This window comes from Mirounga angustirostris, unplaced genomic scaffold, assembly GCF_029215605.1.
Source record: "Mirounga angustirostris isolate CCGP_5_RB_7025 unplaced genomic scaffold, mMirAng1.0.hap1 SCAF_3, whole genome shotgun sequence".
In the NCBI taxonomy this organism is placed as follows: Eukaryota; Metazoa; Chordata; class Mammalia; order Carnivora; family Phocidae; genus Mirounga; species Mirounga angustirostris.
Genome location: NW_026991711.1, coordinates 115,430,397 through 115,914,376, shown reverse-complemented (window position 1 = coordinate 115,914,376; position 483,980 = coordinate 115,430,397). Strand labels below are relative to the sequence as shown.

General features: G+C 42.7%; 3 protein-coding genes and 1 pseudogene across 5 annotated transcripts; 2 read left to right on the top strand and 2 right to left on the bottom strand.

Moving 5' to 3' along the window:
- Positions 1-95,422: 95,422 nt before the first annotated feature.
- LYPD6B (LY6/PLAUR domain containing 6B) lies at positions 95,423-264,568 on the bottom strand. The gene is made up of 7 exons (XM_045868901.3): positions 264,458-264,568; positions 183,582-183,652; positions 149,877-149,954; positions 104,634-104,786; positions 101,834-101,932; positions 98,099-98,229; positions 95,423-96,153 (listed from the first exon to the last, which is right to left on the bottom strand). The coding sequence occupies exons 4-7, from the start codon at positions 104,746-104,748 to the stop codon at positions 95,974-95,976; spliced, it is 525 nt and encodes a 174-aa protein (XP_045724857.1). The 5' UTR covers positions 104,749-104,786; positions 149,877-149,954; positions 183,582-183,652; positions 264,458-264,568; the 3' UTR covers positions 95,423-95,973.
- Positions 264,569-275,110: 10,542 nt separating this feature from the next.
- KIF5C (kinesin family member 5C) lies at positions 275,111-449,915 on the bottom strand. Of its 3 annotated transcripts, none has more exons than XM_064586514.1 (26): positions 449,636-449,915; positions 375,936-376,026; positions 368,936-369,009; positions 362,373-362,477; positions 358,363-358,411; positions 358,036-358,091; positions 357,058-357,145; positions 351,016-351,140; positions 348,246-348,350; positions 347,724-347,872; positions 339,976-340,124; positions 328,416-328,591; positions 322,738-322,806; positions 320,624-320,830; positions 318,345-318,491; positions 311,443-311,631; positions 307,450-307,567; positions 305,263-305,339; positions 304,066-304,175; positions 301,943-302,044; positions 301,658-301,718; positions 297,208-297,279; positions 294,613-294,717; positions 292,311-292,527; positions 291,024-291,137; positions 275,111-279,055 (listed from the first exon to the last, which is right to left on the bottom strand). In XM_064586514.1, the coding sequence occupies exons 1-25, from the start codon at positions 449,753-449,755 to the stop codon at positions 291,031-291,033; spliced, it is 2,868 nt and encodes a 955-aa protein (XP_064442584.1). In that variant the 5' UTR covers positions 449,756-449,915; the 3' UTR covers positions 275,111-279,055; positions 291,024-291,030. The 3 variants fall into 3 exon arrangements, with proteins under 3 accessions (XP_064442584.1, XP_045724858.1, XP_064442583.1); XM_045868902.3 differs by lacking the exon at positions 449,636-449,915 and adding an exon at positions 425,002-425,505; XM_064586513.1 differs by lacking the exons at positions 275,111-279,055; positions 449,636-449,915 and adding exons at positions 286,933-289,412; positions 425,002-425,505.
- On the top strand, positions 381,059-381,508 carry LOC123838403 (large ribosomal subunit protein eL36-like; annotated as a pseudogene).
- Positions 449,916-467,852: 17,937 nt separating the features above from the next.
- On the top strand, positions 467,853-468,750 carry LOC123838503 (ADP/ATP translocase 2-like). The gene is given in 2 exon segments (XM_045867464.2): positions 467,853-468,170; positions 468,172-468,750. Coding segments are annotated over 2 exon segments (897 nt in total).
- The last annotated feature ends 15,230 nt before the right edge of the window (positions 468,751-483,980 follow it).

The following is a 483,980-nucleotide window of genomic DNA, read 5'->3' as shown; positions in this document are numbered from 1 at the left end:
TATCTCAACACATCATGCTAAGTGAGACAAAACAGACTCAAAAAGCTAAACGCACACACTGGTTGGGTATGGCGGAGCAGTGAGATAAAAGCACTGTAGGTTTTGCATGACGACAGAGTCACAGTTTGAGGTCTGGATGATCTACTTTCATATGAGGCAGTTGTTTAAACCACTGTTATTTCATATTTCTTGTCACACAGAGCTAAGCCTCATTTTCCCTAATATAATGAGTGCAGGAATTAATCAATTAATGAAGATTTCACTAAATGAGGTCTTTGTACAAGAAGAAACTGTAGACTCTTATCCACTGAAATATCACCAATGCCTCACACAATGCCAGTACACAGAGTGGGTACTCAATAAATATTAGTTAAATGAATAAACAGATAAGAATAAAGATAAAGTTGCAATTTTATGGGAATATAACAAAATTTTCCATTCAGATGAGAGTTTTCCCCAAAGTAGCTACTTTGGTGCACTGCATTTTTCATTCCGGTGACACAGCTCCTATTTCAAAATATATTCCTTTTCCCCTTTCTGCTTATTAAAATATTGCCCTTTCTTTAAGTAAAATTGTTTTCCTTAAATAAATTATTCACTTTCTTTCTTTCAATGAGCAAACAATAAATTTAACATGTTTTAACATTTTAGTCATTTTTCAGTATCCCAGTGTCTAATTTATCTTCTTTTCCTCTATCACAAATATCAGAAATTTATATAACAGGCACACAGTAAAAATAAAAACCCAGATTTTATGCAAAGCTTGAGAGATTTTGGCTCCAAAAAACCATCATATTTCCAGATGTATCACTAAAAGTAATTTTCATTTATTGGACACTGATGGTTGACATTAAGCTCTTGAAATATCATTAAAATATTTCTGCTCTAACCAGTTTGCACAGTCAAGTGACTTTTAAAAAATCATTTAGAGCTAAGCTGCTGTTACGGAATTTATTATAAGAACTCAATTTTCTCTACCAGTTTTTCTACCAGGAAATGTAATCCTGGCTGCCAGCAGAGATCCCTCAGTTGCTTTAAGACATCAATCAGTTTTATACCTTGTTTCTACCAGGGAGCACTTTTTGCATAAACACGAAAAGATCCTACAAGGAATTGATGCTGTAATTCTTCACGTAAATAAGATTGTCTCCTAATGACCATCTGACAATAAAAATACTAGAGGCTAAGGAGGGGAAGTTGAGGGAGTTGGACAGATATATGTAAACTAAACAAGATATTGTGAAAAAGGAATCCAGAAAAATCTAAAAGTTTCATTACCTTCTTTTTTCCCTGTTTCTATCACCATACCTGAGAAAATCAACTACTGGTTAAATTTTGCCTCTGATCTTAATTCCATATTCAGGGCCAAGAAAACATGAGATAGGTAAACTTTCAAGAGGTTGGGTTTCCATCATGTCATCAACTTCTCTCATCCCCATTGCTGATGCTTATAATTCCACAATCAGAGCAAACTTCCTTAGCAAGATGGCAAAGAGGGTTTATCCTGGGTTGAGTGTTAGTCTGAACTATGGTAATGGCTGCAGTAAACACCCTTGACAAGGATCAGGAGGGCAATCTGATGGCTCCATCAGCAAACCTTTGGTAGAGGAGAGAATTATAACTTCAATTTTAGCCATGTGTAGGTTGAGGTAGTTGCAAACATCCAGATAAGGTTACCCAGTAGGTAGTTGAATATGCAGGTCCAAAACTCAATAGAGATATACGTTTTTGAGCGCTGTGTACGAAATTAAACTCTCACTTGTTCACTTGTGTCCATAGCCGACATTGTGAACCAGTCATGTGCCCACATGTGGCCTTGGCACCCTTCTGAGTTCACCACTCATAGCTACCACCAACAGATAGCTGTTGGAACAAGATATGAAAAACAATTTCATCACAAAAGTATAGGATTAATCCAGGTTTAGCATGCAGTGGGCTAGTACAATAGGACAATAGCTCAGGAAGTTGTTTATGCTAACAAGGGCATTATTCAAGTCACTGGCCAATGTGTCTAGGTTGGATAAAGAAAGAAAAAGTCAAAGATGGACTTAAAAATGATTTCTTTTTTTCCCTTGTCCACCCCAAGAAGTGAAGCCAACACAATGTCCTGTGTTAACCAAATCTTGGACCAGGTACACTTTTCTCCCCCTATGTTAAACATTACTGAGACCACACAAAAACAGCCTAACTTTTTGCTCCAGGGAATAACTGCTCCTGGAAAATAAGATGGTGAGCCTATTAAACGGCTTGCATTTCAAGGCCAACTTCTCATCAAGTGAGTACTTCAAGACTCTCACCTCACTGTGCCTTCCAAAAGTATTATGTCATAAACTCTGCCCATTCTAACCAGTCCCTGCTTTTCAAGACTTGCCTTGAAATCCCAGCCAAGACTCTAAAAACTTCATAAATACCTGTGGAAATAAATGAAGGGAACCCAGATGAGAACAGTGGCTGTTTATTCAGAGCTTGCTATAGCAAGAGGGTCAGCCACCATTGCTTGCACTTGACAGAGACTAAGCCCTGACAGAGGAGTGGTAAAGCTTTATAGTTAAAAAAAAAAAAAAAAAAAAGTGAGGGGGGGAAGGCTTTGGGAATGCTCTTATTGGAAGCTGTTGTCATGGAGAAGCTGGAGGTGGGCCAACAAGAAGCAGGGCATCCTATGTGATCGGTTTGAAGAGCTTATGTGGCTTTCCCTGGGTGGTCCTAAGTTGGGGAAGCAGGGGCAAAATTAGGGGAGCTGTCAGTCATTGACCAGTCCTGATCATTTTGTGCCAATTGCTGCAGAGGTTATGGTTTGGCTTCCTGGGCTATTTGCTGCAGAAGTTGTGGGTCAGAGCTGTATTGTTATATATGGTCTGGCCATTGCCCATTTGTATGTTCAGTCTCTCATACCATACCCTAATTTTTCCAATTCTGAGTCTCCATTAAGACTATCCAGGAGGTGTCCATATTGCAGTAGAGCTAATAAATTTAGCTTTGCTAGATCTACAGGTTTTCCTGATAGTCTTTTGAAGAGTCAACACTGAACAGTTTATATACCTAGTACTACATGTTGAATGTTGTCATAACTATCTATCTCCTGCTTTTTCCCAATGAGAGATTATTTCCAAAAAGGAAACAAGATTTTCCAATAATATTGTAGAGTTCTCTCACAACACATCTAGGTCCAGTGGCTACTGTGCAGGATCTGGCTGTCCCACCTTGGGAGACCGTTGAATATCATAGGCTTCTAAGTCCTAACTTCCAGGATCTCAGCAGTCAGTCCTTCTTTTTTGGTGGGCAAGGCATAAGGCACAGTTTTTCAAGTCTAACATAAAAATGCTCCTTTGCTAACATTCTCCATGGCAAGTAGTTTGGGCAAATGGAGAGGTGTCCTAGGAGTGACACTGTGAAAGTACATAGAATAATCAAATCTGCAAGTGTTAAAATTCCCTGGAATTCTGTGTGAAAAGAATGGCAGTGGGTTTTGCTGACAGAGCAAATTCATTCATTTACTAAATATTGAACAAAAGTACATCCTTGAAGCTGGAAAGACAATGATAAGTAAAACAAAACATAGCTGATGCCATGTTTCATTGAGCTTTCAGTCTAGTGAGGGACAAAGTCTTGGCCAAATAATCTAGCACATAAATAGAAATATGAGCATGTTAACAGGAAAATTTGGGAGGCTCAGGAATCTCAAGGGATTAAACACCAAATTTACTTTATCATATAATGTGCCTGAGCAGAAGGTATTCATAAATAGACATTTTTTTAATTCTTATGTTAATCCCCATACATTACATCATTAGTTTTAGATGAAGTGTTCCATGATTCATTGTTTGTGCATAACACCCAGTGCTCCATGCAGAATGTGCCCTCCTCAATACCCACCACCAGGCTAACCCATCCTCCCACCCCCCTCCCCTCTAGAACCCTGTTTGTTTTTCAGAGTCCATCGTCTCTCATGGTTCGTCTACCCCTCCGATTTCCCCCGCTTCATTCTTCCCCTCCCGCTACCTTCTTCTTCTTTTTTTTTTCTTAACATATATTGCATTATTTGTTTCAGAGGTACAGATCTGAGATTCAACAGTCTTGCACAATTCACAGCGCTTACCAGAGCACATACCCTCCCCAGTGTCTATCACCCAGTCACCCCATCCCTCCCACCCCACCCCCCACTCCAGCAATTAAGAATTCCTCATATCAGTGAGATCATATGATACATGTCTTTCTCTGTTTGACTTATTTCGCTCAACATAATACCCTCCAGTTCCATCCACGTCATTGCAAATGGCAAGATCTCATTCCTTTTGATGGCTGCATAATATTCCATTGTATATATATACTACATCTTCTTTATCCATTCATCTGTTGATGGACATCTTGGCTCTTTCCACAGTTTGGCTATTGTGGACATTGCTGCTATAAACATCGGGGTGCACGTACCCCTTCGGATCCCTACTTTTGTATCTTTGGGGTAAATACCCAGTAGTGCAATTGCTGGATCATATGGTAGCTCTATTTGCAACTTTTTGAGGAACCTCCATACAGTTTTCCAGAGTGGCTGCACCAGCTTGCATTCCCACCAACAGTGTAGGAGGGTTCCCCTTTCTCTGCATCCCCGCCAACAAAAAAAGCCTTAATGGGTCTCTGCTTCCAGCTAAGATGGAACTATGGGGATTGAATTTACCCTCCCACTAGAAACACCTACAAATTGATAATATCTGTATGAAACAATGATTTGCAAGATATTGAACACCAGACAACAAAGGACAGCAATTCCTGAGGGACAGGAAACATTAACCACAGCATATTTACTTATTTGCCAGATTTCTCTCTACTGGGGATGGGAGTTATAAATATGCAAAGAGGGAAGAACAGAATGGACTCTGAGGTAATTGATTAGAATTTGAGGTGTTGATATAAACTCATTTTAAACCTCAGATGGATATAGAAAAATACATATGTATATGGTTATATGCTTCTTTTTATATACAGACGTAGATACAAATATACATAAAGACCTTGCCCCTACTTCTATTTGAGAGGGCCTAGAAGCAATCCCTTGGATCACAAGCAGCACACATGTAGGGTGAGCACACTTGGCATCAGATGTTGATTTCTAAATTCCATTCTGCATCAAAGCACTCAGGGCTCCTAAGGCATGAAAAATACATGATGAACCTGGAACATCCAGTCATGACAGAAAATACAAAAAGCCTCGAGGAATAAGGGGGACATGTCAAAAGGACACAGGAGCCAGCTTAAAGGGGCTACCACCACTGGCCTAATCTGGGACAATTTGAACCTTAAAATAAATAATAACAGTAAAACATTATAACTATAAAATCAGAAGAAATAATAGTATGTAATTCATATTAATTATATATAAATAATAAAATGATAATAAAAATAAGAAAGTCTTAGTTCAAGCCCCCAACTCTCCCACCTTGAACTTGGGCAAGTACTCTACCTTCTCTGAGCTTTAACTCCTTCCTTTATAAAATGGTACTAATAACCATGCCTGCACTGTAGGATCACTGTAAGGATTAAATGAGCTAAGAGATGTGAGAAGTGCTTTAGAACCAAAGCACCTAAGCAGGTGTTTATATGTTATTCCCAGGACTTGTGTACAAGAAGAGTTCGTACTAGTGTGTTAGGAACACCCAACTGAGAGTGCATTGCTGTTAGAATACCTCACCAGCGCCATAGCGTGTGTGCACGTGCGTGCGTGCGTGGACGTGCGTGCGTGCGTGGACGTGCGTGCGTGGACGTGCGTGCATGCGTGGACGTGCGTGCGTGGACGTGCGTGCGTGCGTGGTGGGGGGGGGGATTGGGATTGCCATGCCCCAAAAGCAACAATCATAATAAAGAGCCCCAAAGTGAAGGTGGTGGTTCTGAAAGCTAGGAGTTAAGAGTAAGTTAAGAACATGCTCACTCAGTAATTAACATGCAAGCATTGTTAGGTGTGGCTAATTCTATAAACCACATCTCCGACCTGTCTAATGGTACTGCAGGAGAGTGGGCTAAGTCATCCTCAAGAGATGGCGGCTATAGACTTTTTCCCTGCAAAGTCCAAACAAGGTAAATAGACGTGAAGTGTGTTCTTGTGTTCTCCTCAAACTAACAACTTCTGTCCCCTTCCACTCTGTCCAATCAGTTTAAAAGGAGGACTTCTGTCCTGCAGCTAATATCATTTTCTTTTGCTATAAGAAACACGAAGAAAATGTACAAGCAAGATCCTTTGTATTTATTATACTACTTACTCTATACTAACATTTATTTGAAAAATTTGAAAAGCAGAAAATGGAATAGGAGAAGCTACATAAACTCTCCACGTAGATTCCCCAAAGAGAAGGCTGTCCATGCTTCTGTTCCCTGGAAGAGATGATAAGAGCCCCCAGGCACTGTGCGGGGGTACTGGGACACTCTGCAGACTGGGGTGCTGCTGTGCCCTGCCAGGGGGCACAGGGGGGCCACAGAGACTGGGAAATGCTCATCACAGGCCCAACGCTCCGACATGGCCAGCAGGGTGCCTGCCTTCTCCCTCCCGGGTCCTCTGATTCTTCTATCTCAACAATCTCTTCACTGTCTCCCTGGCTGAGCTCGCTTCTATCTCCTCTTGCTTCTTGCCCTTCCTTCTCAAATGCCTTTTCTGTTTTTGCAGTAAACCTTCTACCTCAATTTCACAGAGCTTCTTAAGGTTTGATGAGACGAAGAGAAAGTTATTTGCCAGATTTGTAGTGGGACCTGCCAAGAGCTATTGCTATTCAGTGGAGGAGTCTGTAGAAGTAAAGGACTAGACCCCGTTTTCCAGAAAGTATGCACCAGGAAGGGTGATGTGTGGGGCTTTTGCAAGTGGGAGAGAGTGAAGAGGAGGGCCTATGAGACCATCAAAGACTGGACTGTGTGGCACGTCATCTCTCCTTGTGCCCCTTCCAAATCTCCAAGAATCCCAGGTGTGATGGGTCACCTTGTCCTTGCTAACTTTGATGACAACCAGGGCACTTAGTTTAAAGGTCTTGGGCACTTGGGGTGGAGTGGGTCTTCTCTGCTACTGCCAGTTCATGGGTTTCTACACTGCTTAATGATAGCCAGACAGATCTCCCGCTACAAACACGGGGTGAGTGTGGGGCTGTCTCTCTGGCCTTGTCTCATCTAGAGCCCCCACAATGTGTGCGTGGGGAGGGGGGTAGACAATGAATAAGGCCACCACATAATTAGTAACTCCCAGAAAAAAATCATAGGGCTTTGATGGTTGTATATAAAAATTCCCTCTTAAAGGATCAGGTAGCTCTCAAGTAAGTTGGGAAAATGGGAAGTTGGAAATGTCACTTAATCAATCCCTGGTGCTACAAATGGAAGTACTTTAAGACTTAGTCTTGTAAGTAACAGTGACCTCTGTGAAGTTCTTCTTTCTCTCTCCCTTTAATACCACTCTTTCCCTGAAGCCCTTGAGGTTCGGTTCATAACATCTTTGTTGTACCCGGCAAACCTGAGGGTTTTGGCCTTCTGATGGCAGTTTCTTGAGGCTCTCTGGTTCAGTCACTGCAGGCTCTGCTACAGTATAACTCTCAAATGGTGAAAAAAACACGACTCTGATGCAAACATAAAATGAGTATGTGTCAAAGACCTTCTTCAACTCATTAGTGAATGAGGAAGAGATAAGATGTTGAAAGTAACCAAAAGAGCATTTGAGAAGTGGCAATATGAGTGTGTGTGTGTGTGTGTGTGTGTCCATGCACAATTTAAATATGGAAATATTAGGATAAGATTTCTGGGCACAAAATTGGTTCATAAACCACCAACTTCAGGGTTATCTTTTCCACTGGACAGAAATTATTCATATTTCTACCAGACAAAAATCTATAAGGTAACATGAGACCTTAATCAATAATAAATACAGAGTGTAACTAAATACATTTCCCAAGATAATCTGTGGGTGGCTTTGCCCCTGTGTAGCCCTGAAAGGATGTGTTTGTCACACTTTCCCCTTATTTCTAAGTTTTAGATAATTTTTGCACTATTTCTTAGGGGAAGGAGATGTGCAGCAGTCCTGTGAGTCATGGGAAATGGGTGTTTTCATGCATTTAGTCTTTCCACAAGAGAGAGTTACAGCTAGCTGGCTTCCTCAGCCATCCACCCTAGAAGTCAGTACAACTCACCGTCGTGAGGCTACCCTTTCTCAGAAATAGCACATTTTTAGAATTAGGGTTACACCCCATTTTGCATAAATCAGGGGAGGTATAGGAGTCAAGAAACTCATGGTTGAACATGTTCTAAAAATTATAATTTGGAGGGATAGAGGGGAAAACTGTGCTTAGTTCATCAATTTACCCAGGTCATCCAAAGGATTAAACAAATAAGCAAAGGTTTATTTTTATAAACCCAAAGGAAAACCCCAATGACCTTAAAATGAAGCAACTTAAAGGAGAAAAAGAAAATAACTCACATTCTAAGGAGATACTAAGAAATATTAAAGTGGCAAATGGATTTAAAAAACTGGCCAGAAATTAAATAAATCCAGAAATTAAAACATCAATTCCTGGAAAAATGGCAAGTTGACTAAGCTATCTTAAAAGCTCTTTAAATAGGTCATTGGACAGGGACATGAGACTAGTTCAGATGCCAATGGAGTAAAGTAGCAGATATTCCAGGTCCTTCTATGAGATCATTCTATTTTTCTGAACAGATGAAAACCCTTTCCACAGTACCTCCTGGCCCCCTCACCGTTTTTCTTGCAAATTATGCAAAAATAAATTGAAAATAGAGCAGAGTAAAGCAGTGACAGCTTGTCTCTGGCCCTCTTGGCATTCAGCAGCAGCAGCTGGAAGGAGAGCTGGCGGCTGGAAACATCTGCTCACTCACACGCCCCCTCAGTGGCTGCTGGCTTCCTCACAGCATGGTGGCTGGCTACCAAGGGTGGCCGTCCCAAGACAGAGCCAGATGGAAGCCCTTTGTGACATACTGCCTTTCGTAACCTAGCTTCAGGAGTCATGCCACATCACTTTTGCCAAAACTGTCCGGCGCGATGCGCATCACCAGATTCTGCTATTTGACGGGACAAGTGTCAAAGAATTTGAGAACATGTTTTAAAACCACCACAGCAACGATGCCTTGTTATTAATCTTTTCTCTTTTATTATACCATGCTTTGTAACAAAGGTGGGAGTGGTAAGAGCTCAATCTGGAAACAAATTTTCCAGTTTGGGGAAATTGTATTGATTTGAAGTTTTCCTATCCTCTATTTTATATGTTATTTCTTTCTAGTATGCCTATTACATTTTGGACCTCCTAAATCTATCCCCTAATTTTCATATCTCTTCTCTCCAATTTTCCACCTTCTATGTCTCTCTTTGTTCCATTTCCAGGGAAATTCCTTCAATGTTATCTTCCAATCCTTTTAGCCTATTTTAAAACTTCTGCTAACCTACTTTTCATTCCTAAGAGCTCTTTCTAGTCCTCTGTTCTGATTTTATGGTAGTCTGTTGTTGTTACACAAATACAAGACTTCTCATTTCTCTAAGGATGTTGATTAAGTTAGCTTTTGATTATAAAAAATTCATATATATACACAAACTTAGAATAATACGGTGAACACCCCTCCCCCCATGTACTCATCCCCTTACTTCTCTGAAGAGCTAAAAGGGAAGCAAGACCAAAAGCTGTCATGCTAAAAACAAGGGGTTAAATGAAATCCGTATCCTGATGGTGGATCTCAGCTCTTCCTCCTGCTCAGTTATCAGACTAGGAGACAGGCTACTGCCATATTGGCTTCCTAGGGCTCCCAGAGCAAAGTACCACAAACTGGGTGGCTTAAAACTACAGAAACAGGCACCCTTGCAGCATTGGAGGGTAGAAGCCCAAAGTCAAGGCAACCTTCTAGAGGGCTCTGAAGGCGAGTCTGCTCTGTGCCTCTCTCCTGGCTTCTGGTGGCCACCCACAACGTTTGCCACCCCTTGTCTTGTTGTGTCACCCTCATCTCCGCCTCCACCATCACATGGCAACCTCCCTGTGTGTCTTCTGTCTCCTCTGTTTTCCGTAGAAGGACAGAACACCAATCATTGGATTAAGGCCCACCCTAATCCAATATGACCTCATTGTAACTAATTACAAAAAACCCTATTTCCAAATAAGGTCACATTCTGGGGTTCTGGGGGTCAGGACTTCAACATATCTTTTTTTTTTTTTTTCAGACAAATTTCAACCCAGAAGACTCCCCGTGGTAGGAGATCAGGTAATGGGCTTCACTGAACTCTTCCAAACCCCGTGTTCTTCCCAAGTCAAGCAGCACTGGCCCCCTGCTTTTCAGGCCTTCCCCTCTTAAAATCTAAATCTTCTGGCAAATATTGTCAACAGCACTCTTTTCCAGGATTATGTGCACATATGTCAAATTATTTCATCTATGAGTATGCGCTTGAAAAACAACAAAACCTTAAAGCATTTCCCAGTGTTCCAACCTTAATGCACACACATCTTTAAAATCTGCGCATCAGTTTTAAGTCCATTTTACAGCGATTTAGGAATGTAGTAACCTCCTGCTTTGTCTTCTTCATAAGCCAAAGCTGAAACTTGAAAGAAAATCTAGAGTATAGGATAACCTTTCAATTACTTAGCAAATTATGTTTTTGTTAAGTATTCCTCATTTTCTCACACAGGCCCATGGACACACATGTCTTATCGTGGATTTCTTCAATTATAGCCTTTGTGCTCTGAGCCAGGAATTGCACATGTGGGCCTGAGTGTGTGGTGGCCTCACACAGATTTCACATCCTTTTTCCCATTTTACAATTAAAATGCAGATGCCATTGGGTGGGCCGAATCCTGAGTAAATAGCATTTTGAACAGCAGCCAAAGTTCCACTATTGTGAGTAGCCCTGTGTCTACTGGTAAGTACTGGGTGGCTAAATTGCCTGACTATATTTCTTCTGCAGATGTCATACCTTGTCACCAGCCACGCCCACCTCAGTAAGAACACCCTGCAGGCATTTGCTCCGAGTAAATGCCACTCTCCACAGAGCCTTTCTACAGGATAAAACATGCTTAGCACCAAGTCCATTCCTGATTCAATGAGGAGGGCATAAAAAACATTCTTCTCAGCGGTAAATAGATGACCTAAAGTGCAGAGGATACGAAGTTTTGCATTTTTTTTCCCCACCGGCTGCACCTTATCAAAGTGAAGATTCTTATTGCCAAATCATTAGCAACTGATGGTATGCATTAGTTAATTTGCTGGAGTGAAAAGAAAAAAAGAAAAAGGAAGAATAAGTGTTTTCGTCGACAGACATAGGAGCCTTTCCATGCAATGAATGTAGTAAAAAAAAAAAAAAAAAAAAAAAGCCTAGAAAGAGGTGTAATTTTCTGTATTTCTTCACCCTTTGCCTGGGGGCAACGCAGCCCCTGTCTTTGAACAAGGTCAGGTGCATTGTGCATGCCCAGGGTTTGAAGAGCATTGAAAGATTCCTGGAGGGTGTGTATCCCCAGTAACAAATGGTTCTGTGGGGGAGCAAAAGGGACCCCACACAGGCTACCTCTTTATTCCCCAAAGGAAGAGGCCTTGCTGGCTCTTAACTAGCTGGGGTGGGTTAACACCTGCTCCAAGAAAGAATGTACTCTCTCTCTGGTCACAGGTAGCTGACTTCCTGATGGGCAGGGCTGGAGGCCCCCTTCATGGGGCGTTCATCCCTTTACCTATCACTGGAGAATGGATAGTAGACAACTGTACAATGTTTTCCAAGTTGAAAGGTCAATAGACACTGAGTCTCAAGGCAGGTAGCAAGAAAAGAAAAAAAAAACTAAAAATGTCAAATATGTACATATTTGTATATGGAATATAGCTACTCATTTTTGTATTTCAACATTACATTTGAATATATAAATATTTTTATTAAGCATCATAGTGTACTCGATGAAGTAATTAAGGAAGCTTGAGATGGGTGGAGTAAATCAATCTGACAGTCGAGGCTCTGTGTGTGTGGCTACCAGAGAATGTGTCATTTGGGGAATACTTTAATGGTAAGTCATTAAAGATATATAAGTACCAACTTATATAAGCATTAATAGAAGACATAACTTCTCAGGCTCTATCAAGTGGAGGAATAAAGAAGAATCAATCATGGTAGAGGATGTGGATCTTTACTCCAGAGACTTGGGGTTGAAAGAAATGTCATTTATTTGCCATTTTGAAATGAATTAATTCAGGCTTTTATAATGGTCAAAAGGCAGGGAGTTCACCTTTCTGCTGTGAACACATAGCAATGACAGATAAAATATTTAAAAGACAGGAAAAAAGAGAGACAGACAAAGAGAAAGGAAGGAATGAAACCAGGAAGACCCAATCAAGCTTTGGTATAAGATAGAATCTCCATGGACCAGACACAAAAGGAAAATATAAATTGTGTGTTATCTGGGCTCTGGAAGCAGGCACCAGTGACTGAGAGCTTGGTTCCTGTGGGATAAGGAGCTCTAAATGTGAATGAGACTTGGAGCAGAGCCAGGCTTCCTGTTTGATGCCAGAGGCAGACAGGGCTCCTTCTCTACTGGGACTATGGCTTCAGATGAAGCTGTGAGCAAAGGGCAAATTCAAAGTGTCACTGCCAGGAACTGAGCCAACTGCCTACAATCTGTAAATGGATCTGCCATGTCCCTCAATGGCCCCTAGGGGCAGTGCATCCTAAGGTCAATTGTAAAGGCTGATTCTGGTTTAGGAATAGGAGGGCTGGGCTAGGTAGAAACAACCACCAAACTGTCAAGGAGGGAAAAGTTTGAAGGGGATACTTGAAATGAGCTTGCAAACCAAAATTCCAAAATGCAGGAAGAAGGACTAATTTCTCAAAGGACAGCCAAGAAGCAAAAGACTCAAAAAGAATAATTCACTCCAACTGAAATTCATTTTAGAGAATAGTCTGAAAAGATGTCAACATAAATTTGTTGAGGTTGTTCAAAGAGATACTCAGATACATAAAGGCATTTATGATCAAAGAAATACATTATGGAACAGAAATAGGCATAAATGAAATGAAATGGAACAAATTAAATCACATCCTGAGTTCCTACATTGCTAGAAGGGCAGGAAGTCCAACCTCGGTCATAATTAGACTTCATCACCAACCTATGAAGCAGTGATACATCTCTGAGGCTTCTATAACATTATAAGACAAATGCAAGATCGCCATCATTAGTCATTCTGGTTGTTGCTAATATCCTCATTGTCTAGGCCCCGAGAGTCCCCCATGATGACTTAGCCACTTAAGTATAAGGGAAAAGAGATTGCACAGAAGCTGAGAGCCTTCTGTCTAGGATGAGCCTTCCTAGCTTGCGTGCCCTCAGAAATCATGTCACTGACTTGATTTGAATGCTGCCAAGGATGAGGATATGGCTCCCACCACTCTAGAACACTCCTATCACTTCAGTGTTTAAAATGCATAGGTTGGGGGGCGCCTGGGTGGCTCAGTTGGTTGGGCGACTGCCTTCAGCTCAGGTCATGATCCTGGAGTCCCGGGATCAAGTCCCACATCGGGCTCCCTGCTCGGCAGGGGGTCTGCTTCTCCCTCTGCCCTCTTCCCTCTCGTGCTCTCTGTCTCTCATTCTCTCTCTCTCAAATAAATAAAATCTTTAAAAAAAAAAATGCATAGGTTGGGGCACCTGGGTGACTCAGTCGTTAAGCATCTGCCTTTGGCTGGGGTCATGGTCCCAGGGTCCTGGGATCAAGCCCCACATGGGGCTCCCAGCTCTGTGGGAAACCTGCTTCTCCCTCTCCCTCTCCCCCTGCTTGTGTTCCCTCTCTCGCTGTGTCTCTCTGTCATATAAATAAATAAAATCTTAATAAATAAATAAATAAATAAATAAATAAATAAATAAATAAATAAATAAAATAAAATGCATAGGTTCTCTCAGGCTCTACCCAGAAATTTTGATTCCCTTTGCTCAGGGCTTAGAAATTAGTGTTTCTAACAAGCTCCCTTGTGATTCAAATGCTGTAGGCCCAAAATTTGGTAAACCCTGATATTGTTTACAATCCTCATTTTTTCAAGTGATGCAACCAGGCAGGGCCAGGGGGAACAATGCTTGCCCTGGTCACAGAGCTGTTAACAGAATAAAACCCAGCTCTTTCTTCTGCTTAATTTGGGTTTAATTCCCTCCTCCTTTTCTAGTTTCTCAGAAGCTTTAAGTCACTGATTTAAGGCCTTTCTTCTTTTCTAATGTAGGGGTTTACTGCTATAAATTTCTTCTCAAGTCTTGCTTTCGTGTAATCTCACAAATTCTAATATGCTGTGTTTCCATTTTCATTCAGGACAAAATACTTTCTAATTTCCCTTTGGAATTCTTTAACCAATGGGTAATGCAGAATCATGTTATTTATTTTCCAAATATTTTGAGATTGTCCAGATATCATCCCGTTATTGATTTCCATCTAATATGCTGTGTTTCCATTTTCATTCAGGACAAAATACTTTCTAATTTCCCTTTGGAATTCTTTGACCAATGGGTAATGCAGAAGCATGTTATTTATTTTCCAAATATTTGGAGATTGTCCAGATATCATCCTGTTATTGATTTCCATTTTAATTCCTTCGTGGTCAGAGAACACACTGTATATGACTTGAATCCTTTTTAATTTATTGAGACTTGTTTTATAGCCCAGAATATAGTCTCTCTTGGCAGATGTTCTCTGTGCCCTTGAGAAGACAGTGTATTCTGTTGTAGATGAATGGAATGTTCTAATAAATGTCAGTCAAATCAAGTGGGTTGGGAGTGGTGTTCAAGTATTCCTGCTGATTTTCTGCCCACTTGATATATCAATTATTGGGAGAAGGGTAGTGAAATCTGCAACCATAATTGTGGGTTTGTCTATTTCTTCTTATAGTTCTATCAGTTTTGGCTTCCTATATTTTGAAGCTCTGTTATTAGATGCATAAAGGTTTAGAATATATTCTCTTTTTAATTGACCCTTTTACCGTTTTGAAATGGACCTTTTCTCAATCCTTGGTAATATTCTTTATTGTGATATCTACTTTGTCTAATATTAATACAGCCAATCCAGCTTTCTTTTACTTCATATTAACATGCCATATCTTTTCACCCTTTTACTTTTAACCTATTTGTGTCTTTATATTTAAAGTTGTTTTCTTACAAATAGCATGTAGTTGGGCCTTGCTTGTTTTATCCAATCTGATCATTTCTACGTTTTAATTGAAATGTTTAGCTTATTTTAAGGTGATGATTGATAATGTTTAGGTTTAAAATCTACTATCTTACTATTTGTTTTCTATTTTCCCTTTTTCTGCCTTCTTTTGGATTACTTTTTATGATCCCACTTTATCTCCCATGTTCATTTATCTAGATATATGTTTCATTTTTCAAGGAGTCTCTTTAGGGTTGACAGTATATGTCTTTAACTTGTCAAAGTCCACCTTGAATTGCTAGAATACCATTTCACATATGAAAACTTTAAAAACAGCATAGTTTCAAATCTTTCCCTTCCAGGCTTTGTGCTTTTGCGGTCATACACTGTGCTTCTATATGCATTTAAAACCCCATATTACATTATTATTACTCTGTTTACATAACCTATTATTTATTAAAGGTATGTAAATAATAAGAAAAAATGTTATATTCTTACCGATGTAGTACTCATTTCTGGTGCTCAGCATTCCTTTGTGTAGATCCGTCTTCCTGCCTATCATTTTCCTTCTATCAAAAAGACTTCCTTTAATATTTTTTGTAGTATGCAACTACTGTGGTCTACTATTGAATTCTTTATACCTGGGTATATCTGCTTTTATTTTTGGAAGATGTTTTTGTTGTGTATGGAATTCTAAGTGGACAGTGTTTTCTGTTAGTACTTTATTTCTCCACTGTCTTCTCACTTGCATTGTTCCCTATGAGAAATCTGTCGTCACCCTTATCCTTTTTCCTCTGTATGTAATGTGTCTTTATTCCCTGGCTGTTTCTAATACTTTTATCACTGGTTTTAAGCATCTTGACTATTATATGCCTTAATTCTATTTCTGTTTCTTGTGCTTTCTTTGAGCTCCTTGTATCTGTGGCTATATATGAAATTTTCATATATTTTCATGAAATTTGTAAAATTTTCAGCCATTATCCCTTCAAATATTTTCTCTGTCTCCTCCTCTGTCCCTTCAGGGACTACAATTCCACACATATTAGACTGCTTAAAGTTTTCCCATAACCCTCTGTTCATTAATTACCAAAGCTCTGTTTACTACTTTAGCTCTGTTTATTACTTTAATTCCTTTTTTTCCCACCCTCTATGTTTCATTTAGGATTGATTCTACTTCTGTCTTCAGGTTTGTTTGTCTTTTCTTTCTGTAATGTCCAATCTGCCATTAATCTTACCCCATGTATTTTTTCCCTTGAACATTGTGGTTGTCATCTCTAGGAGTTCAAATTGCATCTTTTTCATATCTTTCACTTCTCTACCAACAATCTTTAGTCTTTTCTCTGGCACGTGGAACATATGGAGTATAGTAATAATAACTGGTTCAATGCAAATTCTATAATGTGTCAGTTCTGGATTGGTTTTAATTGATTTTTTTCCTCCTCATTATACTTCTTTGCATGCCTGGTAATTTTTTTTTTTTTAATTCTTTTTTTTTTTTTTTAAGATTTTATTTATTTGCGAGAGAGAGAATGAGAGACAGAGAACATGAGAGGGAGGAGGGTCAGAGGGAGAAGCAGACTCCCTGCTGAGCAGGGAGCCTGATGCGGGACTCGATCCTGGGACTCCAGGATCATGACCTGAGCCGAAGGCAGTCGCTTAACCAACTGAGCCACCCAGGCGCCCTGGTAATTTTTGATTGGGTACCAGAAATTATAAATTTACTTTGTTTACTTTGGTGCCATATATATATATATTTTTTTTTTTTTCCTTGAATTTTGTTCTGGGATGCAGTTATTTGGAAATAACTGATCCTATCAGATATTGCTTTTAAGCTTTGTTAGGTGAGGCCAGAGCACTTAGTCTTACTAGTAGTCTAGGGCTAACTTTTCCCACTATTGAAGCAATACCCAACTGACTACCTGATCCTCAGTGAATCATGAGGTCTGAGTGGTGAGAAGAAGCACTATTCCCTGACCTTCATGTTCCCTCTAACACTTTCAGATGGCTTTTTCCCCAGCCTCACATGCATGCACTGATCAGTACTCAGTTGAATCTTGGAAGTAGAATTTTCTTTCTGTAGCTATTTCCTGGCCTCCCTGACTCCCAGCTCTATTTCCTCAACTTAAGGAGATTTCCAGGTTCTATTGGGGTTCCCCCTTGTTGCACCACATCTGAAAACAAACAAAGCAAACCCTACAATTTCCCCAACTTATTGCTTAGAAAGATATGGAAACTCTGGGCAATAAGCTGGGGCAACTGTAGGATTCTTTTCATTTTTTTCCTCTCTCAGGTGTTACTGGTCTTTGTTGCCTGATGTCCAAAATCTTGAAAATGCTTGCTTCATATATTTATTTGTATATTTAGTTGTTTCAGGTGGGAGGTAAACCTGCCCCCTGTTATTCCATTTTGACCAGAAGCAGAAGTCTCCTCAAATACATTTTTACTATAAAGAATGGAAGTTATGGAGTGTTTGGGTGGCTTAGTCAGTTAAGCATCTGACACTTGGTTTCAGCTCAGGTCATGATCCCAGAGTCCTGGGATCAAGCCCTGCATTGGGCTCCCTGCTCAGCAGGGAGCCTGTTTCTCCCTCTGCCTGCCGCTCCGCCTGCTTGTGGGCACGCTCTCTCTCTGTCAAATAAATTTTTAAAAAATCTTTAAAAAAATCATAATGTCTTTGCATTCAGAAGCCATAAAAAAATAACCACTGGTTAAATTTATTTGTACCATTATAAAAACTTTTTTTAGCCTTATAAGACACTTCAGGGACAAAATTGTTCAGATTCCTTCCACTGAAATAAAATACTTTTGCAGTTCATCTGGAAAGGCAAAGGATTACATCATGTTAAGTGATCGAATCTGACACTGGTCTAAGTCATCTCCCATTGTAAACTGTTTTCGTGAGGAGCAGGAGGACAAGTCAGTTGCCATAGAAAGCATACACCTGACCACTAGCTTGCCATCTTGGCAGGTCCTTTAATCCATTAGGCACCATAGGTACAATCTCTTGAAATGTTCAAGATTTCCAAGGGCCTGTGGAAATATTTGAGATGTGGAAAAAGAAATTGATTGCTTCCAAATATAAAAAAGAAAATCACAAAATTAAAACTAATGCTTTTATTTCTAAAAATGTAACATTGGAACCTGTGACTACAACTCAACTCTATATTTCAGTCTGCATTTAATTAAATGTGGGTTGTCAGTTCATTTTAATATGCTTGATATGATGTGAGTAGGAAGTACACAAGAGTGATTAAGGCCAAAAGGGCTAAAAGTCTTTAAAATGGCCCAAATTCAGTTACTGAAATTCCAGAGAAGCATTCAGTGCTGCTAGTTACCTTTGCTTAGACATAGTGATAAATCCCACTAACTACAAGTTTAGTTAGGTTTTTTTGTTTTCATTTTCCCAAATGGGAGCATGGCTTAGGTAATTCCTAATTGGTTTGCATTTTTTTAACTTTGTCTGTGAAACCAGTTCCCACACAGGATCAGCGAAATCCACATCCCAGCAGAAGTCAGTCTTTTTTTAATGATCTTCTGTTGAAGACTTATAACAGATCTGAATTGCCCCCATGGCTTCTGAAATGCAATAGCATTTATATTTCTTAATTTTTCTAAATAAAATTAAATCTGTTTCCAACACTCCTTCACTACAGTTAATAAGAAGTTTGGTTATCAAAGCTTCATTGCCACTTTCAGATCTTAGATGTACCCCGGGCTTAGGTCGTCCAGAAATATGGAGGACAACCCAGTTGGGATGGAGGCTTTCCCTTATTTCACAAACCTTTAAGGATATACAAACAAACAAAAACTAATACTGCTTACAGTCTCTCAAACAATTCTTCACACCGTCACCAAGTTCAGCTAAGGGAACCTTTCTTGGGCCCCCACATCAATGCTGCTTGGCTCCTAGTTCTACAGGTATGGAGTCATTCCCCTCCGAGGTTCTGCCATTTCCAGAACATTGCACTGCAACCACCTCATTCCTTTGCCAACCGCAGGGTCAGACTTCTTCTTTTCTTCCACCCACCGAGCACCAAGTCCCCAGCTTATTCTCTTACACAATGCTGCCCATTCTATCAATGGATCCAGAGCAGTGTTTCTTGTAATGGGACCCAAAGAACACTGGTGGTGCCAGGTAGCCCATTAAATAATTGGCATGTGCTTTAACAGTTTCAGATGACAAAAGCATTGCACCAACTCTGTTCCCTTCCAGTTCACAAATTGGAAATGTAAGATCAATTATGATTTTTACAGAAATCCCATTAGATCCTTTATACTAAACCCAAGTCTACCAAGAAGCTCCTGATGGGACTGGAGCCAAAGTGGATGCAAAGAGATATAAACTAAGAAAAGACTAGTATAAGAGATAAGTCCTTGGTGGTCTGGTCAGTAGCACTGAACATTAACTAATGAGCATGCTTCCAAAAGGTTGGGACAGCCTCCTAAAGTAATGTCACTCAGAATGCTGTCTTTGTTTTCTTCAGCTTCCCCACTAAATAAGAGTTGAAAACAGCTGAAGAAAGCTCCTTGTTACTCACATGGAAATGTTAACACACCTCAGGGCTTTGAGCGTATGAGATGAAGAGCCCAGCCTTATGCCACTTAAAGTAGTAACATGATGGATGGTAAATGACATCAGAAATGAAATCTACTCTTTAAAAAAGCCCCGTCATGAGTCCTTGTGAATATGGTTAGACATTTTAGGAAATGCTAGGGACATTTCTAAGAGAAAAGAATGAGTTTAGTAAATGGGACAAAAGCTTAAAATCTGGTAATAGCTTAAATTAGCACCTCTTTTCCTGTGGTAAACCCTCCCAGGAATACTCAAACTCAGCCTTATGTGTTACAGAAATATTAGCATTTTTTTTACTCCCAGACTTTAGGATAACTAATAGGATCTGATATCAAGAATCATGAACTCTTCTCAGAGCAATGCGATACAACCAAGAACAAGACTTTTTAGATGCTGCCAAAGAGCTGCATCCTCAGTAACTCTTAACAAAGTGGGTCCATGTTTGTCTCTCTATAAGTGTTTTGCCTTTTTATTCTATACTATGCAATTAACACCTCATTCTACCCAACTCTGTTCTCTAGACTTGATTCTTTTACACTTTATTTTGTCAGCATAAAATATAGTTAATTATCACATTGTCTTCTCACTAATTACTACCTGAGATTATTTTGTTTCTTCAACTAAATGTTAAACTTCTTGCAAACAAAAAATATTGAAACTTTTTGGTACCATCATAAGTAAAATAGGCCTAAGTACCTAAGAGCTACACAATCACACAATCAATCATTAATTGACTCTTAAGTTCAAACCACACATTAAAAAAAAATAAAAGACAGAACCCACCTTAGTCCACCCCCCCCCGCCCCAGTTAGATATAGCCTCACAGGTAATGCAAAATAACATATTATTTCTTGTAAAATCTTCCTTTTTTCTTTTAAAAGTCTTTTTGGAAAACACTGATCAGGAAAGTACAATATCCCAGAGAGACAGTGACATCATAGGAGAGTGAAGCTAAAATGGACTTTCTCACAGGAATGAAATTGTTTTCATTCTCATTTGAGTTCTTAAATTGGACTGATTAGATTCAGAAGGACAGAATTATTTCTCAGGCCTGTTTGGAAGAGTTAAATTTGGGGCAGGTGGGAGACTACAGATACAAAGAACATGACCCCGGTCAAAGGTCCTCCTGAGATAGAGGCTTCATCACTCAGCCCGATGAAACCCTTAGTGTCTGTCACTACCTTCAAAGTCCCTGGTCCTATCTGCTCTGTGTTTCAGAGACAAGATCGCTGAATTGCAGGCAGATGACCTCAGTTGCTGAGTGAGTCTGTCGGGCTTACTTTTCTTTGTCTTAGTATCCTTTTGTGAACAACCAGTTTCCTTCTCTTCCCTTCCCTTCCCTTCCTGTCTGGTTTGCATCACTGACAAATTCCCCTTTTCCTCTTTTGAGAAAGACATTCTTCCTCAGCCCTGCCCATGTGGAAGAGCACATTCCACTTCAAGATGAGCTGGAATGCAGCCTTCATCATAAAACAACTGTAAGTGGTTGAAATAAAGCACCCAATAAAGCAGCTGGAAGTAGAAAAAGGCAGAAAGAATGTGTGCCTTCTTATGGAGCAATACTCCCCATCCATCAGCTGAAAAGGAAAATCTGGGACATGGCTTAAAGTTTTCATTAAAATGCAATAGAGCATCAGGAAGTCAGATTTGGACCAACAACAATGAGATATTTTTCTTACAGTTCCTTTCCTCTGAACAGCCTTCCTGTGGGCTTCAAAGTTCTCTCTCTGACCAAATTCAGCAAGGTTACTTTTTCCTCTTCTCTTTGATTGAACCGGAGCTTTGGGAAGGGCAGCGAAGTAAGCCAAAATGAAATTGCCAAACTTACGGTTCTCAAGTAAATGAGATTTTCTCTAATGCTTACCAACTGTCACCAGGTCAGATGGATTTTTCTGCTTGAGGTCCCTTGATGCATTAATTTCTCTGCTGTCTTATAGTATCCCTCTGAAAGCAACCCAGCAGCCATAAAAACATAAAAAGAAAATGCATAGCATAACTGGTAGACAAAAGGACAGTAAGAAATAAAAAGTGAGGAGAGGGAGCTAGGAAGGGTCTTTAGAGGAACATGTCATTCACTTGGTTTCCAATTCAGAGGGCAATTCACACGTCACTCTACTCACACCTACCAGAAAATGGCATCATGTGCTAGGTCTCGGCCAGCAGAACTAGAAATCCTAAATGGTAGCTGCATATTCTCTTGATTCATCTACTGCAGTGATTTAAAACACGAACAAATAAACAAAAAACTTTTTAAGGCAGTGAAACCACAATATGTAAGGCAGCTGACAGTGGGTCTTGTCCATAGGCTTCCTCTCCCCACAGTAGCAGCCCAGACAAGCATCCAAGCAGGTGTAGGGCTGGAGGCACAGAAGTTACCACCCTAGAGGGTTTTAGTGATCCAGCAAGTGGGAACTTGGGATTTAATTTCTCTGAATACAGATGGCTATCATGTAAGTCAGTAGGCAAGAAGACACTCTCTCTATTCTATTCACGTATGGCTTTTTACTCGGGCTTCTTGGGCTCAAAATTGGTATCACTTTTAATAAATACAAGTCACATCCCATCACCTACCATTTCACTGCCCTCATCTTCCTTCCTTCAGAACACATGTCAACTGATGTGTATTGCATGCTTCTCATGTCCAAGGCACTGTTTGGACATTAAATATATATAAATAATAAATCAGGATGGTAGTAGTAGCAGTGAGAGCAAACACTTATAGATGGTCTACTAAGTGCCAGGCACTGCCTAAGCTCTTTACGTGTATTATTAAGTCATTCATTCATCTAAACAACATTCTAGGAAAGATACAGTCATTATTTCGAAGTTACAGATGAAGAAACTGAGGCACACAGAGGTTATGTAATTTTCCCAAAGTCAAATATCCAGCAAATGGAAGAGCTGGGATTTGAACCCAGGCAGTCAGTCTCCTGCATTTATGCATCGAGCACATTTGCTTTATGTGCTGTCTTTATAGATAATAAGATGAATTAATATACTGTCGTTCATCTTATTGTCTCTGCTGAAAAAGAGACGTTTCTGATCCTAGAGCTTCAAAGGTCTCCTTTTGGAGAAGTGGAGAATGTGAGAAGACTGTATCTTTCCCTCCGAGATCATTCACTGCATACCTATCCTTTGTCAGGTACTTTATATCATCAATATCATTAATAAATCTTTCTGAGTAGATTTTCTTTTCATTAAGACAATTTTTTTAGATCAGTTTTAGGATCACAGGAAAATTGAGGGGAAAGCACAGAGATTTCCCGTATATCCCCTACCTCACACAAGCAAAGCCTCTAGAGGACATATTTTCAATCAATGTAAGAAGGGAGGGTTAGAGGAATTAATTTGCTCACCGATCTATAATAAGGATCGGTTGTGACTCACACTCATCTCACTACCAAGACCATGTTCTAACACTTTCCCCATGCTGCCAGTCTTGCTTGGGGGATAGTCAAAGTTGCTCATTAATGCCTCTGATTAGCGTTATTAATGCCATGAATCCCTTTCTCCAACTTCCTTCTCTTGTACTGTTTATGTCCCCAGGTCATCCTTACACTTGTGTCTATATTTTGCAAAGCGTATCTATAGCCTTTCACTTAGGGATCACCAGTCATCGAAAGCCTGAAATGTGGAAGAAGGGCAGATGCTTCTCTCCCTACATCATACGTCATGAAAGAGATACGTCACAAAGTTGGATATTTGTGCACTCCAAGGCCTGCGGTTTTCCACTGCTTCATCCTAACCCCTGAGCTCTGGCCTGCACAGAAGCATCCAAATGTCTGAATATTTATGATCTCTTTCACTCATCAAAATGCACCACAGAGCTTTAGAGACTTGACGGAAGCCAACAGGAAATGACAAAGCCAGGTCACACCAGAAGGGCCAAGCCAGTTTTAAAACTGGGCAAGAATAATGAATCTGACTCCGTTTAAGTTGGTTTTCACTTCTCTTTCCCACCAAACCAGCAAACAAGAAGTGCAAATAACATACATGTGATTAAAAAACAAAGTGAGTAGTTCTTTCCATGATAGTCAGTGGTCCAACTAGAATCTGTCATGTTGAAGGACCTGGCAGGCTTACAGATTTATAATATAGCAGTGCCTGGGCTGGGCCAGATCCACAGGTAAGTGCCATCCTGTTATTGTGTAAGAAATTTCTTGTGGCCCCAGTCCTACTTCTGAGTTCTATCACTTACCATGTCACTAGGCCTGTAACAGGCCTGGACATGGCCTACTGTGCCAACAAATAAAATCATTAAGGTTACATATGTAGGCTTAAAAAGTGCTGTCCCTTCCAGATGTCACTGGGTATCCTTTCTGGGCTGGGTGTGAGACTGTAGATAAACTGTCAGGTTAAACAGCACTTCTCCCTAAAAATCTGGGTTGTAATTAACTGGGGTTCCCTCCTATCAAAGATGTTCAGTGAATTTCTTAATTACCTGAGAACTTAAAGATATTTAAGGCAAGTGCCCACTAATTTCCCCTGATTTTTATGGGACTTTGGAGACTCACATCAAAGAATTCGAATTCTATGTGCAATAGGCCTTAGACATTACAGACCCATTGGATGGGCTAGGCATCTTCAAAAAGAAGAAAGCTATAGGAAATGAAAATTAAACCTTTGGAGAAAAATTCCCTTGAGAGAAGAAGTCAACTGTGGCCAAATTAGCAAGAAGGGCTGAGACTTTGATTCTGAGTAGGGGTTAACATCCTCACAAGCCCATCCAGGTACAACCCATCATGACCCCAGAATGCCTGAGATCTTTGTTAAAGAGAGGGATGTGGAATAGAGAACTTGTCCTTAGACACCCCACAGCTCTGAGGCAGGAAGCCCTCCTGAGAGCTCTGGTCAGGCAAGGCAGAAAGCACTCCCTCGGCAGTGGCAGGGAAGAGAAGCAATGGTGTTGGTGAGTTAGACGGAGTCATGAACTGTGTGAACAGGATCCGTGGGCAGCAGGAAGGTCAGTGGTCTCTAGGGCAGACTGGGCGTGGTCAGCAGGATAGCCCCAGCTCCTGGTGTGGTGTAGATGCAGACAGCCCAGAGGAGAACTGGCAGCAGTGTGGCCAGCAGCAAGGGCCATGTACCCATGGCCAAGTGACAGCAAGAAAGTGAAGGGGTCAAAGCAGAAGTAGAGGGACCGCAAAGTTGCACATGGTGGCCCTGATCACCTGTGAGACAAAGCCCAACCTGGATCTTTTGGAGGAGGGGTGACTCTATTCTGTACCCTTAGATCCTAAGGAAGGAGCAAGAAGGGAACTAGGGACATTCAGGTGACACCTGTAACATACTCAGAGATTCTCTGCCACTAGGGGAGAGAGGATCATAGGAGAAGATCAGATATCTTGCCCATGAGGCAGGCAGGGACTTCAGAGCACAGAGGTTCCAGCTATGACTACAAATATGACACATGTATAATCAGCACTGTGTGAAGCCTGGGACTTACAAATTACATATATAACATTTGACGTTTCATCCAGGTGAATGTGCAGTCTCTGTTATTTGGAAGGAGTGCTGATAGAGTTATATTTCAGTAGACTGGTCTTTGGAGGCCTCTGTAATTCATACTCTGCCATCTTTCTTAATTTGGCAAACTTTTTTTTCTTTTAAGATTTTTAAAAAATATAATTTTATTTTATTATGTTATGTTAGTCACCCTACAATACATCATTAGTTTTTGATGTAGTGATCCATGATTCATTGTTTTCATATAACATCCAGTGCTCCATGCAGTCCATGCCCTCCTTAATACCCATCACTGGGCTAACCCATCCCCCCATCCCCCTCCCCTCTAAAACCCTCAGTTTCTCAGAATCCATAATCTCTCATGGTTCGTCTCCCCCTCCGATTTCCCTCCCTTCCTTTTTTCCCTTCCTTCTCCTAATGTCCTCCGTGCTATTCCTTATGTGCCACAAATAAGTGAAACCATATGATAATTGACTTTCTCTGCTTGACTTATTTCACTTAGCATAATCTCCTCCAATCCCACCCATGTTGATGTAGAAGTTGGGTATTCATCTTTTCTGATGGCTGAGTAATATTCCATTGTATATATGGACCACATCTTCTTTATCCATTCATCTGTTGAAGGGCATCTCGGCTCTTTCCATAGTTTGGCTATTGCGGACATTGCTACTATGAACATTGGGGTGCATATGGTCCTTCTTTTCACTACATCTGTGTCTTTGGGGTAAATACCCAGTAGTACAATTGCTGGGTCATAGGGTAGCTCTATTTTTAATTTTTTGAGGCACCTCCACACTGTTTTCCAAAGTGGCTGTACCAACTTGCATTCCCACCAACAGTGTAAGAAGGTTCCCCTTTCTCCACAACCTCTCCAACATTTGTTGTTTCTTGCCTTGTCAATTTTTGCCATTCTAACTGGTGTAAGGTGGTATTTCAATGTGTGTGTGTTTTTTTTAAAGATTTTATTTATTTATTTGACAGAGACAGAGATAGCGAGAGCAGGAACACAAGCAGCGGGAGTGGGAGAGGAAGAGCAGGCTTCCCGCCGAGGAGGGAACCCAATGTGGGACTCGATCCCAGGACCCTGGGATCATGACCTGAGCCGAAGGCAGACGCTTAACGACTGAGCCACCCAGGCGCCCTCAATGTGGTTTTGATTTGAATTTCCCTGATGGCTAATGATGATGAACATTTTTTCATGTGTCTGTTAGCCATTTGTATGTCTTCTTTGGAGAAGTGTCTGTTCATGTCTTCTGCCCATTTTTTGACTTGATTATTTGTTTTTTGGGTGTTGAGTTTGAGAAGTTCTTTATAGATCTTGGAAATCAGCCCTTTGTCTGTAGTGTCATTTGCAAATATCTTCTCCCATTCTGTGGGTTGCCTCTTTGTTCTTTCCTGATTAAAACTCTTCAGAGTGGGTGCCTGGGTGGCTCAGTTGGTTAAGCGACTGCCTTCGGCTCAGGTCATGATCCTGGAGTCCCTGGATCGAGTCCCGCATCGGGCTCCCTGCTCGGCAGGGAGTCTGCTTCTCCCTCTCCCACTCCCTGTTTGTGTTCCCTCTCTCGCTGTGTCTTTCTCTGTCAAATAAATAAATAAAATCTTAAAAAAAACAAAACAAAACAAAACTCTTCAGAGTATAGGGATAGAGGGAACACTCTTCAAGTCATAAAATCCATCTATGAAAAACCCACAGTGAATATCATCCTCAACGGGGAAAAGATGGGAGCCTTTCCCTTAAGATCAGGAACATGTCAAGGATACCCACTCTTACCACTATTGTTCAACATAGTACTAGAAGTCCTAGCAACAGCAATCAGACAACAAAAGGAAATACAAAGTATTCAAATTGGCAAAAAAGAATTCAAACTCTCTCTCTTCATAGATGACATGATACTTTATGTGGAAAATCCAAAAGATTCCACCCCAGAATTACTAGAACTCATACAGCAATTCAATAATGTGGTAGGATAGAAAATCAATGTACAGAAATCAGTTGCTTTCTTATACACTAGCAATGCAACTGTAGAAAGAGAAATTAGAGAAACAATTCCATTTACAATAGCACCAAAAACCATAAGATACCTCGGAAATAAATCTAACCAAAGAGTTAAAGGATCTAGACTCTAGGAACTACAGAACACTCATGAAAGAAATTGAAGAAGACACAAAAAGATGGAAAAACATTCCATGCTCATGGATTGGAAGAAACATTGTTGAAACATCTATGCTACCCAGAGCAATCTATACCTTCAACGCCATCCCAATCAAAATTCCAATGACATCTTTCAAAGTGCTGGAACACACAATCCTAAAATTTGTATGGAATCAGAAAAGATCCTGAATCGCCAAGGAAATGTTAAAAAAGAAAAAGCTGGGGGCATCATGTTGCCTGATTTCAAGCTATATTACAAAGCAGTGATCACCAAGACAGCATGGTACTGGCACAAAAACAGACACATAGACCAATGGAACAGAATAGAGAGCCCAGATATGGACCCTCAACTCTATGATCAAATAATCTTCAACAAAGCAGGAAAAAATATGCAATGGAAAAAAAAAACAGTCTCTTCAATAAATGGTGCTGGGAAAATTGGACAGCCACATGCAGAAGAATGAAACTTGACCATTCTCTAACACCATTCACAAAGATAAACTCAAAGTGGATGAAAGACCTCAATGTGAGACAGGAATCCATCAAAATCCTAGAGGAGAACATAGGGAGTAACCTCTTCGACATCGGCCACAGCAACTTGTTTCAAGATACATCTCCAAAGGCTAGTGAAGCAAAAGCAAAAATGAACTTTTGGGACTTCATCAAGATAAAAAGCTTCTGCACAGCAAAGGAAACAGTCAACAAAACAAAGAGGCAGCCACAGAATGGGAGAAGATTTTTTTTAAGATTTTATTTATTTATTTGACAGAGAAAGAGAGAGCGTGTGTACAAGCAGGGGGATCTGCAGGCAGAGGAAAAAGGGAGAAGCAGGCTCCCCACTGAGTAGGGAGCCTGATATGGGGCTCAATCCCAGGACCCTGGGATCATGACCTGAGCCGAAGGCAGACGCTTAACCCACTGAGTCACCCAGGCGCCCCTGGCAAACTTTCATTGTACATCAACTGTATGCCAGATAATAGGCCCCAGGGCTGAGAATACAAAAATACATACACCAAAATAAATAGGGTAGAGTCTCTGACCTCAAAATCTCAGTTTACTGGGGGAACTAACCTATTAAATCATAAACATGATGGTAAGTGATAAGTGTCACAGGAAAGGTATGGCTGTGTGTAGGCTGATTCGAAGGAAGGGCATGGGGGTAGTTAAAGGTGACAGCATAATGGACGTGCTACACGGGTCTTAATAGGGTCCATGAGTTTGCTCTGACAACAAACAGGAGAAAGGGCATTGGATTTTTAGGGGCACGTGGAGAATGCCCAGCATAATTTCTAGGGTCCTTCTCTGTGCTCTGTAGCCCGGAAGTTGGACTTCTATACACTGCAGCCTCCCTCATTCTCTGTGTTAGGCAGGAGGTGAGAGGAGAGCTCCCGCCCTGCCTGGCCAGGGTTCGGCAGAGCCGTGTTCCTCCATCGAAGACCACGACACCCTGCCAGGTTCTGGGACAGAAGGGAACAATTACCAAGAGGGGCAAGTTTAGCAGCTGCCTACTATTGCTGATGGTAGGTCAGTTACCTTCCCTCACTGTCAGTACCTCTAGCTGTCAGCTTTTCAGGTGCACCTCTGTTCCTCGGTGGGACCCTGCATGAGGCAGCCTTCTCAGCAGAGGGTATCGCGTACACAGAGGACGTGTGAAATGGCCCAGCTCATTTCTGAAACTGCCACTCGTTCCAAGGGCTGGGGGTGGAAATCAAGAAGCCGAGAGAGGGGCTGCAGCTGGAGAGGCTCTCAGGGGCCAGGCTGCAGGCAGCCTCCTGCTAAGGAGAGGAGTAAGAGACCTTATCACAGACACGGCTAATACCACTAGAGTTTATGTACTTGGCTTTCTGGTGGTTTCCTCAGAATTCCTCAGAATCTCATATAATTCATGGCTTTGAATTAAAAGCCTTGCCCTCCCACTGAAATACAGAATAAAGCTTTCAAATAACTTGCCTGAGAGGCACTAGAACTCCCTCTGTGTTATGCTGAGAAACCCCATGAATTACTCTTAGAATTGAAAGCATGGGACTTAGTTGAAGGAAGTAGTTTTCCCCTCAGTGTGGAAAATTCCTAAACAAATCATCTGCTAGTGGAGGATCCAGAGTTGACTGCTCCTCTAGAATTAAAGAGTTGTTACTCTTCACTTCATCTTTCCTCTAGACAACCATTGAATTACCCTGGGAACATGAGCCAGGTGAGAGTGATTGCAAGCCCAGAGAATACAGGTGTCAGTACATTCCGCATTGTTTCTCAAACTCAGACCTTCTTGTTCTCGGAAACTAAAAGGAGAATCAAGTGGAAGAGAAGACAGTTCTTTGCTATTGAGCACAGTGTATTTAATATAATAGGTTACTGTCGGTGGACTGACTGCTCTAAAACAGAGATACTTGGATAAGCCCTCTGGCCAGCTCTGGATGAGGCAGATATTGTAGGTGGGCAGAGCCAAGACCCATTCCTCACCCCTTTATCTTTTGTAAACTTCTATCATGGGGAGTAGGAAAGTTAAATATTCATTTTACCCACTTCCCTTGCAGGAAGGATCTGTGATGAGATTCTGGCCAATGCAATGTAAGTGGAAGTCTGCCGAGGGGGTTCTGGGAAAGCTTTTGCATTTCTGATAAAAAGAGGCAATTGCAGTTGGCATCATCCCCTCCTCCTTTCTTCCTAACTTGAACATGGAAGGGCTGTCTAGGTAGCAGCAACCATTTTGTATACCAGAGGTAATAACTCTGAGGACAAAAAGGATACAAAGAGACTGAAACCAAAATGGCATAGCTGAGCAGTTTAAAGAATAACCATGATTCTAATTCTAGATTTCTTGTTATATTAGATACTATTTAGGATACTGTTTGTTGAGTAACCTGTTCTTACAGCTGAATATGTTCCTAACAAATACACAGGAATCACAGAACACCACAGCTCTCATTTCTCAATTAGAATCTGTGCGTTTTTAAGATAATAGCATGTGCTCATATAATGAGCCAGTATTTTTTTTCCAGGATGGCCTTGACATGTTTCTTCATAGAAATTAACATAGTTATCTCAACTGACATGCATTCAGCGGGAACAGTAAGTCCACTTCCATTCCTGGCCAGCTTTGAGTCCATGGTCATCATTACAATCAGTTTTGAAAAGACCTTTCCCTCTCTAACCCCTATTCCCACTCTCATACTCAATTGGCAAAACCCCAACACTCTAGAAATCCAACTATCTCCCTTCTCCTGTGGGCATCCAAGCTGCCCAATGTTGTAGAGTGGTTTGACATTAAGTTCATAGCTGGAAACCTCAAATGGGCCCTCAGCTCTGCCCAAAAATCTAACCACATTTCTTTAGGGCTTACTTTTCCACTCTCAGAGATGGTTTTCATGCCCTCTGTTCTCTTCTCAAATTTCCTATTCAACCTTCTCCCTCACTCTCATAATTTACTCAGAAACCAGGAACTGTCAAGGAGCAATCCAGGTAGGCCTCCCTCTTACCACAGCTGAAGAAATGGCTTTTTTTTTTTTCAAATAAATGTAGATCCCCTCTTGTTCCACCCCTGCTAGTCACAGGAGTCTTTGGGCCAGCAGCATCAGCATCACCTGGGAAACTGTTAGAAATGGACAGTCTCAGGCCCATCCCTAGACTTGCTGAACCAGACTCTGCCATGGGACAGGCCCCCCAGGGGTTTTACATGAACAAGGACCCTCACATTTGAAAAGCACCACTCTTGAATTCATCCCTTAAGAACTTTGTTCCCTTTGTCATTCTCATTCTCCTGAGTCCTCATTTGCTTTTCCCTACTGATACAATAATAACGAATGCGTGTTAGAACAGACACTGTCTAGTACTTCCTATCTGAGAAAATCAAAACACTTCAAGGCCCACATTCCTTTGCAATAACTACTTCCTTTCCCTGCCTCCCTTTACCATGTTCCTGGGTTAGTCCTCCCTGTAGACTGCCTCTACTTCCTCCTCTCCCATTCACTCTGATCCATTCTGATTTCTGTCTCCTCTATTCCACCAAAATGGCTGTTGTGGAGGTCATCCATCACCTCCACAAAGCAAAACTCAGTGCTCACTTCTCTGATCACTTCTCCCAGATCTCTCACAGCTGAGCGCTCCTTCTGCAGGGATTCTCACACTGGCCTTTTCCACCCTGCATTCTTCAGGTTTTCCTCCTTCCTCCTCAATGGCTCCTCCATAGTTGTGTTTTGGCCAAGCCTCTCCCTTTACCTCACCACTAATTATTGGGATTCTTAAGGCTTTATCCTGGGCCTCTTCATGACCATGTCCTCTGGTGATCCCATTCCCATTGCATGGCTTTGAAGATCACCAAAATTCTGACCTTTCCCAAGTGTATATCTGTAGGCTCTGAATTGCTGTTTGGTCCGTTTACCTGCTTATGTGATATTTACATGTGGCTATCTTGCAAATATCTCAAAGCTGTCACGTTTAAAACTGAACTCTGGATTCCGACCCCCTCCTCTCAAAAGCTTTTCCTCCCTCATTCTTCTCCATCTCAGTGAATGGTACCGCCTCCATCCAGTGGTATAAGTCAGAGACTTAGGAGACATTCTCGATGCCTCTTTTCCTCACTCCCTACAATCAATCAAACTTTCTCCTTTGTCTCCAAAATACATCTCAAATCAGTCTCCATCTCTCTTTAACCAACTTAGCCAAGCCACCATCATCATTCACTTGAACTACCACAAAATCCTCTTAGCTAGGCTCCCTTCTTTTCAATCTTGCCTCCTCTAACCTATTCTCCATTCCGAAACCAAACTCATCTTCTAAAAGTATGAATCTGATTAAGTACCTGACCTGTGTAGAACTCTTCGATGGCTTCTTATTGCATTTAGAATAAAATTTGAATATCTATAAACTCTTCACATAATGTGATTCCTGCCTACCTCTCTGCCATTCCTCCTCTCTCCCTCTGTACTCAGCTTCCCCTTACTTCCTTGAAAATGTCTTTTGCACATCAGGGAACATAATGCTTTCTCTTCCTGGCTGCTTCTAATCCTTCAAAGACCAGCTCAAATGTCTCCTCTTTCAAGAGCCCTTGCTTGACCACCATATTTAAATACTCCCCTGTACACTGTCCGTTTACTGTCTCTTCATTGCATCCTGTTCATTTCATAGCATTCATATGTGCATATTGACTTACCTGCCTACCCACTATAAGGGCGACTACGAGACAATGCCTGCTTTATTTCCCGACGTGACTCTGATACCTCACACAGTGCCAGGTGCAGAGTAAGTGCACAGTAAACAACCTTACCTGTCAAACTCTCTCCATCTTTCCAACAACAAAAAAAGACTGCTTAACATGTGTTTTCCCACCACTAACAATTTAAATATAAAAAACACAGTGACCTAGCAAAGACTTTTGCAATTGGAATAGATAGAAGTTGGAGGAAATGCTTTAAAAGTTGCAAGAAGTGTTCCATTTCTCAAGGGGTAGAAGAGTGCTTTAATCTTTGAGGAAGGCAGTTTTCTTGATTTGAGAGAACTGTTAGAAGTGACCCTTTGCTTTGACATTAAAAAAAAAAAAAAAAAAGCAAGTACCTACCAAGTTTTCTTTGAGTAAACTTTGAAGTGATCATTTACCTAAAGGCAGATGTTTCAGTCGATACCAAGCAGTCCAGGTGATCTGAACGATTGACTATAATCCCAGCAGAGCGTGTATTTGTACTTTGCTCCCCCTCGTTAATGGATCAGAAAACTGTGTTACCATGCAGACCCTATCTTGCACTTTACCCTCCATTATCTCTTGTTCTTTGGAAGGCATGGCCCATTTTTGTATGTAAAAGGTCACTGGGACCTGAAGACTGTAGGAGTTAAAACAGTAGCAGCTGCCATTATCAAGAACTTACTACAAGTGGGTCAGGCACTGGGCTAAGAGCCTGATGCATACTGTCTCAGTTTATCTTTCTTTGTCTCCATCTTACATTTGAAGAAAATGAGGCTCAGAGTGATTAAGTAATTTTTGAAATGTGATGTAGCTACTTAGCTGCAGAGTCAGAATTTGAATTAATTCCAGGCAGTGTTAAGGGGTGTGTCTTAACTAGGCAGCATTAAGGCTATGGCACATGGCAAGCAGTGATCTTTACCTCTTGCTGGGACAAAAGCTCTAGAGGAAGCAGTTCAGCAGGACTGGACTGGGGCCCTTCCACACAAGGTGTCACTGTAGGCTGAAAGCACTGGTGTTGGCCAATATGTGCTGAGTCATTATCCTGCTGGTGCCGTTGGGCAACGCCATACTCTCTCGGGTAAGGCAGGCTTTCCCTACATGGAGAGTACATTTCCACTATCAACTGTCTAGGAAACAGGTTGCTTCTGGAACAGGAAATAAAGTTTGGAGAGGTGGCCCTTAGACTAAAGGAACTAGAAAGTGCAACCCTTCCCCGGGCCTTGGCTCTGAGGGCTAGGCATACTTGGAGAACATGGAGCTGCCTGGCCTCTCCACATCTGGGCCAGTGGGCTCTGAGTACAGCCAATCAAAACACAGCTGTTAAGTTATGCTCTGCTCACAGATGTGGCGTCCAAATCAAGAGATGAAACTTCTCTCAGATTTGAGAAGGAATGTGTTGAAAAAAAGGGTAAATAGCCCCAAAGTGAAGTTGTGCTAAGCCCTGCATCAGTAAACCAAAACTTAATACCTAATCTAATTGCAGTTTCAGCCTGTCCCAGAAATGTAACCTTCATCCAGTCAATCTGGAATTACCTGGTCAGCACTAATGAGGCAATTCACCCAACAGACCCCTTCTGTCCCCCATAGGAAGGAGACTTGCCTTGAAAAAATCTGCTCTTTCCTTGTCCTTCCTCCATTTCTGCCTATAAATCTTTCCATTTGTGCTGCTCCTTGAGGCTCCTCTCTCTCTGCTAGATGGGATGCTGCCAAATTCATGGATTGTTGAATAAAGCCAATTAGATCCTCAAATGTATTCAGCTGAAATTTGTTTTTTAACAAATGATAAAGAGAAGAGCAGCTACCCACCCCACCTCATAAGGCCAGATTGATGTTTCATTCAGTGACCTGAGGGAGACAGAGTCCTGGTGCTTTAAAAAAGTGTCAGAAGAAGTGGTGTGGCAGCATGAGAAAGAATAAAGAATGCTAGAGGCCTCCTTGAGGGACCCGTTTCTGAGCACTGGTGAGAGAACACTGCAGGACCCAACATAACAGGACATTTTGTCTTCACCTCCTGGATGACAAGAATCTAGCCCCTCTCATTCATAATTTATTACTTAATATATGTGAAATTATATTTCTAGTCATAGGCTGGTGAGATCTTTTCTTGTTTAAGGTGGCATTCCTTATCTTATGACTGGCATTTTATGTTTGTATTTCAGCCAGAAATCATTCCGGTGTTGTGACAGAAACCCAATTCAAACTACCATATGCAGAAAGGGAATTTATTGGCCCATGTATCTGAAAAGAAGTAGCGAGGAGCTTGGAGCTCAAACATGTCTTAAGGACTCAATACAATCATCTCTCTCTCCTGGCTTTGCTTTTCTCTCTGCTGGCTTCATTCTTAGGTAAACTCCCCCATGTTGTAGCAAAGACAGTCCTTGCCAGTCCTAAGTTTTACAACCCTTAGAGCTAGCAATCCCAAAGGAAGTGTAAGAAAGGGCCACTTTTCTAAAAGTTCTCACAAAAATTCTATAGAGGACTATGATTGGCTTGGCTTGGGTCCCATGCCCACACCTGAATCAATCAGGGTTCAAGCTAAAGGGGTGGGATATTTTTGGCGGCCAGAGCTGGGTACCAGAGGAGGTGAGGCCATGTGATTGAACAGCCCCACCATATAGGGGAAAGGTAGCTAGCTCCTAAAAGGAAAAGATGTTAAACTGACAAAAAGTAACTTATGTCCCTTTCAGTGAAAAGCACATAATCAGCTAGTAATTTAACCAAAGGCCTTTACTAGTGGGAAATGGAGATGAAACATGGATGGGCAGGCACAGGGAATATAGCTGAATGACTAGGAAGAAAGGAAAAATACTGGGATAAAAAAAGGAAAGGGATGACAAAAAGCAAAAAAAAAAAAAAAAAAAAAGGGTGAAAATGTGTTGATTTCAAGGAGCCAAGCATGCAGCTGAAAATAAACCATAAAGGGTGATCACCATGGCTTTAGCTGAAGGAGCAACAGAAAGATGTATCTTATTTTCAACATTTCCATGCATCGTTCCTCCACAATCCCGCAGTATCTTGTCTACAGCTGTCTTCATCTACAACACCCATAGTGCTGGGATTTTTCCCTGGTTGGTAACTCTTTCAGTTGACATGACATCTAGCAATGTGAAAAAGAGCAAAAGTCTAGAACAGGTAAGGAATATTCATGGGGCTATGTGAATGATAGAAAGGAGAAAAGGACAGTACAGGTGTCTTCCTGTCAGTCAGCCCCTCAAGGAACTAATCAGTTCCATTACAAGTCATCAAAACAATTATTTCATTGAAACTTAAACACCAGCCAACATCCTTGTTACATCATTTTCTAGGCGCCACTCATCTTTCAACTTCAAGAGCTAGGATGCTATATCACTTGGTTCTGAAAATAAAATACTAATAAATACCACACCTTGAAGATTCATTTTAATCAGCCCTATCTTGAAATAGCTGTTTACTAATTTTGCATAATATAATTAAATGCCCAAACATTATATTTAAGAAACATTAAAGGTATCACTTATCCTAATGGGAGTCGGGAAATTCCAAATTTAGAAGGTCTACAACTGCTGGTGTTATGAAAATAAGATTCTCCATGAGGACAGCAAATTGGAATGGGAATTAGGTAGCACAGCTCCCCTTCTATTAAATACTATGATACATGAAGAACACAAAAGGCAGGAGCTCAGGAAGGCTTAGAATCTGGTTCAACATTTCCTCTCTTAGTGATTCCAGTCCACAGAGACTGAATTTAATATTAGGTTTCAGAAGCTCCTAGCCATGAGGGTTTGCAGAAAAAGGAAGAGGGGCATGGCAAAGCAAGTTAATTATTTACACCAATTTCTAGACTGTTCCTTCTCCATCATTTGTTGTCTCCCCACTTCCTCTAACACCAGGTAGGAAACTTTGAGGTCATCCTTGATTTCTCCTTCTTCCCTAATGCATAGCCTTGACAGTCTCATGTCCTACCATTCCTATCCATTCCACACAGCACTTACTCTAGTGAGGCTAGGTCCTGTTATATCTGATCTGGTATATTGCAAGGATCCTTTGATTGGTCTTCTATCCTCCAATATAACTGTACTCCTGTCTTTCTTCCTTATGCTACCTAATTAGCTCCTAAAATGGTGTATGTTTCACTCCCCTACTCAAATCCCACCAATATACCTCAAACTCTTATTGCAGGAATTCATACTTCCACACCATGTTCCTAATGTTTTGAATGCTCCTTGACTCAAATACTCTATTTCAATCAAATCAGTCTACTTCTCCTCTAATAGAGTAGATAAAGAACCTAGCACAGTGCTTGGCACATATAAGGGAGGATAGGAAATACTAGTTTTACCTACTTGGAATAAAATAAAGCTACTATATTCCTTTTGACTTTTGCCCATGCCATTCAACATATTTAATGCTTTCCCTTCTCTTTGCCACGTCTCAAGATCCAATCTTTCTTTTAGGAGGTCAAGTTCCAACCTCTTCGTTGAAGCCTTTTCTGTCCAGCCCACTTTGGTCATTCCCTTTCTAAATTTCTGCAGCAGTTGCCCATCAAAAGCAATATTTGTTTTCTGTTGGACAGAAAGCTGGAGTATTTATCCACCAGTCCCCATTCATCACGGCTTGAGATCTGTCTCCAGGAACATTGACTCTCTGGCATTTTGGCCTGCCCCATGCATGGACCAAGAATGTTTTCACCAAGGAAAACCCTCAGCAAAAATCAGCAGGTCTTGCAGTAGGAAGCTACAGGACTGTAAGGGAAAGCTGAGTACCTGGGGATATGGCAGGGAACATCCTTTCATTGAGTCACAGTGCAAGAGAGCAATGAAGGGCTTCCCCAATCTCTCATGTTTCAAATATACTTCTCCTTGCTCTCCTGTTAGAGCAGTAACCCTATCCTCTCAAGATGTCAGCATCAGGAACTCTACTAACTCCTTTCTCTAATGGCTAGACTATTGGCATGATTGGTATCATACCAGAATTGATCATTAATTCATGCAAATGATAGATACCATTATTAGAAATAAGGGTTTTGAGAGTCTCTGACTATCCATTTTTGCTAAACCATTAAAATGTTACCTCTGTTGGAATCAGAGAACACCGAAGAGATATGGGGCTGAGACCTCAAAATGTGAAATGAGGATAGTACAAGCCTAGATCCTAATCTCATTTGGAAGGAGTAATGGTGGTCACCTCTGGACCAGGCTGAATAAAGCTTAATTTTGACTGTCGATGTCTTATACATGGTGTTAAGACTGAATACCTCAGACTTTGGAGAATATAGTTATGGGTTCTGATATTTTTTTTGGTGAAGATAAAAAGCCAGGATCAGGGCTTTCCTTGGGAAGAATTGGCCACTTCTACTCTCAGTGGTCCTGGGAAGAGCCAGCTTTAGGACAAGATAAAAACTGAAGAGACAGGCTTTCAAGGAACTAATACTTTGAAAAGGAGATAAGCATATAAACAAATGATTATTAAAATAAACAATTATAAGTAAGAACAGGAGAACTAGGTTATCATTATTTTCATTACAATTTATCTACCCAAACAGGTTTAGCCTGAAATCCTATGAACCAGTTTCACAAAAGGGAAACACACAACCCATATCAAGGACCCACACAACTAGAAAGCAACCATTTTGTCCTGCAAAATAATTTCCAAAGTGACAGAAACTATGCCAGGAAGAAATGGGCTAGGAAAAAAGAATGAGTAAAAGAATTCAAAACAGAAGCATTGGTTCTATTGGATTTATTCCTCTCAAAATCTTTGATAAGACCAATTCTAATCTACTGTCATGTATTTATATTGATGCTGCTGGAGGTTTCCTAAAGTACTAAACAATAAGTTACTACCTGATCAGCCTGGGCCCTTGTTTGGAAGGACATGTGTATGACTGGTTCTCCCCTAGTCATAACCTTCTTCTACTGCTTACGAGATCCAGTGGGGACCTCTATAGTCCCAACACCAGAATGGGAAGTTTTCTCTCCATGCCTCTTAGGGAATTTTATTTTGCAACATTTTTTTGATCTGCTGTATCCCAGATCCATTGATTTCCAAGGCAAATACATCTACTAAAGCTAGTTAGAAAAAGTTAGTTATGTCATGCAGTGACATAATCACCCCTAACCTACAGAGCATATGCTCTTCAGCCCAAAAGACACTCTTATTGTTCTATCCCCTCTGGACAGATCCTAATTATTGCCAAGTCTGTCATAGTAAAAAGTAAGTATATTGGTCCAGTCCTCATACCACATAAAAAGATACTAAACATCACACCTGGGAATTTGGTACCTTCTTTTCACAAATGTGTCCCTTTTTCCCTTTGCTCACAGTGCTGCTAAATGTTATCCTTTAGTCTGAAGCTAATGGATAAAGCCTCTACTTTGTCTACTCTCAGCAGCTGTGGCCATCATCTAAATGAATATATGAATTAAATTAATGTGCAATGAGTGCCTACAGTGTCCCAAACTATATTAAAAATGAGGAGTGATGGCCCCAAGGAATAAGGTCCTATTTTCTTTGAAGCTCGGAATCTGTGTAAGGAATAGATTAAAACCGAGTACATAGTTCACATATCAACTGTGAACTAGAAAGATGGATAACTCATAAGAGTACTTTACTTTGGTTCTGGGATTTATTTCTGTACTAACCTGCACAGGTGTGGATAAAATTCTGAAAATTTGTAAAACTTCAATCAAAATAACAAAACTACAATGTGAAACTCTGCCTCTGCCAAGAAAGTGTTCAATTTCCTCTTGGCAGTCCATTCCAGACTCAAGAGGTTGTCACTGTAGCAGTCAGGGGCTCACAGAAAAGTGAAGGCTTGCTCTGGGTAGATTCTGGAGAATCTATAGTGAAAGGACTCTTTACAGATGCTTGGGTGTGATTAAGGAAACCTAAACACAAAGTTGAGGATCCCAAGCACATCACTAGGGGAAGTCATTACCACCCTGAGACCTGAGAGGAGGAGAGAGGAAACATGGTACTGGAGCTGAAAGAATGGAAGGGAGTCCACAGGGAAGGAGCAATCTTCATGGAGGGATGTATCCCCAACAGAACCACAGTGCCAAAGTAGAGGAAGTTGGGGAAAAAACTCTGACCTCCCCCTCTTCCTGTCCTTTGATCTCTTGCATTGCCTCCCATTGGCCAAATCTAACCAGAAACCAGAGGTCAATGGAGCCCAGATGGTATAGCCTGTAGGGGTCAGGATAGAGAAGGGTAGAAAATGGATTTGGGGAAGGACAATAAGTGAATGACCAGCACAATCACCATCTAGATCCAGACCAAAAACCAACCTCTACTGAGTTGTCTTTTCTTGGTCTAAGATAATATGTCCCCACATGTAGTCCAGATGGAGGCTAGGGGTGTGTGTGGGGGGGGGGGGGGAGGTCTGTGCATAAATTTGGGAAACACTGGATTAACACATTTAAACAGGCTTTACTACTCCAGGAATTTTCAGGATACTATATTTTCAGTATACTAAGGTCCATCATGTTTTTCAATAAATAATTGTTGAGAGCTATGATGGGCCAGGTACCAGGCTGGGTGTTGGGGATACAATGGTTAACAGGACAGATACCAACACTTGAATTACTTACATTCAAGTGGAGGGCAGACAATAAACAGTAAACGAAAAGCTAATTAAGTACAAAGTGTTTATAATGAAGTTCCCAGATGAGGATAAAATGAGCAACATGTCTCAAACAAAAGTATTTAGCTTCAGAAATCTTTGTTTCTAGAAATTTTTTAGAGAGTGAGAGGCTCTCTTTTAGAGAGTCCACTCTAAGTTTTTCTTGACTATCAGTTACATATTTTGATCTGAAATTTACATAATTAAATGCCTAATCCCTAGTTTTTGATGACAGCTTTCACCCTGCCAGCCCTGGGCAGCCAATCGGAGAGTAAATCTGATATTTATGAAAAATGGGTAATGGGAAGATAACATGAAAAAGGAGAAGCAATATCTTCGTTGTCAAAGCCACTTAAATCAACTTAGCATTTTTCTTGCCATGTAGACTTTTCTTGGAATCTACCCCATAAGGTGAGATGATACTGAAATGGCCATGGGTAGATGTATTGAGGAAGATAAACATACTTACCAGGTTTTAAGGCTAAGTCTATAGTGGTTTGACAAACATGAGACAGAAATCAGAAAGTCACTTTCAGGAAGAATTTATTCATAATAGACATTTACTTGACTTTCTGTTAGAGAAAAAAAGCTTTTCATTATGAAACTGTGTGGCCAATTGTCGTAGATACTGTTTGGTGCCCCACCTTGATGTCCTACCGGGCTGGTACACACCACCACAGCCGCTTTAAGTGGTTGTTGCCTACTAAGGGCTCCCAGCTGCTCCTTCTCACACCTCCCCAAACCCCTCCCCCATGGTGTAATGGTTTACACCAGAGACATGAGGCCAAGGCTCAACTCTACCAAAGACGGCATCCTGGCTGATTTTCCCCTCTTCACTTTCTTCCTAGTAAATTTTTCGTAAAGAGCACCTCCCTAGCCCTGACCCCCTGTCTTCATCAAGCTTCACAGGCAACTGAGAATCAGAAGGGATTTAGCAGAAATCACAGAGCAAGTTAATGCAGCAAGAAAGACATTAGTAGCCTCTGTACTACTCTAAGGTTACAATCTGAATGAAATGTGGCCACATGATATTAACTACTGTTACAATAACATTACATTGCACATAATGGTTTATAATACACTATCATAAAATATTTTATTTGTTTTCACAGTAACCCAGTGACCTGAGTAAAATATTGGGATCCCTGTTTTATAAATGAAGAAACTGAAGTTCAGGGATATTAAGAAACTTGCTCAATGTCTAATAGTTACTAAGTTGCATAGTGCAGATTTGACAGTTTTTTTTTTATTAACACTTTTGCAGCTTTTCTGCTTTATTGCCTGTTTTATCCACTTTATCATGTTTTGCCATTTCCTAAATTATTAGAGTTTATACCATCAGTTTATGGTTAATCATCCTAAAACTCTGTAGTACGATTTGTATTTTAGAATACAAGACCTTCTAGAATTTCTACAAGGTACCAAACAAAATAGGCTGCATAATTAAACATTACCTAATTTCTATGAACTTGATATGTCAAGATTTTTATGTCTCTCCACGGTTCTAAATTTGACATGTGGTTCTGCAAAATTAATGTCCATTGATTTCTCAGAAAACGGTGCATTCACTACACAGAGTTTGGTTTTTGGAAAAACAAAACAGTACATCATTATTGATTATGTATTGTCTTTCCTTAAGAGCTATTGAGAATGTGAATACTCTTCTAAATGGGTACTCACACATAACACTTTATTTAACTCATTTCCCAAACCCAGCCTGTCTCCTAGCCAACTACAGCATAGTTTACTTAGAAATATCAATATGTTTTTCTCAGCGGAAAAAAAAAAATGTCAAAAAAGAAAACACTGCCCTAAGGCTTAGCTTTTCTACTTGGAGCAAATATATGATTTCAGCTTAGTGGGAGAGAATAGAAACCATCTCTTCTCTGTGGCTTGAAAGAATATACCCTCCGTTTGCCTTATCTCTTTGAGTTTGTGCAGTTAGAAGTGACAATGAGAATATTGATGAGCCAGAGAGGGAACACAGAGCTATTGACGGGCTCAGGCATATCTTGGAAATTATCATTCCAAATGCCTTATGCATTTATTTCTAACTCTTGGCATGCATAAAAGAGTCAAGCAAATTTCATGTAATTGCCATACTCTAAGGGTTCCAGAGGGAAATTACTGATACCAATTATTTACTTAAACACAAATAGAAAACTCAAGTAACCTCAGGGTCACACTGAAGCAGCTCCGGACTTGGGTTACAACTTCTAAATTAATGGGAAAGAGCAAGCAGTAAGGCCATTGGGGTGCATTGAGCAGTCTCACCATAATTAAAGATCCCCTTGCAGCCAAATGACATTACCCCCTGCTCTGGGAAGGGAGAGCTATTCCAGCAAATCTCTGAACATCAGGTGGTTTGCGTGCTCTTGCCGCACAGTTCTATGCCTATAAGAAGGCAGGGTTCCTTCGGTGTTGTCGATGAACTGATTGTCATGGGCTCTCGTTTTAATTACTTTTTAATCCTCAATAATCATGTTATCAAAGGATTTAAATAATATTCCATGCCTGGCATGGGGCTGCAGGCACCACACACGTAAAGCATCAGTATAAAATTAGCTCTAATGAGGGTAGAGGGCTTAACTCTGCAAGCTTCAAACAAACATAATTTGTAAGTCGATCAAAAGTCACTCAGAGTTGGAGATCTAACTGTTAGATTGTTGAAAGGTACAATCTCTGTGGAAGGTTATTACAATAGCAAGATGAAGAAAGATTTGGAACAGAATAAGAAACATACATGGAGCCCCAGACAACAAAAGTTTACTACTGCCAATTGGACACATATGTTCAAGCAATGATTTAGTCTGTGGATGGACTGAGACCAGAGTCATTGTCCAGGCATTTCATGAGAGCTGAATTTGGATCACTGTGTTGGCCACGTCTTTCCCTAGAGATGGGTCTTCAACACAGGAAACAGACAGCTCCGCTCAGCAGCCTCCATAAAACTCTACTTTGGCTACTGACCCTTAAAAGATGGACACTCCACAGAGCTTACTTTTGTGAAAATTGTAAAAAATAAGTAAAGAAGAGAACGGGTGCAATATAGCAATAGTGGAGAAAAAAACTTTTCAATATTTCCTTTCAAGATAGCTGATGAAATTAACTGGCAAAAATGAGGAATGGGGTTTTTTGTTTTATTTGTTATTTTTAGCTTTATCTGCATAATTGCTTCTGATTACATCTGCCAGGTCTTGGTGGTGACAGACCAGACATCTGGGTCCCTTTTTAGGGTCCAGAGGGATCTCATTAGAACCCAAGGTTGATATGGCAGCAGCTAGTTTGACCATGACCAAATCTACACATCCCTCAGCTATTCTGGCTTACAGGGAGTGACAGTCCCCTAGAAAGCCATTATAACAAGAGATTTCATTCTCACTGCACTTCCCCACATGACATTTGAAAAATATAACTGCTCCTAGAAGCTGGACAATGGGGAAACTAAGGCAGAGTTGAAGAATTATTTGCCCCAAATCAGAGAACTGGTAGAGCCAACTATCCCAGGTACCATGGCACATCTTTGTCAGCAGAGGAGTTTGGGATTAGCCACTCAAAAAGATGTTCACTGTGTAATCCAATGGATTCTCAGCAAACACCTGAAAATGACAGCCAATGTTTGTGAGTCTCTCTATGACTTACCAATGCCTTCCTTTGTCATGGATTTCTATTTCAGACTTGGTATGTATGTATACAATATCAAAGTGGTTTAAAATGCATAGAGAATTCTGGACGGAATATCTGGAAGATTTAAATTTTTAAAGTTTCCCATTCTCAAGCATTTAATGTTAAATCTATCTTCCCAGTATAATTCAGTCAGACTCACAGATAGATAACACTAGGATCCAAATACCCATATTATTGGCAGACTACAGAAAAAAAATTTTTTTTTCTGATATAACAAATATTTTACATTCTTGCTCTCCAGTTATCAGGCATCGTATTATTTAATTTAAGAAATATTTAAAATCTGTCAAACTTTTAAACATGCAATGGTAGCCTACTTGCTGCTAAGAAGAAATGCGATTTTATGGCACCATCTTAGTTGGTTAAGCCACGTGTACATGAGACAGTGCATGACATACATTCATGATAAGTTGCCTCAAGCTTGGGGTCTGTAACCACCTCCCTAGACAATAGGATCAGATGCCTCTAATTCCTTTCAAAATCTGAGGCTCTTTTAATCAAAGCTTTAAAGAGTATACAAATTAAGCTACGTGCAGAGAGAGGCATTTAAAGAAGTTGAAGATCTACCCTAATATTATTTTGCCATTCCTGTTCTAAAGAAATCCATCATTTCCTTTTATAGTTAAAAAAAAAAAAAGAAATTACTCATTTCAGAAAAGTAAAGTTAGATCATTTGTATGTCTTCATGTTTTCAATGACTGAAGGCAGGTTTGTTTGTTTGTTCTAATGAATGTCCCTTTTGTTTTTTTGAAATCAATTCATCTGTTCTAAATGTAATGATTTATTTTCAATTATTTCAAGAACTGAGAGCATTAATTATCCCAGCAGCAAGTCAAACTAAAACACTGGTTACAGACATTTAAACTCTGACCCTAAGTAGTAGTTGCCCTTCAAGATGATTCATTTTATTTTTTCCCTGTAGAGGTCTAATCTTTCAACCCTTCCCAGACAACCTATAATTCTGCTCTTTTGCCCTCTCGAAAATTACCCAAGTGCTGTCTACCTTCAAGGGAGATTTAGTGCTCTAATGGCAGAAACAATGAAGGTCAGCTGAAAACTTCGGGTCTCTCTGACCGGGGACAGGAGATTCCTCAATAATTTCAGCAGTCCCCCAAAATAATGACTGATTTCGGGAACCTGATGACAGGCAAAACTACTCCCGCATTGTAGTAAGAAGCTTGTTTCTTCACTGAGAAGAACGCGTTTGTGGAGTTTCTGTCCATAATGATAAGGAACTGTGTAACACCATAAACAAGCCATTAGAAATGACACCTGTGGAGTTTGGGGGGCAGGGGGTGGTTGTTGCCGGGACCCTTTAGGGGCGCACAATGTTCGATTCTCATTCCACATCTTTCACAGGCTTTCCTCGGGGCCATGCAGTGCAGTTACCTGTGTTTTATTGCTCCTCATGAAACCTCTTCAGACCTGGCTTCCTAACTTATCTTAAAAGATTATGAGATGATTTCAGTTAAGTTCTTTGGAGGGTTTGGTCTCAAGCTAAGTTAATATCCATACACTTGTGAGCTAGAAATGGGCTCTGATTGTGAAAGTCAATTATCCATTGCCTGCAAGCGGCTTACCTGTGGCTGCCCCCCACTCCCTACCTGCCTGTGGGGTCAGCCCATCAAACAGCAGAAGGAGACCAGATGAGGGGTGGGAGGAGAGCGGGAAGGTACCAGAGGTTGGTGTGTGCAGGCGCCGAAGCAGATATTGCCAGTCATCATTCAGTATTCACTAAGTCCGTTGACGATGAACTCCTTAGTATTTTCCGGATCTCTTCCCCTACTGATCACATGTTTAAATTCTAAAAATAAAATCTGTCACAGATAGGACACTGTATGTGTGGGCAAACCCACAGCTATTTTCCTGCATAGTGCTCCTATTAATCCATTTTCAGTCTCAAGTGGACAAAAAAAGAGGAAAAACATATCCATAGCACGGGGCAAGGCTCTGGAATATGAAGGTTGAGTTCCTCAGACTTGGCTTAATTTTGTCTTTGGCATCCTAAAAAGCATTATTTTAAATAGAGAACTGGAATTGCTTCAAATCCATACCATCTCCTCTCAGGTTATAATTTCTGTAATTAGGATCATTCAAAAAGCACCAAATGAGTACCCCAAATGTGTCACTGATGCATAGTAAAGAGTTATGATTTCCACTCTCAAGGAACACATAATTGGACAATTTTCTATAAAACAGTCTTCAAAAATCATTCTCTTCCATTCCTTAGCCCTCATTTGCCATTCTCAAAGGGTGATATTGGCCTCCTCCCTCGATCTGAATGAAGTCAGAGATTCTCTTAAAATGTCTTCAAAGAATTGCTCCCTCTTAAATCTCTTTACAGTCTTCATTGTTCCTTTTATGTGCTGCTTCTTTAGTTTTCCACAAACTTCCATAGTCATTTGGAATTGTTCCTTCCTTCCTTTCTCTTAAACTAGATTCATGAACAAATTAAATGATACAAACTAGATATATTCATAAGCTATTTGGCTTTTGTCCGCATTTTAAGGTAAAACTCATTCAGTTGTTTTTTTTTTAAGATTTTTTCTTTATTTATTTGAGAGAGAGAGAATGAGAGACAGAGAGCACGAGCAGGAAGAGGGTCAGAGGGAGAAGCAGACTCCCCGCTGAGCAGGGAGCCCGATGTGGGACTCGATCCCGGGACTCCAGGATCATGACCTGAGCTGAAGGCAGTCGCTTAACCAACTGAGCCACCCAGGTGCCCAGTTTTTTTTTTTTTTTTTAAGATTTTATTTATTTGACAGAGAGAGACACAGCGAGAGAGGGAACACAAGCAGGGGGAGTGGGAGAGGGAGAAGCAGGCTTCCCGCCGAGCAGGGAGCCTGATGCTGGTCTCGATCCCAGGACCCTGGGATCATGACCTGAGCTGAAGGCAGACGCCCAACAACTGAGCCACCCAGGTGCCCCAAAACTCATTCAGTTTTAACAGCTATTTTATATCATAGTGCTGGGATGTCTATACTCAGAAAACACACGAAAAAAAGTTATTGGTTTTCTAAATACTAGGCCATTACCTCACTAATTGCTATTCTTGTTTGGACCTACTTACGCAGGCTTGAAGGACATAATTTAGTCTAGCTTCCTTAAATAAGTTTCTGCCTCATTTTTCTTCCTCTATTCAAACTTGCTTTGTCCCTTTTTCATCCTTCAGTTTGATTATTAATCACTTGTCCTTGTTTTCCACCAAACTTAGATTAAATTTCTTAATAAAAATCTCCCAAATACTAAATCAGCATTTCCTGTGCTGCAAAAGATACAATTATTCACATTGTGCTGAGGATTTGCCATCTATCCACAATAACATCTGTCTCCAAAAACAAAGGCAGACATATTACTTTTGTTGATTTTTATATTTTACTTTTTGGCTTCCTCAGAAGCTCTGGATTTATTGCTCCATTACTATGATTTGGTCCCTTCTTCATCTTTGTGTTATTGACCCTTCCATGTAGTCACTGATACAATTACTTTCCTTCAGAAATGGAAATAAATCTGCTCAAACTTGGGATGGAATTATAATTTATTCCTTTGGTTGACTTCCTTGATTAGTTTCTCTCTTTTCTTTAAGAGTAGAGGATGACTGTACACACTATCTCTTTGTCCTTTCTTGTCTACTAGAGTCAACACCCTAGAGTAATTTGGTAGGGGTCAGGAAGCATTGATTAGACATACATTTTTCCAACCCCCCAAAATTCTGCGCTACTCTAAGGTTTAATCAACATAACCCGTCTAGTCCTTGGCTAAGCCAATGGGCCCACCTTTAGTTTTTCAAGGAAGGAAACTAACATTTCCTGAGTGCCTTTCATGCAGCTGTCATTATTACCACATTAACTCATTTAAGTGTTGCAAACAGTCTCATGAATTATGTACTATTATCCCCATTTTGCAATTAAGAAATCAATCATCTCACGGGTGAAGTGACTTTGCCCAAACCTCACAGCTGCTAAACAGCAGAGGTGAAATTAATGCCCAAGTCGGCCTGTCTTCAAAATCACTGTTTTGTCTACGATACACCATATCATTCGGTCTCTAAACAAATCCTACCTTTTCAAAAAACAGAAGAACAAGACCTACCAACCCACTTTCTCTGCCAGTTGGAATAATAAAATAAAATTCACATTCTGTGTTAACGTCCTACCATGTTATTTCCAGGTGAGTGGGGGCTAGTAAGTCAATCCATGAGGGTTCCCGATAGAAAGACTTTAAAAAGTCATTTTCTATCTTTAATTCGTAAGGTTTATTTACACCTCTGTCCAAACTATCCCCTTACAATTTAGTATCACCCCTAACTAGCTGTCAAATCTAATCAAAATTTATTAGCTTGTTCTTGACCACTGTTGACTTTGAGTGTACACAGCATGTTTGTATCTACAAAATAGTCAGCAATCATCAGAATACAAAAAAAAAATTTTACGATTTAGATGTATGGCTCATCTAACATTAAATAATTGAACATGTATTTGAGAACATCTGGATTTTCAACTATATGTCTTCATTTTCTCCCAGCTGTTTAACATGGTGAATATGAATGCTGTCTGTCGTCATCTGTCGTTTGTTCTTCCTTCAAAGAATTCCTTGGTTTTGCTTCTCTCTGTCCATTCTCACAAACCTAGTCCACGGCTTGTCATTTTTTTGTTGCTCTAAAACCTTCCTAATGCATTTTCTCTGTCTCCAATTCATCTGACACACCCTAATAGCCAGACTAATCTTTTTTAAAGCTTTGCTTTCATCCTTTTACCCCCTTGCACAAGCATTTCTGAGAGTTCTGTCTATTCCATCAGATACAAAATTCCTCAGTCTAACTGCTGAGTTTCTCTGAAATTGAGCTCTGCTTCCATCAAAGACCTTTCTCACTATTCTCCAGCAAATAAAACCACCCCAGGAAGGTCTGTCCTTTCTTTGGTCTCCCCTGGAGCCTGTGCGGCGTAGGCTGGGTCCCACCTCTGTGCTACAGCTATGGGGCTGCTATGGTCTGGAGCCTTCTGCCATCCCACTCACATTTCATAACTGAATGTGTGAGTGATGGGATGATCTGTTGGTGGGCAGCCAGAACCTCAGGACCAGACACCCGGTGACCTGAAGAAGGCCCAAGAAAAACCATGGGACCTGTGATGCCATAGGAAGTGATAAGCCCAGGAGGGATGAGGAGTGGAAAGGGGGGAAGAAACTGATGCAAAAGGGTTAAACCCGTGTTAGAATTGTTGAAACAAGGGTGAGAGACAGACTAGGTCCTGGGGAAATAAAGCATAAGCCTATTTCTGGGACTTTGAGAAGTAACTAGAGATCATCAGAAGCCACTGAACCAACTGGAGAGATTTCTATTCTCCTCTTGTGAAAGTACATTTACAGATGCTGAGGAGTGGCCTACTGGTACCTGTGGGTGAAGTAACTCAGGCTGCAAAGTTCAGAAAATGATACCATCAGGACACCAAATAGAGCATCACAGCACTGAAACTCCCAGGGGTGGTTCTGCAGCTTTCAAGAAGACCAGAACATGAGACTAATTCCTCCTTTCACAGAGGGCACATCTGCTCAAACTCACGATGCCCAGCATCTTTTTGTAACTTCAGGAACTGTTTCTAGGCTTCCGTGCAACTTACCTCTACTTATGTGTATGTGTGGTGTGATGGGGGTGGTAATGGTGGGCTCTTTATTACAAACCCTAAAGGTAGCACAGCTAGGCTAGACCCACGTCTTGGGAATTTTTTCCTCTCTTTTTCTTGAAGCCCATGCATCTTTCATTCAATCTGATGTGAGTCTGGAGATCTATGGGTGGAAATTAATCTTCCCATGGGCTCCAAAGTGCCAAGAGGATTTTCCTTTAGGAGTAGTTGGACGGTAGCAAGGCAATCCTAAAGTTACTATTTATAGGATTATGCAACATTTTCTATGGTAGGGGAATTGGGGTCAGAAGTTTGTCAGCAAATACTACATCTTAACTGCTTTAGATCTGGCCACACTCTAACCTGGAATAGGAGGTTTGAAGAGCCTCTGGACTCTGTGACCAGCACTGAGAATTCAGCACAAGTTTATTTTCAGTGTGATGCCCCTGAGGAGACATACGGACATAGCTGTCAAAGTATTTAACCTCTTTAAGCTTCAAGTTCCTCAACTCTAAAATGCATGTACTTACAGTCATAGTCTGCCTTACAATATTCTTGTGAGGATTAAATAAGATCATTCATGCAAAGTCCTAAGCATATTGCCTGGCACCCAGTGAATATGTTAATACTAGCAGCTATATATTGTTAACGTATATAATAACTCCTTTTTTTGCAACACTGTTTGGAAATAATAAAGTATTTTGCAAGTAACTGAAGCCTAATTCTGTATTAAAACTTTAAATTTTTTATTGTTTTTATTGAAAATATTTCTAAATGTGCTCCATACATTTCTGTTTTCTTCTTAATTCCCTAAAGTGGGTGAAGTTCTGTTCTACGACCAGAGCACAGGGAGCTCTGTGGAAAGGATGTTGTTCTTGCACTTTAAGCTCTGGATTTTCCATTGCTATATGTTTTTAGAAATTAGATCCCAAAAGGACTCTGATAAGAACTAAGTATCTCAAAATTAATACCACGTTTGTTTCAGTCTGAGTCTTTGTTTCCATATCCCTAAAACACCTTGCAAGCCCTGGAGGGAAGGAATTAATTTGTCCATTTAACAAATATCTACTGGGTGTCTACTAAGGTCCAGAATTTCTTTAGATGCTAAATAAATAGCAGGACACAAAATGCACAAAATCCCTGCTCTCATAAAGTTTACGTTCTGGTTGAAGCTAAATTCAGGAAATAAACAAAATAACTTTTAGATAAGATATTAGAAGGTGACAAGTGCTGGGGGGATTATGCTTTCAAATATATAGTCAGCTGAGCTCTCACTGGTGAGGTGGCATTTGATCAATGACGTGAAGGCACTGCACTGCAGGAGGGAACCATGCAGAATTATTGGGAAGACAGAACAGTGCTAAAAGTCCGTGAGTTAGGGCCTCACCTGCAGACAAGGAAGAGCTATAGGGCAGGGAGGCTGTTGATGAGTAAGAGAAGAGAGTAGTAGGAAATGAGGCCAGAAAGGGTTTGGAGGATAGGAAGGTCATTTTCAGGACTGTGCCTTATCTTCTGCACAAAGGGAAAGCCCTTAGAGTGTTTTGAGCAGAAGAGTAATTTGACCTAAGTTTTCAAAATTTCTTGAAACTCCAACTCTTCGAAAGTCGACTCTAGGGGGCAAAGGTGGAAGCAGAGATCAGTATTGTCATGATGGTAGATAGAGAAGTGGTCAGATTCTGGATGTATTTTGGAAGTAGACTTGCACACTTTGGAAGTGTAAGTTGCAAGAGAGAGTATCCATAATGACTCTAAGATTTTTGGACTGCATGATTAAAAGAATGAAGTTATAATAAACTGAGATGAGGAAAGCTTATGTAGAACAGGTTTGAAGGGGGAAGAAGGAGTTCAATTTGGGGATATGTTGAGCTTGATGTGTCTATTAGACATCCAAATGGCAATGTCAAGTAAAGCATTTGAATATCTGAGCCTGGAGTTCTGGAGAAAGATCTCAGAAACAGCTCCTCACATTAACAGTCAATTCTTACAAAGGTACCAAGATAATTCAATAGAGAAATTAAAATCTTTTCAGTAAATGCTCCTGGAAATAGCTATCTATGTGGAAAAAAGTAAACCTGTATCCCTAACAAGTACCATTCCCATACATTAATCTGAGGTGCACCATACAACTAATTGTAAAAATTAAAACTGAAACCTTTTAGAAGAAACATAGCAGAGTATCTACACCACCTTTAAGTAGGTAAAGATTTCTTAACTGGACACACATAAAAAAAATAAAAATAAAAACAGAAAAACACCTATGGCAGCAAGAAGAGATTGATCAGTTAAACTTCATCAAAATTTTTAAGTTCTGGTCCTAAAATAACCATTAAGAAAATTTAAAACAAGTCTCAGAATGGAAGAAAATATTTGCAATCAATAATAGAATGATAACCCATTTTTAAAAGATTTTTATTTATTTATTTGAGAGATAAAGATGGTGAGAGAGAGCATGAGAGCATGGCAGGGGGAGGGAGAGGGAGAGGGAGAAGCAGGCTCCCCACTGAGCAGGCAGCCCGATGCAGGGCTGGATCCACTACCCCAGGACCAAGACCTGAGCCAAAGGCAGATGCTTAACCGACTGAGCCACCCAGGTGTGCCCCCCCCATTTTTAAAATGGACCGAAGTCTTGAACAATCACTTCATAAAAGAAGACATTAAAAAACCAATAAGCACCTGAAAATGTTGTTAACAGTATTAGTCATCAGGAAAGTGCAATAAGACCCATGAGACATTATTTCAAACCCACTAGAATGGTTAATATTAAATTAAATTTGGTAATACCAAATACTGGGAAGGATGTGCAATAACATGAACTCTCACACATTCCCACTGAGACATGAAGATGGGACAACCACTATGAGAAATCATGATGGCAGTTTATGAAGTTAATAATACAACTTCCCTTTGACCTAGAAATTCCATTCTCAGATATTTACTCAAGAGAAGTGAAAATATATGCCCACAAAAAGACATGTATAAAGATATTCATAACAGCCTGATTAACAATAGCCAAAACTTAGAAACAACTCAAAATTGCACTAACGTGAATGGATAAAACAAGGGTGGTATATTCGTACACTGAAATACTACTTGGTGATAGACAGGAACAAATGGTCACCCAGAACCATGCAGATGCATATCAGAAACATCTTGTGAACTGAGAGAAGCCAGATTGCTTTCCCAAAAAAGTACATACTATGATTCCACTTACATGACTTACAAAAACTGGCAAAATTAACCTATGATATTAGAGAATCAGAGTGGTTGCCTCTCTAGTGAGGTAGAGGTCACCGCATGTGATGAGGGAATTCTCTGAGGTGACAGAAATGTTCTATATCCTGATTTGGGTGTTGGTTACATGAGTAAATGTACTTGTCAAAGCCCATCAAATTCTTCACTTGAGATCTGTATGTTTTCTGGAATTTTGAAATAGAACTATAAAACTGGCCAGGGTCAGCCTCTTCCTCTTCCTCTTCCTCTATTCTCTCATCACTATCACAAGATTATCCTCAGAGCCATCAAAAAGTATACAAGCTGAGTGTCAATTAGTAAAGATTGATTGTTGCTACTTGTTCTTAGGCTTTGCACTGATGTGGGGAGAGGAGGAAGAATTTTTAGAAAAGGTAGAGTGAGTTGTTATGGACACGCCATGGCTGAGTTATTTCTTCCAGAACTCCAGGTGTACCAATTGTACCCAAGGTTAAAACAACCTGGTTTAGGTCACTATGCATTATCTAATCTGTACAAAATTTGAATGTTCACACAAGTAGTTCCCAAAGAGAAAAATACACACTTGCCAAATCATTGATTCAAGCATTTTGTGAGCTGATTTAAATTTTAATTCCTGTTTATTTCTTTATATTTTGCACAGATCCTAAGTAGGGACTGAAATCTATTACATGACATGCAGCTGGCAGAGCAGGATCTGAGTTTTCTCCATACTTCAGCATGACCCAGTTCAGTCCAAGAGATTGGCTCTGAATCTATGAATATGTGAATATTTATTTCTTATGACTTGAGTTCTTTAGGATATCAATCACTTAGTGAAAGTTTCATAAGTTATTGAGATCTTTAAAGAATTTTGACTTCTATTAAGTATTCCCAAATAACTTTGATTAGGTTTTCAAGACTACTTCACAGTGTTTTCTACCTCCCACCTTTGAGTCAGGCTGATCACAGTCATTCCTTAATGTGCCCAGGCTCCCTTTAAGAGCCTTGAGGTTGCATCTTACAATTTGCTAAGGGCCAGGAAACTAGAAACTGAGTCCAGTATTGCATGAATGAGTGTAAATTAAGTTCATACCCAATAATAATCAAAACTAGTAAAATACTGGTGCAAAAATGTAGCGATGAAATCACAGAAATCACAGAAGAAATTTGTAAATATCAGAAATTAGGATATTTCAAGTAATTGGAAAATGGGTAGATTTTCACCAAATGGGTAGGTTAAAAGACTAAAAATTTGGAGAAATGAGGAAGTCCTCCTATTCTACACCAAACACCAAAATAATTCCAATTTGATTCAAGTTTTAAAAGTACAAAAAAGACACTATAAAAAAAGAGGAAATAGATGTGAATATTAATATATTCTTGGGATGGGAGAGCACTTACTATCATACTATCCTATAAGCAGAAATAATAAAGAAAAAGATTGATTTTACTACATAAAACTATAACAATTTTACGTGTAAAGACTGAATAAAATTACAAAGCCATCAACAGACAGAAAAATAGCTGTATATTTATGACAGTCAAAGGATTGATAGGCTTGGTATGTAAAGAGATCCTGCAAACCAATTTAAAATCACAAAAATGAAAAAATGGACAAAGAACCTGCAAAAACAATTCACAAAGGCAATGTGTCTGCCAAGAGTAAAGTATTAGAGGGACTCTCCAAAAGGAGACATAATGGACACAAGCTTTATGATCGCTATTTGGGCCATTTTATGGTCTTCCTAGTTTCCCTTCTTGCTTCCTGAATGGTTGAGTTTGCCAGCTATGTGCTCCTGAATATAGAATGATTTTCACTGATGGAGCCACATTTTCACTGGACTTCCATTAAGCCAAGACTACACTTACAAAACAAATAGCTTGGGCTAAGAATGCAGACTATGCACATAAGATAGATAAAAGTTTCTTGGCTTTGCCATCCTGGAAACCATGGCTTTGTCTTCATTTGCATAATTGTCCTAAGTTCCTGAGGTAAGCAGCCACAGACACCAAACACTGTCTTCCATCTCTCTGGTGCAGGGATCCGATGTGTGGAGGTAGTCCAGTGAAATGGTCAAAGAGGAGGACCTAGACTATTCTAGAGTTATGGGCTACCTCATCTTGGCTCCCAATTTACAATCTGAGTTCTTACCTTCTGTGAGGCTTACTTTCCCAACTGTGAAATAGGGATAACAATAGTACCTACCTTATAAAGTTGCTATGAATATTTAATGAGAGTATACCTATAAAGCACTTAGTATTGTGACTCATCTTTAGGAACTGCTGAGTAATTGTTGGCTATTATCACCATTATGGGCAAAGGACCTTAATTCCCTTCCTTCTGGATAAAAATGTGCAAACACGGGCGCCTGGGTGGCTCAGTTGGTTAAGCGACTGCCTTCGGCTCAGGTCATGATCCTGGAGTCCCGGGATCGAGTCCCACATCGGGCTCCCTGCTCAGCGGGGAGTCTGCTTCTCCCTCTAACCCTCCTCCCTCTCATGCTCTCTGTCTCTCATTCTCTCTCAAATAAATAAATAAATAAAATCTTTCAAAAAAAAGTGCAAACACATCAAAGGATGATTTAGTGTCCCTTTATGTGGACATTCGTGTGGTACACTGGGGAAAGCATAGCACTTGGCACTAGGAGATCTGGTCCTCGTCCCAATTCCGCCCCTAAGTAACGTTAGAAACCACATACCCCCTCTAGGCCTATTTGTCCATCTGTTAAATAAAGTAGGTGAATTACCGATTGCTATACCCATTACAGTCCAACACTCTGCCCTAGAGAAATACAAAACAACAGATAAACCAGGGTCTTTAAATATGGCTATAATCTATAAAGGAGTCTACAAAAAGATCGTTTGAGGAGCGGCGCCTGGGTGGCTCAGTCGTTAAGCGTCTGCCTTCGGCTCAGGTCATGATCCCAGGGTCCTGGGATCGAGCCCCGCATCGGGCTCCCTGCTTGGCGGGAAGCCTGCTTCTCCCTCTCCCACTCCCCCTGCTTGTGTTCCCTCTCTGGCTGTCTTTCTCTCTGTCAAAAAAAAAAAAAAAACCCTTAAAAAAAATCGTTTGAAAACACTTGAAATTAAATGTCTCCTTTTTTCAGGCCAAGCACTGACAATGTGCAAACTATACATATGAAGCAGTTCCTTCCATTGGAGTCCAAACACTTCAGAGGGGCAGCAACTTGGTAAAACGCACAGGTAACATATGCTGGCATTGAGAAAACTTCACCGGATTACCCACTTAAGAATTATCATTGGAAGATTTTCATTTACTCTTGATGCCTCCTTGCTATTCAGCACCCTCTAGGCTTGTAAAGTCACATAATTAGTGTGAAAGCACTAAAAAAACCATGAATTTTAGTATTAACTCAAGCAAAAGGTAACTAAGGAAGTAAATCTACAACAGAAAAAAGATCATATAATGCTTTGCAATGTCCAAGAAAATGACTTTTAGATTATCTGCTATTAGGAAGTATTTCATTCCTACTCCCTTTTCTTCTGCTCATTCATTTATTCACTCCGTAATTATACGGAACCTGCTAAATACCTGGGAATTAGGTCCTCAATGGAGGCAGATCATGGAAAACTGTGATGCTGAATTAATATTGAGCAATTATTTTCACCATTCACCTCAGGGTCTTCTTCCAGAGCGGTCCTTTGATCTTTAAGTACAGACACAGAAAGTGACAAAGAAGGACAAAAGTCAACATTGGCCACACTTAGGGCTTTGTCTTCTGGCCAGAGAATCCAAGGTGGATTTACAGACCAATCTTTCACATCCAGATGCCAGTTACCCATCAGAGTCTTACCCCCATGGGTGTTGTCCTAATCTCTCCCCATACAGAGGGGTCACTTTGAAAGTGCCTCAAACAAACTCTAAATTGCCAGGATTACTTGCTGTTTCTTTGAAAATGACTTTCATGTGAAAATGCTTCAGAAACATAAAAGTTAATCACTCTCTATCATGACTTGCATCTAGCAGCAGGGTAAAGAGGTAATTAAATTCTTCTTCATTCTTTCTTTCCAAATGCATTAGGACCTCACTCAATCTTCCCCAAGTTTTATGTAGAAATAGAGCACAACCCACCACTTCCTCTCTCTCTCTGTCTCTCAAAAAGGAAAAGGTAAAACATGGACTACTCTAAAACTCAAAGTTGGAGAGGAATTCAGGGGCAGCTACATCCTACCACCCACGTATTGTGAAGGTCTGAAAATACAAGTTCATAAGAGGTTAGGTCTCTAGCAAAAAAGACGTAACTTACTGACATAGTCCACATGAACCATCGAAGCCTTCAAAATAAGTAATGTGATCCTACATACTCTATTATCAATGTTCAGCAAATCCTTTATGTTCGTTTTTAATGAAGATGCCCAACCCCAAATTTCCCTTCTATTTCAAACTTTTTCATAGGCTGGCCTGAGAATAAGATGGCAGCCTTGTGTTTGGCTAAATCCAGGGTGCTCAGCTTGAGCTCTATGAATAAATTATGACTCTGATCATTAAAATGTAATAAAAGCGAGTACTTTGAAACCTTAACCTAAACAAGCCTGCTCTCTGATCTTGGGGGCCGACTTCAGCTGTTCTCCCAGCAGGGCCTCCCCTGCCCAAAGCCCAGACCTCATAGACACCACTGAAGCCTGCTCAACACCCAGAGCCACTGCCACCCCGGGAGCTCCCAGTGGCTCCCAGGGCTGTCATTTTCAGGCTGCCAGAGCCATCCCACACCCTCTCCTCCCCAAAAGAACGATGGGAGAGGCAGGTTCAGGCTTAGGCTGTAAAGAGGTTAAGTTGGCAGTTGAGGGTCCCTCAATGTGACTCTTCAAAAATCTCCTTGCTGGAGAACAGAGAAAGATGACTTCTCAGTCCGCTCATTCTTTAAGGGAAGACTGTCAACCCAGAGCCCTGTCTGAAGCAGACAAGTAGGGGAGGGACAGTCCAAGGCAGAAAAGAACAGGAAGAAACACACTGGTTTTTCCCTTCCTCCAGCCAGTGTCTCTCATCAGCTGAACCTCGCCAGAAGCCAACCGGTCTGGGAACCTGGAAAACAGCAGAGGGAAGGGGGGGCGCATCAAAGACAAACAGACCCAGGAGGGCAAGGTATATTTGGGGACGATAACACCTCTTCTCTATTTCCTAGTGTTGCTAGTATTGCTATAAACTCAAATATAAATATATATATATATGCAAATACATGTCATAAACTGTAAAATATGATCAAAAAAGGTGTTTAGTGTAATTCCCACTTATGATCCTTGATTTATGTTGCCTTCAATTATTTTTACATCACTTGTCCAAGTCAATCTGTTATTTAGTAGTTCTATTAACTTAAGCAACTTAGCACACAGCACAGAATATAATAAACAATACCAATCTTATGCAAGTTATCTTCCAATCTTGACTAATACACGCATGGCTCTGTATGGGAATTAGCTAGTGCATACCACTCGATGTTCTGCTTTTTTCACTTCACATCATACTCCATTCTCAGGCACTGACATGCCATGTAAAATAACTCTGTTACCACAAACTGCTAACATGCCGTAGTTTGCAACATCATTCCTCACTGGGCCCTGGTCTTAAAATACTGACCAAGACACAGAAGCCTTTCGAGATGAATGTCTGTACTAGCTATGCCCTCGAACAAAGGCAGCAGACTAGAATGTGATGCAAGTGGGAACAGAGGCAGAGTGAACCTTCTTGGCGGAGAGAATCCTGAGGCAATACCCTGAGGAAGACAGAAATGTTTTGTTTTGTTTTGTTTTTAAAGATTTTATTTATTTATTTGAGAGAGAGAGAGAATGAGAGAGAGCAAGCACATGAGAGGGGGGAGGGTCAGAGGGAGAAGCAGACTCTCTGCCGAGCAGGGAGCCCGATGCGGGACTCGATCCAGGGACTCCAGGATCATGACCCGAGCTGAAGGCAGTCGCTTAACCAACTGAGCCACCCAGGCGCCCCCAGAAATGTTGAATGTAGAGAACGACAGTCCTGCGGAGAGAGACCTCAACGTTGCCAAGTTATTAAGAGAGAAGCAAAGCTAAATTGATCACGAGTGAAAAACCGGAAGAGTTAAGTAGGGAACCCAGAGTAGGAGACGGTTCAGAGTGACTCACGACTTCAGCAGCAATCTCTGAAACATGGGTCTGAGTTCTGATTCCACCACCTGCTAGTGCTGCTTCCTTATCATTGGGAAGGATGCTTGACCACCACAAGTCTCTGTTGTCCCATCTATAAGAAGCGATGGTAGTAGTCTCTAACTCATAAGGTTGCTTGAGAAATTAAATGAGATAATACACCTAAAGCACTTAGCAAGTGCTCAGAAATCATACCTATAAAATTAAATTTGGCAGTGTTTCTATACCTTAAACATGCACAGTGGTAAAGCTAAATGAAGTCTCTGTAGAGCACTCAAGGCATAGCAACCCTGTGAGAGTCAGACCTCAGCATCTGGGGAGTGGCAACTCAGTTTCTTTTTAAAAACATTGACTGTTTTTAAAAAAGCAAAGCCGCATTCAGCCAGTAGAAAGATGGCACCCATCTCTCCTACTCTAAACCCTTGACTGACTCCTGGGTGCAAGGTAAAAGATGTAGTATTTCCAAAAGCCTGATCTTCTAGCATTAATAAAGCGGTATGGCAGCCAACCCTATTTCAAGTCTCCCAGGTCCTTGAAATGTATCTTTAATTAGATAGCAGTATCTATTAGCGATGGAAAATACTAAAGTCCACGTCCAGACATTACAAATTTGAGACAAATGGAAAATATTTCTAAAGCTGCTAACGAGAAGGAGGTTTATCCAAGTGTGAAAGCAAATCTCGTGGTCTGAGGAAGGCAAGTGGCATGAAAACAGCAGGAGACCCACAGTTACTAAATTCTAAGAGTCTGAAACTCCTCAATATGCCTCACACCTGGCAGCTACAAAATAGGGGTTCCTCTTCTTAGTATTGACCCAGGAGCCACAGTTGGCTCCTCGTTTCATTTGGCACAAAAGTTAGTTTCTAACAGATAGAAAACATCAAGAAGTCAATGTCAGGAAGGAAGCTTATGCAATTTTCCTGTTTTTCCAAATTTGAATTTTATGGGCATAATTTATGCCCCGCAATTTAAATCCTAGGTGTATCCTCAATACAGTTATCCATATGGGCACCAAAATCACAAACCAGATAGTGAGAGTAGCTTCATTCTTAAGAGCCCCAAAGTGGAAACAACCCAAATGTCCATAATTGGAATGGAAAAATAAATTGTGGTATATTCATATAAAGGAATAATAATCAGCAATGAAAATGATTGAACCACCACTGCATGCAATAATATGAATGAATCTCACAAATATAGTAAGAAGCCAGATGTCAAAGAATATATACATTATGGTTGCTTTTATTAAAAGCTCAAAACCTGGCAAGCTTAATCTATGATGTTGGATATTATGAGAGTGATCACCTTTGTGGGGAAAGTCATTGGAAGAGTGCCCAGCTGGTAATGTTCTATTTCTTGACCTAGGATGTAGTTATATGAGTGGGTTAACTTTGTGCTAATCCATCAAACTGTCACTCTGATTTGGGCATTTTTCTAGATACATATTGTACTTCAATTAAAAAATGTATTAAAATAGATTTTTCCCAAATTGACAAATATGAAAAATGGAGAAATTGCTTACTGGATCAGACTGATGGACAATTCAACCTAACTTTCTTATAATAAAATTAAGAGATAAGGGTTGGAATTGCTAACTATGGTGTCATCAGTAAGTTAAACTTCCTCCTTTTGTCCAAATAACCTATTCTGAAGCTCTAATATAATGATCTAATATTACTTCTTAAAGTTATATTATTTTTATTTACCTTATTTAATAAGCTTCATGTATTTATTGTCGCTATGAAAAATATTTCCTTCTATGTATTAAATGATGTCTTTTAAGCCTCAAGTGGTATCCCACCCATCCTAGTAGGCCAAAATTTGATCAATTATGTTCACTTTCATATTTCATAATTTTAACAATGTGTTTGGTATATATTCATATTTTCAGAGTCAACAGTTCTAAGGTTTTAGTCTCTGTTGGTAGAACCTCATATTTGGAGTTTCTTTTTACACATGTCCTTCTGGCTTCCTGAGGATTTTAGCTGCCCTCTTTGGACCTGTTCCAAGTTTATTATGTCTTTCCTAAGGCCTCAATATGCAGTGATCCTTAGGAGGTGGGTGAGCCCTGGAGTCTGTAAGCATCCCCCCTTCTTCCTTATACCCAGCTTCCTGGTCCTTTTTGGCAGCTCTAAGGAAGATAACAGCTATCAGCCTGACTGGCCTGTTAGCTCACCTTCCATATATATTATGGAGAAATGCATTATTTGTATTTACCACATTGAAGCTCCTCTGTCTATCTCATTTTGGAACACTCACAGACCCTTCCATTAGCTTTCTAAAATAAATACTACTAGAGATTCCTGGAGTTTCTTAAGTCTCTTTGCAAAGTTGACAACATCAGTGTGTATCCCTACCTTCAAAATCATCATAAAGCACTTTCAAATGCATGGTCCCGGCATTGACTCCTACATGACCCCACATTCAGCCCTGTTGATCCAGAGACATACTTCTGTAATTCTTCGTTTACATTTCCTGGCATTAGTCTGGCTTCTTCTCCTTGATAACATAATTTCCAAAGTCCATAATAATATATTTCTTAAAGATTTTTTAAATTTAGAATATATGTTCTTATGCATAGAAAATGTGCTAGGAAAATATGCAGCAAGATGTTTTTCTGTTTGTTTGGGTTTGGGGTTTTTTTTTATGTTCAGTTAGCCGCTGTGTAGTGTACATCATTAGTTTTTGATGTAGTGTTCAGTGATTCATTAGTTGCGTATAACACCCAGTGTACATGAAACCTAGTCTATGGCCTTTGAAAATCCAATACATATACCCAATAGCTGGCACTTATCCAAATAATGACAACAATAATAACTAACATCTGGAGCTTACTATGTATTAAGGACCACGCTCAGTGATCACATTTCACAACTGGGCTGGGTTCACCCACCTCTCCCATGGCAGAGACTTGATATGAATTCAGGTGTGCTTGAAGTCCACACTCTTAACGTATTACTACCCCCCCTTTAGCCTATTTAATTTCCTTAAATAATTAAACTAGATTCACTGTGTTGTGTGAAATATTATGAATCTTAATTATCTTATAGTAAAATGAAAGCACCAAAATGTATGTCGAAGCTAAATTTAACTTATTTTTGGATTGGGAGCTACTCTTAAATTAATCTTCCACCATTAGTATTTGTAATCAAGGTTTGGATATAAGCAGTAACAATTTAAAGAGTAGTTGGAAAATATACTTGGCCCAAAGTTTTGGTGCAAAGGAAAGAACCGAAAAGATTCCCCTTTCATCTGACTTCACTGTTGCAAGCTCACATGATCCTGTTGCTCTGGAGTTACTGCTTGTAAACAAATATGCAGGCAGACATATTAGGTACCTTCAATTATGTTTTTACTTTATTTTTTCCTATTATCCTCTGGTCTCAAGTAAGAAGACAATAGGAGTAGTGTGCCAGCCACATTTTTTTAATGTTAATAGTATTAATTGTGCTTTAATTTGGAAGCACTATGATAAATTCCCAGCTAGGACTCTGGGCAATCTCAAGAAAGTAGTACTTAAACTTTCAGAGAAAAAGTTAAGGGCCAAGGAGTCACTAAGAACATTATTCTCATATATATACATATATATAAGCAGAGTCTACTAAACGGGAAGCTTTAAACTTCACAGGTAGGGTAAGTTAGGGTCACTATGAAAGTGGCTACAATTTGCTCCTTTGAAACAGGCTCAAATGAGGACAAGGAGATTTTAAACTGCTTCATCTGAAATGAGCTGCAAGAAGTCTGATTGTGAGGAACTACTGTAGAGAAGTGAACTGGCGGGAATTTCATTTTAGGAGAAATATTTTTATCCTCAACATCATTAGCCCTGTGACTGAATCAAGAACACTTGAAAATTAATTACACATATATTCAAAAATGCAGATGAGCCAATACATGCAGACCAAGAAAAGGTTTGTTAGCTGAGTGTGTTGATGCAAAAGCACTGAGGTCATGCAATACTCAGTGAAGACTTCACTCATCTTTGGGAATTGGGCAATGAAGGAAGAGAGCTGATGGGACCTTAAGAATATTTATTCAAGTATACGTCAATTTCACCAAGGTTGAACTATCCCATTGGAAGTGATAATAAAATACTCACTAGAAATAAGCTTTTCCATGAAGGAAAAGAAAAACATAATCCTAGAAGTCCTCACTCAGCCTGCCTTGTCTGTCCTAACTGCAGTTGCAAAAGGAAGAGAAAAGGGAGGGAAGAAGGAAGGGAGGCAGGGAGGGAGGGGGGAGGTATGGAGGAAGGGAGGGAGGGAGAGAAAGAGGGAAGGGGGGGAGGGAGGAAGGAAGGGAGGGAGGGAGGGAGAGAAAGAGGGAAGGGGGGGAGGGAGGAAAGAAGGGAGGGAGGGAGAGGAGAGGGAGGGAATGACAATTCTTCCTTCTTTGTCCAAAAGACACTATGATGTTTGAGGTGAGGCTAAGAGTGTGGTGTCTATCACATGCCCACCACTGTCACATTTTATCCTCTTACCCTGCTCTGTTTTTCTTCACAGTGCTCATCAATACTAGAAACTAGCTTATAGCGTTTATCTATTTGCTGGTTGTCATGTATCTTCTCCACTGCAATGTAAACTCCATGCAGGCAGGGGTGTCATCTTACAGTAGCTATGCCCCTGGCTCCTAAAATGGTGCCTAGAACAGTAGGCACTCAAAGTAGATTTGTGGAATGACAAAGGGGTAAATTGATTGGTTCAATAATTAATTAATTAGCTGGGGTATCAAAATATCTTGCTTTTTCAAAATGTGAATATCTGGGCTTTCTTTCCCCCATCAGATATACTGCCATGGAGGTGGGGTGATGCTTACATTACTTTCCGGTGCCTAAGCCCAATTTAGGACCACACTCTTAGGCGCACGCACACACACACACACACACACACACTCACACACATGTTTGCTTATGCAAAGAAATTCAAGCTAAAAAGAGAAAATATACTCTGATAGCAAGTGAGAAGACAGGAACAGGCAATTAAAAGGAAAGAACAAATAGCAAACTTACATCCTCTGTGGTGATCAAAGAAATAAATCTAAAATAGTCATGAGATACCAGTTTTTTAAAATCTTTGCCACTTGGATATGAAGAGGCGATATCTATTTTGGGGGGCACGCAGTGACATGAGCATTTTTACGTGCTGCTAGTGGGACTGTCACGTGTTAGACATTCTTTTCACTCCATCTCATCTCTGGAGTGGATGGTCAGTTGGGAGGTCTGTCCTGCCCCAGAAGTAAGCCCAAGATGACCACAGCACCCAGCAAAAGGTAGGAAATTGTGCTGGGAAGATTAATTCTTTAGCTGCTGCAGATCACTACAGATATTTAAGATGTGGAACTCATTCAGACAAATCAGTAGCCTAAGAATGACCCACTACAGCACTCTTCCAGTGACTGTAAGTGTAGCATCCTCTGTGGCCTTCTGGAGAAGGAGAAACAAAAAGAACATTGTCCTCTTTAAGAAGGATGCAAAGAAAACTAGCCTGTAACTATCCAGGTCTCACCAGCCAAACCCTGTGGAACCACACCACTATCTAATACTATAGTAAGGGAGAGAGTAAGATAGGAACACCCCCATTAAACTATAGGCCAGCCACAGTGCCAGACACTGTATATGGAGGGGTCTTCTCCCTGCATGTTTCTCCCTTGAAAGTCAGCAACTTTGCTTTATAAGTTATAATAGACGTTTACCTACATATATATTGGAGAAGAGCTGAACAATTTGGTGTTTGGTATCAACACTAAAGCAATTTTTAAATGGGATTTTGGTTTGCTTTGTGTGAGCACACTTTGGTTAGACAATGAATCAGTTTTCAATCTAAGCCATATGGAATTCTTGTGATTCAGTCATCATTTGCCTAAAGTAATCTCAAGTAAGTGAATGGAAATCGGTTCTCTTTTCTATATAGTAAAGAGAATCAAGAGTAGTTTTCAGAGTTTCTCAACAAATATCTTCCTCTGAAATAGTGCACAAGGAATGTCATATCCATAAAGTAAATATGAATTCTGCTTATAGCCATTTTGGTGATGTGCAAGTCAAATTATTGAGTCCCCATATCTAGTTGGTCATATTTGGGGCAGGGTTGATGGTGGCTCAATCATGTGAGAACCTTTATCCTAGACATACTGCCACCAATTTCTAGTGGTCCCAAGAGGGGCCCACCATAGGGGGTGAGAAAAACAGTTACTCTTTTTCAATTTCCACCCCTCTTCACTCAGCAGATCATGGGAATACTCTCTACCATTCTGTTCAACCAAACGTAATTTCCAGAATTCTTGAGGAGGAATGGAGAAAATAATACTAACTATAACTCAGAAATCTTATTCAAAATGATTCAAAATCCTTTTCATGAAAAGACTTCATTCCTCTTTCTCCCTTCCTCCATACTCTTCTCTGCAGGTAACAGAATGTTTTTCTAAGTGTCTTAAGTGAGAAAAACAAGCCTTCACTTTTACTGCCAAATCCAGAGGCACTGGAGTTCCAGCATCAGTTGTGGTTTTGGATCTGATTCTCTGATTCTATCTTGGCTCTCATCCTCATAGTCCTAAAATGGCTGCTTCACATCCAAGCATCACACCCTCAGTTTATGTTGCCAGAGACAGGAGGAAAGTAGAGCAGCGATTTCTCTCATATTCATAGGTAGATCATATAATTTATCACTTGAACCAGAATTTTTCAAAGTGAAAGAAGACACTATTAATAATTTTACTGGGACAATACACATATTCCATCACCATCAGAAAAACTGGGATATATACTGGTCCTACTTAATTAGAAACCAAAGCATTTCCCAGAAGTCCCAGCAGTTTGGAAGGGGGTCCCCTTTACTGAGCATGTTACCACCCACACAGACTTTTGTTACGGGAGCAAGGAAGAAGGTGGGTTAGCTGTTGGGTAGGCAACAAAGTGTATCTGCCATCAATCCAGGTATATGACAATAAATCTGAATTTCTTCTTCAGGTCTTAGAAATGGAGAAGGAGGCCTGCTTTTCTGAGAACACAGCTACGGTAGAAAGTAGAGCTGTTTTGGTGGTTGCCATTCTTCCTCCAGACTTACATCCTCACAATTCCTATTATTAGACACAAAACTCTCTACTGTCCCACTTGAGCTAGTATTCCCAAATCACACAGAGCAGTGCCCCATACTGGGTACAAGTATCGAGCTGGTTTTCAATAAGTGGGCATCCCTTAGTCCAAAGCATAGGCATCCACATGCAGGCAAGGATCCTCACACTGAGACATATTTCAACCTGAGGGTCGGGTTGCCTGGCATTTATATTCTCAAAGTTGAGAATTCCAGAATAAATACCTTGAGACTTCATTCTAGTTTCATTCTCCAGGTCATAACAATGAAGTATTGCCTCTTATATAATCTCTAGCCATTCCATTTTTTTAAAATCATTCGATGAACTTTTTAACAAAATGCCTCAAAGTCCTGAAAGGTTATTCAGAAGACTGGCAAAGAGTCAAATAGATGTGCAATTAAAATCTTTGTCATCCTTTTTTAATGGCACCTGAAACATCTAAAAACAAAGTCAACATTCTGTTCCAAGACTTTCGTTTTTTATGGTGGGAACACCTATGAAACCTGCCCTAAAAACTCTAAATGCTGGGGGCACTGACCTAGTTCAAGTTCAATATGTTCACAACCAAAAAAGAAATACTCACTGTCAGATTTTGACAATGATGGCTAAGGTCCAAAAACCAAGGCTTTGACATTCAGAATGAAAACAATCCTTTAAACTCTTATTATATTTCCTTTATTTAACTTTCATTTCTATCTGGAATAATTGACAATGAAAAGTACAGATGAAGAGAAATTTTTTATAGTTGCCAAAGTCTTATGCCTGACATCAGGAAGTTGAGACAGCAAAGACCAGTTGCTGGGGCAAATGGAGATGGGGAATGGTGTAGGCTCTGTTGCTTGCACATGCATGTGTTGGTGGGAGGATGATGATGGCCACTCAGAGAGAATTAGACCCAATCTTCACACCTCTAGGAGCATCCTTTCCAAAATCTTCCAGGAGAGGAAATTAACCTATATGTCAACTGCGGAGCCTCTCCCCTTATGAAATATTGAAAACCTCTAATGAAGTAGAAGGCAATGGAAATCAGACAGGAGTCTTGGTTTGGGGGCAGAATTATAATCCCGTTATTCTAAGGTGATGTGTTAGAGAGGCACCTCCCTTTCCACAAATGTATAACACGTCCAGGAAAAGAGAGACCTAGCTATATTTTAGACTTTGATTCCTGTGACCATTTACCAAGAGGGACTGGTACTCTCATAAATGTGCTTCCCAAATGATAGTGTATATACTCTAATTAATCTAGTATATTTTTTAACCAAAGCTGTACTACTTCATTATTATTTTGGTCCATATTGCATTGCTCAGAAACAACAAAAAATCACCTCAAACATTAAAAGCCATTCTATTCCTCATGAAAGGAGGAAGAGGGCAGCTGTACCTTTATAGTGATTCCCTTTGTGGCTGATTTTTTCCATGGGACAACAAAGACATGATATCATAGGGAAAGATAATAATTTAGAAAGTGCTTTTCAGGAAAAGTGATTTTCTGGACTTAAATCATTGCCATTGAGGAAAAAAAAAAAAAAAGCAACTTTGTACCTGTCAGACAAAAGGAGTTTCATTCCGCGCATTACAAAGTGAACTCGTTATAGTCTCTCGCTAAGGTCTCAGAGAGAACACTAATCTTGCCACCTAAAGTCCACCCTCCACCTTGGAAAACCCTGTCGATTTCTGCGCTTTGTAGTTCCTCATGCAAAGATTGCACATCAAATATGTCATCCCGGGAAAGGCACAGAAGTAAAAAGCGGTCTTAGGATCCTGTCCAAGAGTACTAGAGGGGTTGACAAACAGTCAAACAGATTTGCAGGTAAAATCTTTCCTCTTCCTCAATAATGGTCTCAAAAAGCCATAGGAACATGCTCTGTGTGTGTGCTTTTAACATGCCCCATTTATCTAGCCTAAAATTGTGCATTGCTCGGCAAACAGGCATATTATTTTAGCCGGAGGACAAATTTCACCAGACAATGGATGATTTGCCTCAAGCTTTGCAGGCTGCAGTTAGCTCTACGGGGTTCTCCATACAGGCGCGCCGGACTCAGGAAGGCACCCAAGGAGGAAGGGATTAGAAGTTTTTCCAATAATGAGGAAGGTTTGCGTTCCCGAGCTACCTCCACACCCGTATATTAAAACCTGAAATCCCTAAATAAGTTGTTCTCGGTACACAACTTCACTTGGTCCTCTTCTTCATCAAGTCTCTCCTCCAGGATTACAGACTAAACATAGATTGCGGTATCTTGAGCTAGCAATGCCAAAACTTAATTTAAGAGCTTCACGGCCAAGTTACACTTCAAACGCACAATTCCTCTGCTACTATGTGACACTCCCATTCTGGAACTTGAGTTCCTCTTTCCTGTCTCCATTACATAGTGAAAAAAATTAGTTTTTTCAATTAAATGAAAAATATGATACCTAGAAATAACACTATAAGACAAGAGCAGCTATTCTTGGCTGTAGAACTATGGGTGGTATTGATACTTCCTCTTATTTTTCAAATATTCTTAGAGTTCTTCAATAAGTGTATTATTTGCATAAAACAGGCACAGAAAACTAGGGCGCCTGGGTGGCTCGGTCGGTTGAGCGTCCGACTCTTGATTTCGGCTCAGGTCACAATTTCAGGGTCATGAGATTGAGTCCCACCATGGGCTCTGTGCTCAGTGGGGAGTCTGCTTGGGATTTTCTCTCTCTCCCTCTCCCTCTGCTCCTCCCCCTGCTTGCACACACATGCTCTCTCTCTCAAATAAATAAATCTTTTTAAAAAATGCACAGAACATGGGGAGCCTGGGTGGCTCAGTCGTTAAGCGTCTGCCTTCAGCTCAGGTCACGATCCCAGGGTCCTGGGATCGAGCCCCACATCGGGCTCCCTGCTCCGCGGGAAGCCTGCTTCTCCCTCTCCCATTCCCCCTGCTTGTGTTCCCTCTCTCACTGGGCCTCTCTCTGTCAAATAAATAAAATCTTTAAAAAAAAAATTAAAAAAATTAAAAAAAATGCACAGAACACTAATAGTCACAATAATTATATTGTTGATATATTCTCTTTCTAAAATAAAGCTTCTAGATTTTTCTTAATGCAAATTTTATGTAGTTCCCTTCAGGACGTTCATTTTCTACTCAACTCCTCATTTCATTTTTTTTCTTTAGATTTTCCAAATTAATTGTACTTTAGGTTGGGAAGAGCTGTCTCCTTGGGCCTCTTTAACAGAACTCTTAGACATTAGCTGCATACAGATCGATTATATATACTGTGTTGTGACATACAGATATCTTCCAAACATCTATGCATTGCCCCTTTACAGAGGAATGCCTTGAGAGTAGGGGAGTTTTTTGTCTATGCACTGTGTGCAGCTGTAACTGTGAGGGCTTGGGTGGAAAAGTAGTGCAGGTCCCATTCTCATCCCTGAAAGTTTTATTTATTATCTGTCCAAATGGTCCCAAAACTAATCAGCCGAAGCCCCAGCGTCCTGAATGATAAAGTGTGGAAGAGATGTTCTAGATCTGTGAGATTCCGAGGGCAGGGATTATCAACTTTCTGCCTCTTCCAAGATAGAACTTTAATACTGTTTCCATAGAATACTTGATTTCTGAGGAAGGCTGCATACCAATGAGGCTGCCAGGTCAGTTAGCTACAGAATGTACTTCCAGGTAAATCATTTAACCAATGATCTGCCTTTCAATGCATTCCAAGAGCCTCCTTTAAATACAGTTTCCACACTGAATTGAAATTATTCAGAGATGTCTATTCCTTGGGACATGAGGGCTCCATGAGGACCCAGCGCTTGCTTCTCCTTCCCATCCAGTCCTTATCAGAGTGCTTAATGCACAGTTGATATTTCTTAAATATTTGTTCAATCACTCACTTCACAGTGTATTGATTATTTGAATTTGGGGATGAACAAAGCTATAACAAGAAAAGCCTTTTTTATTTTATTATTTTAAGATTTCATTTATTTATTTTAGAGAGAGAGAGAGCACAAGCAAGGGGAGGAGCAGAGGGAGGGGGAGCAGGCTCCCCGCTGAGCAGGGAGCCCAATGTGGGGCTCGATCCCAGGACCCCCAGATCATGACCCGAGCCGAAGGCAGACGCTGAACTGGCTGAGCCAGCCAGGCTTCCCGAAAAGCCTTTTTTAAAAAGCACCGTTTGCTAGACACAGGTTAGTCATAGTCTGACACTTCAATATCTCCCTATGCCCCAATCCTGCTCCCCTCTTCCTTTCACAGGTGCTGATCCCAAATTAACATCATGTACCCAAAGCCTGTTTTGGCACCTGCTTCCAGAGAATTCAACCCATGACTGCCTGGAACTAAAATCTAAGACAAAACAGACTTCAAGGTCAAATACTGTAATGGCTTCTGCAGAAATGTCAGGTCTTCAAAGAGGCCTTTGCTGACACCCCCCTCCCCAAAATAGGTTCCCTCGATCCCTCACACCTACTCCGCCCCTCTTCATCTCCCTTAGGTTGCTTTAGTTTTCTTCCTAACAATCTCTCTTCCTGGATTGTTCACTTGCTTACTGTCTCCCTGCACTAGAAGATAAATTCCATAAAGCAAAGACTATGACTCGTTCATTGCTGTATGCCCAGCACCTGAGAGCATGTCTGGAATATAGTAGGCATTCAATAAATATTTATTGAATGAATAAACCATTGCTAGATTTATTATCTTAGAAACATAAAGGCAAAACCTAAAAGCCAGTTTCCATATATTGAAATTTTAATAAGAGTTTATTTCTATGGTTAAATTAAAAAAAAAAAATCATTGAATGTACCAAATAGTCTCAGCAGTTAATTGGATTCAACAGTTATGACTATAAGCCTTTGTGCAATCATGGGAATAATTACTAATTCATAAATCCAGAACAAATAAAAACCTGAAGCAGACCTAAGAGGATCATCATCCACCTTCCCTTCTGTAGTTTGGTTTGGTTTGGTTTCCATGTAAACTCTTCTGTATTTTGTTTTGTCTTGTTTTTAGAGAAAACTCCACGGGTATTTGTTTCAGGAAGATCTCATTCTCTCATAGACTAGCAAGGGAGATCATAATAGAGAAGAAAAGCAATGGCCAAGAAGAGAAGGGTGGAATGTTATTCAATGTGGACTTGGCCTATTCATTAATTCATTTTGAAAATATGTATTTAATAGATGGCTTTTATGATATTGAAGTAGGTACCCTCTATCCCTACACTCTGAAGAGTTTTGATCAAGAAAGGATGTTGTACTTTGTCAAATGCTTTTTCTGCATCTATTGAGAGGATCATATGGTTCTTGTCCTTTCTTTTATTAATGTAGTGTATCACATTGATTGATTTGCAGATGTTGAACCAAACTTGCAGCCCAGGAATAAATCCCACTTGGTCATGGTGAATAATCCTTTTAATGGACTGTTGGATCCTATTGGCTAGTATTTTGGTGAGAATTTTTGCCTCCATGTTCATCAAGGATATTGATCTGTAATTCTCCTTTTTGATGGGGTCTTTGTCTGGTTTTGGGATCAAGGTAATGGTGGCCTCATAAAACGAGTTTGGAAGTTTTCCTTCCATTTCTATTTTTTGGAACAGTTTCAGAAGAATAGGTATTAATTCTTCTTGAAATGTTTGGTAGAATTCCCCTGGGAAGCCATCTGGCCTGGGCTTTTGTTTGTTGGGATATTTTTGATGACTGCTTCAATTTCTTTAGTGGTTATAGGCCTGTTCAGGTTTTCTGTTTCTTCCTGGTTCAGTTTTGGTAGTTTATACATCTGTAGGAATGCATCCATTTCTTCCAGATTATCTAATTTGCTGGCATAGAGTTGCTCATAATATGTTCTTAAATTGTTTGCTTTTCTTTGGTGTTGGTTGTGATCTCTCCTCTTTCATTCATGATTTTATTGATTTGGGTCATTTCTCTTTTCTTTTTGATAAGTCTGACGAGGGGTTTATCAATCTTATCAATTCTTTCAAAGAACCAGCTCCTAATTTCATTGATCTGTTCTACTGTTCTTTTGGTTTCTATTTCATTGATTTCTGCTCTGATCTTTATTCTCTTCTCCTGCTGGGTTTAGGCTTTATTTGCTGTTCTTTCTCCAGCTCCTTTAGATGTAGGGTTAGGTTGTGTATTTGAGACCTTTCTTGTTTCTTGAGAAAGGCTTGTATTGCTATATACTTTCCTCTTAGGACTGCCTTTGCTGCATCCCAAAGATTTTGAACAGTTGTGTTTTCATTTTTATTGGTTTCCATGAATTTTGTTAATTCTTCTTTAATTTCCTGGTTGACCCATTCATTCTTTAGTAGGATGCTCTTTAGCCTCCATGTATTTGAGTTCTTTCCGACTTTCCTCTTGTGATTGAGATCTAGTTTCAAAGCACTGTGGTCCGAAAATACGCAGGGAATGATCCCAGTTTTTTGGTACTGGTTGAGACCTGATTTGTGACCTAGGATGTGATCTATTCTGGAGAATGTTCCATGGGCACTAGAGAAGAATGTGTATTCTGTTGCTTTGAGATGGAATGTTCTGAATATATCTGTGAAGTCCATTTGGTCCGGTGTATCATTTAAAGTCTTTATTTCAGGGGCACCTGGGTGGCTCAGTTGGTTAAGCAGCTGCCTTCGGCTCAGGTCATGATCCCAGGGTTCTGGGATCGAGCCCCACATCGGGCTCCCTGCTCAGCGGGGAGCCTGCTTCTCCCTCTCCCTCCGCCTGCCTCTCTGCCTACTTGTTCTCTCTATCTCTCTGTCAAATAAATAAATAAAATCTTAAAAAAAAAAAATAAAGTCTTTATTTCCTTAACATTACATCAAAAACTAATGATGTAATGTACGGTAATTAACATAACATAATAAAAAAATAAAATTAAAATATGTAGTTAAAAGAATGCATTGGAGGGCTCCTAGGATCTGAGCATAATGCTGGACTCCTTACCTCATATGGAGTATATGCTAGTCAGGGAGACAGATAACAGAGAGGCTAACAGGTCAGCAAAGCAAATTGTTAGAGAGTGTGAAAAATTCTTTTAAGAAAAAAATTAGAATGCTATCTATGATAAAGAGTAAATGGGGGCAGGGTGGGATTAGTGTTAAAACAAGATGATCACTTTCCCTAAGGAGGTGTCATTTAGGCTGAGACCTGAAGAACAGAAAGGAACCACCCATGCAATGAGCTGGTGGCAGGCAGACTCCATGTAGAGGGGAAAGAATAAACAAAGATCCTGAAGCAGGAATGAACTTGGTGATTTGAGCAGGGCAAGGACTAGCATGAGACACTCACCTAGGTTACAAAATTAAAGGGGCTGCCAAAAACCTCAGTATCAAAATACATGATATTTTAATGTACTATTTTCCAAATCAAAATTAATGCAAAACAAAACAAAACAAAACAAAACAAAACAAAACCCACGATGAACAAAGTATCAGTATGTTAAATAAAGACAGGTTGAGTGTTACTGACTTCCCTTTGCCTCAAGCTCTAATAGAACTTGCAAAACACTGGTACTGATCCTATCTTTAAATTTTTGATATTTTGTGAGTCATTCACCTCACACTAGTCCCAGCCCTGGGAGTGAGAAATAAAAGCAAGGCCGTGTGGCTGGAGTATAGTAAGAAAGAGGGGAGGGAAGCAGGGTCCACAGGCTTCAGGCCCTTGCAGATATATGGATTTTACTCCTGGAGCCATGGGAAATCAAGGAAGTGATTTAAGCAAAGGGATGTCAAGCTTCTCTTGGTGTTTTAAAAGAGTAGATGCATTGTGGGTATAAGAACAGAAGTGGAGGGGTGCCTGGGTGGCTCAGTCATTAAACAACTGCCTTTGGCTCAGGTCATGATCCCAGGGTCCTAGGATCGAGTCCCGCATCGGACTCACTGCTCAGCAGGAAGCCTGCCTCTCCCTCTCCCATTCCCCCTGCTTGTGTTCCCTCTCTCGCTGTCTCTCTCTCTGTGTCAAAATAAATAAATAAATAAAATCTTAAAAAAAAAGAAGAGCAGAAGTGGAGTGAGTAGAGAGGAGCTTATATAGGGGTTGCCCTAGCTAGATGGGGTGGAAGTGTATATTTAGAGATAGAAACAAGCCTTCCTGGTGTAGTAGATTGGAGAGAATGGGGAACAAGGCAGAACCCACAAAAACTCCTCCTTTCTGGCTCGAGCTGGGGAGGTGGTGGCATCATTTACAGAGGTAAATAAGATTGAGGAGAGAGCAAAAGGAAGTGAATCAAGAATTCCATTTTGGTTTGTTTACATTTGCAATGCCATTGAGCCATATACTATGTCAAGTACACAACTGGAAATGCAAGTTTAGATTTCAGAAGAGAGATCTGAAGCAGATTTAGAAATCTGGGATTAAAACAACATGGAGATGACTGTCAGAACTTTGGAAACAGATCAAACCAAGAAGGAGAGAGTTTAGAACAGCATTTTTCAACCTTAACCGTTCATTAGAGTTAATATTGCATCATTCCACGTCTCAGGTCTGATACTTCACACTTGACACTTCCCATTTCCCACTCACATGTGTAGAACTTTTTATCAGTATAATTCTATTTGCCTGCCCCCACATCCTTTGTGCCATTGTTGACCCATCCCTTACTTCTACATTCTTCATAAATTCTACCTCAAAATGTTATTATTTTTAAGAAAATTAGAAAAGTCATATTCTTTTATATGTACACATTTACCATTTTATGTGCTTCCCATTCCTTTCTATACACAAGCTTCCAAATGGTTCCATTTCTCTTCGATCAGAAGCATTTAGCTGTTCTTATTGTACAACTTACTGGCTACATGTTCTCTCAGCTTTCATTTACCTGAGAATGTCTTTATTCCACTCACATTTTAAGAAATATATTCACTAGATACAGGATACAGAGTAGGAAATTTGGGTTGTGGGGCACCCGGATGGCTCAGTCAATTGGGTTTCCAACTCTTGGCTTCGGCTCAGGTCATGATCTCGGGGTCCTGGGATTGAGCCCCAAGTCAGGCTCTGCACTCAGTGGGGAGTCTGCTTCTCTCTCCTTCTCCCACTGCCCCTCCCCCCACTCCCACTCACTCTCTAAAATAAATAAATAAATCTTTTAAAAAAGAGAGAGAGAAAAAAAAGTTTGGGGTTCCCCCCCTCATTTTCAGAACTTTTTTTTTTTTTTTTTTTTTTTTTAAAGATTTTATTTATTCATTTGAGACACAGATACACAGAGAGAGAGAGCATGAGCAGGGAGAGAGGCAGAGGGAGAGGGAGAAGCAGGCTCCCCGCTGAGCCAGGAGCCCGATGTGGGGCTTGATCCCAGGACCCTAGGATCATGACCTGAGCCGAAGGCAGACGCTTAACCATCTGAGCCACCCAGGCGCCCCGATTTTCAGAACTTTTAAGATGGCATTTCATCATATATTGGTCTGCATTGTTTTTGATAGAGACCAGCTGTCATTTAGCTCATGGAATGTGACATTTCTCTCTGGCTGCTCTCAAGATTATCTCTTTGTCTTTGGGTTTCAGCAGTTTGACCATGACATGCCTACGTGTGATTTTCTTTGTATTTATCTGCTTGGATATTATGGAGTTTCTTGAATACCTAAGTTGATGTTTTTCATCAAATCTGAGAAATTTAGACCATTACTTTAAAATTTTTTTTCTACCATACACTCTTGCCCCTTTTGGATTCTGATTACACATATATTAGACCATTTGATATGTTTTATGGACCCCCAAGGCTGTGTTCATTTGACTTCAATCTTTTTTTCTCTGTGTTCTCCAGATTGAATACTTTTTATTGATCTACCTTTAATCTCCCTGACTCTCTATTCTGCCATCTTCAATCTGATATTAATTCCACTCAATGAATTTTTTATTTAAGCTATTATAACTTTTCAGTTCTAGATTTTCAAAAATTATATAATATAGAAGGCAAGATGGAAGGTGCAGAAGAGAAGGGAAATGGGATCTAGTGAAAAAGAAAAGATTTACCTTAGGCAATTCCATAATGAAAGAGAGTAAGAAGAGAAGACAGGTGCAGATGAAGACTGACTTTTAGATTCGGTCATGAGGATATTTCAGAACTCTGTTCAATAGCTTCTGATTTTTCAGTGAAATATGAAGCATGTTGTCAACTGGAAAGGAAGGGAGAAGCTTGAGATAGAAGATAGTAATGAATTGCTATCTTCAGAAGTAGAGAGTTTTCTTTATTAGGCACTTGAGCACAGTTTGCTGTATGAAGATTGTTTTCATGATTTTCTCACAATATTGAGCTACATGAATGGAGAGAATTGAAAGTTTTGCAAGCAGGTGTGACAGAGAGAGTGGCAACAGGCTTGAGTGCACTTGATACCCAGGGTAAGAATAAACTAAAAAATGGATAGAGAGCAAAGTGAAGACACAAAGGAAGTGAGCATTTGTGGGAAGGTGTTAGAATCACTGAAGTGAAAGTCAAGATGGGTTCGAAGACCTGTGGCAGTGAGGATGGAGGCACAAGGAAGCCTTGGGAGCCATTAAAGGGTGGGGTGTTTAAAGCTGAGAATTTTAATTTGGTACAGTTTCTAGTGAAGAGACATTTAGGCTATGAGCATGAAAGGCATTTGTGGTGGAATAAGTCAAGGAACTGAGATGTTAGGGTGTCATGTAGATAATAGGGCTCAGGGAGGTAGAAATTCTATGAGGCAAAATGTAAACTGGGTACCAGGAAAAGACGCTGGATGGAGGAGAGAAACTGGATGTACTGAGCAGTGTGTAGAAGAGTCCAGGTGATGATGGATACTTGGAAAAGAGAATGGGACTTCTGGAAAAATCTGAAATAAATAGGGATGAAACGTGATAGGACAGGTTTTGAAGGTCCCTAAGAAGGTGAGAACTCACGTCTAGAATTATAGACCTAATTATTTCATTCCTTTTGTTCAAAAGCATTCTGGCAGTAAAATGATTTGTGAAAACTATGAGCAATTCTTCTGAAGATCTCTGACACAGGCTTGGGTAAGCTGATGATAAACTCTACTTCAATGGTGATATCTAATCTACCAAAAGTTGTTGTTGTTGTTGTTGTTTTTAACTCATGGCATATATCTAGCTCTGAGGTTCCCCCACTATCCCTAAACCAGGTAACATAACAAATTTAATAAATGTACAGATGGAGATTTTTCCATTTAAAGAAGAAATTAGGGGTGCCTGAGTGGCTCAGCTAGTTAAGCGTCTGCCTTCAGCTCAGATCATGATTCCAGGGTCCCAGGATTGAGCCCTGCATTGGACTCCCTGCTCAGCGGAGAGCCTGCTTCTCCCCCTCCTTCTGCCTGCAGCTCCCCTTGCTTGTGCTCTGTCAAATAAATAAATAAATCTTAAAAAAATAAAGGAGAAATTAGTCTTAGAACTATTTTTATCAATCAGCACATATTTGGGTTTGCTCAGGAACAAAGCAGCAGCATGTACCCAGAAGCCCTATTACAATGAGATTACTGCACTCAAATATAGCCTGGAGAAACTTACTGTACTCTTCCTATTTTGGACCAGTGAAGTAATATCAAAGAGGAACATATATGTTGGAACTTGAACTCAACATGTCCAGGGCAGCTCCTTAAGAAAGCAGCCCAACTTCCTTCATGCTTGCATGCTAAACAAGCAAACTACAGTATGTTGTTTTTTTAAATCTCTTTATTATACAAAGGAAGAGCAATAAATTGATCATCTCATTTGCCCGAAAGGATGCTCTGAAAGTGAAGCCAATCACATTTATAATAAAATAGGTGCTCATTCCATGTACTCCAACTTTTTTGACAATTTGTATTTAGATATCTTATTTATTTATTTATTTAGTCTTCCCTGCCACCTTAGAGCAGAACCTGTTGTTACAAAGACCAGTAAAACCTTGTTTATGTCCTCAGTGTCTCATATATAGTATGTATTTAAGAATGAATTTTTAAGCATGTATTTGTTGACTGAATGGACGTAGACAAGCAAAGAAGACAACTAATGTCTGGTAAGGAAATTAAAGCTGTAACCTCTTAAATCCAAGATCTCTGATAGAATGATAGTTCATCTCCTCCATCTGTTCCTCATAAAAAGTAAGAGTCAAAATAATGCCTTGAGTGAGAAGAATGGTCAGCTCCACTCTTAAAACTAAGTTTTGGATAGCACTGCCCTGAAAAAGAGAATCTTACGGCTTCCAGGAAAAAGAAAATGAAGAGAATTCACTGACTCCCCAAAATGTGCCAAGGAGTTGACTAGATCAAGATGTTGTAAGAGTTCTTGCAGGACTTGTAGGAATATTGAGGTGTTTGATAGTTGGTCTCTGTCTTGGCTCGGGCTCCTATAACAAAATGCCACAGACTAGGTGGCTTATAAACCACAGACATTTATTTCTCACAGTTCTGGAGTCTAGAAGTCCAAGATCAGGGTGCCCAGGCATGGTCCGGTTCTGGTAATGGCCCTTCAGATTGGGGTTGTATCCTCCTTGTATCCTCATATGGCAGAAAAAGTGTGAGAGAACTTTCTGGTGTCCCTTTATAACTAATAACTAATATATAACTAATCTTATTGGCTTATAACTAATTATAACTAATTAATTATAACTAATCCCATTCAGGAGGATTCCACCCTCATGACCAATCACCTTCCAAAGGCTCCCCCCCTCCAAATACCATCACATTGGCCGTTAGGATTTCAACATATGAATCTGGGGTGGGGTGGGGACACATGCAGTCCACAACTGTCTCTAGTGACACTACACTGAACCTAGCATGTCTTGGCATATTGTAGAGACTCACTCTAGGGTGACAAATAAAATGGAGATGTCCCATCTGGCACTGGCTGTGCCATTGGAAGTTTCTGGTTCAGTCCTCTCCTCCTGGCTGCTATTTCACGTGGCTGCATGTACTAATGGCTTTTCCACTTCAACAGAAAACAAAAAGGGACACCTTGTTTCTCAGTTCAAGGGGAAGGAGGAAGTTGGAGTAGGAACATACACTTTTAAAGGAAAAAATGTGAATTGGCAATATATTCAACATACAGAAATCACTGTTTCAGAAAATAGTAAAGGACAAAATCCAGATTTTGCCTCCAAAAGTGATACAGCGAGGTCGCCCAAATAGTAGTAGTGGTAAAATTACCTCCTATGCACCCGCCCCCCCCCCACGTCTGTGATCATGGAGTACTTCCCCGCACAGCCCTGGGCAGCCCTAGCACTTCACACTGATTTGTGTACTTCCTTTGTGGATATCACAGTATTTTCACAGACATGAGTCCTGTTTTTCTCGTTATCATAACGATTTGCAAAAGGAGATGTGCTTCCTCCTTTTCTTTTCTTTCCTTCTGTGTCTCTGCCTTTCCTTTGTCTTTCCAGCCTTCTTTCCAACTTTCCCTTTACTTAGTTTCCAAAGGGCTTGTCTTAATTCCTCTGTCTCTATTTACTACCACATCTTCATCCTCACCCTGAACTTCCGGGTGCTCTCAGAATCTGAAAACTTTATTGGGCAAAGGGAAAAGCATTCCACGCAGAAGGAACAGCAAGAATTGATCTTGAAGGAGGGGTAGGAGTTCCCTAATGCTAGCTCTTCTTCAGTGTCTCCCTGTGAGGAAATGGTGGTTTCGTTTTAAAGTGCCATTCACCCCAGGGCAGGAAAAGAGTGTCGAGTGTCAGGCCTTGGACTGAAAAGCTAAAGATCACACCTGCTCTCAAGAAGGTGGGAAAAGAAGGGCTCATGCTACATGTTGCATGTAGCCAAGACTAGAAACCCTAGGACCCATCTACCTGCCATGGCACCTTAGCAATGCCTGGGGAAACATGTGTACTTAAAACCCCAAAGAGCTGGTAACTTTTGGAGTCCAGTCCTGGGGAGGCTTGGAATGCCTTTAAATGAGCAAAACAACTGAAAATAAAGACTTCAGATAAAGATATGGTAGAAGATGAAGATATGGTCAGAGGCCCTAGATAACCAAAACTCTCTTCTTTAGGGGGCAATTATCACCCCAGGCTGCCAGGTGATTGGACTCTGGTTCTGCACCCTTCTCCCCATCAGTGCGATTTCGAGCAATGGCTGACACGGCACCAAGTGGCCCGATCATCAGTGTTTCAACAACGTAAAGGCCGCCACAACTACCCCCAAAATAAGAGGCCCATTAGTGGACTGAACAGGTTTCCTGGATTTCTATCATATAGAATATTATCCAAAAAAAAAAAAGATTATCAAATTAGACCTACATCCTGGGCAGAGTGATCACTGCTGGAGTTCGTGGAGAGATCCCAGGAAGGAGAGAATGTGGGAGAGAACAATATTATTTGTGATAGACAGAATGAGACTCCATGGCATTTAATATGAATATTTAAAGTGATGAGCTGCTATTCCATGCCCTGAGCTGAAGCTCTGGCTGCCCAGCCCATAGCCCCTAGTGACCCAAGGTCATATGCAGATAATTCTTGGCACAGCAGAGCTCCGGCAAGCTCTCTCTGGAAGGAGAAGGAGCATGTTCAGTCAGTGTTCAGGCCAGTCCAGAAGGGCTGGAGTTCACACCCAAGAGTGACCTCAGCCAACAAAGGGTGGGACTTGTCGGAAAAGTGCCTCAGATTCCGCACTCCTTAAGGAGACCATTCTGAGGTGTGATCCACACAGTTTATCATAAGGTCCAAGGGAGATCACACCCCAATTGCCCAAGTGGTAACTTGCTTTTTCATGTTCTCCTGGGTGGCCTTGCCTTCTTCCTGTCCTGCTTCCCCACCCCCTCAGTGCTTCCTGGGACTAGCTGGGAGAAGGAGAGGCTCCCACCCAAATTCCATTTTTCAGGGTTTGCTTTTGGGAAAACAATTAAAACCTGGGGAAACAAAATTTAAAACAAGTGTAAACTGTGGAAAGGGACGTATCTGTTTAATCTCTCTATACACCTAGCTCTCTACTAGACTCCACTCTTTGGGGAAAGGAACCGTGTTTGTATTTCTTACACCATCCATATCCTCATACTTGTCAGGTTCTTAAATATTTGCTGAATAAATGAATGAGGTACCAGAAAATGTCCATTTAAGCTATCAGAAATTCATGTTCTGGTTCAAGAAGGTGAAATTGGAAGCCTGACTCACCTCCTCCCACAGATAAACAGTGAGTCGATAGCTACAGACAGAAGTTTCCTCTGGGGGAAAAAAAAAACCCTAAAGGCCACTGAGAAGGGAGAAGAGGCTGGGACACAATCTTGTCATAAATCCCAGTCCCGGCACAGCAACCTTCAGTTGGAAGGGAACTCAAAACCTGGAGCTTCTCCTTAAGGAGCCATTTCAGGCACCCCAATTTTTAAGACTTGCACCAGAGAGAAAAACCCACAAAACATCTAGCTTTGCAAACCAACAAGGCTCTCATCCACAAGACCCACAAGGCCCACAAGACTGTAGCCATCTGGGAAACCTGCCCCAGGGCCCAGCTCAGACAACGTAGTCAGCCTGACTTACACTGAAAGAGGCTCGTTTGCTTATATTAACACGAGGCCTGAGAGGCAGACAACTAAATTAACTCACATTTATAGGAGCCTGCTGGAACACTCTCAGGGGTCAGAGACTGGTGGGCGTCATCTTTTTTCCCTTAATTCTTTTTTCATTTCTCTCCTTGTTCTCTTTTTCCCGTGGGTGCCATCTTCACACTCTCCCTCTGCCGTGCTCCAGAGCACGAGTATCTCCCAGAAGAAAGCTCTTACACAATCCAGTGTCCCAATATTTGCAGCTGCAGCCTGGGGACAGCCCTACATCGCCTGGCTGTGGAGGCCAGGGAAGCGGGTGCTCCTGGGTCCTGTGGGACTCTAACAATCGGTACCACCCAGAAAGAAGCTTCCACCCTTGTCTGGCACCAGGACTTTGCAGCTGCCGCCAGGGAACCCTCCACCTGGCCTGGCTCCAGAGGCCAGCAGCGTTTACTTGCAGGTCCCACAGAACTATAACCAAGGGAGAAAGAGTTCTTACACAGCTATCGCTCCAGGACGCAGCGAGAGGCAGCGGACCCAGGGGCTTGGCCTTCCTGTGAAGGAGGCCTATTAGCTGATCCTCGAGGCTTCGGCTTCCACCTGTGGGGCAGGCTTCTAATTAACCATGCATCTAAGGGCTGGCGTCAGTCCTTTCCAGAGACCTCGGAGAGGGGAGTTAGTGCCAGGCTCTCCCTCATGGCCTCCTCCTCCTCGGCATCCAGACGGCCGGTGTCTCATGGAGAGGAGCTCTTATACATGTCCGGTGCCCTGTGTTTTTGTGGCAGCCCCCCAGGGACACCCCTTCACTGCCGCTCTCTGGGGGCCTGGTGGACTTGCCTTCTGGCTCCCAAGAGGCTGTATCAATCACAGACTGTTCTTGTCTGGCTACCACCCCCAGGGCACCGGGCACAGACAGGAGACTGAAACGCTCTCGGTCTTTCTGTGAAAGAGTCCATTTGCTTGTCTAGGAGCTTCAGCCTACGGGGCAGGCCTCCAGCGTAGCTCATATCTGAGGGCCTAATTCGCTGCTCTTTGGGAACTTAGGCTGGTGGACGCCACCTTTGCATGATCCTCTGCCTTGCTACAGCTCACCAGTATCTCCCAGGGAGAAGTTTATACACTCACCCACAGCCCCGATTTCTGCGACTGCCACCCAAGGGCACCCCTCCAGATCACCTGGCTCTGGTAGCTATGGGGATTTATGCTTGCAGCCCCACAAGACTGTATATATTTGCATACTTTAAAAGCTGCTTCCTGAGGATCTGGCTTCTAACTAGCCTGAATCTAGGTGCTGAGATCCTCCCCTTGGCGATACTGACAGGTCTTAGCACATCCTCAGCTACTGGGAATGTGCTATTAAAAATAAAGTAGGCTGCCTGGACAATCACAAAAATTCAAGAGACAGCCAAGAGCTGATGCAGGTTGAACGACGAGGTTTGCCTCTGACACGAGGCCTGCCCTTCAAGACTTCAAGGCTGGGAGAGGTGGTTGTTTCATCTACTGTGTAGAAACCAGCAAAGGGCCAAGCAAAATTTAAAAACAACCAACCAAACAAAAACAAACATGTGTTCCAAATGAAAAAACAAGATAAAACCTCAGGAAGAAAACTTAATGAAATGAAGATAAGTAGTTTACCTGATAAAAAGTTTAAAGTAATGGTCATAAAGATTCTCTCCAAACTTGGGAGAAGAAAGGATAAGCTATCATAGTTTCCTTCTGATAAGCACAATGCTCAGTTTATTGGGTAAAAGCAAACTGGTGATAATTACTGCAGCCAATGAAAAGTGGTAGCTACTTCGAAAAAAGACATCCACTTAGTTTTTTATAATGAGAAGCAAAGATGACCTCAGAGTCTAGGCCTACCAAGAGTTCCCTGAGGGATTATTCAACACACACACACACACACACACACACACACACGACCTCCCAGTGCTATACAAGGCAACACGAAAACCATGCATGAAATAAGGCATACAACACAGCTAAGGTAAAATGCCTTTTCATTTCATACAAAAACATTCAGCAAAGCCAATGCTGGCTGGTGTAAGATACTCAGAGAGAATGCTCTAGCAGGTAATACCTGCCCTCTCAATTGACTGGAAGCTATCAGAGTGGAGAAATGTCTCAGACCCAATGTTGAAAGACAATAAATAGCTCCAAAGATAATTTCTATCCCTTCCTGCTCTCCTAATTTTTGCATCTTTCTCTTTTTACCACTCCCCCAAATTAACATCCGGAATAGGTCAAAGAATAGTCCAATATCAGTACATTCTTAGTTTTTCAGTCTTAACTAATGCTATGTTTCATATAATTATTTTTGAGGTCAACAGACCAAAATGTGCCATAGGAGGTGGGGGTGGCATCTCTTAAATGAAGTAGGCATGGAGGCCTGGGAAACAGACTATAAACCAAAGAGAAGACTCCATACCTTCTGTGTGCCAGGTACAAATGGGTCCTCAAATAATTAAAGCATGAATATGTCCTGTGGAGTTCTGGAGGTTGAGATATTGTGCGCCAGGCAGAGAATGGGCAGTGGCCCATGAGCTGGCTGCTGGCACAGGGAAGCAAGCCAGGGGCAGGTCGGGACCCTGTGGTGTACCCCCGTACAGCCACTTTGAGTATCAGTGGTCAGTTACTCTGTGTTATACCTCTTCTCCAAGCTCATCCAACTTTCAATGAATTTTTGTTCACACCTGGCAGTATGGTCTTAGCCCTGGAGGATTAAGGGAGAGGATTCATGTCGGGGGGCCATGCCCTGCTCTCTAAGTCCTGAGTGGTGTTAAGAGGATCAAGCAGCAGAGCAGACTGCTTTGGGGGCAGGGGACAAAGGGGAGGTAGAGCAGAAGGACTTAGAGAACCAGTTCCTATAGAAAACAGTGCTTTGGGAGAGTTTTTAGAAATAGCTAAAATCACTCTTTCATTGTTGGTCCCCAAGTCCCCTCCAAGTGGGTGTGCTGAGCATTTCACAGATGTCTTAGGTTACATGCAGTCACAGCTATTTGTTTTGAATGGTGATGTGCACATTATATTACTCAAGAGAAACCCTCAGTAGCTGGCCAGCTATAAGTGATTGTTCCCTCTCTTGAGTGTCCATTGCAAATATTGTCTAGAAACTTCTCATCTCCTAACTATTTGGTGGGAAAGAACAAATATCATTTATTGATTATGGTGCTGGGTCATTGCAATGACTAAGGTTAATGATTTGTTCATTTAAACTAGTATGATGTGTTTGTATTAATCATTATGGTCCAGGAGCAAATATTAAGGAATTTGAACTTTCAAACATCTACTTGAATTTCTCCTTGACCTTGGCATTTGAAAATGTAATTCATCAATCTGTGAATTCTTTACTGCCATTTGGACATCAGCCTGTTGGACTTTGCCTTTTATTTAAATCTGTTAAGGTTAATCAGTGGTGTTAAACTCTAATTTTCTTGATCAATTTCTAGAGCCTCTTTCTCTACAGCATCCAAAACAAAACCTACACATAGATTTTTGAAATGCATTGGAATTTGAATATTGAATGAGACGTTTCTGAAATTTTGATCTTGAAATGCTTTTCTGAAAAAGGTCTTATACACTGATAGTCCAAATCTCTTAACCTTCAGAGAGTAGGAGAGACAACCCTTTAGCCAGCCCTTGGCCTAATTCAGTTGAGTCCCAGAGCTGACATTATTTATTGAAGCATAAGCAGTTGGTTGGATGAATGCCCAGGGGCCTTGGCATCGTAATAAATCAAATGATCCAGAAAACTGGTACTATATGAGACCTCCCCTTGAACTGCCACTCCCCCCATACCCACTGGTAAATCCAAAAGATAGGGAGGCCCCTCATCCATTATAAGGGAGAGCAAGGCCAGGCAGAATGAGGGGAGAGGGCCAGCCAGGCATGTCCAGTGGTAAGTGACATGGAGACCTTGTAATAATATCATGGTGGGAGTAGAAAAGACCCTCCCCATGAAACGAGAAATGCTACTTAGATTATTTCTGGTGCAAACTTAACTTCTAGAATCCAGGCTGTTCCTTGGGTCCTTGCCCTGAAGCTTTACCAAAGCATATACCATGGGGTCTGGCAGAGACAAGAATCTACATTTTTAATCAGGTTTTTATTTTCATTAGTTCTACCATTTTACTGAATGCCTTTCAGTAAAATGTGGTTTGTTTTTCAAAAATCTGGTTATCTTGCAGCCAGATATTTCTCAGAAGTTTCCTCCTAGGAAACTAAATCCTACTTGAGCATAATAAAGAAATACAACCCCACCATCGAAAAATTCAGAATAAAGACAAAAAGGCCTAATTGAATATTGACCGAACAAAACTATCTTGTTTGTTCCTTACTTTAATATTCTTTCTTAAAGCAAACCTTTTCAGTCTGGCTTTTGTTCTCAGTTAGAAAGACCCACCAGCAAGATCAACAAGAAATTGGAAATGCTGCATTAAAATATTTAGATCATAAGGCTCCCAAAGTGGAACCACATCTGTCTCCCGATTTAGTATGGCTACTTGGAGAGACCAATGGATGTTATAATCAGTTATCACAATGGCAACACCAGCAAACAGCCAGTGAGTTACAGCTTGAATACATTCAAGATGGACTTCACCTCCATGAGATTTAATTAAATGCTATGCATATAAATAATCTCACATTCTAATTCCCTAATGCAGTCAGAGTAACCCTAGGCTTGCAGCCTCTTGCTCTGCTGCATGACTAGGTGTTGATCTGAAAACTGAGAGCAACTAATGAAAGGGTCAGGCCCAAAGGAAAAGCAAGCATTCTGAGCTGTCACCTCTATCATCCTCCTTGTGTCTGTGGATTTACCCTTTTATAAACATAACCCTCCCTGCGCAGAACATTAGGACACAGAATATTTCCCACACCATTTCAAAAGTTTAAGCCACTGAAAATGTGATAGCTGGCAAGTCATGGTCTTCTTGATTGAAATTCAAATGCTGGTGGAATAAACTTGATGTTGGGAAAGGTTGGGATGTGGAGGTAAGAAGAGAGACCAAGAGAGAAAGAGGTCCCTGTATTGTCATATTTGGCTTTAAAAAGATCCTCCAAAGTGTGTCCTCACATATTATTGGGGGTCCTGACCAGAATACCTAGCCTACCCATCACCACTTACAAAGGAAGCTGCCCTGCCTCGCTGCCTTGCAGAGAGAGCACCAGGGAGGCTGCTCTCCCACCTGTGAGCCATGCTCCCCCTGCCCACTCTTGGACTGTGGTTCCTGGACCAGGGTAGCCAACCTCTAAAAGGACCAGGGCCTGTGTGGGAGCCTAGCGTAGAAACGACTTCCAGAGCATGGAAGTGCTGAGCAACTCAGATTGTGCAGTAGGAGTAAATGCAGAAAGGTCATGAGGTCAAGAAGTGATAAGGGTCCAGAGAGCCAGAGTCATGAAGGATTCAAATGTCTGAGTAAGCAGAAGCTACACAACACAGCATGTCAGAGAGCCAGTCCTTAGGAGGAGGGACGGAATGAGAAGACACCAAAATGTGGTAATAATTGGAAAGGCACATTAAAGGCAGCGTAGTAGAGAGAAGATCCGAATTCTCCTGCTTTACAAGGGTCTGGAATCCCAGTGGGCCTTAGTTCCAGTCTCAAAGAGACCTGGTTAAATCAGGTTCTGTTCTGCCAGGAGGCCTGCTTTCTACACTGTCTTATAGCTGAGAAGCTTTCTTTTACCCATATATAAAAGCTAAGCCACAGATAAGTTAGGCTAATGTTCTTCTGGTGGGCATATTAAAGTCTCCTTATGTGACAAGCACCAAGGACAGTATAGGAACACTTGAGATGACTTTACTTTCAACTGTCAAGTGCAATAGAACTGTTACCCATCAGCATCTTGAGATGAAGGCAAAAAAAACATTTAAAAAGGACAATTAAAACCAGCCTTTCAAATAAGCATCATTGCAAAGGTTACAAAACACTGCGGTATTGCCAAACTTGGTGAAATCAATTTCCATTTTGTTGCAGTGTGTGTCATGCAGAGATTGCTGAAACCAACAAAATGAAGAGCATTAATAATTGGTATTAACAGCGTGTATAAATTAATTTGCTCATTTGCCTAAAAGAAAATTAGCCAAACAATTAATTTATATGGAAGCCCCGCACATTGCATAATATACAGCATATACTGCTTATTGTTTTCAAAAACGAAAAGAAGCATTTGAAGTTTGAGGAAATCTAACCAGTCAATGAAAATTGAGAATCCCTTTGCCAATAAAATGAAACCAAAACCAATTTGATGGGGGAACAGAAAGAACATCTTAGTGACTTAAAAACCACAGAAAATATAAAGAGTAGTGTATAGAATATACCTGAATAACTTAAAATGGAGATAACTAAGTCCATATTTGTTTGCAGCACTTGCTGACTACCAATACTTAAGAGTCATAACTTGATCCCTCTGCCATGCCTAGGAGGAGGAGGAGCGATAAGTAATAAGCACAAATGGGACATCAAAAGCTGGTAATATGAAGTACTTTGTGAAGAGTATTTCATGGATTCATTTCAACAGGTATTTATTGTTGGGCCAACCATGGTTTGCCTGCCACTGGCCCTAGTATAGGAATCAATGTCGGTGGGAGGGCAGGAAGTTGAGGACCCTCTGTGCCCATTTTTTTGCTTATAATTATATCTCTTTTCACACACCCAGGCCACATTCAGTTCTTTTAAGAGCTCAGTTAGAAGCTTTGAGGAGTGTTGGGCTCTAGGTTTCTTTCTCTATTCCTCCTCTCTTCTTACCTGTTCATTTTTATTAAGGATTCTACCAGAGGTTGGTTTCCACCTGCTCCCAACAAAGGACAAATACATCAAAAGTTGGATACGATATCAGAGTCTTAGCAATTTATCATAAAAACCTAGCAGGACTTCAGTCTCATGGAGCAAAACAAGGGGTGGGAAGAATCTGATTCTTAAATGGGATAACATATTAGATTACAATGCCATTTCCTACTCCTGTCTTATAAATAATTCACTTTCACACCTATTGACCCACACAATATCATCCACTCATCCTCGGTCAGAGAGAACCACAGGGAATAAGAGCCATCCTCACTCAACCACGTGATCCCAAGTACGTTTAGGATGTTAGGGCCCACATCATTCAGACTCTGACTGTTCCTCGAGCTAAACTCTCCAAACGGAGCTGCAATGTCTAAAGCTCCCCAAGTGTATGTAACCCGTCAGGTCAGGTCCCACTGAACCCCAGCACAGATTCCAAGAGAGCAAGTACTGTGAATCCCCTCCGCACATGGGGTTTTCTGTGCAAATCTCAGATTGCATTTCCCTCAAGGTACTGCAGGATGCTCTGAGTAAAAGAGGTAAATGCTTATTAGGATTCTGCACATGCGCCCTGAGAACTGCACGCCACATTCCTCAGTGCTGTCCTTGAATCCTTAGCACACACACGCATCCACATCTGACAAGGGACACCCAAGCACTTCAGGTAATTGCGTTTCCAGAGCAAGTGATATTGAAATGGGGAAGGCTTGGCCTTGCCCCTTGCCTTGCTCCAACAGTAGATAAAATCTAGCATTCTTGCCTTTAAAAAAAAAAAATCAGCCAAGAAAGGTTTGCCTCAAACTATTTGACTGTTTTCTCCCTAACCATGAACTCTTAAGTTTTTACCATGTTCCTTTGTTTGCACTATGTGCTTCATTATCTTGCTTAATCATGGATTATCTTTCCACTTAATTAAACTAGCTTTCACTTTGAAACTTTGTATTAAAAAGACAAATACAGATGTCATGTAGAATTATTTTACTAATCTATTATATCAATCAAATAATTACTCCTGCCCCCAGGTAGTTAAAGATGAGACATTGTTGATCAAAATCTCTCTCTTATCTTTCTTCAAATTCCAGAATTTTTAAAGCCAAGTAAGTATAAAAGACCCAGATCGCAAACATTGCTGAAAAACATCTTCCAAAATCAATGTCAGACATTTGCATTTCTGATTAGTTACAAGAAAAGATCCACCAAAAGAAATGCAGGCTTATATAAGGGAGGCAAAGCACTGTGTTCTTCCTTTACTTTTCAACTCAGTTATATCTTCATGTTCCTTTGTTGGATAACATATGGAAGGACTTTCCTTGAGAATCTGATCACATCCCTGACAAAAAGTCCTCTTCAGTCCACTAATGAATTCTATTTTAATTAGTTAACATGAAGATAATTAATATTCGAGACCATCTCTAACTCAAGATTGATTTCATAATAAGTCTTAAAATATTTCAAAATAACAAATGACTACTTCAGATAATTCTTCAGTGGGCATAAAGAAAAAAAAACAAGAAAACATGATCCTCAGAAAACACTGTCTTCTTGATTGATTTAGAGTTGAGTCCTGAGGAGCAAGGAGCGGTAGGCCCCCCAGACCTAAAGGAAAATGCCATGAGTGGGATTAAAATTCATTCAGGACACTGAGTAGGTCAACAAACGTAAGAACAATACCAAATAAAAAGTATCTGAAGCTACACCCTTTTAAGGTGGGTTTCTCAATTTTCTGCTTCTGCTCACCGAAGGATATTGGAAAGAGATCTGTACAGGACAGAGCCCAAAATCTTGGAGAAATGGGTGTTTCTGAAGGGTTCAAGGTTCTTGCACTGAAAACACATTCATTAAGTCCCTAGGATAATCTACACATTTTAGGAGTCTTGTCTTACTCATTCCCATGTTCTGCAGCTTTCCCCCTCATATTTCTCTACATTTGCATAGTACTATTGACTAAACAAAGTGTGTTCTATGGAACCCAGATGCTCAAGGAGGAAAAGCTTCTCTCATAAAACAGTTCAGGATGTGTTGCAAACCCTCTCCACTACTTGCAGATTTACAATGTACGGTAATCAAAACTGCAATGGAAATTGCAGTAGGTAGGGGAGCTTCTCTGTCTGGGTCTTCTTCTAGCTGGCCGTGCAGTTAGGGCAAGTCTGCACAGCTCTGGAGGGCTCAGCAATCTCATCTCTGACATGATAGCATTTTCTCAACCACCTTAACAACTGCCTCCAGACGTAGGCTGATTGTGGGACTCTAGAGCAGACATTTCTGGCTGCCCACCCAGATCCATTTCTTCCTTCCTCCTTTTAAATTCCTGTTTTGTTCAGATAGCTAGCCTCTGCCATGCACCACACAGACCTCAGGGGTCACTGAGCTCCCTTTAGCTGAACTAAGCCAAGAGTGACCATATCTTGCTTGTGATTTGCTGGCAGCCTGGGTGAAGACCATCTTCTCTTCTTGGAAGGTGTCTAGTAGTATCCCTCCGTCTGTTCCCCTGGACACTAGGTGGGCTATATGGAATAGCTAGAGGACAGGAGGGAGGTGAGAGTTAAAACAACAGCAGATAACGGAGCTAGACTGTTGGCTTAAGTCCACTCTGAAACCCCACTCTTCCTCTAAACTTCAGTTGTGTGAGCCAATACATTTATTTATGACCATTTGATTGGGACTCTCTGTCAGTTGTAGTTTAAGTCATCCTGATGGATATGGCATTCTATAAAAGCTACACACCTTGGGGACCCTCAACATCCTTATCAGAATCTGTCTCTAGGACCTACTGACCCTGTGTTGCTTATCCTCTTTTGAAGAATGCTTGCATTGGATTTGATTTTTAATCTTTAGCCACTGTGGATGAGCTCACCTTGCCCTTTACTTTGCATTGCTTCTTCCTGCCTAAGTCAACAGTCAGAAGCCTGGACACCCTGCTTGCATGAAAGAGGCCCCAGGTTTCCCAGAGCTCCCACTCATCCCAGCCTCCCAGGACCATTCCCAGCATGGCAGCTCGGCCAAGCCACAGTGTCTTCCAAGTACTACCAGCCCCTGCGCTGAGACCAATTTTCCTAGGCCAAAAAAGTGCAAGTATGGAGGTTTTTAGGAGTTGTGCTGTGCTCTCAGCTTATGCCTTAGTTACTGTTTCTAAAATGATGCCTTCAGATGACCAGTATCCGCATCACCAATCTCATGATCAGATGCTTGTTAGAAATGCAGGTTCCCAGACTTGCTGAGTAGTATTTCTGGGTTCACACCCTAACCTTACATGGTTATCTCCCACATTCTGCATTACTCAGCTTCCAGCCTCAGCATCTGATCAAACAGGCCACCGCAGTGAGAGCAGGGGTGGGGGAAGGAGACAGAATTAGGAGTTGAAGGGAGAACCCGGAAGTGTGATGGGAAGGTGCTGAATGGTTTCGGATGCACAGAGTGGAACTGTGCCTGGAGAAGATGCAAATTACGACAGCCATTTGCCTCCCAGCTTCCATGACTTTAATCTTCCTGCATGCTCTACTAGCTTTTGCTTCTGGCGTGATTTGCACCCAGACATACCCAGCATCACAATGTATCCCTCCATAAATCATAGAGTTGATGGCAAAGAACTAGGTGAAGAATAAAATGTCCAAGACTGAAAGGTCAAAGTTTTATAAAATGGCAATCTACATGTCACAAAAGTTTTGCATAAGAGTTAGTACTTTCACAAATGTGAAATATATTTTCCCAGCCCCACAGCACACCTCATTTCCCAAGTCCGTGCCAGTTCATAGTGCTCATTTCATGCCTTGTGGGGCTTTATAAGTTCTTTCCCGGTGAAAAAGAGAAGACCACCCACTTCCTTCTCTTTTCTTATGAAATATATTTACACAGTGACTGACACAACAGAATGCAGATTATAAGTAGAATAAGCCTAGAACTTTGGACTGCCAACTTCACTCAAAATTGGCTTTAGGAATACGTCAGACACAGCTGGAAAAAGTGTTCAGCGCCATTTTTTCTTTTTCAGAAAATGATGGAAGGGAATTTGAAGCTTATTCTAGAATCTGTTTATTCTGGAATCTATTCAAAATAGACCTTTGGCAGTTCATTCTCTTAGACCCTCCGCATACTTAGAATTAATCCTCTTTTCTCTTTTATAACAAACCTACATCCTCTTTCCTGCCCCTACTACTCCAGTTCTCGTTGGGTATTTTTTGTTTTAAAGATTGAGAGAGGGAGGAAGAGAGAGAGAGGAATGAGCCGAGGGGGGCGGGCAGGAAGGGGCAGAGGGAAAGAATCTCAGGCAAACTCCCCACTGAGCAGGGAGCCCTATACAGGGGTTCAATCTCATGACCCTGGGATCGTGACCTGAGCTGAAATCAAGAGTTGGTGGTCAACCAACTGAGCCACCCAGGCACCCCCTCATTGGATATTTTGACACCAAAGTCTTTTTCAATTTCTTACTCACAAAGGGCAAATCAGTCTGAGGTCTGGGACACTTAGCCACGATTCCAGAGCCCTATGCAATGGTCTAAAAAATTCATGTAATGGACTCCAATGCTGGACTGATTTCTTTGGACTGATTTCTTGGATTCTAGTTTTTAAATTACACTGGAAACACCAGAGTCAATTTATAATACATAGGGCTTTCATGTTAGAACTCAAAAGTCAGGTGTTAGCATCTGGGCCTTCTGATCACCAATGTCACTCCTGTTTCTATTCTCCAGGTTAGTAGTTCTCAAAGGGGCTGTGTATCAGAATCATTGGAGGAGTTTTTTCAAAATAGATTTTCTGACTCAAGTATAACATAAAAAATCAGGGGTTTTTTTGTTTGGTTGGTTGGTTTTGTTTTGCAAGCTCCCTGAGTGAATTTCATGCAACCACCCAAGTACCCAATACTGAAGACATTTAGGAAGCACTTCTCTGGCCCTAGTGGTTCTTGTATGTGCATCAGAAACACCTGGAGCCCTTATTAAACTACAGACTGAACCCTCAGAGTTTCTGATTCAAAAGGTCTGAGATGGAGTCTGAGAACTGTGCATTTCTTTCAAGTTTCCAGGTGATACTGATGCCGGTCTGGGGACCACACTTTGAGAACTACAGCTCTAACCCAGGTTACTTGCACACGTGTTTATTATTCATTAGGTTTTTTATTATGTAGCCAAGAACTGGGCTTCACAGGAAGGAATTATCCTTTCAGATCAAGGGTAACACACCCAGCTGAACATCATAATCACCCAGGAGCTTTTATTTTCTTTAACATTCAATTATTGGGATTAGGCTTATGCTTCACCTCAGATCTACTGAATCAACATCTCCAGGATGCCCTGGTAATTTGTATTGTTTTGAAGTTACCCAGAAGGTTCTGATTACAAGGATTTGAAAACATTGCCTTAGATGAGCCAGACTTGTGAGTTTATGAATAACTTATACTAAAAATTATCTGAAATTCAATTTTAATAGGGCATCCCATATTTTCAGTTGTGCATCTGGCATCCCTACTCAGCTGTATTTGTGAACAGTTTATTTCCTTTGTGTGTTCCCTCTTTTGCTCAACACAGCCCTATTTTAAATGCTCAAGAGGGTTGTGGTAAGGAGTGAAATCCACGCAAACATGTCAGGGTGAAGAAGAGAAAATTAAGATGTTTCCTCAGGAAAGACACACACACACACACACAAAATTTCATTAATCTAGACAGCAGAAACAAAATCAGAAAGAAAAAAACTACTGTCTGCTAATGGTTTTTTACCAGACGATTCATCAGTTACACAGTCAAAAGAAACCCTGGGGAATAAAAAGGCACCAAAGTTGCCATTAAAATGTTCCAAGTGAAGCCATATATAATTAATTTCAAACAAGCATAAGCTATGAAAACTCAAACACTTCAAGGTGCTGAGTGAAAGGAGGGATAAATCTACATCAAGCTTCAAAACTGTTGCTTCCAGGTGAGTCTAAGATTAAGCCAGAGACAGGGAGATAATGATGTCTGCTCCCTCCCTGTTTTATTGGAAGCTAAAGAACCTTAAGAGGAGGTGCTCCCAGGGCATCAAGGACGAGAAGAAACAAATATACAGCCCAGCACCTGACATCAGCACATAACAACTAAGAAACTGAATTGAATGAGTGGAACAAAATCAAAACAGAGAAGAAAAATTCACTGATGCAGAAGACAAAGAATATAAAGGAAGTTATTTGGCAAACCACCACACAGGTTGTATAACCACCATAAGTTCCACAGTCCCTCCAAAGTAAGCAGGTTTCTTGTAATGCTCTTCTGCCATTTCATAGGTTAGGCACCAGCAAACTTCTACTGTAAAGGACAAGATAATGAATCTTTTAGACTTTATAGACCATACACTCTGTCGCATCTTCTCATCTTTGCTGTTGTGTGAAAGCAGCCATGGACACTCTGTAAATGAAGACGTGGCTGTGTTCCAATAAAACTTTATTCACAAAAATACATGGTTGCTGTGGACTGAATGGTCGTGTCCCTTCAAAATTCATATGTTGAAACTTCAATTCCCAATTTCATGGTATTTGTATGTGTGGTCTTTGGGAGTTAATAAAATCATGAAGATGGAGTGGTCATGAATGGAACCAGAGCCCTTATAAGGGACTAAAGAGACCAGTCTCTCCCTGCCCTGTATAAATATAAGTAGATGGTGGTCAGTCTGCAAACCAGGAGGAGGGCCCTCACCAGATCACTGATCTGCTGGCATCTTAATCTTGGACTTCTTAACCCCTAGAACTGTAAGGATTAAATGTTTTTAAGCCACATAATCAATAGTGTATTTGTTACAGAAATCCAGCAGACTAAAAGTGGTAGGACATATTTGGTTCATGGACCATAGTTTGCTGACTCCCACCATAGATGAGCCCACATAACAAGGATAGCATCATTAATGGATTCTATGGAGCACCCAGTGTTCTGATGGTGGATGCTCAGTTAAAAAACAAAAAACTCCATCTACTCATCACCATACATAAAAGGGCAGAGTGCTTGAAGGTCACCCCAACTGTAAAGGCAGGAAATCAGGATTCTGGAAACAGAAAGAAGTTGCTGAGACTGTTAAAAAAGGGAAAGATGAGACAAAGGGACCAAACATTTTAGCATGTTTTTAGAAAGGTTCACTTGGTGGCCCTGACATTCAGAGAAAAGTTGACCATATGGGGGAGGGGCCTTCTTGCCAGTTTCTTTGAAGTTAAGCTGCTACTGCGAAGGGTGCATGATAGGAGGAGATGTCATCCTTCTGCATCAGGAAAGCTTCCTGATTTTCTCAATCACTAATTCGCATTTAACATCCCAAGAAGTGTCCTTTCCAAAAAGGGAAAGCTAGGTCACTTTGGCATGGAAGTTTATAATTTAAGCCAGAATATATCACCCATGGTGCATGGAAACATAACTTCAGTGACCTCCTTTATGACACTGGTAAATGTGTTATCCGAGGTCGCCAAGTCAGTCAAGAAACACATACAAGCATGCATTCTGCATTGTATAATTTAAAAGCTTTATTTCCCCCCACATGAGCAAATGGGTTTCGTATTAGTTCAACTGGAAGTTTTCTTCCTATAGCTAGTGGCCTTTCTCATTGACTATGTCATTGGTGGGGAGATTCCTTTCTCACAGGGGAAGGGTGAGATTTCATGGAGACACTGAGCTAATCACACACAGAAATGTGAGGGTCTGACCCAGCAGCTTCCGAAAGAGTCTTGAGGTCGACAAGTCCCTTCAGCTAATGGCCTGGGCAGGCAGGAACACCACAGGCTTACTGCCATCCACCCATTGCAGATGCTGGGCAGGCTCCTCCCTGCGGAAGTGACAAAATGCAGCCCCTCTGGCCAGGAAGCCTGGCGATCCCCTCAGTTCCTGCCATGTTCCCTTCCCTCAATTCCGTGGCCTGATGCAGGAGTGTTTTAGCTCAGCAAACAACTGGCTTCTGCTTTGGGGTCCAAGGTGCACTCTTCAAGTGCGAGACTGGTCTTCACTCAAATGTTGTGTTCACACAGTTCGTGGCCGGTGCTTCATGGGACGGTTTCTGCCTCTCCTAGGAACAGTGGCCTCGTATCAGCAGAAGCACGAAGACCCAGGCAAGCACTGGTAGGCAGAGCGTGGGGGCACCACTGCCAGATGTTCTCTGCGCGTGCATCACGGCGAAGACCGCATTCGTGTGGTTGGTGGGTAACTCTACATTACAGATCATGCCTTCACAGCAAGACCTACACTCCTGTCACAAAGGCAAGAGGAGAGGGGAAAGAGGGTGAGTGATGGGAAGGAGAGGGAAGGGTGAAGCAAAGAGCCACAAAATCAAGCTTCTTTAGCACTGAGATTAGATAGAATTAGAGTTAACCAACTCGGGGTGCCTGGGTGGTTCAGATGGTTGAGCATCTGCTTTCGGCTCAGGTCGTGGTCCCGGGGTCCTGGGATCGAGCCCCACATCGGGCTCCTGGCTCAGTGGGGAGCCTGCTTCTCCCTCTCCCTCTGCCTCTCCCCCTGCTCATGCTCTCTCTCTCTCTGTGTCTCAAATGAATAAATAAATTTAAAAAATCTTTAGAGTTAACCAGCTCATCCAGTCTATGAGACACTCAGGCCCCCTTGAGTACCTTTCCCCACCACTGACCCGGAAGTAAGGACTATCTTGAGAGTCTTTTCATTTAGCAGTGATTTATCTGCAGCAAGCCAAGCATAAGCAAGGAAAAGAAGAGGAAGGGAAATTGAATAAGACTGCTTGATTGAATCAACAAATCTAAGGTTTGTAAGGAGAAACACTGAAACAAAAATGAAAGCTAGGAACCTTTTGGATTGGTCATTGATTTTCTTTCTCGGTACTGCTTGTTAGGGGATAATAATGACTCTCTATTGTCTATACTAACACCTGATTCCTATTGTTACAGCAGAATGGCTTGCTAATTATGGCTGCTGGGTGGTTGAAAAAGGCTTGTCCCCTCACGGCACAAGATGTTTTTCAGGGGAGGCAATCTCCTGTCAAAATACCTGGAATAGTGCTTCAACCTGATAAACCTAGCTAGCCATTCATAGAGGCGTCCAGGCTAGCTAGCTAAGAAAAGGGCAGCGACTCGGAAGTACCTTTATCGGCAGCTTTCAACCCTGGCTGCACATAAGAATCTCCTTGGGGAACTTTAAAAAAGGAAAGATGCCTGGGTGGCTCAGTCATTAAGTGTCTGCCTTCAGCTCAGGTCATGATCCCGGGGTCCTGGGATCGAGCCCCACATCGGGCTCCTGCTCCGCGGGAAGCCTGCTTCTCCCTCTCCCTCTCCCCCTGCTTGTGTTCCCTCTCTCCCTGTCTGTCAAATAAATAAAATCTTAAAAAAAAAAAAAAAAAAAAAAAAAAAAAGGAAAGATGCTGATGCCTAAGACCCCACCCTGAAGTTCTGTTTCAGCTGATCTGGGATGTTCCCCCCCACCCACCCCCGACAATGAACATAGCTATGAAAGCTCCCCAGGTGACTCTCCTATGGAGCCAGAGTGGAAAGCCACTGGTGTCAGAACCACTTTCTGTACACATAAACTAAATCCAATTCTAAAATCTCATGAAATTCATATACTTTTCAAGTAATTTTTACAAACATTTCAGAATTCCAGGCATATAAAAGAGGAAAATTGCTCATTTAGAATGAGAAAATCGAGATCAGGTGATCTAAAATCTATCCATAGTTCATCCTATTAAACAGATTCTTTCAGACTCACTTCCTCATCTAAGCAGAGGTCGGGGGCAAGACCAGGACTCCTTAGTGAAAGGGGTCCCCATTTCCCTCTTTCCACCTTCCACCTTCACTGGCCAGTGTGCCCTGTGTTACCTGGCCATAAAGAAAATACATGAGCTGGGCTCTGTAGTGTTTGCCATTCTCTCATGGATGGTTTGGTCTTGGGCTTCCAGAGCAGACTTCAATCTACCCAAAGGCCGAGGTCCAGGGTGTAGCTGTGTGGTTTGGGAATTAGTATTTGTTTCTAGTAACGTTATTTTTTCTTGAAGGACAGAGAGTCTTCCATTTCTTTGTGGTCTCCTTTGCATCCCTGTCAGGGAGTGTTTCCGCAAAGAGTGAACATGTACACAATCTGACTTATCCTTCCTGCCTTCCATAATGTATAAGTAACCATCAGTTACCAAAAAAACCCAGGAGAGAAACTTTACACACACACACACTCCTTACTGTATGGTCAGAATCTCGGCTGTGGTGGCAGCCCACAAAATGACATTCACTTCTGGAGGCACATTTTTTGGTAATGGATGTACTTCTTCCATGACTGGTAAAGTGGTGAACTGTCAGACAGTACTGTGTATCTAGGCCGGAAGGAAAAAAAAAAAAAGGCAACCACACGTTTCACATTGCAAAAGAGAGACTCAACAATCACTTCGGAAAGGACTAAAATTCAGGACAATCCTTAGGTTTCAAGGCAAGAGGTTTAATGGCAGGAGTGGACACCTATCCTTTGGTGCCCTCTAAAGCTGACCTTGGGTCTGCTGTTTCATATCAAAGTGCCTGTATCTCTGTCTCTCTCCCTCTGAAGCATGGGTTCTAGGACTCTATGGAATGGAAGGTGTAAACGTAAAATGTAATGGGTTAGAGCACTTCTTGGTGTATTATTCAGCATTTGTTTTTTGTCTACTAAGAGACATGTGGTAAATGAAAAGCAGGTGCTTTAAAGTATACATCAAGACCACCTTCCTGATGCACCCAGTTCTTACCCACGCTCTAATCCTCCCAGAGTGTTTGACTTTTCCTGAGTATTCCCATTTTTCTCCCCTTTCTTAACTCTAAATCTCTGTCCCTTCCCTGCCACACAGCTCGCTCATTTCTACAACTTTCTGTATGGTTTTAAGCACTCACGTTTTACTGCTTTTAAAGAAAGTGATTTCATTCAATATCCAAGGAACTTCTGCTTTAGTTTTGCCTCTCTCTATAGTGATCTCAGGCCAGTGCAATGCTCCTTAGTTTACTGAGAATGGACTAGAGCAGCAATGCCATAAAATGGGGGGAAAACTTGTTTAATACGGAGAACCCTTGGCTTCACAGAACTGCCTCAGTTACAAGTGAGCCCCATTAGGTCCTTCAAGCTCACTTACTTTTGAATAAGATGATGTTGACAAGTATGCTGACATTTTGATACGGTTGTTGTAAACTTCAAATAATATTAACACATACTGAGGGGATACCACCAGCTAGGCACTCTAGCATGTATTCACACAGTCAATCCTTACAATAAGCCTTAAGACAAGTCTTATTAATATCATTTTACAGATCAAGAAAAACAAAGGCACAGTGTCTTGCCCATGGTTACATTAGGTAGAAGGTGGTGGAAGGTAGGATTCTAACCTGGGCAGTTTTCTAGGGTTTGTACTCTTCACCAGAACACTATTCTGCCTCTCGGCATACTTAGTATTAAATCACATGATGGTGTAGGGCACTCGACACAAGTAGTTGACTTCCACATTCGGAAGGAAAAGGAACGACTATAATGTTTTAGAAAGGCATTTCAACTTAGACTTCAAACAAAGGAGAGCTGAAAACTGGTAGCTGTGTGTGTTCCTATAAAATGTCACCCATGCTAAAGCAGCCCTGGAAAGTCAGAACAGAAGCCAGGGTAAATAAAACAAGACATGTCATTCTTGTCATATCCTGTTACACAGAGAACCGCTCTTAACAACACTGACAGACCACAGGAGGAAAACTCGAAGGGGAAAGGAAACCTGAGATGACAAAGAACAAGAGCTGTGGGCCTGTTCACCCCAAGAAATGGTTGACTATCACTCTCCTAAATAATGGCAAATTGTACAAAATTACACCCTCGGTTAGAATTCCAGATGGTTAGTATCTTTGGGGCTTGACTGAGTACAGTCAAGAATGTTCCATCATGCATACTGGAATGAGGGGGTTATTCCAAGGTGAGCTCTTAAGAGTCAGGTGTGCAGGGGGGACCTGGAAGAGCCCACGGGCTTCACCTCTCCCATCTCTGACATTTTCTTGGTGGTAGAAAGCTGCAGCATTCCTCTTTTGTTCACCTGTTTCAACAGAGATGAAATTCTACAACCCCAAATATCCATGCACGTTCCCATTAAAAATGGCTTTGATTAATAAATGACAATTTGAAGTGTTATGCACAGACCTAGTGGGAACAGTGTTTTGATATAATTCAAAATAATACAGTCCGTGAAGATAAAACACAAGAAGTTGGACATCAATGCCCCAATTGACTACTGTCTTAATTCTTAGCACCGAATGTTTCAGAGGAATTTAAAGCAAATAGGGAAAGAACGATACCCACCCTTCTGAAGTAAGGTAATAAAGAAAGCATTGGCCAACCTTGAAAACTATGAAATAATGAAGATATATTTCTGTGCAAAATGTGGAAACACATCTCCAAATACGTAACATACGTACATGTACTCAGAAGCACATACCCAATTTAGGGTCACTCTACAGAAATGTAAAAGAACCTCAAGAAAAAATTATAATAATTCCTTTTGAAAAGAAATCATGACAAATACTGCCAAGGAGATGTCACAACCATTTGTGCTAATTTATAGCATCAGATTCTCAGGCCCCATAGAGGTCTGCCATGTGGACTATTTATTGGTGTCACACACTGGCTTTCTCTGGAAGAAGTAAGGGTATTTCACTGCTTTATAGAACATGATACAGACATTTCCAAAAGAGTCAAGGTAATAGTAGACCAAAACTGGTAATCTTTAACTCTGGAAGAGATGGTTGGTTTGTTGGCTTCTCTTGGCCTTTTAGGTCTGAAAACCAAAAAAAAAAACCAGTACCTCCTAAAATCTGAATAGCCTGATCTTCTTATAGCTCTAAGTAGAGCTTTCCAGTTCCAAATCCCCCATCAGCACATCGTCTGCCTTACTGCCAAGTTTGTATATATTAAATCATTGAACTTCTTGTCCCTCGATTCTTACCATCCTAGTCCCAGTTGCCATCTTCTCTTGCCTGAAGACAATGAAAGACCCCACCTGGTGTCCCCTTCTACTCGTCCCCAGCCACCCATGCTCCACATAGCAGCAGAGCAGTATTTTAGAACACAACTAGAATCCTATGCTCCCCTAGCGCATAACCCCCTACCGCCTTCCCATCACATTTATAATGAAATCCAAATTCTACCAGAAAAAGAAGATCCTGTGTGCCCCAGTCCTTATTTCCATGAGACTCGTTCTCTATCTGCTACGAAGCCTCACTGGCCAGTCTTCTTCCTGTTGATTGAAGAGGCCAAATCTTGTCTCCTGCAGACTTTACATGTGCTGTTTCCTCTTCCCGGCATGTTCTTTCTACATATCTCCACATGGCTGCCTTATTTTGGTCAGTCAGGTCTTAGTTCCTCAGAGACTTCCCTGACCACCTAATCAAAGGCATGCATTCATTCTATCAACAAATATTTACTGAGTGCTTAGTATGGGCCAGGCAACTAGATTAGGTACTAGAGATGTGTCAGTGAACTAAGCAAACAAAAAAGATATTCAAATGTTTGTCAAATTAATGAATGAGTCACCAAAGCATCAATGTATCTCAAGAGTATAAAAACCTTTCTTTGCGTTAGCCAGTATGTGTGACTTTTCTAGAGGTATCATCAAGCATTTCTGAAATTCTTAGGATGCCTTAGACAATATTGTGGTCTATTTGTTCTGCCTGATAATTATTATTTAAGAAATTATCCTTGGAGGCACACACATCGACAAACTGAGGATATGCCGCCAGTTTCCAAATACTCTCAGAATAGTCTAATATCTGCATAGTCTCCTAAAAAAAATTGATTTATACAGAACATCATCAGCCTGTTGATACGCTAATCCCATTATATAAAACATGTCTGCTCAGGGTCAGTTAAGAGAGACCTAAATGAGGTATGATCACAAGAGCGTCTTCCAAACTCAGCACACTTACTTTGTGGACACCATTTGTCTTCTGCCCATCGATTGCAGTTATAATTATCTCCTGCATTTTCACAGGTAAAACACTTGAAGCTGTTTGGAAATGGCGTAGCTTTAAAGAAAAATGCACAGTGAAACAGAAAGGTTACAAAGGACAAACTTTCAAACATCAAAGATGGCACAAAATTAGCAACTTTTGTTAGATCAAACAAAATGTACACGCCATCATCCTGAGAATTGTTGTTGCTAGGGAGCTGGACGGAACTGCCAGACTTGGGGCATGTTCTTTATTCCCTTTTCTTTAAATAGTTTGTCTACTTATCTACTAGAGAGTAATGAAAATGATTCCACAAGCCACTTTGAAATATTGTTCCATTACAATTTATAACTGGGGAATAAGTGGGAGTTGAGAGAACGGGCAAGGGTGGGGATAGTATCAGAACCAATTATTTGGTATAGTGTGGACCCTGAGAAGAACTAGAGTCAGGTCAACATGAGCTTGAATTCTGCTCTTCCCACTAAGTAGTTGTGTGATTTTTAGTTTCCAAGAAATAATAATATTTACAGTAATACTAACAATGTGGATCCCCATGACATGCAGAGAAATCATGAAGATTAAACAGGAGGTTGCAATAAAAATATCTAGTAGAGTCCCTGGCCCATCAAATCAGGCTAGTCTCCATCCACATGCACTTCCATTACAGCAATCTCACTTGATATATGTCAATTATCCCAACATTAAACCTCAATCAGGAATGTAACATTTAATATAAGGATGGTAGTAATTCTCAGGCTCTTATGCTCAGGCGAGAGTGTTACAGAAAGCAGGAATTATGACTGCTGGCAATTTGGATTGAAAGCAACGAGAATGTCCTTTTTGTCTTCACGGTTTTTTTTTCTTTTCTACCTTGTATCTTGTAGTTTTAATGGGCAAGAAGTCGAAAGTATAATAAATTTGACATTTCTTTATAAGCCATGATATAAAGCCTTGTGTAAAACTTTCAATTCTTCCATTTCTGGAGAATAAAACAGATAAAGATCAAGGAGAACCCCAAACCATCCTAGTAACCTGACAACATGTTGGTCAAATATATCTTTTTTTTTTTTCATTTTTTTAAATGATGTTTTTTTCTCATCACAAAATTGTATTAGTCTTAAAAATTTGAAAATGTATAATTTAGATTTTATGAAAACTGTGTGCCATGTCATTAAGCTATTAGAATATAATCATTACCAATTTAGAAATGCATAATAAATGATAGTTCAAGGTGTGTGTGGTACACATGTGTATATGTGTGTGTGTGATATATATATTTGTATGCACATGCACATACAATGTCCTAAATAATAAAGAAGCACAACGTAAAAAAGAGTAACGATACAGGCTTCATTTAGAAGTAGTATAGGGGCATCTGTGTGGCTCAATCGGTTAGGTGTCTGACTCTTCATTTCAGCTCAGATCATGTTCTCAGGGTCACAGGATCGAGCCCTACATCAGGTTCCACACTCAGTGGGGAGTTGGCTTGAGATTCTCTCCTTCTCCCTCTCTCTGCCCCTCTCCCTGCTCGCATGTGTGCACTCTCTTTCTCTAAAATAAATAAATAAAACTTAAAAAAAAAAAAAGTAGTATAAATACAGTGGTTCCTAAACCTGGCTGTGCACCAATAGTATCAGGAAAGCTTTTTTAAAAAGAAGAGGGGGTCGGGGAGAAAAAGAAAAGAAAAAAATAATCGGCATCCCACCCTTCTGACTATTGAATCTCTGCAGAAGGGACCAAGGAATATGTAGTTTCAAGTCTTATATCATGATTCTGTTACTCTTCCAGATGTGGGAATCACAGACTTTGGTATTTCTATCACACAATTGTTATCTATAACAACCTTTCTCTAATAAAGTATATGAGGGAAGTTTTACTTGTCTGAAGAGAAAGGAAGAGAGAGGATATATGTATACAAGCACATATATACACATATATGTATATAAGGTGCAGAGTCTGCTTGAGATTCTCTCTCCCTCTCCTTCTGCCCCTCCCTGTTTGCGCGCTCTCACTCTAAAATAAATAAAATCTTTTTAAAAAATATATTTATTTTATCCTATAGATGATATTCACTGATACTTTTTAAAAATAATTAGTCGGGAAGTTTTCTTTCTAATGGTGACTGTGCATATTAATGAAAATCCAAGTAGTTATTTCCCTCCAAATTTCAAACTAATCTGTTCCAAAATTGTTAATGGCCATTTGAAAGAATGTATCATTTATGGAGAAACTTCCTACAGCCAATATCCTTCTCCAACAAAGGGATCAACAAAGAACACTGAATTTTCTCTGCTAAGCTATTTGTAGGAACAGTGTTCAAGAGATTATTATTTTTTTTTTTTTTTAAAGATTTTATTTGACAGAGAGAGAGAGACAGCGAGAGAGGGAACACAAGCAGGGGGAGTGGGAGAGTGGGAAGTAGGCTTCCTGCAGAGTAGGGAGCCTGATGTGGGGCTCGATCCCAGGACCCTGGGATCATGACCTGAGCTGAAGGCAGACGCTTAACGATTGAGCCACCCAGGTGCCCCTCAGGAGATTATTTTAAACAAGAACCCCTTTGAGACTTCAGCAGAAAGCCAAACCATTTCAAAGAAATGGAGCAAACTTCTGTCACCATGAATTACTCCTCCCCAGAGAAGCAGTGAAGACTTCCTGGTTTATTCTAGGTATAACCCAAATGTTCCAGAGCAGGCAAAGTTAGGATAGGTGAAAAGAGGGACTTTGAATAGTCACCCTGACCCCACAGTCGTGAACTATGACTCAAACCAGTACTTACGGTCCAGAGGAGGCCTCACGTTGTAGAAGTTGATATTCTTGGCCAATGCCCAGTTTTCTGACAAGATAAAGATCTGGACAACAGCTACGGCCAGAGCATGACGGAGGGGCAGCATTCTGACCTTGGTTGTGGGAAAATCCAAAACTCACATATCTACAATGAAGAGAGAGACTGGTTGCATTTATTTGCATTTTGTGTATCAGCAGGAGTATGTTTTGCTTCCCTTTGGAAAGCCTGGTTATTCAAATACATTCCACCATCTACTTGCAGGGCCCATACCTGTGAGTAAATGGCGTTCTTCCCACCCAGGGGAAAGTTAAGCAATGACTGCCTTCTACTGGTTAGGCCTCGGCACTAGCCAGCCCACCTGAAGTAGGACACCCCAAGGCCTTCCAGGCTCAGGAAGAACAAGCAAGCAGCGTGGGCATGGCTGCACCCCATTCCCTCACTGCCTGAGGCTGGCTGGGGTGCTTTGTGCTGAATCACCCAATCTCTTAACAACTAGGGTTCAGAGCCATGGCCACCTGAAGTTACCAAGCCACCTTTCTGTCAATGCCATTCCCTGAGTAAACACTCGGGTTTGAGAAATTCTGCAACGTTTTTTTTTTTCTCATTTTTTTTAAATTTTATTATGTTACGTTAGTCACTATACATTACATCATTAGTTTTTGATGTAGTGTTCCATGATTCATTGTTTGCGTATAACACCCAGTGCTCCATTCAGTATGTGCCCTCTTTAATACCCATCACCAGGCTAACCCATCCCCCCACCCCCTCCCCTCTAGAACCCTCAGTTTGTTTCTCAGAGTCCATCGTCTCTCATGGTTCGTCTCCCCCTCCGATTTACCCCCCCCTTCATTTTTCCCTTCCTGCTATCTTCTTCTTTTTTTACTTTTTTTAACATATAATGTATTATTTGTTTCAGAGGTCCAGGTAACAAAGTGTTCAAAACCTGGAAGAAACCATGAGAGTTGGAGCAGTGGGAAGCATGGTGCATAAAAGAACAATGAATTTGAGAAAGAGAGTCTCATCAGGATCCCAGAGCACAGAGACATGGAAAAGAGAATGGAGTCACTGTAAGAATGCCATCCCCACCTGTGTCTCTCATACCCCGTGCAAGAAGCTGCCAGGAGGTTCTAGAGGAAATCGAATAAAAGTTCTCTGAAAAGCTGAAAACCACATAATGTTAGTCCTAGCCCACAAATACTACTCACAGCTTTCAAAGACTTAAAGTAGGCAGGTTTGGTACCCAATGAAACAGATGTCCACAGAGCACTGAGTAAGATAGTTCATCTTAAGTCCCCATAGGTCCTAACCTCTAGAAGCAACCTGGTAGTAAGAAAATCTTTAGGAGAGATGCTAAGAACCTATATTGTCACCATAAACAGGTTCTCTTTGGCAAGGGAGAGGTGTGGGCAGCAGAAAAGGATGTAACTTGGAGTCCAAAGACTGTGGTTCAGGTATTGGCTCTGCTATTTATTAGCTGCTTGACCTTGGGCAAGCTCTTTAAGCTCTATTAACCTCAATTTCCTCATCTGCAAAGTGGCTTAACAACACCCATTCTGCCCACACACTGGGGTAATTGTAAGCCTCAAATACAGGCTCATGTAGACTCACTTAGGATTGTGTAGGTAACAGCACTTGTAATACGAGTCTGTGAAAATGCTAGAATCTTAGCGTTCAATAATATTGCCTGAACTCATTTTCTTCTTGCTGAATCAGCTGGTCTCAGTAGGTTTAGGGAATTTTTCAAAGAAGAAAAGTCTGATCTCTGCACATATGAGCATAATCCTTCATATGGATATTTTGTTTGAAGCCAGGGTAATAACGCACGGAATCTAGGGATTTTACCTCCCCCTCTTGTGTTGTGAGTAGATTGGTTTTGCGTGTGTGGCTAATAATGCCTATCTCTGGAGCTGGAACTGGAGAGCAGACAAAATACAGCCACAGCATCCCCATCCCTACAGATGGCTGCTGCCACTGAGAATGGAGTCTCTAAGGAAGTATTCAGTGTAAAGGAAAACCTGGTAAGTTTCAAAATCAATAGTGCTAAACTTTATACACTGCATTTCAGCTCAGGACAGAATGAGACCTACTGTTTCTCTATTTTATATATATATATTTTATATGAGATTATACACACACACATTATATATATATTTCTGTCCTGGTTCATTTTAGAAACCAAAAATGACCTTTCAGAGTTATCAGATTTCTAAACCCTAGTTTTATGCTCTTTCTGAAGAAAATGCCCGTTTCTTACAGCTAACTGTATTATTCCTTACAGACAAGTCATTATACTGGTACAAATTCTGCCTCTCTTACTCATTTCTCTGAGTTGGACTGTTCCATATTCATTGTGAATCTGGATCCCAGGAATGAAGACCCGGCTTTACACCAGTGGGGAGTCTTTGAGTAGGGGAGACTAATCCCTCTTCCAAAAACCTCACATTCACTTTGCTCCAATAGCAATCCACATTCCTGTATAATGGAGATGCCTACGATTATAGCTTTCCGAGTCATACTGTCTACATTCAGTCCCTTTTCCATCACTAAGCAAAGATGGGACTTGAGACAAGTTGCTTAAACTTCCCAAGCCTCAACTTACCCATCTGTAGAAGAGGCACAACAACAGTCCCTACCCCAGGGTGTCAAAGCACGGACTAAATTACATCATGTATATGAAGCACTCAACTCAGTGCTGGGCACATGAACCCTTTCTATCTAGGGCCTAAAGAGCATTGGCTCAAATACCTCCTTCCAAATGTACTCTCTGTGGAGCCTCGTGCAAGTTCCTTAACCTTCCCACACCACAACTTTTGCATCTATGAAATGGAAGTAATAATAATAACAACAGTTACCTCATAGGGTTGTAGGAATTAAATTAGTTAAAACATGTGAAGCACTTGAACTATCTACTGAGTTATGTTCACCATTTTCTATTCCTCACTGGGTAAACATTCGCTGTGATGAACAAATCTCCAAATAGGAATCATAAGCCAGAACCCCTGTTTGCCTCGTGTAATCTCTATGCAAGACAGAATCCCATTCCTTCATCCAACGTGGCATTATTGACATGTAGTACATAGAGAGACCTTGTTATTATTGGATCGCCAACGAGGTCTTTGCTCTCATGACGTCTGCATTTTAGAAGGAGAAGATAGGCAATGAAGATGGGAAAAACATAATTTCAGATAATTCTAATTCTGAGATAAGTACAATAAAGAGATGTGTTAGTGAATAGGAGGAACTACTTTACATATATGGTGGGCCCAGGATGAGCGAAAGCATCCAAGCAAAGAATCAAGGGAAAAGACACCACGGTCCCAAGACAGGAAGGAGTGTGCCTTGTTGGGGAACTCAGGAAGTGGCCAGTGTGACTGGCGCATTCCCAGGAGGGGGAGAGTAGACAAAGTCAGAGGTGGTGGGCCCAGATCATAGAGGCAATCACAGGCCATGTCAAGGATTTGGGATCTAACAAAAAACAAGGAATTGTTTGGTTTTAGATTTATCTAATTTTGAAAAAATGCTTTGTCTCTGCAGAGTGATAGGTCCCAAATCCTTAGCTTTATTTCTAACTCCCGGAATAAAGGGATGCCAATGATAGAAAATATAGAGGAATTTAGAATTCACCTATCTGGGAATCACAAAGGCTTCTCTGAATAAGAGTAAGTGGATGGCAGATGACTTAAAACAACCGAATGAACAACACACCCAAGGATTAGATTTGTATTTTGGTTTCTCCATTCTTCAAAACAGCACGGTAGGGAAGGTGGCCTCATTACCGTTGTACAAGAGAGGTTCAGAGACCACGCATAAAGATCCTAGCATGCTGCCTGGAACAGAGCATCCCCTCAAAACATTCCCACATAGCTTGTTCTAGCCTGCTACCCTTGAACGGTAGTGAAAAACAAACCGGAGGAATATTGTCTCCATATGGACTAGTGCCTTTTCATTTTGTTTTTAACTAAAACAGCATAGCCTATTCTATCAAAATTCTCCAGAACTGCAAAGGTTTCACCTGTCCAATCAGGAAAACACTAAATAAAAATGTCTCTTATTTTCCAGAGCTGGCTTTATAATCTATTCCCCTATCCTGCTTTTCCCCTAAGTACCCAGATCTATCTCTATCTATTCTGCCACGGATAGGTTTGTGTTAACATGACTGTTTTATCTTTCACAGCCAAAAGACATTAGGATAATGAAAAAGCAAATGACTAACTATGGTATCTGAAAGTTGTTTTACATTTAGAATCATTTCACGGAGTCTCTGAACTAAAAATCGTCTGCTGAGACTTTGCTGAGTAGGCTTTCCCTGCAGTCTCGGTTACAGAACAAGGTTACAGTAGAGCTTGTATTTTGCTCCAGAAGGAAAAAAAAATCTTCATTCTATTACTCTCTCCAGGACCATCACATAGAGCAGAGTTCTTCATAGGGGGTAGGGGTGACCTGTGAGCTTCTTAGGGTTATTTGCAAAATTTTGTGTCTATACGTATTTTCCCCCTGGGCTGAGTATCTCAAAGGAATCTGAGACCCAAATGATAGTTAAGAATGGCTGCTTGCTGTTTCAGGATACAGCTGTTATGATTTGGTTTCCTTTGACTTAGACGTTTTTATATTTGACACTAAGAAAATTCCATACATACATTAGGTATGTGGTATATACTTCTCAAATTCAAGGGTAGCTCAAAAACATTCCTCCCCAGACAGAGCACATTATTTTTATGCTTTTTTCCCAGCTGGTAGGCCTGGTCAGAAACCCTTCACCTGAGGTGCTGGCCTTCCATTTGTTTTATGATCTTCTCTTTGGAAAGCATAGTTCTTGCTCCAGAAGGCAGTGTGCTCCTTTGACAAAAGATAGGGGTGCTTTCTGCAAGGCACATTTGTAAGGAATACCAAAAGGATGGGCAATGCTTAGGCCTTCCAGGGAATGGCAGGTAGCCAGATTTACAAATTTACAAAACCCATTTGAGACTTTGGCCTATTACTGCCCAGAGTAAAGGACCTACATGGCACTTGGTCCAGAAGCATGACTATGTCCCAGGTCTGAGTAATAATCATCATCAAACCCTTTTTGTGGCATTTTATGCATCCACAGAAAACATGCAAAGCTGATGGGGGCTTCGAGAAGCAGCACATCCTTGACATCATAAACACTTTGGGGGCAGGGACATGACCTACGTTATTTTTAAGTTCCCTAGGTCTAGGCTCAGTGCATGGTAAATACCCAATAAACACCTTTTTGAATAGAACCAACATCTTATCTGTGACCTATAAGGAACACTTCTCTTAGCAAGTAAGACAGATTGTGGGCAGTAAGGAGTTGGTGGAGTGTCCAAAGATACAGAAATGGACTCACAAGGAGATGTGAAAAAGAAGAGAACAGATAGATGTGGTAAATACTGGTACTTCCTGCACAGTTGCTAAAAATGAGTCAGCAAGCCAAGGCTAACTCCAACTGCCAATAAAACAAATGAAATGGATAATTTAAAGGAGGCAACTCTGCTGAGTCCAACGTGCCCATCAACACTCACATTCACACCTTCCTGAAAGCAACACTTATCCCGCAGTAAGACACTTTAATGACAAACTTTAATAGGCCTGGCTTCTCTTGCAAAAAAAGCATAGAAGGCAAAGTGGAAATTCAAAATGAGTGCTGAAATTTTACTCAAAAAGAATGGACTCGATGAAAACACTCCTCTCAAAAGGAGAAATGTGCCAGAAAACTTTACCTTCCGCAACAAGGGTTATGTTACTTGCTTCTGGCTGTTAGGCCAGGTTGGCCAATGGAGATCCTCTGGTTCCCATTAAATTCAAGAACAGTGTTCATGGGACTCACACCAGACTGTGCTAGTTCCCTTCTTTGCAGGGGGGCTGAGGTCTCAACCGTTAACCTTGCCTGGCCATCGAGAGCCCCACTCCTAAGATGACAGCTTCTACCTTCTCTAATCAGCATTCTATTTCTGGTACATGAAAAGTTCTTTCCTCCCCCTAAGTTTAAATATGAGTTTCTTGGGGCACCTGGGTGGCTCAGTCAGTTAAGTCGTCTGCCTTCGGCTCAGGTCATGATTCCAGGGCCCAGGGATCAAACCCCAACAGAGTTTGGGCTTCTTGCTCAGTGGGGAGCCTGCTTCTCCCTCTCCCCCTCCCCACCCACACCCACTTGTTTGCTCTAATAAATAAATGAAATCTTTAAAAAAATATATGAATTTCTTTAAAGATATTTAATCTAGCCTTTCTGTGTGCCTGGAGCAAAATACAGGAGAGAATTTTACCTTATGCCTAATCTATTATCTTCATCTGAAAACACAAAATCTCCATGGACTTTTTTCTTGGATAACAACATTCACTAGGGAAAAATAGGATCATGATTCAACCTCTCATTACCAGCTTCTCCAAATCTTAAAATGTAGTAGGACTGTAAGTAATGCTTTTATACCCTGCTAAGCACTTAGAAAATAATAAATAAGAGACATAATCCCAATACTCACATACATTATTGGGGCCAAAAACTCAATGTGAGATGTGTCTGTCAAGGGTTGATACAATCATTTTGAAAAGGAGGAAAAACAACAGACTTTAGATTCAGAAAGGGCACCCAGAATAAAATTCTGGTTCTACATTTTTTTTTATGGGATCAGCATTTTTCTTAAGTTTTTATTTAAATTCCAGTTAGTTAACATACAGTGTAATATACGTTTCAGGTGTACAATTTAGTGATTCAACACTTCCATACAACACCCAGTGCTCATCACACCAAATGCCCTCCTTAATTCCCATGACCTATTTAACCCATCCTCTCACTCACCTCCCCTCTGGGAACCATCAGTGTGTTCTCTGTAGTTAAGAGTCTGTTTCTCGGTTTGCCTCTCTTTTCCCCCTTTGTTCATTTGTTTCTTAAACTCCACATATGAGTGAAATCATATGGTATCTGTCTTTCTCTGACTTATTTCACTTAGCTCCATCCACATCACTGCAAATGGCAAGATTTCGTTCTTTTTTTTTTTTTTAAAGATTTTATTTATTTATTTGACAGAGAGAGAGAGATAGCAGAGCAGGAACAGAAGCAGAGGGAGTGGGAGAGGGAGAAGCAGGCTTCCCGCCGAGCAGGGAGCCCGATGTGGGACTCGATCCCAGGACCCTGGGACCATGACCTGAGCCAAAGGCAGACGCTTAACGACTGAGCCACCCAGGCGCCCGATTTCGTTCTTTTCTATGGCTGAATAATATTCCATTGTATATATATATATATATATATATATATATATATATATATATACCACATCTCTTTATCCATTCATCAGTTGACAGACACCTGGGCTGTTTCCATAATTTGGCTATTGTAGATAATGCTGTTATAAACATCAGTGTGTATGTATCCCTTCAAATCAGTATCTTTATATCCTTTGGGTAAATACCTAGTCGTACAATCGTACAATTGCTGGATCATAGGGTAATTCTATTTTTAACTTTTTGAGGAACCTCCCTACTGTTTTCCAGAGTGGCTGCACCAGTTTGCATTCCCACCAAAAGTACAAGAGGGCTCCCCTTTCTCCACATCCTTGCCCACACTTGTTGTTTCCTGTGTTGTAGATTTTAGTCATTCTGACAGGTGTGAGGTGGTATCTCATTGTGGTTTTGATTTGTATTTCCCTGATGATGAGTAATGTTGAGCATCTTTTCATGTGTCTGTTGGCCATCTGGATGTCTTCTTTGGAGAAAGGTCTATTCATGTCTTTGGCCCATTTTTTAACTGGATTATTCATTTTGGGGGTGTTGAGTCTTTTAAGTTATTTATAGTATATTTTGGATACTAACCCTTTATCTGATATGTCATTTGCAAATATCTTCTCCATTCCATAGGTTGCCTTTTAGTTTTGTGGATTGTTTCCTTCACTGTGCAGAAGCTTTTTATCTTGATGAAGTCCCGATAGTTCATTTCTGCTTTTGTTTCCCTTGCCTCAGGAGACATATGTAGAAAGAAGTTGCTATGGCTGATGTCAAACAAGTTACTGCCTCTGTTTTCTTCCAGGATTTTTATGGTTTCAGGTTTCACATTTAGATCTTTCATCCATTTTTACTTTATTTTTGTGTATGGTTAAGAAAGTGGTCCAGTTTTATTCTTTTGCATATAGCTGTCCACTTTTCCCAAAACCATTTGTTGAAGAGACTTTTTCCCATTGGATATTCTTCCCAGCTTTGTCGAAGATTAATTGACCATATAGTTGTGGGTTCAATTTCTGGGTTTTCTATTCTGTTCCATTGATCTATGTGTCTATTTTTGTGCCAGTATCATACTGTTTTGATTACTACAGCTTTTTAATATAACTTAAAGTCTGGAATTATGATGCCTCCAGTTTTGCTTTTCTTTTTCAAGGTTGCTTTGGCTATTTGGGGTCTTTTGTGGTTCCAACACAAATTTTAGGGTTGTTTGTTCCAGCTCTGTGAAAAATGGTGTTGGTATTTTTATAGGAGTTGCATTATATGTGTATGTTACATTAAATGTGTTATGTAGTATTGACATTTTAACAGTATTTGTTCTTCCAATCCATGAGCATGGAATGTCTTTTCATTTCTTTGTGTCATGTTCAATTTCTTATGAGAACTATAAATTCTGGTTCTACATTTACTAACCAGGTGGCTACAGAGTTAAGAAATACTGTCCCCATTTGTCAATAAGATAAGTGAAGCTTAGAACCATGGAGGTAAATTTCTTAAGCTGTTGTGGGAATTGGGTATAATTACAGAGGTAAAGCAGCTTTTACTTAGATGGCATTGAAGAAATGTTAGATCCCTACTTTTCCTCCCCATTTCCTCAAATATCATTAGCAGGAAAACAGAGATCAGCTGTCCAAATCCATTTCATACTAGCTGGACCAAATCCGGTAAGCAGTATTGAGTTCTATGCACTAATTTCTAAAGGGGGTTTAAGAATTATCTTTCTCGCAACCAAATGAAAAGTTGGAATGAGTGAATGCCAAGATGCCTTCCACTTCTAATATTTTATGATTTTTATGGAAAGATATTAATGAAGAGTTCCAGTTATACCATAAAAAGTCATAAATGTAATGCAGTATTACCATATCTCAGATTCCTGCTATAATGTTAAGAAGGATAAAAACTTTTTAAAAATCTCATCAATCATAGGATTAAAAATTCGCAGAAATGAGTATCTCATTTCTAAGCAGCAGGCTGCACATTTTGCAGTGCTAAAGACAGTTTTTTCTACTGCATGCAACCTGATAAAATGTTTAAAACAGTGCTAATATTAAAATGTTATTATGCAAATGAACTTTAAATCTAATCAGGAGTTAATACAGGGCAGTAAGTGTGCAATTTGGGTGGAAAAAATAGTCAAATCAATTTTAAAGACAACTTTCTAAATGTGATTCAAATTTTAAGGAAAAAGCTAAAAAAAAAAAAAAACCCTTCCCAAATAATATCTTTTCTACTACATTTTTGTCAAAAACATGAGTTTACATCTTTTTTGAGAAGGCTTTGATGACCCTGGAGCAGATGGTTAAGAACTCCACATGAACAAGATTAAAAAGCTTAGATGATTAGGAACTGGAAAATGTGCTCCTTCTAAAAAGAATCAAGATTGGTTTGCCATGTTTTATTGAACTATTTAGACAAATGGTGGGAACCTAATACATAGATGTTAACTGATTATATTCGAGAGTATCCTCAGCACAGGTGAAATAATTTTTGCCCAATTTGTATCCATAAACGATTTTTAGGAGGCTTATGCCAAATCACTTATACATTGAGGCTCTCAAAATACAGAGTAAAAACCCTATTAGATGAGAGGAAAGGTCTTAACCACTAAACTTCCACGCCTGGTGTTCATCTACTGTGTGTTACCCTTTCACTTTGTACTACTTTTTTTTTTTTTTTTTAAGATTTCATTTATTTGACAGAGAGAGATAGAGAGAGAGAGGGAACACAAGCAGGGCGAGTGGGAGAGGGAGAAGCAGGCTTCCTGCCAAGCAGGGAGCCCGATGTGGGGCTCAATCCCAGGACCCTGGGATCATGACCTGAGCCGAAGGCAGACGCTTAACTGACTGAGCCACCCAGGTGCCCCTCACTTTGTACTTCTTAGGAGCTAAGGGGGACACATTCTCATTATTTGATAAAAGGAAACTCTTCCTGATACTTAATTCTTCAATGAATGAGAGCACCAAACAACATATGGATGATGCCTGAAATTTGTTTCAAAGAGCTCCAGATGCATCCTTCAATTGGCAATTTCTTTAAAAAAGAAAAAAGCCAAGAGCATAATATTAAAAGGTAATTCTATAGCGATATTTCTGCTGTTGGGGAAGCAAATGAGAGAGATTCTTTTCTTTTCCATCAGAGAAGGTCTTCAGATTTGAGAGAAAGATACTGGCGGACAGGAGTTCTCCAAGAGAGCTGCCAGCACACAGGTGTGTGGTGCTGTTAACGAGCCATTCCACCGGCAGAAGCACGTAGACATAAACCAAGCGGCAACATGGGCTGGGCATGGAAGATACTGTTTTTATGTTCCATACCCTTGCTTGCTTTACTGAACCCATTCCTTTTAATAACCAATCAAAGCTCTCATAGTAAAAATCTAGACTGAAATGTCCAACAGCTGGCTAAGAATCCATTATTCTGCATTTGTTGGAGGAAATGTCTTGCCAAGCATGCATTCTCGTGTTACGTGGCATACACAACTCAACTGAGAAAATGTAGCTTTCAGGGTCAGCATATAGATGACGGCTAGGACTTCTGACTTCATTTGGTCTCAGCTGACATAGAAAAGGGACCATAAAAATAAAGTGTGCATAGAGATGTGTTTCTCATTTGAATCTCTCTGTATCTATTCTAACATGAGAGAATGTCTGTACCAAAGCAGAAATCTTAGGCAATCAAGTCATTCGGATAGGTGTGCATGCGTATACGCACACCCACATACGTGCATGTACGTATGAGCATGTACACATACAGAGATGCATTTTACCGAATGACTTCATTGTTTAAGTGCTAACTATGTGCCCGGCTGTAAAAGTGTCCCTAGAACTCTGTATGAAGAACTGTATTACCAATCATGTCAACTGTCATCTTTCAGTTGGGAGAGGTTTAGGATGCAGAACTGTTACTATGTATTTGGCCTGTCATCTTTCTTCTGCGCTAGGGTTTTGTCACTGACCGTGGTTTAGAGAGCCCCACTAGCTCAACTTCATTCTTGATTCTACAGCTAAAAATATATCACAAAAGTAAAGAACGTGTTCGTGGATATCACTCTGAAAATAGGAGGGCATTTTAAAAAACAACAATAAACTGCATGCTATGGCAAAAGACTATCGTGCTGACTTTTGCACAGTCACAAAATCCAGGACAGATTATTCAAAGAACTCTCTGGAAGCTGACAAGCTTATAAAAGCAATCCTAATAAAAAATTTCTGCATTCTGCGTATATAACAAAGTTACAGCATGCCACTTGCTCTATAAATTGTCACTATTACTGCTTGGAGCAGAAGGAAATGTACATATATAAAGATATATATGTGCATAATTTCATATTCCCAGAGGAAACTGAAAAATTATGTGCATTAAATAGTGTTTTAATTGCAACATGAAAAACTGCATTTAAGCAACAGTTCATGATTGCACAAGGGTAAAGTCAAGTGTAAATACTGCCTAGTATAACGGTGGAAAAATGGCCTTTGTGGGCAGCCTGGCCTGGGTGCGAGTTCTGACCCATCACTTGTTGGATCTACTATCTCTAGCCAATCCCTCTATTTCTCTGAGATTCAGTTTCCCTATAAGTAAAATAGAGATATCAAATATCTGTTTTGCAGAAAGTCACGAAAACTGGAGAATAAAAAAGTCCCTACCCATTGCCATTGTTATCAAATTATCAATTAGGAAGCTAAATGTAGAGATTTATGGTTGGTTCCTCTACCGATTACATGCTGGCAAATATCATTAAGATCATGCAACACCTACTCGATTAGGACTGAAATTCAGTATATATTTTTTCAGCTTTCAAATCCTATGATTGAGCATATGTGAGAGAAGGATGTAAAATTGCTCTGAAAACCAATTTTAGGAAAACTACTCTAGAATATTTGTGGGAACAATAAGCCTAAGTTTAGCATTTTCACTTATCTGTTTTCTGATAAATCTATATTCTTAGCCTGTACTTACATAATAGGCAGTTGCTCTTACAAAGTCTGTTTTCAAAAGCAACAAGCTCTGTGCTCTCACAGGGGTCCTTACATGTACTTGCCCCTCCTCTTTAGAGGCCTAGTTCCAGTATTTCTCATTCATTCAACCTTACTGTGTCTGCTCCAGCCCATCGGTCAGGCTCTACTCTGAAAAAAGCTTGGGGTTTGTTTGGGGACAGAAGACTATACCCTTCCTTGCTTAGCACTGGGCTGGGCACATCAAGTTCTAGTCCTTGCTTGTACAGGAGCTGAGAATTTCTAAAGGTCTCACACAATTGCAGGCATTACCAATAAAAATAAACTGGGGGAAAAAAACAAACTTTCTCATCATCTCTATCAGTAGAATTTCCATTTCAATTGTTTGTGTCGATTTTAGCCTAACTCCGTGGAGATTGTGAGAACTCTTTTTTCAGCAACTGAAGGTCTCCTCAACTATGACCTAGTGTATTCACGTATTGTTCAGCACACACTATGTCAAGCTCAAAAAATGCTACGACCACACCATCTTCCCAAGCTATCCTCGCAGGACGGAAGGGAAATGAGCCCTCTGGGCTTTCACCTTTTGCCCGTCCAGACCCACCCTCTATCCCTCTCTACCCTGCTCTGTGTCCTTCGAAGCCAAGTCATAAAGACCCCTCACACAGTTCTTTTTTTCCACAGGTTTCCAATTTAGTTTGGCTAATGGCAGAAACTGGCAGGTTGGAGGATGGGAAGAAACTGAGACTGGGGTACATATTCCCTTGATTCACTCCCTGCCTGGTTGTTATCACACCCCTCAGCTCCGGTCTAGTAGTGGACTCCACAGCTACCTTCTCCTGGGTTGTGAGATCCATTCTCTCTCCCTGTCCTCTAAGCCTAGAAAATAAACTCTTCTTTGTTGCTAACTCTGGAGTCTGGTACCATCTCTTGCTGATTTCCCTAAACCTAGCCATGCCATTATAAACAGTCCCCTATTAATTCTCTCAAATTACACCCGTCTGAATATGCCCTTGAATATGCCATCTGCCTGCCACGTCCCTGCCAGGACCCTGACTGAGCCTTGAATCTAGTTCTAAAACACCAGGAGTCATTTTGGACCAAAGCATCATGGCTTATTGTTATAGCAGACTTATTATACTTACTATAGGAACAACTGTAGCAAATAAACACTACCCCTTTACTAGGAAAGGGTAAGAGCAAGTATTACTATTGGCTTATAGTAAAGCAACAATTGAATTTATTCTATAAACTAATCAAGGTAAGAATGAAGGCTGTAGAAAGAAAATGAGAATATTATGTAGAAGATAAATCTAGCCGAAGAATGCTATAATCTCATGCAAATATCACAAACCCACCAACATTCAGCTTTATCTGGTCCTACTGTCACTGAAGAATATCATTAAATAAGTAAAGAGATAGGCAAATTCTTGAACTTCAATAAAAGAGCTGAGAAAACAGAACACATACTGTTATGGACACAGTACCGAAGCCCACTGAAGCCCCCTGAAGCTTTAATATATTCAGGTTGTACCCTCTTATTACATTACATTAATACCTACAAATATCTGCACAGACATGTAAGTTTATTTAAATATAATAAATCCACTGTAAACTGGAATCCCATATTAATACAGTGGTGATTTGCCCTATAGTCTCCTTCCTAAGAGCTTACATTTTGAGAAACACCATTAATTTTACATAATAGGCTTCTCACTGAAGAAATTTTCTTGACCTGCCCCCTTTGGGTAGGCTTCTGTTTACTTCTCATCTTCTGCAGTCCCCAACCTTCCTATTGGGATAATGTTTTTGGTAGCCTCATTTGCAAACAAAAACAAACAAACAAACAAAAAACAAACCCTTTCCTTCACCTTCCAAGGTTACTCATACCCACTGTTCTTAATTTTCTTTCCTCTTCCTTCCTCTTCCATTCCCTGCTACCCTCACTCAAGGACAACTGAAAGAGGGTGGGAAAAAGTTCAGCTCGAAATGTACATTGAGATCTCATCCATATTCTGTACCAATTTCCTGACCATAAAACTCCTTATTGGCAGAGAGAGTGTTCTGTGATAATGCCTAAAATAGTCCCTTTTACCTTGTACTTAAAATAAAGCACACCTTGAATGTAGATTTTAAAACAGTGGCATATAACAACAAAGGTCAAAGAGGCCAAGAAAGGGAGTCTTCTCTATTCTAGTACTTTCTTGTTAGTGGACCCAAAGACTCCCTTCGCTGAAAGCACCTAAGAGAGAAGACTAGCTTAGGGATGTGGTAAGGGTGGCAACTGGAAAGTGATGGACTGAGGAAGCGCTGATGACCCTACTTACTGTTCAGAGTTTGCCAGAACGTGGAGCCCGCTGTAACTGATGCCCAAGTTTGCCAGAACGTGGAGCCCGCTGTAACTGATGCCCAGCTCATACTATTGATGGCAAAGATGACGGACTTCTAGTCCAGAGTCGCAGTCCTGGGCTATCATATCCCACCATGGGTAATAACGACCCTAGCAGTGAGGACAGTGCCTGCGCTTCAGGCTTACCATTCCTCAGTAACCCAACCCCCCAGCACCCACTACAACTGCCTGGTACGTGTGCACAGTGCAGTCAGTAGTCATTGAATGAATGCCTGAATAAGGTTGACTTCACCCAGCCATCCCATTTGCAAAGTCCATTTCCTTGACTCTGAGGCAGACTGATTTCCCCTTACCCTCTGGTGTCAGGGTTTGGGCTACAGGCGATTACCCCAACTCATGGCTGTGTAGCCTCAAATTAGCAACCATACCATATGACGCATGGTCAAAGAACTTTCCCATCTGAAACTAGTTAATCTTCCCCACACATCCTTGTAAGGTAAGTGCTCTGTGCTCATCTGCAGGTTATAAAGAGGAAATTGGAGACGAGGAGGTTATGGGCTGTGTCAAAGGTTATTAGGGGTGTCTGCTGGGGAATGAAGTCATAAAACAGTGATCCAGGTTCAGTAGCTCCACCCACTCTGAATCCAGGCCTTTTCCCCTTGCTTTGCCCACCTTATCATTTTCTGGGCTTTTAGGAAGGTGTAGACAGAGTCTAGCAGATATGTGCATTTCAAAGGGGGAAAAATTATTATGACTTGGCTCTGCTAAATACTTTTGGATATCTTTCTGAAAAGAACTCCTATTAGAAGTCATCTCAGTCAGATCTCTTCCAGCAAAGATACATTGTTAGGCAGATTACGTACTGTCTCCCGGAAGGAAGGCTGAGAAGATACATCGTCACTGCTCTTCCCGGGAAATGCACAGGGAGGTTCGCCCTTGGACCCTCAAAGACACAAGTCCGCGCACAGGCTGCCCTGGGTGTTCAGGTTACTGCCCGTCTGAGCCTGTGAAGCGCCCAGGGCAGAATGACGGCACGGTCTCCTCTACACACTTCACCCAGGCTGTTGCTGCCCAGCAGCACATTTGAGGTTTCTGATCAGTTCCCTGGAGCATGCAGACAGCAGATCTCTCAACCTTCTCTATTACCAGCCTTCCTGACTTTGAGAAGAGAACCAGGATCGGCTACTTACAGGGGCAAAGCTTCAACCATCAAAACCATGTCCTTTTTCCTTTGTGGGTTCCTCTTCCTTCTCCCACCTTCTAGATGAGGACCTGCCCTGAGTTTCATGCTCTTCTGTAATTACTGTTTACCTTCCTATAGTGTGTTTCTACTATTACTCTCCTTAGGGACCGCATTCACTCTCACACATGCAACTCCCATTCCTTGGCAATTTTTAAATCAGGCCCATCCCTGACCTGAGGAGGCTGGACTACCCACTATAATTTTCTGCCATTTTTATAAAGCATGAGTTGGAGTCGATGACTATTTCTTTTAGAGAATGATTCCTCTGGACAGACATTAAAACATTCTCTACTGCTACATTACAACAGCATAGTAGTTGCTCACGAGTAGACGGACGAACAGAACAGAAAGTCCAGAAATAGACTCAAATACACGCGGGAATTTGTTACATGGCAAAGGTGCCTCCTCAAACCAGTAAGGTAAGATTTTACTTTGAGAAGCTGAGTTGGGACAACTGGATAGCCAGGAAAAACATAAGACCAGATACCTACCTTACACCCCCCCCCCACACACACACACACAAAATCAAAGCCATCACAGTTCCACAAGAGAAAATTTTAAACACAGGATAGCATTAGATAATCATAAGGAATTATTGGTGCAATAATCACATAAGAGTTATGTTCTAAAAAGCCCTTATATGTTATTGATATATACTGATATACTTAAAAAGAAAATATGTTGTCTTGGGTTTGCTTTAAATATTCTCAAAATGGATGGGAAAATAGGTAAAATATAAGATTGGGAAAATATTCCTAATTGATGAAGCTGGAGGATGGGTAATTGGGGCTTATTATACTATTTTCTCTAGTTTGGTATGCTTAAAATTTCCCATAACAAAAAAAATTTTTTTTTTTTAAGTACAAGAAAATAGGAGTGACTTCCTTGGAGTGGGGGAAAGCCTTTCCAATTATGATTCAAAACCCAGAAGGCGTAAAATTTGATAAATTCAATTGCATTAAACAGTAAGTTCTATACGACAAAAAATAGCATAAGCAAAGTCAAGAAACAAATAACAACCTGGAAAAAAATATTTTCAACTTATGTCACAGACAAAATTATGAAAATCTCACTAATATGGAAATAGCTACTAGAAATCAATAGGAAAATTATCAACAACCTAACAGAAAAATAAGCAAAGAACACCAATAGACATTTCATAGGACATAAGAAATAAAATGGTCTTGAAACACCAGGAGAAAAGTTAAGCATCTTTTCAAATAGGAGAAATGCAAACTGAAAGTATACTTTATAACTTCCAGATTTTGACTAGTCTGAGAGGTAAAAATGTTTTCTAATGCTGTCTTTTAATGAGACCACGGGAAATCAGTTGTTTTCATATATTGCTGGTAGAAAGGTGACTGCTTATGGGCGCCTGGGTGGCTCAGTTGGTTAAGTGACTGCCTTCAGCTCAGGTCATGATCCTAGAGTCCCTGGATCGAGTCCCGCATCAGGCTCCCTGCTCAGCAGGGAGTCTGCTTCTCCCTCTGACCCTCCTCCCTCTCACGCTCTCTGTCTCTCATTCTCTCTCTCTCAAATAAATAAATAAAAATCTTAAAAAAAAAAAAAGAAAGGTGACTGCTTAGGAGCAATTTGGTAGCATTATTAAAATTTCAAATGCATTTACCCTTAGCCCAAAATCTCTCGTTGTAATTTTTTCAACAGATAGCCTGTACACATGCACAATGATCTATTACCATGATGGTCGTCACAGCACTGTAATAGCAAATGACTGGAAATAACCCATGTCCATCAAAAAGAGTGTGTGTGTATATATGCACATATATATATTCATATATACTATACATATATATATATATATACACGTACAATGAAATATGACAGTCATTTAAAAAATGAGGATGTTCCCTATATGGAAAAAGATAGGGATACGAGTATCATGTAATTTTTTATGTTGGAGAGAAAACAGAATAAAAATTATTACATGTATTTACATATGTATGCATAAATATACTCAGTAACAATATACAGGAAACTAATAGAAATGATGACCTGTAGACGAACAGAGTAAAAAATAGTATTAAGAGGACAGAAGTAGGAAGAAAACTTCCCAGAGTACACCTCATTTTGTTGTTTTGATTTTTGACCCACATAAATCATAACTTATTAAAAAAATCTTTTTAGAGAGGGAGGTGGGGGAGGGGCAGAGAGAGAGAGAGCGCCTTAAGCAGGCTCCATGGCCAGCACAGAGTCTATTGTGGGGCTCCATCTCACAACCCTGAGATCATAACCTGAGCTGAAATCAAGAGTGGGACACTTGCCCAAGTGAGACAACCAGGTGCCCCTATTCAAAATTTAAAGTTAAAAAAAAAAAAGAGTTCAATTGGCTCTATAGTTTACGGTTAAGCATGTATCATAGAGTTAAAGTTCAATAGTTCTCTCTTGTGGACCCAGGGCTTGAAAAGTCCAAAGAATAGATGATACAAAATAGCATTTTTTAATTTGGCTTTGCAATGAATCATTTGGTGGTAGGAATGGAGACACCAGACAATTCACCATCCTGATTACACTTGACAAATTCCATCAGTAAAGTCTCCTGAGATCTTAGTAAAAACACAGTCACAGTGGTCTGCAGTAAGAGCAGAGAATGTAGACAAGGAAGAGGAGCATTCTGCAGAAGAGAAGCGTTTTCTATCCATTTGAGTATATTGTGATTATTGAGCATAAGCAACCCATCTTTTGCACTATGGGCCAATAGTGGCTGATGCTTTCATCTCCAAAGTCCATTTCTATTTTGCCCTGACTCCAGACCTCGGATTCCATGTTTAGAAGATAATTCGTTACCCATTTTTAAGATTAAAAATGTACAATTGTCATAAAAAGTGTATGACCCACACAAAATAAATTACATTAATGTGGTATATAATTTTGACAAATGCAAAAAATAAAGTTTTTATGCACTCATTAGCCCATATGTTTTACTGCCCCTATATGAACAATTTCTGTTAGGCTCTTTAAAATATTAAATAGCTCATCTCCTGTGACTCCATTAGAGGTTCTGGGATCCCAGATTTCAGGCTTTCAGGTAGAAAAGGGGCAGCGGCCCGGGAAGCCTCTCTCTTAGCCCCTACTGTCAGGGCTTCATGGTAAGATGGGGCTAGGACTCACTCCGGTAGGAAAGGAAGCGATGGTTCTTTGTGCACTTACAGCAAGGGGGAAATTCCCCCATATTTAGCTGAGTGACCAGCTACATATCTTGCCATACCTAGGCTATTTCTCAGGATTTCAGTTAGCTTACATGTACTCAAGAGTTAAAAGTTAGTGCTAACATTGGGCAAGTCCCTTCACTCCCGGTGCATCAGTTTCCTCACTATAAAAAGGAGATAACAAACAACAGTGACCCCAAGTGAGAGAGTTAATGTCTCGAGCACTTAGAATAATGTCTGGAAGATAGTATGAACTCAGTCAATATTAGCTACTCATATGTTACATCTCAGAGCTATGTTTAAAACTCGCTCATTGAGCCAGTCTTCCGAGGCTACCTCCCGAGAAGTTACAGAACACATCCCCTGTCCCCATTTTCCTTAGACTAATTAGCTGTGGTACAAACGGAAACTACTCTCATAACTTCAACTTTACTCGTGTTGAATGATTTACATAATCCTGTAGCTAGGAGGTCCCAGAACTGCATTCCTTTCTTTGGCAAATTTGTACACCTTCCTCCAAAGGCAGTATTTGTTCATCACGTCTTGTCTGAGAAATGACTTCAGGCTAGGGTTCAGTGGAGAATGCCAATCCCTTTCCCCACCTTCTGCACCAGGGCCTGAAACCCCAGGGAGCAGAGGAAGACACTGCCCACAGACAAGGGCAGAACCAACTAGCCACGGTCCGCCCTGACTGGGGCCTATTTACAAATGAGAGAGCAATGATGCAGTTAAGACTTCCCCCAGCATCTAGCCCCTCTGAGCCTCTGTTCTCCATCACAAGGGGATACTCAAGCGTCATGCTCTGGAAGTAAATTGGAGAAAAATATTTCTATAATCAGTAGTGCTTCTCCCTCTCCTACAGTGTCTCCTTTTTTTTTTTTTTAAGATTTTTATTTTGAGAAAGAGAGCGAGAGAGTGCACAAATGGGGTGAGAGGCAGAGGGAGAAGCAGGCTCTTCACTGAGCAGGGAGCCCGATGTGGGGCTCGATCGCAAACTCCGGGATCATGACCGTAGTCGAAGGCAGCCTTTTAACTGACTGAGCCACCCAGGCGCCGTACAGTGTCTCCTCTTAACACAGTCCAACAGGAGAGCAAAAGAACTGGGACTCCGCTCCCCCATCCCCATAGACCATCTAGAACATTACAAAAATGGTCCCCCAAATCATTTGGTCTTAGGGAAGAAAATGGAATCAAAGTGAGTCCCTGATGGGCAACGAGGGGATGAACATTTTCCTGGCTACAGGTTTCAAAAATACACCGTTGCCACACTTGACATTTTCACCCATTATTTCTTTCCTTATACTTTATTCACTTAATGCACATTAATTTCATAAAATAATCCCATTTATACACTCTACTTGGACTAACTCTATTTATTCAGTTATTCCATCAATATTTATGGAGCACCTACCACGTGTCAGGCACTGCTTGGGTCGCAGCCATAGCTTCTGTCCCTAGAACAAAGCTCCTGCTGGCAGAGATCCGGCTTTCCAAAGATTTGCTGAGGCTTTTCTCCATGTGTCCGCATAGAGGATAACTTCCTTTTCTAGGCTAACATTTACAGAAGACTTCTGGGTGTCAGGTACCTAACATCACTAGTTCATGTAATTCTTACAACATCCCCGTGAGATGGGTACTGTTATCATCCCCACTTTATAGACGAGGAATCTGAAGTTTAAAAAGAGGATCAGTAACTTGCCTGAGATTACCAAGTTAGTAAATCATGGATAGAATGTAAATTAAGTTCCAATTCCAAACTCCTCCATTTTAATCCCTACAACATAGTGCCTTCAAAACTTCTTAAACATAGCTTGCTGTGATGGATTTCTGGTTTAAAATGGTCTCTTCTGCATTTTCCTTGTTTGGTTTGCTGGGATTCTTCACTTCTTTTGTACAATACCCTTCTAGCATCTAGAAAAAGATCATTTAAAAGCAATTGTATCAAGTCATGGGACCATGGCAGAGAAGGCTAAGAAATAACAGCCAATCACACATAAATATTTAAATATATGCACTACACTCCATTTAGTGCATTATTCAGATTCTGGGCTTACACAAAAAGGTTTCCAGAACTTACCAGCTGCTCCCTTTTGTGATCTCAATGATTCTTGCCCAAACAAGACTCAAAGGACCCATTTTCTAAATCAGCTTCCTCATCTTTACACCTGGACATTGATGTCATTCTCCTTTCCTGCCAATCCTAAACTGACTAGGAGGAGAATTTGGATTCTCTCTCCCTAATTGCTTCTTTTCCTTTTCCCCAAACCTTGCATTTTTTTTCTTCCCCTAAAATTCCCTAAGCCAAAAGCCTAGTCCAGTCAAGTGAGTGTGATTAAGCAAATTAAGAACCGGCTCAGGGAGTCACTCTAATTGCTCTAATCAGGGGTGCTTTCCCTGGCCCTGCTCAAGGAAGGCCTGGCCTGCCTAGAACATTCACTCCCTGTCAGTCGGTGGTGTGTCAGCAGATGGCAATCACTGCAGCTATTTTTCCAGGTTAATGTGAGATTAAGTTTGGGGCTTTGGACCCTAATTATTCCCCTCAATTTCTTTTAATTGGTCTACTGAAAAATGCTTGGCTAATCCCTGAATGCTCCAGAAGCCCATGTAACCATTCAGACCAGGACACCAGATTCAATAAGGAGAAGAAGTGTGCCAAAGGGAGGTTCCTATCTCCCTCTCTCACCAAATTCAAGCTCCCTGATCATCTCCAGCAATGGGCTTGGCACAGAGCAGGTGTCCAAATGTTTGCTGAATATCGTGGAATGAAGAAAGGAGGTGGTTTTAAGGAGGTTTTATGAGACAGTGGATTTAATAAGAAAAAAATACTTGCACAGGGTATGTGTACATTATATGCTACATGTAAGTGAGAATGTAGAAAAGACATGGCCGGTGCTCAGTACATACTTTACAGCAAACATCATCTGATTTCTCACCATTAACTCAAAACAGTTAAGGGTTCAAGTCTATATCAGAAAGAGACAGAGGCTGACATTCAGAAGTACCAAACTGACATGAAATCAGGAGCTTCCATCAGGAAAAAAACAGTGGCAAGAATAATCAACATTCTAACAAGCTTGATTTGCTTATGAACCCCTTCAAGGAAAATTCCAGAACCTCAGGAGTCTCATAGCTAAATCCGCGCTACAAGGTGGTTGTATTTTTAAATATTGCTACCCTGCTTAGGCTTTTGCTTAACTTCCTACAGCTTTTGGCAATGGTAACTCATGAAGGACAGCTGAGAGAACGGTCACAAGAATTCCTTTGGGTTTGGGTTCACTGAGCCCTGCAGACCAATCTAAGAAAATCTGGCAATGTTCTGCAGCTGCAGCATGGCCACATGATGTAGTCCTCATTTATGTGGCTTCCTTTCGTGCAGGTAATTACACTGAACACTGGATTAGAAGTGTCATGTTTTGACATCATCAACCCACATTTATTTGGGGGGGTTTTCTTAGCTGAGAAGTTATTAATCAGATAAGCTTTTAAAATGGAAAATGCATACACATATATGTATACATGTATATGTATATATATGTATATGTATATATATGTACACACACACATATCCACACAAAAATATATATACCCCTTTTATTCATTCAATAAGCATTCTTCAACACCTACTGTGTACCATATAAGGAACCAGAAATAAAAACTTAAGACATGGTCCATGCCCCAAAGTGGTTTGAATACAGTGATAAAGCAGTTCATGTACAAACAGCAAACATGTGCCAGTTGCTATGGAAACAATGGATTATGGCGTGTTACTAACTCTACCACCTTTACTTTTTTTTTAAAAGATTTGAGAGTACGTGTATAAGTGTGAGTGGGGGAGGGGCAGAGAAAGGAAGAGAGTGAGAGAGAGAGAAACTCAAGCAGACGCCCTGCTGAGCGTAGAGCCCAACGCAGGGCTCCATCTCACCACTCTGAGATCACGACCTGAGCCTAAATCAAGAGTTGGATACTTAACCAACTGCGCCCCCAGGCGCCCCCCCCACCTTTACTTTTCTAAAATGCTAGTGATTACTATATCTTGTAGTAGGTAGAGAAGCATATTATTTACACTGGAACCATGCAGGGAGGACCCCAGAAACAAGCAAATCTGAAAAGAACAGATCTATACATATTTAGTTTGGCCCAAGTGGGGGAAATGCCTCAGGAAAAACTTTTTTTCTTAAAAAAAATAAATTAATCAGCAGGCTGGCGGAGACTTTCTGCAGATATCCCCAGAATAAATGAATGAACGGGTTCAGGGCAACACTTGGGTTTGTAACACAGAACGGGTATGATGTTGAGGCTCTGTGTCCACATCCTAAACTAGGAATTGGATGGCCTCGTACTTGGAGGCTTTCCAGCAAACTCAGGGCTCCCATGTTCCCTATTCTTAGCTCAGCACTTTCACCTGCCAACAAGTTCAGTTCTTCCAGAAGCATGTAGTACCTTAGGTAAGTCAAGCTTGGAGGGGAAAAAAATCAAGTTTTACTGATCACCACCTTCCTCCAAATGAAACCTCCAGTGTAGTAAGACGTACCCGGCATGCCCCCACCTGCCCCCGAGAGTTTATCACAGCATGCTCACCTTATCTTCCTGAAGGCATCTTCCTCTATGATTCAAAATGAAATAATTTTCACCTACATGAAGAAGTATTTGCCATCCACTTACTGAGACACTAAGCACTCACTGTTACAATGAACATTAACACAAGAACTTATTTTCCGGGAACCTATTTGACTCAGAAAAAGCTGGATGCAAAGTCATGTGGGCTGCTAAAAGACATCATCTGAAGCCTGCAAAGGGCTCTTTTGCTATTTTGGACAGATGCGTCCTCCTTGGTGGATCCCAGTGCAGTTCTGATAGTCCAGGTGGCATCCTCACTCGCTGGAACTTTCTTCCTACTCATTGTGGGCATCTAGAGTTTTTAAAAGGCTATGCTGACCAAGGACTGACTGCCAGACTCATTACAGCTGGTCCCAGAACAGACTTCTGCCTCGAGTCAATCTTCAGGAGAGTATTTCACCTGGATAACGTATTTACTCTGTTTCTAAGGCCTTCCACATCCATTTTAAATCCTTAGAATTTTAGTCTTGTTTTGGAAGGATTCCAGAATCCAAATATTCTTCTGATAAGTAAGTGATCTCTGCTGCCAGCACACCAAAAATGGCCAATTCTTGGAAAATATCAGAGGTCAAAACTCTATGAAACAAATCCACATGAGCTACCCAATATGTGATCAGCACTGTGAGAAACACTGTAAAGTTGTATTGAAGTCAAATTCTACATTTAAGAAAAATCTTTGACCTAAAGAACTGGCCACACTAGGTATGAAATGTGAAATGACTACAGTGAGTATAGGGCTGAGTTTGATTAGTAATTAAAACAATTGCTTTAGGAGGAGACAAGAAGGGATAATACTACCACCTTACTACTATGTAAGTGTGGGTGAGGGACCCAGAGTTCCCCACTCAAATCCCCTTCATCTGTTGGAACTCCAACAGGGCTGCAGGCCACCTCCAGCTCTCTTGATAACAGAATGCAGAAAGTCGCACTAATAGAAGGCCCAAAAATGGTGATTTTACCTTTGTCAATCCTGAAGATAGTGTATTTTAACAAATGAAGTCTATAACTAGATAAACTGCATTCACATATAGCTCTTCTTTTGATTCTTACAATTGCATGGTGAGGTAGGCAAGAGAGATATTATTTTATTAACCGCATTTTACAGATGAGGAAACGGAGACCCAAAGAGGCTTAGCCAAGGGCATCTTGCAAATAATTGGGAAAATTCCAAGATAGTAGTCCCAGCATGGTCTCTCTGTTGTGTGATTTTGTTGCCACACCATGCTGCCTCCTTGCTGAGCACCATGGGAAGGAGAAGAGGGAGCATGGAAGGACGTGAAGGGTGAGCTATAGAGGATACAGGTAGGCAACAAAAAGGACGGAGGGTCTTTGGGGGAAAGGAAGAGAGATGGGCAAGGAGCATGACCACAGGCTTGGAGGCAGAGATTAGGGAGAGAATGACTTACTGAAATGGAATTATATTAGAGCAAAGGAGGGAATAGGGTTGGAGAGGAAATTAAATAATCATGGAACTTTCAGAAAGTCGGCATCAGGAGCCAAGTTTTGGTCTTTCAAACAGTGGGGTTATTTTTTGAAGGAGACGGACATGATAAATACAGAGGTTAAGAAAGTTGATATGGTTGGAGGGTATTATGCTGAGCGAAATAAGTCAAACAGAGAAAGACATGTATCATATGACCTCACTGATATGAGGAATTCTTGATCTCAGGAAACAAACTGAGGGTTGCTGGAGTGGGGGGGTGGGAGGGATGGGGTGACTGGGTGATGGACACTGGGGAGGGTATGTGCTCTGGTAAGTGCTGTGAATTGTGCAAGACTGTTGAATCTCAGATCTGTACCTCTGAAACAAATAATGCAATATATGTTAAGAAAGAAAAAAAAGAAGAAGAAGAAGAAGAATGTAGCAGGAGGGGAAGAATGAAGGGGGGGAAATCAGAGGGGTAGACGAACCATGAGAGACGATGGACTCTGAAAAACAAACTGAGGGTTCTAGAGGGGAGGGGGGTGGGAGGATGGGTTAGCCTGGTGGTGGGTATTGAGGAGGGCACATTCTGCATGGAGCACTGGGTATTGTGCACAAACAATGAATCATGGAACACTTCATCTAAAACTAATGATGTAATGTATGGGGATTAACATAACAATAAAAAAATTTAAAAAAAAACTATGAAAAGTAAAATATTATCATGTAAAGCTATACCCCAGGAATGCAAGTTTAGTATAACATACCAAAAGTTAATGTGATTCACTAGTTTAAGCAAATAGAGGGGAGAAACATATGTTCAAGTCAATAGATGTAGAAAAAAATCATTTGATAAAATTTTGAAAATTAGCAATAAAAAAATTCTCAGCAAACTATGAATAGAAGAAAATTCCCTAAGTATGATAAAAAACTATTTACACAAAACCCTCTAGAGCTAGTCAATAGACATATGAAAAGATCAATATCACTGATCATCAGGGAAATGCAAATCAAAACCACAGTGAGGTATCACCATACACCTGTCAGAATGGCTGGAATTAAAAAGACAAGAAATAACAAATGTTGCTAAAGGTGTGGAGAAAAATGAACCCCTATGCACCATTGGTGGGCATTAACTGGTACAACCATTGTGGAAAACAATTAAAAATAGAATTACCATATGATCCCGTAATTCCACTCAGGAGTGGAATTACCCAATGAAAACAAAACAAACAACAACAACAACAAAACCTACTAATTTGAAAAGATATATGCACCTCTATGTTTATTGCACCATTATTTACAATAGTCAAGATATGGAAGCAATCCATGATCACGGATAGATGAATGGATAAAGATGTGGTATATTTATATACACAATGAAATATTACTCAACCATAAAAATGAACTAGATCTTACCATTTGCAACATGGATGGATCTAGAGAGTATAATGCTAAGTGAAATAAGACAGAGAAATGCAAATACCATATGAATTCACTCAAATATGGAATTTAAAACAAGACAAATGAACAAACAACCAAGCAAAAAGACACAAACAAACAAAAATCCAGACTCTTAAATACAGAGAACAAGTTGATGTTTGCCAAAGGGGACGTGGGTGAGGGGATGGGTGAAACAGACAAAAGGGGTTTAAGAGTACACTTATTGTGATGACCACTGAGTAATGTATAGAATTGTTGAATCATTATATTGTTTACCTGAAACTAATACAACACTGTATGTTAAATATACTTCAATAACAAAAAAAAGAAAAAAGAAAAAGAATGAGTGTAATGAAAGAAAAGCCATTTACAAGAACCCAAATGCAATTTTGAATAAGACAACTATATTACTTTAAAGAAAGTGAAGTTTAATGAAATCTATTTCCTTGTCTTTATGGTAATTTTCACAGTTGTGATACTTTATAAATAATGTCATTTGAATACAGTTCTTTGCAATTGTATGTTATATAGATGATTATAGATTCTATATCACAAAATGTGTTTTATTTTTATTATACTGATATATAACACCATTTTCTTCAATTTTACCATTTTCTACAAAGATTTTTGTGAAACCTATGAATAAAGAAAAAAAAACCTTAAAAGAAAAAAAAAGAAAGCTGATACGGTATTTGTATAATAGAGGGTTAGAGGAGGGAGAAGATGGGGGGTAAAAAGTCTGGGTTTCTGGAATCCAGGAGAGGGTAACAAAGGGCTGGTACAGTTCTGCAATGTTGAAGTGGGTATGCTTTCCAGAATTCATCACCCATATTCGTTTGCACATCACTGAACAACAGCAAAGCTAAAAATACTTGGGTTATAAAGAACAGGGCATATAAAAGAAGAATGATTGGTGCTTTCAAATTTATGATGGATTAAGCCACTTTAAGTTGGTTGGCTTAAAATTTGTTAAAATACACTATCTTCAGGATTGACAAAGGTAAAATCACCTTCATTTTTGGGCCTTCTATTAGTGCGACTTTCTGCATTCTGTTATCAAGAGAGCTGGAGGTGGCCTGTAGCCCTATTGGAGTTCCAACAGATGAAGGGGATTTGAGTGGGGTAAGGGGGAACTCTGGGTCCCTCACCCACACTTAAATGAGAATAGGTCAGATCTTGCAAAACTGCTTTTATCAGGATAGATCACAACACTTCATGTGGGTAAAGGGATCCATAGCTTGAAACATCTGAAAAGCCACTGATCTAGTCTAATCTCAGCCCAGAGGAGGAAGCAGATGGCCCATGTGGTACCTTTTCCAAGGTCACAGGTCAAGGGAGGCCACCTGAGGGGCATTTTTGCACAGCAAAGGAAACAATCAACAAAATGAAAAGGCAACCTATGGAATGGGAGAAAACATCTGCAAACCAATGTCTGCTGAGGGATTAATATCCAAAATACATAAGCAACTCCTACAGCTCAATAGCAAAACACCAAATACTCCAATTAAGAAAGTGGATCATCAGGGAAATACAAATCAAAACCGTAATGAGATATCACCTCACACCTGTTAGAATGGCTTTCATCAAAAAGACACGACACAACCAGAGTCACAAGGATGTGGAGAAAAGGGAACATTTGTGCACTGTTGGGAGAATGTAAATTGGCTCAGCCACCATGGAAAACATTATGGAGGTTCCTCAAAAAATTAAAAATAGAAGTCCCATAGGATCCAGTAATTCTACTTCCGGGAATATATTCAAAAGAAATGAAATCATTTTCTTGAAGAGGTATCTGAACTCCTACATTTATTGCAGCATTATTCACCACAGCCAAGATGAGGAAACAACCAAAGTGTCCATCAATGGATGAATGAAGAAAAAAATGTAGTTTTCTTGGTGTATATGCATGGGATATTATTGACCCATAAGAAAGCAATCCTGCTCTTTGTGACAACATGAATGGAAGTGGAGGGATTCTGCTAAGTGAAATAAGCCAGAAATAGAGAGAAATCCTGTATGCTATCACTGATGTGTGGAACGTAAAAAAGTAAAATAATAGAACCAGAGAGTAGAATGGTGGTTGCCAGGGGTGGGGGTTGGGGGTGGGTAGAGGATGCTGGTCCAAGGGCACAAACTTCCAGTGATAAGAGAAATAAGCTCTGGACCATGGTGACTATCATACCGTAGTGCATACTTAAAATTGGCTAAGAGTAAATTTTAACTGTTTGCACCCAAAAAAAGGTAACCTATGTGAGGTCACGATGGAGGGTTTAACTGACTGGATCGTGGTCATCACCTCACGATGGATACAAATCTCAAATCATCACATCCACATTGTACACCTTAACACAATTTTGTCAATTTGACACACAATTACGTTTGTCAATCTGACCTCAGTAAAACTGGGGGTATGGGGGAAGAATTGGGGCAACTAAGAACAAATCTCAAATCATCACATCCACATTGTACACCTTAACACAATTTTGTCAATTTGACACACAATTACGTTTGTCAATCTGACCTCAGTAAAACTGGGGGTATGGGGGAAGAATTGGGGCAACTAAGAACAAATCTCAAATCATCACATCCACATTGTACACCTTAACACAATTTTGTCAATTTGACACACAATTACGTTTGTCAATCTGACCTCAGTAAAACTGGGGGTATGGGGGAAGAATTGGGGCAACTAAGAACTCAGCAAACAAAACTCATTTCATGGCCTTTGACATCCAGGCTTCCCTCCAGGCAGAGCCAGGCCCCCATGCCCGAAGCAGGCCAGCACAGGCGGTGAGGGTGGTGATGGGGACACGTGGGGACACACATGGCCAGGCTGGGCCAGAGCAGCAGGGGCTTGTTCCCATGGGGAGCCTCCCACCAACAAATGGAACTTAAGCAAAGAGTCTGGTTAATAACTTTTCTCCAACTCATTCATATTGCAATATTTGCTTATTTTTCCTTCTCCTTCCCCTTAGTCCCCCCCCCTTTTTTTTAAGATTTTATTTATTTCAGAGCAAAAGTGATCTCAGAGGAAGAGGGATCACAGAGGCAGAGGGAGAAGCAGGCTCCCCGCAGAGCAGGGAGCCCGACACGAGGCTCGATCCCAGGACCCTGGGACCATGACCCGAGCCGAAGGCAGACGCTTAACCGACTGAGCCACCCAGGCGCCCCACCTTTAGTCCCCTTTTGAAGACTATCTAAAGCCAGTCCCCCTACCCCACAACAAAAAACCAACCCACCACCACCATCCAAAAAGCCACCTTAAGAAAAGGGATGTGTGTTCCCTAAGGAAGATCGAGGAGTTCTGCAGGTTTGGAATTTCCACTGTTGCCAACGAATGATGACCCAGAAGCAGAAAATCGTTAAATTCGCTGGTTTCACTTATACAACAGCACACAACATCGTACCCGTTCGTGCACTGCCCACTGAATGAGCAAGTTCAGAGGGAGAAGGCCCCGCCAGAGCCCCTAGTAACTCTGTCTTTTTGTATTCTAATCATAAAAAGTATTCCCCTCACTTTCTCACACAGGGCCGAACGTCACCTTCACTGTGTTTATCAAGACAGACCAAGTATCTTCACCAAAGCTTGAGCGTTTCTCTTCTTTGACAGCAAACACCGATTAAATCTTTCCAGAGAAAACTTCGGCCAGGACAAAGGGATACACTTTACAATTCTGGTAGGTCTTCTCCCTTTCTTACTGTCAAGAAAAATAAATAAAAGTGATAGAGTTGGGGGCACCTGGGTGGCTCAGTCAGTTAAGCGTCCAACTCTCGATTTCAGCTCAGGTCCTGATCTCAGGGTCGTGAGTTCAAGCCCTCCACTGGGCTCCACATTGGGTGTGGAGACTACTTAAAAAAAAAAAAAAAGTGATAGAAGTTTGTAGAAATTGTCTACTGAAGAAAATAACTGTTTCCAATTTAACTTAGGTTCAACTATTTCGTACCAGTTTTGTGCATTACCTAACCTAACTAAAAGAACCCCTCAAGTAACTATCCTACTGATTGTAAATTGAGGAAAACTGGAGTGAACACAGGTGGTATACAAACCAATAGTGCTCGATGAGCTTTCCCTCGCAGGACCATTTCAGGGTGGAGGACCCCAAGGGGACTGTGACTTTGCTTGCAATGACATTAGCGGCAAGAGACCCCTCCAAAAGGGGCTGTACGTTACGAGTGAACAAGAACTCTCTGTGAACTGATTAACTCCTCCATATCCAGAATGCCCACTTGAAAACATAACAAATCAAAATGACCTTTCCAGCACTCACCAACACTGCAAAATCTCCTTAAAATATGTGATGCAACTCTCTGTGCTTCATGAGCAATTCACCATGAAAGCTCCGGATCGTACAATACAAAGTAGTTATGGGCATGGTCCACTCACCGAGAATTACTGAGATGCGTGGACTTGGTAAAATATGTCCTGGTGCCTTTGAAAGTCATCCACGTAATTGCAGAGCTTTCTAATCCCCGCCGAAAACCCGTAATTGTGCCAGGGTCAAGTAAGGCTCTCCGAACCCCGGTCTGGTAACTGGATGCACAAACCTCCCTTTCAATTATTCCTGAACGATGGCACTTGAGCATCCGTGTGGGAAAGGGAAGCAGATCCCCTGCACTCACCCCTCTCTCTTACCTGCCACTAGTCAGTGATTCTGAAATCACTAGGCACAGCTGGAACTCTCTTTCCTGACCTCCAAACTTGGGTATTTACAAACCGCCTAATGAAGAAACCACCATCTCCCGACCACTAGATAGACAAGAATGAACACTTTTATTCTAGAGTTGGATAGGAAAAGTAATTTCCATCCCACCGAGCCCTAAAGGGCTGCCTTTCATCCCACTGGGGAAGGTGTGAAGCCTGCCTTATGCAGACTGGCCTGGCCTTTGATGGATTTATTGACAAGACCTACTGGCTAGAGGAAGTGCAGGGATATACCTTTTGTCGAGAAAGAAGAATGTACACCACCGATGGGCTTCTGGGACCTCATTAAACAGTCATTGGGCTTAGAAGATCATGTCTACAATGTATTAGTATCAGGAGGAAAGCATTAAAGGCATTTCTCAAGTTTAAAGGAAAACAAAATTTCAAAAGCAAGGTGAGCTAGCTGCCAGTGTCTGCAGTTAGTGGAGATGCAGAGTCTTTAACTTTGACAGACTCTGCTGCGTGAACAGGGGTTAGCTTCTGCACCGCTTCCTCACTTACGTGGTCTGTCATGGGCTAAAGAACAGGACCTAGAGGGAGCCCTGGTCAGTCTCATTTGAGAAGGGCAGGAGAGGGTAAAATAATAGGAAACAGAGTTAATTTTGCACTGACCTCTAGATCACAGTGGGGACAAGACGCTGTCTTTATACTATTTTACAATTTCAATAAAGCTCCAACATTACTGCATAGCAATAAAGGGAAGAACAAGGAACCACTGCCTCGATGCTGCCTACATTAAAAGGCTCTGCTGGAAGCCTAATTGCTTCTCAGCCAGAGTTACTTAAATCCCTAGCCCCCAGTAGAACACAAGTCATTCTCAAGGTGGAGTGTGTTCTGGATTTAACTGGAGTCAGGGAACCCTTGTTCAGATCCTGAGCTTAGGTTCTCAGCACCACTGGCAGAAACGGATGAACTTGAGCAAGTTGCTGAACTTCTTAGAGCCTCCATTTCCTCATCTGTAAATCGCGACAGCATAATTTAAATTTCAGGGCTGTGGTGAAAAGTCAAGGATAAGAAACAATGAGAAGTAAGTGAATTAACTATAAAATATGTTCCACAATGCCTAGGCTATAATAATTGCTCAATAAAAGTTAGTTCCCTTCCAGTTTTTTTCACTTTTGATGGTGGCAAAGAAACTCTTGGAGGAAGAAGAGAGCACCAGGTAGTGTAGGAAGTTGACACCAGGTCTGAGCTTTCTCGCTGCTGGGATGGCGGATTTCGCCAAAATACACTATCAGTCCTCTAAATAGGTTCTGTGTACCACCTGCTGAAGTCTCTCATTGCAGGGAAGGCACAATAAAGTGCCTGACAAGCGAGAGATTTGTTCAGAGCATTAGCCATCTATCCCAACCCCTTGCAGATCCATGGCAAAGCTTCCTGCTACTGACGACTCCCAAAATGGCCGCCCTCTAAGCCAAAAAGCAATGCATGAGCTGTTTCATTGCCCTTGGTCATTCACATCCATTTACCATAGAAAAAGCAACGTGACTGACTCCCAAAAAAATGAGGTGAAAAGGTGTAAGAGAAAGGAGGAAATGGCCAGATGGAAGATCAGCTAAGGCACCCAATTAAAACAAACATCTCTTTCCTGCCAGGACACCAAAGCAGGAGCCCAGCCAGCTTTGCAAGTTGCTCTCTTAGCCAGTTGGCTACATATTTGATGGAAACAGAGGTCCAACAACAGAAAAACAAAATCTCCTTCCCACCAAATCGGGAGTGGTCAGAAATGCATGTGAAGAAAACTGCTGTCGTGGGGTCCCAGATTTATTCTCTCCACGTGGTACAGAATGCATTTACGCAGCTCCCATGCTTGGGGGCTGTTTCTCTAACTACCAACGCCGTCAATCCCACCTGCAATCTAAAAACCAGGCTCTACATTTGCTTCCTCCTCTCTCCACATGTAATAATGGAAACGCCATTTTTCATGCTCCAGAAAAATGCAAACACAACTCAACTGATCCACTTCAAATCTTCCCAAACAATTCAACTGGGGAGGAAAGCAGATGAGACATTTCAAAGTGAAGACAGCTGGACATCTTAAGGCATGGGGATAGTGGGTGTGTGTAGAGAGCAAAGTGTCTTTGAGGTAGAGCTATTGTTGGTTTAAAGCATAGGTGCTACCCTGATGGGTGCAGATCGTATGGGACTGCATGTGACATCCTTTAGGGCCCTAACAGTACTGCCTTCTCTACAATCTAGGGGTTGGCTATCATGCTAGAACATAAGTGACTATCAGACAAGTCCGGTCAATTGCCTTCAGTCACCTGATTAGCCTGAATGCCTTTCCAAAGCCAAAAATCAGACACAGTTTGAAGTCCGTCAGTCAAACAGTTAAGGGCAAAAGATCAGTAGTTAATATGACCAAGCACAAGCCACAGGTGTGGGACAGAGGGGCCTAGGCATATCAGGGTCTAGGATTGAGGCACCAACCACTTATCAATGGAAGCCTATTCCTTTCTTTGAATGCTTTTCAATTCTTTGTAAAACTAATCATCAACTCCTTGAAGAATCCTTGACGGTAAGGACCCTGAAGTCCCTTTCAATTCTCTGGTCCTTACTGGAGCTGATGGAGAAGGGACCAGAGGGGCAGGAGACAGACATCTCAGACCACTCAGTTGCACCACTAAACTCAACACCCTCCTATGCTGTGTCAACTCAGACTGGAAACTGCTTCCCCCAGGAGAGCTCTGGCCCTTATGAACCCACACGTGGTCCAGGAGCTTTTGTGGCTCACGATGACTGGTCTGAGTATCCTGTTGCTGACATCTTAATGTCAGAAGCCATATGGAAAATGAGGCGGAAATGAGCTAAAGGGGAAAGAGTAGAAATGCAGAGCCTGCCAGCTATAAAGTAGGGAGCTGGGGTGCAGACCTGCGATTCAGAATGGAGAGGGATAATCACAGTGCTGTGGGGTGCTCACACACATCATTGGTTTTTATTGGAGATCTGGGGAAGAAACCACAGAGCAAATTTCAGTAGTAGAGAATTTTCTTCTTAAACCAGCACAACCACCACTTTACCACCAATGGCTCCAATGTTCTCATACCTCTCAATAGTGGAGAGTAGCTCTGAAAAATTATTTTTTTCCTATTCAAAACCTTTCCCTGCAATTCATGTGTTACTGCAAACATGTGGCCTTTCTTGAGGCCCCCTTCTCCCATCCCCTGTCCCCCACCACCACCACACAAAACAACCGGCTTGAGGCTATAGAACCTCCCAGGAAAAAGAAAAAATCCCAAGGGGAGGAGGGGGAAAGCTTCAACAAGAAATGAGAAAAACAGGATTCCTATCCTTGAGTTATAAAAATTGAAAAGTATGGGGGATTTTATAGACCCAGAAAGTGATGAAATGAAGAGAAAGACATCAAGTCTACCCAAAAGGTGATAAAATATTTTGTTTTTTGGTTGTGAAAAAGAAAATAAATCATTCAGAGGACTGTCAGAATGCCTCAAGGAGAAGGGCATCGAATAGGACTTGGTTATAAATGTTGTAGAGAGTAATAAAAGAGCTGGGTTTGTTTCCTTAGTATTGGTCTGGTTGAGCCTTCCTATTGCAACACAGGAATCGGGGGCAATGGTACAAATCCGTTGGCCACAGGGCATGCATATGCATTATTGCCTTTCCGGGCTGGCCCTATGCAAGGATCCCCAAGCAGCTGCTCGGGTTCCCACTGAACATGGACACTATGGGCCATGTTGTCAAATGCCAGAGCCTCGGTATCACAATTTGCTTTATTTTCATGACTACTGATTACTTTATATATACCTGCTTATAAAAGAGGGTTGGGTGGGGCGGGGGGGGTTGTCCTTATTTTTCTTGGTCCCAGGAATTCGGGATGAAGAAGGCAAGGCTCCTGACCCAAGCAGCTCAGTCTAAGGGGCCTTGGATTAATTCTGATATTGTTTAATGATGCATTTCAAGTGCCTGAAAGGCAGAGAAAGGTGACAGAGTAGCTGTTATAAAAGCAACTGTTGATTTTATTTATTATTTTTTAAGATTTTATTTATTTATTTGAGAGAGAGAGACACAGAGAGAGAGGGAACACAAGCAGGGGGAGTGGGAGAGGGAGAAGCAGGCTTCCCGCGGAGCAGGGAGCCCAACGTGGGGCCCAACGTCAGGATCCCAGGACCCTGGGATCATGACCTGAGCTGAAGGCAGATGCTTAACGACTGAGCCACCAGGCGCCCCTGTTGATTTTATTTAAACCCCGGAAGGATTAGTTAAGAATTTGTAAAAAGAGGCAGGATTTTCAGCTACCTCACAGACTTGTATTCAGCCTTTTTCCTTGAATATTTTCTTTCTCTCTTCTATATGTCAAAACGCTGCTATAAGCATATGATGGCTCAACTAAGTCTTGAAAGTTAAGACTCAAAACTAGGTTTCTCTAGATCTGTAATGAATATACATATTAAGAACTCAGAAATAAACTGAACTTTGGGATGAACTGGAACCACACACGCATGCCAGTCAATATTCATCTTATTCATCTCCACAATGGCCCATATATCCAAATTTGATCTGGGACAATTCAGTCATCCAAATCACCTACAAGGGGACCCAACAGCAGTGCCGAGAACAGCGACACCATATGGGGACAGGTAGTATCTGTAAAATGAAAAGGACTCCAGCTGCCTTTCAGTGGTACCTGTCTAGGATGGCCCATGTCTTCTTAAGTGTCAAGGTGCTCTCCCCACCATCACAAGGACAAGGCCTTCAAGAGGCTTGACTGAGATTGCCACCAAACACTTCGTGATCAACCTGCAGAGCTACTAAGAAGTAACAGGCAAAAAAAGGTGCTCCCAAATCACCATATTCATAGCCCTATCTTTACAATTTAGGTCCACACCAGGCAGGCTGGAGATCTGGTAACTCATAGAATCATTCTACGCCGACCATTAGGATGGCCACTTTTGACCATATCAGACAATTCAAGGTCTCATATAGACACATGGCTACAAACCTACACCTATGAAGTATTTTTCCAGAATGTGACATGACTCCATGTCCAAGGTACGTTTATATAACGAGTATTACTAAACAGCTACCTTGGCCCTAGAGTCCACTGCCTGAAGATTCTTATTCATTTGGAACCAATATGAACCAGGCTGGATGACTCAGGGGAACAGTAATGATGGGATGAGTAATCGTTCTCTTGAAGTCACTAGTTAGGATAAAAGCAGTTGTTCATTACCTGACAGGACAGGTTTCTCAGGCTGGCCAAAAACAGAACAAATAAATCAATGTCACTTTCCTCCCTAACATCTTAAAACTCTCTAATTTAAAGTCTGCATTTCAGCTCACAGTTCCAGGAAATCCATCCACAGAACTATCCCTTCAGCCTCTCCCTTACCAAGGAGAGAGGATAGAGGTGGCAGAGAGAACATTTGTAACCTTTGTGGAAAAAATTCCTATAGAAACACCACCTGGCTCTCTGCTCTCAGTCACTGCCTCAGTTATTTTAGGAATCCTTTATATAAAACTAATACAATGCCTATTCTAACAGGGGGAACACACATGCTGACACATACAAGCCTCTAACACAGCAGTTCATTGTAAAGACTCGAAAATTGAAAATCTGTCCCTTTCAGATAACCAATCTCAGGAGTAAATCCATAAATGCATTAGGGATTCTCATTTCCTAATTAATCTGCATCCCCCCACTATTTTCCATGTCGCATTACTCTAATTTACCCTTTGGGGAGAGAGACGTTAAAATATGGTTTACTTACAACTAACAGAGAAGTCCTGGGGAGCCAATGCACAGTACAGTGAATATAGACAACAGTATCGTATTATAATCAAACTTGCTAAAAGACTAAATCTTAATCCAACCCCTAAAAAAAGAAATGGTAATTATGTGATGTGAGAGAGATGCTAACTACCGCTATAATGGTAATATTACAATATATAAATGCATCAACAGGTTGTGTACCTTCAACTTAGACAATGTTATATGTCAAACATATTTCAATAAAAAATTTAACAATATGATTTAGTTCCAAATGAAATGCTACTAAAGACAAAAAAATAAACTGATTTTTTTTTTTTTAAAGATTTTATTTATTTATTTGACAGAGAGAGACACAGCGAGAGAAGGAACACAAGCAGGGGGAGTGGGAGAGGGAGAAGCAGGCTTCCTGCGGAGCAGGGAGCCTGATATGGGGCTCGATCCCAGGACCCTGGGACCATGACCTGAGCCGAAGGCAGACACTTAACGACTAAGCCACCCAGGCGCCCCCAAAATAAATTGATTTAATAGATGGCAAGTAACTATCTACATTATTCCCTCATTTTGGAGTTCCTTTGGATAATAGCTGAATAGCTTTATAGTATGTGTGATTTGGGTAATAATCTGATCGGATATATTGCTGAGGCTACAAAGAAAACTTAAGTGAAAAGGCCTGACCACACACCCCATCAAAGTACACCTGAAGGTTAATCGCGGAAGAGAAGCGAGGAGCCTGTGATCAAGTGCCCACTGCAGGTGACATCATTGTCCATACACGTTGATTCATCCTCCATCTGGTGGTGCCACACTGGGTGGCTCGTGCAGATCTGCCACACTGAAGTAACAACCACCTTTCTTTGCCCTTTTCTTAGCAGTTTTCCACATTTGGAAAAAGGGGGGGAACCCGGCTAATAAGTAGAAAGGACTCGATGTTCACAGGATAAACATGGAAAGTGATCATGGTGAAAACAGGAGAATCATGCATGGGCTTGCCATGTTTAGACCTAGAGGAAGTTTTCATGTCTATTCTAAAAAGACTTCTTGAAGATGAAATTTCAAGAGCTGCTTAAGGTTACATTTAAAAAGCTGTGCTTTAGCTGCATTGCTAATAACAACCTCTCAAGAAAGAGCCACTGAGGATGATAAGAAAGTTGCCCAAGTGCTTGGTGCCATGGTTAGAAGCTGAGGGATGCATGTGCAGATGCGTAAACATGCATTCTAACCATTTAAAAATGCCTTCTTCAGCTCAGACTTCCTTGCCAAGAGCCAGCCTAGAGCAAAGTCCTTTCTTCTTTTTTTTAAAGTCCCTTTCTATGTTTATTATTAAGCAATCCTCTTGGCTGCTAGGGGAAAAAAAAGGAGGGGCTCACACAGACTTGCAGGTATTGTCTTCCTACAGCACTGGTCATAAAACAGATGAGAAGGGGAAGCAATGAAACCCAGCAATCCTAGGGTGAGTCAAAACTGCAGTGGATTCAGGTGAACACCAGGTCTGAAATGGCCTCTGTGGGGATAAGGTGACTCAACCTCCCGTTCAGGAAACACGAGGACTTTTGCAGGCACTCAAGGACGCTATGGTGAACCAGTCTGCAAGGTTCATCCTGTGCACCACTGTCACAGAAGGCCCAGCTGCCTCTCACCACCTCCTCTGTCCCCAACGCTCACATCCCACTCCTGGGCACCGCCAGTCCCCCAGCATATGCAATGTTAGCCAGAGCCAAAGGAAAAGTAATGTTCATCAACCAAGCCTACGGAAAAACACAAGTGTAGGTTTTGATAGTCCTCGTTGGCCAAACAGGTGGGAGCTAAAGGGGTACTGGTGTGCTGGACAGATCCATCCCAGGAAGCAATTAAGTTTATAGCCAGGAAAGAACAGCCCCAAAGGCCTTGGAAACAAAAGAAGCTTCCTGCCCGTGTTGTGTTGGCTCATTCTGCCATAAAGGCAGGCTGAACTATTCGGTTGCAACAGCGGACAGTAAGGCACTGTTCAGAGAATATCTGCTGTAGAGACCTGCCTATCAGGTTTTCATTTCTATGCTAGGCAACAAATTGTTCCAGCTGGTTCAAATCAGAAAAAAAGCAAGCAAGTATCCAAAAAGGAACAAGTACTCAATGCAGGACAGGATTATAAACTCTTTAAGATTAGCTGAAGGAACAGATTATAAAAGTAACAGTTTCCACCAGTATGGGGAAAGCATCACTAGGATTTCTTGCTTGACAATCAAGAGATCTGGCCTTCCGGGAAGTTCCTGGTGTGGGAAGGGGAGACGGAAGTGGAGGGCAGCCAGCAGCAGCCTCTCCCTCGTCCCTGCCCTGTGTTCTGCCCTGCCAGCTGGGGCTGTGCCTATTTCGACTGCCCGTATTCCAGCTTAGATTCTAGCTGGAGTCCGTATTAGGGTGAACATGCAGTTTCTCACATATGCAGAAGTTGTGGCAAATACCCCCCAGTAAGGGGAACAGTCAGTGATGCTAACCCGAGTCCAAGTAGGAGGATGAGGACCTCAGAAGGAGAAGGCTCCTTGCAGAGCCCAGAGGCAACAGTGAGATTTGATGGAGAGAAGATGCTAGACAGCTAGAATAACTGCCCTTAAGTCTTAGGCTGGGAGTCTCTCCCCCATTCTAGTGGTAACTGCAAAGTGCTGGCCCCTAAACATGTTCCACACCTGTCAGACTGAGGAAGGGGCCATGGGCCACTTCATTTATGGTAACAGGTGTAACCTTATAAATGTTAGTGAAATTTGTCACTTTCCTTATGCCACCTGGGACCGCCTGGAGATCAAACTGAATGTAGTTCCAGAAATACCATATAAAAGCAGTCATGAGCCCACCCTTTCCCTGAGGTCATCCTTAAACAAGAAGCTAAATACATTCTTTTCTTTTGAGCTTAGGCTCTCTGATCACCTGAAGCCAAGAACAAGAGACTATCTGAAAGGCTAGGGACGACGTTATTAAATATTCTCCTTCTTCAAACATCTCCCCAGAAAATGAGCAGAGTGACACCATGACCATGACCACCACCATTACCAGACAGCCCCCCACACACACTCAGAGTTACTCCCTCTCTCATGGGATCACCAGTGTCTTTACTATCTCCAATTAGGGTCTCCTACAATGTAACCAGATCCATTTTTGGCCACATGGATATACCCAGAAAGGCTGTGTTCCTCTCCAAATAGCCAATCCCCCTGCCTCTATAAAAACTACATGGTCCAAAAGAGAACTCTGCTAAGAGTCAGGAAGATTTCACTTCCATTAACCTGAGAAGCACTTGGAGTGAATGCAGACTCTGGAGATAGTCGGCTTGGGTGGAATCCCAGTTCGGCCACTTAGTAGCTTTACGGCATTGGTGGGAGTAACTTAACCTCTCTGTACTTTGGTTTTCTCACCTATAAAATGGGGATAAAACAGTGCTTATTCATAAGACTGTGTAATGACCAAATGTGTTATGACATGCAAAGGACTTAAGACAGTGTTTGGCATTAGTAAGAACAATATTAACATTTGCTGCTATTACTGCTGTCTTTATTATTATTATTATTATACTCTTGAGCATGTTACACAGCAAACCTCCATTTTCCAAAACTCTCTCAGATGGACTGACAACATCATCCCTACTCCAGGATGGTGTAAGACAAAATAATTGTAAAATAAACTAATTTCAGATTGCTTTCGTATCAAAGTTAAGAACCTAGGGTACATTTCACATGGCCATGAATTCTTTGCAGCTATTCCATTAGGAGGTGAAATCTACTTTCAGGTCCCTCGTAGGCACCACCTGAGTATGATGGCATGAGGGATCCCAGGCAGACTAGCAGAGCCCTGCCCAAATTGCTGACCTGCAAAATCATGAACAAATAAAATGGTTGTTGTTTTAAGCCACTGAGTTTCTGGTGGTTTCTTATTATGCAATAGATAACTGATACAGAGCCCCAAACAAATGAGGCTTTATTACCAACAGCACTTCCAACACAAACACACACAGGAAACCAGGCCACTTGTCTGTCTGTCATCAGGCTTACCAACTACCACACGGTGCTGCAAAGCTCTCATCCCGCCTGCCTAGGGCCACCAAGGCCACCAGTCAGCTTATTAACTTGGGAAAAGCTAAGGCTGATTAATGATCAAATCTGGGGAGACAGAGGCAAGCTTTCTGTGCCAAGGTAGGTGCCAAATTAGGTCTTTGCAGAGGGGGGTGGTATAGAAATACAGGCCCCAAATGGCAAGATTTGGCTTCCTTGGAAGTAGCTTTATACCACGTGTCTTAAATAGTGCACAATGAAGTAGGTAGATGACCTCAAGGCAAAAGCAAACCAATTCAAGGTCACATCACCAAGTGAGAATCAGGGACAGCCAGTCAGAACCAACCATGCGATCCCCATGGTCCATGGCTCCAAGAAAGCAGGGAACTCAGAACATCTTCACTTTTTTCTGCTGGTCACAGCAAGAGAATGATTACATTCCAAGCTTTGATTTTACCGTGACCTAAGCAAAAAACAACCTCTCTCTCAACCCACAACACAAAGGGAAAAAATACCAAGTTCCATAGATCAGTATTCTATCATCTGTAACATGTGGGAAGAACTGGTAATTAACTTTGTCGGAAAATCACTCTGAAATACATTATGAGAAACGTTGGAAGCTTAAGTTCCTGTCTGTTAAAAGCAAAGCCACCACATCTAAACGAAAACAATCTTATTAATCTGATAAGTTGGATGACCCATAGTGCTAAAGGTTCTTAGATGAAGACCAGTAGCATTCATCGGTCCGTGTATTTGTTTATCCATCCCATATTTGTTGAGCACATACTCTGTACCATATAGTTTTGTGGGTGTCTAAGCATGAGAAAGTTGGGACAGGGGGAAAGCAGAGAAATGAAGATAGCAAGGAGTATATAAAAGTAGTCAAGACATTTCACGTTTCAAGAGCTTACAGGTCGGGCGCCTGGGTGGCTCAGTCGGTTAAGCGACTGCCTTCGGCTCAGGTCATGATCCTGGAGTCCCGGGATCGAGTCCCGCATCGGGCTCCCTGCTCGGCGGGGAGTCTGCTTCTCCCTCTGACCCTCCCCCCTCTCATGTGCTCTCTCTCAAATAAATAAATAAAATCTTGGGGGCGCCTGGGTGGCTCAGTTGGTTAAGTGACTGCCTTCGGCTCAGGTCATGATCCTGGAGTCCCGGGATCGAGTCCCACATCGGGCTCCCTGCTCGGCGGGGAGTCTGCTTCTCCCTCTGACCCTCCCCCCTCTCATGTGCTCTCTCTCAAATAAATAAATAAAATCTTGGGGGCGCCTGGGTGGCTCAGTCGGTTAAGCGACTGCCTTCGGCTCAGGTCATGATCTCCCTCTGACCCTCCCCACTCTCATGCTCTCTCTATCTCATTCTCTCTCTCAAATAAATAAATAAATAAATAAAATCTTTAAAAAAAAAAAAAAAGAGCTTACAGGTCATCTTGAAAAACACAATTCCCTGCTCGAAGCAATTCAGGGTAACCCAGCTGAGCCCAACCCAAGTTGCTGCATCAATTGGAACTGATCAGGCTATAAATTAAGAGGTTTCAGAAAACTCCTGTTTTCATGGAATTACAAAGCTAACTAGATGTAACTGGTCCACAGATGAAGATGCTAAAATGAAGTAATTTACCCAAGGACTCAACAACTGGTTTCAGTACAGAGCCAAAATCTGGCTCTTCTGGGCTCCAGGCCAGCAGGACTTCCACCAACCCCATAGAGACCCCTTTCAAGATACAAGGTGTTTACAATGTGACGGGGCATAGACACCCCACAATTCCAGCCCAGTTGGCAGTGGACAGACACTGACCATCCAATACAGTGAGCAGAAACTCTGCACTTGGGGTGCCTGCGTGGCTCACTCGGGCTTCCAACTCTTGATTTCAGCTCAGGTCATGATCTCAGGGTTGTGGGATCAAGCTCTGGACTCAGTGGGGAGTCTCTGAAGATTCTCTCTCCCTCTCCCTCTTCCTCTGCCCTCCCCCAATGCATGCACATGCACATGCACTCTCTCTCTCTGAAATAAATCTTAAAAAAACAAACAAAAATAACTATGCATTTGTCACATGGGAGCAGCTCAAGGATACAACTTCCTGTGGAATAAACTTTAGAGCCCTGTAACCATATACGCTTGAGTGCTCAAGCAGCCATTAAAACAAGCTTATAAGACAAAGGCACAAGAAAATACTTATGTTAGATTTAAACTTCAAAACTTAAATATGTACTATGTGAATAAACTACACAAAGGTAAAAATAGTAGCAAAACACACTAACGTGTTCATGACTGTAAAGCTGGCATTTTTTAACCCTGGATGAGTTTTATTCTTCATTCTTTCTGGGTTCCCTACAGGCCAAACACTCTTCAACATTCTTGAACTACTTACAAGTTTTTTAATGTTTTGGCTACCTCGATGCAGAAGAGACACAATATCAGTGGTGGTCAGAGGGCAAAGGGCATGTGAGCAGGGGCAAGTGTGAAAGTCACGTGGAGGGTCAGCCCTGCATATTCACATGTGGGTCAAAACCTCACCGTGCTTGGCCCCTGTTCTGTGCTGTTCAGTCGGTCGTATTCCTGATCTACTACTTTTAGCTTGGTTATCTAACTTTGGGCAACTTACCTACTCTTTCTATAAAAACCTGTTTCCTGGGAGTGCCTGGGTGACTCAGCCGGTTAAGTGCCCCACTGACTCTTGATTTCGGCTCAGGTCCTGATTTCAGGGTCGTGATATGGGGCTCCACGCTCAGCCGGGAGCCTGCTTGAAATTCTTTTCCTCTGCTCCTGCCCCGCTGCTGTGCACCTGCGTGCATGTGCACGCACTCTCTCTAACAAATCAATCTTTAACCCTCAGTTCCCTCAACCCTAAAAGATGGATATGAATAGGACCTTCTTCATAGGACTGCCATGCAGATCGAGAATAATGCAAACAAAATGTTTAGTCCAGTGCCTGGCAGAAAGTAGGAGCCAGCAAATGATAGCTGTCACGATGATGGTGATAGAGATGTCTAATATCAGTTATTATTTTTTATTGCCATTGTTAACACCATTATTATGATTATCAGTATTAGGATGTTCCCAGCACTGTGTTTAACACTGTAACTAAAAATGCATTAAGTTTCCTTGCTTTGGAAGACAGCCCAATGCTCTCCACGCATCTCATTGCTGGACTGTCCCTTCTCTGATCTCCATACTCTCTGGGTTTATTAATAATAGACTCTTCAGTTGAAGTAAGAGCTTACACACCACCCAATATGCCCGGAGGGAAATGGTGATAACATACAGATTCCTGCTTGTTTTCTTGGGCCTAATTAGGAGAATACAATGTCATCCTTTAAAAAAAGAAAAAAGGCAAGCAGTAAACCATCTCAGTAGATATTCTACAGAATTCTGCTTTGTGCTTGAAACTTGTAATTATCTTTAACAAACATGGATGCTAATAATTCTATCTGCTCTTTAGACAAGAAACACGAAGATTTCTGGCTCCATCAGCTCACAATCTCAGACAACTTCCTTTGGAGGCTGCCTTCCTCACCCATTAGATGCAAGGTGGGAGGTCTGTTTGCAAAGCAGAGGGCTTCTGGGCTGGGAGCCAATAGCCCACATCAGGAAGAAGACTCCTCAGCAGACCAGGCTCAGGTCCCTGAGGCCTCAGAAAGATATTCCCCAGCCTTGGCAGCCTGACCAGAGAAAACCAGATCTCAGATTCAGTTTTTTTCACTGAGAAAATAGAGACAGGTCCAACAACTGATCTGGTCAACATGTACATTAAGCATCACACCCAAAACGGAAAGGGCACATGAATGAAGTAAAAAGCAGTCATCAGTAAAACGTACAACTTTAAACATGCCCAAAGAGATGCTGTTGCGTCTTCTATTGGAGTAACACTTTCATCCTATTTTGGATCGGGAAAAAATTTTCTAATCCTTAACATTTAAATGTCCTATAATTACAAATGCTCAGTAATTAGTGCATGCACTTCCTAAGTAGACTTAGCAATGTATTTCATTTGATCTAGACACTTCTGAACATCACTCCCTATCCCCCACATACTCCTGCCCCCATCACTGGGATGGTTAACTCTGGAACATTCTCTTGTAATTAACCAAATTAGTGTATTATGTGGGAAACAGAGGAGTCTTTCATCCACTAGTCATCCCCTGGGCATGGGGACTCCCTCCTTGGGTTCACCAGAAATAGGACTTAAGCCAAAATCTGCCTTCCAAATCCCAGGACCACAGTGAGAAGCACATGGTGAGGATGGGCCAGAAAATCTGGCAAGTCATCCGGGAGACAGGCAAAGGACAGAGTCCCAAGATTTCCAGAGTCTGCCCGGAGCCCTGATCACCTAACCCAGAGCTCCCAAACGAAGAACAAAGTCCGTCATCGCTTCCATCCTTACCTCCAGAGAGAGTGCGGTGGTCAGGCTCCTCTCTCCGACTGACTGTGAAGAGGTCTCTGCCCACACACAGTAACCAGCCTACCAAAAACAAAAAGATAAGGTAAGAACTACTGTGGGCGATGCGTTACATTCCTCAACAACTGGGATGTTTTCTAACAAAAAAGCAGGTCTCCGAACGTTTGAAAACCTTTCAGACTACAACAGCAGCAACATAGTCAACTGAACAATATCAAATGCATGAAATCCCTGGAATCAAGTCAGGTGGGGCTGTTCGAGGTGCAGAGTGAGCTAACGTTTTATTAACACACACCTGGGGCCCATCTAATTGGGAACGGTAATAACTGGTGAAATCATATACCTCATCACGTCCCTCAACAAGAATGGCTGTTTACCAAGGAGCTGGCAGAACTTTGTATAACACTTACATATATCAGGGTACGTTGGCAGGTCAGAGCATTCACACATCCACACACTCAACACATCCACACACAATGAAGACTCTATGCCATGTAACTAACCCTGCTTTGGAAGACAGCCCTACCGGCTGATGAAATGATGACAACATGAGACTTGAACCTAGATGAGGGGGTGGGAGGGAAATGCAACTTTCTTCTACATGCACTCAAAGCAGCACATGGGAAAGACCACACTTATGGCCCATTTTAAGGAAATTCCCTTGTATATTTATGGCCCTAACCTGCGATGGTTAATTTTGTGCTTAATCAACTTGACTAGGCTATGGTGCCTGGTTGTTTGGTGAAACCCAAGTCTAGATAATTGTTGTAGAAGTATTTTTTAGATGTGATTAACATTTAAATCAGTAGACTTTGTTGATCCATTACTAGACAGACACACACACACACCCTATTGGTCAGGATTCTCTGGAGAACCCTAATACACCATCTAAGGTCAAGAAAGAATGAGTTAACTTGTAAAATATGTATACGATGTGAAGAAGACAAAACAAAAAAAGAGGCTAGAGCATGAGGAATAGTCCAAAGAAATGTATTTGGTAAGGTATTAAACTATTAGTTGATGTAGTTCATAAATTAGGTTCTGAGCATCCTAGTGGCCAAAGCAATGAAGAGACACAATCACACTGACTCTAAGTACAATGTACACACTTCAAGAGTGTTAGCTTTTCCTTGTTATTAGGAAATTTCTCCCAAGGTGTTACCCTTTCCTTCCTACATCCTTTATCATCCATACTGAAGGGTCAGGAGGGAAAGTAATTAATTAGAAGTGCCTCTATATACAGTAGGGAGTCTGCTATAATGCTTCTTACTGCATCCCTCAGTGAGAGATAGGATGGCAAAGCACAATTCACTGAAGTGATTTAGCAAGGCCAAAAAGAAGCCCAAGCACATAGGAATCTGATCATCTGGCTTGATCCAGGGATAAAAATTAGAATTTCTGGAACAATGAATAAACCCTATATCCTTTGAGATATTTCCCAGAAATTTTATTTCTCCCAGTGAAAAGCTGGGTAGGAAGTGGGCTACACTGTATGAGGCTGTGGTCCCTGGCAATTGCCTGGAGCAAAGGTTTTCTCTATTGCTGATCAGGGGGCAGATCCATAGCAAAACTGCCCTCAGATAGGTTTATAAGTTCAGGTAATACATGTCTGAGAAAGGTAAGGTTTAATTTTTATAGGTTTGCATTTGTAGAAGTCTTATATACCCTTCTTGCTTTAGAATCAATTTTTAAAAAATTTTTTATTATGGTAAAATATACAAAAAATTTACTATTTTAACTATTTTTAAGTGTGCAAATCAGTGGCATTAAGTATATTCACAATGTCATGCAACCATCACCATCATCCATTTCCAGAACTTTTTCATCATCCCAAACAGAATCTCTGTACCATTAAACAACGACCCCCACCGGCCACCCGCCCTGCCCCCTGCAGCCCCTGGTAACCTCTATTCTACTTTCTGTCTCTATGAGTTTGCCGATTTGAGGTACCTCATATAAGTGGAATTGTGTAATATTTGCCCACTTGTGCCTGTGTTTAACTTAGCATAATGTTTTCAAGGTTCATGCACGTTGTGCCATGTACCAGAATTCCCTTTCTCTTTATGGCTGAATAATATTCCATTGCTAGTATATACCACATTGTGTTCATCCTGGAATGATCTTTTATGTAATTAACTCAATTACTGAATATTTACAATGTGAGAGGTCTGATTTTTTTCAAACATTATCTGTATTCTAAGAACAGTATGTCAGAGTCAGAAGTGCTACTCCAGAAGGAACCAATTAATTGTATAAATCCTAGCTTCAGAATCAGTAGCAGGGGCAAGAAAACAAAAGTCTAAGTTTCTCTTCCCTAAGGGTTAGGTAAATCGCCCCCATAATCTTAATTAATGTTCTTCATGTTTAAAGCTGAAATGAGATTAGAATATCCGCACTATGTGGCCAGTGTGCTCTGAAATGCTTCATATCCTGGTGCCTAAAGCTTATCAAGTGTCATTTTAATGAGCTTCTATCTAAACAGCTGATGTCAAGAAGTCAGAGAAACTGCAGTCCTGTGAAGCACTACTTTTTATCCCTACAGATAAAATACCCTGACAGAATCAGCTAGAAAAGCACATCTTCCCCCTAACTGGCTTGCCATCCATCAGTTTTTTATTTCTAGACACGCACATAAGGGAACAAGTCTTCTGGGTGGACACGTGGGTCCTGAGCAGCCAGCACACAACACCTCCCCAGCAAGACAATTTAATAGCTGAAAGAGAACGTGAGAACCTGCACTCCACTCTGGGTTTCACCTTTAGAGCATATAAAAGAGCAGACGGCGTGAAGGGGGGATGCCACCACACACGTGAATTCACAAAAGTGGCCCAGTGTGAGTCATCAAAAGATGTCCGCAGGAAGATGATGAAAAACCGCCATCTTTGCGCACTGACAAGGGAATTGCAAGCAAAAATCAAGAGCCATAGAGGATTTAGGCCACTTTGTTCAGCATAAACGTCTCAGCTGGGAGGATCTGCTGTCACCCCAGATTGTTAACAATTGGCTGAGCTGAACTTCATTACTACTTTTGTGTTCAGTTAACTGGGAATATGTCATTCAACCAACAAAAGTGGTTTTAGAAAAATAGAATTTAGCCTTGAGTTCCTCCTGTATGTTTTTTAAGACTGATTTCGAAAGCAGGAGTTTTTTGTAGATCAAAACAAAATGAACACTGTTAAGATTGTTCCTTTTAGTTTTTAGCTAAACAGTCCATTGCCTCTGAAACAGGAGACATTTCCATGGGTTGTAGAAGCCAGCCCCAAACAGGCTGAAAGTAGGATGCTAATACAAAGATCTCAGAATTAGCCTAATTGGGAAACCTCAGAATGAGAAGACACTCAGTCATCTGTCCCAAGTCATTACTCTACCCCTCTTCTCAGGACATCAATAATATGCATTTTGGAAGTGGATGAGGGGCACAATTGGAATATGAAAATTTCATCTGTGATAATCAGTCTGATCCTCCAACTTGTGTTAAATTCATTCAAACCTTTTTCATGCACACACACAAACACCCCAAAAAATATCTTCCCGTGGCTTGGATCTATTTTCAAGTGGATCAAAACAAGAACCCTGACAAGGCGGGGCCCCTGGGTGGCTCAGTCAGTTGAGCGTCTGAATCTTGGTTTCAGCTCAGGTCATGATCCTGGGGTCGTGAGATCGAGCCCTGTGTCAGGTTCCACGCTCAGTGCAGAATCTGCTTGGGTTTCTCTCTCCCTCTCCTTCTGCCCCTTCCAGCCTCCTCAAATAAACAGTAGTAGTAGTAGTAGTAGTAGTAGTAGTAGTAGTAGTAGTAGTAGTAGAACCCTGATAAGAGAATCAGGGTTCATGAGAAGTATAAAATTAAAATTGAACCTGGTAGAATGCCAATTCCTTTCTGTTGCGGGCTGAATTGTATCCTCTTCCATGTGGACACAGAACACAGATCCAGGAGAGCTGACTGAGGTCTTTATTAGTGTTGGGAGCCATGAACACCTAGCTTAATTTTCACTCTTCCCTCCAAAATTCATATGTTGAAATCTTAACACCCCCGCAAGTACCTCAGAATGTGACTATATTTAGAGATAAGGTCCTTAAAAAGGTGATTAAATTAAAATGAGGTAGGGTGGGCCCTCATCCAATATGACTGCTGCCCTTATAAGAGGTAATTAGGACACAGACATGTACAGAGGGAAGACCATGTGAGGACAGAGGGAGAAAATGACCATCTGTGAGTCAAGGAGAAAGGCCTCAGAAGAAACCAAACCTGCCCACACCTTGATCTCAGACTTCCAGGCTCCAGAACTGTGAAATAAGAGATTTCTGTTGTTTAAGCCACTTAGTCTATGGCCCTTGTTATAGCAGCCCTTCCCTTTTTCCTTCTCTGAATACCTACATTTCCAGGTAGGAGACCGTACAGGTGACAGGGACACTGTCTCCTACCTCTCAAGGGGTTCACTCTCATTCATTTCCTTATCCCCAACCAGGGTGATCTAGAAATCCAAAGTGACAAGTAGGAACACCTCAAGGATACCCTGAAGATAACCCTACTCTACAACAGGGCACTAGTGCCTGCCCCAAGACCTCTGACCTCCGAAACTACGGGAACTTTCTCTGTCTTTCCCAAATGCTCTCTGCTAACCAGAAGTCACCCTACAAACACTCTTGGGGATACTGGGCCCAGACACTGAGTCTTCATTTCTCTTGCCTCAATACCCAAGGCTGGCTCAGATGCCTTAACCAACTTTAATTCCCTCTCTTCCTAAAAATAAAAGGAGAGGTTGGGGGCCAAAGAGCTTTGCACATTACAGAAACGAGTCCGGAGCAAGAGATTATCAGGGATAAGAGGACTCCCAGTTGCCTCAAGACTTGATTCACCAGTAATTACTTTCTCCTTCACTGGAGAAGTTCATACAGGATTGCTGACTGATGTCTTCGTTGGTGCTGGGAGCCATGAACACCGTAGCTTAATTTCCACTCTGCATAGATAATGTTTGCCCTATAGCATGGTAGGCATTGGGTCTGGCTTCAGGCACTATGGTCTGGACTGTCTGTAGTAAGTCACCAGTAACAGAGGAAGCACAAGGCATCACCTAGCTTGTCCTCATGTCCCAGCTCCATTAGCCTCCTCAAGCTCTGAAGTCTTACTCTGGCCATCTCCCAAGCCAACACACGCTTGACACGGCTTTGCCTGGAAGGTCCAGAAACAAATGTGAAATCTATTAGAAGTAATGCTGCCGAGCACCCCCGGGGTCAGCGGACAAGGCTCTTGGGTCCTCTCCAGATGCAGTGATGGGGTTGGGGGGTCCCGTCCGGGGTGCATTCCAGCAGCAGGGGACCACTAACTCTCAAGCTAACACTCATGCCTGCCAAGTCCCAGCCCCCTGGAAGAAAAAGGAGCGCAGACGGATGCAATTAGCCAGGCGAATGGGAACTTGTCAAGCCATTTAGATAAGACAGTACTTGAATTTATTTAGTTCCCATTACCGGAGGGTGACTGTGCTTCCACCCCCTGCTGATTCTGTGGGCTGCACAGCACTTTCCTAGCAAGGAAGTAAAAAAAGAAAGGAGGATGTCTCAGCCTACAAATTCCAGGGCTCTGCCATTAAATCAGCATGCATCATGTCTTCAACCAAGGTGTAATTTGACCTTAATGGAATCAAGGAACACATCCTGTCGACTTTGTCACAGAACCTCAAACTCAGTGATGAATTTTTTAAGTATCCAATTAATAAAATAAATAAGGATTCCCTACCCAGTTCAATCTTCCTTATACCTCTTAACAAGTGATGGCATGTTCACCTTGCTAATAGCTCTGTTTCAATTATTGAGTTGTGAACACCTCAAGTGTCCATATGGGATCTTACTCTTACATCCTTTTCAGGGCCTAGCATAGTGTCAGACACAAAACAGAAACTTGGTAAAGGCTCAATAACTTATTGCTTCTTGCTTTTGAAATAGCATGCCCTGCAAGGAAGCAAATCCACTCCACCTGCCTCATTTTATCAAAAACAAGACTCCCTCCTCACCCCTGACCCCCACACCCCCTCACCAAACTCACAATAGCAACAGGATCTTCATCATGAATGTCCCCAGTGGATCCAGTGGATCATACAAAACAACAAAGTTACAGATGGAGCTTCAAGGTTGATAAATTCTTGTCCTGTTCTAAAATCTGAGTATAGCTGTCTATTCCCTAGGACTGCCATAACAGGACCACAAGTTTAGTGACTAGCAACAGATGTTTATTCTCTCACAGTTCTGAAGGCCAGAAATCCAAAAATCAAGGTGTCCACAGGGTCGATGCCCTCTGGAAGCTCAGAGAGACCCTCTGTGCTCCTATACTCTGGTGGCTGCTACCTAACAGTCATCTCTGCCTCAGTCTGCTCATGCCCGTTCCCTGGCTTTCTGTTCAAATCGCCCTCCCTCTTCTAAGGACACCAATCACGGGATCTAGGGCCAACCCTAAATCCAGCATGAATTCATCCTAAGATCATTAACTTAATTACATCTGCAAAGATCCTATTTCCAAATAAGGTCACATTCACAGGTACTGGGGGTTAGGACTTAGATATATCTAGTTGGGGGGGGGTACTATTAAACTCACTAAATATCCAGTGATATGTATTCATATCACCTTCTTCCCAATGCTCTTCTTCATATTACAATAATTCTTCATATTAATAGACTCATTTCCTACTCAGGACCCAGGATGAACTCTTTGAGTCATGTTCAAGGTCCTTCATCCACTTGCTCCCTGGTTCCCTTCAGCTCCATAATCTGTAGTGATGAAGTACAGTTCAATCAGTTCTATCCTACAGAAGTGCTTATGCCTGTCCCCTCTTTCCCATGCCTGCTGCCTGACCACCTTGGCCCCAACTTGAATTCCCTGTCCCCTACCTGCTCTGCCAGCTTCCTTTACGGACCATGTCACATATTGCTGCTTTAAACAGTGCCCTATCATGCCACAACCCTGTCCCCAGACTTTCAGCGGCACCTCACCAAATGAAGCCCAATCTCTGGACAGCCTAGTATCCAGGTCCACTAGAATGAGCCCCAAACCCTCTCCCAGTCTTATTTTCCACTGCTCCCCTCCACTTGCTGCAGGGTCTGGTCAAAGTAAGTTACTGAATGTTCTTAAGTAGATTCTCAAAGGCCTCCAAGACTTTCAAGCCCCTCTGCCTAGGATTTATTCATGAATTCAACAAGCTTCTATCTTGACCTGTGTTCCCTTGTCAATGTCTTCACAGAACAGCCCAACTCAAAAGAAAACTCATCCATAAGTCTTTGACGAGTTTCATCAACCACACTGGATTCTTCTTTCTTCTAAAACTGAGAAGGCTGCCAGACAGATAGGGCATTCTTGTCCTCTCCTCCCCTTAGTGATGTGAACACGTGTCACAAAGCTCATGACCGAGTCTGGGTGGAACCCTGCTTCACTCATATGTATATCTTCTTCATAATCTGCCACAGCACCTTGCATATAACATGTGCTCAGAAATATCTGATCAATAAAAGGTATACTGAGTAAGTAATACAGTCTCTGCCTTCAAGCAGCTTACATTCAGGGACCAAGGGAGGATGGGATAAGCACAAAGGTGAACAACAATAACTAATACGATACTGTATCATAGAAGTAGAGATGAAATTCTGGGGGAAATACAGAAACGGAAGTTTTGAAAAGGGTGAGCATTTCCTAAAGAAATAGAACTTAAGAGAGATCTTGAAGGATATACAATATTTTGATGAGCAAAAAGTGGTAAGTCAGGAAAGAGAATTAGGTGCAGAAGAAGCAGCATCTATAAAAGAGCCAGGTGAAAGCAAATGGCATTTTCCCACTTCCATGAAGAGCAGAGCTTTCTGGCCCACTGACTGAGTGAATGGTGAGTAATGGAAAGCAGTGCTAAAAAGGTGGGCCAGCATCTCAAATGCTATGCCAAAGAATTTGAAATGGACTCTGCCGGAGATGGAAATCATGGAAGGCTTTCAAACAGATGTGATGTGGTCACATCTGCACTTTTAGATGAGCACTTATATGGTACTGCAGAACCTAAACCTGGGTATGCATCAGAATCATCTGTAGAGTTTCAAGACTGCTTAATACAGAAGGAAAAATACAAACAATATAACAATTCTCTATTCATAATAAAATCATGTTGCTGTTTTGCCACTGTGGCTTTAGAGTTTTTAAGAGAAATAAACCATACCTATCCTTGAGCTCCATTTTGTTCCCTTTCCCTCAAATAAACACTTCCCTTCAGTGAATATCCTTCTAGTCCATGTTTATACAGAGAAACAGAGATAGATGTATACATCCATAAGAACCATATAGCATTGCTTTTTGTGTTAAAATCATTAATAATACATTTAGCAAATATTGCTCTAAATTTGCTTTACTCACTGGAAGCATCTTGAAAAATTCAGATTCCTGCATCCCATCCAAATCTAATGAATCACAGATCACTGAGTGGAGGGGCGCCTAGGTGGCTCAGTCAGTTAAGCATCTGCCTTCAGCTCAGGTCATGATCTCAGGGTCCTGGGATTGAGCCCCGCATCGGGCTCCCTGCTCAATGGGGAGTCTGCTTCTCCCTCTCCTTCTGCCGCTCCCCCTGCTTGTGCTGGCTCTCGCGCACTCTCTCTCTGTCAAATACCCTTTTTTTAAGATTTATTTTTTTTAAAAAACAATCACTGAGTGGAGGTGTCCAAAAATATGCAGTTTTTAATAACTCTCAGTTCATTCTGATGTCACTAGACCTGGACTGGGGTGTCATGGGTGTAGAAGACCAACTAGAGAGAAGATAAAGCAGAGGTAGGAAGAGCAGCAAGAATGATGATTCAAGCAGGGCTGCTGCAGTCCTAAGGATGGGAAATGCACATGGAAACAAAAGACAGGGGACAGATTCTGAGGTCCTGTGAGGATACAAGCAACAGGACTTTACAGCGAATTAGAATCTGAGGTGAGAAGTAGTACACCTAATAAATGGCCCTAAGCATTTTAACTTGAATGAATTGGAGGACAGTAACATCCTTAACAAACATGGAAAACTCGGATGGAAGAGCTGGCTGTGGAAGAGAAGATGGATTTGGTTTTAGATGTGTGAACCTGAGGGTTTCTGTGGCATCTTAAGTATCTCCAACAGGCATTTATAGGGGCTAGATTCAGGCAATGAAGGTTGGGAATCATAACACAGATCCAAGATTCCCTACTTAAAGGTAATAGCTGTGCACATGGAACTGGGTATGTCTGTTTCAGGAGAGAGAGAAGAGAGCCCTGGGCAGGTCCTTCAGGGATGCATACATTTAGGAGAGAGCACCTGAGGAGGAGCAAGCTGATGAGATAAAGGAGTGGCCAGGAGTAGAAGGGCCACTGGGAGCGGGAAGCCACAGGACGGATCAAGGGTCAAGAATCCACCACCAAGGGCGCCTGGGTGGCTCAGATGGTTAAACGTCTGCCTTCGGCTCAGGTCATGATCCCAGCGTCCTGGGATCGAGTCCCGCATCGGGCTCCCTGCTCCGCGGGAACCCTGCTTCTCCCTCTGCCTCTCTCTCTGTCTCTCATGAATAAATAAATAAAATCTTTAAAAAAAAAAAAAAAAAAGAATCCACCACCATGAGTGTGATAAAGAGAAGGACTGAGAGACATTGCAAGATTGGAGAATCAGGAGCGTTCAAGGACTAGTAGCGATCCTAGCAGGAGAGGTCACATGCGACATGCTTGAAAAACAGAGCAGCAACGTTAAGCTACTCTTTAATGTTGAAACTTGAAGTCAAAAAGAACAGCTGAGGGATAGCTATTTTAGGGTTTAGGACAGGAGATTTGAATATGTAGAATGTGAGAAAGGAACCAGTGGTAAAGAAAGAATCCCTGAGAGTTTCAAACCTGAAGACAGCAGGTGGCAAGAAGGCAGGGGTGGATCTTAGGTTGAAAACAGAGATTATTTAAAAGCAGACAGAGCAACTCAAACCTCCAGAGCCTCTCCTCATCCCTGCGTAGGCAAGGCATCTAACCCTATGGAAGACTAGGGCTCTGTGCTTTGGAAAAATTTAACAAGAGGATTCTCTGAATTCAAAAGCACTGGGCACAGTGGAGCAGTGGGATGAACTGTCTCCCTTCATACCCCACCTCACTCTTCCCTCCCTTGGGAGACTGGAAAATTCCTCTCTGGAAAAGAGAAACACCCATATATACTCACCAACCATCACCTACAGGAAAACCCCACTCATTCGCATGGAATTTTCAGCCAAGGATAGCCAAGGATCACCAGGCATTTGAGGAAAGTCTCCCACATGAAAAAGTGAAGCCAAATCAAACAGATAAATAAGTCACATGGAACTCAGAGACCCTAAAGAAGATGAAGATTTTATGACCATCTAGAAGCCACAATGGCCTGGAGAGATAATAATTTGGCTGCATGGTTTTTTTAAAAAATGGGGGGAAAATCACACAAATATCTCTATTTCTAAACTTGTCCTGAAAAATCAAAAGGTCTTGCAATTCCAGACTCACACGGAGCCTGGAGCTAAGAGCCAGAAAGAGCCAGGCTAAGAAAGGGTGGGTGAGCCCAGACATTCTTTTGAGGAGAGGGTTCAGAGGTATTACCAGATTCACAGGGGTCCATGACCCAAAAAGAAGGTAAAAGCCTTGAAACAACCCCTCTTCCTTTCTCCATCTTCCGGGGAAGATGTAACAATTTAGAGTGCAGCTAAAAGCTTTTAGAAGGAACATCCACGAGCTGATGTGTTAAATCAACTCACACGCATCTGTCCAGTTCAAAAGGGAAAATGCCGAGCACTCCAGGGAATGTGAGGAATTAGAAGCTTGCATATAGATATCACCCTATTACTGCTTGTGTACTGAAACTGCAAAGATTAATGGGTCAGGAGAGGTCTGCTCTTGCAGCCATCTAGAAATATCCTGAAGAAAAAAGGAAGAATCAAAACTGCTCACAGCTCAGAACACATGACTACTAGAATCGCTGACTTGATTAGAAAATACACACACGCATACACACACATGTTGGCTCATATGCATACATTTGTAATCAGCCAGACCTGCTGTACCCAATCCCAAGGCTTCCTGTAGTCATCAGACAATTTGTTCTGACTGGAGGTAATCACAGTTCATAAATAAGTTCCTGCCAAATAAGAATTAATTTAAATTCCTCTCAAAGCTTTTCAAGAGACAGAAAGGCTGCCCTTCAGAGATGCCTTCTCCCGGGTTAATGAGTTGGATTATTCTGTTTATCACAAGCCAAAGGTAACTTGGTAGTTGGACTGATAAAAGTTCTTTCTCAAATTGCTTCACCATGGGGTTTCTGCTTTGTTTGGTTTCGAGCAGAGTTTTTGGCCTCACAATGATCCCCAAAGCTTCTGGAAGCAGAATAGGTGTTGGGGGCTTGGGCACAATAAGGCTCAAACAGAATTTGGGTCAAAACTCTGGAGGAACCACTGAGAACATGGGATTGTGTATCCTCCTGTGTACAGTCCTAGCCCCGGACTGTGCAGGAAGAGCCCTTCACCTGACCATCAGCCAGGGTTACCACTGGTGGGACGGGGCCTCAGGAAGAGATCTGTACTCCAGATTCAGGTACAGAACTTTCCACGTGGGCACCTCTAGTTTCTTGCCCTACTTGACGATGCTACTAGGAAATCTAAGAGATAATAGTCTAGAAAAAGCTCTGCATCACTTTGAAAAATGTCCCTAGGCCAGCAAGTAAGTATGAGCTCTCCCACAGCGACCAGCTCAAAAGTTTCCAATGCCTATTCTTTGTTTCTTGAGGGATTTTCCTGGATTGCTTTTCCTTCACATATCCTTGGGGTGGTTAATATTTGGGATTTTGCAGGAATGGCTCCAAAAGCTATAGTTCTTGGGGGCACCTGGGTGGCTCAGTTGGTTAGGTGTCCAGCTCTTGATTTCAGCTCAGGTCATGATCTCGGGGTCGTGAGATCAAGCCCCACATCAGGCTCTGCGCTGGGCATGGAGCCTGCTTACGATTCTCTCTTCCTCTCCCTGCCCAGCTCTCTCTCCCTCTCTTAAACACACACACACACACACACACACACACACACACAAGCCACTGTTCTCTTCTAACAGTCTAAAGCCCAGAGGGTCTACAGTATCCTAGGGTCCTCTTGCCTGGGTCTTCCAAATTAACTGCTAACATGACTACAACATTTCACTAAAGTTTCTCTAACAATTTTCCATTGCTCCTCAGAAAAAGGTAAAACTCCTTTCATACACCCTGGCTGGCCTGGCCCCGGACACCCAACCTCCTCCCCAGCCATTCTCCTTGGTGCTCTATCTGCTCTGGCCGCACTGGCCTCCTTTCTGACGTTCACATTTACCATGTTCCATCCTCCCACAAAGCCTCTGGGCATGGTGCCCCCCAACATACAGAGCTCGCCCATCTTTTCCTCTTGCCCTTAACTCTTACCCATCTTTTCTATTTCGGTCCATTAGCCACTTTGCCTGGGAAGCCTTCTCTGACCTCTCTCACTGTGTTTAACTCTATCTAATAAAGGCTCTCAGAGGGGTCTACTTTTCATTCTCCTGGGAGTGCTTAACACAGTTGCAATTTTATGTTTGCTAGTATGATTAAATGATTAATATCTGTCTCCAGCACTGGATTTTAAGCTCTGTGAAAGAAGAGACCATGTCTGTTCTTGTTCACCCATTATACCACCTTGGCACAGACTAGATAGAGGCTTAATAAATATCAGATGGATGCACAGAAGCATGGACACACAACCTCAGAAGGACTGTCTTCTTGCCCCTCCACTCTTATTTTTACCTTTGGTCATAGGTTACCTCTGCTGGGAAGGTTCTGCCCCCTACCCCACCCATTCCACCTGTTGTTTGTTCAGAGGTCTGTCTCCCCTATTACTACGAACAAAACCTGTGCACGTTCTCTAATTCCATTAAGTACATCCCCCAATTTCTCTTTGTTTTGACTGTCATCCTTAGTTTCACGGGTCACCCCTCCACTTGAGGACTTGACTACCACACTGTGGAGTGCAGTACCTAGCTTCCTGAGCAGTCCCTGAGGGGTGGAGGATGCCAGCTTCAGATAAAGCAGAGTTGGCACCTCATGGCACAAAATTACCGACATGAAAAGGGCCTGCGAGTGAGGCCAGCAGATAAATCCACCCTCCTTTCTCCCTACCAGGGACCATTTGGAGGTATAGCCCCTCCTTGCAACCCTCCTAGAGAGGTGCTGAGCCAGGTGAAGAAGCTACTGAGAGAGAGATATGGTTCTTCATGGCCTGTGGAAAGGCTCCAGCCAGCACACCTAAGCAGCCCCTCTTCCCTGTCCCCCTTCTTCTCCCTCGTACTCACACCTGGGGCTTGCATCTTCCATATAAATTGTTAGCGCCTTAATTCTTCTCTAGCTTGCTTTCTTAAGCATTCAGGCTGATGCCCTCGGATACCGCCCATATCCCCTAAAGGGAGAAACTGCATCTACAGCCCAAGCACATAACACACTTTCGAGGGGAGCGTCTCACTAAACGTCAAATGAGTATCCAAAGCTATTGTAATCTTGGCCTGGACTGACAGAAGGGAATTCACAATCCCTTTGCTTAATTCTGCCCTGGTCAGACCCACCATCAGTAGTACTGATTTTCATTTTGAGAAACCCACTTTAAAAGTGTTTCTCAAAATTTTTGAATGACAGGCCTCTTAAGGATGACAGATTCATGAACCCTCTGCCCAGGTAAACACACGTGCATCAGTTTGCGTTCAGTTTAGGGGTTCACAGAACCCCTGAAGCCCCATCCGTAGATCTCATGTTAAGAAACCCTGCTTCAGAGAAACAAAACCACAATCAATAAACAGTGACAAGAAAAGCAACTGAAAGAACTAAATCTTAAAAGAAAAAAATAGGGCGCCTGGGTGGCTCAGTTGGTTAAGCGACTGCCTTTGGCTCAGGTCATGACCTGGAGTCCCGGGATCGAGTCCCACATTGGGCTCCCTGCTCAGCAGGGGGTCTGCTTCTCCCTCTGCCCTCTTCCCTCTTGTGCTGTCTCTCATTCTCTCTCTCAAATAAGTAAATAAAATCTTTAAAAGAAAAAAAGAAAATCAAGGAAGAATGATAGGAAAGCTGGTATATTTGAAGGCCTATCATGTAGAAGAGGTATCAGATGTTTGTTCTTACAGTTCCTCATCTGGGGGCAACTTCTCGGACTTCTCCAGTCAGACTGAGCTGTGTTCCCGTAGCCTGTGTGTATGTAGCAGTTCTAGCCCATCAAACACTCGGCTGTCATCTTAAGGGCCAGACAGAGGTGCCGCCTTGGCCAAAAACACACACACACACGCATGCATGCGCACGCATGCACACAGTGGTAGGAGACCCCATACCGTCCCTGTTTTCTCTCTGCTTTATAAAAATCGTTCTCAGCTTCAGGCGTCTGGGTGGCTCAGTCAGTTAAGCAACAGACTCATCATGTCTGCTCAGGCCATGATCTCAGGGTCGTGGGATCAAGCCCCACCCCTCGTCAGGCTCCGCCCTCAGCCAGGAGTTTCTCTCCCTTTGCCCCCCCCTCAACTCGTGTGCCCAACTCTAAAACGAATAAATCTTAAAAGAAAAAAAGAAAAAAATCCTTCTCAGCTCATGGGCCACACAAAAACAGGTGGCAGGCTGACTTGGGTGCCTCGGACCATAGTCAGCCATCCCCTACCCTGGACTGCAGCCACTGATGAATCCATCCCCCCACCTCCACACAGTGAGCTCCCCCATGGTGGAAGTCATAACTTATTTCACCCAGGGGTCCCAGCTCTAACAGTGATGAATACACAGTCCAAGCTTAATAAATGCATATCAAATGAAAAAGTCCTGCTCATCTTTCAAGACTGAGCTCAGGTGACACCCTCCACAGAGGGACCTCATCCTCCAGTTTGATTGGATCTCGCCTCACCTGGCAGTGCCTGCTGACCAGTATTGGGCCCCTCCTTATGCTGTGTATTGTGGTTGTCCAGCAGCTGAAGAGATCTACAATGGGTGGCTTACGCAGAAAACCCAGAGAATTCGTCTCTTGACAATTCTCAGGTTGATTTCTCACTTTCTCATGTGAAATATAAAATAACCACTATGTGTCCATAAAGTAGCCTTTTTAAAAGTCCTATCTAAAGTGGAGATGGCGGGCGCCTGGGTGGCTCAGTCGGTTAAGCGACTGCCTTCGGCTCAGGTCATGATTCTGGAGTCCCGGGATCGAGTCCCGCATCGGGCTCCCTGCTCGGCAGGGAGTCTGCTTCGCCCTCTTACCCTCCCGCCTCTCATGCTCTCTCTCAAATAAATAAATAAAATCTTAAAAAAATAAATAAATAAAATGAAATCTTGGGCGCCTGGGTGGCTCAGTTGGTTAAGCGACTGCCTTCGGCTCAGGTCATGATCCTGGAGTCCCGGGATCGAGTCCCGCATCGGGCTCCCTGCTCTGCAGGGAGTCTGCTTCTCCCTCTGACCCTCCCCCCTCTCATGTGCTCTCTCTCAAATAAATAAATAAAATCTTGGGGGCGCCTGGGTGGCTCAGTTGGTTAAGCGACTGCCTTCGGCTCAGGTCATGATCCTGGAGTCCCAGGATCGAGTCCCACATCAGACTCCCTGCTCAGCTGGGGGTCTGCTTCTCCCTCTGACCCTCTTCCCTCTCATGCTCTCTGTCTCTCATTCTCTCTCTCTCAAATAAATAAAATTTTAAAATATATATATATATTTAAAAAAAATAAAATAAATAAAGTGGAGATGGCTCCAAGAAAGCTGTTAAATATTCTTCTGCAGCTGTTCACATCTTAGCATTTAATTAGTTATAATTGCAATTTTAAAAACAATTAAACTCCATGGGTGTTATTTACTGCATCTCATGATGATTCTGGTTTTTTTGCTCCTCAAAAGAGAATTGGATGGAGATATCTGGGTCTACAAACTATCAGGATTGAAAGGAGAAGTTTTTGTCACACACACTAATTTCTTTTGCCATTCTTTTGGGGTGAGAGTGGGGTGATTTGAGAAAACATTTTGCAATTTCAAAAGACAGATTTCTAAAACCTTCAAATGGGATATCTAAACCTTGGTGGTGTGTACTTGTGGGTTTCACTGATGTCCTCAGCACAGGAAGACAAAGAACAGCCATTTCCCACATAACACCTTGCCCTGATGAAAAACTCCATGGCATTTATGTTCCTAAAAACAAACTGGAGTGGAGGGGGGTGGGAGGGTTGGGGTGGCTGTGTGATGATGTTGGGGAGGGTATGTGCTATGGTGAGCGCTGTGAATTGTGTAAGACCGATGAATCACAGACCTGTACCCCTGAAACAAATAATACATTATATGTTAATTTAAAGAAAAAAAAAAAAACTGGAACCAAATTTTACATAACACTAGCCAAGAAGTTGGGAAGGAAAAATAAAGGGGCACTAAGGTATGTTAATGTGCTTGCTTTACCAGAAAGGAAGCTACCAATTAACTTAAACTAAATGGAAAATAAATGATTTTATGAATATTTAAAAAATATATTTAAAAAAATCCACAAATGTAATGTGGTATTCTAGATGGGCTCCTGAGACAGATAAAAGACATTAGGTAAAAACTAAGGAAATGTGTATAAATATGGACTTTAATTAATTATAATGTATCATCATTGGCTCATTAATTTTGATAAATGTACCACATTAACACAGGATGGTAATAATAGCAGGAAGGGGGTGTGGGGTGTATGGGAACTCTCTGTACTATCTTTTCAACTTTTCTATAAATCTAGAACTTAAGTAAAAAGTTTATTAATTTTGAAAAACAGGGGTAGTCCTTAAAGACTACAATTAAGATATGTAGCTTATACTCAATCAGGTAGAGAGGGAAAGGGTAAATATTTGAGAATTTTAGTCCAAGAAAATGCAGGAAATAAGAATACCAATAGGGGGTACAGATGAGTAAGCACAGTACACAGCAAATACAAAAGTGGCAAAAATAAGGACTGAATGCGAAGAATGTGGTATCTCTTATTTCCCTGATTAAATACTGGGCAGCTGTCCTCTGACTCCCCTCACACTCCTAACATTTTTCACTCTTAACCCAGGCAGCTTATTAGTGGTCTGTGATTAGGGCAACCAATTAAGAAATATTACCTGAGTCTCAGGTAGAAGATCCTTAGAAAATGCTATGGTGCCACATTCCCCAAAAAAGCAAGGATCTTCCTCAACTGTGCCTCCACACACCTAGCACAGGACCTGCAGACTGTAGGTGCTTCACATCTGGAGAGATTAGCCAGGCAATACCTTGGCTGGGCAATGAACTCCCCTGGGCGCTCTTAATGAAGACCAATGCCCAGAGACACACCAACAGATTCTAATTTAATTGGTCTTGGGTGGGGGCCAAAACATCAGCATTTTTTTTTAAAAAGCTCCCCAAGGAGGTTCTAACATGAAGCAGGGTTGAGTATATAGGGTAAGTCTCTAAGATGAACTAGAGCAGAGCTAGCCTCAGTATTAAGAAATCAGTTAACTTTTTATTACAACAGTACAGATGTGGGGATTTCAGATCATTACTCTTTCTTCTTCCTCCAGCAACTGAGAGGTCTGCTTGTGTTAAGGGTGTAAGGAGGGGACACAGGTGTCACATAAACCCCAAGGTCTACTGGATGGTCTGATAAGAAATGCTCCTTATGAATTCAGATAGTATTTTAAGTCCTCAAAGAGGAAGGATATATTTTTGGGGGAAAAAAACTTTTTTAAAAAGCAGTGACTCTCTCTCAACAACTGATAGAACAACTAGACAGAATATCAGCAAGGATATAGAGGAATAGGAAAGAACAACATCGGGGCGCCTGGGTGGCTCAGTCAGTTAAGTGTCTGCCTTCGGCTCAGGTCATGATCCCAGGGTCCTGGGATCGAGCCCCGCTTCGGGCTCTCTGTTCCATGGGAACCCTGCTTCTCTCTCTCCCCCTCCCCCTGCTTGTGTTCCCTCTCTCACTGTGTCTCTCTCTGTCAAATAAATAAATAAAATCTTAAAAAAAAAAAAAGAAAAGAACAACATCAACCAACAGAATCTAACAGACATTTATAGAACACTCCACCCCAAAACAGAACACCCACTCTTTTCAAATGCTCATGAAGCACAAACCAAGAGAGACCACATCACGGACTATAAAACAAACCTCTGCAAATTTATAAGACTTTCTGTCAGCCAGAGGGTGTTCTCCAACCACAATGAATCAGACTAGAAATCAGTAAGAGAAAGGTAACAGGAAAATCTCCAAATACTTGGGAACAGAGTAATACACTTTTAAATAACTCACTGGTCAAAGACAAGGCTTCAAGGAAATTTTAAAATATATTTAACTGAAAGAAAATGAAAATACAGTATATCAAAATACATAGAACAGTTAAAGCAGTGCAGAGAGGACAACTCGTAGCACTAAATAACAACTATTAGAAAAGAAAGGTCTCAAAGTACTCCAACCTCCCGCGTCAAGAATCTAGAAAAAGAGCAATATAAACCCAAAGCAAGCAGAAGGAAGGAAATAATAAACTGAGAGCAGAAATCACTCAGAGATCCATGGGGGAACATAAAGTGACCAAGAATTCAGGGATTGGAGCAATGCAGGCACAAACCAAGGAACACCAATGATTGCCAGAAAACCAGCAGAAACTAAGAACCAAGGAAAGACTCAGCACCCTCCCCCAGCCCCCAGGCTTCAGAGGGAGTGCGGCTCTGCTGACGCCCTGATTTCAGACTTCTAGTCTCCAGAACTGCAAGAGAATAAATTTCTAAGGTCTTGAACCACCCAGTTGGTGGCACTTTGCTATAGTAGCCTAGAAAACTAAATGAGCTTCTAATTAGGTGGGGGGGGGGGGAGGAAGAGAAAATCTGATTAATCCAACAAAAGGTAGGAACTATTTTTTAAGTAGCAAATGGGAAAAAAGGTTTTATAGAATACAAAACACAGAATAATATTCAAATATATCAGTAATTCAAAAATTATGGACATATTAAACTTATTTGTGAGAATACAAAAAGCTGAATGGCTTTACAAATCTGATTCATTTATGGTCTTCCAATAACATTTCTAGAATAACAGAGCAAAATCACAGAAACCAAATAAAAATGAAGAACATGAAAAAGATACACCAAAACCCCTGAAAAGAAAAAAGCTTGTGTACCAATGTTTTTTTTAACTATTTATTGATTATTTATTACTATTTATGAGCACACGCATGGGTAGAGGGACAGAGAGAGTGAATCCCAAGCAGACGTGGAGCCCAAGGTGGGGCTCAGCCCCAGAGCCCATGAAATCGTGACCTGAGCTGAAATCAGGGGGTTGGACGCTTAACTGACTAAGCCACCCAGGTGCCCCTGGTGTAGCAATATTAATATCAGAGACAAAAAGGAACAAATTCATGCTTATGACACACCAAGGAGAAATAACTACAGTGTTCCTAAACAACACAGCCTACAAAAATATCCAGTGAAAGCTGACAACTGTAAGGACAAATGGAAAAATGCACAGAGTGACAGATGTTCTCTTCGAAAGAATCTGATAAAGTATGCAGAAACACACTAGTAGGGTTACAGATCATGTGAACAAAGTAACTAGCAAGATGAATCTAAAAATGTGTTCCAAACCCTAATCCCAACAAACAGAACTCACGTTTTTTTTAAGCACTTGGGAACATTTATAAAATTATCCATGTACTAGGTTTCTAAGAAGTCTCAACAGATTTCAAAGAATCCTGGTCATACAGACAATAGCCCTCGGCAAAAACACACTATTGTTTATTTCTGATTTGAATTTCATTCTAAGAGACATGCAAATAATGTGGCCATACCTATCAAAATTTTAAATACACATTTCCCCTTTGCCCTCCAATCCATTCCTTGGAATTTTCCCCACAGATACATTTACAAATGTGCAAAGAGAAGAATGTGCAAGAGTTTTCATTGCCGTATTGGTCGTTATTGCAAAAGATACAAAAACCTTCATGTCCACCAATGCGGGAATGATTCAACTGTGGTCTTGTCAGAGAAGTGACTATTAAGAATGAGGCGACACTATGTTTATGATGTTTATGATATGGAAGAGCTCCAAGATCTGCAGGATGTGCAACAATGTATATATATGGTCACACTGTTGTTGTTCTTTTAAATAGAGGGGAAGGGCATTTGTTAGAAGGTGGAGGAGGGTCAGAAGAGCTCCAAGATCTGCAAGATGTGCAACAATGTATACGGTCACATTGTTGTTTTTTAAATAGAGAGGAAAGGCATTTGTTAGAAGGTGGAGGGGGGTCAGTAATATATCCTCCAGACTGAGAAGGCACTTTGAAAAAACCGAAGCAAGGCTCTTCCTTCCTTTTACACAGAGTTTTAATTCAGGGAACTTCACTGACAGGGCAATAGGGCAGGTGGGTGGACAAGCAGGCAGACGGACAATGGAAGCAGTAATATGCAGCCAATTCTCCACACCTTAACCCCCACCTTTCATGGAGCTAGGGGCACGGTGGGGAGGTCCTGGGTAGTTACCTCCAGTGGCACCATCTGCACGCCAGAGGGGAGAGCAAGGTGGAGGGTCAACGAGGGAGTTAGTGTTGTCAGCACTCCTACATTCGAGAAACACCCTGCTAACACAATGTACTCACAGTAGTTGCTTCCTTAAGTACTAGGAGACAGGGAAGCCTTATTTTCACTAAAAGATCATATCTGCATTTTTACCATGTTCGTATATTACTATTCAAATAGGCAGAAAGCTTTTAGTCCCATTATTCATTTAAAATACAGCATCTAAGTAAAATGAAGTCTCTAGTGATAAGCCTAATAAACTGCAGAAATTCCAGATTCCTTTGCACATTCCCTTCAAATTCCTTTTTTGATGAACTGTCAGGCTAACATGTCTGTGCAATTAAACCAGCGAACATGTTCAGCAAGCTTTCCAAGAGGTTCGTTATCTGACTGGTATACGTAAAGGTGCTCAGTCAAAAACTGCAAAGTCGAACCAGTACAAACAAATGGAAAACTGCTTCCTTTCATTGCAAACCAACTTGGCGAATTCTAGCTACCTCTCTGACCTCCCTCTCCTACCTATTCCAAAAGGACACATCAAGTACCTTCTGGCCTGCCTCCGGACCTTTGCATGTGCTATCCTGTTTCCTGGAATGATCCCATCCCCTCACACTCCCACCAGATAGTAACATGGCTTACTCCCTGGATTCACAGAGATCTCTGCTCCAATGTCACCTATTCGGAAAGGCCTCCCCTGACCAGCTGATCTAAAACAGTACTACCTTCCCAAACCCTCCCTATCTCTCTACCAGCTTTACTTCTTTTTTCCTCACTTATCACTACCTGACATGATTTCACTGCTTGTCTGTTTGCTTCCCACACTAGAAGATAAGCCCCATGAAACCAGGGTTGACTACTATCCAACAATACCTTGCAGCACACAGTAGGTACTAAAAAAAATCATGATTTAAATAAAATTTGCACATGCTAAGTCTATAGCACAGTTTTAGGTTTTAGCCAAACCTCATCTCACATAAATTTATTTTTTTTCCAACTGCAGCTTTTTCTCCTTTTACACCTAGCCAATGATCAAAAATAGGGTAAAGAGAAGACTTCTCTCTGGAGAAAGAACAGACTCAAGAACAGAGAAAGAACTTGTACCATGATGCTGGATTTTGTTGAAATCAACATTTATTTTCTTGGACATCTAACCATAAAAGTTAGGGGAAACCTTTTCATACAGTATGAGGAATAAAAACCCAATGCTACAGAAGTACCCTAAAAGAAAGACTGACTTTAAAGAAGTTTGAATCTAAGCTTATGGGAGGGACCTTGGCCCTCATGGCCCAGCAGGTGAATCCGATTTAGCTAAGTTCCTGAGAGTCAAGGATTCAGCTGCCTGTCCCCTGGAGGGACAGCACCATTCCCTATCAAATTCTGCTCTCTATTAGACTTCTCCCATTTACCTCCTCTGGGCTTCACTTATCAGAGAAAGGGCACTAATCTATGTCAGAATCCTAGGGACAGAAAGAAGTCTCTCCACGCTGCTGCTTTGGGACAGATCTGCTTTAAGGCACCCCCCACTCCTGTTTTGGTTTTTTAAGGGAGCCCCTTACCCTATCAAGCACTGAGTCACAATCTCATCCAGCACTCTGGTGTCCAAGCTCTGACCCAAAGAGAAGATGGTGTTAGCTCTATGACACTGAGCCAGATGTCCACCGTCCCCAGCCCTTCCCCACCACACCCTTGTAACCCACTAAATAGAGAATCCCACCAAATCCCACCACACCCATGTGGTTCTCTGAGGGCAGGTTATATACTTTTATGGATTAGCACACAATCTGGTACCACCCTCCTAAAATAGCTTCTGGAACCCAATTCCAGCCAAGAAAGTAACTGCCTACTATTAAAAGACCAAAACAAGTAAGAACTAGGTGAGCCTGCACCCCCCACCACCACCCCCACCCCCTCCCACAGGCTTCTCTAGTCTCTAGTCAGCCAGCTCTCAGCCTAACCTAATTCCTCCGCGAATCAATGTAAGACTTATATTTCTTCTCTTGTTTTTCACTGGAAAAGGAGAGGAGTTCCTAATTATTGCCCATCTTATATATCTTCAAATACTTGAGGGCTCCTTTCTGCCTTCTCTTCTCTAGAGTAAATGATCTCTCTTCTGTAAGTCCATGGCAATCATCCAATTTCCTTCACTGTCCCCTTGATCTTGAAAAAGTACAAGTTTGAATCACAGATAAAAATAGTTATATTGCTGCAAGTTCTCCTCCTCTAATATTTAAACCTGCCCAATTATTATACTTCTTGGCCTGTTATACTTTAAACAGAGCAGAGAATGAGAAAACAACTGCTTTTTCAAGTGTCTGCCGCCCCTGACCCTGGGTTACCTGGGCAGCGTATGCTTACAGCACTTACCTAAGATTATAAAGTACTCCAGTGACATTATTACAAGAGAGGGCAGGAACAGTGTCAGCCTAATGAGGCGGCAGATTACATCTGATGGTCTCCATCGGAAAATCAGCACAGGCCAGGCTGTGTGCTAATCAACTCACCAACAGCCCTTCACTCTGGGACAACGGTAGCCTTTGTCTACACCTGAGAGGAAAATGAGCTGCCTTCCTTCTAGTGCTAATAAGTTTGTGGAGAGGGGTTATGTTCCATGGGAAAAGCTGGGCTCTCCCGGCCAGGGCAAGAATCCAAAGCAAGGCCCAAGAAGGCAAGACATTCCTTCCCAAGTTGGAACTCGAACCACTTTGCTTGAAGGCGGACACTGTGTCCTTGAGCTCAGAATCACCAGCACTTCGATAGGGCTTGACATGTAAGAGGGGCTCCATGTCTATTTACTGAATAAAATGAACGAATGAGTGATTAAGATTTACATTTGGTGAACTTCCTGGTAACCAAAGCAAAATATTAATATACTGGTTCACACAGTTTTCGTGTGTGAATCAAAGAGAAGAAAACACTACGTCAGAAGATAAAGTACTGGTAACATTGTTTTGAAGAATGTTGAGCACAAGCTTCTGTGAGTTCTGTAAAAAGCCTCCGTTGAAAACCCATGAAAAAGGCCAACAAGAAGTCATTTCTACCTAGCAAATACTGTAAAGAGCACTATCTAGTGGTCACACATAGATTTTTCCCATCCACACTGCTTATGGGGCAAAGATCAAGGTCAGGCATCCTTAACAGCCAACAGGAACCCCTTATGGCATCTCACTCACTCACACTGGCTGGCTGGGCAGGGGACAAGAGAGCACAAGTTCCCAGGGGCAGATCATTCCCAGAGGGTTAAATTCGGTTTAGAAATGCATCCATGGTTTCTCAGAGAGCGGGCAGATTCCACTTGCTAATGACGTATAGTTAACTCTAGACCAATGACAAGAGACGGAGTCCATGTACTCAAACAGGGGGTGCAGAGAGTAACAAAGAACAGAAACTGGGCTTAAAAAAATAATTTCATTGAATAATACTATCCCACATCCTCTCTCACCCCAGGAGGGAAAAAGCCACTCTCTACTGCCCTAGATCCTAAGCAGGATAAATAGAAACTTAGATGAAGCACTAAGCCTTCCAAATTCTGGAATTTAATGATACTGCAAAAGAACAAAAAGTGAATGAACTGAATGAAAACAGCCTTTTGGAACATCCATCCAAATGAGATCTATGCTAGATTTTCAAAGATGAAAACTCTACGGTAAAAGTTATTTGAAACATGGGTTGCTGCCTTTGGAGTAAACGATCAGAGATCATTCCATGTAAGTTCAGGTGGGGAATTTCTGAAGTATGTCCACATTCAAGTGGAGATCAAAGAAGCCCAACTAAAAGAATTGTGGACTGACAACGACAGCGGTGGTGTGAGGAGTTCTTTTAAAAGGGCTACCTTGAAGATGAGGACTCAGACTTTGGAGGAACCAGGGTGATTGGCAATGGAAGCAATCACATGTGAAATTCCTTAGATAAAAATTGATTAACTTAAAAAAATACATACGTACATACATAAGAACGAAGAGCCTGAGAGCTCCGCATGTCCGCCAGGTTGAGGTGGGGCAGATCATCCCACACGCTGTTAAGAAAGAGGCAGTGTCACTGATACATTGTTTCGAACGCACCCAAAAGGGTAGTATCAGGATCTAAAATATGTATTCCTTTGACCCAGCAATTCCACTCCTAGGAATCGATTCTAATGAAAGGTATTTGTTTATAAAGCGCAAAGATGTACAGATTAAAGGACTCCGTTGTAGCATGTATCAGTATAGTTTATGGAAGAAAAAATGGAAACAATCTAAAAGTCTATTAACACAAAGTTGACTGACTACAGCCCGGCGTAAAGAACTATAATGATTCTTTCACTCCTGCATGCACAAGCGTTTATTGGGCAACTGTGATGCTGAGCTTGGTTGTGGGCACGTGAGTTACATTACCCAAAGTACAAAAAAAATCCCAGGTCTTGTTGGGTTTATGTTCTAGACGTAATGCTTTTAAATAAACGCTTTTAAGGGGAAATTCCCAAATGGCTACATATTTTTGAAATACATACATATACGTATCTGTAAGACATATATTTTTGTGTACAGAGAATGTTAGATGTGCCCTTAAATGTAGCCCCCTTGCAATAGCTCTCAAGCCCCTGTGGGCTCAGAACAAATGGGAAGCCACGGGAGCACTTTTAAAATTAAAAAATAACACCAAGCTTGAGCTTGGAACACACTAAGTAGGTTTGATACTGGCTTTGAGAAAGTAGACACTAACTGAATGATCTGAATGATTTACTTAGCCTCGTTAATGCAGTTTCCCCTTCTTCGACTCACAGAATTATCGTAAGAGTTCAGAGGAAAAGAAAAATGTCTCACACTCTTCACGGGATGCCTGGAAAATAGTAGATGCTCAATAAAGATCTTTCCCGCCTGTTCTCCTCAGAATGCCTTGGGATTCAGAACACTTCACCACTCAATGTCTTCCCTCCTAGGTGATGATCCAACTTACAAGAAAAAACATTTCAGTAAATATTGTTGCTGGATCAAAGAATTTTTCAAGTATCTCTCCTCTCTTTCCCACCCACACAAAAAGCAATCAATCTTCTTTCCCTTTGCAACTACATCTTCACTCTTCTCAGCATAATTCTCTCTTCACAAAAGCGACTGGTTTAAAAAAAAATTTTTTAATTGAGCACTTATCCATTAGCTGATTCTCACCTGTATTCTGCTGTCCATGTTTGTCTCCATGAAACAGTCCTTTCCTCACAAAGCCCAAGAGATCAGCAAGTGCTATTTGTCTGAGGCAACTGGAAGACTCCACCTGCCAGGGCAGGCTGCAAGTCCTAAATTGACTACAGTGACCTCACAACTTGCTTCTACTGGAGGTTTTCCCTTAGTTCACACACTCTGCTTAATGCCCCAGCCTGCAAGCCCAATAGATCTTTCTTAGAGTATCTATTAGATAGCTGCAATCATGAAAATAAAATCCAGTGGCATAAAGGAAGCTCTCTTGTGGGCCCACTGCCACCTGGGAAATGGATATTCTAGCAGGGAATCTGCTAAGAAGCTAATCAAGACCTAGAGTCTGCAGGTGCCAGAATTAGCCTCCAGCGGCAAGCTCTACCAAAAGCCACATGAATTCCTTCATTGAGTCCAGGACCAGAGTAGCTTTTGGAGTATTGAAAATAACATTTCTTGTAACTCGCTACCTCTATACCATGTTTCATCAGATAAGTATTTTCAGGAACGTAGCACCAAGACAAGAATTGTATCTTCTGAATACAATTCAGAATTACTTCAGAATTCTGAAGTAATGCTCGGTTTAATCTTCTAGGCCTATGAGAACTGTGTAATCCATTTATTTTTCTTTTTGCTTTGGTTACCAGGAAGTTCAGAACCAGATATAGATCTTCACTCATTCACTCATTCATTTATTCAATAAACATATAGAGAACCCCATCACGTATCAAGTATCACACAAAGTGCTGGCAATTCTGAGCTCAAGGACATAGTCCATTTTCCAGAAAGCCTTGGACAGATACTGAATTAACAAGTGGCCATAACTATGACTGAGATACAGAGAGTATAGTCAGAGCTCAGAGGAACCGCATGCCATGCCGCCTGTTGGCAGGAATGGGGGCAGGGGGTTGGAAGATGGCAAGGAAAAAGAAATCAAGAAAGGTACCCCTTAAAAATGACATATTAGCTCTGCTCTTGGTAAATTAGCTCTCATTTGATTTCTGATGTTTCTGGATTCTTTTAAAAATGTTTTAAACTTTCATAGAAATAGATTGAAAAATACATATTCATTCATTCATAAGCATGTTTAAATATACACACTGAACAATATCCTTTTAACCTAGAGGAACCCTCAATATTTACAAAATACAGCTTCTAGTGGGGTATTACAAGGGACCCTGGGAAAAATCAGATGTAACTAGGAGTAATCTGCTTTGAAGAGTTGATTCTTGAATATCCTGTGAATATTTTCCAGGATTCCAAAATAACTTTGGTTTAAAAATATGAAGGTATCTTATTAATTTATCATATTCCTAACTTTGTTGGCTTCACTATTGTTGACTCCAGTACGCCAACCTCAAAGATCTTGATTTGATAGCTCTGGACTGGTCGACAGTGATTGACAACACGGATTAACTATATGGTTTCTAGATGGACCCTGGCTTACTTCCAGATTTGGCTAATGTTAAACCAACACATTCCTTTGCCTCCCCCGATAGCAACATATTCCTTTTCCACGGCATACACTGTGAGAGAATGGGGTCGCTGGCACAATTTCAAGTTATATCATTGATTCAAATCTATCCCCAAGCAAACCTGCTTTTATTTCAGAGGAACACTCTCTAGTGATCTGAATTGCAGGGGCAGTAAAACAATTGTACATTTATGTAGCATTCCCAGCCCCAGAAGAATAGTTTTCTAGGCCTGCAAATACCTAAGAAGCAATAAAGAGTTTTGTGGGTTGGAGGAGTCTCCTTTTTGTCGGTTTTGTTTTTTTTTTTTTTAATCAGAATTCCATGTAATAGAAAGATGATGAATTCGGTGCTTAACAACAACTGCTCTAATAAAGTATATTATATGCGTAATTCTCACTTAAGAGTAACTACTGCATAAACCTATGGTAAAAGTGGTAATATTCAGCTTATCTATCAGAAGCAGCAAGAAAAATAAGTTGTGCCTTCAGGGAAGAGCTGCGGGGAGATGCCGACTGACTACTTCCTTGGGTTTCCTCTGCCCAGAACATTCTCCAACTGGTATCCACAGGGTTTCCTCCCTCCCTTCCTTCAGCTCTCTGCTCAACTGTCCCGTTATCAGAAAGGTCTTTCTTGACCATATTTCTTTAAAAGCAATGCTTGCATTCCCTAACCCCCTTCTCTACTTGCTTGTTGCTTTTCTTGTTTTTTTTCTTTTCCATGTATTTGTTTGTGCATAGCACTTACTACCACCAGAAACAGGTTCATTTTCCCTCTTCCATGAGTCTAACATATGCCCAGAGAGCAGAGGCTGGGTTTTGCTTGATATTGTATCTCCAACACACCTGGCACCAAGTAAGCATTCAATAAATACTTGATGAATGAATGATTTTTTTTTTAACTCTTTCCACTCACTCACATTCCATCCAAGCATCTCAACAGCGAAACCAAGGCAGAGAGAAGGTAGAAATTTTCCCAACATCCTCTTCTCTCTTATTCTAGCAAAGAAGAGCACTCTACGAAAAAGTCAAAGCTGATCCAAACAAATGCCCCAAGAATCTGTTAGTCCTGGCGCAATACATCTAGAACTGTACGTTACAGAGCAACAATTGAATGTATTTTGATTTAGTGGCTCTGACACTCTTGAAAGGTGCCCACTTTGCGTGGTTCCCAAACATGTTCTCCAAGAGTTTCTCCATAAAAGGAGAAATCAAACACTCTGTCAAGTTATCACCTTAAAATGAGACCAATGTAACTAACTATATTGACTCCCCGTCCAGCATCTAAGTTAAAGGGGCGGGGAAAGGTACTAAGACCAGTGATTACCAAGGACACGGTGCATGCATGAACTTCATTAAATGGACCACACAGCTCCAGTTTACAAAGGCTACTTTGCACTTCAGAATCTCTCCAACCAACAACATCACCTTCCTGAATATGAGTCTATAAGACCCTGTAAGTCTTAAGTGTAGCTAAGAGGAAGAAACCCAGATACACCAAGAAATGAGAGGCTGTGAATCACTTAAATCACATGAGATCTAGAACCTACTAAAAACAGAACCATGAAATAGAACTAAATAAGCAATGAAGTGTCTGATCCATAACTGCTTTTGGTTCTGTTGCTACAAGAGCACATATCAGAGAAAAAATTTTAAGAATGAGCAAATAAGTAAAAGCTTCAGTCCACAGAAGCTAAGGGGCTCTGGGCAGACCATAATTCTAAGTCTCAGTATTCTGTCTTGACGTTTGCTACCAAAGTGTTCTACTAAACTGCCTGCCAAGGAGCAATGAAGCAGAGCCCTAGTAATTCTCTCAGCAAGCTACTGAGATTGGAAGGCTAATTTAATGGGGCAGGGCCAAGTGCACTTAACAAACTGCACATCTGTAAGATGGAAATACGTTGTCCTCGTCTTTAGCAGTAACTCTCACTAAGTAGCTCTCAAGGAGTTTTGAAGCCTTTCTCCTTCTCGGTGTGTAGCTGCCAATGAGTGTACTTCCTTCTGCAGAAAAGAGGCTGCCAAAATGGGGGGCTGTACCCTAGGCCCACTGGAGCTGCTGTGAATTGAAAATTTTGAGCTGCATCTGATCCCGTCCCTGAAGAACACATGCAATCTTGTTCTCCATGTTAGTAACCTATATACCTTTTCTAAGTCCCTTTCACCTTGCCCAAACGGAAATCAAATCATGGAATCACATGGAAGGGGAGTGCATTTCCACGTCAAGCTTTTGGGTGTAAGCCAGGCCACCTGGGCGGCCCCGAGAAATCTGCTTCTATCTGCTGTGCATGGGGAGAGTCCAGCCCAACCCTGAAAAAAAGGAGTTTTCAAGACCTCAAAAAGATGAACTCCATTTTAAGCATGGCTATTCTTTTGATGTAAGGAATCAGACTCTTGTCTGCCCAGCTTTATATGATTCTATGCAACATGGCTCTGACTTGCCCAGGATTACATTTCTAAAAAAGGGAGCATAACTGTATGGACAGCACGCACGACACACGGCTTTGCTCAGCCACTCACTGCAGCTCTGGGCACATCACTTCTCCTTTCTTGGTCTCCATTTTCCCAGCTCTAAGGCAAAAATAATAAGACCAAATTATATCTGAGACTGCTGTCTACCTTCAGATCCTCCGGTTTTCTGGGGTTTTCTGGGATGTCTCTCTCTTTGAAAGTAGTATTTTCATCATCCATTCTTTCTGGCCTTTCTGGTTAGCCCTTATTCATCCCCAGAGACTTTACTAGTCAGATGTCCTTTGCCTTATGCTGGAGAATATTCTGTATGACTCTTCAAGTCACATAAGAGGCTAAGACACACGTGTACTTTCTTTGGGGAGCCTGCAGAGAGGCCCTTCCTAACCCTGGGCTCATAAACTCGTATACAGAAGACTTGCAGCCTTTAAGTAATTAGTGACCTTCCCAGAATGCTTTTCTCTTCTCTCCCTTCTCTTCAGTTTTCCTCATATTTTCTCAATCTTTTTCTTTTTTTCCTCCTTTCTCATCTTTTCTCTCTTGGTCCTGCCAGCACAACTAAAGGGGTTATTTAGTCCCACTGGTAACCCGTAGGAAACTAAGAAATCGCTGCTTATCTTCAACGAACAGAACCACGAGATTAGGACTGGAAGCTATTTGAAGCACATTCATGTTGACAACACTAAGAAAGCGGAAAACCCCGAAGACTCCACCCCAAGACTGCCAGGACTCAGACAGGAATTCAGTCAAGTGGCAGGATACAAAATCAATGCCCAGAAGTCAGTGGCATTCCTATACACCAACAACAAGACAGAAGAAAGAGAAATTACGGAGTTGATCCCATTTACAACTGCACCCAAAACCATACGATACCTAGGCATAAATCTAACCAAAGAGGCAAAGAATCTGTACTCAGAAAACCTAAAATACTCATGAAAGAAATTGAGGAAGACACAAAGAAATGGAAAAGCGTTCCATGTTCATGGATTGGAAGAACAAATATTGTGAAGATGTCAATGCTACCAAGAGCAATCTACACATTTAATGCAATCCCTATCAAAATACCATCAACTTGGGCGCCTGGGTGGCTCAGTTGGTTAAGCGACTGCCTTCGGCTCAGGTCATGATCCCGGGGTCCTGGGATGGAGCCCCGCATCAGGCTCCCTGCTCTGCGGGGAGCCTGCTTCTCCCTCTCCCACTCCCCCTGCTTGTGTTCCCTCTCTCGCTGTGTCTCTCTCTGTCAAATAAATAAATAAAATCTTTTAAAAAAAAAATACCATCAACTTTTTTCAAAGAAATGGAACAAATAATCCTAAAATTTGTATGGAACCAGAAAAGACCCCAAATAGCCAGAGGAATGTTGAAAAAGAAAAGCAAAGCCGGCGGCATCACAATTCCGGACTTCAAGCTCTATTACAAAGGTGTCATCATCAAGACAGCATGGTACTGGCACAAAAACAGACACATAGATCAATGGAACAGAATAGAGAGCCCAGAAATGGACCCTCAACTCTATGGTCAACTCATCTTTGACAAAGCAGAAAAGAATGTCCAATGGAAAAAAGACAGTCTCTTCAACAAATGGTGTTGGGAAAATTGGACAGCCACATGCAGAAGAATGAAGCTGGACCATTTCCTTACACCACACACAAAAATAGACTCCAAATGGTTGAAAGACCTCAATGTGAGACAGGAGTCCATCAAAATCCTAAAGGAGAACACAGTCAGCAACCTCTTCGACCTCAGCCGCAGCAACTTCTTCCTAGAAACATCACCAAAGGCAAGGGAAGCAAGGGCAAAAATGAACTATTGGGACTTCATCAAGATAAAAAGCTTTTGCAAAGCAAAGGAAACAGTCAACAAAACCAAAAGACAACCAACAGAATGGGAGAAGATATTTGCAAATGACATATCAGATAAAGTATCCAAAATCTATAAAGAACTTATCAAACTCAACACCCAAAGAACAAAGAATCCAATCAAGAAATGGGCAGAAGACATGAACAGACATTTTTCCAAAGAAGACATCCAAATGGCCAACAGACACATGAAAAAGTGCTCAATATCGCTTGGCATCAGGGAAATCCAAATCAAAACCTCAATGAGATACCACCTCACACGCCAGTCAGAATGGCTAAATTAACAAGTCAGGAAATGACAGATGTTGGTGGGGATGCGGATAAAGGGGAACCCTCCTACACTGTTAGTGGGAATGCAAGCTGGTGCAGCCACTCTGGAAAACAGTATGGAGGTTCCTCAAACAGTTGAAAATAGAGCTATCATATGATCCAGCAATTGCACTACTGGGTATTTACGCCAAAGATACAAAAGTAGGGATCCGAAAGGGTACGTGCACCCCGATGTTTATAGCAGCAATGTCCACAATAGCCAAACTGTGGAAAGAGCCAAGATGTCCATCGACAGATGAATGGATAAAGAAGATGTGGTATATATATACAATAGAATATTATGCAGCCATCAAAAGGAATGGGATCTTGCCATTTGCAACGACGTGGATGGAACTGGAGGGTATTATGCTGAGCGAAATAAGTCAAACAGAGAAAGACATGTATCATATGACCTCACTGATATGAGGAATTCTTAATCTCAGGAAACAAACTGGGGGTTGCTGGAGTGGTGGGGGGTGGGAGGGATGGGGTGGCTGGGTGATAGACACTGGGGAGGGTATGTGCTCTGGTAAGCGCTGTGAATTGTGCAAGACTGTTGAATCTCAGATCTGTACCTCTGAAACGAATAATGCAATATATGTTAAGGAAAAAAAAAAAAGAAGAAGATAGCAGGAGGGGAAAAATGAAGGAGGGGAAATCGGAGGGGTAGACGAACCATGAGAGACAATGGACTCTGAGAAACAAACTGAGGGTTCTAGAGGGGAGGGGGGTGGGAGGATGGGTCAGCCTGGTGAGGGGAATTGAGGAGGGCATGTTCTGCATGGAGCACTGGGTGTTATGCACAAACAATGAATCATGGAACACTATATCTAAAACTAATGATGTAATGTATGGGGATTAACATAACAATAAAAAAATTTTTAAAAAAATGAAAAGGCAATCCACAGAATGGGAGAATTTATTTATAAATCTTGTATCTGCTTAGGACTTGTATCTAGAATACTTAAAGAACTCTTGCAACTCAATAATAAGACAACCCAATTTTTTTAAATGGGCAAAGGATCTGAATAAAACATTTGTTCAAAGAAGATGTGTAAATGGCCAGTTAAGTGCCTGAAATGATGCTGATCATTAATTATGCAAATAAACATAAGAAGATACCAATTAGCATTACTGTGATAAATAAGGTAATAACAGGTGCTGTTCACAATGTGGAGAAACTGGAACCTTCATACACTCCAAGCTGGAATGTGAAATGGTGCAGCCACTCTGGAAAACAGGCAGTTCATCAGAATGTTAAACATAGTGTTACCATGTGATCCAGCAATTAGAATTGAAACGTATGTCCACCCAAAAACTTGATCATGAACTTTCATAATAGCCTAGAAGTGGGAACAATCTGGGGTGCCTGGGTGGCTCAGTCAGTAAAGCATCCAGCTCTTGGTTTTGGCCCAAGTCATGATCTCATAGGGTGTGGGATGGAGCCCTGAAACAAGATCTGCACTCAGCAAGGAGTCTGCTTGAAGATTCTCTCCCTCTGCCCCTCCCCTCGCTTAAGTGCTCTCTCTCAAATAAATAAATCTTAAAAAAATAAAAAATAAAAATAAAAGTGGAAACAAAAAAAAAGAAAGCTGTAACATAAAAGCATAGGAGATGAAATGAATTCATGATTGCAAATGGAGATCAACAACTACCTTCATGTTGAAACACTCTAAGACACTGCTTTGTGTCAAAAGTTCTTTGATAAAAACTCAATGCTTAGAGTAAGATACGGAAACCACAGTATTTAACCAATGTGCAAGCAGCATAATCCCAGAGATTAATGAAACTCCAGATCACAACTGTTTCATATATTTTTGCTAAGCGGGAGTGGCTCGTGTGGTGAGGATTTGTAGTTCAATCAAATTATCTTCTCTACATCCACTTGTGAACATAATACTCACAACATCCATGTGATTAACCAAAGCAGCCTAGTCCAGGAGGGTTGCCAACAGCAGACAGCAATGTGGCATATCTAAACAAATGAACATGGAAAGGTATCATTATAACTGAAGTTGCAGACATTTAGGATATAAGTTTTTTTAAAGTAAGTAGGAAACTTTAGACAGGGGAGGAGTCTTAAGGAGGTCCTTAGGCTCAATAACCTTTCCCAGCCACACACCAGGTGCAAGAAGGACTCAGACTTCATACAGCATCCTCTTGTCCCCAAGTAGAAAGATCTGGTGGGATGCAGATGAAGTGAGTACAAATTTTAAGTAGTGGAAGGAATAGGGAGGAAGAACACAGTGGATGCTCCTCTCCCCAGTCATGGAGAATCGCTTCATCTGGCCCTGCTATAACTCAATGGGACCAGGCCCCCTTCCTCTTTCAGAGGCACAAACCTTTGGTTCCCCGGCAAGCACCCTGAACTGTGTCTCCAGGTGTAAAACAGAATTTGCCAAGTGCCTAAGATGGATGACTAACTCCTGTCCCTCCTTGATCAATCACTTAGACATTGTCTGCCTAAATAAACTCCTATGGAATGACTATAGGACACAAGCCAAACCACTCTGATGTCCAAATTAAATACCTGACTTTTCCCCCTTCCCCTCCCCTTCAAAAAGCATTTAACTTTTTTCCCCTAGAACAATAGGGAAATACATCTGGAAACTTGCCATTTGGCAGCAGGGGCTGGAGGACAGATCAACAGAGCAACACAAACTACATCCTGAGCAAGAGCCTAAGCTCCTGGCTGTGTCTGGGGGTCAATCCAAAGCAGAGAAAGGCAAGGCTTAAGGTGTGAAGGGAGAAGAGTTGCTGCTTGAAGTCCTGTTCCAACAGACCTCTCAAGGGCATCCAGCGAAGAAGAGTATGCATTTACTATATTCGAGCACAAAGCCAAGAGCACCCAGGCTCCTGGACCAAAAGTGAGGACCTGGATGGAGCAGAAGTATAAATCTGGGGGACTAAGAAGAAACGAAAACAGAGAGCCACTTTTTTTTTTTTTCCACAAAAGGAAGAACAGTACCAAGAAGGACTGAGACCATGACAAAAGAAAGATGAGACAATGTTTCTGTTCAGCATGCTAGCCCTCCATGTCAGGTACCTGTCTCTATGCCTCCTTCTCCCTCCTTCCCTGCTGCCAAGTCCTGAGCTGACATCCACTCAAGAGTCAGTACACAGAGCTCCTACTAGCACCAGGCATAGAGTTAGAAATGAAGGACACATGGAACCACAAAAGACCCTGAATAGCCAAAGCAATCCTGAAAAAGAAAAGCAGAGCTGGAGTCATCACAATTCCAGACCTGAAGCTCTATTACAAAGCTCTAGTCATCAAGACAGTACTGGCACAAAGACACATGCATCAACGGAACAGAATAGAGAGCCCAGAAATAGACCCACAACTCTATGGTCAACTAATCTTTGACAAAGCAGGAAAGAATGTCCAGTGGAAGAAGGACAATCTCTTCAACAAATGGTGCTGAGAAAATTGGACAGCCACATGCAGAAGAATGAAACTGGACCATTCTCTTACACCATACACAAAGATAAACTCAAAATGGATGAAAGACCTAAATGTGGGACAGGAAACAATCAAAATCCTAGAGGAGAACACAGGCAGCAACGTCTTTGACCTCAGCTACAGCAACTTCTTACTAGACGTGGTGAGGCGAGGGAAACAAAAGCAAACATGAACTATTGGGACTTCATCAAGATAAAAAGCTTCTGCACAACAAAGGAAACAGCAAAACTAAAAAGCAGCCTACAGAATGTGAGAAGATATTTGCAAGTGACATATCTGATAAAGAGTTAGTATCCAAAATCCATAAAGAACTTAGCAAACTCACCATCCAAAAAACAAATCCAGTCAAGAAATGGGCAAGAAGACACGAAGAGACATTTCTCCAAAGAGGACATCCAGATGGCTAACAGGCACATGAAAAGAGGCTCAACATTACTCATCATCAGGGAAATACAAATCAAAACCATGATGAGATGCCACCTCACACCTGTCAGAATGGCTAAAATGAACAACACAGGAAACAACAGATGTTGGTGAGGATGTGGAGAAAGGGGAGCCCTCTTACACTATTGGTGGGAACGCAAACTGGTGCAGCCACTCTGGAAAATAGTACAGAGCTTCCTCAAAAAGTTAAAAATAGAACTACCCTATGACCCAGCAATTGCCTATTAGCTATTTGCCCAAAGGATACAAAAACGCAGATTCAAAAGAGTACATGCACCCCAAGGTTTACAGCAACATTATCAGTAACAGTCACACTAAGGAAAGAGCCCAAGTGTCCATAGTGTCCATCGACTGATGAATGGATAATGATATGGTATATACACACAGAGAAATATTACTCAGCCATCAAAAAGAATGAAATCTTGCCTTTTGCAATGACATGGATGGAGCTAGAGTATATTATGCTAAGGAAATCAGTCAAAGAAAGACAAATACCCTATGATTTCACTCATGTGGAATTCAGGAAACAAAACAGATGAACATACAGGAAGGGAAGAAGGGGGAAAAAAGAGCAAGAGAGGGAAGCAAACCATAAAAGAACAAACTGAGGGTTGCTGGAGCTGGTGGGTGGGCGATGGCTAAATGGGTGATGGGTATTAAGAAGGGCCCTTGTGATGATGAGCTCTGGGTGTTATATGTAAGTGATGAATCACTGAATTCTACTCCTGAAACCAGTATTACACGACATGTTAACTAACTAGAATTTAAATAAAAATTTAAAAGGAAAAAAAAAAACCAATGAAGGACACAGAAGAATTCTATGGGTTCTCTGCTCTTAAGATACAAAGTCCAACAAAAAAGCTGGATAAAGCCCACGGGAGTCTCCTCTATTTCAACATGAGCACCACCAGCTGTGCATGCTGCCAACATCACAGGAAAGACCTGTGGCCCTGTCAAGCCCTCAGCATACCCCTTTCCTCCTTTCGAGGGTATCTTCCCCTCCCCAGTAGATATCCTTGCTATTACACAACTGGATTTGCTTTCCCTTGACTCAAAGATTATCTCCAGTTGAAAATCAGGAGGAAGACACTCATGAAACTTCTTAGTGATTTATACTTCTGTATGAAGGAGTTAATTGCACCCATACCAAAGGGATGATTTTTAGATGGAGAATTTGAGGGTATGCAGAGAGCAGCCCAGGCCTGGCACCAGTCCTAATTCCTTCAGGCCACGCTCTTAAGAACTATCCCGCTTGCTATATTTTATATGTTCTCAAGCTTGGGAAATCATTAACGCTCTAAGTAATTCCACATGTAAAAATTCTTATATTTGTTTCCTTATGAGGGTCTTAGAAGTCTAGAGGAGATGGCTTTTTTAGAACCTTCCTAAACATACAGATTTGGGTCATTCTTGCCGGACACGTCCCCAGTAGATAGCCAGCAGAGGACCTCCTTGTGTTTGAAGAACAACCCCATATGCAGAGTTTTAGAAAGCATGCAATAAACCCCAAGATTGTTATTCACCCACTCAGCATGACATTTCAATCAATCAGGAATTATCATTTTTCATCAGAAAAGAGATGAGATCCCCCTGGTGAGTTCTCCCTTCCTCTCATTTGTTAGGTTAAGGTAGGTGGCCTATGTAACTCTATTCAGATTTTCTTCTGGAGTACAATCAAAAGGATCAGAACACTACGCAAGATTAAAAATAGAGCCATCTCTCAAGAGAAAATAAAAGGCAGGTGTTATGTTCTTCCTTGGCATGTCCTTAAGCATCTGAGCAATGAACAGATACATAACCTTTTACACCCCATCTTGTTGCTATTTTGTCAATACAAATGGCTCTGTAATTGCCTTGAGAAATTCTGACTTGTTTTGAAATGTTATTTTTAAAGAGAAAAAATTTAGGACATGTTTCACATTCAAAGATCCTATTACTACTGTTCACTGAGAACATGGAGTACCTTACACATTCCTTCAAAGGTCTCTATCCAGATGAGGCAAAACCGCTGAGTATTACCTTAACACCAAATAAAACACAGTTCTATCTCCACTTTCCATCCTTGTGAGACTCATGTAATCATAGCAGCTGCTCATCAATAATATGAAGGGAGATGCAGTACCCTTGATTAGAACCAGAACAAGGAATCAGTTTCCAGAAAATTTCCCTAAAGTCCATGATTGGGATCTATAACTTAAACGAAACAACTTGCTCTATTTAGACTGGCCTCCCAGGAGATTTCAAATGCTATCTGAAGGTATAATTTTTGTGTCTGCATTCAATAAAATCTTGCAGGGGAAAAAAAAAAAAGGAAAAAAAAACCCTACATGCCATATCCAAATCTCTGAAAAGCCAGCTGGAAAAATGTAATTCAATTCCAGAAAAATTTATCAAATGGTAGGTGTAGCCAGGTATAAGAAGAAAAATGAGACACAAACCTAATTTTCAAGAAGCAAATGATGCCAATACCATATCTAAGTGGAAAGAGCCACTTGGATAATGGGTTATGTTTTTTCTTCTAAATAATCAGTTGCATGACATAACTTAGTTGAAAATATATCTTTTAAAGAAATTAAATACCTAAATATGGGGTCCAATTTTTTTTTTCCTTAAAAGAAATAGTCATTGGCTTATACAGTATTATATTTTGAAGATACACCTCTGACCATTGACCTCAGGGTTATCAGCAAAGAAGACCATAAGGTAGTATGTGAGATGCTGAGTGATGAGGGCACCATTACACCCCATAAGCCAGTAGTAGTCCCAGGACTCAGCCTATGATCAGGCACAAGTTAGCTATAACAGAGGAAACAAGGAAGTGGGGCAGCCTCTAAAGAGATCAAATTTTCTGCTTCTAGCCCATACTCTAAGAGGCCCTTTTGCTACAACAAGATCCTGGATAAGTAGAACAAACTTTATATTGCATTTCTGACCACCAAGAAAGTACAGAATATATTCCAAAGAAGTGTATGCACAAATAGAGAGTGAGAGAGAGAGAGAGGAAGGGAAGAAAGAAATGTTAGATAAATTCAAAAGCGTTAGTGGCAAGCATACACACAAGTCAGGGTTGCCCTGGGAGCAGATGCTCCAGCATCAGGAACTGAGTGCTGGGTCCCTCACAGGGTTGGGTAGCTGAACCTGACACTCATGAAGTCAAGACCCTTGAAGCTGGCTAACACAGTCCTAGGTCAGTCCTACCCCCAAGCTCCAGGACACAAGAAATGCAAATCTTCTTGGAGAAAAGCTCTCAATTTAAGTCCCTAATGTTGCTATAAATTAAATTTAATCAAATATAAGCTCTCAAAAAAAATTTCCTCAAAACACAAGAAAATAAAGCAACATAAATGAGAGTTGCCAGGAACAGAAGGACACCCACCCTTAATTTCCAAATATTTAGCACTCTCAGAGAGTACTAAACAAAAATATTTAATGTAATAGAATATGGAATAAAAAATGAATGAGACTTTTAAAAATATTAAAAAATGATCACAAATATTCACAAATTAGCCTAAGAGAATTTTCAGAGACAACATAAAATCATTTAAATTAAAAACTCAATGGACAAGTTAAACCTCATATTTACCAGAGCTGAAGAGAGAGTCACTTGAACTGATAACAGTTCTAGAAAAAAGTGACCAGAATGCAATAAAAAGAGACAGAAAATATTAAAAGGATATTGAGAGGCATGGAGCATAGACTAAGAAAGTTGAAAATGGAAGTCCTAGGAGAGAATTGAGATTGGAGGACAGGCAGTTTTGAGACATAACGGCCAAGGTTGATGAAAGACACAAATACAAAGACACAGAAAACACTTTATACCAAGCAGAATAAAAAGAATTCCATATCTAGGCACACTAAAGTGATACCGCAGAATACCAAAGACAATGACATTATAATATCACCCACAAAAAAGATCAACAATTAGATTGACAGATTTCTCAACAGCAACAACTGAAGTCAGAAGACAGAAGTGTACCAATCTTCAAAGTGTTAGGAGAATAGAAATATTAACTGTATTAAAAAGAAACCACGGTCCCAAAATGGCGTCACTTAGGCCAAGTCACCAAACTGGGGCTTAACACCTAACCTAATTGCAGTTTCAACCTCCCCCAGAAATGTAAGTCTTAAAAGGTCAGTCAGGAATTTTCTGATAAGGACCAATGAGGTAATCTGTCACATGGGCCCAGAAGAAGAGGTAAATTATCTAGTCAGACCCCTGAGTTCCCCTAAGGTATGGTGATGTCACCTGGAACAATCCTGTCTTTTCTTTTGCTAATAACTTTCTTGCCCCATCCTCCTTCCTATAAAAACCTTCCATTTTGTACAACTCCTCAGGGTACCCCTCTACTTGCCAGAAGGGATGCTGCCTGAATCATGAATCCATTAACAAAACAAATTAGATCTTCAAATTTACTCCGCTGAATTTTTCTTAACAACTAGAACACCCAATAAAGCTTTTTTTTTTTTAAGAAGGAGAATGGAATACATTCTTTTAAACAAAAACAGAAAGTTTACTACCAACAAATTTCCCTAAAGAAATGCCCTAAAGGTTGTACTTTAAAGATTTATTTATTTGAGAGAGAGACAGAGCGCAAAAGCAAGTGAGCACGCGTGTGCAAGGGGCAGGAAAGGACAGGGAGAGAAAATCTCCAGCAGATTCCCCGCTAAGTGAGGATCCCAATGCGAGGCCTAATCCCACAACCCGGAGATCATGACCTGTGCTAAAACCAAGAGTCAATGCTTAACCGACTGAGCCACCCAGACACGGGAAGGATGTACTTTAGGAAGCAAGAAAATGAACCCAGAGGAATATCTGATATGCAAGAAATGACAAGCAGAAAAGATGGTAAATACATAGGTAATTTTATACAGGTATTTTTACCAGTCTCTGCAAAACAATGCTAAAACTAAAGTGTATCTCATGGTGGTAAAAAGTCAGAACTAAAATTTTTTTTTTAATTTTTTTTTTAAGATTTTATTTATTTATTTGTGAGAGAGAGAGAATGAGAGACAGAGAGCATGAGAGGGAGGAGGGTCAGAGGGAGAAGCAGACCCCCTGCCGAGCAGGGAGCCCGATGCGGGACTCGATCCCGGGACTCCAGGATCATGACCTGAGCCGAAGGCAGTCGCTTAACCAACTGAGCCACCCAGGCGCCCGAGAACTAAAATATTAAACAATATAATTCATGAGAATGATTAAAGTACTCCCAGAGGCTGTGTTCCTTAGAAAGGGGTTATGATCCTAATGAACGGCATTCACAAAGGGGGAAAATGGCACTGGGGCCCTAATTGGCCTGGACCACACCAGGACTCCCCATTTTCCTTCTCCCCTTAGACCTGCCCCTCCCCAGTTTGTGGGGAAGAGTTGGGAGGTGGGGGAGAACCAGCAGATCTGAGGTGCTTCCTGACAGAAGGGGATTCTGGGTTGGTCCCTGAGAGAGGAGGAACAGCTCAGCCAAGAAAAGGCCTGGAGGCAGACAAAAGGCAATGTTTTTGCAGCCAAACTTTCAGCTGTGTCTAGAAAGTAATCCACTTACTTCACTTTCAGACCAGACTAGGTGTGGCTTTGTTGGTGAAGGGCTTTGTTGGGGCCCTGCATTGTTTAACTTCCGCAAACAGGCTTGGGGATTAGGGATTTGTGAAGACACTTCGCTGCCTGGTAGGGGAGGATGTGTTTGAGCTCCTGGGTCTCACCAATGGAGAGTTTTGGGGTGGCAGGGAAGAGATGACCTGAAAGGTCTATGTTTGACTGGGAAAGTCCAATTTCCTCCTGGAATTTTTCTGCTAGGTACAATCTGAACTCATCGACCCACATTAACGTCCTTCTTGAGAAAATAAAAATCACAACCAAAGCCTTCCATCTTCAAAGGCTTCCTTGTGACTTGGTTACCCAGTTTGGGTCTTGAGTGTTAGGGTCGGCCTCCAGGAAAATTACCCAGAGAAGCTTCCTGAGGCCAGTTCATTACTTTTCATAATTTGGATGGTGGGGTTGGTGAAGGGAGAAGCCGGTGAGGAGCTGCACTATAATTGGAATCCTAATTTGTAGAGTACACGCTCCTTTTTACATAACCCTAAAGCAAACAGCATAAGGTTAACTGGCAAGGGAGAAAGTGAGTAACATACTTCAATGCCAGTAACAAGTTACTGAAGACTTATTTGTTACTAGGTTCTCTCTACCTCTGAAGCTCTCCATTAGAACAATCAGTGAGCAGTGGAAACCCTGAATAACCACCCTGTTATTACAACTCCAGAAGCATTAGAAGTGATTCTAGGGGCGCCTGGGTAGCTCAGTTGTTGAGCGTGTGCCTTCGGCTCAGGTCATGATCTCAGGGTCCTGGGATCGAGCCCCGCATCGGGCTCCCTGCTCGGCGGGAAGCCTGCTTCTCCCTCTCCCACTCCCCCTGCTTGTGTTCCCTCCCTCGCTGTGTCTTTGTCAAATAAATAAAATCTTAAAAAAAAAAAAAAAAAGAAAAGAAATGATTCTAGTCCTGAGAGCCTCTAAGGACAAAAGGTGTTGCCGGGTTAAGAATACCCAGCTATTCCAGCAAGCATACCTGTTCATAGTATCATATGATGCCTCAGTTACATAACGTGTCTTATAACCCCTGCCTAAAAAACAGACCGGTGTATTTAATACCAAACATCCATTACCTATTTTTCCCTTCATCCATGTAACTGCCTTGAGTGTTAATATAAATTTTCTGCCTATATGCACAAAGACAATGCCCAGTAGAAAAATTGTCACTGATAATTACAAGGCAGTTTCTCCCAGCCCCAAAGATGACTATATATTGATATCCCCCCAAGAAGTATTGCATTCAAAATCCATACAACATGGGGGGGGCAATGCAGTGAGAAATTAAGAGACATTCTTTAATTGTTTTTTTTTTTTAAAGATTAGAGAGAGAGAGAACTCAAGCAGGAGCAGGGGGAGGGGCAGAGGGAGAGAAATCTCTAGCAGATTCCCTGCTGAGTACGAAGGGGACATAGAGTTTAGTCTCACAACCCTGAGATCATGACCTGAGCCGAAATCAAGAGTAGGATGCTTAACCGACTGAGCCACTGGGTGCCCCTAGAGATATTCTTTGATATTTTCAAACAATGAAATTAACACTTCAGAAAATCAGTCCCCAAACATCTATGAGATTTCACTATGCTACTTGGTTATAGCAGAAATAGGAAGAATCAGCCTTGGATTCCACAGGAAAGAGTCCCGAACAAGAAAATCATGTAGCAAATGAGCCACGGGGATCCTGCTGACTAATATCATATTTCTTAAATATGTGCTACTAAATCATCCAAAACCGCATGAATTCTTGATATGAAGATTCATAAAGTCTTTTTAGTGCTAAAAGAGAGGTTTAAAAAAAAAAGTCCTTCCTTCCTCCTTTAATCAATTCACAGAGGCAGAGATTACCAGTCCATGGTTAACTCCATGGTAATTGTCCAACTTGAATTATATGCAGACCTTTTTTTGAAGAAAAATGTTTGGGGCACCTGCATGGCCCAGTCGGTCTGACCCTTGGTTTTGGCTCAGGTCATGATCTGATGGGTCATGGGACTGAGCCCCACGTGGGGCTCCAGGCTCAGCAGGGTGTCTGCTTGAAAATTCTCTCCCTCTGCCTGCCTCTCTCTCTCCATCTCTCTCTCTCTCTCACTCTCAAAATAAGTGAATAAATCTTAAAAAAAAAAAAAAAAAGAAAGAAAGAAAAATGTTCCCTCAAATCCCCCCAACATTAACTTTGTTGTTTTTAGTGTGTTCCTTAGAAAACAACAATATAAAACCAGGTACAAAATCTTTAGATGTGTCACCCTTTGTCTATACAAACCAAAGCACATGTATAAACAGACACAATCCAAACTACAGAACAAACAGCATTCAAATTAACTGTAGCTTAACATGTTAGATCGTGTTCTGCTGAAATCACACTGCTGCCCCAGTGAGGATATATATGGTACTGGCACTGATTGCCATGGCATGGGTCCTTTTGAGCTCGGCAAGCATTTACTTCCACGTCCTATGGGAAGACTGGCTACTCCCACCACTTCCCTTCTAGAAGTGCTGTGAAACCTTTCTTCATCAGCCTGCTCTGTGAGCATTTGGTCTTTAAACGCAAACAGTGCTTTGGTGTCAAGTTAGTTCTACCCTGGTTTTTCTTAGGAACCCTCCATTTTAAACAGGTTCTACTGACACTAATTTGAACACAAACCTAAATACACATTGGAAATCATATCCCGGTGCTTAGTTATAAGACAGATACCCAATGATCCAGGATGGGCCTAGGTAAAATTTTTATCGCCATGAAAATGAAAGCAACATCTTAAAAACCTTACCTAAGACTCACAAATCCCCGAGGTTACCAAGGCTCAGAGGTCTTCAGCTCCCAGTGTGAGAAACTGCCCTGTGGAATGCTGTCTGTGACCAGGCTCCTACAGAGAATCTACTTTTAGTGTGTCCTTGAAACTAGAGACATACTTGGATCAAAACTTCGAGGGCTGGGGGAAAGCTGGAAGAGCAGGTGTAAGGAATATCAGATCTGACAGAAGGTAACTACGAAGACTGCCAAAAAGCAAACAGCCTACAGACATGGGACTTGTTCTCATCAGTGCTGAGTGCTCTTTCTGAGCCCCTGGCTCTCTGACGGTGACCTGGTTTTCATAATAAAGCAAATGCAATATTTAAGGCCTTTCTCAGAGACTATAGTCCAGAGAGATGTTAAATATCATCCCAACTTCCATCATCACTGTGCTAGTTTATTTTTGTCATTTGCGCCTCCACCAGCTTGAGATCCATTGTCTGCCCTGCTCTCACTGTCAACCAGGAGGGTGGCCCCTGCAGATTGCATCCCCCAGGTTCCTGGGCAACTGACTTGTGCTGGGTTTGGCTAATGGAGGAAGTTGCAGGAGACCAGAGCAAGGGAGGAAAGGGAGGTTGGGGGCGGGCTTCATCCTAGCCCCACATGCTTCAAGCCCAGCATCACCCATAGAAATGGTGTCCCTCTGCAGCCAGCCCCAGCCCCAGCCAGGACTGCATCCTCCACGGCTGCAGCTCTAAGTGTTCTTGAGACCCTGTTTCCTTCCCTTCTCTCTTCCATCCAGAGCTGGCCATGAGCCCTCCCAGAACACGCCTTCTCTCTCTTGTCCCCTCAGCTCACGGCTCCCATGGCTTTCTACGGCTGGACTCCCCCCATCCTATCACCCTGCACATACTCTGTGGGTAGAATCCACGGAATTCTCCTCATTTGAACCAATGGTGTGAATTCTGCGTCCTGCTGGGGCCATTTAGGACACAATCCTCAAATCTGGTCAGGCAGATCAGAACTATGCAAACCCCTAGGTACAGATTAGATGCCCAAAAATTAACAATATAAACAACAAAAAAAATCACCATCTATCAGGGAAGCAAACCCATGAAGATAATCACATAAGCAAAAGTGGCCTTGACCCTCTAAGTCCAGTCCTGAAAAATTTAGCTAAAAAAAATAATAATATTACCTTTTGGAAATAAAAAAGCTATCTTCATGGAAAAGTTTATTACATCATAACCTATAGCAGGGGAAATTTTGGAAACAACCTGAATGTCCTACAGTAAGAAAATAAATTATAACATTATCAACTTGAAGGACTAGTATGCTACTATGAAACAGTATTAAGAATTTATAGCAACAGGGGCACCTGGGTGGCTCAGTCGTTAAGCGTCTGCGTTCGGCTGGGGTCATGGTCCCAGGGTCCTGGGAGGTTCTGCAGGAAGCCTGCTTCTCCCTCTCCCACTCCCCCTGCTTGTGTTCCCTCTCTCGCCGTATCTCTTGTCAAATAAATAAATAAAATCTTTTTTTAAAAAATGGATATTTGAACAGATTTTGTACATACATTTGAACATCAATATTTTAATTGTGTAAAAATAAATATACATGCACCTCAACACTAGATAAAATTTCACAAAACTAAATCCCATGCTGGAAGACTCAGATTCTAGGTACTGTGTATTTCCTTTCTAAAACTTCCTTAGAAATAAAACAAAGGGCATACTATCCAGAGGCCTCACGGCTACAGCCAGGGATAGGAGAAGTGCATTCTGAGAGATTAAAGCTCCTCCAGACTATTTCCCACCCTCCGATCAATAATCCAGCCTTCAGCTGGACATTTAACGTCCGCCTCTGTTTCTTTCCTCTGCAGTGGAAGGAGTACCAACCCCTTTACAAGACTGTGAAGTTAATGAAACCCAATAAAACTGCAAAAATATATATATTTTTTTGCTCTCGTATGCCTGTTTCCCTGCCTATACTAACTGTATATGCTGCCTCGAGCTGGGGCAATTTAAAACGAAATCCTTCTCTTTGACAAATTTTGTGGTGCAGTGCTTGTGAGCTCTGTTTCAGAGATGGAGCGCTTTCATTAATAAGTGGTAAGATGAACACAGTCATTTGGGGGCCTTCACTGGAGGTTTTAAAATATGCTTCCTGCTCCTCCTTAAAGAGATCCTATCTAGCAGAGGGATAACAGATTGATGGCTATGACCTTCTTCACGTTCTTCGAACTCCTTTTAAAATGAAATCAAGGCTCTTGCTGCTGCTGGTGTCTCCGGGCCGGCTGCCAAGGCACGATAATGAGGGCTTCATACCATCCCCCACCCTCAAGCCTGCCATCTCGGTTCATTGGTCATGTGTTAATGCCACCCACAAGCACATCAAAAGAGGGGCAATCCAAGAGAAACAGCTTTCCCCATCCCCAAGGCGTGTAGCCTTTAAACAGCGGTCGTCGGAAAGACGATGTCTTCGTACTGAAGACAAATACGACACCGTACCAACATTACAGCAAAATGCTTTTACAGACATAAAGCTCTTTATGCTTTAACTTTAAACTGATGATTTTATATCTTCCTAAATTATACATTTTAGCAGAGTTTCCTAATCTAAAACATTTATTTGTCTGGAATATATACGGACTTGAAATATTGCCATTCCTATTTCATAGCTGAGCGGATGATAATTTTCTTTAATTACACATTAATTCCAGTGTACTACCTGGCTAGGCAGTTATTGTTTTAATGGGGTAAGGATTAATGGGCAGGTGTTCTGCTATACTCTGAAGAAGAAATAGAGGAATTACACATGATTCATTTTCTCACTTCTCTGAGCTGAATAATATTAACAACACTGTCACCTTACATTTATAAAGCACTTTTCATTTTCAGAGTGCCTTCGTATCTGGGATTATGTTTTCCTGGATCTTTTACCTTTGACAGATTTTTCCAGATAACACACAACTCTGCAGTTTTTCAAATTTCTGATGCCCAAACATTTTATGTGCCTATGTTTATATCAACAGGATGCAGTAAGAGGTAGTAGAATAACCACAGCCTTTGGAGACCAACAAACCTGGGTTCAAATCTCGGCTCAACCAATACTCCATGACCTTGGGTGAGTTACTATGATTATCAGTTTTGCCATACTTACAATAAGGATAATATCCACTTCCAGGGCACTTGGGTGGCTCAGTCGGTTAAGCATCCAACTCTTGATTTCAGCTCAGGTCATGATCTCAGGGTTGTGAGATCAAGCCCCACATCAGGGTCCACGCTCAGTGTGGAGTGTGCTTGTCCCTCTCCCTCTACTCCTACCCACCCCAAAGAAATAAAAAAAATCTTAAAAAAAAAAAAAAAGGATAATATCCTTTTCCATCAATGGCTATTGTAAGGAATAAATAAGATGTAACTTATTAAAAAGAGTCTGTTCTAGGGTGCCTGGGTGGCTCAGTTGGTTAAGCGACTGCCTTCAGCTCAGGTCATGATCCTGGAGTCCTGGGATCGAGTCCCACATCGGGCTCCCTGCTCAGCAGGGAGTCTGCTTCTCCCTCTGACCTTCCCCCTCTCATGTGCTCTCTCTCTCTCTCTCATTCTCGCTCTCTCAAATAAATAAATAAATAAAATCTTTTAAAAAAAAAGAGTCTGTTCTATATCTGGCTGGCACATAGCAGGTGTTTAATAAGTAAAAGTTATTGCTATTATTAGCAGCTATCTTTCTCTGTCTTAGACATTGTCTTGCCCCTACCTGACTTATTTTCTTCAAAATATTTGGATATGGAGGAAATAGAAAATCAAGAGTAACAACATTAGTTCCAGAAAGCGTACTAGGGGTCTTACATTGGTATTATCTCAGACACCTTCTGTCCTGAGGGGCCTACTCGAGCAGTCTGCAAATATTCATCCATCTCTTCTACTTTAATAGAGTATAAAGTTAACAATGCCTTGGATAAACCCCAATACTCATCATTTGGCATTCCTGTATTTTCAGTTTAAAAGCATGTATCAAACCTAAGAAAACATCTCAAATATGGAATACCCTTTGGTTGCCGGTGGGAGCTAGGCTCCACAATGGTCCCTGAGGATCTCGCCTCCTGGTGGTCATGCCTTTAGTAGTGTTCTCTCCTACCCCCAACCCATACTCTGAAGTCAGACTGGTCTATTATGCCACCAACTAAATGAGGTAGAAGTGATGATGTGTGACTTCTGAGGCTGGGTCCTAGAAGACACTGGAATTTCTGTCTTGGTCTCCTAGATCAATTGCTCTGGGGAAAAACCAATAACAAGGTCATAAGGACACTCAAGCAGTTGCCCACATGAAGAGGGACGAACTTCCCAGTTACGTGAGTCACCTTAGATATAAATCCTTCAGCCCTGGTCAAGCCTTCAAATGACTGCAGCTCAGGCCAACACGTGACTACCTCATGAGAATAATTGATTCAGAAATGCTCAGCCAAACCAATTCTGATTTCTAGACCCACAGAAACCCATGAGAGATAATAAATGATTACCGGTATTTTAAGCAACTAAAATTTGAAGCTGTTACACAGAAATAACTTATTATTACAGTCACAAGTGTAATTTAGCAAGAATATGGATTGGAATGACATGACCCTTCACCATGTAAGCACCAACCCAGAGAACATCTCCAGAACAATGATTTGGTCTATAATATAGAGACCACTTTCATATTTTAAATATCACCACCTCACACATTAACAAATTCCTCAAATCCCATACTAATTCCAAAAACCTTTTTAAAAATGATATATTTGATTATATAGAAATGTAAAATGTACATGGAAAAACTATAAAGTAAAAATCTAATGACAAATGAGGAAAATTCTCAGCAATGTATGATAGAGGGTTAATACTCCATATAAAAGAATGTATAAATCAATAAAAAATAAACCATTCAATAATAAAACAAAAAGCAGTTATGATTGAGAGATTCAAATAAAAGAGAAGGGCTTCAGAGACTGTGCTCTAGGGCACTCCAGTATTTAATTATCAGGAATAAGAGGATCCAGCAAAGGAGACCAAGGAGTGGCTGCTAGGACAGGAAGAAAACTAGAAGATGCTGGAGTCTAGGAACCCAAGGATCAAAAAGAGTTCAAGAAAGAGAGAGGGACGAAATGTGCCAAACCCTGCTTCTGAGGCAACTGCGAGGAGTGTGTTGGCTACTCAATTTTGCTACATGGAATCACTGGTAATGACCATATCACCCAATTTCTCTTCCTACTGCCAATAAAGGTTTGTTGAATATCCATTAATTGCCAGATACATTACTTCTTGGAATTACCACCTCTCCCTGTATGTTGTAACTGCCAATACAGCTCATTCTTTCAGGTTACATCCAAAAGGACAGTGGAGATTCTTGGGGGTGGGAGGATGGGAAGAGAGTTGCAACAATCAGATTCAAGTCCATTAGGTATCAGAATATGAAACACCAGCAAATTATTCATAAATATTAGGAGGAATCTGGGAGACTTCTGACTAATCATCACAGTGATAATTTTATAACTTCTTTATACATAGAGCTGTCTGGATCAGCTGGGTTATGCTGCATAACAAACAATCTCTCAATCTCTGTTCTGACACACTAGGTCCATCTCTTGCTGAATCGAAGCCCACTGTAGGTCCAGGCACCTCTCTGAGATAACTATCTTCCATGTGCTGTCTTAGCATTCCAGACAGCTCTAAATGTGGAAACATATTTCCAAAATTATCACAACAGGGAAAGAGAACCCTAAAGGGTCTTACACCAACTAATTAGTCTGGCCCAGAAGTGACTCATATCCAGCCACCACCACTGGCCAGGAAGAGTCACATGACCCACCCGATTGCAATAGGGGCCAGGAAGAGAAATTTTCCCATGAAGATGAACTAGATGCAGGTGAGCGTTGTAAGTCTACTACAGTCAGGATTCTACTTTTCAAAGGATCTGACATCTAATCATCCCTTTGACCATGAAACTATTCCAATAAGGTAGATAGTGAAGTTATTAGGATCTGTTTACAGATGTGAAAACTGAGCTAACAAAGGTTTAAACAACTTGTCTAATTAGTAGTAAAATCTAATTTAAATCGTTGTAGTAAGGATTGCCTCCCAGCTCCATGAGCTTTCTTTTCACAAGTCCTTGCTGCCATCAATTTGGAAAAAAATCATTAGGATCACCATTATTTGTGGTCATGGTATATATAAAATATGCCACAGAACAGAATACTACATGATTCTCTAAGTACCTTATACAAAAGGAAAGCCCTTTCAAACAGCTGGGATCAGTCCCTACAGACATATTCTTGGCAATGACTGGCTGATGTCTAAAATAAAAGTCAAAAGTGCTTAGGATGGAAGACTTGGGTTTTCCTAACAACACTTAAGGCTCCTTTCTCTACATCTGTCACTAAAGATTAGCCCTCAGAATAGCATTGTGTGAATCCCCTTTATGTTAAAGAGGAACTTTAAGTTTCGACATACCCTAGAGTTCTAATTTGCAGGCTGCTGACAGCCCAGCTTTAACAGAGACCAGCTTTTATGACTCGTGTGTTAAACCTTAAGGTACAATTTCCTTTTCTCAGATATTTGGGGTCTTGATAGAATTTCAGGAGAGCAGGAAAGAGCTATATTGGAGTTTTCCTTTATCACTACTTAACTTAGCAGGACAAAATGCTAACATTTTGCAAAAAGAAATACATATCCAAGCTCTGGATTCCTAGATCAAAATGAAATATCACTTGGCATTGAGATAAAAGCATTACTTATAATAAGACTTCTCCAAAGATTGTGCATTTGGAAAAAAATAGTTGAAAGAGTAATTAGCTATAAGCTTCTATTTTTTCTTTCAATCCTTAAATTCCATACTGTAATCCTTAATTTAAAAATTGGTATGTGAGTTAAGTACTAAGCAAGAGCCTCAAATGGTATCAAGTCAACCCCTTGAAACTCTTTTAACTACTCTGTCCATGGCTTTCAGAGGGGAAGAGGAGGTAAAGGAATTTCCATGGTTAAGATAAATGGCACATACCCAAATCTGACGGTAGTCAACCACCTGCTATTCTATTTGTTGGCTTGTTGGTATTAAAAACATTGGAAATTGGGGCGCCTGGGTGGCTCAGTCAGTTGAAAGGCCAACTCTTGATTTTGGCTGGGGTCATGGGGTCATGGTCTCAGGGTCACGAGATGGAGCCCTGCGTCAGCACCATGCTCAGCAGGGAGTCTGCTTGAGTTTCTCTCCCTTTGCCCCTTCCCCTGCTCATGCGTGTGCTCTAAAATAAATAAATCTTTCAATTTAAAAAAAGTTAAAATAAAACACTGGTAATAGGCAAGAATACCTATGTAGCAAAGCTACCGCCAAGAGTAAACAGAACTTGGTCTCCTAAACAAGTAACCATGTGGTTCACTCCAGGAAGCCCCCTCAATGCACTTTTTGTCCTAGTCAGAAAAAGCCTTCCCTGGATATTCTAGCAATGGCTTTCCAACGTGTGTGTTATAATGGAAAGAGCATGAGGAGATTTGGCTTTTATTCCCAAATCAATTACCAGCTATCCCCACATCTATTTAAAAAACCAAACTAGGTATTATGGCGAGACTCAAACGGAACAGTACATATGAAAGCACTTTACATTTTCAGTAGAACCTTACTGTTTGCAACATGTTATACTAAATATGGCCTCCTCGGGCTTATATGAAGAACCCGCACTTACACTCCCCATCTAGCCAGGACAGAAAATGTCACTGTCCCATCCCAAATGTTATCCTTCTCTACTTCATTACAGAATTTCAGTTTAGAAACTGACCTGGATATCCTTTCAATCTTATTGGCACACCATCCTACTCCCCATGTTAATATACAAATCTTCGAGCAAAACCATCCAAGAGCAGTAGTGAAAACTTCTGCAGGTTCCACATCCCTTAGGTCGGGGGACCTTATAATTTGTCATCCACACTGGGACACTCCTGGAAGTGAGAGGAGACTTTGTAAGTAATGACACCAGGGCAAGAGTGAAACTGGAACTGTCCTTGCGAGCCACCCTCTTCACAAGCCACACGGAAGACCCCAACCCAGGTAGCAGATGCAGGCCTTGAAGGCTATCTATAAAGGAAATCACATTTTCCTTAACCTATTTTTTGATGCACTGAATTTTCTCCAACTAATTTTTCAGATGGTAGGTACCTTCTGAGCTTTCAGTCCTTCTCACCCCCCATAGACCTTCTGCTCTTGTTCAAAACAGTCACGGACCCCGGGTAAGAAAAAAAAAAAAAATCACCTGATGTTTCTACTTAAACTATCTGTTGACCTGCTGGTTTTTAAAAGCACAGAAACTATACTGAATAGGAGATAACCTAGAACCAAACACTACTAACTGCTGTTCCAGTCTGCTTTCAGGGTTTCTAACTTTTAAGTATACTAATAATTCATGAATATTTTGTCCCTTTTAGAACATGAGACAATATGGAAAATTCAAGCAATAATAATGGCCCAGGAACCTACTGATTTCCAGGCACTTAACATACATCATTCCAGATAGGCTTCACACTAACCCTTGATGATAGTATTTTTATTTATTACTTACAAATAAGGAAGTCGAGGCTAAGAGACATGAAGTGATTTGTATGGAAGCTCCTAGTACTTTGATTCCAAAGTTCATCCCATTTATACCTTATTTTAAATATTTTATATATTTTCCTTTTCTCTGCAGTTCTTTCTGATTGTTTAACCTAATCATACTATGTATACCATAGTCTATCTTTATATGTACATTCATGTCTTGATGTAAACATTGTGAGGATTGCGTCTCATTAAAAGCACCACAAACATGACGAAGAAAAAACAATACACAATGTTTCCTCCATCTCCTCTATACCCTAGTCCACTCAGTCTCTCTCAGAGGTAACCACAGGGTACCTTTCTTTTGTCTCCTTTAAGACATCGAAGCACATTGGGCATAGGCATCTGCTTACACTCTATTCCTGTGTTCCCCTTCACAACATGATTCCAAAGACCATCCATGCTCACTACTGCCAGTTCCTCTCCCCAGGCTCTCTTGAACTCACCCAAATCAGACTTTCATTCCTACCACTTCCACAAGACTGCACTTGCCAAGGTCACCGATGTCCTCCACATTGCCAAATCTCAAAGTCAATTCTAAGACCTCATTTTCTTCAACTCTGAATAGCAATTGACATAGTATATTGCATCCTCTATTCTTGAAACATTTTCTTCTCTTAGCTCCCAGGATGTCCCTCACCCAGGTATCACCCTGTCTCTTTGCCCATTCCTTCTTGGTCTCCTTTGATGGCTCTTCCTCATCTTCCTGACCTCTAAATGTAGGATAATCCAATCCTCAGCCTTCTTTCATTCTCCATCTATACTCACTCCCTGGGTGATCTCATTTAGGCCCACACTTCACATGCCTTCTACATGTTAATAGCTCTCCAGCCCAGACTTCTCCTTTGAACTCCAGACTTGTAATGTTTAATGGACATTGTATAGGTAATCTCAAACTCAACATGTCAAACCTGAATTCTTGATTCTCCTTCGCCAGTCTTTTCCATCCTACTAATGGCAACTATTTTTCTTGTTGTATATCAGGAGTGCAAAGAGGGAGCAAAAACTAAACAAAAGCACTGAGGAGTCATTCTTAATTTCATTCTTTCTCTTATCCTACATCTAACCCATCAACAAATCCTGCAGGCTCTAACTTCTAACCATATCCTGAATCTGATTATTTCCCCATTGCCTTCACCACTTCCAACTACTTTGGACCAAATGATTATACAGCTTTTAACCTGGTCTCCTTGTTACTGCCCTTCACCTGTAGTCAATTCCCCATATGGCTACATAGCATACCTTTAAAAGGGTAAGGCAGGTCACGCCATTACCTTTCTCAAAACCCCTAAATTATTTCTATCACCCTCAGAGCAAAACCCAAAGTTCTTACCACAGGCAGCAAAGCCTTACATGATCTCACACTGTCCTCGTGCTCTCTGCCCTCATCCCCACTGTTCCTTCCCTTACTTTCTACCAGCACCCCAATGATACTAACCTCTTTGATCTTCCTCAAACAAGCCAAACCCATTCTCCTGGCTTACTATTCCATCTTAGCACTTATTCAAATATCTAGAATGTCCTTCCCCTGGACAACCCCAGGTATGCTCCTTTCCTTCATATTCTAGTCTCTGCTCAAATGTCATCTTTTCAAGGAGTTATTCCCATTCATGTTACTGTACCCTATCCCACTCTCCATCATGTTCTCTCTCCTTATGCGGCTTCATTTTCTTCAAAGCACATATTACTACCTGACATACTATATAACTATTGCCTTATAAGTCTCCAGCCATAGAATGTAGACTCCTTGAGAGCAAGGATTTTGTTTCATTTGCTAGTCTATTCCTGATGCCTATCACATTATATGTATTCATAAAACAATCACTAAATGAGGGAAACACATATGTATATTTTACATTAAAATGGAATATAATACATAATGTTCTAAAGTTGCCATTTCCACTAGTCAGATTACAAAACCTCATAATTCATGGGCATAGAATTCGTAGTCCTCAGAAGGGTCCTCACTCAATAGTGGGGAATACTTAACTCTAGACTATGGTCCCACCTAGCAAATATAAAAATTACCAAAAATGGTCAAACTTTCCATAAAACCTAACTGCATCCTAGAATGAAGCTCAAGAATGTTTATAGGAAGGGTGCCTGGGTGGCTCAGTCGTTAAGCGTCTGCCTTTGGCTCAGGTCATGATCCCAGGGTCCTGAGATCAAGCCCCACATCGGGCTCCCTGCTCAGCGGGGAGCCTGCTTCTCCCTCTGCCTCCCTGCCCCCCAGCTTGTGTGCTCTCTCTCTCATAAATCAAATCTTTAAAAAAAAATGTTTATAGGAATACAAAAATATTCAGCACCCAAGAAGGTAAAATTCACAATGTCTGACAAATAAAGATTACCAGCCATAAGAAGCAGGAGAACATAACATCATTCAAAACTACCCTGAACAGACACAGATGTTAGAATTAACAGACAAGGACATTAAAACCATTTTAATTGTAGTCTATCTCACTTAAGTTTTGTAAGAGAAAAAAAAATTTTTTTAATCCCAAATCAAACTTTCTTTTTTTTTTTTTTTTAAAGATTTTATTTATTTATTTGACAGAGAGAGACACAGCGAGAGAGGGAACATAAGCAGGGGAGGTGGGAGAGGGAGAAGCAGGCTTCCCGCCGAGCAGGGAGCCCGATGTGGGGCTCGATCCCAGGACCCTGGGATCATGACCTGAGCCAAAGGCAGACGCTTAACGACTGAGCCACCCAGGCGCCCCCCAAATCAAACTTCTGCAAAAGAAATTGCAACCTCTGAGATGAAAAACACATTGAATGCAATTGGAGTGACATGAGAGTGTACATTTCAGAGCAATATATTTTATATATTTATATTTCTAGGAATAAAAATAGCCATTTCATAAAGTTGTCATCAAGAGGACAGAATAATCCTAAACATTTATGAATCTATTAACAGAGCTTCGAAATATGAGAGAGAGAGAGTGAGAGAGAGAAACAACTCCTTGAACGGCAAGAATTAGACAAATCCGTAATTATAACTGGAGATTTCAATACCCCTCTCTCAATAATTGATCCAACAAATAGAAAGAAAATCATTAAGAATATACTATCAATTTGACCTAGTTGGCAATTATAGAACTCTCTTCACATGCACATGGAACATTTAACAAGACAGAACATATTCTGGGCTGTAAATCAAATCTAAACAGATTTAAAAAAATATTTCAAGTCCTAGTTCTCTGACTATATAGAATTAAAATAGAAATCAGCAATAAAGATCTCTGGAAAATCCCCAAATATTTGTAAACTAAAATATAAACCTCAACCATGGGGTCAAAGAAAAGGTTAAAAATAAAATTGGGAAGTATTCTGAATTAAATGAACATGAAAACAGTATGTGGGATTCTTAGAAAAAAAATTTATAGCACTAAATGCCTAAATGCTAAATGCTTCAAGAAAGCCTCAAATCAATGACCTCTGCTTCTACTTTAAACTAGAAATGAGATAACCCCCAAAATAAGCATAAGGAAAAAAGCAGAAATTAAAGAAATAGAAAACCAAAGAAGAAAATAACACTAAAAGTTTATTCTTTGAGATCAATAATTTTTTAACCCTGTACCTAGATTAGGAAAACAAAAGAAAAAACACGAAGTATAAATATCAAGAAGGAAAGAGTTGATGTTATAAACATTCTACAGACATTAGAAGAATGAGAGATTATGAACTTTATGGTCATAATTTCAGAATCACAGATTAAAAGAAAAAAAATCCTTGAAAGACACAACTACCAAAGCTTACTCAAGAAGAACTGATAACCTTAATAGCTCTGTATCTACTCAAGAACTTGGATTTGTAGTTTAAAAACATTCCCACAAACAAAATACCCAGATGCATTCACTGGTGAATCTACCAAACATTAATGAAGAAATACAAATTCCACACAAGCTTCTCCAGAAAAATTAAGGAGAGAATACTTTTCAACTCACTCTGTGAAACATCATTCTGATACCAAAAGCAGAAAAGGACATTACAAGAAAACTGCAAACCAGTATCCCTCATGAATAGATGCAAAAGAACTGAATATATAAGATAATTTATCAAGGCCACATAGGTTTTATTGCAGGAATGCAAGGTTGGTATAAAAGTTACCAGAAAAATAAAAATCAATTTATTGTATTAAGAAACTTTAAAAGAAAAACCATATGATTATCTCAAGAGACAGAAAAATCACTTGATAAAAATCCAACATCTATTCCTGATAAGAGAGGGAAAAAAAAAAAAAAAACTCTCAGCAAACTAGTAACAGAAGAACTTCCTGAATCTGACAGCATCCATGAGACACGTATAGTTAATATTGCACTCAGCAGTGAAAGACTGCATGCTTTCCTCTGTGATCAAGTACAAGGCTGTTCCCTCTCATCGCTTCTATTCCACACTGTACAGAAGCATCTAGCCAGGAAACTAAGTCAATCTAAGTAATAGAAGGCATCCAGACAGAAGTCAAACCAACATAATAGAGGATATCATGACCATGTATGTAGAAAACCTAACAGAAGGTTCAATAAAGCTACTAGCACTAATAAATGATTATAGTAAGGTTGCAGGATACAAGATCCATATAAAAAAAATTGTATTTTTACATACCAGCAAAGAACCAGTGATTTTAAAATTTTTTAATCATTGACAATATCATTAAAAATAAAAACCAGTGAAGGATAAATCTGGCAAAAATGTGAAGGAACTCATTACTGAAAACAAAACATTACTGAAACAGAGAAAAGAAAACCTGAATAGAGGATTACAGCCTTATTCATAGATTGGAAGGCAGATATTGTTAAGATGGCAATTCTCCCCTAATCAGTCTATAGATTTAACACTACCCAATCAAAATCACAAGAGGCTTTTTATAGAAAGTGACAGGCCAATTCTAAAATTCATATGAAAATGCAAAAGAACCAGAGTAACAGAAACAACTATTTAAGATTACACAGTTAGGAGTAATCAAGTAAGGATAGGCACACAGATCAATGAAATAGAATAGAGCTCAGGAATAGACATATATTAATATAAGAACAACTGATTTTTGACAAACATGTAATGGCCATTTAATGGAGAAAAAAATACTTTTTAGCAAATTGTGCTGGGACAATTGGTTGTCTATTTGCAAAAAGTTTAACTTTGATCCATACCTTGTGCCAACTGAGTAAAATGAAATCCACACAGATCACAGATCCAAATGTAAAATTTGAAGTTTTTAAACTGCTAGAAGAAGAAATAGGAGAAAATATTTGTGGCTTTAGGTTAGGTAAAGATTTCTTAGATGTGACACCCAAAGCAAGGTCTGTAAAAAAAAAAAAATCGATAAATTTGATTTCATCAAAATTTAAAACTTCAGTTCTTTGAAAGAACTGATAGAGTAAGTGTTAGAATAAAAAGACAAGCCACAGCCTAGGAGAAAATATTTGCAAAACATATACCTGATAAAAGACTTGCATTCAGACTATATAAGGATACTCAAATGAATAATGAGAAAACAGCCCTATTTTATAAATGGACACATCAAAGAAGATATACAAGTGGTAAATAGCATGTAAAGGATGTTCAGCATCATTACTCAGGAAATATTAAAACCACCAAAGAAATAAAATGGCTTACATGTCACCAAGTGTTGGCAAGGATTCAGAAGAACTAGAATTCACACCAGAAATGGAACTCATTTTGGTGGTGACACAAAATGGTATAACTCTTCCAAAAACAGTGTGGTAGTTTATTAAACCTACAACTACCATATGATCCAGTCCTAAGAGAAAAGAAAATATACATCCATATAAAGACTGATACAGAAATGTTCATAGTAGCTTTACTTGTAATAACCCAACGCTACAGATAACTCCAGTGTCCATCAACAGGTGAATGGATAAACAGACTGTGGAGTGACCACACGGTGGAATGTCATTCACCAGTAAAACAAATGAATAATGCGTACAACGTATATGACTCTCAAAATAATTATGCTGAAAGAAGCCAGACAAAAAGGACTATAAACTGTACTCTCAATATAAAACTCTAGAAAATGCAAACCAATCTATAGTGACAGAAGGCATTTCCCCACCAGGGGAAGCGATACACAGAGAGGGGCAGGAGGTTAGGATTACCAAAATACACAGGAAACATTTAGGTGTGACGAATGTGTTCATTATCTTGATTATGGTTGATTGTCCCATAGATATATCAAAACTTAGCAAATTATACTTCAAATACATGCAGTTTATTGTAGGTCAATTTTATCTTAAAAAAAAAAAGGATGAGATGGCCTATCTGAGGTTGCCCTTTTGCCAACCTAAGTTTTGGCCTCATTGCAAAAAATTTCTTGAATAGCTTTTAGGAACAGACTGACATTGTTAAGCTTAATGCTCTGTGAAATAGTCTCAGCTAATTGTTTCAAAGGCCTGTGGCAGCAGTTTTCTGAGCTTCTATCAGATGACACTTTTTTTCTTTATGTAAACAGAAGCTAATGTTGCCACTGGATACCAAACAATGTTTTTACTACAGTTATATCAACCATATTCACACTGCCAGCTGCATATGTTCTTTCACCTGAAGAGGGCTGAAAACAATGCCCTTAGTTGTGTGTGTCACGCCTGGAACTTTACGTGGCCACTTCTGCAGGGAATCCTACAAGGGAGATGGCAGATTTGAATCACTGGTGGATTGGCTGGGGGTGAGGGGTGCATGCACACACTCGTGTGTGAGAAAGACAAAATGAAGGAGACACAGAGGGACGTATGAAGGAAGACCTTGAGTCAAGTATCAATAGCAGTGCTCCTCTTCTGGAACTTTCTGGTTTTAATCCAGCCATTTCTTCCCTACAGAAAAAAAATGTGGGGTCAATTGCTTGACATCTAAATAACTGTGGTCTCTCCTCCATCTTCTAGTCCCACCCTCAGGAATTCATGGAGCCCACAGTCTCTCAGGTTTTAGTTTCTGGAACGAGGGCACACAAACACAGAAACACCCCTGCACATTTGAAGCCCAAATCCCTCCAACACAGTGCAAATGTTTCATTCTCTTCTTAGCAGAAGTTGTCAGAAACCTGTATTACTGTGAGGACCTCTCTCTTCCGCACTCAAATAAATCCCTTCTTAATTTGGTCTTTTTACACTAAATCGGCGCTTCCTAAATTCAGTCCATGCTGGTGACAAGTTGGCTTTGGCTAAAACAAGAAATCAACTGATTGGCAAAGATAGGTCATTCTAAACACAAATGCACCGACTATTAAAGCGGTGAGTAAGTGCCTACAAGAATTTCCTGCAGAAGCCTTTGGCTCTAAGTTCAGCTCCATTTTGGGGCTGGTGTGGCTAACTAAAGCATTTCTAGCACTCGCTGATAGCGTTTTTAGCAAACTGACACTTTCTTCTTGACTAATGAGTAGGGCTGAAAGAGTTAAAGGAAGCAGCCTCTTACATGGGTTGTCATGTGCACCGTGAAATCATCTTGTGCCACGGGGGTTCCTGCCCTCAGGGAGAGCCCATCTCCTAAGCTCCTGAGGCCATGATGGATTCAGAGTTCCCATAAAAGTCTGAGGTACTCTGAGGACCCAGGAGCAAGCATTAGGGCCCATGAGCCCAAATGGCACCGCTCTACAAATCAGGAAAAGGTGCCTGCCATGGGCAGAGGAGCCCTGTGTGTTCACACAGTTCGGTGAGAGGACAGGGTCTATGCGAGCCTTTGAAAAAGGCCTCCGTCTCTCGAGGCCAACACTGCCTCCTGCCAGACAGAGCAAGGGGTGGATTTTGGCCCCACTTAACCCTTTGGCTTAGTGCCCTTGTGCAATGAACAACAGGCACGGCTATCCTTGATGGTTTGCCAAGTATTCCCTAAGTCTCGGCATTTCCACGAGTTGCTACTAAATTTGTAAATCAGTGGCTGAATTTCTAGGGCTACTTGTGGTGTCTCTCCACCCAAATTGCTTTTAATTTCCAGCCTTTGGACTATGCCATGGCTTCTACGGGGATGCAGAAGGGGAATATAGTAGAGAAAAAGGAAGCACCACAGTTCCCTTGATGGTTCCAGATTTCCTCTGGTTTTGGCTCATCACTGCTAGCCCTGTCCCTGTCACCTGCCACACTCAAGGCTGGCTCTGGCAGAAAAGCACCCTTCATGAAGATGGCTAGGTTCCTTTCAGCCGTGCCCATACTGAAAGCGCAGTAATTAGCCAAGTTTGGAGGTACGCACTTTTGCCTATGGCATGCGCTAATGAACATCAAGTCAAGATAAAGCATTGAAAGCAGCAGAACCGGCAACAAGAGCGTCTATTGTGTGATGTAAATGTGTGCTGTCTGAAGACACAGCTCTGCGCTGCAAGATTAGGACATGGGCAAGGGTTGGCTCAAGCCACAAGAGTGTGGATTAAAAATGCCACAAAGAGGTGGGCAGCAGGAGGGCTCTGGGTTAGTGTTAGCTCGGACAGGAAGCAGATTTTTACTTGCTTTGCTTTTTACACTCCAAATTCTGGGTAACTCACAGCCCGGCCTGCATGGTAGTTTTGAAAGGAAGATTCTAAATTGTTACTAAGTTCAACGATGGATTCATTTAGCCTTTTACAATAGCTTACACAAACCCACCATTTTAAAAGTCCATATAATAAGACAGATTAGGTTCATAAAGCCCTGTGGGAAAGGGTAGTGAGGAGGAACTGAACTTACCCAAGAAGAGGATATATTGGCTGGTTAGCTCTAGTTGAAGCTAAGCCTCTACAGGGTCCTCTAGCCCCATCCAAGGGCCCACCGCCCATTGGTGACAGGGCAAGGGGACCTGGGGTAAAAAGCAAGGGTTCCTTACGCCCAATCCCTTTCAGACCACCCTTCTGTCTCACGACCTGGCCCTTTTTCTGCTAAGGCCAAAGGACTCCAACCTGAGCCCCACTTTTTAAAAAACCCACAGAGCTGTTTTTGAAGGCAAATTTCTAGAGAAATCAGCAGAGAAAATAATCCTTCTAAACTGGAAGTGGCCATTGGCATCAGCTCATGTGTCAATGACAACTAATTAGGAGGACTATGTGGACTGAGTTGAGAAGCATTCCGAGGACACATCTGGGCCCAAAGAAGAGGGGCTACAACTCTTTAATATTATAGGATCCAGTGTAGACTACCACATAATTTGTCACACCCCATCCCTTCCCAGCAGCCCCCAGCAAATATAATCAACCTTTTCCTAACAGGAAATAAGTTGATGTAAATAGTCTCTACAACAAAAATGTGAAATTCCTCATACTAAACATAATGAGGACAAACCTTTCATTCAGAACAACAACACTGAAACAACAGAGGGCCCATGCCTATTGAGAACAGTTCTATGTGGCCTGCATGTATCTAGGAAGTAACTTCTGATCAAAGGCCCTGGCCATTTAGTTAGTAACTATCACACTGCTGGGCCAACAAGCTTACAAGTACTCTAACTTCGGCTGGGTAATCAGATGTGACCCCACCGTGAGTGCTAGCTCTCTTTCCCGTCTTTTGGAAAATACAGTTTAAAAGTCCCTGGGTTTAAACACTCTATTTCTCAAGTTCAGCCGCCACAAAAAAGAGGCATTCGATCCTAGACTGGGCATTGCTCCTGATGCCACACACACAGCTTTGGAGATCTCTGGGAAGCCTTAGATGAGCATGGTTGCATCCTGGTTACTAGGACTCACTTCATTATTCAGAGGTATGGTATTCAACCATCTTAGAGTTCTACTGGGTTCCAGACTTGGGGTGGGGAGGGACAGGGATCTTGGAACATGCATTACATCTTACTGACACTGGTATGATCCTCCCACGAGTCTCCGGGCAGTTCAGAGACCCACTATGATCTCTAAAGAAAAAGATGTTTAAAAAAGGGCTTCTGTCCTGTCTGAAGGGCTTTGTTTGCCTTCCCTGATCCAGTGGATAACAATAACAAAGCTTTTTTATGGATTTCACTAAAATATAGACAGTACACCTCCAGGAGCTCCGCTTACAACCAGTTGTATACAGACAATATTAATGGTCATTGGACATCAGGAAACATTTACTTAAGCAACTGTTCTGACAGCTGGTCAGGAATTCAGGAGGCATTCTTCTCCACTGATCATTGCTGTGACATTCACTATGTAGGAAAGCCATGAGAGCCTTGTGGAAGTGCAGGGCGCGGCAAAGCATCCAAGTCCCGTCAGCTCACATTGGTCTTAAACTACCCACTGCTGAAGCAGTGTGACTTGACAAAATCTGTATATCTTTATCTATACATATATATCTACATCTGTCTCTGCATCTATGTCTATAGAATAGATATGTCAAAGTTCCAATGTACTCAAAAAGCCAACAAGCTTAACTTAAAGAATCCATGTAAAAAGAAATCAAACCCATGTTTAGGGTTGGGCATGTGCTACACAACTCACACAGGGAAAATAGGTTTTGACAACACGGATCCAAATCAGTTTGGGAACGTAAAAAGTTAGGGTGACCTCAGAAGATTTAAGTCTCCAGAATTCATGATGAAATTCAGAATGTATCAACATTGATAGCTAATCCGAGAGGAAAGAATTCAGAAAGAGCACTGGGCCAGGCCTCTTAACTCCTAGAATTTTCACCACTCTATGTTCACTCCCTCAAAAAAAGCAAACAAAAGGCAAAGTTACAACAAGTAAGCAATTACTCACCATTTTTATTTGTAAGTTCTTTAAAGATACTGCCTCAAAGTAAAAAAAAAAAAAAAAACAGTATTTGACTCAACGGTTTTTAAGAATTATATTCCTTTCTCTCTCCTCATTAAATAACTCTTGTGTCTGTGCACTGAAAATCATGTAGGGTATGTGACGGAATGACCAAATAGCCCAAGAAAAGTGCTGATGCTTAGATATAAGCACACTTTCTCACTGATGAATCAACAGCTTTCAAGTCACAAAAGCAACCTAATTTAAGAGGCTTGTTTTATTGCCTGCTGTAACTTGTATAAATCTCTGATAAGATCTAGTCCAAAAATTCTGCCTTCTTCCTTTTACAGTTATTCCCAGTTACATCTATGCTACCTTCTGAAAGAAGGTACAAGGATTCTAGAACCAATCAACACATCACAGGCCTGGGAACCACAGGCTCAACAGCGGCCTAGACCACACTATTAGGGTCTGGCACTCCCCAAAGGAGGTGATGCAACCTGGCTGGCCAGCTTAGCAAATCAACACAGGATGTGCCGTCAGAATTCCATCCGGAAGGATCAACAGCCATCGCCTTTTACTGAGAAAGGAAAAGCCATCGAGTTACTTTTTCTCGCTTACTGGGAGTCTCATGTAAACAACAAATAATGTTGCACTCCTTGTTTATTTGAACTTCAAGGGTGACTGGGTGTCCTGTATTTTATCTGGCACCCCTTCCCCCCACCCTTGTCAGTTTCTACGTCTGGCGTGCAGAAAAGGACATTCTCAACACCCTGCTGATACTGCAACTTCTGCAAATGTGAAGTTGAAGAATAGTGCCTAGATCTATACCATGTCCTCGAAGGCTTCATACCTGAAAGAGTCGCGAAGGGGCTTTGTCCTGTTCTTCTGGTGGGTGAGGTTCTCTTTTGCGGGGAGGAGGTGGGGGAGCAGGAAGACAGAGGTGCAGGGAGCCACCAGGGCAGCATGCTTACAAGCCTTTCATGCTCTACTTCTGCAGTCATGCACAGCTCCCATGGCACTTCATAGATGGTGAGAATAACAATTTTATGTTGCTGTTTTTGAGCACCTGTTTACTAATTGCCAGAAACTGAAATTGGCAAGCTTGTTTGGTTGGCTTCCACTGAGGATGGAGATGTAGCTCCATTTTTGAGATCTGGCTCAAAAATACACCTATGAAAACTGGAGTTTTAAAGGTTCTATTCAAACTTAAAATTCTTTCCTTTGGGTAAGAAAGCAGATGATCTTTTAATCTTTGGTCCTAAAACATTCTGCTCATTCCCTTCTCTTGATGGAACTTTTACCTACCTCCACTAATGAGTAACTCAGCAGCAACTCAGTCTTTTCCCACCTGCAGAAAGTTTAGAAAAAAAAAAAAAATCAACCATCCAGAGATGGCTGAGAGGTTTAATTATTGCCTGGAAAGCAACACCTTTTCACAGCATCTTTAAGACTAATTTTTGTAATTACTTACTGATTGAAACTGGGACTTGCAACAGAGTAAACTCATTTCCATATTAATATTCAGTAATGATTAACATAGCTCAGGACCCAAGTTCAAGAGATGAAAGCATGGACTAAGTGGAAATAAGGAAATTTAACCCATAGGGGTAAATCGGCTACTTGTCTCTCAAATGGTTTTCCATTCATTAACTGGTTTCCAATAAACTTTGCTCCGTGATGACTCACCAAGAGGGAGTTCAGGCAGTAACACAAGACCTCCACAAACTTGTTGACTCCCTACTTTCCATTTTTCTCTCTCCCCCATCTCTCCCTGCTTGTACTTGTTTCTGCATATTCTCTTCCTCCCTCCCTCCCTCTGTGCATCAGCTCCTCTCCCCACCCCCATTCATCTGTCCCTCTGGTGTCCTTTATTGATCTAGCCATCACTTTCTCACCCTCTCACTTCACACTGGCCCTCCCCCCCTTCTAGTTCCTTGACATCTCTTGCTTGGTCTTGTGCTCTCTTGCAGGGCCCCGTTCATGTTTTTGCTCTCAGTCTGAATCCAAGGTCTTGAACATCAAACAGAGAGCAATAATTACCCCAATTAGCTATGGGTAAATAAGTTTTATTGTTCAAACCAAGTTATACAAATCACTGCGGTGCTTCACCAAACTCCCATTTTGGGTGGGGGGGGGGAGAAGAAAGCCCAGCTAGACAGACAGACAGACACACACACACACAGACACTAATTTACACTACAAGAATAAAATGTCTTTAACTGTTTATCTGGGAGCATGCTATCACACAGGACTGCACACCATCCTTTTAAGAAGAGAAATGTCCTTTCAACTTTTGTCTTTGTCTTAGTCCATCAGCTATGGTGTCCATGCTGTCCTCTTCTAAAACAAGATTTCTTGAACATTAAAAGTCACACAAGCCAGAACGAGGATTCTTTATTGTTCTGGTATTGTTTGGTAGCTATTTTTGGAGTTGCTACTTGATACATGCACATGCCTCCTTAAATGTCCTTTTAAGCAATGCCAAGCAAAGGAGCAACAACATGGTGGTGATTTGAAGACCCCTCATTACAAAGAACAAGTTAGGCCTACGTACTGACAAGGATCAGATGTGAAAATATAGGGATTGCAAATGGTGCTTATGTTCTTATTGTCTATAAATGTCACTTCATTTAAACTAAGTTTAAAGTAAAACCTAATTTTATTCATTCTTCTTTCCAAAGAAGAATCCATCTGAGAGTTAATGAATGCTTTTAAGAATTCCGGTCTTACAGGAAATGCATAATTACTCTCCTACTCTAATAGCTACCATATCCAGAATTTAATGCCCAAGTGGTTAACCCCAGAGCAACAGTCTCCTCTAACTATTCATTTCCATCTGCCTAGGGTTCAGGAGGTATTTTTCAGACAATCCTTTGGATATTTGGTTCAACAAATCTAATTATGATCTTTACATGTTAAGTATGTCCTCAAGATTATATCATGTCCCTGGCATTCTAGAAATGAAGTTACAAAGCTTTTTTCCATTTTTTCATATGGGAACCAGAGTCCAATCATTCTTATGTCCAAAGGTCATTCACTTTTAGTGAAATTGCATCCTGGTATTAAAATCCTCACAATGAACATTTAAAAAGGAAGAAAAAAAGTTTATTCTATGTACTATTTATTTATGTGTATTCATTCACACACAGGGACCAAAGGTAATTAAATCAGGACCAAAAATTAAGTAGATAATTATTTTCTTATTTGCTGGGAGAATTCTCATTCATTATACATGTTTATTTTACCCACTTATTGCTTCACCACTTTATATCAATTCCATGGTACCAAAGCCATATTCCATTAGAATTGATCAGGTACCAAAAAAACAAAAAGTCAAGAAAATTCTTATTCCATTATAATTAGAAGGCCAAAGTTGATGCAAAGGAGTCTGAGTAATTGATAAGAATCACAGATGAGGGGGCACCTGGGTGGCTCAGTAGGTTAAACATCTGCCTTTGGCTCAGGTCACAATCCCAGGATCCTGGGATCCAGCCTCGTGGGCACCCTGCTTAGTGGGGGAGTCTGCTTCTCCCTTTCCCTCTTAGCCTCCCACCCTCCTCTTGATCTCATGCACTCGCCGTCTCAAATAAAATCTTAAAAAAAAAAAAAAAATCACAGATGAAGCAGAAAATGCATCACTAAACCAGTAGAGCTGTAAGTGGGAAAAAATAATTTAAAGTGACTATCATAAATCAGGAAAAAAATTATTCACCCACAAGAGCTGAAGAAGTTAAGTGCAGATTCCTAATACATGCAAGGAAGCAGTCTTGAGGAAAGAGAAAATCACAAATTCTAAGAGCCATAGGTAACAAAATGCAATGTGAGAATATACATGTGGAAAGAGAATAAAAATATCCAGTTTGTGTCTAGATAATGAACAGTGAGCCATGTGCAACTCAAAATGTCAAATCCAAGGGAAAATACCTAACCTTGATCTTCAAAGAGATGGCCTATGAGCACTTAGAGAAAGAGTAGAGATCATCAGAAACCACCAGGGATTGTCCCAGAATAATAAGCAGTATATTACCTTTATTTCCTTCTTGAACACTGGTCCCAGTCTTATTTACAGAAATGTTGACAGGGTATCTTGACAGTCTCTCAGGAGATCCCATTAGACCAGGGTGTATTTTTGTCCCAGGCCTCAGCACCAACACACCTTACTTCCTATTTGCTATAGTCATCAGGCCTCCTACCTGTTTAGGGTTGGTTGCATCTGGACTGATACAACTACATCATATATCTGCTGGAGTCTTTGAGGTCAGCTTCTACCACCTCCCTTGCATCCTTGACTTCTTCAATCTCTGCCAAAATGTAAATTCTCTGCATTCCAGAACTGTTCTCCATCCCTGCTTTCTTTGGCAGCTATCTTCCTCAAAGCTTTCCACTGTCCCTTCTGGCAGCCCTATTCCCATGTAAAATAGCCCTTCAGCATCCATAAGCTCATTTCAGAACACGGTTTCCACCTTCTGACTTAAATTGAAATCTGGCTCTCTCTTAGAGCTGTTGCTTCTTCCCCTGCTGATACTAGCTATCCTCTCCCCGCAGTCCTGAGCTATGTGAAGGATTCATTTGACTATAAAGGACAGAACCCCAGAACCCCATGATGGCAATGGCTTTTGGAGATGAGATATTGCATTTCTCTCCCACATGAAAAGTTACTAGGGGTGGGCTTCACAAGGTCAGGAAGAGCCAAGGTCATTTCTTAACTTACCACTCTACCACCCTCAGCAGTATCTTCTACCTCATGGTACAGGAGGACTGTCATTTCATAAGAGCACAAGCACATTAAAGTTAGCCAGAACACAGAAGGCAGACTTCTAAGGAAGCTCTATGTCCACTGTAAGCACCACTCCCACTTATATTCTATTGGTTAGAATGTAATCACATGGCCTTACCTAGTTACAAGGTAGGCTGGGAAATGTAGTCTTAATCTGGGCAGCCATGTTCTCAGGTAAAAATTACGATTATATTGTCAAGGAAGAATAGATACGGTACTTCAACTCACAGTAGCTGCCTCATGAATCCCAGATTCCACTTCCAGAACTGTACACTTGTCTTGGTTTATAAAGATTGCTTCATCACTTCCACATTGGTTCATGGTCTTCATGACATCCCAAGTCCTGCTGTCATCTAAGATGACTTTCATGTGTGCAGTTAGCCTACTCAACACCCTAACATCACAATTATTTGACTTCACTACCAACATTTTCACCTTCCCTCCAGTTCTGCTAACCCCTCTCCTATCCATATACTAGACCTTGTCATGATCTTTGACATCTTAAACTCAAACCCCCACACCAATGCCAATTTCCAGTCCTCCCAGCTTTCTTTTTCTTACTTTCCTCCTTCTACCATCACACATTAAAACAGCTAGTTCCTGAAAGCTGCATTTTTTTCCAGTCTGTCAGGCTTTCTATCAATTTCTTTCTCTCCTTCCCTCTCTTCTTCCCTCCCAACCTTGCCTCCCTCAACCAATCTGGACACTGCAGTTGCTTCCATGAACTATCACCCTACTTTCCAAGCAAATCACCATCCTGAATCAATTGTTGCTAAACCAGTGGTCCTCAAAATTGGATTAAAATTGTCACATAGTCTTAAAACTGTCCTTTTATACTGCTTTCTCCTGTATTAGATTACAACCTATGTCTTCTCTAGGTTTTCACTGCAGAAGTGGCCCAATATGTGATTCAAAGGAATCACTAGTAAATGTTGATTGGTTTATGGGTAGAATGATGGAAAGAGGATTTGATGACAAGAATAGAAACTGGACTATAGTATACTTGGGTAGATTTGTCCCTATGTGAAACAAAGAATGCCAAGGGAAGCTCATGAAAGGCATAGCTCAAGACTTTATCCTTGGACTTGTCCTGCTAACATTAATGAGGATATAGTTGGTATGACTATTAAAAATACCAAAAACTTGCAACCAAAAGAGAGGAATAAATATGCCAGAAACAAGATCCAAAACCTTTCAATAAGCTAGAATGATGATCAAAATCAATCTACCATAGATGGACAGACATGCACACACTCTTTTTAATCATTTATTCATTTGCTCACTTATTTATTCATATCAGGATACAGCCCTTCATTTCATTTAGGTCCTTCACTTAGATCTGAAACCTCAACTTCACATGATGCAGAGATATAATGGAATAAACATAATTGTATAAATGAAAATATACATAAGACTTTATGTTATTGCAAATAATGGAACATGATTGTATAAATGAAAATATACATAAGGCTTTGTTATTGCAAACCTTAGTTTGAATGAAGAGTTCTCCCAAAATTAGTTCATTCTACTTTTTAGACATAAGACATCAAGAACTGAGTCCCAATTTATTCTGTGTACCATGTGTTTAATGCAGGGCTCTCAGATATTTTCAGGATAGTTTTGACCAATCAGACCAAATTCAAAGAAAAGAAACCTCACCAAACTCATGGGAAAGGAGCACATCTTCATCATTGTTATCTGTCCCCACGCTTAGCACACTGATTGATGTTACTGAAAGCTGTGATCTTACAGCCTGCGGGTTTCAAAAAGATCAGTGCCCATCATGTACCAGGCACTTAGTAGAAACCAGTAAATAATTACATGAATAAAGAAATTCTTAGTGTTTTTATATCAAGTTTTAAAGATTTAACATGTCTTCCCTTGCCTTATATAACCAATATCATTGGGTCTCCTGAGTTATCTCCCCAATGGTCTGAGATAACCTTTTTTAAGGAACAGGATATTCCTTCAAAATAAAAGATTTTTGTAGTAGGACCACATATTTAAGTCTTATATAGAAAATTTTGTTATGTCAGGTTTAATATGAACAATCCTGCATGAAGAAACTAAGAGTACTGACAATATTGATAAAGATCATTTCCATTCCTAACATTCTGTGAATACCTCTGACCTCTGGCTTGAGCCAAAACAAAGCAAGTCTAAAATGGAAAGAAGTGATCCAGAAAGACGATTTAGCTATATTGAGTGCACAATGAGTGCATTTTGCCATCTAAGTCATTAGGACCCAGTGGTCAGTTGGAAATTGAACCACTCTCCAAAGGCTAGTCCATTTGCTAAAAAGCCCATATAATTGCAGATGAGTCTATGCTAGGTTAATACCTTGGGCTAAACTTAAGTTCTTCAAAGGATGGATTCCTGCATCTCTGAAATATAAAGCCTTTTTTCAGGATACACCTTTATCATTAATTCAACATCTTATGAGGACACAACATCCTCACCACAGAAACAATGGATATACAAAGAGAATCAAAAATTCCCTGACCCCTCCAATAGACAAATCAAGGCAGAGTCACAGATTTTAGGTTCCCAGAATAGGTTGTCTCCATTCCCATCACACACTGTTCGGTGCATTTTGTAGAGGAAAAGAGTGAGGTCGAATAGGAGCACAAAGGGAGTACTACTCTGGAGTAAGACCGAAAAAATGAAGGAGAGAAGGAAGCACCAGATTTTAAACTTAGCACTTAGTGATACCTTGAAGCTCATGGCACCACTACTGCTCATTTTCTGAGGCTCTTTTCCCCTCCAGGGCCTGGAGGAACAGAGTGCAATGTGTGGAGGGGAGCGCCACCAAGAAAGCCCAGTATGCACAAACCCCAGAACAACTGTCTTTCTCCCTGCCTTTCTATCAGGCAGAGAGCGAGGAGGCTCCTTCCCCTTTCTAGATGTAGCTGCCTTTGGCTTTATTATTCTTAAATGTATGCAAATACGGGTAGGCTGTTTTACATCGGGGGAAGTGTTTATGTGTAGGGGGGTGGGGAAGTATATTCTCGAAACATTTCATTTTGGAAGGAAAAAAAAAAAATGGGCTGCCTTCCACTCTGGTTAAAACCCTTCAGCTAAGGTGCATCCATGCATTGAAATAGCCCACTGCCCCTGAGAACAGCTTCCTGGCAGTGTCCTGGATTTTGATGGAATTGTTTTTAATGGACCTTTCTCCTGCTGCTTGCATTAACAGAGAGGCACAGAGAGCCTAACTTCCTCCTTGGGGGGATCCCAGTCCTCACTGATGAGCCTTCTGAACAGAGCTACCTTCCTGTCCTCCCCCACGGGCCACTCCTCATTCTTCTTCTGTGACCAAAAAAAGTTGGAAAAAGGATAATGCTTCCAATCAGAAAAAGACTTAAGTCACCTTAACATAGAAGTTACCAGATATAATCCTCACTCTCCTTTTCCCTTCGGCAATTCTCAGCATCAAAGCTCTTCTTAGGTCCCACAGTTTTATAACTGACCCGAACAAAGCTGATTCTTAAAGAGAACTAACCCCCCACACACACACACATATACACCCGATTGCTGGAACATTCGGAATACTTCTGAACACACCAGTTTGTAAGCCAGTTGCCTGTAGTTAACAAACTCCTTGAAAGGGCTCTGCTCTTACACACGCAGAACTTGTCAGTTAACAAAATTTGTGTCCCTCAACATGATTACCAGAGTATCAAAAAGAACCACGGCCATAACTGCTTATGATGTATTAGATATATAAAGTCACAAATCTATAGTTCTTCAAAGGACGGATTCCTGTATCTCTGAAATATGCAATCACAAAAAGGGTGAGGGAGGAAAATTCTTTAAAGAATGCCAGCAGCCCAGTATCGAAGCACCGAAAGAATTGGCAAAACCTCCAGTTTGCAACTCCGGCATAATAGCTAGAGGCAGGGACCAAAGGAAGCTCAAAACTTGAAGAGTTGTTAGGAAACAAGATACTTGCACTTTGCCAAAAACCACCCCACAAATTCTTACTAACTGCAAAGGAAAAAATGCACTTTTACCATCGAACGATCTGGCACTGGCAGGAAATTCACAGCATCTTCCAACACGTAGTTTGGGCAAAAATGTTTGCTATGGTCTAAATGTTTGTGTCCCCCAAAATTCCTATGTTGAAATCCTAACTTCCAAGGTGTTAGTTATTAGGAGATGGAGCATTTGGGATGTGATTAGGTCAGGAGGGTAGAGCTAATCCCATGAGTGAATTAGTGCCTTATTTAAAAAAAAAAAAAAAACCCAGAGTTCCCTAACTCCTTCCACCATGTGAAGCTACAAGGAGAAGTCTGCAAACCAGAAGAGGACCCTCACCCAACCATGCGGACTCCCTGACCCTGTGAAAATAAATTCTTGTTTATAAGCCACCCAGCCTATGGAATTTTTGTTTTAACAGCCTGAATGGACCAAGACAATGTTTCGCCTGAATTTATTCCCATTTCTAGACTTAACTTCTGGTTTAAGGAAATATGTAAGATAGAATACGTACATAACACGTGAGGAAACCATCAAGAAACCTGTAACGTATGTAGGACATACTCCCAGACAACTAGCCTAGACTCCCCAAGTTAAAGAAGGTGATGTGCAGGATGTTCTAAGGGAGACTAAGGAGACATAGCAAATGCAATGAATGAACCTTGATTAGATCTGAAAGTTAAAAAAAAAACAAAAAAAAAACTAAGACATTTTTGAATAAGCAGGGAGATTTGAAATACGTAAGAAAACAATCACTGTTAATTTGCTTCCGTGTAGTATCATATTCTGGTAATGAAGGGAAAAGGTCCTTACTCTTAGAGGAGGCTTTCTGAAATATTTAGGGATGAAATGCTCTGATGTCTGAAACGTGAGAGAGACGCGAGCAGATAAAGACAATGCTGTTGCTGGGTGTGGCGTACTGGCAGGGTCTGCAGGAAGCTATTTCTTTTCGTCCTAACTGCTCTGCCGTGATGCCCCCCACCGTGCCGCTTTATTCCCATTCGAGGATACTCTGTCCAGGGTCTCCAGACTCTAGCCTGCAGATAAGGCTGTCTACATCTGCCCCATGTGCTGGCATCTGGTTGCCTTCATGGAGGCACACCCAGGTGCACCCAGGCAAGCAGAGAAAAAGCTGTTCCATACCCTGGATTCCTTATTTTCTACAGGCAATGAGGTAGAAAGGGAGGCCTGAATTATGGCTGTCCCCAGCCAGGTTCCGCCCACAAGCTCTTCCAGCCGCCTGACTACATGGTAATTATTAACCAGTGGAGTCCAGCCACCCTGGATCTTGTGCTGGCGAAAGGAAAATCCCAAGTAATTTCCAGTAACAAAAATAACCACAGTTCTTGAGGACGTACTCTGCACCAGACACCGTTCTAAGTGCCTGGCACACACCATAGTGCATGGAATTCCAGATGTGGTCAATCTTTAGCTGATCATTACGTACTACAATCAGCTACTGACTGAAACACTCACTGTAAGCCAAGGCTAAAAAGTAATTTGTGATACTATTCACATTCAAAGAAGGGTGAGTCAGTCATCTTTGCTTGAAAAAAAATGATAATTGGTACTGGGGGCAGAAGGAGGTTCACCATCTCCTCCCCTAAAAACCATTAATGCAAATCACTCCTCAAATTCTTGCCTGTCTCGGCATCCATCATCATTTATCATCAGAAAGAATGTACCACAATTAAAATCCCAGCTTGCTTCCTGATGTCTACCACAGCAATCAAAGCAAGAGAAGCAAAGATCTATTACTTCACCCAGTCGTTCCTTCCGGCCATTGCTAATCGGGCCATCGCTAATCGGCCACTTGCCATTGCTCACAGCTCTTCGCACGTTAGTGGTAGAAAATTCAGAAGACTAGAACAGATGTTTCCCTCCTTAAAGTTACTACAGATAGTTATTAAGAGGGTAAAATTAAGTTTCAAATAGGCCATGGGGATACAATAAAGAGGAAAAAAGTCCTTCAAACACCAAGGAAGCTAGGCAGGCATTCGAATCTTGCAGGGCAGCTGCTGAATTACATGAACATATGCCCCAAAAGTGTGGCAAACCATCCAGTAAGGGACGGCAGTACTTACATCCATGGTAACTATATAGAAGACAGTAACTTCTTACTAATAGGAAGGCTACTCTGGAATATCATATGGCAATTGGAACTGAAGAGTGGCAGAATATGCCACCCCCAAATAGGACCGCAGGAATTCAGGACTTGCCACCCAAAGTAGGCCACTTAGGGGTAAGGATTTGACAGCTTGAGCTGAAGGCACTTGAAAAAGAGCAAACGCAGGGGAAGGCCGTCTCTGAGAACTTCCCTATCTGCCTCAAGACACATCCTCCATAAGGAGTTCACTTATCATAAATATCCTCTCGGGAGTTTCATCAGCCAGGGAAGACAGACTCTTGTCACAGGAAGGACGACTGGAAGTCAACACCACACCCAGACAGATTTTGTCACAAACCGTCCTACCTCTCCTCTGTTCTTCTAAGGGACCCTTCTTTCAGCTTTCCTAAAAATCATTTGCTCTCCCCAGGAGGCCTACATCCTGCTCCCGGTTCCCTCAGAACATGGTATTTAATCCTGAATTCTAAACCGCCTTAAGCAGTTATTTTTCCTTCAGTGTCTCTGATGGACACATGAGGTATACATGTTAATAAACCATTGTTTTTCTCTTGTTAGTCTTCTATTAAAGGTTCTAACCCAAGAACTCAGAAGAGCAGAGGAAAAACTATTTCCTCCCCTATAAAATAAATGGTCATCCCTAGAGGCAACAACATGGGTAAATCTCATAGAACGTTGACCAAAAGAAGCCAGGCACTGAAAAAGTACATACTGTGACTATATAAAATAAGTACTTGGGGCGCCTAGGTGACTCAGTCGTTAAGCGTCTGCCTTCGGCTCAGGTCATGGTCCCAGGGTCCTGGGATCGAGTCCCACATTGGGCTCCCTGCTCAGCAGACAGCCTGCTTCTCCCTCTTCCACTCCTCCTGCTTGTGTTCCTGCTCTCGCTATCTCTTTCTCTGTCAAATAAATAAATAAAATCTTTAAAAAAATAAAATAAAATAAGTACTTGATTTAAAATTTTAAGAAAAATTTAAATATATTTCTAAATACGTATATAAACACAATTCAAACCAAGTAAGAACAACTAATGCTGTTAGAATTTAAAATGATAGTTATTTCTGGAAGGAGGACTAGGGAGTAGGAAAGGGCACAATGGGCAGGGACAGGGACACAGGGATTGTTCAGTGTGTGAGAAAGTTCATTGAACGGCACTCTTCTCTCTGCACGTTCCCATTTGCAGGTCATACTTTAATAAAAAGTGTAATTAAAAATATGAAGACAAAACCACAACGCAGGATCACTTGTTAAAAAGGCTATTATAAAAAGGACAAGAAATAACAAGTGTTGGCAAGGATGTGGAGAAAAGGGAACCCTTGTGCCGTCTTGGGAATGTAAATTGGTGCAGCCACTCTGGAAAACAGTATGGAGGTTCCTCAAAAAGTTAAAAAGAGAACTACCCTAAGATCCAGCAATTCCACTGCTGAGTATTTATCCAAAGAAAATGAAAAAAGGAACTCGAAATGATATATACCTCCCCATGTTCACTGCAGCATTATTTACAATGGCCAAGAAAGAAAAACCACCTCCACATCCATCAACAGGTGAATGGACAAAGAAAATATGGTATATATATTTTTACATATAACAGTATTATTCAGCCATAAAAACAAATGAAATCGTGCCATCTGAAACAACATGGATTGACCTGGAGGGCATTATGCTAAGTGAAACAAGTCCGACAAAGACAGACAAATATCACATGATTTCATTTATATGTGGAATTTAAAAAACAAAAAACCAAGTTCAGGGATACAGAGAACAGATTTGTGGTTGTCAGAAGCAGGGGTGGGTGCTGGGGAAAATGACTGGAGTCAAAAGGTATAAACATCTAGATATAAAATACACAGGTCATGGAGATGTAATATACAGCATGAGGACTATAAACTTCAAAAGTTTCCATCACAAGAAAAAAATTCTGTAACTACATGTAGTGAATATTAACTAGAACTTGTGATCATTTTGCAATCTACACAAATACCAAATCATTATGTTGTCCATCTAAAATTAAAATAATGTCATAGGTCAAGGAGATCTCAAAAAATGTAAAAAAAATAGGAAGACAACTGAATCCTCCCTCCACCAAGAGACAGGACTTATGTAACCACGGTCTCTGGGGGTGTTACAGAAAGTCATCCGCTTAAAGCGAGTGAGAGCTCAAGGCACTGAGGAGCCAACAGCACGGTCTGTATGTAAAGTGAAATGAGACCCAGTCCCTGCAATCGCTGTACAAATAACTCTGCAGGCATTAGCAAGAATTGCTGGGGAGGGGAAGGGAAGGTAATTACAAAGGCCTTTGATCCTCTATTACACCTTCCATCCTGGATCACAAAGCAGCCAGCGAACAAACGGGGCCCAGCAGCGCTCTGGCAGAGGCAGCCGGGGCTTCGTCTACGGTAGCAGACCCAGATCCTGCACTTTCGCATGGTAGCGGCTGGATTCAGGAACAGACTAGAGGTTAGTAATGTCCTGATATAAAAACATCCTGATTAAATCAAGGCTCCATGGCTGTTAACTCCAATCTGGTCTTTTTAAACAGGATCCCAGTCAGACAGCAAATGTATGTGTCCCAGGTTGGCATTTCTCCTAATACACTGGATTCTAATAAAGGAAGAACAGAGAACTTGAGAGAAATAACACAGCCTACTACTTCAGACCTCCCAATCCTATTTGACCATTCTTACCTCATGTTATGGGTTGAATGGTGTCTCCCCTCCCCCCAAAATTCATATGTTGAAGTCCTAACACCTAATACCTCAGAATGTGACCTGATTTGGAAATAGTCATTGTAGATAGGATTAGTTAAGATGAAGTCCTTCTGGAGTAGGGTGGGTCCCATTCCACCATGACTGGCGTCCTTATGCAAAGGGAAAGCTTGGGCACAGACATCCCCACCACCACCCAGAGAGAACCTCGTGTGAAGACTGGAATTACACCGCCACAGGAAGTACCATAAGCTGGGAAAGAGACCTGGAACAGATCCTTCCTTAGTGCCTTCAAAGGGGACGGGGGCCTGCTGACACCTACGTCTCAAACTTCCAGCCTCCCAATGGGGAGCAGACACATTTCCGTTGTTTTTATGGCTGAAGTCAGCTGTGTTAGTTTGTGACAACAGCCCTGGCCTGGCAAGGTCAGCTAACAGGGCAGTTCTAGCTTTATCTTGGAGATGAAGAAACAAGTACAGAGAAATAAAGTAGATGGCTTTAAGACACAAAGCCCTCACTGGAATTCAGAAAGCAAGAAAAAAAAAAAAGTCTGCTGCAAAAAGTTGTGAGAAGTCAAAGCATGAAAGAAATGACAAAATCTCCTTCCCTGGGAGCTTGCTAACTCCTCCGAGATGGCTTAGGATGGTTCTGTCCAAAGAGAAAGGTGGCTAGAGTATGTCCCCAAGGGGGTCTCCTAGTCCTACAAATCTCAGCCAACTCTAGCACACCTTCCCCCCAGACTCCTAATTCCCACTGCAGGAATGAAGTACTTTTCAAAGGCCTAAATCTACTAAAAAGAATGTAGCTACTGAAAATGAGGCAAGAAAAAAAGAATATGAATAGAAATGGCATTTTAATAAGTAATAAGACTTTAAGGGAGGCTAGTTCAGACTCACTTCTGAACTGTAATATGGAATTCATCTACAAGGTCTTCCAAAAACATCCGTCTAGCAAAAACCTTGCATGAGGGTGTCCATGTCAAGTGCTGCCATAGAAAATAAAAATGAACCTCTAAAAGCAGTCGAGTTAGGGTGGGTTTTATGAATTGATCTCTGGTATGTACCAGCTATGGCCAAAGTCCAAATTGCAGCAAACATCAGTAATAGCTAGATTAAATTTAGTATTAGCTACCAGGGATGAATGATATAGACCCTAGCCTTGTCTTCACAGGGCTCACCACAGAGCTCACAAAGTGGAGTTCAAAGGTACCCCACACAGTGGTAATACTTCCTGGTCTTTAAAGGTGAAAATTTGACAACTAGCTTAGAAATTTCTATTTGTTCTTCTGAATTTTAAAATTAGTCGACTCCCAGGACTATCCTTGAAACAAGTACCGAAGGCTGGGCTCTAGGCTCCTCTCAGGTCTAATGTATAGGAGTGTTGCCCTCAGTGTGTGTGCCAACCTTGGAAGCAGACCAGTCAATAGCTTGAGAAAACCAAGGTCATGGATTTCATCTGCAAAAGGACCACGGTAACTTCCACATTTCATATCACTGGTTTACAGAAAGCAATTATGGCCTCCAACACGTAGAGAGGAGAGGGGCAAAGCATTTCATGACCAGAGAGGGAAGCAAAGGCCAATACAAATGAAGCTCTTTTTACAGCAGGAAACTGGCCCCTATCCAGGCATCATGGCACCTGGGGTGGAGAAGGGGCAGAGGGCACGGGTGCAAAGGGAGGGCAGCATTCCCTCCTACATATGGGATTCCCTCAGTCCTTCAAGGACACTCTTCTGGCCTGACATTGTGGCACTATGACAGACATTTTCCAGTCAGCCTACAAGGCAAACTAGTAGTGTTCCTGGTCACTTTTGTGTGAGTTCTAGAATTTCCCTTTCCTACTTAAGGAGGACTGAGCAGTTCAGAAACCGCCTCTGAAGCCAGCAGCAGCCCTTCAAGGAGCAAGGGCTCCTTGCTCGCCCCAGGCTACACCACTGGGACCTGATGCCCATCCAACTCCTCTTCCTCCTCAGTGACACCAGATCACTTTCAGCAAATGACAAGCTGAAAGGTAGAGGCCCGGGTGATTAACCCCAGTTTTCCATTATTCAATTTGCAATTTATCCACTAAAAAGATACCCAGCACTTGAAGGACAGGGGCTCACACCCTGTGCTAATGGTGTTGGTTTTTCACTGTGGTACAGATAAGCTCAAAACTGGGGCAATTATACTTGCATGTGTTCGTGTGGATATGCTCAGCTCACCGACTTTAAAGATACATGAAGAAAGGACAAAAACCTGAAAAGCCACTCCCTTTAAATCACTTTAAAAACAGCCCTTTGAAGAGCTACTCCAGCAGAGTCCTAGGGAAAAAAAAAATTTTTTTAAAAGTTACCACTTCTTACTATATATCACATTGTCTTTAAAAAAAAAAAAAAAAATCAAAGTGTTACAGAAATACAATGGTTTCCTAATACAAAGGGAACATATTTTTCAAAGTTAATCTATTGTGTCCAGATGGCTCTTTAAGCCACGCCAGAAACCAAAGCCCTCACCTTCCCGGGCTGCTGGGAAGCTGGGAAGTTGCCCTGCTCTCCAGGGCTTCCTGCAGACATCCCTGGGGGCAGCTTATACTCCCAGTGCACGCCCAGTACGATTTTTTGCCTTTTTATTTCAAGATTTAAAGGGACTTCCAGAGAATTAAAAATGAGCTGTCAAGGCCTTCTGTGGCATTTAACAGGACACTGGTCACTAAGCCGTCCGTGGCCATCCATTCCAGCCAGCGGCTTGGCAATCTATAGCCAGAGGCAGACTGTCCTCTCCACAAATTACAAATACCCTCAGCACATATATGGGGGCAGAGACCTGCAAACTGTGACCGCCTCAGTCAGGAATGTTCTCACTTCTCCCTGTTAAGAGTTTTTCTGCCTCCTCCCTCCTCCCTACACAACTAACTCCAACCCCAGCATATTTTAATCTTAGACTACATTCTAAGGCATTTACAAAAATGCCTTGAACACCTCAGATTTTAAATATTCATGATAACATCTTCCACTGAATAATGATACTCAAGTTTTCTGTCCATTTTCAACTCCTGGTCTTTTTTTTTTTTTTAAGTTAGAGTCGGGGGGCTGAGGGGGGCACCTGGGTGGCTCAGTTGGTTAAGTGGCCAACTCTTGACTTCAGCACAGGTCATGATCTCAGGGTCCTGGGATCAAGGCCTGCATCGGGCCCTACACTGAGCACGGAGTCTGCTTGAGGATTCTTTCTCCCTCTCCCTCCTCCTCTGCCGCTCTACCGCGCACAGGTGCGTGCACACACACTCTCTCGCTCGTTCTCTAAATAAATCTTTAAAAAATAAAATGAGAGTGAGGATTTTTTACTCCACTTTTTCAGGTAGTACATCCTCACTATAGTGTATTTATTAGATCCAGAACAGTCTTTAAAAAAATTTCCATCTGGGGCGACTGGGTGGCTCAGATGGTGAAGCGTCTGCCTCCGGCTCAGGTCATGATCCCAGGGTCCCGGGATCGAGTCCCGCATCGGGCTCCCTGCTCTGCGGGGAGCCTGCTTCTCCCTCTGCCTCTCTCTCTCTCTCTCTCTCTCTCTGTCATGAATAAATAAATAAAATCTTTAAAAAAATTAATAAATAAATAAATAAAAATAAAAAAATTCCCATCACACAATCAACATTGCTTCCTATTTTTACCAAGCAAACTTTATCCTTCTTCATACCTAATTTAGATCATAAATATTACAATAGCTATAAAATGTCCATCCTATGGATGTAGAATTTACTTATCCATCCCCTTTTGTTAGACAATTAAGTCACTTTCCATTTTTATTATCAATTACACGTTAAAGAACATCTTCATGCCAAAGATTTTTTTTTTAATTTCAGACATTCCTTGAAAATAGATTTCTAGAGTTAGAATTAGTCCAGGTGAGTAATTAGCCAAATGATCAAAGAATTTTAAAGTTATCAGTAACAGACTGCCAAGAGGGTTCTCACGCATTTCAGGGTTAAATCCTGATATTTTACTTTCCCATAATCAAAACTCATTCTTCCCTAGAATCCCTTCCACCCCTGGACTTGCCCCTCCCTTCAGCCTCCTGCCTCCTTCTGCAGAACTGGCCCCAACCCCTAGGCTTAGCTGTCTCACTTGGAAGAAGGCCAGGCTCTGTTCTTGTTTGCTTTTGTTTCTGCCTGTTTTCACTCCTCCTCCAAGTCTGCCACAACAGTCCCCAAAAAGTATCCCATTAGCATTGTTTAAATGGATACATAAGTATCTCACCTGCTTTTTAGAATGCAAATCCTTCAGTGGTTAGAAATCTTTAATTATAAAGATACTGTCTTCTGACCTACTTTCTAATTTCTTCTTGTAAATTTTTTCTTAAGTTCCTAGTCACACTCAGTCATAGTCAAATTGTTTGCACTAGTTTTCAAGTTCAATTATCGTAGGGCTTTCAATAATTTCTGCCCTCTATTTCTTCATTCACACAGAACAAACAAGTTTCCTTCTTTCTTTCCTCTGCCAGAAGTTTGACAACTTTTAAAAAGTTTTTTTCCAGAATCCCATGAACTATTTAATTCCATCACGCTGAGATGAGCACAAACATACACTAAACGGCTCGACTGCTCAGAAATGTGGGCTGTAACCAAACGTACGTACACACTGCCAAACACAATATAAAACCACAGCCATAAACATATGTAGTACCCAACAAAATGGAAGTCATCACTCTAAACCTGACTGGCTGTTTCTAGGTTTTTCTATTACCTGTTTACTACCTCTTTACTCAGGGCCAGCACGGCCCCATAAGGCATTTCCTGCAAATGCCAAAGGTTTAAGAATAATTCATGAGAAGCCAGGGAAAGGGCGAGAAAGATTTTCAATTTCACCATCAAAAGTCACAAAGTTTATAGACCATCTAGATCTGTGGCTGCAAATTAAGAAGAGATCACCATCATTTAACTTTAGCAACAACTGTGAAAAGTAACGTGGGGAGGGGCACCTGGGCGGCTCAGTCGGTTAAGCGACTGCCTTCGGCTCAGGTCATGATCCCGGAGTCCAGGGATCGAGTCCCACATCGGGCTCCCTGCTCGGCAGGGAGTCTGCTTCTCCCTCTGACCCTCCTCCCTCTCATGCTCTCTGTCTCTCATTCTCTCTCTCGCAAATAAATAAATAAAATCTTTAAAAAAAAAAAAAAAGAGTAACGTGGGGAGAACTCTACTTCTAAGATCATCTCTCCCTCTCTCCATCCCACCTGGACCCCTGTCCCTCTGCCACCTAAGGCCAATGTTGTGAAAAGGATACACAGCGGAGGCTTCTCAAACTTCCATGTGCCTCTGAATCACCTGTGATCTATGAAAGGCTGATTCTGCTTTGGGGGGTGGGGGGTAGCAGGCCCTGAGATTCTGCATTCTAGCAAGCTCCCAGGGGCTAGTTACTGCCACTAGTCTGAGGACCACATTCTGAGCAGCAAATCTAGATTTCAGCATCTAGGAATTTTGTAATCACGGAAGTTTCTAAAATGCAGCTATAAATGAATTAGCTCCCTTTGTTTTATTAAAGGCAAGTTTCTTAAGAAAAAAAACAAGGTGTCTTTTCTCTAAGAGCATTAACACTGATAGATTCCGAAATACATCAGAAACTGGTTAACATGGGTTGCCTTGAGGAAGAAACTGGCCAAGTGGAGGAGGTGAGTGGGAGAGTGTCACCGAATATTCTTTTGCAGCTTTTAAATGTTGAACCATGTGAGTGAATTACCTATTCAGAAAACAAATTGTATTTCAAAATTTTAAAGTATTTCATAGGAAATTCTGGAAGCTCAAACGTTAAATTAATCCCTTCCCAGGAAAGTAAGTGGTAGGCCCAGGAGACCACTTAACCTTAAATAACTTAGCATTTTTCTTCAAAGAAGGAATATCCCTTAGATAACCACCTCTGGGACCATGCCAATATTCCATTTTTATTACAACAACGTTTTTCAACCCAATTACTCTTTTCCAGCACTGGAAGGGCCCCATAGCATACCTTGATTCATAGTGGATTCAAAAAAGCCATGTGCACCCTAGAAACTCGGGTCCCACTGCTGGAAACAGGGAGCAAATGCAGAGAACTTTCACCTCAACCTCTGGTGTGTAAATTTGAGAATCGGGCTTATTTGCACTATCATTGTTCCTACGAACATCATTCAAGTTGGTGTTTTAGATCTCTATTGAAGCAACGGCAGCTGAAATCAGAAACCAAAGGCAGGAATGGGCGAGAATGTGTGTGCCAGTGTGTGTGCTCCTGAGGGTCCTCACAGGAGGGACCCCACGGCTGACCTTTAGAGGTAACATTAACTGGAATGTCTGTTCTCATCTTAATCCACCCTGACCCCGGCCCCCCACTCTCTCACAGGCAGGGGCTCCACAGCAAGCACATTCTTCTGTAACTTGGTCAGAACTCAGCTCTAGGACTCTCTCAAAGTGCTCGTGGCTTTTGCAACTTCTAAACTGATACTCATCTGCGAACTCTTAAATGCTTGTCTGGGCTCTACTTTTTACTGCATCCCCATGAAGCAGACCATCCCACCTTCTGCTGAGGCTTCCTTCCCCAGATCACTCGCTTCCGCCCTCCCTCTCCTCCCACCCTACTGCCACCCGGGTCTGGATCTTCATCCCCCACTCCAGGGCCCCATCCGCTCGCTCTCAGGTACAGCCTGTGCTTTGAACGGAGTGGCTCAGCTGCGTGGGAGCAAGGGGAAGGGTCAGAGACAGACAAACCCATGTCCTAGCCCGGCCTCAAGGAGCCAGCACAACAGCCCGGCAGATGTGTCTGAAGGACCAGAGTCCACCATGCCTGATTCCAGCCTCCACGTCTGTTAATTAAGAAGACAGGGCAATGGTAGGAGAGAAGCAAAAACACTGGGGTAAAGGAGGCTCCAGCGGCACCGTGGATCCTCCTAACTCCCTAGAGAGCCCCCCCAAAGCCACAGATACAGCCCAGAACCAGCACTAACTCCCGGCAGCACCGGCGGCGGCCCGGCAGAGAGGACGGCGAGCACCAGGCGCAGCCAAGGCCCCAAGCAAGATGCAGCCGCTGCAGCGGGAATATCCATGCCAAGCAGGAAACGCAAGAAACTCGGAATTACGGGCCCAAAATATGCTGTGAGCGTTGTGGCGAGAGTGTCATTCAGCTCACACGGGCGCCCTCGCCCAGGGCCTGAGCTTGTGTGGGCCGGGTTCTTCCCTGCCGGGCGCCGGGTGTGACCGCCTCTGCCCACGTCAGCATCGGAACCGGGCCTGAGAGCCGCCGAGCTGGGCCCGCCGGGGAAAAGCAAGAGGAGCTGCAGCCGCACGGGGCTGGGGAAAATAGGCAGAGCTGCCACAGGCCCAGTCCCCTTACTCCCAAATCTCACGAGCTCCGCCTGCATCCCAGCAGCACCAAAAGCAGTGGTGAACTGGGCAGGCATTGCCTCTAAAGCCCTCACGCGACCACTCTCCTCCCTGCTTACTCTTCCGTAGCCACTCTGATGTTCCTTGAACAAATCAGGTAAGTCGCCACCCCAGGACCTTTGTTCCCTCTGCCTAGAAGGCTCTTCCCATAGGTGCCTTTACAGCTCTTTCTCTCTCCTCCACTCTTCACTCAAATGCCTCAGTTAGCCTTCCCAACCATCCTATTTAAAATTACAAATCCCCTCCTCCAGCACCTCAGCACTCTTTCCTTTTCCTGTCTCTATTTTTTGAGGGGGAGGGGAGAGAGGGAATGTTAAGCAGGCCCCACGCTTAGCTCGGAGGTGGACACGGGCCTCCATCCCACAGCCCTGAGATCATGACCTGAGCCGAAATCGAGAGTCAGACGCCCAACCGACTGAGCCCCCCAGGCACCCCTCTTTATTTTTCTTCCAAGCACTGATCATACTGACATCCTGTATGTTTTACCGACATAGTTGTTTATTGTCTCCTTCACCAGAAGTACATGTGCTGAGAGTCTAGGAAGACTAAAAAAACTTTCAAGAGAGAAAAATGATATTACAAGCAAAAACCACAAATGCCCATTATGCCCTCTCCCCTCTTCGAATACACAGCCATTCCCGATTTTAAGATGTAGATTGAGAGATGTCCTTCTAGTTCCCCTTCATGTGTTTCTGCTTCCCCGGTCTCCCCTTCCCCCAAACTCCAACAGCACTGTCTATTTATGCAAAACTTTACTCTAAACCAATAGCACCTGCCTCACTGGGTGACTGGAGGGTGAGATGAGTGAGTTCGTGGTTAGAAAAGCTCCAAGACAGAGCTCGGTACATTAATTATCCAGTACGGCATACTCATCATCATCATTTAGCATATGTATCATGTCACATACACTGATTAAAGTCTTATTTCTACAGCTAGATGATAAGCAAACTGAGGGCAAAGATCTTATTCTGTATTTTGAAATCCCCCAAAGTACTTACCCTGGTTTTTAATAATTATTTGTCAACTGGTTGAAATGAAGGATTTCCATTTTTAAAGATTTGTTTGAAACCCCTTCCAGCCTCTATTTAAACAGTGATTCTAATCCTTTACCTCTTCCAGGACTGACCTGGTGTGTAAATACAGCAAATCCTTGAAAATGGCATTTATAATAGGAACTTTGCTATTGCATGAATAGCAGAGCCAAAATACTATATGAAAGATCAAACAAATACTGACTCAAAAGAATTTTCCCCAAGGCAACTGTTACAGTCTTATCTTGAATAGAATGTTTGCAGTTAATTAAGTATTGCTGTGGTCTCAGCAAAATCCCAGGCAGACCCTGCCAGACTGAGTTTTACGTTCCCAGCATCTTATCACTATTTACAAGTCCCTCTCCTCACACCCCCTCACCTATCACTACCACTAATGCTGTGTGTGGGATTAAATGATAAGTAAGTCATACACCTTTTATCCGTGGACAAAAGATAATGGAATTTCAGTGCCAAAGATTCCATTTACCTATCTCACAGCAAATACGCTCTGTCTTGACCCTCCCAGAAATCCATCAGCCTGCATCTATTACTACCTGTTGACTTCTTAGAAATGTACAAAATAGTAGACCGGTGTAGAGACAGGGGCGTTCGCTGGTTTCACGGACCATGCCTGTCTACACCAAATCCTGATGAGAGTTCACCAACCGTGAAGCCTGCCAGCACCCATGAGCCTCAAAATTCACCTCAAAATCAGGGAGTGGGCTGATTGCTAGCTTACACTGCATTGTCTAAAATGTGGAGGAGGTCAGTTATGACGGGTAGAAGCCAACAAAAGTCATTCACAATCTTTCTTCCTTCTCTCCAGCCTTATTTATCAAGTGCTTTATGTGATGACATCATAGTTTCTCCATGGGATAAGCATCATCTAGGCACTGGGAATACAGAGGAAATAAACCCTACCATGCCCTCAGGAAAGTGATATTCTAGTGAGAGAGAGAGAGAGAGATCAACAATAAGTAAAATGTATACAGTTGGTCCTTGAACTACAACAGGTTTGAACTTCTTGGGTCCACTTACATGTGGATTTGTTTCAATACAGTACAGCACTATAAATGTATTTTCCTTATGATTTTCTTGACCTTTTATCTAGCTTACTTTATTGTAAGAATACAGTATGTAATACATGTAACATACAAAATATGTGTGAATCGACTGTTTATGCTATCAGTAAAGCTTCTGGTCAACAGTAGGTAGGCTATTAGTAGTTAAGTTTGGGGGGGGAGTCAGAAGTTATACATGGATTTTCAGCACAGGGCTTGGGGCTCCTAAGCCCCATATTGTTCAAGAGTCAACTGTACTGTGTTAAATATCGGTAAGTGCTAAGGAAGAGAGAACAAAAAAATAGGGAAGCAGATATAAAATGTTATAGGGCCAGAAGGAGGGGTGAAATTACAGAGGGGCAGCCAAGAACATCCTCAGTGAGAAGCTTGTATTTGAGTCTGAAGGGTGTGAGGGAGCCAGCCTTGCAGATAGTTGGGGAAGAGCATTCAAGGCAGCATTAAATACAAAGGTCCTGTGGCAGATCATGGCTGGCATGTTGGGGGAACAGCAAGGAAGTCAGTGTGGCTGGAGCCAAACATTCACAGGGACAGATGCAAGAAATAAAATCCCAGAGGAGCAGGGACTGAGATGTATGCTTCCAAAACATATACCTCTTTATCAGCCACAGAGAAAAGTCACCCATTTACCAAATTTTCATATACTCAAAATGCTGCAGTGATTATTTTTCAAAAAAAATGCATATCTGTATATTTTCAAGAGAACAACAACAACAAAACCAACATATTTGTTTGGGGAAAAATCCCAAGTTTCCATTAAAAGAAATGAAAACTGTCTCTGGTTTTGAGTGTAAGCTTCTATAGAACTGGGACCAAGCATCACAATAGAGAACACAGCTTAATACCACGGGCAACTGGATGAGCAACAATGCTATAAAAAGATGTCACGCTGCTGTATAAGAATAACATGCAGAATTAACAGGAGACAGGAGCATTGAAATTTACCACAGGGACTTTTTTTTTAAATGTTGCAATGCCCCAAACGTCTTTGGCAAATTCTGATGCCAAGCTGGCTAATGCAATATCCAGACCACACATCCGTCCTGCCCAACCAGCTTCTCAACATGAATAAGTTGCTATCAACCAAGATCTGCGACACAGCAGGGTTTGGGGTGGTACCTTAAGCTCTGCTATCTTCCAATTCCATTCAGTCCTAATCAACCAGTTTCATGCGTCATGTAAACAGTTTTCCAATGAACAAACACTCAAATTCTAAACAGTTCAGTGCAGTGACTCTGCTGTTCTTAAGAACACACAGGCTGGGTCACCAAGGCCACAAGCATGGACTACATGTAGGGCATACTCTGAAGTTTGCGTAATAGAAAACAGCTATTATTAATGACTAGTCACAACCCTTTCCCATCAGGTTCTGCGAGGCCACACCTACCTCCCCACCCACAAAATGGACAAACTCCTGTTGGTGGGTCATTCCAAGACTATCCTTAATTGGAAATTACCAGAAAGAGAGCTGAAAGAAGTCAGTGGAGCTAAAGTAATCTACATAATAAAGAACTTCCTGGAAAGAAGTGACTGGAACTTCAGAAAGGTATGGGCCAGAGGAGCAACAATGAGTGTTGAGGAGAGGTGATCTGGAACCACACCAGTTAGGAGAGAAGGAAGAGAATTTTTAGGGATATTACTTAGCATTTTTAGAAATATACATTAAATCCCTATTAATGTTCTCTGAAAAAGGCAAAGTTTGAAATGTGGAAATACTTGTTTTTGACTTTAGTTTCTGAACTGGGTTCCTCGGAATGGTAAAGTGCATCTAGTACTCTCAGAACAAGTAGACTTGGAGAAAGAGTTTAGTCCATGGACAGAAAAAACGCAGTGAATTCTTCACTTGACAGAATACCTTCTGCACTATCAAGGGCAATGGTGTATTCCAAAACAAAGCATGGCAAAGATGTTACAGGGAAAATCACAACCAGATGTCCTCTGGTCTGCTGCAAACGCTGAAGCCCATTATTCTACAGATGTTAAAAATCACATGCCAATTTCCTCCCAAACTACCTAAAAAAGCAGGAATATGGACAAAGATTCATTCTGTCTTGTATTTTTCCACTCTCCGTGAAGAGCCCAAGTAACCAAAACCTGCTTCCTTGCAGTGGTATTCCCCAATCATCTAGAAGTTTCTACCCAGTCGACCTAAGGGGGAAAAAAAGGATTTTCTCTTGGGATCATGAATCTAGCCAGTCCCTCCTTTGCCCCTCCAGAAGACAACCTATCAGGCAAGTTGAGAGGAGGGTAGTCACACATCCTTCAAAAGCAAATATTTTTCTACCCACCCAGAAATTTCTGATAAAAGAGGATTCATAAATAATATAAAATATGCCCCATTGGTGACTAGTCAATTTTTCAAGTGCACAAGGAAGTTAATAAATTCTCCATTCTAACCATAAAATAACTATTTGAGACACTAATGATTATACCAGAATTCTATTTAATTTCTATAAAATTTTTAAAAGTAAGTGGAGAAACAGAACCTATAAGAACCTATAAGTAGCATGAGAACTAAAGACAGTGATTATCTGAGAAGATCCTCTAAACCAAAGAAGCAAAGACTATGAAATACACTTTATAGCTCTATGTAAAACCCAAACACTTGCTTATGTAGGATGCTTTCTGTTCTCTGTTTTATGTTTTTTCCTATTTTCTTGTTTTCCAGAAGGATAATATACAATGTCTACAATCGGGAAAAAACAAAACAAAACATGAAGTTTTAAAAACTGATGCACAGAAAGACAGAAAAGTTACCTTTAAAATGTTATCAATATCAATTGCTCTTTACATTACACTTTTCTGTATTTTCTGAAGCTTCTAGAATGAGAATGTAGTCATTTATAATGAAAAGCAAATGTTTTTAAAGATTGTATTTATTTATTTGAGAGAGAGAGAGTGCACAAGAGAGCACAAGTGGTGGCGATGGAGAAGCAGGCTGCCCATTGAGCAGGGAGCCCGACATGGGACTCGATCCCAGGACCCTGGGATCATGACCTGAGCCGAAGGCAGACGCTTAGCCATCTGACCCACCCAGGTGCCGCAAAAAGCAAATTTTAAAAAGACATTAAAATTATTAAAAGGTCAAAAAACTGAAAATTTTTTTAAGGGTCAGAATGTATAAACAGAAAATATGATCAGGAAAAAGCATTCACCACTGAGTAAGCTACCTTTCAGAGTTCAACAATTTATATGTTCTATTCCAGTGCTTCTCATATTTGGGCACGTCTTCTGTTCAAGTTCTTATACCACCTCGAGGATGTGTTAAAACACAGGTGATGTGGCCTGAGAAGGTGCACTTCTAGCAAGCTCTCAGGTGATACTGATGTTGCCAATCTGCAGACCTCACTTTGAGCAGCCACGTTGGAAGCAACGGGAAGTGTCTAGCCTGTGTTCTCCCAGACAGCATGCCCAGCTCATTCTAGACAGGGCAGAAGAGCAAATGAACTTCAGAATTCCACCTCCTTTCAGAGTTCTAAAGCAAAGGCACAGAGTCCTCTCTCTCATCAACCCTTGGTGATTAAACACTTATGTTCTTTAAAAGGGGGGCGTGCCAATGAAATTAAGATAATCATGATTGCAGGACCTAAGGAGTTTGCAAGAGCATCCAATGGAACCAGCCTTTGGCAGTCTCTGACTACCCTAAAATTCACAAACATACCAAATCTCTTGGTAGTAGTTTTCAACCACATCATTTCCTACAATGATTTTGTTAGATGCTTAGGAATAGGAGGCAGTCAACAAACTCAGAACCTATCACTCATAAGGACTGTACAAAACAAGGCAAACATGGACTCCATGAGCTTACCTAGCGCTTCCAGGGGACTCTGAGAACACTGGGGCAGAGGGAAAGGGGTGAGCTTGTAAGGAGTCAGAACAGTGCCTGCCCTTTTACTCCCAACCTCATACTTGCAGCCTTCTCAGGGTCCATCAGGAGCTCACAGCAAAAACCAAACTCACAAACTCCACACTGCCTCAGTAAGAGACTGCAATGCCTAAGAAATGAAATGACTCGGGCCCACACCCAATATCCTCCACCTCGACAACCCATCAAAGCGGTCGAGGGTGACCGTGCGGATTCCTTTCACCCTAAGGAAGAAGGTGCCTGGCTGAGAGGCCTCCAAGTTCTATGCAGTGAGAACCTCAGCAAGAAACTAACTTAATTAACCATTCAGAAAAGCTCCGAGAATTCCCAGCAGGCTCGATGTCCCCAAACACCACATTGCCATTTATCCCCCCAATGCTGTCATTTCCTGCCCGCAGTGAACTAATTATACACAGTGGGAATTCTGGAGCTGCTGGTTCTAATGTTTATCTGCTGTTAACTTGTTGTGTGACCTCAAAGATATTTCTCTAGTGCCTTTATTTCCTCTGCTATAAAAACAAGATAAGGGAATGACGTGCTTGACAAAGTGCCCTCACAGAATACTACCCTAGAGATGCTCACAGGGATGGTAATTAACGTGTCTTTTACTAAGGCCTTCAGTAAACATGCTGACATGCTGTGGAAAGTTGTGAAAAGCATGGGATCTCAAATGCTATTTCCTCTTCTGCTAAAATAGGTTTCAGTGGCAGATGCTACCTATAAAATTATTGATAAAAATAGTATCGAATGTGCTTCTTTGTAAATCACTGTTTCATTCACTGAAATGTATTTTTCCAGAACCATAGCTCTAACAACAGGCCGTGGCTTCACAAGTAGAAGAGATACTAGGAAAATCACCTTAATTGATATCTCCATAACCTTAACATCCAGCACTGAAGACTTAAGTAAAATTGGGCTGTACTTACTTACCAATGACATAATCTGCTACCGCTGAAAACCGTGTTTTAGAACTGTTTTAGAAGACTAATTAGTAACATAGTCTGGGCATGTGAGAAAAGCTGGTTACAAAACATTCTGTGGGTAAAACAATCAGTAAAATCTGATTTTGTAAACTTATGCAGGCATAAAAAATATTCAATAAATGGTAGCTATTATATTTTACATCTATTAGGGCCCCAGCCCTTTTCTTATATATTTGAGTAAGCTATATATTCAAGTTATAACACATATTAATCATTTATGTGTCACAAATTTATTGCAAATTTTCCCAGTCTGTTGTCTCTTCATTTATATAGAAGTTTTAAGTTTTCATATATTCAAGTCTATTTGTTTTTTCTTCGCTGGTTGCTTCTCTTGCAGTAAAGCTATGAAAATTGTCATTCCTATGCAGACCTAATAAATATTTTCTGCTAGTTTTTCTATAATTTGATTTGCATTATTCAACTCTCTGTGGAGTTTATTTGAAAGATATGGTATGTTTGATGGGGTCCAAAGTGATATCATGTGCAAAGCATTTATTAAATAATCTATTAAATAATTCTTCCTCATTGACTTATTTTGAAAACATTGGCACACTGGCATTAGATGTAGTTAGAAGTTATTCCAGCTCACTTTTTAAATAAAAAGTTCAAAAACCTCAAAGTAAAAACCCAAATATACACAGTAGTTTCATAAGAAATCTCAATAAGAGATTATAAACAAATCAGATGATCAAGCCATTTCGCCTTCATTTCAGACATCAGTCAGCTAAGCAATAATTCTTATTTAAAATCAATTCTTCCGGGGCGCCTGGGTGGCTCAGATGGTTAAGTGTCTGCCTTCGGCTCAGGTCATGATCCCAGGGTCCTGGGATCGAGTCCCACATCGGGCTCCTGACTCAGCGGGGAGTCTGCTTCTTCCTCTCCCTCTGCCTCTCCCACTGCTCATGCTCTCTCTCTCTCTCTGTATCTCTGTGTCTCAAATGAATAAATAAAATCTTTAAAAAATAAATAAATAAATAAATATAAATAAATAAAATCAATTCTTCCCATTCAGTAGACGGCTTTGAGAATGTATTCGTAGGGCATATAAGTACATGGTGGCTGAGTCACCGACTGCTGTTTGAATTCTCTGCTTATTATTGGGGAGGGGCTACTTCCTGGGTGGCAGGCAATATTATTCCAACTCTGATACACCTGAATAGAAGGCCCCTTGGCCTGAAAACACTAAAAGAAGTTGAAGAATTCATTGCTTAATTTAGCCAAGATTTAGAACTGTCATTTTCACTCTATTGATTTTTCCTCCAGATATATTAGAAACCTACTAGACTTGTTTTTTTCCATTTCTAATGTCTGCATCTTGCCATTCCCATTAAGATATAAACTGGAAAGCAAAGGCTGTGTTGGAAGGAAGGGAGGAAGGGAGGAAGGGAGGAAAGGAGGAAGGGAGGGAGGAAAGGAAGAAGGGAGGAAGGAAGGAAGGAAGGACAGACTGACACATTTGCTGAGCCATGCCCACAACTGACACCCAGGAAAGCCTGCCAACAGATCAGCAACATTTTAACAGTTCAGCCATAAGCGATGCTTAAGGGAAAAAATTATATATATATCACTAAATGTTTTCATCTGAATTCATCTCTCCTACTAAGTAACATGGACAGATTTTTGCCATCAACTCATACCCTGAAGCACAAGACATGATGATCGTTCTTTTCGTTTGCGTAGCTACGACTCGTCATTACCCAGCCCTATTTTTTTGACTCAACAAAATAGAATTGCACCATTAGGATTTCAGCATGTCTGTTCTTGCAGTGACTATTTTGAATTGTGCCTTTAGAAGCAACCACTTTAAGCAAAAAATTGTAACTTCTAAAGTGTACACTTGGCTTGGTTTTAGAACCTGAGCTTTTCTGGGTTCATCTGCCTGTTGCTTTCCCACGTAGGGAAGGAATGTCCAAGAGAGGTTCCTCTGGAATAAGGCAGTTGATGAGAGTCCTCAGCCTTGTAATCTTTGTTTGTGATCCTCTCCACCAATAAATGGACAAGTTCTCTAGACGACATCATCATCATCATCAATGCTAAAATTTACTGAACATTTTATATATATCAATCATACTGCTAAATGTTTTACTTGTTATTTCCATTACCAGAAAATTCTAGAATATATTTCCAACCCCTATCTTAAAAAATCGCCCCATTTAATATTATACTTAAGTGTAATTTTAGAGATCATGCTTAATTTTTTAATGTAAGAAATGACTAGCATATTAAGATGTTCGTTATTTAATTTCATAATATACTTATGTTCTCATACATAAAACAGAGAAGTCTCCCTGTCCCTGCTTCTCTCTTTTCTGTTGGAGAAGAATGGATGCGTTTGTCAAGCAGCAAAAGGAGGCCCAGGAGGAGCGAGAGAGATTATTTTACATGTTGGCAAAGCAACCATATTTGACTCCTCCCATCACTGTCCCCATCCTGCTCCTAAGGAGCCTGGGAGAACAAGGTATATTTACATGCCCATAAACACTAACCAACCTGCCTCTCCCTTGCCTCCCTCCCAGCATTTGCCTATGGGGTCCACTGAAGAGTCAGCCACGCCTCACAAGAGGTTCCCAGGGAATAAAAAGCAAATGCCAGGGATCCCAGGAAAAGATATAATTCCTTCCACTATATCAAGAGAGATATCTAAAAACACATATAAACAGACACACAACTTATTCTTGGGTTTAAACAGTTAAGTCTTATCATAGCTGTTCACATCTGCCACAAACTATGTTTGAGAATAGCACTGCAGCCTGGGAAGTCCGAGAGAGGCTGCAGAGCATTCCTCTGCTCCTCTCCACCCTTTCTCATGGGTATTATGGGAGAATATTATCATCCCCATTTCATCCCACAGCGTCTACAGTCAAACCCACACCAGTACATTTTCCCCTAAAATGTGCGGTCTCCTCCAAAGACCCAGGAGAAAGCATGCATTCACGAGGCCCGGAGGTGAGCATTGGGACAAGCGCAGGAAGGTCACTAATTGAAGCCAGGCCCCCTGGAGTTCAGATCTGCCCAAGCTGAGTGTTAACTCTGCCCCTCACGGAGCTCCCTCTTGGAAGTTGCCAGCCTGTGGGACCTCATGCTGTTGGCCCCAATCCCCCAGCCCTCCCTGTGTTCATGCCCTTCGCCAAGTGCCTCTGCAGCTCCTCACACGGGGATCAAATAATCCCTTGCCTCTTGATTTTGGGCTTGGCCTGTGAATGGCTTTGGCTGGAAGGAATCTAGGCAGTAAGAAGCCTTGCAGGTTTCCTCTTACCCCTCTGGCTCCGCCACAGCCTTGGGAAGAGCCGCCCCAGGTAGCTGCTGCCCTCAGCTTGGACCCCACCTGAAGCAGATGAAAACCCAACCTGAATTCCCAGCTGGGTCACAGCTTGAAGCGCGGCTGCTCAGTCAAGCCCAGTGAAGACCAGCCAAACCCAGAGCCAACCGCAACTGCAAGAGCCTTCATAAATCATTGCTGTTCTAAGCCACCGTGTTCTAGAGTACTTTTTATATGGCATTATTATGGAATAGCTAACTGATACACAGTCTAAGGAGACTGTTCATGGACAACACAATGTTCTGCATCCCCCAAAATAACTAAATTTTAGTAAGTGCTTCCTAGGCACCCATTTTGTAAGAGCTTTAGGTGAATTTACTTATTCATTCCTCACAAGGACCCTGTAAGACAGATAGAACTTTTATCCCTATTTTAAAGATGAGGCAACAGAGACACAGTTAAGTAACTTACCCACACCTGGAAGGTGGTAAAGGCAGGACCGAACCCCAGTCACTTGCATCCAGAGCCCTTGCCCATAACTGCCACACTAAACAGCCTTGCAAACCCTCCTGTCCCAAGCTGCCTAAAATTTAGCTGTGGCTTCTCAAACCCTGGGGTGAAATCCAAACTGACAAGTACATTGGTAAAATATTCCAAGTCCTTCACAGGCTGATCCCTGCTTATCCCATCCAGGCTCCTGCTCTCTCCCCCTCACTCCTCCCTCAAGGTCTGCCCCAAGCACGCTAAGCCGCTACACTTCAACAAACTCCCCAACTCCCTCGCACCTTGGACCCACTGCTTAGCCTTAGCCTCAGAGGCACCCAGTAAAGGTTCAGGGCTGGGCAACCTGACAGCCTCTGTGGAGAGCTGATGAGGGCCACAAGATGGAGGCCACAGCTGCCCTCAAAATCACAGGTCTCCCAGGCCACGTGCTTTAGCCAGGCCCTAATCTTTGGGGCATGGGGAATCTATGTCAATAGGGGTGAAATGGTCTGCTCCTCGAGTCTGAGGCTGAAATCCCATATGCACAGGCCGCCTTTCCCCACTACAGCTTCGCTGACCCTGAAGAGTGGTGTTTCTGTTCCTGGTGTCTCCTGAGAAAGGCGGGAGATGCCAGAATAGTGGGTGTCCCTTGGTCCCTGCCACATGCACCTAGGACTGGATGTCAGAGCTACAGATGACTGGGATGCAAGAACCAGAAGATCTTTGAGATGAGGCCATCTAGGAGTTTTCAAACATTCTCTAGGGACCATGTAGCTCAAACAACAGCTTGCAGAAGCATAAATATGAGAGGGGAAACTGAGGCTGCTCCCTTTGGGAAAGAGGGGCCAGGAACCCCAACTGCTGGTGCAGGGACAGCTTCTGAGATGGCTCAGGGGAGGCTTGGGAGTTTGGGTTGGACATCACAGGTTTAGGCCAAATCTGCATCTTTGCAGTATAGAAGCCATGGTTCAGAGGGGTAAGGTGACCTCATCCAAGGTCATGTGGCCTGAAGGCAGAAGGACCAAGAACAGGAATCAGGTCCTGACTACCAGTCCAAACACTCTTTCCTCTATACAGTGCCACCCCCCTTTCTAGAAGGGGCCCTCTACACCCTTAACCTCCCCTCTTCCCCATTAGCAAGTCCCAGGGCCACTCTAGGGCTTAGACTGAGGTAAAGAGTAACTTGAGGACAAGATGTTTTACTGGTGCATTTATCACACACACTAGGGAAAGCTCTGCCCTAAACACCAATCCATGCCCTCCTCCTCTCCCCCCCAACTGACCCCCAACATAGACAAATCCTTAGAGGCTTTTCCAGGACCCAAAACCTTCTCAGGATCCGTTCCCATCCCCTTTCCTTTTCTGTTGCATTCTCTCAGCACTGAATCAAATGACTGCTTGCAATGCTGTGATTCTTCAATTTGCTGGGTTTGTCCCTACACAGTATTTGTATCTGGTCTTAAAATGCTGCTCGCTCCACGTTCTAATTTCATTTTAGAAGCCTGCAAGGAGAGAAGCCAACATTTAATCGTAGGGACTGGAGGGGACTGTACAAAGCGCTTACAAGGCACAAATAGAGTAGTTATTTTCCTATTTCCCTTCTGATTGAATTGGCTGCTGTATCATGTGCATTAAACAGCGTGAACCAGAAAGCAGCTCTGCATCCTTATCTCAGCCCCTCACGTAATCAAAAGAAAAAATGCATTGTAATAAAAAAGAAAAAAGGAAACTAGAACTTCATATTTGTTTAAAAGTTAATTAAGCTTGAAAGGTTTGTGGGGACAATTCATTTTCTTTTGTAGCCTAAGACCATAGGTTTGCATTCCATTTTACCAGTGGAATGATAAAAAGTAACCTGATACTATTTTAATTATAATAATAAATAATAAAGCTAGAATAAAAGGTTTCTTTTTAAATAGTAAAGTAAAATTGGAAGCATATGTACCATGCAATTCTGACTTGACTTATAAAACAAAAACTGTAAACTTTATTAAGGTGTGTGTCTATTTCATTGCTTTTGTTAATACCACTTTCATTCTTTTCTGGAAAGATGACTTCACAGCAAGCATACAGGTAGGAGTTTATATGCATCCTAGTGAATCTCCCGAATTGACCAGATTAAAAAGGACTGTGCTCTTTACAAAGAGAATTCAAAGTACAATGAAACAGAGCAGGAGACCTCCTGCAAGCTTTCTGGGTAACTCGGATGTGGAGCTGGATAATGTCCCCATCCTTCTCAGTTCCAGGTCATAAGACCTACAGAAAGGACAATGCCCAGTAGTCTTCACAGTCAAGCGAAAGCAGGACTCCTAGATGAGTCATACTGAAGATGAGCACCAAGGCTGGTGTTATATTACCAGACGCAACAAATGGAGCCAAGAAGTGGGCCTAATGTGGATTGCCTCCCTAGAGAAAATGTTGTGTGAAGGGAAGTGTGTGTATATGTGTGTGAGATAAAACATTTCAGAAAAAGAAGAGTTGCCGATGAGAGAGAAGAGCAAGTGCTGAATGAGGTACGAGGTTACTCCTATTGAAAAATGTGGAGTTGGATAAAAGGATTTCTAAGCCTCCAGTTCTAAAATTCCTTGATTCTATGGAGTGAAAACTGAATGTTCCATCACCAAACTGAGACCTAAAAATCCCAAGGGGGAAACCCACATCTGTTACCTGTTTCCTTCTGACAGCTTACCCTGCATGGGAACCACTTGCCAGAATATTAAACTCCCTGTTTCCTATCTGTCTCCCCCAAGACTTCTCCATGAGCACCCTGAAGACACCATGCATGTTTAATTCATCTTTGGGATCCCAGCACAGTACCTGAAGCATATAATGTGCAGCCAATATATGGAAAGGCAGGATGGAAAAACTAGCAGGGAAAATTTAAGTTTTATTTTTAAGTAATGAATGCTTATATCCTAGAAAGCATTAATCAAACTCCTTGGCACCTAGATTCACATAAGTAGATTCTTCAATTAAAATACTTTTTTTTTTTTTCCTATTAACTACCAGGCCAAACCTTCAAATGCACAGGAAAAAGGGAATTTTTGTTTGTTCCTTCCCTAGGAGAAACCAATCAGCAATTCCTGCTCCATCACTCAGATTCTTAGAGTATAAAAAAGGTCATCAAAAAATATCATAAATAATATTGGCCACCTTGTTAATCAGGAACTTAACATAGGAACAAGTATGTCTGCTCTCACCACTTCCAGTCAACGTTGTATTGTTGCTTCTAGCCAAGGTAATTAGGCAAGAAAAGGAAATAAAAAGCATCAGTATTGGAAAGAAGTAAAACTACCTCTCTTTGCAGATGACATTATTTTCTCTATAGAAAATCTAAATGAATTCACTAAAACACTATTAGAGCTAGTCACCAAGTTCAGCAAGGTTTCAAGATACATGATCAAAACATGAGAATCGATTGCATTTTTATGCGCTACCAACAAACAACTTAAAAATGATATTAAGACAATTGCACCAGAAAAATTGAAATGCTCAGTAATAAATTTAACAAAAGAAATACAAGGCTTGAACACTGGAAGTTACCAAACATCACTAAAAAAAATTAAAGAAGACCTAAACAACTGGAAAAATATCCCATGTTCATTACTGAAAAACTTAATATTGTTAAAATGGCAATCCTCAAATTAATCTATAGATTTAATGTAATCCCTATCAAATCCCAGCTGGATTTTTGCAGAAATTAACAAACTAATCTTAAAATTCATATGAAAATATAAGGGACCCAGAATAGGCAAAATAATTCTGAACAAGAACAAAGTTGGAAAACTTTTGCTTCCCAATAACAAAACTGCTACAAAGCAACCATAAGGATAGACCTATAGATCAACAGAATATAATTGAGAGTACAGAAGTATACTATGTATTTATGTTCAACTGATTTTTGACAAGCTATGACAATCAATGGAGAAAGAATACTCTTTTCAACAAATGGTGCTGGGACAACTGGATTGCTACATGCAAAAAAATAAATTTGGATCCCTAACTCACACCATATATAAAAATGAACTCAAAATAGATCAAATATCTAAATGGAAGAGCTAAAACTACAAAACTCTTAGAAGAAAATAATAGGTGTAAACCTTTGTAACTTTGGATTAGGCAATGGTTTTTTAGATATGACACCAAAAGCACAAGTGAAAAAAGAAAAAACTAAATAAATAGGATGTTATCAAAATTAAAACTTTTGCATTTCAAAGGATACTCTCAAGGGAATGAAAAGACAATCTATAGAATGAGAAAAAATATTTGCACATCATACATCTGATAAGGGTCTAGTACCCAGTATATATAAAGAATTATTACAACTCTACAACAAAAAGACAAATAATCTGATTTCAAGTTGGCAAAGGATCTGAGTAAACATTTCTCCAAAGAAGATATACAAATGGCCAATAAGCACATGAAAGATCCTCAACATCATAAGTTATTAGGAAAATGTAAACTGGAACCACAAAGACATACCACTTCATACCCACTAAGATGGCCATAAGCATAAAGACAGATAATAAAAGTGTTGGTGAGGATGTGGAGCAATTGGAACCCTCACAACATTGCTGGTAGGAATGCAATGGTACAGCAGCTTTGGAAAGTTTTGGCAGTTCCTCAAAAAATTAAGCAGAATAACCATATGATCCAGCAATCCCACACCTAGGTATATACCTAAGAGACCTGAAAACACATGTCCCCACAAAAACGTGTACATAATTGTTCACAGAAGCATTATTCATAATAGTTCAAAAAAAATGGAAACTTCCCAAACCTCCATGAAAGATGAGTAGATAAACAGAATGTGGCATATCCATACTGTAGAATATTTTTCAACCATAAAAAAGAATGAAGGACTGATTTGTGCTGTAACCTTGAAAACATTATTAACCTTAAAATCTTAAAAACATTATGTTAAGTAAAAGAAGCTAGGCACAAAAGGTCACACACTGAATGATTCCATTTATATGAAATGTCCAGAATAGGCAAATCCATGGAAATAGAAGGTAAATCAAAAGCTGCTGGGGGCCGAGATAAGGAGGCAACGGGGAATGAATGAATGAATAAATAAACTCTTAAAAAAAAAAAAAAGGCTGTTTCTGTTCATTTTGTCCAGATTCATAGTTGCTTCATGGGGTCCTCATAAATCCTCCACACCTGGCCAAAAGCCAGTCATCCTGCATCCTAATACAGATTTTAACAAATAATGATCCTGGTACTGGAGGAGACTGGGGGCAGAGGCACTCTCAAAATTTTAGGTGATAAAATAGATTAGTTCATGTTTTCTGGAGGCAACACAGAAATCTAAATCTAGAGCCCTAAAAATATTATTTAATTATTTTAAGTACTTAATTATGTCGCTTCTAGAAATTCTATTCTAAGGAAATAATTGTGGATCTGCTCAGAGATTTAGCTACAAGAGCGTACATGACAGAGTTGTTTATAATAGCAAAAAGCTGAGTTCAAGCTAAATGTGCAAGATACAGCCTCATGATGAAATATACTAGCCATTAAAAATAATGTTGTACAGGAATATATGATGACATGGAAAATGATTATAAAGGTTAGGCTAAAAAAAGAGTTTTAATACAGTGTGAAAGGTATCATTTCATTTTTGTAAATATATGTATTTACATATATCTATACATATAAAGACATACATGCTTAGAAGAAATGAGAATGGTTCAAACAGTGACTATCTCTGTGTGGTGGGAAAGCATCTGATTGGTGGGGCAATCTATTATTTTCCACATTTTCCATAATGAACATGCATCACCCTGGTAATAAGAAAAAAAACAAAAGTTACTCTTTTATTTTTTTTAAAGATTTTATTTATTTATTTGAGAGAGAGAGAGAGAAATCATGAGAGGGGAGAGGGTCAGAAGGAGAAGCAGACTCCCCGCTGAGCCAGAAGCCTGATGTGGCACTAGATCCCGGGACTCCGGGATCATGACCTGAGCTGAAGGCAGTCGCTTAACCAATTGAGCCACCCAGGCACCCAAAAGTTACTCTTTTTAAAAAGGTGAAATCATGTAATTTAAGACAGGAAACCTCGGCACTTAGAACTTGAAATAAAGTTATCACATAGCTGAGTATTTTTACATTTAGCTCTGGGCTTCCTGGCTGCCAAGGCAAAAAGAGAAATATGAAGAATTATCGAGATCTCTACTAGTTTTATTTCTCAGTTCATCCCAGGAGATAAACTACCATTCCGGCACTGGATTCTAGAAATGCATGATGTACTGCTTCTCGGCAAAATACAAATACCTACCCTGCAGTACAGCATAGCAGGTGCTGACTCACGGACCTCACTTTTGTTCTCTGTTGTTGCTTAAGAACTGTGGTCCCCGCCCCTTTGCTAAATGATAAGTAACACACACATAATGCCTTTCTCATAATATACTTCCATCCCTATTTTTCACTGCACTAAAATAGTTCCCGCATGAATGCTTCCAGTAAGACCCCAATGATGCCGTATCTGGCTTTTCTGCAATATTTTGAGGGTGTCACCATTTCTCTCTGAACAAGGATACTCAGAAGATGGTCTCATAGATGAAGTCGATCTTGAAGTGTGGTAGATGTAGCATACTTTGAGAATGTACATTTCTTTTTTTTTAATTTAATTTATTTATTTGACATAGAGAAAGAGAGAGAGCACAAGCAGGGGGAGCAGCAGGCAGAGGGAGAGGGAGAAGCAGGCTCCCTGCTGAGCAAGGAGCCCGATGTGGGGCTCGATCCCAGGACCCTGGGATCATGACCTGAGCCGAAGGCAGACACTTAACCAACTGAGCCACCCGGGCACCCCAAGAATGTACATTTCTTAATAATGCATCTGCGTAAGAGTCCTCGGAGAACAGAAAGTAGAGAAAAAGTTAGGTCAGTGGCTGTGGACCTAAAACGGACAGAAGTCACAAAGAGGCACTGCTAAAGCTACCAGCCCTGAAACTGCCCCTGGAAAGCTTAACCTTGCTATGGCAAGAAGTAGCTTCCAGAAATACACACAAACTACATCAGTCAGAGTCAGAGCCTCTGAAGGCTGAGATGGGGGCAGGGATGGGGAGCTGTGCCTATTACCTTCTGTGGATGTCGATCCTTGCTATACAAATAATTTAAATTAGATTTTCTTCTATATCTTACCTGTAGTTTCTCTCAGATCCCATGGATCCAAGTCACTCCCGGAGACAGCAGAGATTTTGTAGAGTCTGGGAGACCGCTAAAATAGCTTACTTCTCCCTCCAAATCCCCCCACCCCAAAACACCTTCCACTCCATGTGTCCGATGCTTCGAGGCCCGAATCAAGTCTTTCCTGACCACCCGTGTGGCCTTCCTTTCCTCCGTGACCTCTAGGAGCGCTTACCCACCACAGTACTCGCTGACACCCACCTTGCATGCCGTGTGTCCCCACTCAGGCTGTAAGCTGTGAAATATTAGACATCTCCCGGAGCACCTGCCACAGTGTCTTATGCGTGACTCCTAAGGTGACAAGTTCATCTAAATTACCCAGTTTGTCTGTTTCCCAAAGTAAATACATGGCTCTCAAGCCCTGTGGTGGTCAGCGGATAAGGCCGATAGTACGACTGTCAGCGAAGCGGTAATGCTAAAAGGCCAAAGTTTCTTGACTCGGAATATAGTTTTCTAAATTTATTTCAACAAACTGATTTTGTTGGTCTGATCACCATGGACAGGAAGAATGAAATATTCTTCTTGGCATCTAAGGAGTTCACAGTCTTTCAGAAAATAAAGATGCACGTATAACTATTTAGGATAATGCGTTATTAATATGGAAAAAGTGGGAGGACGTATAACAATTACAAAGCCATCACAATGTTCCTCCAACAATGGATCGTGGATCACCACAACAGAAACTAATGATGTATTGTATGGTGACTAACATAACATAATAAAGTTAAATGAAATTTTTAAAAAAAACAATGTTCTTCAAGAGACGGCTGCAATTTACATCCCCCTGAATTTGGGCCTCATGACTAGAAATGGTGTCTGGAAAAAGACAAGGAACTCTCTCTTCCTCTACTCTGAACAGATCTGCCCCCCTGAGGAGCCCTGGTCTCTGAACTCAGCCACTGATTCGCAGAAGACACCGCACAGTGCAGCCCAGCTAGTGCGGGACGCTGGCCAGAGCCGGGGGGAAGCTGAAACACAGCCAAGGGAAGCAGCTTCACAACAGGCAGAGCAAAGCTGAGGTACCAAAGCGCTGTCCTGAAACCTCTGGACTAAGAGCTTGTCTAGTGAAAGATGGGCTGCAGAAGCATCTTCCAGACTGCAAAAAAACAACCCACTGGTGGACCATGAAATCAATTCAGAGGTACAAGACTTACAGTAAATGCTGTTCCATAAAATGCCTGTCGTGAGTATGAGTGTGTGCGTGTGTGTGTACATGTGAACACGCACTGGGTCATGCAAACCAATTTTTTCACAACAGTCTGCAAGGCTGTGCATCAGGTATATTATTTGGGAGATTATAGAAGGATTTATTTCAACTGGATAGAAGGAAAACACCTCTAACAAGGAAAACTATCTCACACTGAGGTTTACTGTTTGGAATGGCAGAGGGTTTCCAGCCCCTATGACTTCAAGCAGCGCCAAAGCCATAGACTGCCATGGAGGATATTCATTTTAGTAGAAAGTTAAATGAGAAGAACTCTGTTTCCTCCCTATCCTATGAAGACCATCAGTCTAGATCACAGGCAATTAACTATCACTGAAGGCACAGTTAGGAGAAAAGAATTCGATGGCGTCACAAGGGCAAATGTCTACACCCTGAAGTTCTGTTTGGTTGTTTATGCTGGAAGAGCACCTCTGTGAAAGGAAAAGTTGTAATGGATACTTAGACTAGGCTTCTCAGCCTAGATGTACATCAGAATTACCTGGGGAGCATTTAAAAGATACCCATGCTTGGATCCCAGGATATATCAATTAAAACACTGGGGCCCAATATTTGTTTTTTTGTTTAATGTTCTTCAGGCCAGAGTTGAGAACCACTGAGTTGTAGGGATAAAATATATAAATGAAACTTTATAAAGCACAGAGGGATGGGAAGCAGCCCCCAGGATTTACATGAAGATCATAAAAAGTGTTAGAAAACATCATATCAAGGCTTTTAATTTCTGCTCAGGGTGTAGAGAGCTGAAGAGAGCATCACTCCCATGCTCACAACAAATAAAAAGCCAGATAAATGGCAAGTGTAGAGCTTTCTTGACTCTACTGGAAAGCTGAGGTCACATGGAAACAAACTAGCCCTAAATCTAAGGAGAACCAGATACCTACAGGAAGAGAGAAGACAAGCACTTGTTTACCTGAGGTGGATGTACCTGGACACTGGCTAACAGGCATCAATTAACAAAAGACAACAGAATACTGCTGGGAAAGTTGACAGAGCATGGAGCCAGACCACTCTGAGGCACAGTGCAAAAGGAAGACCTAAGGCTGACACTGAGACAGACAGTAGGAAAAGCCCTCTGGCCAACCAGCCCCAACTCCAAACTCAAAGTATCACAAGAGGAATTTGAAGTGTGTGGTGCACTGAGAATAACCATACCAACAACAAACCTCAAATCCAGTTCAAATCCTGATAAGAGGGATCAATTGCCCACACTAAAGGTCTAGCAAAAATAGAAAGGCACTCCCATTTCCAGACATAAAAACTATTTATCTCCATCTCTCATGTCCTACACAAGGTGTCCAGTTCTCAACAAAACATACAGAGCACACAAGAAGCAAGAAAGAAACCACACTGCCAAGAGAGGGCAATGAATGAACCAAACTCAGATATAAACAGATGTTGAAACAATCAGACACTAAATTTTATTTTTTTTTTAAAGATTTTATTTATTTATTCGACAGATAGAGAGAGAGCACAAGTAGGCAGAGTGGCAGGCAGAAGGAGAGGGAGAAGCAGGCTCTCTGCTGAGCAGTGAACCAGACATGGGGCTCCATCCCAGGACCCCAGGATCATGACCTGAGCCGAAGACAGCCGCTTAACCGACTGAGCCACCCAGGCGTCCCTGGACACTACATTTTAAACAACTTTAATTAATTGTAAAAGACCCTAACAGAAAGAGTGGACAACACAGAAGATTAAATGTCTCCTTTTACCAGAAAGATAGGAACTGTAAGAGAGAATAAAATGAAAAAACTTTAAAGGCTAAACACAGTAACAGAAATGAAGATGGCTTTCAATATTCTTGAGCAGATTTGACACAGCCAAGGAAACAATCAGTGAACTAGAAAATAGGTCAACAGAATTACCCACACTAAAGCAAGAAGCAACAAAAAGAAGAATGAAACAAAATGAAGTGTTCAATAGCTGTGGAACAAATCAAAATTTCTAACCCTAGGTGTGATCAAATTTCAGAAGGAGAAAAGAAAATGGAAGAGAAGAAATATTTGAAGAAATAATGTTGAGAATTTTCTAAAATTAATGACAGACACCAAACCACAGATCCAAGAAGCTCAAGAACACCAAGCAGGATGAATACCAAGAATGTGCATACATGTGCACATGTGTGCACACACACACACACTCACCCAGAGGTGTAACATATTAAAACAGATGAAACCAAAGACAAAAAGAATATTGAATACAGTGGTAGAAAAATAAAACATTAAATATAAAAGAAAAAAGATAAGGATTATAGAAGACATCTTGTCAGTAGCATGCAAGTAAGAAGTCAATGAAGCAATATCTTTAAGGTGCTGAAAGAAAAAATAAACTGTCAACCCAAAATTCTAGACCCAGTGAAAATATCTTTCAAAAACAAAGGAGGAAAAAGGACTGACACAGACAAAAACTGAGAGAATTCATGACCAGGACACCTACACTATGAGAAATGCTAAATGAAGTTTTTCAGGCAGAAGGAATATAATATCAGAAACTTGGATCTACACAAAGACATGAAGAGTGCTGGAAATGGAATAAATGAAAGTCAAAAACAATTTGTCTTTTTCTTCTTTTTAATTGCCATAAAAGATAACTGAATGTCTAAAGCAGGAGTCAGCAAACTATGGTTTACAAGCCAAATCCAGCCCATAGTCTCTTTTAGTATGACCTTTGAGCTAAGAATCATTTTTATATTCTTTAAGTATTGTTTAAGAAAAGATGAAAATACGCAGCAGAGACCAAATGTGGCCTCAAAGCCAAAAATATTCACTTTTTGATCCTTTAGAGAAAAAGTTTGTTAACCCCTGGTCTAAAGCAAAAATAACAGCAATGTTGTGTTTACAACATATGTAAAAGGAAAATGATGATAACAATAAGTACAAAGGATAGAAGAGAAAGATTGGAAATATACTACTGTTGAAGTCCTTACACTACATGGGAAACAGTATAATATTATTTGAAAGTAGATTCCGATCAATTAAAGGTATATATGTATATATATTTGTGTATATATATATATTTGTATATATTTATATATATACACACACACTCTAGCGTAATCACTTAAAAATGTAAAAGAAGCATAAATAAGAAGTCCATAGTGGAGATAAAAGGGAATCATAAAAGGAACTCAATAGGAAAAAGAAAGAATAACAGCTAGCAAAATGGTAGATTTTGATTAAGTTTAATAGCATAGTAAATGGTCTAACACACCAATTAAAAGATAGATATTGTCAGATAGTTTAAAAAAGCAAGACTCTAAGGTCTACAAGAAACCTGCTTTAAATATACAGACATAGACAGGCTAAAAGTAAAAGATATAGGAAACAAACACTAACCAAAAGAAAGCTGGAGTAACTATATTATTAACACCCAAAGCAGTAGAACCCAGAACAAGGAATACTAACAAGGATAAAGAGAAATAGTATATAATAATAAAAGGATCAGTTCTCCAAGAGGACATAACAATCCTGAATGTGTATGCACCTAAGAACAGATGACCAAAATACATGAAGCAAAAAGTGATAGAACAAAAAGGAGAAATAGAAAAATCCACAACTTTAGTTGGAGACTCCAACATGCCTCTCTGTTACTGATAAAACAAGTGGACAGAAAATGAGGACACAGAAAACCTAACATTTCTAGAACATTCTACCCAACAATAGCAGAATACACATCCTTTTCAAGTACACATTGAACATTCAACAAGACAGAGCATATTCTGGGCCATAAAACAAAGGTGAACAAATTTAAAAGAACAGAAATCATGCAAATTATACTGTGAGACAATAGTAGAATTAAATTCGAAATCAGTACAGTAAGACTTTAAAAATCAAATGACACACATTCAAATAACACGTGGATTAAGAGGAACTCTCAAGGTATAGTCTTAAATATTTCAATTTTAAATAAATGAAAATGAAAATACACATAACAAAATTGTGGAATGTAGCTAAAGCAGTGGTTAGAGGGAAATGTATAACACTAAATGCTTATATTAAAACAGAAGAAAAATCTCAGATCAGTAATATGCACTATCCCTTAAGAAAACAAAAAAATAAACCCAAAGCAAGGAGAAGGAAGAAATAAAGAAAAGAGCAGAAAGCAATAAAATTGAAAACAGAAAAACAGACAAAATTAATGAAACCAAAATCTGGACCTTTGTAAAGATCAATAAAATTAATAATTTTCTAGACAGAATAAGAAAAAAATTGAAGACACAAATTACCAGTATCAGGTATAAAAGGAGAAAATCACTATAGATTCCACGGACATTAAGTGGATGATATGAGGACACCACAAACAATTCTACCTCCATATTTTGACAACTAAGGTGAAGTAGAACAATTCCTTAAAAAACATAAACTACCCTAACTTATCAAGAAATAGGCAACCTGAAGTGTACCTATACCTATTAAATTTGTAGTTAAAAACTTTCTATCAAAGAAAACTCTAGACCCATATGGTTTCATTAATGAATTCTACCAAACACTAAAGAAAGAAATAATACCAATCCTGCACAGCCTCTTCCAAAAATACATCACAACCAAGTGAAGTTATCCCAGGAATACCAGGCTGGTTCAATGTGTGAAAATCAATCAGTATAATTCACCATATTAAATATAAAGAAAAAAATCACATGATCCTGTCAATAGATGGAGAAAAGTCATTCAACAAAATTCAAAATCCATCCATAATAAAAACTCTAAGTAAACTCAGAATACAACGGAAATTCATTAACCTCATAGAGCATCTAGCCTCAGTTAACATCATATTTAATAGTGAAAAATTAATTATTTCTCCCCCATGACAAGAAACAAGGCCAGAATGTTCTCTCTCACCACTCCTATTCAACATTGTACTGGAGTTCCTACCCAGTGCAATAAGGCAAAAAATAAATAAGTAAAAGGTATCCAGATTGGGAAGGAAGAAATAACACTGTCTTTATTCACAGATGACATGATTGACTGTGTAGAAAATCCCAAAGGATCTACAAATAATCTCCCTAGAATAAGTGACTTTAGCAAGGTAACCGGATATAATGTCAATATATAAAAACCAATTACAGGGATGCCTGCGTGGCTCAGTCAGTTGAGTGTCCAATTCTTAATTTCAGCTCAGGTCATGACCTCAGGGTTGTGGGACGGAGCCTCAGTAGGGAGTCTGCTTGAGATTCTCTCTCTCCCTCTCCCTCTGCCCGCCCCCATTCGCTCTTTCTCACTCTCTCTCTCTTTCAAATAAATAATCTTTTTAAAAAAATTACATTTCTATATACTAGCAACAACAGCAACCCCCAAAATTAGATACTTAAGTATAAATCTAACAAAACACACAAGATCTGTATCCTAAAAACTACAGAACAGTAATAGAGAGATAAGATATGTCATCTTCATGGACTGAAAGACTCAATATTGTAAAGATGTTAATTCTTCTTAAATTAACGTATAGATTCAAAGCAATCCCATTCAAAGTCCTGGCAGGATTTTTTGTAGATATTGACAAGTTGATTCTACAATTTATATGGAAAGGCAAAGGAACTAAAAGAGCCACACCAATTCTGGATAAAAATAAAGCTGGAGGACTTACACAATCTGCTTTCCAAACTTATTATAAAGTCACAGTAATCAAGACAGAGGTGGTGTTGGCACAAAATAGGCATAGAGATCAATGGAATAAAACTGAGAGTCTGGAAATAAACACATTTATGACCAACTGATATTCAACAAAAATGCCAAGACAACTCAATAGGGAAACATAGTCCCTTCAATAAATGATGCTTGAACAACTGGACTTACATATACAAAAAAAAAAAAAAAAAAAAAATTCCCTGACTCATGCGGCGCCTGGGTGGCTCAGTCGGTTAAGCGTCTGCCTTCGGCTCAGGTCATGATCCCAGGGTCCTGGGATCAAGCCCCGCATCGGGCTCCCTGCTCCGCGGGAAGCCTGCTTCTCCCTCTCCCACTCCCCCTGCTTGTGTTCCCTCTCTCGCTGTGTCTCTCTCTGTCAAATAAATAAATAAAATTTAAAAAAAAAAAAATTCCTTGACTCATACCTTATACCTCATACAAAAATTAACCCAAAATGGATCACAGACCTAAGTGTAAAACATAAAATCATGAAAGTTCTAGAAGAAAGCATAAAAAATTTTCAAACTATTTGGTTAGGCAAAGAATTCTTAGATATGACAACAAAAGTTTGATTCACAATAAAAATTGATAAACTGGTTTATCAAAGTTAAAAACTTTAGCCCTGAGAAAGACACTGTTAAGAGAATAAAAATATAAGGCACAGCCTGGGAAAAATTACTTGCAAAACACATTTCTGAGATTCCAGATTATGTAAAGAACTCTCAAAACTCAACAATAAGAAAACAAACAACCCAATAAAAATAGGCAATCAAAATTACCACTGCATAACTTTTAAAAGCTATAAATTTTTATTTGAATTTGTATATTTTTTTCCAGTCTATTCTGGGTCACAATGTAACTTCTCGCCGATTTGTTTTGTTCCATATCATTTGACCCCAGAATTAGGTTTTGATCTCTGTTAACCTTTGATGCACCTTATATTGACCTAAAAAAAAAGAAAATATTAGTTTTCATTGAACTCAAGGGATAAATTTCATATAAGTCCTTACTAAAGAGACTAATTTTCCTATCAAATAAAATTGGCTCTTTAAACACACACAAAAAAAGTTACAACTTTCGGGGCACCTGGGTGGCTCAGCTGGTTAAGCGACTGCCTTCGGCTCAGGTCATGATCCTGGAGTCCCTGGATCGAGTCCCACATCGGGCTCCCTGCTCAGCAGAGAGTCTGCTTCTCCCTCTGACCCTAACCCCTCTCATGTGCTCTCTCATTCTCTCTCTCTCAAATAAATAAATAAAATCATAAAAAAAAAAGTTACAACTTTCTAAGGTATAAAAATTTATTTTCTCACCTTTTAAGAAATGAGCCCTGAACATGAATCACATTTTTAATCACCATACTTCCTCCTTCTTCCTGATACCAAAACTAAACAATTCTGGAACCCAATGATGAAAGAAATGACTCTTATTTTCCCTTTGCTCATGTTTCTTTACTTATTTCTCACCACCTGGTATCACGCTTTGTAAGTCATTGTAAATCAAGTTTGGGAACAATGTGAAGTATAACAAAGAAACAAAGAGATTCTGCATGAAAGAAATCTTTTAAAATCAAGTTATTCAATATGTAACCCTCTTCTTCCAAGTGAATGTTTTTTTCCCCCAATATCATGCCTGCTCAGGCCATACTTCTCTGCTGGAAACCAGAGAAAGAAAAAACCTTGAAGATTTCCAGCACTATGCCCAGCTGGTTTCCAACTATTGCACTCTTTTCTTACCCTATTTTAGTTTTTAGTCTTTTTTTGTAAATTTGCGTACATTTGACACACAATGTAACGTTAGTTTCAGATACACAACATACTGATTCAACAAGTCCATATGTTACACCACGCTCACCACAAACATAGCTGCTGTCACCACACAACGCTGTTACAATACCATTGACTCTAGTCCCTGTGTTGTATGTTTCATCCCCGTGACTTATTCATTCCATCACTGAAAGCCTGTACCTTCCACTCCTCTTCACCCATTCTGCCCACCCTTCCACCACCCTCCCCTCTGACAATAACTTTTTTCTCTTACAGTACTTCTCATCACTTGAAATATGAGACAAAACATAAATAAATAGGTCTTCTTCCAGTAGATTGTAAGTGCCATGAGCAGAGAGATTTGTCTTTCTTGTGTACTCTTTTATCCTCAGCACCCAGAACAGGATCTGGCACACAGCAGATGCTCAGTATTTGTGAATCAATGACTGCCCAAGGCATCTCTCCCTACCCATTCCTTCATGTTATCCAATGATCCCGGCCATCCCATAGCACCACTGCTGATGGAAACAAAATATGCTGCCCTCCACTCCCTCCTTTCTTTCAGGATTAGTGACCAAGACTTTCTGCCAACTTCTGTGCTAACGAGATATTAAGGATGCATCCCTTTTTGCCCAATCTAACTCCGAATGTCCACCAATGCCTGCCATATCAAATGGAAACAAAAAGCAGCACTCCATACTTCAAATGAAAACAGGCTAAATGCTTTGAAAGCAATAGGCAGTAGAGGCTGGTTTCCTACTAAAACAACTATAGAGTATCCACCTACTGGATTTACTGTCAGGAGAACTGTTTTCTTGCCCAGGATCCACCACTAACTGCATCTTCACCAAGTCCCAGCCTGTTAGTTTGAAGACAGGTTAACAATACTGAAACGCAGCCATGATTTAGAACAAGAAAGTGTCCTCAACAGAGGGCATGGGAGAAGGTGAAGGGGAGGTGCTGGGGGGTGGGACGCAGAGCAGAACCAGCTGTGAGGCTTTTTCAAACTATACATGCCCCCCCCCCCCCGCCAACTCCTCCACCCTAACCCACCCCTACAGAATCATCACGATAAGGTAAGCCACTGTTGCTGTTACCAACAGGAGTATGAAAAGCTCAGAAAAACGTTTCCAGATTTTAAATGTAAGTTCTTTGAGGACTGGCACCATGATTTATGCTTCTTAGTGAGAGCCAGCATGGTATCTAATATAGGGTACTCTATGTTAGAGGCTCTACCTTTGTCTCCAGCCTCGCTCCTCTCTCCCCTCAGCCGCACCCTGTACTCTATTGTACTCAACTTCTCCTGATTGCCCATACAGACCAGGCCTTTCATCATCCGTCACTGCCTGTGGGCAAAACCACTGACTGCCTGCCTACCTAACAGCCTGATAGGCCATCTCACTTCCTTCCTTGATAACAGGACTCCAGCTTTGTTCAGATACGGGGCATCCATGTGCTCAGGGAAGCTGAGCCCCTTTCTCAGCTCCAGAAGACTGTGTGGATAAAACAATCATAGCCCACTTTCTTCTCCTTTACCAGTGACTGATTTAGGGTGGGCATGTGACCATTCTGGCCAATGACCTAGGGAACTTCTGGGAAATTCTGTCCTTTGTTATCTAGACAAACAGCATCCATCCCTTCTGTTTTGGGTGTTATCACCCGGCAGCCATGATGGAGCTGCAGTCATCCTGTGGCAGAGCGAATCCAAAAGAGGGCTGTGACCACTGTGAACCACCTACCTGCAAGGACTTCTGAAGTGAGAGAGTCAAGGGACCTAAATCACGTTACCTAGAAGAGCAAGCACTGATCCCCCACCACAACGGCCTGGGAAGCCCCTCAGGCTTTTTTCTCCTAGAGCAGCCCTACCGTCTCCAATTTAGAGCTCAACTACAGTCTCCTGGAGAAGCCTTCCCTATGTCCCCAGAGAGTTAAACATTCCCAGGCACTGTTATCTGCACATCTGCCTTTCCCACCAGACAGTGAGCTTCTCCAAAGCAATCATTTTCACCCTTGGCAGAGGTGGTCTCAGTTTGGGCTTAGCATAAGTGACTCCATTTTGGTCCTATTGAATGAATGATCAAGAAAATAATGAATGAAAGGATGAACACGTAGGATGCTCTCCATGCCTTGGATAAAGACTTGATGACTGACAGACTGAATATGGCACCCAGGCTGTCTACACTCTACTACGGACTTCGTTTAGGTGGTGGTGAGCAAAGGCAGAGATAGTGCAATGGACATGTACTATTTTTATCTGTGCAGAAGCAGACTTCTCACTGGGAACTGCCCCTCCCCAGTCTCCAGCAGCTGAACTGGACCTGAACCAATCCCCCAGGCACTGGTGGCACCTGGGTAAAGTTTTCACTCCTATCGTGGAAACCCACTGCCTATCCACTTAAATGGCTTGGCCCAGCTTTGGTCTAGCATATCATTAAGTTTTGCTATGAGGATGAAGGAGCTGGAAGAAGAGAGAGACTCTTCCCCTCCCTCCACTCCCTCTCTCTGAAGGAGGAGATAAACCTGAAGGCGCCAGTGCTATTTATCACTTCATACTAAAAACCAGTCAACACAGAAGGTGAAAAGAGCCAAGATATGTGTGAGAGAGAATGAGCCCTGCAACCTCATATGAGCCCCTGGATGGAGCTATGCCTGAAGCTAAAACCCTCAGTCTTTTTCATTTATGTGACCCAATTTCTATATTGCATCAATTTTCAAGTGACCAACACCCAACTCAAAAGAATTCTGACACAGTCGATAATGATGAAAGCAGGCTGATAATACCCTTCCGTCTGCAGGGTCTGTCCTGATACCTCTCAATCTTCTGCCTCTAGGATGGTATCAGGAAGTAAAAAAGCCTGAAAGCAATCTAGCAGTGAGCAAGTCAGAGTGACTAAAGAAAAAAAGATGCCACCCCCAAAACACTCACACACACACCTCACCACCCCTAATTTTCCCCCTAAAGGAGGGTAATCTGAGCCTCCTGGATCTCCCTTCTGTTCAGAAATGTGTGGAGACCTCTGGGAGGCATAAAGTGTTACATTATCACGTAGGGAAAAAATGGAGAGAACTTTCACCACACTTTGTGCTATGCACTTTATGAACATCGTATAACTTAAGGCTATTTTAATGACTATAATACCCATTTTGCCTTTGAGGAAACTGAGCATCAGCGAAGTTAAGTAAGTTGCTCAAGGTCACACAGCTAATAACTAGAATTTAAACAGCACTCTAGACCTTTTTCCCCTTTCTCCCTCCGATCGCTGGGTCCTGGGAGATGGAGGCACCCCTCCACCTCCACCCTCATGCCCACAACGCCCCAGGGCACACAGACCTGCAGTCTTCCAACCTCAGGCCCCCGGAGTCAGAGCAGCCGAGCGTACTCAGCTCTTCGGAAGCCCCAGGGAACTAACTAAGCCTTACGCATGGGTCGTTTATTCACCACCACCACCAAAAAGTAAAGAGCCGGGCAGAGCAGCGGCAGGTACGTGGGCCCTTGTGCGGCGCCGCAGAGGGAGAGGCGGGAGCTCCTCTCGGCTCCTCCACGGCCCGAACCCCCGCCCCAGCTCCGCGCTCTCCCCGGCAGCCCTGTCCCCAGCCTCCGCTCTCCCCTCCCAGCACCACGCAAACGGTGCTTGGCGGCGCCCTGGCCGCACAGGAAACCCTGCGCGACCCCCGCCCCCGCCCCGTCCAGATGTGCCCAGCTGTTCGCCTCCGGGCGGCTTCGGGACCCCCGCCCCTCCACCGCACCGCGGCCCTCCACGGCCCGCCGCGGCCGCGCGGTCCCGCAGGTCCCTCGGGGTCCTCCGGCCCCGGCCGACCACCGCCCCCAGCTGCCCCCCCCCCCCCCCCCCCCCCCGCTCACCTGCGGCGCCCGCGCCCGCCGGGCCCCTCGGCGTCCCAGCCCGGCTCCGACCTCGGCTCCGAGCGCTCCTGCCGGGGGCCGGCGTTGGCTGCGGCCGCGCGGGGCGGGGCGGGGCGCGGCTCCTCCCCGCCTGAGCCACCTGGGGCGCCCGCGAGGGGACCCGGCCGGGACAGGTGGGCCCCGCCCGGGAGCGAGCCGCTGGGGCTCAGGCTCCTCGGGGGACCTCAGGGATCCTCCGCCTGTTGAAGGGAGGCCCGGGCGGGAAACGGAACACAGAGCGTGAGCCTGACCGGACCAAGCGACCAAGCCAGTGCGACGAGTGGAAGCCAACCCCTTTGTGGGATATACAAACCGAGAACCCAGAACTGAGACCGTCGGGGTGAAAATGCTTGGGCCAAGGGCACAGGTGAGTTAGTTCAGAAACTGGAAGAACTCAGGCCTTTTCCGACCATCCCACACTAAGCCACCCGCACGTCACCCACGGTGGGCTCAGATGACCCCAACCCTTCTGTAAAATAACATTAAGCTATAAATAAGATCATTTCAGGTAATGATATCCTCCCCCCAAGAGGGGAGGAACCTCCTCTGTCCACCGTTAAATAACCAGAGCCGTGAACAAATCCAGGACAGTGCATGAGTTCAGTTAATACTTGGTGCACAAATGAGGTGTGGCCCGGTCTTTTGAGTCCAGCCTTCTGCTGGTCCCTACAGACCAGAATTGTCCCAGCATCTCTCCTACTTTATTAGTGAGAACCCAGAGTCAAGAAGCCAGGCTTCCAAGCCACCCATCCTCTCTGTACTGCTTACTTCCCCTCCCAGTGCCTGCCAGGCAGCTGGCTTGTGGGAGGTCTGCACCCCTGGGCATCTTTGTAAGCTGTCGAGCAAATCTTTAACTTCTGAAGATGTCCCAGGCCTGGGTACTCAGAAATATAATGCTGTCCTGCCAGCCTTGCACTTGTGGAAACAGCCCAGAGTTTGTAAGACTGACCCAGGATCCCACAGCCAGTAGCAGAGTGAAGACTCGGGCACTGGTGGTGATGGTGGGTCCTGTAGCCAGGAAGCCTTGAGTGGGGATAGAACTTCTACAGAAACGGGGCTTGTGTTTGGTCCTCTGCTGAGATCTCTTATCAGTGGTCTTTCCAGGCCTCTCAAGGGCAAGTGTGATTTGAGCCACTCACACTTACTGAGGACTTAACAGTTTCAAAAAAAAGGTGTGGGGTACCTGGTTTGCTCAGTCAGTAGAACATACGACCCTTGATCTTGGGGTTGTGAGTTTGAGCTCCAGGTTCGGTATAGAGGTTATGTTAAGTCAGTCAATCAATCAATCAATCAAATCCATTTAAACAAAAAGAAAAGATGTGTCAAAATAGGACACAAAGAGTTCCATTGAGCAAATGAATAGCCTTAACACACACATACACACACACCCAATGATGTGTGATGCTGCTAGTCACATGTTAATCTCAAGACTCATTAAAGAAATCCATTATAAGCGCACTATGGGAAACACTGTACAACTTTAAAATTGTATGGAGAACATTCCTACTTAGAACTATTTCGGTACACTTCTATGACTGTCTGTTAAACCTCAAAGCCATAATTAGAGGCTGTCTGTTGAGGTCAGGGCCAAGTGGTCTGCTCCACCCCTACCCCTAACAATAGGCTCAACATTATTGGGGACTGGACCCCCCCATCCTGCTTCCTCAGTGAGTCTGGCACAGATGGATGTTTAAGAGGTGATATGGCCTGGCTAGTTGCTTCACACTGGGCAAGGCCAGCCTGTTAAAAAGTTACAGAGAATGCTCCACCTAGGTGTGCCCTCATCCAGCTGTACTCCCTATGTGGTAGGTGAGGAGGCTGGTGTCCCAGGGTGGGGCTAGGAAGGGTCCTGCCATTGGGACAGCCACTTGCACCAGCACATGGGACTGAGCTTGGGAGCCCCTCCAGTTCTCACCCACACAAAGTGGGCCTGGCCCTTGTGTATTGGTTTCACTCAGTGGAGCATGTGATCCCCTGTGATTTAGGATCCTCCCACTATGTGTGTGATCTTGGCTGGGCCAGTCTGGTAAGGGATATCACACAAACTGGCCTGGGAATCATCATCAGGAAGGCACAAGTCCTGCCCTGGCATTCATTCATTCTCTCTCTAGCTCTCTCTCTCCCCTTCCCTCCTCCCCCCCCCCCCCCCACACTCAGGGCTTGCTGAGTAGCCCCGGGGCAAGTTCCCTAATTGCCTAGTTGTGCATTTCTCCCACTTAGAAAACCTGCAAGCATGAAATCAGACAAGATCTCTGCTGGAAGTTCTTTGCTTGAAAGGGGAATCTGAAATATGAAGGTCTGATACCATTGTGAGGTTAAGTGAAATAATGCATATGAAGTGCTTGAGCACAGCGCCAATGACCATGCATGTTTCTATTCTCTGCCAGTCCCTAGGAAAAATGATACTTGAACTAGGAAATCTTCAGTTTCTTCTCTATCTCTAGTTCTCTGATTGTATAGTGAAAGAAAAAGTATCCAAAGAATAGCTAAAAAATTTCTGAGCCTTGGGATATTATTTACCTTTTCTTCCCTACCTTTACAGAGAACTCATTGTGCTCCCTTAATACTGTACCTCATTTTCTGAGCACATTTTTCAATAAAACAGTACATATAAAGTGTCTAGGACAGTTCTAGTACATAGTAACTGCTCAGTTAATTATAACCAATACAGGAGAGATGTAGGAAAGTGGCCAGCAGTAGAAAGAGCCATCAATTCAGGTAGACAAATCTGATAATCACTTTATGAGGTTACCCAGAATTTTAAGTTCACTGGCTTTTTATCAGATGGGCTTGGGTTCAAATCCAGCCACCACCTAACAAGGTCTGTTAATCTCTCTATGCCCCAGTTTACTCATCTATAAAATGAAGATAGTACTAGTGTATCATAGGAGCTGGGAGGCATACATAGAACAACCTTCAGGGAGTTGCTGCTTTATCCCAGGCATGGTTCTAAGTGCTTAGCCTCTCTTCTGAGAGCTGACTTCAGGGTACGATTTCTTAACCAAGGTCCACAGACCCCAGAACTGGATTCGGTATTCTGTGTCTACATACATTTTTCTTAAAGAGAGCATCCACAGCTGTCCTTAAATTTGCAAAGAGGTCTGGGTCTCAAAACTGGTTAGGAATCACTGCCTTCGAGACTTAGCCAAGAGTCGTGCAGCTGGAAGACTTGCCAGAGATGGTGCAGGCCACCATTCCCAGACATCCTGGAGGAGGAGGATCACCAGTGATGCCTGCTCAAGATGCAGGTCACCGCTCCTGAGAATTCTGAGTCAGGAGAGCAGAGTGGTTTTGACTAAGAGAGCTACTCACCTACAGGCAAGCCCAGAAAACTGATCTCATCTAACTTCTCATTTCTCAGGTGCAGAAATAAGCCCGGGGACCCTTTCAGTCTGAAGCAGCTTCCACCCCACATCCACGGACCGGCCTCCCTCCCCTCTGCGTCAAGCCCTCACCTCACCTGAACAAAGGAAGAGAAATGCTACTCTTTCCACAGCCCAGGTGCACATGAGCAGCACTCTAAGAACAACAGATTGAGACTTTTTTTCAAACTTATTCCTTCTATTTGTTTATTTAATTGAAGTACAGGTAACACAGAGCGTGACATTAGTTTTGGGTGTACAACATAGTGATTCCACAAGTCTATACATTAAGCTGTGCTCACGAGGGTCGCAAACAACTATTCCAGTCCCATTGACTGTGTTCCCCAGGCTGCACCTTTTATCCCTACATCCTATTCATTCCCTAACTGGAAGCCTGCATCTCCCGCTCCCCTTCTTCACCCATTTTGAAATCAGGCTTCTTTTTCGAGAAAAATAAAATGTGCAGCCACCTCTGTGTTAGCCCATTAAATCTCAAGGAGGCCTAGACCTTTCTTGCCAGGACTGCTCCCCCACCCCAGGACCCACCCCCTCCACACACCCCACTGTATCCAGCTTTACTATTTGAACAGCTGAGGCTATTCAGCAAACACTTTCAAGTGACATCCTGCAAAAATGTAGACGCTTTGTTCACTTCCTACAGCCACAGGCTAATTAGGCACTGAACAGGGAACTTCAGTCTGCTGCCATTTAGTTGTGTGAGGCCCCCGGTGGGAACCACGGCTTCCCTGGCAGATCTTGGCAAGAAATGAGTCTGAAGCAAAGACAGAAGAGGCAGCAGCTGCAGGTGCCAAGGAGGGTTATCCAAGTTAGGTTTCAGGGACACCCAAAAATGTCGGCTCAAGAACAATCAGACAAAATCCAGCATCTTTTCTTTTTGGTTGGTGAAATTCTCTCTGTGCTTACCAAGGGAAGCCAAGGACACACAGGTGTTCTTGGGGTTTTTGATATTCACCAATCACAGAATCCTAAAGTAGCAGAAAGTTGAAATAACCTCCCCAAAGTGTGTTGGGCATACCTCTCACATACGAGGCCAGCAAGCAAAATTTCCAAGGTGGCACACTGTAGAAGTTGCATTTCCCTGAGAAGAAGACTATAAAAAGATGCAGGCGGCCCCCCTTCAGGCCTGTGCTTGACCCTGAGGCTGGGCAGCAAATCAGCTTTTCCATGTTTATTCCTCAGTATTATTCCTTACATTCTCAGGGCCCGCCAATCAGTGTGAATTTGCTTGGCTTTCTACAACACATCAGCTGGGGCGCCTGGGTGGTTCAGTCATTGGGCGTCTGCCCTTGGCTCAGGTCATGATCCCAGGGTCCTGGGATCGAGTCCCACATTGGGCTCCCTGCTCAGCAGGAAGCCTGCTTCTCCCTCTCCCACTCCCCCTGCTTGTGTTCCCTCTCTCGCTGTGTCTCTCTTTGTCAAATAAATAAATAAAATCTTTAAAAAAAAAAAAAACACATCAGCTGGGGATTGCTTGCCCTCTTTTACTTGGGTTTCAAAACAAACACCAAAACATGGATTATAAAGTTATGGGTCTGCTTACAAAATTGCTGGCTACAAAAATGTCCAAATGTCTTTGGTGTTGTATTTCTAAACCCAGGAAAGAAGTTGATTATTCCAAATTTACTCCTTACTTTTGAGGGTAACACAAACATATTGATCATCTTTTTAATTTGCTAGGTCAATGAGGAAATGAAATACCAGTGTGGAGAAAATTCTTTGTGTAAAATCAGAGTTCAATTACCACTAACACACCGAGCAAAATCTTCCTCAGGGCCTTTGCACTTACTGTCCCTTCTGCTTGGAACTGTCTCCGGATCTCTGCATGGCTGGCTCCCTCAGTCACCCACAGAGGCCTTCCCTGACTACTTCGTTCAAAGTAGACACAGGCCACTTGCTGTCACAGCACCCTGTTTTATTCTCTTCATAGCACTTAAACAGTATTAAGTCGTATTAGAAAGTGGTGCTCACTAGTTCATAATTTGCCTCTAAGAGAATAAAGACTCTGTCTTGTCTTATTCACCACTTCTCTCCAGCTCTGAAAACAACGCTGTGTACAAAGCAGGTGCTCGAATATTTCTAACGTATCGGCAGAAGACTTTGAGTCCATCACGTGGAGAGTTCAACTGCTCCTGTATGCGGCTTAGGTCTGTGAATAAGCTCTGGCTGGGGAGGGAAACGGGATTTCAGCCTAGTCTCTCTAGGCTCCTTGGTAACCATGGACCCCCAGGAAACCTAAGCCTCATGGTTAAGAATGTGCGCTCTAGAGCCAGCAACACCTCTTCCTAGCTCTGTGATGTTGGCCACTTAAACCTCTCCACACCTCAGTTTCTTCATCCGCATATGGGGAGAATAACGGTGCCACCCTCACCCATACCTTGTGAAGAGATCCCAGAACTCGCCTGAAGAACTAGCTATTATCACGAGCTGTGCATAGAGCGGCAGGCACGTGGTTAATACAGACAAGAGTGGGAACCACCGGAACCCTGGTCTATAAACTGCCGGAGTCCACTGCTGATCGCCAGGTTCCGGGCATACGGCACACATGCGACCTAGGACTGCGTCAGACATCCTCTGATGTGACAGCAGAGAGGCACCCGCTGCCATCGCAGTTCCCGTGACTAGCCCCAGGCCTGGCAGGTGTCCAAGTACAGCAGGTGCACCGGGCTCCCGCTCTCCGTGGATCAGGTGAGGGGAGTCAATTAACCTTGCCGGGTGCAAACAGGTGAGCCCTGATGTCCCTCGTAGCCTTCCTTTCTACTCTAAGTACTGGTGATGTGCACTTTGTTTCTTCCAAGGACTCCCCAGTTTATTGGCTTAATACAGTAAAGTGAAAACCACTATAAAAGGCACGATTGACTTACAAGTCATAGGGGAAATCAGGAATGAGAAAACTGAGATGGGCAAACAGGACTGTAAGAGAAGGAATGTGGGCTCTAGAGCCAAAACTAACCATGTGACCTTGGACGGGTGACTCCACCTCTTTGGATTTCAGTTTTCTTTTAGGTTTACGGCCTGAAAGGAGACAAGGAGAAAGCAGAGGTCATGATCCTGAGTCCTGTGCTTGGGAGCAGCAGGCCCACATGCCGAGGACAGACCAGCATGCGTGGCACAGCGAGTACCTGGCTCGCGTGTGGGGCCAGGAACAGAGCTTTCAGATGCCAGGCTCTTCCTAGCAGAGGCAGCAGGCCGCTTGCTCCCAGACGCTGGCGGAAGCTGAGGGTGCTTTTGTGTTCCGGCTCTGCTAAGTGACTCCTTGAGTGCCTCCCATCTCACTTTGGGGAGCTTGTTAAGCTCCGATAAAGATGCTGCTGGGCTGTAGACTCTCAGAAGGAGCTGTGATTCCGGAGACAGCGAGTGGACTTGATTCATGAGGCAGCGTCAGGACCTTGAGTGAAGAGCATGCACAGGAGCCCTGGGCGTGAGCAGCCCCCAGGCACAAAGATGGACACCGGCCCCAAACCCCCCTCACTGCAGTTATTGGGAGCGTAGGGAATATTCTCTCCCTGTGCAACAGCCTGAGAGCAGCTTTTCCCCAAAAGGACCGGGGGAGGGGGGGAGGTGTGGGAAAGGGAAACCCTGAACAGTCTCACTGGGTAGAATCAGATGATTCCCAGTGTCTCCTTCGCTAAGTAGCAGGGGTGATGGGTAAAGGCATCGCTGCAGTCCAAGGAGAAAATACCTTGTCCTAGGAAGTTTTTGATAATAACTATTAAGAAGAATACAACAGGCCCCAAAAGGAGTCCCTTAGCCTAAGCGCAAACCGACACTTCATTACCGTTTCCGCTCTCCCAGAAATGGAATCCTGAAGCAGTCAACTAGGAATCACCTAGTCAGCACTAGGCAGGTTATCTGCCTGACAGACCCCTGCCATCCCCTGAAGGAAAGTGACCTTGCCGGAACCACTGTGCTTTTTGCCTCTATGTTCCCACTCCCTCCTTGCCCGTAGGTCAAGAGTACCCCTCCTCGGAGCTCCCTTCTATCTGCTAGATTCAGGCTGCCCAATTCCTGAGTCATTGAATAAAGCCAGTAAGATCGTCAAAATTTACTCAGTTGAATTTTGTCTTTTGACACAGCATTCTCTTCTATTTAAGTAGCACTTTCATAGAATGCTTGCCCACAATTTCTCGTCTGATCCTCCAGCCAAATGTGAAGAGTAGAGAGTGGTGGGCTAAGCATCTCCGTAATTCAGGTATGGAGATGAGGCCACTGAGATGCTGCACGGCTCAACAACGTCACCACAATCCCACAGTTGGTCAGTGCGAAGTAGAGTGGGAGCCAGGTCCCAAGTCCCTCGTTATTTCCATTTTGGGATTACTCAGCAGCGCCATTGCGGAGTCAGCGCTCCAGGGATATTTCGCTTTTGCATGCATGCCCCAGAAGCGGGCGCTGCAGGGCAGAGAAGAGGCCAGGCTGGTGATGGGGTCTGCAGGCAAGCAGCCTGCCTGAAGGAGGCAGCAACCCGTGACCAGACGAATCCGCCCCCAGCCTTCCTCCCCAACTCTGCACTAGCCCATCAGAAGCACCCTCGGACGGGAGAGGCGCAGGTAAATGGAGTCTGTGGTAAAGCGGAGTGAGGGGGAGTTGCTCACAAGGGAACCCCCTTTACTGTTTCGGCCCCTTTCTGTAGCTGGACTTGCAGATGCATGTGTGGTATGGTTGGCATGTGTACTTTTTCTAAACCTAAAGCATTAAAAGGAGACTCTATTAATCATCCTGACAAGGCTGGAGGTGAGGTAGGGGTGGCTCCTCTCAGCGGGGCTCCCTGAGCAGCCTCCTCCAAGGCCTCACAGAGACCTGGGGAAGGGGGACCCACCCAGTGCCCCTCAGACTTCCCATTAGAGGTGGTCCAGATGGGGCAAGAGAACCCTGCTTTATCGGGACCTTAAACAGCAGAGGACAGAAGTTATATATTTTAAAAAGCAACCAGAGATCATTAACGTCCTAAAGAGAAGAAAAAAAGTCAACATGAGTTAAGCTAAATTCTTACAGCAAACAGTAGAGAACTGACAGGAGTGACTGCAGCCTTCTAAGTGTCTGTGGCATGGAAGAAGGATCCTGACAACCGCTGGGGCGCGCAGACTGCCTTTAGAAGGGGCATCCTCCTTCAGTACTGTTGTGATGATTCCTGCCCAGATGCACTGGACGGCCTAACATAATGCAACTAACAAGGAATTCTCAGATTCCTCTGACAGGAGAAAACAGAAAAGTGGCAAAGGTATAAAACTTGGTATAAATGGCTTTTTGAGGCTGGTTGTGGGTACACACACACACACACACACACACACACCACTGTTCTGAGAGGCAGTGTTACCAGCTGCCCAGAGCACAGACCTCGGGACCAGACTGCCCAAGTTTCAATCCTGACTCCTCCTCCCAACTGTGAGGCCTTGGGCAAGTGACCGAACCTCTGCCTGTTTCCTCCCCACTAAAGTTGAGATAATGGTGCCTACCTCGTGGGGTTATTAAGCAGATTAGATGGATTTATACATGTAAAGCACTTAAAACAGTATCTGGCACACAGCCAGAACAGTCTCTGGCATTCACTGGCTCCTTCCTGCAGCTTTCTGAGCATTCTGAGGTTCTGGTGCTGTTACATGGCATCCGGAACAAGTTTGCCAATTTCTCTAGTTTGATATATACATTCTGAAGGAGTAAAATAGGACTTCCGGTACATTTTTTGAAGAGCAGGCCTATGAGAATTACTTGCAGTCTGGTCACGGGGAGGGGTGAGGGTTGGAGGGTGCCAGACCGGAAGGGGCTCCCAAACGGAGCCATTGGCGCTGGGGAAGCAAAGCAGATGAATCCCAGCCTTCACCATCCACAGCGCAGAAAGTGGAAAGATCCACAGGGGTTCTCTGCAAGTCTGACTATTCTAAGCCCAACTAACCACACAGAAATTGTTGTGTTCTTTGCAGATTGGATGAGGAACCAGCAAACGCCAAAGGGAGAGTAAAAACTCCATGGCTCAGGATGCCTTTTGTCAAGTGAGCCCACATTTTCATTTGATGTGTCACCTGAGAGATGCCTCCTACTTCTGTTCCATTTATCATGTACAGAAGACAAATCACAAGATGTAACCTGTCACAAATGCCACAATTAAACCCGCCAATACACACGTCATCAGTAATTACCTTTGCAGGCTATGGCTTCAGCTCCACATTCTCCCACAGATACTCACGGGCTCTGTACTTCCCAGGCATAGCCCGAGCACCATTCAGGGCTCGATGGAACAGGAAACGTCGAGAAAGACTTGCAGGAACCCAGGGAACAGTGGGTGTCCGTGCGATGCTCCTGCACTGCAGAGCCCCTGTATTCTGGGACCTGTGGGGTCATTGCCCACGGATGCTGAAATTTGCTCTGTCATCGAGTTCAGAGGACTGCTTTCCCATCTTAAATACACAGGCTTCCGCCTAAATATCATCCACATTTGAAGTTTTACTACATAAGTCACCTTTAACAATCTGGTATCTGGAAACGGCCTCTTCCGAGTTCTTTGGAGAATAACAATTTCAAGCAAGATGGGTAAGACATCATAAAAGCACATCATTTGCAGTGCCCTCAATCCCACTTACCAAACGTTCATTTGGCACCCATCCTTCCTGTTTTTAATTGATTAAAGCAATTTACTGTCTGGCTCTCATGCAACATTAAGCAAACCAAGAATGAGGGTGTTTCACATTCACAATGCCTGTGTGGCCACAGGATTCCAGTGCCCTGAGCTACAGAAGTCTCCTTGCTGAAAGCGTATCTGATTGTCCTGCAGCCTGCCTTTCGTTATTCTCCAAAGGCTTCACACTCCAACGTCCTCTCCTAACACCCCAGACCTATACATTAATACTCTCAGGTTAAACAGGAACACAAGCATGCCAACCTTCTCAAAAGATGCCAATAATCTTTCAACATTCAACGTGTGCAGGGCTCCGATGCATTAGCTGAAGAATACCGCTGCGCTAACATGTTGTTGGAATAAGTGCTTTACTCGGGCAAGAAGAAATTCAGCTATTACCCTGGTCTACTGACCTTTAACTCAATCTTACCTTAAGAAAGTGTTTAAGGCGCTTATTTATATCAGTTGCTATCATTTCAGTGCTGAAGGAACAAATGTCAGGTTTTCTGGGTTCCTCACTAAGAAATAAAAACAGATCTTCGAGCCAAGGAGGGGGCAGAAAGGTCAAGGCTGACTTTACTCATGCTTTGAGTCTGAGTGGCTGTCCGCTGAAAAGAACTCTTCTTCTGAGGCCAGACAACGGTTCATCCCGACTCGGGCATTGAGGCCTTCAATGGGAATGCCTTTAGGATAACTCAAGAAAAAACAGACCAGACAAAGTTTAACTCAATTTTATTTTCCACTTTTAGTATTTTTCAAATTATACAACATGCAGTCTGCCAGAGTATCCATACATCTTCATTTTAGAACCTAGAGGATAACCAAAATTTCCCACGGGCCAGGGAAGGGTTACTTCCAGATCTTTCGTTACATGTACTATATATTACAGCATCATTACTTGGTATAAACAGCCATTTTCCCCCTCAAACCACCAAAACAAGTTTGTCCACAAATTTTTTTTTTTAATGAGAGCTACTGTACAGATACATAAAGCCCCAGAACACACATCTGCAGTACACATTACATACTTTACAAACTAGACATGTATAATCCTACAGAATGCCCTATTCCCCTTATATCTGCACACGATGAAAAGTCTTTAAAACTGGTGCACAAGATGTAAATGTGTAAGCAGACTTCATGGAGCAAGGCTTCCTTCGGCAGTTACCTAGCCCTTTTTTTCAATACTTTTAGAAAGGCTAAATTGTTAGTGTTAAATGAAACCATTTTAAACTACAATGGTTCCTTTAGCTCGCTCAAAATATTAGGGGTGAGACAATGAAGTGAAACCTTCCCCCTACCCCCTCCCAGTGAAAAACTTCCCCAATAGGTCATGTAGCCAGACTCTAAATGTCTTCTGCCCTGCTAAAAACAACAAAACAGAACAAAAACACTTCAAAAAGGGGACTGTTAAAGACTTTTATTTGCTTCCAGTTATTCCTCTAGGAAAAGAGAACCGATAATTCCCCATGAGTCTTGGTGATGGCTCAGTCTGGCCTTGGACAGAACTATCACTCCTTCATGTGAAGTTAGGGCATCAAAAAGTCACTAGATGCTACATTCTAGACAAATATTTTTATTTCTTCGTTTACACCAATATTTCTATGAACTCTAATTTTTGTAATCACATGATACTATTTCCTTTAAGTCTTACTCCACATTTATTCTCCCTACTACCTGCCATTCAAACAAGCAAACTGTACAGCATTTGAAGAGATGATGCATTTGTACAGAATTCTCTAGTAATTGACCAAAACACATTTGGCATTAATATATTTTAGTCTCCAACCATAAATCTTTTAAAGTTTTAAAAGCACTTTATGAATTGATAATACAGTCAATGAAGGAATATACTCCATTATAAAAATGTAATTGGTTAAGTTGAATCCAACCATAAATCTTGATATCCCAAACAGCATTTCTCTAATTTAACAATCCACCATCCTGCAGGTAGAGATTATTTGTATAAACCATCTGGCTATTCCCTTATTAGCATCAAAAAGTAAACTTTCAAGAAGAAGCATGAGATAGAAAATTATTCACAAAGGAGAAACACACGTTCTCTCTCTCTCTCTCTCACAAAAAGTAGCATACAAACAAAAATATAATCACAGGCTCAGCCATTCAGAAGTGTGGTTTTTATATTTAGAGTACAAATGTAAAGGAGTAATAATTTTTTAAAAAAATGAAAGTTGCATAAATGTGGCTTTTTAAAAAGTGGCCTACAGAGGATATGGTCCTGATCTTAGTTTATCATATAAAGTAATATTTAGGGATCCACTTGAATATGCTGTAGAATCCATTCCAATAATCTGCCCATCTTTTAGTCACAGTGTAGGAAAGTTAATTTTGAGGTCCTATAAAGATTGAAGCTAGGTGAACTGACTGGCTGATCAGCAAGTAGCAGAATTATCTTTAAGAGACATCAAAGCCAACTTTCTCTGTGAATAAAAGTCGTGTGAATTTTGTGAGTCCTTTGTGGAGATCAAAAAATACGGGACTACAAGTGAAACATGTGGCTCTTTTTGAAACATGAAAGGGCCAAGCAATTCTTTAGAAATAGAAAAGGGGTACCCAGGGAAAAGTTACTTTGGGGAGAATTTAAAATAATCTATTAACAAGAGAGCCCCAAAAAAGAATTATTGACCTTTGTTCAATTTCCACACATAAATACAGTTGCATAATAGACAATAGTGGTATGACAACTATTAATTGGCAATCCTCTCCAAGACCAATGTTTTAGCTTCTAAAATCAGAGCCAAACATATTCACAGCAAAAGATTATAATCTATGGCATATGTTATTACCTGATCAAGTTTGCAAAACCTGCCCTACAAGGGCCCTTCTATCAGACTGCAAACAGTCATGGAGCAGCTCTATTGGGCAAGTACTGGCAATATAAGAAAATCAAAAGAATTTTTGAAGTGTAAATGAATGCAAAATCGTCATGTTTGTGAAATAAATATTTCACTAGAATTGGTCTTCTTCTTTCTCTTTACTGCCCCCCCCCCAAAACAAAACACATATAAACAAAGTTCAACATTTAACAAATAAATTAAGTCAAAGCAGCTCTGCTGTGTTAGGGAAATTTTTACAAGAGAAGTTTGGAAGTCAATTCACAGTCCTCAGACACACACACACGCCCTCGAACTACAACTCACACAGTGAAGAGAAAGCTCAATGTCTCCCCGGCCTACGTTTCATTCCAGTGGTGACAGCTCGCTCATCGCGGGCAGGCACCCAGATCGGGTGGGGGTGTTCATGGAGACGGGTCTGGTTGCCACCGACTTACCCTCAAATTTGTCAAAACCAGTAGCAGCACAAAAGACCACGTTAACTGAATCCTTGTCAGCTTCCCTGAAGACTTTCCTACTTGGAAATCAATCCTTTTAAAATCCGCAACTGGAAGTAAGAGTTGATTCAGCTTTAAATTCGTATGTTGGAAAAAACCAATAGTTAAATGTAAAAAAATCCATCCATACTGATTTCTTCACATTCTGCCTAAGAAGACGAATCTATCTGATGCCCGAGAGAGAAGTCAAACAAACATTCAGCAATGAAGGGTTAAAATAACAACTTATTCGTAGGCACAAAAATGCGTCAGTCACTCCCCCGCCCCCACCCCGAGGCTTCCTTTTCCAACTGCTGGAATTGATCCTGGATTTCAACTGGCCGTACCCCCTCCAGGCTTAAGATGGTTCCCTTACGGAAAGAGGCCATCCCCAGTGCGAGCTCCAGTAGGATCAGGGAGGAGGCGGCCAGGAGGGCCACCCTATTTCCAATCATCCAACTTTGCAGCATTTTCAACACTTCCGAAGGAAGGATGTTCAAACTGGGCTGGCTGAGACTAGTTGCTGCAGGTTTAGTAGCAAGCAGCTCAGGTGAATTTTATGATTTTCTGCATTTACATGGATGTGTTTGAATGAACAAATTCTACATCGCTACCGTCAGATTGTTTTTCTGCCTTGAAGAAATTTGCTTTGCTTAACAGGTGCCCTCCTAAAAGGTGTTTTTACAGATCCAAAGATGTGACCGGGGGGGATTCAAAATGCTTCTTTGGGGTGATTTGTTTCGGAAAAGTGTTCAGAATGAAAATTTTGAACCTCGTAGCAGCACTTTTTTTTTTTTGTTCCCTAAAAATATAAAGGAATGTGTTTATTTCACAGGAAACCAGACAGCTGCAGCAGAGCATGAGCCCCCCGCCTCCACAGCACTTGGTTGATCCCCCCCAGGGAACGGCACGTGAGGGCGTTTGCTGGGATGGCACACTACCAAGGAAGGAGGCTCCAGGGGCCGCCCAGAGACCACCCAACAGCCTAGTCCCTGGGCCTCGTTCCCAGGAGTAAGCGGATCTTCTGTAATCAGCCCCTTCAGATTTCTCAGGAAGAGAAAAGTCCAAGCACACATCTGTACACACAGAGATTCTACACAGCTCAAATATCTGAAACTGGTGTACTGCAGATGGCTGGGGTAAGCAAGTGTAAAAGAAAATGGAAGTTGTGGAGGGGGTGGGGAATAAAGGAATTGGTGATTAATGGAGTCCTTGACATGCTACGTGGAGAGCCGTATCTGTTGAGAGAGAACCAGAGAGAGAACACGGGAGTTAGAGGACACAGTGGAATTTCATTCCTCAGACAAATGTTTTGGTATTTGGAATATCTGGAGTAATCAGATATTTAGATAAACATTCTAGATATTTAGACCAGTGCTGTCCAGTAGAAAGACCATGTGAGCCACATATTTGATTTTAAATTTTCAAGTGGCCACATTAAAAAGTGGGAAGAAACAAGTAAAATTAATTTTAATAACATTTTATTTAACCCAAGAAATTCAACATATTATCATTTCCACACATGATCAGTACTATGTGTTGAGAAATCTTATGTTGGTATCACCATGGAGCTACTTCAGTCTTTTTCCCACAATGTTTGCAGTGTGGTGTAGGCACATCTCGATGTGGACTTGGCCACATTTCGAGCCCTCAGTAGCCACATGTGGCTTGTGGCTAGCGTGGTGGACAGCACAGCTTCCTACTTACTGCTTTTGCCCTGACAAGTCTCTTCCAAAAGTCTGTATCTATCGACACTGGTGGTATTCAGAGAAACATAATGCATTTTCTCATTCCTGAGGGAGACTCGAACACCATTCACACTTGTCAGGATTTTGAGGCAGGTCAGACACGGCCCCTAACCCAGGAAAGAGGTTCCTAGTCCTGACTGCACTGGGCTGATGGAGTCACTCAGAGGGCACCCCCTGGATGTCACCCCACTTCCCATGAGAGGTCTATCCGATCATGCTCAGGTCTCCAGGATAAAAGCCTGGGCTAGTCCTGACTCAGAGGCCAGGCCAGAGTGCTCTCTGTCGCCTTCGGACCAACTCCAGTAAAATCTACTCTTAGGGGCGCCTGGGTGGCTCAGTCGGTTAAGCGACTGCCTTCGGCTCAGGTCATGATTCTGGAGTCCTGGGATCGAGTCCTGCGTCGGGCTCCCTGCTTAGCGAGGAGTCTGCTTCTCCCTCTGACCCTCCCGCCTCTCATGCTCTCTCTCAAATAAATAAATAAAATCTTAAAAAAATAAAATGAAATCTTGGGCGCCTGGGTGGCTCAGTTGGTTAAGCGACTGCCTTCAGCTCAGGTCATGATCCTGGAGTCCCGGGATCGAGTCCCACATCAGGCTCCCTGCTCAGCAGGGAGTCTGCTTCTCCCTCTGACCCTCCTCCCTCTCATGCTCTCTGTCTCTCATTCTCTCTCTCGCAAATAAATAAAAATCTTAAAAAAAAAAAAATGAAATCTACTTTTAGGAGGGAAACAAAAGGTTCAGCTTCCTCCCACCAGCTGGAAGCCCTGGGTCTGTCTGTGGTCTTCCCATAGGTTTTGTGCAGAGCCCACCGGGGGCTCACAGCTCACCCCACTGTGGGGTGGGGAGGTGGCGATAGCAGGGGTATGTCGAGCCTCATCCTCGAGAGACATGGGAAATACCCAGCACAGAAATATGATAGACACTAAGAAAAATCCATGTGCTCATCTGATTTTAAAAGGAACTCCATAACCTGACGCGTTGTGCTTTCTGTTCTTGCCTCTAGAAGGCTTAGATCCAAATTCAGGGCTCAGCTTTGGTAAACACCCATCTCCGATTCCTGCTACAATGCTCTCTCCCCCTCTAATGTGTTTCTCTTCACTCTCCCGACTCGTATGTTATAATATTGTAAGCAACCTCACATAGTTTATATAAATAAGCAAAATGTAAATTATAAATCAACAGAAAAAATTCAGGGTGTAAAAAGGGATTATAAAAGTATATAAGAGCAAAGTGGGTGGAGGGGAAAAAGAAGAGGAAAAAAAGAACATACTCCTTTTTATAATACCCCATCCTCCCAGACACACAAAAATAAAAACTCAGAGAGCTCATTTGGTAATTACCACCTCTTGCTCCAGTGATGTAACTATTCACAGATATATAGCTGCTCAACCAAAAATGGCTTAAACAACCTTATATGGTAATATTCAGGTCATTTTTAGATGTCAGAGAAAGAGATTTGTTTATGGGAAGAGCATCTTTAATGTTTAGCCTCTCTGCTAAGATTTTGTGCTTATTATTAGGACAAGAAAAAGTCCAAAAGCCTGGTCATAGTGGTCATTTAAATTCATTTCAAGCCGAAAACCAAGCGGCGCAGGGATGTTTTCTGAATATCACCACTTGAATCCCCATTTCGCTTTTCTTACAGGTTCATTTCTCCAAACACACCATCTCAGGATCACTTATGGGTCACCCTGGTCAGATGAGATGGTCTTCCTACATGCCCTTAGGGCTTAATGTGCTGACAGAGCATTAGACACACGCTCAATGGTGCGGCCTCAACAATGCCCACAGACCGTGAAGTCACACAATTTCCACCAGCCGACCTTTCATTCAAATCCCCCCCCCGCCTCCATGTGCAAGATTCAGCACGTTCTGGCTAATGGTACAGAAGAAAGAGGGGGACACAAAGGACACCCAACCTGCTTAGTCACTTCAAGGAGGGCGAAAGAAGACAGAGACTGTGACAGGCTGCCGAAAGGAAAAACACAGGGAGTCCACCAATAAAGGTTATTCTAAAGAGGTGGTCCATCTTCATCCTGAGTTACAGATCTGTCCAGCCTGTCTGCCAACGCAGTCTTTCCAGCAGGCCCAAGAAGAAAGGAGTCAACTGGGATACTCCCGTCCATCTCCCAACTATCTGAATGTTCATCTCTTCTGATAAATTCAGGAGAGAAAATGGATAGAACTTATAAAGGTAAATGGGTTAGCTCCTGGAGAAACAACTTCTGACTGTTCTGATCCCCGAGAGTGGCCAACCCAGAGAGGCTGGCAAACCTTGAGAACATTTAAGACCCAGTTCTGTTGACCCTCTTGGATGGCTCAGAGTGGTTACTCCCTGAAAAGCACGGTACTGGCCCAAGTGACCTGCTACAAGGCCATCCCTGCACCTCTGCCAAACTGGAGATGGTAACAGAGTGGCAACGTGTGACCAGGCTTAGAAGGAAATAAGATCGCCTTTCTTTAGAAGGGATGAGAAGGCTGAAGAAAGAAGCGAATTATACAAGGGTTTTGCAAGAAGTATTGAGAGGTTTTCCCCAAACTTTGGCTTTTGCAATTGCTTGCAAGCAGATTTATGCTTAATCCAAACAGCGCGTAGTTTTATCTTTTCTCCTGCCTTCCTACCATTCAGTGCCCACTTGCTAAGAATTGCCAACTGTACTCTACGTATCGCTGCTGAAGAGAAGCAGCGGCATCAGGGCAATCTGCTGTGGGGGACGATCGTTCTTCCTTCCAGGCCCTCACCATTGCTCCCTCTGAGCGCACAATGCTGGTTTCCACGTCCCAGGCCGCAGTGCCCGCCTGCACTGCTTACTGGCCCCTCTCCCTGAGTCCCGTTTTCTCTATGCTGTTTAGGCCTGTCCCCACGACATACCATTGGCTAATGCTTGTGAGGCCCTAAGTTTTGCCACACGCTCTCCCAGGACTTTCCATTCTTCTTTCACATCTCTCATTCAATTCTCAGAGCAAGGCTGTGATGAAGAAGGTACTATGGGGGCACCTGGGTGGCTCAGTCGGTTAAGCCTCTGCCTCTCCCTCTGCCCCTCGTCCCACTTGTGCACGCTCGCATGCTCTCTCTCTCTCTCTCATTCTCGCTCTCAAATAAATAAATAAATAAAATCTTTAAAAAAGAGAGAAAGAAGGTGCTATGATCATAACTTCTCCGCACCTAAGAATCCTGTCTGGAGTGACAAGGCTCAGTTTTCTTCAACTAAAATAAGACACTGCAACTGAGAGAACGCAGAAGCAGATATGAGAATCCAGTGTTGTCCACTGAGCCAAATATTAAAGAGATCTGCAAACCTGCAAAGCAATTCCATTCTGCTAAGTTTTCATTTTGGAAAATAATTACGTTTCATTAAAAGTGACATTTGTCTTAACAGTAGTGATACTTAAAATTTTTGCTTCAATTTATATCAATAATATAAAACATACCAAGAGATATAGCTCAGGAATATAAAATCTCTTTGATGTTGATACTTTTTAAGACTACAAAGGGTCTTAAGGCCAGGGACTTTAGGAACTGCTGCCCAGCGGATCAGAGTTCACGGTCCAGGACCCACCACGGACAAGATGTGTGATCTTGACAGTTCACCTGGCCTCTCTGGAGAAGGTAGGAGAAGGTAGGATGGCATAATGTCAACACGGGCCAACGCCGCATGCCTGCTCTGTGCCAGGCACCTGCCTAAACTCTCTGGATTAATGCATTTAATCCTCACAGCCACCCTGTAAAAAGTACAGTCATTTGGCACATTTTACAGAGGACAAGGAGGCACAAAGAGATGAAGTAACTTACCTAGTACATGGCCAAGCTGAGATTCAACCCCAGGCAGCCCAGCTCCGTATCCTGAACCCACAATCGCCCAGCTATGTACCCCGCCGGTAGCAGAGGGGATTCACATTCTTGTGTCTCAATCATCTCATTGCTAGGATTTTCCAACAGCAGGAGCAAGCTGAACGGCCAGCGGCTCCGATGTAGACCACATGTGTGCCCTGACTTTACTACTTCGGAGGGTTAAACTCAAAAGCAGCTTCTCGCCCACCCTCCACATGGGGAGCGAACCCATTTCTGCTGTGGGCACAAGGCAACTTGTACATTTTAGGTACATATAACATTTTTTATTTGTGATTAAGTGGGTATCATAACCAGGAGAATGGTCAAGGTGAACCCCACCAATGATGCAAGATGGTTTAGGTCCAGATATTCAGGACAGAGAGAAGAGTAACAAGAAGGAAAGAGATTTAGAAAAGCAAAGAGTGTAAATGAGGAAGTGCCAGCTTGGAAAGCTCAGCCTGCCTAAGGACTAAACAGGGAAGGGCTGCCTTTTTGTTCTAGTAGTCAAAAGCTTAGAAAATTCTATTCTGCCTGAGGTGGAGGAAAACAATGAAGGGCGGGATGGGGGTTTGAGAGACAGCGGACTTCCTAGTTCAAAGACAAAAGAGCTGGAGGCCTACGTGCCCCTGAAGTTTAGGGCTTTAGCTGAAGTTAGTAAATGTGGGGAAATGGCCAAAGACTTTGAGTCAAATAAGTCTGAGGTTTAAGTGCTAGCCTAGAAAATACTGGACTTCCTGTCTCTAATGTACACTTGGAATTTCCCCTTTTGGGTGTAGCTTACTGTGACAATTAAGCAACAAGTAAGCTTTTTTTTTTTTTTAATTTTTTTTTTATTTATTTGACAGAGAGTGTGAGCACAAGCAAGGGGAGCTACAGGTAGAGGGAGAGGGAGAAGCAAGGACCCCGGGATCATGACCTGAGCCGAAGGCAGACGCTTAACCCACTGAGCCACCCAGGTGCCCCTGTGACAAGACTTAAGAGTAGAAAACCATTTGTGCATTCCAAATGTCTGGGCCAAGCCCGAAGACCCTGACTATGACAGGCACACAGGACACATAGGGTCCAGGATTTCAGGGCCTCAGTCACAGATGACCTTATGGCAGCAAAAGGGACCAGTCGTGAAAGCCTGGAGATCTATGTTCTGTGTCTGCTTCCAGCACACCACTTAAGAATGTAAAGGTATTATTTTTACTAACAACTAACAGATATATTCACAATAAAGGTCTTAAGGTAGTAAAACCTGAAGACAGAGCCATCCTACAGTGACTGTCACTGATCCAGGGAATGTCACATAAATCAAAGGTCATAACAGAACACCTGGTCTGCTTGGATGGCTCTTTGTAGTTGCACTCACCCATGTGACCGTGCTATAAATCGCAGACATGCTTCTTCTAGGGCTGTTTTCTTTATGCCTCAAAGCATGAAATCATAGTCTAAAAACATGGAATTGCTTCTTCTGTAAGAGCCCTAATGAGTTCCCATTGGCTCCACCATTGTGATTTTACCAAATGTTTTATCCAAGTTTATTAAAACTTAATTTTTAAAAATATTTTATTTATTTATTTATTTGAGACGGGGTGGGGAGGGCAGAGGGAGAAGGACAAACAGACTCCAAGCTGAGTGCGGAGCCTGACGTGGGGCTCAACCCCAGGACCCTGAGATCATAACCTGAGGCAAAACCGAGCTGGATGCCCAACCAACTGAGCCACCCAGGCACCCCAAAACTTTATAGGCTATGATTTCTAGACTTAATATATGTGGTTTTTTAATAAAAGTACAGTCCTCAAAATATCAGAGTCTTTACCTACATCAACAAAGTGAGAGGCATCCTGGGCATTTCATTTATTTCACAGTATTTTTAATTCTATGTTTTTCTTTCCACAAAAATCGAAAGCATTAATATGTGCATATTCTAGGGGTGCCTGGGTGGCTCAGTTGGTTAAGCAGGTAAGCATTTGACTCTAGATTTTGGCTCAGGTCACGATCTCAGCGTTGTGAGATGGAGCCCCGCATCAGACTCTCCTCAGCAGGGAGTCGCTTCTCTCTCTCTCTCTCTCCCTCTTCCCCTTCCACCCACACTCTCTCTCTCTCTCTCAAATAAATAAACAAATCTTTTTAAAAAATATGTGGGTATTCTAGATTATCTAGCTGACTACCTTGCAACCAAGCATTCCCATGCAACTTCAGCCCCACACACGCTTTATGCTACGACCAAGTGGACACTACTCCTCACAACTTAAATATCCTTCAGCTAAAGCTGGACGCAGCAGGACAAGGATGGGTTCCAGCCACAAGACGACAAAACAGCTTGAAGGTATGCAGTGATTCTGCCGTGTTTCTCTTTCTTTCTCTTTTCTTTTTTCAAGACTTTATTTTTAAATAATCTCTACACCCAGCATGGGGCTCAAATTTACAACCCCAAGGTCAAGACTCACATGCTCTACCGAATGAGCCAGCTAGGTGCCCCTCCGCAGTGGTTTTCACACAGAAAGGGAATGAAAGAAGTGAGCCCTGCCATGGCACACAGAAGCAACACAGGTAAGCCAGACTCTCCTAGAAGCAACACATCCCAGAATCACATTGCACCCAGCTCTTTTCAGAGAAAAGCCATCTTTTATTAACTTCTGTTAAGGTTGGTAATTTGATTTTGGTTTATGGTTCATTTCAATCTAACTTCTAAATTTGTTTTGACTTGATAGTTATGTAAGATCTAAGTATATGCTATTGTAAATTTGCAAATACCTAATTTAAAAAAAAAAAAAACTCTGAGTAATATGAGAACTTTATCCCCTGAAAAGTACTGTATTTACTATTCAAATCCGAGAAATAATGGCCTAAATAAAGGAGAGTCAAAAGACCCTTTTGCCTCAAAGCCTTTTAGAAAATAGCGAGGTTCCAGCGGTGCCCCACTGGCGCCATCTGGTGGACACACTTGAACAAGCAGCCAGCGGCTAGTCAAAGCACTACCTGGAAGAAGTCCCACCGCAGGGCCCGCAGAGCCAGGGAGCCAGACGAGATATCTAAATGATGTCTGCATTGAATGTGGGGCCATGAATAAGCACTCAGTACTGCCTCAGAGGTCTACTTCACACCTTATCTCTTCTCCAGCCTGCAACCCCACCTCCCTGCCTCCCTGCTGCTTACCTGGCTTCTTGCACAAGAAAACAGGCACTAAGGGCGCCTGGGTGGCTCAGTTGGTTAAGCGACTGCCTTCGGCTCAGGTCATGATCCTGGAGTCCCGGGATCGAGTCCCGCATCGGGCTCCCTGCTCAGCAGGGAGTCTGCTTCTCCCTCTCCTGCTCCCCCCTCTTGTGCTCTTTCTCTCACTCTCTCTCTCTCTCAAATAAATAAATAAAATCTTAAAAAAAAAAAAAGAAAACAGGCACTAAGATGAGACCCATCCCAACTCCCTGCCACCCCATCTACCACCTACCAGCACCTGTCCTTCCTCCTCCGCCTTCCCATCACCTCCGCCTATGCTCCGGATTGCAGCTCCTCTCAGGCGGCCAGTACTCCCTGCCTGTAACTCTCCCGTCTCCCACATTATCTATCTCCCCGCAAGAGCCTCTGGGGAGCCCCTGCTCTGACTCCCCCCCACACCATCCTTTCCATGGGGTCCAGCACAGGGTGGCCTTTCCCAGTCATGAACCAGGTCCCACCACTCCCAGGCCCAGAGTCCCCAGTGGCCCCACACACTCAGATCGCACTCTATGCTGCTGGCCCGGCTCAAAGGCCTCATTTACCTGGCCCTTCCTTCTCTCCCGACAACCGTGATTATGAAGGTCTCTGTGTTCTCTGGGCTCCAGCCCTATCAGCCTTCCTGACTCCCCAAATAACGCCAGCCAGCCCCACCTTCCAGCCAGTGTCTGTGCTACTCTTCCCCAGTCACTCTGTGGTTGGTACTTGTTCTCCTCCCCCTGGCAGCTCCCCTGGATTTGACCTAGCTGAGATAGAAGCCAGCAGTATCCTGAGTTCTGATTTCTCCATGTTGGCACCTTTAGTCGCTCTGAAACTTTGAGCATAAACCAAAATACTCATTGTGACTGTATTCTTTGAAACCTGAAATGAAGCAGAAAGAAACCCCAAAGATATCCAAATGCTGCCCAAGTATGAATATGCTGCTCTGGCTTCAACAAGAGGGCTGGGAAGAAGAGTCAGCAGCTGAGATCATTTTTCCCTAGGAAGACACACTTCAGAATGAGCATCTCAAAGATCAGGAAAGATCACCTCAAAAGGTTTTGATCCCAACTAAGCAATGAATTCCACATTTCCAATCATTTTTTAAAAAAGATTTTATTTATTTATTTGAGCGAGAGCGAGAGAGCATGAGTGGGGGGGAAGAGCAGAGGGAGAGAGAGAAGCAGACTCCCCACTGAGTAAGGAGCCTGATGTGCGGCTTGATCCCAGGACCCCGGGATCATGACCTGAGCCGAAGGCAGACGCTTAACCAACTGAGCCATCCAGGCGCCCCTCCAATTATTTTTCTTAAAAAATGATTTTGCATTTTCTCACTCCCAGTTACAATTTCCCACTTCACTGGCTACTATCCTTTTTTTTTAACCTCCACTGACAAATACCTAGTCTTTTTCTTAAAAATAGTCAATGTTCTTATTCATAACCTTTAGATGAATAAATGATAATAACTTTAAAACACCTTATATCTGGTCATAGCATCAAATAGGATACTCAGTCATGGGCCTTCTGCACTCAGTGGTTAGAATTTAGGGCTAGAGAGGGACTAAAAACTATTTTGTAACAAGGAGACTAGAAGCCAACATTCATCCATCACCTACTGTGTGCCAAGTAGCGCACTGCTACTCTATACAGCAGTGACGTTTTTATGGAGCACTTGTTAGATGCCAAGCAGCTTAGAAGCGTGACCTCAGTCAGTCCTCATTTCAAAACCAATGGTCCAGGGAAAGGATTCTCCCCATTTCACAGACAAAGAAGCCCACTCTGAGGGTAAGTAACTTAAAGAGAGTAGAAGACCTAACTAACACCTGACCCAGGTCTCCTGTCCTAAGCCAGGCCTCTCTACCACACCGCCATCCTGATAACCAGAAAGGGGCCCATTTGTTTTGTGACGTGGGGAACGGCCCAGCTACAGGAGTTATATGCACGGAGAGAGTGGGTCAAGGGGGCTCTAACTGCAGTAAAATAATCAAATCCACTTATAACACTTCAAGTTAAAGCAATGGACCACCAGGATGGGTGAGGGTGGTTCTGTTAGTCTGAAGGTCTTAAAAGTCTCAGCAGACCCACTGCTTCTCAATCTCAAGTGTGACAAGGGAACACTGGGTCGTATGAAGCTTACACAAAACGTGGGTCGACAGACCTTTATGGGATCACATGTGGAAAGTGGCTGTCCACTGCACAGTCTCTGGACCCCAGAATCCCTGGGCCAGTGTACATATTGAGGGCTTGCCGGGAGCCAAGCACAGCCACCGCTCTGCAAGGTTACATGGAAGGGGGTAATGTAGATACTACATTAGCACAGCACTGCTGCATAGTAGGTGCTCAGTCAGCGCAGGCTCTGGTTGCCCCCCCAGCATCCATCACCTCGTCTTCAGCTAAGGAACAGTACTCCTGGGTGCCTGGCTGGCTCAGTCGGTTAAGCAGCTGCTTTTGGCTTGGGTCATGATCCCAGGGTCCTGGGATGGAGCCCCACATCAGGCTCCCTGCTCAGCGGGAAGTCTGCTTCTCCCTCTCCCTCTGCCCCTGCTCTTTCTCGCTCTCTCTTTCTCAAATAAAGAATTAAAATCTTTAAAAATAAATAAAAAATAAAGAACACTACTCTTCCGTGGGGCAGTGATGTGCCTAGCTCAAAGCGGCCGCTTTCCAGCCCCCTTGCAGCTGGACACGGCCATGGGCCTCAGATCTGGCCGGAGGGACCAGGCATCCACACTATATGGACTTCCAGGAGGGCCAGGAGAGGACGCGGATTCGGCTGAGAAGCTGCTTTTGCCTCTTCCCGGCTTCCTCTCTGCTTGCTGACCATGGTGTGTAGGCACGAAAGCTAGAAGAGTAGAAGTCACCGAGGTGACCTTGAGGAAGGAAGGTACTTGCTGAGGACAGGGGGTCTACACTTAAAAGGCGAGCTTTCTGCTGTCACTACAGAGTCGCTTTACCAGCCACTGACAGACCACCCTCAAATTTCCTTCACACGACAGAGAAATCCACTTCCGCCCTAGAGACGCCACAGTTCCTTCAGGACAGGAGTCCCCGAACTTTGGTGGCTAACGAAATCGCCGGGGGTACTCGGTACACACACAAAGGCTCAGGCACGACACTACTTCACAAAGCCTTCCGGGTGCCAAGTGATACTAACACCCACCCAAGTTCCAGAACCACGGCTTTAGGTTTCTATCCTACGTTGCCTCACAGGACCTTACAGTTCCCTTTGAGGGCCAGCCCCAACACTGACGACAATTTTCTGACATCCAAATTATTTTATCTGTAAGGGAAAGCGATCGGATCTGAATGGGGTGGCCCGCTGCCAAGACCATTTCCCATCCACCCTTTCAGGACACGGCAGATGGCGGTGGACATGCTGCCCGCCCTCGGGCTGCCTCGGCCTTCCCTCCTGTTCCCTAATCTGACCTGTGCCTGTCCCGCTCGTTGGCATGCTGCCTGGGGCAGCACAGGACAGGGCCGTCTGGGGGCAGGCGCCAAGCTTCCTCCTTGGCAGTTTTGGCGTGAGCCTTCGCAGTGTTGTCATATCCCGAGAGAGGGCTCCAGCCCCTCACATTCACGTCCTGTACCTTGATCGGAAAGGACAGGAGAGGACTCTGTGCTCTCCGGAGTTGGCTTTGCCACGCCGGCCGGCCCATCCTGCAAGCTAGCTTCCTCAGTGAGGGCTCAGAGTCCAAGGACAGCATCTGGAGCTCCTCCCTCCCGCCCACAGGTTACTGGTGCAAAGTCAAGAGTTTTCCTGAACAGTTTTCTGGCCACCGAGTTGTCTGTCTGCCCTGCCCAACGAGTAACCTCTTTTCTCCATCCCAAGTACAAAAGGACAGTTTGTGCTCTCTCCTTCTCTTTTCTAAAGTGTATCCCTTTTTGTTTCTTTGTTTGCTGGTAGAGCAGAATCACACATGCAGATTGTAGAAAGAGAAATTTATAAACCGCCGTCTCAAAGAAAAAAGTGGTCCTGACCTACCTAGATATAAATTAGCACGATTCTTAAAAACTCCTGTTTGTTGAGCTCAGAAAGCAATTACAAAAATATGACTTTCTATATCTGGCTCTTGCTTTAGAGTCAGTTCCTGGAACTTAAAGCAACCACCCACATCTATCTGCTCTGAGCGAAAGCAGTTGACGAACAGGTAATGCCCTTCTGGAAGCCAGCGGCACAGGGAAGTCCCACAGACAGAAGCAAGCTCAGGTGAATCATTCGCCACACCCTCATCCATCCCTGGAGTGTCCCCAGCGCCAGGTGGCCCTAGCGAGAAGACCCTGAGGCTCTGCAATGAGTTGAGTGTAGGTAAGCTACACCCCTAAGGCCTGTTCCAGAAGAGCTGAACTGCTCACTCTTGGAGGGGCACATGCAGACGGATGAGAACCAGGCAGGGCCAGGGATCTGCCCCAGGGCTGCCCAGGACAGAAACCACCCCTGACACCAGGGACTCACTTCGTATTTATTTCTGGTAGTGAGTGGCGTTTGAAGAGCTGCCTCCTCCCCCTCGGATGGTGTGGACGGCCGTCGGAGACGATGCTGGGTAGTGTCCAGGGCGGATGGGCTTGGCTGTATCCGACAGAAAGGACAGAGCATTCAGACTGGGCTTAAATGGCCACACCCACATGCCCACGGGTCACATGTGAAAACCAAGACACACAATTTTTATCGTTACAATTCCCATCAAGCATCAGACCTTTCTGAAAACAGGATGTCTCCACTCCCAGACAGTACAGTTAGCTAATCCAGGGCACCCAGTGGTTAGGGGACAGAGAGAACTTATACAGCAATTACTTTAATTCTGGCTGAGGAAAATTAGAAGGACTTCCAATTTTCTTTGAGGCCGATCCATAGGGAACATTTGGATTCCAAGGGCATCTGCGTAGCCCCTGAAACTGGGTGCAGGTTTCTGCCTATGATGCACTTCTCTGGGAAGAAGCTTTCTAGTTTCCAGATTTACAAAGAGCAAGAAATCCAATAAATGCAATGAAACATTAATCTAAGGTATGATCTAAAAACTAGAAACATGAAGTTGTTGGTTTACAAAACATCTGCACAGCATTATCTGATGGGAAATAATATCACATGTTATTGGAGGCATTTCAGTTTAAAAAAATAAAAGCTCTCTAGAGAACATTCCTAAATCTCCTTACCGCCTGTGGCTCCATCCTGGGAACTATGACTTAGCAGCTACACCCCCATTCCCAGCTCAGGCAAAATGCCCAAATCCAGGTCTGGCAGGGGCTGAACGTCCAGGCCCCTTTCCCACCTGGGATCCACACCCGGCACACGGAGGCCAGCCTAGCTCTTTCCAAGGTGCTTCCAAACGTGCCCTTGCAAGCGGCTCTCCCTGAGGCTTCCAGCTACACCGCGCCCCTTCCCGTTCTGCCTGGTACAGAACAGAAGGGGCCTTTGGGCCTCACTGAGAAACAGCCAAATGCTCTAGTGCTTGTGAGAACGTACCTCCGTTTACAGCCAAATACCTTCAGCTGACAGCCTAAGTTGGCCACCTTCTCTGCTCAGCTCAGCAGCTCTCAAGACCACAACGTGTCTGCTGCAACCTCTCAGGATAAGGAAGCAGGTGCCTGACACTGCCAGTCTCCCGGGGGAATGCAGGGTGCCTGGAGGCGCCGGCTAGCCCAGCTGCCGCCGGCCTGACTATAGCCTGCCAGCTGTTCCAGAGCACACAGCCCAGAGCAGCAGAGCCCTGCCTTCCAGGAGGGGCGCGAGGGGCGCACATACCGATCTGGGCCGAGTGGGCCCTCCTGGCCATATTCTTGGCTCGCACGGCCTCCTTGATGCGATCCACCTCCTGCTGGTAGCGCTTGCGGTCCCGCATGGCGTTCTCCTTGGCCTCCTTCAGTGCGCTCTCCAGGGCCTTGACGCGCTCCGCCGTGGCGCGCAGCCGCTTCTCCAGCTTGGGCAGCTCGCAGCGCAGGTCGGCGTTGTCCCGGACCAGCTGCGGGGAGAGGGGACGGGGGCGGCTTACCAGGGAGGTGACGGGGCCGGCAGGAGGGGCAGACGGTGACAGGAAGGCGGCTAGAAGCGGACTCTGCGGCCAAACAAGCAGCCCCGCTAGGTGCGCGCAGGACGTCCATGGGACCACCAACGCCGGGAGCGCCCGAGGAAAATGGAAGTCCCGGACCCGGCGCCTCCAGTTTGCTACGCAGGCCTCTTGTGTGCAAGGAAGTGGGGAGGGGTGCAGAATGAAATTAACGGCCACTTCTGGTCACAGGAAGCTGTCAGGCGTGGGCAGGATTTTCTTCCTCTTCGGTTTGCGGGGGTCGGGGAGCCAGTGTGAGGAAGCTTGGCTACTCCAGCACGAGCGTGTGAAAGCTGAGCGTGTAAGGCAAGTTCAGAAGCACTGGGTACAGGCGTGCATGTTCTAGAGCTCTCTGTAGGCCTCCTCCCGCGCGGGACGCGTTGTCTCCACCAGCATGTGGCTTGGACCCACTTTGCAACATATCCAGAGACTCCCAGGTAACCCTGGGATCCTGCTCGTTCTCTTACTACCTAAGACCCTCGGTTAAGAAGCAACGGGTGAGACTCGGCGCATTCAGGGTGGTCTGGCCACAGACTGGTGGTTGCCAGAGGGGAGGTGGGGGGTGGGGGTGGGTGAAAAAGGTGAAGGGGATTAAGAGGACACTTAGGGTGATGAGCACTAAGTAATGTAAGGGATTGCTGAACTGATACATCCCCGAAAATAATACAGCACTGTCTGCTAATTATGGAATTAATAAATACAAATTCTTTTAAAGTAAAAATAAAATGAAGGAAAATTTTTAAAATTAAAAAAAAGAAAGAAGGAAAAGAAGCAACAGGCTTGCCCTGGGTTTAAAAAAAAAAAAAAAAGGCTCAAGAGCCAGATCTATTACTTCCTGACATCTGACTTGGTAAGTCATCCAACCCCTACACATCTCGGGTTTCTCACCCATAAAAAAGGGGAGTATATAAGAGGCCCATTGTGTGAATCCCAGTGGATCCAGAAAAGTTTTGAAAATCAGAAAGTGATGTATGAAGGTTACCCATCCCGAGGCCACACGTGCATTCTTTACCAGCTCCAGTGCCTGGCAGAGAGGTTTTTAATATTTATTAAAATATTCATTGAATTCATAAAATAATGAATTTCAGAGCCCTATTTCAAATTAGTGAATTAGAAAATCACTAATTGCAACTCAGACTGCAGTTTCTGCTTCTATATTTCTCATCAGTAATTTGCTTGAATGACTTCAACCATGTTGAATCTGTCGTCCTCCCTTCGGGGAAAAATGCCATCCTAGGTAATGTTGAAGAGGATATAGGTCCAAGAGAGATGCATCCCCTTAACCATGTGGTCCAACAAGTTGGACCATTTTTTTTTTTAATTAACATATACTGTATTATTTGTTTCAGGGGTACAGGTCTGTGATTCATCGGTCTTACACAATTCACAGCACTCACCATAGCACATACCCTAAGTTGGACCATTTTTATCACATTCCAAATCTTTAGGATTTAGGGGAAACATGAACATTCCAGTAGTTATACAGAAAGGAGAAAAACAACTGCCCAGATCACCAGTAGGTTTGGCCATGCATTCTGCTGTCCCTCTGGATAAACTCCAGAGCGTCTTAAGAACTGGAGAGGGTGCCCAAGAAATAGGGCAACAGAGCAGAGAGAAAATAAAGCAGGTCACTTCCTCTCTCAGTCTGTTTCTTCATCTGCAAAAATGAGGGGCCTGAACTGACTCGGTGGTCTTCACTTTGCATTCTGTGCAGCCTGTGGGTCCAGGGCTGGAACCAGAGGCAGGATGATAAGGCAGGGTTCTGAACACCCCACTTCCCAAACCCCAAGAGCTCAAACTCCGATTCCTTCCATCTGGCTTCAATAAAAGACTTTTATATATAAGGGAAGTCACTGAAGACTAATTAAAGGACTCCAAGATCCTTCTGGCACTAATGTCCCCTGGTGATGCAGAACCTTCTCCCCGAACTGTGGCCAGATACAGTGGAGCTTCTTTCCGGGAGAGTAAGAGAAGCAGAGGAAGTTGGCACAACTCTCCTACCTGTTTGTGAACCTTCGTGAGCTGCTCCAGGTTATTCTCCAGGAAGGAAATTTTCTGCTTCTGGGCAGCACTGCCCCCTCCATCATCGCTGTCCAGCTCCACGCTCTGCACCAACACCAGCGGTCAGCAGGCAGCCCCACCCACAGCCCCAACATAAGCTGGACAACATTCTAATTCTTTATAAAAAACCACCACCCCAATCCCACCAAAGGTCATTCTGAAAGTGAAAATAAACAGAGGTTCTACAAGTTGAGACTCAATGACCTTCCCAATGAATTCCCTTGGCTGATGTCAAGGGTTTTCCGAGCATTATAGTTTAGAGAATTGAAAACAAAACAAAACCAAACAAAACTTCCAATCTTCCTTTGAAAGATACAGATTAGTTCTCTCTGTGAAATTTACCTCTCCCTTGCAGGTGGGTAAATAGACTTTTCTTTTCAAAAGGAACTGTTCCAAAACTCATTAAGAACCAGTGTGAAAACATAAACCCAAGACCTAAATCTGATTTCAAACATCCCAACTGAGATAAGTCACCAAGCTGTTGGGCGAGTGCCTGTGGTCCCAACAGGAAGTCTCAGTGGCCTTTGCTTGTCCCTTCAGCTTCCAATCCCATGAAATTACTTAATGAATCCATCTCAAACTAGTCACAGCATCTGAGCGCATGGATAAACTCTTTGAAATTCATCAGATCTAGAAATGGACAAAAACTGCCCTCCTGGGCCAACAGGTAAACTGAGAAACACATGTGCAAACACATCCTGGAGCCCAAAAATGGCAAGGCATCCTTGCTGCGTCTGATTACAGAGGAGACCATCGTCCCTCCTTCTTCTGAGAGGTGATGGCTGCATGCCTATCTCAATCTGGGGTTCTCAAACTTTGCCCAGAGGAGGGTTTGTTAAAACTCAGATTGCTGGGCTCCACCCCCAGTCTCTGCTTCAGTGGACCTGGGGTGGGTCTGAGAATGCACATGTCTAGCCGGTGATGCCAAAGCTGCTGGCCAGATAACCACACTTTGAGAGCCACTGGTCTACAAGTAGGTCCTTTCTTGAGAGTTTTAGATCATGAAATCAGGGAAGCCTGATCTTAAGCTCCCTCGGACCCTCTCCTCCCTGACTGAGCTTTTCCAGTTCTTGCCATTATCTCTGCAGTCTCCCTCTCCATCCCCTCTGCTCTGGCCTCTCCCTCCTACCTGGTCCAGGTCTGATGGCCATTTCTATTTTGATGACTATGGTCACTACCTACCTGCCCCACCACTGCCATTCGGGCCTTAAACTCTCCTATCATTCTTGCCTTTCTTTATTTTTGTTTCCAGGCCTGGAACCATGTTGTCAGTGGCCACAGCAAATCCATGCTCTGACCTTCAGCTGGACACTCGCACCACTGCTCGGCAATCCTTTCACTCATCCCTGACAAATCTGCCCCTCCCTCCCCGCACCCCGGGCTGCCTGAGCTTTCTCTAGGCTCTGTGGGCTCTCCACTGTCTCTCTTCCTTCTCCATCAAGGACAGAGCCTCCACATTAACTAAGAAGATCAAAGTCGTCAGACGCACCTTTCCACGGTTATGTATTGTCCTGCACACGTCTCCATCTCAACTTTCCACTACTCCTCTCTGGGAAATTGTATCCCTTCCCCTTACCAAGCTGATACATCCATCTATGCTATTAATTCTGTCCCGCTCAGATCTGACTCCATCAACCCTCTCTTTTTTTTATATATATTTCACCTCCTTCCCTTGCTTCCGGTTCCTTCACACAGACACATAGGCACACATGTGCATACTTCTAAATACACCTTCCTTCCATTCTACTACACAGCTGGCTATGGCCCATTGCTCGTCCTCTATCATGTTTAAACATATTTAAAGAGCAGTCCCCCTGCCGCCCCCACCTCTCCCTCCTTCCTGAAACTTCTGCAAGCTGCTCTGGGATTCGCTATACGGTGACTCCCTGAGATCACTGTGTGAGGCACGAGGATCACCAAAGCCCAGATTCAGAAGTCACACAACCTGGATTCCATCCTACCTCCAGCTCTTCCAGCTGTGTGACCTTGGGCAAGTTACTTAACCTCTGAGCCTACCTCCATTAAGACAGAACTGCACAGTAAGAACCACTTACACGAGGTTGCCAGGAAGAGCAAATAAGACGCACACTGAAGTGCTTCATACACTCCGACCCAGCCCCGAACGGCCCCTCACGGGCAAACGAGAGGCTCCTGCCTCTAATTTCTCTGGGTTTCTGGCATTGCTCACCAAGCGTCAGGGCAGCAATGCCTGACCAGACCCCCTGGATTTTCCCCACATCATGCACAACAGCTCTCACACTGCGGCTAGATAGGTGTGTGCTCATTTGAAATGAAAGGCCAGGGAGAGGATTATAACTTCCTTTTACTAAGAAGAAAAAAGCAGATGGAAAAATATTCCCAAGTACTTTTTTTTTTTGCCCCCAGTACATTCTTTGAATACATTTTCTGGCCTGAAGTAATTAATTTTTAAGCACAACCAGCCCCAATTTAAGCAAGTGATAGTTCAGCAGCAAATGATTCTTTCTATCCATCTTCCTTTTCTTCTCAGTCGTGTTCACACAAAATAGAACGCACCTTTTTAACCCGGGCAGTCAGATCCTGGACAAAGAGTTTCCGGAGGTTATGCAGAGTCTGCAGCTCCCGAGACTGGAAGGGAAGATTGTGAAAATGACACTGAAGTGGGGGAGACACCTTGAATTTGGGACACATCGGACACCAGACCATCCCCATCTGGTTGCCCCAGCGACCCAGGTGGTTCCCACCTGCTCTGCGAGCCTACCATCCAGGCCACGGGGCTCCCACAGTTCCCCTGGCTTTCCTACCACATGTGTCCACCCCTCCACCTGTCTCAAGACTGCCCTGAGGGCAGAGACTGGGAGCTCAAACCATGAACTAAACTAGAACAGAGCCTACTCGTTAGCAGTGTTCTCAATAGAACTTTTTCTCTCCCCTCAACCACAAAAGTTAACACTTTTTCTCACAAAAATTCCTAGTTGGCTATGTTGTACCAGAATGGATTCTTTTTTCCTCTAATTTATCACGTACACATTACACAAAATGCCAGCAAGTCTAAACGGAAAGTTACCCACAATCTCTCCCATCCTAGCAGACTGACATTTTTCCTATTTCCACGCCCCCTTCTAGCCCTGGGCCATGTGCGTTGGCTTTACATCACTGAGCTTGTGGATGAAGCAGGTGGTGGGCCTTATACCCATGTAACCCTGGGCAACCTACCTAACCTTCCAGTGCCTCAGCTCTCGTATTTGTAACAGGAGGATGAATAGTCGTTGCCTCACAGTTGTTGTCGAGATTAAATGCGGTAATCCTTATAAAACTCTTACAGCCGTTCCTGGCACATTGTAAGTGCTCAGTAAACCCTGGCTAATATTAACTTATTGATGCACCATATTTGACAGCCATTTCTTCAGTAGGCTTTTGTTGTTTCCCTTTGTTGTCATAATATTGTTATGTTGTAATTAACTTCTTGGGGGTATTTTTTTCTTCATTTTATATTATTTTCTACAAATGAACTAACTTTAGGAATTAGATTGCGAAGACAAGGCTCTGAGTCAAACCTGGTGACCTTTGTTAACAAGATCAGAAAACCAAAATAATTCCTCCCATTCAAGTCTCCATGTTCTTACTACCAGAGATAGGATTAGTTCCTTGCAAGCTATTTTCCCGTGAGGGAGGAGAGAGAGAAACTTGCGTTTGAATTTCTCAATTTGTCTAAGTTGACCTACTCTTAACACAGAATGTCAAGGGATTCAGCCTGCACGTGCTCACAGGAAGAAGAAACGACTATACAGCCATGGAAACACTAAGTTTCTTGGAATAAAAGTTCTCTGTTAATTTAAGGTCTTGTTAACTGGGTCCAAGTCTGCAATTCCGTGTTGAAATAAGAGGCACCTAAAGTCAATTGCTTCCTCAGATGAGGCAAATGACTTTGTGCAGGAAGACAAACAGGCCTGTTATTATGAACACAATGCACATCGCACCTGTCCGAGGCCTAGCCGCCTTCCAGGGCAGATGCAGGGGTGAGCTCTGAGCTCACATTTACAGACATGTTGTTCAGGCCCCCTGCCCAAGGATCTCAGCACCACCCCACCCCACCCCCCCCCCCGCAGCCCAAGCCCTTGCTCTGCATGTTCTCTCTCTCTCCTGCTTCAGGGATTTTATTCCTGACTGAACTGCACCCATAGTAAACCTTTTCCATAAAAAAGCCACCACACCAAAGGGAAATGAGGAAACATGGGTCCCTTGTCAAAGGGCCAGGCATTTCCTTGGGGCCTAAATACCAAATACTACAGAGTCCTGAGTTTGGCACCTTTCTCATTTTTGTTTGTTCTTAGGTGAATTCAGCAATTCAGGAGGGGTGGTTAAAAACCTTTAAGGGGTGCCTAGGTGGCTCAGTCGTTAAGCGTCTGCCTTCAGCTCAGGTCATGATCCCAGGGTCCTGGGATCGAGCCCCGCATCGGGCTCCCTGCTCCGGGGGGAGTCTGCTTCTCCCTCTCCCACTCCCCCTGCTTGTGTTCCCTCTCTCGCTTTATCTCTGTCAAATGAGTAAATAAAATCTTTAAAAAAAAAAAAAAAACCTTTAAAACAGTTTGCAAGTTGCGTGTTTAAGCTTAGGCAGCTAGCATTTGGCTTCCCGCAGCAATGAATTTTCCTCCACGATATCATCATTTCCTCACTCCACCTGACTCACTTCCCTGAAACCTTCCCTGTCACAGGCCACTCTCCTCTGTGTAAAAGCTCAGGGCTCAGCTTCCTGTCACAGGGGACAGCGAGGATGAGCCCAGAGAGGTGAAAACCCAAGGCCCATTAACACAGCAGGAGAGGTCCAGCCCCAGAGCCCACAGGGTCCTGTTAAAGCAAAAGATGGTTGCCCAAGGGCCCCAAGACACCCTCAACATCTTCCAACGTCAACCCCTGGAGTGGGCTTAAGGCTCCAACCCCTACACGGTAGGTTTCACCCCCCATCCCACCCAAATACTCAAGAAGCCAGAAGAGCCCTTGAGCTAAGGAGAGTTCAAGTAAGGTCAGCCAAAGCCAAGTGAGCCTGTTGCTGAAGAACATTATAGCTTGGGGAGGATTCCAACAGCAGGTTAAGTGAAAACAACCAAGCCTAAAATGACACATGCTGTGGGGATCCGATTTGGGGTTTCACGTGTGGATGTGTGCGATGTGTGTGAGTGGTGAGTGAGAGCAGGAGAGAGAAAGGGAGCCAGTGTGTCAGTGGGTCTGTCCCTGTGGGCGAGTGTGTGGGTGAGAGGGGGCAGGGACGGTGGTTCATGGGTGGAAGGTACTGAAATGTCACTCATCTCTGGCTAGTGGGAATTTTAAAGTTCAATATTTGTCTGAATTTTTAGAATCATCTGTGACTGTGGGTGTCACTTCTCCGGTAAAACAGACATAGATGAGGCAGCTTCATGGCTTCATTTCGGTTTCCCCTAGAGCCACCTTCTCCACCATGTTGGAAAGGCCGGAGATCCTTTGAGCCACAGTCATCTTACTTCTGTCCTGAGTGGACGGTCCCCTCTGTCTCTCCACCCGGCTTTGAGGGGCAGCTAACATCAGCCCAGGAAACAGAGTGCACAATCAGGTCCGGCCCTAAGCAACAATGTACCTACAGCCTGGAGTCACCAGATTCTTGGGAGGCATGGTCCCACATAAATTCACATGACACATGAATGGAATCAAAATGTATGACTATATTGGGCCACCTGGGTGGCTCAGTAGGTTAAGTGGCTGACTCTTGATTTGGGCTCAGGTCATGATCTCAGGGTCCTGAAATGGAGCTCCGTGCTCAGCACGGAGTCTGCTTGAGGATTCTCTCTCCCTCTGCCCCTACCCCCACTTGTGTGCATGTGTTCTCACTCTCTCTCAAATAAATAAATAAATAAATCTTAAAAAAAAAAAAAATGTATGACTGTATCTAAACAACAGTCTGTCGTTTTATCATGTGAAATAACCGGACATGTTTTCACCAAATTGAGAGGTTCTGTTGGGACAGTCTGTCTTCAAACACAGGCTGTGTGGCACTTTGCAGGACTCTCAAGAGCCCTCAGAGCAGCGGAAATGGAAATCAACCAGAGCAGACAAACCTCATGAATTCAGATGTAGGATGGAGAAACCAGGATTTCAAATGATGAGCCCTTTTGATCTGTCACTCTGGTGTCCCAAAACCTGCGGGTCTCAAGGCCCTACCTGGTCTACAACCACTCTTGCCTTGACCTTTCTGTGCCTACCTCTTGTTTCCTTCCTACATCGCTAACTTTCCTGCTATTCTCCAACATGCCAACCCCGGGCTCACCTCAGGGCCTTGACATAGGCTATTGCCGCTGCTTGGAAGGCCCTTCCCCCAGACATCCCCATGGCTTCTCTTTCACCTGCTTCAAGTCCCTGCTCAAACATCACCTCCTTGTGGGACCTCTGCACTTTCTATAACCATGTAATAGAGGTCATGATTTCCTTCCTTATTGTTCACTGTCTGTCCCCTCACCCCCAGCTAAAGGCAAGCTTCCACAAGGGCCAGGGTCTTGTCTTTGTCATTTATTGATACAACCCAAGCACCTAGAAGAACGTCAGCCCTTAGCAGGTGTTCTTGAATATTGAATGGAAATAAGTCACAATGTGCAAAGTCGGTAAAGTTTCAGGCATTGATCTGCAAGTCAGTTTAATTCTCACTCAGGGCCTCTGGTTACAGCACTAAGCATGGATGGATGGATGGATGGATGGACGGACGGATGGACAGATGGACTGACAACTAATCATGGTATCAAGAGCTGGGGAATAAATTCTACAATTCTCACTTCTCCATGGGATATTTTGTCTAAATGATGTGTCTAAATATTTGTATTTGTCTTAATGTCTAACTATGTGGTATTTGCCTAAATATTTTGTCTAAAATGGTATGTGAGAAAGGTGGGCACAGAACAAGTTTCAGAACACACAAATTCAACAAATCACAAACTAATCGGGTCTTTGGGACTAAAACGAGTTGAGAAACATGCTGACGTACCACTGTCTCCTCCAGCCCTTTGAGGTCCTCTCTGGCTTGTTCCCTTTTATCATTGAGCAATCTAAAAAACAAAAAGGGATCATGAACCACCAAAGGGGCATCAGAGATTTCCAGATACCATTTGCACCTATGGATGAATCAATAAAACTGTCTCACAGAAATAGGCTCCATTTTTACATTGGCCCAACCTAACCAGAATATTTAGGAATCGGAATCACAGAGGTAGACTTCCCTAAGACTCCGTGGGGAGGAGAGAAACAGAGGAAATATTTCAGGTGCACTCACAAGAGCTTTTCCAGTTTCATTTCCCTCTCCTGGTCCTCTACCTTCAGCTTGTTATAATCAGAACTGAGCTTCTCCTGTTCCAGTTGCAGCTTCTGATTCAAACTGAAATTGAGGGGAAAAAGCAATACATTGCACATGAGTCTGAAATTCCGAGGCACCCAGCTAAAGACATGGTTCTGTTCCAACCCCATTAGTTCTGTGCAATAAACATGGCAATTCTGGAGGATTTTGAGGGATCAGAGAACAACCTCACAGCTTCCTCCCTGCCCAAGTGAAAACTAATTTCTGGGAACATCTCAGAGGCATGAAACATAAGGCTTTGAGACTATATTTATAGTTGGCTTGTGTAAGAGCTTTGGGGGGAAAATAATGAGCTAGGAAAAGGGCTGATATTTTAAAACAGAGAGCACGGTCAGAAGAATTCTGCTTTGCCTGCCCTACAGACGGCACGCACCCACTCAGGAAATCTTATTTGGCCATTTCACCCATCCCTTCCTCTCTGGTCTGATGATCTGAAAACATCCCCTAAGTCCAAATTCCTGGCTGACACAGGGACAATGCCACTGTGTGAAGTCTACAAGGAGTGGGTACAGAGAGAGGAAATACAAAGAAAGCCCAGGGTCTGAGGCAAAAAAAGAAACTTGCCATCTGGTTGGGGGCACTTGGTCAACATTTGCATGCAGTATTTATAAAACATTTTGTATGGCCCTACCTGTGCATCCGTAAAGGAACAGATTCTACACTCTCTGAAGGAAAGCCCAGAGTCTGTTTGAAAGCGCAGGCCAAGGAAACTTCTCCATCTACTAACTCATTCACCAACCCTCCCTCCTTCCCTCCCCACTGTCCCCCTCCAGTTGAACATGTCGAGGGTGATTAATCAGAATAAAGAACGCAGGACACGCTTGAAGGGGAAAGAACAACATGAATAACTGCATGGGGGTGGCCCAAAAGGAGGGGGGCAAAGACGATGCTAAGGACTTGCCTTTGGTAGGCAGTGAGCACGGAGCCCAGATCACAGCACTTACACTTTGCTTCATTACCGTTCTCCTCTTTCAAAATGCAAATGTGCTGTGTGAGCAGCTTGCCCACAGTGAAGAGAGATTTGGATCAGTAGCCTGGAGAATTAAACTCTTAACTCCAGGTTGATTCCTACGTAGCCGTGTGACCCTAAGAAACTCATTTAACCTTGCCTTGCTTCCCCATACAGAAATCTGGCTCTTCATCTACAGAAAGTGGGAGCGGAGGGAGGCTTTAGTCTAGATCTTGGGGATGAGGGTGGGGGTGTTAGTGGATGGAACTGTTTCAACATAACTGGTTTTCCTCATTTTCCCTCATCTTTTATTTGGGGGCAATTAAAAACATTATTCTGCAAAGAGGTTCAAAGATTGCCAAGGCACTCACTGTGCAAAAATGTAAGAACCCTCAAGGAGAGGATCCAGAAGGCACTCCCCAGCTTGCTGCCTTGTTTTGACAACGAGGCGGGAAGGTCAGAGAGAAGGAGGGGAGAGGTCATTATGGAGCAGGGGTTCTTCAGTGGCTGTGACGGGACGGGAGAATGGCCCTGCGGGGGGTGATACCAGAGGCAAGCTGCAAGGGAGCCATCCTGGCAAAGCCACAGGTCCACGAGCAGACCCGGGGCCCTGAGAAGTGCGTGCAGGTGACCAGGTGGCTCAGGGTTGTGCGGGGAGCATTTAGGTGTTGGGGTGAGGGCGCAGCAGGAGCTGACTGTCTTCTCTGGAGTATTTATTAGCCTATCAGAATCCCTGAGTCAGGACCAATGTAGGGTTTGGGTGGTTTTTTGTTTTTGGTTTTTTTTTGGTATATATTTTCCTACAGACTGTCTCCACCTACCAGGGCATGTGTCACTGACATGACCCCGGCTCCCGGGGGACGAGGAAGGGCGGCTGCACCCGCCTGCCGCCTGCCCCACCAAAGCCCCCAGAGGCTCAGCTCCAGATGGGAGAAGAGACGTCGGAAGCTGCACGTCTAGCCTGCTGCGCACAGGGCAGAGCACAGAGCTCGCAGGGCGAGGACAGCAGCCCTCAGCTCAAAGCCACGTCCTTCCAGGCTGCCCTGAGAGCCATGCCCACCCCCCTGTCCCAAGAGCCCCTGGGCCGACTCACTCCCGAATCTCATCGATGATTTTCTGCTTCTCCTCGATTTCATCCCGAAGTCTGGACAGCTGCTTCTGGTGAGCTTCCCGGTGGCTCTCCATCTGCTGCTCCAGGGCCTTCTGCAAGCCAGGCCAAGAGAAATGTGTCACCGGCTCGTTGGCTCACAGCCCACACCATGACAAGCCCTGGATTGCTTCTACCTCCTACCCTACATCCCTTGGCTGTCAAGTCCCAAAACTGGGGCCCCCAGAACCCGCCTTGCTTTCTTTACTGGCACAACAAAACCCAAAGATCTGTGATAAAACCCAGCGGGCCCTAGGAGCTAGATCAGCCCACTAATTAAATAAAAAGCTCTCCTGTGACCTTCTACAGCTCACCTGAGCCACATGGCTTCTCTCGCCAGGTCAATCAGAGGGCAGACCTCTTACTACACCCAGGTGCCCGTAGACAAGCCACGTAACCCGTGTGAGCCACACTTCCTCACCTGTAAAATTTAGGGAATTGTCCCTGCCCCGAGCACTGCACAGATTTATGGTGATATTCAGAGACCTTTCCACCGAAGCGATGTGAAACCAGGAGGAGGGCCCATCAAGGTGAGGCTGGAGCAGGCTCATGCCATGGGCACTCTTTCACCTATGGGCTTACACCCCCAGGGACTTGTGGGTTTGCCTAAAATGAATCAAAATTCTTACATCCTCTCATATCTCATTTTATTCACCTAAAAATCTTATTTCCCAATCATTTTTCCTACATTGTCCTTCACTACTTTACATGTGACCAAAAATAAACCTCTCTATGTGTACAATGGAAATCCAAATCTGGAGTGCTTCTTTAAAAAGAGGGGAGAGATGTTCTCTTTCATTCACAGGAAGGGCAAATGCTTCCTCAGAAGTTCAGCTCGGCAGTGTGGCCCACGCGGGGACTGGGAGGGGCTGCTCCTTCCCCTCCCCCAGGAACAGGGAGGAAGCCCGGACTCATGCAGCATGCCTACTAGCTGCAGACCTCTCAGGGCTTCTGGACACCTCCGTCCTCCTCTCAGTCCTGGGCCAGGCCGCACTGTGAGAACCGCTCTGCCTGCCGGGCACTGGTCCCTCCCCCGTCCCTCCTACACTGCCCCACACGTCTCCGAAGGAGACAGATTTTCCTAGAAGAAGAAAACGCAGTCCAAACGCACGCCGGGCTCCGGGGAAGGGGTGGCGTACACACCTTCATCTCCTCCGCGTCCTGCAGTCGCGTCAGATGCTCCTTCTCCTTATCCTGGAAGCTGACTTCGTGCATTTTTTCTGTTTTGAATTTTAAATGTGATTGAAGATTTAACGGGCGGGACTCACATCCAAAAGTAAACATATTTTTAAGAAAGATAAAAGACCAAAAAAAAGGAAGAAAGGCCACTGAGTGAAACATGAGCTTACATGACCAATTACAACCATGCTATCCAAGATGGGGCCTCCCGGGGGAGACTTCTGACCCACGGAGGCTGCCCACTCCAGCGGGAGGGGGCGGGAGGGGGAGGGGTGCTGACCTGGGAGTGGGCCACTCGAGGTCAGAACTGCCCCGGCTGTGTCCGACCTCGCCCCTGGCCTCGGTGAGCAGCACCTGAGGCGGTTTACAGTAACCTGCCTTGCAGATTAGAAAGCACTCTGTGAATGTCAGTGGCACTCGGATGCATGCCACTATTGGAGTTCCAGAAAGAGCTAATTTACCTCCCGTGGGTACGCTGTTTATTCTCTAAGAATCTAGAGCAGGAAAACAAAATCTAAGGACAAGAACAAAGAAAACAGAAATATAAAATAACACTGTCCAGATTAAACAGGAAGGCCCCCATAGTTGGTGCGTGGCACAACTCCAGGGAGAGCCTGTCCCAGCCTATTCTTGACGAGGGGTACTCACTGGGCACACGGAGCAAGCAGCAGGCTGGGGCGGGGGGAGGGGGTAGCAAAATGGTCACTCAAGTCATGACGCTTTCTAGCTAGTCTGTTCTACTTTATTTCAGATCTTCTCACCTCTATTTTATTTCTACTTCGTGGCACCACTGCAGAAGCCATTTACAAGAGAGAAAAGTTCCTTTCCATGTCAAGTCTTAAGGGGAGCATGCTATCTCTAACATTCATCCATTATCACATAAAGAAAACATGACAAGGTCATAGCAGGGGTAAGGATGTTCTCGATCCTTCTCAATTTGCCTTGGCATTTGAAACAAAATGTATTTACTGAGCAAGTAACTATATTAACAATAAAAGAAATAAAAAAGGGTGACATCATCACCAATCCTACTCCCTATCAAAACCATTTTCATTTCAAATATTAATCTGTAGGCCTTGGAACACAAGTATCCATTGATTCCTAAATGTTATAACCACAGTAAAGATAAGGTTACATATTATGACCTTTAATCTAAGGACGCCTTGTAAGCATGGCCCCACAGCCTGCACGTACTTCATCTCCAAAACAAAGCACATGTTCTGTTAACATCCCATAGCTCGTTTAACTGCTGGACATTTATGTGGCTTCCTTTTCTTTCCCCCACTCATACAAGGAATTTGCAAAGAATATTTGAGATTTGAGGATCAAAAGGTATGACAAGTGTTATGATTATTACTATTTATTTTCAAAATGCTTTCCAAAAGGACTCTAACAATTTTCACTGCAAGTCATGGTATGTGTCTTCCATTTCACCACAATGTGTCTGTTCTTAAATCTGTTCTGGTTTGTTTCTAGTTACCTCTCTTGAATTTTTTCTATTTATTCATATCTATTGAGCGCTTCCTATGTGTCAGGCACTTCCCTAAGCAAAGGGCATCAGGAGGCTGTCCGGCAAAGGGAAGAGCTGTTTCCAAAGATGGAGGGTGCAGGTAGCCATTGGTAGAAGTTCAGACTCTATATTAAGAGCAGTGGGACACCACGGAAGGGTCAGAGGCATGGGATTAGGCTCAAGATCGAAGGTGATTTTAGAATAGTTCCCTGGGATGCAGCACAGCGGCCGGCCTGGAGCAGATGGGGTGACAGCCTCCGTAGATGGATGTAGCCACAGCTCTTAATTAGGATGAAGGATAGAAAAATGAAGGTGGAGATGAGCAGAAGCAGACAAGCGTCTGGCAGGTCCAATGGACAGGTCATGGGGACAGACTAGAGGCAGGAGGTGGAAGAGAGAAGATTCTGACTCAGGCAATAGGGTAGACTGAAGGAAAGTGGGAAGAGGAGTAGATTTTGGGTGGGGGCAATCTTCTAGATATTTCTTTTTTCTTTTTTTAACCCCCCCCCCCAATTATTCCATTATTTTCAGCAGATCTAGAAAGCGTATAATTGAGCAAAACTAAACATCATGAGTTCGGCCAACTAGAGAGTGTGATGTAGGCCAAGAGCTCAATACCTGCAAAGTAGTCAACTATTTACCTTGGGCTCGGAGTTTGGCCAGCTCTTCACTGAGCGAGTCTTGGGACTCTTCCAGCTGCCTCCTCTTCTGTTCCATGTTCTGCATGTAGTCTGTCAGGGATTTGATTTTGGCTTCATGCTTTAAAAAAACAAATAGATGAGAAGGAGGCGTGAGTGACCAGCAATGGCCTTCCTGGCTTGCCTGGGGCTGTCTGATGGGAAAATGCAATAGAGGAGTTCTTGAGTCCCTTTTTCAAGTACCAGCTCCCAAATGATGCATATTCTGCCCTTGGCTTGGGATCTGTGACCACAGACTAACATGGCCCTCTGTTTCCTCTCTGTGTTCCTCTGCTTCATTCCCCACCGACCCCTCCTCACCATCCACTTAAGCGAGATGCCAAAGCCCAAGCTGGTTTTTCTCCTCGTAGAAAACAGTGTGCTGGAAAGAAAAGAACTGGGAAAATGTCTAGGGCAGAGGCTTCATTCTTAGAACCGGCACCTCTGGATTCTGTCTCCAGAATCAAATATTGTGTCTTTTCTTTTCCTGTCTCTCAAACACACCAATTCCCATGTCTCAGAGACCTTGCATTTTACATCTTCCTCTCCCTAGGAAGCGCTCCACCCTACCCACCCAGAGTCCTTATCACTCGGGTCCCAACATTTTCTTACAGCACCCAATTCGACATGATTTATCTATTTCCTTTTACTTGTCAGCTCCATGAGCGTATGGAGTCAATGCTTAATAAATATTAGTGGAACCAGGCGCCTGGGTGGCTCAGTCGTTAAGCGTCTGCCTTCGGCTCAGGTCATGATCCCAGGGTCCTGGGATCGAGTCCCCACATCGGGCTCCCTGCCCCGCGGGAAGCCTGCTTCTCCCTCTCCCACTCCCCCTGCTTGTGTTCCTGCTCTCGCTGTCTCTCTCTCTGTCAAATAAATAAATAAAATCTTTAAAAAAAAAAAATATTAGTGGAACCAATGAATGAATGGAAGCTCATTGACTGAATAAAGACAGTGGGCCCTTTCCAGCAGATGGAAATACGTAGAAACTCACCCCACTCAAGATGTACCATGTTCACATTAAGGCAGGAAAACCCTGGAGACTGAGCTCTAAACTCATGAAATAATCTCTGGGAAATGGGACTCAGAGCAGTCATGTTATAAGCACAGCTTTTGATGAAAAGGCTGAGTGTAAACAAAGAAAATAATAGCATTTTAGCTGGAAATATTTTGTCAGATTCCTTAGATCACGTCAGAAAATAAAGAGCCAAGGTTTCTCTTACTTTTGAATCCCAGGAAATAATGATTAAATATTTGGTTCCGTATAACTTGTAACAGAGTACAAAGTAGCACCCAACAGAAAGCTGTAATTCGTTGCTAATGGAGAAAGCACTAACACAGCTATCCTTTAACATTCTAATATGCTAATATTCTTGACTCTGATCACATATGCCCAAAGTCAATGTCACTCTCAGACTTGGGCAGCTGGAGCCTCAGTCCTGGGCCCCACAATGTGAACACCCCACTGCGGCCATCCTCTGGCTTCACTCACTCCACTGAGCAAAGAATGCATATGCCAAGGGGGCATGCCACATGGAACCCATGTCCCCTTCCAGACCACACTCTGAGGACTGGAAACCCAGAAGCTCCCTACTCCAGTGGCCCTAAAGGCCACTCCCAGGGCTGGCACGGCAGCTCCTGTCATCAATTCACACAGATGAGAGCTGACAGCTACACCATGCTATCAGTTCCCACAAAGGACAGAAGGGCCAGTGCGTCCAGATGGAAAGGGAAGACAGTGGGCTGCAGACTGAGGGACCTCTATTTGTACTCTTGCCTTGGTCTCCAAATGTTAGGGGCAGGACTAGCCAAAAGAACATGCTGTCAGTACAAGAGGTGTCCTGGATATCAGATTTGAGGTGTAGGTACTCTGCCCTAGTGTTTATCATTTTCTCCAATTTTTTAAATTATAAAAATATCAAATAGTAAAGCAAATCCAGAAAGAAGTGGTATAGATTTCACCCATAAACCACTCTTTTTTTTTTTTTCTTAAGATTTTATTTATTTGTTTTGGTGGGGGTAGGGAGCAGAGGGAGAGGGACAAGCAGACTCTGTGCTGAGCACAGAGCTGATGGACCTGAATCCCATATCCCTGAGATTGTGACCTGAGCCAAAATCAGGAGTCTGACCCTTAACCGACAAGCCACCCAGGCACCCCCACCCATAAACCATACTTAATTTATCAACTATTCTCTGGTCTTATCTGTGTGAATGCATACTATATAAAGTTATAAGGCACAGCATAAATATAACTGAGCATTTTCATTTTCATTTACCTTTACATAATCATACTTTCCAAATGGCTATGTTTTATAGATTTTTTCTAAGAGCTGCATAGCAATCTTCCATGTAACTTAATGTCATTAGCCTATCAATAGATATTTGGGTAATTTATTTTATTATAACGTGTAATATTGCACTCAACATCTTCCATATAGGCTTTGCACATTTTAATCAGGAAATAAACATAAAAAATAAAATTTTTGCATTTTCATTACCAATGAAAAATACCATAAATGAAATTACTGGACCAAGGTACTTACATTTTTGTGGTTTTTGATTCCCAAGGTGCTTTCCAAAACGACTGACCAAATTATACTTTTCTCAGCAATGTATATAAATTTCACTATCCCACACCAACACTGAATAATCTTGCCAATGCATTTTTGCTTATTACGTTGGTTATAAAATGGAAACTTGATGTGTTAATTTGCATCTGTTAGATTACTATGGTGGGAGACGAGGTGGCTGGAGCTGGTTGCATGATGACATGTTACCATGTTTACAAGCATACCAGAATGACGTACGCTTTTGTCTCTCAGTATTATTTGATACACCACTCCCTGCTGGTATCAGTTTCCTGCAAATGATTTCAGCTGTTTTAATGCCTGGTCTAAGGCTGTGAAGCAGCCCTCACGGCAACCCTCCCAGAAGCCTCAAGCCCCAAACACCAAGCTCAGATATCAGTGGCAGACCAGAAACGAGGCTGCTCTTTTCCGAAACCACCCCACTAAAATGAAAACGCCATTTCAACGGGCAGAAGAGCAGCCGGACCTCACTGAGCAGACGAAATGTGCCCTGGGCTCGCAAACCCCTTCAAGGCTTTGTGTTCACCCATGCTTTGGTTTGAGTCCCAGATCTGCCTTTCACTGGTTGTAGGAGTCTGAACCGTGTATTTAATCTCTCGGAGTCTCACTTTCCTCCTCTGCAAAACAGGAATAATAATAAAACCTGCCCACCAGGATTTTTTTAAAGATCAAGTGAGATAATGCACATGAAGTGCTTAGTGCAGTGTGTGGAGCATTGTAGACGCTCAATAAAACGTTACCTGCTACCAGTGGGGCACCTGGGTGGCTCAGTCGGTTAAGCATCTGCCTTCAGCTCAGGTCACGATCTTGGGGTCCTGGGACTGAGCCCCACATCGGGCTCCCTGCTCAGCGGGGAGTCTGCTCTCCCTCTGCCCCTGCCCCTCCCCCACTTGTGCGTGTGCGTGCACACGCACACTCCCTTTCTCTCAAATAAATAAAATCTTTTTAAAAAATGATACCTGCACTATTATTAATAATAGTAGTAGCAGCAAATAGTTTGTTTTCACACATTAAATTGGACCTGTGGTAGAGATTAAAAGATGAAAGAATGTTGTTTTAGATTCCACCCAATCTCATCCATTCTTCATAATCTCTACCTACCTACTTATGTATCCGTATACAGATAGAAACATGTAGAAACATCCCTTAAAAAGGGACTGAAGGTAATTCGTGTAATTCACACAACAAAATCTATCTAGCCTTCAGCATAAGTCTGGGCTCTCATTGTCTGCGGAGCCCACGGACAAGCCTCACGTAAAGTGATGTCCATCATCTATCGCTGTCAGGTGCCCTCAGACCCAGGAAGAACACAGAGGAAGCAGATTTCAGGAGGTGAGGGGAGTGAAATGAGGGGAAAGGGGTGACCTACCTGGGAGATGAGCAGCTGACACGCTGCCAGTTCCCGCTCGCTGGCACTCATCTTCCTGTTGGAGTCCATCTGGGCATTCTCGAGCTGCTTGCTGCGGTTCACCAGGGATTTGACCTCCGACTTCATCTTGCTGATGTACAGGCGGGCCATGGTGAATTCCTCCTCAATGACTCCATTCACGTCTGCCAACTGAGCACAGGAGGGAATGAACTCAACTATTGCTTACAATTCCCAGAGAGTCATGGGGCCCCGAAAATCTGTCCACGGAGCCTCAAGATGTCTTTGGATTTCTGTTCAGGAATCCCTAATTATAGGACCACAGGCTGAAAATGATAGCTAAATATTACTATATATTCACTATATAAGTATAGCCCAAGTTTTCTGAAACTTTGGGTAAGATGGAATTAAAAAACCTCTACTAAATATAATCCTCAATCAGCCAGGTTTTTCATTACAATTAATTTTTAGGATGAAAGCCATGATATGAGAGGGAAAAGACACTGAAGATTAAAAAAGAGATAACTCTGAAAAGGTATTCCTTTCCACATCCAATACCTTACATTTCTAGAGTAGTTGCAAGGCCTAGTGTTTCTAAAGGTGACTCTGCGTCCCTATAAGAACTCCAATCAAAATTTCAATTATGTTCTCTATAGTCTGCTATTCAGAGAGAGTAGTCCAATGTCTTGAATATGCTTCTATAAGGAAAGGTTGAAATTAAAAGGATTTTCTATATAGTCTTCAGTTAAGAAAACAAACAAAAATCTAATGAATTAAGAATGTGCCGTTACTGGGCGCCTGGGTGGCTCAGTCGTTAGGCGTCTGCCTTCGGCTCAGGTCATGATCCCAGGGTCCTGGGATCAAGCCCCGCATCAGGCTCCCTGCTCACCGGGAAGCCTGCTTCTCCCTCTCCCACTCCCCCTGCTTGTGCTCCCTCTCTCACTGTGTCTCTCTCTGTCAAATAAATAAAAATCTTTAAAAAAAAAAAAAAAAGAATGTGCCATTACCAAATGCCCTTTTAGGTGAAGATTTTCCTACATGACTTCGTTTACTACCAATCAATATTTCCCTGTCTCTATGTGCCTGCCCCTTCCAAGGAGACAAGAATCTAGCTTATATTATTTAAAATCATCTGAGCGGGGCACCTGAATGGCTCAGTTGGTTAAGCGTCTGACTCTTGGGTTTCAGCTCAGGTGATGATCTCAGGGTCATAGGATGGAGCCCCGCATCAGGCTCTGTGCTCAGCGCAGAATCTCCTTGAGACGCTTTCTCCCTCTTGCTCTGCCCCTCCCCGCTGCTCTCTCTCAAATAAATAAATAAAATTACCTGAGAGTTTAACAGTCTAAATCCACCTTTAGAAAGAAAGATTCTGAAAGCCAGCATTTCTGCATGATCTCATATTGGCATCTGAGTTTCAGAGCTCAAACGGAAACAAAAACTGAAGCAAGATACTTGGGATAGAAACGCATTTGCTCTCAAGATGCAAACATGCTCTTGAAGGTCGATTAATCAGAGGAGCAAAGTAACTGTGTGCATATTTTGTTTAACCACCAGAGGGCAGCCTAGCACCTCAAGAGAACACAAGAGCGCCGTCCAGTACCCCGCCCACAAATAGAAGCTTCAATCCGGTCTAAGACCATGATTCCAAATATGGTTTTAATGTTCCACAGTACGTTATAACTGCCCACTTTTGTCATCATTGCTGTCATTAACTCATCATATGATTTTTTTTTTCTGTAAACATTTAAGAGCTAGGAATATGGAATCGTGTATCAACCCTGAAAATTGGTAGCAGATAGGAAGTATACCAGACCACACTGAGTGCCTGTAACTTGGTGTCAACCTTCCCCTAGGATTCCACAACAGTATTCGTGTTAAATGACAAGTGTCAAATCAACACAAAGCAGAACCTGTGTCAACAGCAAGAAAACCTACAGTTTTATTTTAATGGAGGTTCTTGCTGAGCCACCTTTTTTTTTTTTTTTTAAGATTTTATTTATTTATTTGACAGAGAGAGACACAGTGAGAGAAGGAACACAAGCAGGGGGCGTGGGAGAGGGAGAAGCAGGCTTCTTGCCGAGCAGGGAGCCCGATGTGGGGCTCAATCCCAGGACCCTGGGATCATGACCCGAGCCGAAGGCAGACGCTTAACCGACTGAGCCACCCAGGCACCCCTTGCTGAGCCACTTCTAATTCTGCCTGCCAATAATGAGTTCCCTCCCAACACCATTCTTCATCGCATTCCTTCTTACAACCCAATAGCATGAAGAGAACGGGTGAGAAACGCCCCCAATCTTTCAGTGCAGTTTTGTCCTCTGCCTTTGTGATTGGCCCAACGTGGAACAGAGACAAGAAGCTTGTTCTTTAGCCTCCCCTGGTATGTCCTATATATTTGTCTAGCTTCTATAGACAGGTAAGTGAATATTCACCTCTTTCATGTGGAGTTCACAACCTCCCCCCGCGCCTGGTGGGAAACGACCACTGGACCAACAAGTAGGGCATTTGGGGAAGAGAACAAACACCTCCTCCTCTCCAGCTCTGTCTTTAGACAAGGACACTTTGTACGCCATGCCCAGATCCCGTGTGCACTGGGGAAGAGTAGAATAGTACACACAATAATGGGCTTCCTCCAAAATGAAAGCTGGATGTTTTTTCCCCCCCAAACCAGAACCATAACTTCTGGAGCCTACTTGTGTCCTAGGAAATCTAAGAGGAGATTTTGAATCTGATGGGCAACAACAACAAAAAAAAGTTACTCCAAATGGTTTTACCCTAAAGGGTTTTTTTGTTGATTTTGTTTTTGTTTTGTTTTGTCTTAACCACTTAAGAGTTCATATATTCAATCATTCAAGTAAATTCAAAGTTTTTAGTAATCCCCAGTACACTGTTATTTCAAAAGGGAGAATCAAGTTTGTACCTAACATGTTATTTCTAACTCTCCCCTGGGTCTGACAACGACTCCAGCAGTATACACTAAAGCTGCGTGATCCAGTAGAGCTGACTAATCCAGGAGAAGAGGCTGCTTTTACATGGGCATGCAGGTGCTGCCTGCCCCTCCTACCCTGTCTACCAAGGAGTCACCCCCATCCCTACCCACCCCAGGGCTCAGGAGCATGGAGTTATTGTGTAAGGTGCCATTTCTAGGCCAAGTAAAAGGTAAGTGAGGTGACTGTTCACATTCCAACACCTAAAAGTCAGAATGGGACTAGAAGTCTTTTTTTTTTCTTTTTTAATGTTCAGAAATGTCCATTTTCTTTGTCAGTACGGTCCAGAGCTAAGTCATGATTCGGTTGTTTCCAAGAGCTTGATAGGCAGGAGGGGACTGGAGAAGCAAGCCTGCCTGGCAGCAAGAGCCTGGCCCCAACAGACCCAAGGCTGTATGGAAGAGGCTGATAGGAATGGAGCTGTTGATGGTGAGGGTTGATTTCAGGCCCAGAATCTGGAGCAGTTTATCTGCATCTCTGACCCAGCCACAGAAAGGTCCCTGTGAAAGGCTGCTGGGGCCCAGGGCCCCTCCTCTACCTGAAATTCTTCACCTCCACCTCACCCAGACCCAGAGTCGAAAGAAAATCTGGCAGCTAATCCAATCCATTTCATTAGAGTAAATGAGAATCAGTAGAGTAACCTCAACTTTCTATTCTAGACTTCTGGAAAACTTTGTTTTAAAGAAAGCCTGGTTGGGGCGCCTACGTGGCTCAGTCAGTTAAGCGTCTGCCTTCGGCTCAGGTCATGATCCCACGGTCCTGGAATCGAGCCCCGCGTTGGGCTCCCTGCTCCGCGGGAAGCCTGCTTCTCCCTCTACCCTTCCCTCCTGCTCGTGCTTTCTCTCTCTCTCTCTCTCAAATAAATAAATAAAATCTTAAAAAAAAAAAGAAAAGAAAAGAAAGCCTGGTGACATAGGCAAAAGACAAGAAGAGGAAGCTCACTAATAAATCCAGAGAAAGTGAACTCTAGGCTCATCTCATCACTGGGTGGTCTCATCTTGTTTTGTAGACTAAACAAAGTACTGCCTGGGCTCTGAAAATGTTTTAAGACATGACAGAGCTGGAGAAATATGGGTTCTTCTGTTTCCCTGCTGTCTGGGCATGTTATATTCTGGAAATGAGAGTATTTTTTCCCCTCATCCCAGGAGGCACCGTGTGGGAACTGAATAGGGTTTTAGGAAGAAAAACAAGATCACTGACAAAGGTCTCCCTGATCTGATCATTTTCTTCAATAAAAGAATTCTATCAAGGGCGCCTGGGTGGCTCAGTTGGTTAAGCGACTGCCTTCAGCTCAGGTCATGATTCTGGAGTCCCGGGATCAAGTCCCGCATCGGGCTCCCTGCTCGGCAGGGAGTCTGCTTCTCCCTCTTACCCTCCCCCCTCTCATGTACTGTCTCTCATTCTCGCTCTCTCAAATAAATAAATAAATCTTTAAAAAAAAAAAAAGAATTCTATCAATTGAGTACTCATAACCAATACTCTATAGCCACAATGTAGATCTAAGAAATATATGTATAACTCATGCAATTTCTGAGCTGACAACCTGCAAGATAATGTGGGCTCATCTTGTCATTGCACAAATCAGGAAAATGAAGCCTGAGAAGTATAGTGAATTGCCCAAAGTCACACAGCTCCTACCCTTTAGCTCTCGTTCCCCTAATGATTAAATCATAACTGTAAAGAAAAAAAACTCAGAGTGATTAAGAATATGATACTCTATGAGTGAGAATTATCAATGAAAATAACTAGTTATCAATGAAATTAACTAAGGCATCCAATGTCTGGAATCCAAAAATATCTTGAAAACATCCAGCTAAGTACTTAAAAATGATCTCAATCATACTTCAGATTCCCAAAGGTAAAGACTCTTTTTTTAATGCCGAAGCACCCAGACACTCCTTGATTTCATTAGCATTTCTCATCAGCTCTATTTTAGAACATAGCATAAAAATATCTCCCTTTATCGTTATTAGCAGCAGGCACCAACTTCTCATAAATCAGCTCCACCTTCATATTGCATGGGCCACTTAATCACCCAAACCTCAGAAGCAGAACACCAATGCATGCTTCTAAAAATTAAATCCCCAAACATAAAGCCACCAAACTAGAGCTGAATAGGGTTAATCTTATAGTATCTGAGAATTCTGTGCTAAAATTAGATTCATTCGCAAAGATTCATGAAATATTCAGTTACAATAGAGGTTCTATGCAAGAATGATTAGGTTTACAAGAGGTCGTATACTCTAAGCCTAGATCTGTGATATCATCAAAGAAGGGATTTCTATGTTTCCCAGAAGTGTCTATAAACAGAAGGAATTGGGGGGCGTTTTCTAGTATTTAACAATCCCAGCTCAAAACCTGAGTGTTCCCACAAAGCAGACTGATGTAGAACTCAGCCTTTTAAAAGGCTAACCTCAAAGAATTTGATTTCAGGGGCTCCAGAAGCGGCAGCCGAGCAATGTAATACCATTCCTTGGCTTGCCAAAATCCGCCCCATGCATCAGTGGTTACTCTGTACCTGGGGCGGTGTTATTGTTACAAAGCTACAGGAATCAAAACGGTGTGGTTTTAGCGTAACAATTAGATCCATAAAGTAGACTAGAGACCAGAAACAGTCCCACACACCGTTGAGGGTGATGGATATGTTCATTATCTTACCGTGGTAATGGTTTTATGAGAGTATAATATATCAAAACTTTTCAGACTATACCCTTATAAAGCTATTCTAAAAAAATCTCCATCTTAGATCTCTCTCTCTCCATGCTGCAGCTAACTGATGATTGTTCTTGGCTGATGACATTCTGTGCGCGCCCTTGTCCCTCTGTTCCTAGCTCACGGACAGTTTCATACCCCCCCCCCTTTCTCCCCACCTCCCTTACTTCCTTGCTGTCAGTGGTACCAATGTGCACAACTCCAGGGACTTAATCACAGTTGGCTGAAGCCAATGATAGCAGTACTATTTTCTTTGCTTTCCCGTTTTCTCTTGCAATTTGGGGTGACCATGTGACCCAATGCTGGCTAATAAGGTATAAGGGGACATCTACTAGGAACATATGGGATATAGTTCCCTCCTGATGAGAGCTGGCTGCCCCTTCAGCCCATCCTGCCTTGGATGTGGCTGTGTGAAGAGAAGACGGTTGGTGATATAGTGGCTGTCCTGCTATATCATGACACAAATGTCTGCAGATGTCAAAAGGTGACAAGCTAACGAAAGCAGAAAGGAAAGAAAGAAAAGGCCTGAATCCTTGGCATTGTTGAGACACTGGATCAAAATTTGCTTCTGAAACTTGAATAAGGTTAGACTGACCCGGGCAAACTTGTTAAAATGCAGATTCTAATTTCAGTAGGTCTGCAGTGGCCCAAGAGTCTATAGTTCCAACAAACTCCCAGGTGATACAGATCACAACCTGAATAGCAAATTCCCCACAAAATTCTCATACTGTGAATAATTAAATGTGGATTTATTTTTTAAGCCACTGTTAGAATCCTATTACTTTCAGCTGAAAGCTTTTCTAATTCATACTGATTGGCTAGGGAATTTTCATTCTGTTGAGTTTTCACAGAAAAGGAGAAACACAGTTCTGAGACTGGAAGTGTTGCTTAACCTATCCAATTCCAAACTCCTGTGACATTAGCATATAAGTTTGAGAAATAATCCGATGTGTATAAGGCCTACCAAAATTTGAAGACATTTCCTATATGTAAAAGGTACTTTTTTCTCCTCCGCGGTACCCAGCCAATCATTCACTTAGTCATTCAATCAGCCCTTGGTTTGTTCATTCCAGTATTACCAAGCATGTGGCAGGTGCAAAGTGCTACGCTGAGCACTGGATACTTAGGAGAATAAAACACAGATCCTGCTTGCTTAGGATCACACCATTATAGGAGCAGGTAGAGAGGATAAGAGAGGGGCTGGCTTACAGTCTTCACATCATTGGTGCCGATAATTCCACCTATCTCCCCCAGATCCTTCAACAGCAAATTCAGGATCTCAGTAGCCCTCTTTTTCTGGTGGTTGCTAAGCTCTTGTAGCTGGCTCAGCTCCCTCTGTGTGGTTGTCAGTGTCGTCTGAAAAACACATTTTAACAGCAAATTAAAAGAGCTGCCCATCAATTCATACCCACTGCATTGCAAAGAATAAGAACATAATGTAGGATGGAGTTCTTTTACCATTTCATGCAATTTCAACAAAAGAGTCCTATTAAGTCAAACTAGAGTATAGCACCGCCTTCTTTGATAAAAAGGAGAATCTGACCTGGCTACATATGTCTACATATCACATGACAATTTGCAGGTCAGTGAAATTATTAGAATTAAAAATAGATTATATAAAATATATTAAAAATAGAGTCCAAAAGGAGCCCTCAGGTTGATAAGGTGTGATTGTGTCTTCCTACCCACGAGATGTTCTGTTTCAGGCCTCATTCTCCAGGGTCCAAACACACCTGCAAGCATCCCCACCTCCACATCCAAACAAACCTGCTCCCTGGACCATTTCCAGAAATTCCCATCTGATTTCATAATGGACGGGTCAGGAAGGCCCAGAGAGACATTCTTGAGTTTAGAAAACAACTTCTAAAAAGTTTTCGCATCTTCCCAATGAAGCTGAATTGAACACTCTTCATCTCTTCTCAAAACTGGCCGAGTCTTCATCTTAGTGTAGAGCAGTAGCTCCATTTACTGCCAAACATCAACAACCCATCTCTTTTCCATCCCTCATGTATGTAGATATTTAGAACTAACGAACTTAACGAATCTCCACATCACCAGAATAGCCATATTTTGGTGTCTTGGTACTAACTCGGCCAACAAAGAAAATAATTTCGCTAAATTACAGAGCTATGGAGCTTAATGCAAATTATGCAAGTCTGCCATACTCGGTTATTATACTAGAGCATTTTTTCGGGATCTGACTAAAAATAGTACTCTAAACCAGTCTAGTAATCCTTGGGCTTGGCAGAAAATAAGAACTGTATTATGGAAAATGCTTCATTGTTTTGAGATACAACTAATATGAAGGACTCATTAAAGAACCCTGCAGAAAACAGTAAGCAGAGAAAATCGAAGTCTCCTCCTTTCCTAGGTGACTTCTGGTTTGTTTTCCTGCTTCTTCTTGGTTTGGTTTTGGCATTGCCACTGCTTATTTCATTCAGTGTTTAAAGGCCACAGAAGCAGTAGTTCCCATCTCGGGAAGCCACTTATAAAAAGCCTTCCTTCATGCAGTTGCATACACAGAATTAGGAGCATTTCCCGTCAGCTCTACGGTCAGCAGATTAGCGCTTTCCTGCACCATCTGCTTCTCCTTGCCCAGGAGGACTGGATGTTTTCCACCCAGCAGGCTGGGCACAATCCCATGATACCAGGCCATTGGGCCAAAGTGCCAAGGGCAGCCAGTTACAGCCACTCAGCTTCCCACCACCCGTTTTCCAAGCAGAAAGGACAAAATGGAAACATCCCACAGCCAGCCACCTCACCGACTGCTCGCTGGCCCTGCTGCTAGCTCACTGTGCACACCCTGCATCCTTCCCCAGGAGAATCTGAAAATTAGGAAATGGGCAGACTGAAGCACCGGCTTAAAACAGGCCAACAAACCAACCAGGACCGTCAGGCCTTGGCTAGGACAGGAAGTTGTGGGGAAGGAATGGGTTTATCCAGGAGGGTGTAAACAAGAAGGGGAATCCATACCTTCCATGGGTCCCTCACACTCACTTGGTACTCTAATATCTGCGATGTACTTCCTAGCATTGCAGCATATGCACGGGCCTTCACTAAGTGCTTTGTGTCAATGGTCTCTGATGCTCACGTACTGAAAGGAGCCTTTTATTGACGCCATTAGTTACAGATAAGGGAATGAATACTTACAAAGCTTAAATGTCTCAACTAAGGCCTCGCAGTTGTAAAGTCACCATGTTAACTAGGCTTTTTGTGGCTCCAGAGTCTGCACTCCCTTGACAATTCACAAGGCATCCCTGCTAACGTTACAAAATCCCCAGATATAAAACAATCCTCAGTTCCGGAATGAGTAGACAAGAGTCACCTACATGGAGTACTTCAATTATTGGAAGATTTCAGAGAATGCCTCTAACACTGAAAAACCCCTCTGCCAACTGCCTCCCTACATAGTGTCTGTCAACAGACATCAACATTAAGTACAGGAGTGGCAGCCGAAAGTCCCATCCCCTAGACGCATATGCTCCAACCGTTTTCTGGGCCAGCTCATCAGTCAGCTGCTCATTGGCCTTGGTCTTGTCCTCCACTTCCTGAGACTTCTGGTCATAATTGACAGCCAGCTCTTCTAGGGCCTGGAGAACTTCCTTCACTTCATCCTTGGCTGCCTCATTCTCAATCTGGAGACGTGTCAGCTCTTCCTGGATCTTCTCATAGTCTCTTCTCGTGGAAGCCAAAAGCTGGGGAAATGAGATGGTATGGAACTGGTGAACGTAATGTTCAAGGGTTTCTGTGCCGTGCTCTATCCAAAATAAAGTAATTTTAAAAAGAGACTGGGGTGGGGGGGCGCCTGGGCGGCTCCGTCGGTGAAGTGTCGACTCTTGATTTTGGCTCAGGGTCATGATATTGAGCCCTGTCGGGATCCACGCTGAGCATGGAGCCTGCTTGAGATTCCCTCTCTCCCTTTGCCCTCTCCCGCCCCCACTCACACACTCACTCTCAAAACAAAGTAGATATAGGATGCTCAGGATGACTAGGAATTCTACTATATATCTAGATAATAAAAAAAAAAAATAGCATCGAGGCTTCAAAAATCTGTTTCTTTTTCTTTCAGGTTTTTTTATTTTATTTTTTTATTTTTCTAATTTATTTTTTAGTTTAAAGCTGCATAGGCTGAACTCAAAGAATTGATTACACATCAAAAATCCCTACAGTCAGTAGCTGCTGGCTCTTCCAAATGCTGAACAAAGAATGAAGGGAGTCATCTCTGAGGACGATAATACTTGCATGGCTTGTTAACATTATCATTATTCCACATGGTAAACAGGCCAATTTCAGAGTCAACCAAAACAGCATAAAAGGACAACTGTCAGTTTTTCTTAATATTCATCGTGAATGTATAGAAGGATATATCCCAAACATTAACATTAGTTAAAAGTGAATGAGTAGGCTTGTGGATGCTTTCATTATCTTTGTGCCTATTGTATGTTCTGATTTTCCTATATAGAACAGATACTGCCTTGGCAGTATAGAAAAAAAATACTGCGTTTTAAATGTTACACAAAGTAAGTTTATCATAGGCAGTTGTACCAAGTTAGAGATGCAAAGGAATAGAATGGGAGGAAGAAGGCAGGAAACACTAAGCAGATGGAAGACCCAACCAAAGCTAAGAGAAAAATCAATTTTAAATGACTGATCTGATTGCAAAGGCATAGATGATCTCCCTGCCAAGGGAAAGTGTTTGGACAGGGGGCATAATCATTGCCCTGGAGCAATGAAGGGGAAAAAAGAAAAAGAATAAGAAAAGAAAGGCATGGCTATAGAGAGAATTAGGTCTATGGGAAGGCTGGGACTGAGGTCATGAACCCAAGCCACCTGCTAGAACTGTATCAGGTGATCCAATCCATAGCATTTTAGAAACAAAGCAGAAAGCACCCTAAAGCATAAAAGAGAAAAAATACTTTGATGGTCCTCAGCAAGAGAAGCACTAATCATCTATGTTTGACAGATTGGCTATCTATCCTTTGCTTAGGTTCCTGTTTGTAAAATACTTAGCAAAACACAACACAATAAAAACATTCACTGGAGAACTGAATGCTATCCAGGGAAAGACTGAAAACAATTTGCCTCCTTTTTACTATATCAAACACATACTAGTTAAGCACTTAGGCACCTTTCCTCTTTGCTTGCCCCTCCCCTCCATCTCTACTTTTGTTTTTTGTGGGGTTTTTTTTTTTGGTTTTTTACTTCCTACAAGATAACACGAGAACATAGTGTACATCAAAGACCTGAGCCGGCTGATTTCAAAGCTGAAAAAAACTAAAACAGCAAGCAACAGGAGTGCTGGGCACTGGGTATGAGGAATTAGAATCACCCTTGCCCAACCACCAAACTCCTTTATCTCTGCTCTTCAAAGACTAAGTGTAGCAACCAGCTACTCACTCTCAAAAACCTCAGAACTCTATGAAGTCAGACATTTATTTTCCAAAATCAGCTTTAACAGGCACTGAGAGGAAATCTACCAAGAAATGTCCACATGATTCAATGATTTTTGAAAAAATTCTTTGCAAATTAAATTTCTGGAACAAACATCAAAAACAAAGAGTAATAAGAGAACTTCATAAAAAAAATTTATTGCATTCTTTACCTCGTCCTGATCCAACATCTGCTGCTTTAGCTTTTCAGCCAGCTGGCTCTGCTGGTTAATTTCATCATCCTGAAACGAAACATCATGTTTAATGTTTTTGGGTTAGTTATGTCATTTTTGATATCCTGGTTTTCCGACGACACTCGGATACCAGGGTCTCAGCTGTAAGCTTGCTAATAAGATGAAGGGAATGGTGAGGTGCTTCCCCATAGATGAGAGACTGGCTCTGGGATCTTGATTTGGTTAAAATACCTCTGCGCCCATCTTTCTCAGCAGGTGAAACATCTGGGTATTCTGGGATATATAATATCCTACACATTCATCTCAACTCCTGTTCATCCAGAAATCAGAGATCTAGGGTTTGGGAATCAAAAGGGACTTTGGAGCTATCCCTCCCAATTCAAAGACACTAACAAAAAATAAGGCAGTGAATTTCTACCATCTGCACTATAATATATTCATATTCCAAATCTCGTCAAACACATCAATGACCAGGAATGCTGCCACGAGATCAGTAGGAGCGACCCATATTTCCACCTCAAATCTCTTACTTAGAGAGATGGGAAAACATTCACTAGAGAATTAATCTTCAGCATGAGCAGATCTCCCTCTTGATTAGAAGTTAATTTTCTTGGGCGCCTGGGTGGCTCAGTCGTTAAGTGTCTGCCTTCGGCTCGGGTCATGGTCCCAGGGTCCTGGGATTGAGCCCTGCATCGGGCTCCGTGCTCGGCGGGAGGCCTGCTTCTCCCTCTCCCTCTCCCCCTGCTTGTGTTCCCTCTCTCTCTCTCTGTGTCTCTCTCTGTCAAATGAATAAATAAAAAAAAATCTTTAAAAAAATTAAAAAGAAGTTAATTTTCTTGCCAGTCTAAAAAAACAAAACAAAACTCTAGGAAGTGGGGGAAAGTAATGCTTACTTTCTGGCCTATCATTAAAGTGGGAAATGATCTCCCCAAAGGCAATTTGCTTCCCTCACTCTCATTTCCTGCCACTAGGTGTTGCTGCCACAAAAGCCAGAGCGCCCGCCTCCCCCGCCTCCCCCGCCTCCCCCGCCTCCCCCGCCTCCCGGGCCGGTGCTAAGGCGTGTGCCTCCCCCCGGGCGCGCCGTCCACCCAGCCTGGGCAAAGCAGCAGGCAGACAACATTTCACCACGGGGGGCTCGGCCTTCCCTACAAAGATTTTCATGAATTCAAATGCAAATGTGAAGCCTAGCCAGCGAAGAACAACTTGGCTTCACGTGTACCCTCCTTTAAAAACAGGAGAAAATCCTATTTGATAACACTTCTAGGCTCTAAACCCAAGCAGAGTCAGATTCAGTATTTGGGGTCCTTCTCTGTGCCGCCAGGTGTTCTCAGGGCAGCCCAGAAAAATTCTGCACCGCACCTTTTGGGTTTTCCAGAGGTGAGGTTACGGGGGTGGACTCAAGGGTCTCTCCTGGGTCGCAGAAGCCCGATTGTCCATGGGATGGATATTCCCTAGCCTATTTGGTCGTGTCTGTGCATATATTTACATTGGACTGACGCAGTGTCACAGTGAATGCTTTCCGTGAAGCAAGAAAATCCCCAAATCAGGATTACAGGACTGTATCTCATTTTCCCTTGTGTAGAACATCTTTGGGCCTTATTTCTCTGTTTGGGGAGCCCTGTTTCTACCTGAACTTTTCACACCCATGGTTCTTTAATGGTTCAGTAAAATGCTCATGACTTTCCTCCCCAAATCCGATTTCTGGCGGGAGAATTAGGGAAATTACACCAGAGTGAAGCTGCCAAAAAATGGTACTTGCACAACTAGGAGACTATTTCCTCTTCTACTTTATAAACTTAGAATGTCAGTTACCAGGAACAATTTTGTGTTTATGTTCCCTGGCATATAAATATTAAACAACTTAACATGAAAGACTCAAGGAGTTTAACATCAGGGAGCTACCATCCCTTCCCCTGGGATACGTAAGCAAGGGCTACAAGTGACAGAAATCAGGAGAGCAGGGGCGCCTGGGTGGCTCAGATGGTTAAGCGTCTGCCTTCGGCTCGGGTCATGATCCCAGGGTCCTGGGATCGAGCCCCGCGTCGGGCTCCTGGCTCAGCGGGGAGCCTGCTTCTCCCTCTCCCTCTGCCTCTCTCCCTGCTCATGCTCTCTCTCTCTCTGTATCTCTGTGTCTCAAATGAATAAATAAAATCTTTAAAAAAAAAAAAAAAGAAAAGAAATCAGGAGAGCAGCAGAACAGTGAAGCCAGCCCTTTGTTCTTGGACTGTGTTCACTTCAAAGCCTGAAAATGTAGGCTTCCTCCCTGACAGGTGAAAAGCCAGGTGCAAAGATTTTTGAGGTACAGCAAGAAACCAAGGGCCACCAGTCCATCCGGGGAGGATGTGAGGAAACAAGGATTACATTGTAAGAACATGAATCACTTGTACCAGAGACCCCTCCAAGACTGCACTTACCCTTTATTAAGGCAACTTCTCCAAGGAATTAGCAGAGTGTACCATAATCTTTAAATTTTTTTCAAAACTTCCAGAGTAAAATGTGCTGTGTAGTCTATATCCATACATTCAAGTGCATTTCTTAGAACATGCTCACTCTGATGGTGACTCTTAAGACCTAGTCCATATATAACAGATCTCAAAGCACTTTTCAGAAAATATTCTTGGGGCGCCTGGGTGGCTCAGTCGGTTAAGCGTCTGCCTTCGGCTCAGGTCATGATCCCAGGGTCCTGGGATGGAGCCCCGCATCGGGCTCCCTGCTCGGCGGGAAGCCTGCTTCTCCCTCTCCCACTCCCCCTGCTTGTGTTCCTGCTTTCGCTCTCTGTCAAATAAATAAATAAAATCTTTAAAAAAAAGCGGGGGGCGCCTGGGTGGCTCAGTCGGTTAAGCGTCTGCCTTCGGCTCAGGTCATGATCCCAGGGTCCTGGGATGGAGCCCCGCATCGGGCTCCCTGCCCAGTGTGAAGCCTGCTTCTCCCTCCCCCACTCCCCCTGCTTGTGTTCCCTCTCTCGCTGTGTCTCTCTCTGTCAAATAAATAAATAAAATCTTTAAAAAGAAAATATTCTTATTCTTGAATTTTCTTATATGTGAAATGGGAGCTGTCAGTTGGTCACTGGCCACCTTTAATTACAAAAAATGTTTTCGTTGCAATGGTAATCAGTGAAATACGGTTTGACATATTTCTACTTACACTTAAATCCTCTCACACATTTCCAACAGAACACTAGTATTGGAGATGAGAAATAAAAGAAACAGTGCCAACACCAACTTGCTCTTCTTATAACCCTGCTTCCAACCACCTCTGCACCGCCCCCATACCACATAAGATGGTGTTCTCCGTTAAGTAAACAGAACCCAGAAGAGAAAGAAACTACTATTTATTGAGCAATTGCTACACACTAGAAGTCTGTAATCCCTCCTGCAACTTTTTGAGGGCACAGATATGAGCCCCATGCTGCAGATGAGAAAAACATCTTCAGCAGGGTAGGCCATTCATCAGTCCAAGCCTCAGCATTATGAAGACACAAGTCTGACTCTAAAGTGTATGTTTTTCCATCACACAGTACTGCCTGGGATAGCACCTGGAGGGACAGGACAGAGGGGCAGAGGGGGCGGCTGGGAGGAGATCGTGTAGTCTTTCTACCACCACATTCTAATTAGATTCATGAGGGTTGACACGTTCCTCATTTAAAGGGCTAATACCACAGCACTGGGAGTCAGAAGATACACAACCTCGTTCCCCCTCTGCCACCTACAGGTGATACAAACTTGGGCAAGTCACGTAACCCCCACACAACTGGGCGAGCTTCTCACCTGGACCCAGGTACTTTCAGCTCCACCACTCAATAATCTATGAAGATGCCCTGTCCCAACTCATGTTTTCTCAAAGGTATCAAACTACCTATCTCAACAGAAGCATGAAATACCTTCTAGAACCTTTAAGAGGAGGACAAATAAGAATGACAGCTGATAAGACATAATCAGGCAGTCCATGGGTAGAGTCTCTAAGGTCAGACCACCAGCTTTGGTGCCCTCTCTGGCTGAGGCTTGTGGGCTCAGTACTCTCTCAGATCTCAGCAACCCCCTGTGATAGACCACAAATGCTAACCTCAAAATGTGTGCTTTAGAGGGTCTTCAAAGCATGTGCTATAGGAAAATGATATAACAGGAAGTGTCCTAGGCTTGTCATCAGGAGGCAGAGACTCTAGGTTCAGCTCTGCCAGCTACCAACTGAATACCCCCAAGGCATGGCATTTTCCCCTCTCATGACTCAGTCCTCATCGCTACATCTCAGAAGCTGCATTCAAGACCCTAACATTTCTCTCGGATCAGTGAATGCTCCTTATGCTACCAAAGTAGATGATCCCAATTCCAACTATGGCAGGAGTCTATTCATAGAAAACAAAGTATAGAATCAGGTTATCATCCCTCATCCAAAATTCTTTGGTTTTACTAAAGTGAACCCATCAATTTTAAAATGAAAAAGAAAACTGCAGTATGTTTAAACAATAGCATTTCTTTGGAGAAATCAAGAACTTGCATACACTGTTAACTTACTACTGATCTTTTTCTCTTACTTTGACGTTTTGCATAATCATATCTGGTTAGAAATGGAAGGATAACAGTATGTCAAGTGCCTAAAGGGCAATTAACCCAGCTCTCACGGGTGTGAATATCTCATTAAATAGGTTACCAGAAGGGTAGGGTGCCCCCAGTTTACCGCTGTGGTTACCATGTGAATTCCCAGAGTCACAGATAAGCAGAACTAGCCTCACATTTTGCTTGTAAAGGTGATGCAGACTGAGCTTCACTCAGAATAGATAGGCCTATAAGATTAATGACAATGTTAACATAACAAAGCTGTTTCAGCCAAACCGGAGGTGTCCCCAAGCACTCTGAGCCGAACCACAGCAGAAAAGATGAAATCAGACTAAAAATACCAGCAACCGTGATGGAATGAACTGAAAGGATTTAGAATATTCCAAGGGCAATACGCCAAGATCACGTGAGACATCAATTTAATTTCCTATGCCTCTGGTATTCCTAACCCGACCTTCACTGGGGATGAACGATATACACTGTTCTCCACGGTCTCTTTTCCTCTGGTCCAACTTGTACATTTACATGACTATTTGAGTCCCAAAAGTTTGCCATAAAATTGGACTAACCGGACAGCATGTTCAAACTACTTCATTCAAGAGTATGCCCCTGAAAACGGATTTACCGGTAAAGAAAAAGCTGTCAGACCACACGCCACTACCACTGGTTCCTCATCCCAGGGCCTGAGAGCTCCATGATGAAAGAACACATTTAGCTTTAGGAGACACCACCCTGCCCCTACAGCTGGCACTACTGTTGAAGTTTTCAAGAGGTGAGGCACAGGCCCAGAGAAAAACAGAAGGGACAATTAAACGAAGATCATGCACACTCACACCACCCCCACTCTCATGCCGTGATTAGCCCCGGTCCCATGTCCAGAAGTGAAGACTAGCTCTCTATCTAGACCAACTCTCTAGTCTTCCAATCAAACTTCCATGGAAGTTTCCATTCCACAAGATTCAAGTTCCCTGAGTCTGCCCAATCGAGAGCTAGGGTAGATATTGGGAAGCCATGGGGCTTGAAGCTGCTTCTGGCCAATAGCTCTAGGACCTGCCACCTTTAGTCTAGGTGCCGGAGTGAGGACTATAATCTCTGGCTACAGACCTTATCATCCAGCTGTCTGTAGAGACTGGAGATCTCCTCATCATACTTCTCCTTCTCCTCTGCAGAGATGCCAGCAACAACAGGAGCAATATTGTCTATGATGGGGGTGTTATCACAGGGCTCCAGGGTCTTCTGGTCCTTAGCACTGATCTGTTCATCCTCAGGCACAGCTTCTCCTGCAAAGCACAAGAGGATTTGGGGATTGAAGAAATTCAGCATATAACTCTATAGGAAGAGTTCCAAAAATAGCCACTCCCTTGAAAAGACACAGAGGACACAGTAAAGAGTTACTGTAGAGCGTTGGAGCTTGTGTTCTTTCTATCTGACAAGAAAGGTTGTAGTTAACTGACCAAAACTAGTCTAAGGAAGAAGATGGCTATATAATACTTCCTCTCTCGTGATGCATCACTTAAGTACACTGGCACTACCAACCACTCTTAACTAATACAGCTTGCAGTGACATCCAGAATTTTTTGCATACACTTTCCTTTTGTTGGGGAATATTCTGGGGTTTTACTAGAATCACATTCTATCTGGTGGTTGATTCACAGGGAAACAGACCTCTGAGGCATCCTAATTACCAATTAATCGGGTTACCATTTCATTAGGAGAAACAGCCAAATCAAAGAAATTCACCACTGTTGAAGAGAACACTGCAGGGCCATAATCCTCTGAATTTCAGAATCTCCAAAACTGAAGGAGAAAACCAGGGTAACCTTGGAACCAGGAGCTCTGACTGACATCGCACAAACACACATTCTACTGCCATCCGCTCCCCTAGGAGGTCAGAATTAATCGGCTCATCTGGAGAGTTCAAATGGAATAATTTCTTATGATGTCAAGTAAACCCACGAAAAAAAAAGCAGCCAATCCAGAATATCGTGCAGAGACCCTGCATACCACTTCTCAGTTTGGAGACTAGCACATACCACTTCTCAATCTGCAGAGCAGTGTTTGTCCAGGCCTTTGAAGGAAGCATTAACAAACCTGACTATTCAAATTGAGGGGGAAAAGTGAAGTTCTCAAGCTGGTCACTGGGAAGCCCCAACAAGAAAATCACCTTGTAAAGACAGACTGCATAAAAAGGAGTCTATGAAAACCATGTGGCCCAACTGAGTCTCTCAAACATCTTTTTGGAAAGCAAACCAAAACCAAGTACACTTTTCCATCACAATGTTTACCATCAACTTCATACTCAGTTTGCTACAATCAGTGAGCATCTGCAATGTTCCAAGCCTCACCCGGCTCTCAGCCCATAAAATGCATTTTGTGGAAAGTCCCCAGGAAAACTGCCCTAAGACAAAGGGAATTTCTCAAAAAAACAAAACAAAACAAAAAAAAACCCACCCACCCACACACAAAAAAACAAAAAAACTGGATCCCCTCATCTGTGGCTTCATTAGCAGTATGCATCATGCCTCAAGGAAGCAGCTTGAACATTGTACACATTTATCTCAATATAAACAAAACACTCTGTGATGGGTTAGCTTTGCTGCTTAAGATTTCATTATCTCACCTGATAATTACAAAATGGTAGGAAGGCCTCCCTGTCACATAAAATTAACATCCAGTGATTTCGTTTTTGTATCACAGTTCCATTTGAAGCAGAACCTGGAATAAAGTATTCCTTTGCTGAATATAAGACTGAGTCAACCCTTGTTTCATCTGAAGCTCAACCAGACCGTACTGTACCTACGCCTTTTTCTAAAATTATTGACCTGAGACAAAACCAGAATATCAGAGTAGCCTTTGAACTGAACCTGAACCAAATCAATATTTCATTCAGTTCCAATTCCTAGTTTAAAACATCCATCAACGACCTTAGTGTGCAGACTGGATTTCATCCAATTAAAGGATGTATATTCTCTACAGTCTGCTAAATCCACAGGCTATAAAAGCAGTACCATGTTCTAGTTCCCAAGGATTTTTTTTTTTTGCTTAAATATATATATCTATCTTTTTCTAACCACAGATTACATACACAAAAACTATAAAGCCCTCCTTCACCCCTACCTCCCAATTCTGTTCCTTCTCCAGAGAAATTGACCACGAACATTTTCATAAATCTTTCCCCTATTTGGGTTATGACCATATCTCTAATTTTTCAGCTCTACCTTCTGAACTTTGTGAACAGGGCAATCCAGTGCAGCATGAATTTTATCTTTCAGCTTAAGCATGATGGTGAAATTCTTAACAGTACTAGACCAGAAACCAGGCAGAACATAGTCCTATTATCCTACGCCAACTGGCCCCAAGTGCAGAGGTGAGATACAAACACAGCTGGAAGAGACCCAGTCCCCGTGTTTTTTGGTTCCACGTGGCTGAGAGTCAGCGCCACCACGAGGCTGGAGTGAGCCAAGGAGCCCAGGGATGAACCCCTATAACCCAGCAGCAAGTGACCCTAAATCTGCCCTCTTGTCCCACTGAGGAATCACAGCATCACTGAGTACCAGAGTTGTCCAAGAATAGCGCAGTCCATCAAGCCAGCCAACGCTGCTACAAGGCACCCTGAGAGTAATCAACAAACCGCATAACATCTCCAGTGCTGTGGCAGGACGCTGAGCCACACGGCACCTTCTCACTGACTAATTAATCACAAGCCCATCTCCGGCTTCACCTCTTGGTTTGCCTTTTCCGTAAAGGAAAAAATAAATAAATAATGCCTTTAACACGGCATTGTTTTAAAGATTTAATTAACATAGTATATGTAAAAAAACCACACACACAAAAGGTATTATTGTTTAAGGTCCATCTCTGACCCCGTCCTCTCCCTAACAAACTGTCAACTCTTCAGGCTTTGCAGATATTTTTACTTATTCTGAGATTATTGTTCCTGAGGTCTTCATAATACCTTCGTGGTTGTAGCTCAGTTCCAAAAATAAAACACAATGTAGCTATGCCAAGTCCCTTTCAGCTTTATTTTTATTATTACTAAAACAATATTCGAAACCTACAGCAGACTTTCTGGTTTCTCTTAAACAATTCTACGAATCAAAGCATCAACATGTCCCCTACAAAGCTGCATCTAAACAAGGAGCTCTTCCCAGTTTATATTCCAAAGGTCAGGCAGTCAGGATTATTTTTTACAGCAACCGTTCAGGCCGAGAACAAAGCAGCAACAAGCAGGAACAAAAGCAGCAGGCTTCTGTGGGAGAGCACAGCTCCTGCCCAGAGAGGAACCGAGGGCTGGTTTCCCCAAACACTGCTACCCTTCAAAGGACCGAGGAAATGACTTCCAGAAGCGTCCCTGCTAACTACACTGTCCAGCTCACAAACACGCCTGGGGATTGTAAATTCCCAACGCTATGCAAGACCTGACACTCGGCAATCTGTCTCCATGGCAATCTCGCCACGTTAATCGTGAATATTCCCTGCACTGCAGTGGACTGAGTCTCCAGAGAAGCCCCCACGAGGCGATTATGGAACAACTGATTGTAACAAGGCAGACAACAGCTGCAAACAAACCCTGGAGGAAAAAAAAAAAAAGTCCTAAAATCTGGTGGTGGGGGACCGGAAAAGGACCACCAAATGAAGAGGCGCATCTATTTTTATTTTTAGTCCCCTTTTTGCATTAAAAGCAAATTTCTCTTAGTTCATGCCCTGAGGTTTTATACCTGCTGTCCATAGGGAAAGAGCTTATAATACTGTAAAGCATCTGATTTCCTACAACGAAGGCTCCCCCCACGCCCACTAGAAACCTTTCCCTTCTTTAAATAAGCATTCTGGCATTTCCTATTGTCAGATGTAATTACCTTTAAGGACTAAAAAGATTTGTGTGTACACAGGACCATTCACTTGGAGCATACCTACATGGTTTGCAGAGCATTTTAATTATAAAATGAAAACCTCCCGAGGGCATAAATAGCGTTTCTACAAAAAAGTAAAAATCCATCAATTGCAATAAACAAGAATGACAGACTAATCAAAAATACTCGTTAGGGCTATTAGTTAAAAATTCTAAAAAAGGCTTTCTGGTTTTTTGTTTTTTCCAAAAAAAAAAAAAAGAAAGAAAGAAAACCATTAGACTGCCAGTAATTCATTAAAATTTCACACATGAAATAGCAACGAGCTAGTTATCCTTTTCATAAATTGAGTCCCTAAAGCCTCTGGAGGACATAGAAAGGTAATTGCATTCTCTCAGCAACTCCAGGGGCAGAGATTGGCTGGTCACTCACAGCTTCCGTCAGAAACCACAGCAGATCAGGCAAAGGACGGGCTTTCTTTTAATACCAATTAAACAGGCCCAGTGGCGGACCTAATGGTAGGTAATTTCTATATCAAAGAAACTAAAAGGAAATCTTTAAGTTGCCAGATGGGTAAGAGCAGCTGGATGTCAGTACATAAATGTGAGGTTTAAAAAAAAAAGAAAAAAAGTCATTCCTTTATGGGATTATTTTGCACACAAATAGCATCTCTCACCTTAGTTCCTAAAAATATTGTAAGCAGTTTAAGACATTCTCTAATCCCTTCTAATTTTCTTTTTTTTTTTAGATTTTTTTTTTTTTTAATTTATTTGACAGAGAGATAGCGAGAGAGGGAACACAAGCAGGGGAGTGGGAGAGGGAGAAGTAGGTTTCCCACGGAGCAGGGAGCCCGATGCAGGGCTTGATCCCAGGACCCTGGGATCATGACCTGAGCCGAAGGCAGACACTTAATGACTGAGCCACCCAGGTGCCCCTAGAGCAATTTTCTAATAAACTGGTCACCCAGGACTCTGAAATCTCTCTACAGTCCTGACCGCTTGAATAGCCCCCACCATTCTCTTAGCGGTCAGTATTTCTATTAGTGTTTGGCTGTACTCTCAAAAGAAGAGCACCTAACAAATCAGATGTCTCAGATGAAAGGCTGACTTCTGAGCGGGAGAGAGGAGGGCACCATCTTCCATATCTTTAATGCTAAAAGAGCAAATTGTGTGTGCCACGGAGGCCACCCGGTCCCACAAAGCCCGGGATCAGACTCCAGGTTGCAGATTTAGCCAGTTAGGTAAACCAAGCCTGATGGCCTGGCAGGGTTTAAATTGTGAAGAACAAGTCTGTTCTAGAGATTGCCGATTTTTCCACACCTTCCCAGTCTGTGATGAAATCATTTCTTTGCATGACTTCAGCAGATGGGGTAAATCTACATCCATTCTATTATTTAATATTATATTTAATTATTCAACAGACCCTGCAGATGAGCCCTATTGTTGGGTCATTTCCCTGCACTTCTGACACCTGGATTTTCAGGGCCTCCTTTTCTGACTTAAGCCCCTGTAAAACGGGATTGCTTTTTTTTTTTTAATGGTTCAAAAATTTATTTTCCATTTTATGGCCCTTTTTAACATGGACATTTTTAAAATTATGGTAAAATATACATAACTTAAAATTTACCATTTTAACCATTTTTAAAGTATATAGTTCAGTGGTGTTAAGTATATTCACATTGTTGTGCAACCATCACCATAATCTCCAGAAATTTTCCATCCTGCAAAACTAAAACTCTGTTCCCCTTAAAAAGATCACCTTATTTTCCCCTCTACCCAGCTTCTGGCAACCACCATTCTACTCTCTGTCTCAATGAATTTGACTACTCTAAATACTTCATATTAAGTGGAATCATACAATTACTAGCCTTTTGTGTCTGACTTAATTCAGTTAGCATAATGTTTATACCTTATTTTAGTGTTACAAAAATTAAATCAATTTGACAATGCTTAAAAAACTGCTATATGTAATACAGATCTTTTCAAGGTGCTCAGTAACTAATTAATATCACACACAGTCACCTCTTAATATCAAATACCAACTGTTAGTTGATATTTCAAGGCCCAAGTGTTTGTTCATAAGAGATACAATCTCACTTACATGGCTTACATATTCTTTTTTTTAATTATGTTATGTTAATCACCATACATTACATCATGAGTTTTTGATGTAGCGTTCCATGATTCATTGTTTGCGTATAACACCCAGTGCTCCATTCAATACGTGCCCTCTTTAATACCCATCACCAGGCTAACCCATCCCCCACCCCCCTCCCCTCTAGAACCCTCAGTTTGTTTCTCAGAGTCCACAGTCTCTCATGGTTCATCTCCCCCTCCGATTCCCCCTCCTTCATTTTTCCCCTCCTACTATCTTTTTTTTTTTTTTTTTAACATATAATGTATTATTTGTTTCAGAGGTACAGGTCCGTGATTCATCAGTCTTACACAATTCACAGCGCTCACCATGGCACATATCCTCCCCAATGTCTATCACCCAGCCGCCCCATCCCTCCCACCCCCCACCCCTGGTTGCTGGAGTGGTGGGGGATTGCTTTTTAAAGGACAATATTCAAAGAAGTATCAGAGAAGAGGGCATGTGTAAAGACTGATCTGGCAGCAACAGGGAACTGTGGGCCCATCCCCCTTCTGAGGGTCATGGCCCTGGGCCCTCAGCCCTCCCTCCCCAAACTCCCCATCAAGAGTCTTCCGGATGTACTGGGGGGACAGGGCAGGGTGAACTGGGAGCCATTATTCACTCTGAATGCAGCTATCTAAATCTATCCCCATTTGTAAGATTGATTGTTCAAGTCATTTCCATGTATATAATGAACAAACAACAGAGCTGGAAAAAAGAAAACAATCCTGCTTCCGACAACTGCCCACTCCATCTATCTGTCCTTAAGCAGGTAGGCTGAACAAAATCCCTGAGGCTGAAGCTGCCAACAGAGCTTCCAGATTCCAAGGACTGTCAATCGATTTCAGCCCACAAGATGTCACTAGCAGATTGTACTGAACAGGTGTTTTTCAGTCACTCCACACCCATTCTCCTTTCAGCACCACAACTTCCTTATGAGCAATTACCTCTCCCAGCACATGCAGGATTCGTCAGAGAACACAGCAGAGGGCCCCGGGCTTCCTCAACCAAAGCACACCACCAAGCACAGTTATCTCCCTTCTCTCCTGGGCCTCCCTACCCATCCAGATAATGTAAGGAAGGGGGAGAAAACTCAAGAGGGGACTCACGCCAGGTGTGGCCCCTTATGAGCCCTGCATCTCTGTAGCAGTCCCAGCTTTGCTGGATGAGGCTGGTTGCTCAGCTGTCCTTTGGTTCTGTGAGTCATTCACAGACTTCTCATGCTTTCCTGTTTTGTTTAACCTAAGCAGGGTCAATTCCTATCCCGTGTAACCCAAGGAGCCTGGCACTGTGGGGAGTGGAGTGGCTCTCCTTATTCCTTCTTTATAAAAACAAGGCATGACCTCCCTTTAAGCGAGCACGCATATGCCCTGAGCCTTGCCTTAAAGCCAACGGCAGAAATGAATAAAGGCTGGGTGTAATTATATACATTACAAGTCAGCGGCCATATTCTGAGAATCAAGTTCTACTATGTCCAGAGGAGAAAACTGCCAGGCTCGCATTTTGAAGTAGCCCATGAAGCTAGAAGGAGTTGAAAATTGGTAGTGGTGGAGGTCTGGGGCAGAACTAGCCTACAGGCATGGAATAGGGTAGTATTTCACACCTTTTGAATGACTTTGGGCTGGGAATGCTCTCTCCTGCAGCACAGTCCCATTACCACCAACTGTATCAACTTCTTCACTTTCCATGGCCTGCCTGGACCCGATATGCCATTGTGACATCGTGTTCTTTCATCCTCTGACTCCCTGGTTTTCCTACCTCCGTCTACAGAACAGCAGAAAGGGGAAAGCACAAGCATGCGTATACACGCACACTTTTTCTCAGCTCCACTCCTTCTCTCTTGCTCTTCCATAGCTAGAGCAGCCAAAGTTTTAGAATTATAAACACACCATGCAAAGATGGACCTCTCTTTCCCAGCGGAGAATGCATACAATGGGCAGTGCTGCTTTCAGTTGTTCAGCCCACAATGTGGAAACATCAACACCCAGGATTCACTGAGGTGAGCTCAGTGGCTGCCTCCTACAAGTTCAGAGCCAATGTGTGGGTCAAATTCCAAAAGAAAGCTGGAAATACCCCGTCACTTGGGTTTTAGTGGAGGGCACCACCTCTTCCCGACTTCACCTCTCAAAATCCCAGCTCTCCAGTTGACACGACGAACCAGCCATGCTCTCATGACGATGAGGAATTAGGCCTGGTGCTCGGGACACTGCTAAGGAGTTTCCGGTCCCTTCTTTCCTGGTGTGGCATTTTTCATGCTCCTCTAACTGGCCTGAACACAAACCACTCGGGCCATGTGCAGACTGCACAGACCGTGGAGAGACAGTGAACCTGCAGAAGTTGCCTTATGTTCAGATCCCTGCTCCGTCAGTGACTGAGCCACCTCGGGTGGGCCTTCTAGCTTGTTGAAACCTCAAGGGCTGCTGGAGGACTAAATGCCCAGCCTAGGCACATAACAAAAAGCTGGGGGTTGTTTTGTTGTATGTGGGACATAGTCAGTCCTTGAGATAGTCCTTCACTCACAGCTGCTCCAAGGACCAGCTCCAGGATGCCACCACCTGCCTCGCTTCCAGCCTCAAATTTGTATCACTGAAGTTGGTTCTCCACATTTGAAAACTTCTGCTTTCAGAAAAATTATCCTTTTTTTTTTTTTTAGATTTTATTTATTTATTTGTCAGAGAGAGAGAGGGAGAGTGCACAAGCCAGGGGATCAGCAGGCAGAGGGAGAAGCAGGCTTCCTGCCAAGCCAGGAGCCCAATATGGGGCTTGATCCCAGGACCCCGGGATCATGACCTGAGCCCAAGGCAGACGCTTAATGGACTGTGCCACCCAGGTGTCCCCCCCAAAATTATCTTTAAAACATAAATGTTAGCTTGGCAGGACAGGAGAGCTCTGCAGATCCCCTTCTCTATTACATTCACTCAGTGATTACATGGTCATCGTGGAGGGGGGGGTCTCTCTCAAGACTCTCTCTCCCTCTTCTCTTCCCTCTCTCTACAGAGGCCCTTACCCCTACCTATGCCTTTATGTACTTCCTAAAGCTCAACTCACATTTCTTTCCCTAGCTCAGCCAGTGCCTCTGAGCTCTAGACCCTTCGACCTAACTTCTTATTTGACATTTTCACCTGGATGTTCCACAGGCACCTTGAACTCCCCTCCACATCTCCGTTGTCTCTAGTCTGGTTCTTCTCTGGCGTTTCTTTTCTCAGTGAATGGTTCCACCCTCCATCCAACACGGCAAGCAGGAAAACCTGGCACTCTATCTCTCTATAGCCAGCTCCTCACCAAGCCCTGCTGATTTTACCTCCTAAATACCTCTCTGGTCCATCCATGTCTCTCCCTTGCCATTGCCCTGTCTCTCAATTCAACTACTGTAACCTCATCTCTGGAAGACCATCCTTGTTCCTGGCCCTTCTCCTACCCTCTCTAGTCCATTCTCCAACACAACCAATGGATCTTCAAAAATGCAAATCTTATCGTATGATATTCAGTTGAATATCCTTGAAGGCTTCTCATTGCTTCCTAGATAATAACCAAAATCCTGAACCAAAACTGTTTAGCCTTGCACAGAAGGCCTGCCTACCCCTCCCACCCAACTCAGGCCAGTACTGCCCCGCCCAGCTCACCACACTGGCCTTCCTGCTGCCAACCCCCTCAAAGTTGCCCCTCGGGATGTTGTAAATGTGGCTTCCTCCACACCAACCCCCACTTCTACCTTGCTGCTCCTAACTGCTCTCTTTCTCTCAGAGCTTATTCCCTAGGTTGCTTACTCCCTAGGTTGCTTACCGGGGGAAACCTTCACTAACTTCTCAGTCAAGGTCAGGGCCCATTATAATAACTTAGTACCTTATCCTTTCCCTTTTTAGTATGCAGCATAGATATGTTTATTGATTGTGGCTGGAGTCTGTCTCCCCCATCAGACTGTAAGCTCTGTAAGGGCAGAGACCATGACTGACGGCTCACCCTTTCCACTCCAGCAATGGATTAAACACATGCTTACATAACACACATCTATGAAAGTCTATCATGTGCCAGAAACCATACATGAGTTTTCCTAAATTATGTATGTAAGGGCTTATGTAGGATCTCACCCTGTGGGACATGGAAAACAGTGTACTTCTAAGTAGATCTGCAAGGTGGATGAAGTGGGACAAATAATTAAAATGATGCCAAGTTAAAAGTCCAAAAGCAAGGGGAGAGTGCCAGGCAGGAGGGTGAGTTAGGCAAACAGGGCAGCAGGCCAACCCCAGAGGACAGAGTTGGTGGAGGTATGGAGGATTGCAGGGTGAGAGCTTGGCAAGGGACAGGACAGAAGAGAAAAAAACGAGGCTAGTTGCCCACTGCTCAGTGTTCTAAGGCTAGCCCCACTCTCTGTACCAAAAGGTGTTACTGAATGTTCCAGTTGCCCAGCAGAGAACTGACCCAAGAGGATCCCAGAAATAGAACAAAATTTCATACAGCCGCTCCTCACCTTGCCAACCATTCCTCCCTACTCTCCTAACTCCTGCCAAATCGCAAGGAATCATCCACCAGCCCCAGGTGCTGAATTATTCAATTATTCTAGCAGCTTTCAAAACATGTGTGCAGCTAGAAAATCTCCCAAAAAGAATTGTGTTATTTAGGCTACTAGGTCATTTCTTGAACCTCTTTTGAATCCTGTTTTGCTTCGCAACTGTTTTTCCATTGAATAGTAGGTCATTGGCACCCCACCTTTCCTAGCAAAAAACAGTGGCAAACATAGAATCACAAGAAGATCTGCCACGAATTCTGCAGTTACACACAGGCGGGTCCCGCCCCCATCCTGCCTGCAGTCCCCAGGCTCCCATGCTCGCCCCAGAGACCAAGGTCTACGGCAGTGCCTGAAATACATAGTGGACACAATGGCAAAGAGTCTGAATCTCCAACTATCCACTCTGCCCCTACAAACACACCAACCTGCCTATTTCTGTTAAAAAAAAAAAAAAAAGAGAGACTTATACCTTCTAATTCCATCACAATGCTAAAATTTCCGAAATAATCTGTCTGCACTTGGATCTGGAAACCCTCTTCAATGCCTCACCCACAACCCACCCACCCAGTGTGTGTCAGCTCTCTGAGATATTTTCTTTGAGTAAAACAAAGAGAATGTGTTTTGGGGGGGGGGAACTAGTCACGAAATAAGCCTATAAGACTCCATTTTAGCACGAAGCTGCTTCAGGAGTCCTCTATTTCTGGCTCTGAAGAAGCAGAGCATGAAGAGCAGTTGGCCTCTCAAAAATGCAAATATTTGCCAGCAGTAACTTTTAACCCCAAGTCAATTACAAAACTCACATAGGAGAGAATGACATTTTTCATTTAATCAAAAGCAGTCTGAGCCACAAAGTCTCAGACACTGCCCTCAAAACCTCAAATGTGGCTACCAGAGAGAATTACACTAACAGAGGAGCATCGCTTTGGAAATAGATTAAGGCAACCTTGCAAATAGTCACTTGCCCACACTAAGCACACCTGTCAGCCAAGGGACGGGGTCGGGGCGGGGCCGAGCTGTGCTAAGCAATGAGAACACATCGCTCATTCACACAGGTGTTGCAAGGAAGGACCAAGCTCCGCCATGATCCCCTCCTTCCCAAGTGTCCCAGGATACCAGCTGTCCCAGGAGAAGGAACACACAGACTCATGCCTCATTCTTCCTCTCCATTCTTCCTTACCATTTCTCCATCTGTTTAGCTCCATCTCCAGATGCTGGATAACGTTCTTCAGAGTCTTGTTTTTCTCTTTCTCTTTTTCGTATTTCTTCTTCCATTCTTCTGCTGTCAGTTCCAGATTCACCGAGACTGTATTCTTGATGGTCTTAGCCCTGGAGTCAAAGACGGAAGGGAAAAATTCTGAGAGTAGCCATTAGCATTAGCTACATCATGAATACAATTAAGCCTCAAATGCTTTCGTATCCGAAGGCTGGGACTGGGGGAGCAGAGGGGACCCTGGGACCTACTGCCTCCTCGCTCTGTTACTGGCACCGCGGCCCTGAAGGCTCCACACTCAGAATTCCCTTTTCTCCTTTCCCTCCTACCAGTCTAAATTCCAAGGCTTTTCCCTTGAATTGTCTCCCAGGGCCACCTTTTTCTGTTCCCCCTGCCACCATCTTCATCTATGTTCTCAGCCCTGACTTACGGTGATGGTCTTTCTCAAGCACTCAGCACCCTTCTCTAAGCATCTTGTATGGCCCTGCCAGGTTCATCTTCCTAAGAAGGTTCCTTTCTATCTTAACATTTAGGAAACACTGGGGTTATACCAAGGCAACTGAGACAAAGTCTACAGCCCTGTAGAGCTTACAGTTTCTCCTACCAATAAACTGACTGAAGTAGTGCAATCAGTTTTTTCTGTTACTCACATTTGGTACCTAGAATCATCCCCAATGCATTGAACACATGTCAACACATGTTTCCCGGGACGGGTGGGCCACTTAATGGTTTCAGTCCAGCCAAGGGAAACCAAGGCTCCCCACTGAGCACACACCACCCGCCCCCCGTCACAGGCAGCTGTCACCATATATGAGTAGAGGGCCCACTACTCTCATCCCATGTTTCAAGGAGAGTCAGCACTTGAATATTTTTATTTGTATCTCCCAGTTTCAAACAATTTTCCAAAATAACGTGTAGGGCAAACAAACATGTCTGAGGGCCACCATTTTGTCATTCCCAGTATAAGAGATGGAGTGACTTTCTAGGGCATATGGCTTGGGGGGGGGGGGGCAGGTGATGCCACAGTGGATGTCTGGACAGTTACCCAAGGGAGCAAGTGATGAGAGCAAAGGCAGTGACAGCTCTAGCTGACACCAAAGACAAAGACACGATTCACCTAGTTACCTACAGAAATGAACACACAAGCAGACCTGCCCAGGGAAAAAAGAAACTGACCACGACAGAATCCCACTTATTATTTACTTCATAAGAAGGCAGAAACCTCATTTAAAAATGTGATATCCTGTTTTATTTGCTTTCCACTTTTCCATTTTAAACTCCCACAAGTTCTTGTACTGTCATATTTGCCAGCATTATCTGATGTGTGATTCAGGTTAATTACTGTTGTCAGGAAACGACATTTTGGACATGATTTCTATTTCAGTGAGAGAAATCTCACCAGCCCCCACCAGGGCTACAGATGTCATTCCACAAATTAATTCCTAAAGCAGACAACTAAATAACCCAACTGTCAAAAGAGGAGTGAAATTAAGTCAACGTGAGACTCCACTTAAGAATTAGTAAAATTCGCCCTCGTTCACTGTAGCTTGAGGCTTCTGTCGCCAGAAATGCTTCAAGTCTAATTTTTCAAATCGTGGCCATGTTATTACTACTTCCAGTCCGTGCCAGCTTGCCACTCTCACATCACCTTCAAAATAATGCAGGCGTTATTTTGCCTCTCTGAAGCTATATAGGAATGGCAAGACCACCCAGCCCGACAGTTCAGGGATGCTATCTCCCCGACAGAGGAAAACAAACCAGTGATCTGCAGGAGCCTTACTCTAGCCATAAATTTACTGCTCACTCACCATTTTTATACATCAATCGCACTGTGACAACATTTGGTTAATCCCAATGTGACCTGATCACTCCCAAAGGAATAGAGAAGTGTCTTGAGGCTTCATTCCCAAACACCCTCAGGTTTTTTAGCCAGAGCCCCCAAGCTGTATATAGAAATAAATGCCTATTCCAGAAGTTATATCCATAGCAGGCACTGAGCAAAATCCTAACCAAGGCTACTTAGGGGAAGACCTTAACTAACCTCATGTATATACCCTAACGGCAAGACCCGCTCAGCGCTAATGAGCCAAATCTTCAGGGTACAGTTATCAGGGTCTCTGCTTTGCAGTTTTTCTTTGTTTCTGTTTGCCTCAGAGAGTCAAGCACTGCTTAAGTAATATATGATCCAGACTTGCCCCAGATATAACATCCTCCTTTCCCCACAGGAAGGGAACCAGGACCCAGTTTTTAAAAGACCTCAATGCTAATGAATGTTAACCACCTTTGAAAAAGAATGTTAACTGGGGCACCTGGGTAGCTCAGTCAGTTAAGCATCTACCTTCGGTTCAGGTCATGATCCCAGGGTCCTGGGATTGAGCCCCATGTCAGCCTCCCTGCTCAGCAGGGAGTCTGCTGTTTCTCCCTTTCCTTCTGCCCCTCTCCCCTCCTGTTCTCTCTCAAATAAATAAAGGAAATCTTTAAAAAAAAAAAAGAATGGAAGAAAAAGAATGTTAACCACCAGACCAAGCACAGCAAAGAGCAGAGACCACAGTACATCTTCTAACTGAGATCCCCATAGGGAGTCAGTTAGTCAGAAAAGGATTCTCTTAGATATATTTCACTGAGTAGAAGGAAGACCCTGCCCTCCTGTACTCGAGCATTCTATTTCCTGCCCAGCACCTCTAGGTCTCTCTGTCCCTGAATTTGCAGTTTACACGTTCGGAAGCATATGTCCAGGCGTCTAGGACTGCCAACCATGTCCATGTCTACCACCAAGGTTAAGCCCCCATGGGTGACAACACTCTACAGGCATTCTCATAATTTGGCCCTTGAATCAAGCCCTTGTTGAAGAGGGGACTTCCTAGAACTATTTGGTTCACATCACTCTACATGATAAATCCCATCCCCATCCAATTCCTCAATATTTGTCTATACTTATACTTGGGGGTCATAGTTCTAAATCATATACATGTTACATATCACTGGAATCTCTTCTAATTACTTTGGCCTCCCTGGAAGAGCCATAAAGATGTTTGCTCTTGGTATCTTCCAACCTCTTGTTTTCATCATTTTCCTTCCATTATACATTATAACTCTATATGTATCACATGATTGTGGAGACTGGAAAGTCTGAAAGTCACAGGGCAGGCCAGCGGGCTGGAAACTCAGGCAGGGATTGTGAGGCAGAATTTCTTCTTCTCTGAGAAACCTCAGTTTTTGCTCTTAAGGCCTTCAACTGATTGCATGAGGCCCACCCATGTTATGGAGAGCAATGTGCTTTACTGAAAGTCAACTGATGGTAGATGTCAACCTCATTTACAAAAAGCTTCACAGCAACACCTAGATTAGTGTTTTATTAAATAATTGAGTACTACAGCCTAGCCAAGCTGACACATAAACCATCACACCTTCTAATGTGTTTTGAGTTCTGGTTCCTGCATAAAACACCTAACCTTCTTCTGGAAACACGACTGATGCAAAGCATCTTCCCATTTCCTGGTGAGGCCATTTTCCTTGCTTGTGAGTCGGGGGTATAGGGAATGAAAAATTAAAAGCTCTAAATTTTGTGTCTTTTGAAAAGCTCTCGTCTCCTGAGAAACACTGAGAAATGACAGATTTGGATGAGGATTTGGCACCTGGTTAAACCTCCATCACCCACAGTATATCTCCCTCTAAGAGCAAAATTTAACCTTATTGGTGTTTCAGCAACAAGCACTGCAACAGGGGGTGATCTGAGTCTTTTTCCATTTTATGTCAAAAGTATAGCCAAGGGTCTCCCTTGGCCAGAGTGCTCACTCTTACCACTGCAGATAACTTGATATCATGCTCTGGTGGCAAGCACAGCACTCAGGACTAATTGAGCTTCCACACAACTGGGCAAGAGGAGGCAAAATTTAAAAAAAACAAACAAAAGTACATCTCGGAAAAAGAAGAGTATTACTTTCCCCAAATTACCAATTCTCCTCCTTCTACGTACAACATACAAATTAAGCCTTTGAATTATTCATGTTAGATCAATCAAAACTCTTTGTGTCAAAGATGTGCTGATTCAGGCCTTCTCCAAACTGATCGGTCTGCCCCCAGGGGACCCCCTTTTCCTTCATTACTCCCCCATCAAGGTACATTAAATAGGCTTCCAAGATAACTGGGTGATTCGAGTTCATACTTCTAAAACTTACAAATATCCTTTTTGAATAGTGCTATGAAAGTACTTTGGAAGAGTAATTAAAGACTAAAAAAAAAAAAAATGCTGGAAGCCAAAAGAAAAAAAAAATCAGTGAAAGTGTTCTAATTTGAGTATCTTATCCCTTAAAAGAAGGAAGTGTTCTGTTTTCCCACAGTTCAGCTTTTTGACTCTGGGCTGCCTAGAAATTCAAGTGTCCCCTCCTTAACTAGATTAAAAGCTCTTGAGAGGGGGTGCCTGGGTGGCTCAGTCGTTAAGCGTCTGCCTTCGGCTCAGGTCATGGTCCCAGGGTCCTGGGATCGAGCCCCACATCGGGCTCCCTGCTCGGCAGGAAGCCTGCCTCTCCCTCTCCCACTCCCCCTGCTTGTGTTCCCTCTCTCGCTGTGTCTCTCTCTGTCAAATAAATAAACAAAAATATTTAAAAAATTAAAAAAAAAAAAAAGCTCTTGAGAACACAGAAAATGGCTCCTACTTCTTTACTAGCACAATACTGGGCACTCAGGGTGACCAAAGGACACGGGTCTGACCAAATACAAGAGCCAGAATTCATCCCTGAAACCAAGAAACAGACAGTGTTCCTTTTTCCCTTTTAATTCCAGTGCCTAATCTAGAATCCTAAAGAGTGCTCACTTGGTAGGCTGCTCTCGGGCATTTGTAGACTCTATCATGTTTCCACTGCTTCAAAGGACATACTTTTGTTTTATTCAGGGCATCAATACAGTAAAATAGCCTAGCAACAAACATGGACTTGCTTCATTCACATCCTTGAAAGAACCACATGGGAATAACGAAGGAACCTCGTACAGCCCTAAGGTCTGGCCACCCCTGCAACAAGAGCATAATAAACACTCATTACACTGCATTTGAGATGTGCCCAGCAGTCTTTTCTGAGTTCAAAGTGCTTAATCTCATTAGCTATCAGATACCATGTCTAATCCGATGTTCAGACTCGTGTCTGCTGTGTAATTGGGTTCAATGTGTACATTTAACAGTAAAGCAGGTATGGGCCCCATAGAGAAGTTAGACGTCCTTGAAGAATCCATTAACTAACTCAGGGATAGAGGGAGAGGAACCAAACCTCACACCTTTCTAATTATAGGGCTGGAAAACACACCAGATCTAAACCTAACCAAACTTCTGGACATAATGGTGTCACAGTTCAACACCTGCCCTAATGTTCTAAGGAATCCTACACAACAAGCATTTGACTCAACCGTTCATTCATTCGATAAGCATTTATTAAATGACCATCTACTTATACTAGTAGTGCTGGATGCTTGTTGGGATGACTGACGCTGATGATAAACCCCGTTCCTACCCTCATGGAGCCTAGTATCCAGATGACTCTGATAAAAGATGGCAGACCAACCCATTCCAGTTAAAAAAGATAATTGACATCTTATTTTTATTTCCTGGAACCCCAAATTAGCATCAGTATTTCTTTAGCCTTTCATTCTAGAAACCTACTTCTCACTTTACCTCACTCAGTCCGGCCCCTTCTCCCCGAGTCCATCCCATACATTCCATTCCACTCCGTGCAGTCCCATCTGTTCTGGGACCTTCCCAGCCTGCACACTGTTGAAGAGGGAGGCAAAGGGAAACCTGCAACCACTGAACACCCTAACACATGCCAGCCCGCCCCTGTGCTAAGTCAAAGCTGAAGCAACTCATTAACCCTCCCAACAATTCTCAGAGGTAGGCATTCGAGTTCTCCCTACGGACGAGGACAGAGAAGCTCAGAGAGAAGTAAACAGGAGAGAGGAATGGATCGGTGGCAGAACTTGGCTTCAAAACTGGAACTGACCCAGAGGCCTGAGCTCATCGAGGATCCTGATCAAGCAGCCTGCATAGAAGAAGCTGTGGGTCAAATACTACAGTCCCCTACATGTTTAGTCATTTACTGGCTATGTGGGCTCATGCGTGGCACCTAACAGCTTTGAGTCCAAGCCTCAATGTCATCTTCTGCACACACTGAGACAGGAACTGCTATAAGGATTTGCCACTCCCAGCACGTGCTGAGCCCTAGCGATCATGACAATGCTGACGATTGCCTCTCTAAGGTCAGAAGAAAGAAGCTAATCATTTGGACTTATACTAAGACTCTTCCTATAGACAGCTGCAAATGCCCACTCACAGCAGCAACCTTGAGACAGACAGCCTATGCCCCAGGACAGCCCTGGCTTGCAACGATTCAGATTATTTTTACTTTGCAAGTCAGAAATTTTTTTTAAAGAGATGTTTCCTCCATAAATGCATTTGCTGCTGGTTTGCTCAAACACGTCTTTGGAAAAAAATGTTAAAGCTTAAGATGAAGAAACCAGGAGACACAGGACAGGCAAGCTGATCACCACAGTATTCTGTGTTTCCCATAAGCAGATGCTGGTTTATAGGTATCCCATGACCCTTGAGAAAAGTAGGCGTTATCCTCCTGCAATCCAATGACCTAAGCATTTGACTACTAGAGGAACTGATTTGAGAAGTAAAGGACCCAAATCCAGTTTAAAAGATAGATTAGTTCTACAATAGTTCAATGTAATTATTATTTATTTAGACATCCCACAGGTGCCATGACTGCGTAATTCTATGTTCTGCTGTGGGCTCAGGAAATGACTGGGGTTTAATGCAGTTTAAACAAGCCCTAACAATTTCCCACGTGGCCTGCCCACCCCCATCTGTCCTTTCTCTAGGCATCTTAAACTGTTTCTCAGGCATGACCGCACAACACACTCCCAGGAGGAAGGCAGGGGGAGAGCTCTGTGCATCCGTTTACAAATAAGGCAGGTGAAGCCCATAGAGAACTGGTGACTTCTCTGAAGACTGCACAACTGTTCAGAATTGAACGGCATGGTGGCACTGGAACCCACATGCTGAACTGGCACCAAGGGGCCGTGGCTGGAGGAGGCGGGCTCTGGGCAGCAGGGGGTGCTGGGCAGGAGAGGGCAGGAAGGCCCGCACTAACCCACGCACGTGAATGTTGTCTCGGGATTACTGCACTGTCCTGCCCACCTGTTAGTTCTCCGAGATCCCGGAAATCTCATTCGGACATTTCCGAAGGTGGGAAGATGGCCGCCACTGTGCCCTCTCCTCAGTACCCACAGTGTACCTCCCACTCCCAGGGTTAGTATGAGGATTTCCTTCGCCCCCCCTTTTATATTCACGCAACTACTCTATATTCATCCAAGTTTCTGGCTTTTCTATTAGCAACTCTGTAATGGTTCCCAAGTACTGGAATTAAAGGTAGCTATCAGTCTTGAGCTGAACAAAAGCAACACTCCACTGAATTACCAGCAGTCACATCTATAATAAGTTTCAGCATTTTTTAAAAAATATCATACCTCTGATTGGCATATATCTGTGGATTCTTTTAAAACATAATTATTCTTTTGGCCTCGGCCGACGATGCCTCAAGTTTACAGGCAACACCTGCTAGCTGCAATTTCGTAACGGACTGCTTGCCCCTCCTTCTACATCCTCGCTGACACCAGCCCCTCCCCAACTCACTCAGAGCATGGCAGCGAGAGACCACACCCACCTTTGCCCAAACATCAGTGTTGACTTGGTCTCAGCCTCATTGAAGACAGAGGGAGAACAGCAAATAACGATGGTGGTTCTACAGTTCCCACCCAGAGAGTCCTGAAGAATCCGAGTCATCTTGCTGTCCCGGTATGGCACGTGTGTTTTCTATTTAGGAAAAAAAAAAAAAGTATTGGCTATTACAGCCATTGTCCATTCACAGAGAAAACACAAGCAAGTTAGCAATGGGCACACTGGGCTTAGAAACATGTGTAAAATAAGAATTTGTTGCCCAGTCTTTGGATTTGGCCAACGTTTAGAGTGTCCAGTCTGGGACCTGGGTCATAGGAAATTAGCATCACCATTCATACATTTTAATGGACTAGATCTCCCAGCAAGTAGGATGTCTACAGCCAGGATTCCCTCTGCTCCTTTCCAAAGAAAAACAAACTAATCTCTGGGGTATGTGGCGAAGAGAGGACACAGACCCAAAAAGTGACTTCTCATAATATCATTTAATAGAGGGGATAGGATCACTTACTGTCCCTTCTGCCAAGGCAGAGATCACATTTCCAAGAGCAGACAAAGATTTATTGATATTTTTAGCTTCATCGAGAACAGCTCCCTCGGCACCGGTCTTGCTGACCTACCAGAGAGAAGAGAAAGCAGTGAGCTGCACAGGACAGCAAAAGCACAGAGTAGAAAATTCCAATTCACAGGAGGGCACAGGGCTGGGGATTGAGGGAGGCGGATGTGAATCCTCCTGGAACACAGAAAAAATAAAAGTAAGTAAAAATCACATTGACCAAACCTTCCCTTGTGCCTGAGGCTGGGGATTTGTTCTGTCTTGTCATTTTCCTCTCAATTAGGTTTTAGGGGAATGGCTGAAATGCCTCCAGGGGTGGAGCTGCAGATGCTTCCCTGGGGGACATCCATCTAGGGAAACCAGGCTCCAAGAGTGCTGTCACTACCGAAAGGCTGGGCCCTGCCAGCCTGAGCCACGGCCTCCTCGCCGCAGGGAGCCCAGGGAGAAGCGTGACGCGAAAACACTGTCCTGGCCACGATGAATGGACATATCGGGGAAGTGTACATTATGAGCTCCACCTTCAGGCAAAGGACAAGAGGTGGTGGTTGGGGGGGGGGGGGGGGTTGTCCAGACTCTCTGCTCCCTGCCTTACTGACTCCGCTAGCAAGGAAAAAGGGAACGACTGTCCAAAAGGAAAGATACCTGGGGGCATCACAAAGTCAAGAAAGTGTATATTACATTGTGGACTTGTCTCTTCTCTCTGCGGCCAGGGGAACCACGTACGGTTCCTCCTCTGCTGTGTTATTCCTGGCAATTTCCTATTGACAGTGTCTGCTCTAGGTAGAGAGCGGTTTACAGATGCCAGGGAGAAAGGGAAGCCAACATGCTCCCCGGCCCGGCTGGCTGGGCAAATGATGCGGGAGGAGCAGCTCCTCTCTGAAGACAGGACGGCAGGGAACTGATCGCAAACTGCGCCAAGACTGACGGTCATGAGGGATAAAGGAGAGACTCCGAGGGATAAAAACGAATGCACATGCAGGCGGCATGATAGATACGCAGCTCTCTGAGAATTGTGTGTGTGTAGGCACCACTGCGGACAGAGAAATCATACAGCTGACGGGTCACCAGTAACAGCCTATTCACACGGTGTGGTTTAAGGGGCTTTCCTATCTGAGCATCTGGACTCCACGAAATATGCAAGACAGGTACAATTGCCTTCCATTTCCACAGACAAGGAAACTGAGCTCCAGAGATGTCAAACTGCCAGTCCAAGGCAAGAGCACCATTTAGGGGAGTTGGGGATTAAAGCCCAGAGTTCGTTCTAATAGATCACACTGACTGACACATTCATGTGGGCACATCTAGGGCAAAGGAAGACACATGGGAGTGAAAGAAACAAGGTACAGGACCACAACTTTAAAATGCCCCACAAATATCATAAGCAATAACCACCGACACTGTGCAGAGGACAGGCCTCCACACTCAACTGGCAGCATGGAGCTGTTTCCAGCTGTAGGCCCCAAATACTCCCTCCGTGCTCGGAAGGGAAAGAGAGCAAACTCGGGAAGAACAAAGGGGCCACTGGGCTCTTTCTCCAGACCCACACAGCTGTTGCAGCAGCAAAGTGCAGCCTGGTTGCCAACGTTCAGTCTAGAACTAAACGATGCTGCTCCGTCTTCCTATTCTGGTGCATGTCTGTTTCATTAAAGTTACAAGCTTGTACCAGTAAAATTTTAGATTCCCAACCAGATAATTTTCCAGGAACAGCCACATGACTCTGCTCATGGCTTTACAGATGTGTACAGGAGAACATTTCAAGTAGCCACTACTTACATGGATGTTAGCAGCCATAACGTGGCGTATAGCAACTCAGCGGTGGGGTGCAGTAAGTGGGGATCAATTGCACAGCTCAGGAGACTGGCTGAGCCTCAGGGCTGGCCCCTGGGGACAGTCAGCACTGTCAGCGATGACAGAGGCCACATGGTATTGTGCACAGGGACTTGCTCTGTGAGGTCGCCCGAGGGAAGCAGTGCCCCCAGGCAGGGTGTGGCAGCAGGAAGCTCTGGCAGCGTGCTATGGAGGTGAGGCTAGGAGGGGGCAGGTAGAAGGTTATGGGGAGCCTGTTTGGTCTAGAGTATGACCTCAGCCAGTGCCTAGGAGAGCATGGGACAGATGCCAAAAGAGAGCCCTGACAAAACCAGAGAGAAGGAACAGGGCTTTGGGCCAAACCCCTGGCTACCCGCCTGGTGTGTGGCCTGAAGGAAGTGGGAGGCTGCCCACGTGAGGCCCTGTCAGACCACACCCACTGCGGAGAGAAGCAGGGAATGCAGGGACAGCCCCAGGTTCCAGATCTTCTATCAGCAAACAAACGTGCCGGGGCAGGACTGCCACGGCCCAGTGGCAAAGTCCGTTTCTGGCCTATTTGAATCTGGTGCAACATGGGGATCTTCCCTTTCCACAGAAGGTCATGTCCCTCCCCCATGTGTACAACTACCTCTGCCAGGCTAAGCGCATACCAGCACTTGCCTAATGTCATCACTGGAGCCCATTAAGCATAAATCCGAGTTGGCATTCAAAGCACCTCCTGTGATGTGAATAGGGAACTTCAGGACCAGAAAAGAGAGCAGGGAAACGAAGGTGAAATTTAACAGCATTTTGGCACAATACCAGAAACTTTAAAAGCTCTTTAAAACCAGGGAATAGAAAGGGTATAAAAATTATACCATTGCACACTGGAGCAAATAACAGGGAAAATTATAGATAGTACAAATAAGGAACCAATTACCTTTTCGCTCCCAGCCAAATCAACTAGATAAAGCTTCCCACTGAGCTTTTTTTCGGTCTCTACATTCTCTTGCTTAATATTAATCAGGAAGATACTGTGACTTCTAGAGCTGTGTTCATTCATGTCTGAAAAGGAAAATAGTTTACTGCTCTGCAAAGAATAAGAAGTTTAGGTAGCAAGCCTCTCATCTAAAAAGCACAACAAATCATGCTTAATAGCTTCATTTTTTAAAGTCCAGCCAATTTTAAAAAGTATCTAAGACCACAGTTTCTTTTAAAAAGACAATGAGAGATTTAAAGTAGCTTCACATGGCAAAGAAATTAAGAATCTTAGTGGATGGTTCAAGAGAACAGATTCTCTAGCTTTGCCTGAAGTCCCCATGGACCCTCGGCCTCACAGTGCTCACAGCTGGAGTGCCTGGGTGGCTCAGTAGGTTAACCGTCGGCCTTCGGCTCGGGTCATGATCTCAGGATCCTGGGATCCAGCCCCGTGTCAGGCCCCCTGCTCCAAGGGGAGTCTGCTTCTCCTTCTCCCTCTGCCACCCTCTTGCTTGTGCTCTCTCACTCGTGCTCTCTCCCTCTAATATATACAATCTTTAAAAAAAAAGAACAAAGAGCTCACAGCTTCCTCCCCCCTCACCTTTAGTCCCTCAGCCTTGGTCATCATGGTTAGGACCCAGTGTATTCCGTCTTCATCATGTGTGTAAGCCTTGCCTTATCCATAATATCACAAGCTTTCTTAAGGAAGGATTATGACCTTAAGATTTAAGACATCTTTTTTTCCTTAAATAGAGTTCTATAATCCATACTAGGCATGTTGAAGGTCTCAAAGATTAAATATGCTTCATTAGTACCGAGTACTAGAAATAGAAATCTTTTTGGGGCACCTGAGTGGCTCAGTCATTAAGCGTCTGCCTTCGGCTCAGGTCATGATCCCAGGGTCCTGGGATCAAGCCCCACATCGGGCTCCCTACTCAGCAGGAAGCCTGCTTCTCCCTCTCCCACTCCCCCTGCTTGTGTTCCTGCTCTCGTTATCTCTTTCTCTGTCAAATAAATAAATAAAATCTTTAAAAAAAAAATAGAAGTAGAAATCTTTTGGACCCTGGTCTCTGTTAACTAGGCAAGCAGAGATCCTAGTGACAGTCTTCTTCAACCCCCACTAGCAATCATTTCTTAAAACCAATTTTCTAGGCACCCTTGTCCAAGATGGCTGAAGACTAATGCTAGACCTCAAGATCATGAGTTGGGGTGCAGGACTTAAAGAGGAATATCAGTCTCTTATCTGGTATGTGGAAAACAATAAGAATGCAGACAATGATTGATTCCAACTGGAGTCCAACAAGGAAGGGACTCAGTGTTTTGGAAAAACTCCTCAACTATGAGTCTGACATGAAGTTTGACATTCCTATCACATATCCTACTATGGCTCCAGAAATTACAGCCCCTGAACTCAATGGAAAAACAGCAAAGATGTATAAGGGGTGACAAAATATGCCTGACCGAGCACTTTAAGCCTTTGTGGGCCAGGAATGTGCCCAAGTTTGGACTAGCTCATCTCATGGCTCTGGGGCTGGTTCCATGGCTGGTAATGGAAATCCCAATCTTATTCAGAAAGGTGTGTGATCCGGTGTAAAGAGAAATGCAACCAATGAAGGATGAAGCCACTGAGGCAAGACAGAAGGACCTTTGATAGGCTATGTTCCTGTTTTCTGTGCATCACTCTTACTCATCCAACTGCTTCCCCTCATACCTCTTCACCCATAACTGTTACTAAGTAGCTGCTTCAGGCATTGCTGAAAAAATAAACAACAGTATTGCTACTGAATTTCTAAGACTACAGAAGGAGGGGAAAGACTGGGGCTTTGGAAAACCAAAAGGCAATTTATATCTCCTCCCTTCCCCAGGTGGAGCAACGAGAATTCCAGGAAGGATAGGAGGTGCTGAAAGTAGGTACATAATCTTTCTGGTTTCTGGAGATAACTTGTGAATAAAAGCTGCTTCCTCTGGTGGCCCCCCCAAAAATCTTTCCAGAATATATGGGGGAAAAAGTTAAAGATTCCACAAAAATTATGTTGGAATTAATAAATGAATTCAGCAAAGTTGCAGGATAAAAAAGCAACGTAAAAATCAGTTGCATTTCTATATACTAACAATAAACAATCTGAAACGAAAATAATTCCATTTAAAATATCGACAAAAAGAGATACACCTGGGTGGCTCAGTCTGTTAAACATCCGACTCTTGATTTTGGCTCAGGCCATGATCTCAGGGTCATAAGATCGAGCCTGGCTTCGGTCTCCATACTGGGCATGGAGCCTGCTTGGGATTCTCTCTCTGCCCCCACCCCGACTCATGCACTCTTTCCCTCTCTCTCTCTAAAATAAATAAAATAAAATAAAATAAAATAAAATAAAATAAAATATCAACAAAAAGGATAAGATACTTAGGAATAGACTTAACCAAGGAAGTAAAAGACATGTACATTAAAAACTACAAAATGAGGGGTGCCTAGCTGGCTCAGTCAGTAGAATATGTGACTCTTGATCTCAGGGTTATAAGTTCAAGCCCCATGTTGCGTGTAGAGATTACTTTAAAAAAAAAATCTTCTGAAAATTTTTAAAAGAATAAAAACTACAAAATGTAAGAAGACACCTATAAATTGAAAGACGTTCCGTGTCTATAGGTCAGAAGACTTCACATCGTGAAAATGGCAATACTACCAAAAGTGATCTAGAGATTTAATGCAATCAGTATCAAGATCCTAGTCATGTTTTTTTGCAGAAATAGAAAAGTCCATCCTAAAATTCATATGGAATCTCAAGGAACCCCAAATAGCCAAAACAATCTTGAAAAAGAACAACATTGGAGGTCTCACACTTACTGATTTCAAAACTTACTACAAAGCCACAATAATGAGACAGTGTGGCATTGGCATAATGGCAAACATAGAGAAGGACAAATGAGAGCCCAGAAATAAACCCTCACATAAAATGGTAAAATAATTTTCAACAAGAGTGTCAAGACCATTTGATGGGAAAACAACAGTCTCTTTACCAAATTGAAAACTGTATATCCACATGCAAAAACAATGAAGTTGGACTCTTACCTAGGCCATATACTAATTCAAAAACAATCAAAAACCTAAATGTAAAAGCTAAAACAATAAAACCTAGAAGAAAACATAGGGGAAAAACGTCATAACATTGGATTTGGCAAAGATTTCTTGGAAATAATACCAAAACCACAAGCAACAACAGCAAAAAACAGATATATTGGACTTTATCAAAATTAAAAACTTTCATGCATGAAAGGACAGCATCAACAGAATGAAAAGGCAACCCACAGAATGAGAGAAAATATTCACAAATCGTATATCTGATAAGGAATTGAGATCCAGAATATACAAAGAACTCCTATAAATCAACAAGAAAAAAAAAAACCCAATTATAAAATGAGCAAAGAACCTGAACAGACATTTCTTCAGACAACCTACAAATGGCCAATAAGCACAGGAAAAAATGCCAAACATCACTAGTCATTAGTGAAATGCAAATCGAAACCATAATGACATAACACTTCACACCCAAGAGTATGGCTGTTAAAAACAAAAATAGAAACTAAGAAGCATTGGCAAGGATGTGGAGAAATCGAAACTCTCGCACACTCTTGTTGGTGGGAATGTAAAATGGTGTGCGACAACAATGGAAAACAATGTGGCAGTTCCTAAAAAAATTAAAAGTAGAGGGGCGCCTGGGTGGCTCAGTTGGTTAAGCGACTGCCTTCGGCTCAGGTCATGATCCCGGAGTCCCGGGATCGAGTCCCGCATCGGGCTCCCTGCTCGGCAGGGAGCCTGCTTCTGCCTCTGACCCTCCCCCCTCTCATGTGCTCTCTCTCTCTCGTTCTCTCTGTCTCAAATAAATTAAAAAAAAAAAAAATCTTTAAAAGTAGAGTTGACATATGATCCAGCAATTCCACTTCTGTATATATACCCAAAAGAAGGGAAAACAGAAACTTCAACAGATATGTATACATCCATGTTCACAGCAGCATTAGTCACAATAGCCAGAAGGCGGGAGCAACACAAGTATCCACATGTCTATCTGTGAATGAATGAACAAACAATGTAATATATACCTACAACAGAATACTACTCAGCATTTTTAAAAAGAAAGGAAATTCTGACATACGCTACAACATGAAGACACTATGCTGTGTGAAACAAGCCAGTCACAAGAGGACTTGTATCCCTCCACTTCTATGAGGTACATAGAGCTGTCCAATTCACTGGAACACAAAGTAGTATAGTGGTTACCAGGGAAGTATGGGGAGGTATTGTTCAATGGGCTGGGGTTTAACTTTGGGGTGATTAAATTCTGGAAATAGACAGTGGTGATGGTTGCACAACATTATGAATGGACTTAATGCCACTGAATTGTACCCTTAAAAATGGTTAAAATGCTAAGTTCTATGTTATGCGTAATTTTAAAAACCACCTTACCAGAATGATAAGAAAAATAATTAATGTTCTGCACCTACAGTTCTGAACCAAGGGGCCAAGATGGATTGTCAAGTATGCCATGAATAATTCACGACTAACAATAGCTTAAAAAATCAAATAAATAACGTCTTTATAAATGAGAGATGCTATTACTATAAGAATATCAGTCTTACATTCTTTCAAGTATATGTAAAAGCAGAAGAGAAAGACGTGGAATTTAACCTACGCTGTATACATGTCTAGGCTCACCTATGAAATCTGCCGCACGTGTGAATATCCTGATAGGATGTCAGGGTAGAGAAAAGGTAGAGAATTACGGTACTGGGTGACAGAATCACAGAGCCCTGGGTGGAAGAGACTTAGAGAGGCTAGACCAGTCAACCAACCGATGTTTCCATCTCTTGTATACCTTACAGGGAACCCTGCCCCTCCAGGTAGCAGGCTTTCCTTGGGGCAGCTATCAGGAGCAGAGAGTTCTTGTGGTCGGTCAAAACCTGCCTCCTGGTAGCTTCAGCAATCCTAGGTGGCCTACCCATGTGGTTCATATAAAGCAAACCGACTTTCTTAATGTCAGCACCTTGAACATGTTAAGAAATATATTACACTAGGGGCGCCTGGGTGGCTAAGCGACTGCCTTCAGCTCAGGTCATGATCCTGGAGTCCCAGTATCGAGTCCCGCATCGGGCTCCCTGCTCAGCAGGGAGTCTGCTTCTCCCTCTGACCCTCCTCCCTCTCATGCTCTCTGTCTCTCATTCTCTCTGTCTCAAATAAATAAATAAAATTAAAAATATATATATATATTACACTGTCCCTATGTTCTCCTCAGAGTTTTTCTTTCTTCCAACCTAGAAATCCCTAGTTCTCTCAACTCCTCCTCCTACAAACTCCCTCTGATTTGTCCATACCCCTCAGAATGAGACAGCCAGCCCAAAGATGGGGGGCCAAAACCTCTGCTGCTCTAACATAGGACCTGCTTCCCGGAGACGTGTGCGCACGCCGAGGAAGGAACTACAGGTAAACAAGCTGGCCTGAATGTGTTTGTTATTAACATGGCATAGGAAGGTTTTCAATAAAGCTCCCAGCCCCACTTCCTGAGCTCCTCCTTGCTTTTCTTTTCCTTTTCTAAACAGGGTAGAAATCTACCAGGGTTTCTTTCCACACATATGACTGGCATATAAAATTTGTTGGCTTGCGTTTTTTTTAACCTGAACAATAATGTGGTTGAAATATATTTAGAAGCTGACTTTTAACCCCCTTTCCTTGGTTGATTGGTTTTCCCCAGTGTCCAGACGTAGGGGGCTACCAGGGCCCAGCGAGCCTCACCCAGTGTTCCCGAGAGTTCCCTGAATGGCAGAAGGCATGCTTCCAACGACCTGCTGAGACACTCTCGTCCTGCACACTCCTGTGTGCTTGCTTACGAGCCACTGCTTCATAACTGCCTTCCCCGGCATTATTTCCTTGGGACCTCATTACCCACCCCTCCCGGTGAGTGGGCAGACATTCGTATCCCAAGTGACAGGGGAGGAAACACCACCCCATGCTTACTTGTGACAGCCACGTGTCGGTTTGCTTTGCCCTCATCTATCACATCCATGACCTCCTCGGGGCTTGACACAAACCGCTCGGTACACCCCTGGAAAAGAGTCAGATCAGGTTAACCACTAGGAACTGGAAAGCTGGGGCGCCTGGGTGGCTCAGTCATTAAGCGTCTGCCTTCGGCTCAGGTCATAATCTCAGGGTCCTGGGATCAAGCCCCGCATGGGCTCCCTGCTCCGTGGGAAACCTACTTCTCCCTCTCCCACTCCCCTGCTTGTGTTCCCTCTCTCACTGTGTCTCTCTCTGTCAAATAAATAAATAAAAACGTAAACAAACAAACAAACAAACTGGAAAGCAACTCTATTTGAAGACAGCTAAACATTCTCCCATTTCTCCAAAGGCTGCCATGTTGGTCCAACAGCTCTTCCTCCTGGCTTATGGCTTGAGTTCTACATCAAAGAGAAGTCTGAGCAAACCCCAGGAAACCTAGAAGTAAACCATAAAAGAAATGCCAGCTTTTTCCTAGATTTTTAAGTACCTGTGCATACTCAACAGCAGTAGAAACAGAAAATAAGGAACACCAGTGACAGAAAAAGAAATGGATGAAATTTTGCTTTGCCTTTCATGCTAGCCACCAACTTTAATTAGACACTTTGAAGTTCTAGGCATAATGCTATGATAGGCTTGCTCTCACTGCAAAGTATACACAATTATCTCCACTAGCAAAGCCTCTCTACATGTGACTAATAAATACTTGTTCACTTCTCCACTTCTTACTTCATGTGATTAGGCATCTGTGATACATTCCCACAGGGATACGACTGAAGAAATCAAATGTCTGTTTTTTAACCAGACAGATATTAAATATAAGGAACATGATGAAACACCTACATACACTCTATAGGAAATATTCTGGGCATATTTGGTAACCATGATGATGACAGTGACAGGAGAGAAGTCAATTGCAACATCAAGTCTTCCTCATACCTTTACATATGGGACTCTGTTTTTATCTTCATGAACAGCCAAGTTCGTCTTGGATACTGCAAATAATGACGACATGCAGAGGAGAAAAGAAAAGTTAAAGATTCTGTATTGGAGGAAAAAGAGAAATTGTTACCGAAGATAGGCAAATCTAATCTCTTTGCCATATGCAAGTTTAAGCCTTGGCTAAGAATAAGCAGATAGTGTAAAGGCAATAAAACATCTCTATAAACTTTCATTAATTCCTGAAGCAGAAGAGCTGTGAATCACTTCAACCTCCCTAGACCTTAGTTAAAGAACAAATAGAGGAAAAGCATTCAGGTTACTCACCATCGAGTAAGTCCCTGATTTTGTCCAAGTAGATCTCAAAATAGGAAACCTAGTTAAAAACAAATTGAGTTTGAAACAGAAATGCCATGCTGTATTTGAAAAAATATCATTACTAGAACTCATAAAAGCCTTTGTCATGCACAGCTAAGAAGAGCAAGAAGAGGGGGCAGAAAGCTGGATTCGGAGGCCTGCAGCACAGAGCCCCAGCCAACTCTCCTGCACTCTCCGGCTTCCTGCCACGTCAGCCTGCTCTGCGGACCCCTGCCTGGGCTGAGCCACCCCCCACGCCGTACAGCCCCTGTGGTCTTGATTCAGGTGCTCCTTACATTGTGCACTAGACGGCCACTTACGAGTGGACTCTACCCTTCACCCTCGATGAGCACCAAGCAAACTTCTAGGTAGGACCAAGGCTGGAACAGAAAACGGTCTTGGCGAGTAATTGTCGACATCAGTTGGCATCTCCTCATGCATGATGTTGACCCCCCTCACCAGACCAGGTCCAAACATTCACATGAAGGAAGTGGGGATGGGGATAAGGGCAGTTTGCTTGGAGCTACAAGAGCTCCAGGGTAACGGGGAGAGAGCTGCTGATGGGGGCCAGCTTTGGGGAGGCCAGGAAAGGTTGGAACAAAATGGGATTTAATGAGAGACAGACTAGACTGTGAGGGGGAAAGGAAGCCTTCTAATCAATTATCCTCAGAGCCCAGCCCCAGCCCCTCCTGCATCAGCATCACTCAGACCTTTGTAGAAACTGCAGAGTCGTGAGCCCAGCTGCAGACCTCCTGAGTCAGAATCTCCAAGAACTAGGAACTGGCTTCTAAACTCCCTAGGAACACCTGAGAACAACTTTAACTAGACATGTGACCATGGAGGTTTAATTCACATGTAACCAAAACTATAGGCCTCGGTTTTCCCATCTGTCAAATGAAACTATTGGACTTAATGACGTCAAAAATTTCTCTAGGATTCTGCACTCTGTCTACACCTGCCTTCCACCTCCCAGATCAACTTTCTTTCTCTCATGTTCATGGGTTTTTTGTTGTTTTTTTTTTTGAAACCTAAACAAGGAATCAACAAACAAGTTGTTAAGAAAGAAAAAAAGTTGAAAGAACAGTTGTAAAGCTGGGGTGTAACTCTATAGGTGAAACCTCAGCCCTGCATCCTCGCTCTTGGACCTCTGGTTGGGGGCAGTGAAGCCTTCCCAACCCAGCACTAGTCCTCACCCCTCAGTCCCGTTCATTACCTTGTCCTGGAGCCTCCTGACTTCCCAGTTTCTCTGAGATCTGGGGTCTTGGCTTCGAACCCTGGAATGTGTAGCTGGGCATCCCCTCCAAGTTGCCTGTCTGCCTAACAACCTGAGCTTGCCAGATTGTCTGTCAAACTCCCCAGTCACCAAGCCTCGTGCGTCATAGACACACCTAGCTGGCCTTGGAAAGACTCACTGCTCCTGAAACTTCTCCCTGTGGCTGGAATCCTAGGGTCTATTTGACCTCTAATCTTGGACATCTCTAACTCAGCCTCCCTGTAGCCAACTCAACCCTGGTTCCAACCCATTCTGTGCATCTCAAAATTGTCTAGCTTTCATTAAGACTTCTGTTATCTTTGAGATGTACACGTGTCCTTATTTCCAGAGATTGCAGAGAAATTAATTACACTAAAAAGCAGTCATAAATTACATATTAGCAAATATGGCAATTAAAATCCTGTTCACATTTAATATGAGAAGAAAAAAAAAACCCTCTGATTTATTAATTTCTTTTTACCACAGAAGATACTGGCTGCTTTTGGGGGATGGGGGGACGATTTTGTTTTTTTGTCATTTCAAATACTTCGTGAGACCAGGTGGAAGAAAAATAAATATGTGTTGCTTTGCATTAAGAAATAGCATGTTCAGAAATAACATTTAAAACCTCTATGGGGCTCACTTTAAGGAACAGATTTTCAATACTGCTTTAATCAAGCCCCTTTTTCTTGATTAAGCCTGTCACTACTCAGTTCAAAATACAGAGCAGTCAATAGCTGGCCTGTCCACTTGCAATTATGACATATGAAATAAGTGAGCATAACTACAAATGCAGAAAAGGAAGACTGTAAATTCAGCCCTGGAGACTTGGGTGCTGTTCCTTCTCTTCCCGCCACCCCCCTCCTCCCACCCCACGCTGGGGCTGTTTTTACCTTAATAAGATTCTACTACAAGACCCTATTTTGAGGGCAATAATTGGTTTAACATCTTACTCCAGGATTATCCCATAAGAACCCCACAGTAGTTTAAGGTATTTAAATGCAAACAGCCTTAAAGATGTACTAAGCTCCTAAATCTTGATCCCATCAAAGCCACAGGCTTCTGTATCCTTAGATACAAAGAACCCTGGCAAGGAGAAACCTGTGTTAGCCAACAAAGGGAGGAAAAAGATTTGTAAAGTAAAAAGACTTCCTGGATCTAATTTATGATGGGGCAAACAGTTGCCCTGTTTTGATATAATTTAGGAAAGGTACATAGCAGAAGTAAGCAAGGGCAGAAGTTTAAGATAATGGGAAAGGTGCTGCATGTAGGGTTGGTCAGATCAAGAGTCTAATCTCAGCTCTGCCAATAACCTGATGTGTGACTTTGGCCATCCAGCGCTGTCTTGAAACTTCAGTTTCTTCATCTCTAAAACGATGGGCCTAGTGCACTAAGGTCCCTGCCTCAAAAGGGATGGTCAGCCTCTTGGCTCATCCGCTCTGCTCCAAGTCTTCTTCTTAGAACTGACCCTGTCTCTTCCCCATCCCCTGTTCACACCGTTCCCAGTCGCTGTGGTGGGGACCCAGCCAGCCATGTGCATCCTGGATACAGCTTGTCAGAGCTGGGGGCAACCCAACTGTAGGCTAGGCCAATGAGCCCCTTCCCTGGGGAATTAGGAACTGGGAATAAGGGATATGGAACGGGAGCTGCCATGGTGCCTTCTCCCCCTACCCACCTTCCCCCCAAAAATATAAAACAAGCAGAGAGAAATGCAGGGACTCTAACCGGGATGGGGTTTCTTTTGGGTGTGATGAAAATGTTCTGGAATTAGATAGTGATCATGGTTGTATTCTTTTGGGAATATAATAAAAACCATCAAACTGTACGCTTTTAAAAAATGAATTTTATGGTACGTGAATTATATGAATTATATCTCAATTTTTTTTAATTTAAAAAAATGTTTAAAGGAAGAGCAGGGTCTGGATTTCTTGCTTTTCCACAACCCCTTAGCCCCATGTCTACTAACAGATTTTGTATCTTGTAACAACTTCCTCTATTTGCTTAAATAAGTGGCTTTCAGTTACTTGAAAACAAAGGAGTTCCAATGAATGTATCCCTAATATCCAATGTTATAAATTAACAGCTATAGTTAAGAGAGTAAAAATCTCTCTTTCAATTCAAATTTAAGTTGGAACAGAGGTTCTGGTTTAAAAACAAAAACCAGGAAGGATAACACCCTTCCCCAACACTTGTCACAGTGTACCCCTCAAAATACCAGTCCATCATACCTCAAAAGGGGAAAAATATGTATACAGTCAAATAAGCTGGAAAATGTAATCTACTACATGTCCCCTTTGTAGAACTGGATTACATAATAGCATATTAAACCTGTGATGAATTTAACACTGTTCAACTAAACATTTTCCCAGCTTATCTGGCCTCATAAGCCTTTTCCCTGATAGCCCACCTATTAATAATATGAGGGACTGTGTTCCATGGAACACACTTCGGGAAATGCTGTCCTAACCCAATCATGGACACATTCCAGTCATATCTATAGAAATCCACTGGGTAAAGGGTAGAATTCAGATAGCCATCAAGATGATTCCATCCTAAAGAAGGCTTTTATTTTATCTCGATATTTCCTTAGTATTCGCCTGCTTTGCTTACCACAGCATTTCATTTAAAATAGATCAAAATAATCTTTTATGTATACATAAAAAGAGGAAAACTAAAACATGATTTGGGGCGCAGTTTTCTCTCTTTAGACTTAATCAATAGCACTTACCTTGATGTGAAACTCCAGGTTTTCATCCATGGAATAGATGTGGTCAAAGATGTCATGTGCAATCCTTGGGATGATCCCCATGAGTTGAGGGTCATGTAGCTTCCCCTAGTGAGGGAAAAACACAAGCACAGGCAGCTAAAGAGTGCCAGGAAACATGTGGAAGGGAGAAGGAACCACGCTGGTTTTCATAACAGAACTCTGTGGAAGAGGGAGCACCGCCCCGCCCCCCCCACACACACCGTCAGATCCTTGGAGGTCCACCTGATGTGCCAACAGCCCAAAAGTTCATGGAAATAACTCAACGTGTTGCTTTTTACCCAGCAGGAGAGAGCTTGTTCTGTCAGGCTCTGGGGCTTGGAAATATTTGCTTCTGCTGCTACTCAGGGCAGCAAATCGGTGTATGTGGGTGAGAGTGTGGGTAGAAAGGAGGGGGGAAGGAAGACAGGAGGACTGGGATTATATGGTGACTATCACACACTAAATGGGTCTTTGTTTTGAAATTCTGACAAACTGATCAGAATGTATAAGTCCAAATTAATCTGCTTTAATAAAACCAGCTTGAGAGCTGATAGTTTCATTAATGTCATCATTGCTCAAAAATTTTAATAATCTTATTCTAGAAATACCTTCAGTATCACTTCACAAACCAATCAAGAAAAGCCATTTTATCAATTTCTTAAAAATCTATAATTCCCAGCCTAAAATGTTACAAAAAAATTTTAGCTGTTTCTTTAATTTTTTGCTATTTCTAATACTTAAATTCACTGGTAAGATATTCTCTTATTCTTTTATCTCCCTTTTTTTCTACCAGAGAGCTCCAGCCCTCCCTTCTGCATGCAGCCAGCAACCTCCTCCAACCCTAAAGAGGTTTGAGAGATATTTTATCTAAGGGGTGAAGGGATAGATGAATTTTTCTGTGATTTGAACTATTTTACTACATCCATTTTTAAAGATCCAGATTTGCTGCTTCTAAAGACTTTCAAAAAGATATGCCATAGTATCTGAAAGCAATTCCTAAACAAGAGTTCTAGAAGTATTTAAACAGCAGCTTCAGCAAGGACTCCCAGAGAGCCTTCCTTACAACCATGCTCCACGTTCCGTCCTGTTCCATGTGAAACTACGCATCAGTGCACAAACACAAAGTCTGCAGGTCTAAAGTAATGATTGGCAACAGAATTCCCAGCGTTTTTGAGACCTTCAGAAAGTTACAAAACTCTAGGAAAAATGGAACTGGAAGAAAAGTACAAAACACATCTACTCTTCACTCAGCAACTTTACCAACCCTGTGACTCATATCCTTGTTCTAAATCTGCCCGACACCTGGAAGATCCGCTTTGTTTTCCTCAATCAGATCTTCTGTATTCTTTGGGGGTGGGTTCACCACATAGTGCCTCTCTGACATGCTGACTTTCAAGCCAACATTTGAGTTACCGAAAGCCAAGAAGTCACGCGGACTCGGGCACTAACTCCAGGCCACAAAGCACTTTACGTTATGAATCCTCCTTTGCACACCTGATCCCTAACCTTCCATTCTTTTGAAAGCAAGGGAAAAGCTGAATTTAGATACATCTGGCCTCTGGCAAAGCTCTTTTACCTGGGAAAATGGGTATTCCCCTGGAATGCCCTCATGTGCGAAGAATCCTAAATCATGTGATGTGTTTATATGGCTTTTTGACCGAACAGTCCCCGAGGGCAAGATGGCCAGTGCATATGTATTTCTCCCCACTGCTTACGACACTTAGTACAGGGTCCCCTGCATAGAATTACTGTAGAAGTTAAATTAAGCAGTATAAATAAGGTGCTTAGGAACAATAAATGTTAGCATTATATTATTGAGCTCCTATCAGGTTCTCATTAAGCAATCGTAATGGTTTATTTGACCTGAAGAGTCTGAAAATACATTTCTATCCCAGGCCATGACTATATATCTTAGGAAAACAGCCCTAAATGACTGAGACTCAGAATCTCTCAAATGTTGGTAAGCTTACTTCTCACAGGCCATCATAAACATCAAATATTGGGCCCCACAGGCTCAGGACTGTGCAAATTGCTGACAGAAATGACATGAACAGTGAAAACACAGATCTCTGTCCAGTCAAATGCTGTGATGCCACTGGGCAAATCCACCTCAGAGTCTGAGGAGTGCCCCCCACGCTCCCCCCAGAACCCTTCAATAATCCATCATAATCCTTTAGCTTCTACTCAGTGGTCCACAGACAAAGAAGGATGAGAGATAATCCAAAAATCATTTATAAATGACTCAAATCTGTTTCCCTAGATTCTTTCCCTTCCAAAAGATTTATCTTCCAATCGATTCCTAGCTTATACAAATATTGACATCCCTTTGTTTGCCTTTGTCAGGATAAGAACCAAGGCAGAACCAGAGATGAGTCTGGGATACTCCCTGTGTCGTTTCCCTGAAGCCCACACCCAAAAATCACATGAGAGGGAAGCACACGTTTATTTGGAGAAGGCACAACGATACCTCCCATTCCTATGGTCATAGAAGTAATACTCAAATCTACCACAGGTTTCGGGGCTGGGATGCTTGACCTGGCTCATAAGCCCAAGAGTGGTGAGAACTGAGCCTTTATGTTCAGCCTGCCAAGACAATCTGTGTATGTGTGTGTGTGAGCGTGCACATGTGAGGGGGTATACGTGGTACATGGTGTGGATGTGTGTGATGTATGATGTGGGTGTGAGTGGTGTTGAGGGGGTGTTGATGTGTGTGATGTGTATGTATGAGATAGGTGTTCCATTAAGGTCTTCACTCGTTTTTGCAAATAAAATACACATCTACACGTACGCAGTAGTCACCTCAGGCAATAAAAGGTGGTAAAAAAGCAGAGAGCTGTAAAAATTCAGAGAACAGAAGAGTGCTTTCCAGCTGGGGTGATATGGGATGGCTTCCTTGAGGGACACCAAATCTTGAGAGAGGAGGAAGATGAGGATGGGCAAAGGGGATGCAGCAGGGAAGCTGAGAGGACAGTAATGTAGCAAAGGTATGGGAACTGAGGAAGAATAATGCCCTTCTAGAGAGTCAGGACAAGTTCAGTTGGCTGAAGGATCGGGATGGACTTCAGTAGCAAAGGAATGTCCCACTTCATCACCTTTTTTTAACTCTCAGAAAAAAAAAGAACATTTTTATACTTGTATCCTACATAATCCTCTTCAAAAACTTCTCCCACTTCTGAATGTGGCCTTCTCAGGGCACGTGTGAAAGAAGAAACCAGACGCAGGCCATCAACCACAGAACAAGACTCCCTTTGTTCCAGCCCCAGGTGCCTCCTCAACCTCCCAAGCAGGACAGTTTCCTGAAACACTTAAGATGGGAAAGCAGGCAGCCTGTCAGCTCACACGAGCACCAATGCCCTCGGACAGGCTCATTAAAAATCCCTCGGCAGGCTTGGCTCAGCAGTGGGGTGGCCTGCACCATTCCATGGGCTCCAGGTGTCCCTCTGGGCAGAAGGAAAAACAGCGTGTCTCCATCCATCTAAATCTGTGCCAAAGAGGGCCACAAAGCCAGGCACGGGGCCCAGAGAAGCCCTTCCCAGCACCACAGGCCGAACAAAGGTCCAGCCCTCTCTTCCCCGTATAGTCAGCAACCCCAGCAGCCGTCCTTCAACCCAGCCCTGGGAACACTTGGCCGCAGATGCCCTGGGCCCAGTGCACGACGGTGTCCTACCAACCTTGGCATCAACACTGTCAAGTGTTTCATATTTTTACTGAAAATCCGCCTTAAATGCTCCATCTTCAGAAGCTAATCTTTCCAATTTCACGTAGGCTTATCTGTTTGTTCTCCTCAATAGAAGGTAATGGAATCACCACTGGATGTCAGGCCAAAAATGAGGGGATTAAAATGAAAAACAGCTTTAAAATGTGACAGCTCTGTCCATTCAGGGAGTTAACATCCCCTTCCAAAAAAGCCTTGGAAAGATCACAATGTATAATTCCGAATACATAAAATCCTTTCAGATTTTTTGTTTGTTTTTTTTTAAATTTAATTGCATTCCAGGGTCCTGGATTTCTCAGTCTCCCACAGTCTCTACGACTTCAGCTCGGGGCTCCTCCTTTTCTGTTTTCCTCTAAAATATCTCCTACCTTCTCTCCAATCTATACCCACTGGACAGAAAGAACCAGACTAAGTGTGTGTGTTGGGGAGGGGGGCTAGGACAGGGCTCCCCTCCACCCCGTCCCTTCCTCCTATGGGCATAACTCATGATCTTCAGAAGTCACGATAAAGAAAAGCACCCCTTGCAATCAACCTTTTAAAACTGACGTGGACGGAAAAGCTACAGAATTTAGGCAACTGTGGGAGTAACCGGCATTAGAAGCCAGTTCCCTTTAAGTGCCCCCGAACCTCTCCGGCTGAGCGGCGCTGCAGGCCTTGTAAGGCTCATGCTGTCAGACGTCCAGGGCTCCGGACACCCTCGTGTAACAAAACATTTCCGATTTTCATTTTAAAAAGCTGGCATACGTCTTTGCCATCTCCTTACACCCACTGATTCGCGCCCCCCCCCCAACACACAACACAAACTAAGATTTTACTCTGGGGACAGGTCTCTCCTTTGATGGTTTAGAATTTTAATTTCTGACATTGAGCAAATATGTTGTATTTCCCAAAGACAAATTAATCCCGAAGCTAAAAAGGTCACTCTTGTAAACAGTCCTTATGATTTGGGGGATTCTAAATACTGCATTTTTTGTTGTTATTTTGTATATTGTTTGGTAATGTTCCCAAAACCTAGAGACTGATGGACACCCTCATGAGATGTCCCCTCTCTCTCTTACACCTTATGGCCTATGAAGGAGCTTCTGTCATGGCTACTGGAGTTGCTAGTACTTAGGAAATACAGAACTGCAACTTTGCTAGTGCCTGGAAGGTTAAGGGTCTGGGGCCCAGTAAGAGAGGAAGGCAAAGGGCCGCGCCTGCATCTCCAAGGTGTACTGCATGAGAATGGGAGATGCAGAGAAGAGCGTGGCCAAGGCTCAGGTGTCAGGGAACAGTCCTGCTCCGTCCAGAAGCAGTGGCAAATAAACCTCGTGCTTCCTTTAATATGTGTGATCTCGGAGCCACTGTCCCCTGCAAAATGGGAAAGTGACTCAACACAACAGAAATGAGATTCCCCCAGAGTCACACGCACACTTGAAATCGGTGTGAGCAGAACATCAGAGCCCCAAGAGTTTTAGCCTAGTGCCTTTGAAATCTCCTCTTCAATAGGAATGATTCATAAAGCTAAACCGATTCTGCAGCAGACGTCTCTCAGTAACATTCCCAAGAGGGTACCGTAAATGAAAATCCTAAGCTTGAAGGATCAAGGATTCATCTTACCCTGCTGCTTGTAAGCTGAATTCCCCAAACTTGCTCTGCGCAGTGTCTTGTAACCACCATAACCACTCTTCTCACCTGTCAGGGGGGCCCAGCCTTTAGAAGAATATCCGGCCCTGAAGGGCTTACAGGAGGACAAAAGCAGGGAAAGAAGAGGTAAAGGGGGCCAATTTTATCTGCAGATGTGCCTTGTCTGGAAGACAGCCTGGAGCCACAGGGCTCCACAGCCACAGGCTTTGAGCTGGGCTCACACCTTCACACGCCCACAGAGGTCAGGTGTGTACGTTAATGACAGAGGATGCTTCGCGTCAGTCCATGCTCACAGTGTGCATGCAGGGGGCTGGGATGGACTGGACGGCCCAGCCCACACACAAGGGTTGGCCACGGTCATCCCGAGGCTATCAATTTAACAAATATTTTATCAAATCCCTCCTGGATGACAGCCGCTGTTCCATGCACTAGAAATAAAAATTTTCTCGATATACATTTTATTGATCTGAGGTTACTGGAGTGTGAACTGGGGTCAGAAAAGAAAGTGGGATTTTCCTTCAGAAATGTGAATGAACAGGTGAACAAGACAATGACGATCTCTGCGCTAGTGAAGCCTACACTTTATATTATGGTGAAATTTCGCCCAGTTGTAGGATCTTCAGAATTCTCAACCAAATTTGGAAACTCAGAATTGTGTGAAATTTTAAGCACTGCCTGCAATTAAAAAATACATATAATAATAATAAATTAAAAATTTTTAAAAACACATGGTGCAGACCAAACAAAAATATGTCTCTGGGCTGAATTTGGTCCACAAGCCAACTTCTTTACATCTCTGTCCTACAGTTTTTTAATTTCCTCTGAGGAAACTCACCTCCCCAGAGTGGCCTTCCTTAGCATAAATGATTCTCACAACAGACTTTCTCAGTTGAGATTAGGGTCGCAATCCATAAGGATACTCACACCACCGTTTAGCTTACTGATGAGTCTTTTTTAATAGAATGTACTATTACCATTTTGAGAGAGCTACCAACAAAGGATTTTTTAAAAGTTCTGAACCCCTGAGATTTTATTACCATTATTTTGAAACTCCACAAATACAAAATAAGTTGGTCAAACATGACCAGTCCCTTAACCACCTCTCTCACGCGCAGTCAAGGGGCTGCATGCGCCTGAATGTGGCTGGTCACACAGTGCTGCTGAGCGACCCAAGAGAATGCCTCACGGCACGCTGCAATCTTACCTCCATGGTGTGCGTTTTTCCTGATGAGGTCTGTCCGTATGCAAAAATCGTCCCATTATAACCTTCAAGGACATCTGCAAGCAAGAAAAAGAAATTAAAATTAACTCATTACTTTGATCGTATGCTAGTGTTTGTCCCATATTTTAAAATTACATTTTCCAAATGGCCCATCTCATTTTTCACACAAATGATGTATTTCAACTCCATTTACATTTTAAATAGAATTGTGAGATAAAAGCAAAAACTGTTCCACAAATAAGAAATGTACTCACATTCCTACAGAATATATTAATGAAGAAAGAGGCAAAAAAAAAAAAAAAGAAAGAAAGAAAGAAAGAGGCAGACATCCTCTCTCCCAGTAACATCAACATTAAGACAGATATCGAGCAGTACACTTCCTTTTTAGCAGAAAGATACTTGAATTTTCTTCTCTAAATTGATCTCCTGAGAGGAGGAAGAAAAACATTATCAGTGGCCTGAGTCTCTGGAGTGAGGTCTGGAATAGAATTTCTTTCCGAAAGATCTGATTTGGGTCAGTTGAAACGCCAGTGCAGGTGAGCTCCTTGGGGATGTTTCTCGGGAAGGCCATCTGGAGCCCCTTCAGAACAGAGTGAGTCCAGAACTGGGGGAGAAGGACAGGGCCCCACTCTGTAAACCCAGCCACACGGGGACAATCCAATCAGCCCGGAAACTACCGGGGCCCTCACTCAAAGTTAAGGCCTTTGGTTTTTTGGTGACTGTGCTAGCAGGACGGCCCAGGCCCATCAGCATCAGGAATTTCTTTTAATTACACAATGAGCACACTGTGCAAAGCCCCGCACACGGCAGGCCGGCTTCCATTTCACACAGGGACGGGGGAGGCGTGCAGACAGGCTGCTTTGCACTGAAGATTATCTGTGGGGATTCCTTCCACGCAGCAGAGGTGATTAAAATATATTTAGCACTCGTTTCCCTCAATCCTCCTTCATCTGCATCAATATCACCAAAAGGGAAACAGTACATGATTAATATCCTTGACCCAACATCCCTACTAAGGGGAGAAGTCTCATTCCTGAAAGGACAGTGGGGCCAACAAGAGGAACCCCTTACTGAGGCGTCCTCTTCGGGGCCACTGGCCTCTTCACTCATCAAATGTTTAGGCTGGTTGGTTTGTGGTTTTGGCCTCTCTGAATTTCATTATGCCGGGTAATTTTTGTTCTTTTGTTAGCTTTTCTAAATTTTTTCAATATACATTTTATTGACCTGAGGTTACTGGAGTGTGAACTGGGGTCAGAAAAGAAAGTGGGATTTTCCTTCAGGAAGTTAAAAAAAAAGAGAGAAATTAAGCAGCAGAATTTTTTTTTTTTTTTAATCCTAACAGCCCTTGAGAGTTTGTGTCAAGCTATATCGAGAGAGAGGAGGGAGGGAGAGAAGGTTCACACACATCAAACTTCTGGTAATGGTTTCTTGGGAACAGGAGAAGCAAAAACTTGAAGACCACAGTGTCAGGGTTGGAGGTTCAAGCTTCAGTTTTCACAGAAACGCCAACTTGCTCAGAGAACAGATTCAGAATGGAGAGCCTCTAAACGACCATGAATGCAATGCACTTTGAGGGACACAAGGAAAGAGGTTCCCACCCTGCAGTTGTACTTATAAAATTCTACATTCGTGGCATAAACAACTCCAGGAATGCCAGCCACAGTCACCGCACTAAAGCTTCTGTTCATTAGAAATCACACATCTCCCCGTAAACTGAACGGGCTTCCTTACCTTCAGCCCCTTTGTAGGAGGCACTCTGGGACCTACCAGCCCAGGCATTATTAGATCAGGGGTACGGAGGCCGAGGCCAAGGGTCCAGCTCCCTCTGCCGCTCCTAAGAGGCCACTGGCGACCCTGCAAGTGCACATGCACGCTGGGGTGACTCTGAGCAATGCGCCGCACCCTAAAGAAAACTCAGCTCACAGCCAGAGCCCCACAGACAAGAGAAAACCCGGCATATGCTTCCTCCTCTGCCACGAAGCGGTGGGGCCGGGGCACCTGAATCAGGCTCCCCCGGACAGGGTCCACACCTCCGAATCCAACCTCCCTAAGCAGAATGCACCATCGTACTAACTCCCTAGTTAGCTGCTGCTCCCCAAACTCCTGCAGGGTAAGGCCTGGGACACACCCAGGGAAACAAGAGCTCATGGAGAGCACCACTTGTTTTGGAGCAGGGGGCTAAGGAACACGTGAGACTCTACTTGGAGAATCCTTGACTTTTGCTGCTATTTCAACACGGGGTGCAATTACTTTTTTTTTTTTAAGGAAAAGAGAGCACAAAAAACCCCATCAGAACAAACTCTGCTTGGTCTTTAAAGTACTATTTACAATCATGTTACAATTAATTCATTGTTGGAGAACCTATCTCTAGTGTTCAAGGTTGAACAGAGCCGATGCCCTCTATCAACTCAAGTGTGAATTAAATGGTAATTTTAAAAAGAAAAGAAAAAGCTCTTCGAACCCAGCGTTCTCGATTTTCTTCCAAACTCCAGGTTGTGGGGGTCGGTGTGCTTAACCACGTCTATGTTTGATTCTCAGGGGGGAGGAGAGGCAGGAGGGGAAGTGAGCACACACAGTGCATTTGGGTTGGAGCGCTGGCATGGAGGAGGCCGGAGCGCCCGTCAAGGAAAGCAGGATGGGAGAGCGCCACGCTGAGCCACACCCCACCCCCACCCGACCCTAATAGAAACAGCCCACAAAAAGGCACTTTCATCCCATTGAATGACAGTTCCTGGGCCCAAGGAAAGCATTTGTTTCAGAGCCTCTCCCGTAGCAGAATGACCATGTCTATGCGCCAGCCGCAGAGCCAGGAACCAGCTCGGCCAGACAGAACCTTGCTTTGTGACAGGCTCTGGCGTGATGTGATCTCAGCTCACGCCACACAGCCAGCAGCACCCACAAAGACAGCACATGTCCGTCCAGCAACCAGCAAACCCAAAGAGAGATTCCACTGCAGGTAGGAAGAGGAGGGTGAAGAAGAGTGGGATACTTGAGAACACTTCTCGCCTCTTGCCAGTTTTCCATCCTAGGTTTTGCTAGTTCTGAGTCCAGATCTTGCTAGAGCGGAAGAGTTAGTTTCACTGTTGGGTAAGACCTTGGGGAGGATGTAATCGTAGGAGTTCCTGAGAAGGCTGTCATGGCCTCCTACCAACTCCCCAGGTGAAATGGTGGCCTGTCAGTGGCAATAGTGACTGATGAGTCATCCCTGCTTTGGAGTCCTAAGGCTCTGGCTGGCCAACCAAACTATTCAAGTAGACATACACCCCAGGCAGACCTACTGCACACTAGGGGCAAACCGGAACGGCGGGCCGGCCAGTCTGACGGGGAGGGCTCTGCTGCGTCTTCAGAATGGAAAGGCATCTCACTGTTGGAAGACAGGCAGGGCCACCCCAAAGCTCTGGGACCGCAATCTCTATTCTCTCCCCTCTCCCCTTTTCCCACGGCCATTCCTATCCCTGTCTTTTTGCAATGCTTGGTTAATAGTACATATGGCCTGATAGAAAAGTAACAACTCATAAATTGTTACTAAATGCTCATTATGAGCTCACCAGAAAAGCCCGGAAAGGATAGTGCAGAAAAATTCAAGGAAGACAGGCAAACTCAGGCTCAAATTCCAGCCTCACCACCCCCTAACTGACCTGGCCAAGTTCTTTGACCTCGAAGTCCTCCTTAGTACAACAGGAACAATAATGCTCACACCTCATAAAATGGTTGAGACTTAAAAAATACAATAACATATGTGAAGTGCATAGACGGTGCCTGACGGTTAACAGTAGCCAAATATATATATACATTTCTTCTTAAGAGTCACATACCACATAATAAAGTAGATCTTAGAGTATTCTGAGCTTAAAACTTGTCAATGAGTCCACATTGCCTGAAGGATAAAGCCCATCCATTTCCACCAAACTCTGATCCAGCCTATCTTTTAAGTCCCAGCCCCCAGGTACCTTGCAACACTCTAAATTGCCCAAACATGCCATATAATCTGTGTCCTTATGCTTCTGCTGTTCCTTGTGCTTGTACACCCTGCTGCATTCTATAGTCTTCAGGACCTATCCTTTCCAAGAAGCCTTCCTTAATTCTCCAATCCTCATCCCCACTCACCAAAATCAGTCCCAAGTGACTTTCTTCTGTGATCCCACAGCACTTTACACACGGCCACCTTAAAGCATGTACTACCCATAGGTATGATAACCACGGATGCATCTGTCTGTTTCCCTATACGTGAAGTTTTTTGCAGACAGTCTTATATATCTTGGTGACTCTAGTCCGTAACAGTGCTTACATCACACAGTAAATACTTAATATCCTTGCATAAAGGAATGGGTAAAATAAACAACCAAATGAATGAAGCCTAAACAAATGAGATCTAGAAAACAAGGAACCACCTTCTCTAGCCCTGCACAGTCCACATCTAGTTAAGTTAAAAGGCAAATGCCCAGAGTGACTTCTGTAGACTAGGACATAGTTCCCCATACTTCCAACAACAGCAAGCAGTAACCATGGTTTTTAATTCTTAGCGCGTCCACAGAAACCCTCCTATTTACCATGCTGAGAGGCACAAATCCTATAAGCTCTTCTGGAAGAAACGGAGAATTCTACATACTCTTTCAGACAACATTTGGAAAACACACACGAGACAGAGATGGGAGTGTGGGAGGTACCAGAATTCTACAATCAAATGTTTGAAATATGTTTTGAAAAACCCAGTGAAGTTGAAGGGAATGAAAAAAACCAAGAGAGAATAAAGCCATCCAGTTAAAAGGGATCTTCCTGATCTCAAAAACATTAAGGGTTCAGATAGCCTTGAAAGAAAATCTCACCAGTCCACCACATTACCATGAACCGTGGGAGCTGCGGTGACCTTCAGAAGTTATCTGATTGAATTCCTAGCCTCTAGAAAAAGAGGCCCCACAGCACCACCTTCCTTTCCTGATTTAAATAGGGCTTGTCATGGCAAAAGAAACCTCAGTTGTACCTAGTGACAATTCCAAGGAGTTCTTTCTTAAATATCTGTGTTTTACCTTGCTGATGCAGAAATAACACGGCCACTTCCCCTCATGCTAGCCTCAGTGGATATTAAAAAAAGTTAAATTAGGCCTTCGTCATCCCCTAATAATTTCCTTTCAAGGAAGAAGAAAGAACTCTTTATTGTTACAAAATGAGTATGCTCACATTACATTTATAGTGTCTGAAAAATATCAGTTTATCGTATCATGTCAGAGTCTAACGTTACCCTAAATGGTTTTCTTTGTGGCTCACCATATATTGGGCCTCAAGTTATCCAGTTAGGTCACATCTTCACAAGAACTTTCCAAGGACTGCCTATTTCTGACATTTCATACTACAGAAAAACCAAACACTGAAAGAGACCCAACTTCTCCAGTAATGAAGACTGAAAGATTATGATTGTTTGTTAATCACAGGATTTTTTAAAACTGGAGTGCATCCATCTCTAATTACATCAACTTAGAGATGTATTTAAATGGACCTCATGCGTAGCACAGCACGTGGTAAATACTATTTGGTTCTGATAATGGAAGGGGAGAGAAAAAGAGGGAAATTATGGCTCACATGTGATTAATCTTACTTTAATAAAAATAAGGACGAGTCTGCTAATGGAAAGGAAGGAGGGCTGCCTAGGAGCAAACCAGAACAACACACTCCAGAGAGAGAGAGAAAACATTTTTAGACAGGAAGAGATACAAAAGAATAGAAGTAGGGAGAAAACAAACATCACCACCAGATACAGGCCCACAGTATTAATTCAAGAAGAGCCCAAATTCAGGCATGTTTTTTCTCTTCAGTTTTCTGTAATGATCTTACTGTGAAGACCTTCAAAATTAATTGATGTCTGCAACCGGAATTTGAACAACCATACACCTCAGCGAGGAACATTACATACTGACTGAATCTCCCACGCAGGTGTCCAGGGTCAGAACTAATCTAACAGATGCACCCAGGGCTGGCTTTCATGAATTTCAAATAGTTAGGTTAGTCAGCTCGGCTTCCAAAAACAAGCACATCTTGCATGACGAGGTGCTTTTTGAACGCTGTTTTTGCTTTCTTGCTCTTTAAATCTACAGCTACCTATAAAGGTGGCAACATCAGGGCATTTGAGAGCACAACTGACATAGCATTCAGAGTTGAAGGTTAAGAGTCGAAGATGAAAAACCCAGGAGCAGGAGATGCCCCTCGGCTCTGGCCAGATGGCGAGCTCCCCCAAGGCAAGCTCCAGCCTGCCCCTGATTTGAAAGAGCAAGGTAGAGCAATGTGTAAATTGCTTCATCTCCCTGCTGTGATTTTGACACAAATCCTTCAGGGCCAAGGCCAGTCCCAGAGAAAAGAGCTGATCTCTAAGACAATTTTAGGCTTCAGGCTATCTATCTGGAGGAACAAATGTTGGTCTCTGGGTGGAAAGGTTGAAAGTGGGTTAGACGAAAGTATATTTAAGGAATGCTGAGTAGCAAGAACTGCTCAACAACCAACAAGGTGATGTGATTTTATGATTCTGCAGAAAATTCCTTGGTGCCCAAGAATTTTCCACGTGTGAGGCTTCTGCCTGAAGAGACAGATGAACAAAATAAATCAGCCAAAAATATACAACCGGAGCATCAGAAATACATATATTTTTGTCTCCTTCAAAGTAAAAAGGAGGCCTTATGCCTACGGCAGTATTTTAAAACCGTTACAGAAATAGTTGTGACCGTAGCTTCTAAGCTTCTAGGTGGCAGAATAACTCTGTCAAAAAGGTGGCAAAGGAAATAAAGAAATTTCCTTGGCGAGGAGGTATAGAGAGGTTCAAGAACTTGCCTGACATCATAGCAAATCAGGGCCAGAGTTCGGGCAATAAGTCAGTGTTTCCAATTAGCAGGCTTCTGCTTAGAGTCAAGGCACATTGATTCCTAGGCTGCAAATATCACTTAATGTTTTCAATTACTCTGAAAGGCCCAGGAGGAAATAAAGAAATAGCACTTACCTTTGACAATTTGCTTTGCACACGCATTGTAAACCTGCTCTTGGGTCGTGCTGGGAGGCAGCACTCTATCGAAGACATATGGCTTCCCTTGCTAAAAAACACGAAAGGAAAGGGCAGAGAAAACACATTAGAAGTTTAGGTATAAAAAGCACTAATAGTAGTTAGACCACAGGCACTAAATCACAAACCCCATCCTTGAAGGCAGTTCCATACCAAGACTAGGGAATTATTACAGTGCGAACACACATGTACGATGGGCATATATGTTTTGCATGTTGAGAATCTCAGAAAGCAAAAAAAAGGTTTGTTTTGTTTTTACTTGAAACACTTTTTCTGATGAAAAGTAGGTTGCGGCTTCATCCATTCATTTATTTTTTGAGAGCTTCTTCTGAACCAGAGACTAGACTAGAGGCTAAACAAATCAGAAAACAGTCCGGCCTATAAAGCATTCACTCAAGTGTGGCAGAAAGCTACTAAACAAGAAAGCAAACACCCGGGGAACTACAAAAATGCCTAGGTATAAAATAATGAGACAGAGGGGATGATGGAGAGAGCAAAACAGGCCTCCCTGAGGAAATGCCAGTTAAGTGGATCTTTAAAAGATCAGAAAGACTGAGGCAAGTGAAGAGCCATGGAAGAACATAGAAGACAGCGCAGAGGGTAGAGCACACAGGAAGGGGTCTGGAGTGTTTAAGGAACTAGAGGGTGGCACAAAAGGAGGTGAGAAAGGAAATCAGGAGCCACTTAATGCAAGGCACTGTTAGCCAAGAAAATGTGCTTGGATTTTATTCAATGGGAAGATGCCATGATCAAATTTAAGAAGCTGCTCTTCATAGCAAGATATTACTGCTTTGAATCCTAGTATTGTCTTCATATGTATAAGTGATGCCTTAACTGGATGGAGGCCTCCAAGTCACAGAGGGCTCTTCTAAAGAATAAATCAAGTGATTGCCCCATGTGTAGGATCTTAGGGTTTGGTCTGACACTGGGCCATGTGCTATTCAAGGAAGTAACTGTCAGAAGGGAAGGGAAGAAGCTCTGCCCTGGTCTATATGAGCCCTGACCCCCAACCACTCAACGTTCACCAAGGAGCTATTGGGCATTTACGTGCCAGGCACAGTCCTGAGGACCATGGAAGGTGGTGGCTGAGACAGACACAGCCTCTTCCAAAGGAGAACCCGCCCCACCAACAGTGCCTTCTTCCCACCATCACCACCCAGACAAGGGGTGGCCCTCCCCCTGCCCTTTCCCACAGCCCGATCCACCCAAGCAGCCCTTCATCTTCGTTTTCCCCTAGTGGTTAGAGGGGATGGCAGGAGAGGAAAGAGGAGAGCCCAGAGTCTCCTTCACCCCCATCCTGCACCTCCTACATGTGGCTTGGACACCAGGACCCTTTACCCCAGGACAGTCCTGCCAATGCCTCAAAAAGATAACTGCTCATGAGGGGCCCAAGGACAAGGCTTGTTACATCCTATAACTTTCACGCAAAAGTACCCAGCTGTCAGACTGGCGTGGCGTTGTACTCATTCATGACTCTGGGTAGTGCTGCACATAGGTAAGGTCCTATGCTTCAGGTGTTATGTTTGAGCTTTTAGTCTTTGAAAATGGGATTGAGCCAACCAGGTAAATGAGCTACTTCCACAGTTTGGTCTTAGAAGAAATGGAGAATTTTGAGGTACCATAAAAAAACTTTTTAAGTAGGCTCTACACCCAGCATGGAGCCCAACATGGGGCTTGAACTCACGGCCCCAAGATCAAGACCTCAGTCAAAATCAAGAGTTGGATGCTTAACTGACTGAGCCACCCAGGCGCCCCAAGATTTTATTTCTATACAAAGCAGCAGAGTCAGTCATTTTGTTAAACTTATGGAAAGGGGTTATTTTCTGCTGTTTTGTTCCCAGCAGTCTCATTCAATTAGTGAACCAAGTATTTGGTTGAATAACCAAGAGAACATTTCTCACCACTATCTATTGCCAACTATCAGCCCACTACACTCTTATTAGCTTTATCTATTCATAAAATTAACTAAATGTCAATAAGGTAAAAGGTTAGAATAAACATTTACAGAGTTTGCATAAGTATTTGTCATCCATTGAACCTTCTTAAAAGAAACTGTAGCTTTGCTTAATTTCAAACAAATCCATTATTTCTCCAAACTTGATAAGAATCACCAAAATAAACCATCTTATTTCCAGAACAATCATGCTTTGGGTTTTGGAGAACATGCACCTAACTACAGCAGGAAAAATGGCCTATTATAGTAAATTGTACAAAAAAACAGAGGACTCCCCAACTTTGCCCTTCAACCTAAATTGTTTGTTGGAGTACATTATAGGTTCACTTGAAGAGAGGCAGAAAGCAAGAAATCTCTACTACTCATTTAAATAATATCATTTATCAAGTGACAAACAGATAAAACAATTTTCCATAAGCTGAAGTTAACTCCCAAACAGAAACTGCCTTCAAGAAAAGATAAAATTTAGAAAATGATTTGTTTTGAAACTTCTCATCAGGACTGGACTATAAGCAAGTTAAAAAAGTGTTTTTGTCTTTTCATACACTGAGTTGGCTATATAGGCTTTTATTTTAAGTGAACCTTCGACTCTTGAAATTAAAATTGAGAATTAAAATTTAGTTACAGATTATTTTCCAAGAACTGATTTGTGGCCTAGCCATGCGAGCTATATATACAACGGCCATTTAACGACAACAACAGCAAATTACTCTTTGCTACTTTGGTAATGGTATGAAGATCTCACAAACCCTAAGAGACTTCGGCAAACCCCCCTCCCCTGGCCCCCAGGAGACAAGAGTCTCCCTGTTTCTGATCCCACTGTGGCTGAGGGTTTCTGTGGACAAGCACTGGGCCCAGCATGCTCTAGCTGTCATTAAATGTGCAGCTACAGAATACATCCTTCAGCTAACATTTTAATACGGGTGCAGGGTGCTAACACTTGAAACTGAATGATGAGGGCACCAATTACTCCTGGAGACACTTCACTTTCCAGGCACCTATTCAACACATGGTTCTCTGATCTCTCTGGCTCCTCTCTGTCAGAGTCCTTTGCTGGCGTCTCTTTCCGACTTCTAAACGACGGTGTATCCCAGACTCAGACACCTCAGCCTCCTCTCTGTCTACATTCTTGACCTTCACATAATTTAAATGAACATTTCAGACTTCAAATCTCATCCAAGCTCCAGATTCAGATACTCAATCACCCGCTGGACATTGCCACTTGGATTCCATTAGCCATCTAAAACTTAACTGACCAAAAATGAATCATCCAGTGCTCCATATCTGAGTAAGAGACTAAAATCATCAGGTATGTCCCATAAATTCCACATCCCAAATATATCCCAAATTGAACGTTTCTCATCATCTGTATCACACAACCTTAGCCCACACCACCATTGTTTCTCATCTGGACAACAGCTATGGTCTCTTCACTGGTCTCCTTGACACCATTCTTGCTCCTAACAATCCAGTTTCCACTTAGCAGCCAGAGTGAGCTTTCTAGAACTATAAATCAAATGATATCAAATCCTCCCTTAAAAACCTCCACTGGCTTCTGTTAGACTAGACCCTCTTCACCCCCACCTCCCTGCATTCTCCTCTGCCTCACTACAATGTAGCCCACTGGACTCCTTTATTCCTCAGCTTATTCCTCAGTGTATTTCATGGTTTGGGGCCTTTGCTCTTCACTTCCTTCCCCTTCAAATTCTCTCACTGCAGATCTTCATTTGGTTCACCAGACATCTTCATTTGGCTCTTTATCACCCTTTAGATGTCAACTCCAATTTCTCCTCCTTTGAGGGCTTCCATGCTCCTAACTAAAGCAGCCCCACCCCCATCCTGGCATCACTCTCTATCACATTACCCTATTCGGTTTGCTCCATAGCAATTCGTGTGTGATGTATTCTCAACCAATCGAATAGACCACTACAATTAAAGCATTTATGCAGCTAAGACAGAAGCCATATGAATCCCAAGAGCTCACTGCATGGAGGCAAACCTGCTGCAATTTATGAAAGGAATCTGGATGGGACACGCACACTCCATATACATTACAACTGGAAACAAAATAGCCCAGCTTTGCCACAAAAGCCTCCACAGAGAGCAGCAGATTACAAAGGAGCAGTCTAACTAAATAATTTACCAGGATCACAGGCAAAAAAATAACAGCAGATGTTTCTTACATTTTTATAGTTAAAATTAAAAAAAAAAAAATTCAAACCACTTCCTATCAAGTTGTTGAGAGCAAAGTGTCCATGAACCATACAGCCTGCCTCTTAATTCATCTGACCTGACCCATTACCCAACAACCGTTCCCCAGCCTGGAAAGAATATTACTCTGGGAGATGGAGGAAAGCAAAAGACCCACTTCAACATTTAGAAGATGGGCACCAGGAGGAATGTTAAGGAAACTGAAATTAATTACCCAAGAAGAGGTCATGGAGAAGTAATCTAATAATAATCTCTAAGACCAACCAAGGGCTGGGACCAAAGGTGCCCAATTATTTGAATGATTTTTCTCTATCGTTACTAAGAAAGAAAGACACAGGGGTAAAAAACAAAAAACAAAAACCTTAAATTTCCACAGCAAGATTTAAACTTGCTCTGTGGAATTATCTTTAGACACTGAGGAGTATTAGGAAGAGGAACAGATTTCTGAGAACAATCATTCAGTCTCTGTGCCAGGTGTCCTGAAAGTACAAAAGATGACAAATTCTTTCAGCCTCTCCTGGCCACCTTCTCAGTGCCATCTACCCACATTGTCACCAACCACTACCCACACCGTCACCAACCATGATGATCCAAACCCTTTTCTGTTTTATCTCATTTCATTTTCACAGTAGCTCCATGAGGTACATGTCACTATTCCCACGCCACAGACTGGAAAACTGAGGCCCTTTGGGGAAATAACTTGAAGTCTCTGATTTCAAGTGTTCTTCCTTTACACCAGGCTGTTTCCCTAAGCAGCTTATGATTTACTGGAAAAGTAGGAGACACACCAACAGCAGATGCTTAGGACTAATATGATAGATTGAAGCGAAGTGATTCATGAGGTGACAAGAGTCAGAGACCCCTACTATAGCCTACAGTAGTCGAGGAAGTGTTGACCATGAAGGTGGGACTGACATGGAACCACCGAGGAAAGCAGGGCATAAGATCAGAGAAGGGCAAGACTGGCAAGAAAACTAGTGAGCACGCACGTGGCAACAGAAGAAATTAAAAACAGGAGCCCATGAGAAACAGCAGTCAGGGCTCTGTGCCACCCTACAGCTGTGGGTCTCAACAAGGGTCACAAGGTGACCACGAATGTGAACAAGCCAAGGCACAGCCACAGGGGCCTCACCAAGCACACAAAATTCATGCGAGACACGATCCGAGAGGTGTGCAGCTTCGCCCAATGCAAGCGGTGGGCCATGGCGCTACTTGAGGTCTCCAAGGACAAGCACGCCCTCAAGTTCATCAAGAAAAGGATGGGGACACACATTTGTGCCAAGACGAAGAGAGACGAGCTGGGCAACGTCTTGTAGCCATGAGGAAAGCGGCAGCCAAGAAGGGCTGAACCCCTCCCCTCTGTATGTAATAAGCCTTTCGTGGAAGTTGGGGCTTTTGTGCTGGTCTTGGGAAAGAGGGAGACCCCCTCCTGCCAACATCCTTCCTGAGGCACAGTGGTGAGGGGCATGGTGGTGCACACAGAGACGCAAGCAACCAAGCAGTACTGGACATGGTTTTCAATCATAATTAAATAGTTCATATATGCGAGGAAAAAACAAAACAGGCAAAGGACAAACAGGGCCTAGGAAAAGGCATGAGTGAGCATGTGTGAGACTTGGCTATGAAAAGTTGGAAGTTATTAAGAAAAATTCTAGAATTTTTCAGAGCCTAGAAGTCCTTCAAGGTCAGCCCAACCCAACATCGTGTTTTACAAATAAACTTGAGGTCAGGAGAGGGTAGATGGCTTGCAGAAAGTCACCCAGCCAATTAGGTAGGTAGCAGATCTGTGCCCCGAATCCAGACCTCCTGGCTCCCTATCTAGTGTTCTAAAAGTTCTGACTTTAGAATCAGTTGCTCTCCCTGAACATCAAAGAAACAACATGCATGAGCCTCTGGTCTTTGTTTTTCCTGCTTTCCTCCCAATCAATTCTAATTTCCAAGCACACAGTTGATTAGTTTGTTGAACAAAGTGTCATTGCTGTGAGAACCAGAGCAGTAAAGCAAGGGAACGAGAATCACGGCCTCTTGGAGTTAATATGGACCCTACAAGTCAGCCCTTCCAGCCTCCTCTCGATGCGCAACTCCCATCTCCACAAGCCCTCACCAGCGACGATGAGCTCTCGAAACTCAACTGGCTCCAATTGTTGGAATGCTGTGTCCTTATATTGATTTAAATCTGCCTCCCTGAAGCATTAGACCTGGCACCGTCCTCCAGAACAAGACAGACCAATGCCCAAGAGACCTGCCTGCGTCAACATCATAGCTTTGTTTCATTTTGGGAGCTGTGTTCATTGTCTAAATCTTTTTTCTCTCATCTCAGAGAGAAAGAGAAAGACAGATGTGCTTCCTTCCTAAAAGTTGCGCGCATTTGTCCTGACTTGAAGGATTCCAAAGGTATCCAAGGTTAAGACATCACTAAAACATTGTATTAGTTTGCACAAGGAGAAATTAAATAAACTCACGGACTCTGAAGGGCTTTGGTAACAACCTGAAAGAATGTTTCCAAAACATTAACGAAAAAGCAGCAAGTCCTTGGGTTAATGTTGATACTCATTTTTTATCAACACAAATATCATGCCAAAACAAGTTTTGTTTTATTATATTGAAATGTAATTCACATACCATAAAATTCACCCCTTTAATAAAAGGGCACATTCTGTGGTTGCTGGAATCTTCACAAGATTGGACAACCATCACCACTATCTAATTTCAGAACATGTTCATCACCCCAAAAAGAAACTCTGTACCCCTTAGCAGTCACTCCCCATCTTCCGAATCTACTTTGTCTTTATAGCTTTGCCTGTTTTAGACATTTCATATAAATAGAAGCATATAACATGTGGCTTTTGTGACTAACATTTTCTTTCACTTAGTATGTTTTTAAGGTTCATCCATATTGTGGCTTTCACTTTCATGACTGAATAATATTCCATTGCACAGATTAACCACATTTTATGTATCCATTCATCAGCAGGATGGACATTTGGGTTGTTTCCGCTTTTTGCAAATTATGAATGCTGCTATGAACATTCATATACAAGTTTTTATGTGGACATCTGTTCTCATTTCTCCTTTCATTTCATATACCCAGGAGTGGAATTTCTGGGTCATGTAGTAACTCTACAGAAATTAACTTTTTGAAGAACTGACTGTTTTCCAAAGCAGCTGCACCGTTTTACATTCCCACCAGCACTGTACGAGAGTTCCAATTTCTCCACATCCTTGTTACTGTCTTCTTTATTATAACCATCCTAGTGAGTATGAAGTGGCATTTCTTTGTGATGTTGATTTTTATCTCAGGAGAAGTTGGTTTTGTTTGTTTGTTTGTTTTGTGAGAGAGAGAGTGGGGGATGGAAGGAGGGAAGAGGGAGAGAGAGAATCTTAAGCAGGCTCCATGCCCAGCGCTAAGCCTGACTCAGGGCTGGATCCCACAACCCTGAGATCATGACCTGAGCCAAAATCAAGAGTCGGACGCTTACCGACTGAGCCACCCAGGCGCCCCTCATGAGTTTTTATAATTGACACTTAACACATCATAAAATTTATTTCAACATATATCATGGATACAGAGATGTTTCTAGGCATTGTAAGACACCTTTGTACTGCTGTCTTAACATGTACAAAGTGGTCCAGAGGAGGGAATAATCTCATGGAAACGATAAATTATACATACCCATGTGCTTTAGGAAAGAGAACGGTGGACTAGAAGGAAAGGACGTATAAAGGGATTTATGATAGGGTTTCTGTGCTCCGCACTCCAGTAGCTAATACTGAGTATTGTCCAGGAAGGCAGCATACCAACATATGGTGTAAATGAATTCACATAAACATGGGTGTACTACTGGGTATTTACCCCAAAGATACAAAAGTAGGGATCCGAAGGGGTACGTGCACCCCGATGTTTATAGCAGCAATGTCCACAATAGCCAAACTGTGGAAAGAGCCAAGATGTCCATCGACAGATGAATGGATAAAGAAGATGTGGTATATATATACAATGGAATATTATGCAGCCATCAAAAGGAATGAGATCTTGCCATTTGCAACGACGTGGATGGAACTGGAGGGTATTATGTTGAGTGAAATAAGTCAAACAGAGAAAGACATGTATCATATGATCTCACTGATATGAGGAATTCTTAATCGCAGGAAACAAACTGAGGGTTGCTGGAGTGGGGGGTGGGGTGGGAGGGATGGGGTGACTGAGTGATAGACACTGGGGAGGGTATGTGCTCTGGTAAGTGCTGTGAATTGTGCAAGACTGTTGAATCTCAGATCTGTACCTCTGAAACAAATAATGCAATATATGTTAAGAAAAAAAAAAAGAAGAAGAAGAAGAAGGTAGCGGGAGGGGAAGAATGAAGCGGGGGAAATCGGAGGGGTAGACGAACCATGAGAGACGATGGACTCTGAAAAACAAACAGGGTTCTAGAGGGGAGGGGGGTGGGAGGATGGGTTAGCCTGGTGGTGGGTATTGAGGAGGGCACATTCTGCATGGAGCACTGGGTGTTAGGCACAAACAATGAATCATGGAACACTTCATCTAAAACTAATGATGTAATGTATGGGGATTACCATAAGAATAAAAAAAAAAAAAAAAAAAAAAAAACAAACCCATGGGTGTAACTCCCACCTCTCTGAGGCTCAGTTTCCTCATCTGTAAAATGGAGCCAATAAGATCCACAATTCAGTATTGTGAAAATTAGATATGTTCAGGCAAAAAAGGGATCTACTATAGTGCCCAGCATTCTAGAAGATGCTTAAGTCATGGTCAGTGTTATTCTGTAATAAAAAGTTTAGACCAATTTATACCAGGTTTACACCAAAATCAGCAAGCAGTGACCCCTTAAAGGAAAGGATACTAATAAGTGACAATCCCTCACAATGTGCCAGCTCAGAGACTTGGCATCCTGAAGCCCGTACAACACCCTAATGCCAAATCACACCTCAAGCATCTCCAGGCCCCTAGGTCTGCAACTCATAAGCTCAGCTCCATGAGGCCTTTAATTCCTGAGGGTCCTAGCAAAACTAACTGTTCCAAGGTTATCTTCTGTACTCTAAAAATAAATAAAAATTTAATGTGCAGCCATAAATACTGTTTAGGAAAGGTGAGGAGCTATGTCTTGTGCAGATACTCACTGACTCACCAACTCTGCTATTACAGCTTTGGAGCCTTCCAGAAACTGCTGTGGTAACACCAACTGTAAACATGAAGCAGATATCCTCTCAATCTTCACCATTTCCATGCAGGCTGGCCTGACCTCCAGCACCTGCATGCATCTCTTTGCCGGAGGGCTTCTCTGGCTGCGAGAGCCCTGTCACCTGATGCAGGCCAGAAGGACAGACATCCCAGGTGGGGGATGAGAATGGCCAGCAACAAGTAAAGTTTCTGAGACACTGAAGAAGGAGGCTGTAGCAGCCTCATGCAATGACTGATCAGAGTGGGGGTAAAAACTCTAGCTCCCTTTGAGGCATGTATTCCAAACTGGTTCCAGAGCTCCCCGTTGGGCTGCAACCCGGTTGCCCATGGTGGTAACTTTCATGAAGACACACGCTATATTGGTTTCCTGTACTTCCCTGCCTCATTTCTCCACTCTTCTTCAGTGTTTCTTGGATTCATCTCCCCGAGAAACCTGCACTTGAATCCTTGTCTCAGTGCCTGCTTCTGGCGAAGCCCAAAGTAAGACAAAATCCTAGACATTTTGCTCTTTCATTCAGTAGTTCCTTAGGGAGTCTGGATGTGTTGAATCACTGTCAAATACGGAGCCATCACACTTGGTTGATATCCAGACAAGGGGGTGAATGGAAATTGAAATCCTTGTTAAAAGTCCACAAGCTGGGGGTCTAGGACACTGATGTGGAAAAAAGAGTGCCTTTTTCTCCATAAAAGCGTGCTGATCACTTGCCAAGTCTTGGGCCCATGGGGCCACTTCTGCCCAGATGATTACCAATTTCCGATTTACACAAAGGAGCACTACAGGCTCATGAAGGCCCTGGCCGAGCAGAGTGCCTTGTACATAATGGTACCGAGTAGGTGCTCAGTCAAAGTCTGCTGCTGCTGATGATGATGAAGGCCTGCCAGATGAGCACCAAGGAGGTTAGGGTGGCAAGACACCATGAAACAGTGCTGGGGGCTGGGGGGAGAGGAAACCATTATTCACTGTATTTCTTCAGTGTCTCAGAAACTTTACTTGTTGCTGACCATTCTCATCTCCCACCTCCAAGATTTCAGCAGTCATGGCATTGCACGGTGTCTTTCTGTGTCCCTTCACTCCTTTTTACCCCACCACCCACCTTCCCATTTATCTGAGGCTGGGCTGCAAATTCCCAAAGCAGAAAAAAACTCCACTATGCACAACCCATAGCTGGCAGTGACCATCCGTTTTTTCCCAACACTCTTCTATCTTGTCCCGTGTCCGTGAATCTGCCAATGTACAGATGTAGTCTCACGATGAAGACCTCCACATTCTCCTCCCCGCTCTGCTGCCTGCCCCCACCTCTGCCGGGATGACTCTGTGACTGAGGATATAAACCCTAAGCCAGCGCCAGCCCCAGACATTCCCATCCCCCTCCCCACACTGGCTCTGTGCCCCAAGGAAGGCAGCTGGTGCCAGTTCTGGCCAAAGCCAAGGCTGCTCCCAGGGGAGGCTATAATGAAACCGACGAAGCAACGACTGGCTTCTACTGAGTTGCCATGGTGATGCCAACCACGTCTCAAGAATGAACAAAGGCAACACAAGAGAATGAATCTTGTAAGCCTTCTTCCTGCAGGAAACCAGGCTAAAATTCTTTCTCTTCTGCCAAATGTCCCGCTGCGTGGACACACAAGCACCATCAGGACCACAGACAGCCATGAAAAAAACACTCTGGGAAAGCGAACTGCCCAAGTGATAATGAAGAAATTCAGAATTATTGCCTGGCTAACAGGCAAAATGAAGACAGAAGTGTTACTTCTGTTCAAGAAATCAATGGAATCTGTGTTGCAAAAATAAGGTGCTTATTTATAGGTGATTTTCATGTCATATCAAAATATAATGACCTCCCCCACCCCACCCCCCAATCTTCTCCATTTAACTGCTCTTTGTCCTAATTTGCCAAGATGCAGGGATTAGTAGATTGAGTCAGGGGAACTGGTTCTAGTCCAGCACCTCGCCCCTCACATACTTTGTCACCTTAAACAATTTGTCTATTTTTCTGGGCCTCCTCCTCTCTATAAAGTGAAAGACTGGATCTTTCCGGCTCTAACGTGCAATAATAATGTTCTGAGATTTTCCCCGTAAGAACAGCTCCAGCCTTGACCACATATCAAACAAGAGAAGGTAAACTTTAAACTGGCGTGAGCTCGATGTTTTACATACTTAGGAGAAATGAGTAAAAATTGCTGCTGTAGTTTTTTCAGCAGATCTGGTTTTCTGCCAAGTCAAGTCTGAAAAAAAAATCAAACTTTCCTCACTAGAAAGAGAGTGTAAAGCCGTTCCATGGAAGGTAGAATGTAGGACTTAGTTTGCCAAGTGGAAGATAGCACAGAAAACTCCAAGCCCTCTTTCTGGGACGCATCGCCCTGGGGGCAGCTTCCTGGCACAGCCCTGTGTCATCCAGTCAAACTGTCATCCTACCAACCTCTCCCAGTTAGGCCGAGATGCACAGTGGCGTCTCCAGGATGGAAGCCACATGGCGGCATAGGCAAAGTGTCTTCCCTTTAGTTAAAACGTGAAATATAGAGCTTTTGCCCAGGCTTTCACTTGGCTAGGTATGGTGCATAAGAGGCTTCTGATAAACGTGCACTGCAAATATTTACTACAAATAGAACTAATATTCCATTAATTTTTTTCCATTCTTCAGAAACAGCTTATAGAATTCTAATTTTCCCATGTATTAGACCACAGTTCTGCTCTTATGGTATGTCCAGACCCCTTGTCTCCATTTGTACCTCATGATTTTACAGGCTGGGTGGGAAAATTAGCTTCCCTTTCTGGGAACGAAGAATCACTTCCCATGAGCATGTAGAAGGCAACAATTTGAGCTGACAGTAGGATCCAGAATTTCTGGTTCCCAGCCAAGCCTTCTACCCATAACACCATATTGCATCTTGTCATTGATCCTCCAAGAACATATTTTAACTCTCAACCATAGATTTTCTAAGAATTCCATGCATTTGGGTTTAAAATCTGATGCGGTATAACCCAGAGTGCAATGGTGTGCTTTTACTTATTACTAATAAAATAACTCCCATAAAACACAGGACAAAAAATGTTCCATAGAGTAGAATAATTACATTAGTGCAAACCAGCAGCAGTCATCAAGTTCAGCGCAAACCAGCAAGTCATCAAGTTCAGCATAGCTATGTCACGTTTGGTGTTCAAAGCGTCACCCCCATTGGATGAGACTACACCAGCACCATAAAAGGGCTACCGATACAAACCCTAAATAGGCCTTCACCAGCCAGCTAAGTCTAGGATGGCTAGGCTGGAACTCGGGATACACAGACGCAAGCATCCCAGTCCAATGGGCCTCTGTCCTCATCCAGGAGAACCAAATTTTGGTCCATAGAGGCAGAGGCAGATCACTCAACTGATAGATGAGGTACTTGGGGCACCAAAAAACAATTTTTATTAAGATTTGCTGTTGTTGAATTCAGCCACAATTGTGTAATCAGAAAATCTAGAAGAAGCTTTCTTAAGTGTAGCTGACATAGAAGCTTTGCATCTTTTAAAAGATTTTAAATTTTACTTGGAGGACCGGGCACCATATTTTTCAGTGCTTAAGGTACTAGAAGGGCTGGGTGGGCACAAACAAGGTAGGAGTGGATGAGCAAAATCTCTCCACACTTCTGCCTGCCCTGCCTGTCCTTCCTGACTTGAAGTTCCACCCTGTGAAACTTTAATGGCTAAGACAACAAAAGAGACTCTGGCTCTAGAAGGCTAACTGTCATCAGAAATAGCTCTTGTCTGTTGCCAGGAGCAGCACTTAGCTTATCAGATTCATTAGTTAATAGAGCCCAGATAAACCAGTTATTCATTTCAGTGAAGAGTGTGTGTGTGTGTGTGTGTGTGTGTGTGTGTGTGTGTGTGTGGTATGTGTATTGGAGGAGTTCCCTGGGCCAGCAGGGAAAATCAGGGTGGCAGGGAGATGGCAGCAAAGCCAAATGCCATCTCCTTCACATCCAGCCTAGGAGGGACCAGCAAAAAAACTGTTTAAACCGATTACTCCAAACAGCTATTGCTCAACTATCCAGGGTAATAACTGTTTAATAGACACCCACAACTCAGTTAGCTGAAGGGCTGCTTCCTGATACCTTCTCCCTTGAGAAGGGAACCCTGTGTTCATCAATTCTCACTCTGTTTCCTTTCAATATCTCCCTCTTTATAAGCATGTTTTAGGAAAAGGAAGGAGCCTGTGTTTTCTTCTTCTATGAATTTTTTCCTGTGTCCTCCCTCAGACTATTGCCCCTCTCTGCCTTCTTTGTCAAACTACCCGGAAGTCGGTCTTGTCCCTACTTCCTCACCCCTCCACCCCACATTCTGCCATTCAATTTTTGCCTCATTCAGCTGCTTTCTTAGAGGGCTCCACAGCCTCCTAATCATCAAATCTTAAGACCTTTGACAGCCCACAATGTCCTCAATATGTAAAAACCAGTTAGAGCTACACACCTGTGAAATTCTGATCTGCTGTCACCCCAGGCTGCACTCTGCTCAGCCTCTTCCCTCTTGACTCCTCTTCCTTCTCCTTTTTTTTTTTTTATTTATTTTTTATTTTTTTGTATTTATTTGTTTATTCTTATGTTAATCCCCATACATTACATCATTAGTTTTAGATGAAGTGTTCCATGATTCATTGTTTGTGCATAACACCCAGTGCTCCATGCAGAATGTGCCCTCCTCAATACCCACCACCGGGCTAACCCATCCTCCCACCCCCCTCCCCTCTAGAACCCTGTTTGTTTTTCAGAGTCCATCGTCTCTCATGGTTCGTCTACCCCTCCGATTTCGCCCGCTTCATTCTTCCCCTCCCGCTACCTCCTCCTTCTTCTTTTTTTTTTTCTTAACATATATTGCATTATTTGTTTCAGAGGTACAGATCTGAGATTCAACAGTCTTGCACAATTCACAGCGCTTACCAGAGCACATACCCTCCCCAGTGTCTATCACTCAGTCACCCCATCCCTCCCACCCCGCCCCCCACTCCAGCAACCCTCAGTTTGTTTCCTACAATTAAGAATTCCTCATATCAGTGAGATCATATGATACATGTCTTTCTCTGTTTGACTTATTTCACTCAACATAATACCCTCCAGTTCCATCCACGTCGTTGCAAATGGCAAGATCTCATTCCTTTTGATGGCTGCATAATATTCCATTGTATATACATACCACATCTTTATCCATTCATCTGTCGATGGACATCTTGGCTCTTTCCACAGTTTGGCTATTGTGGACATTGCTGCTATAAACATCGGGGTGCACATACCCCTTCAGATCCCTACTTTTGTATCTTTGGGGTAAATACCCAGTAGTGCAATTGCTGGATCATATGGTAGCTCTATTTTCAACTTTTTGAGGAACCTCCATACAGTTTTCCAGAGTGGCTGCACCAGCTTGCATTCCCACCAACAGTGTTCCTCCTTCTCCTTCTGACACTAGTTCTCCTTGCTGCCAACTCCAAATATAGAACAGACCCGCCCTCCCTCTTGTTGAGCCTCTTTTCTCCTCTGCAGCCTCCTCTTCTGTGCTCACCCCCATGGGAGAGCTCAAACACTCCTTTAGTTTCAGCCATAAGCTGTGTGCAGAAGATGCAAAGTCCATCTCTAACCCTGAGCCCCAAAACTGTCTGATTAAAACCTCCAACTGGAGGTCCCCACATACCTTAAACAACATATGTTGAAGAGGGAGCTCACTGCTTTCTTCCTCCTCTTCTTCCTCCTCCTCCTCTCCCAAACCATCCACCTCTGTCTACCACTGTCCCCAGTCATCTAGGCTGAAAAGCTCAAGCTACCTTGCCCACAGCTCTCCCTGACCACCATCACCCAGTCACTTCCAGAGTCGTGGTTCATTTATTTGGTCTATCTCTTGCCTGGCATCTCAACTACCCTTACTACTTTTCACCTAGACTTCTGCAAAAGCCTTGTAGGGGTCTGCTTATCTCTCCTACCTCTATTCTACATCCTTTGCCAAATCCATCTGGCTTTGACCCAATTCCTAAAGATGGCATTCAACCATTTGCTAAGATGCCCTACTGTACATATGCCCTGTAGATAGGTGCCTTCCACAGTGCGGGACCTACCAACCCCCTCCCCAGACGAATCCTTCCCTACCCAACACCCAAGCAATGTGCTTGCAGTGACTTCCATGCATCCACCTCACTGCTCTAACTATTCTAATGGAATGGCATATTGATACCTTCACCTTGTTATCTGTCAAAACACTACCTGGTCTTTAGGCCCCATGCCAAATGTTATCTCTCCCAAGATAAAGGCTCTTCTTGAGCCTCTCAAATAGATGTCATTTCTCTCTCTCTCCTTCTCTCAACTTCTGTGGCACTTTATACTCTTCCAGGAGGACTCTGACACAAACTACTCCATATTACAGTCATCTGGAAGCAGCATGTTATGGCAAGAAGTTAGGATCCAGGGTCAGAGATTGGGGCAGGAGAGGTATAATATATTCGAATGACTCTCCTGCCAGACCCTATGATTTTCCTGGGTCATCACACAGATTTCTCACAACTACTCTCTGACGTAACTACCACTCTTTGCATTTTACTAATGACAAGGTCAGGTTCAGAGAGGTCCCTGATGTGCAAAGGGTAATGAAGCCCATATTACATTTGCTTCATGTGGTGGAAGTGAGAACCAACTCATAGAAGGCATATACGGAGTGCATGTCTGGCTCAGTCGGTAGAGCATGCGACTCTTGATCTCCGGGTTCTGAGTTTGAGCCCCATGTAGGGTGTAGAGGTTACTTTAAAAAATAAACTAAAGTCTATAAAATGCTAATCTTTTAAAATAAAAAACATACAAAGATCACTTTACAAATTGCAAAGTACTATACATGGATTTGTTATTAACATTATAACTTAACTTACCCTTTTAGTTATTTAATTTTGAGTTATTTATTTATTTTTAGATATTCAGTTATTTATTTATTTAGGACATGTTTTCTATCTTATCCATATTTGGATTCCCTACAGCATTTATGACAATTATTAAAAATGCTTTAAAAAATAAAATAAAAATGATTAAACAGTTGTTTAATTAAAATGAATTCCTGATGCCATGACTTGAATTTAGAGTATTCTGAAAATTTCCACTGCAAAATAAGAGTTCCCATTTATTGAGGAGGTAAGTGCTTGTGCCAGGCATGGAATACCTCTAATCTCCACAGCAATGCTGAAAGGCTTGTGTTATTGTCCCTGGTTTATATATGGGGAAGTAAGGAAATAGGATAGCAAGTGACAGTCATACAGCTAACAAGCAACACAGGCAGGAGGATCTGATCTCAAAGCTCATGATTTCCTGCCATCCCACACTCCGGACCACCGAGGTCCAATTCGCCCAGATGCCCTCGCGATCCAAAAGGGTTTCTGCATCAGTGGTGATTCCTGTCCCTTACGAGCCCAGAAACATCACTTTCTTTCTTATACATGTGAGCACTGAGAGCTCCCCTCTCGGATTCCACTCAATATCACCACAACCTCTTAAACACTGGTATAACCAGCACTCTCCTCCACACAGCTGAACATATTTCATATATCCTTAAGGTTTTTGTTTTAATTCCAGTTAGTTAACACACAGTGTTCTATTAGTTTCAGGTGTGCAATATAGTGATTCAGCAATTCTGTGCATTACTCAGTGCTCATCGTGATAAGTGTACTCTTTATATTCTTACAGATTTAGGGTTTCTCTTTTCACTGCTTTATTCGGTGAATACTGATAGAACCCTTCATGTGCCAGGCATTCCTCCAGACACTGGGAACACAGCAGTGACGAGACGTGGGTTCCTGTTTCTGTGGAGCTTCCATTCTAACAGAGTGGGAGGAGACTGGCAATAAGCAACCAAATCATAACATAATTTCTGCTAGTGTTGTGATGTGATGGAAATGAAGAGGGTCAGGGAGGAGGGTTCTGAGCCCATAATATAAGAGCGCAGGCTTGGAGTTTTGCCAGCCACAGGAAGAGCAAGGGGCAGAGTGCTCCACGTAGAGGTGACATAAAAAGGGCTGCCTTGAGCTAGGAAAGTGTTGGAAAGTGGGCTGGTGTATCTGGACATCGCAAGGAGCAAGGTGCATGAGGTGATGGAGGAAGAGCCAGGCAGAGGCCTAGTGCTAGGAAGCCCTGTCATACATCCTGTAATACACTTTTAAGCAAAGGAATGGCCCAATGTGGCTTCTGTTTCTAAAGTATTACCCTAGCTGCTCTGCGAGGACTTGGTGTTTGGAGAGGGAATGGGAAGACAAACAGGGAGGCTACTTAGGAGGTCATTTAGGAGTCCAGAAAGACAAGTGGCAGCCCGGACTAAGGAACGGGCAATGCAGATGGAAAGAAGAGGGTGGATGTGAGGTAGAGTCAGGAGGTGGGCCCATGCCACAAATAGAGATGACAAAGAAGCACACGATGAAACCCCACAAATGTCCATGATACGCTGATCTCCATACCAGAGTCACATGCCACATATTGCTTACTGAAGTCAACCCAACAAGGCTGACCAAGCCAGAAAGACCTATTTATCTTTATTCTCAAAACACTCTTCAGAGATTGCCTCTTCTCCTCTGACCTCCGAGGTAAAGTATGCCAACTGTGGAGTTATCCGAGTAGTCCAGAAATCAAGGCAAAGAGAGAGCCCGAGGTACGGAGTTGCTCATGCCCACATCTTTCATCCCCACAACTATCCTGTGGAAATGGTGCCAAAACCCCCATATGACAGGGACAACAGTTTCCCCAACATCACTCAGTCGGTAGGTGACAGATCCACAACGGAGCCCAGATCTGTCTGACCTCAATGTCCATGCTCCAATGTCCATGCTCCTTGAAATCAAAAGAGACTTCACTGCACAGACAATGGAATTCACGATGGCTGGAGTGACCAGGAGTTGATAACACCCACTCCTGGAACCACCCAGGGTTCTGCTCCTTAACTACAGTGTCTCCCTCTATTTCCAAAATTTTCTAGGCAAAAACACTTTCATTTATTTACCATATAATTATTGGTGGTCCCTTGTGTCAGGCAACCTGCTAGATCCCAGAAAACCAAGAACGAGAAGAACACATTCCCTAAGTCCCGAGAGTCCAGAGTCTGATAGGGGAGGCAAAGAAGCAGCAAGGAAAGGTGGCTTTTCACTCCTTGGTCCTTTAAAACTCTATAAAGGCTAGGGTTAAACTGACACTAGAAATTTGACTGATATTTTCAGGGACTTCATTGCTTTTATGCCACATTGGCTTCATTACGTAGATAACTTCACAGATTGATTCCATTTTATTATTCTGTAAGAGGACTAATTAAAAAAAATGTGTCAACCTAAAAAATGCGAAGTCTCAGGCAAAGTAACTCTCTTCTATTTTAAGCAGCCTTCAGAATGTTAACAGTGCTAATCATCAGCACCTCACTAGACAGTTATGACCAGTTCTAAGTGTAATGTGGGGAATGGGAGGAAAAGAGAATACTATCAGCTACTAGAACCAGGTACACTGGGGAATACACTGCAAAAATGGCCTCACAGAATCTTCAGACAACCCCATGGAGTAGATAATATTGGGACACCCATTTTCCTAAAGGTGGTTAAATGACTTGCACAAGGTTACCCAGTGAATAAGTGTGGGATAAAACAAGGGCCCAAATTCTTTTTTTAAGATTTACTTATTTATTTGAGAGAGAGCCAGGGGAGAAGCAGAGGAGAGGGAGAGAAAGAATCCCAAAGAGATTCCCCGCTGAGTGCAGAGCCCTAAGCGGGGACTCAATCCCACAACCCAGAGATCCCAAACTGAGCCAAAATCGAAAGTCAGACATTCAACCAACCGAGCCACCCAGGTGCCCCAACAAGGACCCAAATTCTTAATGCCTGTTCTGTTCTGCTAAGGCCAGGTGGTTCTTTAAGATGACTGAAGGGTTAGAAATAAGAAACTGGATTGATAGACCTAGCTTTGTTTTGTCTGGAAGAAAAGAATCTTGGAGGGTGATTAATTAAAACATATTCACGATATTTTTTAAAAAAAATTGAGACAGCTGCTCTCCATCTCCCCAGAGGATAGAAGAAAAGGCTTCCACCCTCAGCCTGGCAGATGAAGATAAAGAATGAGATAAGGAATGTCCAGACAGTGGGGTCTTGCTGGACCCTGGGGAGTTCTGGTGTCCCCTATAATTGTTTGCCAAACCACAAATGCCTCCTCTTAACCCTACTCTTTCTTCAAGGGCCATTTCAAATCCCACTCACTGGTAAGTCTTTTTTTTTTTTTTTTCTGGTTATTTTCTGTCTTTGAGGATATATGTCTTTTCCCCAATTGAGTGGCAACTGTCTGGAGGGAAGGAGCCAGGACTTACCTACCCGCTCTGTCTCCAAAGCATTTCTTTGGAAAATGAATATGCATAGTGATTCCACAAGTAATCGTCTGAGCTGCCTTGAAAAGTCTAATTTTCAGACTGGTAAACACTAGAATGCTTTTCCAGATCAATTCCTTATCTGTGACTGTGGGCAATGCTGAAATAAAAGAAAAGCCAGGCCAGCCAAAACTTTTAATGGAAATGGTAGCAATAGTAACTAATTAGGCTGGAAAGATTTGAGACAGAGACAAGGCAATGACTTCTGTCTGGAGACCATGAGGTTGATGTGCAGATGAACCTAATGACAGGAAATTACCTTTACCCTAAGAAAGACTGCTGAGTGGCTCCCAGCTGCATACACAGCCCACGTCTCTAACCATTCAACTACCTCCGAACCACACAGCAGGATGCGAGGGATAGTGATCTCTACACCTGCCTCCTCACCTGCCTCCTTCCGGGCCACCTGAGCCACAAAAGGCAGCTCCACATCTGTCAACTCCTCACCTTTCTCTCCGCGACCTTCCACTGGCGCCCACAGGCCAGGATATGAGGTCAGGAAGCTCTGGGCTTAGGGCCACACACACAAAAGGACTTTCCTTTTCTCCCTGGATCAGATGTGTCCCAAAGGACTTACGATCCCAATGGCCACTCTGTTCCCACATGCTCCATGATCTGACTTAGCCTGAGACACAAACACATGGGCACAGCAATCAGACAAGAAGACACCTCAGCCCTCTCGGTTAATGGACAAAGCCTGGGGTCCAGTCGTCATGCAGTGAGCTGGGCCATGCACACAGTTCCCCACGTGGGCGCATGAGTACCTCCTGTGTCTGAAGCCCAGGACCTTCACAACAGACAGCTAGTGCCTTCGGTGAAGTAGAGCAAGCTGCCCCTCCCAGGCCATCTCTTTGAGGAGAAGGAAGTCTCTGTGACACCAGGGGAGGAGACTTCCCACTTCGGCTAAGGCCGATAAGCCCCTCTTCAGGGAACAACTCTCTCTACCATGCTTCCTTAATTAAAGGAGCCTCACCAGACAGCACCCGAGGGCCTCAAACATGTGGCTTCCCTCTAATTCCCCTTCCATGGGTCTGAAGGCCGCTGCTACTTCATTGTCCTTCTCCTTTTCCAGCAATATCACACTGAGAGCCACCCCTCCCTAGGGTAAGGGAGGTCGGTTCCGAGCTTCTCCCTCCCCAGGCTCCCTCTCCCCGAGTTCCCTTTCCCTGAACTCCCCTCCGCAAGCTCCCCCCCTCCAAGCTCCCCTTCCCAGGGACTTCCAAATGATCAATGATCCAGAGTTTGCTTTGATCCCCTTGGTCTCCACCGTCACAGCCATTTGCTTCCCCCTAGGCACTAGGACTTGCTCTCCTCCCTCCTTTTCTGCTGAATTATTTAAACATCAAGAACTAGATAAAATTTACTTGCAGAATCAACTGATGGGAGAAGAGGTGACTTCCTGCTGTCTCCTCTGTCCTTGCTCCTTTCTCTTTGTTCTCGCTCCCCTCCACAGCCCTGACTTTGGCTCCATCTATCCCCTCTCACACACGCCTTTGCCAATTCCTCCTCCACTGGCTAAAAACATGTGCACATTTTTGCTATTCTAAAAAACAAAAAACCTCCCATCCCTCTTGTTTCTACTTCAACTATTCACCAGGCTTTGGGGCGGGGGGGGGGGGGGGTAGTATAATAAAGTCCCTGCTTCCTTCCCCTAACTCATTCCTTTTGCTAAACTGGTGGCAGCAAAGACCCCACTGTGGTCCACCCAGCAATGCCAACAGCCCCCCCATGCCCCCCCCTTCACTGCTATACTGTCCTCTCTGCAGCATCCGCCCCTCCTACCCACCTCCCCCTTCCAGGAGGCTCTGTCCTACAGCTCTGCCTTCTCCTGGGGGCTGCTGCCGGCTCTTACTCTCTCCTTTCTGAACGCTGGCCTTCCCTGGGGAAAAGCTTTTGTTGCCTGTCGCTCTCTCAACCACTGCATCCCCATCACAATTTTTGCCATCGCCCTGGACCGTCCACAAACTCTTGCTTTAGCATTTTTCTTTAAGTCAATTCATTTTTCCTTAAATATACTTTCAATAAAACTTCCGCATTACTATGATCGATGAAAAGTTAGCATCACATGCTCTAAGAGAAGGCACGAAAAATACATACAACAAAAACAAAGCAATAGGAATGAATTCTAGCTAGACACCACCGCCTGCCAAGGGCTCCAAACCTAAGACCCGTTCTTTCCTTTTGTTAAAAGGGAAATTCCAAAGTATTAGAGATTAAAGACTAGCACCAAATGGAGGCTTTCTCTGTGACAGAAAAAGAAGGACTGAAAAGGGAATAAAAAGGAAATAACTTGTCACTATGTAATTCAATGTCACCCAAGGCCATGTTTGTGTGCTGCCTAAAACTGTCAACAACCAAGACAATTTTCCAACTAAATACAAGGATTAGCTCTTACTCCTCTATGGTTCTCTTCAGGCGACTCAGTTACGACTTCTTCAATGGTTGACCATGTTTCTTAGCTCCATTCTACCTGTCCTTAGAAAATGAGATCATAGACATTAAACTGAAACCAGGTGGACACAAAAACACCTGAAATGGCAGAATTAGTACAGAACGCAGCAATTCACGAAGGCTAGAGCCCAGATCCACCCTGGATAGGGCTACCCATCAGCGCTCGAGCCTGTAATGTGTCCAGAGACTGCCCATCAGTAACATCTAATCAATCAGTAATACACAATATGACAGGGGCGCCTGGGTGGCTCAGTTGGTTAAGCGACTGCCTTCGGCTCAGGTCATGATCCCAGGGTCCTGGGATCGAGTCCCACATCGGGCTCCCTGCTCAGCAGGAAGCCTGCTTCTCCCTCTCCCACTCCCCCTGCTTGTGTTCCTGCTCTCGCTGTCTCTGTCTCTGTCAAATAAATAAATAAATAAATCTTTAAAAAAAAAAATACACAATATGACAGCCAACACCTGAAAAGTGTACATGCCAAATGCTGCACTACATACCCCGTGTATATGCCCTGCGCTCTTCACAATACCCTCATGAGGCTGAGGCCGTTATTATTTCCAATGTGAGGAAAGCAACGTTTAGAGAAGTTAAGGAATGGGCCAACAATTTCTAGTAAGCAGCAGATCCAGGATCTGCACCAAGTGTATCTGAGTCCAGAGCCCATGCTCTTAACTCTTCTGGGCCCCCAATACTGAGAACAAAAAGCAATTTTAAGCCTCACAGACCTCAAAATAATAGCCTGCTGCTCTTAAGCACAATTAAGACAATGGGCTGACACAACAGGAAAACTGTTCAATATGTAATCAAACATAATTACTAGTGTCCTCTAATTGTTTGGGAAAATAAGTTTCTCCCCCTTGACAAGCTATAATTCTGGTATGTGCTGAGAGAAGGTTCAAGTCTTTGCTTCAATCTGTGTATCTGTGGCATATGCATGGATTACTGGTCAAATTTCATGGTGGGTACTAGAGTCGTTTAAAAATATCTTCAATATGTAACTTAGAGTCAAATAAGCTAGGACTCAGAAGGATCTTAACCATCCTGCCCAACCCTTTATTTGGAGAAATCAGGGCCCAGAGAAGGAACTTCCCAATGACATGCAAGTTTCTACCTTTTACTCAAGGGCTCAGTGAACCTCACTAATTAGACAGGTTAAGGTCAGACTGCCAAGAGCTGAAAACCCGGCTTCACCACTTAGCAGCTGTGTGACCTTGGGCAAGATACTTAACCTCTCTGAGCTTGAGCCATGAAGACAGTAACAGTAACCACTGCATTGGGTTTGTGAGAATTAAATGAGCTAATATATGTAAACAGTTGGAACACTACCTGGATACGTGGCATCTGATCAATATATAGTCATTAAAACTGCTTTAAACAGTAAGCCACCTTTGTATAACAGGCCTTGGAAATACTCCAATGTACTCATCAGGGCTGCTAAGAACAATAATAAATATGTGTTCTCATCTGCTGAGGAGTCATCAGAGGAGATCTCCCACATCTGCTGCACAGAGCTCAAACTATGAAGCAAAGAAGCTTAGCCAAGGTTCTTTTAAGGACGGAGAGAGCACAGAAATTAAACCTTAGTGCGCTATATTGTGCTATGTAAACTCTGCAACGTTTTGGGGGCCACCTGGGTGGCTCAGTCGTTAAGCGTCTGCCTTCAGCTCGGGTCATGGTCCCAGGGTCCTGGGATTGAGCCCCGCATCGGGCTCCCTGCTCCGCGGGAAGCCTGCTTCTCCCTCTCCCACTCCCCCTGCTTGTGTTCCCTCTCTCACTGTGTCTCTCTCCGTCAAATAAATAAAATATTTAAAATATATATATAAATAAATAAATTCTGCAAAGTTTGGGACACCTGGGTGGCTCAGTCAGTTAAGCATCTGACTCTTGATTTCAGCTCAGGTCAGGTCTCCGGGTCCTGAGATCAAGCCCAATGTCGGGATCCAAGCTGACCATGGAGCCTGCTTAAGATTCTCTCTCTCCCTCTGCCTCTGCCCCTCCCCACCGTGCTCTCAAGCTCTCTCTCAAATAAATAAATAAATAAGCTCTGCAAAAATAAGCTGCAGTGCCAGTAGCCATACTCTTGTGGGTATACTTGTTTATTTGAATAATCATGTTTCCAGATGAGAAAGAGAGAGAGAGAGAGAGAAAGAGAGAAAGAAAGAAAGAAAGAAAGAAAGAAAGAGTGCAACATGAGCAAATATTTATTGAGCATATACTTAGTTAAAAAGCACTCGGCACTATATGAGATACAAAGAAATTTAGAGTAGGGTTATCTAAGGCAAGTTTGGCAGGTATCTACCACTATGCCCCACTTCTTTCTCACACCCCATGGCAGATATCACTAATGGATCACAACACACTTGCCCACACAGCCCAAGGACAGCTTAAATACGGCCTTAAAATGCTCAACACATTGCTCCAAGAAGCTACTTCCAGTCTGTATGCATTGTGTTTCAGGGGATAATGGTATAAGCAGGCAACCCAAGAGGAAGGCATGGGATTAAAACTCAGCAGGAGCCAAGAATTATTTTTACTTAGGTTCTTTTGACAAGACATTTGCATTTAAACAGCTAAGAATATAATACAAAATACATCTTGTGTGTGTTGTAGGGGAGAGATTCAAAGCATGCAAGTAACAATACACATAAGCAATGTGAGATGTTCCTTTTGTAAGGCTCTTTGCTGGAATACACAAGCACTCCGAAACCATTTTCATTCTCCCCAGACTCCCATAAAAAAATTTCGTAGCATATTCATTTGAAAGGTAAGAACTGTAAAGGGAAAAGGCAAGAAATGTGAAGGAACAGAGACTGCAAGGTACTTATTAAAGATGTCCTGCAGCTCGCAGCCATCTCAGCCTTGCTCCTTGTAAGACCAGTCAGAGGAGAACCCGGGACTCAGAGAAATGAAAAAACCGGAGGAGGAAGAGGAATCCAAGAAGACAAGCAGTGCTTCTGCTGGCCTACCAACCACAAAAGGCACTGCCCAGTCTGCATATAGAAAGGAGGCATTGAAATGAGGGGAAAGAGGGCCAGGATTTCTGTCATGCGCAATCCTGACTTTTAGAAAGCCCTGGTGAGTTCAGCGAAGAGGTCGCCTCCGTGCACAGCCCACCCCCAAGAGAGGCAAGAAGTAACAGATCCTACTTAATTCAAGTCAGAAATGTTTACAAAGTATCCCTTGCTTACATTTGTTCCAAGTATTCTAGTCTCTAGAGAGGATGCTGACCCTTTAAGAAAAGGCTATAACTGAGGCCATTATCCAGATGGCATATGATGCTTCCTCTGAAGTACCGAAGAGATTGATGGGGAGAAGTTTCCAGAAGCAAGGAGGTGGCAAGCCGGGAGGGAAGGAGAGCCATGCTGGCTGACAGGAGCCCGCTATGGGTGTGCCCAGCATGGGGGTGTCTTAACCTAAAACCTCCTTAGTACTGTTTCAAAGTGTTGCCTTTTTATTTAATTTTTGAATAAGAAATATGTTTACATGGTTCAAACACCAAAAAGCATAAAAGGGTATACAGTGAGAAATCTCCCTCCCTGCCCTCCATTCCATTCCTCCCCAACTCATAGGCCAACTACTGCTACCAGTTTCTCACCTGTCTTTCCAGAGTTCTCTGTACATACAGAAGCAGAGATTCTTAGTCTTCTCCCTTTATGCCATAAAAGATGACATGATATATACCTGTCTTCCACCTTGCTTTTTTCACTTAGTGTATCTTGAAGATCTTTCCATATATTAGTACAAAGAGAGCTTTCTCACAATAAATCTTATTTTTTACTTGCACATAATAAATGCAATCTGAAGTATTCCTCTAGATGATTTTGACAATCATGTATCCTCATGTAACAGTCCCCTAAAACAAGATAGAGGACATTTGCATGGTGTCCCTTTCCAAGCAACCCCACCTCAGCAACCATCACTTTTGGTTTCCACCACGACAGTGCCATGTTTTTTATATGTGCTTTAGTGATACAAAGATATCCTGTTCTGTTAGACTGGTAACGAATTTCATGGGGTATTTCACCTCTCTGTGAAGCTTCCTCCAACACAGCTGCCCCACCCCATCTGCCCCATGTCTGCCAGATGTCCTCCCTCTGCTCCCACCCCTGTACCTGCCCTCCCATAATGCACAATAATAGCCTCTGAAGTGATCTCTTTCTCCCCCTAGACTCTAAGCCTGGGCTCCATTCTTGGTCACCAATATATCCATAGTATCTACTGACAAAGCACCAACTAAATAGTTGTTAAACCCTTTCTAAAAGTTTGTAATTAGAAAGTAAAAGTATCAATTCCCTGATTGATGTTGCCATAGAAGTGGCTAGACACAAACTTCATTTCATAATTCAAGCAACTGTCAGAAAGGAGACGGGAAGCTTGCAAAGCAGCCGAGGCAGGCCAGCCCTGTGATGGGGAAGAGCCATTCTCAGGATTCTCCTGGCAGACAGGGAGGGGCCTCTGTATCAGTTTCTGCCTTTGTTGATGCAAGAAAAGGATGAGGGCCGTTTTAAGTGTTGATCTCCAAGGTTCTTAAAACAGATCAGAGGACTGTCTTGCGCTTAGCTTGACATATTCACAGATAAGGCACTGCCCACGTCACCAGATCACTGGACTGTAAGCTTTAAATAGAAAATGGCAAGACTGAGCAGGTTATCAGACAAAGGGTGTCCACAACGATGTGGGTTTAAGAATGAGGAGACATAAATTATCAGGAAAACCATCTCCTTTGCAGTCTGAGAAGTACAAAGTATTCTCAAAATAAAAAAGACATCTTTGGGGAATGCTGAAAATTGAGCTGCAGAGAAGGCAAATGGGAAAAATCACAAAATCAGCAGAGTAGCTTTCCAAGGAACACTCAAACGAGGGACCTGAAGAGTAGGAAATGGCTCAATAAAGCCGACTGAGCAGCCAGATTCTGGGGCAGCTACCAACCTTAATTGTTTCTGTATTGGTTTGAGCCAAGCCTGAAGTAGGGCAGGATGAAGCCACTGTGCTCCCTCCCACTTGTTTTCCACAGGATCTGCAATCATTCTGCTGCCTCAATGCCCCAGGACCATCCTACACTCAGCCATGAAAGCAGGGGCTATGCACGGGGTACAGGGGCAAAGGGGAGACCCAAAATTCCCATTACTTGGTGGAGGAAATCTGTTGAACTCATTTTTAAGGAACCTATAGGTAAGTGAGGGGTATTAAGTATCCATTCTTTTTGGGCAAAATGCAAACATGTCTAGGATGTTCTCATTCAAGAGAATAAAATAATCCCTTTAATTTATTTTACTGCCTCTGGTTTCCATTTTTGATTATCCAAAAGCTGAACCTGACACAGATTTCCAACAATAAAAGCAGCAACTAGTCTTGAAACATGAATAAAAGGAAACAGTGGGATATAACTGTATGTGCTTTGTACTGAATCTTTATTTTAAAAGATTAAAAAGTCTTTTCTGCCAAAAGAATTATATAGGTCAAAAATTCTGAATTCTGAAAAAAATACTAAGCACCTAATTCTTTTATTTTAGAAGCAAGGACTATATACATAATGTCTCCATTTCATATAAAATTTTCATTTGAATTTTGGATATTTGGTTGTAAATGTGAAAATGAGCCCTTCAAACATTACTGTTTTTCTCATCCTATATTCGTTTGCAGCAAATACATGTGTTTTTTCTTTGTAAAAAATTAAGTAATACCCGGATACTTGCAATTATGTTCCATGTTGGGCATTCTGCACAAAACCATAAAAATGGGACACAGAAAAAAAAATTAAATAATAGTGGGATGATGTATTAGGTATTAGTTTCCTGTTGCTGCTATTAACAAATTACCATAAATTTAACGGCTTAAAACGACACAACTTTATTATCTCACAGCTCTGTGAGTCAGAGGTCTTCAGTGGGTCTCAGTGGGCTAAGGTCAAGGTGTTACCAGCACTGCATTTCTTTCCTGGAGTCTCTGGGGGGAATCGTTTTCTTGCCTTCACCAGCTTTTAGAGGCCAGGTTCCCTGGTTCATGTTCTCCTTCCAACCTCAAAGCAGCAGTGGACAGACATGTCTGGTTGAGTCTTTCTCAGGTCTGGTTCTGACTCTTCTGCCTCCTTCTTCCCCATTTAAGGACCCTTGTGATTGCACTGGACCCAGGGGGATAATCCAGGATAATCTCCTTATTTTAAGGTCAACTGATTAACAATTTTAATTCCCTCTTGTCATATAACATATTCAGGTTCCAGGGATTAGGAAGTGGGCATCTTTCTACCTACCACAGATGGGGTGGGAACTGTCTCATGGATATGCATTTGAGGGTCCTGTGACCTTGTGTATCTACTAAATGATTTAATGGCGATCTTAACACTCATTGAAGTCACTGCAGAAATAGTCTGCCTATTCGACTGCAGGGGAATTCGCAAATTTGGCTTTTTCCAACTGTAAAGAATTATTCAGTCTAGGATTTTCCACCCCCTAGATGCCTGAAGGTCTCCATTCCTACGTGGACTGAACAGGACATAGGGCAGAAGAGAGGTCTAGGAGAGAGGGAGGACTTCACACAATGGTCTACACGCAGAAGGTGCTGGGGATGGGTACAGTGTGCAGACTGCTTTGCAGATAGGATCTCATTTCATCTTCACTCTCACTCCACCAGCCAGTGCTTAGCCTCTCCATTTCATTGCAGACATGTTAAATTGGTTGACTTGCCTGGGATCATACCGTCAGGAGAGATAAAATCAGAGTCATCTCTACTGATCCAAACTACAGTCTCTCCCCACTAGTCCATGCCTCCCCCAGAGCACACAGGACAGAGAGCCTAGGACTGGGACTTCGGAGACACCAAAGATAAACATTCACATCATCGGAGTCAGTTGGGGAAAAAGAAGCAGAGTGCCAAACAGACTCTTTTGGACTAAGTAAGGGTAAGATTAAAAATACCAAATGTAAATTGTGTTCTATATACTTTTTAAAGATTTTACTATTTATTTATTTATTTGAGAGAGAGAGCATGAGTTGGGGGTGGAGAGTGGGGGAGAGGCAGAGGAAGAGGGAGAAGCAGACTCTCCACTGAGCAGGGAGCCCGATGCAGGGCTCAATCCCAGGACCCTGAGATCATGACCTGAGCCAAAGGCAGATGCTTAACCGACTGAGCCACCCAGGTGCCCCATGTTCTGCATACTTTTAACGTACATGCCACCAGTCTAGAAAATTTATTCACTAGTGCCTCTCACGGTATCTGGCATAGGGCTGGCGCTTTTGCACAAATAAACATCACATACTCTTATAGTATCTTTCGGGGGGAGTTTTGAGCTGACCAGAACATAAGAATGGTAAAGAGTGAGATTTTGGTGTCCTCCAGCTCTCCCTGAATTCATCACAGAGAATTCATTTTTCGAATGAACTCTCCCCCAAAAAACCCTACTAGAGAAACACTAGTCTACTGTGTGCTGGTTCACAAATTAATTAGATCATAAGTAGCATGTAAAAAAATAAAATGCGATTGAGTAGAAAAGAAAATATCAGACTGTGGGGCGCTTGAGTGGCTCAGTCATGTAAGTGTCCGACTCTTGATCTCAGCTCAGGTCTTGATCTCAGGGTCGTGAGTTTAAGCCCCATGTTGGGCTCCATGCTGGGTGTAGAGCCTACTTAATAAAAAAAATAAAAAATTTTTTAAAAAATTAAAAAAAGGAAATATCAGAGCAAATCACACATATTTAAACATACTGTTTCATAAATCTATTATTTCAGAGTTATGATGTCAAGGGTATATCTTGGATTTCTTGGTAAAGTGCATCATGGTGTCATAGTTAAAAAAATAAATTTGAAAACTGCTGCTATAGTAAAAGCATTTCTGTCACAGAATTCTGGAATAGGCTAGCTTTCCATAGGGTGACAATTATCAATAATTCAGTCCCAAATGGTTGTTAATTTTTAGCTTCCTGGGTTCCTACTGTCTTTTCTCATGACTATGTACAAGAACTTGGAGTCCCTGACAGTTCCAACAAGACAAGATGACAATGATGCCAAGAGAATCACCTCCCAGTTCTCTCTTTGCGGGCACTCTCAATCCCTTACCAAAACGTTTGTCTGGAATTCTCTTTCCTCTTTGACTGAAACAGGAGAGATGTCAGCACTGTGAGTTCCTAAAGGGGGGATGTCTATAAAAATGATCTGACTGCTGTAGATTTCTTTTATTCAGCCATCTACCCTATTGTAACAACAGGGAAGCCACTTCTAATACTCAGGATTTAAAGTCCAGGAGTGCCCCCCACAACCACCAACACAGGGGAAAGCTGACATGCCTCTTACCTGCCCCTCTACTCCCTGTTTGGAAGGCTCAGCTCCGCATGCTCACAAAGTTACTCTCTGGGAGGGCTCCCCAAGAGCTCTCTTCTGGGGAATCTTAGTCTTATTATCAGGAAAAAGCCAGGAAACCCACATGGGGTATAACCTCCAGAAGAAAGGTGTGAGTTTTACCATCTCTGAACTCTCTGCAGTGTATAGTGGACCTTGGTACAAACTACCTGTTACAGACTAAATCATGTCCCCACAAAATTCCTATGTTGAAGCCCTAACCTCCAATGACTGACTGTATTTGGACATAGGGCCTTTAAAGAGGTAAATAGAGTCAAATGAAGTCATGAGGATAGGGCACTAATCCAGTAGGATTGGTGTCTTTCTTTATAAGAAGAGGAGAGCCACCAGAGATTTCTCTGGATCTGAACAGGCTATTATTTTCTACCTTCAGAACTCACAGCAATTTAAAGTAGCTATTTTGAAACATAAATGTTAAGAGAAAAGATCAGGTCACAGGAAAATATACACAATATTTTTATAAATATTTCACTGATTCAATACGAAGCAAAATTAAGCAAACCAAAAAAAATGTTTGCAGTAAAACCATAAAGAATATTAGGTGGAAGACAAAAGCAAAATTTAAGAGGATGGCTTCTTCTAGAATGAGGGGATAGCAGCTGTGACCAAGGGAACTTTACACATTGGTAAAGTGCCATTAGGGGAATGGTGACCTCATGGGTGTTCATTTTATTAGAATGTCTCATCACCAATTTCGTTATATGCATTATTATATGTATTAAATATTTAACAATTAAATTTATAAAGATGTTGGAATAATGTAACATCCATCAGTTAACAGTAGTTATTCTGGAGAGGGGATATCGTACATTTCTACTTCTCAATTTTTAACTCCCTGTATCTTTTTAATTGTCCTAAAGTGCTTATATAACATTTATATTTTGAATAAAAAGTCAAGAAAATTAAAGTAAGCTATTGAACACTTGTGATTATTTTCTTTGTTTTATTTTCCTTTCAAGATTTTATTTAAATTCTAGTTAGTTAACATATAGTGTAGTATTAGTTTCAGGGGTAGAATTTAGTGATTCATCACTTGCTTATAAGACCCAGTGCTCATCACAACAAGTGTCCTCCTTAATGCCCATCACCCATTTATCCCATTCCCCCCACCCACCTCCTCTCCAGCAACCCTCAGTTTGTCCCTATTATTAAGAGTCTCTTATGGTTTGCCTCCCTCTCTGTTTTTATCTTATTTTATTTTTCCTTCCCTTCCCCTATGTTCATCTGTTCTGTTTCTTAAATTCCACATATGAGTGAAACCATCTGGTATTTGTCTTTCTCTGACTGACTTATTTCGCTTAGCATAATACACTTTAGTTCCATCCACATTGCTGCACATGGCAAGATTTCATTCTTTTGATGGCTGAGTAATATTCCATTGTACATATATACCACATCTTCTTTATCCATTCATCAGTCAATAGACATTTGGGCTCTTTCTATAATTTGGCTATTGTTGATAGTGCTGCTATAAACATTGAGGTGCATGTGCCCCTTCGAATCACTATTTCTGTATCCTTTGGATAAATACCTAGTAGTGCTATTGCTGGGTTGTAGGGTAGCTCTATTTTTAATTTTTTGAGGAAACTCCATACTGTTTTCCAGAGTGGCTGTATCAGCTTGCATTCCCACCAACAGTGTAAAAGGGTTCCCCTTTCTCCACATCCTCACCAACATCTGTTGTTTCCAGATTGTGATTATTTTCATAGTTTCTTTTATCTTCCCTCCCCCTTCTATTTTCCTGAGTAATATGTTAGGATGAACAATTGACCATATTTAGGAAAAACAAACTGGTTGGTCTAAAATAATTTTGATCCTCAGACCCTATGGCTCAGTATTGATTTATTACATATATACACAAAAACTCATTTGAAATATAAGCTTCAGCTGGAATTAACCCACATTCTTAAAATGAAAATAATAGCTATGGGGTTATAATAATAATTCAATCACTCTATAGCCAGGTTATTAGGAAAATGCCAGACATCCAAAAAAGAAATTCTCTTATTTCTTTTCCTTTCAAGACAATTTAGGTAAATTACAGACATTTCCCAGAGCTGAGGACCATCAACAGAATTTTTTTTTTTTTAGATTTTTTATTTATTTGACAGAGACACAGTGAGAGAGGGAACACAAGCAGGGGGAGTGGGAGAGGGAGAAGCAGGCTTCCCACGAGCAGGGAGCCCGATGCGGGGCTCGATCCCAGGACCCGGGACCACGACCTGAGCCGAAGGCAGACGCTTAACGACTGAGCCACCCAGGAACCCCCCATCAATAGAATTTTAAGTGTGATTCATTTATTTTAATGTCTTCAATTTAGAATTTCTTGGACCTTCTTTCTTTATGATGCTAGTTGTCAGTTCAAATTAAAATAATTTTCTAACTCTAATAAGTTGCAAATCAAGAGAAGAGTGTTTTGTGTGTGGCTTCTATGTTTTAGTAGAAGAGGAAATCATTTGAAATCAATCATTTCTGTACTTAATGAATTTCTAATTTCTTTCCTTTTTGGCTCTGCCAACTGAAGAGCTGAACAGAACAAAACAGAGTTTGGAATTCAACACAAACAATTTTTATTCTTTGGAAAATGGAACCATTTTGCAAAATCTGCCTCAAACCTTAAAGGTGTTTATTGCTCAATAAACCTTGAGTACTGGTCAGTCACTTGGTTGCATTGTCATTGTGTGTGTGTATGTGTGCACATGCACACTCATGTGTCTGTCTCTCTTACTAGACAGTGAGTTGGTTGAGGGTAGTGCCTGTATATAGTTTGGTCCAATTACGGTGTATTTCTCAAAAGAAACACGTTAGCAGCTCCTTTCATGGTCAGGAAGGACTTATGGGGACAGGGAGAGAGGGACAATCAGACCAAATATAATCATAAAAATGAGATAATAAGTACCAGAAGAAATACTCCTTCAGTTAGTCATTTATTCATTCACTCATTATTTTAGATCATCCTGGAGGTCCTATCTGATGCAGTGAAACGAGAAAAAAGGAATAAAAAGTATGTTGTGGAAAGAAGGAAACGAAACTGTCATTCCTTGAAGACGAGGAAAGTTATCTTCATGATGCACCTTTTAAAAGACCCATTATGACTCACGTGCTGAGAATATGAAAATAAATCAAACCATGTTATTCAATTATACTTCTTTTTTAGAAAGGAAATAAATCGAACAAACCCCAGTACTCTGAATGGGGTAATTCCAAGAAGGGGGGGACTAAAGAAACAAGGAAATGAATCCAGTGAGCTTGTGGGGTAAGAAAGAATTAAGAGGCACAGATATAAGGGAACCTCATGGACAAAGGCACAAAAGAATGAAAGTGCAGACTGAGATGGGGCTATAGTGCATGGTTAGGTTTGAGAAAGGCAGAGTCCTGGAATGGAGTGAAGTGTTCATGGCAAAAGGCTGAAGGAAACACATTGTGGAGGGTTTGCTGAATCACAGGAACCAAGGTGAGGAGTTCAAATTTACATTAGTAACCAAAGGAGTGTCTTAAATGTTTCCGAGCAGAGAGTTGACAAATTCTGAGCAGTACTTCAGAAAGAAGATTCTAGCTACAGTGTTCAAGAGACTAGAGGGAATGGACAGCAAGCAGGGAACTGGTTTCCAAGACTATTACAATCCAGGCAAAAAGCAATCAAGGTCTTTAAGACCTATTCATGATTATTCCATATATATATATATATACACACATACAAGTGTGTTTTATTTTATTCCCACTGCCTTAGTCTGAATCCTAGGTCCACAAATCACTTATACTTGTGTGACCTTGAGCAAGTGACTTAACCTCTCTGTGCTATAGATTCCTCATCTGTGGAATGCAGAGAGGGGTATGACAATAGTAGTTACCTCTTAGGGTGGTACTGGGGATTAAAGTAAATGGATGAACATATGGTAAAGCGTTTACATAAGTGTGTGTTAAGTAAAACAGATTTTGCTATACCCTGTCACTACTCTGTTAGAATTAAAATCATTTGCAAGCAATTGGGGACGAGTATAACTTCATTTGTCTAAGAAGAAAATTACTCCATCAAATAGATGTGTAAAGGTCTGTGAGAAGAGCAGTAACACATATGTTGTCTGTAGTTCTGCTGATCGAGATACTCTATTACCTGATATTTATATTGAACACACTGTTGTCTAGGGTTGTGTTTGGGATAGGGTGGAGTGGGGACAATGGAAGATAGAAAAAGAGGCTATCCTTAACTTTTAAAATGTTGAGGAATTTTCTCTAAATACAGTCCTAAACATCCACGTTGAAAAGCACGTTCTCTCCAACATCCCATACTCACTTTCCAAATAAATTACATCTTCTGGAAGGAAATTTAGTGCTGAAGAAATTCTGCCAGAATTAAGCCACTTTAGAGGGTTGTTTTCCATCATCTCTTCCCTCAATATAGGCAAGACAAACATACAGGAGACGACTGTTGTACACTGAGGAGCCCTTGACACGTGCAATATCCCAAATTAAACAGCCCTCACCTACAATGCCAAAGTCTTCCCGGCAACTTCCATACCATCAGAAACACATTATGTTAAATACGGCTTCAGGTATGTATACTCTGCATCAAAAATGAATTCATTGCCAAATAGGACACTCATATCCCTGGAAGCTGTAGGAACTGCAGAAAGCAGTGGGATAATATTTAATATCAAGTAAAGTGTTCACTGCATTGGGTCCAGTAAATCCACTTCTGGAGAATGCATCCTCTAGAAACAACTCAACAAAAGAAAACAGCTCTGTGCGTAGGGATGTTCCCTAAACCATCACCCAGAGTAAGGGGAAGCTTACACCACCAGAGGGGTTAGCAAACTGATCAGCCCAACGGGCACTTATATCGTCACTGAATATTACAACCCTGAAGATACTACATAATGTGGGAAATCATTTATGGAGTAGGCTTAGGTAAAAAGGAAAAAACAAAAGGCAGAACTGTATATCCAGGGTCGGAAGTACATTTTTTGAAATGTTAAGTGTCAATGAGGAGAGGGAAAAGGAGGATATAAAACGTAAACTGGATGATGCAGGGTGGTGAGATTATGGCTGGTGTTGTGTTATTGTGCTTTCATGTTACCATCATGGCGTCTCTGCCATTTACAAAGGAGGAAAAACTAATTGTGTCAACCCAGACAAAAAGGGACACGAGGCGGGTGGGAAAGAGAGATCTTCCCCACACAGAACCAGCTCCCTCTCCAAAGAGCTGTGTGGCCTTCACCTGCAAGGCGACCTCTCCTGCACAGATGCCAGGACAAAGACGCACCTGCGAGCGACCAGGGCGACCAGGGCGGCGTTTCCAGGCGTTCCCACAACAGCGCCTCCTCCCACCAGCGGGCCTCCTAATGCGCGCTTTTGTTCCGCAGGGTGGAAGGACCTCATTAGGAGGCGCCCGTGCTAAAGGGAAATGCATTTCCAGGACAAGAGGTTTCGTCATTCCCAGCATTAGCCACAGAATGCCGGCCGAAGGTAAGTGGCAGATTTGCGGTGGACGTAAAACAACCCGCCTGCCTGGGAGGCCGACCCCAGTGGCGTGGTGCCCAGGACGGCTGCGGTGGGAGCTGGGCAGCAGAGCGGCATCGTCACATTCTTCAAAGACAATGCGCCGGGTCACCTCTGGGGTGTTCCCAACGGCACCCCCTGCAAGCGCATCACAGCCTGCTGTTGTTAATGGCCAGTACTTCATTATAGGACGCCGGGTGGGCAGTTCTTCCCACAGCTCCGGGGGCACACTCCATGTCACAAGACTCGTGGGGGAGCGGGGAGCGACAGCAGAGAGACGGACTGGGCTACATCACACATTCCTTCTCAGATCTTTTCCCAACACTGTTCAAAACGGAAATCTCTAAAGCAGCTATGTAGAACTGCAAAATAACTCAAAGAAGCAAATTTTACACGTGCGAAGTACATCCTGCCCCAGCGTGGAGGTAATGATCAATGAATGGTCCCTCTGCAGAGGTTTCTCTGAAAGCAACTGCATGTGCTTTCTCTCTTTTGAACTCCAGCAAGGCTGTTTCCTCTTCTCTTTGGACACTCCCAGCACAGCATACTAATCTTTTTTTTTTTTTTTTTAACTTGCCTTCTTTTCTTGGATTATAGATATGGTTATGGATGGCAGGAATCTTGACTTATTTAGCTTAGCACACAATAAGCCGTCAATACACCAAAGTGGAACTAAAATTAATAAATGCAGAAACAGTATGTCGGCAACAAAATGTTAGTGCAACGCTGTTAACGGAAATGCAATGCCAACAAAAATGCAAGTCACATGCATAACTTTAAATTTCCTACTAGTCACATTTCAAAAAATAAAAATAAAAAGGGGAAAATCATTTTATTAATGTTATTTAACCTAATTTAACCATTTCAAAATGTAATGAATACACAAAAATGAGATATTTTACATTTCCTGTTTTTTTGTACTGTCTTTAAAAGCCAGTGTAAATGTTACCTCTACTGCACACCCCAAGTTGGACCAGCCACCCTGCAAGAGCTCACTAGCTGCATGAGGCTAGCGGCTTCCATACTAGACAGCACAGTATTACAGTGAAGTCCAAAAACTTTACTTTTACTCTTTAGAAAAGGAAACACTTCACAGTAATAAAGAACTCACTTAATTTCAAGTTTTCCATGAATGTATATATTACCTCTTTAGATTTGTTTTTTAATAGAACAAAAGAAGTATTAAATAGGTATATATTTTCCACTTTATAGGCTCTTTTGAATAAATGTCTAGACCAGAAAATACAGTTTAAAACAGATTCTCAAGCCAATCTTTATAAGAGCCATATTTATTAAGAAACATTTAACAAACAAATGAACAATCGAGTGTTGTTACTCTAGGATATAGTACTTTGGGTGTTCTTTTCCCACTTGTTTGAACACATAATTAGTAGGTTGTGTTGTTTAGTAATTATTACCAAAGAGCTAAACACTTCCTTTCTAAAGTCTACTTTCCACAAATTTTATATAAATAAACTATTAGTTAGGAAGTTTTGATGCTATAGGATGTCAACAGTACAAAGGACCCAAAAAAGCCAGAATGCTCCCCTAACAGTCAGCCCCTCCTACCCGCTGGGTGGGTGAGTTTGCTAAAGTATCCAGGCACCACTTGGGTAGGGCACCAGTACCCATCATCCCAATACCAAACCTGGCCAAGCTACTTTCCTTACCTCGCCACTCCTCCATCCTGCAACCCAACCTCTTCCGGACCTTGAGACCAGCCCACCTGGGCCTGAATCTGTGGGCCCAGCCTAACTTACCCACTTAGCAGCATGCAGAGAGGAGACAGAAAAATAGCTCCTGGAAGCCAGCCCAGGAAGCCAGACCCCGCAGAGGGCAGCTCACCACAAAGGCCAGATACAGGAAAGAACTGACCGCCTCTCATGGGATCCTGCCCACCAGTGACCAGGACCAAGACAGGTCTGGACACTCACCAGTCAGAATGGAATTTGTTCCTCTCTATGAGGCAGGAGGCAGCTATGACAGAGGAGCGGAAGTCCCTTCCCCCAAGACTATCCAAAGTTTCTGATGTCGCATGAGTTGTTATTTAACCAGGTTCCCAGATGAAAATCAATAATCTCTAAGGAGTGAGGTGCCAGACAGTTGCTCAGAAAAAAACTATGATATAACCTCCTCAAAGAATTGAAGCAGACTGCTCTTCGCTTCCTCATGAGGCAAAATGAAACCTGGAAATGGGAGAGATTGCTCTATGAGAGGGCCTGAGAAAGGACAAGTCCCCGAGATTTGTCAGTCCAGAACTGTGTTGCCAAGATCTTTAAATAAATAGCTTCTAAAACACTATTATTGATTGGCAGCTCTTACAACCATACGCCACAGTCTAAGAAGTTAAAACATAAATTACTGGGATTTTTTTTTTTAATTTGTACTTTTCCTCCAACTCCATCTCCCTTCAAAGCTTTTTTTTTTTTTTTTTTTTTTTAATTTGACAGAGAGAGAGAGCACAAGCAGAGGGAGCAGCAGGCAGAGGGAGAGGCAGGCTCCCCGCTGAGCAAGGAGCCTGATGCAGGACTCAATCCCAGGACCCTGGGATCATGACCTGAGCTGAAGGCAGATGCTGCACCGACTGAGCCACCCAGGCGCCTCCAAAGCTTTTTTTTTTAAAGTGAGAAAAGGAATAAGAAACATAAAAAGACAACTTCAAACCTTTTTCCTTAAAATATTATGTTGCAGGGAATTCTGTTCTCACATAAATATTTTTTTCCCTTCAGCTCTGTTGGATTTATCTTCCAATATTCAATTCACATCAAGGACAGGTATTCATTGACTGAAAAGGTAATAAATACTAATACATCTAGAAACACCGAAAAGAATTGCTGTGGATGTAGTTGGCACCAACCTGATAAGGGTGGTACTAAGCTCCGAGGACAACTGAGTGATACATCAGCCTGCTTTCCTGATGTTTATACAAGCCAACTAAAGCCAGGGGGAAAGCAGCAGGGGGAAGCCATAACGCACAAAACCCTTTAAATCGCTTTTCTGGGTGACCCTGCACGGCTGGCACTGGTTTATTAGAAAGGATAAGTGGGACGTGACCACTGTTAAGGGAGATAGGCTGGGGCACCTGGGTGGCTCAGTCGGTTAGGCGACTGCCTTCGGCTCAGGTCATGATCCTGGAGTCCCGGGATCGAGTCCCGGGATCGAGTCCCGCATCGGGCTCCCTGCTTGGTGGGGAGTCTGCTTCTCCCTCTCGCCCTTCTCCCTCTCATGCTCTCGGTCTCTCATTCTCTCTGACTCAAATAAATAAATAAAATCTTTAAAAAAAAAAAAAAAAAAGGGAGATAGCCTGGAAATCCTGATTAGCCTGATTGCCCTGTGTGTGTTTTCTACTGTCCCACATGACTCCATAACAAAAGTCTCCTTCTCTTGCTTCAAGGTCGATTATGTATGAGCATTTCTTTTTCTCCTCACTTATAATCAATAGCACCTAGTATTCTGATTTGAGCAAACCAGCTGCAGAAGAAATTTATGAAGCTAGGGGGGAAATCTGAGTATTTGACATTAAGGAATTGCTCATATTTTAGTTGTGATAATATTATTGAGGTTTTAAAAGAGAACTGATCAAATATATATGGGTATATATACACGTGTGTGTGTGTGTGTGTGTGTGTATGATAGGTTAGGGATAAAATAATGTGAGATTTCACTTTAAAACAATCAGGGGACTTTGGGAGGAGGAAAGTTTAGGAGAGTATACAAAAAATAAAATTGGCCATTTGTTGATGGTTAAAACGGGTTGATAGGTTCGTGGGGGTACACTTTGTTATTCTTTCTACTTTGGTGCATGTTTGGAATTTTATACAATAAATTTCTTTAAAAAGTACCTAATAATTAGAGGGGAAGTGGGGGGGTTGCTTTCTAGGGCTTTTTTGAAAGGGCTATGTTATCCCTTTTCAACTTACCAATGCCCAGAAGGTATCACAGGCCGTTCAGTATTAGCACCAAGAAGAAAGGGCGCATCCACCCTATTTTTCTTTAAGACTACAATCTTGGCCTCTATCTTTCTCTGCCTCAACAGAGTTAGCTTTTGATCACCTCCAAAAAATAACATCCTTTAGGATACTGAATCTGACAAGAGACAGCCTACAAAATCGTATGGTTTACATTAGAAGTCTGAAGGTATTGCCGTGTTCCGGATCTATGGCTTAACAGTGCATGACAGAGCACATACTCTTGGTAAGAATTTAATTTAGTTCAGGTATGAAGGGATGCCTTATGAGACAAACTGGCAGCAAATCCAGCTGGTAGGCAAAGAAGTGAGAGTATAAAACAGGACAATTTACCATCTCTGAATTGCTCTCTCTCAAAAACTATGGCTGCCTTAAAATCATCTCTATCCTGTTACGCAGCAATCCCAATTCTGGAGATGTATGCTAAAACAACGATCGGCCAAGTGAACAAAAAGATGTGTGCACCAATGTTTATCACACCTTTGTTTATACAGAAAGAAAAACAAGCAGAAAAATCCAAATGTCTAATACTAGGAAATGATTAAAGTATTGATTAGATATATAATAGAATTATATGCAACCTTTAAAAATGCTGATGTCTGAAGTATACCATTAAGCAAAACAGTGGGTTTCAAAACAGATTTTTACAAAATCCTATCTTTGTTTGAAAACAAAGTATGGTGTTTTATAGAATGGAAAAGTGCTGGGATATACAATGAATGTTAACAATGGTATTTTCTGGTTCATAAAATTAAAAGTGTTTTTTACACCTTCTTCATGCTTTTCTGCATGGTCTGAGTATCTTTGCAATGAGCATGGAATATGTGAGGACACCGAAAAGGCTATTTCATTCGAGACAGTAACAATAAAACCATGAAGATGTCCAAAGTAGGAAAAACAAGTTACCAGAGCTGGAGAGAGGTCAAGGTAAAAATCTAAGCAAATAACTCCAGGCTCTAACATCTAACAGCTTAGGATGGTCAGCATGCTTCTATTTCTTTCAAAAGACATCTGGTCCTGAGCATCTACTCTGTTCCAGGCACTGTTCCAGGCCTTGGAGATGTTAAAAAAAAATCCTGTTAGGTCCATTTACAAGAATTCCCCTCCCCTTGATGTCCTTTTAGTAGCGGTCCACTTACCCACCCCGGCAACCTGCTCCCCTTGTATTTGGAGTTGAGCCTCACTTCTCTCCCCTATTGTGATAGTATTGACGCCTATCACAATCATCTTCCTCCTATTTTTGCGAGTCTCACAACAATTTTTTTCTTTTACACAACATGAGGGTACCAGGGAAGCTGTGAAGGGTCTGGGCCTTCCCAAGATTAGCCAGTCTGACAAGAGCAGGGAGAAATAACCCCTAGTGGGTCTTATAAAGTGGACAGTTTCTGAATGTCCGCTCTACGCCAGGCACTGTGAGCAGCTCTCCATGTGCACTCGGTCTTGTGACCATCACAATAACCCTACAAGGTGGAGAGTGATATTAGCCCTATTTCATAAGCCAGAGGCTGGAACTTTAGCAGTTTGTCCAAGTCCATGCAGCTAAGAAGGTGCCGAGCTGGGAGCTGGTCCTGGGCTGTCTGACTCATGCCAGGTCCACTGCTGGGAAGTACTGTGAGGGATCTAAAACTCCACGTTCTCCCACGCTCTCTTCACTACTGGCAGATAACCACACATGCAACAAGTCAATCCCTCCTGAAAGGAACTTGGTTGGCGTGCAGCAAATGGGTTAAGGGAGGAGCTTTCTCAGCCATAAAAAGAGGACCTGGTAAAAAAAAAAACAAACCCCAAGATAAATAAGGTGAAATTGGATCTGTCAGTGGGGCTATTTTTTTCTTAACTCAAGAAAAACCATTAGGGAGCAGGTAGTTCTGTTTTTGCTTGTTTAATAAGTAGACACAGGTGAGAAATCTAAGGCAGGGAGTAAAGGGAACCCAAAGGTGGGGGAGGTTTCCTATTTTAAATGGGGGAGAAAAGCCAAGAATGGAAAACATTGTCATTAAATAGGGGAGCGGGCCAGACAAGGACAGGTGGAGCAGAGGGAAATCCCCAAGGATACCCAAGTTATTTAAGGCAATGCAGAAATTGGCATTTATGGAGACCTGATTCCACATAGGGAACAAGGGAAGAAGGAAGCCGCAATCAAGGTACACTTACTAAGCAACTAGACGACTATGGGGAAGGAGGCAGAGACCCGTAAAACACACACACACATACACACTCTCTTTCCTATATATGATCACTGCAAATAAAAGGATCAGCTGATATAGTCTATAAATAAACAGACCGTGAGATCGGCCTTCACAGATGGTTAGGTATTTCACAAATAAGATGAAAAAAAGAGGCTCTTCCAAGCAGGAGAAGGGGGTGAGCAAATGCCTAAGAAACAGGCGTGCAAGAAAGGTTTTCAGGGGATAGAGTTAAGGGCAGTAATTTTGGGGGGGCAAAGCTAATTCTCCAAATTGAGAAAATTACAAGGCAAATAGGAAATATGGGAAATAATTAGCATTTATTGAGCATTTTCTCTGTGCTAGATGTCCTTTTGACCACTTCATTTCATTTCATTCTAACGGCCCTGTGAGATAATTATATCTCTGTTTTAAATATGATCAAACTGAGGCCCAAAAAAGCTAAGCGACTTGAAAAACAGCCCCATAGCTAGCTAGTGAAACTGCACGCAGTTCTGTCTGACTCTCCCTGCTGCCTTTACCAACCCCATTCGTTTAAGAAGTACCGACTGCGTGCTCACCTTGAACAGAGAGTGGCCTCAGCAGCCCATGTGAGATTATAGCTACTGTCTTGTGTTCACTCATCCCAGGGTTTCAGAGGGTACGCTTACTGGAAGCCACTAATTCATTTTCAAGTAATGTAAACATCTCTGAATTTAGGGCACAGAAGAACGAAGGACTGATCTATCTCGACACTACTGAACACTACTGTTGGTGTTCACTTAGACAAAGTGACCGAATAAACTCTTTAAAATCCTGGCTTAAAATATTACTTTTAGGAAGGAATACAAAATGATAGAACCACTCTGAAAAACAGTTTGGCAGTTTCTTAGAGTTAAACATATAGTTAAATATGGTTGATATAATCTTGGGTATTTACCCAAGAGAAATAAAAATCTACCCTCACACAAAAACCTAAATGCAAAGGCTTATAGCAGCTTTATTCATCATCATTCCAAACTGGAAACAACCCAAATGTCCTTCAATGGGAGGAATGGATAAACAAACTGTGTTATACCCATATAATGGACTACCACTAAGTAATAAAAAGGAATACACTGTTGATACATGCAACAACATAAATCTCAAAGAGTTCTTAAGTAAAAAAACCCAGGCTCAAATATATCCTTAATATGTGATTCCATTTTTATGACAGTCTGAGGAAGAGGAAGTGGCTGTCGGGGGTTAAGAGAGAGGAGAAGGTTTGACTACAAAGGGGTAGCATGAGGGCTTTTGGGGAGAGGGTGTAAACGAAACTGTTTTATATCTTGAGTATGCTGGTGTGTGGTAGGCAGAATAATGGCCTCAAAAGATGTTCACACTCTAATTCCTCGAATCTGTGAATACGTGAATGTAACAAGGTAAAAGGGACTTTGCAGATGTAATTAAGTTTGCTAATCAGCTGACCTTAAAATGGAGAGAGGGTGCCGGATTATCTAGGTGGGCTCACTATAACCAGATGGGCCCTTAAAAGGGGAAGGGGGAGGCAGAAGAGTCAGTAAGAGACATGCCATGGAAGTTGCAAGGGAGATATGAACCATGAGAGGGACCAGCCTACTGCTGGTTTTTAAGATGGAGAAGGGGGCCAGGTGACTAGGGCCTGGGAGTGGGCTCTAGAAGCTGAGAACCGCCAGGCCTGACAGCCAGCAAGGACAGAGGACCTCACTCCTACAACCATAAGGATTCTGCCACCAACCTGAATGAGCAAAGAAATGGATTTTTCCCTGGAACAGAACATGGCCCTATCAATAGCTTGGTCTTGACATTATGAGACTCTAGACAGAGAAACCAGGGGATCTGATGGATTCTGACCTATGGAAACTGTGTGATAATTAACTTGTGTAGTGTTAAGCCTTTAATTTGTAGTTGTCTGTTACAGCAGCAGAAGAAAACTAATACAGCTTTGCCACACAACTCTGTACTTGTCAAAGCTGCTAGGATAGAACTATATCCCCCCAAAAGTGATTTTACTGTATATAAATTTAAAATGAAAATTGTTTAATGTTCTTGCTTTTAAAGACCATTACCAATGGTCTTTACAAAAGAAAAATTTTAGCCATATTTCTTCACTTCTTTAGTCCTTAATCTCCACAGTAACTCCAACTTGGAATTTGCTCTCTGTCCTGGTCCTTTCTTGCCCATCCACTGCCCACAACTAATCTAAGTTCCTGCAGAGTAAGGCCACTTTCTATGCCACTGACCAGCTCAGAGCTCATGGCTGACGTCAAATAGGTCAGAACTTACTGCTTTCCTAGGACTTTGAACAAGAGGAAAGCCCCAAATGAGGAAACTGAAATGTCAAAGTCCGTTTCAAAGAACCTTACTGGGAATTCTCCAAGACAGAGAGTTTCTATCAATACAGATACATCAAAACCAACAGTCAGAGCCCAGAGTATTGACTAACTCACCAGGCCTTTTAGCAGCTAATGGAGGAGTACTTCAAGAAATGCTATAAATCCAATATTTTTCCTCTGAAGCATTAATTTATGTGGAGTCCCTTTTCTAATCACTAGACCATCCCCACCCTCTACTTCCAGCTCACCACCACTATCAACAGCTTTCCTAATTTTTAACAAAGCTGAAGGTAGTACTTTCCCAATTTTCTTATGGTATTCTGCTGTCTTACCAGGCCTGCTCAAAGGAATAGCATTTCTCTTTAAAACTGGTTTTTTAACTACTCTCTGCAGCCTACAGCCAATTAAGAGCCCACGAAGTAAGTTAAATATACCAAAGTGAAGATTTCTAAATTCAACAAAGAGATCAATAAATACTTATTAAGTGCTTTCTGTGGGCAAAGCCCTGGGAAGTATAAAGAAGCAAAACACAGATGGTCCTTATCTCTGCACATGGCTTACAATGTCATTAGACAATGATAAAACTAATAGCAATCTAAGACAACAAAGTTACAAGATCATATACAAAATAATGCTACAGGGGTTCAGGCGCCTGGGTGGCTCAGTCGTTAAGCGTCTGCCTGGGGCTCAGGTCATGATCCCAGGGTCCTGGGATCGATTCCCATATCAGGCTCCCAGTGGGAAGCCTGCTTCTCCCTCTCCCACCCCCCCGCTTGTGTTCCTGCTCTCGCTATCTCTCTCTCTGTCAAATAAATAAATAAAATCTTTTAAAAAAAATAATAATGCTACAGGGGTTCAAAGTGGGGAGAGTGTGGCTGGGGTGCTCAGAGAAAGAAAGCTTTGCCAGGAGCTGGAAAAAAATGCAAGAGTGCTGCAGAGGATTCCTCCAAGACAGGACATTTTCTTAAAAAGACAAATCTAGAAACTCCACCTGCAAAATCTCCCTGTTAGCATACATCTCCATAAAAATTGAACAGAACTTCAAAGAAAAAAAATGACCCCGGCTTCAAAAAAAAAAAAAAAAGAATTTCGGGGTTCTGAATTATTTAGACTAATAGCTAACTTCACAGAAATTCATTTTTTACATGTATCTGTTGGGAGTGAAGATGACTGACATTTCTGGATGGTTCTGGCCTTCTTTGGTAATCCCTGCAATCTGCACCTCTACAAGCAAGGAAAGAAATGTCCAGCTAAGGCAGTCTCCACCTGCAACGGAACCATATGGGCTCGTTGCAACTGAATTGACATGGGAGCCCTTCCGCTCAGTGTACAAAATATGATACAGGCTGCTAGAATGGTCATTTCCTTTAGTTACACATTATTAGTTAGAAATAGGAATGGTCCTAGCACATGCCAACCCCAGTCCCAACATCTTCAGCATCTGACAGTCTTCTGTTCTGTACGCACTCTCACCAAAAGATGTGTAGTGTAAAACAATGTTCACAGTAGCTCTGTCCACATTAACCCCAAAGTGGAAACTAACCAAAGGTCTGCCAGCAGTTGATGGATTAATAAATTGTGGTACATTCATACAATGGGATACTACAGAACAAAGAGGATGAACAAACTGCAGCTACACACTACAACGTGGGTGAATTTGACAAGCATGATGTTGACTGCAAGAAGCCACACACAAAAGCAAACATACTATAGGGTTTTATGTACATAAAGTTTATTTAAAAAAAAATAAGCTAATCTATGGCATTAGAAGTCAGAAGAGTGGTTACTCTAAGGCAAAGGGAGCTAGTGACTGGGAGGGACCCTAATGGGACTTCTGGGGTCCCCAAAATGTCTGTTTCTTAGTCTGACAAGTGGTTATGAGGGAGTGGTTACTTAATAAAAGCTTTATTAAGCTGTACCCTATGGTAACACTTTTCTATATGAATGCTTTATTTTAATTAAAAAAAAACTAATCTTAAAGAAAATTCAAAGCTGTTGTATTAAAGGATTATAGTAAGATAATCAAAATTTTCACGTTACAGTTGAAGAGTTACATGCGTATTCACATCCACCATTTTTTTGTTTAAATTACTTATTTTATATAGTGACTTTGTTTTAATGTATACTTAGGTGGGAAATATAGTTCTTAGGATCTCTGCCTTGACACAGATCAAAGAGGATGATTTATTACTCTATTTCATTAGTCTTGGTGTATCACTCTTAGAAGACTGAGAAAGAATAGGAAGAGGAGAAGGAGAGACAGGGGGAGGAGGAGGAAGAGGAAGAAGAAAGGAGGAGGAAGAGGACAAGGAAAAGGAGGAAGAAGAAGGAGGAGGAGGGGAAGGGAAAGAAGGAGGGGGAGGGAAAGGGACAGCAGCAGGGGAAGGAGAAGGAGAAGAAGAAGAAGAAAAGAAAGAAGAAGAAGAAGAGGAAGAGGAAGAAGAGGAGGAAGAAGAAAGAAGAAAGAAAGAAGAAGAAACAACCTCTCTAGTCTTTTCTTTAAAACCTCTGGAGGGGTAAAAAAAAAAAATAGGGTCACCAGATCATGTTCTAGTGCTGCATAACTATTTGTTTAAAAATTTGTTACAAGGTAAGGGGCAGGGACTAGATGTCCCCAGTAACTCCCACTCTATCTAAACCACAGCCTGATCCCAGCTGAGAGGTGTAACCCAAACAAGCTACTATCTGCCCCATGTGCTGGCTGCTGATCCCATATCTGCCATTAGGTAGAGAATTTTCCTCCTCATCAATAATTGTAGCATACATCTTCTCCTCAAATTAACACTAAGCAGAGATAAAAGCCCTCTGCCCTGCCCTCATAGGTCAGATCTTAGAATAAACACCAATCCACATAGCATTTGGAGGTCACGGTTTCCCCGATGACTGTGAAAATGGGGAGGGGAGAAGAGGTCGTCAAGTGGAGCTGCCTTTCTAAGGGGGGTACGAGATGAAGCCCCTGAGCAAAGGCCAGAGCCTTGCCTCCGTTACCCTTTCGCGGAGAGCACCCGCCTACCATTCTGCTAGTACCTGCTAGTCCCCCGGGCCCTTCGCAGAGACTGCGGCACAACCTTGGTGAAGGAAGATGCTGGAGGCTGCTTGGGCCGGCAAACGTCAGCCTCTGGTGCTTGAGAAAGCCTTGGGAGACACCGGCAGAGACCCTCGATAAACTGTCACCTGTCAATCACTTGACCTAAATACTCTAGCCACTGGGGGAATCGGAGGGAGGGGGTTAGCCGGAGCATGCTCAGTAATCGGGATGACATCACTTAATCAATGCCGGGGACGGGAAGGCTGCATCAGCAGCCTCGAGCGGGCTGCCAGGAATATGTCAGCGGGGATCGGGAGGCTCCCATTAACTCGGTCCCAACCCCACGCGGCTCGCATACAAAGAGGGCACCGTCAGCTACACACGCTGGGGACAACGGAGGGTGAAAGGGCGGGGGGAAAGGCTGGTTTATTTAATTGACATACTGCTTTAAGAACTAAAACCCAATGGTATTCCCTGCCCCCACCGGCAGCCCGGGCTGCAGAAAGGGAGCCAAGTGGGGGGGGGGGGGAGGGGAAGAAGGGAGGAAGGGAAAGGTAGGAAGGGAGATGGGGGGGGAAGCGAGGGGGGGGAAGCGGGGGGGGGGGGTTGACCCGACCACACAAAGTAACTTCTACTCCTGGCAGAGAGGGACTATTTGGCTGCGCTCTGGGCCCTTAGCCCCACAGATGTGGGCACACATCTCCACCCAGGGCGAAGCACATCCGACGGTCTGTGGACACCAGGTGGGAGGTCGCTTCACTGGGGAGGGGTCAGACCCGGAGACCACATCCAGGGCAGCCTGGATTGAGAGGAATCAGGAGACACACCAGGCCTTCCCGGGGACACCAAGGCCACCAGGGTTCCCCACACCCCCCGCCTTCTGCAAGCAGGGCAAGGTGAAACGCCGCGGGGAGCCGCGTCTACACGGGGTGGGAGCTCCCAGCCGAGGCTAGAATTTTTCCAGTACCTCTTTTTTTTCTTTTCCTTTTGCTAAGGTCGTGAGAAGAACAGGTAAAGTGTTCGATAAATCGAACTGATGCCTGGAATCATTTGTGGGCTACAGAGATCATACTCTAAGGGGAGCCTGGGCACCCCGCTTGAGGGTAACGCGAGCACTCTACCCACGCGGCGTGGCCAAGGCGGGGAACAATAGGCCCACGACAGCCCCCACCCCGAGAACAATGGCGGCGCCGAACCCTTCCTCGCCCCCCACCTCTACTCTCGCCACCTGGGCCCGCCCCGCCGCCCCCAGTCGCCCCTCCACCGCCCGGGAGCGAACTATAGGGAGTGGGGGAGGGGGTTTCTCTTCTAGTCTACGCGAGAGGGCAGCCCTGTGGGGGATGTCCGAAGGGGCGGCCGAACACCCCTGCGGTCTGGGGCGTTCGGGCGCCCGGCTGCGGCGCGAAGCAGCAGGGGAAGCCACACGTCCCGGACACTTACCCCAATCACCACGGTCTCATCGCCTTTAAATTTGGGGATGAATTTGTCCCCTCGGAGAATCTCCGCTTCGTTGAGGGGCCGGAACCGGCACATCACTTTGATGCTGCATTCAGCTGGATCCGCCATCTCGGCCGGCGGCAGGGAGGGGGCGCGGGGATGGGTGGGGGGCCGGGGCTCAGCAGGACGAGGGAGGAGGCCACGAACCGCACCGCCTGCAGCGAGGCCGCCTCCTGCAGCCTCCGACGAAGCTTCTCAGCAGGTCATCGCGAACTCGGCGGGCTGGGCAGCTCGGGCCGCTCCCAGACCGGGTAGGCTTCTATCAGCCTCCGGCCCCTCCGGCTGCAGACCTGCCTTCCCTGGCCTTGCCCTGGCCCGGCGCGGCGCTCCGGGCCCACCTGCCCGCGACCACGCGGCCGGCGGACGAGGCGATGCGCAGGGAGCGAGCCTCGCCCGGCTCAGACCTCCCGGGCTCCTGCGCGCTCAGCCATCCTGCATCAGCACCAGCGCGCTCGACCGCCTCCCCGGCCCGCCCCTTCGCCCCGCCCACCTCCGGCTCGCCCCGGGACGGTGACGTCACTGCGGAGATCCGCCCCGCCCTCGCCCCGGCTGGAGAGTGGAGCATCCCGGGACTTGTAGTCTCTGCCTGCCGGTGGAAGGACAAGGATACCACTTACAGTTGGCTTTTGGGGACAGCGGTGGTACCCCAGGTGCCACCTCCGAAAGCCTGCAGTTCTGGTCTGGCTGCCCAGGTCAAGAACAGGGTGGAGGTCATATCCAGCATTCCCAGTTAAAATCTCTATATAAACCAGATCTATATCATCTCTTTACAGCTTTTCATGATCCCCAAGGAGAAGCCCTTAAGACAATGTCCAGCAGAAACGTTATGGAGCATTTTCTCTGTGCTGAACGGTTTTGTAAGAGTTGTGAGGAAATCAAGGGGGAAATGAGATTTGCATGAATATTTGAAGCCATCATTCCCCAAAATGCCTGCACAAACCAGTTCACAGCATATTTTGGGTCAGGGACTGCTTTAATATCTGATGAAAGCTGAGAACATTTTCCATAACAAAAACCAAAAACAAATAAACTATACATGCCCATAGATTTTTCACACTATTTCACTGGATTTGGGGACAACTGAAGCCTGTCTGTGGCTGCCAGGTTAGGAACCTCTTAATTACTATTAATAATAATGAGGTTTACAGAACCTCTGCCTAATGCCTACTTAGAACCTATAGAATAAACAGAATATATACAGGATCAAGTTCTAAAGTCCTTTGCATAATATAGGCCCCATGATCAGATTTTTGCCTACTTATTGGTCTCATTTCCTACACTTCTTGTCTTAATGTTTACACATTGACAAATACCAAACTACTTGTGGCTTCCTCCATTCACCTCTTGCTCTGCTTGTTCTGATACTTTGTTTAAGCCATTTGCTCTCTAGGGGTCACCCATTCATGCCTATTACTAAGTAAGTATATTAAATAAGGCTCACAGAGTAAAAAGTAATAGAAACCCAACTGGAGCCACTGTGGCAAAAGGAGAATTTATCAGAAGAATCCAGATTATCTTGCTTATTCTAAAAAATGATTAAACAATGGAGTCAGGGAACAGGCAGGCTACCAAGACACTCTCTCTATCTCTTGTCCCTGTTTCCTGTTTGTATTGGCCTCATTCTTTCTCACTCCAGATCATCCCTCCCAAATGTCAGGAAACCCAGCTGCCAAGAGTCCCTGGGATTCACCCTTCAATTTCTACCACTAGATAAGGTTAGATGTTTGCTTGGAGTTTTGGTTTGGAAAACAACAACAACAACAACAACAACTAGTCTGTGATTGGCATGGGCTTAGGTGTCTAGCCCTAGACCACTCAATCAGAGTCAGGAACTTTGTAAGATCTTTGAGGAATACCATGGTGGGAAGGTTCCCAAAAGAAGAGGGATGCTATTCCCAGAAAAAGAACATGATGCTGGGCTGGCCAAACAATTAGATGTCCACTCTCCCTTTCTAGTGCTACCTTTTCCTTTTTGACTCAACTCAACCCTCCCTCTTTAGGAAGGCTTCCCTGACTTAATAAACATCCACAAAGGGTAGGTGTCCTCCTTGTTGTCCTCATAATCTTCTATGCACATCTCTATCACTACACTCTCATGGGCAATGATATCTGCCTCATCTTTATGTCTCTAGCATCTAGCGCATAGTAGGCAGCATGTTGAATAAGGAATCCAACCTAGAAGGAAGCTCCACTTGAGTAAGAATCCCAGCCCTGCCACTTCCTAGATGTGGGAGCCACAGCAAGGTATTTAATTTCCTTAAGACTCAATTTTATCTCTGTCATTGGAATAATAATCATCTCATAGAGGTTTTGAGGAAATTAGAAGAAATAATACTTTTAAAGCACCTAGCATGGTGCCTGACATGCACATAGTCTAAACACTTGAATTTTAGTTGTTGTTGTTGTTGTTGTTGTTGTTCTGTGCTGAACAAATGGTAAAACAAATGCAGTACTTAGTTAATTTAAGGAATACATCTGTTGCTTTAATGCAAGTGCACCTGGAAATACAGTTTTTCTGCCTAGCTAAGAAGACAGACCTACCAAAATAAACTTTCATAAGCCATTATAAGCAGCACCAATTTGATTTCCTGTCCTCAGATGCAGGGAAAGTAAGTTAAAAAAATAAAGGCCCAAGCACCACATTGTCATCATTTTAATAGTTCTCAGGCTCTGACTCAGACACTCTCCATCTTTAGCGGTCACCTTCACAATATACTGGAGAGGTCAGCCCAATCTCCAGTTTCCCTGAGCCCACTGAAGATTACCAGAACCTCACACATACTGAGAAGATCTGAGAAAGTCAGCACATGCATTACCTGGGGTGGAGAGACCTGTGTGTCCCAGGGTTCATTCTTCATTTATTCAGTCATCTATCAATTCATCGACTATTAACTGAGCAAATGACATTTGCTGCCACTATATATATAAATTTAGGTTTATTAAATGAACTCTTTACCAGAGGGTTAACAAAGGGGGTGCCTGAGTGGTTCAGTTGGCTGAGCATCCAAACGCAGCTCTTGGTTTCAGTTCAGGTCATGACCTCAGGTATGTGAGATGGAGCCTGGCATCAGGCTCCACACTCAGCAGGGAGCCTGCTTGAGATTCTCTCTCTTCCTCTCCCTCTGCTCCTCCCCCTGCTCACTCTCTCTCTCTCAAAGTAAATTAATTAATTTTAAAAAAGAGGTTTAATAAAGACTTCCCCCCTTCCCTCCTGCCCACTTGCAACTTGAGGGGAAGTTACAAAATAAGTCATTACCCTCAAGAAACTTAGAAACAAGTTAGATACCCTGGGTAGGCTGCCCAATGGTGGCTAAGAAGGCTTAATCAAAGGGATGGAGGAAAAAAAAAAAGGAGATGGACTAGGTAGGATTGAAAAATCTTAGAGAAAGTTTACGATTGGCCTGGGCTTAAAAAAATTGAAGAGATGCCCACAGAAAACAAAAGAGAAAATAGATAAACTGAACCACATCAAATGATACACTCTTGTGTATCAAAGGTCACTATTAACAGAGTGAAAAGGCAACTCACAGAATGGAAGAAAATACTTGTAAATCACATATTGTAAATCATATTAAGGGGTATCTAGACTATATAAAGAACTACTACAAATCAACAATAAAAGAAAATCTGATTTTAAAATGGGCAAAGGACTTTAATAGGTATTTAATAGGTATTTCTCCAAAGAAGATTAGCCAATAAGCACAGGAAATGATGCTCAATATCACTAATCTTACAGAAATGCAAGTCAAAACCACAATGAGATAGCACGTCACATCCATTAGAAAGGTTGTTATAGAACACCACCAACAAAAACAGAAAATAAGTGTTAAAGACGATGTGGGCAAATTGAAACCCTTGTGCACTGTTGGTGGGAACATAAAATGGTGCAGACACTACGGAACACAGTTTAACAGCTCCTCAAAAAATTAAAAATAGGGGCACCTGGGTGGCTCAGTCGTTAAGCGTCTGCCTTTGGCTCAGGTCATGATCCCAGGGTCCTGGGATCAAGCCCCACATTGGGCTCCCTGCTCGGCGGGGAGCCTGCTTCTCCCTCTCCCACTCCCCCTGCTTGTGTTCCCTCTCTCACTGTCTCTCTCTCTCTCTGTCAAATAAATAAATAAAATCTTTTAAAAAAAATTAAAAATAGATTAGCATATGATCCAGCAATTCTACTTCTGCATATATATATTCCACAGAATTGAAATCAGGGTCTCAGATATTTGTACATCCATGTTCATAGCAGTATTATTCTCAATAACTATTGGGGTATATTTTACCATAATTTTAAAAAGATAGAAACCCCTGTGTACTGTAGGTATGAAGGCAAACTGGTGCAACCACTATGGAAAACAGTATAGAGGTCCTTCAAAAAAAAATTAAAAATAGAACTACCATATGATTCAGCAATCCCACTTCTGGGTCTTTATCCGAAGGAAATGCAATCACTGTCTCAAAAAGATATATGTACTCCTATGCTCATTGCAGCATTATTTACAATAGCGAAGATATTGAAACAACTCAAGTGCCCATCAACAAATGAATGAGTAAAGAACACACACACACACGTGCACGTGAATATTATTCAGCCATAAAAAAGGAAATACTGCCATTTGCAACAACATGAATGGACCTTAATGGCATTATGTTAAGTGAGATAAGTCAGAGAAAGATAGCTACTATATGATCTCACTTACATGTGGAATCTAAACAAACAAAAACGAATTCATTGACACAGTGAACAGGTTGGTGGTTGCCAGAGGCATGGGGTGGGTGTGGGGGAATCAGAAGAAGGGGATCAAAAGTACAAACTTCCAGTTATAAGATAAGTAAGTCCTAGGGATGTAATGTACAACATGGTAATGAGAGTTAACAATACTGTATTGCCTATCTAAAAGTTGCTAAGAGAATAAAGCTCTCATCACAAGAAAAAAAAAATTGTCACTATGTATGGGGACAGATGTTAACTAAACTTATTGTGGTGATCACTTCACAATATATACATATGTCAAATCGTTATGTTGTGTACCTGAAATTAATACAACGTGTCAATTGTATCTCAATTTCTAAAAATATATAACATCAAAAGAACAAGAAATTGACCTTTGAAAACCTTCCTGAACAGCTCTAGCCCACAGGGCTCTCTGCTTCGGCACCCGAGCACTTGCTGCCTTGCAATGACATTCCTATTATTGTCTGGTACCATTCTCTAGTGCTTTCCATTTCACAATTCTTTCTGTTAAATGCCTTGTGTGTGTCTTGCTCCTGCATCTATGTTGTGGGGATCATGCATTATTTACATGCTTGATAGGTATTTTCTGAATGATCAATCCATGTCCATCATGATCATGATAATGGCAAGGACAAATGAATAAATATATGAACCTGAAAATAAGTTGCATTGTAGATGGAGCCTTGGGCTCAGGACCTACATTTTTTATTCCTGTTCTTCTGCTAATGAGTTCTATAACTTTGGAAAATGTATTCAGCTTCTCTGAATGATTTTTTTTAACCCCATCTGTTGAAATGGCACTAAAAATATTATCTATTCTAGATAAGTGAGAATTAAAAGAGAGATCTGTGAGAAAATGGTTTGGAAGTAAAGTCTGGCAGAGATTGTGAAGAGATTGGGGGAATCACCCCTCCTGAGAAAATGTGAGAAAAAGAAAAAAAAAAGAGGGCGCCTGGGTGGCTCAGTTGGTTAAGCGACTGCCTTCGGCTCGGATCATGATCCTGGAGTCCCGGGATCGAGTCCCGCATCGGGCTCCCTGCTCGGCGGGGAGTCTGCTTCTCCCTCTGACCCTCCCCCTCTCATGCTCTCTCTCTCTCTCTCATTCTTGCTCTCAAATAAATAAAGAAAGAAAAAAAGAAAAAAAAGAAAAAAAAAGAGAGATCTATTAATATAAAGTTAATTATTCCAAGGCTTGGCATGATGCCAGGCACAAAGTAGCAACTCAATAAATGTCTTTCATGCATTCATACATTATTCATTCATTCATTCAAAAATATGAATTTTCCATTACAGAAATGAATTTCCCAAGGACCCTAGTGGATGAATCATTTCCCTAAGGGAATGGTTAAGTCCTGCTGCCCTGATGGTGGTTCCTGCTTAAATTAACAGGTGTGGTATGCTCTTCCAGGACAGTTACCCACTCCACTCCTCTCTTTCCTGCCCCGGCAAGCTCCTCCCCAAGCAGGGATTTAGGGGTCCTTGGAAGGTAGTTAGCCAACTCACTGGGTACACAGGGTAAGGGCCTCAAACAGACTCAGAGTTCCCTAGCCACAATTTCACCCAACACCCCCACCAGCAACACCGGCATGCCCCTCAAGCATCACTGCTGAGATGAAACGGAAAGTGGGGAATTGCCTGGATCATTCAGGCAACGATGAACAGTCTCACTTTGACTCGCTTGAGCCCGGCAGAAGTCAAGGCCAAAGGCTTGAGTTCTCCCCGACACCCCCATTCTCTCCTGAGTTTTCAGAATCATTTTGTGAGCACCACACTGCGTCTCTCTATTCAGCTCACTCCTAGAGAGCAGTTTCTGTCCCAGGCTCTACTGCCAGTAAGAAGTGTAAATTGAAGCAATTACCGGGATTGTTCAAGGAAAAAAAAGCTTCAGAAATTCTTCTGCCTGAGTGATCTAGGTAATCGCTTCAATTTTCACATCAGCTCCCTGTCTTCCGCAGTCACTGGGATGGCCATTCAACTCAGACCCTGGGGTCTGCAGGTCCCTGTGTGGGCTTCATCATTTCTGATTGCCCAGGCCCAGCTTCATTCCTATAAGTACAAAAAATACCTGGCCGCAGTGAAGATTAAAACCCAAATGAACAGATAAAAATATTTTTAAAGATATTGGAAAAATCCCTTGAAAACCTGCAAAACTCGCCTATTGCCATGGAATAGAAAATTTGGATGTCTTTTAAGATACAGCGCCTCAGCTCAAGATGTCCAGGTAACCCAGCTCAGTGGGGAAGAAGCAGAGATCACCTCCCTTTAACATGACATTAGCTGATCTGAGGGAGAAAGTCTGTTCTCTGTCTAGCCGACACTTCAACTGAGATCCATTGTACTAGATAAGACCTTTAGTATTCTTTTTTTTTTTTTAAAGATTTTATTTATTTATTTGAGACAGAGAGAATGAGAGACAGAGAGCATGAGAGGGAGGAGGGTCAGAGGGAGAAGCAGACTCCCTGCCGAGCAGGGAGCCCGATGCGGGACTCGATCCCGGGACTCCAGGATCATGACCTGAGCCGAAGGCAGTCGCTTAACCAACTGAGCCACCCAGGCGCCCAGTATTAATTCTTATAGAAAAAATTCAGGGTTTTGGACGAATAAGAGGCAAAACCACTTATTGTAAGGAGGGAGAGGAGATGAGAGAGAAAAGCCAAACTCTGTGTCTCGGGGGTGGGAGTGGGGGCACCATGACTGGGCACTGGCAATCCCAGGGTGGAATGCAGACAGCAGGCACCAAGCCCTGGTTAGGAGCCGAGCCTCAGGAGGTGAGGGGCAGGGACGCCCTGCCCTTCTGAGAGCCACCTCAGCACAATCCCAATGTGGCCTGTGGATTGGCAACTCCCTCAGCTTCCAGCAACTGTGCCTAAGTCCATTCAGACCCCATCTGGAGAGAGAAGTCCACATTGGAAGTTCCTCTCAAACATCCACTCCCAGGAAAGGATGAAGAAGTAATGTAAACTTTACTTAAAATGTCCCAGGAATCATAGATGAGGGATGTCTATTGCACACCCCACAGTGAACTACTTAAAAATCACTAGAAACTTCATATCTTCAAAATACCATCTCCACTGTGTACCACAGAAGGTCCCTTTCCCTCCTGACACCCACTTGACTCTTCTCTCCTGGCCCTGACTTCCCCTGCTCAGTTCATCCCCAATGCAGAGCCAATAATCCATGGTGTCCCAGCTCTGTCCCAGGCTTGTAACCCCAAACTCATCGCAATGTTCAGCAAAGTCCAGGGGGCTCCTCTAGTCAGCATCTCCACCCTCCTCAGACATTATGGGAAAGAGGAATAAATATAAACATGTTCTATGACCCACAATGAAGAAACACAGCAGCACCCTCAGCAATCAATGTCTTGGAAATATGTTAAAGACACCTGAGATTTCCAAGGTTGATGTGGTTCCCTATAGAGGTCCTCCTTTACTTTTTGAGTTAGTAAATGAGATGGGGGGGGGGGAGGTCAATAAAAGTCAAAGAAAAAGTATCCAAAGAGAAGAAGCTTTTTTTTTCAACAATTGTTTTAGTTATCACTGTGTAACAAATTACCCCAACACATAGATGCTTAAAACTTGTTATTTCACAGTGAGTCAGGGATCTGGGCATCACTTAGCTGAGCTCTGTGGCCCAGGTTCTCTCTCTAATACAGCCAGGGCTATAACCATCTCAAGGCTCAACTAGGGAAGGATCCACTTCCAAGCTTGCTCTTGTGGTTTCTGGTAGGACTCCATTCCTTACTGACCATTGGCTACTCCTTGTCATGTAAACTTCCAAGAGCAATATGCATCAACAGAACAAGTGAGAGAGAATAAACAAGACAGCTCTCAGTTTTTGGTTTTGTTTTTTTTAAGATCTACTTATCTATTTCAAAGAGAGAGTGTACTCCCTCCTGAGCAGGGGGAGGGGCAGAGAGAGAGGGGAGGCAGACTCCCCACTGAGTGCAGAGCCCTGTTCTGGGGCTGGATCCCACCACCTGGAGATCACAACCTGAGCTCCTGAGCTGAAACCAAGAGTGGGATGCTCAACCAACTACACCACCCAGGCACCCCAAATATCAGTTTTTTATAGCTTAATCTTATCCATTCTGTCACACTCCATTGATTAGATGCAAATCACTGGTCCAGCACACTTTCAAAAGGAGGGTATTCCACTTAGGTGTGAATATCAGGAGGCACAGATCACTGGGGCCATCTTAGAAGGCTTAACAACCAAAAAATGATTTAACTGTCACTTACTGATCACATAAACTGAAAAATGGCAGAGAGTAGAATTAAGCAATATAACTTTGGAAACAGACCCTTCTCTCAAAGAGTTTCAGTCTAGTTGGGAGATAAGATATACAGTGATAAAAGAAAAACAACAACCATTCTAAGCCAAAAATAAATAAATAAATAAAAACCCCACAAAAAAAACACTTAAGATATCTATCATGAAAGGATAAAAGCAATACATTAAACTTCGCAAAAATACAAAATCCTAGGGGTACCTGGGTGGTTCACTCAGTTAAGCGTCTGCCTTCGGCTCAGGTCATGATCCCAGGGTTCTGGGATCGAGCCCTGCCTCAGGTTTCCTGCTCAGGGGGAAGCCTCCTTCTCTCTCTCTCTCTGCTGCTCCCCCTGCTTGTGCTCATTCGCTCACTCTCACTCACTCTCTCTCTGTGTCAAATAAATAAATAAAATCTCTAAAAAAAACCCCAAAATCCTATACATCAAAAGTCATACACAATAATAAAATAAAACAATCCACTAAGGAAGGTTTTTGCAACATATATGACAAAGAGTCAATATCGTTAATAAAGAATTCTCACAGGGGCGGCTGGATGGCTCAGTCGTTAAGCGTCTGCCTTCGGCTCAGGTCATGATCCCAGGGTCCTGGGATCGAGCCCCACATCGGGCTCCCTGCTCGCTGGGAAGCCTGCTTCTCCCTCTCCCACTTCCCCTGCTTATGTTCCCCCTCTCACTGTCTCTCTCTGTCAAATAAATAAATAAAATCTTAAAAAAAAAAAAGAATTCTCATAAATCAATATGTCAGTTGTAATGCATAATAGAAAAACTAACCCAGAGCATAAAAACTCAATATACAAAAGAATTACAAATTATTCTTAAATGCATGAAAAACTATTCCATCTCATTAGTAACCAAAGTAATGTCTATTACATTGGCAAAGTTACAAAGAATAATAACCTGCAATATTGTACTATATACAGGGAAGGCAACCTTCTCTTACCCTACTGGTATGAAGGTAGGTGTGTATAATTTTTCTGGGAGGTCAACATGAACCAAACTCTGAAAAGTGTACAGGTACAGACTTCCCACTGAAGTAACAGAAATACCAGACAGGCAAGCACTTGTACCTTCAGGGAACAGGAAGTGCAAAGTGGAATGGAGATATCTGGGGACTAAAATTGGAAAGTGAGTTTATGCCAAATCATTGAGAGCCTTGGACAACAGATCATGGTGTCTGGGTAGTGTTCAACTGGTAGTGGGAAGTCACTGGAAGTTTTTAAGTAGGAGAGTAATGTGATGAAAGAAGAGTCCTAAGCCCAGTTAGAAACATCAGTGAGATAGGAATCCAGGGATAGAGTTAGATAGACTCATCACTCTCTCCACAGGATCTCTGATCCTCCCCCTCTGGCTTCACTGTCCAAACAGATAGCCCTTTTTAATGAATGGGAACTTGGATGAATATCTCCAGCCTTTTAGGTTCCTTTGATCTCTGACATTTGAAGCCTATCAGCATGAGCCAGAGGGAGGGAGATATCACCTCCCATCAGGCACGGAACTGGACATACCACAAACAGCAGCAAAGAAAGTACATAATCCAGGGTGTGTCACTTAGGATTTCTTGGGTTGCAAGCAACAGAAGTTAATTGTAATTCTTGACGAAATAAGGCTGGATTGCTACTGGGCTCAGAAATAAACTAGAATCAAGGACTTGAATATTTAAAGTTTTGTCTTGTCTTTGCTTCTTTCTGGGCACAAGCTTTCTTCCTTTTCTCTTTGCCTGTTGGGTTCTTTGGCTTCTCTAGGCTATATCACAGAATAGTCAGCTCTGCCAGCTCAAAAGTTTGTATATCCAACAAGCTGGAGAATTATGAAAGCTCTGTCTCTCTCAGCCCCAATATCAGTCTCTGGGGAAGGACTCTGATGGGCTTAGCTCAGGTAAGGTTCCTCTGTTGGACAAATCAACTAAGCTGAAGGGCAACATCATGTTCAACAATCATGGTTGTCAGAAGTAATCCCTTAATCAAGTGGACTGTGATGGGGGAGGGTGAGCGGGCAGGTCCCAGGAAGGGGGAAGCACTGGAAAAACACCATGGTGTTGGTATCAATGGAACTTGGAGAGTAACAGAGGCCATAAGAGAGTCATCATCTTTCCCCTACAGAATTCTTCCCCAAATTGTTGCTGATAGAGTGGTATTCAATACTGTATGCCCTCCATAATACCCTTTATTTCAGATTCAATTCTACCAGCCAAACGTCCCCGCTTTCTGTTCCTCTCTGCCAACTTCTCTCTCTCTCTCTCTCTCTCTCACACACACACACACACACTCACAGAGGTAGAGATAGAGAGAGATTACCTAATGACAGTCAGTAAAATCCAGAGCTAACAGAGTCCTGATATGGCCACCGGTCAGCCTGCCACCATTAGCCTCTGCTTTGGGAAGCCAACTGACTCACTTGGTCCAACTGCCCTGTAGACAGCTTGAAGGTGACTCTATTTTTTCCTTAAGTGACCCATTTCCTTTTGAGAGAAGATAAATTGAACTATAAAGAATTAACTGGAGAAGATACTTTAAACTGACCCAGAAAAGATACGAATTTGATATAGTACTTAAAAAACCCAACCCTGAAAACACTTAGTGAAGCTTCCAGGCTCTGCTAGTATAAACACAGAGTTGTGAGCAGGGTGACAGCTTGAACCCATTCGGCAAATGATCCCCAGCCCCTACTCCTACAAAACACATGTTGGCAATATTCAGCTTTTTAATTCTGATTAATGAAAATTAATTGAGTTTATGTTGTTTCTCTGTCCACTTTTACTGGTATTCATCTGTCCACCTCAGCAAAATACCAGCATCAAAATGTGAACTCTAGGGCCCATTTTTTTCTACTTAATCCATACTATAAGCACTCAGTTATGTATGTGTATATTTATGTTTATACACACACGTATATATTACATATATGTGATGGAGATCTTTGTTCTAGTGTTTTGAAAAATTTACTCATTGACTCATTTATTCCCAGCTATCCACAGACATTCATTCACTCTGCAAATATTTATAAAATACTCACTAAATGCCAGATACTGTTCTGGGTGCTGGGGATGCAATAGTGACAGGATAGACATAATCCAAGCCCTCATCATCCTACATCCTACTGGAAGAGGTAGACAATAAACAAATAATAAGTACGTGCCATGATACATCACACAATAATACAAGCACTGAAGAAAAAAGTAAAGGGTAAAAGCCTAGTGAAGAATGGTGGTTTCTATTCCAGTTCAGGTGATCAGGAATCACAAGAAATCTGGAGATATGCTTCAATCCTTAAACTCTAACACAAGAAGAAATGTAAGGGAAGACACACAAACAAGTACACAAAAAAACAAATACAAGAGAAAGAATGAAGGGAGGGATTTAGGAACAGAGGGATGATACTAGTTAGCTACTGCTGAGTAACAAACCACTCCAAAATGCAGTGGCATAAAACAAGAACCATTCATTATTTCTCAGCAGACTCAGGGGCTCCTGGCAGTTCTGCTAAACTAGGCTGGGCCCTGCTGACCTCGGCTGGGCTCCCTCATATTTCAGGGGATCAGCTGGTTGCCAGTGGGTTCTAAGATGCTCATGCTTCTCCAAATGTCTCTCGCATCACTCAGGGAGGAGGCCAGGCATGGTGTCAGGGCAAGAGAGAGGTGTGAGAGTGAGCAGGCCCAATCATGTAAGGGATTAAGTGCAACTGTGCATGTATTTTTCAAGCCTCTGCTTGCCTCACATTCGCTAACATCAGTCACACCAAACAACATGGCTGAGACCAGAGACACAGCGAGAGGTGACTGCAAAGTTACAGGGCCAAGGGTGTAAATAAGGGTTGCATTGTGTTCCCCTCAAATCCATATGTTGGAGTCCTAACCTCCAATGTGACTGGATCTGGAGATACAGGATCTTTAGGAAGGTAATTAAATTAAACGAGGTCATAAGAGTGGGGTTCTAATCTGATAGGACTGTGGCCTTCTAACAAGAGGGAGAAATCCCTTTCTCCTTCTCTACCATGTGGGGAACATAGTGAGAAGACGGCCATCAGAGGCCAGGAAGAAAGCTCTCACCAGAACCTGACCCTGCCGGCACTTGACCTTGGACTTCTCAGCCTCCAGAACTGTGAGAAAATTGATTTCTGTTGTTTAGACCCCAGGCTATGGTATTTTGTGATGGCTGCCCGAGCTGACTAGGACAGGTCTGGACACATCAAGGCCATTGACTACCACGAGGAGGGAAGAAGATAGGCAGGGAGAAAGAGAGGTCTGCTTCTTTTAAAATGCGCGTCATTGAAAAGATGAACATATTTCACTCTCCTTCAGAAAGTGGGTCGTGTGCTCTGTGACCATCTGCAACCCCCATCTGTAAGCAGAAGGCAGTAAGAAGGTGAAGAGGATTGGGACCAGGCAGAGTGGGACCAGGACTGGCTCACTTAATTCCAAAACATTTAGAAATGGTTCGGGGATTTTCCATGCTTGGAACAAAGCAAAGTGTTGTGCGAAAGGTTTTCATTCCACCTGGACAGCTCTTCTCACAGCCTATTCTCTTCCTATCTTCAAAATGTCAGGTAAGCCTTAGGAATAGATTTAAAAAACAAAAGATGTCTTCCTACTTAATAGACTTTGAGGACAACTATAGGCATCCCTACTTTAAAATATAAATATAAGGAGCCTGGGTGGCTCAGTTAGTTAAGTCTCCAACTTGGTTTCAGCTCAGGTCATGATCTCAAGGTCATGGGATCAAGCCCGGTGTCAGGCTCCACGCTAAGCTGGGAGTCTGCTGGAGATTCTCTCCCTCTCCCTCTGCTCCTCCTGCTTATGTTCTCTTGCTCTCTCTCTAAAATAAATAAATAAATCTTTAAAATATATATATATAAATATAACATTGGCTTTAGCTAGCAAACCCACCTTAATATACTTTGGGTTGAGTTACTGCAAAATCCTAATCAAAAGAGAATAAAAATTTATTCATTCATTTGATGAGACTGATCACAAGACTCTGTCCTAGGAGTTCTAAGGCTCCTCTAACTCAAAAATGAAATGTATCTTCTTGCTAGCACAGGAGCTACTAAGAGAAGCAAGAGAAGCAAGACATGGTTCCTGTGTTCCCAGGGGAGGAACAAAGACATGGAAAATAACCGTGTGAATGTTGGGCTTCCCTTCGTACATTCGGAAGAGTGAACCTGTGGCATTTACAGAGGAAAGCCATGTCCTTGTGGGAGAGATACAGGGTCTCCCCTGGGGGGAGGGGTGGGCAGATATGCCACTGTCACTACCCTGAAGAGGGAGGCAGGCCTCAGGCAGGTGGGAGATGGTTCTAGGTTCTCATGGGGACTCTCTGTTTGGAGCCTAGACATCAAGGGGTACAGAGGTGGTGGGACCTGAGAATGTGGGGCCACATCACTGTAAGCTCCTGTATATAACCCAAAGATGCCCCTTCCTCTGTTTTCAGGCATGAGGAGTGGGAGAAGAAAGTTGAAGGAGTGACTATTGCTTCTCTTCCACCAGGAGGGCCAACTCACCAAGGAATGAAGGCACGCGCCTCAGTGACTCAGGGAAGGTCCTTTCCTGGCTTCTCATCTCTGGACATTGGCAGAATGGCCTCCATAAATACTGACTCTGTAGAGATCCCACCATACCTGCCAGCCTGCTGGGACCCCTGGCTCCAGGGTGCCTCTTTCCAGGCAGAGGAAGATTTCCTCTGGTGGAGAAGCTCTGTAGAGTGAAGAGAGCTGTGTAAGGTGGACAAAGCAGCTGTCTTGGGTTGAGCTTCCTAGAGGCAGAGCCTGAGATGGGCGTCCCCGGGGAAGCGGGTTCTGGAAGAGTGAGGGAAGCAGGGAGTGAGGCATAAGACAGCAGTTCCACAGGAGACTGGCTTCAGCCTGGTCCTACCAGAAAATTTTGGCATGTAAACTGTCCCACTTTGAGGCAAGGGGGTAGTGTTGTCTACCCCTGTGTCAGTCACTGACTGTGTGCTGCACCCTCCTGGCTGGGAACTGTTCCCAGCTAACACTCCTGGAGGCTGGGGAGGGGAGCACAGCCGGTAAGAGGGTCTGGCTGGGGCAAAGTGGTGTCCACAATGTGGGGACATACTCCGCAGAGAGAAGGACCCACGCGTGTAAAGAGCATATTGTGTAGGGAGATCAGTTCTGCGCAGGTGTAAATTATGACCGTGGAAGCAAACGCTGCATGAAGTCATGCAGGTGAGAGGACAGGCTGCCTGAAAGGTGCCAGTAAAATGTCCCATATCTGTAGTTCTCACAGGCTTGCTGTGAAGACCAGTGGGACCCAACAGACAAAATGTTACTCCAGAAACTGGAAAAGTTCTAGACATGTGTCAATAATTTAAGATACATTTAATGAGCATTAGGATTGTGTCCCGTATGCCAGGCACTGTGCTAGGCACTAGGGATACAGCAGGAACAAACACAGCCTTGGTTCATGGCCTCACAGAGCTGATGCATTCGTGCGGGAAGCGGATATCACAGACCTACAAATACCTATTGAATTGCAACTGTGGCAAATACTTTGGAAAGAAAAAGTGCAGGATGAGTGGTGGTATGGATTGGAGGATGGAGGTGATTGGGGGAGGGCTCACTGAGCAAATGCCATTTAAACTAAGGTGGTGGAAGAATAGGGAATAGAATGTGTGAAAAATGAGAGGGTAAGGATAATGGTGGTTTTGAGGGGAAAAAGAAGTTTGTGGGTCTGGAGCGGACAGACAAGCAATGGGGCAGATAGTTCAAGGATCGAAGGTTGAACCACGGAGATTTGATTTTCAAAATTAGATCAATAGACAGGTCTATCCATAGATGGATAGATCCGTAGATATATAGATATATAGATAGATGATGGATATAGAATAGACTCTCTCTCTCATCTATCTATCTATCATCTATCTATCTGCTAAAGCTGTCATACACTGAGATTTGTAATTCATTTCCTTCCTCTTACCTCCTTTTATTTATTTTTCATTTTTTTAAAGTAGGCTCCATACTGGGTATGGAGCCCAATGAGGGGCTTGAACTCATGACCCTGAGATGAAGACCTGAGCTGAGATCAAGAGTTGGACGCTTAACCTACTGAGCCACCAAGGCATCCCTCTCCTAGCTCCTTTTAGATGTTTTCAGACATATGTTTTCAATAGATACTAACATCCGTTACAAATTGTCACCATCAGGTAGAGCACTAGACTTAGGTAAGATGTATTTATTTACTGCTCACCCACATCACTAAATCCAGCAAATTCTTTACCTAAAATGTCTTTCCTATATATCCCTTCCTTTTATGTCCTTAACAATCATCCCAGACTAAGCCGTTATGACATCACACCAAAATTACTGCAGTAGCTTCCTCACTGTTCATTCTGCCCCTAGACACGCTGCTCTCATATTTATTCTTCCAATACCACTCTACAATGTAATCCCACTTGTATTAGTCCATAAACTATAGGCAGTGTGGTAAGGCAACAAACAGAAATGAGAGGTACAGCTGTAGAAAAACGGGAGGCAAAATTATACATAATTGCAGGAAAGATGATTATTCACCCCTCCCCCATTATAGGAGTTAGCTAAAAAGCTAATAGACCTAATATAAGAGTTCAATAAAGTGGCCAGAAGAAAAATAAATATATGAAATCACCCATTTTCCTATTCATCGGAAATATTCAGCTTCATAAGGGAGATGAAATGCCATTGATAAGAGCTCAGGGTTTCCCGTAGGGGTGGAGACAAATGGACACTTTCCTTCCACAGAGAGTAAGGAGAGTAAGACCCAGGCTCTGGAACTAGATGGCATGGATTTCTATCATAACTCCACTTCTTCCTAGCTGAGTGATTTTGGGCTAGCTACCTAACCTCTCTGTGCCTCCATAGCCTCATCTGTAAAATGGGATGAAAATCATGTTACTTCAGAGGTTATTAGGAAGATTAATGAGATAATGCACATTAAGTATTAGAGCACTGCCTGGCATAGAATAAGCCCAGTAAAAATGTTTACTATTATTATTTTTTAATTATTAACTCTCAGCCACACTTTGTCACCTGCCCTGAAATTTTGCATTAAGCCCAGAGTCCCACAAATTCTTCCATTAAAACAATTCTTTTATCTCTTAACCTCCATCCCTTTGATTAATATACAGAGATTCAGTGCAAGTCCAAGACCCAGGCACTGTCCTAGTTCTCCATCATTATTATTGCTCCCTCCTTAGTTAAGGGAATTCTCTCCAAAAGCAATGAAAGCATGTAGGAATACAACTCAGCATCCACAGGGACAAAATCTTATTATCTTAAATTCTAAGAAAGTTTAGCTCCTTGGAACTAGTCTCAAACAACTTCGTTTAGAAGAGGATACTTACATTACCAAAATTTCTACTTGAATGTAATTCTAGGTCCAAAAGAATTAACTCTATAAATGACTCATGCCTTTTAATGACAGAAGCTCTTTATTTTTTATCCTCTTAATTATCAAGGTTTCAAAAAATATTAGGAGCCAGGTCTCAGCTTGGACCTGCCAGATACAGATGTGTACTACCTTCATATTCCAAAGGCTTTAAAATAATGTAATGGCTGCATCTGGATAGTTTTGCCTTTGGAATCTAAAGATGACAAGTCATCGAAGTGATGTCTATTTGGAGGCAACAGAACACGCAATAGGGACCTCAAGCTAAAGATGAGTAAAACAGATTATCTAAAGTTATTTTGTTGTCTTTATTTCCCCTTTGTTACCCTGGGCTCTCAATAATCTTTAAAGAAATCTCCTAGCCTATTCTCAGCTGTGCCAAATGGACTTAAGGGAAGAGCTGTATGTTGTGTGTCCTCATACTTGGACTGAACCCTCAAAATGAAAGTAGAGGCCCCTGAGACCAACCTATAGGTGGTAGGAGCAATTAGTGAGAGAGCCCCCGGAGAGAAGTTAATCTCGGAGCAGGAATGAGAGCTTTGAGGTCCAGCCAGCACTCCTCTCTTGGTGATTCCTCCCCCACAGTCAGCCTTGAAGAATCTGGGCTAGATTTTATTAGGCTAGCCATCTGGTTCCTTTTAGCATAAACCTAAATAATGTTATTACAAGGGGGGATGTTATATCATGTATCAATGCCACAGGGAGTTAGAGGTAAGTGTTATGAGAATTCAAACAAAAAGAGAAATCATTTCTAGCTATCAAGAAGTCAGACAAGACTTCAGAGGAAGTGACACTTGAGCAAAATAGTGGCTGAAACACAAGGATTTATATTCTTTATAAGAAGGCAATCCAGGACTGATTTGGCAGTTCCAGGATATGACAAAGAACTCTGTCATCAAAGCAAAAAAGTTTTCTATGTTTCTACTATGTCATCCTCACCATATAATTTCCACACGCAAGACTGCCTCATTGACCAAGATGACTCCCAGTGCACCAGCCATCAACACCATGTTCTAGTCAACAAGAAAAGACAAAGGGTCACAATCCTGAATGAACAGCTTCTTACAGCAGCTTTTCTCAGACAGAGGCAACATTTCTACTTACGACTCATTGACCAGAATTCATTCACATGACCACACCTAACTGCTATAATCTTTTAGCTGGGTGCATTGTTGCCCCAAATAATGCTGGGGTTCTGTGCTTGAGGAGCAAAGGTGAAGGGATATTAAATCACTACTAGTCCCTGGCACTAGTTGTGAAATTTTGACAATTTCTAAACAAAGTAATGATATCAATCAAAATATTCCAAAGAAAATCACTTCATCAGCAGAGTATAAAATGGACTGGATGGGAATTTCACTGCCAGGGTGGTAGCCATGAGGAGCTGAGCAGACTCATTCCCCAGCAAAACAAGCAAAGCTCTTGGAAACTATTTTTTATTTATTTTTTAAAGATTTTATTTATTCATTTTAACAGAAAGAGAGAGCACTCAAGTAGGCAGAGCAGCAGGTAGAGGGAGAGGAAGAAGCAGACTCCCCACTGAGCAGGGAGCCCAATGTGGGGCTCCATTCCAGGACCCTGGGATCATGACCTGAGCTGAAGGCAGACGCTTAACCAACTGAGCCACTCAGGCACCCCTGGAAACTACTTTTTAAAACAACCATTTGAATTCTGTGGAAATTGTCCTAAGGGTATATAACACATAAAGAAACATTTATTCAAGAAATCTATTAAACTTGGTAAGAGCAGTGAGTGTGTGGCATTTGAGTCACAACTCTCTACCTCTCACTCCCTACCCCATCACCCCTTAATGGAAGCCCCACTCCAAGTAGGTATGGTCAAGAAGACAGAGTTCTCTTTCCCCTCACCTCTCAATCAATGGTTACCATATCTCACCGAGGCAGGTAAGCCACCAGCATTTCTCATCCCTTCCAACTTCAAGTTAAAGAGGCCTTAACCCATAGGATGGGGATTCTCTAACAGGCCTAACAAACCAAGAACACTGGGGCCTCATCCCCATCTGAGCTTGCTCACTTGTAGGGTGGAGGCTAAGCCAAGAACACCAGAGGCCACCACACCAACCAGGGCTTGGAGTAGCGGCTCAGAGATTTTGCCCAAGGGGAGAGGCAGTCCATAAGAAAAGAGAGGTGTAGTGGCACCTGGGTGGCTCAGTTGGTTAAGCATCTGCCTTGCGCTCAGGTCACGATCACAGCATCCTGGGATCAAGCCCCACATCAGGCTCCCCACTTAGGAGCCTACTTGTCCCTTTGCCCCTCCCCCTGCTCATGCTCTCTTTCAAATAAATACAATCTTTTTTTTTTTAAAGGAACTGATTATTTGAAGTAGTGTGCAGTAGTTCAAGCTTAAGAGTGCTCTAGAAAACAATAGCTCCTTTTAATTAAGAGCAATAAAGCTAAACCATATGCTCACAAGTTCACCAGAGAGAACTTGGGAAAGAGACTGCTAAAAACAGCCCACCTGGCGTCAGAACAAACCTCAATGACTGGCCTAAAAACCTAGCCTTGGGAGGATTCTGAGAAGAGGGCAGAGTAGGAAGCACTGGAAATCTTTCTCCCCACCTAGACAATTGCAGTGGTAGAAACAGTCTAGTGTAACTACTTTGGAATTGCAATAATTTTAGTCAATTTCAGCACTTAGCACAATAGCAGTTACCCCAGCCCCCAGCCCCAGCCCCGTGGCATACAGCTGCGCATATGTTCCTGGAGCAGCTTGCATACTGCTTGCAAAAGCCAGGGTTGGCAAAAAGGACACTGCCCTCCAAATATCAGAGATCTGTTCTCTGATCACTGATTACTGCTTCTGATCACAGATGTACAGACAAAGAGTTGGTGGCCATTGTCATATTTCCATACATTGTTGTAAGCCCCTCCCTCTCTGGCTAAAGTGACTGCTAGGTGATTTAAAGGACCAGTGATTTTCTTCCCCTTTCATTTTTCAGTTTTTCTCAGTTTGGGAGCCAGACATTGAAGACTAGGATATTCAAAAGCAAACTCATATATGGGGGAAATTAGAAAGTCACTGTGCATAGCCAGGGAAAAGCATAGGCTCAGAAAAGACCCGAGAAGAACTAAAGTTAACACCTCAACCTGATATTCATCATGGAGAACAGCTAAAAAACAAAAACAAAATCCAGAAAACTCTGGGAAAGGGGAAGAATTTGAGTTCCAGACTTACTACATTATTTTTTTTAATTTATTTTATTTTTTTTTAGGATTCTCTATACCCAACGTGGGGCTCAAACTTACAACCCTGAGATCAGGAGTTGCATGCTCTTCCAACCGAGCCAGTCAGGCACCCCAGACTTACTACATTATTAAATTCAAATGTCCAGTTTTCAACAACAACAACAACAAATCACAGTGCATACAAAAACAAGAAAGTATGGCCCATTCAAAGGGAAAATATAAACCAACAGAAATTGCTCCTAAAAGGCAGATCTATTAGAAAAAGACTTTAAAATAACTGTCCTAAAGATGCTCAAAAAACTAAAAGAAGTTATGGAGAAAGTCAAGAAAAACAATGTATGAACAAAATAGAAAACCTAAAAAGAAACCAAAAAGAAATTCTGGAGCTGGAAAATCACAATAATTGACATGAAAACTTCACTAGGGGGATTCAAAGGCAGATTTGAACAGGCCAAAGAAAAAATCAGCAAACTCAGAGATAGGAAAATGGAAATTATTGAGTCTGAGGTAAGGAAAGAAAAAAGGGTTAAAGAAAACTGAACAGAGCCTAAGGGAGGCTAAGGATCAAGCAGGCTAATATACACATTGTGGAAGTCTCAGATGGAGAAGATAAAGGGTAGAGAGAATTATTGAAGAAATAATGGCTGAAAATTACCCAAATTTGATGAAATACATGAATATAAACATCCAAGAAGCTCAATAAGACACATTATAATCAAACTGCCAAATGACAAAGATAAAGAGAGAGCACCAAGAAGGAAGTGACTTGTCACATACAAAGGATCCATAATAAGACTATCAGCAGATTTCTCCCTAGAAACATTGGAGGCCAGCAGGCAGTGGGCTGATATATGTGAAGTGCTACAAGAAAAAAACCTATCAACCAAGAATCCTATACCCAGCAAAACTGTCCTTCAAAAATGAGGGAGAAATTAAGTTGCCCCCAAATGAACAAAAGCTGAGGGAGTCTGTTGCCAACAGGTCTGCCCTGAAGGCGGTCCTGCAGCCTGAAATGAAAGGACACTAGACAGTAGCTTGAAGCTGCTTGAAGAAGGGCCTTAGTAAAGGTAAATACATGAGCAGTTATAAAAGCTATATTATTGTCACAATGGTCACTCCACTTTTTTTTTTCTACACAATTTAAGAGACTAATACATTTAAAAATATTATTAGTTTATCTATTTGGACATACAGTGTATAAAAATGTAACTGTAACATTGACAACTGAAAAGGGTAAGGGCTGAGCTATTAAAGGAGCAGAGTTGGTTTTTTTTTATTAGTTTCAGAGGTGGAATTCAATGATTTATCAGTTACATATAACACCCAGCACTCATTACATCAAGTGCTTTCCTTAATGCCCATCACCCTGTTACCCCTTCCCCCACCCAAGCACCTCCCCTCCAGCAACCCTGTTTGTTTCCTAGAGTTCAGCATCTCTTATGATTTGCCTCCCTCTCAATTTTCATCTTATTTTATTTTTCCTTCCCTTCCCCATGTTCATCTGTTTTGTTTCTTAAATTCCACATGTGAGTGAAATCATATGGTATTTGTTTGTCTTTCTCTGACTGACTTATTTCGCTTAGCATAATACCCTCTAGTTCCATGTCATTGCAAATGGCAAGATTTCATTCTTTTTGATGGCCGAGTAATATTCCTGTGTGTGTGTGTACCACATCTTCTTTCTCCATTCATCTGTCAATAGATATCTGGCCTCTTTCCATATTTTGGCTATTGTGGACATTGCTGCCATAAACATTGGGATGCAAGCGCCCCTTCAAATCACTATGTTTATATCCTTTGGCTAAATACATAGTAGTGTAATTGCTGGGTCATAGGTAGCTCTATTTTTAACTTTTTGAGGAACCAAGGAGCAGAGTTTCTGTATGTTTTTGAAAATCAAGCTGATATAAATTCAAATTAGAGTGCAATCACCTTAGAATGTTAATGCAATCACCATGGTAATAACAAAGAAAATAGCTAAAGAATATACACAAAAGGAAAGGAGAAAGGAACTTAAATGTTTCACTATGAAAAATAAACAAAAAGAAGATAGTAATGTTAAGTTATAAGGCAAATAGGAAAAAAAATAGCAAAATGACAGAAGTTAAGTCTCTCTTTATCAATAATTAGTTTAAATGTAGATGAGTTTCAATGTAAATGTAGATTAGTTTAAATTAGTTTAAATGTCAATAATCAGCCAAAAGACAGAGATTGGCAGAATGGGTTTTTATTTTTATTTATTTATTTATTTTTATTTTATTTATTTATTTTTTTAAAGATTTTATTTATTTGACAGAGAGAGACACAGCGAGAGAGGGATCACAAGCAGGGGGAGTGGGAGAGGGAGAAGCAGGCTCCCCGCCGAGCAGGGAGCCCGATGTGAGGCTCGATCCCAGGACCCTGGGATCATGACCTGAGCCAAAGGCAGATGCTTAACGACTGAGCCACCCAGGCGCCCCTTTATTTATTTTTTTTAAGTTCTATTTACCTAAGTAATCTCTACACCCAACGTGGGGCTCAAACTTACAACCCCAAGAGTAAGAGTCACATGCTGTTCTGACTGAGCCAGCCAGGTGCTCCAGCAGAATGGGTTTTTCAAAAATGATCTAACTATATACTGTCTGCAAGAGAGTCACTTTAGATCCAAAGACACAAATAGACTGAAAGTGAAATTATGGAAAAGGGAATTCCACGGAGACAGTAACCAAAAGACAGCAGGGGTGGCTGTGCTAGTATCAGACAAAATAACATTAAATTAGAAGCGTTCGAAGAGACAAAGAAGGATATCCTAGATAATAAAAAGTTCAATACAGCAAGACGATATGAAAATTATAAACATTTATGTACCTATTAACAGACCAGCAAAATATAGGAGGCAGAAATGGACAGAAGGTAAGGGAGAAATAGACAGCTCTGTAACACTAGGTGGAGACTTTAACACCCTATTCTCATAATGGACAGAACAACCAGACAGAAGATGAGTATGGAAACAGGTGTAAACAACAGAACACACCAAATGGAGCTAAGGGGCACATACAGAACATTCTACCCAACAGCAGAATACATTCTTCTGAAGTACACATGAGACATTTCTCAGGATAGACCACATGTTAGTTCACAAAGTCTCAATAGACTTTAAAAGATAGATACCATATAAAGTATCTTCTCTGATTACGAAGGGATAAAGTTAGAAATCAGGAACAGAGGAAAATTGGAAAGTTCACAAATCTATGAAAATGAACAGTACACTCTTAAACAACCAACGACAAGGGAAATTAAAAAATACTCTGACATGAAAGAACTTAAAGACACAACATACTAGAACTTATGGGATGCAGCCAATGCAGTGGTTAGAGGGAAATTTATACCCCAAAAAACTTATACCAAGAAAGAATAAAGATCTTCAATCAACAACCTAACCTTCCACCTTAAGACACTGGAAAAATGAAGAGCAATTAAACTCAAAGATAGCAGAAGGAACGAAATAATAAGGATTAGAGCAGAGATAAACAAAATAGAGAATAGAAAAATAAGAGAGAGATTCAGTAAAACCAATAGCCGGTTCTTCAAAAAGATCAACCAAATTGACAAAACTTTGGATCAAGAAAACCAAAGAGAAGACTCAAGTTGCTAAAATCAGAAATGAAAGAAGAGAAGCAAAAAGAATATAAAGGAATGCCAAGAACCGCATGCCAACAGATTAGATAACTTAGATGAAATGGACACATTTCTATAAAAACACAAACTACCTAATCTGACCCAAGAAGAAATTTTATTTAAAAAATTTTTTTTAAAGATTTTATTTTTTTTAAGTAATCTCTACACCCAATGTGGGGCTTGAACTTACAAACCCAAGATCAAGAGTCACATGCTCTTCCAAATAAGCAGCCAGGAGCCCCAAAAAGAAATTTTTAAAAAATACATTGCACATCCACACAATGGAAAATTATTCAGCAACTAAAAGAAATGAAGTACTCACCAGTTGAGGCAGTGTTGGCTGAGCATCTGCCATCATCTGAGCCAAGTGGCTACCCTGAGAGTTGGAACACCAGCCGGAAGACAGGGTGGCTGGGGTGCAGTAAGCTGGGGCAGACAGCATGTGGTCAGCAGGCCCGGGTCACACCTCAGGGTTTTAGGCCATGGTAAGAAGTATTCAGTAAGAGTGTTGAGTTTATTTTCAGTAGAATGGGAAGCCGTGGGAAGATTTTAAACAAGGAAGTGACTCGATCTGATTGGTATTATAGAAAGATGTGTGGAAAATGAAGGGGTATCAGGTAAATGTGGAAGTAGAATGTTATGAGATGAATTGTTGGATTTGCTCTCCCCCACCCCCCCCGGAAGATATGTAGACATCCCAACCTGCAGTACTTGTGTCTATGACTTTATTTGGAAATAAGGTCATTGCAGATACAATGAAGTAAGATGAAGTCATGAGGGTGGGCCTCGATCCAACGTGACTCATGTCCTTGCAAAAAGAGGGAAATTTGTACATAGACAGAACACACACAGAGAAGATGCCAAGGGAAGACATCAGTGTGAAGAGAGAGAGAGAGAATGGAATCATGCTGCCCGATCCACAATCCACATTCGGGGCTACCAAGAGCTGAACTTGACAAGGAAGGAACCTCCCCCAGACCTTTCAGAAGGAGCAGGGCTGATACCTAAGTTTTAGACTTCTAGCCTCGGGCCCGTGAGAGAATACATTTCTGTTGTTTAAGCTATTCAGTTTAGAAACTAAAGCACAGGTAAACCAATTAGGCAGTTACTGCAGGTGTCCAAACCAGAGAAGTAGGTCCTCAGACTGGGAGGTGTGGGAAGGGGCCTGATTCCTGACTTAATCTGAAAGCAGAGCTGACAGAAATTTGCTGATACGTTGTGTTTTGCGGACAGATGCAATATAAGAATTAGTTGGCCAGGAACGCATTTGAAGAGCACTTTGCCAGGAACTCCAAGACCAGTAAGTTTTTAAATTCTGGATCTCAAAGGGAAGAGATCAATGAAATCTCTTGACAGTTACAGGGACTGGGGAATACACCCAAGAATAAACAAGTTAGGAGTCCCTGAGGCCACAAATGCTTTGCCTGTTTCTGTGAGGCAGCATTAAGAAATGGGTCAGGCTAGAGTATGTTTAAACCAAAGTGACATGTTAGCGTCAGATACATCACTGCATGTGGTGTACCTACAAGTCTTGAGAGACTGGCGCAAGGAATGAGGCCCCTGCAAGGAGGATGATGTTGCCCTCATTAAAGATGAGGCTTACAGAAGTTAAGAAAGCTGTTCAAGACTGCATAGGAACAGCACTGCACTTGGAACCCAGGGCCACTTGACAAGAGGCCTTGGGTCTTCCGGTTATATCACGCAACCTGATCTTCTTTTTTGCTACTCAAAGTGTAGCCCATGGACCAGCAGCAGCAGCATTACCTGGGAACTGCATTGTTCAAAATGTAGGCTCTCGGGCCCCGCCGAGACCTACCGAACCAGACTCTGCATGTTAACAGGATCCACTGGTGAGCCATATGCATGTAAGAGCGTAAGAAGCACGGCTCTACATAGTCTTTAAAGGGCCTTTGATCAGGGGCGCCCAGCTGGCTCAGTCGGTGGAGCATGAGACTCTTGATCTCCCGGTTGTGAGTTGGAGGCCCTTGTTAGGTGTAGAGATTTCTTTAAAAAAAAAAAAAAAAAATCTTAAAAAAAAAATGTCCACTCCAAATCCAACTGCCTCACTTTACAGATAAGGAAACTGAGGGTCTAGCAAGCGCCCAGTGTTCCTGACTCGATGCTTGTAACAACATTGTGGACCAATGGATTGTGCTCAATCCATGTTTGAAGGTGTCACTTAAGACAGTGGGTGGGAGGGCGCCTGGGTGGCTCAGTTGGTTGAGCGACTGCCTTCGGCTCAGGTCATGATCCTGGAGTCCCGGGATCGAGTCCCGCATCGGGCTCCCTGCTCGGCGGGGAGTCTGCTTCTCCCTCTGACCCTCCTCCCTCTCATGCTCTCTGTCTCTCATTCTCTCTCTCTCAAATAAATAAATAAAATCTTTAAAAAAAAAAAAAAAAAAAAAGACAGTGGGTGGGAAAGACACAAGGAATGAGACCCCAGCAAGAAGGGGTGAACTAGGACAAAGCGTGCACACTTGCCTGGGCAGCCCCACCAGTCCTCACTCCCCATTCACCTTCTTCTAATATTTATCACTAAGTCTTAAGCTGCTTCAGCAACTCTTAGGCTTTCCACGTTCTTTAACGAGAGTGCCAGCACTTCACTTCTTGCATTGACCCCATTTCCTCCTCAATACCATTACTACTGCTCAAACTGCCAAAGTGCTTGGGCTCTGAGCTCTAATGGACAGGGGCTGCTGAGTCCTAGGGGAGCAGCAAAAACTCTGCACAGCTGGGCACGGGCGCCCAGCCCTCCCCAGCCCCTGACCCGCCGGCCCTGGCTCACCTGCTGCTCGCACCTCCCCCTGCCTCCTGACAACAGCGTGCCCAGCAGACAGGGAGCCACCCAGAGGAGCTTCCCCGCCGCAGGGGGTCTGAGGAGTGGCGAAGAAGCCAAGAAGACCCAGAAGGCCTGCAGAGCCTCAGGCCCAACCCACCGCCCCTCTGCTGGAGTCAAGAATGTCCCTGGGGCTCCTGGCCCTCCGGCTGCAGGCGCATGTGGGCCAGCCTTCCGTGCCCCTGCAGGGGAGGGCCGTGGCGAGGGGGCCCCGGGCCTGGGCCGCCAGCCGCCTTCCCTACCGGCTGGCGGTGGCTGCCTCTCGGCCTTCTGGATTCTGAATCCTGCTGCCCCTGCTCCCCGTGGTCCATTCTTGTTGCCTCCTTCTGAGCTCAGAGTCTGGACTCAGCTCCGCGGACTCAAAGAGATTCTACGGCATTCTCTAAGTTTCTGGTTGTAAAGACTAAAGGAGATAATCTATGTAAAGCTCTGGGAAAAGAAACAACGCGCCCGAGTAGCAGAGAAAAGCAGCCCCTGACCCCGGTGCTCTAGTCTGCCCCTCAGGGCAGGCCCCCTTGTTGTTAGAAGCTCTTCTGTCGCTCCCAGCTAGACTATGTTCTCCTGTTGGACGGAAATGATCTCAGAGAACATCGCCAGACCCTGGCCCTCTGATACTCTGATAGACTGAGACAAAAACATGGCCACTCGGCAACCCACGAAATACCAACACCCCGCCCCCTCCCCTCCTCCCTCCCCCACTTTCTTTCCGTGTGTGTCTCTCTCTCTTCTAAAAGGATTGACTCCTGCTTTGTTACTGATTACAGCTTTAGCCTCACTCTAGCCTGCCTTCCCTAAAGATAGTTTATTAAGATGATGCCCAATCATAGAAATGTCCCACTTCCCACAGCATCCAATCCAGAGCAAAGCCCCCATTCTTGACCGTCCCAGGAATAAACCCGTGGAAGCCTGCACCCTATCCCGGCTCTTTCTCACCATCTTCCTGAGACATCCCTGCCAGCAGAGCTGTGCCTGACAGCACAGGGAGGTGAGGCCAGGAGCAGTGTCCTCCCTGGTCCCAGACTCCTAGTTTAGCACCTGTTCAGCTATTGGTGTGCATGTATTGGCACCTCCCTTGTGGAGCACTGAGCAGCAGAGGGTGGTGCCGAGTGAGTGCAAACAGATCCATCTGAAAACACTGTCCCCTCACTGGAGGATTTTGTGACTTAATCGGGAGAAGAGAACACGCACTTGTAAGCAGGCAGGTCAGTCTGGGTAGTTTAAGGGGCATAGTTCCCCATCCCCCAGTCAGTCCGTTGCTGTTGTTCCTACTGTCTTTAACCAGATCTGGTGGAGCCACAAAGCCTTTGTGACCACATCATACTTCATGGAATATTTGTAATTTAGTTTCTCTTATTAAAAAAAAAAAAAAAAGACCCTACACACTGCTAAGAAACATGTTGATGACACAGAAACAGACACATAGGTCAATGGAACAGAATAGAGAACCCAGAAGTGGATCCACAACTCTATGGTCAGCTCGTCTTCAACAAAGCAGGAAAGAATGTCCAATGGAAAACTCTTCAACAAATGGTGCTGGGAAAACTGGACAGCCACATGCAGAATAATGAAACCGGACCACTTTCTTACACCATACACAAAAATAAATTCAAAATGGATGGAAGACCTAAATGTGGGACAGGAAACCATCAAAATCCTAGAGGAGAACATAGGCAGCAACCTCTTTGGCCTTGGCCACAGCAACATTTTACTAGACACGCTGAGGGAGGCAAGGGAAACAAACGCAAACATGAACTATCGGGACCTCATCAAGATAAAAAGCTTCTGCATAGTGAAGGAATCAATCAACAAAACTAAAAGGCAGGGGCACCTGGGTGGCTCAGTCATTAAGTGTCTGCCTTTGGCTCAGGTCATGATCCCAGGTGCTGGGATCGAGCCCCACATCGCGCCCCCTGTTCCACAGAGAACCCGCTTCTCCCTCTCCCTCTGCTGCTCCCCCTGCTTCTGCCCTCTCTCTCTCTGTCAAATAAATAAATAAAATCTTAAAAAAAAAAAAAACTAAACTAAAAGGCAGCCTACAGAATGGGAGAAGATAATTGCAAACGACATATCTGATAAAGGGTTAGTATCCAAAATCTATAAAGAACTTACCCAACTCAACACCCAAAACCAAAAAAATCCAGATAAGAAATGGGCAGAAGACATGAATAGACATTTTTCCAAAGAAGACATCCAGGTGGCTAACAGGTACATGAAAAGATGCTCAACATTGGGGCACCTGAGTGGCTCAGTCAGTTAAGCATCAGCCTTCGGCTCAGGTCATGCTCCTGGGTCCACTCTTGCTCAGGAGGAAGCCTGCTTCTCCCTCTCCCTGTCTGCCGCTCCCCCTCCTTGTGCTCTCTCTCCCTCTCTCAAATAAATAAATAAAATCTTAAAAAAAAAAAGATGCTCAACATCACTCCCCATCAGGGAAATACAAATCAAAACCATAATGAGATGCTACCTCACACCAGTCAGAATGGCTAAAATGAACAACTCAGGAAACAATAGGTGTTGGTGAGGATGCAGAGAAAGGGGCACCCTCCTACCCTGTTAGTGAGAATGCAAGCTGGTGCAGCCACTCTGGAGAACAGTATGGAGGTTCCTCAAAAAGTTGAAAATAGAACTACCCCGTGACCCTGCAACTGCACTACTAGGTATTTACCCAAAGCATACAAAAATACAAACTTGAAGGGGCACATACACCCTCATGTTTATAGCAGCACTATCAACAATAGCCACACTATGGAAAGAGCCCAGGTGTCCATCACCTGATGAATGGATAAAGATGTGGTGCATATATATACACACACACACACACACACACACAGGAATATTACTCAGCCATCAAAAACAATGAAATCTTGCCATTTGCAATGACATGGATGGAGCTAGAGTGTACTATACTAGTGAAATAAGTCAGAGAAAGACAAATACCATCTGATTTCACTCATGTGGAATTTAAGAAGCAAAACAGGTGGGGGAATAACCCATAAGAGACTCTTAACTATAGAGAACAAACTGAGGGTTGATGGAGGGAGGTGGGTGGGGGATGAGCTAAATGGGTGATGGGTAGTAAGGAGAGCACTTGTGATGAGCACTGGGTGTCACATGCAAATGATGAATCACTAAATTCTACTCCTGAAACCAATATTACACTATATGTTAACTAACTAGAATTTATTTTTTTTAAAGATTTTATTTATTTATTTGAGAGAGAGAGAATGAGAGAGAGAGGGAGAGCACATGAGACGGGGGAGGGTCAGAGGGAGAAGCAGACTCCCTGCTGAGCAGGGAGCCCAACGCGGGACTCGATCCCAGGACTCCAGGATCATGACCTGAGCCGAAGGCAGTCGCTTAACTAACTGAGCCACCCAGGCGCCCCAACTAACTAGAATTTAAATAAAAAATTAGAAAATAAAAAAATAAAAACATATTGGAAAGAAAACACTACCAAAAAAAATATGTTTAAGAGTCTATCTGAAAATCTATTCTGGACAATTTTTTCTGTCATAAAACACCTCTGATAATCAAGTTTGACATCATCAGTGGTAAGTCATTCTGGAAGTTTAGACTCTGGGTGTGATGTGATAGGAATGTCACTGAACCTGTGATCTTCCTCTCAAAAGCCCATAATCCAGTCTAATCATGATAAATACATCAAACAAGCCCAAATTGAGGGATATTTTACCTAATACGTGATCAATACTCCTCAAAACTGGCAAGGCCAACAAGAACAAGGAGAGGCTGAGAAATTGTCACAGCCAAGAGGAGTCTATGGAAACATGATGACAAAATGTCTTGCAGTCTCCTGGATGGATCCTGAAACAGGAAAAGGACTGGAGATAAAAACTAAGGAAATTTGGACAAACTTTAGACTTTAGTTAATAATAGCTGAATTGGTTCATTAATCGTGAGGACTATACCATAGTAAGGTAAGATGTTGACAATAGAGGACACAGAAATTCTCATACTGTCTTTGCATCTTTTCTGTAAATCTAAAACTGTTGTAAAATAAAAAACTTTGTAACAATGAAACAAGCAAACCAATGAACTTCCAGTGTTGCATGTTCTATGTACTATTTCCCTAAAGATAAATTCTGATCAGGTTAGTCCTTCCTACCATATGAAAACACTGGAGTAGGGGCGCCTGGATGGCTCAGTCGTTAAGCTTCCTTCGGCTTAGGTCATTATCTCAGGGTCCTGGGATCGAGCCCCGCATCGGGCTCCCGGCTCCGCGGGGAGCCTGCTTCTCCCTCTCCCATTCCCCCTGCTTGTGTTCCCTCTCTCGCTGTGTCTCTCTCTGTCAAATAAATAAATAAAATCTTTAAAAAAAATTGGAGTATGTGTGCATTACATGTGTGTATGTTTAAAGGGACAATTACTGCACTTTGATTTAAAAAAAAAAAAATCAGCCCAGCTATGGTGATGGTTTCACGGATATATACATATGTTAAAATGTACCAAACTGTACACTTGAAACATTTAAACAGTCTAAATTTTGATGCCAGAACAAACACACACCGGAGGGCCCAAACTCAATTACTTATGACCTGAGAATTTTTCTTTAAAGGGAAAAACAAACAAACAAACCTTAGCATCTTGTGGATCTTCCTCAAGACAACGCCGAATTGGCCATCTAAGGAGTATGAGCCTCCACTTCCAAATTACAGGTTTCAGCAAATCTCCATGATCTTAATTAATTCAACCACTGAAGGAATGATCCAGAGTCAGAAGAATTTTGATTCTTTGTGTCACTGAGAATCAGATACTGGTGATAAAGAAGGACAGGATGAAGGGAATTGTTCCTATGTTTTTCCAAAGCATTGACTCCACCTTGACACTCTAAACAGCCTCTGACGTTGCCCGAATGCTCTGAAGGGGCGTTCTTCCATGGCAAGTTTCTGGGGCTGGCAGGTGGGTGGCCTTCTCCTGACCTTGCCTTGAGGCTTCCAGACCTTCACTGTTTACAGGCTTTATTTAAAAGTCCTCACCAGGGGTGCCTGGGTGGCCGGTTGGTTGAGCGCCCGACTCTGGGTTTCAGCTCAGGTCATGATCTCATCAGCGTCGTGAGATCGAGTCCCGTGTGGGACTCCATGCTGGGCATGGAGCTTGCTTAAGAGTCTCTCTCTTCCTTTCTCTCTGCCCCTCCCCCAACACCCTCCTGCTCTTAAAAAAAAATAAAGTAAATACCTGTTGAACACCTACAAAGCTCCAGGCTGGGGCAGGAGTGGCAGGAGACACAAAAAGCCCCCCATCCAGCCACCTTTGCTGCTCCCTCATTCACACTAAGCCTTCTCCTCAGCCTCGTCAGACTCAAGTTTCTCCAAGTGTGATCCCTGGACTACCTCCATGGAATCACCTGGGGTAGAGGTAAAAAGGTGATACCTGGGCCTTGCCCCAGGAAATTGAGTTAGAAATTCAAGGCCAGGGGCGCCTGGGTGGCTTAGTAGGTGAAGCCTCTGCCTTCGGCTCTGGTCATGATCCCAGGGTCCTGGGATCGAGCCCCACATCGGGCTCCCTGCTCAGTGGGGAGCCTGCTTCTCCCTCTCCCACTTCCCCTGCTGCTCTCACTTCTTGTTCTCTCTCGCTCTCTGTTAAATAAATAAATAAAATCTTAAAAAAAAGGAAATTCAAGGCCTATCAGTCCCTATGTGTAGCTGAAATATGTCATCTCTTTTTGATATTTTAATAAAGTTCCTTAAACTAATACCTTTATATTAAAAATTCAAATAATATCAAGTAAATGAAATAAGATGAAACTCTGCCTTTATTCCCACTGAAATCCTGCTCCTCTCCTTGGAGTTATGAACCCAGGCTTCCATTTTACTTGCATTTACAGTCTTCTTTACACAAATGGAATCACCTGGAATCAACTAGTCACAAGAAGGTTCTCTCACTGTGGTGTTCTTTTATTTCCCTCAGCCTCTTACTGGACTTTCAAGGATCTTATATCTTTTCCCTCCCTTAGTTATTTGAAAATTACTTATTTTATTTCTACTTATCTGATGTTACACTTACATTTTGACAAAGATATTTAAGCATTTTTTTCTATCAATGTTGAGACTTAATCAGCATCCATAACAACCATAATCAGGGGCGCCTGGGTGGCTCAGCTGGTTAAGTGTCTGCCTTCGGCTCAGGTCATGATCCCAGGGTCCTGGGATCGAGTCCTGCATTGGGCTACCTGCTCAGTGGGGAACATGCTTCTCCCTCTGCCTCCCCCACTGCTCATTCTCTCTCTGTCTCTCTCTCAAATGAATAAATTAAATCCTTTAAAAAACCCATAATCAAAGAGGATAATGCTGTTACCAAAATTTTGTCCCAGTCTCCCTTTCTAAAAGCATGAATTATGGAAAATTTCAAATACAGACAAGAGTAGACCAAAGAGGATGAGTTCCTCTGTAAACCTAATCAGCTTAACCATGAAGAGTATGTACCCACCTGTGACCAATTTTATTTCATCTGTGTCCCATCCACTTGCTTTTCTCATATTATTTTAAAGCATATCCTAGGTGTCATATTATTTCACCTGTGAAGTTTTCAATATCTATTTCAAAAGGCACAAAGACTCTTTTTTTATTTATAACTATATTATCAGTATCACACCTAAGAATCAATCAATAATGTCATCAAAAATCTTAGTAAATATTCAGAATTCCAATTGCCTCTTAAATGTCAGTAATTTTTTTTTTATTGCTTGGTTGAGTTGGAAGCCACATATTGCAACTGGTTGATGCGTTTACACTGTCTTTTAATCTATAGGTTTCCTTTCCACCTTTTTTTCCTTACCTTTAATTTGTTGTAAAAAAAAAAAAAATGCTTTGTCCTATAGTTTCCCGAGTCTGAATTTTGCTCACTGGATCCCACGGGTGCTGTTTAACAAGCTCCTCTGTTCTCTGTATTGGGAGTTACATCTACGGGCTTGATCAGATTCAGGATGGATATTTTTGGTAAGAACACTTGCTGGATGGTGGTGTGTGCTTCCATCAGGCACATCATGTCTGGTTGTCTTTCTTTTTGCGATGTTAATAGCTAACAATCCTCCTACATCCAAAATTATGATATTCAAAATCTACTTTTCTTTCTTCATTTATTAGCTGGGATACTTCTGTAGAATAAATGTCTCCTTGTGTACTAATGCTTTACCAGATGGTACCATTAGTAAAGAGAAAGCAAGCTCCATGCTTAATTCTTTCCTTTTATTTACAGCTTTCAGAATAATGGTTCGGTTCCCCAGCATCTTCCAATGGTGACCAATTAGATTTACCTTTGTTGTCATCGCTGGCTTAATATTATTACACACTCATGCATTTGCGTGTCTGATATACTTCCGTTCACTGCAATCATCATCCTCAGCGATGTTCATACTGTCCCCTCTCCAGCCAGTTGGAACCTCTTCAGGTCTGCTCCTGAGCACTGGCTGGATTAAGACATCACATCACAATATCACATTCGGAGGTTAGTCTCTGGTAAATATACAAGTTGAAAACCCACTTGGAATGGTTTTATTCTATCATAAGATTTTATGTGTACAAATCTCGGAGAATGCAATGCTTCTCAACCTGGCAAGAGAACTACATGAGTAGAGAGAAGATGATACTCCTCTGCAGAGGGCACACATCCTTGATGAATATTCCATGTAAATCTGCTGTCCACCTCCTTTTAGGCACCGACACTTTCTCCGATCCTGGCAAAAACAGCTGGTGGTGAACTTGGCAGCCGCACAGAGTCATCCTCCAGGATCCGTTCTTTCACCCACCACTTAGAATCTCTGCTGCGAGATTTTATTATCTATTTTCCCCAAACCCTTTCTTACTGAATTCATCCGATTACAATAAAATGCACAGGTTTAATTGTGAGGTTTGGTTTGGACAAATGCACACACTGTGTATCTATCATCTCTAACAAGAAATGGAACATTTCTATCTCCAAGAAAGTTTTCAGGCCTCTTTTGAGTCGATCTTGTCCACCCTTTGTTTTCTGTCACTGTTTTGTTTGCTGTCACTGTAGATTAGATTTGTTTTGGACTTCACTTGAACAGAATCACACAGATACACTCTTCAGTGTCTGGCTTCTTTCTCACTATTTTTGAGGTTTATCTCTACTGTCGTATTAGCAGTTCATTCATTTCTAATGCTGAGTAACACACTCCAATTTGTTGATCTTTTCACCAATTGATGGGCATTTGGGTTGTTTCCAGTATTTGCCTATAAATGAAGCAACTGTAAACATTCATGTATAAGTCTTTTGTGGACATGTGTTCATTTCTTCTGGGCTGGGATTGTTTTGTATTGTAAATAGATGTTTAACTTTATGAGAAACTACCAAACAGATATGCAAAAGAATCATACCATGTTATGCTCCTACCCACAATGTAGGAGCCTTCCAGTTGATCCACATCCTCACCAACATTGGGTATTATCAATCTTTTGAATTCCAGCTATTGCAATGGATGTGAAGTGATCTCTCGTGGAGATTTTAATCTGCATTTCCCTAATGACTATATTGAACATATGTTTATGCATTTATGCATTTATTGGCCAATCTTTTACCTTCTTTTGTGAGGTGTCTGTTGAAGTCTTTTGCTCTTTTGTATTGGGTTCTTTATCTTTTTATCACAGATTTGTAGGCATCTTTCTATATTCTGGATACGAGTCCTTCATCATTTATTTGTGTATTGTGAATATTTTCTCCTAACCCTTGGCTTGCCATTTCATTTCCTTAGATTTTGTTTTTAATCTTATTTCTCACTTCATTTCTACATTTCAGGATCTTCCCTCAGTTGCCAACCTGAGCTCAAAATAGAATATAGCATTTATTGAGGACTTAGAGTAGACCTTTTACTGTGCTAAGCTCTCTGTACCCGTTGACTGCCCCTGCTACTCAGCACAATCTGGGAAGTAAATAACATCCACCGCACTGAGTCAGCAGGGAACCCAAAGTTGAGCGGCCTCCCAATATCACCCAGCCAGTAAGTGGCAGGCAGGCTTTAAGGCGGGGGTGTTCAATGCTGGCTGTGCACTGAGTGCACACTGAGTGGAGGAGGGCTAAAAATGACTGATGCCCTGGCCCCAACCTCAGGGATGCTGATTTCATTGGTCTGGGGAGGAGCTCAGGCGTGGGTATTTTTTAAAAGTTCCCCAAGTGCCTCCAGTGTTCAGAGCCTCTGATTCCAAACGTGCTCTGTGTTCCTTGCTGCTGCTCAGAGCTTGGCTCCGGAAGATTGGCCTGCCCACCGGTGCAAAAAGAGTTAAGTGACAGGGCTTCCCGGGGGCCATCTCTCCGCATCATTTTTGGGCTGTGCAAAGAGAAAGCACGCCTGGCTGAAGCAGTTCTCACTGTGCAGACTGGAGAGGATTTGGGTTTCAATTTAAGGAGCTCTTTAAAATCTGTTTTCTCCTCCACCCCCTCCTCCCCAGGAGGCAGCATATCCAGACATCAGCTCACAAAACCGGGTCCAATTTTGGAGGCTGCAGCAATCTGGGGAACCTTCCAAGGTGTCCTCATAGACAGGCAGTCACAAGTCGGAAATGACGAGTGCATGGGGGTTTCAGCGTTGCATGCAAATCGCCTCTCTCGGCGACAGTTTTCAACTTGCTGTCATTTAATGAGGCTTCCCGCTCTCCAAGGGAAGCTGGTACCAAGTGGGGGAGGATACGGCTTTTCTTTTCAGCATCCTACTTATGCTGCTATGGCTTTCGGAAGCTGAGCTGGGGTTCCTGAAAAGCCAACATCTTCGTTAAGTGGGAAAGGAGAGCGAGCCAGGAAGAGATAGGCTTCTCTAAAATAAGATCCATCTTGATTTTTCTCCCTGTGAGGTTTATAGCTCATAGCAACAAGCCCAGAAAATCCTTATTTGTTCTGGAATCAGAACCTCAGTGTCACTCAGCTGAGGGTGAATAAGAGGAGAAATTTAATGTAATACTTCTGTGGAGCTTTAAAAATTACCGTCATCACCTGGGTGTCAAAAACACACAGAGTGTGCAATACAATATTGGATATTTTTTCCTGGCCCACAAGCTTTCACAGAGAGAATATGTAAGACTTGCTGAAGGGAAACAAAATGATCCACCTCAGGACAGAATCTCTCTCCAGAGAGCTCAGGTGCCATATTCTGCAAAACAGGGACACCTAAGTTTCAGGAGTGGAGACTAGGGTCACCACTTCAGGTGGTGGCTGATGCCTAAAGCACGACATGGAGAGCAGTGGTTTTCAAAGTGTGGTCCCAGGGCCAAGGGTGTCGACATCGCCTGGGAACAACATGGTAGAAACGCAGATTCCTGGGTCCCGTCCCAGACCTACTGCACCGGAAACTCCGAGGCTGGAGCCCATTGATATGTGTTTTTCTGAGCCCTCCAGTGATCCTGATGGTCCTCAGTTTGAGAAAAAGTGATCTAGCCTAGACTCTCAGGAATCATGCTTGGAAACTTGAGCCCCACTGAATTACAGGCAGGAGGCAGGTGAGAAAGGGCCTGCTTCACACCGTCGTCAGCATTTCCTCCCTGGTGTCAATGGGAGGCCGGTCGGGTGGGTGAAGGTGAGAACTCCGCCCAGAAGCAGAAGCCGAGTGACTGAGGAGGCAAAGGAGCATCTTTTCTGCCTTCGTACTGATGCCCCAGGCAGCTCAGGCCACCTTCCTGCAGCCAGCCTTTGTTTGCAGCAGGAGGATACATTCCAGTGCAATAACAAAGCAGCTCCACAAGTAGGACCCCACCTTCTCTTTCAGGGGCACAAGGTCTGCAAACATATCAGGAAGGGCTCCGTTAAGGGTTGGAGTTAGGGAGGCGGGATGGCGGGAAGGAGGAACAGTTTTGCCAGCCCATGGAGAAAGGGGCTTCCTCCGGCCAACCCGGTGCCGGCTGGCTATCAGCCCTAATTGGTTACTGTAGACAACCTGCCCAACCATACATGACGGGCCTGCTCAGGAAATAGGAGCTTCACCAAGCAGGAACCTCATTCGCAGAACGAAGAAAAGTTAAGAGGGAGGATGCCAGGGTTGGGCAGGAGGTTGCTGAAAGGGAAGATGAGCCCAGGAACAGCGTGGTTTAAGGATACCGGGGGTTTGTTTAAAACGGCATGGTGAGACATGCAGACACGGAAATGACGGTCACGAAGGAAGGAGCCTGATGTGCTCACGGTGTGTTAGAAACGGGCAGCACGCCACGCCGTGCAGGGTCCGCAGCCGGAAGCACTGCAGTTGGTCAGGAGGCCGAGGGTGGAGGAAACATGAACCGGAGCCTTTATTGTGGTTTCCGCAAGAAGGAACAGGGAGGCCGGGTGAGCAGGCTTAGAATTGTCCAGCTAGAATCGTTTCAGCGGGCCCTGCGGCACTCCCCGGTTGTGTGGGCAGCGGCAGGTGATCACGGCAGGTGGGTGGTGGCCCCGGGGTTCGAGAGCCCCACACAGGCGGTCGGGTGTGGACTCCGGATTGCTGGGACTGTCTGTGAAACGCACACTTACAAGTGAGTTAGTGGTCTGCGCTCTTTGGGAATCGGGAGGGACAGTCCCTCCCAAAGAGGGAAAAGGAAAGATGTGGTTAATACACAGGGATACTGAAGTAAGAGCCTGAAAGCGTGCCTGCTGAATTGAGCTACCACTCGGTTCCCGATGGTCCATGCCTGCGCCGCCCCGCACGGCAGCCCCTGCTACACGCGGCCGTCACGCCCTTGACACGGGACCCGTGCAACTTTAGAACTGCATTTTACGTTTTTACTAAATTTTAATCAATATAAATATTAAGAACTGAAGCCGTATAAGATACCCTCCCATGAAACTGACTTAGAGTGTAAAGGAACTCAATTATTTTTATATTGATTTCCTGTTAAAATTATAATATTTTGGATACTTTGGGTTAAGTTAAATACACTACTAAAATTCATTCCACCTGTGTCTTTTTACATTTTTTAAACGTGGCTACTAGGAAATTTAAAATTACAGATGTGGTTTGCATTGCATTTTTGTTGGACAGTGCCGGCCGGTGCACTTAACAGTGACTGGAAGTGAAGTCCTAAACAGCAGGAGGAGACAGGGCTGCCCTGAGAGGCGGGTGCTGACAAGGTAAACACGGAGCATGCCTTCCTCTTGCTGGAGGATGCCGCTCTGCTTACCGGGGACTGGCATATGCTCATCGGGATCTGGGAGAGAGTGGTGGGGTAACCAGAGATGTTGACATGGCTGAAAAAAAATCATGCCCAGGCAGTTTCTTGAGAGGGAGAAAATGACCTTAGAGCCTGCAGCTCAGCAACAGCCATAAGAGCCAGAAGCAATTTGTAATATTCCCGGCGGCCGCAGTCCATGAGGGCTGCCAAAGTCCTCCCAAGACCCCCGGCTCCTCTTTCCTGCTCTGGACTGACCATTCCCTGGATGGCCAGGTCTGGTGGAGACAAGGAACAGCAAAGAAGGGCAAGTGGAGGGGCCAGATGAAGGATTCCAAATGGCCTAGGGCCCCTGTGCTGACTGCCAGCTCCCAAGCAGCCCTCTACCCTGGGTGTTCTTGTGTGGCTGCCAGCCCTGGGAGGTGTGTATGACTCACAGACATCCTCAAGGTTAGAATTTTAGGGCACTGTGGTTATAAATTAGTACAAGAGGTTTCCTGGCACTGGATGGATCCAGGAGTCCTGGCCCTGTGTCAGCTGCAAGAAAGCTTCTCAGCGAACAGGGAAGGATGTTGGTTGGACGGTGGGGGGAGGATATAAAGGGCCAAGGCTCCCTGGGTCAAGGGCAGAGGCAAAGCTGCCACCAGGCTCACTAATGGGAACCCAGACAGTCTAGGCAGCAGGGGTGGGGCCATGTATAAAAGGGCAAACTGGCAGAGCCCCAGAGGATGGAGCTTTAATTAATACCTGCCTAGACCAAAACCACAGCTGGTGGCCATCTGCACCCACACCTTTTTGTTAAGGGGAGAGGAGTACTGGTTTCCATGCTTATGTCATCTGAAGTCCTGGGTCACATCCTCTAGTGGGACCCCGTAGTGGAGGGCTCTCTTAAGACAGGAAAGAGAACATTCTACATGGTCCAGAAGGACTGTTTTGAAAAAGGGAACAGCTCTCTCTTCCCTTTGATGGAAGCAATCCGATTCATTCCGTCCAGCAAGTTGTATTTTGGTGCCTAGTATGTGCCAGGCACTGCTTACAAGGCACTGAGGTCCCTCCCTGTCCTCAAAGAGCTTAGAAGCGGATGAGTTTACTGATGAAAGTGCAAGTGTTGTGGGCCCCTGGCTGGCTCAGTCCGTAGAGCATGTGACTCTTGATCTCAGGGTCATGAGTTCAAGCCTGATGTTGGGCATAGAGCTTATTTAAAAAAAAAAATAGGGTTCCTTGCTGACTCAGTTAGAAAGAACATGCAACTCTTGATCTCATGGGTTGTGAGTTTGAGCCCCACATTGGTTATAGAGATTACTAAAAAAATAAAATAAACTTTAGGAAGGAAGGAAGGAAGGGGCTCGTCAGAGAAGGTCTCCTCGAGGAGTGTAAATGTTAGCAACCCAAGGAGGGGCTGAGGGCAGAGGACAGTTTTTCTAGCTGAGAAATTTGCACACACAAAGGCCTAGAGGCAAGAGAGAGCCTGGCCTGCCATGGATTCAACACATTCAGCTCTAATGTATGGGTTTATTAGCCACACTGGTGCCAAATATGTTTTGGGCATAATTGTACAATCTTGACCTGTCCTAGAGGTTACAAAGACATTAACATGCAATAGTCGTCATTCATTTGGTCACATAGCATTCATGGGGCATCCACAGGGTATCAGGCATAGGATCTCATTGTTAGAAGGCAGCAAACAGCCAGAGAACCCAAGGGATGTTGGGACTGTCAATGCAGAACAGGGTGGAGTTGGAGAGCTGTGGGAAGGACAGGGAATTGAGGGAGACAGTGTTAGCTTCTGAAGTGAGTTTTTGGCCCTCCTACCTTGAGAGCATGAAGTGGAAAGCAAAAGCCCTCTGGTACACAACCCCAAGAGTCTGAAGGAAGAGGAAAATCATAGTGCTTCTCCCTTCCTTGCTTCCTACGTTTCACCATTTGTCATGGGCTGGAAGTTCTCCTTCAATATTGTGTCATGTCTTGACCCCATCTCCACTGCCAGCTCAGGGTTCCATTAATACCTGCCTAGACAAAACCACAGCCTAAAACAGGGGCACTTATTAAAACATGAGGATCAGAAGAGACTGAAAAGTATAACCTTGGCCCTAAAAACAGATTGGTTAGTGGGAGGACTGGCCAGCATTGAGAGGGTGAGTATTCATGTGATGAGTGCCTGCGGCATTTAGTGTGTGAGCCACACCGAGGGGACAGGGCATAGGTAACCACTTGGAGGTAAGTGCAGAGAGGAGCAAGGAGAGCAAGTGAAGGTCAGGGTATCTGTTGATGTTCTGGAAAAAATACACAATAGATGAATGGAGAGATCATGGTTTTCTAAGTAATTTACAATAGCAACAAAAACCATACCTGGTGGTAAGACTAACAACAAATATGCAAAAATATATGTGGGTAGATTCCAGCCAATTTATCCAAGATGCAATACAATTCCAAGCAACTTGCCTACAGAGTTCTTCTTAGAACCTAAGAAACTGATTCTAAAATTCATATGGAAAGAAAAGTTGCAAGAATAACTAAGGTTACTTAGAAAATGTTATCTTAAATCTACAAAATACTAAAAAGTATTAAAAAACTATAATAATTAAAGCAAAGGTGGGAATAGGGGTTAATGTTATGCGTTCCAACAATGTTTAAATGATAAAACTAGCAAAAATGGGAGTTAAAGTGGGGAGTAAAATAAGCATAGTGACAGTCTCATGTGAAATAGCTGGGAACAAAGGACATCATTTATAGTAATGTAAGCTTAAGTATTTTTAGTATAAAAAGGTAAAAATAAAGAAATGTATTACTGATTAAACTGGGTGTTGGAGAAGAGAGGGTCAGCAAGGAAAGGATGACACAAGTTAATTAAATTGTTATTCCTAGTAGGGAACCAAAAAGAAAGAACTAAGGGTATTACATAAAGATATGCATGCAGGGGCGCCTGGGTGGCGCAGCTGGTTAAGTAGCTGCCTTAGGCTCAGGTCATGATCCCGGGGTCGTGGGCTCGAGCCCCGCATCGGACTCCCTGCTCAGCGGAGGGCCTGCTTCTCCCTCTCCCTCTGCCTGCCTCTCTGCCTACTTGTGCTCTATCTCTATCTCTCTGTCAAATAAATAAATAAAATCTTAAAAAAAAAAAAAAAGATATGCATGCAAAGGGAACAAGATATGGAAGCCTTCCTAAACACAAAGAGAACCACCACAACAAAATGAACAAAGAAAGCAGACCACGTAATGAAATGAACATATACACAAATATGCATACACACACATAACATTCATACAAACATTAAACATAAAGTAATATAAAATAACTGAGACAAAACATATCTCTCATATCAAAACATGGAAATGGGCTCAAATGACTATTAAAAGCAACACACAACTCTATGCTGTGGCAAGAGTTGTACCCACAACAATGTGAATGAAGAAGAATACATATAAAGAGGTGGGCAAAAGTATAGCTGCCACATGTCAGTGGAAATCGTGGACTAGGCAGCTCCAAGGACCCAGTGCTCCACAGAGACATCAGAAAATTAAGAAAAAATTTTAGAATCAACTTTGTTAACTCTGGAAAGCAAAGATTTACAGGATCCAAGCGAACTTTCTATCAAGAAAAAGGTAACCTCATGACAGATGCTGCTGTGTCCTTCGCCAAGGGCTTCCTGGCAGGTGGAGTGGCCGAGGCCATCTCCAAGACGGCGCTAGCGCCCTTCGAGCGGGTCAAGCTGCTGGTTCAGGTGCAGCACTCCAGCAAGCAAATCACCGCAGATAAGCAATACAAGGGCATTATAGACTGTGTGGTTCGCATCCCCAAGGAGCAGGGAGTCCCGTCCTTCTGGCGTGGTAACCTGGCCAATGTCATCAGATACTTCCCCACCCAGGCTCTCAACTTCTCCTTCAAAGATAAAGACAAGCAGATCTTCCTGGGTGGTGTGGACAAGAGGAACCCAGTTTGGGCGCTACTTTGCTGGGAATCTGGCGTCAGGTGGTGCCACTGGGGCCACGTCCTTGTGTTTTGTGTATCCTCTTGATTTTGCCCATACCCAGCTAGCAGCCGATGTGGGCAAAGCTGGAGCTGAAAGGGAATTCAGAGGCCTCGGTGACTGCCTGGTTAAGATCTACAAATCTCATGGGATTAAGGGCCTGTACCCAGGCTTTAATGTGTCTGTGCGGGGCATTATCATCTACGGAGCTGCCTACTTCGGTATCTATGACACCGCAAAGGGGATGCTTCCAGATCCCAAGAATACTCACATCTTCATCAGCTGGATGATCGCACAATCCGTCACAGCGGTTGCTGGGTTGACGTCCTGCCCGTCTGACACTGTTCGCCGCCGAATGATGATGCAGTCAGGGCGCAAAGGAACTGACATCACGTACACAGGCACAGTGGACTGCTGGAGGAAGATAGCTTGGGATGAAGGAGCCAAAGCGGTTTTTCAAGGGGGCGTGGTCCAGTGTTCTCAGGGCGTGGGTGGTGCTTTTGTGCTGGTCTTGTATGATGAAATCAAGAAGTTCACATAAGTTATTTCCTAGTCTCCCCCACCCCCGCCCTGTGAATAGGCATGTTGTATTATATAACATATCCTGAGCATTCTTGACAGACTGTTGGCTGTCTATTTATCAATGGCAACTATTCCACTTGTTGAAAACGGGAAGCAATAACATTCATCTGACCAGTTTTCTCTTAAAGCCATTTCCATGATGACGGGACTCAATTATATTTATCTCAGTCACTCCTGATAAATTTGAAGAAATAAAAAGTATCTGAAATTAAAAAAAAGAAAAAGGTAACCTCAAATTGGTAGAAAAGATTCGTGATGTTTTCATTTGCCCTTGTCTCACCCACCTCTGTGGTATATCTATAGGCTTGAAGATTGTATGTCATGTTCCCAGTGTAGGACTCTAGTCCCTGGTTCCAGAAGGAGTAAAACAAACCTTACTTGCAAAGAATTGTGTTTGTCTGGTCTAACCTGTCTGAAAAGGACTGACACAGGTTCTTTGTTTTTGTTTTGCCTAACCTGTAACTTGCTCAGGTTGGAAAAGTGGTGGACATTTCATCGAGGTGGGGCAAATGACTATGGTTGAAGTATGCTATACAGGGCCAAAATCTGAAGTGGAAAACCTGGGGAGAGAGTTTCTTTGGGAAATTAAGGGCATTCAAAAGGACCCTTGCATACTGGGAATTTAGAAAGTCACGTACATGCCCAGGGTAGAACACATGCCAGAGAAGACCTGAGAAGACTTTAAGCTTTCATCTCTGGCTGATCTCTTGGTTAACACAAAGAAGAAGTAAGGCTTAAAGCAGAGCTGTAAATGGTCTGGCTAAACATTTAGGAAATGCCCCAACACAGAGTATATTGCAAAAACTGGGAGATAATTTTTTTCTTTTATTTGTTAGTTCTCTCCTCTTTCTGCTTTGTTTTGTTTTTCCCTGGGGGTGGGGGTAGGGCTCCTGGCATTCAAAGAAATCTCTGTTAAAACACTAATTGAATGCAAGATAAAGAAACAGACTTCAGAGGCCATACATGACTAAGAATACAGACTTTACAAAAATAGCTTAGAAAAGTCACCAAACAGCTACATCCTATGGCAAGCAAGAAATGTTCCCAGAGTAGGACTCTAGTCCCTGGTTCCAGAAGGGGTAGAACAAACCTTACTTGCAAAGAATTTCTCCTCTTCGAGGAGAGCAAAAAAAATTCTGATTTCCAGAGTTACCACATTATAAAATTCAAAGTGTAGCTTTCAACAAAAAATGATGAAGCATGTAAAGGAACAAGAAAATATATCCCACTCATAGAATTAACAGAAACTCTCCCTGAAAAACAGAAAGAAAAAAGAATAAAAATAAACAAATAGAGCCTAAGAGATGTGGGGTACCATAAAGTATGCCAACATGCACTTAACGGGAATTGCAGGAGAGGAGAGAGAGAGAAAGAAACAGAAAGAATATTTGGATAAATAATGGCTGAAAACTTACCAAATTTGATAAAAGATACAAATCTACACATTCAGGAAGCTCAGTGAACTACATGAAGGATACATGCAAAAAGATCCATTACAAGAAACATCATAGGGCGCCTGGGTGGCTCAGTCGTTGGGCATCTGCCTTCGGCTCAGGTCATGATCCCGGGGTCCTGGGATTGAGCCCCGCATCGGGCTCCCTGCTCGGCGGGAAGCCTGCTTCTCCCTCTCCCACTCCCTCTGCTTGTGTTCCCTCTCTCGCTGTATCTCTCTCTGTCAAATAAATAAATAAAATCTTTAAAAAAAATAAAAAATAAAAAAAGAAACATCATAGTCAAGTTGTCAAAAGGCAAACACAAAGAGGGAATCTTGAGAATGGCAAGAGAAAAGTGACTTGCCACATACAAGTAATACTCAGTGAGTCATAGCAGATGTATCACCAGAAATTGTGGAGGCCAGAGAAAAGTGCTGAAAGGAAAAAAATGTCAACCAAGACTTCCATATCTGACAAAATTATCCTTCAAAGATGGAGAAATTAAGACATTCCCAGATAAACAAAAGCTATGGGAATATGTTGTTAGCAGAGCTGCCCTACAAGAAATGCTAAAGAGAGTCCTTCTGGGCCGAAATGAAAAGACACTAGATAGTAACTCAAAGCCATACAAAGAAATAAAAAACTTCAGATACCTACATGGGAAAATATAAAAGCTAGTCCTATGTTTTTTTTGTTGTAGTCTCTCTCTCTCTCTTTTTTTTTTTTTTTGTTTCCTACAGAATTTAAAAGACAAATGTATAAAACAATACTTACAAATCTATCTTAATGGGCACACCACATATAAAGATGTCATTTATGGCAACAGAAGAGGGGAGGTTGGAGCTTATAGGAACAGAGTTCTTATATGCTGTTGGACCTAAGTTGGTACCAATTCAAGCTAGACTGTTATAAATTTAGGATGTTAATTGTAGCCCCCATGGTAAACACTAAGACAATATTCAAAAATATATACACAAAAAATAAATGAAAAGGGAATCAAAATGGTATGCTACAAAAAAATCTTATACACATAAGAAGTCAGTAATGGAAAAAATTGGAGGGGAAAAAGGTGTAAGACATACAGAAAACAAACAAAAAAATGGTGTAGGTTAGGCCTTCCTTATCAGTAACTACTGTGAATGTAAATAAATTAAGCTCTCTAGTTGTTAGAAGGTGAAGAGGGTCGGTAATGTATCCTCCAGACCTAGAAGGCACTTTTATACTGAAAATTGCAGCAAGCCTCTTGTACAGTTTTATTCAGGGTGACTGCCTGCCAGGGGAGGTCTGGAGGGCAGACGCTCCAGGCAGTACCACGCGGCAATCCCTGGCCCATTTCCCCCTCCTTCTCTGGACATTAATCTGCAGCTTTTATGGAGTAAGGGACATGGTGGTGAGGCCCCAGGGTAGTTACCTAAAGCGGCACCATCTGCGCACCAGCGGGGAGAACAAGATGGAGGCCAGAGATGAAGTCACATTGGCAGCACTTGTACCCCAATCAAAAGGCAGAGATTGGCAGAATGCTTTAAAACATGTCATCTACTATATGCTATTTACAAAAGACTCACTTTAGATTCAAAAACACAAATTGGTTGAAAGTGAGAGGAAAAAGAAAATATTTCAGCAAACGGTAGCCAAAAGAGAGCTGACTGGCTATATTAGAAATATCTGAAAAATATCAGATAATATCAGAAAAAAAATGGACTTTAAGTCAAAAACTGTTACAAGAAACAAAGATGAGTATTTTTTTTTAAAAAAGATTTTGTTTATTTATGTGACAGAGAGAGAGAGAGCACAAGTAGGCAGAGTGGCAGGCAGAGGAAGAAGCAGGCTCTCCACTGAGCAGGGAGCCGGACGTGGGGCTTGATCCCAGGACCCCAGGATCATGACCTGAGCTGAAGGCAGCCGCTTAACCAACTGAGCCATCCAGGCGCCCCAAAGATGAGTATTATATACTGATAAGAGGGTCAATTCATTAAGAAGATATCACATTACAAACATACACACCAAACAAGAGCACCCCAAAATGTATGAAACGAACATTGATAGAATTTATGGGAGAAACAGTTTTATAATAATAGTTGGAGACTTCGATAACCACTTTCAATAACAGATGGAACATCTATAAAGAGTAAAGCAGTAAAGGACTCTAACAGTCTATAAACCAACTAGATTTAACAGACACCTGTAGAACACTCCACCCAGCAACAGCAGAATACACATTTTTCTCAAGTGCTCAGGGAACATTCACCATAATAGACCATATGTTAAGCCACAAAACACATTTTAATAAATTTAAAAGAGTGAAATTATACAAAGTGTCTTCTCTAACCACAATTGAGTGAAAGTAGAAATCAATAACAGAAAGGAAAGTGAAAAACTAACAAATACTTGGAAATTGAACAACACACTTTGGAACAATCAATGGGTCAAAAAAGAAATCACCAGAGAGTTTAGAAAATACTTGTGATTAATGAAAATGAGAAAACAACACACCAAAACTTATGGGTATTACGAAGGTAGTGCTCAGAGGGAAATTTATATCAGTAAATGTCTACATTAAAAGAGAATAAAGATCTCAAATCAATAACCTAACTTGGCATCTTAAGAAACTAGGGAAAGAAGACCAAACTAGGGGCTCCTGGGTGGCTCAGTAGGTTAAGTGGCTGCCTTTGGCCAGGTCATGATCTCATGTGTCCTGGAATTGAGCCTCACATCCAGCTCCTTGCTAGATGGGCAACTTGCTTATGCTCTATTGCGCGTGCTCTCTCTTTCTCTCTCAAATAAATAAATAAATAAAATATTTTTTAAAAAGTCAATCAACATAATAAACAACATTAATAAAATTACAGAAAAAAAAAACCAACATATGATCATCTCAGTTGACATAGAAAAGGCATTTGACAAAAGCCAACACATTTTCATGATAGAAACACTTGGAAAACTAGAAGTAAGAGGGAACTTCATCAATATCATAAAGGGCATTTATGGAAAATCTACAGTTAACACCATACTCAGTGCTGAAAGTCTGAAAGCTTTTCCTTTAAGATCAGGAACAAGACAAGGATGCCCACTTTCACCACTGTTATTCAACATTGCACTGGAAGTTCCAGCAAGAGTAATTAGGTAAGGAAAAGGAATACAAGGCATCTTAACTGGAGAGAAAGTAAAACTATCTCTGTTCACAGAAGATATGATCCTACATGTAGAAAATCTGAAAGAATCTACAAAAATGACTACTAGAGCTAATAAATATATTCAGCAAAGTTGCAGGATCCAAAATGAACCTGCAAAATCAGTTGTATTTCTGTCCACCAGCAATGAACAACCCATAAAGGAAAGTAAGAGAATTCCTCTTATCACAGCATATTAAAGAATAAAATTTAAAGAAGAAAGTTAACCAAGAAAGTGAAAGACTTGAATACTGAAAACTACAAAACAGTGTGAAAGAAATTAAATACCTAAATAAATGGAAAGACAATCCATGTTCACAGACTGGAAAACTTAATATTGTTAAGATTGTAGGGGCATCCGGGTGGCTCAGTCAGTTAAGCGTCTGCTTTCGGCTCAGGTCATGATCCCGGAGTCCTGGGATCGAGCCCTGGGTCGGGCTCCCCGCTCAGTGGGGAGTCTGCTTCTGCCTCTCCTCCTTGCTCTTGTTCTCTCTCTCAAATAAACAAACAAACAAAAAAGATTGTAATACTACCCACAAAAATCTCCAGGTTCAGTGCAGTTCTTATAAAAATTCCAATCAGTGTTTTTGCAGATTTGGAAATGCCAATCCTCAAATTTATATGGAATTGTAAGGACCCCAAATAGTCAAAACAGTCTTGAAAAAGAAAAAGAAAATTGGAAAGCTCATTTCCCAGTTTCAAACCATATTGCAAAGCAATGGTAATGACATTCTGGTAGTTGTACAAGGGTATATCTATATATAGATAGATAGATCAGTGGAATAGAATTGGGAATGCAGAAATTAACCCTTCCCCCAAGGCCAGTTGATTTCTACAAGAGTGCCAAGACCACTTACCAGGGAAACAAGAGTCTTTTCAAGTAATGGGGGAGGGACAACTGGATATCACATACAGAAGAGTAAAGTTTGGCCCTGAACTCACAGCTTATATAAAAATCAATTCAAAATGGATCAATGATCTAAGTATAAGAGCTCAAAACCAAAAAAAATCTTTTTTTTTTTTTTAAAGATTTTATTTATTTATTTGACAGAGAGAGACACGTGAGAGCAGGATCACAAGCAGGGGGAGAGGGAGAGGGAGAAACAGGCTTCCCGTGGAGCAGGGAGCCCGATGCGGGGCTCGATCCCAGGACCCTGGGATCATGACCTGAGCCGAAGGCAGATGCTTAACGACTGAGCCACCCAGGCGCCCCAAAACCAAAAAAATCTTATAAAAACGCACAGGAGTAAGTCTTCATGATCTTATCTTGTATTTGGCAATGAATTTTTAGATAATACTAAAAGCACAGGTAACAAAAGAAAAACTAGATAAATTGGACTTTGTCAAAATTAAAAACTTTGTGCATCAAAGAACATTATCAAGAAAATGAAAAGATAAGCTATAGCATTGGAGAAAATCTTTGCAAATCCTATAAGGGTTTACTATCCAAAATATATTAAGACCCTTGAAATTCAAAACAAAAAGGTGGACAACCCAATTTAAAAATGAGTAAAGGACTTGAATAGACCCTTCTCCAGAGAAGATATACAAATGGCCGATAAGCACACAAAGATGTTTAGCTTCATTAGTCATTAGGGAAACGCAAAATCAAAATAATGAGGTACCAATTCACAAAAACTAGGATGGATATCATTTAAAAAAAAGGGGGGGGAATAAAGTGTTGGTGAGGATGTGGAGAAACTAGAACTCTTGTACTCAAAAAGTTCAACACAGAATTACCTTATGATGCAGCGGTTCCTCTCCTGGCTGAATACTCAAAAACACTGAAAATAGGTACTTAAACCAATACAGGTACATATATGTTCATAGCAGTGTAAGTCCAGAGATAGGAAAAACCCAAAATAAACACATCGACAAATGAATAGATAAGCAAATTGTGGTATATACATACAATGCAATATTATGCAGCTCTAAAAGGGAATGAAGTACTGGTATATACTACAACAGTAGATAACTTTAAAAACATTATGCTAGGGACGCCTGGGCAACTTTGGCTCAGGTCATGATCCTGGAGTCCTGGGCACCTGCTCAGTGGGGAGTCTGCTTTGACTCTGACCCTCTGACTCTCCCCCGCTGCTGCTCGTGCTCTCTCTCTCTCTCAAATGAATTTAAAAAACAAAGAACAAAAAAACATTATGCTAAGTGAAAGAAGCCAGGCACAAAAGGTCATGTGTGGTTTTATTTATATAAAATATCCAGAATAGGAAAACCATAGAGACATAAAACAGATTGATGGTTGTCAGGGGCTGGAGGGAGAAAGAAATGGATGAGTAACTGCTTAATGGCTAAGGGGTTTCTTTTAGGGGTGTTGAAATGGATCTGCTGGGATTTTTGTCAGATTTTTTTCCAATAGAAAAATTGGTGAAGGGACATAAAAGTGGACCTTAAATATATGAAAAAATACTCAGTCTCTTTCATTATAAGAATTCTAAGCTAAACTTACACTGAGATACTATTTTTCACCTTTCAGATTAACAAAAATTCCAAAGTTTAAAAACACACTGTATTGGGGGGCACCTGGGTGGCACGGTCGGTTGGCTATACAACTTTTGGTTTTGGCTCAGGCCATGATCTCAGGGTGGTGAGATCCAGCCCAGAGTTGGGCTCCACACTCAGAGCGCAGTCCCCTCGACTCTCTCTCTCTCCCTGCCCACCCCCATCCCGCACGTGGCGTGCGAGTGCTCTCTCTCTAAAATAAATAAATAAATCTTTAAAACAAAACAAAACAAAAAAACACCATACTGGTAAGACTGGGTGGGAATGGAAACTCAAATATTACTGGTGAGAGGGCAGAATCCTACAACCTCCATTCTGTTAATACATTCCATTTCTTGGACATACTTTTAAATGAAAAAAGGTGCAAAATAATGGATGTAGTTTGCTCCATTTTGTGTAAGAAAGAAGATAAGAATTTGAGTGGTTTTGTTAGTTTGTTTCCTTGTCTTTGCATTGAGAAACACTGAATGCACAAACCAAACACTAATAAATGTGGAAATACAGCTAACTGTAGAGGTGGATTAGGCAGTGAGAGACTTCTTAGGGCAATGTTTAATTGCTGAATCCCTGCACCTCAACAACACTGGTATATGGTAGGTCTTTAATGAATATTGAATGAATGAATGATGTGATACATGGCCTTAAAGAGTAGAGCTTGGACCAATGGGTTGGGAAGTAGATGAAGATTCTAGCTCAGCATCAGGAAGATCTCTCTATCTCTTCCTTCCTTCCTTCCTTCCTTCCTTCCTTCCTTCCTTCCTTCCTCCCTCCCTCCCTTCCTCCCTCCCTTCCTTTCAAGTAGGCTCTACACCCCACACAGGGCTCAAACTCATGACTCTGAGATCAAGAGCTGAGTGCTCTACCCACTGAGCCAACCAGGAGCCCCAGGAAGATCTTTCTAATAAAACAGTCAGGGTGGAAATAGGCTGCACTGGGAGGTGAAAGAACCCAAGGAATCACTTGGTGTTAGTACATTGGGTCCTAAAGCTGGGTATAAGTAAGAATTTTGAGTGGGGTGTGGGCAGAATTTAAAACCAGATTCCCAAGACTCATAGAATGAATCAGGATCCCTGGAGGTATAGCCCACAAATTTGTTTTTAAAGCTTCTCAAGAAATCCTGGTGTAATCAGACTAGCACCAATCATTCATTTATTTATTCAGGAACTACATACTGAGCCCTTACTACATTCCAGGCTGCTGTGCGAGGTGATGAGGATAGAGCCAGGAATAAGACATTGCTTCAGCTCTAATGAGACTGACAGTCTAGAAGGAGGAGGCACAGGCAACAAATAAATGGACAAATAAACCAGACAATTCAGGTAGTAACACATGCTATGACGAAGATGAAATAGGGTGAAGGGATAGAGAGTTTAGCTACAGAATGTAACAGGTGGTTGGTACTTCAGCTGGAAACTATGAAGAAGGAGCTATAGTCATGTGACAGTGTGAACAAAGAGTGCTCTAGACAGAGGGAGCAGAGCGCAAAGGCTCTGTGGCCACCAGAGAGGACACTGATTAATCAGATCTAAGAGGTGGGCAGGGAGCAGGTCAGCAAGGGCCTGTAGACGAGGGGAGGGAGCTGGATTTTTATTTTAAGAGTAATGTGAAGTCTTGGAGCTTGGGAACCATGTCAGGGGGATTCAAACAGTCCAGGATTTGGAACCAAGACCCAGGTCAGCTAATTTCAGTTCCCATCCTCCTCCATTGGTACAGGTATGTGTCTTTTTCTCCAGAGGGCCAAGATTCTTAAAATTTTATATCCCCAACAGTGCCCAAGGGTGTCTTAAACACAGTGAGTGGTCAATGGTTGCTGAATAAGATGATAAATTCAGATATTCTGAAAAATCAGTAAATAAAATCAAAAGAAGGCATCTTGTCCAGATTTCCACACAATGTCTAATGGATTTCTTGAATGCCGTTAGTAGGAGCTCACTACCCCAGTAATTTACCACTTTCTAGTGAAATTGCTAGTTTGAAAGATATATCTAATTTAAATACATGCAAATAATTATCTTTAATCCAATAAAATTAGGCCAAATTAGTGAATATAGGCAACACTTCTGAAAAGCTGGCTTGCAATTTTAAAAAACTTGTGTAATTTATTTTTTTAATATTTTATTTATTTATTTGAGAGAGAGCGAGCGAGCACAGGAGCGGGGCAGAGGGGCAGAGGGAGAGGGAGAAGCAGACTCCCTACTGAGCAGGGAGTTCCATCCGAGGACCCCTATATCATGACCTGAGCTGAAGGCAGATGCTTAACAGCTTGAGCCACCCAGGCACCCCAAAACTTGTGTAATTTAATGAACGTCTACTTGTCTGTAATACTCTTAAGTATTACCTTAAAGGCAAATGGACATTTTAAATACTAATTCCAAAGCATGCCATTTTTAAGGGTCCCTAACCTATACAATGTGTATGACAAACCATTTAAATGTTCATTAGTAACATGGCCATCTAACATTTTCAGACTTAGAACTAATTGCTGAAAACCACTGAAACAAGCATTTGTCGGACCAACGTCACGAATGTTCAAAAGTACACAGGAATTGGCAAACTTGTAGGGTCAGTCCTAGATTGGGCACCACCTACCTGTGGACAGGCTTCTTCACCTGTCTGGGTCCCCGTTTCTTCATATGTAAAATCATCAGTAGGGCTTTTTAGTGATAAAAAATCTATGCAATATATTGCCTAAGACAAAATGGAAAAAGGTAAAGAAAGCCCTTGAAGCAAGAGTTGTTCATCAATCATGAACATAGAGAGAAATTTCACCTGTGGTATTGGAAGTTGGGGAGAACAGCAACTTTCCAAAGCAGCCAGGACAGAATGGTTTACAGGTGAAAAATTAAGCCCAAGACGAGCCACCTCTGGAGGAGAACAGGTGTCAAAGATCAACAGTTGGGTACAAGTGTTATTTGCATTTTTGGGCAAACATCTGATGTGGCTTTGGTGTGAGCAAGCATCCTCCCTCCAAAACAGCTTAAGTGGAAAGCTTTAATAATTCATTACATTCCTTGTAAGTGTGTTGAAATCTGATTTTTTTTATAAAAATATACCCAGAAATCATAATGCATGAGGAAACATTGATTAGTCACAAAACCAAATATGAGTCTTACAGTAATCATTGATGAAGAAATATTTCTAGCTCACAAACACAATGATGAAACCAGCAGCTATCCAGTCTGTTCCCAGATTTTCTTATACTTGAGCATGACTGCTAATTCTGTATAAATATAAGTAGAAAAATAGCTTTTGGGACTCTTAAATCAAAGCCTATTTTCTGCCACTACCCACCTACAACCATCTGCTAGACTACGGATTAAAGAAGATGACAGCAACCCTCTAAGGATGCTTCACAAAGAAAACCAGTTTCAGAAGCCACAGGTCAAGCATTTTAAGCATAATTAAACTATTTTAGACTTCAAGTGTGTTTGGCTAATAAGTCCAAGAGAAATGAAATTATATTTAGTGAAGACCATGTTTCGGTTTAAAATAACCATAAAAAGAATAAAAAATAAGAAGGAAATCTCTTGATTCTTATTTGATGGCACTAATTGTTATTCATTCACTTATTTGTTCAACAAATATTTCAACAAATATCATGTACCAGGCTCTGTGCCAAGTGCAGGAGATAAAACGGAGAGCAAATCCCTGTCATCATGAAGCTCATGAGGCAGATGAAGGGACTAGTAAGAAGACAAATAATATAATTAAAAGTATTTCCTTTGTATCATTCATAGATAAGAAACTGGGACGGAGAACACCAGAGGATGGCCGAAGAGCATCTCTCTGAGGAGGGGACACTCCAAGCCCAAAAGATGAGAAGAAGCTAATAGTCAGAGAGGAGTATTCTAGACAGGAGTGTCCATGTACAAAGGCACTGAGGCAGGAAATCATTTGTTAAAGTCAGGATTGGATCTACCAGTGGGGCCTTGAGTGTGGTGTGGCAAAAAAGTAATTATGAGAGAAGGCAGAACAAGACACAGAAGATCTTAGAATCATGGCAAGTATTTGGATTTTGACTGTGTAGAGAGCAAAATGGAGGCTCTCATGTCAAGCAGTCTCTCATGTCAGCCTGGGTCAAGCAACGACGCAAGCAGTTCAGCTACCGCAGCTAGGAGATACCGCGGGACCAACGTCGGCTGACCCCCTGGAACTGATGACGAGGAGAACCAGAGCGGGTCTGCAGACACCCAAAACTGATGAATCCCTTAATATAAAGGGAAGGATTTTGGCAGCAAACGGTCACTCTTCAGACCTGACCCAGTGTCTGACCACTTAAAAAAAGGCAACCACCGCGGAAGGCTCTGCCCGATGGCTCTCCCGACAGAACCGAGATCCTTCGCTGCTGGAACATCAGAAGCAGTGAGTGCTGAGAGCGGACCTGGACCAGACCGAGGCCTTCCCTCAACGGCGCGCCCCCAGACTGACTTCGCATTTGGTTCATTCACTGCCCGCAAGCTTCTGTTGTCTTGTTCGTTGTGTGGCTTGTCTTCTGTCCTGCTCTGTGTGCTGTGGAAGAAGCCACGTTTAATCGCATGGTGAACTGTCATTGAGTTTGGAATCCTGACCCCGCTTTATCATTGTGATTCACCTTTGCTTTATGATTGGATAAAGCTGACATTGTGGAAAGACACAGCTCCTGCGTGTGCCTTCGTAGAGTGCTCCTGACAAACTGTAATGGAAGCAATGGGGAGCTTTTAGAAGAGACCTGAGGTCATATGATTTTTAAAGGATCATATTTGCTGCGAGTGAACTGATTGGAAATGAGCAAGAATCGAAGTGGGGAGAAGGGTCATAAGGCTGCTGCAGCTCAGGAGATGGTGGTGCTCTGGACAAGGAAGTGGCAATCTTAGCAAGGAGAAAAACGGATGGACGCCATATGTATTGGGGAGCTCATGTCAAAAGACTTGTGGATGGATTCGAATGGGGGTGGGAGGAGGAAAGGGAGGAATCGAAATGGTTAGGTGCATGAAGGTGCCATGGCTGAGAGGGTGGAGTCTGGGGTGTGTGGAGGTGGCCTGCAGAGGTGGTGGTAGCTGATGTGGGAGTCAACAGGCAAGACATGTTTGGGCATGTCTGTGAGACTTGCGAGTCCTGGTGTCAACAAAGCCTCAGATGTAGAAGAGTGGAATTCGCAGAGCAGAGGTCTGTGCTAAAGATTAACATTTTAAAGTCACTGGGATAAAAATGGTATTCAAATCATGGCAGAAAGGAGTACAGAGAAGCAAAGACGTCCTGGGAAAGAGAAGCTCCAGTGCTGTGTAAATGTTATGCAAGCAAAATTCTCCTGAACAGCTTCTTGAAGGCAGTAACTTTGTTCTTGTAGTCAAATACCTGAGTAGTAGTATACAGTTGGAAAGGGGATACTGACAGCCGAGGTCTAGAAAGCCTGAAGACCTCTAACACTGGAGTGAATGAGCATTTGAAAAGAGGTTATTAGATCATCACGGGGGAATAATTGTCTTTGAGCACAGTGACGTTCTGGAGGTGATTAGATTAGAACTTAAGATTGCTTGGAATGGGAAAGTGTGAGGTATATTTACGAATTGCTGTAGAGAATCTAAATAACCACAATTTTAATTCATGAACTAAACATGAATTATTTTTTTAAAGCATACAGTCTCAAAACCTTAGAAGAGTGGGGGAACGGCATTTGTTACAAGGAATGCTTCATATTCAGCAGTATTTCTAGTGGCCATGGAGCTTGCTCAGTGAGAGGCATTCTTTGTATTAGGGACTAGGGAAATTATTAACCCCCGCCTCTTGACAGCTAAGGAAATCCCTTCTGAGCTTTTTAGTAAACTTACTTGCCCATAGTTAAACTAGTAAACAGAAAGATTAGACCAGTCATTCCTAACTTCACCTCTAACCAACAAACACCATCTGTTGAACTTACAAACAAAAAAACCAGTCAACTAAACGATCACATGAACAGACAAAAGAACTAAAACAAAAAACACTGGTATCCCGACCCACATTTGGAGATCTTGATTCAACCAGCCTGGGATGAGACCCCACACGTATGTACTTTTCAAAGCTCTCTGAGGTGCTTGTGATGGCTAGATGTGCTGGAGGGGACTTGAACTCAGGCTTTCTCATTGTGTCATTACTTGACTTTTTATCCCCCTGCTAAACTCTCATCACCTCTATTTCCTTACCAACCACACCTCTCACATCTACCCTCTTGTACTCTATCTCTGCATGGTTCTTCCGAAGGAAATTAGACACCCTTGGCTCACGGTTCATCCTCCCTGATGGCTCCCCCGTCTCTTCTGCCCCTCCCCACTCCTCTGCCACATGGGTGCTGAGGTTCGGCTGTTCACTCTTCTGCTATTCCTCCTCCTTTTCTACCTGATCTCATCCCCTCCAGCTCCCACAAGGCTTTCATGCCAGTGATGGCCAGGCTTATGGCCAGACTGAACCTGACCTCCTGCCTAACACCCAGGACTGTGGAATTTATGATTTATAAAATAGCAAAATGTTTGCACTACAGTGTACCTTAAATGTTTATCTATTAAAAATATGTTGTTCTTTTGAAGTTAATCCAAAATACTGAGGTGGGGGAAGGCAGGGCGAGCAGTCAGTGGACCAGAGCTAATCCAATTACACAGATGTGACAGTTACACCTACGGGTGGCCCTATAATTCCCATCTCCTAGTATCTATGTCTTTGTGTAATTCCCTCCCCTTGAGTGGGAGTGAGACCTGTGACTTGCTTCGAACAGAGTAGAGCAAGTGAAAGGATTTTACAAATGTGATTAAGGTTAGCTAAGTTAAAGCTGACCAGGCTGCATGGGCCTGAGCTAATCAGATGAGCCTGTCAAGAAGGCCTAGGCTTCTCTGAAGCAGAGACTTCACATAGCAGAAATACTCTTCCACTGCTATCTTCGAAGAAGCAAATTACTAAGAGTGCTATAGCCACAAGGAAGTGAAATGTCTACAACCTGAGGGAGCTTAGAAGTGAACCCTCCCCTCCTTGAGCCTCCAGATGTGAACACAGAGCAACTGCCACCTTGATTTCTAGCTTGGAGCTAGACCCTTAACCCACATATATGGTTTGTTTGTAATAGTTTATTCCTCAGCAGATTGCACAGACACCATGTTGAAAGCGGAGATCCTGCATCTTGGTTACCCCTGATTTGGGCTCATGTGGTCACTAACCAAAAGCTACTTACGGCAGTGAGAAGAGCACATGAGACAGGCATCAGTAAGACAGAACTGTGTGTGCCCACGACCTCCAGTGGCGCTGGCACTGAGCAGAGGAAGAACACAGAGTTCTTCTAGACACTGATGGTGAAAAGTTTTTGACATGGGCAAATGGAAAATGCGATTGCTGTAGAATATGCTGTTGACCAAATCAATAGTTTGTATACTGAAGGCGGAATGATTTTCTTTTTGTGATTGGAGTCAACCTAATTTTGTTCTAGCGATAAAGGTAATTGCAGAATCATAGGCTTTCCTGAGGATAATGTTCACTCTGAAAAGGGTCAATGTTCACAGATACTTTGTTGTCTTGACTTACAATAGTATTCTAATCAATTAGCCAGTGAAGTAGGGGTTTTGTTCAAATATGCAATGCTATTACGAGGGAGATTTCATGAACACAACAAAATGTCTCAAGTACACAAATACTTAAGTACACACAGAACTCTTAGTATGACACAGAAGACCTCATTTAAAGATAGCCCAAGCCTAAAATTTGGTACCAAGTTAGTCATTGCTGGAGAAATATGTGGCTTAGTGTTACCTTCTTCTCTGTGTTAAAATTTCAAGCTTTGCAGTAAGCCACAGCTAAAAAGTTTGAAGTCCGTGTTTGAAATAAACAGTTCCCCTTCGGATAATAGGAAAAGGAAAAGGCATGGTAGGAAGGTATAGAAGGTCTGGTTTGTTACTGAATCTTTTGAATGGTGCTGGTAAGTTAATGGATAGTGACAGTAACAGGGAAGGTGATTTTTCTTGAAAGTAAGGGAACCGCCTGGGGAAGTGGGAGATTTGATTCCCGTGGTATCAGAGCTGGTGGAGATGTTACAGATTACTTAATACTACCCATTCGTCCTATGATCCAAATTC

Bases quoted from the DNA above. Each gene is read 5' to 3' on its own strand.
- LYPD6B (XM_045868901.3), bottom strand. From the start codon at position 104,748: ATGCTGCCCCTCCGTCATGCTCTGGCCGTAGCTGTTGTCCAGATCTTT. The intron at 101,933-104,633 runs GTAAGTACTGGT...TTTTCTTTAAAG, and splicing joins CGTGAGGCCTCCTCTGGACC to CTACGCCATTTCCAAACAGC. The intron at 96,154-98,098 runs GTAAGGAGTGTG...CCTTTGTGACAG, and splicing joins GCCGAGATTCTGACCATACA to GAGTGTAGGTCTTGCTGTGA.
- KIF5C (XM_045868902.3), bottom strand. From the start codon at position 425,127: ATGGCGGATCCAGCTGAATGCAGCATCAAAGTGATGTGCCGGTTCCGG. The intron at 311,632-318,344 runs GTAAGCCAGCCC...TCCTGTGCTCAG, and splicing joins GCACCAATGATGTGAAGACT to TTGGCAGACGTGAATGGAGT. The intron at 305,340-307,449 runs GTAAATAGTTGA...AATTCAAAACAG, and splicing joins GGCCAAACTCCGAGCCCAAG to AAAAAATGCACGAAGTCAGC.